The sequence below is a fragment of the Zophobas morio genome, unplaced genomic scaffold (genome assembly GCF_036711695.1).
Source record: "Zophobas morio isolate AGI-343-1 ecotype UQ-CSIRO unplaced genomic scaffold, CSIRO_AGI_Zmor_V1 ptg000046l, whole genome shotgun sequence".
Classification (NCBI taxonomy): Eukaryota; Metazoa; Arthropoda; class Insecta; order Coleoptera; family Tenebrionidae; genus Zophobas; species Zophobas morio.
The window spans coordinates 996,264-1,572,979 of NW_026972151.1; the positions used below are offsets into that span (position 1 = coordinate 996,264).

Genomic DNA, 576,716 nt, shown 5'->3' on the forward strand with positions numbered 1-576,716 from the left:
TTTTTATATTCTATCTTAAACACAATTTAATTTTTAAACTTGCGAAAATAGTATTTTAAAAGAGCTTAAAACACAGAGGATAATATACACATCTAAAAAGTGTGTACAACTTTTGATTTAAATAATTTTATTAATTTAACGTGGCATTAACTATACTTCATTCTCAATTTTTTTTCTAAATATACCTACCTCCTAAAAATGGAATTTCCATGTATTAGCGCGCGAAGCGAGCATCTTAGCACCTTCGATTGCTAAGATGAATCAGAAACATTAACCATTCAGCGATGCATACATACTCAGCGTAAGAAATATGGCAACAGCGTAATAGTTTTCGTATGCAGCGCAGATGGCGCTGCTTTCCGGTGGGTCGCAAAGTTGCCATAACCATGCATGTACGAACACATATACAGGTCCCGATTTGTGGCTACATACACACATTCGAAGAAAAATATATGTGGAACGATTACTTTTCTAGTTACAAAATAGACAGAGACAGCGTTACAGACGTGACCAAAAAGTTCATACAACAGTTAAATATGAGTAGGAAAATCCACCAGGAAGACTTCAAATTGGCTAAAATAATTGTGGCAACGCATGTAAGGTGCCACAATTCTGGACGTCGCCAGAGTACAGGATGAGGCACACACATGTTGCGACAATTATAACGAAACCTACACACAATTTACAACTGTGCGTTTGTCTTATGACCTGCTCCATCGTCGTCTTCACAATACCCTAATTTTACAACACCCATATAACCTTGTAGTATCTGAGCCACTATACAAAAACAACTTAAACGGGATAAACAAGTTTTCTACACTGTACCATATACAGGCAGGCCCAAACTAAACTGCATGTCTTACATCTTAAATTGAGCACGGATATAAATACTGAAATTCTATGAACGCTGCTGTTTTTAATTTGAAAGGGGAAGCTTCAATTAGTACATTCCAAATATGACGCAAACCACAAACCGATATTTTTTTAAATTGCATCGTATATTATATTTTTTTAAAGATTTGATCACAGGCTTATAAGAAAAAAAAACACATAAGTTATATATGTTGTAATATGTAGTCTCATTTATATATTTAAATAACCCTTTTTGGAACATTTCGAAAGAGATTAGGTAGTACTTTATTTAACACAACTTCAATTTGTTCATATTTAAAAAATATTTTTTTGTCGACTATAAATAAAATAAACACCAAAGTGTTATACATCTAGATATATAATATACCGGCTGTCTGGAAAATGGCAGATTAACTCTTCAGTACGTTATATACGGGGGTTTCGGGAGTCCCAAAAAAATAATAAAAAAATTCTTTATAATGCAGATAACGAAAAAAACGTGATTTTATAAAAGTAAAATTGGCAACACTGTACACACCTAATGTGTGAATACCTCCGGTTTTCTTTCTGGTTTCCTAGTAACGATGCTGACTGAAATCCACCTTCGCTTTATATCAGGCAAACATTGTTGTCAAATGGAAATTTATCAAATTATTACAAAAAGAGCACATCCATATCTTTGTGCATTCTAACTGAAATGGTAATTAAACACGGTCATGGGCGAGAAAAATATTAACTAAAAGTATTACTACTAGTTATTCCGATAATGAATGAGTGGTTTAGTTGTTAAACGTAGCAAAAGAAGCAATTTTAAAATCATTATAACTCATCCAAAATGTGAGAAGGATTTTTTTTTACTATTTTTCCCAGACTCACCAGTTGTTTGTTAAGAGCGTAGCGGAGAGTTAATCCGCCATTTTCTAGACACCCGGTATAATAAATGCGTCGTATTTTCAATTGTGCTAAATTAAGGTTTCTCTTCCGGGCCAAAATATCTGTATCCATTCTCCGAATATAAGGTCGTAGAGTTTTATCTGGGACACCTTATGGACACCTACTAAAAAAATTGGTCTAAAATTATTTCGCTAGAACTCATGAAGTACAGGAGAACCAATACAGCTTCTTCTAAAAATTGTAGAAGTAAAATTTAATTTTGCGATTTTTGTAAGGTACATAACCCTCATAATTTAAAACAAGCCAAACATTAAAAAACGAAATTATTTATTTTCGATCATCCACTCATTAGCAGTGTCGATATGGATTATTTTCAAAATTCAAGGAATTACCAACATGAAAACGCAGTCATTTGGTCCATGAAAATGGGAAACGCTGGGTAAAGGGTCAATTCTGAATCAAACATGTTAATATTTAAAGTTTGTTAAAAAATAAACAGCCAATCAGATATACGAATTTAACTTGTTACTATGGAAATTTGCAATTTAACACCCTTTAAATTTAACAGATTTGATTCAGAATTGCCCCTTAAGTCTGCAATTCAACGAACGCCGCTGACTATGCGTGATATTAAAGGAAACACTTGTAATTTTAACCGAGACAAAAATCAGCACGGCTGCGTATGTTGTCTTTATTTCTGATAAGTGTTTTGCTAGACATAAGAATCGGTCCGTTCAACTTGCGTATTCTGTATACAGGTGACTCATTAAGTGCGCGGTCCTTGATATCGCCTTAATTATTTGACATAGAAAAAACGTAAAAGCCAAAGTTATACGGTTCTTTAGGAAGCATACATTAAAATTGATTTCGAATGTACAGAGTAGTACCTTTTTGAGGCATAGCACATTACTTGATTTTTTAAATAGAATAGGTACATATATACTTTTAAATATTCTCATTACCCTGCGTCTAGGTTTTACAACCAATGTTTATTTTTGAAATTTTGACGCGACGTTGCGTTATTCCAACTCCATTGTTTGGCAAAGCAAGGTTTAAAAAAAATCACAATGTAATCTTATGTTTAAGAGTTACGTTGCAATATTTTATGCAGAGATAAACAAATATACGCGCTTTATTATGGCATTTATTAGATACGATTTTAGTATGCGGAGTCTTTATAAAACATATCTAAAACTTCATAATATTCAAATATCGATATCTAGATTTTTTCAAATAAAATACCTGTATTTATTATCGTATCTGACACTATATTTTGTTCTTTCCTTCGATGTGTCAGTGTGTCTTTTAAAAAGTAAAAAGTCGCAAAAATATCATCAGTTAATACAGAAAATATTTTAGAAAACAGAAACAGAATAATAATATGCAGTAATAAAATACGGGGTGTCCTGAGGAAACTCAAATATAAATATTTAAAGATCTAATAATTAAAAAATGTTTTACAAATACTCTATATAAGAAGATGTAATTTTACTATATACCACAACAAAGAGCGTACCTTTTTTATGTCTCCACAAAATATTTAATCGCAGATTTTAGAAAGAACCCTATTGCGTTTTTCTCACCGCTAAAAAATTTCAAGAAAACTGAAATAACGTGCCAACGTCGCAATGGAATTTTAAATAGAAATTGTGGATATAAAGTCTAAAGAGAGATAAATTAAAATATCTAAAAATATATAGGATGCACCATTTGAAAATACTAATTTTTCTGTTGCACCTGAAAAATAGAACACTCTGTGTAGGTGAAAGTAATTTGCGTGTATGGTCCTCAAAAAACCGTACAACTTCCCTGTAGCTTCTGATAAGTGATAACTAATGAGCAGAGTCCGAAATTTATGAGATTTGCATATTGATGACTGTTCATACTACACCTAAATGCTTTCGGATCTAGGCCAATTAGGTAAATAGGAATTGATTGACACATATTAAATTTTGCATATTTTGCATGTATCAATATTTTTCACATATTTTCGTATCTTTTGCATATTTTCACATATTCTGCCAATTTTTAGATTTTCGAAGCATACCGCAAATTTTTTATTGCAAGTGTCGGCGCTTTTAACTTCTAAAGGTCGAAATCTATATACATGACAATGTCTTTGGTTAAATCTCGAAAATTGTCAAAAACAATCGAAAATTTCAAAATGGGGTGTATTGAAAAATTGAGTTATTAAAAAAGTTGCTTAAAAAATCCCAAACAATTCTCAGATATACATATATTTTAAAAGGAACTAGCCCCGCCCACCCACCCTCTTTTTTATTAGAGGGCATGTCATTTGCCAAAATCGGTCTTATTTTAGCAGGTACTAGCCCCGCTCACCCGCCCTCTCTGTTCTTAGAGGTATCTCATCTGCCAAAATCAGTTTTATCTTAGCAGGTACTAGCCCCGACGGCCCACCCTCTCTTTTTTAGAGGCTATGTCATTTGCTATAATCGATATTATTTTAACCCGCCCACCTACCTTCTATTTTATTAGAAGGATCACGTTTGTCAAAATCAGTCTTATCTTAGCAACTACTAAGTTTAACTTTTTCTTACAGAGTTCTAACTTAGCATTAAAAAAGTAAAGGGAAATATAGGACAACTTATAAATAAAAATTTTAAGGAAGTACTAGAAAAGAATCAATTTTGTTATCAAAGGTAGCTAAAATATATAATGGAGGTTCTAGTAGTGAGGTTAACAGCACGAAATTTAATTAGCGCTCTTGTTTGCACCCATTACATCAGTGGATGTAGAGAGGAGTTTCTCCACCTATAAACAAATTTTGTGTGATAGGCGACTTAATTTTTTAATTGAAAACATTGAAAAACATATAGTTGCAAGTTATAAGTTATAATATTAATGCCGACATTTAAGTGTTTTTTGATGTATCATTGTACTCGTTTTTTTTTACAAATATTTGTTATTTAGTCGCGTTTTTTTTTGTAAAATAAAGTTTTTAAAATATGGCACAATATTGTTTTAAATTAAACCTATTAGACTTATGGATACACTACCAGTTTATTGTATGGTCAATAAAAAAAAAGTACAAAATGTATGCCTATTTTTATAAAAAAATTTCATATTTTCGTAAAATTAAAACATATTTTCTTATTTTTTCTGCACATATATACCTACACATATTTTGGCCAAATTTCGTGCATAAAATTCCGGACTCTACTAATGAGGTATCAAGGAGCGCAAGCTTAGTCACTTCCTCTGTAGAAACTTATATGTATGTACATTTTCAAACCTAAGATTTCAAAGTATTCGGCTTTGCAGTTTCTGATTTAATATATCTAATATTTATTTTTTTGTATTTATTTTATTAATAACAAAATTTTGAGGAGATGGTGTGAACGTTCTTGATTTGGCCAGTAAAATATATAAATTGCTTCATTCGTTAATTTTTTCGAGTAACGACGGGCCTTCGCTAATAAGTTATTATGCCATTGGCACGACGTTCACAAGTTACAAAGTTATGCGTCCGTCTTTTATAAGTACAATGTTCAGAATTTACAAAGCACGGTGTTTCTTTTCACATTTAGTTAAAATAAATGAATACTGAATAGAAAATCGTACATCATTTTAAAGTACAACGTTCGTCCACACTGCTAATGTATCATAATCTTTTATGGTATATGGTAAAAAATCCTAACGTTTGTGTAAAGTTACCTAGACAAACTTTCCCTTAGTTAAAAAGAAATAGGTATCGACTGTTAAAATACATGGAAAGGGGTATGCTATGCGTATCAATAAAATACATTGCCTAATTCATAATTTTTTTTGAGTTACCCTGTATAAGTAATCCTAAAAAATATTTATACATTTATAATATGATAAAATTATATCGTATTTATAATATGATAAAATTTTAAGATGATGTCCTCATTCGTTTTGTTGGGGATATACGGATAAATTATGATTAACGTGCTCGTGACACCCTTAAAAAGTTTGCAAGATTTCAAACCATTGGGTTTTGCAGTTTCAAAGTTAGTTTGCAAAATGTTACTAAATTTTGATTTTTTTAAATCTTTATGAATAGGCTGAAAACCTAACAGGGATTCATAAACCACAAGTGGATTTTATAAAATCTAACTTTCAGTATTGTAAATTTTGGAGATGACGTTATCGCATTGGTGGTGGAAATGGAGAGGCAAATTTTGGTTGACGTTTTACTATCGAGAATTTACATGCTATTCCTAATATACATACAAAATTTGACAGCAATCGGTCGAGTAGTTTCAGAGATTATCTGTGGAAAAAAAACGACATAAACGACAGATGGAAACGGGAGATCATTTTTATCGGGTTCTATGGATCATGAAACGTCGAGAAAACATGAAAGTGGCAATTCGTCCAATGGATCCTCTTACAATACTTCCTTAGCTTACACCCGAGAAGTAGAAATCAAAGCTGATTCATAAACCTGAGCACATATAGAAATGTGATACTTTTCAAAATTTAAATAATATTTAATTTGTAAAATTTTGAGATAACTAGACAAATTTTTCTAGTCATCTACACAAAATTCCAAAAATACATATAAAAGTTCATATCAAAATTTATTTAAATCAGTCCAGTAGTTTCGCAGATTATTTGTCATATATATATATCGACATAACTAGAGACGGACAGACAAATTTTATAAATAACCTGCTTCTAAATTTGCGGTTTATGAACCAGTCTTGATTTTTTATCCTTAACGTCTAGATTTTTGGGAAAAAATTAAAATTTTCTCACAATTTACAACTTATTCATGAAACTGCAAAACACGAATTCTCAGAAATCTTGCAAATGTTTCAAAGGTATCGTAAGTAAAATTGATGAGGTCATCGTCATTGCCGAATAAATCATAACTATCTAAAATATGCAAAACATTATGAGTCTATAATTGCAGTTTATCAATGCGTTTATATTTATTAGAATAGAGGTCACATGGCTAGATTTTGTGATGAAAAACTCCTTTGAAACATACGCATAACATGCGGATTTACTAGCACTTGAACACTCTATACAAATGATTATTTTAATTTGTAGGGCGTCATCATAAGAAAATCATTTATTTTTTAAATTTTTCGAGAAGGCAGATAGGTTGGATTGTGCTTTAGGGGCCCGGGAAGTTCGGTCTAACGCCTTGTGTGCAGATTTTTGTGCACCATTTTTTTTATTATTCAGGATTAACCAAAGTCTCGGAATTGATAACGTGTATTAAAACTGATTAGAATATGAAGTTAATTCTTCAATATTGAAGTTTAGTATTGCTAAAATTTGTTCTTCAGTGGATTTCCAATGTAGTACAAAATAAAGAATTTATTAATGATATCTTGAATATTTTTCTCTACTTCGTTTTTTAAAAATTATTAATTTTGGATTATTTCCCGGTAAACCGGAAGTGCAAAAAAATTGAAATGTCATAAATAAGTGTTTTACACTGTATCATGTACAAGATGTCTCAAACGAAACTACGTGCCTTACATCTTTTCTTGACAACAAATATAAATAAATTCTGTGACCGCTGTTGTTTTTAACTTGAAATGGGAAGCTTAATTTACTACACAAATCCCTATTTTTTTAAATTGCACGGTATATAATATTTTTTTACGGATTTTAATATACAGTAAAGTAGGGATTGCAGTGATGTAAAACACATATATGTGTTGTATTAGTTCCGATCATATGCGTAAATAAATCTTTTTCAAAACAGTTTGAAACAAAGTACTACTTTATTTCATTCGTCTTGGATTTTTTCATATTTAGAAATATTTTTTTATCGATTAGAAATAAAATAATATATTTATATTATTGGATTCGCAATTGAATCATCTGTTAAAATGCTTTCAAAAATATATACCTTGCAATTTAAAAAAATAGAGATTTGCGTCACCCGCCAAAACCAATTATGTATGTGGTCTTATTTGTAGTGTACTGAATTAAAGTTTCAAACTAAAAACAATAGCGTTTACGAAATTTCAATTTCTATCCGTTCTGAGGACATGAGGCCTTGGATTTTATTTGGGACACCTCAGAGCACACATACTAAAAAAAGTTGATACGAAAAAGATAACGGCGTTCCGGAAATTTTGACCAATCGTATATAGGTATGCCTTACTTCCTTTAAAAATTAAAAGCCAACGATGACACAGCAATTTTATTATGTTACACAATACTCGGGCGTTGGCATGAATGTATTTGCCTTATCATATTTATTTGAATTTCCTTATTCAGCAAACAATGCAACAAAATTACTGCGTTGCAAGAGAAACGAGACATGTCGAAAATTAAGATATTGAAACGCGATAGTTACGAGTATAATAGTTTGTAAAAATTTACTTTTGTCCTAAAATGTTTTAGGAGGCGAGAGTGCAGTTACGAACACCGACGCTCGTGAAATGTTTATCAAATGGGTAACCTTTATTTTAAACAATACATTTTTCTGCAGTGTTTCTATTTAAAATATTGCGTAACACTTCCAGCTGTCCAGCTGTGTTGCTACTATCAGGCAAAACACCGCGGGAGGAATAACAAAAAATGCGATAGTGCGAAGGAGTGCGAACGAAGTCGATTTAGCGGGTGCCGCACCGACAATAATTTGCGATTGATGTCATTGGCAAATTAATTTGCGTTAAATTGAGTCGTATTAAGTACAGTAGTGCAGTAAACTTTTTCAACTTCTTATGTGTTGTGTGTGCAACATGAATACGGAACAGGCACGTGTTATGTTGATTGGAAAAACGAAAATTATTCAAGAACAAAAAGAGCATTCAGGATTTCTTCGCATTGAACTACCAGGAGCATCGGCGAGGACTGAAGAAAATGTTGGCATCAGAGGAGGCCAAGACCAGGTAAATTTATTTTTAATGTTTGCACGTAACAGTATGATCCAAAGTTTTCATCTAATTGTAAAAGGGAGGCTGTAAGTGGCGCATGTAGGATATGACAGAGGCAGAAAGCCAATGTTTATTGGAAACGCTTATTAATCACAGCCTCCCTTTATGTAAAGACATTTAGGTAAGACGGTACTTTCATGGAACTTGTGGCAGAGTGGACGGTGAATTCACATTCCAATTATTTTACATCGATAGATGCATTTCTGTTAATTTAAACAGCATCTATTTTAAAGTTCGCAAAATAAATTCAGTAAAAAGCAAATTCACTAAAAGTTGCCAGTTCCTAATTTATCTTGTAAAGAAATCTTTCATTCTTTGAAAATTACATTTAACACGGCAAAAAGCAATTCGTTACATGGTTTGTTATATAAATTATAAAATTTTGTTCAACAATTTCCACATTTTTTTTACTTCGCATGCGTAAATTTAAAAAAATAGTGAAAAGTTATTTAGACAGAACTTTCCTGACCTATTATTATGAAATAGGATTCTGCGAATTTTATTTTTTCATGACAACGCCTATAAGTAAAAAAAATGTATGCACTGTTGAAATTGCAAATAAGGAAGGTTACTTGGTGTATGTTTCAAGTGAGTTTTTCATAATAAAATGATGTGCTAACACTGCTAACGTCATGAAGTTTGTTGCAAGGTTGTATCAATTTGGACAGGTACCAGGGTTCAATAAAATCGGATTTTTTTCAATAAAATTAAATTCAATGTTCACTTTACGGTCACGATTTTTTTGGGCCATTTTACTTTTTCACTTATCTGAAATTAAAATTCAAAAGTAGAAGACATTGGTTTAAGTTTATTTAGTCATTACAATATAATTCAGCTTTTTCGAAAAATTATAAAATTCCATTTTGCGAATTTTATTTTTGTGGTAACGCCTAAAGTTATAATAAACATCTTTGAAATTTTGCAAATGTTTTAAGGCTATAAAGAGCATAAAAAATTTTTAGTCAAAATATATTTGCTTATCCCCTCCAAAAAATTGATGACGTCAGCTCAAAAGTTTGCCGAATAATCCTATCTAAAATGTGCAAAATATGATGAGTCTCTTCTTGTAATTTATCATTCCAGTCATATTTTTTGGATTTGGATTTACAGGGTGACTCAAAAAATTTAATGAATGCGCAAATTTATTTTATTGATTTAATCAAGAACTACACAAAACCGAATGCTTTGAAATCTAATGCAAAAAAAAACATCATAGGCATGCAGTCGTCACGTTTACGACAGCGAGAGAAGTACTGTCTAAACTCTTCAGACCAATTTTTTTGTATTGTTTTTCAAAAACGCATTTATAGCAAAATACAATGATGGACTAACATGTCGTAGATGTAAAAGCATATTGTTTTGTACATTCTGAATAGGAAACACTCTTGAAATCATTAATTTTGTTGATAATATTTGATAGTGTAAGTTAATCGCTTTTCTTAAGAAAAATACAGTTTCAGCTTCAAAATACACCATCCCGAATGGTGAACAAAGTGGTCCTTATGCCGATCGAGAGCTAAGTGAGGATGATTGTTATCATATACCCACCGAGGACAGCAGGAGTAGCAGCGACGAGATTTCTGAAAGCACACCCTTGACAACAGTACCATTAAGACTTCAATTAAAACCTAGAAAACAAGGAAAGAAAGAATTCCTAAAAGATGTAAAAAGGTAAAATAAAATTTTAAAAATATGTAATCACATATTGCAATACTTTATAAAATGTTTATAAAAAACACGTAGTACAAATATATTTTGTAATTTCAGATGCGTAAATACCACCCCAAAGTCCAAAGTTTGTCAAGAAAAAGATTCGGAATGGAAAGAAGATTATTGACGTTTCGTCGACAAGAAGATGATCGAATGTATAGGATAACTGTTAGGACTTCAGATATACGGGAAACACACAATTTCGTAACTTGCCCTAACTGGAAGTACTTAATAGTCAAGCTGACGATTTGGAGAAATTTCGTGTAAAATCTTTAGAACTATAACGGTATACTCAATCGGAGGATTATGATTTAAAAGATGTTACAGATAGAGAATTTTGACGAAGACATATTAGCGAAAGAATCATTATGTAAGTATTGACTCAGAAGTTTAAGATCTAACTGATGATTTAAACATTTAGATAGCATGTAAGGCTATAATTTTTTTTATTTTTTATGGTTGGGTTTTTTAAATTTTTTATTTAACGTTATTGAAATTGTATTGTATCATGTAGGTACTGTTTTCATAACTTTATTTCGTTATCGGCTCGCTGCAGGTTTCATTGGTTTAGTAACTTTAAAAATTTTTAATGTCATGTTTAAGAAATTAACGAATTAGGTCTACATTAATAATCAAACGATGTTATTATTTAGTGTGTCTTGATATTTCAAATAGTTAGGTAGTTAACAGCGCAAAAAATGAGTCTCTTTAACATATTTCTTATATTATATGAAGCAGTGATTTTGAATTAGGGCTTTTTAAATCTGCAGTTTGAAAAATTTTTTTCGAACAAATTTTTTACACCAAGTTAAAACAGATTTTACAATTTCTGATATTTCCTATTCGTAAATTTGTATTTGCATTAAAGAATATGCTTTTGATTTATATCTTTCAACGTGTTCATGTTTTTTCACTTGGTGCTGAGAAATCTGTACAACATGGTGAATGCTTAAATTTTTTGCGACATAGTTGTCATAGTAAAAATTTTACGTGTCATTGTAATTTACTAAAAGTAATAGGGTAATAGGTAACAATAAATCTACGCAGTCAACGATACAAAAAAGTGTCTACATAATACGAGATGTTATTGTTATTGTTTCTAATAGAATCTTATTATTTAGCGGAGAAATCACCACTTCTTGATGTGGTAGTCACAGGATCAAAGAAAACGGTACAAAAAAACAAGCATACAGAACACCAACAAAACAAGTAATGACAAGAAATTAAGTAAAGAAACTGAGTCTATTACAATGCTGATACTAGAACATTCCCAAATAGAAACACCACATAAAAAGTCAAGAAATTCTCGAGGAAAACCAAGAATTCCGACAACGAAACAACTTGAAGCCATAGTTTCTAATCCATCTAAAAGGCAAAAATTAACGTAAGAAACTACTCTATTGCAAACAGTTTTTAAAACTTGATAGAAAACAAAAAAATATCCACTTTAAATTTCTGTATAACGAAAGTACTTCCTGTAAACAAGAATGTTTTTCAAACTGCTAGTTAAACGAGGTCACTGAAGAGTATGGTTAACTTCAATTCATTTACCTTTTCTTTTGGAATTCCTGGGTATGTTTTTTATTTTGTACCTTGATTATATATATTTTTAATATTCTTCAGTCGAGAACGTTTTTCAAACTGTTTTTAAAACAAAATCGCCGTTTAATTGGATTCAATATCAAATTAAGGCTAGCTGCTAGGTCTTTTACATGTGATTTTCAGTACATATTCAGAAGGTAATATTTCCAGTATTAATGGACGTATGGTCGTAAAATTTTAAATATAACATCTCCACAACTTTCTCTACATAGCACAAGGTCAGTTTTGTTAAAAACAATTTAATCATCACCTTTTTTTTTAATGAAATTTTTGCATTAACGTATCTTTCAAAATTAATATCTCAATTATGTATGGAAATTGCAGAACACTGTTTCAGTTGATAAAACTCCATCGTACCAAATACGTTGGAAATGGGACAGTCAAAGTTGTCTAGTAAAAGCTTTTAGATGCTTCTTTTTCTGTATCTCAGTTCCAACAAAAAAAGTGGACGATATGTCTGGTACGATTTTTGAAGTTTGGTGAGATAAAAACGGTGGAAACCGCGTTCCAAAATTTCGATATATAATTCAGATATTGATTTTTTAAAACACGTGAAAGTTTCAACAAAATTTAAAAAATATGAGATAATAAACTATTTAAATCATTTCAAACTACCGGGTGGGAAAAATTACACATCGTTTCGGGTGTAATTTTAAGGTCATGGGGTCCTCTTGGACCCCATGGCCTTATTTAGCCAAAATTAAGGAATTAATCAAAAATTTTTGGCGAATCCAAATTATTTATTAATTTTAAACACAACCAAGTTAAAAAAATTACATAACAATATTAAATAAGCATTTTTCGTTACAGTTTTTTGTTCCAGCATTCCTGACATTCAACAGTACGAGTAGAATGTACTCGGCAAACAAATCTTTTGTAGGAAATGCAAAAATTTCTTGATTTCTGTCCCTGTTACTTATATAGACGAAACAGCGTCCGCGGGATTGTACTGATATCGATTTTGATAAGGTGCCATTTATAAAACAAAATTTAATTTTTTAGAGAGATTAAATTGTCACACTGACACCGATACTGACGCTTGCAAGTCTGTATCAAAACAGCAACGCCATCTATAAACTAGTAAAGAATAAAACAATGGTTTTTGAAAGACTAAATTCTCAGAATAAAACCTGCAGGTGCAATAAAATCTCAAAAATATAGACAAAAAAATGGCAACAAAAAGAATCAGGTGGGGTCCATGCGGACCCCAAGAGACTAATTTTTTTTTTGTAACAGACTGTTACACCTATACAATTGATATTTTTTGAATGCATAGCAAAAGGCCTTAATTGAAGCTACTAAAAATACCACTATCGTTAAACCAGAAAATAACGGGAAAAATAGGAAATTGTATCAATGGGGTCCATTTGGACACCACCCGGTAGTTTGAAGGTTAAAAAAATTCTCGTATTATGTAGCGAAACTTGTGGACAGGTTACATTTAAATTTTCGTAACAGTAAATGTGTTAATAAGGGAGATATTAAATTCTGAATATATATTGACAATATCATAAGAACCAAACGTAGCGATTTCTCATAATTGGAAGTATTTATGTACCTTTAGATTTTTGGAATTCCTAGATATATTTTATTTTCTACATTAATAGTTTTTTTATAATATCTATTGTTCGTACAGTTGAGAAAGTTTTTCAAGCTGTTTGTAAAACTAGGTCATTATATAGTTGCATTTAATATCGAATTAAATGGAAATATTTATTTAGGTACCTTTAGTTTTTTGGAATTAAGTATAAGTATATTTTTTTGTCTTCTACTTTAATTTTTTGTAATAATCTTCAGTTGAGAATATTGTGCAATTGAATTCAGTAGAGATAAATATGTATGTATGTATGTAGTGTTAGTTTTTTTGGAATTTTGTCATTTACCTTAATAATTTTCTTAATATTCTTTAGTTGTAGGCCTGGTTCACAAAAATTGTAGTTATATAGTAAACACAAAAAAATAAAATGTTACTGACAGTGTTTGCTTTTTATTGCAGTATCAAACATTGAAAATTGTAAATTTTCCCGAGTTAAATATTTGATATGGAGCTTATATTATAGTTACAAAATGGCATAGTGTCAAACTGTGTGTATTGTGAGCTGCATAAGTTTGTTCGGTTCTTTTTAAAATTGAGGATAGGGTACATTTATAAAGGCAACTTTTATTATAATATTTAAGTTATTTATTAACAGTCAGGTACTTCTATGAAAACTAATTCTTTCAACGAAGTTAAAAGTTCGTTTAATTTGAAAGACAGTTCAACGCAGCCATGAAACTAGCCGTAAGATGTGTATAATTTAGTTAAAATTGTAACTGAACATTTTTGTGGCAAATGAAATTATTCAATCCAAACTGAAGAGAAATGGGTTTTATTAAGGACAAAAAGTTGTAGTTGTTCAACGTTTGGTAGTAAAATATTAACAACAATTTTAGAACAGTCCTTTCAAAAACATATTAAAGATTTACGAAGATAGAGTAAATAAAAAGTTTCAGTGTGTGCTCTTATTTATCTATTTAATTTTAAATAGAGTTGTTAAATATTGAAAAATACTTAAATCTATAGGTGATTTTCCTTTAAATTATGTTTAAAAGATATGGCTGTACACATTGTAGTCGCTGTTTTCAATCTTCTTTAAGGTTCTCCGAAAATTTACTCGAATGTTGTCAGTGTTCGCAACTGTATTAATTTATTTAACTTTAAATGCGGTTTGTTAAAAGCTTCACAACTCTCTTTATATATAATATTAGATACAGTTTGTTAAATATTAAAATTACGCAAATCTGTGAAGTGAATGTTTTTTAACGTGAGTTTAAAAGATATAGCTGTGTAAAATTGGTTGCATAAAATATTAGCAGAAGTTCAAACCGTTGATAATACAGAGAGCAAACCAGTATGTCCACCTATGGGCACATAAGAGAAATGCAAACTCTAAAATCTTGCGAGAGCACACACCCGCAAGGGGTGAAGGGGGAACAAGGAGCATGCTCTTGTAAAGTAACCTACATCATTAATATTATTATTATTCTTATTTAATCCTTATTATATAAAGACGTTCGTATTTTCACATTTTCGAGAAAATGGGGTAACTGGTTCTTAAATTGTTCAATAAAAAATTAGAGATAATAATTTATTTTATCTAATGAAAAAGTATATTGTGCGCCCAGTACGAAACCTGCTATATCAGCGTCACGGTCTACCTTCATACAGAATAAGGCGGTTTAAACAATAAAAATATAGTAATAATAAACAAAATCAAGATATATTCGTAAATCACAAGTACAGGAGTATATTATTTCATATACAATCAGTATTGTTAATGTGCCATATAACGAGCGGATGTCATCAATTTGTTACTGAAGATGATTATCCTAATTTTGGTTAGCTTTTTACCATCTATTCCTAATACACATATATATAAAATTTGACAACAATCAGTCCAATAGTTTCGGAGATTAACTGTCTCATAAAAATCCGGACAGACAGACAGACAAACAGACGAGAGACATATTTCTTCGTACTCTAGGGGTCGTGAAAGGTCTAGAAAACGTAAAAGTAGACACTCGAACGACGGACTCGATTAAAATACTTCGTTCGACCGTTTGACTCTGTCTGCTTTAAGTGAATTTTGGTATAAATTTATTTCATTCCACTCTGTGCGAGATCAGTATTTATAATTGACCGAACGAACAGCAAATGGTAATGGTTGTCTTATTGTTGAAATTTTGAATACACAACTAACAAATGTAACAAAGTTTTATTTTTTGGAGCTCATTGACCAGTTGACTCCATGGACGAACCGCCACTGTTTCCAACATCACTAATTAATGTTAAAAAAATCCACCGTCGCTTCTTAAAGTTTTACCGTTCAAGATTCTTGGCGGTTATCCCTTACGCGGTTTTTTGTATAATATACTGTTTGTTTTATAATTGAACTGAAAAAGTGATTTTGGTGAACGTTTTAGAGACGAAGAAAGTTATATCTAAATACATTTAGACCAATTTCTAAGTTACAAATACTACTCTTTTTACTTGCCGATCGTAAGCTAAACAAGTAAAAATCGAGTCCATCGGACGAATGGTCACTTTTATGTATTTCATGACCCGTACAGTATGAAAACAGTAGTCTCCCGTTTCCGTCTATCTGTCTGTCTATCTGTTAAAATTTGGCTGATCATCCCCACCAACAATTTTATAACGTCTTTTCAATGAATTGTATTTTAAAATTATTTGAATGTTACACAAAAATATACTCCTATACTTGCAGTGTACGAATCCGCCTTCAATTTTTTCGCTGAAGGTACAAATTTTCCCAAAAACATTTGCACGGTATAGTAACATTACATTAGCAACATCGGATACAAACCTTCTTGGCGCAAGGATTTCTATAGAAACTGGGACCTACTGGTCGTGGGTTCGATGCCGAACTTGATCCTTTTTTTTTTCAATTCCCAAGTGTAACCTCGAGTCCATCGGGCGAATTGCCACTTTTTTTCTTGCATTGGTAATGCGCTGTGACTACTTTTGTTTTGTACTATGACTGGTATTATCCATATTGATGACGTCATCACAAATTTTTTATTGGTCAAATTAAAAACAAGTCGCCTCAGTTTTTCCAAAATGTGAGAATACGCGCGTCTTCATTATAATAATGATAAAATAAGAATTATAATATTCCGAACTTTTTGTTCGTTTGTGGTAATAATTTTAATTCTCTGAATTTTGAACGAAGAGGATTTTATTAAAGGACTGATCTCCAATTAAAAATATCATTCCAATACACCATTTGTAAAACAATGACGATAAAAAGGACTTCCACTTTTCACTATCTCTTAGTGACATCACTGTTGATAGGTGATTGTAAATCTGCGAAAGAATAATTTTCATAATCAGAATATCGCACTCGACATGTTTATTTTTACCTACTCATATCAGTGTTTGATGAGTAAAATCAGTTTAAGTATGTTTCATGCCGATTATGACTATAACAATGCGAAAACATTTTCAAGAATTTTACCTGCGTATATTATATCTAGTTCCCCATCTTTTTATCTCCGCACTTCAAATAGTTATCTTCAGAATAATCTAGTTTTTATGTAACTTCCCTTTTTTCCGATAGGTGTGATGTAATGAAGAAAATGATCTAATTTCTGGTTCTATCTATCTTATTAGAGAAAGAGAAAATCATAACAATAAATAACATTAGCCAAAGGTGAAAACTGTTTTCAATCATACCGTATCAGTAAGTAGAATCTGTTGCATAGGTATATATATATTCTAAAATCTAGCTGAAATTTACACAGTAGCTGTGACGTTTTGCAGTTACAAGTTATGTCTTTTATACCTTCGAACATGTTTCTAAGAACAACATGTTGTGTAATATTGCAAGCATTTCAAAAGATAAATGTAATTATTATTAGCGTCCGTGTTGACAAAAGTACAGTAATATAAATTACTTAATTAATCGTCACTGTTTTAAGTTCAATGTGATAAGAATATTTTTTTATTTTTTTATCAAGATTACTTCTGTTATTAACTACCGCTATAATAAAGTTTGCAGTTTAATATGAGTTGAATTTTCTTAAGAAATTAAATAAAGAATGAGCCATTTTTTCATACTGTAGGGGTCATGAAACGTCGAGAAAACATAAAAGTGGCCATTTGTCCGATGAACTCGATTACTATACCTCCTTAGCGTATGCTCGAAAAGTAAAATATAGAATTTTGTGAAATGTAATTAAAACTACTTTTTGATAATTTTGTAGAACATAAACATTATTAATATCTAGGTTTTATTAGTTTACATTTTATACTATAATGCATACTAGAACAGATAACGATGAAGATAAGAAAAACAAAAAAATAGACGAAAAAAGTATGTTTACAATCCATTGTTAACAGCTTTAAAAATTAAATAAATAATGAGCCCTTTAAGTAAAATCATATCATAGAGTAAAAGTAAGGTTGAACCTAACTGAGTGCAATGTTCTTTAACACTCAGGAGATCGTAACAGTAGCATTTAAATATATATGCACATTAAGAAATCGGAACATTTATCATATATTTTCCACATTAAGTCCTGTTATTCATATTTAGAAAATGAGATAGAAAATCAATTGGTAAAGGAAATACAATCGTTGAGTTCTTCTCGCCTGCTATATTATTCAACGTCTGCAGATATCGCAGCTAAAAAATACATATTTGTTAAAATTTTCTGTAGCTATTGTTCTCAATAAATAAGCAAAAATACCTGAATCGCTGACGGTGACTCACTGATAACATCAGCAGCTTCTTTAAGCGCTCTAGAAGCTTTCATTTCACCTTCAGCTGCCACAACCTTAGCTCTAGCTTCACGTGCGGCTTCAGCTTCAGCTGCCATAGCTCTCTGCAACTGCAAAGGTAACCTCACATCTTTTCTAAAATCAAAAATGTTATCAACAAACCCTTACATCATTCAAAAAATTTATACATTTCAACCCTTTCGACCTTCACTCCCCAAGGATCTGTAGCTGCATCTAGACTGGTCTGCATTATATGAGATATAGTTTCACGATCTGCTAAAATATCTGATAAGTTTCGTGTTCCCAATATGTTTCGAAGAGTTGTCATCGCAAGAAGTCTTGTCGAATTACTGTAAAACAAATATTTTTGAGGTAAGTAGATTATGTACCTACACATTTATTCACCTGTAGTTTTCTACTTGAGTCACTGAAAGCAGCGGATCTTGAATTTTGTAGTATACCACAGCGTCCACGCTCACTGTGACCGAGTCTTTGGTGAGAGCCTAAAAATTAAACATGCAAAATGCAGATGATTACGTTAAAAATTACCTCTTGGGGTGGAACATCGAAGGACACTGTTCTTAGATCCACTTTCATGTAGGTATCAACACATGGTAAAATAAAAAATACACCGGGTCCTCTAGGACCTCCAGATCTTAATCTTCCCAAACGAAAGATGACGGCTCTTTCATATTCTTTGACGACCTTAAAGTATAATGGTTTATTTATTCGTTTATCGGTTATGCAGTGTCTTACTTTGAAGCACCAAAATACTGAAAAGGGGAAAGTAAGAATTAATATAATTGAAGATCCCAAAACGGCAAGAACATCAACAGAACCCATGTTTCTGAACTTAAATGTTTTTATCTGACGGAATTAAGGTGGTTTTAGTTATTTATCACACGTACTGACGCCACTGATAAAAGCGAATACGACGATTATACCTTATCAGTACAGTAAAACATAAACACATAAAAATTTTAGAAATGATTGGAATTAGTCTGAACGTGTCTGTTCTGCACCGTCACTTTCCATATTCATTTATTCTCAGCCGTTCAGCTTTAAAAAATTGTTAGTATTTGTCTATAAATGGTGCCATTACCTTAATGGCAATAAGATAATTGTATTTACCAATTAGGTTAAAAGTTATAATAAGCTTTCTTTTACTACGACATATGTATATCCAGTAAATATCTACTAAATACGTATGTCTCTTACCACTTTATCTCGTATGAAAAATTTCGTATGAAACAATGCATTACAGTAGAGCCTACTAGGATGAAGTGATGCAATGATCCACAGATTAAAAGTGTCTAGTTGTATTTTTACTTCCCGAGCGTAAACTAACGAAATATTATATTCGAGTCCATCGGGCAATTAGCTACTTTCATATTTTCTCGATGTGTCATGAACTCTAGAGCATGAAAAAAATAGATCTTCTGTTTCCGTCTGTCCGTCTGTCAGTCAAAATTGTATAGCAACATTTTGCAATTTAATTTTGAATCTACACTACCAAATGCTTTGAAATCTTGCAGACGTTTTATAGTTACCGTAAGCATGATAAATTTTTAATCAAAATATCCCAAAAATTGATGACGTTTCTCAAAATTTTTCCGATTTAATCATATGGAAAATGTACAAAACATAATGACAATTTATTTTAATGTTAAAATCAGGAATGGGTCACCCCATTTTGCTGAAAATTTGGAAATATAATACTATTATCAGTATTACACTGCACCTATGCAAATTAATATATTATGTGTTCTTGCAAAAGTGTTGATGACGTCATAAAAAAATTTGTAAAAGAAAAACTCATTTGAAACATGCGCCTAGAACGTTTTTTACATTTACTTTAATTTTAATACATACCTTTATTTTAACTGATAGGAGTTCTCAGAGAAAAATAAGATTCTCAAAATCAAATTATACAGTTTTTCGAGAAAGGTGGATATATTTTATTATACTTCAAAAGCGAGGGAAGTTCTATCGAAATAACCTTCGGCCAATTTTTTACTTACTTGTAATCTAAAAGCTAACGACAGGATTTATATTTATGTATTTCAGTACTCATGAAAATCATTGAATGAAATATTCTATACCTACAGAATAAGGAATGCTCATGCATACCGAGCGGAATCATAAATCAAATTAAAAAAAAATGTAATTCTGACGTGGGTTAGGTGATGGATAGATTTTATTATTCACTTTTTCTTCGCAACAAAATAATATTCATCCTTAAATGAGAGATCTGTTAGTTTGTATGCATTGTAACCTTCTTTTTACCGCCTTTTGGAATTAGGGGTTGCTTATTCCGAAGCCGTACGACAGATACTATCGTACGGTTTCGCTTATTCCGTCTGATATCAGTTGCTAGAATGGGCGTTCTTTATTCAGTGACGAGACTTCATCCACTCATTTTCATGAGGACTGAAATATATTAAGTAAATTGATCACTATCTCTTACACTATATAGTGTTTTTAACAAGGTTTTAAAAACAGCACTGACATATTGTTTCAATTTACTTGAAATATAAACACTCTTCAACCGCTGGAACGTAAAATATAAACACATACCAGGATACCACAAACTTGTAGAAAATAAAACTGTAACCGCTAGTACTTACAAAATCCCATTTTTAGTCATCAAAATTCAGTTTTAAAAAAAAGGGGCCCTTCCGTTTAGTAGTGAAATCTAACAAACTTCAAACTTTCCGTCTTAATTTCAACCAAAAAAGATTACGCACTCAATTTCACGAATAAAATTTTGATTCTCTACATTATTTATTATTTATTCGATATTAACGATAAGTACCTACATACATATTTATTAATCGCAACCTAAAAAAAATTTTTTTTGTTTTTTGTTTGCATATTTACTTCTCTTAACGTAAGCTCGGAAGAATTTCATGTTGTCTCGATGTTTCATGACCCTAGAGTACGAAAAGTAGGTCTCTCGTTTCCGTCTGTCTGTCGTATGCTTCTCGTCTGAGTCTTTTTTATTGGGCAGCTAATCTTCGAAACTACCAGACCGATTTTTTTCAAATTTTATCTGTATGTTAGGAATAACCTGAAGATGGTAAAAAGCTAAGCAAAGTTTACAGTAGTAAATGTTTAAATTTTGTAGAATTCATACTCCTGCACTTGTGATTTATGAATCCATGTTGAGTTTACACCCTGGACATCCACATTTTTGGGAAAAAAATTAGAATTGTATAACATTTTGCAATGCAACCTTGAAACTATTAAAGTGAAAGTTCTGAAATCTAGCAACCATTGGAGATGATCGTAAAATGTTGCCGAATAAATCCTATCTAAATTATAAGAATATTTTTGTAGAATTATATATACAATCTATTTTATTAATCAAATCAAGAACGGCTAACCCTGTTTTCTCGAAAATTTGAGCTTACAGTACTGTTATTATTGGTATGACACTGCACCTATTCGAATTGATATACGAGCCTGTGATAAAGTGTTATTGCACCATCACAATTTTTCTTAATACAGCAAAAGATGTACATACAGCGTTGTAACTTTCAGGCGAAGAATTTTCTTTTTTACTTCCCAAGCGCAAATCAAGCAAGTTTAATAATAGAGTCCATTGGACGACTTGTCAGTTTTATGTTTCCTCGACGTTAAAAAAGTGATTTCTCATTTCCGTTTGTCTGTCTGTCTGACGTCTATATCCATTTTTATTAGACACGTAATCCCCGAAACTAGTGGGCCATTAATCATCCCCACCAACAATTACATGTCATCTCAGTGAATTCTACTTTAAAATGATTTAAATGTTATTATACAACAATATACTCCTATATGTACTTGTGACGTGAGCTGGGAATGCAATATTTTCTTCTTTTGAATTTCCTTATGTCTCGCGGTTTCTTTTTCTCTAAATTTATTTCGAAATAACCAGGCTCAAATGCATAAGGAAAGACGCCTTCAGTTTTAAGAATTTATACAAACGTTTGTCGAAAAATAGGCAGTAACGCCGGCTTTGTTGCAGCGCCTATAAATCAATGGCCTATATAATGCAGCGTAGCATAGCAGCCAGTCCGGTGTGTAACAGCGTGTGACGTCACGCGATATTTTAAAATCGGTGTTCGTCCAGTATTTAGGATGCTACATTTTGTGACTAAAAACGAAAAACCGATTTTTTAACTTTAGTGTGCCTTTAATGAATTGAGAAAGACAAGCTCCACAAAAATCTGAAAAAAACATCTATAGAGTATCATTGAAAAAAAATTCGATGTCGTATCTGTTATATTTATTTTAATGTACTTATAGAGGTTAACATAAATAAGTAAATATTTAGAAAATCAGTTTTTTTTATTTTTCAAAGAAACGGGAATAATGGAATTTGTTGGGCTGTATTTCAAAGACGAGGGGAGTCCCGTTGAATTATTTCGACAGGACTTTCCTCGCCTGAAATACAGCTTTTCGACCAATTTTTTATTTCTGAAAAACAAATTACAACCGACTTCAGCCTCGATATACTTCTCCCTATTTCCTGCTGTACATCGACGTACGAGTATATAACTAATCCAGGAGTGATAACTTTTTTGTAACGGACGAGCATTTAATGACTAGACAATTCAAGCTTACCCAATCAATTATAGACATTTGCAAGAATGTTGTTGTGTAACAACCCAGTCTTAAAAAGGTCCATTAACATAATCTCTAATATCAAATGGAGACGATGGGTAACCATGGCCGCTTATGGTATAATAAGGATATATTTCCGAATCAGTAGTCATATCATTGTGTCAAAGACTTAGTAGTCTCACGCTCCTATGTGTTACCTTACTTAAACAAATAGATTTAGAGCGTGTGGAACTCTGCCAATCTGTGGGGTAGCATCCTAATTTACAAAATCCATGCTCCGATGGGACTACTAGAGTGGTTTTACTAACAGATACTGTAGCTGCAGCAAAAGTAAGAAAACACATTTAGCTTAACTAAGATATGTTTATATTTTATTTGTATTGAATATTTTTGTAGAAATAACTACACCTTTAAAAGTACAAAAAAAGTTACATGTACAAGTTATTTAAGAAAAATGATATCAAACACTAAAAAAGATCGAAATGAACTAACTCTAAATACATATGTTAGATAAGCCGTAATGCTTAAATGCAATTTTCCACTAATAAAAGGCATTTTTCTTGAGATGAATTAATAATTTCTGTTACCAAAACTTAAAAACTGTGACAGAAGATCTATTGGTAAGGGGAATATGATAGTTGAATTTTTCTCTCCTGCTATATTATTTAACGTCTGGAGGTACCGCAACTGGAAGAAATATATAACATTTTTAATTATCCACAATTCCCATTTACAACAAAAATACCTGCAAGGCTGATGGGGACTCACTAATAACATCAGCAGCTTCTTTTAACGCTCTAGAAGCTTTCATCTCACCTTCAGCTGCTATGACCTTAGCTCTAGCTTCACGAGAGGCTTCACCTTCAGCCGCCATAGCCCTCTGCAATTCCACCGGCAACCTCACATCCTTTCTAAAATAAAAAAAATCATCAACAAACCCTCACATCGTCTAGAGCATTTTTACATTTCAACCCTCTCTACCTTTACTCCCCAGGGACCCGTAGCTGCATCTAGGCTAGTTTGCATAACATGAGATATAGTTTCACGATCTGATAAAACATCTGATAAGTTTCGTGTTCCCAAAATGTTTCGAAGAGTTGTCATTGCAAGAAGTTTTGTGGATTTGCTGCAAATGCAAACATTTTTGCCAGAAGTAAATCCTGTGAAAATGTATTTACCTGTAATTTTCTACTTGGACCACAGAAAGTAGCGGATCTTGAATTTTGTAATAAATCACAGCGTCTACTTTTACTGTGACGGAGTCTTTGGTAAGAATCTAAATATTAAAAATACACTGGACAGGCAATTTCTGTTAAAATGTAATTACCTCTTGTGGTGGAACATCGAAGGAAATTGTTCTTAGATCGACTTTGATATAAGTATCGACACATGGTAGGATGAAAAATATACCGGGTCCTCTAGTACCTCCAGATCTTAATCTTCCCAAACGGAAAATAACGGCTCTTTGAAATTCTTTGACGACCTTAAAGTCTAACTGGTTATTTGTTCGTTTATTGGTTATGTAGTGTCTTACTTTGAAACACCAAAAAATTGAGAAGGGGAAGGTAAGAACTAAGAGAATCGAAGATCCCAGAACTGCAAGAAACTCCACGCAACCCATGTTTTGTCAACTTAAATGCGGTTAATCTGGGAGAGTTCATCTCATTTTAGATATTTATCGCATGTAGAATAGTGATAGTAATAGTAAAAAGATACATATATATATACGGCAATTTTTTTAATTAGTTTAAATCTGCAAATCCTCTTCCCGTATTCATTAATTTATTTTATTTATGACTATATGCAGTCTTTCAACAAATAATTTTTTTTCTGACATCTGCGTTTTACATGTGCTATATATCTAGCCGTTATTTTTGTTTGGATGCAACATTTTTTGCCTTCCGAATTTTACCATCAGAACAGCTTACATTAGCTTACTGTACAGAGAGAAAGAAAATCCGAAATAATGATGACGCGAATAATAAGAATGTTAATTAACCTTTGAGCAAAAACTTAAAACATTGTTAAATAAAAATAAAATTTGTAAGCATGGTTTTTTATCTACTTTGTCTTTCCTTTTTCATTTTGTACAAAATTATTCGTAATACATGAGTGCAATAAAAGCAAGGGCATTATCTGAGTTGTGGAAACGCACGAGTACGTATATTAATTATTTTTCTCATATAAATTACAAAATTTAATCTGCAACCGCCAAATATGTTAAAAAAATAAACATATATAGGAGTAGATATTAACTTAGACGTGTACAGTATAAAACAACTTGATACATTTCGTTAAATGAGTCTTTAAAATACAAATTAAAAAGTTGTGTTGGGACACCTGTATATTTTAAACACCAGTTTTCTTTGTATTGTGTTTTTTGCAAATCGAAGATTTTTAGCAAGGTTTTAATAACAACACTTACTTAATAACATCAGTCTGCTTGAAAGATACACACACATAACAGCTGGCACGCAAAAGAGTCACACATTTATATGTTCCAGGAAAATATATTACGCGCTTTTGTTTCGTCCTTCAACTTTAAGATGGCTCAACTACTTCAAAAGCATTTGAAATCGGGATAGTGTTAGTATGAGATATTGCGAACAGAGGGTAGGTACAGCACTTTCTTCACAGCAAATGTCAAATGTGAATTTATTTCAAGGTTATTTTATAGTAACTAATAAAGAGCGATGTGGTGAGTTTTAAAGACTGTGTAAATCAGTACATGCGTGCACATGAACAGTGCGGTAGGGTATCGATCAATTGGTTGTGTTTTTCAGGTGTAATAAACACCTATATTTAGGCGGCAAATACCCATTGCACATGTCGAAAATTTCGAGCGAACACTTGTCATGTATAAAACGCTCGACCTTGATCAGAGTTCGAACAAAGTTTAGACATTTAGATATTTATTATTACAGAAATCACCTATTTACATTGATATTTTAATAACATAGAAATTAAAAATAAGCACAAAAACTAAAAGAACTAATATTCAATTTATACATAAAGTGATGAACCTAACTAAATTTTACCTATAACAGACAAGAACCATAAAGATTTTGAAGACCCAAATAAATTAAATGAATTAGACGAAGCAAACTTATTTCCTAATTCCATAAATCTCGTAATTGCATGATTTAAAGATAAATTAGTTTTCGATAAAGGCACCCTAAAAATTTTAAAACTACGAGTGCTACTTACATCAGAATGAGGAACATAAAAAGATAATTTTGACAATAAACATGGTGAGTTTATATAAGAATTAACAAGCCCGTGGAGTACACACCCATCTGCTAAAGTCCTCCTCTAATCTATTCTAATGATACTTAAATTAATGCAACGAAGAAATTTTTTCTGAACTCTCTCCAGCAAATCAATGTCTACATCGAAGTATGGATGCCAAAGTGGCGAACAATACTCCAATTGAGATCTGACTAAAGAACAAAAAAGGGTTCTTAAAGAGGAAGTCCTCATAGCTTTCTTGAATATATGTATAATTGTAGTGACTCTTAAATGTTAGTTTCGAATCGAAAATTACACTAAGATCTTTTATCTCATTTACAACTTTTAAGGGAACATTTTCTAAACTGTATGTGTATATAAATGGATTTTTCAAGTTACAAAATGACGTAGCGTAGCATTTGTGAGTATTCAAAAAAAGCTGGTTATTCAGACACCATTTACGAAGTTCAGCCAAGTCGGAATGTAAGGCCAATGCATCTTCTAAAGAACGTATTTGTTTGAAAATTTTAAGGTCATCCGCAAACATTAAGAAATTAGAATATTTAATACAATCTTCTAAATCATTAATGAAAAGCAAGAAAAGAATTAGTCCGCAGTACGACCCTTGCGGAACTCCAGATGTGACGCCAAAAGTTTGAGATATAAAATTTCCAGTCTTAACTTGTTGATATCTGTCCGAAAGAAAGGAATGCAACCACTTGATAGTGTCTGATCTAAATCCGAGATGCATCAGTTTTGAGATCAAAACACTGATTGACTCTATCAAAGGCCTTAGCAAAGTCCGTGTATATCGAATTAACCGGTATCTTTTCCTGAAAGGATTCGCTAATAAAAGAATAGTAAATCAGCAAATTAAATAGGGAGGATTTGCCTTTAGTAAAACCGTGTTGTTAAGTACAAAGAATCGAAGAAGACATCCATTGTAGTTGTACGGAGACTATTTCATGCAGGATCTTTGGGATTACCGACTGATTACAGACTCCCCTGTAATTTTCCACTTTAGTTTTAACACCAGATTTGAAAATTGGAGTTACATAGCTATGTTTCCACAAATCTGGAAACTTAGATTCACAAATAGATGATTCGAACAACAAAAATAATGGTAGTTAAAATGTAAATACAGTTTTTCAAAACTATACTAGGATTCCATCCGGACCTGGCGAGCAAGTTGTTTTAAGATTACTGATGGCTTGAAACGTCGGAAATAGTAAATTTTAAGCCATTGTCAAGGACATTTACACTATTCTGCTCAACACAATCGAAGTTAACAGTAGAACTGTTTACGTAAACCGAAGAAAAATATTCTGCAAAAAGGTTTGAATTATCAAATTCATTGTCAGCTGATTTATTCCCAAAAGACATATAATTAGGTATTCCACAGTCTTTGTTATTATCCCGGATAAATTTCCAAAAATACTTTGGGTCACATGCCATACTAGCATCTACCTTAGTATTGTAAGAATCAAAAAGGCTTTGATTAAGATCTTTAGTATTCAATCTTAGTGTCTTAAAATAAAGATAATCTTCAAGTTTACTAGACTTCTTATACTTGGAATGGGCTAACTTCTTTTGTTGAGACAGATTTCTAAGGTCGTTGTTAAACCATCTAGGATAATGTTTATTGATTTTATTGGTTTTCTTTGGAACACAATGATCAAGGGCATCAAAAAGAATGTCGTAAAAAAGAGAAACTTTTTCGTCCAAAATCAATTCATTAAAGCATGTTGCCCAATCAACAGATGCCAAGAAATTATTTAAAGAACAATAATCACCATTACTAAAGTCGAACACAACTGAAAAGGTAAAAAGCTTTCAGAATCATATGAAAAAGACCAGGCATATCCATTAATTGATGACTACTTATACATATTAGACAAGAGTTCAAGTTGTGTACTCCTATGAATTAAAACTGCCTCGCCGCTCTTTAGTAACTAAGTTTCTGCATTAGCTATAGTTCGTAGACATATCTGTTACAGGACATGTTATGATCTACTATCGGTAATATTCCTCCTCATGTACTTTCGACTCCAATGTGAGTAGGTATTTTGTGACTCCAATTGAACGTGAAGCATTGAGCTATTTTAGTTTATTTTCCCAAAACACGACCTTATCGACGAAATACACTTTTAAAAGTGAGTGCAATAGTTTAATTTTTATCCAGGATGACAACCCACACATTTCGCCAAAATTGTAACATGGAACTCTTTGTTGTGGTTTTTTTTTTGGCGGAATGCGTTCAAATGCAAAGTAGTGAACTTTAAGGTTAGATCAAAATGCAAAGTATGAAGATCACACTGTTTATTTTTCCAATTCTGGGGTGGGAAAACCTGAAAATCAGCTATAAAAACCATCTCCAACTTTCAAAAATGAAATCAAATCTTCCATATCGATACAAATTTGATAGTGAATTCTTGGCCAAAGAGGTCTTATCTGAACAGTATTATACAGGATTATTTTAAATGTTTCTTACCTCGCACGTGGATTAAAACAGTTTAGGTCTATCTATTTACGTGCTTTCCACTTTAGTTTAAGCCACCTACGATGTAAAACACTTTTATAACAACCCTGTACTTTATGATGATATTAAAGTTTATCAGACAATATACCAAATTTTGCACAGATTCTTTGTCTCATTTATCGTTTGGATATCCATTTTTCGCGCAGTTGTTGGTCCCTAAAATTTTGCATCACGTCACTTCGTTACATTTTTTTTTACATTTCGTGTCAACAAGTAACTAGAAGGTTCTTTTTATCGCTGTATACATATATTTTTTTAATAATAAAATAATTTTTTAGAGTAATGTCTTAGGGCATCAAAAAGTTCAGGGCTCCTGGCGATCACTGCGTAGCCGGGCGGGCCAGACCGACGTTGTAATGGCACAATTTACGTTGTAATTTTTAAACTTTTTACGATTTCCTAGAATAATAAATTATGGTTACATATACTACCAATTAGTGTTATTTGCTAAGATTTGGAATATGTATTCACATTTCAATTTTCAATCCGAAATGAAACCTCTCATTCCTACCTACATCTGCACTTTGAGTGATGCTCTAAGCAGGGGTTTTCACACTATCGTCCCCTTAGTTGTGAGTTTGGCGTAGCACAGGTACTGAACGAAATCATTAACGCTAACATAATGAAAGCATTTAATTTTATTGAACACTAACTGTTACTTGTAGCTCCGCTTGCGAACTTTCATCCCCAGTTTTAGCCCCTTAAGGTTGAAATTTCCAAAACCATTTTCTTAGTGGGTGCTTACATTACACATTGATTAAATACATATAGATAGACCCATGCTATTGTTTGGAGCGAACAGGCCAACGGCCGGCGAACAAGAGATGGCGCACCAACAGTCGGCCGTCAAACGCCGGCGAAAAGCTTGGACACCAATCGCGCGCGTAGATAACCCAAATCGCAGCAACAATACATTTAATAAAGCTACCACTCGACAGAGGGCGACGAAAACAATGTGTAAAAATCTCATAGTAACCATTTATATAATTTGCAACGTTGCCAGATGAGCCTAGCACAACTTTGCCGTTATTTCTAGTCGATTAGATTTTATTTCGTTTAAAATTTTCTGGTGAATAAATGGAATTATTATAATGAATAAACAATACAAACAAATTATTACTTGTTATTTTAAATATTTGTTAGTGTTGATGAAAACATAAATGGTAATTAAAGTTATTCTAAATACGGTCCGGTCCGGTAGCTCAAATTTTACAGTACGAGTAATATGTTTCAGGACGAGTAGGTAGCCGAGTCTTTAATTTCGAAACGAGTACTGCGAAAAGAGTTACCGGACGTATGTTGTTATGTATTTTATTTCATACTGTCAACATACTTTTTTATTCGATAATATTATTATTATTTTGAGAAAAAATCCAAATCGAGTCACTTTTTCTGACATCGTTAGCAACCGCTCTTTGGTAAATGTTTTAATTTGTTTATTCGTGCAAATCAGCATCATATGTTTAAACACATAGTACTTATAACACTTTACAGGACTTATTGTTTTGTATAATCCGACTCGATGGACGAATGTTTTGTGCAATCCGTCTCGAAGGACCAATGTTTGTGCAACTCGGCTCGTCCTACCAGTATTTTTTGTAATCTGGTTGATACGACAATGTGATACCGAATTGTACTTTGATATTGCTCCAAGGACCTTTGTTTTCTTGCGTGCGAGATAATAGACAGCGTTCGGTTTCGATGTTTAATACAGGACGGTTACAGAAGTACTAAATTTACATTTGTATTTACAATAACAGGTAAAGCAAAAGAGACCCAAAAGGGTCAGTGGCCGCTTCCGGAAATGGAAGACTTGTCCTTTTTGGCCACGGAGGTAGAAGAGTGTCTCTTCTACCTCCGTGTTTTTGGCTCAATTTTATCGGACTTGTCCGTTTTTTTTATTTTACCGGAATAGTTCGATCCAGTAAAACGTCAAACTTGACATAGTATGAAGTAAAATAAATAAATTTTATTCAATTTTGACATGTAAACAAACGTTTATTTTGCCGTCAGTAGGCCACTAAAGCTTTGGTTTATCCGGTAGCACCATAAAATTTTTAAACCGCTAGCGAAATAAAATTTTTATTTTGCTGTTTTAAAACCATGGTTACCATTTCTGTAATTTCTCCAATGCCTTGCTGCTCTTTCCATCTAGGGAACTTTTGATACACTTTCTGATTTGCTCTTTTTTGGGAGCAAGTTTTGCCGTTGGAATCTTGCATGATTTTGCAATTTTTCGATAATTTTAGTTTGCTTAAAATAAACAAACACCGTCGCCAGAGTCACATACTACACACACACACACCTGATATTGTAACCTTTTCTTGAAAAATCGGTAATAAATTCAGTGAAACATCTTTGTGCCTTAATTCCTATTGGTAAACTGGGATTTTGAATAGAGGTCGCAGGAAAATTTTGTATGGTTTTATGGTTTATTTACATAATTTTCTTATTTACAATGAATGTTTTTGATATATAATACAAGTTCTTGATATTATTTATTTTAATTACATTTAATAAACCATAAAACCACAAAAATCTTTTTTTAACACAAATTATATTTCAATAAATTTTCAGTAGCGAATTATTATCGATACACTTAATTGTATTTACATCATAAAATTTATTTATTTTACTTCATACTATGTCAAGTTTGACGTTTTACTGGATCGAACTATTCCGGTAAAATAAAAAAAACGGACAAGTCCGATAAAATTGAGCCAAAAACACGGAGGTAGAAGAGACACTCTTCTACCTCCGTGGCCAAAAAGGACAAGTCTTCCATTTCCGGAAGCGGCCACTGACCCTTTTGGGTCTCTTTTGCTTTACCTGTTATTGTAAATACAAATGTAAATTTAGTACTTCTGTAACCGTCCTGTATTAAACATCGAAACCGAACGCTGTCTATTATCTCGCACGCAAGAAAACAAAGGTCGTTGGAGCAATATCAAAGTACAATTCGGTATCACATTGTCGTATCAACTAGATTACAAAAAATACTGGTAGGACAAGCCGAGTTGCACAAACATTGGTCCTTCGAGACGGATTGCACAAAACATTCGTCCATCGAGTCGGATTATACAAAACAATAAGTCCTGTAAAGTGTTATAAGTACTATGTGTTTAAACATATGATGTTGATTTGCACGAATAAACAAATTAAAACATTTACCAAAGAGCGGTTGCAAACGATGTCAGAAAAAGTGACTCGATTTGGATTTTTTCTCAAAATAATAATAATATTATCGAATAAAAAAGTATGTTGACAGTATGAAATAAAATACATAACAACATACGTCCGGTAACTCTTTTCGCAGTACTCGTTTCGAAATTAAAGACTCGGCTACCTACTCGTCCTGAAACATATCACTCGTACTGTAAAATTTGAACTACCGGACCGGACCGTATTTAGAATAACTTTAATTACCATTTATGTTTTCATCAACACTAACAAGTATTTAAAATAACAAGTAATAATTTGTTTGTATTGTTTATTCATTATAATAATTCCATTTATTCACCAGAAACTTTTAAACGAAATAAAATCTAATCGACTAGAAATAACGGCAAAGTTGTGCTAGGCTCATCTGGCAACGTTGCAAATTATATAAATGGTTACTATGAGATTTTTACACATTGTTTTCGTCGCCCTCTGTCGAGTGGTAGCTTTATTAAATGTATTGTTGCTGCGATTTGGGTTATCTACGCGCGCGATTGGTGTCCAAGCTTTTCGCCGGCGTTTGACGGCCGACTGTTGGTGCGCCATCTCTTGTTCGCCGGCCGTTGGCCTGTTCGCTCCAAACAATAGCATGGGTCTATCTATATGTATTTAATCAATGCATTACATGAGACACCTACTGTCCAAATTTCACGTCTGCGTTAATTAATCAAACTGTAGCGGAACAATAACACGTCGGTAAGCGTTGAAAAGATAAGTCGTCTCGTGGTGGTCTGGATGCTTGCCCGAAATGCAAGAGGCGTGGGTTCAGTTCCCACCAAGGTAACATTTTTCTCCGCTTACCCACAAAACCTTTACATACAACAGCTCCGCTTGCGTGAAGGTCACCATTAAGACAAATTATTTTTCACCCTCTGATAAGGTAAATATAAATATTCAACCCCCCTTTCTCCGTGAATCCGTCTGTCTTAAAAACTCACGGAACCCTCGTACAAACTTTCATCTCTATCTTACTCGCTTAAGGGTGGAATTTCCAGAAATGCTTTCTTAGTAGGTACTTACCTTACAAAAGGAATCTATTACTATTGTTCAAATTTCATGTTTCTAACTTCAGTAGTTTAGGTTCTGCATTGATGAATCTGTCAGTCTGTTAATCAGTCAGGACAAACACTTTTATATGTATATATAGTTAATGAGGTTGTTAAAACAACAGATTGTTCCACAAAATCAATTTTATTACCTATCATTGCCAACGGTGTCTACATTTTATTTTTAATATATTTTTAATGCATGAGGAAACAATACATTCTATGTCGAAATCACTACTGGATATGGGTTGAACTCCAGTGATTTGAGAAATCACTTCTTGTTCTTCATTTTCAGTTATGTATTCGAGGGGCGGTTGGTGCCGGAGGGCACAAGGGCACGTCCCCCCCAAAATTACAACGTCTGGACATGGTAAAATAATAATTTTCAGTATTTAAAAAATTATCCGGAAATTTGTGTATTTTTTTATCTCTCTCCACTTGTATAAAATGTATCAAAACTTACATCCATAAATCCACATACATCTAAAGACGTATGTTATTTCTGACGAAATGCTGATAAGAGCCGGGCACAGAGATCGAGAATCATAGCTGATTTAGATGTTTTGTTTACACCACTGCCCTAAAAAACACACCTCCTCACAACTGGACTGCGGACCCATTCCAACCGTGCTCTGCGGGTTTTAATTTTCATTCTGCGCGAACACGTACGATAAATATTCTTGTATAATCTTCTCGGTAATACAGACATTCGGAAACAACTACACACCGCCTATATCTAATACTATTAAACGAGCAAAGTTTGTATATATATATTTATATATATATATATAATGGGTTTCTCGAAAACGGCTCTAACGATTTCGATGAAATTTACAGGTTAGGGGTTTTTTGTGTCAAAAAATCGATTGATCATAGTTTTAACTTCTGAAAATTACAGCTTCATGCATTTTCAGCAATTTTCAGGCAGTGAATTATATTTGTTGCTAGGCAACTTCAGATGACACTACACGAACACGAGATTGTTTTATAAGAGAAGTTTGGGTGACAGTCTGACAGTACGTTTGATGTACCTTTTTATCTTCAATTGTACGTACCGAAACATACTCCACTGTATAGCGGACGTTAAAATTCACCTTCTGAGGTGAGAAAATTAACGGAAAACTAAAGAGTGAGCGGATAAAAGGCACACGAAAGTACGTTGGATTGAGATTATTTTGTCAAGCATTCATTTCAGAGGTTTCACGGTCGGAGTCAATGTGTGATCGTTTTCCGGGATGGGACCGTGTTATTTGAGTTTTTGGGCTCAACGTTTCGCACACTTTCGTAAGTCGCATCTTCGGGAGCAGGGTTTAGATTGAGAAATTAGGATTAACGCAAAAGAGCACGGTAACTCAGTATGATAACCACACCAGAGGCGAAACTCTTCTGGCAGTAAGAATGTAGTTGTGACCTTTTTCTAGAGTCGAGAGAGAGAACTAGGAAAAAAAAAGAACGACAGAGAGAAAACTTGGGTAACAAATGAAATTGTAATAAATGTCAAACAATAATTCCAGTTTTCTGTTCTTTAATCTCTACATGTCACTTATCACTGTTTAAAACAAAGACTGCTTATGGAATTTCTTTTTTAATGTGTATTTTTAATTAGCGCGTCTACTTCAAAATGCATACTATACGCATATTTATCTGTCCTAATCTGATCTAATACTACCAAACGAGCCGAGTGAAGCTCGGTCAACCATATATTATTAATAATATTCGGGTACATACGCAAGGGTCGACAAAAATCGCCATATATTACGCCGATTGATAATGTGCATAAAATTTTGTGGAGTGTTTGAACTTGCTTTACCTGGACATGACGAAAGCAGGGAATCACAAAATCCAGGTATATTTCAAGGTCTGATTGATTTTACGGCTGAATTGGACTCTGCTTTATCAATCATTTGAAAGAAGCAACGGTTTTTAAAGAAACGCCTAAAACTTTTCAAAATGAACTTTTAGATGCCATCAACGTAAAGTTTTAACCGAAGGCAAAAAGGTACATGGAGAAATCCTTTTTTACTTTTATTGAATGTATATTTTTGTATTTATTGCCGTCGCCAATTTCGTCTACCAATTGGTAATAACAACCTGTTTTATATCTTCATAGTTAACTCATCAATCAAATTGTGTCCCTCCATTTCAAAAGGTCACGAGCCGCCACAGATGTATTCATAACCACCCTCTTCGGATTGCATCGTCCAAAATACGTATGTTCCTTTTGAATTTAGTCATTTTCCACGTTTTTGCATGTTTGCATACATTTATCCAATTTTAAACTGTTATTTCATTAAATCTTTGCCTGGCCAAATTGTCAACATCTCGTAACTTAAACGGGAGATTTTGTGTTGCTACCCAATTTTTTACCATGGTCCAAACCTTTTCTAATTGATTTAATTCAGGATGATACGGTGATAAACGTAACACAGCATGATCATGTTTCGTCATGATATTATCCAACTTATAACATGGATTTTTAATATAATATATATCATAAAACAAAATATTATAGTTATTTATGTACCAAGGGCACAAAGAAGATGTTTATATTCGAGGGCAACGTTTACAAAATCGAGGGCCTCTGGCCCGAGATTTATAAACATCAAGTTGTGCCCGTGGTGCATACAAACTTTTATTTTTCACGAGAAAATCTAAAAAAAAGACTAATTTCTACAGGGTGCCGCATCCAAGTCTGGATATAGGGAATTAACATGGGAATTGGTTTTTATTTTATAATATCTCCCCAGATCACTTTGAAGCTATTATTGAGTGATGCCTTTGTGGAGGTCGAAGAGGGCTATCGGCCAGTATTTTTTTCAAATCGTTGCATCGCGCTCATTCACTGTAAAAAGGTTTTAAAAATGGTGTTTTGAAATTCGCGCCCAATCCGATTTGTCGCGAAGTGTTCCGTCGTACTGTCGAAGTTCGGCGATCGCGTCTTTCCAATAACCATGCAAAATCCAAATGTCAAAGCGAAATTAGAAATTATTCTCATCAGAAATCAACGAACAACTCAAACTGAATTATTTTATCCAGTGTGATGATTATTGTAGGACAAATTAAACGGAATAAATGCAGAAATTGGTCCATTCATTCGTCATAGTGCGCGACCCCGTCAAACGGGCCATTTCGAACTACACTGAGACCGTATCCAAAAAGCCCGAGATGAAGACTTCGAGCAGCTGGTCTTCCTCAAAACCCCATCAAAGTCCATCGGCAGTATTGTGACATTTTCTGGGAGCCATCAAGCTAGGAATATACACGCACTGCCTCACTCAGTAATCACTGAACGACTCAAATTGAATTGTTTTATCCAATATGATGATTATTGTAGGTCAATTTAAACGGAATAAATGCACAAACCGCACCAAATATTTTATTAGGTTATGTTGCTGGTGCTGGTCGAGTCTTTATTACTAAAATCTCATTAAAATGCCATGTTCTACTGCGATTAGATGAAAAATCGAGGGCCCGCTTTTCTTATTGTGTGATGATAAGATTTACCATCAAAACAGCTGGCGCTTTTGAAGAGGACCTTTTAATGAACCATTTAGATAACTACAAATAACAAAACTTAACAATTGTTGATGAATTAAGTAGTGAAATATTGTACGAATCTGGAGAAGTATTGCACTATTTTCAAGAATTGCTCAAAAACACTGCTCTCAGCAGCTGTACAGTAAGTAAGCCGATCTTCAAAACTCCTACACGTGTTGATCAGCATTTTAGTTGAAATCTGAAGACAATATTGCTGGACTGCTTGTTTCAGCGCTTCTCTGTTTGTATAGCTTGTCTGAATGCAGATGGTCGTGAAGAAATCTCCAAAGAAAAAATTTCTCAGGGGTTTAGATCTGGCGATTGCACAGGCCAATGGGGCGGTGCAAACTTTCCATTCCAACATTGCGGAAAAATACTGGTTCAAATAAACAACATTTATGCGAGTTGTATGGCTGGAGATTTGGTCCTGGATGTAAAAGACCTGCTGCAGATGCCGCACCCTTCGAGTCCCAGGAAGTATTTGCTGAGCTAGCATATTATTCTACTTCTGAGCATTCAATCCGAATTCGATGAAAAAAGGTGCAATGACATGATGTCCTAGAAGCCCCAGTCATACACTGACAATTGCACGCCATTGATAACGAAGGTCATGGACCACGTGAGGGTTGTGTAATGCTCAAATTTAATCGTTCTAACGATTATAACTTCCCTTAAGACCAAATGAACGTCAGTAAAACAAATGTTCCTCAAAAACTCTCCATCAGCCTAGATTCTCTCAAGCGTTCCTTCGTAAAACTCTATATGTGAGAAGTAGTCTTCAGGCTTCAATTTTTTGTCATGATGCTTTTTGAAATTCTTCTATCTCATCTGTTTAAGATCCCTAGAAAACGTCGTGCCCACCTGATTTTATGTAATTTTTATCACCTTTGAAAATAAATGTAACTTTATTTTGCGAAATATTATTTTTATTTTTGTTGTTGTTAACACAATAAACAAATAAAACAGTAATACAAAACTTTCTGAATCCCAAAACACATTCGTAATAGAGAAAAATACTTTAAAATGTTGATGAGTCAATGTTCTACATTTCTCTCTCAAAAATTTCCTGTAATGAAGATGTTTCCTGGAGGCAAAAAATCCATCCCTGCTTAACGAATGTAAAATCAATTGACTTCCAATCTTTAGTGATTCCAAAAAAAAGGGGGAAATTTATCCAAATTACCTACTAATTAAATTAACCGTTGAAGAACATGCAGGCCCCCGCTTTTTCATCTAATCGCAGTAGAACATAGCATAACCTAATAAAATATTTTGTGCAGTTTGTGCATTTATTCCGTTTAAATTGACCTGCAATAAATCATCACACTGGATAAAATAATTCAGTTTGACTTGTTCGTTGATTTCTGATGAGAATAATTTCTAATTTCGTTTTGACATTTGGATTTTGCATGGTTATTGGAAAGACACGATCGCCGAACTTCGACAGTACGACGGAACACTTCGCGACAATTCGGATCGGGCGCGAATTTCAAAATACGATTTTTAAAACCTTTTTACAGTGTATGAGCGCGATGCAACGATTTGAAAAAAATACTGGCCGATAGCCCTCTTCGACCTCCACAAATGCATCACTCAATAATAGCTTTAAAGTGATCTGGGGAGATATTATAAAATAAAAACCAATTCCCATGTTAATTCCCTATATCCAGACTTGGATGCGGCACCCTGTATAATTAATTAGTAAAAAAAAAAATTTACGTGGCGTTGATTTTGTTGTCAAGGAGATTCTATGTTTATTGCAAACACGGCGTCTATTCACGGTGTCAACACGTATATTTTCGACCGCGGAAATGAATGAGGAAAATTGTGAAATTCCAGAAAACATTGTGAAGAAAGCGCAAAAAGCCAATGAAAATGTGTTACCTGGAACATCAGGATCCATATATGAAAAAGAATACAAAATTTTCCTTAATTGGAAGATTAAGAAGTGGCTTACTTCCAAGAATTGGTGAGTTATTCTGTTTATAAAATAATTATTTAACTGTGTTCTTCATTTTTAGTCAGAAAAATATTCACCCAGTTCCTTATGGTGAAAATACTCGATGGTCAAGACAACTTTAAGAGTAAACGACAACATAGACCTAGTCGGCCATGCATAGACATTTCTAATTATCATCGTTTGACATATTTCAAAAAAAAACCCAAAAGGTTATGTGGCAAAAAAATCCCGAGTTTTGACTGGCGAACAAGTCATGCAATTTCTAAAAGATGCTTCCGACAACAGATATTTACTTCAGAAGGTAAACTAAGTTATTTTTTGATGATTGTAATTAATTTAAATACGAATCTTTTATGCTGTAAAGGTAGTTGGAGGATGAGTGAACACAATTCAAGATTTTTATATATTTGGTGCTAGCAGAATGGAAGCAGTGGCAGAAATAATTCCAATAGAGGCACGTCCGAAAAGTTTAAGTTTACCTGAATAGCTTGGTATGAATAGCAAGTTTGTAAATTGTAATTTGTGTCTTCGTTATTAAATAAATTGTCAAAAAATAAATAAGTAGTTAGAAATAAACAATTTTTTTTTAATTTTTGTTTAATTCGGTTTAGCAAAATAGGGCATAATGAGAGGGCGTAATAACTCTTTATGCCCGCTCATTGTGCCCCGGATATAAGATGCCGCTTTACGTTTATCAAATCATGGATATAAAACAAACATTATATACGAGTGAAAAATACAAATTATTATTACGTCATTAAAATAACGTTTTATTATTCTGGTTTTGTCATAGAGTAAATCGGATATTTTTTGCTTGAATCCGTTTTACTATATCTTTTTTGAGGGTTGTGGACACTGGTTCTTTATCTAGTCGGACGTTGTTATATGAGGCACTGTCGGTACTGACGCGGAACACTGTGGCTAACTTGGTGTCAGTTGTGTCTTTATCCATCTAAAAAAGTTTTCAGCATCCATATCATCGTAGTAATTTGGTATATGTTCCCGTTTCACCACCTACATGCACCACGATTAAGCGACGCCCTTTACCATATGCTATCATTGTTTTCAAGTACTCTATTCGTTTGTAACGGATGTTATGATTCCATCAAGGTATTTCTATTATCGAATTTTCTATTTAAAACACATTTTGTGCATCAGTCCCCATAATGACGTCAAATCTCCCTTAAATTCTATTTTAGCTGTTATCTTTGCTATACTGCCTTTAACTTTTACTAGAAAACGATATGTCCATTATGATTAATTTGTGTTTATTTATAGCATTCAAACAGTACTTGCCACGGCCTTTGAAATATAACTAACACACTGTACATGCCAGTTAATCGACCGAAACTTTCAAGTACTTACATAAGTAAAAGTTAATCATTTTTTGTGTAATTAATTAAATGAATTAAGTCGTTAATTAAAGGAGTTGTTGATAAATTTGTATAATATGTTTGGAATGAATAAACAAATATGACATAAATGGAGCTGTAAATTTATTTACATAATTATATTCATTACAAAAATTTGTTCGCATAATTTAATAATAACATTTATTTGATATGTAACGTACATTTATCGCAAGTTTCACTGGGAACTTCGTGCAAACAAAACAGTGTTTATTACCTACACAGAATCACAACAATAAATTAGTTACGGCCTGCGCTAAAATAAAATACTGTAACACAATCATTTTTCTTAATTAATAAAAATCCTTGATACAAATTACTTAGCAGTAACAAAATCTGGTGGCATATGCCCACTATCCCCCAAACATCTCAATATTACTCTCCCACTTGGTGTTATCGACAGCCACGTAATGCTAGCATGATTTAAAGACATCCTCAACCAAGCTTCAGCAGGCAATTGTAACGCTCTAAAACCAAAATTATTCTTTAGTGAACTTATATTTTGTTATTCTTACAATAACAAAAATTAAACTCACCTACAAACAAAATACCGGATCACGTTAGCATGACAAACCAGCAAAATGTACGAATCCTCCTGCTGCTTAGGAGAGGCTCGGTGAAAATACTTGCGGAACGCAGCCTCTATCCTTGCACCATCAACAAAAAACTTCTAACCAGTAAAAATCAATAACTACTCCATCGAGTTGTTAAAATACTTACATGCATTTCCTGCTTCCAGTGACCCACTGGAGGCTCCGGAGGAATTGGGGCCCCTTCAACCAAGAGGTCGCAGCTGTTAACAGGTACTTGTGGTAAACAGGTCGATATAATAGAGCCAGTTTCTTGGGCTCTAGACATAGTGGATTTGACCATGCTAGTGTACGGAAATCCCAATTCTTGGAGTCTTTTCCCAGTGTACTCGGCTTGCACTTTTCCTAAGCGTGTTAGGGTTCGTTCTGCATCAGTCTGCCCTTCAACATTATACTGACCATGGCGGATCAAAATTATGTGTCTTACTGATTTGGGTTTTTGAGACATAATTTCTTCGTTTATGCGGTTGCTTTCTGTTTCATTTTTGTATACTTTGGAATTAATAAGATATTTTGGGGAGCGACTAAAAGCGAAATAATAAATTATCACTAGTCAAAAAAAGGATTTTTTTACATATTACAATTGTACTTTTTTTTTCACCCGATTAGTGTCAAATACTAGAAGAAACAGTGGCTGTCTGATCATTTTGCGGTATTCTTATATGTCACAACACTCGAACCACGCTTTTTTGGCCTTTAAACGAGTCTTACTTGAGAAATTTACATATGCAATTTTATGCATAACGTCAGTATGTAAAATGTATAGTGCATAGATATTCAGATGAATTTTACTACTTCGTACCTTACTTGACTTTGGGATTGTTTATGACGTTCCTAAAGCACTTCAATCACGAAAGTTACAGAACCGTATTTGAAAATACTTTTGAAATGATGAAGCACTTATTCGAGAAAATTAGTTATTAGTTTAATATTTTCTCGCAGTAATTTTATTCTTCTAATATAGATTCTGCCAATTCCTTACTTTTGTTGACTGAAGACCCTTTGTTTAACGATCACTATTATACTCAAACCCAAAAACGGATTGAGAAGATATTTTCTTGGCACCTTATATCTGTCTTGTATTCGTTAACCGTTGTAAATATATGTACTTCTCAGGAAAATTTTCAGTTTATGAAGCATTGTCCATCTAGGTACAAATCCATCCACGCATGGTTGCAAACGATTTAAAAACCATTTTCTTTGTAAATAGTTAAATAACGTTTTGTTGAAAACTTTTTGATGCTGAATTTGATTGGATGAAAAAGCACTAAATCCGGGGCTCGGAAAGCAATCAAACCTTGTTTTGACTGCAGAGATTAAGGGTGTCATTACCACCCGAAAAATTACATAGGGTATGCAGCAATAAAATTCATGTAAATATCGATTCACTATACATACGATGATTTAAATTAAATTTAGACAGTCTGTGGTAATCTGATGTGTTATAAACAGAGCCCGGCACCTCGGGAGTGATACGTCATTGCTCCATTAGCGAAGGACTGGGCAAGGGAATGCGAATTTAAATTAAGACCATTTTCTCGAGAAACTCTGGCGCAAAGTTCATTCTTTTCGATGTCAACCTATCTTTAAATGTTGAAAATAATCACTTAACGTCACAACAATCAAAAAGATTATAGCACGAATTGCAGATAGAGGTGTACACTTTTGCACGTCTCTGTCTAGACTAAAGAAACGCATCAAAGTGCAAATATTTAGCGACGCCAGCCAAACTAACGGCGCGCTGTCGCGTGGACTCTACAAGCTGATTTCGAAATACATATACACAATAATTATAACCACGGCATCACGTACCGTGTAATGTGGAAATATGGAAAAAACAAATTAAAAGTTGATGGGGCAAAACCCCCATACACCCTCGATGCGATGCCCCTGATCCACCTTTGAACAGTAGGTGGAAAACCGTTCGAATAAAAACGATGTATAAACACTTTCAATATCAATTAAAAGTAACACCGACTTTTTGTTTGTTATCATTCATTCATTCATGTATTCATTCATCGTTAAGGGTCAATGTGAAAGATTATTTGTTGTAGAAACAAATGGTGGTCCTGAGAAGGACCGATTTTTGGTAATAGTAACCGACTTTTATTCTGACGGATGTTTGATCCTTGCCACAACGATCCCACATTGTTTATTAGAACAAACATAAGAGCAACTTACAATGATCACACCTTTTTACAATAAATGTTAAACATGTTGTCCTTCACTAGCTACACGGCCTTCAGCTCGTCGCAACATGTGTGCAAGGCACGGTGTATAATAAGTTAGGTGTTCCGACGAGCGCGTGAAACGTGTCCCCAACTAGTCACAGATTTGGAGTGAGAGAAACAGAAGAGGGCGGCCATCATTTAATCGCACAGACGGGAAAGAGACAGGAGAAGTATTTGTCGGAATTAAAGCCATTTAGGTCAAAAAATCATCAAAATTAATTATCCGTTGTATTAAAATAAAAACTTTAAACATTTTTAAAATAACAATTAATTTAAAAGATGAATGTAAACTCGTTAAAGATAGTTCTTTTCGCCTTCACATATTAGGTATATTAGTTTGACTCACTTCTGTTCGTTTCACAAGACAAGTAAAAAATATCCATTAACCATTAGGTATCTGCTTTACTGTAAAAATTTACCATTATTACGTAGTCTGCAGTCGAGACTTTTTTCTTTTTTCTGCACATGCTTTGGTTGTTTTCTCTTGTTCCTATTTATAAAATTGTTTAATTCGCATAATTGTGTAAAAATATATTGCCTTTGAAAATATTTCCATTCTATGCTCTTCACAATAAAAAGGAAAGCAAATAGTCATAAAAATTTTTGTTGCGAGTAGCTCTTCAATTGTTGCATCGAATACATCCACAAAATCGATATATTTCATAAGTATCCCTTCCACCCATCGGAACATATTAAACATTAACAAATCTGGGTGGTTTAACCACCCCCTGGATTTTGTACTAGTAAATTCAGATGTACTAGAACATGGATCTTCTTTGTTATATAACTGTTCACAGCAAATATTACATTTTGAAGTATTGTACAATTTTTTTGCGACAAGTCCAGCTAAGTAATAAATGATGTTGTCAACAATTTTAGTTGTAGTGACATCTTCAAATAGTTGTTCGTCTATTTCGTTAATCGGTGAATCTGTATCTAAAATATATTCAATTTTCCTTTTTATTTTCTCAACATGATTTTTCCCGCATTCTGGTATTTGTTTCAAAAATATTTTTGAAGTCATTAAGTGATAACGAATGATTTGCATTACTATTTTCCTGCATCTGTGTGCAATTGCCAAATTTCGGAGGTTTTAATAATTTATAAACCGATAACATTCGGTATAGCTGCAAAAAAGTTATAAATGAGGGACGTCCATTGGCACAACCTGCTTGTCGAATTGTGCCGAAAAATCTCTGCAAAAAATATAGTTTATGTGGAATAAGGAAAAAATACATATCGCATTCAAAAACCCTCTGAGAATAAACATAAATTCTGTTTATTGAATGTTAAAACATAACACATAACCGATAAAAAGGCAGTAATTGTTTTAAGTAAAAATAAAATTCAACATAAAATGCCTACTATTACTATAGCGACGACCAGTATTTTTTAGTGCAAAGTGTTGTTCAAAAGCAGCAGTTCACTACTGCAATAGAAGTGCCATTCCAGTAATATGTCTTTAGGTACCCAAAACACTGACACTTTTTCGGAATTACCATTGTATCCGGTAGAACAATTAGGCACAACACATTTTCTACCCATTTTTATTGATAAATCAAAAAACAAGTAAGAAATCGCAGAGAAAACCTAGCAAAATCTTTCACACCTACCGAGGGAAAAAACCCGTCAAACGCCTAAACAGATCTAAGTGAGAGGTTACAGGCCGCCGCTGTTTGTCTCTTTCGACCGCTGCTCGTGAGTAAACCGGCGTCAAGTCGATGCACGGTGAATACGCTTCGTCGTAACACCTAACTTGTTATACACCGTGGTGCAAGGTTACGTAAAAAACTCCGGGAGTTCCACGAACTCTAGCGGCTGCCCCTTCCAATCGTTGTTGAAGCTCTTCGATAGTTTCTGGACACTGTTGATTTCCATAAACTAACGTTTCATCCAAACCCACAGACAAAAATCACACGGACTGAGATCGGATAAACGCGGAGGCCAAACTACTGAGCCGTTTCTACTGACCCATTGGTTAGGAAAATAGTTAACCATTCAGTTACTGGCCTCGTAAAATGTAATTTTACCCACTCTTATATCATTTTTACCCACAGTTTAGTCATTTTTTATAACCATGGAAACCGAAGTCGAAGTAGAAATGGAAATATTTACTCTAATATTCGAATTCTTTTTCATATTTGCTTTCAGACTTGGTGGGAAGTAAACTAGATGTTGCATTTGAAACTTCCAATGCTATTTGTAGATATATAACCGGAGTTCATTTAAAAAGTCATCAAGTTGGTTTTGATTTTTTATAAGCATTGTGAAGTATGTCTAAAATTAACCTGAAATTTAATCGATGACAGCTGACAACGCGGAAATGTCAATTATATAGAGGAGTATGAATTTATAAAACACATGCCTTTTTCTCTCCGTTTTCTTCTACCAAAAAAGCAACGTCAACTTGATGACTTTTTTAATTGAACACCCGATATCCCTCAAATGGTTAGTCAAGTAAAATTTGTACACCTTTGCTTGTGCTCATATATTTTGAACTATTATAATTTCAAATGACAGCCAAAGTTGATTCAGGCAAACTTACTGCTTCGTCAGTAACATAGCTTGCGGCACACTAATTTAAAAAAAATCGAAAAATTTAAATGGCACAACTAAACAGCTTACAGTGACTTACAGTATGTAAGTGCCGTGCTGACGTGCGTTTCCAAGACAACACGTCTAAAGCTCATACGATTTTTTTTCAAATATCGGAATCTCAGAAGTTTTTAATAATTTATAATAGTTTATTTACATGTGAGGAACAAATAAAATATTCAACAATACATGCATGGTAACGGTTTTACTGGCTCCAGAAGGTGTCTCGCTCGCCAATCATATCCTTCTGTCCGCCACTAAAAACCCATTTACCAGGCTAGTATTGGTAAATACTCTTAATACTTGGATTACAATTCTCAAAGGGCTACTATCACAGATATCAATTATTAATGTATTAAAGGGCTAACAAAAAGTTAATTAATCTCATTAACCCTAGTAACGACGCCGATGAACAGCATGAAATGAACAAATCTATCAGTTCTTTGTCACTTTTACGACTTACATGAACTTGTACACTAATTTTATACTTTAACCAATGTCTTGGTCTTCAAAACGTATTGAGGCCCAATTTAAACACTTAAAAGTTAAAATGCACCACCAAGTTCATATTGAAAACAGTTAAGAAGATAACAGAAAATACAGACTTACTGATCCCAATTGTCGTTCCATTTTGCATATGCCGAGGGCTCATAATTTGTTGTCCACGAGGCGTAAACCTTCTTGTTAGGACTAGTCAAATAATAATAAGTTATAGCACCTGAAGCGACACAAACGCCTAAAAAAGCTTTCTTTAACTTTATCAGAGGCCTCATGTTAAATTTTTTATATAAATTCTTCTCTTTATGTTATAAAAGCATAAATAAATTTATGAGTAGAGACATTACTAAAAACTGAAACTTAACACTGAATGTTAGGTTATGTTCTACAAAGAACATTCAGAAATGAAACTCTTACGGGTGACCTTGAAAGCAAATCCTGCATCCATCTTACCATGGTCTTCTTGTACCATGCACGTGCTATGCACCTTACCTATTTGATTTTTCTGAATTTTGAACTGTACATTACTACATTGGTGATTGCACAAGATTGTTGTAATGTATATTGAGTAGATTATTAGTACAAATGACTCGAAATGACAAAAAATTCAAATTCGGCAAGGTCAAGTTTTATGAGGCGAAATTGGAGCGATAGTTTTTTGTTTGTTTCCCGTCGGTCTTAACATAAAATTACACAAATGGTTAATTCTTTCGAGTTGAACTAAATTCTGTTACAAAAAAGTTAATTTGTCGCAGTGCTGTAATTAAATAATTTAATAATTACACGGTATATAATGTTTCACTTCAAAACATTGTCAATTCTATGGACACTGCGGCTGAAATTGATGCATATGCGCATTAATCTCTATTACCAACGACTACCAACAATTAAAAGACAAACTTATTCCACAGATTTTTGAAAATTTAAGCATACTGTACGCTTTATTCAGACAGTTTAATGTAAACCATAGGTATTTGCAAGGTAGCAACTCGGTCACATATAAAAAATCATCTTTTAGTTTGAATTTTAGAAGAATTCATTTTGATTAGAACTTCTAATGCTCAAAATGTTGCCGTCCCTGTGTGTCACAGTCACCTTGATTGACACATGTCAAAGTTCTAACAAAGAAATAACAAAAAAGAAATCGTGAATTGAGGGTGAATTGTAGCTTATTAAAAGGCTTCAGTCATCATGAATTCGCCCCTTTTACACGCGGACTGTAAACGGGCCGTCCACGACCTCACAAACCTCAGTAATGACGAACTTGATAAAATTATGAACGACGATGAACAAATTGAAAATATTTTAGCAGGACTAGACCAGGTTTGTATTTGTTACACCCTTTCACACCTAATTAATGTGTTGCAGTCATATCTTAAAGAAATCGAAAGTAAAAAAGAAAAATTGTTGTCAGATAATAGCACATTAGCTGAAGACAATCTGTCTCGAGAACCTGAGTTAGTGGAAGGTCGTGAAAAGCTGCAACAGTTAAGTGAAGAAGCCGAAGAGTTGTCAAAAAAAGTTGAAGAAAAAGTGAAACAACTGAGTATGTTGAAATGATTTGTAGACAGTCATAATTTATATCATTGTAGAGGGTAAAACGGGAGATATGTCACTTGAAACGTCTCTGGCTTTACTGCAGACTGCAGCCAGTGAAATGGAAGAAGAAACGGACAAATTAGTAAAGAAGTTTTTGGACAACGAAGTTGAATTGGAGAGTTTTCTAGAGGAATTTCTGTCAAAACGTAAAATTGTGCATTTAAGGCTAATCAAAGCTGAAAAATTATCAAAGATCTTGTCAAGGGACCCATCTCTGGATACCTACATGAACGCACCCCCTGTTAACATAAACACAAATTACTTCCCAGGAGTACCAGCTCCTCAAGGTGTCCCTTACCCAATCGGACCCATCGGTATGCCAATGCCAGGCATGAATTATTTTCAAAACCACTAACCTTCAAATGTGATAATTAAGTACACTTCTTTGTTTTTTCCACAAGAATAATTTTATTAATAAATTAAACTATATACATTATTTACATTAATCTGACTTGGGTGTTACTATAATATTACTCCCAAAAACTGACACCCGTTGTGGATTATCATAGTCTTCTCTACCATAAAATAAATAGGCAGCCATCAAAACAAATAGCCCTACTAAAAATACAACTTTTTCTTGTTTAATATCTTCAACGTTTCGTTGTTCTTGCATTTTTTTCATGCGCTCTTTTTCTTTAAACTTCAAACTTTTTTGGAAAGTCGCCCCATAATGTGCCTTTGACCATTCATCAAAGTCATAGACTGTAGTCCTCCCATATGGTGCAGGGGGTCTTGATTTTGTGTCCCTTGACTGATAAAACTTGTGTAATGGGATATCATCAGAAGTACCAATATGTGAAATCAAAAGACCTCCGATTTGGTTATTAAGTCACTTTGTAGAAACTAAAGAGATATTGTACCTTTGTCGTAGAGTTTTCGTGTTCTCACATTCCCGAGGACTTCATAAGCTTGGGTAATGTCGCGAAATTTGGTAGCTGCTTCATCGCGGTCTTTACTTTTGTCTGGATGATGAAGCATGGACAGTTTGTAATATGCAGATTTTATATCAGCTTGAGTTGCTTTAGGGGTGATTCCAAGGGTGTCATAGTGGTTCCGGCCGTTGAGTCTGGCATGCGTGTAGAGCTGTCGCATTTGGCTTTCGATTTTTTGAAGAAATTTTGTGGGACTGTACATTTTGAGGTTATGTCCACTGGAGAGATTTATAGAAGTTCCATTGTCCCTAGGTGTGAGAGAAACTAAATTTTTGCACGTTCTTAATGACTGTTAGTAGTTATTACATCACTACTTACGTTTTTGTATAAATTTCCGATGATCAAGGTTATTAATTTAATAAACTGTCATCTGTCACTTGTCATTCTTTTACTAAATCATGATTGGTTGAAATTGATACTTCGCTAGAACACAAAAATCTGGCAGTTTATTAGTTTCGAGGCAACATTTCCAACAAAAAAACAAAATACATGACACATGTCATTTAAAACCGTAAACTCTCCTTGAGATTGCCTCTAGAATAATTTCTCTTCGTTGACAATCGTTGAAAAATTACCAGTGTTTAAATCTAGTTCTAAACGATGCGGTAAATTGGCCACCCTGCTCCGTCCTGTCAAAATCTCCCAGCGCATGTCCCTGGAAATCAAACATGGCCGGTCGTAGCGGTTATGATGATAGAGACAACAGGTAAATATAAATTTTTTGCAAAGTATGAGTGAGATTGGTGTTGCAGAACACTGGGGGATGTTAGCGGTGATTGGATGCACATTCACGATAAAAAATCGTGGGTGGTTAACGTCCAATCTGATTTTTAGCCCTTGTGCACGACGTGAATCACACGCGGTTTGTTTTGCAGGGATTTCGGCGGCAGAGGTCGCGAAAACCAGCGGGCGTCCAAAAAGCCTTTTCCAACCGAGCCGCCGTTCACAGCTTACATTGGGAATTTGCCGTATGGAATCGTGCAGGGGGATGTCAATCGCATTTTTGAGAACCTCAACGTGAAGAACGTGAGGCTGGTTATGGACAAGGAAACTGACCGTTTTAAGGTAAAGTGTGAGGTGTTGATGGCTCTGTAGGGGCTCACTGGGCTGGCGATGTCTGAAAGGGTAAATTGAGGCGATCGGGTGCTGTTGTCTTCGACATCGTGGAACATTTGATGTGTAGTATGAGTGTTTCCCTGTGGAGACAATTTGCTGATATATTTGTTATTTAGTAATTGCGTAATGTCTGCGACATCACTTGTGTTAAAACAATTCCCTAAAATTTACAAGAGATGACTATAATTTTAGTAAAAATTTTCAAAGGTGGGGTCATATTTTTGTGTAACTTCTAAAGTAAAGTCAGCTATGGTTTTCTTCCCATTTTGTGTACTTTGTACTGAAGCAAGTAGTTTTCATTTTATTTATTACCAAGGAAGTTACAGGAAGCATGTAACTTCTATTTTTAAAGGGAGGGTGTTAGTTCATCACATCAACCAATCACAGTGGGATGTTTGGACAAGGCGGGGTATAACTGAATTAATTGGAAGCTGAATATCTAATTACAAAAACTGCATTCTGTATGGTACTGTTACATTAATTATATGTGCCAGTTGGAAAATTTATCAAGTAACGTAGATTTGACATGTGGTGTAGGAAGTGGCATATCAATTTTTTTAATATTCTGTAACAAGTTTTATAGTGCAAGTAATCGTTTTTACAATTTTTAATATTTAATTGTTGTCATTTTATTTGTGATTCAGGCCATTATTGCTCAAACAACTTGCATGGTATGGATCCTCGTTAGTATGTGACACGTGACGATTATATGAAGGGAAATAGTGTGCATTACAGATTCACTCAAATCAATAATAAATAAATGAAATTATTCCATAATGTTAAAAGTGAACAGTCATATTTTATCACTGTACACAATTCTTACAGACAATTCAGTTAAATTGCAAATTTCAGCTGTGACTGCAGTTTATCGTTTTTAATCGAATTAAGATCTACTAGACTGTTTATTTAATATTGAAGCTAAAAAGTTTTATTGATAAAAAAAAAATAGTGTTTTTACAATACTTTTTTGACTTTCAATGGTATACTACAAAGATTGCTCTTGATTCACAACACGAATTCGTAATTCAGTTGTTTTGAGGGCGGAAATCCACCCTTATCGTTAATAGACAAAATACGGAACGCATGCGCGGCCGACTTTAAGCCACACCTACTTTAACTCATAACTTGTTACTTTCCCATTGCACTTAATTTTCCCCTAGATCTTAGCTGATTAAAACTACTGTCAGTTTATGTAACACGACCACAAATAACACAACAATAGTTATTACAAAAATCAAAAGCGGCTTTGTTAGTATACACTAGAATAATTGACAATGCCGAAGTGGGCTGTTACACATTTTGTTTATTTTGTTTATGGTTACTTAATTGCCAACAGAAAAATCCAAGTAGGCAATTTACAAAGTAATTTAGACCTAAAACTAATGAGACATAGTTAATAAAAATTAATCTAATTTAAACAATGCAGATTGTACCTTAAAAACAAACAGAAATAATAAAACTCAATAAATATGATTATAGGATATATACATTGTCGTAAGTCTGTAAGAAAGGTAACGGTTTAATGACAAGCAGGTTTACCAACTACACACTAACACCCCACGGGCGTGAACAAAGAGTGTACGGGCACAAGTAGACCGTTCGCTTTATAAACGTTAAAAAAAATAGGACGCCAGCCGGAGGCGGGCCTTGGTTCTTCCAATTGAAAATACAACACTTGTGATGGTAATTTATGTTTTTTCTATGGAATTATTGTCGTAAATCGAGAGTACCCGTTAAGATCAACATACGTTAAGTGGAATTGTGTCGATTTTAGTTGTTTTATTAAAAATAAAAGTCCCGGTTTAGATATTTCTTAAGTATGATGAAACAATTTGTAGGTTAGACGATCGTGAATTCTTAGCATTAAATGTCTGTTCATAGTTCTTCGATTTGAACACTCCTTACACTACAGAAACAGCACAAGTTACATACCCTCAACAACGAAGAATTGAACACAAATTCTACGTATTTTAGACAAAAATAATAAAACAAAGATTGACACTTTACTGTCTATTCTCTAACTGCTATTCACTTCACTTTGAAAGCGAGGAGTGAGGGACCAACCTTTACATTTAACACTTTACCTTCTACTCTAAATTTTTCTAGATTCTCAAAGATGTCTAGAAATTACTGTTGTTAACTTGACTACCGTTAAGTTTCATCGATCATGATTATTCTAAAAATACAGTGCGGAACACCTAATTGCCAGTCGCTTGTCCAATGTTTTAACAGTTAGCTGATTGAAGAAGCAATTGAAAATGTGGCCAAAAATATTTCCTCCGACTTTTTTTAAAATGATTCAGAGAAATACTTGGTAAAGTTAAAATTAATTATATTTTTATCTACAATTATTAAGTACCGTCTGTAGACTTTTTGAAGTTCTTACCGCACAGCCCAAAACGTAGTACCATTTATTCTGCTATGGGGAATCTGAGTGAAAAATTGTAGTGGTTATGGATAACGTTTCTTTTAATATTATTTGTCTTTCATCTTTCGTGATTAATTTGTTTCTGCAAGACGCTAAAAATGTAACAATTAAAGTATGCTATATTAGTATTCATGTATCTACATAATTGTTAATTACGTTCACAGCCAACAACACAACAGGTTTTACCACTTTAATATGTTTTTATTTTTGCAAACGAACATGTATAAGCAAAATATTTCTACAGTAACAGATAATTTACATTACGAAAGTACTGAACTGATTGTTGTAAATTTATGTGTATTTTAGGAATACTGTGTAGATTACTGTAGATGGTGAAATTCTAAGAAAAATTTGTCTGGTTATCCCCAGTAATAATTTGATGACATCGTCTCAAATTGTGCGAAGGAAATTGTATAACATTTTATAATTTAACTTAGAAACTCCAAACCGAATAATTTCAAAAGTTTACTATTTTTAGAGTTTTTCTTATCTAAAGGAGGGTTATCGTAAAAAGACATTTGATTGTACTTCAGGGATGCGGGAAGTTCTGTCTAAAAAAGTTTGGATCAATTTTTTGTAAGTTAATCTCGTACTTTAGGCTTACATTGAAATTAAATAATTTACAAAAAATTATAATATCGTAAAAAATATTTATTTTATACTGTGTCAAATTCCAATACTGTACGTCACGCGGTTCAGTCCGGGAAAACCAGAGATATGGAGAGGGAGAATGAGCTTCCCCATGCGCAGACGAAATCCTTGGTCTAAAATTGAAAGCAGCCATTTTATCAGTTGACTGTTGCCAACATAATCACAAATCACTAACAGAACTTGATATCCCTAGACAATTGCTTCATTATTGGGCGGGAAGTTTAAAATCATTAATTACAATCACCTAATAATAAATCACAACTAAAATATATTTCACCTTATACGAATAAATAAACATAATTATACTTCAATATATTTATTGATGCGAAAACAGTACTAATTATGTGTACACATGTCTAACAGAAGTGCCTTGAGCAAGACATGAAAGTCTTTTGCTCAAATTAAACATTCTTATTCGCATGTAGGCATTAATTATTTGTTTAATAAGAATATATAAATGGCCTTCATCGATGGCCACCGTCTCGAGTGCGTGGGTCTTCTAAATTAGGAAAAAGAATGCTGGCATGCCGAAAGTTTTAAAAAATTGTTCATCGCTTGGAAGTTTATCAGTGAGTTGCAAAATTTTTCGTATTAACAGTAACAACAAGTCTTCACAACCCCAGCAAAAGGTTTAATAAGCCCACCTAAAATCAAAATTTTGTTAAGACTTAAAAAATAACTATTGTAAGTATTTTATTTTACCCATGTTTTTTTTGTCCAATAATCTGTAAAACTGTAAGTCACTTCCTCGTGTTTCAATGCAAGAAGAAATGCAGTCTGCGCACTTAAACGTCTTCACCAGCATTTTGACAACATAGCTACCAATATATGCCACGTTTTCTGCCACTTCACTCAGCCCAATAAAATTAGACGTTCATAGTCATGATCTGCAAGTGCTTCAGTCAAAATATCGAGATCATATTTTTTCAAGACAAACACGTCAACTGATTGTTGAACATTTGTGCTCTTTTGCTTTGGGCCAATGCTAACAGAGAGCAGACAGGTGGTGCAAAGCACTTTACAATTTCCTCCTTCCCTCGTTATGTTTGTAAATAGAAGCAATCTTCTAAGTTTTACAAAATCGTAGAGGAGTAGGGTTATTGTTTCACCCATTTCTCGATCTGAAAACAGAAAAATAAATACAGATTTGTGTAATTCCAGTGCATAAAAAAGTAATACAATTGTTTTTTTAAAAGCTTACCGCACTGAGCAGAAGAAAATTTCTAGATGATCTTGACTACATTTATGTTAGCAAGTCATTCAACCTCTTACTACTAACAAATTCATCAAAAATTCCCATGAACGACGTAGCGGAAATAACAAAGCCCAGAATTGACGTTTTTCGGGGCGTGCACCACAAAGGCCCGCCAGTGACATCCTTCAAATTCAGAAGATACTCACTGGTGTCGATGAGAAATGGACGCCACATTTCTTCATTGTTTTCTCTCAAAGGTGCCTTAAAATTCTTAGCACGTACACTTCGGGAATTGAGAATATCAAATAAAGAATCTATCCGTCTGATGAATTCTATTGTTGTTTGACAACCTTGAAAGTCACTAATACCAAGATCTTTTAAAAATTCAAGTGCATCCGCAACTCTTGCTAAGAGTTTGTGCTGCTAAACTCACCTATAATAGAACTTAATTATTGTCAATAAGGAATATTGTCAGGAAAACAACTTACTTTCATTTTATGTTTCCATCACTCCAAATGTGCCTTTTTCAACTTGTTTGCAACATTTAGGAATTCATCATTTTGTAATTCATGTAGTTTCTTTATGTAACGCCAGCTTATCACCTTCCCTCCTGTCAGAACTACTTTTTGAGTTCTTGCTTTTACTTCCACTTGTACTGCTACTGCTTTTTCCATGGTATCTCTGCGCAGCACTAAATAATAATTATTAACAGTAGTAAAAAATTCAATATAATAAAATATTCAAACCTTAATGTCCTCTTTACACCTTGAGGTATAATCGATGGAGACTCTTCTCAAATATCAGCTGAAGTAGCACTCACAGTACTCATTGAAGTTGAAGAAGCTTCTAGACTTTCATCTAAATTCACCCTGGGAATTGCGTTCGATTTCAATCGTTTTCTCTCATTTACAACAATGAAATCAGTTGTTGTGAAATGATCTGAGCACACCAGCTTATACTTAGTCAGTTTGAAGCTGTCATCTTTTTTCACAACAATCAGCCACTTTTTTAAAAGTTTTCGATCTTTCGGAAACCTAAAATCAGATATAATAAATATTGATCACATAGTATTGCAATAACCAATTGTTATTAATTATAAATATCTACGTATTCGATTTTAATAAGATAATGAAGAAAACTTACTGATGAAAAGATACACCTTCTGAACGAAATCGTTGACAATTTTTACAGTGAGAAACTGTACAAGACATGTTTGTTGTCAATAATAATGTCCTTTAACACTAACAAGCACGTTCACACGTACACTAACGGTAAAACAAATTAAGTAATAATTTTAACTCCAAATTACAACTGGTTCAACAACGTCGTAACCTCGTAGGTAAACAAAACTTTAAGGTTAACTGATAAAATGGCGGCCCCCATAGTGTACCGATGCGCAGAAGTCGAAGCTCATTCTCCTTCTCCATATCTCTGGGGAAAACGCAAAAAAGGACAAGTCTTGTAGTATTGCTATGACTATTGAGGGCCGGTCGCATAAACGCAAATCAAATTTAATCTCTGATTAACTCCATAGTAACGATTGTTATTATTATAGTTACAATTGTTCTTAATCAGAGATTAAATTTAATTTGCGTTTATGCAACCGGCCCTCAATGTTTTAATATGCATTGAAATACACTATTCAACATTTCTTAAAAGTCCGTTGCTAGGATTGCCACAAAAAGCGGACAAGATTAATTATGTTTTTGTCAGATAGGTAATTGTCAAAATATTTTATTGTAAAATTTGCTGCTCGGCAGTACCAAATTATTGTATTCTCATCCAAATTACACACCCTTGCAAAGTTTCAAATCGATAGGATAATTAGGAGTAGGTAAAAATCGACTTCCTAGATTTGTGTACATGGTTTGTTACAAATGCAGCTAAAGGGTGTTAAAAAAAGGAAAAAAAATGGTAATCTGGTTTAGTACTGCAGATAATAATTTAAGACCAATGAATTTGTAAAGTTTCGTTTAAAATGTGAAACTAATAGCCGACACTGGAATTGAGAAAATTTTGAAACTTCCACCACGCACTTAAGTGTCAAACAGAGTGACACAAGTGACTGATATAATGTGGATATGAAGTTTACTTGACATATAACTGACGCTATGGTCTTAACCTAAACTTTTTGTCAAATTAAATTGTGGCTAAACTATCGTAAAAGACGTTTCTTTGTCGTTAAGTTTTGTCTGTGACTTTAGCTAAATTAACGCCAGACCTGACGCTAACCTAACGAAAAAATATCTTGGCACACTGCTTATTTAAAACAATCGTGAATGAGAACGTCATATAAAGTATTACTGCGTCAATTTTTTCAATGCCAGCGGAAATCAGGTCTAGTGGCTTTAATACGTTTAAAAACACTTATAAAATTTTGGGGAATGATTTATTTTTAATTTAGGTGTTCCCTAATTTATGTTATTTTTTTAAGACGAGTGTAAAATTTTGTAAATTTATAACAGCATATTAAAATTGCTATTTTTATTTTTATAAAATGTATCCAAATTTGTCACCTCACAATCACTTGCACACATTGGAATCGTAAAATCGTAAAATTATATTAAACTACCACTTCGTGGATGGGTGGCCAAGATCGCCATACCTATATGAGCGGCTCGATGCGTCTCCCCCCTCGACACCCAATGGGTAAAAGAGGGAACAGATAATATACCGGGTGTCCCACGTAACACTTTCGGGGCAATAACTCAGGTATTTTTTAAGATATTTTTATGAACTTTAAAACGGGTGTAATATGTATAATAGGTAAAGATTAGGCTGATAACAAAAAAACTATTTCATCGTACAAAAACGAATTTTAACACAGCTTCCTGTTGTTAAAAATTATTCAAAATTGCGGTATAACTTTAAGCAACTAAAATAAAGCCTGTGCGCGAAAAATTAATTAAATCACTGTTTTTGTTTAAAAGAATTACGTTAACAAAAACGCAAAAATTAATTAATTTGATTTTTTAAATTTAATAGTGCTGTGGGTGCAAAACAATTGCCTGCGTCACCGAGTTCAATTTTGTACACCCCTGACATTTTTGTCAAAATCTGACAAGTTATTGAAAATGGTGCGCTTTTCTTTAATTTTTAAAACAGAAACAATTTTAACCTGCGGAGAATGCCGTACAGACCTAGATGAAACAATCAGGACTCTTATCGAACGGTATCCCGATGACGAATTTACCAAATTCGAAGTACAGAGAATAATAAACTTATTTGAAGATACGGGAAGTGTACAAGACCTAAAACGAGTGAAAAAAACAAGATGCTAAATACACCTAGCAAAATTATTTCCATTCAAGTTAGAATTAATTCCTGAACCTAAAGCAATTTTGCACCTTCGAAAAGGTTGAAGCCGAGCAACTGAAAATTAGTATTTTCTTAAAATTCATAAAATAACGCTTGGCAAACAGGTATCAAATTCCCCCAAGGGTGTCCAAAATGCGAGGAATGCAGTTGTTTGTTTCATAGTTACCTATCCATTAATACTTTTTGAAATTATTTGCGCAATAATTTATCGTTTTTTGTCTAACCAGACGTATTTCGGAGATGAATTTTTGCATACAGTATTTATTTTTCATGTGTAATCAAGTGATGCAAAACGTAATTAATTCAAAATTAAATTAAGGCATGGAAAATTTACTTTATAAAAGATAATTATTATTCTCACCGGTTCATATTAATCCTCACCTATCAAAATACCTACATTTCAAATTTCATAACAATCCGTTCAAAAATACCTGAGTTATTGCACCCGAAAGTGTTACGTGGGACACCCGGTATATACTATTAATCGTTACATTTTTACAGATTTTGACGAATCTGAGACACCTAAATTTTGTTGAAATGAGTCGATCTAGTCGATTATTTTTTCATGAAAATAATTTTATTGGATCTATTTTTGAAAAGCACTGTTAGATAGAGTAAATAAATAATCGGGTACTGTTGTACAGAAGCTAGCCCTAAAATTTTCAGAAAACGCTGTGTAAATAAAATGTAGTAAGAGCTTGAAACTTCTAATAAAAAATCCTGCTCCTATATAAATATAATTTTCTCTAAACTGTTAGCCTGAAAAATTCTGTATAAACTAAATATAATATTTCCACATTCATAAAATTTTTATCTCTTACCTCCTTCAGGGATTTTGCTATGTCGAATTTTGCTCGCTCCAAGATCTAGAAGAAGCAATTGCCATGAACGGTTTGGTCGAAGTCGAAGGCCATAACATCAAAATAGATGTAGCAGAAGGTAAACGTAGCGAAAGAGGCGGCGGATTCGACCGAGGTGGTCGCGGGGGCAGAGGAGGCGGCGGTGGTTTCAGAGGTCCACGGCCTGGCGGCGGCGATCATCGTTTTGAAGAATTCGAGAGGCGAGGAGGTGGCGGTGGAGGAGGACAAGGAGGTGGGGGAGGAGGAGGAGGTGGAGGAGGAAGCGGCGGAGGCGGCGGAGGCGCAGGCGGCGGCAGTGGTCGTGGAGGTTCCTTCAACGGTGAGTGACAGTTGCGCGGACGTAGGGTCTATTTGATGGTAGAATATGACAACAACGTCGCAATTAGGACTACGAAAAAGTCTGTATAAATGTTATAACGGATCTATAGCGCGTAAAAACATAAAACTTCAATCGCTGCTGCTGCAACCAAGTACCAATTCAATTTATCTTAGTGTTTCGTTCTATATAACGATATCATTTATTCAGTATTTAGTGTTCTGTTCATTTAAATTTAGCGGTAGTAAACTGATACGTTTTTGTTGTAACATTAAACAATTCTACCATTCTACAATGACTTTTTGAAATTTTTTAACCCATAAATTCTAAGTATATAACAACCAAGGAGAAACGTGAACAATGAAATAAACCATTAATGTAATTTTACAAGCGTTTTCCTGTTGGATGTCTAGCAGAATAATGCTTGAAAATAGGCTTGAAGAGAACATCGCTTCAAGACAAGAACGAACAGAAAGAGAAATGGATTTGAATAACGATTGTAAATCGACAAAATCTGTTCTTCCGATTATGTTAAATAGAAAAAAACAGAATTCATGAAAGTTAATCCCAGTGTTGCTATTTTTGAATTGGTGCACATAAAACAGATGTTCATTAAATGTTAAAAATTGGCTGATTAATTATTATATAATGGAGATCTTTTGAGATGAATATCTTATTGTTGAGTGTATTTTTTTACTGCGTTCTCAAACACTTGACGACATCCTAGAAATCACTTTGAAGCCAGGATGGAATAAGTTGTAATGATACGCATTTAGGGAGATCTATACATCCAATAGCTATTCCCACGGAAAAATTCGTAGTATATTATATTATAAAAGGTCTATTATGTAATAACATGATAAGGATTGACTGAAAACAGGGAATTTTAAAACAGGAATCAAAAGTTAAAATTATGCCTGTCGTAGAAATCCTATGGTCGTTTATTAATGTGTCATACAAAGTATATCACTGGCTGACGACTAAAAAGCCTAAAACTGCTGTATAACGCAGCCATGAGGTTAGTTGTACGTTCCTAGACTTGTAGATGTGTGAATAATATACCACATCACCTCATACATCTAATGCCTCTATTAGACAATTACTAGAGAAATTGGACTCGCACAACATTTCTGATTCTTCCCTTAACTAGTGGCGCATGTTTCTTGGAGGAATTGGACACCCATAGCCCTACCAAATTTATATGACTGATAATACCCAAATTGGTTATTAACTCCACAAATCTTTCAATTCTTTAACCAAAATGGGCGGTGAAAATTTTTACCAAACAGATCTTAATTTGTGTACTTCGTTGACGTAATTGAATAATAAATTGTTGAATATATAAGTACAGAGTCAACAAATTCCATTTTTTAACGTATTTTGGTAGAGATGATATACCTTACATATTTACTTCATTTTCAGTTGATAAAAGAAATGCAATTTATTAACATAAAAAAAAATAATGAAAATTTTATAAGCAACAAGGTCTGTTTCAAAAGCAGCTATTTTAGCATATGTTCGAACATTCGTAAACTGGTGGTAGCCCTAAAGGGCTACCTAAAACTAAAGTTGACTCAACCTTCATTTTTTATGTTATAAATATATTTGATTTTATCAGCTGAAAATGAAATAAATATGTAAGTGTTGTATATCATTCTAATAGCAATTTAACGGTCAATGAAAATCCGTCAAAACATGTTGGTCATACATTGACCGCCAAAAAAACCGGCCACCCTGAAAAATTTCACAAAACCACTTTAAAAATTATTAAATTAACTAGTAATCGTTATTTTATTAAAGAACCATTCACTTTTGACACTTGTTGTACAAATGAGCAAAAAAAGAAGACATATAAACGCAGAATTAAATTTAATTTAACAAAATAACAGAAACAAACCAAGTACGATATTTTCTTAATTAACACAATAAAGGAGGCTGTTGTTGTAAACAGTGTTTTTCATCATTTGATTATAAGTTTGGCAGTTAATTAGTTTTCATCCGAAAACAATGCCGTTAACTCTTAGAGACGTCTCTCAAATTGTCCTTCTGTTTCTGTTATTTGCTTAAATTAAATTTAATTCTGCGTTTATTTGTCTTCTTTTTTTGCTAATTTATACGTCATGTGTCAATAGTGAAAGGTTCTTTAAGAAAATAACGATCACTAGTTAAATTAATAATTTTTAAAGTTTGATTTTGGGAAATTTTTCAGTATAGCCGGTTTTTTTTGCCGATCAGTGTATTTGCAACGTAATAAATTAAGCTTTCCGCCTCAAGCTAAAAATATTGGCGTTTACAGAATTTCAATATCTATCCGTAAGACATAAGGTCGCGAAGTTTTAACTGGAACAGCCTGTATAAAAATATTTGATGATTCTGTGTCGCCCAAAGACACTGGTATTCTAAAGAGTTGAAATGAAATCATCGAATCAAATGACTCCGGAAGGATCTTTTTGCCTGTGAAAAATGTTTACTCTATTCCACAGTTGTCACATTTTGATGTATGTTGTGTTTTGAAAAGTCAATTTTTAACTTATATATAAGTGAAACCCGCAGTCTTGAAAAACACAGGCACAACATAAATCTGTATAAGTACTACAATGTATCGACCTATAACGAAATAAAACTATACATATAAAAACACTGAAGAATCATATTATAATTATTTAGGTGGACTTTGCTGTATTGAATGTTTTTTCCTCGATTGCATCTCTTAAAGTTCGTAGTCTACAACTGACAAGGAAATAAGGAAAATTGAGAAACGTGAGAAAATTAACCAGGAAAATAATGTTTCAAAATAATGCTATGAGTAGAGCCAGTGATTTTTTGAAGAAGAAACGAAATAAGCTCACATGCGTATGGAAACGTTGATGCGAACACCACCATAGTAAAACGATATTGTAAAGGGAAAATATTGTAGGAAGAACACCAGTAAAACATCGCAGATGCAAAAGCGTCCATACTCAAATTTAGAGGAAGGGAAGTTTACTGGTCGTACCGTCAACAGCGTCTTTCGTGATTTATGAACGTTTTTCGTAGTTCAAATCAGTTCACTACTAAAGGCAAAAATATGCTTTTAAAATGCCGCAATTTTAGAATGGTACACCAACTGGTCAAAGTCTTAAGTGACAAGTTGTGACGCCTCAACATCTTCTTTCTTCCCATAGGATGTATTTCTATTCTACATCACACGATGAAATGAGAAAACTGACTTTCACTAATAGCAAAACAACAGAAAAATCTTCAAATCTAACATCTAGATGCCGGTTTTGTACCAGAATCCAACATTATTTAACTAACACTTGTTAAATGCAGCGCTATTGAACTCAAAGCTCAATGACCGGCAATTTATCGCGACTGAAGTCATATTCTCCTATTTTCCTGGATGGACTGGACCATCCGTAATCTAAATATTTTGTTGTGTTTTGTAGCGGATCGAGGAGGTAATAGAGGGAATTACGGCAACTTCTCATCGGAAGAGGGCAATCGGGAGTGGACCGCCCGAGGAAATCGCGGCAACAATGGAGGATTTGGCGGTAGGCCGCGTCAAGAGAGGAGATCGTTTACTGAGGATCTACCAAATCCAACTCCAGGTTATATTTTCGTATATAAAATTATAAAAGCAACATTTGTGGCACGTGGTTCTGTTTAAAGGGAGTTCACAGTGTTCCGAGAGTATAACTGAATTGCACAAATATTTCTCAGTTGTTTTTATTGTGCTCAATTGGGATTGCACGCAGCCGTTGCTAGACGATACACACAGTGTCATTATTAATTCAATGGCACTGTGGGTATATTCAAATATTAGGTAACCTTTATAAAATAACATACTCCCACACTTGTGATTTATGAATCGGTCTTAATTTTTTTCCCAAGATTTTCGCGGAAAAAACGAACTTATGTAGTAATATTTAATTTGCAACTAAAAAACCAAATGCTCCAAAATCTTGCAGAAGTTTTAAGGTTATCATAAGCATGGTAAATAGTTAATCAAAATTTATCCATTTATGTTTCCCCAAATTGATGTCATCTCAAAATTTTATCAAATAAATTCAATCTAAAATGTGCAGAACATGAGTTTATAGTAAAGTTTTCATACTTAGCATTCATAGTTTTTACAATTGCTTTTTATTGATCAGTTCAAGAACGGATTACCCCATTCTCCAGCAAATTTGGGAATACAGTACTGTTACAATTAGTCTTACACTGCACGTATCCAAATTGATATACTTGACATTACATTGCAAAAACAATAAAAATAATGTCACCCGTTTGAAGTTCATACATTTCTCGTCATGGCTACCAATCTTACCGACCTAAATTACAGCAGACCTATTTCAGAACCCCTTTCCGTTATTAATGAACCGTTATGACGTCATTCGGGTACTTTAATAGCTCTATTAGAAAATCAAAAAACGTGCGCGGTAGAAAAAATAGAGGTTCTGAAATAGATCTGATAAATGTCAGCGGCAAATGTCAAATTAAAATTTCCCGTATTTCGGGAGGCGTAAGGACTTCACTAACTTCTTCACAAGACATTTTAACCAATTTTAACACGAATTGATTCGAATTACAGTTGTTGTTGTGAAAATTCGAATTTCAAATATTTCGTGGTTCGTGTCAGACCAACCCATCACCAACCACGACAAAATTCTCCAGATTTAAAAAAACGCAAATTTCAATTAAATTTTGCGAAAAAACGTGCGGAGTAGAAAAAATAGTATAAATAACTCGTTCATAAGGCCATTGTGGCACGAATCCAAGTTTATAGAACGAGCGGCGAAGCCGCATGTTATATAAGGGATGAGTCAAGCTTCAAGAATCTGTGGCTAAAGGTTTTACGGACTAGCGGTTGAGATTCCTTAAATTTTAGGTTGTAAAATGTCATTATTATATAAAAATAGGTACCTTGCATTACTTTTACGCTACCTTTGATTGTTAAATCTGTTTTGGTATTATTATTTGTACCTTACCTTGGCTTTTTGTTGTTCACGTGAAAGTCAGTAATGTTGTTGACGTGGTTGCAAAGGAGATAAGAACATGTGACGATAAGTTATCATTGCTGTGATGGCCTGTTACTGCCCTATTTGAGTCAATAAAATCAGTTGGCGCAACAACAGTTCATATTTCTTTATTGTCATCATATATTTGTATTTTGGTGATATTACTTGCGTTAAATTAAAAAATCATGACAAATTTGTGAACATATAATCACCCATTGAAATTGTGGACGAGAATCATTAATTTTAATATTGTTAATAAATATGCCTTGATGTGTTGTTTATTAAAACAATGTTTATCACCAATTAAGTTTAATGCTTGTGTGGGTAAACAGTTGATTGTTGAGGGGACGATTTTTTCATCTTACGTTTGTTTCCAGACACCACAGGAAGGCCGAAACTGAAGCTGCAGCCTCGGACCGTCAAAGAACCAGTAAACGCAATGGCGGAAACGTCGCAAACGTCGACGATTTTTGGTGGCGCCAAACCGCGAGAGGAGAAATTACTTGATAAACAGTAAAATGTTTGTTGATTGTGTGTAATTTGATTTTTAAGATTAATGTTTATCTTTTTTTTTTCTTTCATATCTGAACTGATTCTTTTATATTAGGCGATTGTAACAGAAGTAATAAAAATTATAATTGGTTTTACTAAGTGGGATTTAAGAAATTCCAGCGTTCCGTTTGTTATGTTTAACTTGTAATATAGCCGGTTTGCTTTCTAATGCCGTTCATGTGAAGATTTTATAGTGTTGCATTTTATAACATAAATAAGACGGAGATTTTGGATTTTTGATCCCGATGGGTCGAGTTTTGTTGTAGGTACATACTAGTTTTGTTTATGTATTTGTAAGCCGATTTTTACAAAACATACCAACTAATTTATTTTATTATTATATAATAGGATTGTAATTTCAACTGTGTTTTTAAAACGTAAAGTGATGCAAATGATTGTTACTATTATTGTATTTATTATTTTTGTATAGGAGTTTCGGGTATGTTCTGGAAAAGTCTTTTCGTAAATACAAATCTTAATCATGTTAATAATACGAGCATTGTAAAAATGGTACTTCGTTGAACATTTTTTTTTTAATTACCAGATTTTTACAATGCTATGATGAGCATAAAATTTACACATATTGTGTAATATATGGTCTTGTATGATATATGAAAATAAATTGTGAATTTAAGTATAAATAGAATAATTCATTATTCACGTGCGATAATACCATTCGATCGAGAATTAAGCGAATTCGACTACTCCATGATTCCATTTGTACAGCTGGCACATCACTTCATTTTGAGTCTCAGAAATTAAAAACTTGCAGCAGAGCTCCACACATCCGTATTTTGCTATGGAAGAAGGAATATGAAATATTCAAGTGCGCCGTACCTCAGGAATGTAAACTTTTTAGCATTGATGCAAGTACCTTTTACTGTCCCTTTCAAACGACGGAAGGTTTAGCTCACGTAGTCACTAACAACTTCAACAAGCCAGTGGCGAACATTATCGTACGTATATTTATCTACCTTTATTTCCAACTTTTGTTCTTCACCTCGGAATTAGTGTGCACATTTTTTTCAGTGTTTGTTTCGAATCAACAATTTGGAAAATGGTTCGGTGTAAAGCGTGTAAAGTTACGAGTAATTATAAAAAAAAATGGCGTTTCCCAGATAGGATAACCAATTCTAACAAAGTTTTCGTTCAAAATGTCAATAATTTTACCCTTTTACTTTGCGAGTACAAAGAGACGGGGATGAATTCGTCACCGCGCCGACGCGATCGGAAAACCGCTATAAATCAAAAATTAAGTTTTTGGCAGATGTTTTAAGGTTATAAAGAGCATAATAAATGTTTAGTCAAAATATATTTGCTTATCCCCTCCAAAAACTTGATGACGTCAGCTCGAAAATTTGCCGAATAAATCATATCTAAAATGTACAAAATATGATCAGTCTGTACTTGTGATCTATCACTCCATTCATATTTTTGGATTTGCATATACAGGGTGATTCAAGAAAATAAATGAAAGCGTAAATTTATTTTACTGATTTACTCAGGAACTACAAAACCGAATGCTTCGAAATCTTGAAGATATTTTAAAATTATCATAAGCATGGTAAATTTTTGATCAAAATGTATTTGGTCGTGCCCCCTAAAAAATTTATGACGTCACCACAAAATTTTGCTGAATAAATCCTATCTAAAATGTACAAAATATGGTGAGTCTCTTCTTGTGATTTATCATTCCATTCAAATTTTTTCGATTTGCATATACAGGGTGACTCAAAAAAATTAATGAATGCGTAAATTTATTTTATTGATTTAATCAGGAACTACAAAACCAAATGCTTTGAAATCTTGCAGATGTTTTAAGGTTATAAAGAGCATAATAAATTTTTAGTCAAAATATATTTGGTTATCTTCTACAAAAAACTGATGACGTCAGCTCAAAAGTTTGCCGAATAAATCGTATCTAAATTGTATAAAATATGATGAGTCTGTACTTGTGATTTATCATTCCATTCATATTTTTGGATTTGCATATGCAAGGTGACTCAAAAAAATTAATGAAGGCGTGAATTTATTTTATCGATTTAATCAGGAATTACAAAACCGAATGCTTTGAAATCTTGGGAATATTTTAAAGTTATTATAAGCATGGTAAACTTTTGTTCAAAATGTATTTGTTCATCCCTCCTAAAAAAATTGATGACGTCACCCTTAAATTTTGCTGAATAAATCCTATCTAAAATGCAAAAAATATGATGAGTTTGTACTTGTGATATATCATTCCATTCATATTTTTTAGATTTTCTTAAGAGGTGGTTCAAAAAAATTAATGAAGTCAATTTATTTTATTGATTAAATTAAAGGCAACACTTATTATAAGTATTACACCCCAACCAACCCAATTTGGTAGACACAAAATTTGTTAAAGGAAAAACTCGGTTGAAACATAAGGGTAGCACGCTTATTTACATCGACTTTAACATTACAGACCTGCATTTGTTTTATGCCGTCACTTGGTTCCGCGAATGTGGAATAGACATGTTTATAATCAACCAATTGTGAATTTCACCGTCAAGAATTAAAATAAAACCCAATGTTTTATATAATAAGCGGAAGTCGAAGCAATAAAACCGATGGTCGTTTTGTTTACAGTTTTGACTCTCACGTATGCTGTTACGCTTGTCATCTTAAATTAAGAATGTTTATACATAAACGATTTTCAGTTGCCTTTCATATTACCAGACAGCGGATTTTTGTCGGGCTACGTCACGTTTAATCGGTACTAATTCCATAAAGATAATTAACGATTTATTAATCAAACGGCTAAGTAAATGAGAACGGGAATTAGCAGCAGAGTGCAACGAAACAGCTTTATTCTAATCTCAAATAAACGAAGTGCAGTCCGCAATCGCAATGAATTCGCATCCCGTACGAGCCGTACCGAGTTTGGCCTTGCCTAGCCCGACAGAAATCCGCTCTCTAGATATTACACACCGGCGCCGTATACCTGAGTAAATTGTTTCGTTATTTTATTGATTATAAGAAATCAATATTCAAAACGACCCAATTCATTTTCCCGAAAATTTGGGAATACAATAATTTTATTCTTAGTATTACACTACATCTATCCCAACTGATATACGTGTCCTTGCAAAAATGTTGATGACGTCATCACAATTTTTTTTTAAATTCCCACTACAAAAATGTAATGAGAAAAAAAAAACACAATAGGCATGCAGGGAAGTACTGTCTAAACTCTTTAAACCAATTTTTTTATGTTGCGAAAATGTGTTACACACAGCAATTTTAAAATACTCTTTGGGTGAATTTGCAACAATATTCGATAACTGCGTTTGTGTAGAAATTAACCTACGGATTCTGATGGTAACATCAGATACAGATAAATCATAACATCAGTGTCAGTTTATCAGTAGGTAACATAATCCACTAAATTTAGAGCAGAAAAAAGACAAATTTTGACGTTCTTAAAGTATTTAGCAGATAATTCCGCTTTTTATGAAAGTTGGTCTTCGTACATTTTTCTAATATGTAATTCAAACGAACGATTTTTTTTAATATTGCCTTGCCGCTCATTGGGTGCGCCCATTGTAGGGAATTGATAAAGCGAATAATGAAATTCCGTTTTTATATTATTACTTTCTCGTTCTTCGAGCGCTAAACCTCCTTTTGACTGAACAAGATCTTTGGGTTATCTACGCAAAGGATTACGAAAACGAGTTTTTACTTACGGTAAATGTGAAGTCCAGAATACTGGCACTTTTCTTAACGGTAAGTGACTGTCGGTGTTGGTCAAAAGGTTTTGAAATACGAAGCTCATCAGATTCTGGCAATTTTGCAAAAATTCTCAATTAGTTTCGAAACAGTTTTCGAACACGAATCTACCTGAGTGCCAGTGGCGGCTCCTCGGGGTGGGCAGGGTGGGCAATACCCACCCTATTTTGTTGTTTTTTCTTTTTTTAATTTTTTTACATGTAGACACAAATAATTATCGTCATAAACATCATTTAAACCAACCGATTTTTTCATTACATCCCGCAGTTTCCGCAACTGAGAAATTTCAGTTGAAAAAAAGTGCGTCAGATCTGGGCGTTATGCGATTCATGTGAGGATGGGCTAGTCTATCAATCTATCATGCTCCACCCTCTTGATTGTAAGCAACGACATACGTTCAGTTTTCTATGTACGGGATTGGAGTAAAGAATTCAAAACGCACGTTGCTGCATATCCGCGTTTTCTTACTTCACGCGGGGCCCGACGCCCTGCCGTCAATGTGTATCTCAAACGCTGCAGAGTCGGATTTCTGATATTCGATTCAAGCATTCAATAAATTAATTTCGATTTTTCTGCTCCTTTTGTATTGTAAAATTATAAGGTAATTATTTTTATTATTCTATTGAACTATGGGTAAGGTGCTAAGGAAAATGATGATTATGTGAAAATTCTTCAATACTATTGTTACAGAAAAGAGCAACACTATAATACTTAATTAATAAATACTTTTTCGAAGCTGTGTTTGTTCGACTGTAATTTCGGGGTGAGAAAGTTCTGCTCTCGCCCAAATTTTCTTTAGTTGTTTTATTTTACATTCATTGTTATTTTATTATAATTCAAGTTTGGTTATTTATTAATTATTTTTTTCGCAATGCCGACTTTACATAAATCACTTTCTCATATATTAGAAGTCCTTTGTTGGCATCTCTTTTGTCGAGCTTCTTTACTATAAGTATTGTAACAGGTCTTTAAGGTCGATATTTAGTTGTGCAGCATTCATTTGAAAAAAACTGATGCGTGCTACAAGTTCCTCAAAATACTTACTATTTGTTGTAAACTGTTGCTCGTTTGAGGAAAACATCCAAATTCATTATTGATAGGATTTCTATTCTTATAAAAACTGTTAGACTGAGCTGAAAATTTATTCACTCGCTGTAATTTAGTGACTTCTTCTCTGATTATTGCGCGGCATGTACTGTTTTCATCAGTGACGGCTCGTGTCCAAAAAACGTGGGTTGGCCAATGAATTTGTTGAAATTTTCATCTAATGTCGCAGCAAATTTTGCTAATTCCTTGTCTTGATTATCCGACCCACTTGTTTCGTCGTTACCTCGAAATGCCATCTTTTGTGTTGAGAAAAAAATAACTATATTAAATGTTTTAACATAATTCTGTTTTCTCGAACAGTTTCATTGTACTTATTTAAATATTCGCGTCTGGCACTATCCAACTAATTTTGCGATATTGTGTTTTCCGGACAATTTAAATTTTAGAGCCGAATGAATATGCTCCTTAGAAATTTCGTGTTTGGCCAGTGCACGATGAAATTCTTTTAAATCATCATAACCACTAGAATTATAAGGGTCCTTGAATTCCGAAAGTATTAATAAACAATACCAACAAAATAATTTGTTAGGTGTTTCGCTGCCAGTTAACCAAGGATATTTACCGTGGAGTGTTTTAGAAAATGCACGATTATGACCATACTTTGTTTGAATCAAATGGCTCATTAACGGTCGAGAAACAGTCAGTTGTTTCACACAAATTTTGTCGTCATAAATTAATTCTTTAAATTTATGTACCTATTCATAAATAAAGCAAAAGCCGTAGCTCGTAGATTACTACTGGTGATTTTTCAACGCATCGGCTGGCCGCCCTATCTATAACATTTGACTTAGTAAAATAGATTCTTTGCGGGATGAATTTAAACATTAAACAATGTCTTAATTATTAGAAATTAATAGTAATTATTTTTATTGGAGTTTTAACTCCTTTCTTTTCGTATTATTGAACACGTATACGACGCGCGCCGGTATCGGTGTCGGTGTCGATCTGAACTGAGCCTGAACAGAGTCTGAACATAGGCATGCAACGCCGCGCTATAGAAAGAGAGAGAGAGAGAAATAAACTATTTAATAAAATGTGTTCGTTTGACTGTTCTTGAACTTTAATTTTTTTATACAATATTATTATAATAATTAATTTTAATTATAATACTTCTGTATGATAAATAAAAAAAGTATATTTTATAATAAACAATAATTGACAATCATCATCATTAATCATCATTTTGTCGAAAAATACAAATGCAACATATTTTTGGTTTTTATTATTTCTTAAAAGAAAATTAATTACTTCGCCGCGTATACCTGTTTAACTTATATATGTTGATAACGCAGAGTTAAAACTCCAACCGTGCGTCCCTGGGTCGACGCACTCTTTTTCTTTTTTTATGTTTATTACTTTTTTAATTTTTATAAATTATTGTATATTTTACCGTATCAGTTTTTCAAAAATGCTAATAAAAACGATGGATTAAAAAAAATTGTTTTCTTATTTCTTAAATTATTTGGTACGGCCTGGCTGACCTTGCCGCCCCTGAGGAGCCGTTATTGGTTTTCATGAGCACGGACATCTGTTGAAAATTTCTTTCAGTTTAGTTACTTTTAATTTAAATAATAGTTCTTCTGTAGATTCTATTGATAAATTGGTACACTGATGAGGAATCGACAAGAGATAAGTTGTTACGTACATTTTGATAAAGGTTTCTTATAAAAAAAATGCTAGGTTGCCATTTACTAAAATATTTTATTTCACACATGTGGGGGGAGGGGTAACAAATATCCACACCTAGTGTAAAATCGAAGCACAGATTGACCAAACCAACGTAAAAACTTAGCAAAAATAGACTTATCACGTAATAACATAAAATAAAACCGTATAAAAAATAAAACAAACTTGTACAATACTCAAGCGTTTTACAACACGTATGGCAAATCGGGACCTTCCGGCTTGTATTTGGTGTTCCACTATACTAAAACTAAAATAAAAAAGTAAAAAGTAGAATTGGGAGTAGAAAAATACATGTAGAACTTTTTCACTATACCCTAAACTCTGAAACTTTACTGAAAAGCATTATTCATTTATTAAAATTGAACACTAACCGGTACTTAGACACGGTTTCATTTCTTAAAACAACATTAAAATACGAACAAAACTTGCTATTGGTAAACAATCGAATTCGTAGTCCTGAGCGATTTTTTTTGAGTTTTTCTTTTGAAGTAAATGCAGCCACGAGTATGGACTATTACAATATTATTATTTTTATGAAGAGAAGTGCGATATAAGATAACGGAGGCCAAAAACGCGCAAGTTTCAAATTTCGGGATTATTTTATTTGACAGCAGCTGTAACAGGTTGAGTAGATGCGCCAGGAATTTTTCCAAGAACTTTAGATAGGTTGACTCCGGTTAAGGCATTCACGGCAGGTGGTATTTGTCCTACTAACCGAGTTATTTCGGCAGTGGTTGCGTCAGGACCTCCTATTAAAACGATTTCCTCGGTTTTGGCCAGTGGGGCTGACACCTCGGCAGCGATCTGCGGCAGAAAAGATCACACATTCACAAACAGTAAACCTCAGCTGAAAATTCGACATTTAATTTTAATAATTACCGGTTGGGACACGAATCAATAGTATAAAAAAAAGCACAGGAATTCATTGACTACATTTACAATCGTACTTTTCAGAACTCAACACAAATAAAAAATTCAGTTATGACTCCTGATAACAATTAATAGTATTAATACAATACTCACCTTTGGTAAGGCATCTAGAACGAGAGACATAATGGCAGCATCTCCGTATTGCTTGTACACAGCAGCTTTTTGTCTCATGCGCTCAGCGTCGGCTTTCCCTACACTTGAAATGGCGGCAGCTTCGGCACTTCCGAGTAATTTTATTCGTTCACTGTCGGCTTTGGCGGTTTGTACAGTCTGAGTTCTGGAAAACACAGGAGAAATAGTAAGTCGTCCATCTGCTCGTGCTTCAGTTCATAACTTCCAAAACCAAACCTACCGTCTTCCTTCAGCCAACATTTGGACCTTGTAACTTTCAGCTTCAGCCGGCAAACGAACGGTAGCGTTAAGTTCCCTCTCCTTTCTGAGTACCTCTTGGGCTTCTACCTCGATCTGTTTCTTCCTTTCCACGACATCAATCTGGATTTCTTCGTTTCGTATCTTCTGACGTATCTTTGCAGCTTGTAATTCGTAGGCCAGTTGTGCTTCGGCTTTCTGAAATATCAGGATGGATCTTAAACGCATGATTTCATTTTGTTAGATTCAAATTGCAATTATTTTAAACATTTACTTGTAAACGTTACACGTTGTCGACGGAACAATCATTTCACATAAAGTTATTGGACAATCTGTTAGGGCACTTAGTATTTTAAATTTCTCATTCGACTGAAACGGATAGTAACAATTATGTTCTGTAAACTCTCGTTGAACCAGCAGACAAAAGGGTAAATAGTAAAGGGTGCCACCTAGTTATCTTTAAGAAGTATTTTTAAATGTTTCGCCAAGTGCCATGATAAGTTCATAATGTTCCTTACAAATATTTTTGTGAACATATCTTCCACTGTATAATTTACTCCATATTTTACAACTGGTATCTAGTTTTGAAGTAGTCTGAAGAGCCATCATTGGCTATAATTTTCGAAAAAAAAAAAAAAATAGTAAAGAAGTAACAATCGGGATACTCACGGCAGTGTTGATTTCTTGGTTGAAATTCGCCTTTTGCAGCTTAAACATCCTCGAATTATCTTCGATTTTCGTATCCGTCGAGTATTTGACGTCCATGGCCGATTTCTGGCACTCCGCTTCGCGGATTCCAGCGTCGCGATTGGCTTCCGCAACGCCGGCGTCTGCGTCACGTTTTACCATGGCTGTTTGGGCTTTTCCTAGCGATGTCAAGTATTGTACTTCGTCATAAACATCCTTGATGGTGAAAGAGAGGATCTCTATGCCCATCCGGCCTACGTCAGGTGCAGCTACTTCACGTACTAGAGCTGCGAATTGGTCCCGGTCGCGATACACTTCTTCTACGGTAAGAGTTCCTGCAGAAAGGAGAATGCCATTGTGTAAAATGTGGTAGTTTTACTGCAATATAGATGAGTTTAGATAGGACAATCTTAAAACACCAAATACATTAAAAAGTATATTGTTCGTGCTTTGTAAATGGCCTATTGATTTACATATCTGCAGTATTTGTCTTGCAAAAGGAACTGTAGGAAGACATAGTTTACTCACAGACTGTAATGATAATTGACGACTTGGCCAGCTCCAGAAACATGGTGATACGGTGTACATTGGTTTGTACCTGACCGGATTCATAAAGGTACTTGGATGTCACCAGATCAAACAATAGTAGAAAATGTATGGGGAAGAAACCGGTTAAAAAAGGAAAAAAATAGTACGATATGGAATGTGAATAAATGGTCCAACGAAGCACACAGATTGCAGTGGTTGAAATGAAAAAATTGACCCAAAGTTATTTCGACAGAACTTTCCTCGCTTTTGAAGTACAGGCTAACAAATACTGCTTCTCTGAAAAATTATAAAATTTGATTTTGCGGAATTTTATTTTTTCGTGGTAATCACTATGGAGTAAAAACAATATAGAAGGTACTAGTCACAGTGTAACAGAAAAAAAGAAGGTTTCACTTTCTTAAAACTACACTGACGGGCAAAAAAAAACCGGCCACCCTAAAAAAAATTGCGAAACCAAACTTTACATATTATTAATTTAATTAGTGATCGTTATTTTATTAAAGAACCATTCACTATTGACACATGATGTATAAATTAGTAAAAAAAAAATTAGTGCAATAAAAGCAGAATTAAATTTAATTTAACAAAATAACAGAAACAGAAACAGAGTGACAATTTGAGAGATATCTGGAATAGTTAAGGGCATTGTTTTCGCGTGAAAACGTTTATCAGCCTCCTTTATTTTTGGTAAATTAAATTTAATTCTGCGTTTATTTGTCTTCTTTTTTTTGCTAATTCGTACATCATGTGTCAATAATAAAATAACGATCACTAGTTGAAATAATATATTTTTTTAACGTTCGTTAAAAAAAGTGTAACATTTTTTTATTAATATTTGTTTATAGAAGATACGTTTATTTCATCGCACTAGAAGCGTGAAAAAACGTGTCGTAACGTGTCATTCTTTAGTGGAAGTAAAACATAGAAGCCTGCCGTTGCTATGATAATTCATCAACAAAAGTGGTTTATATTAATTTTCTGGGTGTGTTGTGGTAATTTGTGTGCTCGGACAATGGAATCGGACAGCGAAGAAGATTTCTCGTGCACCTCCGAAAAAATTGTCAAGACGGCAAATACAGCTTATCTATGTTCCAAAATAAAAAGTTTTTGAAGTTGGTGGGTGTTGAGTTTTGTTACGAACGCGAAAAAAATTTTGTATGCGACTCGTGAGTAAAGTGGCTTTTTTTTACTCAGCGGATTTGCGCACTCACCTTCGGCTCGTGAGGCAAATTTTCCTTCTCGTTGAAAAAAGATACACTTTACTCACTAGTTGCATAAATAACTATTAACACTACTGGATTTTTTCAGCAAAATTTTCGGGTGACGTCATCAATTTTTTAGAGGGGATGAGCAAATACATTTTGAACAAAAATTTACCATGCTTATGATAACTTTAAAACATCTCCAATATTTCAAAGCACTGGGTTTTGTAGTTCCTCAGTAAATCAATAAAATAAATTTACGCATTCATTAATTTTTTGAGTCACCCTGTATATGCAAATCCAAAAAATATGAATGGAATGATAAATTACAAGTATAGATTCATCTTATTTTCTACATTTTAGGTAGGAATTATTCGGCAAACTTTTGAGCTGTCGTCACAATAAAGTAAGACGAATTTGGAAAGTAGTGTGAAGAACAAGGAACCCAAGGGATCTCGCGGAAACCGTATTCTTGGCATATTTTCATGAAAAATCCATCAAATACATGAGTTCTACACTTGGACCAAATATTCCAGCTGAGACAATGTTTAAGTTAAAAAAAAAAATTGTATATCAGCAAAATTATTGTCTTTCCTAAAACGAAAAAATTGGTCTAAAGAGTTTAGACAGTACTTCCCTCGCTGTCGGAAACTTGACGACTGCATGCCTATTGTGTTTTTTTTCTCATTACATTTTTGTAGTGTGAATTTAAAAAAAAATTGCGATGACGTCATCAACATTTTTGCAAGGACACGTATATCAGTTGGGATAGATGTAGTGTAATACTAAGAATAAAATTATTATATTCTCAAATTTTCGGGAAAATGAATTGGGTCGTTTTGAATATTGATTTGTAATAATCAATAAAATAACGAAACAATTTACTCACGTATACGTATCAGAGGCAACTGAAAATCGTGTATGTATAAACATCCTTAATTTAAGATGACAGGTGTAACAGCATACGTGAGAGTCAAACAGAGAAACTGTAAACAAAACGACCATCGGTTTTATTGCTTCGACTTCCGCTTATTATATAAAACATTGGGTTTTATTTTAATTCTTGACGGTGAAATTCACAATTGGTTGATTATAAACATGTCTATTTCACATTCGCGGAACCAAGTGAACGCATAAAACAAATGCAGGTCTGTAATGTTAAAGTCGATGTAAATAAGCGTGCTACCCTTATGTTTCAACCGAGTTTTTCCTTTAACAAATTTTGTGTCTACCAAATTGGGTTGGTTGGGGTGTAATACTAATAATAATTGTTGCCTTTAATTTAATCAATAAAATAAATTGACTTCATTAATTTTTTTGAACCACCTCTTAAGAAAATCTAAAAAATATGAATGGAATGATAAATCACAAGTACAAACTCATCATATTTTTTGCATTTTAGATAGGATTTATTCAGCAAAATTTAAGGGTAACGTCATCAATTTTTTTAGGAGGGATGAACAAATACATTTTGAACAAAAGTTTACCATGCTTATAATAACTTTAAAATATTCCCAAGATTTCAAAGCATTCCGTTTTGTAGTTCCTGATTAAATCAATAAAATATATTTACGCATTCATTAATTTTTTTGAGTCACTCTGTATATGCAAATCCAAAAAATATGAATGGAGTGACAAATGACAAGTACAGGCTCATCATATTTTGTACATTTTAGATATGATTTATTCGGCAAACTTTCGAGCTGACGTCATCAAGTTTTTGGAGGGGATAAGCAAATATATTTTGACTAAACATTTATTATGCTCTTTATGACCTTAAAACATCTGCAAGATTTCAGAGCATTCGGTTTTGTAGTTCCTGATTAAATCAATAAAATATATTTACGCATTCATTAATTTTTTTGAGTCACCCTGTATATGCAAATCCAAAAAATATGAATGGAGTGATAGATCACAAGTACAGACTCATCATATTTTGTACATTTTAGATATGATTTATTCCACAAACTTTTGAGCTGACGTCATCAAGTTTTTGGAGGGGATAAGCAAATATTTTTTGACTAAAGATTTATGATGCTCTTTATAGCCTTAAAACATCTGCAACATTTCAAAGCATTCTGGTTAGCAGATTAAAAATTAAATTTCAAAATGTTGTTTTATAATTTTGGTTTTTTTTCCAAAAATCTGGACGTTTCGGGTGAAAAGTCGATTCAGAGTTGTAAACTACATGTGTAGGACTATGTTATTTTATACAATTGAAAACCCATTTACTATGTACAATTTTGAAGTGACGTCATCGCATTAGTGGTGGGGATGATTAGACCAATTTTGGTTAGCGTTTTACTATCTACATGATATTTTTAATATAAGTACAAAATTTCACAACAATCGGTCGAGTACTTTCGGAGATTATCTGTCTAATAAAAATCCGGGACGGCAGACGGACAGACAGACGGACGGACAGACGGACAGACAGACGGAAACGGGAGACCTATTTCTTCTTCATGGCCGGTGCTTGTAGGAGTAAAGAATTAGTGGATTTATTAACAACCGATGTTTAAGATTTAGGATCTTCATTATTATTTAACGGCAGAAACACAAACAACACAGTTGACTGAACAATCATTGTCAAGAATTCATCAAACAATGCTAATGATCTTGTCTAAATATGCAGTATGTAGGAAGAGTGAAACGAAACATAGTCTCAAACAACTGCTGAATTTCTAAATCTTTCGGAAGCGTCGTTGCACATGGGTCATTGTTTCCGGCGTACCTCAACATCTCTTCTTGTTGACGCAGGAGTTAATATAGATGTTTTGAAAGGTTATGGGGCTGGAAGTCTCAAGTAATGGCCGAAGGATACGTTGAGAATTCAGTGAATAATAAAAAACAAATTATTGAAGACATATTTGGTCAAAATGAAAAATATCAACCCTCCACGTTCACTAATGCCTCGACTTTTGGAGAGTGTTCATCCAATAAAAAACGACCACGTGGAAGCTCAGCATTAGCAGAATTAACTGTAGCTAACAACCTTCATTTGTCGCAGATCCAAACTGATGCTAATAAAATAAGAATCGTTTATTTAATTTTGTTGTTTGTGAGAGCATAAATTACTATTGTTGTCAGGGTAATTGAATTTATTTCTATTTAATCCCTTGGATTTTTTTTTAGATTTAGTCGCTTGGGAACAAATGGACCATTTTAGCCCCGTAAATAAATAAATTAAATTAGCCATTTAATCCCGGAATTGCAAAAATTTGTTTATTATTGCTTAAACAATATAAATAACTACGCACACCCTTTGAAATGTTTCTGATTTCAAACAATATATTAAAATAAACATTTTAAAAAAAGTTTCATCAAAATCGCATCTGTTTCTGAGAATTATGAGGTTTTGACACTTTTTAAGCTTATTGACTCGACTAAAACGGGCACTAGAACAAGGATTTCATAGAACTCTCTAAGAAAGAGTTAAACGTTGGTGCAGTTCGTGTTAGTTTTTAAGAAATGTTTAAATTTTAAACGTAGGTGCAAATGGGCATCTCAATGGTACAGTTTATGTATTGAACATAATACTTAGGTATAATAATAATGGGGTCGAATTGTTCAAATGAAATCAACTGAGTCATCATCGACCTACTATATACGTAATAATGGTGATATGTATCCAAAACACCTACAAAAAGAATAATTATGATCTCCGCCAAATTAAACTTTCGCTTTCTCACTCTAGCATCAGTGATGAAATAAAATGTTGTCACACGAGTGTCCATCATTTTCATTCTATACTTCTATGTACTGTGTCATGTTTATTTTTCGAATATAGACTTTTTCCCAACAGAATAAAATTCGTAGTGTAAAATCGATTTGATAAATGACGATTTTATTGGATCACCGAAACTTGTAAATTGACTACTGTGGAACGTTGGGTGTATTTTAAGACTGTTGTGTAGATGGTTAAGAGGAGTCGCTACGTTTGGCTCTTATGGTGTTGTCAATATATTTTCAGAATGTAATATCTCCATTATTAATACACCAATGGTTATGAAATTTTATATGTAACTTGTCCACAAATTTCACTACATGACTGCGAAGGCAGTTTTTTTTTAAACAATTTATTATTATATATTTTTTAAATTTTGTTGAAATTTTTGCATCACGTGTTTTAAAAAATCAATATTTCAGTTATTTATGGAAATTTTGGAACGGGGTTGTCACCACTGTTTTCAGCTTGCAAAACTTGAGAAATTCTACTAGGTCTATTTGTGACTTTATTTGTTGGGACTGAGATATAGTAAAAATAAAAGTTAGCAACTTCTATGATATACGCTTTTTTTAACTGTGTATCGTTTCTAAAAAATAAAATCGACGATATATCTCGTATGATTTCTGGAGTTTTGTAAGCTGAAAACAGTGTTGAAAACCGTGTTCTGAAATTTTATTTAATAATTGAGATATTAATAATTGAGATATTAATAATTGAGATATTGATTTTTAAAAATACGTTATGCAAAAATTTCACTAAAATTAAAAAAAATATATGATCACAAGCTGTTTTTAACAAAATTGCCCTTGGGTTATATAAAGAAAGTTATGGACAACATATATTTAAAATTTGAAAACTATAGATCTGTTAATAACGTAGATATTACATTTTGAAAATAGAGCGAAAATTCCGCTGAGAAAACTTAGGGACTGGCCTTAAACGCAAACAAAATTTCTTGGTTCATCTCCACTAACGTTTTAATGCCGTCAGTTCAAAATTTTTCTAGGTAAATTCCGTTTAAATTTTATAAAATACTTCCTCCGTCCAGAAATAAGTGTCCAATTATGATTTTTTCAAAAATTAAGCAAAATACGCATTGCTTTTAAAAGTTGACCGTCATTTTGAAAACACTTTTGACGGGTGAAATTTTAGACAACCGCGACAAAGTTCTGTAATTTCTCTTGGAATATAAAGTGTGTGAGCAAAAATAAAGAATTTTTAAGCGGTGATATAAAGTTCCGGTCAGAGACAATAATGGGAGATATGGAAACAAATTTGAGAAGAAACGATTCTAGAAGACCCAATTTAAGTTCAAATAAGAGGCAAGCAGTGTATCACACATTACTCGAATTAAGCAGAGTATGGTATAAATCATGAAAGTAAATGGAGGTAACAACTATAAATTGCGTCATATGAAAAAAGACTTTATAGGCTTCCCATTTCTGTAAATGTTGATTTCGTCCTTTATCAACATGTACAAGACATTGTTAGTTCAGTTTAAGTAATTTAGAATGAATATTATTTGTTGTTAAGTTTGAATAAAATGTGTAATTTTGTTTTTATTGTTTGATTTTATTTTTGGACAAGAAAAAAATCGAAATCGGATATTTATTTCTGGACGGAGGGAGTAATACACATTTATTGTTTTGGTTATTACTACATATGCCTTTTTTCTATCTTAGACATTTGGATTTTTGTAACAAAAATTTCAAAAAAAATTGCAAAATTTTTGTTGGAACATACAAAACCCACAGTTCTGAAATATTGCAGACGTTTAAAGACCATTGTTAATATGGTAAAACTCTAATCAAAATTTCATGTGTATAATTTTTAGAAACCTGATGACGTGATTTCAAATTATTGTGCAGCTGTTTAGGAAAAAATAAAATCGTACAATTTATTTTAGAAATTCTTGAACCCGTTGTTTTGAAATTTAACACATACTCTGCCGTTATCAACAGCCTAATGAACAGCTTATCCTCACTGAAACTTTGATGACGCAATTTAAAAAATTTGCTACCATTTAGCAATTAACTTTTGCAAAATAATATGGGTCGATTTTATCGAAAAAATTGGACTCTGACTGTGCTTAAGGTACGAGGGAAATTCTACCTAAATTACTTCAGGTCAGTTTTTTGACTATCACCTTATTTTATTAGAAAATCTTTCCCCGAATATTGTTAACTAATAGATTCTGGGGTTAATTTTGGACACTTACTGCAAAGTAAGCAGAAAATAAGTACAGTAGTGGAAGAAATTACGAATAAAATGTTGTGCTATTGTGTTCGTAACTTGAACTGAATGCAAATACTGCAAATCTCATGTACTTTAATAATTACGGCCTTTAGTACTAGCCTTACACTCAACTGTACTGTAGAATGTAAAAACACAAAAAATGTCTTCAGAATTAATAACACACCTTGTAATCCACATATATGTAAATCCAACTGTTAAACAAACACTTGAGGCACTCATCCACACTGGCGACATTATTACAACAAAGAGACAAATCAGTGAAAAATTGCCAGGAACTGAATAAAAACTACACTCATTGTCTCATTTATCCATTAAGATCTGCCCTGCTATCTGACGAAATAATAAGGAAGTAATGTCAAGGACACTTGAGAACTATTAAAACAATAAAATCCATAATTGTTAATAGATAGTTCCAAATCTAACAAAGGCAACAAAGAAAAGTAATTTGCTAATATAATAGATTGATATCAATTAAACATCAATGTAATAAATCTTCACTAAACATTACATGATTACAAGTTCACAGCAGAAAAACAACTATAACATTAGCTGACAATTTATAATTATCAAGACACATTATACAAAATTATTTAGCAAGGTCACAACTAAATTTATAGTAACTCCAAACCGTCCTAATTGAAAATAACGTAATTTAAATTATCGCTAAGAACATGCAATACGGAATGGTCCAAGGCTCCGAACAAAGTACCCTCTTATTCATCTGTACGTCACTCCTCATCGCGTAGTCAAAATTTAAATTGAAAAGCACCATTCAATTTCGACTGTGTCAAGACTCACATACTGTCTCTGTATTTGTGTTACTTACCTAAAATCGCTCGCAGATGCCCTTCCAACGTTTGCAAAATGGTGGCTTTTATCTCGTTGACGGATTTCCCGAGGAACTGTTCCGAGGCGGTGTATAAAAGTTCGTCGGCCTTCATGATTTTGCATTGAGCAACGCCCGTGACAGTTAAGGGGACGCCTTGAGCCGTCTCGACGCTTTCGCACATAGGATTTAGGGTCATCACCTCGAGGGACAGGCGTTGGACGTCGGTGACCAACCACCATGCCCATGCCCATCCCCCTACTATCGTCACGCGTTTGGTCGAACCGCAGCATCCTCCTACAAACGAAAAAAAAAAGAATATAAGAACCACTCAAGTTTATATAGTTACAGGCTTGTCAAAGATGAAAAATATTTTACTGAAGAATATTATTTTTGGCGTTCATTACAACTACAGAATACTAGCTGATGCGACTTTATTCAGCGTTCGATGACCGCCAAGCTTAGATCCAAGGTTTGTGTAGTTCACAGTTTTATGAATTAGGGGCTCTTTAACTTTTTTAGGCCGTAAAATTTCATTAGCTCGCAAAAATATCTTGCATTGGATAAATATCGGGTATCAGATCAGGTTTTCCATAATTATTATTTTTTAATGTGAAGGTGAATTATAGTAAGGTCGTAGGATCGTACATAATAATCTTATATTAAAATTCGGAAATTCGAATCTTATAATAAAAGTTATTATTATTATGATATAATAGTGACTGAAAGCATTATAATTATGGGAATAACAATAATAGTCAGTTTATACGACATTATGATACTGTTTCTCTAGAATACATAAAAGTTTTCAGCTTTTCCTATAAACATTCTTATTTCCAGTTGAAATCATCAAATTATAACAGTGCAACATTTGAAGAAATATCGAGGATTCAACAAAAACCATACGTAATATTATAGCTTAAAAGGTGATGGCGTCATAAACAAATAAATATATTAAGCAAATTACCTTTACAATAACAAATTTGATAAATGAACCACCACGAAAACAAATAACGAATTGATTGAAATTTATCTATTTTTTAATTAAACATCATCAGCGTTTTGGAAAAAACACATTTAGGAAAAAAAAACCTGTTCTGGCTTTAACAAAACATCATAAACTTTCAATTTTAAATTCAGTCATAGAAAGTGAAATACGAAATTAGCGATCCACTTAAAGGGAATTTTTAATAATATACAAGATCTGATTAACAATTTCTCGGGTGGGAAATTTATTGGTTATAACATTATTTTTTTACACTCCGGTAATAAACTGTGTTGAATGGAAATTGCACCAATCAAAAACAATAGGCAGACAGAAGGTTTTGACTTATCGAAATAATTTAATTTTTTTTAAGAAATATTCTTTAATTTAGAGCATAACCTTTAATACAATCGACAAAAGATGACCCAAATTACATCCGGTAAAATTTTCAACTCTCAGCTAACATGGGGTATAAAATTTAACATGGGAATCCATGGTCACTTTTAAAAGATTGGTCGAAAGTTATTTCAACAGGACTTCCCTCGCCGCTTTTTCGAAAAATTAAAAAAATTGATTTTGCGAATATTTAATCGGTAAAACGAATACAAGAGTATGCTATTTTCTGAATTTTATTATAAACATTTTTGAGATGTCAGGATATCGATAGGGAGATTGGGCAAATTTTGGTTGGAGTTTTACCATCTACACGATATTCTTAATATACACATAAAATACAATCGGTCCGGTAGTTTTGGAGATTATTTGCCTAATAAAAATCTGAACAGACGGTACACAGACTAAGCCACGAGACCTAATTTTTCATACTCTATAGGCCATGAAATGTCGAGAAAACATAGCCAGTCGCCCCCCCATAGACTCGATTTCAATACTTTTTACTTCCCGAGCGTAAGCAAAGGAAGTATTGTAATCGAGTCCGTCGGCCGACTCTCTACTTTTACGTTTTCTCGATCTTTCATGACCCCTAGAAGACGAAGAAATAGGTCTCCCATTTCCGTCTGTCTGTCCGTCTGTCCGTCTGTCTGCCGTCCCGGATTTTTATTAGACAAATAATCTCCGAAAGTACTGGACCGATTGTTGTGAAATTTTGTAGTTATATTAGGAATATCATGTAGATGGTAAAACGCTAACCAAAATTTGTCTAATCATCCCCACCACTAATGCGATGACGTCACTTCAAAATTGTACATAGTAAATGGGTTGTAAATTGTATAAAATAACATAGTCCTAAACATGTAGTTGACGACTCCGAATTGAGTTTTTACCCGAAACGTCCAGATTTTTGGAAAAAAAATCAAAATTATAAAACAACATTTTGCAATTTAATTTTGAATCTGCTAATCCGAATGTTTTGGAATGTTGCAGATGTTTTAAGGCTATAAAGAGCATCATAAATCTTTAGTCAAAATATACTTGGTTATCCCCTCCAAAAACTTGATGACGTCAGCTCAAAAGTTTGCCGAATAAATCCTATCTAAAATGTACAAAATATGATGAGTCTGTGCTTGTGATATATCACTCCATTAATATTTTTTGGATTTGCATATACAGGGTGACTCAAAAAAATTAATGAATGCGTAAATGTATTTTACTGATTTACTCAGGAACTACAAAACCGAATGCTTGGAAATCTTAAAGATGTTTTAAAATTATCATAAGCATAGTAAATTTTTGATCAAAATGTATTTAGTCGTCCCCCCTAAAAAAGTTGATGACGTCACCACAAAATTTTGTTGAATAAATTCTATCTAAAATGTCCAAAATATGGTGAGTCTCTTCTTGTGATTTATAATTCCATTCAAATTTTTTCGATCTCCATATACAGGGTGACTCAAAAAAAATTAATAAATGCGTGAATTTATTTTATTGAGTTAATCAGGAACTACTAAACCGAATGCTTTGAAACCTTGCAGATGTTTTAAGGTTATAAAGAGCATAATAAATGTTTGGTCAAAATATATTTGCTTATCCCCTCCAAAAAATTGATGACGTCAGCTCGAAAGTTTGCCGAATAAATCCTATCTAACTGTACAAAATATGATGAGTCCGTACTTGTAATTTATCATTCCATTCATATTTTTTGGATTGGCATATACAGGGTGTCTCAAAAAAATTAATGAATGCGTAAATTTTTTTTATTGATTTACTGAGAAATCACAAAACCGTATGGTTTGAAATCTTGAAGATGTTTTAAAGTTATCATGAGCATGGTAAGTTTTTAATCAAAATATATTTGTTCATCCCCCCTAAAAAATTTATGACGTCACCACAAAATTTTGCTGAATAAATCCTATCTAAAATGTACAAGATATGATGAGTCTTTTCTTATGATTTATCATTCCATTCATATTTTTTGGATTTGCATATACAGGTGACCCAAAAAAATTAATGAATGCGTAAATGTATTTTATTGATTTAATCAGAAACTCCAGAACCGACTGTTTTTAAATCTTGCAAATGTTTTAAGGTTATAAAGAGCATAATAATTTTTTAGTCAAAATATATTTGGTTATCTTCTCCAAAAAACTGATGACGTCAGCTCAAAAGTTTGCCGAATAAATCCTATCTAGAATATACAAAATATGATGAGTCTGTACTTGTAATTTATCATTCCATTCATATTTTTTGAATTTGCGTATACTGGGTGACTCGAAAAAAATAATGAATGCGTAAATTTATTTTATTGGTTTACTCAGGAACTACAAAACCCAATGCTTTGAAATCTACTGCGAAAAAAAAACATAATAGACATGCAGTCGTCACGTTTCCGACAGCGAGGGAAGTACTGTCTAAACTCTTTAGACCAATTTTTTTGCTTAGGTTCAGGAAGTAAAAATAAAATTCGCAAAAATAAATTTTATAATTTTTTGAACATTTTGTATTTTATAGAACGTGTATTTCCACACTACCGAAAACACACAATATATTTGTCGACGCATTTTGCCAACCACGTTGGCATTATCTATGCATGTTTACAATCACTTCAAAACGTCAATATTTCAAAGTACATATTCAGTTTTGCAATTCTTGATTTAATCAATAAAATAAATTGACTCAGGCACCCCGTCTAAGCAAATCTAAAAAATATTAATGTAGCGATAAATCACAAATGTAGATTCATCATACTTTGCACATTTAAGATTTTTTCAGCAAAATTTTGGGGTGGCGTCGTCAATTTTTTTGGGGGGATGAACCTTTTGATCAAAAATTTACCATATTTATGATAACTTTAAAACATCTCCAAGATTTCAAAGCATTCAGTTTTGTAGTTCCTGATTAAATCAATAAAATAAATTTACGCATTCATTAATTTTTTTGAGTCACTTTGTATATGCAAATCCAAAAAATATGAATGGAATGATAAATCACAAGTACAGACTCATTATATTTTGTACATTTTAGATAGGATTTATTTAGCAAACTTTTGAGTTTACGTCATCAATTTTTTGGAGGGGATAAGTAAATATATTTTGATTAAAAATTTATCATGCTTACTTATCATGACTGTAAACCATCTGCAAGATTTCAGAGCGATCGGTTTGCAGATTCCAAATTAAATTGCAAAATGTTTTTTCATAATTTTGATTTTTTTTTCAAAAATCTGGACTCAATTCGGAGTCCTAAACTACATGTGTAGGACTATGTTATTTTATACAATTTAAATCCCGTTTACTATGTACAATTTTAAAGCGACGTGGGGATGATTAGATAAATTTTGGTTAGCGTTTTACCAACTACATGATATTCCTAATATAAATACAAAATTTCACAACAATGGGTCCAGTACTTTCGGAGATTATCTGTCTAATAAAAATCCGGCACGGTAGACAGACAGACAGACAGACAGACGGAAACGGGAGACGTATTTCTTCGTCCTCTACGGATCACGAAAGGTCCTTTGCTTACGTTCGGGAAGTAAAAAGATTCACTATATATGAGGAAACATCACAACTGAAATAAAGTTTTAGTAATATTTGCAGAATTTGGTAAATCGATTAAACTATTTTAGGGTAATTGTTGCCAAAATACAAGGACTAGGTGCGAAATCTGCCCTTTCCAAGTCTTCAGATAGTCATCATAATGTTTTCTACGACTTATTTACTTTGTGATATTTTACAGTTCAAAGTCTATTCTGCATACATACATAAATAGCAAATTAACTTTTTTATGTTAAATTCTGAATAACTAACTCCAATTCTACTAAATATTGTTATTATCGAAGTTCAGGTTGGATATTAAAAACAATTAATTAACAGCACAACACAACACAATAAATGTTTCAATTTGATCCAAATGATACACAACTTCTAGGAAAAAAAACTTGTCAGTTCTGTCACCTGTATTTGATATGATAAGTTTAAGCTTACGGAGCGTGGTGGTACTGGAACTCATCAAATTAATAACATTTTTAGCGTTTAACCATCCATACAATATTCCTAAAACACATAAAATTTTGCAACAATCACTCCAGTTTCGAAGACTTCGTGACTTCTTCGAGGTCTCCTTGAATTCATGCATTACGAAATTGGCACTCAATTAATAAGTCTACACATAGCAAGAACGGAATGTATTTATTTAATTGGTTTAGTGTACCATTTCTGAGGCTGAAGTGACTCAGAGTGTCTGAGAGGTGAATCTGTAGCTGACAACGTTCACAGAAAAATATTAACACAAACGGTAAAAGTTTATAACACAGCCAGTGCCAGTGACGAAATAATAACTATTTCGGCCGGATCTGGCTTCTTGCATTGTGCAAGAATCAGCCGGAACTGAGTAGACTCGCATAGAGGTGAAAAATACCAATTGTACTGGAAGAAGATAATCCCTCAAATATGCGTCAATAGCGACCAATTGAAAATCTTTGGAGTTTGTTGAGTGGAAAAATGTTCCAAAACGAAAAGACTTTTACTTGTTACGGCCATCTACTTTCTGAAACCAGTTTCCGATTTTTCTTTGTACGTGTATTTAAAAACACTCTGTAAATTGAAAAGGTTGGATTTTTGAAAATAATACCTTACAAAGATATGTATGTAGGTCTCTCTTTAAACTCTAGATACACAACTATATTTATGTTATACTTAGTAGTCGATAGAATTTGTACATATTCGCGTGCCTTACGCTCTCTTTTTTATTCGTTCCATAATCAATCAATTTAACATCTTCTATTGAAATGAGCAAAAACTGAAGTAGTAATATCTTGACGTTCCGTGTCGAATCACGTTATCTTTCAGTCAAGGTTTCCTTTATGTACGAAACATGTAAGTGTTACTTTAAGACGATATTTTTAATTTTCAGGGGTTGAGTTGAGTTTGAACAATGAAGAATGAGTTTTGTAAGAAACAGTCATAAATCTGATACGTATTTTTTATGAAAAATAAATAAATAAATGGTATTTTTGATAACATAGTATGTAGTTTAAACATTTCAAATGTAGCCATAAGATTGACTAGTAAATTGCGACCTAAAAGTTTAACTCAAACTCAACTCTCATACTTATATTATAGTACAAAGTTTATAAAACGACTTGATCATGAAAAAATGGTTTTAAAATTAAAACATCCTGCAGTTGCGTAATCACTAATTACCAAACTGTTGATAAACTGTTAGAATGTAGGTTGTGGTATTAAAAGATGTGTGGTCCTATCAGTTCTTAATTCACAAATCTCATGTAGTTGCTAAATACGTATATATTTTATCAAAAAGTACAATATACGGAACATCTGATCTTGAATTAAAGTTTTTATTTTGGTGCAACAAATGTCAACTACCTATGTATCAGTGACTATTGTACTTTATATATATAGTGTACTAAATACATCGAGGACGCGGGAAAACCACTACAGGCAAAAAACTATATTTCTCATCAAAGAATTCTTAATGACCTTATAATGTAGCTGTACCAATTGATAAAAGCTCAAAACAAAGCAAAAAAAAAGTTCTTTTACAAGGGTGCTTTTCCTGTAGTGTTTGTCTTTGCGTTTCGATGAACTCTAATCTTTGCTTTATTACTATTTGAAAAGATAAGCAGGTAACATTTTTCTATCAAATTATTTCTAACTATTCACCTCGTTACTATTAATTACCATCGTGAAATAACCACACACGGCTATACAAGAAATGAGGAAATCGGAGAAATTTTAAATACAAACAAAAATAATAAAAATTGCAAACGCTACGTGACGCACGTAGGCAACTCATTTCATGAATGAAAAAATTAAAACTTTCACCCGTCATCACCGACCATCCTCCTTTCATCTTCATCTTCTTCTTTCTTTCACTGACTCGTAGAAATTCTCTTCGGTCCACAAGGACTACCGTTATACTAAACCAAATCACGCTCCACTCATTCAATCGAATTAAAAGTCTATCTGTTACAAAACGATCGTCCAGTACTAATTTGGTCGCTTGGAAGAAATTCCGTTACGAAGAAATACTCTGTCACCGTTCCAATGGAGCGCAGCTGAAACTACATTTACACTTACTTATACACCGCAGGAAAATTAAGGCTCAGCAGTCTATCTGAAGAAATGTCAAGTTCAAGGCGAATGCTTGCAAAAGAAGACAAGAAGATGCTGCAATGGTGAAATGTGCATCTTTTGGCAAATAGTTGCCTTCTATACGATGCTTGTTTTGTTGAAATTTCGCGACAGGTTGTTTTTGGTTTCTGGAAAGTGCATAACGGTTAAATGTTTTTGTTGACGGTGTAGTCACTTTGTGGAATTTGGTGAGTTATCCAGAAATTTTACACGTTCTTGTGTCTGGTATGATATTTTTTTATTTTTAATAGATTTAGATTTGTGTTTTTACGAAATACTATTTGTATTAAACGAGATGCATTCATCAAACATATTATATATATTTATAAAACAATTTTCACTAGATCTAAGTGATATTTTAATGTGAGACAGTTTAACTCAATTTTTAAAATGTTTTTTTAAGATAATATTCCCAAAAGTGCCCTTAATTATAAATTATAGGTAAATTTTATAAAAAAAAATATTTTTTTTAGAACCGCTCAACTATTACCGTTGTTTTAAGTATTCGTTTAAATTAATATTCTACTCAGTATGTTCACTATTAAACAACTACCCGAAAAAAGTTACCTTTAAAAGTCACTAACCTGGGTTACGTAATGAACTTTGTTAGATTTTCGAACACTCCGAAATACATACAACCATCATCACTATATCCTAAATTTTTCGGACCGTTGCGTGCAACTGTCCCTTATCACTCAGGTAGTTTGCGCGCAACAGTCCCACGCCCGTTTAGGTGTACATATTTTGCAACTTTACGCAGTAAAAAGAATTCGAAAGTCTTAATCTAGATATTCTCTAGTTTGCTTACCAAAATCATTCCTGAATTTTAAAGTGTGACAGAATATGAGTATTGATATCTAGTGCGAATAAGTATTCTACAATAGCAAAAATGCTTTTGAAATTATCCAAACGCAGCTGTGACTAATTTTAATCCGCTGGGATGTATAACGAAAGAATTTGTCGTTCTACTTTTGATTTTATTTGCGTATGTTTATTAATACTGGAATATTATTTGTTCACAAATTATGGTACCAAAATTGTAAGGTGTAATGTTTTTACTACATAAATTTCGCTTTAGTACAAGCTCACCTAACTTACGGCATATTAATTTGGGGGCATAGCTCTGCAATACACAAATTGTTTCGACTTCAGCCAAGGGCGATCAGAATCATTGCAAATCTTGCATACCGGGATGACTGCAAATCGTATTTCAAAACACTAAACAAATTGACATTACCATCTCTATATATTTACCATAGCTTAAAATATATCCTCCTGGAAATAGTGTCTTTTCCCACATTAAGCTCCTTTCACGACTATCATACGCGATCAGCTGACCTGTCGATTGAATATTGGCGGATTTCCCGCTGTAGAAATGCTATTAATTATTATTGTATATTATTTTTTAACAAGCTGCCGTTAAGTTACCGACAACTATCATCTAAGGAAGCTCTAAGGAAAATAAAATCATTTTTAATGGCAAATGCATTTTATAGCATTAATGAATATTTAGAGTACAATTTCAGTTTGTAATTTATAGAAATATAAGTACCTTTTTGTATATTCTTTTTTTATGACGACTGTAACTTTTAGTTTAACACAATAAAACATTACTTACTTACTTACTTACTTACTTACTTACTTACTTACTTACTTACTTACTTACTTACTTACTTACTTACTTACTTACTTACTTACTTACTTACTTACTTACTTACTTACTTACTTACTTACTTACTTACTTACTTACTTACTTACTTACTTACTTACTTACTTACTTACTTACTTACTTACTTACTTACTTACTTACTTACTTACTTACTTACTTACTTACTTACTTACTTACTTACTTACTTACTTACTTACTTACTTACTTACTTACTTACTTACTTACTTACTTACTTACTTACTTACTTACTTACTTACTTACTTACTTACTTACTTACTTACTTACTTACTTACTTACTTACTTACTTACTTACTTACTTACTTACTTACTTACTTACTTACTAACTGCCCATTCACAATGGACATAAGACATAAGAACGAGCGCATAACATAATTTACGTTTTTGGTTTGTGTCTGGCTTATGCTTATCTACGTTCACAGTGGACGGACAGAGTGAACTCTGTAAGAATTGTTAAACTGCGCAAACGCAGAACGGTATAACTCCCGGCTAAACATAGAAACGGTTAACCTCAAACTGAGTTAAAAAAAATATCTAACCTAAAATTTCATACGATATTCGAACTTGACAACTCGCAGTACAGAACAGACTCGCCGTGTGAAGCTTTGATTATAATTTTTATAATATAATCAAAGGTGTGAAGTGCCAAGTGCCAACTGTCAAAGGGAATTCAATAGCGGCATTCAAAAGTCCCTAGATTTTAACATAATTTTGACATAATTCGTGCACAAAGTTGAACTTATTTCAACTTTGTGTACGCACACAAGGATTACATAAAACGTTCATAAGCATAAGAATTACGTTCGTCCACTGTGAACAGGGGTACGCGTTTTCCATAGTTTCAACTTTACGTATTTATGTAAGCTTTATGTACTTGTTATGCCTTATGTCCATTGTGAATGGGCAGTTACTTACTTACTTACTTACTTACTTACTTTTAATTACAATATTACACTTTTTTAACACACTCTGCAAATAATATATAACTCAAATGTAATCACTTAAGAGGATGAGCAACCCCAAGCAAACAAGCCCAAAAAATACTATTTGTCCTACCGTTCTCACAGCGATAATCTAATTTTGAAAACGCACTTGCCCTATTAAAAGATGGATGTACAAAATGAGCAGACTACATTTTTAAAATTTGAACCCTTTCTTCTAGATATTAGGGGTCAAAGTTTGATGAATTTCAACACGTGTTTGTAATGCCTTTTTTAAAGGAATTCAAAAATCCGGTCTGGTCATTCTGTAGAAGAAGGCTTTGTATATTTTAAGTTAAAATATCTTTTAGATATTCCCGGTAATTACTATAAGAGAGGTGCAGGACAAAACCAATATTTCGCAAATTTTCGATGTACAACGCAATGGGGTGCCTCCTTTACAGGGGCATGATGAAATTTTGTAGGTACCCATCTATTTGTATAGTCCCAGACAAAAATATATTATACCTAATTTTCCCAAAATTTAAATAATCTTATTATGTGGGAGAGCGTTGGCTCAAGGTCATTTAGAGTTGCTCATCCTCTTAAAAAGTAATTATTTATCAGTGTAATAATTTCACTTTCTTAATAAATAAATACAATTTTGATAAACAAACCTGGATTATAATTCTGGTCAAAATTGGCAAAATTTAAGCAAAAATCACGAACATAATTCGCCGTTACACAAACATGAACACACTGAACCACTTTTCCGTTGAGAAACAAATATAGATAGTGCCCACGTGCCACGATTCAGGTAAATCCACCCTGATTAAAATTCAACACCAACACCATTAATGTCGTTCCATAACATTCCACTAATATCATTCTTTCGTCGTACCGACACCGCATTAATATTCCGTCGTAGAAGTCTTGGGCAACAAAATTCACTATTTCTTTCTTTCTCCTCCCCATTAGTAGTACAATGGCCGTTAATCGGTTGTTCTTCAAATAATTAAAGGAAGGGCGATCGTAGAAAGTTAAATATAGGTTTAACTCAGTCCAGTCATCACCAGCACACAAGAATGACCTTACTTTTCGGTACGTTATACATTTTAGTATTTTACAGGAAACATGGAAGCTTTGACAGCTCCTATTCTTGGTCTAGGAGCTTCAGCTGCATCGAATTTGGCAGTGTTCATCCCTGCACTGGTAGCAGCGATTGCGTACTACCAGTACGACCTTTTGGATCCGGAAGCTCGGATCGCAGACACCAGCACCGATGAGTTGGAAACGTACGACTTCATAGTGGTTGGAGCAGGGTCTGCCGGTAAGATGGTACATAAGAATGAATATTTTCGGTAAAAAAAGTACTGTTTTTAGGTGCTGTGGTTGCAAACAGACTTAGCGAGGTAGAGCAATGGAAGGTCCTACTCCTGGAAGCAGGTGGCGACGAAATTGAAATTTCTGATGTTCCTTTAATGGCGGCGTATCTACAACTATCTCAAATCGACTGGAAGTATAAAAGCGAGCCTCAAGGTCAAGCTTGTTTAGCGATGAAGCACGGACGCTGCAACTGGCCTAGAGGAAAAGTCATGGGTGGTTCTTCAGTACTGAACTACATGTTGTATCTTCGAGGCAACAAGAAAGACTACGACTTGTGGGAATCACTTGGAAATCCCGGTTGGGGAAGCAAAGACGCACTTTACTACTTCAAGAAGAGTGAAGACAACCAGAATCCGTATTTATCACGTACTAATTACCATTCAACTGGAGGGTACTTGACGGTTTCAGAAGCACCTTATCACACACCACTTACTGCGTCTTTTGTGGAAGGTGGCCGTCAGCTAGGATACGAAAATAGAGACATTAACGGAGAGTACCAAGCAGGATTCATGGTAGCGCAAGGTACTGTTAGAAAAGGAGCGCGTTGTTCCACTGCCAAAGCTTTTCTCCGACCGATACGACTTCGTAAGAACTTGCACATAGCAATGCATTCGCAAGTAACGCGGATTCTCATCGATCCAACTTCCAAAGTAGCCTACGGGGTAGAGTTCATCCGGGATAAAAAGCTACACCGGATTCGTGCCACAAAAGAGGTAATACTATCTGCAGGGGCCGTAAATTCTCCCCAACTCCTCATGCTCTCAGGAGTCGGTCCTCGTGCCGAACTCGACAAACATAAAATTCCCTTAGTACAAGAACTGAACGTTGGAGAGAACTTACAAGATCATATAGGTCTAGGCGGATTGACATTTGTGATAAACCGCCCACATTCGATTCGACTGGACCGCATCTACTCCGTCAGTGCCTTGATGCAATACACGGTCTTCGGAGGCGGGCCTTTAACAGTTTTGGGCGGAGTCGAAGGCTTGGCTTTTGTTAATACGAAGTACGCGAATGCTTCTGATGATTTCCCTGATATTGAGCTCCACTTTATCTCAGGGTCTACTCATTCGGACGGCGGTACCCAATTGAGGAAAGCACATGGGTTGACTGACACGTTCTACGAGAAAGTGTTTGGGCCAATCGCAGATAAGGATGCTTGGAGTGTCATCCCCATGTTGCTTCGTCCGAAAAGTCGTGGTTTGATTAAACTGAGAAGCAAAAATCCTCTTGATTATCCTTTGATTTATCCAAACTACTTCAAGGATGATTTTGATATGAAGACTTTGATTGAAGGGGTTAAAATCGGGGTGGCTTTGAGTCAGACTAAGGCGTTCCAATATTATAAGAGTACTCTTCACAAATTTCCCGATTGTGAAGGATTTAAAGACTATTCGGATGAGTTTTATGAGTGTATGATTAGATTGTATACTGTAACTATATATCATCCTGTTGGTACTTGCAAGATGGGTCCGTACTGGGACCAGGAGGCGGTGGTTGACCCACAGTTGAGGGTTTATGGCATAAAAGGATTGAGGGTGATTGATGCCTCAATTATGCCTACAATAGTAAGTGGGAATACGAATGCCCCGGTTATTATGATAGCAGAAAAGGGAGCCGATTTGATTAAAGAGTTTTGGGTTAAAACGGCGAGGTATGGGCGGTGGGCGAGAACGAGAAAAATGTGACACGAAATATTCCTGTGAGATAGAAATTGTTCTTTAAGCAAGTGAATAAAAATTACCAGGTTGTGATATGTGTAGTTATATCATTAATTTTATATTAAATTATTTTCTGTTTTCAACATAATGTCAATAAATTTGATGCGACTAACAATATTCTCATGTTTTAATATTTTTGGGTTATCCTTTTTTTTTAGAAGTTGATGGAGTTGTTTAATAAATAAATTTTCAAATATTTGTAGTTAATTGTGGTTAGTTTAGTTTGTTAAAATAAAAACAAACCAAGACTCGCTCGAGAGCTATACAACGTAGGATATATAGTCTCCACAAACTTTCGTACGGTTGTAGTTTATAACACAACACATAAAACTGATTTTTAAGAATGGCATACAACCAGTGCAAAATTTATGATAAATACAAAACTAACAAAGTGAAACTGTGAAGTATTGTTTGTTCTACTATTATGATTAAACGAAAGGGAACAATGTGTGCATTCAGAAAAAGAGTTATTATTATACCTATAAGAAACATCCAGTAGGAATAATTCTCTAAAGTTTTCAAAATTGATGAAAGCAGAAGTATAATTATCGAGATGAAAACATTCCCATCTAAAATACTCGAATCAACAATGGATACTTTGTATAGAGTTTTTAGGAAAAAGTAGACGTCCGTTGTTTGTCATCCGTCGTCTGGCGACTACCGTGTGTAGTCTGTTGGTGATGTTATTAGCCCAAAACTACTGGATTGAATGCTGTGATGTTGTGAAATTTTATATGCCGTTGATGGAATCTCGGACTTATGCCCTGCTCTAGATCCTTTAATGCTTATAATTTGAAAACATCTTCAAGATTGCAAAGCATTCGGTTTTGATTAATTCAATAAAATAAATTCACGCATTCATTATTTTTTTTAAGTCACCCTGTATATGCAAATCCAAAAAAATATGAATGGAATGATGAATCACAAGTACAGACGTATCATATTTTCTACATTTTAGATAGGTTTTATTCGGCATAATTTTGAGCTGACATCATTAATTTTTTGGAGGGGATAAGTAAATATATTTTGATTAAAAATATACCATGCTTATCATAACTGTAAACCATTTGCAAAATTTTAAAGCGTTCGGTTTTGCAGATTCGAAATTAAATTACAAAATGTTGTTTCATAATTTTGATTTTTTTCCAAAAATATGGACGGCCGACGGATTCGATGACAATACTTCCTTTGCTTACGCTCGGTAAAAAAAAAGCATAATTTAATAATTTCGAAAGTTAGAAAACACACACCCTGATTTGTAATAAGCTCAGTGCACTTTGTAGCGAGAAAAAAAAAAGAGAAATGTTTGAACTATAGGGCCGGTATATTTGTGGTAACAAATTTTTTTGGGGATTTCGTGTTGTCGTTAGCATGTTATATATAGTTAACACCACAGTGGGTGTGTAAATTTAAATTTGTAGCAATGTTATTAGCTTATTAGCCAATACGAAATTTTTGGACAGCCTAACTATTGGTGTATTCGTATCTTCCTTGTATCACTTTTCATTCATAAAGTTTTTGTTCATGAATAAATACTCTGCACACATTCAACATTTCCGCTCCCGCTGCGACACCAACAAACCTCTCTTGAATTTCATGTATCTCAGCAATTCTTTAATCGTGCAAAGGCGCAAACCAGCATAATCGTCCATTCGTTCGCAGAACTCCGCATCAAAATGTCATCTCCTCACACCCAGATGAACCTTTTCTCCGTGACCCGAATGGCCCTAACCCTCGGCCCCGGTTTAGGCTTTCTATTGTACCTCTACTCCTCTACCATAACCCACCGTACAGACATTATCGACCTCGAACACCGCGTCAGTGACATCCCCACATACGAAATCCTCCCTTCTTATGACTTTATCATCGTCGGGGGTGGCAGCGCCGGGGCTGTTTTGGCTAATCGACTAACCGAAAACCCGAACTGGAACGTACTCTTGTTGGAAGCAGGGCCTGACGAAATTTCGCTAACCGATTTGCCGCTGCTATTTCCAACCCTCCAATTGTCGCCGTTGGATTGGCAGTTTAAGACTGAGCCGGGTGAGAATTATTGTAGGGGGATGGTGGAAGGGAAATGCAATTGGCCGCGAGGCAAGGTCTTGGGAGGTTGTAGTGTGCTGAATGCTATGTTGTATGTGAGGGGGAATAGGCGGGATTACGATCGGTGGGCGGAGATTGGGAACGTGGGGTGGAGCTACAAGGAAGTGTTGCCGTATTTTAAGAAGTCGGAGGATATGAGAATTGAGGATTATAAAGATAATGATTATCATGGAACAGGTGGATTTCTTTCGGTGGAAAACTTCAGGTAACAATTCATTGTCTCCATATTTATTTTAATTAGTAAATACTTATTCTACGTGTTTTAATTTTCAGGTATCATTCTCCAATGGCTGAATGGTTCCTCTCGGCTGCCCAGGAAATAGGTTACTCCATTTTGGATATCAACGGGCCTTATCAAACCGGTTTCACCCTTGCTCATGGTACCCTCAAAGATGGTCTTCGCTGTAGTACTGCCAAAGGTTTCCTTCGTCCAGTTAGCAAACGCCCCAACCTCCACATCAGTCTTTACTCCCTCGTTGAAAAAATCATCATCCACAACGAAACTCGAGAAGCTATGGCTGTTATTGTCAACAAATTCGGTGTTCGGAGAACAATTTACACTGACAAAGAAATTATTCTAAGTGCTGGTGCCCTCCAATCCCCCCAACTTCTCATGTTATCAGGAGTAGGGCCAAGTCAACATTTACAAGAAAACGGGATAGAAGTAATCGTTGATTCTCCCGGTGTGGGGGAGAATCTACAAGATCACGCGGCTATTGGTGGAGTAACTTTCCTCTTCCAACCACCTCCAGAGTATGAGAATAAGACTTGTGGTTTTATTCTTCCTAAAGTGTTTTCGACTGAAACAATAAATGAGTTTGCTCAGAAAAAAGAAGGTCCTGTGTATTGGCTACCCGAATGTGAGGTTATGGGGTTTGTTAAGACGAAATATGAAAATCCTGAGGATGATTGGCCCGATATTCAGTATTTTTTTACTTCGTATGCTGATAACACAGATGGAGGGATGTTTGGAAAGAAGGCAGCTGGTTTGACGGATGAGTTTTATTCCGCTGTGTACGAAGAGGTGCTGTATGAAGATGCTTTCAACGTGATAGTCTTACTGTTAAGGCCAAAGAGCAGAGGAAAGTTATTACTGAAGGACACAAATCCTAATAGCCATGTTGTTATTTATCCCAACTATTTTGCTGATAAGGATGATATAAAAGTGCTAGTAAGTTGAGTTTAATAATTTATTTTTAGTTCGACTATTTGCTATTGTTGTTTTAAATACTATAATTAATAGATAACAAACATGCAATTTCAGTTGTTAACAATGTACGAGTTATCATAAATTAACACTTATACTTCAAACTCTGCATGCGTTGACGTAATGAATAATAAAACCAAGTTTGCTAGTATAAATTACTGTCATTAATTTTGAAATTACTTTACGTTAATTTCATACAATAATCTTTGTTCAGCAACTTTCTCAGTCTGACACCAAACATATCGGTTTTACTTTCAAAATAGCGTAAACATTGAAATTCTGTTTTTAGATTTCCAGAACTGTCATTTATTAATATTTCGAGAACCTTTGAAATTAGTTGAAAGATTGTTTTCGAGATGAAATGACTTTCATTCTCCAATAAAAACGGGACAATTTATTAGAAGTCGTTTGCGAATATAGTAGTACTTTGAACATTTGATATGTTATAGCTTTAACAAAAACACCTTGCGAAAGTTCCATCACAGTTCAGTAATAAAATAATCTGCAAGCAGTTCAGAAGCCAGACAAAAAGTTTTATTCGTGTATCTATATAAAATATGTATATATTTAATAATTAAAAAAATTCTCATTTAGTAACTAATTAATCGTTTGTCATCTTGACGAAGCAATAAATTTTCTTCGACCATTTAGTTAGGCTGAGTTTTGTAGTGGTACAGTCCTTTTTAGTTATATCCGTCAAGATTCACTTTGCATACATAGATCTTCTATAACCATACCTTATTTTTGTTTTCTGTCAATATTTTTAAGGATAAATATTTTGCGAATTTTGTTTTAATATAACCACTCCGTATATGAAAATTTAGGTCAAATAGCATACAGGATGTTTCCACAGATACATGGTAGAGGATTGTTCGTTTTTTGTAATTCAGTGAAAAAGTGCTGAATATTGGTAAAAAAACAATAAATAACGAAAGTCCCACTTCTTTTTTGCTATAATCTAACAAAACATTCTGATGTAGATTGTAAATTATCATTATTAATAAAATGTTTAGTAAAATATTTTTGAAAAAAGCTGGTGAAACGTCTGTTCGTGTGATTTTTTTCGAATACCGATGAAGATTATTTATAATGACTATGTGACTTACGTCATTATCCAATTCATCAAGTATGAAGGCACTTTGTTAGTGCGAATATTATAAAATGCAATATAAATCACGTAATTGCAAAACTTAGAGAAAAAGATTAGAGAATTTGTTTAAAATTCCGAAAAAGACTTACAGAACCTGTGAGATAAATAATAAAACAATGAATAAAATATAAAAAAACTTGTTATATTTTATGACGCAATACTTAGGAATATTTCTATTTTCATCATAAAAATCTGGAACAACCGAACCGCCAAAAAAAATTGAGACCATCGACCCACTTCGCCAAGTCTTTCTTTGGACAAAAATCATTTGGAATGAAAAATAATGAATTATTTTCCGTTGAAAACATGCCAACATCGTTGGAGTCGATTTTTCTGTGAAATTTACCAGTGTCGTGGCTATGTAACCGTAGAAATAGCAGTGGATCGTTAGATCACGAGCAAAAATTATACCAAAATTTTATCTGAAAATAACAAGCCACTCCTTGCGGGCAAAAAAATTGACTATAAAAATTGGTCGAAGGATATTTCGACAAAACTTCCCTCGTGTCTGATGTACAATAAAATATACCCAGCTTTTCCGAAAAATTGTAAATTTGATTTTGCGATTTCTTTAATACGTTAAAATAAAGACATGTCTGTAATGTTAAAGTAGATGTAAAAAAGCGTGCTAGCCGTATGTTTCAAATGAGTTTTTCCTTTACAAACTGTTGTGATGACATCATCAATATTTCTGCAAGGATACATCAATGTATAGGTGTACTGTAATACTAATAATAACAATATACCCGAACTTTCGGGACTAATTCATAGTTCTGTATAAGCAATGCTAAAAAATATGAATGAATAAATTATAAGTATAGACTCATCATCATATTTTGCGCATTTTAGATAGGATTTATTTAATATAATTTATAGGTGACGTCATAAATTTTTTTGGGGCACGAACATATAATAAATTTTCCTTAAAAATTTACCATGTTTGTGATAACTTTAAAACGTCCGCAATATTTCAAAGTATACGGTTTTAGAGACTCTAAATTAGATTGTAAAATTTTGTTATAAAATTTTAATTGTTTTCGAAAAAATTTGGATATCTAGGATAAAAACTCAACACGGATTCATAAACTACATGTGTAAGAGTATACTATTTTATACAATCCAGAACCCATTTATTATGTACAATTTTGAAGTGATGCCATAACATTATTGGTGGGGATGATTAGACAAAATTTGGTTGGCGTTTTACGATCAGCATGTGTTCATAATAACCATTTAAAATTTGGCAACAATCTGTCTGGTAGTTGCGGAAATTATCTGTCTAACAAAAATTGACATAGATGGCGGATAGACAGACAGAGAGACAAACGGAAAAAGGAGACCTATTTTTTCGTACTCAAAGGGTCATGACACACCGAAAAAATATGAATGTAGCCAGCCGCCCAATGGAATCAATTACAATACTTCCTTGGCTTACGTTCGAGAAGTAGAAAGACAAAAAACCTGTATGTATTTTTTTTCTAGGTGGAAGGAGCTAAAATCGCATACAACATAATTATGAACACCACTGTGATGGCAAAATACAATACTCGGTACAACGACCTCCGCATGCCAGGCTGTCATCATTTAGAGTTCCTTTCAGATGAATACTGGGCATGTCAAGCCAAGTATTACACTCTGACCATCTACCATCCCGTTGGTACTGCGAAAATGGGTCCCGACGATGACCCGATGGCGGTTGTTGACCCCAAGCTAAAAGTTAGAGGTTTATCAAGACTGAGGGTTGTTGATGGGTCAATTATGCCCTACATTGTCAGCGGTAATACTAACGCTCCCATTATAATGATTGCGGAAAAAGCTAGTGATATGATTAAACAAGAGTGGAGGGAGTATGCTGATAAAAATCAAAATAATGAAGAAAATCAAGCTCAAAATAATAAAAAAGATCAATATCAAAATAATGAAGAAGATCAAGATGAAAATAATGAAGAATATGAAGATCAAAGTAATGAAGAAGATCAAGATCAAAATAATCAAGACAAAGTGATGAGGAAGGCTCCCAGAATTGTGGATCCTGACTATTGGTAATAGCATTTTCAGTTGACTTTCATTTCAATTCAAATTAGCATTAGTTTGACAATTTATTTTTTGACTGTGAAATAAATAAATATATGTAGTATTTTTGTTTTCTAAGTGCAGCCGGAAACTGTTTAAGTGGCCGTAAACCAATCCATTTTTACTTCCTGAGCGTAAGCTGAATATTGTAATCGAGTCTTTCATGTTTCCTCGACGTTTCATGACCCCAAGAATGCGAAAAATAGGTCCCTCGTTTTCGTCTCTCTGTCGGCCGCGGCAGATTTTTGAAAAAAATCAAAACTGTTTAACATTTTCAAATTTAACTTTAAGACTGCAAAACCGAATGTTCTGAAATCTCGCAAATAAATAAATACTTTACGCTTATCGTAATCATAGTAAATTGTTAATCAAAGTTTATCTCTCCCAAAAAGAGTTGATGGCAACTCAAAATTTTACAGAATAAGTGTGAAATATGGACAACATAAGGAATCTATAAAGTTTTTAAAAAACACCACCTGTTGATTTTAGTTGCTAACAAAAAAAACTCCAGGGGTAATTTTTATATTCTTAAAGCGGCACTACGTTTTATACCGTTCAAAACTTCAACAAACCCCAAGGTTCTCATCACGAAACACAAAAATACAAACAAATTGTAATTATTTTAACGTTTGTAGAATTTGCGTTTATTGTCCTTCTGTAAAACGTTCTGAAACGTGAAAACACTGCCAAAATCTGTTATTGAGTCTGCTATCGTTATGAGTTAGTTATAATAATCTTTTCTTCCCCTATGACAAAACTTTAAATCTGCGGTGTTGTCGGTTGTATTTTCGAGGTAGATGTTGGTGGTTTTTTAATTTTGTTCATTGCTAATTACAAGGTTACTTAAAAATTAATGTATGATTATTGCTCATCCCATTCCCCGAAAATTTGAGAATACAGTACTGTTATTATTTAATAGTATTACATTCCACTTATTCAAATTGATATACGTGTCCTTGCTAAAATGTTGAGGACCTTATTAACATTGTATATGGAAAAAGTCACTAGAAACATATGCATCATTTACTTGTACATTAACAATCTACACATATCTATGTATAATAATTTTGGCTCATAGGAATAATCACTAAAAAAAAATAAAATTTTGTATGCCTTCATTACTATTCGGTGTTGTTGATGATAATGCCTAGACTTAAGTTACACCACTATAAATAATTAGATTTTAAACTCCAAATCAAATTGTTAATAATATGAGGATTCCTCCATGGTTTTCGTAAAACTGGTTTCTGAGGTCTCTTAGTAGCACGCATTCTGTTTTAATGTTGGTACAACGCATGGTGTCTTACTAGTGGTGACAGATAATAGCCGAAATAATTTAACTTCTGTTGTGAGTGTGATTTTTAAGAAGGTAAGTGAATAATTTTTCGAAGAGTAGATACATGGTGAAAAATAATGACTACTTACATTCCTACTCGAGACCAAAAATTAAAGGAAGTGTTGATAACCTACCTAGACCTTGACACCACGTTTCATGGACATCATTGCGTTTAGGATGTTAGACTACCTATAATTTATTGTTTTAAATCCAGAAAATTTATTCAAGTAAAAAAGAAAAATCAATGAGATAAACTTAACTAAATATAATCAAACCGGTGTCAAAATGTTAGATAAATTAAGTTTAAATCATAATTGTGTTTATTTTACTGGAATGTTCTTTTTCTATAAATTTTGAATGTCGCTTCTTTTGGGCCAAGATGATGTGATTTTATACAAAATTCATATAATATTGGAAGAATATCAAAAAAATTTCATTCTGGAACAAATTTCTGTAAATGTTATACTTTCGCATTAAATAATATACAAATTTATTTAATTGGTAGTTTTTCTATTGTTTATCATATTTCTACATCAGTGTCACAAACAGGTCAAGAGCAACAGTGAAAACAATGAAATAACTTTAATTATGTATATTTAGTGCTTAAAATTGGTGGTAGGTTCCATTCGCCGGAATGTCTATAAATATGTACTTGTTTACATGTTAGATTATTCAAGTTAGATAACCCATTATACACTTGAGTTGTTGTATGCAACTATTAAAGTTTATTTTTTAAGGGCGTGGGCAAAATTATGCGACATAATTTACACAAACTAAGGGTGACGTTGATTAATTTTTTAATTCGAACAAAATGTGTAAGCCAAGATTACGTGTTAGCATATATATTACCAAAATAAATGAAATAAAAACTTTTACGTTCACAATAATGTGACATTTCAACGTTGTGCAAAAAGTCAATTTCGACGTTTATTTTATTTTTTTTTTTTGCAAAGCACACTCTAATTCAAAATACACATATGAAAATTGACCAGTAGAATTAAGCGGTTTATGAATGTTCGAGTTTTACTTTGAAACGTAAATTAAAAATTCATGGCTGCAAAAACTCTGCAGAAAAAGCAACGTCCTATGAAAACGTTACAGGGTTAGCAGTTTAGTTCTGGTTCTGAGTTTGGCAGAGGTTTATAGGGTTTTATGACCATGTGTTCCAAGGCTGGCGGAGTATTAGACAAAAGCAATTATTTCTATTTTTTGCTTAAAAATTAATTAAATAAAAAATAACTTCTTAATTTCATTGTAAATAGGAAATAGAAAGCCTCCTGCCGAGTTTTAATTCTTTCAATATTGTATAACATAAAAGGATAACTTGATTCGACTCGATTCTGTACATAAGTAATTTACGATATTTAGTTTGGAAATAAAAGTTTCTATCATTTCAAAATAATTTTTTAAGATGTCCGTACTTACCTACAGTTCTGCTAATGTGAAATAAAATGGTTAATCAGTAATTACATTAATATGAATAATATTTTAGTCATAAACTGACATCAACACATACTGTTTATAAATTTCTCAAAAAAACTGACTTGTAACAATATGAGGTTTATAGTTCGTTTTCTGAGTCATTGTTCCGAATAATATTATAGTTTCGTCTGATTTTTCACTACGGATGCAGAAAAAATCATTAAATAGCCGAAAATACAGATAGTTGTAATATGAAACTGTGCGACTCTCTTTTTTAACTTACAAAATTATAGTAGTAATTAATATAATCCAAAGAGTTAGAACCGTTTCGCAAATTAGAAATAAAAAGTATAAACGACGTTAATTTTTAAAGAGCTACAACAAAAAATGTAAACAATAAAAAAATTCAACCACGCACAATAAAAAAACAATTAAAAGGATTAACTAAATCAAATGGAGCCGCCATCGTTATAAATTTTTTAAACCGGCTGTTAATGGATAAAGCTGACGATTTTGGCAAACCTTGGCATTTGTTTAAGACGATGAATAGTTGGTGTTCAGAAATTGATTATTAAATATTAATTAATATGCATTCTTAGCACAATTTCCATTTGACTTTGTACTTATAATAAAAAGGACCTATAAAGGTGGGAACAGCATGAGAGCATGTCAGAAATCCTTGTTAATCAGTCAGTGTTGATTATTTCTCTACGCAGATTTTGATAACAACATTTTAATCACCATAAATAAAGGTAGGCAAAACCACATTCATTTAACATACTGGAATTGAGTTGAAATAAATACATCGCATTACACTGATGCGTTTTGTATGTCTTTTAGAATTGAGTAAAAACCATTACGCTAAATTTGAAAGAGATTTTTGGCGAGAATTGACTCTTGTTTACAATGGAGTGTCTAAATATTTTAAATGTTTTCAGTTCTTTTGTAATAATTTTATGATCAGTAATATTCATTATTAACAATGCTAGAATTTTGCTTTACAAGAAGGAAAAAATTAATTAGTGTAATAGTTTTCCTGTTGCTTGGAAACGACACAATATGCGAATGGTAGGTAGGTCGCTAAAGAGCAGTGTGGAAAATTGTTTCTTAAAAATGTTTCCTGAAGCAAGTTTTACGAAAATTAATACGCAATCAGTCTAGATGAATACCTTTTTTACGGGTGTTTAGAAGTGTTTACTGCATGTGTATTGAGAAAAAATGTACTGTACGCGTTTCTAGCTTATTTTATATACAAGATTATCCACGAGAAGCTTTACACTTGACAAATTCAAAACGCAACCAACAGTACAATTTCATGACAGTCGTTGATATTATTTTATAAGACCATCATCTCTGTTTTAAGTTAAAAACAGTTAGCTGTTTGGTTTTGATATTTTGGAAATAAAAGTCAATTATTATGTTAAAATTAAAAACAAAAAATTCAAAATAAGAGCTCGTCAGGGAATGGCCAGTCCGGAAAAAGTGTTTCACTTTTTTTTTTTAAATGGTATGAAATATCAAAGACGGTTTTGAAATTGTATTTCTGGTCGCGTTTTAAATTTTTTAGGTGTAGAGCTTCTCGTGAATAACCCTGTATGTGAAAAATATGTAATTTTTCACGTTCAAAATATGTAATTTTTCACGTTCGTTTCACCATGTAACATTATTGGAGCTATTATGAAAATTGTGCGAATGAAAGAAATTGAAACACTGTGTTAAAATCTGAATCAAAGTAGCAATCAGCACTCTATGCAAAAACCACCGTTCGTCTCTTTTGCAGAATTTTAAATGTTACTCTTTGGCAGGCGTTGGTACTTGTTTCGCAAATTTCGGAAGTACCCGACTTTGTCTGTGATCAAGAATTGTCGGGAAGAAATATAACGAAACTACGACCTCAAAATTCTGCAGTTGTTTAAAACAAACTTTCTTGGGAAAAAAATTAAACAGGTAATTGTCAGAACAATGAAATCATGCTCGTAATTCGTACCCCTTTCATCATTACGATTAATTTCCATGTCCTATACACCCAATATTAACTACAACAAACAACATCACTTCAAGAAACGATTAATATAGTCATTTACATAATGTTTTAGTTGCCAATTTTATGATACAAAATGTAATTACCAACTATTTGTTTCAACAGATATACAACATAATGGAAAATCTCGCCGGTCTAATGAACGCATGCCCCGATCCAACACCGGGCGTCTCTGCCCATCTCTTCCTCACTCTAGTCAATACCCTCACAAACGCTAAATGCAAAATCAACTCTCCGCAAAACTACCCCGAAGACTTCAGCTCCAAATTGAACGACCAAGATGAATTCGATTTCGTAATCATAGGTGGTGGATCTGCAGGATCTGTAATTGCTAACAAACTATCAGAAAATCCAAAGTGGAAAATTCTAGTGCTGGAAGCCGGAAAAATACCATCATTAGATACAGAGGTAACTTTTGTAACTATTACTTGTATTCAATAATGTTGATTTTATGTTACAGTTACCAAGTCTTCTCTTCAGTCTTCAACAAACCGCCGAAGACTGGCAATACGACACTGAACCAAACCCCAACGCTTGTCTGGGTATAAAAGGCAATAGATGTAGATGGCCTCGTGGTAAATGCCTAGGTGGTTCTAGTTCTATCAATGCTAATCTGTACGTCCGAGCAAATAAGAAAGATTTTGACCTATGGGCAGCTGCTGGTAACGAAGGATGGGACTATGAATCAATTCTCAAATATTTAAAAGAAATAGAAGATCTGCAAGCGCCAGATCTGATTAATTCAGAGAATTATGGACGTGGTGGTTATCTTCCGCTCAATGTATATCATTCGAACGAACCTATCAAAAAAGCAATTGTAGAAGCTGCTGCTTCCTTGGGTTATCCAATGTCGTCGGAAGAACCAAATTTGGGATTTTTTGATGCTTTACAGACTGTTGAAAAAGGTATCAGGGCAAATGCTGGAAAAGCTTTTATTGGAAGAGTAAAAGACAGGGAGAACCTGGTAGTTGCTTTGAATTCTTTCGTTGAAAAAATTGTGATAAACGAGCAAAAAGAGGTTCAGGGAGTTGTAGTTCTTATTGATAACAAGAGAATTACCATTAAAGTTCGCAAAGAAGTCATTGTGTCAGCAGGGAGTCTAAATAGTCCACAGATTTTGATGTTGTCAGGAGTTGGACCCAAGGAACACTTGAAAAAGATTGGAATTGATATAGTACAGGATTTACCAGTGGGAGAAAATCTACAAGATCATGCCGCCCACGTGGGTATTTACATAGCACTATCAGATGAAGCTGTCCTACCGAAAGGTAACATAATAGATGATTTGTACCAATATTTCATGCAAGGTAAAGGACCTGTTGGTGAAATTGGATTAACAAATTTCATGGGATTTATTAACACAAGAAATGATTCGATCTACCCCAATATTCAAATACTCCACGTACTGTTTGACAAAAACGACAATTATCTCCTCCCAACCCTTCAAAACGTGATGGGTTTGAAAGACGAGATAACGTCGATTGAGAGACAAGTGAATCAGAAATCGCCAACTTTGAAAATTGTTCCTATTCTTTCAAACCCCAAATCGAGAGGGCGAATTCAGCTAAGATCCAAAAATCCTTTCGATAAACCTTTGATCTACGCCAATTATTTTGATAACCCAGAAGATATTGAAACCCTTCTCGGAGGCATCAAATTTATCCTCAAGCTACTAGAAACCGCACCGGTTAACAAGTTAAACCCCCAAGTAATCGATCTTCAAATTCCTGGATGTGAGACGTTCGAGTTCAAATCGGACGATTTTTGGCGGTGTGCTATCAAACACGTGACAACTACTCTGTATCATCCCGTTGGTAGTTGTAAGATGGGTTTGTTGAGTGATAAGGGCGTCGTTGATAATAGGTTGAAGGTCTATGGAATTAAGAATCTGAGAGTGATTGATGCGTCTATTATGCCTACCGTGACAACGGGAAATACGAATGCTCCTTCTTTGATGATTGGTCAAAAAGGGGCAAGTATGATTGTGGATGATTGGAGCCACGGTCATAGCGAACTGTAGAACTGTTGACATTTATTATGCTGTTGTATGTGTTGTGAAGGTTATTAAATCTAATAAGGTGGAGATTGTTTGATTGTAATTTACAAAAAAGTATGAAAAACCTAAACAATTACTAAGTCTTAAAACATTTTTTAAACACCTACTCACATTTTTCCGAATGTTTGTTAGGCATGGTTTTAATTAATATTTCTTAAATAACAAAATGCTATGATAACTATTTTGATGAGAAAGCTTCCAATCTGAGTTCATTTAAAGGACTCTAAATTAAATTACAAGAATCTATTTAATATTATATAATGCCAACTTGTGTCACAAAGTTGTTTTATTGTTAATTAGGAAAATAAATAAGGGAAAACTGATTAAAAAGTGCACACTAATGCATAGAGACTTCTGTATAAGTGATCCAAAGCAATTTGGAAAACAGCGATCAATAAATCTTATCTAATTCTGGAACGTAAGGAACGTTTAGTTATTTTGCACATTTTCGCCAGGATTTATTTAGCAAAATTTTGGAATAACCTCACCCTTTTTTTTGGTGGGGGATAAACATATATTTTGATTAAAAATTTACCATACTTACTGTTAACGCCAATAAATATTGTCGGGATGTTTGAGTTTATTATATGTCTCCGCCGCCTAGGCCAGCTGCGGCAGCACCATTTGAGGTGCCGGCCGACAGTGCCGAAAGGGGCGGCTTGTATCTTGGCAGTGCCGAACATGTGTAAACGGCACTAAGAGTTGTACTGCAGTCGTCTGGACGAACAAACATGTTTCGGGAAATAAATGTAGTTCTGTTAAACCAAACAGCGTTTAATTTCCACACAAACGAATTCTTAAAAAGAATTAAACACTTACGATAACTTTAAAACGTCTGCAAGATTTTAGAGCAATTGGTTTTGCAATTCCTCATGTAATCAATAAAATAAATTGACTCATTCATTAATTTTTTTGAGTTGTCTTGTATAAGAAATTGTAAAAAATATGAAAGCAACGATACATACAAGTATACATTTACCATATTTTGCACATTTTAAATAGAATTTATTCGGCAAAATTTTGAGATGACTTCATTAATATTCTGCGGGAGGGGTTGGTGGTAACCAAATATATTCTGATTAACATTTTACCATGTTTACGACAACTTTAAAACGTCTGCAAGATTTCAAACCATTCGGTTTTGCAGATTTAAAATTAAATTGCAAAATGTTATAGAATTAAATTTTTTTTACAAAAATCTGGGTGTCTCAGGTAAAAACTCCCCACGGAAACTACATGTGTAGGACTATGTTATTTTATACAATTTAAAGTCCATTTACTATGTACCTACAATTTTGAGACGACGTCATCAAATTTTTGGAACGGATGATTATCCAAATTTTAGATAGCGTTTTACCATCTACATCGTATTCCTAATATACATACAATATTTGACAAAAATTGGTTTAGTAATTTCGGAGAATATTATTATTACTTGCCTAATACAATAATAGATACAGACATACGGAAACGGGAGACCACATTGTTCGAATCGTAGGGATCATGAAACGAGAAAATACGAAGGAGCAAGTCGCCGGATGGACTCGATTATATTATAATACTTCCTTCGCTTACGCTCGGAAAGCGAAAATGTTTTCTGTTCTGACACGAGGCTATCGTTTGAAAATGTGGGTTCTTAGTAGTGAAATTCGTCCAACTTTCAACATTTCCCGCCAGCCAGATACTGGACTAAATATGTAGGTATATTCAGATGAACTTTCAAAAATGTAATCACCAGGAAGAATCTTACAAAAACGTTAACTCGCTTTATACTTTTCTACAATGAAATAATTTCACAACAACCACAAAACCCATAGACACATTTTTACAAATGATCGATGACCCTAACACACTAAACTTTCTGCAGTCTAGTAATTATTAAACTGTTTCTTAACGTAATACAAACTGCTCGCCGGCCCACATTTTCCCCGAGCATTGCTTCAATTTTTTCTGTTGCAATTGCAACTAATTGAACCAAGCAGACATATCCTTCCTATACATCAATCAATAGCTTAAGGACGCGATCACAAAATTAGAAAGTCTCATCATAAAAAGCAGCGAATTTATTAGCAGTATACTCAAACAATTTGAAAATTATATCGTTTGCCCACCAAATTTCGACACTTGTGCTGTTTCATTAGGGACCTTCTCGAAAAGGAGTAATACTATGATGCTTTCCTCTCCTTCTTCTCCTGCCTCCCTTTTTCCCTTTTCTTCTTCTCTTGGCGTCAACAATTTGGAACTGGGACCGTTGCTTATCAGTCATGTCTCTCCACATCTCGCCCCCAATTTTGGCCAACTGGGCGCAGCTCATTTTTAAAGTGGGTGTAATTTTTTTGAATTCCGTCAAAAAATTTATGAAGGGATTTCGTGAAATTGGATTGTTTTTGACGTCTTTTAATTCCGACTTTAAACCTCTGTCAACACTGTGGGTACGACTTCGGCGGAAATTTCGCGAAAATTCGTTTCGGTTTTCTTCGAAATCTGGATTCATGCCGTTTTCCTTCGGCCAACCCATCGAACGAGAATTTTGAGTTTTAAAAAAATCTTGACGTTTGAAGAAAATTGTTTGCGGATAATCGAATGTGTTGCTAGGAAAAAAAAATTGTTCGAAGCAGAGTTGACACGGATAGATTTTTGCGACACTTTTCAGTTTATTACTTCATTGGGTGACTAGCTACTTTCATGTTTTCTCAACGTTGCATGACCCCTGTAGTATAATATTTTACAATTTAACTTTGAAATTGCAAAACCGAATGGTGAAGTTTTTTCTTAATGATATTTGAATTTTATAAAATAACACATTCCTGCATGTGTGATTTATGAATCCATTAGCCTAGACATATATAAATTTTTGAAAAAAAAAAGTGTAACATTTTGCAATTTGACTTCAAATCTCTAAAATCTTGCAAATGTTTGGTGGTTATCGTAAGCATAGTAAATCGTTAATAAAATTTATCCGTTTATCCCCTCTCAAAAAAGTTGATCATAGCATCTCCAATTTTACCGCAAAAAATCTGAAAGATATACAATATTAAGAGTCTCTATTTGTGGCTTATCAAAGAATTTTTTGGAATAGCTTATATAAAGTGACTCAAACAAATTAATGAATGAGGACTTTTTAAAAGTAATGAGTAATTGTAATGAATTCCTTAAAAAAAAGTAATTTGTAATTGTAATGAATTACTATTGTTACTGAATAATGAGTAATTGGAATGCGTTACTTTTTAAAAATAATTGTTCCAATCACTGCATAAATAACACCCCCGCAGCCCCTAGGCCAAGGGAACGCAAATTCTTAGAATTTGCGTTCCCAAGTGCGGGCAATGTAAAGTATATTTAAAGCACGGGATAAAATGTTCTCTCAACACTAGGTAATAGCAATCTAAATCTCAAGTGTTTATTTATATTTATACATTGAAAGAATGTCAGGTCGAAATTAGTTTGATTTGAATGAGTTTGTTTTATCAAAACAGAGGACTAAAATTACTATTAATTAAGCCAGAATCGAACAAAATGTTCTGAATATTGTAATTCTTATTTTATCATTATTAAATAAATTCTCACATTTTCGAGAAATTGGGGTGACTCCTTCTTAATATGACCAACAAAAAATTTGTGACAACGTCATCAACATCCGATGGACTCGATTACTATACTTCCTTACTTTACGCTCGGGGAGTAAAAAAAAATTGATACCCTATGAGGAAAAGGTTTCTAGAAAATTACCTACTCTGCAGAAAAGTTTTGAAATCGCAAATTAATGTATTGTTAGGAAATAAACCCATACGCCGCACCGGTACGACGCCTATGAGTTTTCTCGAGGGCTTTCTAATATGTACGGCGATGATAGGTAACTCATCATCGGTGATGGCGGCCAGGCGGCGTTCGCATAAAGAAAAGCCCGGAGCGGGTTGCCGAAAGTCTCGATGGCGCATGATTGTTTAAATAGGGACCACCGTCGGGAGTCATTTAGTCAATGAGAGAATCCAGTTTAATTTCGTCGGAATTATTCTGTACATAATCGCTGTGTAGTTAGTCGTGTAAATTTGTTTCACCCGTAAATCGTAACGGAATGTATGTACCTATATACAGAGTCCCTCAAAAATATGAAACTTACAGTGTTAGAAGGCTGCATTTTGTAACTTTATTGGATCTATGTGTCGAGATCAAATTCAACTTGATTTTTCAGTAAATGATAACATCATTATTTTAACACGCACTCACCTATGCTGATCTATAAATGCTATAAATGATTATACACTTCCATTTGTCCACATGTCCTCGTAGTACAGTTTTGTAAAAGTGGAAAAGTTTAGTAATATTACCTATTAGCTTATGACCTAAATACCTATTAAAATATGATCAAAAAATTTAAAACTAGATATGGGTGTTTCGCAAATAGTAATCTTGTAAACCATTTGGCATCAAGTTACTTTAATTGTCTAGGGAATCTGGAGCCTCAATAATAGCTTGCCAGTCTAGGAAATCTGGGGCCTCAATAATGGCTTGGTTCTCATAATTCTTCTCCAACTCTTGTACAGAGACAAATCGATGAGGGTTCATAAAATCAACAATTTCAATTTCTTTGCTTTTTCAAATGTCACTGTAACTTGTATTTTCATGACATCAGATTATGGTATCTAGCTATTAACTTTATTACAAGTTTTATGGTTTTATTTAAATCCTCAGAGTGTATCCACACCACCGGAATGGGACTATTTGGCGCGGCCGACTTGGCGCGGCCAACTTGGCGCGGCCGACTTGGCGCGAGCCATTTTGGCGCAAAGCCAACTTGGCGCAGGGACACTTTGGCGCAAGCCATCTTGGCGCGAGTACGTCGGTATATAATATAAAAAATATTTATTGCTCGTACTTTGGTTGGCACCCTGTTATTTATGCTAAGTGTAGGCAACCAAATACACATTTTCATTCCCACAAATTCTAATAACTAAATGATCCACGGAGCAAGAAGTTCCATGTTTGGGAGTATGTTTATAATGGGGTGCAGGGCGGGAAGCGCCCGTGTGTCCATTAAAAAGTCGACATTACCCCTCCCCGCGTTGGAGACTATAAAAATTAGGTTATGCTAACAACGGGTGCAATTTTTGTATATTTATACCTATTTTTCTTGGTGCAAGTTCATTCGCGCCAAAATGGCTCGCGCCAAGATGGCTTGCGCCAAAGTGTCCCTGCGCCAAACTGTCCCTGCGCCAAAATGTCTCGCGCCAAGTCGGCCGCGCCAAGTTGGCCGCGCCAAGTCGGCCGCGCCGAATTGTCCTAGACCGCCACACCACATAAAGATGGTTACATAAATGCATAACAGTCCATTTGTTCCTGTAAAACGCTTTACTAGTTAAATTACCTCAGGTTGAAAAATGTTGTGATGTATTCAAGGCTGAAAACAAGTTGTTAAAAAAGCGATTGGGTTTTACTGGCAAGTTTGATTTTTGATTCTCGTATTGATAAATAATAATTGACAAATCTAGTCGGTTCCAAAATTGTAAAACAAATTTCCTTGTATTTTGTATTTATCATTTAGTACAAGTGCTTCATTAATGTTATTTATCAGGGTATTAGTAAAGTGAGTGTAGTATAATTAATGTATTTATTAATATTATGTTTGAAAATAAAAAAAAAGTTAAATTTGTCTATCTAAGTACATTAAATTATATATTTATTATTCGTATGATTTCCACTCACTTATTAAATTAAATTAAATTATTAAATAACAATTGCCTTATGCAGGAGTTTATGTTGCCAAATTTTAGTGGGTAGTAGTTTAACACATCGCTGATTTCTTCACCACATCATGGCGGATACTTAGGAGAACACAGGATAATTCTCATCTAACCTTGAATTGCTCGGCGAATGCACGAATCATGTGTTGCAAAAGTCTTTGTTTTAACATATCCACTGAAAGGTGTGCACGTCTCACAATGAGTGAACGGGAAAAAAAATTCCCACGGTAATCAATATTATTGAAAGTGCGTAAAAAAATGATTAATCTCTGTTTTGAGGTATTTAAATTAGCCAAATCTGTGCGTTCTTTATCAAGCTTTGGAACGTCGTTAAATTTTTTTTTTGTTTATTTTATTAGAAATGTATTTCTAGATAAAGCAATATATTTTTGAAAACCTTTTTTGTAATGTCTTACTATAATATGCGCAAAAATATTTTAAATTGTGTCCGCTCAGACATCCTGCAGAAAGGAAGAAACGGAACCTTTCACAGACGCCGAAGTGAACACACGTAGCGGACACGTCATGCCACTCAGCGATAGTGGTTTTTACTATGGCAGATTACCTACTAGCGCCGGGGTGGACATATTGCCAATCTACAACGCTTGATTCCGTATACGCCCGGCGTAAAAAATAAAAGTTTCAGCGGATACCGCTGTCCGCCGCGCGATAAAAGAGAAAACGAACAGATATCGGTGTCCACTCTGGCAGCGAATGTGCTTTAAGCTATATTGAATCAAAAACGTTAACAACATTTTGGGCCTACATCTATCATAAATGTGTTACTGGAGGCACAAGTTGCGAGTGTCCAGGTTTGAGAACTTCTGGACAATTTTATAGCTAAGAGCACTACTTTCTAGTAGGTTGCTGCTAATATATTATTTTCAAATTATGTCATCAATTGTCGAATTAGCAGACACCCATCTCATGGCAGTTCGGTTATATCAAAATAATGGTTTTCCTCATATGCGGGTGTCCTCTCTTCCAGCGTGTGCACTAATGGCTACGCGAAACAGGAATCTTACTGTCAACACGGGTTGAACGAGGTCTAAAACTTCCACATCGAGTGGTTATTATTGATGAAGAAGTTTTAGATATTGTAGAAGAGCAACCGGGAATTAGTGTACGACGCCTTGCAACGCATTGACCGATTTGGAGAACTCTTCTTCGGGGGCGTTGTTGTATCCCTACCATTTTAAGAGTATGTATGGAAATTGCATTTTGCACTTTGTTTCTGTATGTTTAAGTACCACAATACTCATGTTTGCACCGACGAAAATCTATATGGAATTTGATAAAGACATTCTCGGTGGTAGTTTACCATAAATTTGTGGGCCGGCATTATGAATGATCGTCTTGTAAGACCATTTGAATTACTCCACAGATTGACAGGTGCTAATTATCTTCGGTTTTTGATTTGTCACTGTTGCTAGTAGAGGTGCCTCTAGACCATCGTCGTACTATGTGGTTTTTACACGATGGGGCTCTAACCCATTTCAGCCATATGGTGCGCCGACTTTTAGTGGCTAATTAACCACGTTGGTGGACTGACGAAAAGGCCTGGTCTCCGCTATCGCCCGACTCAACTCCTTTCGAATTTTACTTGTGGGGTCACAAGAAGGACGAAATAAGGTCCGTGATACGTGCGAACCCAGCCAACTTCGAACGTGTGCGAAAGCAGTGGTTGGACAATTTCGACCATTTCATGTGAAAGTGTAATTTCTTGTTCCTAAATGTCAACAATTTTTCTTATATTGTTACATCAGCATTATTTTAAACCTTTCCTTATTATTGGTTTGCAAGAGAATGCTCCCCATTATTTCGATATGTGATATGGTGGTCCTCTGCAACACCGTACAGATCACAAAACAGTAATTTCCAAGGTAACCACCAACAAACGAGAAAATAAACAGTGATCACTAACAGAAATTTGATCTAGACACTGAGTGGCAAAAAAAACGGCCACCCTGAAATATTTTGGAAAACCACTTGAAAAATTATTAATTTAACTAGTGATTGTGATTTTATTAAGGAACCATTCATTGTTAACACAGGATGTACAAATTATCTAAAAAAAGAAGACAAATAATTACAGAATTAAATTTAATTCTTATTTATTAAGAAAGTAACAGAAAAATGCAATATTTCAGGACGTCCGTTTTTGACGGTCAGTATATTTGAGATTAAACAAGAATTATCGTTGTAACTAGGCACCCAACCATACTGATGACACTATTATAACCTCATTATTCAATTATTGTAACCTCATTTGTCAGATTTAGTGGAAGAGTTTTTTAATTTCAGCTAACAATATTGTTTTGATAACAGATAGTAACCAAAATAACACAATTCATAATTTTTATTATATTGCAGATATTTTGTGTTTTTGTTGATTTTACTGTTTCAAATTCGTTCAATGTTAATTAATAATCCATCTTTGTCTGATGACTATACTGCAGTATGGGCTCCTGTTGATATTAATGTTTCAAATTCGTTAAATGTTAATTCCAACATTTCTTTCAATTCTGTAAAAACTTGTTAAATTTAAAGAGTTTTAAATTGCAAATTTACGTATTAACGAGTTAAGTTCGTAAATCTGATTGGCTGTTATTTTTTAACAACCGTTAAATTTTAACAGGGTTGATTCAGAATTGCCCCTTACGTCTAGTATGTCTATTAATTCCACACTATGTAGTTATTAATTTTTCAAATTGTAATGCTACTTTTGATTTTAATGCCAAATAAAAAAACGTTTGTCGAAGGTTATTTCGACATACCTAACTTCCCTCCCTCCTAAAGTACAATAAATCATATCCAGCTTTTTCGAAAAATTATAAAAAATAATTTTGCGAATTTAATTTTTTGATGAGAATCCTAAGTTAAAATACAGATATGCATGTAATGTTAAAACAAATATAAAGAAGCGTGCTGCGCATATGTGTTAAATAAGTTTTTCCTTTACAAGATTTTGTGATAACGTCTTCAACATTTTTGCAGGAGGGGATAAACGAATATATTTTGATTAAAAATTTACCATGTTTACGATAACTTTAAAACGTTTACAAGACTTCAAAGCATTCGGTTTTGCAGATTCAAAATTAAAATTACAATATTGTTAGTAATAAAATACATATAAAATTTGACAACAATTGGTCCTGTCGTTTTATCTGTCTAATCAAAATCTCGACAGACGGCAGATTGACAGAGAGACAGACAGATTGACGGAAACTAGTGCCCATTGTTTCGTACTCTAGGTGTCATGACACCTCGAGAAGACATGAAATTAACCAGTCGCCCGATGGACTCGATTACAATACTTCCTTAGCTTACACTCGGAAAGTAAAAATTAATTAATAAATCGCATCGGAATTATATGTATATGATACTTATAAAACCAAATTGTGTCTTATATTTCAGACCACTCTGTATATGTAGTTGAACATAATTATGTATTCTACTCAAAGAACCGTGCAATTTAGTCTCTGACTTGTTTTTATTTTCAATAACTATTATATATCGAGAAACGCCGGCTAAGTGATTCACCCTGTATAATTATTAAAAAATTACAACTTTTTGGTTTCCTTTTAATATGATTCTGCAACTAATGTCCATATTTAAAGAAAATTTATACAGTATTAACATTCACAAAAAACTGTCTTCTAATTTAATCAAATTCGTATTTCTTGTCGACTTATTAGGAAACAAAAAAACCACAACGGGTTAATACAGACACGGGGATACATTTTTTTCAATGGAAGTTCAATATGTTCACAAATTCAAGGAAAACCTTTGAGATTATTTTGTAATAAACTGACAGAGGTCCGAATTGTGCCTCGAGACATTTTGTTCTATTATCCATTTTATTATGTCGTAATTGTCGCATTATGCCAACCACAGAAAATCATTCTATATCGAATTAATAATTCTCATCTATTAATAAAAATTGTTTATCATTGGAGGTTTATATTGGGTGGTGATACACTCTTGAATCTTTTTATAGCAAATTCGCAAATGCCAAAGTTGTATAAAATTCGAAAAGGTTTTCAAAATCACTTTTACATTTTCGTTATGTTCATTACGTTCTTAAGTAGCGCAAGATTAAAATCTATGTGTCAAAAACAAATCGCTATAATAATAATAATAAGACTTGGTAATCTTAGTACACGTACATTATCGGTAAGTATTTCGACAAAATCAAGAAAATGTGTGTGTTAAAAATTAAATAATTTGCGTAAAAAGTATAAATGGCAATCGCCCATTACAAAAATTGTCACTTAGTATGTGTTGGATTTCCTAATCGCGTGTGATCTCATCGAGTTCCTGGCATTAGAAAAAATAAGAAACTTGATACACAGTATGAATGAACGATACGTGATATACTGAGATTTTCTAAATATTAGATACGTTTTATAGAAAGGTCACTATAGAACAGCGACATCAGGAACTTCCACATGTGTGCTTTGAGTTTACTTGAGAACTGAGGTTGATGAATAAAAAATAAGAGGAAAATGAAATGGAAAAGAGCTTGTGAAAGTGATGAACGGCTTGGAATGTTTCGTAATGTAGTCGGGGAGCAAGGCTACGTGACGCGGTTCAGATTGACGGGCTAGTGGTTCTTATCAGAAATTGGAAAGGTGGAGAAATTGGGAGAAATATTTATTGACAGACTTGTTTGTACTTTGTATAATTGGTGTAAAAACTTTAAGGTTTCTTTAAATTTTCTGCAAATTGTGCAATTAAAATGCCATCGCTTCCAGCAGTATTTTATGAAATTTATACAACAGATTGCGTATCCTTAACCAAAACGCTTACGAAAATTAGGGTTTTGGCATTTTGATGTAAATTAGATAAAACATATGGTTTTGGCGATCAATAAAAGAATAACAAAAACATGTATGAGAATAAAGTTTAGTGATAAATAATGCAATACGGAATTTATTGATTTTATTGATTTATTTCAGAAATAATTTCACTTTTATTAGAATAGAACATAGCGCCTAAGAATTTTCTTGAATATTTAAATATTTTTCTAAAATATAATTTTACTAAAGTACTTTTGTAGCTCTATTGAAACGTTTTGGTCTGCCTGGGACAGTATATTAATATAATTTTTTGAAGACTGAAAAAACAAGTCTTCTATATTTTAAAATTACAAAAGTCGTAGAAGTATTCTCTAACAAACTCTTTGAAAAATAAAGATTTATTAATTAATTTTTACTTGCCGAGTGTAAGCTAAAAAAGTATTGTAATCGAATCCATCGGCCGACTGGGTAGTTTTAACACAATTTTAACAGCACTAACGACAAAACATAATTTAATTTGTTTTGTTTTAACTTGCTCCGAGTCTAACTCAAGCAGCGAACAAGACGTTCTTAGCTCAATTCGCCTTAATTTATTTATAAAAATAACAAAAAAAATGTTAAAACCACGTCAAAATATGTCACATATATATTTATAAAGGAGCATTCAATAAAAATCAAAATATTGCAACTATAAAATTTACGACACATGATGATAAGAAATTAACGCGTGTACGTTCAAAATGACGATTTTAATTACTTTCACTTTAATAGTCTTGATATTTTGAAATATACATTTTAATAGAAAATTTGGGCTATTTTCACAATCTGGTGTCTCATTTACTAAATTTGGTCTATTTTCACAATCTGTTTCATTAATGCGACACTCGACAGTGTATCTGAACTATCGTCAGTGAACGGATCCTATTTTTTTCTTAACAAAATTCAATTGAAATTTTAGTATGGATTAAAAGTTACGAATGTCACTCTATCAAAGTCAATCAAGTATAGTGGCAAATTAACAGAGAACAAAATTACATAAAAAATGTAATATGTTGTTTTACGATGGTATCGGTAGTTTAAATAACGGATACTGAATCTTCCTACTATGTGTGTATTTAGTAAAAGAATTCCTGTATAGTTACAATAATATCCCCTTTAAACTTTACTCCTTTTTCACAGTTTTAATACTAGATCTTTCTCTTTAAGTTCGAAAGTGTAATATTAATTATGTTTTTATTTTCTGCTGACTATACTTATTGCAATTACTTTGAAGAATTTTGATTTTAATTTAGTGAAAGCTGTCTTTGTTGATACTACGTACGTTAGAATCAACAACACGTTTTATCTAGAATAATAAAATTTAAATTCTTGTACCCTGTTTACTTGTACGATAGGGTATGTTTTCTGTCTTAAGGTTCTATCTTTAAACTAGAAACAGTATCGCCGGTTTATTATGTGATATATCTTATGTGGTATGTATATGTACATGTAGTAACAAAAGTTGGATACATTTTAAAAATCGCTTACTGCAACACGTTAATAGTGCGCATAATAAGATCATGTTTTTCCTTTTTTTTTTAATTATAATTTTAATACTTACACCCTATCCTTTAGTAACAGTGTTCATATCTACAGATGTGCTAATCTCTTACCTGAAAAAGAAAAACAAGTTACATAATGTGTATACCATTGTGTTTATAAGATACTAAATAAAGCATAACTACATATTGCATGATCTTTTAAATTTGATGTTCAAGGTGGCAATAAAAAAGATATAAAGATGGCTCCACGATTCAGCGATTGTGTCCATTGACACGATCACCGTTTAAAATCGTACCAATTAAAGTAGTTAAACGATCATTTAAAATGCATGGTGGACTGATTTCAGGAAAAATTAAGGTTATGTGGCATTCATTATAAAGTTTCTATTTTGAAGATCAAATTTTTTAATTTATTTTAAATTTGGTTGAAATTCATAGTCTTATAATATATGTCATAGTAGGTATTACCCTATTTAGTATTGAATAGAACTGAAATTTTATTATATTGTAAAATTTTTAACAATAATAGCTTTAAATTGCATTTAAACTTTAACACTTTTCTTGTAAGCAAATTTGAAGATTAAATTCTAGTATTATTTTTTACAAAGAGATTCATCATCGGTCTTGTCTTCTTGCTAGATTTAAGAATTAATGACGAATCTCTTTTTCGAAAACAGTACAGCTAAAAATCTAACAACGTACAAATCAAAAAGTTTCAATAATAAACGAAGCTCTCGATTCTTGGAAAGTTTTGGAGCATGTTTATTCCGATAAAAGGTTTTTTTAGAAACTTGGAAGACGTTAATTCAATAAAAGGCATATTATTAGAACCGACAATGAAATGAAATAATATGATAAGCAGTTTTTGTAAAACAAAATTTTAAAGAAGAGTGATGTGATATGTAGTTCCTTAGATAAACTGTAAATTTTGATTTTACTAACTTATTTACTTTTTAGATAATTCGTGTATGTTAAATTAAAAAAAAACAATATAAAATTTTGATATGAGATTAATTTTTCAAAAGTTAATTTCGCAAATTTTATTTTAAATGAAATTAATATTTTCCAATAAAATTACTTTGCAAAATTTTGAGCTGAGGTCATCAAAATTTTGTACTATACAATTTAAAATGTTTTTCGAAAAATTTGCGAACGCAGGGTTAAATATTATGGTGCCCTGAAAAGTCATAACTGTAGACGCAAAACATTTGCACATTTATCATTAGTTATTTTTTTAATATTAAAATATATTGCGAAATGAAAAAAAAATTATATACGTTTTCTGAAATTTACAGTGCTTTTAACAAATTGGCAATATCAAAGACAAATCAGTCCTATAACATATACTGTTTTTGGCCTTTCTATACATTGCCAACTAAACATGTAATAGTCAAAGTTTGATAAGTCAAATCAAACATGTTAGTTGGCCTAGTTTCAGAAATAAACGCTGAGTTAAATTTGAGAATTCAGAAGTTCAGTGCAGTTACTACATTTCAAGCGATTTAACTAAAGTCAACAAAGACAATGTTATGTAAAAAATCCATTAGCTCTGGTGCTCAAAATGTCAACTCAACAGAACTCAGGTACATAGATGTGCATAATAAAAACCGAATTTATCAAACAACGTCGGCAGCGATATCCAATTTCCAACTTTCCTGTACTAACAATAAAGTAATTGACCATGCAATTATCAGTGTGTTAAATAAAAATTAAAAGTTCTCCACGTAACCTCTTGCAAAATGCGACATTATTGGTTGAAAGCCCATTAGAGACAACTACATCATTAACAGTATTACCATACAATTAGATAATTTTAAAGAAAATAGACTAAGCAACATTTTCCGTGCCCCCACTTAACCCCTTACTTAAAACATCACAGCACCGTATAATCTGCAATATTTTTCTTTGTGGACTTGAAGGAATAAGTAAACGCAGTCAAGTGGCAGAGAACTTTCACTGGTCAATGTTGTGGATTCAATAGTGCTCAAGACCTTACACTAGATTAAAAGTGGAATTGCACGTGTGTTGAGTGATTGTGCCAGTTCCTATTTTTTCGCCCCGTTTTTCAAATTATTGTGATTATTTGTTGAGGTGACATATTAACAATGGTGAGTGTTGCGTAATGTCAATTTTTTTGTCTTGTTCGGAAGATAACTTTCTTCGTGTATGCACGTGGGTAACACAACATATTTGTATGTTGTAAAAAGTATTAACTAATTGAAATAAGTAAAGTTAATAGGTGAAAGTGGGCGCGTCTTGATATTTCGACGCTTATGAGCTGTGTCAATTAATATAGTTTTGAAATAAATTGTAAATTGGGTTTGTTTCAAAATGTGCGTGACAAGTTGGGTAAGTTTGAAGCAAAAAAATGCAATACCTGTTTGTGTCTTTTTTCGCTCTTGCTTCTTCATTTTTTTCCATTAAATAAAGTGCAGTGTCAATTTTTTTAATAAAGTAGTAATCTAGACAATTTGTCTCTACGATTCTGTCTACGAATTTGTTTTGTCATGAACTTTACGAATTCGTGAAAGTAACAGATGACACAATGGTCTGGAAAACCCACTTATGCTAAATAATCTTCTTCAATTTTGATGCACTATTGAAATTATATTACTAATTAGTAATTAGTCACTGGAAAAACATTCTAAAATGTTCGCTCCGTGTTAATCAAACTACTACCACTATGTTTCTCATACAATAAAATTTCAAATTAATTTAAAACAACCTATAGAGCAGGAAACAAATCTGGTAAAAAGAAATTACAAAATAAATATTTTGAAAGACCACATTCCGTTATCACTAGCTTTGGCGGAAATAAAGACAACTTTTGATTTCGCAATGAAACTGGAACTGTTCTTCCGAAATTTTTCGAATACAGTTCTATTTATTCAAAACATGCTAACCACATGTAAATTTCAAATACGAAAAAAAAAGAATATCAAATAATCAATTCTTTCTAATAATAATAATAACAGTTATGATGCACATCACGACCGTGACAATTTCATGATCAAGACCTTAACATTAATGTCTTTAAATCGAACACCTTGTCTATGTGTTCATTTTTTAATACATTACAAAATATTACACTCATAAATGTCCCCATCAATGTTTTCCATCGAAAATTTAATACAAAAATTAGAGCAATAAAAATGACCACCATAAAATCAAGACACCTTTGATGGCAGTCAACTGTAATCTAATTCTATCATGCTCCCATCAAGAACTACGCATTTCGAAATTAACATTGGCACTACATTTGAATTTGTCTTGATCTTGTCCTAATTGTCATTATTTTGATTTTTTTTTTAATTAAATTTTGATTGTAAAAAACTGTATACTAAAAAAAAAATGAAAATATTAAATTGGAGTCATTTTCAGGCAAACCGGAAATGCAAAAAATGTTTACATATGATTGTTAATTTTAGCCAACCAATAAAAAAATTCCTCAATATCAGTTACTCAAATGTTCTTCGATCTGGATGAGTTCGCAGTCCAAAAATTTCCAAAATTTGGTTCCTTGTTGTGAAACAACGTGTTCAGACTGGTAATTTGTCTACTGTGTTGTTCTCAATATTACATGTTATGTCATATTTGCGAAAACATTAAAATTAAAAGCAAAAAAATTGGATATATGTTTGAAAGTGGGACAAACTAGAAAAAAAGTAGTGCTGATATCAAAAAAGCTATCATACTCCACAGATACCATACCATGTAATGTGGTTCATCGGAACAATTTTAACTGAAAGTTCAGAAATATTTTCCGTATGTTAAAGCGCCTTTTAAAGATTTCGAAAAGTTTGCGCCGCTTTGAAATAAACAAAATAAAGTTTTTTGTTTCACAATTCCTTGTTTAAGGGGTTTAAACTCTTGAAATTTTGCAGAAAAAACTACCTCCTATCTACATTACACATTTCTCCTTTTCCAGATATGTTATTGCTGCCTACAGAATTATTAAAGTAAACATAAAAAGCAAAATCCTACGTGATTCCAAAACAGGCGGTAATCAGCAATCTTTACCTACCAACCTTTTGTGAGAGATATTCGAGTTTCACAATAACAACGGTACGAATAATTTACCATTGAACATTGATGGTAGATATATTCACAAACACACATTAGTGATACATTTTGTGTTCTTAGTGTTTTTATGGTTTTAGTAAAATGGCGGTCTTGTAAAAATATGGAGTCCACTTATCGAATTTAAGGAATATCGTGTAGATAGAAGTTTGGTTAGTGTTTTAACATCTACACGATATTGCTCACATACATCTACAATTTGACAATAATCGGTACACAGGCAACCGAAAATGGGAAATCTATTTTTTCCTTCTATTTAGGTTGTGAAATGTCGAGAAAACATGAAAGTTGCCCTTCGGGGGTTGGACTCTACTACAAAACTTCCCTAGCTTACGCTCGAGAAGTAAAAATTAATTTAAATAAACATTCATTTTTTGTGCTAAATCCTGGTTCCTTCACGATTAAAAAAAAAATATGAAAAAAATTGGTGGTTATTTTTTATATTTAATTTTGCAAATTTTATTTTTTAATGCTAAACCCTATATAAAATAAAGATATGTGTGGACTGTTAAGGTACAGGTAAAAGAATATCCTATACGTATGTATCAAGTTCAAGGAAAAACTCCGTAACAAAATTTTGATTTGACAAAAAAAAATCCTTATTCATTAATTGCTTTTTGTCATACTGCATAAGTCATAATTACAAACTACGAGCCGTTGATAAACCACAAGTAAAGATTCAGAATATTTTGCGTATTTTAGATGGGATTTATTCAGAAAACTTTTGAGATAACGCCATAAATTGCGGGGGGGGGGGGGGGGATAAATTGTCATTTTTTCTAAAAATATCATTCAATACCTCAACACGGATTCATAAACTACACATGCAGGGGTATGTTATTCTATAAAATTTATGTAATTCAGGTAAATTTGGCAAAATTGTAAGATGACGTCACCATTTTGGGGAAGGTTAAAAGGGATAAATTTTGATTAACTACTATTTACTATGCCTAACATCGCCCATTGTTACCATTACCATCTACACGATATTTCTAACATACACATAAAATTTTACAACAATCGGTCCAGCAGTATCTCAGATCATTTGTCTAATATAAATAGATAGATAAACAGATAGAAATAGAAGACTTTTTGTTTCAGATACCATGTACCACGAATCGTTGCGAAACAATGAAGGACCCATTCGCGAGATTCACTCTATTATAAATAAATATAGCTTACGCTCTAGAAGTAAAAAGAAAAACTGATATTGCTCAGTTGAAAACTGCCAACATTTCCGATATTTTATTAAAAAATGTACACATTGATATCTTTATCTGTTTTTGATATTTTAGTCTCTAAATTGTAAAAAAATGAGGTGATTCGCATAGTTTTTGCGTTATTGAGGATAAGTGTCATTAGTTCAAATAAAGTTTAAATAAATAAATAGTATTCAAAAAGTTCAACAAAATTCAATTAAATTTACAAAATTCCTGCGCCTATTAAATTTCCATTTTGTATGTTCTTATCTTAAAATAACGGATGTTGAGAAATGATTTATCTCTAGTGGGCGAAAATTAATTAATCTGTCAATGTTGAATGAAATTGTAATGTTTATTTTTTTAAATCAAGGATATCAAAAAACTGTAGTCCTGTTCACGGCCTCGAGAAGTAACTCATTTATTAACATTCTGTATATTCACTACACATTTTAAAATTTCACGTACCTTTATAGTTTTTTGTATAACATTTTTTCATGTTCTTTCACCGAATAGGCTTTACAAAACTTAGTTAATTTCAAAAAAACAAACTCAATTCAAAGATTTCGTGAAATATATCAAAAAACCAGTAGTTTTTTATTTTCAACAATGAACAAATCAAATTAACAGTTGCTTGAAATATAGTGTAACAAGATCTTTTAAAAATATTTTCTCGCCAAATATATACATATAAAATTGTCAGCGGACCATTGATCAACAAAACAGAAGGCTTTGTTACCTGTTTTGTTGGTCCTATAGTTTTTCTAGGACCACAAGCTAAATTTTTGAAAATAAGATAATCAAAAATTGGTCCACTTCTTAAAAGATTAACTCTTTAATATATTTGTAAATTTTGAAAATTTTAGAAACCGAAGAAAACATTAACTCCAAAACCATTAAGCCTAGTATACATACATGCCACTATAATCCAATTGATGACTTGCTATATTTCCAATATATGTTTACATTGAAATAAATTCTTAGCAACAGTGAAGCTAGAACCTACCAACAAGGGTGCTATTATAATTTACAATAATGCTAATCCAAAAACTTGGTCGAAGGTTTTTTTGACAGAACTTCCCTCGCCCCTGAAGTACAACTGAAGAAAAATTATAGAATTAAGTTTTTTATGATAACCTATAAAGTAAAATACAGATATGTGTGTACTGTTAAAGTACAGCTAAGGATGCTTATATTTCAAATGAATTTTCCCCAACAAAATTTTGTCATGACGTCATCAACATTTTAGTAAGCACACATATCAATTTGAATAGATGCAGTGGAATACTAATAATAACAACACTGTATAATCAACTTTTCGTGAAAATGGGGTGAGCCGTTTTTGATTTGAGTCACTCTGTATAAGTAATTCTAAAAAATATTAATGCATGGATAAGCCACAAGTATTAATTCATATATATATTTTGCATATTTTAGACAGGATTTATTAGGCAAAAGTTTGAGATGACGTCATCAACTTTTTGAGAGGAGATAAACATAAATTTTGATTAACATTTACCATGCTTACTATAAACTTAAAACGTTTGCAAGATTTCAAAGTTATCGGTTTTACAATTTCAAAATTACAAAATGTTGTTATACAATGGTGATTTTTTTTTTAATAATCTGTACGTCATGGATTCATTAACCACAAGCGCAGGAGTATCCTAACATATAAAATTTAAATCAGATTTACTATTGTAAATTTTGGAGATGACATCTTTTTTTCAACTAGATGGTGTTCTTAACACATATGTAAAATTTGACAACACTTGGTCTCGTGGTTTCGAAGTCTAGTAAAAATCGACACAGACAGACGACTGAAATTCGGAAACGGGGTGCGATCTATTTTTTCGTATTCTAGAGGTCACGAAACGTCGACAATATATAAAAGTAGCCAGTCGTCCGATGAACTCGATTACAATATTTCCGTAGCTTACGCCGAATAGGTAAAAGTGTCCTCTCCGCAAAAACGTGAAGTGTTTATGTTTATACATCGGAAGAATATCACGTAGAAATTATTTTGATTTGAATGAGTTTGCCGCCTCAAAACACAGGATTAAAATTATTAATTAAACCATAATCGAACAATATATTCTGAATATTATTATTATAATTCTTATTTAATCATTATTACATTTTCACTGTAAACGTGACTGTTCCAAGACAGCAATTTGTATAAATTTTCCACTGTCTAGCGTCGAATCCATTCATTTAAAAATTTAAATTCAACGAATAGTTTTCAAATCTGAGCTTAGCTTTCACAATTTAAAATACTCAGGAAAGGTCAAAAACACGATTCATAAAGGAAATTTAAAGAAGCATTTAAAAATTATTCCAACATATTTCGACATCGACATCCCAATGAGTATTACTGCATTATAATTAAATACGTGTAAAGTTATGCAGTCCATCATTATTTATTAGTGAACAAATAGAAATTAAGTATAGATTCAATAATTATTCTTACATTAAATAATTACCTAATAATAGATTTTATTACAAGCATCACTGCATCATTTGATGATTACTTATTTCTGTTATGAATTTTTGAAACACACACAATGCATACCACGGCACTTACATTATACAGTGTAATCGCCCAGATGAAACCGAAAGTATATTAAAAAAGGGCGTGGCTATGAGTCCGTTTTGACCACTTCCATATCTATCGATAAGTTGACAGATAAATAAAAACGCATCTTATTGGAGATACTGGGGCACGTGACCAAAATGTATTGCTCTATTGTCTTCAATTGTATAATAGCAATACGGAAATCCTGTGCGCCACTATAATTGACGCCTTAGCGATGACTTAACTCTATGTTCTTCACTAATGACAAAATAACGTTTTAGGAAAAAATCACACTTTCTCAACACCTAATCTTCAAAATACTTAGTGACACGCATTACGATTTATTGTATGTTAGGCACGAACTGTTTGTCATGGTTAATATAATACGGGAATCCGCGTTTACATAATCGTCAAAATTTCCAAATTACTACATGACTTCGCTTTCATTTTATCAATTTCCTACGATACGGATACGAGAAAATGCAGTTACGATTGCAACACAATATTGCCAAATTTCGAAGGGAGATAGTTAACAATCGGGAATTCGAGGACGAAAAATTCTTAAACCCAATTTGCACAAGTGAACGTGTTCCAAAATAAACTCAACATGTTACGTTCACATTAGTTTTTCCAATTCTCTTTTGTGTTTATATACAAACAGCTGCCAAAATCATTTTGCAGCCGCCATGCCCATGAACTTCACAAGATCAAAACCAGTGAAAGTGGAATCTCTCTTGAATAAAAACTTTCAATTACTTTTCAGAGCTCGAGTACTACGTGACGCAATGGATTACGAATACGAATTCTACGTAGACGACTTAAAGACAATTCATCGATTTAGACAGTGAAGGAGCACAAAAATAGGAAATGGCCTTCCACATTCTTCTTCCTACGGTTCTAGCTTCCATCAAGGCAGGAGTTTCCATTATAGGTGCTGGGAAAATTGCCATTTTGCCCTTTTTGCTGGCTGCCTTGGCCTATTTTCACTACGATCAATTTGATCCGGAAAATAAACCAGTCGATCGTAAGCAAGTGGATCATGAATATGACTTTATAGTGGTTGGCGGAGGGTCAGCTGGTTCTGTTATTGCCAATCGTCTGACTGAAATTCCAAACTGGAAAGTTTTGTTGTTGGAAGCTGGAGGGCATGAAACCGAAATTTCAGATGTGCCTATTTTAAGTTTATATCTGCACAAGAGCAAACTGGATTGGGGATACAAGTGAGTAAAAATTAGTACAATACATAATTAACGCAGAAATAAAATAATAATTCATCAGTTTCCAGTTTTCAAGCTTAGCAAAAATTTGCTGTTGTTAAAATTGTTCATCGGTAAAATACCTCGAATTATTTCAATTTTAAAATTTCTAAACTTAAACATCTTGTTGACAAAAATTTTCAATATTTCAATATTTAAATTTTACAACAAAAATTAAAACAAAAAACATTAGTCGCCTCTAACACTAAACTTTATTGTTTAAAATTTGGTTTTCCAACACTTGCTATAAAAATTGATGAAAAACACAGGACAAACTCACTTTGAAAGATATTGGTAAATTTTTCACACAGTCTGGTCAAAACTGACATTTGATGACAAAAAAGAATCATTAGTAGTTTCGCTTCGACTCACTGCTGAGAATTATTGTGATAACAACGTTTTCTTTAATCATCAATTGAAGTTGCCACCTAAGAGCTACCAGAACTTTTCCGTAACTAAGTAGCGTTGTGTTGTTTATACATTAATAGTTTTCACAAAATGTCATTGAAAGTAACACGTTCGAGATAATTTGAATGTTTTTGAGCTAAAAATGGAAAAATATTAAAAGTTTAGATAACTAAGTAGGTATCTGCTTTAAAAGATTTCAATGCAATGATAAATTTGTTAATTATAAGTAATAAAAAAACAGTTAAAAAAGTTAATTATCACTAAGCGTAAGCTAACGATGTATAGAAATCGAGTTCATCAACTGACTTACCAATTTCATGTTTTCTCGACATTTTATGACCCCGCGAATACGAAAGGTTATCCCCGTTTCCGTCTGTCTATCTCTGTCGATTTTTATTAGACAAATCTCTAAAATCACAGAGCCGAATGTAGTCAAATTTTGTATTATCATGTAGGAGTAGATAGTAAAACACTAACCAAAATTTGACTAAACATTCCCTGCGTCAGCAGTGGGATAACGTCATCTCTGTCATGTAGATAGTAACACCCTAACCAAAATTTGGACCCACCAGCAATCGGATGACGTACTCCCCAAAATTCACAATAGTAAATTCTTAAAAGGTGTACGTACACAAAATGGTTTAGTGAGGAGCTATTCTGACCAGATATTTAGTCAAAATAATAAATTAAAGGAACCATTATGAAAATAGACGAACTTAAACAATGCGTGAGACAAAAATCCAGTTGAAATTGACACTTTTTACGATCTTAATTATCACGCTTCACTTGTAAGAAACAAACTATGTAAACAAATCTAAAAATCGATTTGAACCTACTTCTAATTAGCGTATCGATTTGAAACTTTGCAAGGGTTTGTAATTTGGATGACAATACAATAATTTGGTACCATCGAGCTGATCTGACGATGAACCCGGAAGACACAGAATCTCCACAAAGGAACAAGCTATCATAACCGTGTTTAGGCCAGTATCGCCCGTGTTTTGAGGATGAAAATATCTACTTATTTGAGATTAAAATAATTCGTAGTAGGTAATTATGTAATGTAATATAATATTATAAATGTGAAAACTGAGTTTGTTTAATTAACAAAAAATAAGAGCGGTTTTTTTTACCGGTTTCTGTCTTTTAAATGCCTGCTTAGATTACTTATAACTTATAAAAGTTGGCTGGTAGGAACGCCATAACTGTATCCTGTATGTAAAATCGGTAGCGTAATATATTACCTTACCGAAATGTCAATTGTCAACATTTGTCGAGGAGTGGAACAACAATGAAGGTTTTATTTAAACTGTTTAATGCTTGACTGGCTGCATTTTTAACATTTTCGAGCAATACGTCGCCTAATTCCATAATTTTTCCAATTCTGTTCACAAATTTTTTTGAATAAACAATAAAATGGAATTATGACACCGAAATATATCATGCAAACGTGATCAACCAAATTTATTTATTTTTGAATTAATCTTTACATTATTGGATTAAAATGGGCAGAAACCCATAAAATCTTGAATACACCATGGATGTAAACGGTGCCATAACCGCCTTAAAATCAAACGGACGGCTGCGGCGATTATGACACTCTTTACATCCTAGGTATGTTAATAGCTACAAAATTATAATTATTTTTCTATACCCAAGCTTCACGATTAAGGGGCATAAAATGTGACCCAGTAGATTTTTGGGAATTTATGAAAACCAATTTATTTAATTCTTCATGTAAAAACTCCAGTAACAGACCAGTGTCCTTTCATGCTTATAAAGCGAATTTTGATTTTGTGAACGTATTAATAATTAGTAATAATTGAACGGTCAAGGAAAAAACCGCAACAAAACGGACGCTTTTTTTTATTTATTGCGAGAAACGGGAAACAAACAGACCGGTAACGCTTCTGTAAGTTTTGCCAGCCAAGGCGTTAAATCTTGATATTTCTGGATTTTTACTTCCCGAGCATAAGATGAAGAAGTATTAAAATAACTATAGGCCGACTCCCTACTTTTTAAATTTGTTTTTATTTTTATCAAAGAGACTCCTGCACGTGTGGTGTATGAATCCGTGTTGAGTTTTCACCCTAGACATCCAGATTTTTGAAAAAAAATCAAAATTATATACTCCTAACATTTTCCAATTTAACTTGCCACTGCAGAACGGAATGTTTTGAAATCTTGCAAATATGTTTAGGTTATATGGTTTATCCTTTCCCAAAAAATTGATGACGTCATCTCAAAATTAAATCCTCTCTGAAATGTGCAAAATATCATGACTGCATTCTTTTATCAATGTACTCGTAGTTTTTAGAGTTACTTATTTATACAGAGTGACTCAAAAAAATTCATGAATGAGGTAATTCATTGTACATTGATTAAATCAAAAACAACGCATCTATCCAAATTGGCATACGAGTTCTTGCAAAAATGTTGATGACGTCATCACATCATTTTGTAGTGGAAAAACTCACTTGAAACAAATGCGTAGCACGCTTCTTTATCTTTACTTTAATATTACATTCAATTTTTTATTTTTACGGTTAGGAATCAGAGACTGGTAAATATATTCCCCAAACGGAGAGAAGAATCTAATCGATGCATCAGAGAAAGTAATAATGGGAGCACTCACCTTTGCATACTTTGACCTCACTCAAGGTGTACAGAAAGTGATAGGGAAGAGGTGTCATTGCGACGACAAAATTCATTTTTTGTCAAAAAATTTACCAAAAGTATGCCCAACAATGAAAGGTAGAGATATATGTACCTAAATATGCCATTTGCCGTATCTTTGTTGGTACTAGTCTTAACAAATTTACTCTAGAGTGTGCGGACAAGCTATATGAATTTTTTATTTTAGAAATCCGGAAGGTCGCTAAATCAAAGCGTTTATGCATGCTTGCACACATAGGTGTGGTAATTCATTTAATTTTTTTGTTTTGTTTTTATGGTGACATATAGAACAAGTTTATGCTAAGTACTGATCCACAGAAAACGATGATACACTTATCAACACAGGATACAAAAGAATCACAGCGAAATCTATCGAATATTATGCAATGGAGATAATGTTTACAACAATTCCCAATGCTTCCACCGAAAAATACTTGCGGTTTATCAAAGCGTTCATACTTTTTAGAATTGCCTCTACAGGTTGGAAATTAATGATTTTCTAGAAAATTTAGGAATACCGTATATTTTGTTATTACTATTATATTGAACCTATCCACATTAATACACGTGTCCCTGCTAAAATGTCATCACAAAATTTTGTAATGGAAAAACTCACTTAACATTCTTTTCACCTTTATTTTAACACCGCATACAAATCTTTATTTTACTTATAGGGGTTAGCATAGTAGGTAAATAAAAAAAAAATAATCTTAAAATTAAATTTTATAATTTTTCGAAAACGCTCAAGTTCTGTCTTGATAAGCTTAAACCGATTTTTAATTTTTTTGCTGCGACATGTGTCATATTTATGGTCAAAAATACATCCAGACTTATGTTAGGAACCACTTGCAGTATTTCTCATAGAGTGCATTTGTTTTACCATTTCATACTATTAAAATCAAAACAGCACTTTCGAAAAGTTTTTCGCAAACTCTCTACATACATATATGGGTTATCTTGGTATGTTTTTACACGTCTCTGTAAACATGATTTCTATCTATCATAAATTTAAGCAGCATATATGCTTTGCGGTGCGGGTTCTTTGTCTTTATGAAAAAAAAAGTATTTTCAAGAAATATTTGCTACTGGGGAGTTGGGGACCCAATGTAAATCTTCGTGGTAGTGCATGTAGTAAACAAATTTTTAAAGTGTCACACCTTCTTGATTACTTCACTTTCTAATTCCACTCTTTGTCAATTTACCTTCCCGTTTTTGACTTTTTAACTTTGTCATGCATACATGTTAAACATGTATGCATGGTTGTTTGTTCTCAACGTTTCCTCCTCAGTCTACAATATCAATATTTTGGTGATATTCATGAAATTAACTTCAGTGACCAATTTTTATCATCTATAAACATAACGTCACAAGATATCCCTTAAAGACCTCCATAATATCCACACCTACTCCATTTTTCCTACACTTTTTTTACTTTTCTGAAAACTTGAATTCTTTAAAACGATTCATGACTATTTAAACCGTAGAACAAACTCTTCAAAAAAGTTATTTCACTGTTACTCTACACATAAAACTGTCCGGAAGTAACCGTGAGCCTTTGCTTTTCCAGAACTGAACCCCAAGACTCCGCTTGCCAAGCCATGACTGAAAAGCGTTGCTCCTGGACCCGTGGCAAAGTCCTCGGTGGCTCAAGCGTTCTCAACACCATGCTCTACATCCGAGGAAATCGCCGTGATTTCGACCAATGGGCCAAATTTGGCAACGAAGGCTGGTCATACGACGAAATCCTCCCTTACTTCCTGAAAAGCCAAGACCAACGGAACCCCTACCTTGCCAAAAACACCAAATACCACGCAACTGGTACATAATCACTTACACTATTCTTTCACCCCTACAAATTTGCTTACAGGTGGCTACCAGACCGTGCAAGACAGCCCCTACAACACTCCCGTGGGAGTGGCCTTCCTCGAAGCCGCACAGGAAATGGGTTACGAGATTCGGGACGTGAACGGCGAGAAGCAAACCGGTTTCGCTTTTTACCAGTTTACGATGAGACGAGGTTCGAGGTGTAGTACCGCGAAAGCATTTCTTCGGCCTATCAGATTAAGAAGGAATCTCCACATTTCTTTAAGATCTCACGTGACCAAGGTTTTGATTGATCCTAACTCGAGGAGGGCGTATGGGGTGGAATTTATAAAGGATGGGCGTAGACAAGTGGTGTTTGCGAGGAAAGAGGTGATTTTATCTGCTGGGGCTATCAATTCGCCGCAGCTACTCATGTTGAGTGGGGTGGGACCTGCGGAGCATCTCCGGGAGAAGAAAATTCGTGTTATCCACGATTCGCCGGGAGTAGGGCAAAATTTGCAAGACCATATCGCTGTAGGTGGATTGGTCTTCTTGATAGATCATCCAATCAGTCTCCTCATTAACCGTCTGGTTAATTTAAACACTGCCCTTCGATACACTCTCAAGGAAGATGGTCCTTTAACTTCTAGTATAGGTTTGGAAGTTGTGGGTTTCATTAAAACTAAATACACCAATCAGAGCGACGATTGGCCGGACATGGAGTTTATGGCGACAAGTACCTCAGCCTCTGCGGATGGTGGTACTCAAGTCAAACGTGCCCATGGTGTGTCTGATGAGTTCTACAACGAAGTATACAAAGATATCAACTACAAAGATACGTTTGGCATCTTCCCCATGATGCTAAGACCCAAAAGTCGTGGTGAAATTAAACTAAGATCGAATAATCCTCTCGAGTACCCTCTTTTGTACCATAACTATCTCACAGATCCTCACGATGTGTGGGTTTTGAGGGAGGGAGTAAAAGCTGCTATTGCATATGGGGAAACACAAGCCATGAAAAGATTCGGAGCAAGATTCCACGCCAAACCTCTTCCAAATTGTAAGCATCTGCCGCCACTTACAGATGAGTACTGGGACTGCGTAGTACGACAGTACACGTTATCAATTTATCACTATTCCTGTACGGCCAAAATGGGCCCTGCTTCTGATCCTTACGCTGTGACAGATCCACAACTACGAGTGTATGGAGTGTCGGGATTAAGAGTGATAGACGCATCCATTATGCCGACTATCACAAATGGAAATCTCAACGCTCCTGTTATCATGATAGGAGAAAAGGGCGCCGACTTGATAAAATACTACTGGCTGACGCCTACCACAAGAAAGAAAAGAAGTCTACGAGCAATATTTAATATGAGATTAGGAGAGACGTGTCCGAATATCACTTCTGCGTAGTCATTAACCTATAAGTGTTAACTGACAATTGATACTGACTGGAAGTTCACTGTAAATAATGATTAAGTATTTATTAAGTTGTTGGTTGTTATTAAAGCTTGTCGTTCCTTTCACGAGTTCGTGTAGCTGATAGTCACTAGATAGGAACAAATTCAATTGCTCAGTAAATGTATATAATTGTGTAAATAGACATTTTATAATCTGTTTTAATAAAATATGCGTTAAACGAGATATTCATTATTTTAGTTGAGTTCGTTTTTTGGTTGCTGTTAGTGAGGTGAAACTTCGACACAATGGTTTGAAATGTCGAATATTTAATTAATTATAATTGAAATTGTTAGTTTCAACACTTATAATGACAGCAATTGTACTGTAGTTTTCATTCTGGTAAAACTGTGTCAGCTTAAAATCTATTATTTATTTGACAAGCACTTTCTATCAATCATACATTGTACTCTTCGTTTTATAATTAAATCCTATTATTACAATCAAGTGTGTGTTTAAAAGGATGTAAAGCTTAACGAAATTCTTAATCACTGGATGATGTTTTACTTTTAGTTTTTTAAAGCAGGGAACTACTTAGTACCTGAAATTAGCCCGCTTGATTTATTTATACTTGACCAACACAGTTATCTAAATTTGTAATCGCATTTTTGATTACGTACATGTTTCACAACAACACAAAATGAGAAAACACTGAAGAGCAAGATCTGAACTCAATGAACTCATCACCATAAAGTCAGACAATAAAAGCATGTAAACATTTTACCCGTTGTGGTATATGCTAATATTTAATTTAATCTAAACTTTTAAATTGTTAGTGACTTTCACAGGATGTTTTCAGGTATTACATAAAGAAAATTAAATTTACAATTCGGTGCTAACTACACTTAATAAATACAAATAGGTATTCCGTTTTAAATTAATTAATTAACTAATTAATTAATTTTTAACCTCTGACGTAAAAAAGGGGGTGCTATAATAATTTTAAAGTCTCTGTCTATCTGTGTATCTGTCTGTCTTTTTTTTGAAAGCTGATTTAATAGAGATGATTCTTAGCTATGTATGCTTGATAATAATCAAACCATTTTTTTTTACTTACCGAGCGTAAACGAAGGAAGTATTGTAATCGAGTCCGTCGGCCGATTCTCTACTTTTACGTTTTCTCGACCTTTCATGACTCCTAAAGTACGAAGAAATAGGTGTCCCGTTTCCGTCTGTCTGTCTGTCTGTCTGTCTGCCGTCACGGATTTTTATTAGACAGATAATCTCCGAAAGTACTGGGCCGATTGTTGTCAATTTTTTTTTATTAAAATTTTTGCTATTGTGTCAGTTGATGAAACAGCTGAGTACATGGTTTGTACTTGCGATGGCAAAAGACTGCAATATTTGGGAGGGGCAATGGTAACGCACTTTCAAGTAGTTAACGCAGCTCCTAAGAGCTTAGCTAACATTACAAGGGAGCCAAGTTTCATAGGTTAATATTACAAGATGTGTCTTTCACAAAAATCAAATTTGGTCGAAGTTTAGAAAGAACGTGAGTAGCCCACTATAGACCCCCTGAAATCTAATCTAATCTAAATGGAAGGTAAGATTAATCGGAAAAAATAGACAAGGACGGTCACGGGTTACCTGGGTTAGCACAGCAGATATAATTCCAAGAGAGAGAGGTCAAATATGAAACTCAAACAAAAACTGACAGGATAGAATCTTATCTCAGTCCTTCCCACTTTCTTGAGTTTTTTGAAATTTTGTTACCATTATAGTGATAGTATACTTGTCATTAAGCTGCAAATTTTTTTGACAGTTTCAACATTGGTACCAAGCATACGTTAAATAAATTATTATTTTCATACTATCCTTGTCTAGCACAGAGGTTCAGCTCACCTCTTTTTAATTCCGGGCACAGCTAATTTGCCACACCTCTTAAAAGTAATACAGAAACTTGCAGATAAATGAAAAATGTCATTTTACGGTGTTGCTACCTAGCCAGATCATGTGAGTAATAACCGTGATCAGATTTTCCATTTTTTATCAATCAAATAAGAGGTGAAGCAGAAAAAATAGTATATTACACGCATTTAATAAGACATATTGCAGCACTCGTTCTCTCGACTCGTGCTACAATGGAACGTCTTATTAAATTTGTATAATAATATATTATTTAATAATGCTCGCAATTATATAATTACGTAAACTGACTACTCTTGAATAAAAACATCATTCAAGATTTTTTGCTGTAGATACAATTTTTTCAGTTCAGTTCATAATTCTAAAAAGGGCAAGTGTCTGTGCCGTATGGTTGCCGTTCACAAAAGACCTCCACCCGATTTTCCACTGAAGCGAAAATTCTGTAAATAGTCAACTCCTAATATATGAGATTGTATAGCACCGAAAACAACCACATCATTTTTTTTTTCTTCCAGACAAAATGGACGTTTGGGTGGATCTCAGTTAGAAGAGATTTATGACCATAAGTTTTTTCTTTTTAATGGTAAGCTGATGGTAACTGAATATAAGGCAGAAATTCTGCTGCAATTTTTAGTTAACCGCTTCAGGCCGAGTTGCACTTTGGATATTGCTAGCAAGACGGGGCAACAAACGATATTTGTATACCTCTATTATTATTCTCTGGCCAGACCTAAAAGAATAATTTTTAAACGCCCACTGATAATTTGAATGAATGAACATATCCAAAAGATCATCCAAAAGTGTGAACAAATAAACAATTCTTATGTGTGGGTCATGGACTTTCAAGAAAAACTCAAAAGTAATTTCGGAGGCTTCCACGGTCGAAATTAATACATGATCGTTTTCCGGGTTGGAACCGTGTAAATTGAGTTTTTGGACTCAACGTTTCGCACACTTTCGTAAGTGGCATCTTCTGGAGCAGGGTTAATAATAAGGCAAAAGAGCCTATATTACGGCCTATTCATACACGTGTATAAAACTCAAAAGCACCTAAAAGAAGATATACATTCGTCAATTTTTGCTTAATAATTGAAAGTAATAAATGTTTTGATTAAAAAAATATACCTATACAAATTATTCCATTTCAAATGAGATTACGTAGGTACCCTGATCAAAGCAAATTAATCGCGGTCGCTAGTCGCTCTATTGAAAATTTTGTAAATCTCGCTGAATTGTCTTTTTCACAGCCATTTTTTAAAGATTTTTTATAAATTATGTATTATATTATTCATTCAAAGAATATTATTACCAGTAACGTCTTCCTTTTAATTTTAACAAGTTTGAGTTACTGAGGTTTGAAATTTTTATCAAATTCATGAAATATATTTACGTAGCCCACTTTAATCTAAAAACTTGCTAATCAGCTATTTTGTGCATCCTGCTCCAACTTTTTAAAGCGTAAATAGTGCAAATCAAACAAAAATGGATAAAGATAAAACAGACCTGAACTGAATATCTAATTAAAATCTAATAGAAACGTCAGAATAAATAACAAAAAATTGGTGATTTCAATTTGGCATTTATCTTTTTATTATTAATTTTTGATTCGCTGTTTAGAAATGTTTGTAATTAATTAATTATATAATTAATTCTAATAGAGAAAATGAAAAACTGAAGAATGAATTAAAAGATACACTTTCATAATACTAACCTAAAATAAAATAAACACCATTGAATTATATTCTTTTTATGAATGGAGCTGTCACTAGTTGAAACTTTATTAATTCACTGTTATATTAAGAAAAATACTTTCTGAGTTTAAAATATTTTACTGTGTGATACTGCAACACTACACTATCAAAATTCAGTTTCTAGCTGAAGAAGATACTGTGTACCGAAACATGTATTGCAGTGTAACACCATTGAATAGAAAGAATAGAAATACAAATGTATTGCGTAAGGTTCGTCTTATTAAATATACTGAAAGACACGTAATAACTAAGTTGAAACTATGTCGATGATACATAATTAGCACAATCATATTAAATATTTTAATAAATTACTATCAAAATGTACGCATTTTCACCTAATTAAATCAACTTTAATTTTTGAAAGTTAGCTTTTGGAAGTAGAACAAAATTTAAAAATAAATAACGGCAAATTACAGGATTCTACGCATGCTATTCTTATAACCAGTTTGATGATATTTTCTAACATTCTTTTAAACTTATAATAGCCTATATAATAATCAATCGCTCCAATCGCAGCTTAATCACTTGTCTTAGAAAGTGCTTAATAGCGGTATCAATTTTGCAAAATCGTTGATCATTTTTAGCCACAAGAACTGTCACTAATTTCACTCCAAAACCAACACTACTAACATAGAACACCTCGCACATGTTACGCAAGCGTGCAGTCAAAACCAAATGCAAATTTCGGAGAAAGTAATTCCTGCATTATAAATCATTCGCCACCTCGCTTTTCATACTCAATTTGCATTCTTACAACATTTACAAAAATAATAAATTCCATTTTTACAAGAATACACTTGCCGCATCTAAAACATACCAAACCCGAGATAATGAATTTAAATTTTATGACTTTCACTCTCGAGAAAGGAACTATCAAAGCCTTAACATTGTACAATGACCTTAAAGCTATCTGTGGTCTGTAGCAAACCACCAGAACAAACTGTAACAAATCGGAAAAAACGAAGACTGTAGCAATAACGAAAACCAAATTAAGCAGTAGCAGGAATGGGATTTTCGCGCTTATATAACTATGATGTGTGTGAGTTTTCGAAGCTTTGATTGTTTATGAAAGAATGAAAGAATAAAAAGACAAAAGTGGATTCACAGCTTTCATTTTTATCGACGGTTACGAAGAGTGTCGGTTTCCCCCGAACTTAGCGCGTGCACCAGCCGTAGACGTGCCGTAGACCTTTCAAACGCATGGACTGAATCCTGCCACGGTCTCCTGCAAACAGTTAAATTATAGTGAAATTTGTCATTGGTGAGTGAAGTGCTTTAATTGGAGTGAAGATGGAACCCAAGGAATCATTTTGGAAAGAACAGGTAAATAAACAATATTAGTACGAAAAACCGAAAAGATAAACAACCAAAAAAAAAGAAGAATTATGCGAAGAAGTGAAAGCGGATACGCACGATCTTGATATGTAAAACCCTTATTGGTTGTTGTTTGGAAAAACAGCAATTTTATTAGCACTATTATTATTGAAACCAAGTGTTTACTTCGATTGCATACACTATCCTAATTACACAATAACCAGTTAACACAGCTACAAGAAATTCCACTTACTGTCACTCTTCCCAAAGCTTTCCACTTATTCATGATTTTTCTTTTTAGTTTTCCTCGTCGGTCCACTAAGGCCTCGGGTCATGGGAAAACCTGACCCTCACTCGAAAAACAATCGTCTTCCAAGTGCCAAAACCAAAGAGAAGTTTTTAACTGATAACTACATCAGGGAGAAGAAGAAGCGTGAACACTTTTACAATACCACAGCCTATGAGAATAGATGCAAGCAAGATCCGTCTCACGATTACCTAAGGAATAATCTGCATATAAAATTTTGTGTTTGCGGTAGTCGCGAAGTTTCGACGTTTCCGAACAAGAAGGTCTCATTTCGTAACTACACGCCGAAGATTCTTAATCAAGAAATCAATATGGGTATGTGGATGTGATGCACTTTCACTGGAAATGTCTATGCTAGCGACGATTGGGCAAGTGGCTCATTTCGCTGTGGGCCTCACGGGAAATCCGTTAACTATTATAGGGCTGGTTCCGATTTTCGCTGCCGGACTAGCATTTTTGAGATATGTGGCAGTCGACCCGGAATCGCATCCTGTCAATGTTAGGCATGTGAGTATTAGGAAATGACTACACAGTTAGACTGGAAAATTCCAATCAAGCTTCGTAGAACTGGATGTTCGTTTTGATACAGGGAGAAAATAACTGCATCACCTAGACACGAGAAAAAGAGTATATAGAAATACTAACTGGGTTTGATAGGGATCTAAATTTCATCTCGGAAAAGCTTCTTTTGCATCATAATCTAAATTTCGAAAAGACCACTGATAATGACAATCGACTTTGTTATAAGCTGTCCTCTACAAAATAATATATCGGTTAAAATAAGTAATTTTTCTAATTCTGTTTGACTTTATACTGTCTAACTAAAAACTCAGTTTCATTGAAATTCGATCAAAGATCCTATCTGAATGAAAATTATACAATTTCCTGCTGTACAAATGCGATCTGATTTGACTGTTAGTTACATTAACTTGAAAGTTCTTATCAAAAAACTATTGTTGAAAATTTCACACAGTTCTTACGTTGTTTGGTACCACGTAATTGTTATTATAGCAAAACTGCAAGAATAACGTCTGCTTTCAGTGAGACGAAATGGGAAAGTGTGATAAGGTTTTATGGGATCAAAAACCTTAATCTTAGAGAAACTGACATTTCCATGTAATTTTTTGTTTATAAAGATGTTGAGATATGTATTTCAGGTCACATATGTCATATTTGGACAAAAAACGCGTCTAATTATACTCGCAAAACAATTATGTTGCTGATCTTTCTCAACTAAAGTATCTAACGGAAGTAAATTCGTTACTGAACACGAAGGTTTTTTACGTATTATTATTTTTTTAATTTGTCTAGAATTGTTTTTGCTCATTCTTGTATAAACACCATTACAAACTTTTAAATTTATACCACAAACGACTTTAAAATATTTCTACTGAACTACATTGCTGCACGTGTTTTAGAACACACTACTTCACTTCATCAGGCAAATGTATTTCTCGAAAAATACGTGCAGCAATGTTTTATAAATAAAATATTTTAAACTTATTTGTGTTGTCAATTTAAATATTTAAGGCAATTCTGATTAAGTTTAAGTAAAAACGTACCACATAATAAAAAATTCCATGTGTCTTGACATAATTATTATTATTATTTCAGCTAGTGTCAAGGAATTATCAATTAACAATAAATGCTGCGTGTAGCATAGTTCATGCAAATTCACTAAGTTAACCATGATAATTATGTTAGTGATCGAGGCAATTAAATCAGTTGTAACTTTCTGTATTGTTATTTAAACAGGAACTTGACACGAAAAGACGTAAGTAACTACAGTTGACGAACCAGCAATTTAGAAAAGATGTGATTGCTAACACAATTTTTGTTCAAATATTTCGAAAATGTTATCAAAATGGTAAAGTAGAACCGATTTCAGTATTCTAAAAATTCAATTTTTTTAATAAGTATTTTTCTTGTGTTTTTTTTAATAAAAGGTTAATGATAGTTTACTAGTATACTTTAAAAGGTGTCCTACACCTAAATCGAACACAAACAACTGTGATGAAATGTCTACCAAATATCATTGGTCTAACATAAACAAACAGTGGGTAGTATATTATTTTAATAAAAGTAACAAATTTCACCGAATTTCACGTGTCGCGTAAAATTTTACAACCTAGGGACTGAGCTTTTAAAAAATATATTATCTGAAAAAGAATTCGTTGACATTCCGATTCGAAAAATGCCAGCAGAAACAAAGTAACAATGCATTGAATTCATTGTGCATTTAAACTTGACTAATTCTCTAACTATAGACTAGGCCAGTTCATCTAATTTTTAGTGATTTTTTTTTAAATTTCCGCTGTTACAAAATAAAAATTCCAAGTGAAAGTTTGTTGAATTACACATATAAAATTCCGAATATTGGCTCATTCGATTGAAATGTCACCTTTATTTTAATTTTTTATCTAAAATGCAAAATTTGTGAATAAAGTGGGCCATGTTACATATGTCAGTTACTGCTGAAAAACATTTCACATTATAACGGATAACTTAAAAAGAAAAGAATTGTTAAATATTTAAAGAAAAATTTTCGCAACTGGCATCTTCAGTGTGTAAAAGTGAAATGAATATCGCCTTATCAAGTACTTAAAAAATAAACCCAGAACTTCCCTTTATCGTATCACACGTACACACATAATTATTTTATTTCTACACTAAATCTTGATTTTGACGACACAAAATAGTTACTCTGCAGATGACGTTACTAAACCACAATTCAATAGTAACCAACAAATAGCTCTTTATTGCAATCCGTTTCAAATTAAAATTTTACTACAAACGATTTTTTGGTTTAACTCTTGCAATTAGATCATCTTGAGAGTCTGACATATAAATTGTAATCAAAAAATATGGTTACTACATCTCATTCTTTCAGGTACGACGCGAATACGACTTTATTGTTGTCGGTGGGGGTTCAGCCGGTGCTGTGGTCGCCTCCCGCCTCTCAGAAATCGCCAATTGGACCGTCCTCCTTCTGGAAGCGGGTGGAGACGAAAATGAAATTTCCGATATTCCCGCCATGAGCGGCTATACCCAAATGAGCGAGTTCGATTGGATGTATCAGACATCACCACCCGGAGACTCCCCATACTGTTTGGCCATGATTGGTGACCGCTGCAACTGGCCCAGAGGAAAAGTAAGTATAGTGAAAATATTTCCTACACAATTTTGACAAAAGTGGTAAATTATCCACTCAAAGTACTACAATCTTCATCCAACTCATCCAAGTACCTGTTTGATACGTGATTACTAACATCCAAATAACAACGGTATTCAAAATTTACTACGAAAATATTCCAGTATACCCAACGATTACCAAAACCCATTCTAGGTACTCGGGGGTTCCAGTGTCCTCAACGCCATGATCTACATCCGCGGTAACAAACACGATTACGACCAATGGGAGCGCCAGGGCAACCGTGGGTGGTCGTACCAAGACGTTTTGCCCTATTTCCTCAAATCAGAGGACAACAGAAACCCGTACTTATCCAAAACGAAGTACCATCAAACTGGCGGCTATTTAACCGTACAAGAATCGCCATGGAGAACACCTCTTTCGATCGCGTTCCTCCAAGCTGGGAAAGAGTTAGGTTATGACATCAGGGACTGCAATGGCGAAAAGCAAACTGGTTTTATGTTGTCCCAAGGCACCCTCAGAAGAGGATCCCGGTGTTCGACGTCAAAAGCGTTTCTTCGACCAGTACGAATGAGAAACAACTTACACGTAGCAATGTACAGTCAGGCGACAAAAGTGATGATTAACCCCAAGACCAAAACAGCGTACGGGGTAAAGTTTGTAAGAAATAACCACCCCCAAACGGTGAGAGCTCGTCGTGAGGTAATTCTGTCAGCTGGAGCTATCGGGAGCCCCCATCTTCTCATGCTTTCGGGCGTTGGGGAGAAAAACCATCTACAATCGTTCCAAATCCCAGTTTTGAGCGATCTAAAGGTGGGGTATAATCTTCAAGATCACATCGGTCTTGGAGGGTTGACGTTCATAATCGATGATCCCATCACGTTCACGAAGAGCAGGTACCAGACTTTTGCCGTGGCTATGGAGTACATAGTAAACGAAAAAGGGCCTTTAACGTCACTTGGTGGAGTGGAAGGTCTCGCTTTCGTCAATACGAAGTACGCACCCAAAAGTGGCGACTGGCCGGATGTTCAGTTCCATTTCGCACCTTCAAGTATCAATTCTGATGGTGAACAAGTGAAGAAAATCACTGGATTAAGAGACTCTGTCTATAATACAATTTATAAACCTTTGCGCAATGCTGAAACATGGACTATTCTTCCGCTTTTGCTCCGTCCAAAAAGCAGCGGTTGGATTAAACTTAAATCCAAAGATCCAAGCGTTTACCCTGACATAAACCCAAACTACTTTACTCATCGTGAGGATATCCAGACTCTCACTGAAGGGATAAGGATAGCTTTGAATGTTTCAAATAGTCAAGCGTTCCAGAAGTTTAATTCTAGACCTCATCGAATCCCTTTTCCCAAATGTAGACAGTACGACTTTGATACTGATGACTATTGGGAGTGCTCGCTTCGACATTTCACGTTCACAATTTATCACCCAACTAGTACTTGTAAAATGGGTCCTGTGGAAGATCCAGACGCTGTGGTTGATCCGAGATTAAAAGTACACGGCATTAAGAATCTAAGGGTCATTGATGCCTCCATCATGCCCAATATTGTAAGTGGGAATACAAATGCTCCTACCATTATGATTGGAGAAAAAGGGGCAGATATGATTAAAGAGGATTGGGGCATAAAAATAAGATAATGATTATTTATTGAGTTTTACTAGTCAGTTAAGTGTGTATAGTGTACATAGGTGTAGATTAGGCAAAGTTTTTATATAATGAGTCCAAATTGATCATGTTGTGCAATTGAATGTATATAATTAATGTGACCTAAGCAATAAAGAAATGAATGTGATTTATGATAATTTGGTTGTTACCTAATTGCGGTTTCTGTAAACAAAACAACTTGGGGTTTAATTGAGAGAACACATGGAAGATTTCGGCAAACGTTTGTAATTTTGTTTATTAAAAAAATTGGGTAATGGTGTTAAATGTGGTTCCTTTCATGGGATGTGGAAATGGATGTAGACACTATGTTAATTAGAAGTTATTGCATAAATTTCGATTGTATGATAAAACAAAATTGTTCGTGCACTTTTTCCAGAATTTGGGGTGTCAAAATTTCGTTAATACTTAATGTAGATCAACTTCTGACGACGTGAATAACGTTTTAAAGGTCAGACTACAATCGAAGTTACGTTTCAAAATCTGTGCCGTCATTAAACATGGCGAAACTGTATCAAGGACGTTAGAGGAAGGAAATTTAATAATGTTATTTAATTTAATGAAGTTATGTGTGTATTAACTAATATAAAATCGAATAGATTTTATGAAGTGTTCATATATTTCGATTTTTTCAGTGACAACCCTTGCGATTCGAAACGATTTTTAAAATAAGACAAATTATTCCCATTCGTGCTTCCATTGTCATTAGTTTGTTGAATCTTCTATGGAAAATGGTATAAATTGGCGAATAATAATCAAATTCCCATAGAGTTGCCACTACTCAAAAAACACGGTAGTAATTTTGTTTGTTTTTCAACAAAGTATAAAGGTGTATAACTAAGTTTTCATAAGCTTAAACAAATATACATGTACAACTATTTACGCAAAGCAACGGTGAAAGTGTAAATTCATACTCGACAATTAAGCGACATCAAATGAGTAGGTATGACAAATGCAAAAAAATATTATAATGTAAACAAGTTGTTCATCTTAATCCGAAATTTCTCTTTGCACCAATCAAATATTAGCAGTTAATTTCTATCATAAGCTTTACAGGGTGATTACTTATTGTCCAATCTACTGGTTGGTTGTAACAAATTCGGCGCTCTGCTGAAAAAGACTAATTCGCTGTTAGGTTTTCCATGTTTTTGAACATTAACAATTGAGCCATGTCGCGGATAATAATGAACATTCCAATGAAAAAAACAACAACGAAGATTCATTGGCAATGACGAAGGTCTAAAATTTTACAAAAGTTATGTCCGTGAGGTACAAAAGGGTTGGAAATGGTTTTACTCTTTTTACACCGAATCAAAAAGCAAATAAAGTTGTGTGTTTAAGAAGAATATGAAGATTGGTGGGAGACGACTATTACTATGAAATTTGGGTCTATTGTTATGATCCCGAGATGAATAAGTACAGCAAATAATAGGTAGAAAAAGGAAGATGACCACCCAAAAAAAAGCACGTGCAAAGCACGTGGCAAAAGCTGTAGTCATAACATTTTTTGATTCCAGGGGGATGATATATACTCATACGATCCCACTTCGCTAAATGCAAATCATTACAAAATAGTTTTGCGTCACCTGATGAAGGATCACAGTCTTAGATAACGACCCCAAATGATGGGAAAGTCTAAACTTCATTACGATAATGTTCGCTCCCACGTGGCTAACACTGTGACTGAATTTTTCAACAGTAAAAATGCCAAGGGTGTACCGAATCCTCCATATACTCCCATGCGACTTCTATTCCCTCAAGCGAGAACAGAGCGGCGGTTTCCAATAGAATTGAATGCTGTTAAGAGGCGATTTTGAAGAGGCTCTCAAAGAATGGCTACCGTCATGTATTATTGTTGAAGAGTACTCAATAAACTTTTGGCAATCCTAGTCCTACATTTTTCTGAACAACTTCCAATAAGTACATTCAATTAAGCAAATTCAGGACATTTACACTACTTTTTTAGTAGAAAAAGTCACACGATGGATGTTTTTAGAAATTCATTAATTTATGGAATATATTTTGAAGTGAAGTACTAAATATTTACAATAATCTTAATCATTCGCACGGGTGATGGCTACATTTGCTGCGCCTAATCCAGAAATGTGCTAATGAGGAGCTGGATTTCTTCTTTTTCTCCTGTTCCACGAAATTTTAAATGCGTTTTGTACGTAGTTTTTTCCCCATTCAACTGTCAATAATTTCAGAGTGGTTTAAGTAGTTCCGATACTCTCCACTATCCATTAGGTAGGATGTTACCTTTTATTTAATACATGCAACTCAAATTTCAAAATTCAATCAGCAAATTCTATTAATTTAAAAAATATATAGATATCTTTGTCACCAACGCAATATTTGTCAAAATCATTGCTACAGCTTCCTATCTTAACACTCATTTTGATTTTCTCCTTTTATTCAATTTTATTAACACCATACTTTGCAAGTGACAAAAGACAATTTTTTTCCGTTTTGTGAGCTCGTCCCACGACAAAGTAACTTTCAATTCAAGCTCTAAATGTTATTCATTCTATGACGTAAAAAACTCATGCAGGTATAGATCTCACAGTCTATTTTTTAGTTATAAATTGAAAGAAAGATGCAATTGTAGTAACTGTAGATGGTTGAAACTTTACCGTTGTTGTATCTATTGTTATTTTGTGATGACGATCTTGTATTCTCAGTGGAAGAAATTGTGAAGAAGAGTCAACTGTCAACGAGGAAGGGATACTCAGTAAAGTTTTCTGTATTTTCCTAATCAATATCATTTATGTTTATGTAAATTCCGAATAAAAGTTGTACGTTTATGTTCTGACTTTGTTGAACAAATCTATTGTTCTTTACAGGGTGTTTATGGTTTCCCAGTTGAACTCAGTGTCTGTTGCTTCAAAATTTTGACATTATTTCAAATTACTATGCTTTCACTACTATGGAGAAAATCATCAGTTTTAAAGTTAAGATCAAAGTAATAAGTAATAGAGTAAGTAACATATACACAGCAGTTTGTTATAAGTACAATATTGGGTTTTTTCAAAAATCCACACGAAAAATGTTTAAAAAAGGCTGGATTAATAAACAACGTGTACAGATACATTATTATACATTATCTTAGGCACGATTTATCTAGCAAATGAAATGACGTCATCATATTTTTACTGGGGATCAACAGACAGGTGAATTTTGACGTTTTATCACCTAAACGATATTCTTACAGTATAAGTGACACTTTTTATATAATTTTTAAGATGACTCAAACTTTCTGGAGAGCATGAAAAAATTAATTTTAACTGGTTAGTAAACATTAATTAATGTAAGCCAAATTTTGATTAGTGTACTACTACCAAGTAATTGACTTAGTGGTCGCCAACAGGCAGACGGATAGTAGACAGATCGACAGACAGGTCTTCAGTAAATACTTATATGGCAACAAGAGATCGATATTTTAAGAAAATATGTAATTATGAGTAGATATCGATTATTCTCAAATGTATGCGTAAATACGAGTATATAAGAATAACAAAAAACTTTTCCACTTAACTGGCAAAAAACAAGTTTTTTTGGCATTGTATACATAAAACACTTTATAATCCTAATTTGCACTACTAATCTAACTTGTGGTGTTTAAAAACATGAAAATATATTTTTCGGTGAGTAAATTTGCCACAGACTTATTTTCACATCAAAGTGAAAAATTGTATTGAAAGATAAAATCACAAGGTTATAGAGTATAGTGATTCCACTTTTCTGCCTAGGCTGTTTTCGTATTTTTTCTGGCGTTCATCAGCAGAAAAAAAACTGAGGGGTAGGTACCTAATTCTTTGATTTGTGACCATGATCAAAAGTGTCTTTGAATTTTTTATACCTTAGAATACACGTTAGTTATCGTATTAGTGCTTTAAGAAGCAGCTCAAATTGATTTTTGTTACAATTTTTTATATTTCAACATTTTCATGTGCAATAAATTAGATCCAGATTCACGTTCGACCAAAATAGCATGTTTTATTCGGGGAAAAATGACTTTTTGTGGCTCATCTGTATATACTAAGATCACTTTAAAAGAATGCAGACAATATTTTACAACTTTAGTGAAAGATCCCAACCCGCAAACCATAAATTATGCAGGTACGATCGCCAAAGACCGTCTGCTTGGGGCAGCACAGGAAATTCTGTAGGCACGCGACAGGGTTTACAAGTTTACAAGGACGCTACTGCGAAAAGCCGACTCGGCATTGTCAACCAAATAACCCTAATTATGTCATAAAATTTTATTAGGATGCGTTCTTAGTATACAAAATTCACTTGACATACACCTTATAAAACTTTTATGACTTAAGCGGCTTAAGCCAAACCACCCATACGTCAAACTGGCTATTGTAAGCTTTATGGAACCGAACCGCAAGGATTATTACTGTCCATTGTTACCATAATGGAGCTGTAAAGTTTTACTAGGTATATGGGAACTGAGTTAAGTTATACAATAGCCAGTTTGACTTATAAGGGTGCTTTGGCTTAACTCGCTTAAGTCATAAAAGTTTTACAAGGTGTATGTCAAGTGAGTTTTGTATAATTGCCAGCATCGCGCACTCGGCTGTCAAACCTACAGATTCTACACGAAAAATCTCAGCTTTGCTCCTAATAAAACGATATATTTTGAGCATAAAAGATCATTAAAAAAATCCTCACAGAAATTTTGAAAATTTAAAACTGCAAAAATTTAAAATCTATCGAAAATAATGCTCCAACAAGTCTTGAAATTTTAAAAGATGGAGGAAAGCTGAAGTTTATGCTGAAAAACGAAAATTGATATTATTTTATTAAACAGAACTTCCCTCGCTTGTTCGAACAATTATAAAATTTAATTTTGCGAATTTTATTTTTTTTTATGATAACTCCTGTAAGTTATCTGTGTAGTGATACACTATAGGCAAAGAAGCATGCTAGGTATTGTTCCAAGTGAGTTTTTCCATTACAAAATTTTATGATGACGTCATCAACATTTTAGCACGCGCACATAATATATCAATATTGCATTCCTAAATTTTACGGAACATGGGGTGAGTCGTTCTTAATTTGACGAATAAACTAAACTCCCTTTTGCATACATTTTTGTAAGTCACAAAGAATAATGAATTGATAAACAAGTATAGACTGATATACAAATAAAATTTAACAACAATTACTCCAGTAGTTTTGGAGATTATTTCGACACAGACAGACAGCAGATATATTGTTTCGTACTCCAGGAGTAAGAAACGTCAAGAAAACATGAAGCTTAGCCATTTTTGATAGCTTAATTGTTGGAAAATTGTATAACCTAAAATATATTTATTTTTTAGGTCATATTACGACAACACAGGCTGAGGCCTGAATTTTTTCTATAATCAAACGAAATTAATTCAAATTTTAAACTTTTTAATTTAGTGCAATTTTTTTTTATTATTATTAATTTGACAATTACATCAAAGTTGAAAATTTAAAAATTTTATAGTTTCAGGATAATGCCTCTCGTTAAACGAAGTATCGGAACATGGCAAACTTACTTTGATATTCTAATTCTTCTAAACATACAAAAAAAATGCTTTTAGTATGGTTTTCGGTATGGAAAAAAGTTCCAGTTTTTAAAAATGTATTTAGTGAAACAAATAAATTCTGTTAATCCTTAAAATCTCGTTATCGAAAACTTAAACAATCTTCTCTCCGTACGACTAATTAACACTTCAAGACTCCATCCCTTTCCTTTCTTTTTCTGCGTACTAAAAATTTTAAAGCCTATTTACTGCAACATTAAAGTGCAATAAAATGTTTTCACTTGAACAAACAATACCGGTGCTGGTGAAAGCATTGCCAAAACCTAAACAGTCTTCCTTGCAACTTCCTTCGCTTTCTCTGCCTTCGAAGAAGTTGAAACTTACCCTAAATTGTACAACACAACCTTACAGAATTTCAGCCCCCGTACGTGCAGCAAGCATTTACTTTCTCTTGTGTATCGGTAACGATGGCGTCTTCAAGGCACCGTGCTATTGTGCACGTGCCTCGACCTCCACAAGCGGAAGAATCTTTCTTCACTCTTACTTTTAAACTAATTCTGTTTCCCACTACTGGTCATAGACTGTAATTTAACACGAAGAGTTATGTCTTTAGAGATAATGGTGGGATTACGAAATCTATTGAGAAAGATGAGTAAGGCCGCGTTTTCACAATAAATGGTAATTGTTTGTGTATTCTTTTTAAGTGAGTTGAGTCTGTTGCGAATATGGATTTAGGTTTGGGAAACGTGTGATGTTTGGAGGACACGGTTTGATCTTTAAAATTTTTAATTTAATGGGTTTCCGAGACAGTGAACTTTGAAATATATGCGTGTGCTCAGGTAGAGTATCGACTTTCTTGATTACATATTAGTGAAAGTATTAGGTAACATGGTGGCATTGTAAACATTCTGAATTCCTTTTGCACGGTGTTTTTATGGGTGACGTGACGATAGACAGGAATCGAGTTTTTATTCAATGTTGAGGTCATGCTGGTGCTTAACTAGGGGGCGCTAGAAATTTTATGTTTAATGTATGTGTATCAATAAAAGACTTTTCTACATTATCATTGCAAAATATTCTAAATATGCAATTTTCGATTTTGGCGTTTGGAATTTTTATTTAACCTCATGTTATTTTAATTCCGGAATCACGTCAATAGTAAATATCACAATATTTACAACTTACAACAGTTTAAAATGTTATGGACTGAAAGATTTTTTACTTTTCGAGATTTCTATTTTAGTCAGAATTATTAAAAATAATTATAAAAAGTAAAGATCCTTTAATCTGATAGTGAATTTTTGATACAAGAATAATATAAAAATACTACTTAATAAAATTTTACCGATTCACACATTGCCTAAAGGTGCTTTATGTTGCCATGAACTACAACTATAAAGAACTTCACAACTATTGGGTTAACTGTAAATGTCAATTGAAGTACCTGAGGGTGTTCAAATATTATGTGGATGGTCATTAACCATAATCAATACACAGTTTAATTCTTCCTTCTATTTAGCAAATTAAACCGTTGCACAGACAATTCACAACAAAATTTTTACTAGTGTACACCAGGACTGCAAAATTTTAAGATCAATGGTTTTAAAGTGCATATATCTATTTCGAAGAGAACTTCTTGGTTGTATTCTCTAAAAAAATTTTTGATGGTGAGTTTGGTTCAAAATTTGTTGTATTTAAAAAGAAATAAGATATTTAGAAATTTTATAATTATTATTAAGTCTTGAAAACTTGTATTTCGTTTGTTATTAATCATTATTTATATAATTTAACTGAACATTTTTTACGTTCTGATCGTAAGTATTGTAATAGGGTCCATTCGATCAACGATTTCATGGCCCCTAGGATACGAAAAAATAGGTCCCCGTCCCGTTTATCCCGTGTATATTTTATTAACCTCATAATCTCTGAAACTAAAGGACTGATTGTTGTATGAATTTTAGAGCCATCATGTAGATGGTAATATACCAACCAAAATTTGTTTGAGCCTTCTCACCAACAATTTGCTGTTGAAATTTTGTAAAATAACAAGCTCCTATCTTTGTGATTCATGAATCCGCCTTGACTTTTTTACCAAAATATCCAGATTGTTGAGGAAAATTAAATTACATATATAACAACGATTTTATAATTAAAAAAACTCATTTGAAATTTGCGTGCTTGTTTAGCTGTAGGTTAGCAGTCGACACATATGTTTAGGAATTTTAACTTCTAAGGATTACCATAAAAAAAGATAATTAATTCATTTCTACCTCCAAACGTTGGATCAAGGAATTAAAAATGGAATTTGGAATTTCGATTTTACAATTTATCTCAGAAATCACATAACAGGCTTCTTCAAAATTCTGAGGAAACATTAATACTAAATTAGAAATTAGAAAACAATAATCACTGCATCTTGTATTTATCTCCATAGGACGTTTGACGACGTCTTTCAAAATGTTATTTATAATTACTGAATTGTACCGAGTAATTTGATCGTTTGTCTAAGAAACGACTACGCTAATTTCACAGAGATTCTGGAAACTTGGAACTATTTTATCGGACTTATTAAAATTAATAAATAAAATTTATCCAAATTAAAAGTTGATTTGCTAAAAGTCAGTAACATTTGCGGGTATATTATTATTAAACACTATTTGAAGTTTTATCGTTAACGACGTTCTCAGGTTGAAAAAGGTCCTCTCTCGATTTTATTAAAATTTTTGGAAAGATAATGAAAGTATAATGATAAAAATGCCGTAATATTATTCACTGTATTTGATAAATAACTATGATAAAAGCAATTTTGAAATGGGTATATGTTTTACTATCATACAGTCCCTTGACTAAATATTACCTACTGTGAACCACAAACAGCACCAAAAATAAAATAAACACATTTGTTAAGGGTAAATAACTTTATACATTTATTTTTTTGAACTACTACTAACGGTTCTAACATTTTAAAAAACAGATGTTATAATTTTGGAGGCAGCAGAATCATGAAATATCAATTCACTTTTTTTGTGCAAATGCAAAAAAGAACGACTTCTATTTTATCCGTAAAGCACCATTTCGATAATGGCCGGAAAAATAAAAATGGAACACGTATCATTTTTTTAACGCAACGAAATCAAAATCAAGAAATTAATGATTTGAGAGTTTGGTCGCTCAAGTTGTAAGCATTAGCAGCATATTTTTTAATTAACCCAATTTTTACGCTTTTATTGTTTTCCTCTTAATTATATATTAAAACCTACTGATGTATGCATGATCGGATTTTATTTAGTAGCCGTTTTGAATATTTAATAAAATTTAATAATTAATAAAAGAAGTAGACTTACTTATTTAAATCAAATTAAAGTTAAAATTAGGGAAAAGTTCCCTCGCAAACCTGTCAAAACTTATGTTTTGGCCTGTACATCTAAAAATTTTGCAACTTTCTAACAGCTCATCGATATTCTTAAACCCTTGTTTTATAAACTTGTCTTTCATTCGGAACTCTTTCTTTTTCGGTTTTTCCACCAAACTATCGAATCGTTTTTTATCGATGACATCAGCCATTCCTACGTAAACTTAACCTTACAATTTACGTAACAACTTCCGAAATTATTCGAGCGAAAAACGTATATGTTGCAGACACTTCCTCACTTCCTTTCAGTAAGTCTTAAGAACTCAACACATCCCCACTAACACAAAACAGTAAAGAGCTTTGGAAGTGACTGGCAGTGTCCTGTGTCGAGGTTCAAATCAGTTTGTAATACACCAAGTAAGTAGGTGCAAACGCAAAGTGAAAGAAAATTTAAGCGAATAAGTTGAAAGAAGAACATGTGATACAGGTGTTGATGAATGTTGGAAGGAGAAGGTCAAAAAGAAAAATCGTACGAGTTAGAATTGAACGAATTATCAACGATGGAATATCAAATAAATGTAAGTCAAATATCCCTTTACCTTAAACCCATTTATAATAGTAAAAAAATAGTAATAACACCTAAAATAATTTGCATTTACGTCGTATGTCCAGCACATTCTTGTGCCCAAAACCTGCTATGTCGTAATACCTGCAATAGCTCGAAGATCATTATTGCGTTAACACATTACATAATCAACTTTCTTCGACGAAATCTTGAAATAGTTAATTGGCGCCTTTGACATTCATTACTCATCCGTGTAGAATTTTTCCCGCTTTTCTTTGCTTCATTTAAATACGTAAGTATTTACGCGAACTGTGGATAAATCTATTGTCCATTGTATTAGCAACGCTCGGCCAGCGAAATCGGAAGTAAATATTTATTGGCATTTAAAATAAATCCGCGTTTTCTTCTGCGGAAGTAGTGCCGGAAGAAAGTGTTCCGTTCTTACGTCATTGATCGTAACTTGGCTTTGCTTTGACACTGATTGTTACTGTTATGACGTTTTTTTCTCTTTAACTTTTCGCATGAAGAAAGCATGACTCGGTGAATAGACGACTGTAATTTGGCTGTTCTACTCTTGCATATTCATAATTTTGATAGTGCTGGTATGCACGTATGGTAGTGAACGCATTATCTTAATCACCTATTGTGAAAAAATTAAAACAAGTGAAATTGGGGAATATGATCTTTATTAATTTTGTGATGCTTTTTAAGTGGGAAGGCTTTTATTGTGTGATTACACTTAATTTGATGAGTTTGCATGTCGAGGTGCAATTACGAGGTGAAATTGAGCGTCAGGATTTTGCAATATTATATACACTGTTGGCAAAACTTGGATCTTCAGAAACTAAATGACGTCATTTTGATTCATTATAAACATTTTAGGACAGTAAATTAAATCTCTTTATGTGTATTTACCTTATCTCCTGCAGAAACAAACGATAAAATTCCGGCGTTGTGACTTTCAAAAAGTTGAATTACCTGAAACAAAACTAAAGTAAATATTTATTTATTACCAAGACAGAAATAAAAACAGTATTTTTTTAACGTAACAGGTACGATAAATAACTTAACAATCTTGGTACTGTGTACTATAGAGTAGTTTTTTAACAAGTAAACGGACCTGCTACAACAATAGTTTTGTTTTCATTTTCACGTCGCTTTCAGTTCTCATGAAAAATTATTTCTCGACTTTGCATTTGGTATTCGGGAAAAAACCTTATACGGATATCGCTGAAAAATGAAATAAATATAAGTGAAATTCATAAAAAGATTCGACGGTTTCGCGGCTAAAAGACGGACATTGTAACGTATATAGTTATTAACTAATAAAAGGAACTGATAACACGTACGCACAAGATTACGAAGAAAGTGAAACGGAACACCAAACGTTGAATCAGTTCCGCATTCTGTTTACGAAGTAGAAGACGTCGTTATTTTTTTTTTTGGAATCATGTTCTACAGAAGCCAGTTATTTCTTGGCAGGTAGATATTTTTTTAATTAAAATGTTTCTACCATTGTTTTTGTATGTTCATTGTTTCAGGATCCGAGTACTACTATTTTTAATTTGGGAACTACAATATATTATCAAAATCTGGTCACACTATATATTTTTTTTAATTAAGCCGTCTATTTAGCTGCGGCATGTTAATTTTTGAAATGTTTACGATTGTTTTCATTAATTTTTTCTAAATTCACTGTAAGTACAACTCCCTGGTGCTCGTAAATATTAACTTCAACCAACCTCTCGAGTTTAATTAAATCTTTCTCCACTATAAACTATAAATTTACTCGTACAACAGGGGTACTAAACCTGATTTATACACGGAATAATGAGTTCAGACAATTTATTTATATAAAAAGTAAGACTGTAGAAGGCACTAAAGTTTTTAAGTCTTTTTTTATCCCCAATTGTAGAAAATGAAAAAAATTGTACTCTTGCAATAAAGTGCCTACTTTGTATGTATATATGTATTGTTTTTTATTATTATGTATAAATAGTAAGAGGTAAATTACCATGAATTGCTAAAACATTCTGATTGTGAAATCATTTATAGTTTTAATGTTCCAAATTCTAGATGTTCAAAATTAAAAAAAAAAAAAAAACACACAAATGGTCGAAGATTATTTCAACAGAACTTCCATAGCCGTTGAAGTATAGTATTATTTATTCGCATGTTTTAAATGAATATTACTAAATTTTCTGATGATGTCATCTAGCAAGTGTACACAGTTTGGATAACTGGAGTGTCATACTAATAATTATGGTACAATACTCCCAAATTTTCTAGAAAACTGGGTGAGCCATTCTTGATTTAATCAACAAAATAAATTGTCTCATTATTTTTTTTTTTTGCCTTACTCTGTATAACTAATTTTAAATACGATGTCACTCAGAACACCATACATATTGAAATATTAAAGAAAACAGTTGAGTGCGGCTCCTCTGCTATTCAGGACTCAATTTTGTCCTGAATAGTCCCTTATTTTAAGTAGTTCCTTCAATATAATATGTAACTTAGTTTCATGATTTGTTTCCGTTAAAAACCTAACCTGAATGGCGCCATTTCTAACGGACCCTGGACTGCTGTTTTAATAAAACTGAATTACTTTTTTTGTGCAATAAATGAGTAAGCGTGGTAGAGAACCTGTGCCATAGTATGACATGCATAAATATACATATTCTACATTTGTGGTTTGTGGTTTCTGAATCCACTTTTATTTTTTAACCAAGACATCCATATTTTTCGCTACTTTCAGGTTTTTTCGACGATTTATGACCCCTAGAGCACGCAAAAATAGACCTCTCGTTACCGTCTGTCTGTGGTATGTCTGCTTGTCTGTCGTCTGTGTCAATTTTTATAAAGTAGACAATCTCCGAAACTATTGCCTGGATTGTTTTAAAATTTTATATGTATGTTAGGAATATCGTGTAGATTGTAAAACGCTAACCAAAAATTGTTTACTCAACCAATCACCCCATCAACAACGGAATGATATCACCTCCAACATTTTAAAATAAGATAGTGCTAACCTTGTGGTTCATGAATGCGTATTGAGTTTCTACCTAGACATCCAGATTTTTGGGGAAAAAGTCAAAATTGAAATTTGAAATTGCAAAATCGAATGCTCTGAAATCTTGCAAACGTTTAAAGATAACCCTTGGGAGAATAAATAGTTAATTAAAGTCTATCCCCGCCCCCCCCCCCATCAATGATTTATTTTGCCGAATAAATGATCTTTAAATTTTACAAAATAACTCCTGCATGTGTAATTTATGAATCCGCGTTGAGACATGCAAATTTTTGGGAAAAAAATCACAACACTGCCGTGTTATCAATAACAAGACGGGTTCTAAGCCGCATAGATTCAGCTGGTGCTACAATAAAATGCTAACTTTAGTTGACTGAGGTGAAATTTTATTCTCTACGACACTATTTTCAGTGAGAATTTAGAAACTTCAATTCGGAGAAATTCACAAAGATAAAATTTTCGACATGTCAAAGTGTAGTACTTTTCAATGGCCACGACTGAACGTGCGAGGGTCTCCTAATTAATAAATAAATTAATAATAAATGAGTGGGTATAATTTTCTTGAATAAGGCATTATAAAACATTTTTCCACATTCAAATAAATTCGACTGACATGGCACCATTTGCGTCTGGAGAAATTTACTGGCACAAGGAGAGTTGTTTTGTATTGATTTTAAGATCCTCAGCAAAAAATAAAGAATTACATTTCATAGTTTGGGGTAAGTCATTGATGAAAATAATGAATAGAAGGAGTCCCAGGTTTGAGCTCTGGGGCACTTCAGAAGTTGGTATTATACTTTTCGAATGGACATTTTGATATTCGACTATTTTAGTGTTATTTTTAACACCATCTAACGTATTATTGGCACTGTTTAACATTGCAAATCGTAGCGAGGCCAGCTTTGTGTTTTATTTTTGGTTTTTGGTTACTCTAGATTCTCTTCTCGTTCTATAACTATATGTATCTGACGAATTTATGTTTTTATTCTAAGTTCGTTTGTTTCCAATCTAGTTTTTTGTGTTTTTATTTCTAGCCTCGTTAATTCCTTATTTAAACTAAACTTTTTTCTCAATTTTTTTTCTGACTTAATTCAGAACTCACTCACAACGAGGTTAAATTGATATATTGCAGTGCCTTTTTACTTATACGTAGTTCTCTATATACTTTGCATAACTTTGGTTGAAAATTTGATGTATAACGAATGGGACAATTAATATTATGCAAGCTGGTTTATTTGAAGCATTGTTGCATGAATACCAATACAGGCATTTTACATTATGTTATAATCTAATCTGAATTGAAAACAAGCTACTAATGGCGACGTTTAGGAAATCTTTCGGTAATTACAAGTACATATTGTAATGAATAAAAGAACAAAATCCATAATTACGCAAAGGGAATCTTTTTTCAGCTGTTATCATTATACGGTCGTAATCACACTACCTTTGATACCTATACTACTTATTATGTAACAGACTACTCACGTAACACGTCGTGTTCAAAGTTGAAGGGGAATTAGTAATTAGAATCATTCCGAACAAAGTCATCTAACTTTTCCAGAATAATACTCTTGCCTTAATTTTCAAAGCTGCTTCCATCTACACCTATTTTGACGGCTGATGCATTTCCTGCCCTTCAGATACTAATTTCTTTCTTCGAGTTTTATATGTTCTCTCTTTCTCATGCAAAGTTGTTTTTGTTTTAACGCGTTCTCACCTCCAAAAAATCATTAAAATCATTGAACAGTGTTTTCTCTTCGTTCAACAGTAACAGTTGTTCTGGAGTTGGCAAACTTTTCGGAAGAGACTACAATGAATGGTTTAATAGTAGAAATCACGAATTAGTAAACATTGAATTTCTGGTTCCAAAAATGTTTATTGGAAACAAACGGCTTCGAATTATGGTAACGATAATAATTTACACCCCTACTTCTCTCCGATTGGTTGCTTGAAAGTACCGAATCTTAATGTTGTTATAATATTTAATAATCAAAGATACAGATTTGCAACACCCTTGATCCTTTCGGCAAACGCCCAAAAGCAAGGAAACGTTGTAAATCAAAGGTGGATTTAGCACCCTCAGCGGTTTATTAAGAGCTTCCAATGAACACTTTTGGGAATAAAAAATCAATGTTCACTAATTCCTGGTTTCTATTATACCCCATTTTGCAGCAAGAGCACGTACTTTATGTAAAGTAAACTAAACTCGTTTGAGTTGTACCTTAGTAAAATTTTATTGCATCAATCCATCAAAAAATTTCGACTACCGAACCGCAATCATAAATTGTATCAATGCCCATTTGGTGCAGACATTACGGCCGGCCTTGCACGTACAGCAGACATCAGCCTTTTTCGGCTGTAAATTTTTCTTGAATTGTTAGTGACTTTACTGTACTCAAAGTGATTCATTTTTCTTTAATCCCAAGAAATAGTCAAATTGAACATAATTTTACTAAAATGAATTTCTTAGCTACCAACAGGCAATAATACATCCATATGTGCATTAAACTTTAAATATTCCTCTAATTCCACACTTTAAAATTTAAATATTATCCATTATCGATCAACTGTAATTACGAAAATATTCGTGTTAAAGCAGGGAGAAAATAATCCAATTTGAACTTCAAACAACACCTAAAAATCCAAGAAAATTTAAAGCTTTGGTGTCATCCTTTAATAATATGCAAGAACTCTACATATTCAACATATAGTTATACATTCATAAATGTATGATTTAATCTTTTTTTGCCAAAACAGTCTGTATTTTTTCTTTAGATTATATTCCCTAAAATTTTTCTACACGAACGTTTCTTTCTAGGTCAACACTTAAAACCCTACGATGAGACCATTCTCGCAAATCCAGCCACTTCAACAAAAATTCAGACGCACTAAAATGAAATTTCATCCACCTGACTAACTCACCATATCGTACTTCAAAACCAAGAGAAATCTAGTCATTCTACAGGTATCAAAATAAACAACAAACAACTTCTCAAACTCCTTTAATAACCTTTTCAACATTTCAGCACAATGGTAGTTGAAACTCTCTTCGTATCCACAGCCTTAAGAACAATCGGAATTGTTGGCTCCACACTATGGGTCATCCCCTTAATCCTTGCCGGTATCTACTACAACTACGACAAACTCGACCCCGAATCACCCATCATCAATCAGAAAACTCTCTACAAAGAATACGACTTCGTCGTCGTGGGGGGTGGTTCCGCCGGAGCCGTAGTCGCCGGCCGCTTATCAGAAATTCCTTCTTGGAACGTACTCCTCCTTGAAGCTGGTCCCGATGAAAACGAAATCTCCGACGTTCCATCATTGGCCGCATATCTCCAATTGTCGAAACTTGATTGGACATACAAAACCGAACCCACTGGGAGGGCCTGTCTAGGGATGAAAAATGGGCAGTGCAATTGGCCGAGAGGGAAGGTCTTAGGCGGGTCGAGTGTGTTGAACTATATGTTGTATGTGAGGGGGAACCGGCATGATTACGATCATTGGGAGAATCTTGGTAGGTTTGAGGGGTCTTTACAATTTTCATTATTTAATCGGTGATAGGTGTATGGAAAAATAATGACAAAGTCTGAATGTTAAGAGAGAAAATACTAGTAAAAGGTAAATAAATAACCATCCAAAACTAACAACAGAACAATGACACTAAAGATATTATGATGTACAATAAAATAAAGTCGATTTTAGGAAATCCTGGATGGAACTACCAGAGCGTCCTCCATTATTTTAAAAAATCAGAGGATAATCGGAACCCTTACTTGGCCAAAACACCATACCATTCACAAGGTGGTCCTTTAACAGTCCAGGAATCTCCATGGAGGACCCCTTTGGTCCTAGCTTTCGTCCAAGCGGGAACTGAAATGGGTTACCCTAACCGCGATATCAATGGAGCCGACCAGGCTGGATTTATGGTAGCTCAAGGTACCATCCGTCGCGGTTCTCGCTGCTCGACTGCTAAAGCCTTCCTTCGACCCGTCCGTTTACGTAAAAATATCCACATAGCCTTAAACTCACATGTGACTCGAGTTCTAATCAACCCAACGACCATGAGAGCTTTTGGTGTCGAATTTGTCCGTGATGGTCATCGCCAAATCGTCTTAGCTCGTAAAGAAGTGATCATGTCGGCCGGTGCCATTAACACCCCACAAATACTGATGTTGTCAGGGATAGGACCGAAACGCGAACTCGCAAAGCACGGTATACCGATCCTGAAAGATCTACCTGTTGGTGAGAATTTACAAGATCATGTTGGCATGGGAGGATTCACCTTCATGGTAAACAAACCTGTTTCCATCGTCCAAGATCGATTCCAAGCTTTTCCCATGACAATGCAATACGTAGTACACGCGAAAGGACCCATGACCACATTGGGTGGGGTCGAAGGGTTAGCTTTCGTCAACACGAAGTACGGTAATCGCAGCTGGCCCGATATACAGTTCCACATGGCTCCTGCTAGCATTAACTCCGACGCCGGTTACAGAGTTAGGAAGGTTCTAGGAATTACGGACCACCTGTATAATACTGTCTATAAACCAATTTCCAACAAAGACGTCTTCTCCTTAATGCCATTACTCTTGAGGCCACGATCGCGCGGATGGGTCCGTATTCAAAGCAAAAACCCATTTGTTGCGCCTATCATCAACGCCAACTATTTTGACGATCCTAGAGATATCAAAGTTTTGGTTGAAGGGGCAAAAATGGCAGTACAAATTGGGGAAGCTAATGCTTTTAAGCAGTTTGGGACGAGGGTTCATCAGATACCTTTTCCGAATTGTAAAGAGTTTAGATTTCTGAGTGATGAATATTTAGAGTGCCATATAAGGACTATTTCAATGACTATTTATCATCCAGTGGGGACTTGTAAGATGGGTCCCAGCTGGGATAAGGAAGCTGTTGTTGATCCTAGACTGAAAGTGTACGGTGTTAAGGGGTTAAGAGTGATTGATGCATCCATTATGCCAACTATACCGAGTGGAAACACGAATGCTCCTGCTATCATGGTGGGGGAAAAAGGTGCGGACCTAGTAAAAGAAGACTGGCATGTGAGACGTGTATGATGGTTCTTTTTTCAGTCTATAGTTATTTTATTGGCAGTTTCACGTAGGTAATTATTCATGTTTGTCAGAAGTTAGAATAAATGACTCTGTTGTATATTTGTAAATATGTGTATTTATGCTCAAAATTGTTATATGTTCGTTAGCTGTAAGTTGTTAAATTGTTAAGCGTCACGTTGTTAAATTTAAGTAGAAATTAGAAATAACTATATAAGTAATCCAGCCATTTAGCAAGCCAGTGACAGATGTTTCAACTCTTTTCATTGTCATTGCAATACTTGTGCGGCAGATCTTGTCATGTTGTTGCCTTCTACACCAAGCATAGCATTTTTTAAAGGATGTTAATGCTAAGTCATTTTTTTTCACGATATAGAAATAAAACAGTAGAAATAAAATATATATAGTTAATAAACATCATCAGGATATCGATCTCTTACAACAGCTTAATATAATTTGTGACAGTTGTAAGTACTTAAATCGATGATTACCACGTAGTGTTATAGAAATTCTTCCAGTAATCCCCTACATGACAATTACATACACTGATGCATTTACATCTTTGAAACAATCACCGGATGCAAATCTACAACAATGTCATAACTCGTTTTGTCACTGCTAACTGGTAAAATAGTAGTAAGTTTAAACTCCCACATCTGAAATTGCAGAGAAAATGTTTACAATTAACGTTAAACCAATAGTTAAAAAATATATTCTGAGAGTTAGTTGTAGGCTAACCTACAAAATGCTCAGTGACAAATTTGAAACCTGCCAAGTCCACTACCAAATATTAGGGGGCACTTTCGTCAGATGCCTGCAGCAACCTGCGCAATGGTTACTCTTATCCTTTTCACAGTTTCCATAAGGTTACAGTGGAACCTCAATATGCCATAGATTGGTAACATTTTTTAACAAATTTCATTTCATGTTCGAAATACAGGGAGATAATAAAAAAATGCAGTCAACGGTGGCTCCGACACGACTGAATTTGTGTGCCGCTTCTTATTTACAGTATTTATATAAAATTATTAATTTTATTGTAAAGTTAATGCGCAATAAAAAAAAAGGAAAAAATATTAATGACGAAATACCAATAATTTCATCTTTCCTAGTCAACTGTCCTCAAAGTTGACATTTGAATTTTAAAACTGCAGAGAAAAGAATTATTTCCTTGCCAACAGTTTGGATTAATCGCCGGTAAGTTAGGATTGAGCAGTGAGTGAACTTATACAAAATACCTTTTCTTGTGAATTCTTGAACACAATTTTAACAACGTTAACCACGTGACTTGATACATCAAAATATCAAGTGACAGAATAGTTACTAAAATAAATTACTAAAATCTACATTTAAAATTCAAAATCCATAGTTACATTGTGGACATTTACGAATGTCAACAGACAAGTGCGTCGGCTATATGTGGTTCATTGGTTATGGGGGAATTTCTTCTTGCACTATTGACAGCACTGTGCACTTAGATCGTTTGTTTTGTTGTCCAGAATACATGTTATTTGACTTGTTAATTTGCAGAACAAAATACGTTTATTATTGGACATTCAGTGCGAATGGTCAATGGGTGTATTTTGTCCAACCTTGTAAGGATCAATATCTAGCGAATTTTTTAAATGTAGACACGGAGAAACAATCTTTAAAACACTCGCATAAAAAGAACAGTGGACCGATTCAACAGCACTGGAAATGTTCCTAACGGTAAGTCAGTAGGAAAACCTCCACCAGTTAGTGAAGACATAGTTGAAGATTTGGGAGAAATGATGGAAGAACGCCTCAAAAAAATCTTTGAGTAAACTCTCTTTAAAGTGTGCTATTCCATACACCACTACCGAAAATTTTAAAAAGAAGAGACATAAAATGTCGCTCATTCAGCTGATTATTATTTTCGTCATGTTGCATATTGTGATTGGTTTCAAAACAACATGAAGAACAACAGAACTTTGGATTTGTCACTCTTTTCTAATGAAGCATGGTTATATTTAAATTATCACATTAATTCACATAATTCTAGAGCATGAAGTACTGAAAATCCTTTTGGTTTTGAAGAAAGCCCTTGACACTCCGTTAAGCAATTAGCAGTGGTCAAAAAAAAGAAAAGTGATTTTATGCTTACAACAAAATAGGAAACATTTCCATATCTTTTGTAATCAATAATAATTAGAAACCACTCAAAGAATATTTTTATTTATTTTTTTAGTTTTTTAAATAACCACAAACACAATGACAGATCATGACAATAAAATTACGTAATAAATAGTTAGAATTACTTGGAATCGTATTATAGGTTACAGTTATTACAGGTTAACTAGTGTTTTATTCTAATTATTATTTTAATTTATTCTAATGTACACAGTAATATAATAAAACTGTTACAAATGGGGAAAGTATTAGAAGGATAAATCATAGGGGAGTAACATTTTATTCTTCCGTCATAACAATATAATAATTTGTCTGTAACATCACCACATCTTCCACATTTTAAACATGAACATTATTAACATTCCTTTCTTATCTGGGAGTGTTTGCCTTTTCTTGCTGAATACTAACAATTTAGAACTAACGTCAATTTCGAAAGTGCTCTGATGAAAGATCGTATATTTTTAACGAAATTAATAGATACGCTCAATAAAAACTTTTTGAGGTGTGGGTATATTACATAAGCAGAAGTGCAAGTAGATTACTGCAATACTCATTTCATATTCAAGACGTGGCATTTTAATGATGGATTTCGACTAAAGATCTTTCTTTGGCTGTGTCTTGGATGCAGTTTACAAGGCACCGTGTTTGTCTCACTCAACAATGCAGACTTAATATAACGGTTCTGTTTCTTCACTGCACTATCGCGCCGATCTAATCGACAAATTTATATTTAATGACTTCTTTAAATGAATTGCTAACTGCAGAAAGGGGACATGTCCCATTTTTTACCACAATAACATTCGTACATAATCGTGTTCTAGAGGTCTAAAAACATCTTTACTGCAAAAACGGGCCATGTTTAATGATTTAGCTCGGGGCTACAAGCGGATGAAATTTACGGTTACAGCAGAAAAGGGATATGTCCAGGAGATATCGACTTTCTGCAGTAAACACCGTGGTCTCAACGTCTTGCGTTATTCTTATCCAACACGACACTCAAAAACATGTCTTACATGATAATTTCTTGTAGAGAAGTAAGAATTTTACAATTAAGCTACGCCCTCTTGGCTCACGACGAATAAAAAAATCATCACAATTGAGATAGGGTGGGTGGGCGGGGCTTATATTTTGCCCTTTTTTCTTAATCTCCGCAGTCATCTTTTCACAACAAAAATTTAAAACATGTTTAAAATGGTAAATTTTTGTAGGGAAATATAGATTTTTCAGTGACGCTTCACTCCTCGGCCTGGAAACGAATGAAAAATTCATCATTAAACTAAGCCCCACCCACACCTGCCGCGAACTCAATAGTGGAGAAATTTTCATTCGTTGCCAGACTGGGGGGCGGAGCATAATTGCAAAATTTGTAGTTCCCTACAAAAATTTACCATTTTAAACATGTTTTAAATTTTTGCTGTGAGAAGATGACTACGTATATCAAGTGCAAAATTAGTATAAGCCCCGCCCACCCACCCTATCTCGATTGTGATGATTTTTATATTCGTCGTGAGCCAAGAGGGCGGAGCTTAACTGCAAAATTCTATTTTTTTTAATTATTATTCTTATCCAACACGACGCTCAAAAACATGTCTTACAAAGTAATTTCTTGTAAAGAAATAAGAATTTTGCAATTAAGCTACGCCCTTGGCTCACGACGAATAAAAAAAATCATCACAATTGAGATAGGGTGGGTGGGCGGGGCTTATATTTTGCCAATTTTTCTTAATCTCCGCAGCCATCTTTTCACAACAAAAATTTAAAACATGTTTGAAATGGTAAATTTTTGTAGGGAAATATAGATTTTTCAGTGACGCTTCACTCTTCGGCCTGGAAATGAATGAAAAATTCATCATTAAACTAGGCCCCACCCACACCTGCCGCGAACTCAATAGTGGTGAAATTTTCATTTGTTGCCAGACTGGGGGGTGGAGCAGAATTGCAAAATTCGTAGTTCCTACAAAAATTTACCGTTTTAAACATGTTTTAAATTTTTGTTGTGAGAAGATGGCTATGTGTATTAAGTGCAAAATTAGTATAATAACTAGCCATCAGCCAGAAGAAAATGACGGATATAACAAACACTTTACGATTTATCCCAGACGCTTATAACGCATTTTGGCAGGAGATTGCTACTTGGCCATCTGTAGAACAGGAGCGCGATAATGATTAAGTTTTTTAGTCAGATATACATATAACATGTTTGTGTAAAATTATAACTGAAATAAAGCTGTTTTTTGTGTTTTTTTTACCTTTTTTTTCATTTTACTGCAAAAAGGGGATATGTCCAAGTGTCAAATTTGACAGCCAAATTGACCCAAAAAAGAAAAGATGCATTTAACCAACACTCGTTGATAACTGAGAACATAGAGAACCGACAATTGAAAACGGGGATCGGAAACAAGTAGTTGTAAAAATCTGAGACGTTTTATTCATTTCCTCAACATTTTGAAAAATGTGCAGTTAGCAATTCAAATCTGAAAAGTTCAACGCGGAACTGACGAAGAGTACTCAACAACGAACTCATCGGTTAGAACTGTTACAAGTTATAACAATTAAAGTTAGCTGTTAAATATCATTGCAAATCAGGTTACAATGTTACTTCGTGTGTACAACTGTACACCAATATACGATGGGACTGCAGATGTGTTAATAATTAAGTAAAGATTGCGTTTCATTTTTGTCTCTCATGAAAAAACTTTTTTATATATTGAAGTAATTTTTGTATGTAGGTACGTTAAAAATTCTGCAATTAAATAATAAGCTTGTACTCAAGCTCTCTTTGAAAACATCAAAGAAATTTGTATTTTCTCTCAGTATCTTTGTCTAAGAAAGAAACATAGATTTTTTGGAAGACACTATAACATCCAGCTCCATATGTGACTGCACGCCGACATTTCTTGAAAAAAGCGGATGCCTATGATACCATCTTCATATACCTGGTGCTTTTTATTTACATTTGATTTTACCAGAATTAAATTTTACGAAACTGCAAATCTTAATATTATAATTAACACATTAAAATATTTAAGGGAGTTATTTTATGTTTCTGTGAGGATTTTTTCAACTATCTATTTTTTTTTATTTCTTATCAGCCACTTTTTTGGTTCTTAATCCGAGTCGTTCTGTGCCATTCATTGAAAGAAGTAGGTTAAGAAATATTACCAGCGGCGTGTATAACAATTTATATTTAATTTCAAATATTTTATTCTAGACATTGCTCCCACTTAGGAACCTGAAATTTACGCAGTGCAATAATTTTATTGTGAGCTATTCCCTTTTTTTTATTGTACATATTTCGAAATCAGGCTGTATAAGTGTTATTGTAATGGATAATGCGACTTACGTAGAAACCATATGTACGTTCAAAACAAAACACGGACTGAACGGGATATTAGACTGTTTAATTAAAATATTCTTATTTCGTTATGTCACAGACGTTTCATTTGTATCTGTACAACTCTAGATTTAGCAGTTTAAAGTAACTTTGGCGTTTAAATGGTTGTCTACACTACTACTTCTTCTATAGACGACCAACTACACACTCTCACTTTCACGACCTTCCCACCCATTGATGTCAAGTTCATGGTCACCTACATAACATTTGTTTTCTTTTCGTTCCAACCAACATAATAAGCTGCCATTTCCCAACCATCTTAACCTTCAGACTTCATCACATAACGCAATCCCAAATCAGTCCATATTTGGTATTCAGGCATGTACTCAAACAGTACCTACCTATTAATGCATTTTCCCAACTCCGAAGAACTGAAAGTACGTATGTATGCAGAACCAGAACGAAAATATTGCACAGACTCAGTTATGAAACGAATGCTTCGGAACTAAGATATTAGAAAGTAAAACGGACAAGGACGTCTCCTACTCTGAAAAATCCACATATAATTGCGTACACTATGGCTACATGATTTGTCTGTCGCAAAGTTCGATCACCTTTACGGATTGATTAATAAATAGTATGATATTTAGATAGGTTTGCGTCAAAACGACCTGAATTGAGAGCTGGGCGCAAAAACGGAGAATACGACTTACCGTTTTTCAACATGGTGTTTTGAAATATGCTTCTGATGTTTTGAAATATTGAGAAATTTCAGTCGGCATGAAGTCATGCGATTTACAAATGAAATCGTGAGATTGTGGATTTATTATTTTGTTATTGTGGAGAGCATTATAAACAATTGTCAAGGAAAAAATGATGGAAAATTCCAAAATTCAAAATGTTTGGCGTGATGGTCCACAGTATGAAAGTGCAAGAAATAAGGAAAAATTTTGATGGCTTCATTTTTTGCACTATTAGTCTGTGACGTGTATGTGTACCTCAATCGAGCAAACTTAAACTATGGTTTTAAAGCATTTAAGTATAGGTACGCAATAAATTTTACAAAAAATATGGAGGGTGAGTTAGCCAAAAGGGGGCATCTCAAATAACTTTTTTATTTATGATTTATTTAAATAAATAAAGACGAATGAATTCTATGTATGAAATAATTTGATAGAAAACAAAATATTAATTAAAAAAATCGTCACAATTTCGTTTTATTTATTTGAATTTTTACTTTAGTTTAAAACTAAAAAAGTACGTTGCAAAGTTCAATATTTATTATTTTTGATATGTTTTATTTGTTTTTTTAAATAATATTTTCTTAAAGCATTTTCTGCGGTTTGTTTTCTAAATATGTTTTTACGTAATTAATGAAGCATGTTTTTGAAACTTATGTAATTATTTCATTTTTTATTCTTTTCTGGACAATCTAATCCAATATTTTACCAAATTTTACGTCAAGTTGCAGTAGGGAACAACGTTAGTCAGAAAATTAATTAATTTTAAATTGCAATTATTTACGAATAACTAGTGAAACTAATAAAGCTAATTTTTAACATTTTTGTTAAATAAAAAAATGCAAAATCTGGAAAAAAATTTAATGGTATTTCTGTTATATTCTATTATCTACTATTCTCCTTTTGCAAATTTAATATTATTGCAGTTATCTAATAAATAAGAAAATTATCGAGGTGTACCCCTTTTTGACTCACCCTGTATATTCAGACATCCTAATTAATTTAAAAATTTTTGAAAATTTAAAAAATTAGTACCTTCACATTTTAATTTTTAAGAAACGTAATTCCTATTCTAAAAATTTTCGTAACACACCACAGACTAACACAAATATTAAAAATTCAAAGTACACAAAACTATCAAACATTTGTGGTCTTTACTTAGTGAACAATTATTAATCGAGACGTGCAAACATTCACTTAGACTGCCACCACCAAAGTGCTTTTATTATTTCGTCAATATGACCTTAGCAAAATTATCAATTGTGCCAACATAAAACTGAAATAACACCAATTCGCAATCAGGATTTCGCCATGATTATTTTGATATAAAATACTGACGTAAAAACTGAAGAATTATTGTCTTTAAAAAGCTAATTTGTTAAATTAGAATTTAATTAGTTTTAAATGCTATTTGTGGAAATCAGTTAATAAATGTCGTTAATTTTTAAGGACGTGTCATATGCATAGTCGTAAACATGTAATTCTAAAAAGCGTTTAAGGAAATGGGATTACAAGCAATTATTTACTTACCTTCATAAATTCACAAATGTATAATTTTCCCAATTAAACCAAAACAAATTCCTTGAGGTAAATTTTTGTAAAATTTAGAGGGCAGAGAGCCTATAGCGAAAAACCCATCAAAAAATCCATATTTAAAAGCAAGGTTGACAACTTTGTAACGAATGCCAAGGGAGTGCATAATTTAAAAACCACTGCAATTATCATCAATGTTTTTTTAACATTGGATGTTACGACTTTTATTATTTACCTACTTCCCGATCGTAAAGTAGAAAGTACTGTAATAAGATCATTTTCCTTTTGCAGTTTGAGGAACACAAAAAGTCAGCCACCTGTGTCCACCTTGTATCTCATCTGTCGCTATTACCGATTAATATTACTTACTTATTGTGTAGACGTGAAATATAACTAAAATCATCAATAGTTTGGACCAAAAATTGTATGACGCCATTTCGGAATTTTACTAGTCTAAAAATGATATTCCCATTATCCTGACAGTGTACCCATATATTTATTTTTACGTATACTGGTTTTCGCAAAACATTTTTTTGGCAATCATTACACTAGATTTATGTCCCCAATCACGTCCATGTCACTTTTTCGTATCGTACTCAAATGTCAAAATTACTTTTTTGGACTCACTCGTTACTTTTTTCGACTGACTTGTCACTTTTTTGTACTCAAATGTCGAAAACTTACTTTTGCGTCATTGGCATTGTTTTTGTACCATATTTTTTTAAAGGAAAAAACCAAAAGCGCTGTTATTTGAATTTACTGAATGTTCTTATGGAATATAACGGTACCAATTTCTTTCTTTGTACAAACGCAAAGTAGCATTTTGGTTTTTATCAAATCTCCAGGGGTTTTCGTCCAACAACGAACAAAGATTTTCTAACCTTAAAACCACTTACATAACCAGCTATTCTTCTGGATGGTTGCTTAAAAAAACCCTGTGTGCATGTAACTCGGTCAAAGAACACTTTTTGGCCTCATCTGATTTGTAGGCCGAGGCGTAGCCGAAAAAGCTCTTCTTTATGGCCACAAAATTATTGTATGGATAACTCGATGATGAAATTAATGACACTTATAACGATCCATACTGTTACTTTATTGGATTGTAAAGTAATGTGGACTCTATCCCAATTTAACCTGAAACAATGCTTTAAATCTCCTCGGGAACCTCTGGGAGTTCGGTTGAACTCATTTCGATGAAAACTGGCCAAGAAAATTTTATTAATACACAAATTAAAAAAAAAAATTGCCAAAGAATTCATTTAACTGCGACAACCGCAACACCTACTAAAAATTATTAATAATTTTAAACTGGAGATGAAAGAGCAATAAAAAATGCTTCTGTTGAGTCCAATATAAAAAAATTGGACTCGCTCGTTCGTTGCTCATCCATTAACGGGGCTCGTCCAGTAAAGTCTTTGATTATGCGCTTGTTAGCTATAATTATAGATAGTTTAATATAATGAACACTGAACAGAATATCGATTAAAATTGATTTTTTATTCCATCTAAAGACGTTTATTAAAATATGTTGTAAAATCCATGTTGCTAAGGTATAGGTTTTAATAATAATTATAAATGTATTTTTTAAATGATAGTTAACGAGTTTCTTTTTTAGGTTCTTGATCAGAATCTATTTTTGTATAAAACTAATTTTTAGTGATTACAGAATGTACACAAAAAATTATTTAAACGTCCCTTTCAAAATGTATACGATTTATCTTAGACAATAGTACGCAAGGATCCCTTTTCAAACTTTGTTAACTAATAATGTTGAACAAATCATACATATCGGCTTTTATTTAATTACAATTATAATAAGATAAATTCACAGGCTACAGCAAAAGTTAAGCGATTAAAAATGTCGAAAACAATTTATTGTTTCTGAAATTTTACATAAGCTTCTGTACAATTTGAAGTAAATGAAACGTAACTGTTTCAAATTATTACCCTGAACTAGTTTCTGATACTAAATGCCGTCATTTTTTTATAATAAGTATAATCCAATGATGAATAATGATTCTTTATTTTTGTATAAAAAAAGCTATCAACTTGTTATAAGCAATATAATTATTTTTATTATATAGCAAATACAACTTGTGCAAGGGCAAAGTCAACTTGCCCTCAGGCGATAAATTTAACCTATGAATAAAATAATCGGTCAACCGTGCTTTAAAATTAGTTAACATAAATAATTAAAACCAAACAATCCACTTTTATGTTACAACAGGTGCTCATTGGCTCACCATTTAATTCGTAGCAATAACGAAGACATCGAACAAATAAGGGCCCCTCAAATTTTAGCACACAGAAATATGTTCACCATAATGCAAGCTCTTACAACGTGGGTTCAGTTTTTTTTAATAAAAATTTCTTTGGCAGTAAATCTTTATGAAAAAGTACAACTGACATATGCGAGGTCTTGCTTCAAACAGCGAGGAAAGTACTGTATAAATTCTTAATTGAACAAACTCTACAATTTGTTCTATTTGACCAATTGAAGCCGTAACATCCTTAAATGATGCACAATTCTTTAAATATTTTAAGTTATAAATCTTCGTTTCTGACATTAGTACAAATGATCTACATAGCCAAACACACTAAAAAAACGCGTCATTATGATACTTCTTAAAAAGTTAAGAAGTATCATAATGACGCGTATAAAGGTATAACTCTAATGCAACTTTAGAATATTACTTAAATGATATAAATGGAAGTTATACAAAAATATTACAAAAATAGAATACCTGGAAACCTCTTATTACGTGGATTTCTAATCTTGGTTTTTCCCTTAATCAGGTGAATGTTAACATAGAAACAATAAGTGAAAATCACTTCATAAAAGTATAACTAAATAGGTCAAGACATATCCTCATTTTATTCTTGAACTATATTTGGGTAAAATAAATAAAATTGGTTGAAGGTTATTTCAACAGAACTCCCATCACCCCTGAAGTACAGTCCAGTAAATTCCACTTTCTTAAAAAATTATGAAATTTGATTCTGTGACATTACTGTTTACGTTAAATACATTACTTAAATATTGAGGAGTTCAATCAGGATCTCACCGTACTTATTTACTTTTCTATTTATATCAATGATCTTGTTCTGTCTTTTTATGCATGAAAAACACGGATGACAAACATCTGACCACCATTGCGATTTAAAACTTTTGTGGTCGCAACCGTCAATATAATATATCCTCCAAAGTTAAGAATTTTAATGTTCTGTATTTTCAAACGTTTAAAAAAATATTCCAGTTAATATGCTGGAAAAGTTTGGTTTATTTATTTCTCTACATGAATATTTTACAACTTCACTAGTAGTGCTTATTGACTAAAAAATTTTCAAATAGTTAATATAAATATTGGTTATTAATTTAATAATTTCCAACAATCACTTCTGCTCATATTCTTAATATACTTTTTTGTGCAGATATTCTCTTTTTATTTAATTATTATTCCTACCTATATTTTTATGTATCGTCGTTTCCACTTTTATGCATATAACATGAAAAACACTGAAATCGGTAAAATAAACTTTTAAAACCAATTTCTACACAAATTGGTCACCATTCTAAACAACAAATATAAATAAGTATTTCCTTGCGCTATTTAAGTGATATCTATATCTAGTATTTTTAATACAAACACTATTTAACTTTCGGACAAGTTAAATAGTGTTTGCATAGTCTTAACAACATTGTGCACAAAGCAAAATTTTTAATTGAACTTTGAGATGTTTACTCCGGCTGAAAAAAAAAAACGAGTACTATTTACAACGTCTCAAGGTAATTACATTTTTATAAATACTTAATTGTGTGTCATATTTTTCTGCACAACAAACACTAATCAGTAACCATTGTATCTGACTTTTAAACTGCACGTCATGTGGAAAAAATGTAGTTTTTTACGTAGATTGATGGTGGTTTTATGTTAATCGGTAAGATACATATGGAGAATTAAAAATGCAAAAATCAAGGATAAAACAGAGGTCGTTTCCATACGCAACAGGAAGAAATACTTTCCAAAAGTCATTCTTTTGTGATGAGAACCAACAAGTGATGAATGAATCAAATTTAAAAAAGAAAAAAAAACAAAAGTTGGAAATTCCACACACGTCAACCGATCTTACACCAAGCAGAATTCAAAACAAGAAAATAAATCCGGATTCCGTTGAGTGTTTTATTGCAATACTGGATTTTAGACGAATGACAATAAAAATGTCTTTGAATATGAAACCGTTTTTGTGGAACCATGAATGCATAATTCATGTATCTGTGAATTTTATAAATTTAAATGTAAACCGAAATACGAGTTGAACAACTTCAGTGAGCTGAGTTTTTCTATATTTTTTGGAATTTTCTACGATATTGATCAGTGCGCGTGTGATCAACACATGACCGAAGTGAGACTCATAATACTGTTTCATCCCCACTAACAAGGCGGTTGGAAATACCCGACTTACATCTCACAATGAAGTGCAACAATAGAATTATAAGTGTAATTATCGCTATGTTTTATTATTTAATGTTACATAGCCACTTTTAAAATGTCATCAAAATGTTAAATTTCCTATAATCGTGTCTAATGACGTTAATGACAAACTCGCAATGGAACAATTGGAATTGTTTCATAAATTAAGTGATGTCGTGTGTTTCTTGACACAATCAGAAAAATGTTTCAATGATGTTATTTATTAATGCAAATGCACTTCCATAAGTTTCATTCAAATTACTAGCAAACATATTCACCACGAAATTCCTCAATAAAACATTTATTTCATAAAACCTTTAAGTTTGTGTTAATGCGAATATTGACATGAAAACATCATTTGTATGTAACAAACATTCGGGCACTGATTAAATTGCAAGACTTGTTGTAATTGCATAACGAGCTGGGCATACGCTATATAACGTCATGGTTTATAAAAAATAACTAGAGTTAACTTGTTTATTTCAATTTTTATGTTTTAAATATCAGAAATAAAATATCAACTTTTACCGAAATCCGTTTTATACCACTCACTTTGACACAGTATGTTTAACATTCCACATAATTTTGAATCATGTCACAATTGGCATTAATTCTGGCTTGACAATTATTACTAACGCAACAAACAACAATAAATGCTCGATGTTCATCAGAACAGAGTTGTAGCAAGCATTTATTTAGAAAATTATAATTAATAATTCAAAAAGAAAGACTAATAAAAAAAAAAAACAAAATTAATATGAATCATTTTTTTAATAGCAGTTTTTCTTTCGTAGATTCTGAGAAACAACTTAAATAACTCAATATCTACATGTTTTATGAATAAAAACAAATATGTTGTCAAAGACTCCTCATCTTTGAAAATGACCATAGTTGTGCAAAGTTGGCAAAAGAAATTAATCGCTGCAACTTTGAGAGTTTAAATATATTTAACAATAAAGAGAGCATGTATTTCGGCAGAAAGAGAGGTGATGGGTAGAGCCGCAGGTAGAATATAGTTTAGGAAGTTATTAGCTATAAGTGCGTTTTTTAGTTCATTGAAAGGCCATTGGGGCTATTAAAACACAACAGTTTACTGAAATTCGCAGTGTAGGCGATCAAATCGCAAGGACAACAACGCATTTGCGTTAACATTAAAGTACCATGCGATCATTTCTATGCTGGCGTCGTAGATAAAATTCCGCGGCCTTATATCTCGAACGCGGATGGATATATTGAAATTCTGCAAAATGCAACGTAGGGCGTATGTCGTTCAACAGTTTTCATAATATCTTCAAAAGAACCTTTTTTTTTTTCGTAAATCAAACAATTAGTGTTCGCTCCTGGTTGCGCTGGAAACAGAGTTACTCTTATATAACGACCGTGGCCGTTAATTATAACGGCCGGGTATCTTATAGGCGACATATCGTTCCAGCAGAGAGGGCTGTTATAACAAAATAACAGGCAGGTATTATGAAAAAGGATAAATGTATTCTTAAGGTAGCGTTAATGAATTTCCTCTTTTGACTGTGAAACTCACATTTGTACTGGAAGAAGTTTGGAGTCATAGAAGTTTCCACCAAATTTATGATTTTAGCAATAACAATTTGGGAAATGTTCTTAGAAAGAATTTTACTACCTCCCTTAGTTACATGTTTGTGAATAGTTCTGACGTCAAATCATCAAAAACAAACTAATTTATAACCAGCACACAGCTTAATCGTGGAAATTTTTCCACATCTTATTTGTATGCTTAGTTTAAGCCAACAATAAAGTTTTCGTAGTTTATTTAGGGTTCAAGTTTTGTTTTTTTCTGGGGAAATACCATTAGTATTTCAAAAAACAACAAAATTTAAAGTGTTTTCATGTCATTTGGGTCAACAATGATCGAACGAAATCGCTGGTAAAGATGCTAACCACAGATGACGTGCGCTACTTTGAAATTTACGTAAAATGTTGATTTCAGGACAATAGTTGTTCTTAATACATTAATTGGAGAAATCTTTCTTCAATTAGCAGCGTAGCAAGTATCGGTATGAAGAACATCCAATAAGCTTCAATCGAAATTGCGCAAATCCTTAGAGAATAGGTAGGAAGATCTCTCGTGTGGTGGAAGCGACTTTGCATGAACGGTACAAAAACATCACAAAGAAATTTTAGCATAAACTGATAAACTAGGTGGTAGCTGATAATAATAATTAATAACGTTGGGGTTGTATCAACATGCTTCGAAAAAAAAAATCGTGAAGACGAAAATCTAAACTACAAGAGAAAAACAACGGGCTACTCAGTCGCAAGTTCTGCATTCATTCTTCTGGCTTGATTGTTGAATCAGAAATACAAAAATAAGTAAGTACTTTATGCTGTAAAAACTAATGTATATTGTACGGTTTCCGTTGTTAAACCTTGCAACTGATAAGTGATAACGATGAATTTTTAATATCTTCAACCGAATTTGGAAAAGTAACTTCAATCATTGTAATCGTTCATGACACAATGTCTAAATATGGGGCAATAGTGCTATCTAATGAATATGAACTAACAGCTAGTAGCTCAAAACTGCTCTTAAAATATCCATTTTTTTCACGATTTGTTAGCCATAAATGGTTTTTTTTGTTCAACTTCTTATTGATTTGATAGGGTAGATTTTTTTAAGAGTACCTATATAACTTTCGTATGTGTAAATTTATAGAAATAATACCAAAGCTAGAATTTACTTTGCCGTCCAAAAATAAATTCTTTGCATTTTTCAAGGCAAGACAAAGTCGAAACATAAAAGTATGTGTATTGGATCCAAAAATGGGTGGGGAATTGAAATTTTATGGGAATCACTACATACTCATTTTTATAAAATTTTGAATATAACCTGTCCACAGGTGTCACTAGGTATACACACATATACTGCACGCACAGTTTTGTTAAAAACAGTTTGATTTTATTTTTTTTAGAGATTTGTTGTAATTTTTTTAAAATCAATTTTTTAATTATTATTTATCGAAATTTGTATCAGATACACTATCGACTTTGTTTTTGTTGGAAATGAGATACAGTAAAAAGAAGCTTATGTCGCAGAAGAAAAGAAGCTGCTAGAAGCTTCTTCTTACTGTATCTCCTTTCCCACAAAAAAACTCGAAATGTGTCTGATACGATGTCTAGAGTTTTGTAAGCTGAAAATGGTGTTGAAAACCGCTTTTCGAAATTTTCATAAATAAAGGAGATATTGATTTTTAAAGATAAGTGATGCAAAAATGATAAAATAAGTCTGTTAATAACGAAGATATTACCTACATTTTGAAAATGTATTGAAAATCCCATCCGGCACGGGCTCTGACTTTAAAGTAATAGAGTGATAGACGACAAACTTTCATAGAAGAAGTACCCTACAACAATTGTGCATTTGGTACTCAAACAATAGATGACATAACATAACATCCCATTTGCAAGTTCTTCGCCTACAGTGGACGAATTACAGTTACTTAAACCGTATATACAACCTCGGATCGAATGTAATAGTATATTATATAACGAGAATAGTAAGCAGAATATTACGCACAAGACGAAAAATTGTGCACGAGCCCCATAGGGTGCGGAAGAGGCGTTTGCATTCAAGTTGTGTAATATACTTTTTCTGTGGCCACCAAAAATATCATATTTCAACAGAAAAATATTTACTCCGTTCTGTTATAATAACTTACAGTTATATTACTGCAATTTTGCAAAATAAGAGCAGGATTATTGCAATTACTTTAAGTTGAAGATGAACTCGAAGAGTGTGTATATTACTGAGTGAAATGCTGTTTTCTTTTGTATAGCCTTTACAGTCTTAAATGCTGCTCCTGATTTGCTGTTTATAGAATTTTTCACATACCCCTGTGCGAATGAAGATTTTCAGCCTTGATGTTTTTTTTTTCCAATTCTAAGAGATCTCCTCCAGCATTTACTAGAACAGTAGCTGATGATCTTCGATATGTATGGGATTCGGTAATTCTAAATATTGTGCTATCTGTTTTGGTACAAAATCAGTTTTATTTATTCCAATTGATTGCTTATTGCTTTTAAAATCATCTGATTCTCTCTCTCTGCAATATTCACATTGTGTTTTATATTTAACATATAGAATACAATTGAGTAGATGGCCCATAAGGACGATACTTTGAATTGTTTCGAAATTTCGCCAACATAAGCGAGAAGAACGTTTTTAGAAAGCCATTTCACTTTCTTCTTTGACCTTCAGTCTAACACAGTCTACAAAATACTCCCCTCTAAACTTTTCTCTGACATAACCTTTAAAAAGAATTAATTTAGTAAAAAAAAAGAATACTATCTGTAGAATATAATTTATATTTCTCTTAACTAGATTTATCGTGAAAATAAAAAAACATTGTTCATTTTATTATCCCAATTCACCATAAATGGTACAAGAAAATGAGATGTACTGCCAACATATTTTTAGTAAAACAAGTAATTGCCTATTCCTTACACACGGTCATTAACTCATTAGTCATTACACGCAACTGTGCCTAACGAAACATTTACACAGTGACTAGATTGTGCAAAATTAGTCGTTTGCAATAGAGGGAGCGCAGAAAACATTTTTTTGGCACATGATCAATTATAGAACGAAAACGTTCAGTTCATTTTCTTTAATCTGAAATTTCAGCTGCTAGCCGTTTTTTAATCAAATTACCAGTTCCATGGAAAGGTCCCAAGTATCTTGCGATGGTCATCTTTGACGATGGTATATATATTTCTGACGACCTAGGAATTTTCATATCATAATTTTTTATATTGTCCGGAAGAAATATTGCTTTTTTATCGTTGTTTCCCGCGTCATAAAAAAATATTTAATATTTTTGAATGCTCATCTTTCTTCTCATTTCGCACTTCAAGGTCTCTAACTTCTATTTTAATATATGCATATGTACATGTATACATATGTGTAGTGGTGTATATAGAATAAACATTGATAGTTAAAATTACAAATATAATTTGTTTATAAAAAAAAACTTACATTCCCAAAAGTGATTATGTTCCCATGAGGACATAGTGGCCAATCCTAAATTGGGCAAAGTGGTCATTATTGCTTACATTTAATAAATAATAACTGAGTGATCACTACATTCCAAACAGTCAAAAAGTTTTGTTTTATGTAGTTAAGTACATCAGAAAAACATTTGTTAAATATTTTGTGGATCACATTATATGAATATTAAAAAAAAACTGGAAATGCATTTATTTTCCTTGAAAAGGAAAAAAAAAGTGGTTTCAAGAAACGTTGATTGCCTTCCCCCACTACTAATAAGTGGAAGCAATGTTAAGGTTCAATGGTTATTAATATTTCACGTAATTTTTTTTCTTACAGCATAGAGTAACTTACTTTACGATATTATTATTATTTTATATATATATATATATATTTTTTCTTTATGTGGCAGTTATTTCCGTGTTTTAGAAAAAACATGTCATCACTTTACCCTCCTTTAGTAACAACTGAGCGTCAAGTTATGGCACAGTGAACACAGTTTTAGCTTTTTTGAAATATTAATAAAAATTATTTTTACCATTTTCATATTACAATGTCGATAAAACCATTCACCAAAGTATGTATAATGTAGGTATAATATATTAACTATAATTATTATATAGTTTAAAAAACTGTCCACTCTACTCCGTTCTCTCCAACCCACTGTTAGAGAAGAGATTCTTTTGTCAATTTTGCTAAAATTTATTTCATCCTGTTTAAAACATTTAGTATAAGATGTAAATAAAGTAGAAAATTGTCGAAACCTAAAAACTATCAATTACTGTTTTCTTATCGACATTTTAATAAACGCATCTTCAGCTTTTAAAAGTGCAATTGGTGTTAACAACGATCAGAAAGAACTCAGATAAAGATAAAACCTCGACATTGGAACCTTTACGTACTGTTCATTATACTAAACGCTCATTAGATTTAAACATATTGATTAACTCTACATTAAAATATGTAAATAAACAAAATTCGCAATCTCCTATTTATATTCTTTTGTAAAATTATGTATACAAAAGTTTTTAAAGAAAAGACAATACATATTTCTGTACGCAAGGATTCGTGAAAATCTAGAAATTAAAATTCAACGAAGAACTAAAATCTTATAAACTTGTCATAGTTCTCATGTGGTACATACATCAGGTCACAATGGGTGATTTTGCCCACGTATTAACCTACCTGTGAATATTAAATTCATCATGGAAATCTAAGCCTATAACAACCTGCGTAACACTATAATTATACCTAAGCCGAGATTTAAAAAAAAATTACTACGTTCATAATATCATGGAAAGATGAAATTTTCCGATCAAAAACTGTTCAAAAATCTTCCAGAATGCACAAGTATACAATTATAACTAAAAAAAATTGGAAAATCCATTTAAAAAAAAGGAGCAATGTAGACGGCGGGTAAATTACACTGAAAAAATTGTGTTGGCAAGTGGGGGAACATTCTATAATTTACAAATTATAAGCGTGTTGAAAAAGAGGGAGACAAAACAACCTCACTGAAACATAAAGCAGAACCAAGTGCAGCGCGGTGAAGTGATCGGAAGGCAGGTGTGTAATGTGATTCTTGTGACAAGGCGCTCATTCTAAATCAAATAAATAAGAAGCAACATGTAAGTTCCTAATTTTTTTCATTTTAAAAAATTGCAAAAAACAGCCCCTTTTTAAGTTCCACAATTATTAATTAAATTACTTTTAATTTCTGAAGATTTAATAACGACTATGTAATATTTAATTATACTTAGTAGTGAAAAATATTCGATCTATCGAAACTTAATTGAGCTTATTTTTATATCATAATTTACAAATGTATGTTTATTATATAAATAAGTAACACTTAAGGCATAAATAAATACTAAAGTAACAAGCTAACAGTGGAAAAAATGCAATTAATTTATTTTTTAAGAAAACTCCTTTCTCACATTCCGTTTGTTGCCTTTTTTAAATTTTATTTCACCTTGACCCTGAATTTGCAGTAACTTTCACTTGCCGCATGTTAATCAGTTGCGATTTTTCGTTGTGCGATACGTATTTCAGCATGCGATGCAATATTTTACACATGAAATTGCAAAAGTAAAATGTATTGCTTCAGACCTTAAATACGAGTTTTTGTTGAAAGAGCCATAATAAATTTTATTAGATATAAGGGGCAATTCTAAATCAAACCTATTAAAATTAAGGTTTTTAAAAAATAAACAACCCATCAAATTTATGAATTTAACTCGTTACTATGGAAATTTGGAATTTAAGACCTTTAAACTTAACAACTTTCTACAGAAATACCCCTTTCGTCAATGAATTTTGACTTATATTTCATTTTATTTTCTAGATATTTTTGTTAACTGTGTTAAAATGAATTAACAATACAAATTCATGAATTGCAATATGATGTACAAGATATACTTAAAAAGGATTTATGTAGATCATATAAGATAATAATTTTCCTGTCCCATCAATGTTAATATTTAAGTATTTGAACAGACGTACCGTTCACCTCAAACGGGATATAAAAAATTTTCACTATTCAATTCCCTTAACCACTCTAAAAAATATGCTTTTCTTAGGACTAACTTAAAGGCAAACGTATTTGTAACGGAAACAGAAAAAAAATTCGCCTGGTTAAACAGAACTTAAACCAATTAATTTTACGGCTATTTTTTTTTTCCTTCTATGACACAAGATGCTGCCGGTTTACACTTATCATTTAACATTTTCCAACTTCACTTCCAAAACAACATATCTGAAATTTTGCTATATTTCTTACATAATAACATATTATGTTCCACAGTATTTGTACGATAACGTCTCCTGATACATGACATAATGTATAATGCGATATATGACATAATATATAATATGATACATGACATAATATATAATAAGGTACAAGACATAGTACATAGCACGATACTCAGATTTAAAACACGCACCGTAATTTAGATTCACAATTGTGTTGCTTACGCACAAGTATTTGCTTAAGGAGGTATAGATGACGTTATTAAAAGTAAACATTATCCCACTGACTTGCAGATCGTTTATTCCTACAGACAAAGCTACCTCCCCAGCACTTCATAGATCGGGAAAATATGTCTTCTCAATATCTCAGTACATTCATAACTTCGACAGTTTATTATGCTATGCTTTGAAAGAATTCGAACATTAGCACGTTCCGATAACAAGCGTTAAAAGAAAATGAAATTTGGCTGATTTTGTTTCCTCAGAACAATGCAGCAAAACGGGCCGAATATAAATTTGGGCTAGCTGTTATTTGGATAATTATTATTTTATTATTATTAAATATAGGTGTGCGCCCCATGACTGTATTTTTACATTTTCGAGACAATAGGATGAACAGTTCCTGATTTCATAATTGAACATTGAACACCTTGGATGTCTCATCTGCAGTTAGCGCACTACCACTGTGCCAACGCTGGCCTGATGGATGTTAGTACAATCTGTCCAAGGAACAAGACGGTTTAAATGATAAAAACATATGATAATATTATAATAATAAAGAAAATCGTAAACCACAAGTACAAGAGCATATTGTTTCATAAAATTTAGATAATCTTAATTACGCAATACAATGAGCGGACGCCAAACTGTTGGTGGGGATGATTAGCTAAATTTTGAATAGCGTTGTACTATCTACACGATATTCCTACTATACATAAAAAAAAATGACAACAATCGGTCCAGTAATTTCAGAGATTATCTGCCTAATAAAAACTGACGCAGACGATAGACAGTGGAGACCACTTTTTTTGTACTCTAGGGGTCATGAAACATCGAGAAAACATGAAAGTAGCAAGTCGCAGACAGACAATAAACAAAAACAAGATCAGATAATTTACCTACTGGTGGCTCTGACGAATACAAACTTTTAACAGTAGTTTGCGCTAACATGTCAAAACAACGTTATTTATCACTCGAAGTACACTTATTTACAAGTTCTTCTTCATTTACCTACTACTTGAATTTCCCAGTTATTTATCAATTTCATCATTTTCTTAAATAGGTACCTACCAAAACAGCTAATGCAAGTGAGACTTTTTTCAATGATATTGCTAGCCACACTTTTGCTGACAGCCGGACCTAAAGACAAATTTTCCTGTTATTAGCATTACCTACTACACACACTATGTTTTTACTGTATAACAGGAAATTAAAAAAATTACGTCGCCTAAAAAAATATGGTGTGACGATTTTCGTCATCGAGCTATAGCCAGAAGTTTTTTCTTAACACTGTCCGTAACAGGTTTTTCTGAGTGTTTGACTCGTTCTTTGAAAATTTTATTAAATATACCTTTAAATCGTTTTAAGTTTAGTTATATTTTTGGGTGGACTTTTTCTCTTCTATGCTGTTCCTTGCAGAGTGCCCAGAACTTCTCAATTTTCAGTCCTTGGAAATACTCAGGACTTCCGTTTTTATGACAACTTTTACATGTTTTTTTTTGTTTTTATTACCAGTCGTTTAACTTGAAAATATTACAGACAGTCGGATTGTTTTCAAACAAGCTGGAACTGGTTCTTAACGTTTTGGAAGTAGCTTATTTTGCTGGTTTTCTAGAAATATTTTGCAAAGCAACTAATTACCTGTTTGCATACCTGTCTAACGTAAATAGTCGAATGAGTTTTTTTCTTTATGACGTAACAGACATTAACAAGTTTCTTTCTGTTTGAGCGATTTACATAAAAGTGCATAGCTCTTTTCGGGAACTACTAATTTTTTTTCTTCCCATTTCGATAAGTAATTTTAATCAAACACAAATCTATTGCCAAAGTTAAAACAAAAATTAGCTGTTCTCTACGCCATCCTCCATTCAAACCAATTTAAGCAGAGTCCACAAGATAATTTTTATATAGTTTTGTCAACAATATTGTGATAATGGGATTGTCAGGGGCACTTAACTCAAGTGCGGATTTGTTAAGCCATGTTATAAAACTGTCAAGCTGCAGATGGATTGCTTATTCTTCGTAGGAGGGTTTGTATTTGAATAATTTGAGTTCACAAAAATATAATAATATATGCGGGTCCATAATATATCAGACTTAGAAAAATGTTATCAACGACACGTAATATATCACGCTATCGTATGATTCGCATGAAAATTTTCATAAAATTTCGAGTCCGTACCTGTGTTTTTCTGTCTGAACGTAGCACATTTATTACAGGTATTGTCTGTAGTAACGTTAACGACCCTCAATTTAGGTACCCATGACAACCCCATTATCAGAATATTTTTGGCCAAACTTTACGGCTATTACTCTGCCATCATTAGCTCTGGATATTATTCCTTACTTCACTGTTAACGTGAAGTAAGTACTGCGTTCTTCTCGTTCAGAATATCTTTTCCATTTTAAACTAGATTTAAAATAGTTTTTACTTTTTGTCATTCTTGACTCGTACATTTAAAATTGCGTTGATTTTCCCTTCTTCCGATTGTTAATTTAAATTCTTTGATTTTCCTTACTTCACCACAGCTCATATTCATTATAGCAGTTTGCAGAGTTTTTGATTTTCTGACATACCTAAAATAATAGCGAAAAATGAACTGTATGGTGTTCAATTATAATTAGTTTCGACATGTGCCTCTACTAATAATAATCTTTCAAAAAATTGTTTACACAATTCCTTAAACACTGAATAATGTAACCAGCTACCTTGACCGGATCCACCCAAAATCTTTTCTATTATTTGATTCTGGAAATTTTCCTAGTAATCAACCTTGAAGGTATTCCTATTTTCGTCAAAATGACGTAATTTATACTGAGGTAATACCCTGCAGAGGAAATTGCACATTGTGTATATATTTCAAATGTCAAAATATTCGCTTACGTAGTTTCGTGTACCGTTAATTGAAAAAATATTCTTTACCCATAATCAGTAATCAAAGTCTATGACGTGTCTCATTTGTATTTCAAGATCCAATAATAATCCAACAACTCTTATAAGCACTAAAAGACTCACGCACTGTAGGTAACATCCTCCTTAACATTTTCCAATATTCTAATAACACTTAATTACAATAAAACACCACCATAAAAACATAAATAATTTTTATGATCCTATTGACATTTATACTCAATAAAAATTTAATATCGCATTATTTTTTGATATGTACCTAATAATTTTATCTAAGACTTAACATTTTAATTTACAGCCGACGTATGTAAATGAAAGAAAAATGCTTCTGAATTACTGTATACCCATCTTCGCACTCATTACCACAACATACCAACAATCAGTACTAGATGGCCTTGTCAAAATCGTCGTCGAAGGAGAAGCACAAACCTTTCTGGAACCACGAGATGAACCAAATATCCGTTCAGAGTACGATTTTATAATTGTAGGAGCAGGCACAGCTGGATGTGTCCTCGCAAACAGACTGTCAGAAAATCCAAAATGGAACGTTCTACTTATTGAAGCAGGTACTTTCGATTAGTAGTATGCCCGCGATAAGTTCACACCAAATGTTTGCGGAGTAAGAGTATGAGCCAAACCCTTACCTACCTTGCATTGCCTTAAAATGATATTCTATTTGCGTCCATAGTTATACAAGATCGTGTTGATTTGTTAAGAGCTGTCGAATTGTTTTTATTATTTAGTTGCAATAACTGGGAACAAAATACCAGAACGCTGCTGTACAAAGAATTATGTTGGTACAATTATGTGAAGAAATCAGACTTTTTTTTTGGAACTACGTTAGGTAGAAAGAAGTCATAAAATGATTGTTTTAGATTTTCCTAATTGCTGACAAGCTATTAAGTATGACGTATTCCCTTGATTTTTTATTCAAATATTCTAGAAGTTGTTTTGCGACATAACACCCGCAAAAATCGTTTGTCTACTATAAAATTTACGTAACTTATCTGTAGTTTGCTTAATTTTATTTAAATTCTTGACTCTCACTTTTCGAAGACGAAGCTAAAGATACATAGTTTACTTTTAATCAAATCAAAATTTGACTGTACTTAACTAATTAACTATAGTCAATCATGGTAGAATATACTAATCATAAAATAACATATTTGTTAAAAAACAGAATATAAAGGAAACAACGTAAATTAATTTACACCGTAGGAATAATTAAACATATAAACATACCGTTTATTAAATTTTGCATGATATTGAACTAAGCAGTTAAAGCATCTACAAATGCTTTTCATTGCAAAATATCAACGCGATATGCATTTTGCATTAAATCCGCTATATAATCATTTCAAAAACCCGTACAATAAAGTCTTAATAAGTTATTATTAGGACCCAAGTACCTATACATTCAACCGTAAAAACCAAATAATAAATCTTTCGCCTTTCCCTCAGGTCGGACCGAAAACTACCTCATGGATTTGCCCATCCTCGCCAACTACCTCCAATTCACTGACGGCAACTGGAAATATAAAACCATGCCTAGCAACCGCTTCTGTATGGGTATGGACAACCAACAATGCAACTGGCCGCGTGGAAAAGTCATGGGTGGCTCAAGCGTACTCAATTACATGATCTACACTCGCGGCAACCACCGCGACTTTGACAACTGGGCAAAAATGGGCAACGTAGGCTGGTCATACAAAGATGTTCTGCCCTACTACAAAAAAGTAGAAAACTTCAGCGTTCCAGACTCACCACATGAATCGTACCATAACCAAGACGGGTATTTAGATGTCAGCTATGTGCCATACAAGACGAAAATCGCGGACGCCATCATTGAAGCAAGCAAACAACTCGGGCTTAAGTACGTCGATTATAATGGACCCACGCAAGTGGGAGTATCCCGATTGCAAGTCACCATGAGGGACGGAGTAAGAGCAAGCTCGAGCAGGGCATATTTGCATCCTATCAGAGAGCGACCAAACCTCCACGTGAAAAAGGAAGCCATGGTTAGTAAGATCTTGATTGACCCTAAGACGAAACAAGCTCTTGGTGTCGAGTTTCACAAACAGGGAACGAAGTACGTGGTGAGGGCCACCAAAGAGGTGGTGGTGTCTGCTGGGGCCGTCAATTCTCCGCAGCTGCTTATGCTCTCGGGGATTGGTCCCAGGAAACATTTGACTCAGATGGGCATCCCAGTTTTGTCAAATTTGAAAGTCGGATTCAACCTCATGGACCACATAGCCGTTGGAGGATTGACCTTCCTCATCAACAAACCCTACTCTTTGAACACCGAAAGGATGATTTCTGTTGACAATATGCGAATGTATCTAAATTACCACAAGGGTCCTTTATCGATACCAGGGGGTTGCGAGGTCTTAGTCTTCCATGATTTGAAGAATCCTACGGATCCAGACGGATATCCCGACATCGAACTCCTCTTCATATCCGGTTCCATAGTTTCTGATCCTCTTCTCCGCAAAGACTTTGGAATAACCGACGACATCTACAACGCCGTCTACAAACCTATCGAGAACTACGACACCTTCATGGTCTTCCCAATGTTGATGCGTCCCAAGAGTAAAGGAAGGATCATGCTCAAGAACAACAATTACAAAACTAAACCTTACATCTTTCCCAACTATTTCGCGTACGATGAAGACATGGCAACAATCATCGGAGGTGTACGCTTGCTCTTGAATATTACCGAGCAACCAGCACTAAAAGTATTAAACACAAAATTACACGATATTCCATTACCACAGTGCAGCAAGTTTGGATACGGTAGTGACGATTATTTCAACTGCATGGCGCGTCACTTCACGTTCACAATTTACCATCAGAGTGGTACGTGCAAAATGGGACCTTCTAGTGATAAAAGGGCTGTAGTGGACCCCAGACTAAAAGTGTACGGAATCAAGGGTTTGCGTGTTGCCGACGCTTCGATTATGCCTGTAATTCCGGCAGCACATACGAACGCTCCAACGTTTATGATTGCTGAGAAGGCGGCAGATATGATAAAAGAAGACTGGAGGAAGAAAAGTTAAGCTGTGATTCAATAGTTATAGTTAATTGTTGTAGGTGTACATAATGTAAGAAATAAAAACAATAACAAGCAAAGTTTGGGCACTTTTGAAAACAAATTGAGCTTGGGGAATCCGCACTATAAGACTGATTACATACGTCCGCATTAAAAAATCTTACGGTTAAGTTTACATGAGGATCCCCGAAATAACATAAAATCTTCTAGGTCACATTAAAATTTTTTACTGCTCTGAATTTTGCTACAATACAAAAATAGAGACATTTTTGTAAAATGTATGTATATTAACGAAATATATATTTATCCAATGAAAGTATAATGTAATTAACTAAATGCTGCAAAGACTAAAAAATGATGAATGTTTTACTATCCTTGGTCGGAAGCAAATTTTATCTTGTTAGATTTTTTTCGACTATTGATAGAGTTGGTCTCAAGTAGTGTTTTGTTTTTTTTTATGCCCCAATTAAACTTCTCAATCTGGTCTTCACTCATAGGTCCAAAATTTTCCGGAAAATTATCTACACAGAAGAGTTAAAATGTAAATTTACACTGAGTAGGTAAGCGAATTTTGTAGTTTGGTTGGATAAGTAGGGTCCAACAAAAACTTGAAGGGTACTTTCGGATAACCATACCGACACTATTAGATTCTTAACTCGGAAAAAACCTGTGTTAAAGGTGAGGATTAGAATGAGAATTATCTCATTGGCAATGATAGAAGCATCCATGAATTTCCGTCCAATTTTATCCAACTAACTTAGTCAACTCCTGGTCATTTTCTCATCGATGCCCGTTAACAGTTCCTGTAGAGTCCATTTTTGTTGAATTATGTGCTAACCGTTTCAATCGGTATAGCTCATGAAGAGCTTGAAACAGTACTTTTGGCGACGCTGGTCGAAGAAATAGCTGCACAACTTGCAAGAAAGAAGCAAATGAAATCACAGCTCCGGGCTCAAAATTGTCACCGTTGGATCTGTTTTTGTGGTGATACATAAAAAATCTGCACCTTCTGGAGCCAGTAAAACCGTTACCATGCGTATATTGTTATAGCTATTAACATACGTAGGATGCTAGGATGTAATAAATGTCACAACAGCCGCAAATGTCAGTTCAAAATCCGAGCGATAGCGAGGCAACTGTAGGGCGCCGAGTCCTGAAACTTGACACGGATACTGTAAAAAATGTTCACCGACTTGTAATGTTAATTACTACTACACGTTATGAAATACATAATATTTCATACTGTCACCAACTTTATTTAACTAAAATTTTACAATTAAATATTTTCACAATTACCTGACGGAAAAAAATTAATTTTGTCACTTTTTGTGGCATTCCTAGCAACAGCTTTTTAACAAAATAATGTTGATTAGTGTATTTTAGTAAATATTAAATCATTGCATAATCACAGTAACACTTTACAGGGATTTGTCCATTTTCCCAGGCTGATACTAGTGACGTAAAGTATTGGAATTTGATTCCAATATTAAACAAAAAATCGTATGAGCTTTAGACGTGTAGCCTTGGAAACGCACGTCAACACGGCACTTATTGTGTTGTTTAGTTGTGTCATTTATAAGATTTTTCGTTTTATCGTTTCGATTTATTGAAATGAGTGTGGCACAACCTATATTACTGACAAAGCCGCAAGTGTGACTGCAAGTTTGCCTGAATCAACTTTGGCTGCCATTTCAAATTATAATAGTTTAAAATATATGAGTAGAGTAGAGGTCTAAAAATTTTACTCTCTAGTCAGTAAAATTTTTACAGGCCAGGCAGTTAAAAGACATTTTCAAGTTGAAAACAGCGACTTGATAAATTGATATTTACCAGTGAGGAACAAATAAAAAGATTAAAAAAACTGATTTATATTATTTGTGCCTCTTCAACACATAACAGTCTATTAACAGCCCAAGTTGTCAACTAACAGACGTTTTGAGTTCAGTGTGAAGGAAGTCAGTTCAGACATATGTATGCTTAAACAACTGTTTTTGAAACATATCGTACTATTGATTGTAAAATAAAATGGTAGTATCACTACTAATCAAAGTCAATTTTATTTTGTTTATGCTGAAAAAGAAAAACATGTGCCATTTTTGCAATGTACTACATACTACATAAAGTTTCTCCTTTCATGCCGAAAACAGCATCATTTACTGAATTTCAACATCTCTATCCGTTTTCAAGATATATCCCTCGAGTTCGTATTTTTCATTTATATATACGTAGGTATAGGTATATTGGCGGCGATGATTTACATCCGAAAAGTAACCTACCTTTCTTCGGCTCTCCGTCTAGGGTGAAAGGCGCTGTAGATCGCGGCATAGTTATGAGTTATCAGCTACGCGCCCAGTTTCACAACTATACGATACAATGAGTAAGTACGTTTACAAAGAGAGTTTAGTCCACGACCTAACCACCAAGTCGACTTAAAAAAATTGAAAATCATGTTTTGGTAATTCAGACGGTGGTATTACTGAAGTTGTCGTTTAGAAGCCAATGCCTGTATATTAATTTATTAATTTTTTTTACCAGATTCAAAATAAAATTGCAAAATGTAATACAATTTTTATTTTTTCTCAAAAATCTGGATGCTGGGGATAAAAATTCAACACGGATTCATATGTAGGACTATGTTATTTTACACTATTTAAAACCCATTCACTATATATAATTTTGAGGTGACGTCATCACATTGATAGGGGGGATGATTAACCAAATTCTGGTTCGCGTTTTGCCACCTACATCATTTTCCTAATATACAGAGAAAATTTAACAACAATCAGTCCAGCAGTTTCCGAGATTATATCAAATAAAAATCGACACAAACGACAGCCAGACGGAAACGGGACACCACTTTTTTCGTACTCTAGGGGTCATGAAACGTCGAGAGAACATGAAAGTGGCAATTTGACAATGGGGTCGACTACTATACTGCCTTAACTGACGCCTAGGAAGTAATAATACATAATTACATCCTAAAATAAACACGGAAAAAAACGGATGGCAGCACAACTTCTTCTAAAATTCTTAGATATGTTAAGACTGTTCCTATATTGAGCGATCCTATTTTTCTTACGAAGATTCTATTCGTCTTTGAGTCTGTCTAACAAAAAGCGATACAGACGAAGAACAAACACACATACACACAGATAGAAATGGGAGATCTATTTTTTCGTACTCTAGGGATACTCGAGAAAATATGAAAGCAGCCAGTCGCCCAATGGACTCGATTACAATACTTCCTTAGCCTACGCTCGGGACGTAATAAAATAACTGTGGTAGGTAGTTGTGGAATAAAAATAAATTACAATTCCACAGAAAAACTTGTCTTCATAGATTAATTATTATTAGTAGGAGTATTAACTAATTTAACAAAGTAGACATTTTTGTAGTTTTAAGCTGTGTGCACAAAATATTATACCTACTTAAAAAAAAGATTGATTTGATTTGAAAAAACGCAACAAACTCAGATAGACACTCGAGCTCATTTACATTTCTAGTTCATTAAACTCCGGTTCTGTTAAAAAATCGAAATAACCGACACCATTTATTGCGATGCCGTTTATAAACTGTGTAAATCTATCGAGAATAACGATACATTTGGTTTTTCCCGTGTTACTGCGTCCAAAAATCGGTGGAAAGATCACTCTTAAAACCAATAACCACAAAAGTAAACCTCTGATCTGAGAATACGGAGACCAACATCGCAGCCGTACATTTGTTGTGGAATAGGTATAACTTTAATTACAGATGTTCGGAACCAATTTACATGATATTCCTATTCCACGTTATGCCAAATTCGACTTGGGTACCGATGAACATTTTAACTACCTTAATTCACGTTTACGAGTTATTGGCATAGCGGTATTAGCGAAATGGGCTTCGGTAGTGACACACGTGATGTGGTTAGTTAATTTGTGTCTGAAAGTACACAAGATAAAAAGGTCGTGTATTGTGCACGCCTCAATTCCGAAATTCCAAGCGGCATAAACGAATGTTTAAACGTTTATGACTGCGAAATAAGAATACTGGACTACAGAAAGAATACTGGAAGAAAAAAAGTAACATTTTGCTTAGACGTCAGCATATAATTAGGTACTCCGAAGAATGAAAAGAACCACATTTTTGTTTTTTTTTATTTACATATCTTCTAGTTCTGCGTAAACTACTAATAGGTATCATTATGACAGGAGACAATGAACCTAATGTGTCCAAACGAGTGAGTATGATACAGTTATTAACAGACTTCGGCATTGCGGAAGTGATCCTCATTGCCGTCCGATCGCCAGCACTATTGCAATCGTGGCCTACAATTTCGGAAATGACTACTTTTTCGCGGTTTTCCTCAGTTATACGAGTTCTCCTAGATGTTAAAATGCTTTAAAAATTAAAAATGACTGTTCAACATAACAATTTTCGTGATGATCTTGATTAGATAAACCCTGATTTGCATCAAACGCCACTGAGGGTGAGCCGTGGTTCAGACTGCACAGTATTAGAAAAAGCAAAACTGAAAGAAGGTTTATTCAAGTTTTTGTCAATGGCTACAGAAAACCACCGTTTTTTTCGTTACAGAAGATGCAATTCTTGCCTATCTAGGTGAGAAAGTGAGTTTTCTCTTACATTCCTATATTTAATCTAAATTGTGTCACACTGTCACCTGCATCCCTGTGACCTCATTTTTTCGTCAAATGTCGCTGAGAAGATTGTGTAGAAGAATGCATCTAAATTGCTATAAAGGTTTTTGAAGTTGCAGAGAATGACACATCGCATGTTTTAACTTCTGCAACTGTATTACCTCGACTAGTACAAGAGTCACACCTAGAAAAGTCATCTTATCTCCTTCAAATGACGGAACTGTGTGGCGGTCGTGGAAATAAACTGGAGGTTTTTCTAACAAAACAAAGTGAAAACAACGGGCACATTGTAGGCGTTTTACAAGCAGCAAAAAGTAAAAACGTAGCTCCTGATGAAAATTCGAAGCAGTAGAATTAAACAAAAATGGAAAACATCGTATCAAACGATCCATTTTCTCCCAAAGGTAAATAAGCGATTTTCTGTGCAAAAAGAATAATTTCAAATGGAAATGTGGAAACAAAAAAAACTTCGAGAAAGTTTATAAAGGTCACACGGTCTTGATAAAGCACATATTATCTATGAGACAAGAGTAATATTGTTTTTAATATGCGAAGAAATGCACAACAAAGTGGACGAGATGTTAAAAAAAAACAACGCAGTTTTGATGAAATTTTCATGAATTTCGTTTACAGCATGTTATTTATTTATTTATTTTTTTTTTTGAATAATTTTAATTAATTATTATTTGTGAAAAATTAAAAAAAAAACAGACATAATGTATCAGTAATTTATTTCAATGGGAGATACTACGATACTCCTCGACATTCAGTGTCCAAAAATAGTTAGATAGAAGAACCTTTCCTTTATCAGCAGAAGAAATTAAGGACACAAGGGTTAATTGGTCCCTAAAAATTTGCTGCCAAAATTATGACCACATATCGTTATATTGCAAGATAAAAAACCGAATACCCTCCTATTTAGTTTCATTAGTTTTTCGTTATAGTAATTAAACAGGGGTTCGAACGGCAAGAAATAATTTAAAAAAAAAACACATAACCACATCTTTTAATTCTCGACTGAGATAATTAAATCAATTTTTGCATAGTCATATGTCTTTCTGAAGAAAAAATATCAAAGAACATCCTAAGAATCTAGACTGTATAAGTTCAATTTAAAGACACCATTCATGTGCTAATAACGTAGAACATACAATCCGGTGGTTGAAAGAATTATAACTACAATAAACAAAGGCACATTGATGTCGCACAACGCATCTAATATGCAATTAATAAAGTTTTATGGACATCGGTGTCATTTCATAATTAAAAATAACGTAGGAAAAAATCTTAATTTATTTAAACTGCAAAACATGTTTACAAATTTCACTTTAATTGTATATTAATTAATATAACTTGACATATGCATGAATGTAGCTTCAGATTCCAATTATAAATGTAATTGGCAAAATTATGAAATGAACAATACTTTTTTGTAATTTTACTTTTAAATCCATCGACGAAAAAATATTTTGATAACAATTCTCACAGCAATTGAAAAAAAATGTAACTCGTAATATACGTATATTTAAACGTTAAACAATGAATAAGCAGTAATGTTTACCTTACTGAGTACGATCTAAAGGCGGAACCTGCTTATATGGTGTCTGCGGGAGTTACCTGAAAATGAAAAAAAAAAAAAACATTATAAATATATGCAACTGTACGAAGAAATCAGCATATACAACATGGAGAATTTTTAAAGTTATTAACCTTATACATCAACTACACAAGCTGATATTACTGGTTGCCTACTTTTTGTTATTTAGAAATTACATTCAATATTTTTGGGTGTATTAAAATTTTATTACCTTGCGCAGTTGAAAACGATATTGGGTATGTGGAAATACCTTAAGGTACATTGTACCAATAGCGCGTAGAATCCCATGGTAAGGAAGTATTCATATCGCACTTTAAAAAAATATTTGATAGCAACGCTGTCTCAAACACTTTGCTTTTTACCCATTAATTTTTCAAAAGTTGAATTATTCGGTAAAACAGCTCGAAAACATACAGCGCTATCATATGGTAACACATTCTGGTTTCACAAGATGCTAGAAATAGAAAAAACAGCAGTGATACAAGAAATACATTGAAAATGCTCATTCCGTATTCTTCCTGATGTGGTATTAATAAATTATAAAATAAAAAATTGTAGAAATTCATTTCGACAGAACTTTCCTCGCTCTTGAAGAGCAAGTCCAACAAATTTCGTTTTTTTGAAAAATTATAAAATTAGAATTGGTGATGTTTGTTTTGTGATAACCCTTATATAAAATAAAAGCGGCATAAAAACATCCCGCAGCCCCTGCGCCGTGGGGGTGCAAATTGCAAGGGATTGTGCAAATTGCACAAGTACCGACAATGTAAAATATCTTTAAAGTAGATAATTGCCTATTCCCACCTTTTCGAGAAAATGGGTTGACATGTTCTTAATTTCATCGATAAAAAATTGTTATGACATCATAAACATAGATAATACACCGCCCGAGAGAAAAAGAAAAAAACAAACGGCACACTTTAGCACCGAACGTGCGACCGCATGTTGACGCTTTAACTGCATGGCCACGGACGGTTATACCCTGAGTTAGTGGTAAAATGTTATTTTACGTGTTAATTTTTGGTGAACATTTCGTCGTTTAGGGAAAAAAAAAACTTAAGGCGAATTCGTACAGCACAAGTATACGAGTATATTACTGTATAACATTTAAATCATTTTAAAATAGAATTCTTTGAAATGACGTCATTAAATTGTTGGTGGGGATGATTAACCAAATTCTGGTTAGCGTTTTACCATTCACATGATATTGCTATTATAGATACAAAATTTGACAACAATCGGTCCAGCAGTTTTGGAGATTACGTCCCTAATAAAAATCGACAGAGACGCCAGACAGACAGACAGACACATGCTACTTTTTTCCTACTTTCAGGACCATGAAACATCAACAAAACATAAACGTAAACAACTAAAATTTATAACGTTTAGGAAAATGATCTTACACGCTTTCCTTTAGTAGCATAGGTTCGAAAAGTTGCTCACACACTGTTTTATCGACAGGTGGAATGTAATTATTTCTTTGGTCAACTCACTCCGAATGGTGCCTGGTGAAAGCATAAGATGTCTTTATACGATATGCGTATTCTTACTTATTCGTCAATCTCTACTGGTCAAATGTGGGAACACGTAGTTCTAGCTTTAGAAGGAAATGTATATGCAGCCTTGACGCAACAAAAAACTTTATTAAACATATCCACACACGAAAAAACGGGACAGAACAATAAAAATGGAAAAGAAAACATACAAAATTAACCTTCCAGACAAAGAAACATTCTTTTAATGTGCCACACATTAAATTTAAGCTGATGTTACAAATTTTGCAACGAATGTCGACACACACAGTAGATCTTCAAAACCGCAAAAATGGGAAAACTGGACATACAATCTGCAAAATCTTAGAATTACTGTTACGCTGAAACCAAGAATAACGAAAAATGAGAAATCGAAAATTTAGTTACTAGATAATATAATCGTCATACATGCAACAATGTATACATGTATACATTTATGATAGCATAAAATTTCAGCTCGTTTCGTTGACATAAAGTTGATTCAGCACTGAACTTTTTTTGGAACATGAGTTTTTTCTGAATTTTGCCTAACATTTTGTACAAGAATATAGATTGTTCAGTACACATGTGGAAAAATACAATTCTTTTGTTCTTGAATGGTTTTCGGAAAGATAATACGTTTTGAACATATACACATACAGGGTCACAAAATTAAAGTCAAATTAATAAAAAAATCTTATAGTTAAGGGGTGTAATACAATAAGAAACAACTCTGGTATTTTTGAAAAACTCAACAGTCAATGAGGAAAAGATGGGATGCATACCTCCCAGCTGATCGTAGTCATTTTCCGCGGTTTTTGTAGATTTGGAATCTTTACATGTCAAAAAGTATCTTTCCGAAAATTCTCCAAAAGCAAAAAAATCTTAAAATAAGCCAAGAAAATCACTCCTTCAATTTTTTGAGCATGCTTCGTAAACACCCTGTATATATTAATAAACAAATGTTGTAGTTTGCTTCATAAAAAGTGATCGGCGTACGGTATTCTACACACAGTTTTGCACACATAGTCTGCAAAAGGAACCTAGAACCCATAACACTTTCAATATTAAAATTGTTATTTAAATCTGTTAAGTGTTTATTTTGTATTGTAAATTCATGGGATTTTTTTCTATTGTTATAAAATTAACACAATTGTTTGTACAACACCAGATACAAAAGATATTCTCGATATTGTTGTTCGAAAGTTTTAAAAATAATGAATTAATGAAACACTAATTTTTACATTAATTACATATTTTTCGGACGTCGTTAGAAAAAACTAACCACATGGATATAAGTTTTCTTAACAGATACAAAACTAACTAACGTTTAACGAGCAATCATTTAGGTATTCATTTAATATTCTTTTAATGTTTCTCTTTCAGTTTTTCCAGCAACAACAAAGGTTAAAGTTGAATTTAACTCTCACTTTATAAAATATTCCAGCATTTTACACGAAAAATGTTAACTGCTGATGAAAAAAAGTACAAACGGTAACAAGGTGAGTTGGAGGCCATAATTTAAATACAATTTTACACCAATGTTTAACATCTCAACGACTGATGAAGAACTCAAGTTAATCTGACTGAACGTTTACGAAATTTGTTAGTTATCCGGATCAAATTTGAGTATTGCAACTTAAGGGTGTTCCCACGCTGAAAAGGACAAGAAATGGCGCCGCCCAGGCTTCCGTAAAAATCAATAGTAAAATGTTCGCTTGCAGTGGTTTCGAAGAAAACTAACTACCGCTTTATTTTACAAAATTTGTCAAATATATTTGCTTATTGGCTTTGAAAAAAAAAACATTAAATTATACGTTATGTTTGTAAAATTAATGATCAAAATTGCTTTTTGTTTCCTCTATTCCTTATTATTTTAAGCAAGATAAATATTTTATACAGTACTACATAAACTTAAAGTCAAGCGTCTTTCAAGATGATTCACTATGATGATTGGATCGTCGTTGTTTTATTTCATCTTTTTTTTTTCTTCAATAACATGTTTCTACATTGAAGGTTGATGACCTTATCGCAAAATTTTGCTAAATAAATAATACAACCTTTGGAACTTACGACTTCTCAGTGACCTCATAGCAGAGCTCTCAAATCTTATTTTTTTTTTTTAATTTTACCACAATTTGACAAAACTTATGGTATCTAAAATAAAGATGGACTACAATATCTATATTAAGCGAAATGTTTCTATTTATCTTTTCTTTTTTATCGGAAATAGGGCCACATTAACCAATAATTTGCCGACGTTTCGTCTATCGGGTATATAATTTTTACAAGACTGTAAATGAGCAATATATTGTGAGAGGTGAGTCAACTTCATATAAATTTCATTAAATGTACTAACTCTGTCAGATATCTAATAACCTTATAGTAAAATACAAAAAGAATTAAATTTATGATCAATAAGATAGTTGGAAGGAAGATTAGTATTAGTTTTAGGTTTAATTGTAAGTCCAAATGTATGCTAATTTTAAGCATTAATCAAAAGAACAAATGTGTAAATACACAATCCATTATAACCACCACCATTGTAACCGATTGTGACTTGACACGCATATAGATGGTTTTGACAGAAATAGTAACTGTGGATAAGTCCCCATCAGCCATATTAGGACGCTCATTTAAATTGTTAATAACAAATCCATGTTTACCATGTACATCCATATACCAAAATCAAATGCAATGGTATAACAATATGAGATATGTTTGATAAGATAGGTTTAAAGGTAGGTACTGATAAAGATTAAAATAGTGTATATAGTGAATTAATATATCATAGTTTGTCTTTTGAGGTTAGTTTTTAGAAAAATGTGAACTATCGTCATTAATTTACGTTTTAAACTTTTATTTGTTACTACAACATTTTTTAGAGAAGCTGACTCACCAACAATGTACTGTTCTATATCCAATAGTCGAAACTTCTATTTATTTTTGGGTTATCTTTTAACGAATATGTATATTACGTATGTAGTGAATCACCTATTTCACACACAAAAAAATCCATAACACCTCTCAAGACTCAGCACACGCAAATAAAATTTATTGCTGAAAAATAATGAAGGCATATATTTAAAATTACACTGAAAATATATAAAAGCCCTTTTTCGTACATTAAACAAATCCATATATTTTATAACTGTGAAATTTGAATAACAGAAACAAAAAAAAAATCACGCCCTGTATCTTATATCTTATAGCATATCAACCATATCATACTTTACACATAAGTCCTGAGCAGGATCTTTACTTTCCGTTCAGACTTAACTCCTTTAATCATTTTGTTTTATAAACCAGAGTAACAAAACTAATGGTATCGGAAGATAGTTACGTGGGAGTTCCACTGCTTGTTCAGTTACGTCTGAAATTTTACCTAATTAATTATCCACTGTACCATTTTCAAAAAGTTATTTTCCATGCAGGGTTGTTGTTCAACTGAAAGCAAAAAACCTGTACATAAATTACATGATAAAAAATTCAATACATAGCAGTCTTTGATATTTACTATGACTGTGTTTTTAAATAAAACACAGATGTTTTGTTTTGATAATTTAGAAATAAACGTCAATTCTTCGGTTGAAACAACAAATTCAAAACAAGAATGTCGTCATGGCATCGCCTGCATCGCCTGTACGGATAATGTTCTCTACATCACCTTCGAAGCACTCATATTAAAATCATATCTGCATCAATTCTGACGAAATGTTATTTTTAAAATGATGTCTATGTCAATGAGTTACACAAAACAAATAATTAAGGGTTACCTTTTGTTTAAATAATATGAAATATTAAAGATGATTTTGAAATTGTATTTCTGGTTCCGTATTAATTTTTTTAGACGTGGAGCTTCCCGTGAATAACCTTGTATATTATTGTCGAATAAAAAAAAATCACAAAAAACGTAAAAACAAATATTTCGCAAATTTTATCAGAAAAAAAAATCTAGTCAGGCATGTAGTGCGATAAATATAAAAAATTAGCTTGCGCATAATGTAGCGATAAATTATTCATAAAATTTTCAGCGAAGTAATAACTTTTCGAAGCCCACACAACAAAAAAATCGGACATGCTGTTTTCGTTCATAAGATAAAAATGCAAATTTGTAAACCATTGTTATTCTTTTTCGCCAATCTGAAATTCAAATTTTGTAAAGCTTCCACATTTAGTCCCATCAATAACGCCCCAAGAGCAGTTTTTTATTGTTAGGACCCACTTTAATAACAATCGTGTTATTTTAATATAGTAATTTGTTATTGAGGAAAACGACACTCTTTAGCCCGAAGCAACCATAAATACATAACGAGTAATTTTTAAAATTCTTGTTTAAAATATTTTCAGATGTCCAGATAACGACACTAATGGAGAATGTAGACACATAACATGGATATAAAGCCAGAGCAGCAAAAGGTAGATTCAAAAGACAAACAGACTTGAAAGTGAGAGTGTAGTTTTTCTGTAATAATGTATAAAGAGGTAAGATTATTTTTAGAATAATAGTGAACAGTAATGTAAACAAAAGTAACGAATTTCAGCTAGTGGTAATTTTTTTCCTAACGGCAGTCACTGCGCGACCACAAAAACATGAGAAACCTAATGGCACCCCCAACTACGCACCGAACGAATTCGAATTGGAACAAAACAGGGCTGCAAGGTACGAATTTTCTTCTAGTATTGAAGATAACATCAACGACTTGTCACACCAGAGGGAAGAAGTTAGAGAAGGTTTGAATGTAAAGGGTTCATATTCGTATAGTGACGGGTACTACCAAAGAACAGTTTTTTATGAAGCTGATGATAAAGGATACAGAGTTACGAAGTGAGTACACAGTCACAGATACCATTGTTTGTTAGTGTTTTATACTTTTTTTTCAAAGGACTGAAGTTACACCTTTAGAAGGAGGACCCAACATCGACCTTATGGGTACTGCTTCCGTAAATAATAACGCCCACGGAAGAACCGTCGCATACAGAGTACAAAGTGTTCCAGTACCAGGACCTGTACCCAAAGTGATAACCGAAGCTTAATAACTTTTTTGTGATTTTTTGGATCGTTCCTGTTAGTTTTGTATGTTACATTTAATAAACTTATACAAACCACGTTGTTGTTGTTATTTCATACACAGAAAGAAAGTTGTTAGAATCTTCAAAAAGCGAGCAAGAAGAATTTAATACTGAACGTACGAAGCGATGATTTGTGGTAATATACGTACAGAAAAACCTCAAAATTCAATTTTTTTGAAAATTACTGTAACCTCAAACTCATCCATCCTAATTTAGTTTATCTAACTTATTAGAATACGGATTTAAACGAAGAACCTCGGAAATTAGGTGCTAGATTCCTAATGCAAATTAGCCTCATTAGTCTTTTATTCTAGAGTGCTCATTGCTCAGTTGTATCTGGAAAATTTGTCTGCGATACCTTTGCCCTCGCAAACAATTCCAACGCAATGTTACTTGGTTCGAAGTAGCAATTATTTCTCAGACTATTTACAAGCTATAAAAGAAGTTATTTTACAATTTAATGCACAGGAGAATACAACATTTAAAAATTTATCTAAGCCATCAGACAGAGCCTTCCTCGCTTAAGAAGCACAATTCACTAAATTCCACTTGTTCGAAATATTTTAAAATTTGATTTTTTGAATTTTAAAATATTAATAATAACCCCTAATAATTAAAATAAGATATGTGCAAACTGTTAAAATATAGGTAAAAAAGCATGTTATGAGTATGTTTCAAGTGACTTTTTCCATAATAAAATTTTGGCATAACGTCATCGTGTGTAATACTAATAACAGCATTGTATTCTCAAATTTTCGGGGAGGGAAAATGGGGTGAATGGTTGTTGATTTCATCAATAAAATAAATTGCTCTATTCATTAATGTTTATACTCACCCTTTGCGAGTAATTCTTAAAAACATGAATGCATAGCTAAACCATACACATAGTCTCATAATATTTTGCACAATTTAGACAGGATTTATTCAGCGAAATTTTGAGATGATGTCATCAACTTTTTAGAAGGGGACAAGCAGATAAATTTTGATTAGAAATTTACAATAGATAACCTTAAAACGTCTCCAATGTTTTGAGGTGCAGTTATCAGATTGTTGATGTGGATGATAAAACAATTTGGTTAGTGGTGTACGTACCATCTACACGACATTCCTAACATACATATACAATTTCATAAGAATCAGACCGGTAGTCTCAGAGATTATGTGTAAATTTCGACACAGACGGAAACGAGCGACCCATTTTTTCATGCTCTAGGGGCAATGAAAAGTAGAAAATATGAAACTAACTTTCGGTCGATGGACCCTATTAGAATAGTTTCCTATCTTACGCTCGGGGAATAAAAATGTTTGGACGTTTTACAAAGAAAAAAAAAACGGTTGTTGTCAAATTTTATATGCATTTATGAAATATCGTGCATATGGTAAAACTCTAGTAGTAAAGGCGTGGAATTAGTTGTTTTTGCGCCGAAAGTGCAGCGGGTCCAAAAGTGCAGCGGGGGTGTTATCAGCACCCTATCACCTTATCACCGGACATTGGTTTGTGTTTTCTTAAGTGCATCCGGCTGTTATCACAGGTCCATCAGAAAATGTACGAAATTGCAGCGCCTTCGATTAGTTGTGTATTGAGGGTTACATCCATACACGCACATTACATGTATCCTCAATAATAATTCTGATTATGAAGTCGATAATTATTTTAATTAATTTAATAATTTTGATAACGAAACGACTAACCTGGACACCATAGACCTACCTCTTTTCGTCTTATGTGCTCGGGTATAGTTTATTAAACCGTAATTTCGTGTATTGCGGATTGCATGCACATTATATATCATCAATTGGTTTGAATAGCTGAATTTGATTTGATTACTTTAATTAATTTAAACATTTTGATAACGAAATGGGTAATTTATACATCATAGGGCTATCTCCTCTTTTTCTTCTTTTTCTTACCTGCTCGGGTATGGTTAATTAAATAGTAAGTTTGCGTATTGCAAACTGCATACATACACATAATATATATCAGCAATTGCTTTGAGCTGATGAATTTTGATAAATACTCATGATTCACACTCCATTAAAACAATTTTAATTGATAGGTTAGTAACATCACCACTAATTATTCTCCACTTTCTTTAATTTAATAATTTTGTTAACGAAATGAATACTTTGCACTTCATATGGCTATCTTTTTCCTCTCATATGCTCCAGTATAGTTTATGACCGTGTAATGCCGATTGCATGCACACATGCATATTATGTATCATTAAGTGTTGAAGTTGTGAAATTTTGATAAATTATTTAATTAATTTAATAATTTTGATAACGAAATTAGCACTTTGTTCATCATAAGACTATTTCTTTTTCTCTTATATACTCGAGTATAGTTTATTAAATAGTAAATTCGCGTATTCAGACTGCATACATACATGTTATACCGCGTGCCTGGAAAATGGCGGATTAACTCTTCAGTACGTTATACACGGGCGTTTCGGGAGTCCCAAAAAAATAATAAAAAAATTCTTTATGATGTACATTACGAAAAAAACGTAATTTTATAAAAGTAAAATTGGCAACACTGCACACCCCTAATGCATGAATACGTCCAGCTTACTTTCTGGTTTCTTAGCAACGATAGTAACTGAAATCCACCTTCGCTTTATATCAGGCACACATTGTTGTCAATTGGGAATTTTATCAAATTATTACAAAAACAATACAGCCATATCTTTGTGCAATCTAAATGAAATGGTAATTAAACATGGTCATGGGCGAGAAAAATATTAACTAAAAGTTTTATTACTAGTTATTGTGATAATGAATGAGCTGTTTAGTTGTTAAACGTAGCAAAAGAACCAATTTTAAAATCATTATAACTCCACCAAAATGTGAGAAGGATTTTTTTTACTATTTTTCCCAGACTCACCAGTTGATTGTTAAGAGCGTAGCGGAGAGTTAATCCGCCATTTTCCAGACATCCGGTATATCATCATTTGTTTTAAGCTGTTGAATTTTAATAATCACCATAATTCGGTTAATAATTTGCATCATCAAGTAATTAACTAACTAATCAAAATCGATATCAACTTCCTATATCATCATCAAAAATAAAAAGAAGTATGATTTTAACCGAATTAATGAATCTCATAAACTATAAAAGTAAGGCTAACTCTTCTTCTTGTATATTCGGATATAAATGAATTATAAATTCATATCATAAATTAATGTATTGCGGATTGTATCCATACACATAGGTATAGTAGAATTCTTTTCATTTTAGCAAGGTGTTCTAAAACTGTACCAATCACGCTAAATGGCTCGTTTTTGCTACCGAGATACTATTTGCACACATAAAGAACACCATCATATGGACGATGTTGCAGGTGGGCTAAAGGTGAAATTCAACATTAATCCAACAATTTTATTTTGATTTTAATGTGTATCACGGTTGTATACACATATCATCGAGTGGAACGAGACATTTTCAGTGACTAAATACTAGCGCTTTAGCTAATAATTTGATTATTACGTTAACGTCTAATTTTAATAGGGACTAGTTTTATAAATCGTCTGTTCCGGATTGCACGTACACATGTACCACCAGTTGGTTTGAGATGAATGTTGGACTCGATCAGCGGGTAATTGTAACATATCTTAGTAATGATAATGACTAATGTTTTGTAGTAATAAATGAAATAATTTTCTATTACCTTCATTTGCGAAAATATCAACGTTCAGATGACTTAGGTAAATTTTGTGTCCATGGAAACCAAAAGTGTATCTCATAATCCAGTACACAACTACTATGTGGTCAAAATTTGCAGATAAACTTCTTACTCAAATCAGTACTCGTTGGAATAGACAATTATCTGACAAAAAAGAAAATCAATAAAATATCAAATTTTTGTTAAAACTTACTTGGAATCACCACGAATCGAATTAGGCATTCATACTTGTATCCGAATTTTCAAAGTTTAGAACTAAGTGTAAGTTTAACACTTTAGATTGTTTAGATATCACATATCTAAAGTGCTATTCGCATCGTCTTCATTATCCGAAAATAGAAATACCGTTGACGTATCCTCTGAAAATACGTATATACATGAACCGTAAAGGGGTATTTTCACAAACAAGCAAATATGTATTCACACAAATAAAAAACACTACGGGTAGATGATGGAATGTGAAAAAAGAAATGTCTGAATTTCGTAAAGCATTAACTAAAACTAATTTTTCAGAGGGATATGGACGGATTTCTGTAAAGCAATGACACTAATTGCAAATTTTAACACGTACCACTCTTACAATTTTACGGAAGGTTAAACTTTCTTAGTAAATAACGTCGAGGCGCCACACTACTTAGACCTTCTAGAAGATAAAGCCCCTAACATCCCTAAGACGACGACTTATTAAGTAAGCGAAGAAGGTTTAAGGTGTCAGTTTTTTTATTAGGTACTCATAATCAGATTGACCAAATGAGAAATTTTTTTACTAAACAATGAGTTACGTATAGGTCAATGTAAATAAATTTTAATTAGAACCACAATGTTGATAACCCATGCCTGGTTATTAGAAACATCATAGGTATAGGTTTTGCATAATAATCTTTCTCGATCCGACCTTCCAGGTAGGTAGTTCTCAAAAATATTTAAATGATTACACACAGAATGTTAAGTCCTCGCAGAACTTCCAGAGACAGTAATTTGTAGTTAAACAATGGCACAACTGATGTGATGTAAAGATCAGACAAGATTTCTGTCTGGAGTGACAGAAAAGTAAGAAAACATTTTTAAACACAACCTATATATTTTTAGAGATCCTTGTAATTTTTTTTCTGAAAACGCAGCTGTATAATGATGAATTTATTGACGCAATTATTTACGTCTAAAAATGTAATTGCTTTATACTAACATTTTTGATACAAAGTTTGAAAATTTTTGGTAACTTTTTTTGTTACTGTACAGAAATATTTCATTTTGAAAATTAAATTTCTTCTACACGAAAATAAATCAATATAAAATTTTATTGCGAACATTATTCATGTCTGAAAATATTACATTATGATACATAATGAATTCAGAAGAAAGATATTTGCAAGAATCTCTAAAAAGTGGGTTGATAGAAAGTGATTAAAAAAAAGTTGAATGACGTACACAAAAACAAATGCGCGTTAATAATTATTTTTCAAAACAGATCGGGGTATACTTGATGTATCACAAATTGGTGCAATCGAAAAATTGCGAAATAATTTTTAACTTGAAGTGCAGGCGATAAAAATATAATCAACGATTAGTCTTGCGTATAAAATTAAAAAAAGAACATTCTCAGCAAATTTGTATGTCTATTTCAACTTACGTATTCAGTTTTAGCTAATTATGAACAAAGTATAATCAAACAAATAAATACCTATGCAAGAAATATACTTTTTTATTAAGGGAATCTCTAGTTTTAATAGGAAAGCACAAGTTATAACCGTGAAACGTATATGACTTTACAACATAGCAACCAAAAAGAAAAATAGTGGATAAATAGGTATCGAATCATGCATAAGTAAACGTAACTAAATTTTATTTGCAGATTTTATGTTGTTATTCACTGTTCTGTTCAATATTGTCTACGTGTATTTGTGTATTTTAGAAAACATCTAATTTAAATTTAAAAATTGAAAAATTAGTTTTCACAACACTTGAGAAAATGATTGTACATCCATTAATAAAAAAAGAGCTATATTTTGGAAAATAAATATTCTTATTTAAACTTATTTTGACTTTTAGTATTAAAATGCGCTTTCGTGAAATATATTTTTTAATTCTCAAGATGTTAACTTTGGTTTTTAAGTGATTCGATTTTCCATGCCCTGTCACATTTCATGTCTAAATGTCAGATTTACAATCAATTAAATATTTTGTTCCTGGATTTTGAAAAATTTCAATATACACATACCTTAACTAACGTACAGTTATTTATGTCTGTCAACTTAGAAGCAACTTTGGCGAATGTAGATACCTTTTATAAATTAATTTGAGGGATTGAATAGCGTTAGCAAGTAGATATATTATTTCACAACACAAATTTAGAATAGTCATTTGAAAACTTTGTTTGTTATATTATGTTCATTAGGTACGTGTTAATATTATCGATTTTATGCTAGGATATTTATTGTTTTCCTCAATTTTTTTCACATGTTTTTTCGAAAACATGAATTTTGGTAAGGTAATTTTAAAGAGAATAAGAAAATGTTGGTAATGAAAAAATGTATAAGTGAAATGCTGAATTAAGAAAACATGCCAATTCATTTTTGTGTTTTAAATAAATGTAAATTTTAAATTATGTAACAGTTGTTGTTCTTTTATTATTGGTTTCCCCAACAAGCAATTTGGTGCGTTTTTAAATCCATACAATTTCAAAGTAGGCACCGATCAAACGCACATCGCAGTGATATTCAACGTGTTCTATTCATATTGGTCTACATATTTCGCTGTAATTAGTAGTTGCGTTTTCGGTCATTGTATTCACCATATGACGTTGGACTTGCAATGATAATGAGGAGTGGGAGAAATCCTCGAGTGCGTCAACTAATTTTGCCCGGCTCTAGTATTACTATGTCCATATATATATATATAAGGGCAAAAATAAGGAAAAGGTGTGACTTCGATATTGTTGTGTTCATTGTTAAATTACTTAGTGTTTTTTATACAGTTAATTTACGTACGGAAATAAATTCAGATACCATTTTTTAAAATTGTTGTTTTTATGCAGGAAAATGGTAACAGAAACATAAAAACCGTTTTGATACAATTTTTACCCTTTCTCTTAGATCTACGAAAATGTATCTTTTGTAAAGTCACAAACGAGGTAACATTTGTGTTTCAGAAGAAATAGACTAAGAAGCCACAATAACAATAAGCCATTTTGACCTAATCACCTTCAACGGTTCGGAAGTGTTGCTTTCCTATTCAAAAGTATGCTCTCATAAGCGGTGTGTCATTTTCGCTCTTATTACTTTTTTATCTTGCATACAATTTTTGATTTGCACCAAAATATCCTATAAAGTGTGTTTAAATGCATTTTTCCCAAACGATTATTGAAAACTGTCCAAAATCTGCAACCAAATTTCGATACCTATTTATTTACTAATAAGTTTCTTTTTGATTGCTGTTTTGTAAAATCATATGTGTATCACGACCATAACTTGTGCTTTGCTATTAAGATTGAGATTCCCATAATCAAAAGATGTATATTTCTTGAATATTTGTTTATTTGATTATACTTTGTTCATAATTAGCTTAAATGAATACATAACTTGAAATAGACATACAAATTTAGTGAGATTGTTTTTTTTAAAGATAATGGAAGTTGTGATGATCAACATTTTGACGCAACTACTTATCTTAAATTTTATAAAGATCGATTATTATCGATGAAGTTGCTGCCTTCGTTAAGACTCCGTTTGCTGAGTAGAACTATTAATTTTTTTATGTAACTACTGTTATCAGATACAGAATATACTAATTATTGATGCGATCTTGAAAAGCATATTACAGTTACTTTGATGTAAAAAAAGGAACAGCTGTTTGTTAAGGAATTCACCAACTAATACAACAAGAACAAGTGTTGTATAATTTAAAAGTACATTTGTTTAAATTGAAAAACTTAATACAATAGTAGTTATGTGTCCATGTAAAAGATTAATCTTTTCCAACTAAAACTTTTTATAATTCAACATTTTACTCATTCACATCGGTTTATTATCGATATTTCCTTTTTTTCTCATAACAAACTTACTAAAAGTCATGTTTTCCAAAATACACACATTTGTAGACAAATAGGAATACAGCGGTGAATAATGTAGCCTAAACTAAATATTTTAAAAATGGTTTTGTTTATGAACATGTGTCATATCTTTGATTTATAAAGGTGCGTTTCAACGATAGAAACTTTTGTACTAAAATAATCTTTCTTTCTTATTTTACCATACTTATTTGCCCAATATAATATATACTTTTTTAATTTTATATATCATTTCAAATCAAGGAACTGCACAAGAATCCCTTAAACACGGATACGGCTGCGCCGGCCGTGGTTTAGGGATGGTGCAATTCTCTGATTTGAAATGATATATAAAATTAAAAAAGTATATATTATATTGGGCAAATAAGTATGGTAAAATAAGAAAGAAAGATTATTTTAGTACAAAAGTTTCTATCGTTGAAACGCACCTTTATAAATCAAAGATATGACACATGTTCATAAACAAAACCATTTTTAAAATATTTAGTTTAGGCTACATTATTCACCGCTGTATTCCTATTTGTCTACAAATGTGTGTATTTTGGAAAACATGACTTTTAGTAAGTTTGTTATGAGAAAAAAAGGAAATATCGATAATAAACCGATGTGAATGAGTAAAATGTTGAATTATAAAAAGTTTTAGTTGGAAAAGATTAATCTTTTACATGGACACATAACTACTATTGTATTAAGTTTTTCAATTTAAACAAATGTACTTTTAAATTATACAACACTTGTTCTTGTTGTATTAGTTGGTGAATTCCTTAACAAACAGCTGTTCCTTTTTTTACATCAAAGTAACTGTAATATGCTTTTCAAGATCGCATCAATAATTAGTATATTCTGTATCTGATAACAGTAGTTACATAAAAAAATTAATAGTTCTACTCAGCAAACGGAGTCTTAACGAAGGCAGCAACTTCATCGATAATAATCGATCTTTATAAAATTTAAGATAAGTAGTTGCGTCAAAATGTTGATCATCACAACTTCCATTATCTTTAAAAAAAACAATCTCACTAAATTTGTATGTCTATTTCAAGTTATGTATTCATTTAAGCTAATTATGAACAAAGTATAATCAAATAAACAAATATTCAAGAAATATACATCTTTTGATTATGGGAATCTCAATCTTAATAGCAAAGCACAAGTTATGGTCGTGATACACATATGATTTTACAAAACAGCAATCAAAAAGAAACTTATTAGTAAATAAATAGGTATCGAAATTTGGTTGCAGATTTTGGACAGTTTTCAATAATCGTTTGGGAAAAATGCATTTAAACACACTTTATAGGATATTTTGGTGCAAATCAAAAATTGTATGCAAGATAAAAAAGTAATAAGAGCGAAAATGACACACCGCTTATGAGAGCATACTTTTGAATAGGAAAGCAACACTTCCGAACCGTTGAAGGTGATTAGGTCAAAATGGCTTATTGTTATTGTGGCTTCTTAGTCTATTTCTTCTGAAACACAAATGTTACCTCGTTTGTGACTTTACAAAAGATACATTTTCGTAGATCTAAGAGAAAGGGTAAAAATTGTATCAAAACGGTTTTTATGTTTCTGTTACCATTTTCCTGCATAAAAACAACAATTTTAAAAAATGGTATCTGAATTTATTTCCGTACGTAAATTAACTGTATAAAAAACACTAAGTAATTTAACAATGAACACAACAATATCGAAGTCACACCTTTTCCTTATTTTTGCCCTTATATATATATATATGGACATAGTAATACTAGAGCCGGGCAAAATTAGTTGACGCACTCGAGGATTTCTCCCACTCCTCATTATCATTGCAAGTCCAACGTCATATGGTGAATACAATGACCGAAAACGCAACTACTAATTACAGCGAAATATGTAGACCAATATGAATAGAACACGTTGAATATCACTGCGATGTGCGTTTGATCGGTGCCTACTTTGAAATTGTATGGATTTAAAAACGCACCAAATTGCTTGTTGGGGAAACCAATAATAAAAGAACAACAACTGTTACATAATTTAAAATTTACATTTATTTAAAACACAAAAATGAATTGGCATGTTTTCTTAATTCAGCATTTCACTTATACATTTTTTCATTACCAACATTTTCTTATTCTCTTTAAAATTACCTTACCAAAATTCATGTTTTCGAAAAAACATGTGAAAAAAATTGAGGAAAACAATAAATATCCTAGCATAAAATCGATAATATTAACACGTACCTAATGAACATAATATAACAAACAAAGTTTTCAAATGACTATTCTAAATTTGTGTTGTGAAATAATATATCTACTTGCTAACGCTATTCAATCCCTCAAATTAATTTATAAAAGGTATCTACATTCGCCAAAGTTGCTTCTAAGTTGACAGACATAAATAACTGTACGTTAGTTAAGGTATGTGTATATTGAAATTTTTCAAAATCCAGGAACAAAATATTTAATTGATTGTAAATCTGACATTTAGACATGAAATGTGACAGGGCATGGAAAATCGAATCACTTAAAAACCAAAGTTAACATCTTGAGAATTAAAAAATATATTTCACGAAAGCGCATTTTAATACTAAAAGTCAAAATAAGTTTAAATAAGAATATTTATTTTCCAAAATATAGCTCTTTTTTTATTAATGGATGTACAATCATTTTCTCAAGTGTTGTGAAAACTAATTTTTCAATTTTTAAATTTAAATTAGATGTTTTCTAAAATACACAAATACACGTAGACAATATTGAACAGAACAGTGAATAACAACATAAAATCTGCAAATAAAATTTAGTTACGTTTACTTATGCATGATTCGATACCTATTTATCCACTATTTTTCTTTTTGGTTGCTATGTTGTAAAGTCATATACGTTTCACGGTTATAACTTGTGCTTTCCTATTAAAACTAGAGATTCCCTTAATAAAAAAGTATATTTCTTGCATAGGTATTTATTTGTTTGATTATACTTTGTTCATAATTAGCTAAAACTGAATACGTAAGTTGAAATAGACATACAAATTTGCTGAGAATGTTCTTTTTTTAATTTTATACGCAAGACTAATCGTTGATTATATTTTTATCGCCTGCACTTCAAGTTAAAAATTATTTCGCAATTTTTCGATTGCACCAATTTGTGATACATCAAGTATACCCCGATCTGTTTTGAAAAATAATTATTAACGCGCATTTGTTTTTGTGTACGTCATTCAACTTTTTTTTAATCACTTTCTATCAACCCACTTTTTAGAGATTCTTGCAAATATCTTTCTTCTGAATTCATTATGTATCATAATGTAATATTTTCAGACATGAATAATGTTCGCAATAAAATTTTATATTGATTTATTTTCGTGTAGAAGAAATTTAATTTTCAAAATGAAATATTTCTGTACAGTAACAAAAAAAGTTACCAAAAATTTTCAAACTTTGTATCAAAAATGTTAGTATAAAGCAATTACATTTTTAGACGTAAATAATTGCGTCAATAAATTCATCATTATACAGCTGCGTTTTCAGAAAAAAAATTACAAGGATCTCTAAAAATATATAGGTTGTGTTTAAAAATGTTTTCTTACTTTTCTGTCACTCCAGACAGAAATCTTGTCTGATCTTTACATCACATCAGTTGTGCCATTGTTTAACTACAAATTACTGTCTCTGGAAGTTCTGCGAGGACTTAACATTCTGTGTGTAATCATTTAAATATTTTTGAGAACTACCTACCTGGAAGGTCGGATCGAGAAAGATTATTATGCAAAACCTATACCTATGATGTTTCTAATAACCAGGCATGGGTTATCAACATTGTGGTTCTAATTAAAATTTATTTACATTGACCTATACGTAACTCATTGTTTAGTAAAAAAATTTCTCATTTGGTCAATCTGATTATGAGTACCTAATAAAAAAACTGACACCTTAAACCTTCTTCGCTTACTTAATAAGTCGTCGTCTTAGGGATGTTAGGGGCTTTATCTTCTAGAAGGTCTAAGTAGTGTGGCGCCTCGACGTTATTTACTAAGAAAGTTTAACCTTCCGTAAAATTGTAAGAGTGGTACGTGTTAAAATTTGCAATTAGTGTCATTGCTTTACAGAAATCCGTCCATATCCCTCTGAAAAATTAGTTTTAGTTAATGCTTTACGAAATTCAGACATTTCTTTTTTCACATTCCATCATCTACCCGTAGTGTTTTTTATTTGTGTGAATACATATTTGCTTGTTTGTGAAAATACCCCTTTACGGTTCATGTATATACGTATTTTCAGAGGATACGTCAACGGTATTTCTATTTTCGGATAATGAAGACGATGCGAATAGCACTTTAGATATGTGATATCTAAACAATCTAAAGTGTTAAACTTACACTTAGTTCTAAACTTTGAAAATTCGGATACAAGTATGAATGCCTAATTCGATTCGTGGTGATTCCAAGTAAGTTTTAACAAAAATTTGATATTTTATTGATTTTCTTTTTTGTCAGATAATTGTCTATTCCAACGAGTACTGATTTGAGTAAGAAGTTTATCTGCAAATTTTGACCACATAGTAGTTGTGTACTGGATTATGAGATACACTTTTGGTTTCCATGGACACAAAATTTACCTAAGTCATCTGAACGTTGATATTTTCGCAAATGAAGGTAATAGAAAATTATTTCATTTATTACTACAAAACATTAGTCATTATCATTACTAAGATATGTTACAATTACCCGCTGATCGAGTCCAACATTCATCTCAAACCAACTGGTGGTACATGTGTACGTGCAATCCGGAACAGACGATTTATAAAACTAGTCCCTATTAAAATTAGACGTTAACGTAATAATCAAATTATTAGCTAAAGCGCTAGTATTTAGTCACTGAAAATGTCTCGTTCCACTCGATGATATGTGTATACAACCGTGATACACATTAAAATCAAAATAAAATTGTTGGATTAATGTTGAATTTCACCTTTAGCCCACCTGCAACATCGTCCATATGATGGTGTTCTTTATGTGTGCAAATAGTATCTCGGTAGCAAAAACGAGCCATTTAGCGTGATTGGTACAGTTTTAGAACACCTTGCTAAAATGAAAAGAATTCTACTATACCTATGTGTATGGATACAATCCGCAATACATTAATTTATGATATGAATTTATAATTCATTTATATCCGAATATACAAGAAGAAGAGTTAGCCTTACTTTTATAGTTTATGAGATTCATTAATTCGGTTAAAATCATACTTCTTTTTATTTTTGATGATGATATAGGAAGTTGATATCGATTTTGATTAGTTAGTTAATTACTTGATGATGCAAATTATTAACCGAATTATGGTGATTATTAAAATTCAACAGCTTAAAACAAATGATGATATACCGGATGTCTGGAAAATGGCGGATTAACTCTCCGCTACGCTCTTAACAATCAACTGGTGAGTCTGGGAAAAATAGTAAAAAAAATCCTTCTCACATTTTGGTGGAGTTATAATGATTTTAAAATTGGTTCTTTTGCTACGTTTAACAACTAAACAGCTCATTCATTATCACAATAACTAGTAATAAAACTTTTAGTTAATATTTTTCTCGCCCATGACCATGTTTAATTACCATTTCATTTAGATTGCACAAAGATATGGCTGTATTGTTTTTGTAATAATTTGATAAAATTCCCAATTGACAACAATGTGTGCCTGATATAAAGCGAAGGTGGATTTCAGTTACTATCGTTGCTAAGAAACCAGAAAGTAAGCTGGACGTATTCATGCATTAGGGGTGTGCAGTGTTGCCAATTTTACTTTTATAAAATTACGTTTTTTTCGTAATGTACATCATAAAGAATTTTTTTATTATTTTTTTGGGACTCCCGAAACGCCCGTGTATAACGTACTGAAGAGTTAATCCGCCATTTTCCAGGCACGCGGTATAACATGTATGTATGCAGTCTGAATACGCGAATTTACTATTTAATAAACTATACTCGAGTATATAAGAGAAAAAGAAATAGTCTTATGATGAACAAAGTGCTAATTTCGTTATCAAAATTATTAAATTAATTAAATAATTTATCAAAATTTCACAACTTCAACACTTAATGATACATAATATGCATGTGTGCATGCAATCGGCATTACACGGTCATAAACTATACTGGAGCATATGAGAGGAAAAAGATAGCCATATGAAGTGCAAAGTATTCATTTCGTTAACAAAATTATTAAATTAAAGAAAGTGGAGAATAATTAGTGGTGATGTTACTAACCTATCAATTAAAATTGTTTTAATGGAGTGTGAATCATGAGTATTTATCAAAATTCATCAGCTCAAAGCAATTGCTGATATATATTATGTGTATGTATGCAGTTTGCAATACGCAAACTTACTATTTAATTAACCATACCCGAGCAGGTAAGAAAAAGAAGAAAAAGAGGAGATAGCCCTATGATGTATAAATTACCCATTTCGTTATCAAAATGTTTAAATTAATTAAAGTAATCAAATCAAATTCAGCTATTCAAACCAATTGATGATATATAATGTGCATGCAATCCGCAATACACGAAATTACGGTTTAATAAACTATACCCGAGCACATAAGACGAAAAGAGGTAGGTCTATGGTGTCCAGGTTAGTCGTTTCGTTATCAAAATTATTAAATTAATTAAAATAATTATCGACTTCATAATCAGAATTATTATTGAGGATACATGTAATGTGCGTGTATGGATGTAACCCTCAATACACAACTAATCGAAGGCGCTGCAATTTCGTACATTTTCTGATGGACCTGTGATAACAGCCGGATGCACTTAAGAAAACACAAACCAATGTCCGGTGATAAGGTGATAGGGTGCTGATAACACCCCCGCTGCACTTTTGGACCCGCTGCACTTTCGGCGCAAAAACAACTAATTCCACGCCTTTACTACTAACTCTAACCACAATTCGTCTAATTACCCCACCAATAATGAGATGACATCATTTCAAAATAGCATACTCCTACATTTGTGGATTATGAACCTTCTTGATTATTAATCCCAATTGTTTTACAAGAATATCTGTGCGCACCTAAGACCGTAGTGGGTCGTGATCGGATAATCTGAAGCGCTGAATTTGAGCAAATGTAGCTCTGCGTGCGTGAGTTCGAATCCCATCCTCGTCGGCATTTCTTTTTCCTAAGACAATGAATGAATTTGTTTGAAGGTTTGACTTTAAGTACGAGGGTAGTTTCTTCTAAATACTTATTTAAATATAAAATACTAAAATGTATAATTGTTATGAAAATGTGACTGGTGCATAAGATCCAATATGTCATATATTTCATTAAGGTATGTACGACAAATTCTAAAAATAAATGCAAAATCATGTTCCAGTGCATTTAATAAGCACATATTTTAACAAAACGTTGTGGATATAATCAGCTCCTTGTTTATAAAAAATATCTGTGACATCTGTCAATTCCTTAAAAAGAGCTAATGAAAATAGTACTTTATGTGGGCGTTACTATAGTTAGTGCATTGTAGCGGATCATAAATCAATGTTTTTATTTGTCACGAAACATTAAACGTGCAATTAGAAAAGGTTACAGTTTTGAAATAAATAAGTAATTTCGTTTATAATTTTATCACTTACAGCACTGTTTACTTGATTAACTGAATTATTTCGTATTTTATTAATTATTGATTTGTGACGTTTTAGTCAAAATTTCGTTAACTCCAACGGGAACACCACTTAAAACACCAAAAACTGCATTCAATATCACCGAAGCTTTTTACTTCGGTTGATGTGGAAATGAAGGCATATGGAACTTAATTTTTGTTACCTACTTTTTGGTTGAATTTTATCTGGAAAGAGTTGATTGATGGAATAGTCCCTCGAATCCCATGCGTAGTCAAAGTTAAGTCGTATATTTTTGCATTTTGTGCATTCGTGACATCACCACAAAAATATTCGACATAACTTTGACTTATGGTATTATAAGTGAGTGTATGTGTGAATCCGGCAGTCCATGCTCTTACTTTTCAAACCACTTTAAATCTGTTCTTAAGCGACACTACTCCGTTTGTTCCAAAAAAGCGACTGTGTTGTGACTCAATAATGTCATAAATTACGTAATTTTTACAGGTGTCATATGATGTAACCTTAACTCTTGTGTTAATAATTAAACTTGTATCCCAAAACTTATTATAGAAATAAAATTGTTCGCAAAGCACGTATAAGTGATTTAAAAATTCCAAGCATGAAAGACGGAAAGTGCATATGTTTGTGCTAACCTTCTATTCAACGGTCATTGAAAGAGAAATTTTTTATCAGCTCTGACATTGTCTTCAGTAACCACAAAAATTTAAGAATCGCGCAAGAATCACCGTTTTGGCCGATAGCATTCCAACGGAAGGTGAAGGATCTGATTGCCTAATGAGGTTCTCGACCTGGTGCGATTAGGCATATAAATTATTTACGCATAAGAAAAAAAGGAAAATGCGTATTTCGTGTTATTTTTTAAATAACCTTCCGGAGGTAGGAAGCAGAGGTTCTTGACCAACTTGATTGTTTATAAAGACCGGTACCATGATTTTAGGCTATCTGCAGTTTGTGTGTGCAGGATCATCCATCCAGTTCAGGCAGGCAGTATATCAGCTGTAACGGTTTCAGGTTGAGTGACGTGAAGAGTGCGAACGCTTTGAGGGATTATTTCAGGACAAACAAAAAAACACTACAGAGTAAACGAAAAAACAATTGGGGGGACTCTATAATAAAAATTATTCCAATGGTCAAGGTATGTACTATTATTACTTCATATTCATTAGAATTTTTTTTAAGTAATTCTGTGTCCTAATCGTTAACGACCACACATTTTTAGTGTAAAGATTACAAATAGCATGAATTACCATTTTGTAACTGCAAAGAAACAACAAGCTTACACTCGTGCCTAACATGTATGAAATTTAAAGCCTCAAAGCGCTGGAAAGCTAAAAAAAATCGATACAATGCAAGAAACTCGAAAAAAAATGTTAACAACTTTCAAAAATTAACGGTAGTCTTTAAACAAGTACCTTACTTAAAAAGTTGTCAAATGTTTAATAAACTGAACGTCATTACGCCCTTTTTAGATATATGTAAGTAGGTACTTACTGTAAAAGTTGATTTTACAATTTTTTTTTTATTATAACGCTTACATATAAGACAAAATTGTTAGTGAATTAATAAACGACATGGAAGATATTACTTACTATTGACACATTTTAAATAAAATTTACGTAGCAAAGTTCTGAGGTGACGTCATCAATATTTTGGTGGAGACGAACAATAAAATTTTGATTAACGACCTATCAGGCGTATGACAACCACAAAACGTGTGTTTAATTTGATGCCAACAGGTTTAGTTGTTTTTAAAATAAATCGCAAAATTTGGTTTCCTAATTTTTTTTTGGTTTTCAATATTTAATTTGCAAATGCAGGGTTAAAAATACAGTCGTACTGATAATTCACAAATTTAGACTAACATTTTGCACATTTTGGACAAGATTAAACCAGTAAAATTTTTAATGTCAATAAATTATTGTGAATGATAAAGACAAATTTTGATTTTTGTTGGTTTTGTATTTTCTGATACAAATTTTAATTTTTTGACATTTTACTTAGTTATTTAATTATTTTTGAAAAATTTAGACGTCTAAGTAAAAAAAAAATAAAGCCAGATTAATATAATATTAATATAGATGCATACTACTTTGTAAAGCTTAAATATGATCAACGCATCAAAATTTTGTGACGGTGTCATCAAACTGTTGGTGGGTATGAATAAACAAATTTTGATCCGCAGTTAAGCATGTACACAATAGTCTTAAAGTACACCCAAACCTCCATAGCGATTGGTTTAGAATTTCCGAAGATTATGTCTCTTACAAAATCAACAACAGATAGGACAGACGGAAACGGGTGACCAACATTTTCGTATTGTAGTAGCCGTAAAAAGTGCAGAAAAACATTAGTCCCTTTTAAAATAGATAAATAGTGATATTTCCCTAGCTTATAGCAGTGGCGGCTCGTCACCTTTTGAAATGGGGGGACTCAATTTGATTGAGGAGTTAAATATGAAGCTATAAAACAGGTTGTTACTTAATAGACAAAATTGTGTGACGGATATCAATACAAAAATACATTCAATAAAAGTCAGTAAAAGTTTGCCTTCGGTCAACATTTTACGTTGATGCATCTAAAAGTTCATTTTGGACAGTTTCGGACGTTCCTTTAAAAACCGTTGCTGCTTTCACATCATCTGATAAAGCAGAGTCCAATTCAGCCGGAAAATCAATCAGACCTCGAAATATAGCTGGATTTTGTGATTCCCTACTTTGTCATGTCCTCGTAAAGCAAGTTCAAACACTCCACAAAATTGTATCCACATTATCAATCGGCGGAATATATGGCAATTTTTGTCGACCCTTGCGTTATGTGCACGAATATTATTAACATAGGCAGTGTTTACTTGTTTCCGAATGTCTGTATTACCGAGAAGATTATCCAAGAATATTTTATTTACCGTCCTGACACAGAGGATGATTTTTTTATTAAATATTCAACCGAATTCATTATTTTTATTTACAATCAAACATTTTCACTCGCGTAGAATGAAAATTAAAAGCCGCAATTGAGTACTGCGGCTGGGTACTAACGCAGCAGGATTCGATTGCACTCTAATGTCGCTATCATACACTCCGTTTCCATGGCAAGGGTGTAAACAAAACATCTAAATCAGCCATGATTCGGTCTCCGGCTTTATCAACACTTCATTAGCAACATATCATATATCCAAAACACAACATCTTTAGGCGTAAGTGGATGTAAGTTTTGATTATTATTATGAGTATTATGACACAAATTTCCGGATAATTTTTTAAATATCGAAAATTACTATTTTGCTATGTCCGGTGTGTTCGTAGACGTTGTAATTTTGGGGGGGACACGTGCCCTTGTGGCGCCCGACACAAGCCGCCTCTGGCTTATGGTTGAAAAATATTACTTTCATTACAGAAAAATGTGACTTGTAAAACAGCTTTCAAATATCATACAAAATATTTACCTACCTATGCAGTTTGTTTTTTATGCAAACATGATATTTTTTACAAAAGGTTTCTAGTTATCACTTTAAAACCACATTAAAATTTTGTGACCTACGTTACGAAAATTAATGTTAAGGTAGTTAAAAAAACCCTACTCTCTTCTAAACTACTACTCAATAAATATTTAATTAGTAATCTTTAGTAAATATATGTATATTAATTACATTATGTAGAAACATAATACTTAGGGTCAGTTTATGACATATTTTAATTGAGATTAAGTTAACCGCGCATTTACTAAGGCCTTTAGCGATATCTGATTGATGTAGAGTCGGTCACATGGTACTTTAATGGCGCATCACATATTTATTGCAATCAAATATTTGAGCTTCTGTAAATAGGCCCTTAAAAAGTTACTCCGTAATAAAGATCTCAGTACAGTTAAATGGGCCGTTTCTGGAATAACATAAAAATAAAAATCGAAAACATAATGGTTTAACATTAAGATGCAATCTTTCTCTTATATCATTCTTTCTAAAATGTCCTCAACCCTAAAAGCAAAGAGTAAAGTGGATACAAGTAGAATAGGATTTTAAAACCCCTGTTTTTTAAACATTTATTTAATAACCAAGCTGACGTCATCAACTTTTTGAAGAGGATGAATAAAATACAATTTTGTTAGAATATTACTATAAATTTCAAAGAAGTAAAGTACCGTTTTAATTTCACTGTTGTTTTTTTTTCTTTCTTTAATATGTGTGGTAATTTTGCAGAAAATTCAAAACTCAAAAATTTTTAAAAACCTTTTAAAATCTGTGACCAATATAACAGTCGCGTAAATAAACTAACACATGTATTTTCTCCTAGGCAATGTATTCCTCATTTCTTTTCATCGTAACCTTACCACCAATCCTGTTAGCCACCAACAATTTCATCGACGATTACCTAGACGACGCCAAAATCAAATACGATAACGCCAACAAACGAGTAAAACGGAACTTCGTATTAACCAGCTATTCCAGTAAGTAAATATTTTGTCACAAATCTAGAAATTTACTTTATTTTCTCCAGACCAAGATATACCTGAAACGTCAACATTCGACTTCATCGTAGTTGGTTCCGGTTCAGCAGGAGCCGTTGTTGCCAACCGTCTCACTGAAACAAATTTTTCCGTCCTTCTTCTGGAAGTGGGCGAGGAAGCGGTGGAAATAACTGATGTTCCTGTTCTAGCTCCTCTGTTTCAATTCACTGATCTCAACTGGAATTACCTCATGGAAAAAGAAGACAACATGTGTCTAGGTACTATAATTGTCTCGCCGAGATATTTCTGTTTTAAATAAATAAAATGAATTTGTATAATAGTTGCAGCTACAAACGTGGTCCTCTATTATATGTATATTATTTTAATTTTATTACATTATGATAAAAATGCTGTGCGATCCACAGAGTGTCTAATGAAATGATTCTTGTAAAGTTCTTACTTCATATATATTTTACTGATGACAGAGAATGATGAAGACATTTAAATTTGTAAAAACATGATCTCGTCATGGCTAGAGCTAACTTCTTAATTATTTTTAAAACCCCACACTGTTAAACTATCAATTCTAGAATATTCCTAAGAGATTAGACCATATGCCAAATATAACTGAATAAACGCATAATATGCAGATAAAAGGTATTTTTTATAATTCTTGCGTTTGTTCTCATAAGCCTGTTTGCAACTGCATCAACAATCACATTTACACATAACTCTGGATCCAACAATAATCCTCAAAATTGGACAAATGTTTCATGGGTGTCAAATAATTCTAGCTCTTTACTAATGAAAAAAAAAATGTATCTTATTAGTCTTTAAACTTAGCCAGTTATAGTCTCAAAGCAACGTAGAACACAATATAGTCAAGGGTAAAACCAAAAGATCTGTTATAAAAGTTAGTATCATCCATCACCTTTGCATGCACAACATCTAGTTGGTTGTGTGAGATGTTGTCTTTAAACTAGATACATTTCGGCATATTCTTGGTTCCTAAAAGTAACAAGCATTCTTCGTCTAAATCTATAACACGACGCCACGGATATAAAATTTAATGTCAATTATAACAATTAACGGATACTGTTTTGCGCTGTCTCTTGATTCTTAAGTTTCAACATATTAAAAACAAAATTCATAATTGGTCAGTTTCAGAATACTTTATCTTTGCCAGGAAGGTACAAAAAAATAATTTAAAATTACGACTTCTATTAGTTGCCCTTATTATACTTTTAATGGTGACCACTTACTTAATAACATACTGTATAATAAGTTAAGACAATGTAACGTAGAATTGAAAATGTGATTTTGGAAGCGGTAGTTAACGCATTTCATTATTTCCAAACAATTACAGTGTTACAAGTTCTAATGGTTTATTACCATATATGCAAACCGTTTCCACGTTTCATGAAAAAACAGGTGAAGTAGTTCTACAATCGTAACCTATACTAAATACAGCAATCGACGAAGCAAATTTAAGTTATAGTTTGGATTTAACATATTATGCACACACACGTTTTCACATTCGAAGGTGGTTTGATTAAAACAACTCCATGTATATTAAAAAAAACTGATATATTAAAAAGTGTGTTTCAGGTCTCGTCGATCAAAGAATGGCATGGCCACGCGGTCGTGCCCTTGGCGGTACTTCCATCATCAACTACATGATCCACGTGCGTGGTAACAAACAAGATTATAATAGATGGGAAAAAATGGGCAACCCGGGATGGTCGTACCGTGACGTCTTCAAATACTTCATCAAATCCGAAGATTTCTTGGTGAAGCAACAAGACAAGGGATACCATGCAACCGGCGGTTACTTAGGAGTACAAGACGTAGCCTTTCATACCGAGTCAGTGCACGCGTTTGTCAAAGCAGCCCAGGAAGCAGGACACCCATTCGTGGACTACAATGGTCGCAAACAAATGGGAGTTTCCTACGTTCACGCCACCACAAGACGAGGGCTAAGATCCAGTGCAGAGGCAGCCTTTTTAAGACCCATCAGGGACCGCAAGAATTTGAAGATTTTAACGAAGAGTAGAGCCACTAGGGTACTTATCGATGGTCATAGGAGAGCGTTTGGAGTCGAGTTTCTCAAAGACGGGAAATACCATACAGCCATGGCCAACAAAGAAGTAATTTTGTCGGCGGGCGCTTTTAACTCGCCGCAGTTGTTGATGTTGAGTGGGATAGGGCCACGAAGACATCTTCAAGAATTAGGGATTCCACTCGTACAAGATTTACCAGTGGGAAGAAAAATGTACGATCATATAACCTTCTTAGGATTAATATTTACCGTCAACCAATCTATAGTAAGCGATCAGTCAGTATTAGAACAACCTGTAAATTTCCTAAAACTGGTTCTAAGAGGTGAAGGTCCTTTGACAACACTCGGAGGAGTGGAGGCCCTTATGTATTTCAAAACCAAAGAATCTGACGATCCTAGCCCTTACCCTGACATGGAGCTCATTTTCATTTCAGGTGGTATGCACACAGACAAAGGATTATTCTACCGCAAAACCTTCAGAATCACAGATGAGATTTATAACAAAGTTTGGAAACCCTTGGAGGACAAATATGCTTGGCAAGTCCTCCCCATGTTGGTACACCCCAAGTCCTACGGCTTCTTAGAACTCAAATCAAAGAATCCTTTCCACTGGCCAAAGTTCCATGGGAACTTCTTCACAGATGCGGGGAACAAAGACGTGAAGACCTTTATCGCAGCTATCCGCGAGGTGCAAAGAATGGCCAAAATGCCCGCTTGGCAAAAATATGGAGCACAACTAGTCACGACTCCTATTCCAGGATGTGAACACAATATCTTCGACTCAGATGATTACTGGGAATGTGCGCTCCGACACGTCACTGCAACTTTGCACCATCAAGTGGCTACTTGTAAAATGGGACCAAGAACTGATCCAGAAGCTGTTGTTAATCATGAGTTAAAAGTTTATGGAGTGAGAAATTTGAGGGTTGCTGATACGAGTGTCATTCCTATACCGATAACTGCGCATACGAACGTGCCAGCATATATGATTGGTGAAAAAGCGGCAGATTTAATTAAAGCAGAATGGCTATGAAAAAAAAGCGTGTAATATTGGTTGCATAAATCTATCGCGTCCAGAACATGAATAAGCGAGAGTATGTAAATCAGATGGATGTCTCCGCCCCTGCAATTCTTGTAAACAATTAAAAACCATTATGGAATTTGTAATTATTATCATTATTTCCATTCACCAATCATGAAGTATTATTTATGATCAGAACATGTTTATAACTTCCTTTTCATCGAGAAAAATGCAATATTAATTGCAAATCAAAAATGAATCTTTTTGTCATAACAACTCCTTGAACTTTTCTGGTACGTGAGTCACTGAATGCAGATCTTTTTCTATGTGAGGGTTAACAATGGAACTTGATATGCAGATATGTTTAATCAACCTATTCTTCTCTTTTTTAGTGAAAATAAATAATAGTTTAAAAAACTAAAAAAACACGCTTTTATTGCTAATCGAACTAAAAACTAGAAAATAATTTTTAATGACAGAGTTTAATATTACAGTAGTAGAAGATCAAACAATCAATCATAATAAATCACCTCAAATTAAAATTATAATAAAATTTAAGTTATTAACAGAATAATTCAATTCAGAGTAAAAAGCGTGGGGTGCTTGATATTTTAAATATTACAATCATTCTATTAGCAACTATCTATGAGAGGATAGTTATGAACCGCAGTAAAATGCACCCCACGCTTTTTACTCTGAATTGAATTATTCTGTTAATAACTTAAATTTTATTATAATTTTAATTTGAGGTGATTTATTATGATTGATTGTTTGATCTTCTACTACTGTAATATTAAACTCTGTCATTAAAAATTATTTTCTAGTTTTTAGTTCGATTAGCAATAAAAGCGTGTTTTTTTAGTTTTTTAAACTATTATTTATTTTTCATTTTTTAGTCTGCGACAAATTCATAAATTGGGGAATTAATTACTTATTTAGATTTTTCTAGAAAGAACCACTCAGTGGTCTCCGTAGGATCGAGGATCCTGGCGGTCCTAATAAGGATAATGGGAAACTGTTATCAAATTATTGCATTGTCATCGATCCTTGAGACGTGTGCAAAGTTTCAAGATGATCAGACTTTTAGAAACCGATGAAAATTAAGCTCAAAGAGTCCGTTACATACATACATAGATACAACCCAAGCTAATAAAAGCGTGATAAAAATGCAGGTGTTAATTGGTATATACAGTTCTATAATAAAATTGCCGAGGGTTAACAACTCAGTAGGATCAAATAATAAAACAAGAAAAAACAGATGCTGCTAAAGCAAATATCTATAAAAATAAACAAACATCGTACACCAAATATTATTTTAATTTTTAAGAATTCATCACATGGGAAGTTTCGCTACTCCAATATACAAACTGTTAATCTATAACAAATTTGGGCGTTCATTTTAATTAAAATTGCACTAAATATTTATGTAAGAGTTATAATTCTTAAAATGTACATGTGTAGAAAAAACTCGTATCGTCTTGCTAAATACGTGGTGGTTGCTATTAAACATGTTTTGTGTAAGATAACATTTTTTATGTGTAGCATCCGAATATAGTCGTATTAATTATAAAAAGTAGTTTACTAAAATCATTAGATAAATCTTGATACTTCTATAACGATTAATTATTTATTTATTTATTTTAATGGTTAAACAGAGGTGTCAGAAACGCCTCAAAATGCTTGCTTTTTGAATTATTAATGAGCTAATAAACTTTAAAAATGAAGGATTTTTGAAGTGACATCAATTTAAAGTGAAAGAAACCATCAATGTGATAAATAAATCGGTACACAATATCCTTCAAACGCGTTTAGTTATTTCAAGATCGCACTATCAAAGACATTGTGGTATACTAATCACAATCAGTGAATGGTAAAGTTTTTACTAAAATATTATCGAGATTAAATTTTCGTGAGTACGAATTAAGCGGCCAGTATATCACAACAAAATTTGATAATTAATCATCTTGGAAATGTCAAAATACTGTAATTTAACTTCAAATGTACATCATGCGTTATTCCAAAAAAAGATAATAATAAATGTGAAAATTAGTGTTGCATTCTGCATTGCAAATTTCAATTCACATTATTCAGCATCAGTGGATGCATCATTTAAAAAATTATGTTTTGAAAATTCAAGTCAATTCAGATAATGGAATTTCGTCGGTTTTATTTTAAGAGTTGTTTAGCAAATAAATGAATAAATGAAAATAATACCTCGGATTTTAAAACTTTTGAAAGGTAGAGCACGGGACTTTCAATTGTAAGGCAAGTCTCAGGGTCTTACACCCATAACGCCTAGTTTACGGAGCCAAAAGAGAAGGAAATATAAACAATAATAATAATAAACAAAAGCAGGGCAGATTCACAAAACACAAGTATGGGAGTATAATATTCTATGAGATTTAACTTATGTTTATTGTATAAAATTTTAAGGGGATGTCATCACGTTGTTGGTAGGGATGATTGGAAAAATGTTTGTTAGCGTTTGAGCCATCTGCATAATATTCCTAATACACATACAAAATTTGACAACAATCGGTCCAGTAGTTTCGGAGATTATTAACAAAGAAAGTTATTCACCATACAAGGGATTAAAATACCAGTTTATTGCTACCAGAAAAATAAAGCAATTTTAGTGCCAACATAGTATATTACTTTTTCCACGATTTGCCGTAGATAATGAAAGTTGTCTTCAAGTCTCCGATCGGCTCGCATTTAGTGAGAGATCACGATGCAGTGGTAACGCTATGTATGTTAACGACAATTGTTATTATTCTCTGAAAATCTACCTCCATAAAACTTATATTATTATTAACTAATTTTATAGTACGAACACCGCTGAATATGCGTGAATTTGAAGGAAAACTAACTCTTTTGTAACATACAGTCAGCCATCCGAAGTTCAACTGCTCCGACGCGAGGTTCAAGTGCAGCAACGTACTAGCGTTTTGTCACAATATCTGCAGCAAGAGTCCGGTCTCTGGTAATCACGTAACAAATCAGATTTTTTATATTCAATAACCAATGGTAATTAATGTTTTAGGTACTATTAATGAGAAACACAGGTGCTAATATCGAAAAACACAAATACCTTAGAATTTGAGTTGTTTTAAGTTCAATAACGTTCGAGTAAGAAAACAAATCATTAAATGCACTTTCTAATATGGTTACAATTGTTATAATAACGTTTATATTAATAAATAATAATTAGACCAATAAAATCGCTAAAAGCTTTCACAGCCATGTAGAAACATGTTGATGTTACCGTTAGCTTCTAATTTAAACCTGCAGCTGACCTAGAGTGCGGTCGCGAATTAAACCTGAAATAAATATATCATGGAAAACAAACTACTTATTAAAGGTTATAGCTATCGAAAAATAGCCTCGCCAGGGAGACATAATAAAACCCGAATCCAAATTCAAAGGTGATATTAACTTCAGTACTTACAGTAGTTTTTTAATATTACTTTTAAGAAAAATTGGTGGCTACCGCCCAACTTAAAAAAACCAGTCTACTACTTTAAAAGTAAATACTTAGAACTACTCCTATGATTTAGCTGCATTTAATATAATAAGAATAATAATAATTTAAATTTTGTTTATTTGATTTTTCAATAAAAACGGTTCTTTAATTCTTGTGAGTCTCCACGAACACAGTAATGCTCTTATTAGTGTCACACTATAGATATCAAAATTAATATATTGTCCTCACTATGTGTAGCACAAAATTTTATACAGATTTGCAACTTACTATAGCATGGTTTTCATATGTTTAATAAGTTAATAATCCATGCCTATTGAAATAATTATAGATTATTATCTATAAGAAAAGTTTACAATTTTCCAAAGAAACTGCACACCAGACTTCTTCCAATAGTTATAAGTTATAAGAATTAAAAACATATTTCTAAATTCTAAAGTACAAATAAGAGCGCATTGCAGATCAAATTTTCCTTAAACATTTATGTGACTATTTTTCAAGTGACGTCATCCATTTTTACTTCCCGAGCGTAAGCTAAAGAAGTATAGTAATCGAGTCCACCGGGCGACTTGCCAGTTTCATGTTTTCTCGACGATTTATGACCTGTAGAGTACGAAAAAAGTGACCTTCCGTTTCCGTTTCTCTGTCTGGCGTCTGTGTCGATTTTTGTTAGACACGCAATCTCCAAAGCTATTGGACCGATTGTTGTCAAATTTTGTATATATATGAGGAATATCATGTAAATGGTTAAATGTTAACCAAAACTTGGCTAATCATCATCACCAACAATTTGATGACGTCACCTCAAAGAATTCTATTTTGAAATAATTTAAATGTTATACAACAATATTACTTCTATACTTGTGGTGTACGAATCCGCTCTGAGTTTTTTCCCTAAACATCCAAATTTTAGCAAAAAAATTAACACAGTTTAATAGCATGTTACTAACTGAGTATACATATGTATTAAGAACGAGTCATTTTTTCGAAAATACGCACGTCTTTATTTAATAATTATAATAGTATAGCTTAATTAATATATGTAGCATAATTAATAATTTTACTCCTCTGTTTTGAGCAGATAATTCAAACTAATTTGACTGACGCTTTTTATTATTGTTGGGAGGAATTTTTTTCCTGCTGGTTATCTGCTTTAAATATATTTACATATTTACGTTGTCCGTAATTGGGAACGCAAATTCTTGGCGCAAGGGCTGCGGGGGTGTTATTTATGCCGCTAGTTTTTACTTTATAGAGATTATCACAAAAACGAAAAACGGGAAATCAAAGTTTATTATTTACGAGGGAAGTTCTGTCGAAATAACCTTCGACTGATTTTTTAACGGGATTAGTTTTTATTGTTCTCTAATAAAAATGAACTGTTTTATATCTTCAATTTTATCTAAAACCGTTCACGTAATTTTCTTAAAATTTTTATAGCAAATCGACATTACGAAAATGAGTAGTAATAAAATTAATACGGTGCGGTCAACAATAAAACTGGTCTAAGGTTATTTAGACAGAACTTCCCTCACAACTTAAGATGACGTCATCACACTGTTGGTAGGGATAATAGACAAAATTTAGTTATCTGTCTACAAAAAAATCCACACGAACGACAGTCAGACGAAAACAGGAAACCAATGTTTTTCGTATCTAAGGGTCATGAAACGGTGAGAAAACATGAAAGTAGCCAGTTGCACGATGAATCCTATTACAATACTTCCTTAGCTTACGCTCAAGAAGTAAAATATCCTGAAGTTGGTATTCGACGAACAAACTGTTTTTCCTGTCGTCTGTTACGCTTAAGCCGAGATGAGAAAGACGATTTGCACATCCATGGCAAATTTGAGAACGTTTTTCTTATTGATCGTACGCTATACATGATGCGTGTATACGACAAATCACTAAATAAATCTTTATTAAAATATATAATCTGAGATGGATGCGAAAATTATTGTGCATAGGATGCTTTACTAAAAATTTTAAATTACTTGTTTCAGCAGTTTTCTATTTATACCCCACAGCAAAAGTAGCTGCTGAAAACTTATCAATATGAACACAAAAACGGAGAGCATTAAACTTATCAAAGTGGTGAAACTAGTTTGAGCATTAAGACCACCTCAAATGCAAACAAAAATCTAACATGTACTCGTATCTGCGTATATTTTTCGTAGAAAACCATATACATATAATTAACTAGTCTGCCTAAAAATAGTATAATGATTTCCAACAATAATATCTTAATTGGTTTCGAACACAAATATATTTTAAAACAAGACAATCAAATTCCAAGATTAAAAAAAAAAAGCAAAACAAAGCTATGCAAATTCTCCGCGGAAATGTTTTTTCTCTTTAATAACCTAAAAAATCCTTAATGAGTCGCTTAATTATATTAAACCATAACATCACCTTACAAGGTTATTATCAACATATTTCGGTTCGCTTAACTCGCATCGAATATGAGAAAAACCTCACCACGTCAAAATCCTCAACCAAAAAAAAATCGAGATTTTAAGAACTTTCCCACCTCTAATATTTCTTCACGTCGTCCAACCCAACTACCCAACAAAGGATAAGGTCAAACGTCCAACAGTTCTTCGATAAAAACTATCAATGCCTGGCTTTCATTTTTGAACCCATATCCCATTCTTATTGTTGCAAGGCAATTAATTCTTCATACAAACGCACCGCTCAAACTTAAATATCAATGCTGCAAAAATCTGTGTTAAAGCTGAAACCTTCGTTTTGTATTTCATTGTATCTGATTAGAGAAAGAGATATCGAAGTAAATAGAAGGAGAGGCGACCCTGTATCGCTTTTATATATATGAAAGTTAATTTGCCATTCTGGCAGTTCGTCTTGTTTTGTGCTGGAGTTTGCACCGTCATTGTGATATAGGAATAAGGAGGTGAGTGATTAGAGTTAATTTACTGGAATTTGATATGGCACGTTCCACTTTTTGGTGCCCCAGGCGAGATCATTAAAACAGGAACACAAGCATTTGAAAAATGTCGCTACAACAGTAACAAAGTGAAGGTGCATTATGTTTATGTATGACTATACGTGTAAGGCGTGGACAGTTAATATAACGTAAGCTGAAAATAATTAAATCATGAGTTACTTTTCTTAATCTCCGAGTTTCATTTCATTGTAATCACAAATACTTGCTTAATAAGGAAAGTTGCGACAAAGTTTGCGTATGTTCTTGGTTGTGTTGAAACTTCTTGAATAGAGGTAAACCAGTCAAAGCATTCCATTAATTATGTCCACTTCATTTGATGGTTCTTCAAGAACCCGCGAATCACTTATTTGCTTACTTAGTGCGAGGTTAGCAACTAGTTAAAAAATGAAATAAAGTAAAAACGGTCAAACTACGATAAATTCGTCTCATTAGTAGGTTGCTTTTAAAACCAATTCAGTCATATTTCTATAAAACTATAGTATATGTATTTCAGATTAACAACATGCTCACACCATTTTCTAAGTTCCTCCTGCTGGGAATTCTCACGCTTGTACTATCTTCTCCTTTCCAACTAACCGAAAAATACATAGAAGACTTCAAAGCAGGAATCGAAGCTCTTAAAAAACAAATAAAAGAACACCACTTTACGCAAGAAAATATCGAAACGAAAGTCGACAACAGTTCGGAAATTATAACAGGTACTACTCCAATTTTGTCGGTCTAGGACAATTCGGCGCGGCCGACTTGGCGCGGCCAACTTGGCGCGGCCGACTTGGCGCGAGACATTTTGGCGCAAAGCCAACTTGGCGCAGGGACACTTTGGCGCAAGCCATCTTGGCGCGGGCCATTTTGGCGCGGATGAACTCGTACCAAGAAAAATAGATATAAATATACAAAAATTGCAGCCGTTGTTAGCATAACCTAATTTTTATAGTCAGCAACGCGTGGAGGGGTAATGTCGACTTTTTAATGGACACACGGGCGCTTCGCGCCCTGCACCCCATTATAAACATACTCCTAAATGTGGAACTTCTTGCTCCGTGGATCATTTAGTTATTGGAATTTGTGCGAATGAAACTTTGTATTTGGTTGCCTACATTTGGCATAAATAACAAGGTGCTAACCACAGTACGAACAAGAAATATTTTTTATATTATATACCGACGTACTCGCGCCAAGATGGCTTGCGCCAAAATGTCCCTGCGCCAAGTTGGCTTTGAGCCAAAATGGCTCGCGCCAAGTCGGCCGCGCCAAGTTGGCCGCGCCAAGTCGGCCGCGCCAAATAGTCCCATTCCGCAATTTTGTGTACTGCCACTAAAACAAACTTCCAGATCCAGAACACTACGACTTCATAATAATTGGAGCAGGAGCTGCTGGTTCCGTTATCGCCAACCGTTTAACGGAAAAACCAGAATGGAAAGTATTACTTTTGGAAGCCGGAGGTCCCGAAACTCCATTCACTCAAATTCCAAAACTTGCACATTTGTTACAAAATACGGACTATAATTGGGGGTATGTAACAACCCCTCAGAAGAACTGGTGCAAAGGTAAGCTATAAAACAAAATAAACTAAAACTGAAGTCTTTTTACAGGAATGATCGACAACCAATGCGCCATCGCCGGAGGTAAAGCTCTTGGTGGTAGTACCGCCATTAACGGTATGTTGTACACGCGCGGCAATGCCAAAGACTACGATAAGTGGGCAGATTTGGGCAACGATGGCTGGTGCTACGACGACGTTCTCTCCTACTTCAAAAAAGCGGAAGACGCCGACCTAAAACACTTTGACCACAAGTACCACAATCGTGGAGGACCTTTCCATATCGAACACCCACAATACCTGACACACATTAGTGAAAGTTCTTTGGCAGCCGGAAAAGAGTTAGGTCTTGACACTATAGACTTCAACGGGAAGGAACAAATAGGTTTAGGAATCACCCAAATTATTTCTAAACACGGAAAGAGGCAAAGTACTGCTCAAGCATATTTAGAGCCCGCCAAAAAACGACACAACTTGATCATCAAACCCTTCAGTCACGTAACCAAAATTTTGATCAGTCCGCACACTAAGGAAGCCACAGGGGTCGAGTTCATTCACGATGGTAAATTACACGTGGCCAATGCCGAAAAAGAAGTCATTTTGTCAGCCGGTACCATCAACACAGCGCAGATTTTGATGTTATCTGGAATCGGTCCAAAAGAACAACTCGAAAAGCATGATATTCCAGTCGTATCAGCTCTAAACGTTGGCAAACACTTTAAAGATCACATCGCTTTCTTCGCTCTCGATCTGATCTATAACGGAACTGAACCGGAAGAACCCGAACTGGACGAAGTTGTCGAGTACCTCAAAAACGGCAAAGGTCCTCTTACCACAACCGGTTGCGAAGTGCTTGGTTATATTCAGACTGAAGTTTCCAAAGATAAAGCCCATCACCCCGACATCGAACTCTTCTTCTACAACAAAAAGCTCTCATCCTCCCCTCCTACAAACCCCTTCAGACTAAAACCCGAAGTACATGAAAGTCTATGGAAACCAGTTGACGGCAAGAAAGCTCTGAACATTGGAGTAATGTTAGCCCATCCCAAATCCACAGGTACTGTCGTTCTGAAGAACAAGGACCCTCTCCATCATCCGTTAGTCGACCCCAACCAGCTCTCAGACCCAGATGACGAAGATCTCCATACGCTGCTGGCCGGTATAAAAAAAGCTGTAAGTTTTGCCGACACCGAGGCTTTGAAGAAATTAGATTTGGTGTTCAATGAGCATCAAGTTGCTGGCTGCGAAGACCATGAATGGGGCACTGATGATTATTGGAAGTGTGCTATTAAGCATTTAACCATCAGTTTGCGTCACGTCACTGGTACAGCAAGAATGGGCCCCAAAGGTGATGAAGACGCTGTTGTGGATAACAAGCTGAATGTTTATGGTTTACATAAGTTGAGAGTAGCCGATGCTAGTGTTATTCCAGTTACCATTACGGGGCATACGATGGCTGCTAGTATCATGATTGGAGAGAAGGCTTCGGATTTGATTAAGGAGAGCTGGAAATGAGAAGAGGTCCGGAGCGATCAATAGGGCCTTCGTTGTTAGTATATCTTAGCGATTTTATTTTTAGAATGACGTATCTATATTTCTACAGAATGTGATTTAGTAAAACTAGAAATAGTTCCCATAAATATAAGCAGTTCTTGACGATTGCAAAAAGTTTTGTAAAGTTTTCATTTCCAGGTTATTAATTCCAAATAGCTACAAATAATAGTCATTTACATTATTAGTGAGCGCGGTAAATAAAATTCTGCAGTGCAACGTTTTATTATGAAGCACGACGGCGAAGCCGGAGTGCTTTAACAAAACCGAGCACTGCAAAATGTTTACCGCACGAATAATGTATTAAACTTTTTACCCGACTTTTTTGCTAAAAATGTTGACATGAATCGTCTTACGTCATTGCATCAATATTTTTGCACAAAATATCCACAGTAGGTCTTGCATCGCTGTATGTATGACTTTATTCATATGTCAAAAATTGAATAATTGTGCTTTCATAATCTCAAAAAAAGTTATTTTATAACATTATTCTACACTGAATGAGTCCTTCGGAGCTCTGTAATTTCAGATATTTTTATGTTGGCTTAGAACATACAGGGTGTTTTTCCAGTTCTTTTTCCGCACTCTAACCTTCTGACAGTGTGTGAAAATAACTGACATTTGAAAAATCGTAGTTACCAAGAATATACAAAATGTGTAAAACATTATTTATGATACAGGAGGGTAAAAAAACATTTATATGCTTTCAAGCTTCAACGCTTTTAGTTTTAAATTTTGAAAACCACAATTTCACAAAAGAAAAATTCAGTACAAATTTAGATGCAGAATTTGGTAGCAAACTCCTAAGTTTTAAACAGGAACTACTACATTCTTACGAAGTGGAAAATTTAGTCTAACCTTGGTAAATTGTTTGAGCGTAAATAATAAGTTATAAGTTATAACCATAAAGTCCCTCCACTGGAGGGACAGATACCGGAAACGCAATATACGCAGATTCATGTGTTAACTGTAGCCGACATAACATACATTACAATTAGGGTATTGTCAGCTTCCCATGCAACAATGTTGCGACGGTACAAAAAAAAACCTCTTCAAACTAATTAACATTAAGTTAATTTCACAATGTTATATATATATCCTGAAAATTACAGTCAATGGTTCTGCAGTGATTTTCTTGCAAACTTCAAGAAACTAGAAGTTGCGAACGTAAAATATTTTGATCCTATTTCACTACGATCGGCGCAGAGAATCCTATGCATGTCGATAGTACCTCACAGAAATTAATAATGTCACTATTCCTTACTAAAAAATTATTCTATTAGTTACATACTATCAGCAGTTTTATCGGAAAATGGGCCAAATGAGGATTTTCACAGCTCAAAATGTGCATTGTTGTAGATTTGAATGTGAATAAGCATCTTAAAAACACTAGGAAGTGCAATCTACTATGAAACAGTGCCTGGAGAAGACTAAAGTAAGTATCAAAATTCGAAAAGAATTACTCCACAATTGTCCAAGAACCAAAAACTTCCACTCCTGACAAACTCTTAGAATAAAATCAAAATTTTTAGAGAATTCATCTTCAACAAAACAACTTCATTCGTTTTGATTCTACTCCACCCTAAATTAACAGGTGCTGCTGTTCTCTCCAATTTTGGTGATTTTTATGTTTTTCGGTGGTTTGTCACTCAGTTTTATCTACGCTAGGTTACCAATATTAAGTAACGGATTTTGGCTATTAATGATCAGAAGTTTCCTTGTTGTGAAGGCTATGAATGGGAGAGCGATAATTACTGGAAATGTGGAAACTTCCACACATATTTATGTTGTTTGGGTTGTTTAAAAATTCCCAACCCGTAAATAACGAATAAGAGAAGAATAATTTGTCAAAGTCATAGGACACAACAGCCAACATCAAACAAGTCATATTATCTACAACCGGTAACCATCACGAGCACACTGAAAAAAAAATACGGACATTTGCAACATCAGTTTGTTTATATTTCCCGTCCCGGTACTGGGCATAATATGTATTATAAAATACAACATTTATTATGTATTGAATGTCCATATAGTTTTAATTAAATAAGTTACTCGTACCAATTATTGTAATTTCAATAATAATTTCATACATATACGTATGTATTAACAACGTCACAACAATATGATTACACCTCCTGCGTTAGTTTACTTCAAAAATATTCGTCATCCTCATTAGTTAACCATTAAGCAGGTGCAAGTGGTACAACAAACTAAAAGTAGAACAGCACATCATTTTACTGGGAAAATGACTAGATTCGAATTATCTTACCCACCACTTTTTTAATTTTCCAAAAGTGAATGAACTGAAAAAAACCTGTATAGATATAATTTATAGGTGCTCATATACCCACAATGTGAAAACTATTTTTAAAGTAAATTCAAAGATATATAATTGTGGTTTCTGGTACTTCCCGGGATAATTAACGAGAAAATCTTACTTATTGCAATTATTGTCTTAGCTTTATAAATAAGGTCCAATTTTGTATCTTTTCTTTACTCTAAAATCGTAGAATACGAAAATAAAAGTTGTGTGTTTACATATCATTCTATACATTATTTACATATGTATACATTTAATCGAACAAAATGTTCTGAATTTTATTATTATAATTCTTTTTAAACAAAGACGTGCATATTCTCACATTTTCGAGAAAACAAAGTGACTGGTTCTTAATTTAAGCAATACAACAGTTTTATGACGTCATAAACATAGATACCACAAGTGCGAGAGAAAAAGAGCAAAAAAGAAATGATCGAGTTTGGCATTGAACGTGCGACCGCCGGTCCGCCTTTCGGAGTATAACCCACTCGGCCACGGACACTACATCCTACGTTAGTGATAAACTGTTATTATATAGTGTATCGAAATATATTATTGTATAGCATTTAAATCATTTTCAAATATAATTCTTTGACACGACGTCATCAAATTGTTAATGCGGAAGATCAGCCAAATTTTGGTTAGTGTTTAACACCAACTACATGATATTCCTAATATACATACAACATTTGACAACAATCGGTCCAGTAGTTTCGGAGTTTACGAGAAAAATCGATGCAGACGTCAAACAGACAGACGGAAACGAGAGATCCCTTTTTTCATACTCTTGGGGTCATGAAACGTCGAAAAAAAATGAAACTGGCAGTCGCCCGATAGAGCCCATTAGCATATGCATTTCCTTAGCTTATGCTCGAGAAGTAAAAAACCTCTCGTGTAATTACAATCAACAAAAACGTAACACATCGAGTCGCTATCAACATCTTATATCTAACACTGAGAACAATCAAACAGATCAAACGTTCATATGGCGAACGAATATCGCCAATACATTTGATACATATGATTACAGTTTCAAATATGACGTTGTCCTAATGATGCAAACCTTGTGGAGCCTATTAAACTATGAAATTATAATCTTGGTAACAATGTGATCAACATGTATTCAATTACTTGTTGCAAGACAGTATGAAATGTAAATTACATACTTGTAAATCTACATCGAAGTCTTTATGATATTATTTAAAAGACTGTTAACAATAGCAAGATATTAAATTGATAAATAATGTGCCCAGTGTTTTGTTTTCTTGTGTAAGTGTCTAGACAAATAATCCCGTTTTAAATAGAATAAAAAAAAACAGCAAAACATCGAGGTCAATGACATGCCAAAATTAAATACGATTTTAAATACAAATTTATCGAACAAATCCACAGCATAACAGAAAAAAATCTGAACGCTACACATAGTTTATTTTGCAATTTGCAGGCGCGGCCTTAGAAAACTGGACCACATGGCTTAACACACACTTCCAAATTAAAAAAGAAATTAGAGTTCAATTAATGTTAGTTGTTATTCTGACAAAATCACTGTCCCGTTTTTCAAATTGGAAGTGTACTTGCTATTATGATGTTAAAAAAAAAATAACAACTATAACGTTGTTACATCAAAGTGGTCCAGTTTTCTATGCCAACGACCGTACATCGCGTCGCTCGTCACTTATTAGTTATTATTATTTGACTACGATTAAGTGATTAACAAACTCCAAATGAAAGAATATTTCTATGAAAATATACTATCATTATTATTATTAAACGTTTATTTTATCGCGTCAGTACACCAGGTTTTTATTGGACGAACAATAATTACTACAATCGCGCAAACTCTATTAAAAGCGTCGTGAATTCATTCGTATTCATATGTATATTCTACGTATCTTATCAAAAAAGGAACAGTAGAACACCGAAGTGCAAATGTGCTAAACCTGGTGGTAAATAAACTACATGAAAATAACGGAATATGATTCCATTAGTTTCAATATTAATTTTTTTGGAAATGTTGGTAACATTATCCTTTTCTAAAGTAAGTAAAGAAAAAATTTGCGAATTTCAAGCTGGAGTGGACGCTCTGATGAAAGAATCGCAAAATCACACCTTTGAAGAAAAGAATTTTGACACCAATTTACACGTGGAAGCTGGTATGTAAATATTCCTGTCGCAAATTAAACGTTAAACTTAAATTTCCAGATCCAAAACACTACGACTTCGTTATTGTTGGGGCGGGAGCTGCCGGTTCGGTTATAGCAAACCGTTTGAGTGCAAAGCACTACAAAGTATTACTCTTGGAGGCAGGAGGACCAGAAACGCCATACACCCAAATTCCAAAATTAGCTCACTTGTTGCACAATACTGATTACAACTGGGGGTATTTAACGACTCCTCAGAAAAACACATGTAGAGGTACATATAAACGTCTGTAATCAATAATAACGAAAACTAATTTCATTAGCACAGGAATGATTGATAACATCTGCGCTATAGCCGCTGGAAAAGCCCTAGGTGGTAGCACGGCTATCAACGACATGTACTGCACCAGAGGTAACCGTGAAGACTACAATCAGTGGGCGGCTATGGGCAACCATGGATGGTCCTACGATGATCTTCTTCCTTACTTCAAAAAACTAGAAGACGCATTTGTGAAACCCTTTGATCCTGTATACCGTCATCGCGGAGGGCCTTTTCACATCGAGCACCCGCGATATTGGACCGAAATTACTAACGGTTCTTTAAGTGCCGGAAAAGAACTCGGATTTGACAACATAGACTTTAACGCCAAGAACCAGTTAGGAATGGGCCGAACCCAACTCAGTACAAAACGTGGAAAAAGACACAGTACAGCACAAGCGTATTTAGTACCAGCACGTAAAAGATCGAACTTGGTAATTAAACCTTTTAGTCACGTTACCAAACTATTGATCGATTCTGAAAGCAAGGAAGCAACTGGTGTTGAATTTTTCGCGAAGGGCAAACTGTACGCCGCTAAAGCACAAAAAGAAGTTATTCTATCTGCCGGCGCTATCAGCACCGCTCAGATTTTGAAACTATCGGGAATTGGACCGAGGGAAGAACTTGATAAATTCGACATTCCAGTGGTAGCTGAGCTAAACGTGGGCAGACGTTTCATAGATCACGTGGCCTTCATAGGCCTGAGTCTATTCTATAAGAACACTACACTTGGCAAAGAAGATGAGACAGACGAAATTATTGAATACCTCCAAAAAGGAAAAGGTCCTCTCAGTGTACCCGGGTCTGAAACAGTCGCTTACTTCAAAACCGATGCATCGAATCACCGAAAACGTTATCCCGACATCGAACTCTTCTTCTACAGCGAAAAGCCATCCCCTACAGCAAACTCTTTCAGATTTAAACCTGAAATTTTAGAAAGTTTCAAATCCCTAGCCAACAAAAAAATTTTGCAAATTGGAGTGATGTTAGTACATCCTCAATCGATTGGAACTGTTCTTCTGAAAGACAAAGATCCTTTTCACCATCCTTTAGTTGATCCAAATTCACTTTCGGATCCTGATGACGAAGACTTCCGTACTCTTCTGGCTGGTATAAAGAGGGGGCTCAGTTTCGCTGGTACTGATGTTTTCAAGAAGATGAATTTAGTTGTTAATGACTACAAAATTGCTGGTTGTGAAGACCATGAATGGGGAAGTGATGATTATTGGAAGTGCGCTATTAAGCTGCTAACCATTAGTTTGCACCATGTCATGGGTACTGCAAGAATGGGTCCGAAATCTGATAAGGATGCTATTGTTGATAATAAGTTAAGGGTGTATGGAGTACAGAAGTTGAGAGTGGCTGATGCTAGCGTTCTTCCTGTTACTATAAGTGGACACACAATGATTCCAAGCATTATGATTGGGGAAAAAGCATCAGATTTGATTTTACAGAAGTGGAAGGCGAAAGAGGTTCCGCAGGATTAAGTTTTGGTCCAAGAGCTTTATTATAAACAAGTATACAACATTTTGAAAGCAGCAGTATTTAAACTAACAAAGTTTCCTGGGTGTCCTAATGCTCAAATTATTTAAAATGTAATGTAATGCACAGGGTGAGTTACTAAGCGCATAATCCTCGATCCTCAATATCTCATTAATTAATCAATCAAAGTTACTACTACTTTAGCTTATTTTCTATTTTCAATAATTACTGAGATATAGGAACGTGCGACATATTTAAATCTATATATATATATATATATATATATATATATATACCGCTATCCATTGCATATTAAAAATAAAATCACTGAAAATGTAAATACGCAATTATGAATTTATAACACACAAACTGGTTTTTTCCTGCAAAAATTCACCAAAAAATCATAACAGAAGATGTATATTTCATTTTAAAAAAAGGCATAAAAAGTCAATGAAATACCACTTGTGCTAATGTATTTTACAGTAAGTCGAACAAATGTCAAAACATAGAAATGCAGTAGCACGTGTTGCTGTGGAGAGAACTTATTTCTTCCATATCTTAAAAGACAGTCACATTTCCTACGCGTCTCAGACATCTTAAAATTATCTATTCACTACAGGATATCTTTTGTTTCATTTTCTTTAAATCTGTTATCGTTTTTACTGCATTCTGGCGCTGTCAAAATTACGACAGCATCCAACTTTTTAAACAGCAACATTTTTTTGAAAGATAAACATTTTGTACAGTAATATTTAAAACCTTGTGAATCAATGAAAATTGAAGTATGATATTATTTTTTTATTTCAAGCAGCTTCTACACGAACTACGGACATTTGAGAAAAATTTGTTAAAAAGAATTTCATTACTACTTTTAAGATTAAAAGTTACTCAACCGGTAAAAAAAAATAAAAAATTAAAAGTACCATCACCCTTTTACACCAAACCATACAAATAAAATTGCTATTTAAAGAATACTGATTATGCCACAGGTCTGATAAGGGCAACAATATTTTTAAAAACCATCAAAAAGTCCACGTTACTGTAACCAGCTTTTTATGCTCATTTAAAGTGAGCAATAAAATAAATAGACGTTCATAAAAAACCATGCGTCACAATTTGACAAAATCAACTATAGAATTTCAAATTTTTCGTAAAATACATCAAACGTACTTAGTTTGACTTGTCCGAAGGTCCAATTTTTACTAAATTTTTGCGTCGTGTAATTTTTCAACATACTGAAATATGTATGAAGTTTTTATGGTACTTTGTACAATTAAATTTTATAATTTATCTAAAACGCTAATAAATTATTCACTTTCCGAGTTTAAAATATTTTATTAGTTATGTGACGCTACAGCACGTGTTTCAGTTTAAAATACATATTTTATTTTGTGATCCTTAATACAATAAAATATGTATACCACGTGTTTCTTTTATTTGATACAACCCCCGTCATTTTTTTTATTTTAAAAAATAAACATATAGTTCTTTCACCAAATTTGTATCATTTTAAAAGATCGCCTATGTGAATAAATGACATGAGTGTCAATTTTTCAAGCTAGTAGATTGCCATCAATTAATATGAATTTTTCGTGTATTTTATTTAATCATTTTTTAAGTATTGATTTTACAAATATTGGTTGCCTTTGATTTTTAGAAAAAATCAGTCTTTCCATTTATGAAAAAATATACGAAGTGTCCCATAAAAAAAATAAAGTTGAAGTCATTTCCGGTTCTACCGGAAGTGATAATATAAATGTGAGGTTGCCATCACATAGATCTTTTAAAATGATACATTTGTTCAAAGAACTACAGATTTATCTTTAAGAATAAAAAAGTTACAGGGGTTGTATCAAATAAAAGAAACACCCTGTATAGTTCACACTAAGAAAGTATTTTTCTTAATTAATCTTAATTCTTAATACAAAAAAGTGAATTATTAGTGTTTAAACAAGTAACCGCCGCATCCGCACAAACTAATATTTATCTAAAACACTACTACATGATGTATTTAGTTAAAGTTTTAATACCTACGATGGTAATGCAATTCAAAACACTACAGAAGCACTTATTAAAAGCAATATGAATCTACTGAGTCTTCAAGACATCTGTTGTTTAATCAATAGCAATGCTAGGTTCTTGCTAAACACGAGCTTTTATCATTGCATTTATTCATCCCTTCCAGGAAGTTGATAATCCACTCAAACGATATTGCATATATCTTTATTTAAAAATAAACAAAAAATTATCGAGATGTGATAAATCATATAAACATAGAATTCTTTGACATGATGCCATCAAAATGTTGGTGGAGATAACTAGTCAAATTTTGGTTAGAGTTTAACCATCTACATGATATTTCTAACATGCATAAAAAATTTGACAACAATCAGTCCAGTAGTTTTGGCGATTACGTGTATAATAAAAATGGATATAGACACCAGACAGACAGACAGACAGACAGACAGACAGACAGACAGACGAAAACAGGAGACTACTTTTTTCGTAGTGTAGGGGTTATGAAACGGCGAGAAAACATAAAAGTGGCCATTTATCCGATAGACTCGATCACTAAACTTCCTTAGCTTACGCTCGGGAAGTAAAACAATGGAAAAACAGTAAAGCAAAATAAAAAATTATTGGAAGTCTGAAATCAAACACTATCATTTATCCTATATTTTTGAGACATCTAAATGACCGGACGCACCAGTACTTGGAATAAAAACAACTTTATTAATCGTTTCGGGATATCTTTCTCTAAATGATTTCTACACTCAACCATTTTCCACGAAACGCCAAAAATATCATATCCACAAGAATGACCACGCAAATAAACAGACCACACTCTCTAATTAAGAGAAAATTAGCGGTTAACAAATCATTTTTTTAACATTTAGAAGCACCAAGCGTGAAAAACGGAATTTCCTAATACAAAGCAAAATCGAACAACAATGCTGCTGATTTCATAGGTTAACACTAATGTAAGGTTTTACACATGGTTAATTCACTCACCACCGCAGGCGGCAAGATTCTTTCGCCTGCAGCTACAAAATTTTGACCGTACAAGAGTAATTCCCAACTTCATATTCATTCACATTCATTCATTTCTCGTTTGCTAAAAACACACTTTGCGTGTGGCTGCAAAAAATCTCGCATCGTTCTCAAACGACATGGAGAAAACTCGTTTTATTGGTATTTCCTTCCGATACGAGAACTGATAGGCTTAGTTTTGGAAAACCTACCAAAATAAATATGGGAAATTCTGCGACCACCGTGACGCCGCTAATCATCGTTTAACGGTCTCTTCGCCATCCAATAGGATTGAAAGGTCACCACCTGATGACTCGATTCCTGTAAAAGCATTAAAGAACAACCAACAGGTCTTCAGTACCTCTGCGGTTTTTCCCGCAAGAAAAGAAGCACAGAGATTCACTTATAAATAAGCGCCGCCCGTGTTTCACATCATTCGCTACGATGTTGCGTCTGTGTGTGCTTTTTGCCGTGGTTTGCTATGCCTTCGGCTCTAAATCAGAAACCTGGCCCTTCGAACTGGCCGATAGGTTCATAGAACAATTCGACTCGAACGTGAATGAATTGAGAAATTTGGCAAACAATTACCACCGGGAAGAGAGTACAACTTTGAGGCTGGAAGAAAACACTTTGACGGAAGCAATTGAAGGTAATTAAAAAGGCAGTATTTTTTAGAGTTTTTTAAAAATAAGTCTACTCCATTTCCTGCGATGTAAATTCGTTGCGAAAGCTATTATGCGCTTAAGCAATTTTAATTATTCCAGTTTACGCTTCGTAGATGTATTTTTAATCATATTTGATAATATACATTGTTTTATTCAAATTACAGATCCGACTCACTATGATTTCATCATCGTCGGAGGAGGAACGTCGGGTTCGGTTTTGGCAAATCGACTTTCAGAAGTACCTGAGTGGAAAATTCTTTTACTGGAAGCCGGTGGTGTGGAGACGAAAGCGACAAGGGTTCCGAAGAATTGGGAGTTATTGAGGAATACGCATTTTAATTGGGGTTTTAGAACAACGCCACAGAATTACTCATGTTTGGGTAAGACATTTAAAAAAACATTTCAGCAAAATTATCGATACAATAAAGGGACGAGAAATAATTAAATACAATTTCTCAAATTCGCCAAGTTACCTTCATGGTCTACTTGACAGGATTTATTTCTTCAAGGTTTCATTATTGTAATTAATTATTTTGACAAGTTCTCATCTGTTGACTAATAGCAACCTTAAAATATTTAATTCTGTATTAATAATTCTCATCTTCATTGATATTCTATCAGGGAACATTTCTGAAAATCAATTTTAAACCAATTTAGATGCCTAGTTAATCATAGTTATTATCATCAGCCAGCAGCCAAAACGAAAACATTTGAACACTGTTTAATTTTCACTTTGTTCTTGCACTGTTCTAGTACACTTTCTGACATTGATTTATTTATTCTATTCATAACCTATAAAAATACATAATAATTTAGTTCATTTGGTCATTATTTTTCTGATGATTACAGACCATTAACAAAAATTTACTTTTATTACAGTTTTATTGTTCTGCTATTCTATAATTATGTAGAGTTATTCTGTAAATACCATAGCGTAACGTTATGTTTACGACTCTAGAGTATATGAAAATTAAAATTTTAATCTTTTCGAAAAATTAAAAATAAACATGTACTGACATGCATCAAAAACTGATTATTTCAAGAGCGAGGTATGCTTTATATAAATAAATTTAAAACATTTTTTCTTTCGCTTTTTATAAACCAACGATAACTCTATAGATATGCTTTTCGTCGTTTTCTTGCTCAGTTTTGTGAACAACATCATTTAGCAACGACAAATCTCATATTTTGTATTCTAACGCACAATTTTTCGTTTGTTTCTTTAATGTGCTTAACATTTTCTCAGATGTAATTTTCGAGGAGATCATCAAGATCATCTGTACAATAGTCACCTCTTTCTCAGTATTTTCTAGAACATATTCTCTAATTTGAAATCAGTGTTTCTTAAAACTTTCAATTAGTTCAAATATCGCATCAATTTTAACACTTCTAACATTTTCTCTTTTCTTAACATTTTTTACGCAGATTTTATGTGCTTCGTATTTATTGTTTCCATACTAAGCCTGCTCATATTAATATTTGATTTTATTTACTTTGAAACGATTTTTCAATGCCTTAATGAAATGTGTCACCTTTTTTTTCAACACTTCTGCTTCTTCATTATCAATTGCAGCAATTGTAATTACTTCATATACGTTCTTGCTTATTCTCCCTCTAATCTCTGTCCCATTTTCACCAGTTTTGATTACCAACAGTTGACAATATTTTCATTTTATTAACGTAACTTTGGCTAAAAACTTAGTCACAAAAAGTTTCCAGAAAAACTTCGAATCTCAATTGATACCACAACCAATTTGTTCTGTCTCAGGAAGTACTAACTAATTTTCGATCATATCTTTATTGTGCTTCCTAGAGCGAGCTTTTACACATTTTGTTTCTTTGAAAATTCAATTATTAAACTTATTTATTAACCCTATCAATTTTTACCACTAAAGAAAAGAAAATAGAAACTACATATATACTTCCTGTTGTTTGTACATTCCTTTTGTTTATGCGGTTAAAGAATTTCAAACACGATTCTTTACTCTAAATATTTATGTTCCTTTTTTTTTTCGAATTTATCTGCACGTAAAAATCACTCATTACTCATCACAGAGTTCTAAAATTTATAATTGTTTTACTTATTTGACGTTCTAAATTTGAATTTTTCTCAGCTGCGCCATTCGTTTCTATACTCAACTTGCTTTTGAACTTCCAATTTCTTGTTTCCATCCCCTCGAAATCATCTTATCTATCTCAAATATAATTCAAATTTCCAATCTTTGCAGCAATGACCGACCACAAATGTACCATCCCCTCCGGGCGAGCCTTGGGAGGTACCTCAACCATTAACTCCATGGTATACACCCGCGGTAATCCACTAGACTACGACATTTGGGCGGACTTGGGCAATAAAGGCTGGTGTTGGTCAGACGTCCTACCTTTCTTCAAAAAAATCGAAGATGCCAACTTCGAACCCTTCGACAAAAAGCTCCATCATCGTGGAGGCCTACAACACCTCCAACACCCGCAACACTTAACACATTTGAGTGAGCACATCCTCGAGAGCGCCAAAGAATTGGATATTGAAGCCGTAGACTACAACGGCAAGCACCAATTAGGTGCAAGCATACCCCAACTGAGCACCGATTGTGGGCAAAGGTTCAGTGCCTCCAGCGCGTACCTGGAATGTGCGGAAAAAAGAAAGAATTTGGTAATCCAACCTCTGGCGCAAGTTTTGAAGATCTTGATTAGCACGCACACGAAGGAGGTAAAAGGTGTACAATATTTGCACGACGGGAAAGTCTTCGTCGCTAAAGCAAAGAAAGAGGTGATTTTGGCAGCAGGAGCCATTAATACTGCCAAAATTTTGCTGTTGTCGGGGATTGGGCCTAAAGATGAGTGCGAAAAGCACAGCATTGATTTAGTTAAAGATCTTCACGTGGGTTTGAATCTTAACGTTCGACCGACCTTCCTTGGTCTAGATTTTCTTTACAAAGAGCATGAAGTACCACACAAGTCAGAGCACGAACTGTATGAGGAGTACCTCAAGCATGGTAAAGGCCCTCTCACCTCACCTGGAGTCGAAGGTTTGCTTTTCCTCAACACTGGCGTCTCCAAAGAACACCCTGAATACCCAGACATTGAACTCCAAGTTGTTTCAAAATCGCACCCAAAAATTGAAGACTATAACTGGATGAAGATTTCCAAGGTTCACTATGACTCGATCTGGAAGCCCCTCGAAGACCACCATTACGTTAAAATGCTGGTTACACTGAACCATCCTGCATCAAAAGGTGTTCTCAAGCTTCACACCACAAACCCTCTGGACTACCCAATCATCGAGCCTCACTTTTTAACTGACGAAGATGAAGTTGACTATCATACACTCTTAGCAGGCATTCATAAGGCGATCAAACTTAGTCATACGAAGGCCTTTGGGAAAACAGGTTTGATCATCAACCATCACCCCATTCATGGTTGCGATAGTATCGAATTTGGTACTGACTCCTACTGGGAATGTGCAGTTAAGTATTTAGTGGTACCCACTGAGGATGTTAGTGGCACTGCAAGAATGGGACCAGCAACTGATCATGAAGCTGTTGTTGATAATCAATTGAAAGTGCACGGCATACATAAGCTAAGGGTGGCCGATGCTAGTATTCTTCCTGTATCAATTACCGGAAATTTAATGGGCGTATCCATGATGATAGGAGAAAAGGCTGCGCATATGATTATTGAAGACTGGACAACGGATCATTGAACTCTTTTGTGATATAAGTTGTAACTTGACATTGAAACAGTTTTGAATCTGAAGGCAAACTTGCATAATACGTAAATAAGTTTGCTGCACGATTAAGAACTTCACGGTGTTTATATACTCATAGTATTAATTAAAAAATAAAATGTATGAATTTTGTATTCGTCACGTTTCATTTATGTCACTTTCATCTTATCTAAATTGACGACTGATTGTGGTCGCTTGTCTGCGATGAGTAACGGAAATTGACGGCACGACCTTGAAGACAATCAATCTACATTAAATTACCGCTTGTGAATGCAATAAAAACAAGCAAGTTACTGGTGCGAACAGTTACGATAAAATGTAACAATTTCTCATGAAAAACAATAATACGGTTTACAACAAATAATTAAATGAAAGACAATTTTCAAATTACAGGTATTTTTTATTGTACAATAAAAAGACAAATTTTGATTAACTATTGATAAACTTAAAATGTTTACAAGATTTCAAAGTATTCGGATTTGCTATTTCAAAATTTAATTGTAAAATGTTATTATACGATTTTAATTTTTATGTAATACCGAGAAGAGTTTCGCTCAGCTCCCCTTGCGTCAATTTCGCAATTAGGACATCATTTTTCACCCCGTTCACTCACCCCTCCCCAATGAACCCGTCTAACTTAAAAACTCATGGAATTCCTACATAAATTTTCATTCCCTCTTTTACCCCCGTAGGGGTTGAATTTCCAAAAATCCTTTGGTAGTGAGCGCTTATAACACAAAAGGTACCCACTGTCCAAATTTCATGTTTCTAGCTTCAGTAGTTTAGGCTCTGCATTGATGAATCAGTCAGACTGTTAGTCAGGATAAACACCTTTATATATTACAGCTATTAAAACAACAAGAGTTTTATAGACAGTTTAAAAATCGAGTTTGTAGTTAAACTCGAGCGACCGGCGGGAGCGAGAATTTAATAGAACGAGATTTTTAAGGCTATAAAACTAGCGTTATCTTCAAGATTTTTTCTAACGCTAACCGAATATTATCAAGAATACAAATTTCTTTTAAATAATTACGTTTTTGGTTCAGTTTTATTTGAGGCGAGATAGATGTCTATGGATGGTTACTGTGGTAATAATGCATTAACAAAATTAACAAAGGCTAAGAACTGCGACAAAAATTGTCGCCTGCTAAGTCCCAAGGAATTTACGAGAAAACCTACTTTAACTTTCAACAGTGGAAAAACGAAAAAAGGAATGAGGAAGTCACAGAGGATGTTCTCCTGACTTATCTTAATATGCGAGTATGTATTATAGCAAAATATCCGAGAAAATGTTTTTGAAAAGCTAAATTTTTTGTCTTTTAACAGTCCAAAAAATTGGCGCCGTGTTCCTTATGGCCGGAATAGTTATTCTATCCTCAAAGCTACCTTAAGAGCAAAAGACAACATTGATATTGAGAAATTTGGTGCAAGGCTAGGCGTACAGCCTTTTTGAGCCATTCCCCATAACGCGTCCATAACTAAGGATCATGTCGGTTTTCTCGTTATTGAATGCATAGGCGTGTTGTGACACCGCCGTTGACTGACAATTTCTACATTTAACAAACTTTGATACAATTTAAATTTGAAACATTTTTTGTAACCCAGTTTCAGGTGGAATTGTTATTTTGGGTTGCCTATCTTAAAAACATAAATGGGTCATCTTAGCTGAATAACCCTGTATATTAGAGACCGATGTACTTGCCAACCTGTAGGTATAAATACTATTTTCTGTTTCAGGGGCCGACATTACCACTCTTAAGCGGCATGGTGGATGGGAATCTACAAAAGTAACTGAATCATCGCTGTGAAGATTTTCGGTAACGAGAATGTGGAGTAAAGGGAAACAAAGATAAAAGAAAAGCATGAAAGCAGTGAAGAAGCAAAAGCTACGAAGAATCGTTGTTCAATAATAAAAGGAGATTTACATTTTTCAAATTGCGTTTTTAATTTTTGTAGTAATAATTGTAAAAATGTTGAATCAATTAGTTACTAAATTATGCAGTAGCGTACTTAGAAATATTTATGCAAAATGTCAAATTTTTACTTCCCGAGCGAAAGCTAATGAAGTATTGTAATCAAGCCCAACGGGCGACTGGCTGTTCTTATATTTTCTCAAAGTTTTATGACCCCTAGAATACGAAAACATTGGTAGCTCGTTTCTGTCTGTCTGCCGTCCGTCATTTGTCGTCTGTGTCGATTTTTATTAGACCGATAATCTTCTAAACTACCGGACTGATTGTTGTCAAATTTTGTATGTATATAAGGAATATCGTGCAAATGATAAATCGCTGACCAAAACTGTCTAATTATCTCTACCAACAATACTATAACGTCTTCTCCAACTTTTACAATAGTAAACCTTATTTAAATTGTATAATATAACATACTGCTCCACTTGTGGTTTATAAATCCTTGTTGAGTTTTTACCCTAGGCATCCAGACTTTTGTAAAAAACCAAAACTGTATAACATTTTACAATGTAACCTTGAAATTATTGCAAAACCGAATGCTTTGAAACCTTGCAAACTTTTTAAGGCTATCGGAAATATAGTAAATCGTTCATCAAAATTTATCCATTTACGATCCCCCTAAAAGCTGATGACGTCATCTTACAATTTTGCCGATTAAATGTTATTTAAATTTTATAAAACAACATATTCCTGCATATGTGATTTATAAATTCAGCTTCAGTTATTATCCTAGACCTGCAGATTAAAAAAAAAAAACTTAAAATTGTGTAACAACGTTTTGCAATTTAACTCTGAGACTGCAAAACCGAATGCTTTGAAATCTTACAAACGTTTTATGGATATCGTAAGGATATCAATAGGATTTATCATGTTTCCGATAACCTTAAAACGCTTGCAAGGTTTCCAAAGTATTCGGTTTGGCAATTTCAAAGCCAAATTGTAAAATGTGGTTATAGGTACAATTTTAACTTTTTTACAAAAATCTAGATACCTAGAGTAAAAACTCAACACGCATTCATAAACTACAAGTCGAGGAGTATGCTATTTTATAAAAAATAACATTGTTGGTGGGGATAATCAGACAAATTTTGGTTAGCATTTTACCACCTACACCATATAATAATGTAGTACGTACAAAATTTTACAATAATCGGTCCGATAGTTTAGATTATCTGTCTAATAAAAATCAGACGGAAACAAGAGGCCTATGTTTCCAAAATAAGGAATTTCCCGAAAGAGATCTCTGATAAACGGTTATCCGTCAGAACCAAGTCGGACGATTATAAAAAATCATATTCTGCGAGAAAATGTTTTAGTTTTTTTGAGATGATGACTTACCGAAATCTGTCAATGTTTCTGGCAGTGATTTAGGAGCTGAATGCGTATAATTCGGCGTTTTTCGTTTAGGGAAGCGCTTTCATCTGCCACTATACGTACTAAAAGTACAAATATAAGGTTTAACATATTCTCGTGGTTCACTATACGAACAACTAAATTATGAACTGAATTCTAAATTTTCAAGAGTGGCAGTCAAACAACGTTGTCGCTGCCAATAATATTTATGTTTCCCCATTTTTCTTTTTTGTGAAGCTGTGTTCCATTTATTCAATACAACCGGTCTGATAACCAGACGAGCATCAGTTGTTTACTCTTTTTTCTTTGCGATTCTTATGAGTTTTTTTCTGTCTGCAGACAGATTGCAATCAGGACCTGCATAAACTGAATGTAATAGTTCTCCATAAACTAGTGAGACAAGAAGACCTTAACCTCAAAAGTTCTTCATTTGCAGTTTGATGTAGGGTCGTCAGACCTAAACTTTTCCTCGATTGACGTTCACTAGAAAACAGGGATATGTATGGAATAAGCGTCGATATTCGTAAAGCCATTGGAGATGCAATTTTGAGTTCACTCACAAGGGTGATAGGTAAGTACTCTAACAGCTTTTTTCTCTTTTCGGTCGGAGATGGTAACTCTCAGGACTTCGAAGTCAACACTCAAGCATACAATCTAGGTATAAACGGTGGACGGCGGTTAATGCCGAGCGGCGCTAAGTTGGTCAGTAATCCTCCGGTTAATGCCTGGAGGCGGAACGTAATATCCCCCGGTTGATGCCTGAGAGACGGTAGGTTGGAACGGGAATCCTCCGGTTGATGACTTGAGGCGGAGCGGAGTATCCCCCAGTTGATGCCTAGGGAATGTCGGGAAATCCTCCAGGTAACACCTTGAGGGCGAAAAGGGATATCCCTCGGTTGATGCCTGGGGGATGGTCGATCGGGACGGTAATCCTCCGGTTGATGCCTGCAGACGGAGCGGCGGTTGATGGCGGGAAGTCCTAGGGTTAATGCCTAGAGGGCGGAAAGGGAGAGGGAGGGGCAGAGTGCACCTGTTAATGCTGAGGCACATTCTAAATTTTTTGCGGACAACGGAGCGAATTTATATCCACGCGACGTCAGTCGTGGGCGGCTGCAGAAAAAGGGGGACCGAACTGGTGCGCCGGCTGGAGGGGATCACTCGCTCTTCGATAGCCGGACGGACTGTTACTCTAGTCTTCAAAAAGAGAGATCAATGATCTGAGCAATTATTATTACAGAGCAATCTCTTTACTGCTTTCATTTTCTATAAACTTGGAAACAATACTCGCCAAGAAATTTTCAAATTACTTTGAGTCTACGAAATTTACTGCACATAATCAGTTTGGTTTTAGAGTCATACAGTCATAGAGATATAGTAAGTATGTATTACGTGCTGCCCTTCTGCAATTTGTGGAAAATATTAAAAACCTTTTTTGAAAACGGAAGGGGAAGTTTGGATTTAGGCAAAGTTTCTTTTTCTTATCAAAAGTGGCACCCGTTATTTTTATATAAAATGCATAATAGACTCCTTCTGACAGCTTTCAAAATTTTTGAAATCTTTTTGATTATTGTTTCTGGGCTTTGTGAATGATATTACGTAAATGTAATTTTGTCCCGCTTCTGTAACCAGAGAAGATTTTTTTCGTGAAATGTACAGTTACAGTGCACCTTTTTTAAAAGTACATATCTATAGGAATTCTCATGTTAAATTTTATACCCCATGTTGACTTATGTTTAAGTAAATATTCAGAGTTATCATTCAGGTCATTTTTTGTCGATTTTATTAAAGATAATGCTTTAAATTAAAGGATATTTCTTTAAAAAAATTATTTCGATATTTTTATATACATTTAATACTGTAAATTTTGAGTATGACGTATGGTGGAGATGATCAGACAAATTTTGGTCAGCGCTTTATGATCTACAATCCGATCCTATCAATTTCATGTACCCAACACCCAGTAGTGAATTGAAATATATGAAATAACGAAAAAAAAAAATTCGAAGGGCTACATATATTCTACATTTAGGCTTAAGGATTTTTTTTAACTTATTTTTTCTCTGCTCACTATACAGTGCTGAACAACGTGTCATAGAATTGGTTTGCCATTTTTTGAGTACCCGGTACAGCAAAAGAACAGACACGTGGTAGACCTAATAGCACAACGACATAATGTATGGTAATCTATTCAAATCATGTACCTTGTGCTTGTAACGTCTAGGCTACTCTGAACCAGTTGTAAGCTGTTAAAAATTCAGCAAAGGGAGAACTCTATGGACATTTTATGATACATTTTACTTGACAACACTAATTATTTTTAGTGACTTACAATATGTTAAAATATTTTGAAATGTAATCACTAAAAATTGAAGTTAGTGATTCGTTGAGTACTAATCACTTAATCAGCAATAAATAAATCAGTACTTACTAACTCCAATTTTAATGAGAATATTTGCTAGAGATTCAGGTCATAAGACACTAGAAGTTTGAATGTTCTTCTTTATAGCGTATAGTAAATAATACAGGTTCTGAATACAATAAAAACGTACTCTTGGCAGATTCTTCAGACTCGTTTGGATATACCGTTTGTTTTTTTTTGCCTCCAACTACGGTGAAAGACCTCCACATTACCCTCAAGCAAGAATAACAATTAAGAATACTTACAATATTTTGAATATTTATTTACATTTACAGAGTGTCTCACAAAAACATCTGCGGCCTTATATCTTGAGAACAGATAGCAACGTTGAAATTCTGTACACGCGATTGTTTTTAGCTTAAAGGGGAAAGCTAAATATACTATCATGCAAATATGCACATATGGCATCGGTGTCGCGCCACAAATATATATTTTAGGTTGCAATATACACCTTTTACCGCATTTTGATAAATCATTAAATTAGAAATACAATAATATAAAACATTTATATACAGATTGTCTAAATGAAGACATATATAGTCGTAGAATACATAGACAAACACAATTATACTGTTCCTAACTTTTAACGTCAGAAATCTTGGACTACACCAATTTGCTTTGTTGTCTGCCGAAGAGTTTTTTTTTATTTTGAAAAACATTACTCCATGGTCAGTTCGCAGTCCAAATTTTACACCCCTTAGATTTCTTTTTTGATTATACATAAACGATTTGACATACTTGCGACCCTTGCGTGATACAAAATACGATCCATATTTTTAATTTTAAGCATGCAGATGATCGTAAAAAATATAGAAACCAATTATACAAACTCCCGTCAAAGTCACATAACGAACTCCTTTAAAAATTTAGTAAGAAATTCAGACCTTGCGTAAATGGGTTTTCAATTGTATAAAATAGTCCTACACATGAAGTTGATGAGTCCGAATTGAGTTTTTACCCGAAACGTCCACATTTTTGAAAAAAAAATCAAAATTATGAAACAACATTTTGCAATTTAATTTTGAATCTGCAAAACCGAATGCTCTGAAATCTTGCAGATGGTTTACAGTTATGATAAGCATGATACATTTTTAATGAAAATATATTTACTTATCTTCTCCAAAAAATTGATGACGTCGCTCAAAAGTTTGCTGTAAATCCTATCTAAAATGTACAAAATATGATGAGTCTGTACTTGTGATTTATCATTCCATTCATATTTTTTGGATTTACATATACAGGATGACTCAAAAAAATTAATGAATGCGTGAATTTATTTAATTGATTTAATCAGGAACTACAAAACCGAATGCTTTAAATTCTTAAAGTTATCATAATCAAATGATCAAAGTATATTTGCATTCCCCCCTTAAAAATTGATGACGCCACCCCAAAATTTTGTTGAAAAAATCTTAAATGTGCAAAGCATGATGAGTCTATACTTGTGATTTATCACTGCATTAATATTTTTTAGATTTGCTTATACGGGGTGTCTGAAAAAATTAATGACTGAGTCAAGTTATTTTTTAGATTAGATCAAGAATTGCAAAACTGAATACTTTGAAATCTTGATGTTTTGAAGTTATTGTAAGCATGAATAGATAATGCCAACGTGGTTGGTGAAACGCGTCGACAATATATTCGAAAAATTGTAAAATTTAATTTTGCGAATTTTATTTTTACTTCGTGAGCGTAAGCAAAGAAAGTATTGTAATCGAATCAATCGGGGCGCGACTAGCTACTTTTATGTTTTCTAGACATTTCATGGCCATAGAGTATAAAAAATTAGGTCTCGTGGCTCAGTCTGTGTACGTCTGTTCAGAGTTTTATTAGGCAGATAATCTCCAAAACTACCGGACCTATTGTATTTTATATGTGTGTTAAGAATATGGTGTAGATGTAACTCTAACCAAAATTTGCCCAATCTCCCTATCAATGTCATGACATCTCAAAAATGTTTATAATAAATTTTATAAAACAGCATACTCTTGTATTTGTTTTATTGAATACAAATTCGCAAAATCAATGTTTTTAATTTTTCAAAGAAACGGGATTTGTGACACTGCACTTCGGGGGCGACGGAAGTCCTGTCGAAATAGCTTTCGACCAAATTTTTTGTATTAAGAATTAACATTAATTAATTTAATTAATTAATTAAGTAAAATATTTTCTGAGTTTGAAATACATATTTTATTGTGTTAAGTATCACACAATAAAAAATGTTTTTCAAACTGAAACATGTATTGTAGTAACAACACGTTTTTTGATACACAGGATCTTTTCAGATGATATTGAATTACTCAAAGGTATACTGTGTACCGAAACATGTGTTGCAGTATCACATAATAAAATATTTTAAACTCCAAAAGGGAATAATTTATTGGTGTTTTAGATAAATTGAAAAATTTAATGGTAGAATAAAAACTTCATACATATTTCAGTATGTAGAAAAAATTGCAGGACGTGAAAATTTAGTAAAATTTGGACCTTCGGACGTCAAACTAACTACGCTTGCTATATTTTAAGAACAAATTTGAAATTCTATAGCTGATTTTGTCAAATTGTGGGGCATGTTTTTTTTTATGAACATTTATTTATTTTATTGCTCACTTTAAATCAGCATAAAAAGGTGGTTATAGTAACGTAAACTTTTTGATGGTTATTATAGCTATTTATGTAATAAGTACACAAACTAGGTCTTTATGGCCGAGCCGATTTTTATTAGATGAGGGCACGCAGCGACCGAGTCGATAAATGAAGCGCGGCAATAAGGCCAGTTTGTGTACAAATTACATACAAAGCTTTTATGGCCGATTGCAATGATTATTAAAGATTTTTTCGAAAATGCAAAAATGAAAAAAAATAAAGATCTAGTCACACTATGGAGTTGTCAATGAGACAAATTTACGTCAAAGAAAATTTTAGGGCAGCCAGCGACTGCACAAAAGAAGAACCACAAATAAAACAACCTGTGGGCATTGCGAACAATATCAGTTGTGTTATTACTATTAATAATAATTACTATTAGGTTTTTTGTTTAATTTGAATAAATTATTGACATTGACAGGTGGCCTCTTTACTTTATCATTATGGTACTAGTCCATAATAATCTATTAAATTTCGGCTGCTAAGTATTACCATAACGACAATATTATCATGCAGTTGGCCATAAAAATATCATTGTTGTCCTTGTCAAAACTGTGGCATAATCAGTATTCTTTAAATGGCAATTTTATTTACATGGTTTGGTGGGAAAGTGCGATGGTACCTTCAAATTTTTTTTATGTTTTTACTGTTTGAGAAATTTTTAATTTTAAATGTAGTAGTGAAATTTTTTAAACAAATTTTTCTCAAATGTCTGTGGTTTGTGTAAAAGCTGGTTGAAATAAAAAAATATTATCAGATTTCAATTTTCATTGATTAACAAAGTTTTTCCTGGATGATTAAATTCTTTTTTCTGCTTGATTGCTTCATATTTTAAACATTACTGTACTCAATGTTTTGTGTTTTAAGTATCTATTAAAAAAGTATTGCTGTTTAAAAACGATTGATGGTGTCACAAAAGAAAGTAGTGAATATACAATTTTAGAATGTCTAAGAGGTGTAGGAAACGTGACTGTCTTTAAAGATATGGAAGAAATAAGTTCTCTCACCTTCATATTTCGGCCTCAAGTTCACTTCAATACGTGCTACTGCATTTCTATCTTTTGACATTTGTTCGGCTTACTCTAAAATGCACTAGCATTTGTGGTATTTCATTATTTTTTACACTTTTTTTTAATGAAATATACATCTTCTGTTATGATTTTTTGTGATTTTATTTTTAATATGCAATGGATAGCAATATAAATATAAATATGTTTACACATATCGCACGTTTCTGGATATCTCAATAATTATTTAAAATAATAAGTCGAAGGGTAAAGTTTTTTGTGTATCATACACGAAGTTTATTTTCAAATAAGCCGAGTATTGTGTTTTTGAGACATAATACACAACTTAGTAACTTTAAATAGTAGGTACACCTGCATATTTTTATATATTCGCAAAGCTTTAAAACCTTAGTTTATGTTTGACATCTTGATGACGTTGCCATGTTATTCCAATTATCTTGAAATTTTAAGATTTTAAAAATAATCCGATTATAATTTTTTTTTTAACTTTTGCTACAAAATTTGAGGAAAATTGGAATAACGTGGCAACATTGCATACAAATTTCAAAAATAAACCACAGTTATAAAGTCTACGGCGAGGCAAATCAGAGTATGTAAAAATATATAATATACAAGGTAAGGTGGATGATGTCCCTGAAAAACAGAGTTGACAGTTGAAAATAATTTTAGTGCATTGCACTTACTTAAAAACTACTCAATTTTTATCTTTAACTTTTTTTTTCCTATGTTTAGTAATAATAATTAATGAGATCTGGAGGATCATGAGCTTAGTAACTCACCCCGTGTATAAATTACATTTCAAACAATTTGAACATTAGAATACCGAGAAAACTTTTTTAGTTTAAATACCGCTGGTTTAAAAATGTTGTATACTTGTTTACAATAAAACCCTTGGACCAAAACTTAATTCTGTGGAGTCCCTTTCGCTTTCCACTTCTGTAAAATCAAATCTGATGCTTTTTCCCCAATCATAATGCTCGGAATCATTGTGTGTCCACTTATAGTAATAGGAATAACGCTAGCATCAGCCACTCTCAACTTCTCTACCCCATACACACTTAACTTATTATCAACAACAGCATCCTTATCACATTTTGGACCCATTCTTGCAGTACCCGTGACATGGTGCACACTAACGGTGAGTAGCTTAATAGCGCACTTCCAATAGTCATCACTTCCCCATTCATGGTCTTCACAACCAGCAATTTTGTACTTATTAACAACTAAATTCATCTTTTTGAAAGCTTCAGTATCAGCGAAATTGAGCCCCTTCTTGATACCAGCGAGAAGAGTACGGAAGTCTTCGTCATCAGGATCCGAAAGTGAATTTGGATCAACTAAAGGATGGTGGAAAGGATCTTTGTCTTTCAGAAGGACAGTCCCAGTTGACTGAGGATGTGTTAACATCACTCCAATTTCCAAAATTCTTTTGTTGCCTAGGGATTTGAAACTTTCTAAAATTTCAGGCTTAAATCTGAAAGACTTTGCTGTAATGGCTGGATTTTCGTTATGGAAGAAGAACTCGATATCGGGGTAACGTCTTTTGTGACCTGATGCACCGGTTTTGAAGTAAGCGATTGTTTCAGTCCCGGGTACACTGAGAGGACCTTTTCCTTTTTGGAGGTATTCAATTATTTCGGCTGTTTCATCTTCTTTGGCAAGTGTAGTGTTCTTATAGATTAAACCCAGGCCTAAGAAGGACACGTGATTTTTGAAACGTCTCCCCACGTTTAGCTTAGCCACCACAGGAATGCCCAATTTGTCAAGTTCTTCCCTCGGTCCAATTCCCGATAGTTTCAAAATCTGGGCGGTGTTGATAGCACCAGCACATAGAATAACTTCTTTTTCTGCTTTAGCTGCGTACAGTTTGCCATTCGTGAAAAATTCAACACCAGTTGCTTCCTTGCTTTCAGAATCAATCAAAAGTTTGGTCACGTGACTAAACGGTTTAATTACCAAGTTCGGCCTTTTACGTGCTGGTACTAAATACGCTTGTGCTGTACTGTGTCTTTTTCCACGTTTTGTACTGAGTTGGGTTCGGCCCATTCCAAACTGTTCCTTAGCGTTGAAGTCTATGTTGTCAAATCCGAGTTCTTTTCCGGCACTTAAAGAACCGTTAGTAATGTCGGTCCAATACCGGGGATGCTCGATGTGAAAAGGCCCTCCACGATGACGGTATACAGGATCAAAGGGTTTCACAAATGCGTCTTCTAGTTTTTTGAAGTAAGGAAGAAGATCATCGTAGGACCATCCGTGGTTGCCCATAGCCGCCCACTTATTGTAGTCTTCACGGTTACCTCTGGTGCAGTACATGTTGTTGATGGCGGTGCTACCACCTAGGGCTTTTCCAGCGGCCATATCGCACTTGTTATCAATCATTCCTGTGCTAATCAAATTAGTTGTTACTCATTACAGCCGTTTATATGTACCTCTACATATGTGTTTCTGAGGAGTCGTTAAATACCCCCAGTTGTAACCAGTATTGTACAAGAAGTGACCTAATTTTGGAATTTGGGTGTATGGCGTTTCTGGTCCTCCGGCCTCCAAGAGTAATACTTTGTAGTGCTTTGCACTCAAACGGTTTGCTATAACCGAACCGGCAGCTCCCGCCCCAACAATAATGAAGTCGTAGTGTTTTGGATCTGAAAATTTAAGTTTAGTGTTTAATTTGTGAAAGGAATATTTGCACACCAGATTCCACGTGCAAATTGGTGTCAAAATTCTTTTCTTCAAAGGTGTAATTTTGTGATTCTTTTATCAGAGCGTCGACTCCAGCTTGAAATTCGCGAATGTTTTCTTCACTTACTCTTGAAAAGGATAGTGTTACCAACATTTCCAAAAAAATTAACGTCGAAACTACTGGAAACATATTCCGTGATTTTCATTCAATTTATTTAGCACCAAGTTTAGAACATTTGCGCTACGGTGTTCTACTGTTCCTTTTTTGAGAAGATAAATGAAATATACATTTTATGGATACTAATGAATTCATGACGCTTTCAACAGAGTTTGCGCGATTGTACTAATTATTGCTCGTCCAATGAAAACCCGGTTTACTAACGCGATAAAATAAACGTTTAATCATAATAATTGTGATGATAGTATGTTCTCAAACAAATTTTCGTTCATATTGAGTTAATTACTTAAATATAATCGTAGTCAAATAATAATAACTAACAAGTGACAAGCGAAAAACGTAAAACGGGCCGGTGATTTTGTCAAAATTATTTTATTTGTCAAACAAAACATTAACTGAAGTACCCCGGGAAGTACCAGAAACCACAATTATATATATTTGAATTTACTTTAAAAATAGTTTTCACATTGTGGGTATATCAGCACCTATAAATTATATCTATACAGGTTTTTTCAGTTCATTCACTTTTGGAAAATTAAAAAAGTGGTGGGTAAGATAATTTGAATCTAGTCATTTTCCCAGTAAAATGATGTGCTGTTCTACTTTTAGTTTGTTGTACCACTTGCACCTGCTTAATGGTTAACTAATGAGGATGACGAATATTTTTGAAATAAACTAACGCAGGAGGTGTAATCATATTGTTGTGACGTTGTTAATACATAGGTATATGTATGTATGAGATTATTGTTGAAATTACAATAATTGGTAAGAGTAACTTATTTAATTAAAACTAGATATATGGACCTACAATACATAATAAACGTTGTATATTATAATATATATATTAGACCTAGTACCGGGACGGGAAATATAAATAAACTGATGTTGCAAATTTCCGCATTTTTTTACAATGTGCTCGTGTGGTCGCCAGTTGTAGATAATATAACTTGTTTGATGTTGCTTGTTGTGTCCTATGACTTTAACAAATTATTCTTCTCTTATTCTTGTTTTACGGGTTGGGAATTTTCAAACAACCCCAACAACATAAATATGTGTGGAAGTTTCCACATTTCCAGTAATTATCGCTTTCCCATTCATAACCCTCACAACAAGGAAACTTCTGATCAATAACAGCCAAAATCCGTTACTAAATATTTGTAACCTGGCGTGGATAAAACTGAGTGACAAACCACCGAAAAACATAAAAATCACCAAAATTGGAGAGGAAATTATAGAACGGCAGCACGTTAGTATAGGTTGGAGTAGGATCAAAACCAATTCATGAAGTTGTTTTGTTGAAAATGAATGCTCTAAAAATTTGGATTTTATTCTAAAAGAGTTTGTCAGGAGTAGAGGTTATTGGTTCTTAGACAATTGTGGAGTAATTCTTTTCGAATTTTGATACTCACTTTAGTCCTAATGAAACTGTGAAGTCTTCTCCAGGCCAGTTTTCATAGTAGATTGCATTTACAAGTGTTTTTAAGATGCTTATTCACATTCAATCTACAACACTGCACATTTTAAGCTGTAAAATCTTCATTTGGCCCACCTTCCGATGATACTGCCGATAGTAGGTATGTAACTAATAGAATCATTTTTTAGTAAGGAAACTTCAACTGTCGATTGTCCTGGTTAGAACTAAACTATTTTGGTTTTATTAGCCTAATAGTGACATTATTAATTTCTGTGAGATGTCCATTTTACGTTCGCATCTTCTAGTTTCTTGAAGCTGCAAGAAAATCGCTGAAGAACCATTGGTTGTAATTTTCACGATTTGCTCTTGTAGTTGTACTGCCACTTCGAATTTTTGCAGCGGTCACCACATTTGTTGTTGACTATTATAACATTGTGAAATTAACTTAATGTTAAGTAGTTTGAAGAGGTTTTTTTTGTACTTTCTAAACGTTGTTGCATGGGAACCTGACAAAACCCTAATTGTAATGTATTACGTTTCCGGTATCTGCCCCTCTAGTGGAAGGGCTTTATGGTTATAACTTCTTATGTATGCTCAAATAATTTACCAAGGTTAGACTAAATTTTCCGCTGCGTAACAATGTTGTAGTTCCCGTTTAAAACCTGGAAATTTTGATGAAAACTTAAGAGTTTGCTACCAAATTCTGCATCTAAATTTGTACTGAATTTTTCTTTTGTGAAGTTGTGGTTGTCAAAATTTAAAAGTAAAAGCGTTGAAGCTTGAAAGCATGTAAATGTTTTTTTATCCTCCTGTATCATAAATAATGTTTTTGGGGATTTTGTATATTTTTGGTATCTACAATTTTTCACACACTGTCAGTGGGTTACAGTGTGGAAAAAACCTGGAAAAAACACTCTGTAGCCAACATAAAAATATCTGAAATTACAGAGCTCCGAAGGACATTCAGTGTCTCGTTTGACAAATGACATCCCGGAATTATTATCGAATAATGTTAAAAAATTAATTTTTACTTCCTGAGTGTAAGCAAAGGAAGTACTGTAATCCAGCCCGTCGGCCGACTTTTTACTTTTACGTTTTCTCGACGTTTTATGACCCATACATTACGAAAAAAGTAGTCTCCCGTTTCCGTATGTCTGTTTATCTGTATGTCTGTCGGTCTGTATCCAGTTCTATTAGACACGTAATCTCCGAAACTGCTGAACCGATTGTTGCCAAATTTTGTATGTATATTATAAGTATCATGTAGATGGTTAAACGCCAACCAAAATTTGGCTAATCATCCCCACCACCAACGGGATGACGTCATCTCCAAAATTTATAATAAGTTGTTTTTTAATTTCATGAAATAAGGTACTCCTGCACTTGCGGTGTGTGAATCTGTGTCAAATTTTCACCCTATAGATCCAAAATTTTTGGAAAAAATTCACAACTGAATAACAATATTTTGTAGTATAACTTTGAAATTGGAAAACCGATTGCTCTGAAATCTTGTAAATATTTAAGGTTATCCGAATCATGATAAATCGTTAACCAAAATTTATTCATTTATCCCCTCCCAAAAATTGATGACGTCATCTCAAAATTTTGCCGAATAAATCCTATCCAAAATGTTCAAATGTGATGACTCTGTATTTCTGATTTATCATTGTATTAAAAGTTTTTAAACTTGTTATAGTGGATGACTCATAAAAATTAATGAATGAGACAATATTTTATTGATTAAATCGGGAACGGCCCACTCCGTTTTCCTGAAACAATGTTGTTATCATTACTATTACACTTCACCTATCCAAAGTGAAATTCGTGTTTTTGCTAAAATGTTGATGACGTCATCACAAAATTTTGTAAAGAAAAACTTATTTAAAACATACGCGTGCAAGCTTCTTATATTTACTTTAATATTATATACTTACATATTTAATACAACTTATAGGGGTTCTCATAAAAAAAATCCGCAAGAACAAATTTTATAATTTTTCGAAAATACTGGATATGTTTCATAGTACTTCAGGAGCGAGGGAAGTTCTGTCGAAACAACTTTGGACCAATGTTTTTTTATTTTTGTAGCAATGTAATAATTCACAAAAAAATCGCAACATTATTTTTAAGATTTTTTTTTTTCAATTTTTTGTGAAAAGTTTGTTATGGTATCAATTAATTAAATTTTAATATACAGTGTTTATAAAAAATTAATTTTACGATTTTCAAATAGAACACCTTTTTATTTCATTCCTGCTTCGTACTCCATTTTTTTGTATTTTTCTTAATATGATAATGAGTCCCTTAAAAAAATTAAAAATCTCAATGACTATCAACTATACCTATACAAAATACTAAACAAAAAAGAAAGAGGGCAAAACAGAATAAGATGCAGTAACAAAATACGTGATGTTCTAAACAAAATAGAAAGAGAACAAAACAGAATACGATACAGTACTGCATGATTGAATTATTTTTTTTTTTTAACTAGTAGCGTAAAAGTGCAGCATAATCATGCTTGTCTGTGAGTTCTGAATTCGTTTTTCTCTACCAAAGTCAATAATGATAATTAGATTTCACCAAGGTTAATAATGGAAGTGAAGTTATTATTGACTAAGGTTAATAATAAAGATTTAGGTTATGGAATTCTTCACAAACGAAAATTGGCCATTATTACCAGATTTTTGAAATCATCTTCACGAGGAATATAAAAGTGTTATCTGCCATATCAGCATCTCGGGAGGGGTACATAGTAACTGTAAGTAACTTAAGAAAAATTACATAAATTAATGGACAGTTTGCAGTTACAAACCTCATTACAAAACAACTTTTTCAAACGTGGCAAATGATGATGGAAAGTATCAATACTTGTCAGGTGATATCAGTGCTGTTACGTTACTTTTAATAAATTGAAAATTTTACAAATCTGTGTTTTTTAGTGCGCTACTAGTGAAAAAAATAGTATATACGCCACGGTAGTGAAGATCTTTATAGACCTCACGCTTATAATCTAATCTAATCTGTGTTCGGTCGATAATGATTGTCTTCACTACCTTGGCGTATAATATACTATTAATACATATATAATATCTAAAAAAGCGAACAAGTTTAGTTTTAGAATTTTTCCTCTGCTTCCAATAATTAATGAGATATCAACAAGCGGGCGCTTAGTGACTCACCCTATATACATATTCAAGTATTGGACAATTTCATTGCAAAATATTAATATTTACTAAAATTACTGAACCACAAGTCGGTATGAGGAGAGTGCAGCGAAGACTTGTCGAAGCTAAATTATTTAGTAGATGCCCTGTCAAAACACCACTTATTTCTGCAAAAAACAGACGCGCTAGACTTGAATTTGCAAGTAATCATTTAAACCGGTCAGTTGATGATTGGATTTTTTTTTTTATGGAACTCGCTATAAAACATTTAATTCTGACAGAATGAAGCACGAAGACGCCCAATTACTACTAGATTTAATCCTAAGTAAGTAACTCCTACAAAATATGGCAAAGGTAGCGTGTTCCAATGGGGGAAGTTTTTCTTGGAATAGCGTCGGGCCTCTACACGTCATTAATGAAATTATGGATCGTTTCGTGTAAAGGGATATATTCAAAATGTTATGCTACCTTAGGCAGAGTGGGAAATGCCCTTACATTTCGTTTTTCAACCAGATAACAATCCAGAACATGCTACACGAATTGTTAAAGAGTGGTTCCAAGAAAACAACATCCACGTTTTGAAGTAGCCAGCGTAGTCGCCATACTTAAATCCAATTGAAAACTTGTGGGAGGAAGTGAAGCGACGAATAAGAACTTCCGTATTCACGAAAAAACAATTTTTGCCAACAAAAATCCAAAAAGTATGGAAAACTCTCTCCGGTGATGTGAAAAAATTATACAAAATAATGGATATATCATCGATTAGTAACTTAAATAAACTAATGTCATCGCTTGCTTTTGTTATTTTCCTTTCTTGGTTTTATTATGAAGAAATAAAAAATGGCATGTGCACTTGTTGCTTTATTTTTGTTGTAGAGATGTTTGCTACATTTTTACAATGTTGAATATTTTGTACAACGAAGGTTAGGAAAAGTTAATTAAATTTGTACAACAAACAGCTCAAATAGAGAAGAAAATGTTTCACTTACACTAACTCAATAATTAAGTTAACTCGATGAACTTGAAAGTTTCTTAAAAAAGTTGATTTATTGCTTTATTTTGTCCAACAGTGTGTTGTATATATACTACATCTTTAACCATATCAATAAAATATGACGCATAAAGGATTTTTTTTGCAAATTGCTACTTTGGTACAATATCTAGGTGGTCACTTCGAAAAGGAGACACCACAGGCACAAATACAGACTAAAGACTTTGATTTTATAAACGGGGAATCATTGTTTTACACTTCACTACATAGACACTGCTAATTTCATCTGTTCGCACTCATTTCCCTTTCTCTCTTCCCGAAATTTCACAATACCCCCCAATCCTGCTTAATTATATCCGCTCCCTTCTCTCCAATCATCACAGCTGGTGCACTTGTATGAGCAGACAACGTCACAGGAATTACACTAGAGTCAATAACCCTTAAACCGCTGATTCCATGAACTTTCAATTTCTCGTCAACAACAGCCTCTTCATCACTATTTGGACCCATTTTGCAAGTTCCTATCTGATGATGTAAACTCACAGTCAAAGTCCTCAAAGCACAAAACCAATATTCATCAGAATCAAAAACAAACTCCTCACAACCCGGAATAGGAGTATCATGTATTCTTGATCCAAACCTCTGAAAAGGTGTAGTCTGACTCATTTTTTGTATATACCGTACAGCAGCTAACAAGGTCTTGATATCATTGCCTTCAGGATCAGAGAAATAGTTGCCGTAGAACAAAGGACGATCGTAGGGATTTTTGGAATTTAGTTTCATATAACCTCTTGATTTTGGGTGAAGAAGCATCGGCATAATGGTATACGCAGGAGTTAGTTCCAAAGATTTGAAGACAGCATTATAGATTTCACGTTTAATGCGAAGCTCGTTGGCTACAACCAGCCCAAAATCACTCTCTAAAGAACCCACACCTGCGAAAATTAATTCTATATCTGGGTATTTAGGGTCTGGGATGGACCCTGTATTTATATATCCTAGTGCTTCGACACCAGCCAGACTTGTGAAGACTCCGGTGCCGCTAAACACCCACTTGAAGGTTTCCGCTGGGTTAAAAATAGCCTCTGGTGGTTCTACAGTTTCGTTTATCTTAAATGCTAACCCGACGTACGCTATATGGTCATAAAGCCGTTGACCAACTGGTAGATTCCTAACGGTAGGGATCCCCAACTCAGACAAATGTTCACGGGGACCAATCCCTGACAACATTAGAAGTTGTGGGGAATTGAAAGTACCCGCTGAAAGAATCACCTCCTTAGAAGCTCGAGCAATGTACGTTTTCCCTCTTTTTTGAAATTCGACACCATATGCACTTCCTGTATCATCCAACAACACTTTCGTGACTCGGGCGGATGTTAGGATCTTCAAGTTTTTACGTGTAACAAAAGGGTAAAGAAACGCATCCGCAACACTGTGTCTCCGCCCACGATTAATATTCGCTTGAAAAGGGGAAAATCCCATGAAATCTTCAGAATTATAATCGACGATTTTCCCCCCCATTTCGACTCCAGCTTCAACGAAGGCCTCTGTAATTCTCGATTTGAAAGCATACATCACTGACCACAATCCTCCTTGAGTGTGGTACCCATTAGAACACTCTTTCCCGAGTTTGCAATTTTCCGACTTCTTAAAATAGGGAAGCACGTCAGGGTACGACCACCCATCATTCCCTAAATTATACCATTTCTCGTAATCTTTCGGATTCCCACGGGTATAAATCATGTAGTTGATAACACTACTACCACCAAGAGCTTTTCCCCTTGGCCAAGCACATTTTTGTCCTACCATGCCTAGGCAAACACCTTCCTGGGGTTCAGTGGTGTAATTCCAGTTATAAGGCGTTAACTGGAAAAGGGCAGCCAAAAGTGGTACCGTTGTAAGGAAATTGCCCGAATTTCCAGCTTCCAAAAGAAGGATCTTCCAAGAAAAAATTTCTGATAAGCGACTGGCGACTACAGCACCGCTGGAACCGGATCCGACGACTATAAAATCGTAATCTACGAGAAGAATTTTGGAACTATTTCGATGTTTCAGAGACATTGACTTACCGAAATCTGCATATGTTTCAGGGAATGGTTTATGTGTTGAATGGGCATATTTTTCAAAATTTCTTTGCACAGTTTGCCACCTTTCGTCAGTAAAAATGGCTTCATTGAAAGTTACACTTACTAATAGTACCAACAGACAAATAAGCATCGTGTTGGCATTCACTAAAACGACTAAATTTTGGCTGTAATTTTTAAGAATAACAGGGCAGCAACCTTGCGGGTTTTAAATGTCCTTTGCGATGTTGGCATTGCTCGCATTTTCCACTACTTAAAAAACGACTAAGATTATTTTAACGAACTGTCGACTCATTATCTGTACTTCATTAAATCGGTCTGATGGTCAAATTTTGTTTTACTTGGCATTGACCTACTCAAAGTTCAAACAGGTAATTGCACATTTTTTTAGATAAGTGATTCATGTTTTATGGATGCCCTCTGGTAGGTAGAATATTAATCAGAGATAAAAAAAAAGAAAAGAATGGTTGTATCTCAAAAATAAATAGTCTAGTTATGCATATATGTACATATTTACTTAAACATAAGCAAAATGATTTTGCTTCGCAAACACTAAAACCTGCTCCAAAGTTCAAAGACCAAATTTCCTTCGCACCTGAATGAAGCACCATCAAACGAGTCCAGTTTCTTCGATAAATTACTATAAAAGTTGTTTCCGAAAATTTTATAATTTTTTTATCATAACATCTACATAATAAAATAAAAGATATGAAGTAAAATTTAAGATTTCTGCAAGAAAATTTTATGGTTTATCTTAGAAACTACGAAACGATTTTTTTTTTATTTTGACAAGATCTAATGATTTGAAAACAACTGTTAAAAATTATTTATTAAAATATATATTAAAAATTGTGTTTGGTTGTTTACAATTTAGTAGTATTTTTTGTTTTTATTTTTTGCAATTATTTATTTAGGATGTTAAAAACATAATGAGTGAACCAATTTTATTAATTAAATCACAAACGGTTCAAGTGATGTTCCCCAAATTCTGGAAGGTCAGTAATATTTTTTTTTGTATACGTGTCATTAATAATAATAAAATAACATGGATACATCATGTCATACAATGAGTTTCAAGCGAGATTTACCTAGCAAAGTTTTCGAAGGGCGTGAGTGAAGTTTTTGGAAGAGTTGAACAGATGAATTCTTCTCATTTGTCGTATTAATATATAAATTACAAGTACGGGTGCTCAAAAAGTTTTCAGATTAAAGTTGGCCATAGAAACATTTGTCATGTGTTTGATTAAACTGTAAAAGTCATGCATAACCTTTAAAAAAACAGTTTAATCAAAAATATGACAAATATTTCCATGGCCAACTCTAATTTGAAAACTTTTTGATCACCCTTTCGAAGTATATTATACTCAACATAGCAGTCATTTTAAGATGACCTCACGAAATTTTTGGTAGGCACAGGTTTTGTGTTTCGTTTTAAAATTTACTTTCAAGTAGTTTGTAGTCGCTAAAAACCCACCAAAATTAGCTTACCCATCCCCTTCAAAAAAACTCGTGGATGGTGTTATTTAAAATTTATTTGAGTAAATCTCAATTGAAATGCATAATATGAGATGCTGGTTTGCACTATATTTAACTTTATTTATACATTTGTACAAAAATATAATATTTTTAGACGATAATTTTCACACAAGTTCTTTTTTTTTAATTTCACAGCGCATAGAATGGAAAAATAAAGATCTCCGTCTAATATTTTTGAAACCAATACCTGGCATAACAGACTACGACCAGGTACTCGTATAAACAGTAGATGAACCTGTATACATTTCTTTTAATTTTGGCAAGGTGTTGTAGAACGTTATGTTTCTATTTCTATCGACGTCCGACATACTGTATTTACGCAGGTATTGTTTTCGCCCCTAAAATGCTAAGAAGTGCGAACATTTTTTACCTGCGTAAATCCAGTGTGACAGACCAAGACAGAAACCGAAACATACCAGATCACATGGTTGGTACAAACACTTTGCCAAAATTAAAAAAAAAAGTAATTTGTACTGTAAGCCGACAGTTAAAGACATGTTACGAAATGGATGTACCAACACCACGAAATCAGAATCATTTATTTACATTTTAAACAACACTTAAAAATTTCCACTCAAACTGCAACGGCAAAACTTACATACACACCTTTCTAAAGCAATATTAAGTAATGGAAAGCGCTTTCATTATTGTTCCGTTCCGGCGCTCATTTGTTTTCTTAACCGCCTTTGAATTTATGTCTAATTCGTTCGAGTGCATTTAAACTGGTATTTATTCGTCAGTTTTGAAAAACTCGAAAGTAATTCCCATTCTCAAAAAATTGGTCTAAAGAGTTTAGACAGTACTTCCCTCGCTGTCGGAAACGTGACGACGGCATCCCTATTGAGGATTATGCTTGAAGTAATCGTATCACACCAGGTTTCACAATGAAAAGTGTTTATTGAATTTTTTGAAATCATACAAAATTAATAAACCAAAACTTATATATATTTGGATTTAAAACTTACAATAGATGAAGCTAGCACTATATCCTTGGGTAACGCGTTCCAACTGTCAAACAACTATTCGCTAAAAATTTTTGGCGAGCTAAAGTGCAAAACTTCAACTTACGCAACTTTAGAGGATGCCCTCTGGTGCGGTCTGAGGTATTGAGAGGGAAGAGATGCCTCACTGGGGAAAGACTATTACTCAAGGCCTAATAAGTACTGATTAGATCCCCTCGTTTGCGCCTGTCTGAAAGAGGGCAGAGATGCATTAGGCTAGGCCGTTCGCAGTAAGGAGGCCGATTTATGCCGAACGGAAATTTGATTGCTCGACGCTGAATGGATTCCAAGCACAAAATGTCTTTTTGAAGTATGGGAGACCAGACACCATTAGCAAATCCTAGCAAAGGCCGCCCATATGTTTTTAAAAGTTTAGAAAAGACTAATGGACTAGCTTTGGAAAATGTTTTGCTCGCAACTCACTGGACGTGCTCGGTCCATGAGAAACTGGAGGTGACAACAACACCCAAATCAACGTGCGAATCTATACATGAAAGAAGTTAAGTTGTCAACGAAATAAACGTGGTTGGGGTTATTATTCCCAAGGTGTACGACTATGCGCTTATCTAAATTCAAAGGTAACAACCAATCATGAGTCTAGTCATATGTTGCTCGAAGATCTCGTTCTAAATCCCTATAATTCGCACTACTGCTGTAAAGCTTGATCATCTGAGAACATGGCGAAAGGCGAGGTTACGATGTTTTTGATATCGGCAATATAAGCGACAAAGAGTAGCGGGCCAAGCACCGAACCCTGGGGCACCCCACTCACAACATCGACAGATCTACAAAGTCCATCACCGACTTTGACTCGAAATGTTCTATCGTTCAGAAAAGAATCTATCCACCCAAGAAGGTTTCCTCGTATACCAAGATGTTGCAATTTGTGAAGAAGCCTGCGTTTCGGAACCTTGTCAAAAGCTTTTGAAAAGTCGAGATATAAAATATCGACGGGGCGACCCAGATCGATATTCCTAGTCCAGTCTGACAAACAGCACAAAAGATTAGATTGGACACCTTTTCCAGGTAAGAAGCCATGCTGGTCAGGTGGAATTAGATTGTGATTTATAAGAAACTTGACTAAATGGTCATAGATAATGGATTCCATGACCTAGACTACGAGCGATGTCAAACTCACTGGCCTATAGTTTGATAGTTTTTCATTGAAAAACTTCTTTTTTTTCGAACGATTGGCATTCCTGCTGTAGCCAGATCTTGCAGTATCCCTTTGAAGTCACCAACAGAATTCTGCAAGCATGGGTGGATACATAAAAGCGATATTTTTGCAATCAAGTGTCACAAAAAGTAACAAAAACAAAACACCCGTTATCTATGTTTTGTGATGTGATATGGCTATAAAACATGTTTTTCTTTAGTATATGAAGTATACCCAACCTCAAACACGATCTGAACTTTCTGTGAGTTTTTTAGTGTTGCATAGTGTTACAGGAATACATTACATCGGAAGAATGTCACGAAGAATGTAGACATTTGTTTGATTTGAATGACTTCATCGCCCCAAAACAGATGACTAAAATTATTCATAAGCCTCCATTAAACAAAATATTCTGAATGTTATTATTATAATTCGTACCTTATCATTATTTTATTGTTATAATGACGAGCGTATTCTCACATTTTCCAGAAAATGGGGTAGCTCGTTCTTAATTTGATCAATAATAAATTGACTGATTCATTAATTTTTTTGAGTCACCTGTTTAAGCAAATCTAAAAAATATGAACGCAACGATTAAAAGTCTGTTCATATTTTGCACATTTGCGAACGAATTTATTTTCTGGGGTTGATAAACAGATATTTTCATTAAAAAAGTTACCATGCTTACAATAACTTCAAAACGTCAAGATTTCAAAGTATTCAGTTTTGCAATTATTGATTTAATCAATAAAATCAATTGACTCAGTCATTAATTTTTTCACACACCCCGTATAAGCAAATCTAAAAAATATTTATGCAGTGATAAATCACAATTATCGACTCATCATACTTTGCACAATGCACATTTAAGATAACATTTTTTCGGAAAAATTTTGACAACTTTAAAATATCTCCAAGATTTCAAAGCATTTGGTTTTGTAGTTCCTGATTAAATCAATAAAATAAATTTACGCATTCATTAATTTCTTTGAGTCAGCCTGTATAGGCAAATCCCAAAAATATGAATGGAATGATAAATCACGAGTATTGTCTCACCATACTTTGCACATTTAAGATAGGATTTATTCAGCAAAATTTTGAGACGTCATCAATTTTTTAGAGGGGGAGGGATGAGTAAATATATTTTGAGTAAAAATTTACCATCTTACTAATACGTAAACTGGCATCACACAACATTTGATCTGAATGGAATTTGCTAACATCTTATTTGTCAAACAGATGTCAGTCAGGGGCACTGGAGAACGATCATTCCACTGATCTTGTAACCCATTCTGGTGTTCCTCAAGGGTCGGTCCTTGGACCTATCCTTTTCCTCCTCTATATTAATGACAATCACAGTGTTTTTCCCGATGGTGAATTAGTCTTATACGCAGATGATACTACTAACATCAGATCAGATTTTAACGTTACTAAACTACAACACACACTAGAAGAAAAAGAATTTTAACGCATTTTTTTGCTGAACAAAATCTAGTATTAAATAAATCTAAAACAAAAAAATGCTATTTTTCTTTAAGACTATTCACTCCGGGGATTAATGAAACAGAATCTGTAAACTTCTTAGGAGTTCATCTAGATTCACGAATGCTGTAGTACCACCATATCGATCATGTTGTCAGTGGTCATTAAATACATATTTTTACTAAGATCATTGCGTGAGCATGTTTCTATGCATATTCTTCTGTCTGTGTATTATGCACATATTCACTTTAAATTAACTTATAGCATTTTAGAATGCGGACACTCGGCGGCAGCATGTAGACTCTTTAAAATGCAACGTCGTGCAATTAGAACCATGTGCAGTCTAGCTTATCAAGACGATTGCACTTCATATTTTAAATAACTGAGAATATTAACATTACCCTGTTGCTACATCTTAACATACATAATTTATATGAAGGAACTTTTAAATGACTATTCCCTGCGTGGTGAAACACAGTCTTGTACATTACGAAGTAACCATCACTTACATATAGATTTTCATCGTTTGACTAGAAGTCCCTACAATGTTACCTATTGGGGACTGAAATTCTGTAATAAGCTGCCGAATCACATAAAATGTTTTAATTTTAAACAATTTAAAACTGTGTCTATTTTTGGCGAGTGTAAGCATTTTGTTTGTGTGTTGTATTATTAACACAAATATATATTATTATTATTATTATTATTGTTATAAAATCCTCTAGTGTAGTCCTGGGTCCTGGCAAATAAAAGTGGTCTACCCAAACTATTTCAGAAATAACGTAAAACGCCGTTTCCCGTTATAGTTTCATATGAGCATTTGGAAGAAGTAGACGATATCTAATGTGTTCCCCACATAAGAATCTCTAGAGACGCAAAGTTATTTTTCGAAATTTTGTTGTAGTTTTTCTTAAAAAAATTACAATGTACATGTGTATAAATACGAGAGCTCGCTTTGTATGAAGATACTACAGTATTTTGTGTGTAAGTGAAACATAAATAGGTTTATAGAGAATTTTATTACGCATCAAGCTGAATTTTTTATTTGCCTTTGAAATTACAACTTTTTAAGTCATAGCAAAAAAATGAGAGAAACAAATTGTAAGATTTTGTTAAAAACAGGCAACCAAGCATATAGACTGGAAATGATCTATAACATCTCAACGAGTCTAATCTTAATCGGATAATTGGCTGGTAATGAAGAGTACCTGCTTCTTAAATCCTTTAAAGAAATAATCCTTTAGTAAATCACAGTTATTTTGTTCATTTTACCCTCATTTTACATACCATTTTGTTGTAGATATTACTACTAGTAATTTTTCATCAATTGCTACAGTTTTTTATTCAATTTTATATTAAAAATACGGAACTAAAGAAAAATGCAGATGATGTTATTGTAGCAGAAATCCGTTATTAAAAAGTGAAAGAAGAAACCGAACTGACTATGGCAAAATTCGTTCAATTTTTGCAAGGTGTTGTAAAACAGTATGTTTCTGTTTCTGTCTTCGTCCGACACACTGTATTTACGCAATATACGCTTCCGCCCCTAAAATGTTCAAAAAATGTGGTGTTACTTACTAAGCATAAGCTAAGAAAGTATAGTAATCGAGTCCATCAGACGAATGGCCGCTTTTATGTTTTCTCGACGTTTCATGAGTCCTTGAGTACGAATAAAGTAGTCTCCCGTTTCCGCCCGCCCATCTGTCTGTCAGGCGTCTGCGTCGATTTTTATTAGACATATAATCTCCGAAACTACTAAACCGATTATCGTCTAGGAATATCATGTAGATGGTTAAACGTTAATCAAAATTTGGGTAATCATCCCCACCAACAATTTGATTACGTCATTTCAAAGAATTGTATTTTAAAATGGATTAAATGTTATACAATAATAAACTCCTATTCTTGTGGTGTACGAATCTGCTTTCAATTTTTTCCTTAAACGGTCAGAGGTTCCACAAAAAATTACACAGTATACTACCATATTATCATGAACTCAAGATATAAGCGACTATGGCCAAGTGGTTAAGCTGTTAGGATGCGGACCGGAGGTCGCAAATTCGATGCCAAACTTCGCCTTCTCTTTTTCTCTGGCACTGTGTATTATCTATGTTTACGACGTCACACCATTTTCTCGAAAAAGTAAAAGTACGCAAATCTTTAGAGTTAAAAATGAACAAAGTAACAGAAAACAGTGAAAATTGAAAATATTATCCAACACTCGAAAAAAACATTCAAGGTTATGTATTCAAACCACGTTCAAACGCACATGTTCGATTGTCAAATGTGCCGGCTGCCTTTTGTTTTTTCATCTAGCGTTGGTGATATCTATCGACATCCCTTTTCTCGAATTACCTATTTGGCAGAAGCGGACAACCTGAACTCCGGTCCAGATCGGGTGTTCACTAATCGATTCGTGGTCATCTTCACTTCTTGGGCATGGCAAATATATACCTGACGCTAATTATGCTTATTAGTGCGAGAACACATTCAATTCATTTTGGATTAGGACGCGAAGTACTTACCTTAAAAATTATTTTAATAATTATTTGTTTGAAGAATACTAGCATTCGTGGAATTAAAAAAATTACTATAAATTATAACATCAGATAGTGTTATATTTATATAAGACACATTTTACAAAATCGTATCTCGAAATGCGGTTTTCACAAAATTCTGCCATTGTCTAACTTCTTTATTTATCATCCGTTTACTTTCTGACTTATTTAGTTTTACGTTTGTTTCTATTTGCAGCAATTTTAAAAAGGAACAGCTAAAACTTATGTGGTTTACAATAAGTGTTCTTATCAATTTGTACCGGAGTCCAGGTACCAGTGTAACGAGACAATGTGACCTTGGACAGGAGTTGATTGCCCGACAGAAGTTCATACTCTTATGGTAACGTTATGGCAGCTTTAAAAGTTAGGTCTGCCACTTTTGCTTGCCAGGAGTTTTTTAGTGTGAGGTGTGCACATCTACGTGTTTTTTGCAGAACACTGGTTTTGAAAAACATGTTTAATTAAGCAGACTTAAGAGGGGGCTTGAAAATTTTGATTTCAGCTCAGTTCTGTTTTCAGAGATTTTTGTAGGATATTGTTAGTGTTGGTTGACGGTGGAAGTAGAGGTGAAACGTTTTTGATTGTAAGTGAGAATAAATTAAGAGTTATTCTGGTAAAATAAGCAACGTTTGGTGTTTAAAATTAAAGAGATATATAAGTACTTTGAATTATTTTTACAGAGTTCGCAATTTTGTTAAAATTCTAAAAAAATCAGCTTATTACAGGAAAAGTCATCATTGGTTTGCAATAAAATGAGAATTTTTTCATTCAAAATTTTAAATTACTCAACTACATAAACAACGAAACAGAATTAACTACCAATTATCAAAATTTTTATCATCCCCCAATAATTACTACTTTTTGAATTACGCAAAATAGAGGCCATATCTTCCTAAAACCGTAAATTATACATGGTGATTTGGCGAAGTTATTAACTGCAATTGAGACTGCTATTTTCATAAATTTCACGCTGAAAAGAAAATCCAAGATCACTTTCAGTTTGTTACGTAAATTAAATCTTAACAATGCTAAACTGAAAATGAAAAAATTTTAGTAACGAAGTTTAACCTCTTTACTATGCAGACAGTTATTTATTTAATCAATCAACAAGTTTTTTTACCTTGAAAACGAACAAAAACATAACTGGTTGCGGCAGAAAAAAAGTGGACTTATATCGTCAATCACAGATCTATGCGATGACTACATCTCATCTATGCATACCATTTCTGAACCCGACCCCTTTCGATTTTGCTGAATTTTTTAAATTTTTGCTACCCCACTAAAGACGTTTCTGAGAATTTTTTCAAATTTTTTTACCTAACCAAAAAAAAAGTTATGAATTTTTCAAAAAATGGGCTCTTTTTTTAAGAAACTAATTTTTTCAAAAATTGAGTTATCGGGACTTTATTTTCAAAATTTTTGTCTTTAAATATACTTTTCAGAAAAAAAATTGGAAAAAATTTTTAATGTGAGGTTCGATGAGACTTAAATTTTTTGTGAAAAACGGTCAATTTCTGGAAGTCCGACATTTTTGATTTTTTTTTTCGTAAAAAAAATCATTTTTTCTGGACATAACGCCGTGAAAACGAATTTGCGTTCTATTTTTTTTATTTATTCAATAAAAAAAAATTAACTCGATTTTTAACTTTTTTTATTTTAAAAACTCCGTTTAAACACTAAAAATTATTTTAAATCTGTAATTTTACAATAATTCATACTTATGATTTATGATCCAAATTTCTCGATTAATAATAAGATTAAAAATCGATTTTTGTAAATAACAAACACCGCCGCAGCCCCTGTATCGTGGGGACCCAAAAGCCAAGGAGGAGCGGTTCGCACAAGTGCGGATCATATAAAATACTTATATTTAAAGCAGCTAAGCAGGAAAAAATGTTCCCTTAGTAATAATATGCTTAACTTCGTTTTGTTTTACTCGACAATTAGCACCTTCAGATACCAAGCATCAGCGGTCGCATGCATTTATGCTGAAAAAAAGAAATTTGATTAATTTGTCTCCTTCAAACAAAGAAAAGAATTGATTAATTAATTATGCTACAATGGAGCAAAACTGTCCGAATATTATTTTAGATGAGGAACTGTTACTATAATAATTATTTTATTATTATTAAACATAGGCGGGTGCGACATTTGTGTACTCTTATATTATCGAGAAAAATGTTCTTGATTTGATATAAAAAAAATTAAAAACTGCCACAAGTGTGGGATTATATTATTTTATAAAATTTAAGTTATATTTTTTGTACAAAATTTTGACGAGATGCTATCACGTTGTTGGTGGGGATAATTAGTTAATTTTGGTTGGCTTTTACCTTCTATAGTATCTACACGATTTTCATAACATTAATGAAAAATTTGGCAATAATGAATCTGGTACTTTCGGAGATTATCTGTCTAATAAAAATAATAAAAGAAAAACACCAGACAGACGCAAACGCGCGATCTATTTTTTTGTAACCTAGAGGTCATGAAACCATCTACATTAAATCCCTAATAAGTATATATACAAGATTTGACAACAATCGGTCTATTGTTTCGGAGACTAATAAAAATTCGGAGAAGCAGCAGATAGACAGGCAGACAGATGGAAACGGTAGACCTATTTTTGCGTACTCTCGGGATCATGAAACGTCGAGAAAACTTTAGACCAGCCAGTCGTCAATGGACTCGATTACAATCCTTCCTTAGGGCCCGACATTGCGAAAGAAATAGTCTACTTTTAAAATCAAGAGATGGACGTTACTCAGCGACGTACGTCAGACATCTGGTTTAGATGGGACATACAGATGTCTGGCGATTCGAATTTACTTGTCCTCAGTTGGGTTTGTTGTGTATTCTCATGTTTTAAGCTGTCTCTTTGCGTTTGAGATTTCATAATAATCAGTTTCTCTTCATTGTTTGTGTTTCGTTTGTATTTGATATTTTAATTTCGATAGAACACCTAGTGCAAGCGCCTGCAATACGCCATTGGTGAATTGTGAATTGTCAGATCCGGATTAGTCACTCTGCTGTTTCGGAATCGACAGATTTCTACTTGACTTGGGTTAATTTGATGAATAATGTAATTCAAGTAAGTGTATTTATTTAGAAATAGATCCCCATATTCAATGAAAATCATCACTTTGAAATATGGCTGGTAGGGTTGACTGAACAAATTTTGGTTAGCGTTTTACCATCTACATGATATCCTTAAAATGCATATAAAATTAGTTACAATTTCTATTGTTTTATCTTTCTTCTTCTTGTTTAGACATACGAAGCTACACAAGCGTGGAAGCGTTCCGGGTTTGGTCCTCAGCCGCATTTCCAATTTTTTTTTATTGATCAAATCAAGAAAGGCTCATTTCGTTTTACCGAAAATTTAGGAATATAGTAAATAATAACATAACATGTAATAGTGTTTGGATGCCGTCACATTTGCGACGGTAATAAACTTGTATAGAATTATTTGTAAATTACAGATTCAAATTGTTGCTCAACAATGGCTGCAAAAACTGTAACCAAATAATTATGGTAATCCTTTTTCATCTAACAATAAAACTATTTATATGGCAACATAGTTTCAGTAGTGCTGAAACGAAATTTTCAAAATCGTATTTATTCGAAAAGTATGTCCATGTAACCTAAATGAATATTGTGCTAGTGAATTTAAGAAATAGTAAAAAAATATTGACCCCCAAGTGACGATGCCTACACTCACGGCGAAATCTGAGTTTTATAATTTACCATTTAGTGGAATATGAGATAACAACCTTTGTTGTAAAACAACTTTGAGTAAAGCTTTAAAAACAATAAAGAAAACGGACTACTTTTAAAGTAATTATAACATAATTTGAAATCACTACGACAATTAAATTACAACGATAACTGATAAGCAATATTTAACAAAAATGAAAGCAATTTTCCACAACATTACAAAGCAAGCTACTCACTAAGTTAATAAATAACTAATTTGTCCACTGTTATATGACATAATCTTCAACGCTTTAATTACGACTGCGATAAACTAAACAATTGTTAGCCTGCAAGCGTAAAACTACAAAATTATACATATGAAAATTAAATCACCAGACAAACCCGAGACATTAGTTAAGAACTGGTTGCGGAATCACTGCAGTTATAACACTGAAATAGTGATCTACATAAAAGACTCGAAAAATTCCATTCACTGTTCTTCACTTGAACGAACTTGCAGACATACTACTTCTTAAAAATCGTAAAGGCGAAACTTACGTACTCACCTTTCTAATTATAAAAAAAGTTAATAATCCTATGAAGTAAGATTCATTTTGTAAAGCAAGATTAAGCAATATTTACACCTGCATTTTTTGTGTTCCATTCCAACGCCCGATTGTTTTCTTAACCGCGTTTCAATTTGTACGTTAATTCATTTTAATTCACGTGTCATTACCAAAAGTGAAATGCGATCATTTATGTTTTTTTTTCAACCTGTTGAACGTAGATTTGGACAGATTATTACCAACTCCTCGGCAAGCCGATAGGTAAGAGGGGGCCGAAAATTTGGATTTGAGTGTTGTTTTGTTATTTTTTGGCAGGTCATCGTTAGTGTTTGTTGACGGTGGAAGTGGAAAGTGAGAGCATTTTAGTTATTGGTACGAATAAAAAACATTTTTTGTCGTTAGTTTAAGATTGTGCATACATTGAATTATTAGGAGTTGGTCGTACCAAAGATATCTAAAAAAAAAAAACTTGGCAGTAAAGTTATCGTTAAAGTGTAATAATACTAATAATGGAAAAATAAATTAGTCCACAATGTACGTATGTAACTGCGTGAAGTGAATACAATGTGTTTAAGTTTTTGTAACAAATTTGAGACCAAATTTATGAAAAGTTGTGAATTAAGTCAGGTATGTATAAATGAAGATGATTGCATAGTGCAACACTAATATTACAATCCACAGCAATCTACCATTAAAATTCTCTCCAGGGGTAATTACTATTTATTTAATGTAAAGTATACAGAGCGTCTTCTCTAAACCGTAAATTATAGTGGTTATTTCACGTGCCTGTTAACTGAAATATTTAAATTAAGTATAATTTGTATAAGACATTTTGGAATAAAAAAATAAATGGTACAAACATTTTACAACTTAACTTTGACACCGAGCAAAAATCGAATTGTCCGAAATCTTGCAAACGTTTTAAGGTTATAGTAATCGTTAACTAAAAATTATCCGTTTATCCCCGCTCTTCTTCTAACAGTGCAAAATATTACAAATCTATACTTGCTGCTTATCAATGCATTCAGATTTTTTGGACTTATTTGTAAAGGGTGACTCAAAAGAAAATATGACTGAGGCAATTTATCCTATTCGTCAAATCAATAACGTCTCACTCCATCTTCCCGAACATTTGAGCATCCAGTACTCTTATTGTAAGTATTATACTGCATATACTAAAACTGATGACCTGTTCTTGCGAAAATGTTGATGACGTCATCACAAAATTTTACAATGGAAAAACTCACTTACAACAAACGGGTAGCATACACCACGTTTCTTTACCTTGAGTTTAACACTACACATATATGTTTATTTTAACTTATATTTACCACAACAAAAATAAATTTGCATATAAAATTTTATAATTTTTCAAAAAACCTGAATATGTTTGTTGTACTGTACTTCAGAGGTGAGGGGAGTTTCGTATAAACGACCTTTGACTATTTCCTTAATGCTGCTTAGCCACTCTTTTCAATATAAAACATATCTTATTTGTAACTAAATCTCGAAAGAACAAGATAACTACTAATTCTTTGACTACTTTTAATACAAAATTTATAAAATTTTAACTTTGTTTAGCTTACCTCGTAGTTCAAAATTAAGTGTATTAAGTGAACACCGGCGATGTGCATTTCAAGTCCGATTATTATGTAAGCCTACAAAAAGAATTATAAATAAATGACACGCTATTTTCTTTCACATATTAATATACCTCCACTTTCGCGTTCTGCGACTTGTCAAGCAACAAATCCGATTAAAAAAAATTGGTCGCATGTTATTTCGACAGAACTTCCAAATCCAGGCTTTTCGAAAAATTATAACATTTGATCTTGCGCTTTTTATTTTTTATGACAACGCTTATAAATTAAAGCAAAGTGTATATGTAATATTAACGTAAAGGTAAATATGCGTGTTAGGCGTTTGTTTCAAGAATTTTTTTCATTACAAAATTTTGACAAAATTTTTGCAAGGACACGTATATCAATTTGAAGAGATGCAGTGTAATACTAAAAATAACAGTACTGTATTCCCAAATTTTAGGGGAAATGGAGTGACTCGTTCTTAATTTAATCGCCTTGGATGAGTAATGCTAAAAACTATGAGTGCACTGATAAACCACAAGTCAAGGGCTATAATGTGCTGCATATTTCAGACAGGATTTATTAGGCAAAATTTTGAGAATTTTGATCAATTTTTTGTGAGGGTACAAACGAACAAATCTTGATTAACGATTTACCATGATAACGATAACCTTAAAACATTTGGATTTTTCAGAGCATTCAATTTTGCAATCTCAAAGATAAATTGCAAATGTTGTTATACAATTTTAATTAGGCACTTTTTGGTTGGCATTTTACCATCTACATGATAGTCCTAATATACATCGGTCCAGTAGTTTCGAAGATTACCTGTCAATAAAAATCCGGACAGACGGCACGCAGGCAGACAGACAACCAGACAGACGGAAACGGGAAACCTATTTCTTCGTACTCTAGGGATCACGAAAGGTCGAGAAAACATAAGAGTAGGGAGTCGGCTGATAGACTCGATTACAATACTTCCTTAGCTTACGCTCGGGAAGTAAAAATGAAAATTTAGTAACTTTTACCGGAATAGATTTACCAACATTAACGAACACTATCAAAATGTATCTTATTTAAATATAAACAACCGGTAATTTTTCACCTTGGATCACATGTTTCATAAAACTAACAAACACGTGGTGCAGACGATTGCATAGCTGCATAACATACACTACAATCTGTGGAATGTGTAACTGTGAACAAAAAATGCGCTCAATTTTAAGTTCATTCTGTAGCTGGACAAACAAGTAGGTAGTTGAGCAGGTTTTAGACTTTTTGCGTAATTGATAATAACAATTTGTTTTTTGCTAAGGCCAGTCGCTACGTTTTTTGAGTGGACTTTTCGGTCTACATGTAATATCTCCGTTATTAATAGACCTATGGTTTTAAAATTTTAAATATATGTTGTTCATAACTTTCTTTGTATAACGAATTTTGTTAAAAACAGTTTATCATCATATTTTTAAAAATCAATATCTCAATTATTAAAGGAAATTTCAGAACATGGTTTTCAACACTGTTTTCAGCTTACAAAACCCCAGAAATCATACCAGATATATCGTAGATTTTTTATTGTTAGAAACGATACACAGGGGTTCTCATTTTCGGAAAAGCTGGATGTTTTATTGCACTCTAAGAGGGAGAGAAGTTCTGTCGAAATCAAAACCTCGACACGGATTCATAAATAACACATTCAGAAATATGTAATTGTATAAAATTTAAGGCACATTTATTCGACAAAATTGTATAATGACGTCATCAATTTTTAGGGGGTATCAACGAAATAATTTTAATAACGACTTATTATGCTTACGATAGCCTTAAGACGTTTGTAAGATTTCAGAGCAAAGTTAAATTGAAAATGTTACAATATTTTGATTTTTTTCCCAAAAATTTGGATGTCTAGGGCAAAAACTCAACACAGATTAATAAACCACATGTGTCGGAGTATCTTATTCTGTAAAAGGGGAATGATTATCCAAATTTTGGTTAGCGTTTTACCATTTACACGATATTCTTAATATATATACACAATTTGACAATAATCGGTCAAGTAGTTTCGCAGATTATCTTGTTTAATAAAAATCCAGACAGACGGCAGACAGACAGACGGAAAGAAACAGGAGAACTATTTTTTCGTAATCTAGAGCTCATGAAACGTCGAGAAAACAAAAGTAACCAGTCATCCAATGGACTCGATTACAATACTTCCTTAGCTTACGCTTATAGTCTAAAGAACAAAACCCTTATGAATGCAAGTCGATCTTTTCTAGATAAAATGAATTACGCTACACTTGCCATCGTCTGCTTTCTCTTCTCACATACCAAACCTGATGACGTTGCCCTCTTGGAGACCACATACAATCAACTATCCGGAGTCTACCAACGCTACCTCAGCAAAAGAGGCGATTCTGTTCAACCTATTCCATGGAAAAGTATGTCCCAACCAATAAATATGATGCCCAAGAAACGCATCTGTAAGTATAACTTGTCTCTCGTCATTTCATTAATTCGTTATTTTAGCCAACGAGTATGACTTCATCATAGTAGGCTCAGGTTCCGCTGGTTCAGTTATTGCTAACAGACTATCCGAGATAAGTGACTGGCGAATATTGCTTCTAGAAGCAGGAAAAGGAGAAAATTTATGGTCTAGACTACCGTTAGCAGCACCTACAATGGCATTTACACCTTACAACTGGAACTATTTGGCAGAGTACCAACATAACATGTCTCTTGGTTTCGAACAACATCGGATGTTGTGGCCTAGAGGAAAAGCACTTGGTGGTACTAGCGTGATCAATTTCATGATCTATACTCGAGGAAATAAGTGGGACTTTGAACGATGGGCTGCTCAAGGGAATCCCGGATGGTCGTACAAAGACATACTTAAATACTACATGAAATCCGAAAATTCGAAATTGAAAGAAGCTGACTATCGCTACCACGGTAACAGTGGATACTGGAGTACGGAAGACATTTACCGATCAGAACTGGTACGTAGATTCGTTGAAGCAGGACAAGAACTTGGTTTGTCTCGAATCGACTACAACGCGAACGTTGAATCTTTTGGAATATCTCCCATTCAAGCGAATGTTGAAAGAGGTCGAAGACACACGGTTGCTAGAGCTTTCTTACACCCAGTGCGCCAAAGACCCAATCTTCATATTCTCACATCTGCTTTTGTTACAAAGGTTCTGATTGATCCAAACACAAAAAGTGTGTACGGTGTGGAATACGAACGAGGTGGTCGAGTCTACAAAGTGAAAGCAAGCAAAGAAGTGATCCTTTCGGCTGGAACTTTCAATTCTGCTCAACTCCTCATGTTAGCAGGAATTGGTCCTAAAGAACATCTCCAGGAACTTGGAATTCCCCTCCTTCAAGATCTTCCAGTCGGAAGAAATTTACACGATCACTTAACTTTCCCTGGCCTAAGTTTTCTCATCAATAGAGAACTCTCCTTGTCTGCATACCTTTTGCTGAATTACACTAGCTTCTACGATTTTTTTGTTAACGGTAAAGGTCCATACACGAGTCTCGGAGGTGTTGAAGGAATAGCATACATCAAAACGGAGTTATCTCAAGACATTCAAGATATCCCAGACATCGAACTACTCTTCATGGATGGTTCTTTAAACACTGACTATGGTCTCTTCAACCGTCGTTGGATGAATATACGTGATGATATCTACAACACCGTTTTTGCACCGACCCACAACATTCCATCGTGGACCGTCTTCCCTATGCTTCTTCACCCAAAATCTACAGGGTACTTGAAACTGAGGTCGACCAATCCACGTGATTATCCTCTTTTGTACGGGAACTACTTCACTGATCCCGAACAACAAGACATTAACACATTTGTAGCCTCCATAAGGTACATCCAAAGGCTAGCGCGGACAAGGGCATTTCAAGAAATAGGTTCTCAACTTAACCCAACTCCAATACCTGGCTGTGACATGTATGATTTTGATAGTGATGATTATTGGAGATGTGCACTTCGATCAATTAGTGTTACTCTTCATCATCAAGTAGGGACTGTTAAGATGGGGCCTCCACATGATCCTACGTCTGTAGTTAATCATGAGTTAAAGGTTTATGGGGTGAAGAGATTGCGAGTTTCTGATTGTAGTGTCATTCCTTTTGCTGTGGGAGCTCATACGAATGCTGTAGCGGTCATGGTGGGCGAAAAAACAGCAGATATTATTAAAGAAAATTGGGGAAAACCGACATACTGAAGACTGATTATAAGAATTGTATATTTGAGTCATGAATTCTAGCATAAGTAAGGTGTACCTCACAAAATATTTTTACATGAAGAATACCTAGGCTTTTATGAATTTATATAAAAGCTTCAGCCTTTTTTTTGTGTTCCACCAAAGCTAATGTAAGATGCTCTAGGAAAACTGCATCGAACAAATGCGTAATAAAATGATTCTATTTTTAGTATTTTTGATATTAAATTGTAGCCATACTATCTTTCTCTTTTTGAATTCCTTATTTCAAGAAAAAAGTATTAAGAGCAAAACATCTAATACGCCAAGATGGTTATAAAATATATGTTAGCTCTGAACTTTGAAAAAAAGTATGGGACTAACCCCTATGTTCACTTTTAAACAATATACATCAATGCATGCTTGTATTCTAAACATGCTAATAGTCTAATTCTTTCGAACGATAACCATAGAGTCAAATTTAAGCATGTACCGAGAAACTGAGAATACATTTTTCCCTTGGATTATCTGTCACATAATTGTATCAGTGGTGAGATTGTCACCTCTACCCCTCTCAGAATATTTCACTTGTAATAAGTCTTGTAACGAAGAACACAATAAACCATCGAAAGGACAATACGTGTCTTAGTCATCCATTCAGACAGTACTTACTAATTCCTTTGACCTTTGTAACACCACTTTAATTTAATTTCACTTGTTTCTATATATATATATGATCTAAACTTTTCACATTTTTGGTACATGAAAATTAGACAAAATCTTTTCGTTAAAAAATATTGTGGATGTATTAATTTCAGACATATTTTACCCCACCTTCTTCTACGGGGTGTTTTAATATGTACTGTTTTATTTTGCTAATGTGGGATCTATGACCTTCATGTATTTTCATTATTGCGGCTAAAAGTAGCATAGTTTCGCCAGCTTCCCCAGACATTTTCAGATTTGTTCTTTAAACCGACATTTCACTTAGTAGGTATCTTTATGAAATTTAGGTCTCGAAACTTTTCTTCAGTTTATTAATACTATGCACCTCGAACTTTTAACTTACCGTGCATCAGACACAACCTTGAAAAGTGCAACCAGTTGTAGCCTTGGCACTTGTAATTCCGTTCATCAAAATATCCAATCTTGTACTAATTTGCTCTTGTTTTAAATGGTTTTGTTGTATATATTTTACCATCGAGGCTTTGTTAAAACATGTTACACTGCTATCAAACACAACAAAGTGTACTCAATAGTCACTTCACATCAAGAACTTCCTCCATTTATAGGTAAGCGAGCGCATTTTTTTTTAACAAGTAAATCGGCAAACTCTATTTCTTGGTGTTTTACGGCTCATACAATATAAGTTTCTGTTTCTGTCCGTTTGCGTTTCTGTCGTTTACTATAATTATAAAAATCGTAACTGATTATGATTATTGATCACATACAAATTTTAAATTGACGTTAACATAACTTTAAAGATAATAATTTGTCTATCCATACCTTGTAAACCTGGTAAAACCTTACTAAGATATTTTTGTAAAATCATCTAAAATGAGCAGCATATAATAAAATACCATTATTATTCTTAACTGAGTAACACACAGTAATTGATATATCTAACGATTATGAAATACTAATTACAATTATTTATTTATCTTCTAAACAAAATGAGTCAATTTATTTTATTGATTAAATCGGGAACGACTCACTTCACTTTCAGTTTCCCAAAAATCTGGGAACACAATAATGTTATTGTTAGTATCACACTGCATACATCCAAAGTGATATACATTTCTTACAAAAAATTTTATAACTTACAAACTTTTAAAAAGGAAAAAAAACTCATTTGAAACACGCGCGTATCACGCTTCTTTACGTTTACTTTAACATTACATACATATATTTATTATAGCTTACATGAGTTCTCATACAAAAGATAATTCGCAGAATCAAATTTTATAAATTTTCGAAAAAGCTGGATATGTTTTATCGTACTCTAGAGAGGGAGGGACGTTCTGCCGAAATAAGATTCCACCAATTTTTTTAACTTTTGAAAATTTTTAAATCACGTGTTTTTAAAAATCAATTTCTTAATTATTTATGGGAACTTCGAAACACAGTTTCCATGAGTGATTTTTTTTTCTGGCAATGAGATACAGTAAAAGAAGCTTGTGTCGTAGAAGCTACTACAAATAATTGAGATTTTGATTTTTAAAGATATATAATGGAAAAATTTTACAAAAATAAAAAAACATTGGTCTCAAGTTATTTAGACACAATTTTCGTCACACCTGAAGTACAAACAAATACAAATTCTTCGAAAAATTCTAAAATCTAATTTTGTGAATTTTATTTTTAATGATAACCCCTGTAAGTTAAAAAAGGATAAGTGTAGACTCTTAAAGTACAGGTAAAGACGCATGCTATGTATATATTCAAGTGAATTTTTCCATAACAAAATTTAATGATGATGTCGGCAACATTTTAGGAAAACAGTGTGAACCGTCCTTGATTTGATCAATAAAAGAGATATCCTCCTTTATTAATTTTTTTGTCACCTGTATCAGTAATTCTAAAAAATATGAAAGCATAGAAACACCACAAGTATAAGTATTGATAATATTTTGCATATTTTAGGTAGGATTTATTCAACAAAATTTTGAGATGGCATCATCTTTTTTTTTTCGAAGAGACAAACTGATATTTTTTTTAGCGATTTATCGTGTTTACGATAATCTTAAAACGTTTGTAAATTTCAAAGCACTCAATTTTGCAGTTTCAAAGTTAAATTTCAAAACGTTAGATACAATTTTGACTTTTTTCCAAAAATCTAAATGTCTAAAGTAAAAACTCAACACAGACTCATAAACCACAAGTGCAGCAGTATGTTATTTTATAAAATTTAAGTAACATTTACTACTGCAAATTTTGGAGAAGATGTCATCATCCCATTGGTGATGGGGATGATAAGACAAATTTTGATTACCATCTACAAGATATTCTTAACGTACTTATAAAATTTGATAACAATCGGTCCAGTAATTTCGGAGATTACCAATCTAATAAAAATTGACAGAGATGACAGACAGACGAAAACGCGAGACCTACTTTTTCGTACTCTAGGGGTCATGAAACGTTGAGAAAATATGAAGGCAACCATTCGTCGGATGATGATAAACCCTTTTTAACAAAACTGTCCTAAGTTATAGAGAAAAGGTTGTGGAAAAGTTATACTTAAAATTTCACAACAACAAGGGAGGCACTGGCCTTAATGTTTTCCAATTTTCCCAAATTTCCAGAAGAACTACCTTTAATATTTTCGAATTTTCCTAAATTTCCGGAAACACAATAACAAACAATCGATACCTTTCAGAAACGATAAGACCGATAATATACATAGATTACTTAGAGACCACATACGAACACCCGTCACAAATCTACAAAACTACCGTAACAAAAGAAACGACGATGTAAATAATCTTGCTACATGGAAGGATCCCAGAAAAATGATGCGCCTGAAATCTACATGTAAGTACAAGTTTGTCGTCTCTTCGGAATAAAAATTTTTGCTTTTAGTCAACTTTATCATAGTAGGTTCAGACTCTGCTCGATTAGTTATAGCTAGACTTTCCGAAATAAGTGACTGGAGAATTCTGCTGCTAGAAGCTGGAAATGGAAAAATGTGCCTTACGCCCTATAACTGGAACTATATAGCAGAGTACCAATGTAACGTTTTTCTTAGCTTGGAACAGCATCAGATGTTGTGGTCAAGAGAAAGGGTACTAGGGTGATCAATTTTATCATTTACACTCTAGGAAATATTAAGTGGGATTTTGAGCGATGGGCAACTTAAGAAAATCCCGGATGGTTGTACAAAGGCATACTTAAGTACTACATAAAGTCCGAAGGCTGATTACCGTTACCATGATATTAATGGATACTAGAGCGCAGGAGACATTTACCGGTCGGAGTTGGTGCATAAATTCATTGACGCAGGCCAAGAACTTGGTTTTCCCCGCATTGACTACAACTCCAACGTAGGATCTTTCGGAGTATGACTCATTCAAGCGAATGTTGAAAGAGATGGCTAGCGCCTTCTTACACTCATTTTCTAGAAAATTTGAGGATACAGAGCTCTTATTATTGATATTATACTGCACCCATTCCAATTATATGTGTCCTCGATAAACTGTTGACGACGCCATCACAAAATTTTGTTGCAGAAAAACTTGAACCAACGCACAACATGCTCTTTTACCTATAGTTAACCAGATCACACATATCTTTATTTTAACTTATAGGGGTTATCATGAAAAAAATTTAATTTTAAAAGAGGTGTTCTGTCTGAATAACTTTCGTCAATTTTTTTGTTACAAAATATTTTCGTTGTATGTTTTGGCAAACCCTTTACCGTTCACATTTTTTCGAGGGGTTCTAATATATACTTTACTATTTTGGTAGTATCAAACCTATGACCTTCATACATTTTTCATTCTTGTAAAAAAAAAATCTCATTGGCTCATCGACAAACATGTTTACATTATTTCGTTATTGCATGTATAAATTAAATATATTGCATATTTAAATGCATTCTTTAAACACGAGCCACGTGAAACTGCATTTGACTTTCTTCAGTATCTTTATGAAATTTCAGAATTGATTTTTTTTTAATGCATCCACACTGTAATGTTTTGCTATCAAAATTGTACTGATTTATCAGCAAGGACAAGTTTCATAAATGCGACCAGTTTACATCCTTGGCACTTAGAATTTGATTCGTTTAAATATGAAATCTGGACCTAATTCATTAATTTTTTAGATGCATTCTGTTTTTTGTTATCACCAAAATTTACATACACAACAAGGATGTGGGGATCATTACTTTATTAATATAAGTGATGGTGCTATTAAAGACAACCCTGCTCAATAAAGTGTGCCTACTTCCATACATATATAGGTAAGTAAACGTCACGTTTTTTCAAAAAGTAAAGCAAAGCTACCTGCGAGTATATTTTACACACCAACTTGTCGACTTCATGTTGTCCATGCTTCATAACTTATACAATACGAAAATGGCGGTTTGCATTTTTGTCTGTCTGTCAATTTGTGTGTCTATAGTTTTCTATCGAACTATAGATAACCTCTCTTAAGTTACTACATTCTATAAAAGTCGGATTCGATTATTTTGAAATTTTAATAAATTTTAATATTATCTAAAAGACGATTTGTCTAATCCAACAAATTAGTGATGTCTTCTTCACATATTTTCCCAAAAATTTTTGGAAACAACATCAATAACAAAGCAATCGATATTTTTCAGATACCATGCAGTACACATCAGCTGTCATCATTTTTCTCCTTCTCTCACTCAGCAAATCTGAAAATATAGCCTTTTTAGAGACAGCATACAATCACCTGTCACAAATCTACGAAAACTACCTTAACAAGAGAATCGATTACGCACATCTAGTAACATGGAAAGATTTATCCCAACCCGGAAACATGATGCCCTTAACATCTACTTGTAAGTATAAATTTATGTCTCTTCGCAATAAAAGTTCTTGCTTTTAGTCAATCAGTATGACTTCATCATAGTAGGTTCAGGCTCTGCTGGATCCGTTATAGCCAGCAGGCTCTCCGAAATAAGTAACTGGAGAATCCTGCTGCTAGAAGCTGGAAAAGGAGAAAATTTATGGTCCAGAGTACCGTTAGCAGCTTCCACAATGTGCTTTACACCCTATACCTGGAACTATGTAGGGGAGTACCAACATAACGTTTCTCTTGGTTTGGAACAGCATCGGCCATTGTGGCCAAGAGGAACCGCACTTGGTGGTACTAGCGTGATCAATTTCATGATATACACCAGAGGAAATAAGTGGGACTTTGAGCGATGGGCAGCTCAAGGGAATCCAGGATGGTCGTACAAGGACGTACTCAAGTACTACATGAAGTCCAAACATTCGAAATTGACATTTGCTGATTATAACTACCATGGTACTAATGGATACTGGAGTACAGAAGACGTTTATCAATCGGAATTGGTACGTAGATTTATTGAAGCTGGAGTAGAACTTGGTTTACCGCGCATTGACTACAACGCAAACATAGAATCTTTTGGAGTTTCTACCATTCAAGCGAATCTTAAAAAGGGCCAAAGATACACAGTTGCCAGAGCTTTCTTACACCCAGTGCGCCAAAGGCCCAACCTGCACATTCTAACATCCGCCTTTGTTTCGAAAATTTTGATTGACCCAAACACTAAAAGTGTGTATGGTGTGGAATATGAAAAAGGTGGTCGCGTATACAAAGTGAAAGCCAGCAAAGAAGTAATTCTTTCAGCGGGAACTTTCAATTCCGCTCAACTCCTTATGTTAGCAGGGATTGGTCCTAAAGAACATCTTCAAGAGCTTGGAATTCCTCTTCTTCAAGACCTTCCAGTAGGAAGAAACTTACAAGATCATCTAACTTTCCCTGCCCCAAGTTTTCTCATTGATAGAGAATTGTCGTTATCCACATCCCTTCTTCTAAATTACACAAGCATCAGGGATTTTTTACTACATGGCAAAGGTCCATACACGAGTCTCGGGGGTGCTGAAGGAATTGGGTACATCAAAACAGAATTATCTGAAGATACTAAAGACGTTCCGGATATCGAACTTCTCTTTATAGATGGTTCCTTAAATACCGACTATGGTCTCTTCAGTCGTCGTTGGATGAATATACGTGATGATATCTACAACACCGTTTTTGCACCTACCCACAACATTCCATCATGGACAATTTTCCCAATTCTTCTCCATCCAAAATCTACAGGCTACGTGCAACTACGATCAGCCAATCCACATGATTATCCGCTTGTGTATGGCAACTAAATACTTCACCGATCCCGAACAACACGACATTAACACTCTTGTGGCCTCCATAAGGTATATCCAGAGACTGGCAAGGACAAAGCCGTTTCAAGAAATAGGATCTCGACTTAACCCAAATCGAATACCGGGCTGTGAGCTGCATGTCTTTGATAGCGACAATTATTGGAGATGTGCGCTTCGATCAATTGGTATTCCTTTTCACCATTCAGTAGGAACTGTCAAGATGGGGCCTTCGGATGATCCTACATCTGTAGTCAATCACGAGTTGCAGGTCTATGGAGTGAAGGGATTGAGGGTTGCTGATTGTAGTGTGATTCATTTTGCTGTGGGAGCTCATACAAACGCTGTAGCGGTCATGGTGGGGGAAAAAGCAGCAGATATTATAAAAGAAAATTGGGGAAAACTGACGTAATGAAGTCTATTTGTAGCATAAAACCTTAAAGGAACTAAAATTTAAATTTGAACGAATTTTACTCGGTTGTTTTCAGTAGATCGCGTCTATACACACAGTCAGTTACAAGGTTCTTTCTTTTTTTACTTAACGAGGGTAACCTATGTATGAAACAATAGATCCCGTTTCCGTATGTCTGTGGTTTGTCTATATCAATTTTTATTAGACAGATAATCTCCGAAGCTATTAGAATGATTGTAGGTGGAAAAACGCCAACCAAAGGTTGTCTAATCATCCCACCAACGATTTGATGACGTCCCTCAACAATTTCCGTAAAGGTTATCTAAATTTTATAACACAATACTGTCCTGTACTCGTGGTTTATGAATTCGCTTTGATTTTATCACAAGTACTATACAGGTTTTTTGTTGTGCAATATTTTCCACGTGTTTCATGTGGGCGATCTCTCGTTTAGGCATCAAAGTGGAGTGCGATACGCTGATGGATTGTCGGTCTTATGCTCTGCTCGTATCGATTCGTATCAAATGTTGTTTTTACACTGTATTTTCTGAGTTTTTTACTTATATGTATGGTTTATGATAAAATAAATAAAACTCTGAAGAATCAAATTTTATCATTTTCCGAAAAAACTAAATCTGTTCGAGGGAAGGGAACTTCTGTCTAAATAACCTTGGATCAATTTTTGCCCTGCGTCTTTATGCTCGACGGGAGATTTATCTTTTCAAATATAAGATATTTCAAAACAATTTTTGGCTTCAAAGTAATCCTAAGATGTTTTTCATTTTAGAAACAGTCCCCTTGCCATAAATTTTCACCTTAGAATATGGAAGCACAAATTTGTTGAAATAATCCTATTGCAATACTTCCATTACTGGTGAAGTAAAAACGAGAAAAACAACATTTCGAATTATTGTCTTATTACTTTCCGAGAGTCCATCGGGCGACTTGCTACTTTCATGTTTTCTCCACATTTCAAAACCCCTAGAGCACGAAAACAGTGGTTTCCCATTTCCGCCTGTGTTTGTACCAAAGTTTGTCTCCATCACCAATGGAATGACGTCATCTCCAAAGTTTACAACAGTAAATGTTACTCTATTTAAATTTTATAAAATAAGATACCCCTGCACTTGTGGTGTATGCATCCACGTTGAGTTTTTATTCTAGACATTCAGATTTTTCAAAAAAAAAAAATGTATAAGATTTTGCAATTTAATTTTGAAACTATACAACCGATTGCTCTGAAATTCTGCAAACGTTTTAAGGTTATCGTAAGCATGGTAAATCGTTAATCAAAATTTATTCGTTTATCCCCTCCCAAAAATTTGAATATAATAAATCCTCTCTCAAATAGGCAAAATATTATGAATCTATACTTGTGTTTTATCAATGCACATCATAGTTTTTAGAATTATTTATACAAAGTGACTCAAAAAAATTAATGAATGAAGTAATATATATTACTGAAAAAATGAAGAACGACTCACTCCATTTTCCAAAAAATTTAGGAATACAACATAATTATTGCTGTTAAACGGCACTTATCCAAATTAATATATGTATAATTTATATGTCTTGCAAAAATATTCATGACGAAATTTTGTAATGAAAAAACTGACTTGAAACAAATTCTTAGCACGCTTCATTACCTTTACTTTAACTTAAGTACTTATCTTTATTTTAACTTACAAGGTTTACCACAAAAAAAATTAAGTTTGCAAAATCAAATTTTATCATTTTTTCGAGAAAGCTTGATTTGTCAGGGGCGAGGGAAGTTCTGTGGAAATAACCTTCGACCAATTTTTATATAATGTCATTTTGTTTATCAGCGTTGGTAATCAGTATTTTATACGAATAGTTTCTTTAATCACGCAGCAAACAGTCACACTGAATGAAATTCCATTTGGACCAGTTGTAAAAAACACGTATGAAAATGAATTAAAAAAAAACAACAATCCACTAGCTTAAGAACATCAATAAAAGCGGTGAGATTACCGGTTACGATCGACCACGTATAAAATCAAGAATTGGCATTGCATAGAATTCCACCGACGTAAAAGGAATACCACATATTCCACAACAGCGAAAATATAGGTGTTTGTTATTGGATAAAATGAAATTCATTCTAATAAATTAACTCATTTTTTTAGGTTCCTTTTTTTTATTTTTCTTACAACACATTTCTAAATAGAATTTTAAGTGACCTAAAGGCGACAACACTGTTCGACATACTAATTTTGTCTCTTACCCTCCGCCCCCCTGTTAGCATAGTTCGATAGCATTTATCTACGTGACCGGCATTAATTATGTGACGCCTAAACCAGTTGTATTCTTAATGTATTAATTATTTATATTATTTATTTTATATACAATTTCGTAGATTTCGCGAAACTGTCATCAGCTGTTAGCAAGAATCCTATTCCGAACAATTTAAAAGAAACGAATGTCAAAATTCATTTTGTAAAAAATCGATAGAAAATACGTTGAACTTCTGTACCAAATGAAATAAATATATCCAGAAAGATGATATAATATTTCAAAAACATTAACTAATTATTATTAAACTTTGTTTAAACAACTATAATTACCAGAGCATTTATTACGATTTCTGATACCGCTACTTCGTTAAAAAGATGTATCATTCTAACCTTAATGTTTTACCAAAAAAAAAATCTATGATTATTTAGACAGACCTCTCCTCCTCCCTAAAGTGCAGTCCAAAAAATGCAGTTTCTTCGAAAATTGTAAAATTTGATTTTCCGAATTTTATTTTTTTATGCTAACCCCTATAAGTTATAAGAAAGGTATGTGGGCAGTGTTAAAGTGCAGGTAAAGAAACACCCTGTAAAAATATGTACATAATTCTAAAAATATGAATGCATTGATAAACCACAAGCATAAGTTTTTGGCAAAATTTTGCCACGACGTCATCAACTTTTTGGGAGGGATGAACGGATAAATTTTAATTACCAATTTTACAGTGCCTAGGATATCCTTAAAACATTTGGACTCGATTACAATCGAATACAAATCCAATACAATTTTTACTATGATGAAATCCAGTTAAATTTTTTAAGGTATGTTTTCTCGAAGCAATTTGTCGATTATTCATTCCATTATCCAACGAAAATTAAACCTTTGTTGACAGCGTTTTAACTTTTTAATGGAACGTTAACATTTTTCTTCATTTTACATATCATGTGCTTTGCAAACGTTTATGTATTTGAAATATCTTCTTTCTTACAACATATGACAAAAAATCGTTGGTTTTGGAAAATCTTCACTGCATTTTTAATTTATCGTTTCATTGAGATAGGCAACAAATCATTCGAGCTTGATTATTGGTTGCTTACCTATCACACAATGAACCACTGAAAATCCATAACAAAGTTAGGTTATAATGCATTAATGATAGAAATAAAAAAAGAACAACACAAAATGTGAAACATATTGTTTGCATATGTTAATGATCATCTCACACGATAACTAGAAAAAAAACGAAGAAGTTTTTCCTTGGTGTTAAGTGTCTGCAGATAAGCTCCCCTTATCTCCCACGCCCCTTACAACGTCTGCATCATGATCACTGATCAAATTCATCTGAACTGAATAAGAAAACATTTATTTCGATTTTGTGACTTTCTTTTCCCAAATATTCATCGACTTGAAAGTTTCAATTTTCTGGTAGAAAACAAAAAAAGAAACTGTCAGACTTTAAAGTGGTTTTAGTTAAACACACTACTGGCAGTTTCGTTCTTGTGAACCTAAAGACCAGTTCAAATCGATGCTTCGTCAATAAAGGCGAAATTTCAAAATATGTATGTCGATGCAATTACTGTCAAGCGAGTTCTTCTTCTGCCTATTTTTTTACTAGCAGTTCTTATAATTGTTATCGTCTTTGGAATTCCTTAAGTTAATAATAATAATGTCAATGTCACAAATATCTACTTCCAAAGTCGTTAAAGCGGGCAATAAAAATAAAAGCTCTTTCCGGTAATTCATTACAACGTCATTTCCAAACATTATGTAATTTTAACGAGTATGCATGAACCGAAACCGGTCAGCGGGTCACTTGTTTAAATCGAACGTAGTGACGTCACACAAAATCCCCGAGAAAATGCCTGATGCAACCGGTATCTCGCTAAAAAACACCAAAATTTACACATGTTTATACGCACACCCTCAGGCCATTTTCTACGGGAAAACCCCACAGTAAATAAGGGAAATTCGCTAACAACACTCAATTCATTGTTTGTATCAAACAAAAGATCATTTTTAATCCCTTTTATCGCCCATCCCATTTAGCTTTTTAGGTTGGCGCCACAAATCCTGACCTAAATGTCAAACAAACACGGACCTTTAAATCTCAAAAACCCTCACTAAAAAATTCACAAAAAAAGGAGGCCCGCCCTCGACGACTATTCAGTATTCACATATTTCCAGTGTAACATGCAGTGAACAGCATTCGACACATCAACCCCCAAACAACCCCAATTTAACCTACCTGAAACGATGAGGGCTTCATTCGGACCGACTGTGTGTATATTACCCATTTTGCAGACACAAACACTTCCTGGTCACCAGTCAAACAACTCACCGACCGACTTTTTTCGAAATTGCAGGTTAAAAGAAAAATTTTCGTCGTATTTTTTTTATTGAGAAACAATCCTCTACAACATGCTACGAGCTACTGGCGTGCGCACGCGCAGCTGTCAAAGCGCGTATGCTATCCTAATTTTTATCAGGACTGGGCCGAATGATAATGGGTATTTTTAGCCATTTGTTGGTCAAAAATAAGGGCGAGTGTTGTGGGTTTTGTGGGATCGTATGGTAAAGTTGGTCAGTGCGCATCAGGGGCGTCCGCGTCGATAAAGAACAGAACAGGACCGGACTGGGGTGTAAGCAACAGAATTTAAATCAGGGGTGGTATCTGATGGAAATAAAAATAAATACACTAATAAATACTTTTAATGGTATACTACAGTCTGTAAAGTTTTTGGAGAACGCTAAGCAAAACGACACCTTATTTTCAGAATGTAATAACTAATTGTTGACTCATTTCATTTTAATATACATACCTACCTACCGGTATACAAATAAAAACAAAACTCCTATTTTAACAAATTATAGTATCTGTTAGTTATAAAAACGTGTTTCACCTGTTTTCGTGTAATTTTTTATTGTTATAAAATGATGCACTTTTTTGCTAATTTGTTAATTACTCCTTCTTAATTATTTAGGTTTGTTTATTTATTTATTTTTCTGAGTAAGGAAATAGTTATTTGTATCACAAGCACAAGGTCAGCCACTAGACTTTGCGAATATTAGTGAATTTGTCGGGCCGAATCGATAGATTTTTTGTCCCGATTCTTAAATAAATACAATTGTTATTATGTATTGTTTTTAACGGTAGATAATTATGGAAATGAAAATATATAAACAACCCTCCATTGCCGAAAGTAAATAGGACCAACCCGACGTCCGAGAGTCGCTTAGTGCTGAACACTTTTATCTCGTCTTTAAAGGATTTTTTTAACATTGTGTTCATTATTTACTTTATTTATTTCTAAAATAAGTGGTACATGTGTATTTTAACATTAACTTATCAGTGACAGAAAGATAAGCGATAATACCAACCGATATCGATAACAATAATTAATAATCATAAGAATATTCCTAGATTTTTGCTAAACTAGTCCAACAAATTCTAGTTAGAGACGTATCGAGAACCAATGATGCGGACCGGAAGTATAAGATAGTACACAATAATAATACGTACGATTTTATGTCAAAACCTTCTTGGACAACAAATTTAAATAATCATCCAATACAACACTGACTCTGTTGTTCCAGCATAAATGAGGAAATTATTACATTTTCAGCTATTATTCCAGTATTATGAGAAGGTAAACCGTCTTCCGAATTAAGAATATTTCTGGATATTTGTCTCCACCTACGTTTTATTATGTTAGACTAAAAGTGCTCTCTTTCGTTTGGATTTTATAAAAAGTTAAACTGTAAGAATGAACAAAAACTTTCAATTTATTTATTTCATTGTTTATTTATATGTTTATTGTTTCTTATAATTGTCCAGGTAAATAGAACTAGTTTCATGTTTTTGGGGATAAAATGAGCGATTTAATAAGGTACTGAAACATTCAGTACTACTTAGTTAATGTACACCGCTATGCAGAAAAAAAGACATACGCTTACGTTTTAGTTGTGTAATTTAATCTTTATTCTAAAATATGTATATTTATATGGTAATGTAGTAATAAGTAATAACAGTGAAAGACTCTTTTCACATAAATTAAATTCTGCAAAATTTGCTTTAAGGTCTTGCACGTTTTTCTTTTCACAATAGAAGTGTACTTTTCTTTCTATCTCTACCAAATAAGTTAAAACAAAAGCAAAATGCACGACTATTTTTTACTGCAACAAAAAAAAACGAAAACTTACGTTAGTTTTTATCTTCAGGAAACTATTTTTTCGTACTTCAACTCATTTTCCAGAGTGATGCGTCTTGTAAGTGATATGAACGATCCTGATACATTTTTTTCATATTATTTTCTGGTTCTGCTTCTACAAATATAGGATCCGGAGATGCAGGTGAGGTAAAAATGTAGGTCCATTTAAGCTCGTTGTCTTTTGTGAAATTTCTTTATTTGCTTCTTTGCCTATGGTTTTTTCAATCCACCCTTATTTTTAAACTTACTTATTAATCAGTTTTAAGAAATAAATTCAAAACACACACATTGAGGTTACCGTTGTGATAACCCAAACATCCCGCCGACGCGACGGCTGTAGCCCGCCTTAAATTGACATGTGAAAAAAAAATTGAAAACCCGCGAAAAATTCAAAAATACAAAATTTGGCCTTCGCTGTGATCGTCTAACAAAATGGAACCCTACGTTGTGTTTTTAAAAAGTGACGGGATGCGTTCAGATGCAAATGGTGGACCCCAAGGTTGGAAAAGTACCGCTAAATAAAACACAAAATTTATGGAGGACGCAAAATGATTTATTCCTCCACTGAAACGTTCTGAATCAATGCAAATATTTGAATATCACAAATTTAATAAAAACAAAACATGAAGTAAAGTAACTGGATGCAAATACACAAGTTATTATGGGCGTGTGGCGGCAAATTTAAAAATTATGGCAGTCAACAAGAGAACAAAATTTTAATAAACAAACTATGCAGCGGCAGCGGCATCAGAGGGCTATAAGAGTGTGGCATTGGGGGCGTTGTAGCGCGAGCGGAGTTTGGGCCTCCTGGTCGTGGCTATTCTCCTACCCACGCCGGTGATTCTACATATCTCAAGCACTGCCGCAAAACACTTCTCTATTACGGACATGCCATACGAGCAGGCCGTTACGGTTACAAACTCGCAGTTGAGTCCCGGCTATCACGAAGCCGACAGCATTACGTCATCTCGACTTGCCCTAACTCCTATTCTAAATCTGACAACTCGAAGTTTCTATAACTTTGACATTAAACTACAACTGAACAAGTGTTAAAGTTCAAAACGAGCAATAAACAACATTTAAATTCGACATACATACATGAGATAAAGAAAAATTGCATGAGGTGAAAAATTACAAAGCTAACAAAATTTACATAAGGGTGTGGGGAGAAAAAATCTGCACAAATTTTAATTTACCGAAAATCGAGTTAGCTTTGAGAAAAATGACGGTTGACGTTATGACATTTTTTGGCAGTTATTAAAAATTGTTATGCCTAGTTCCTCTTGAAAGTTTCAATATTTTTTGTAATAATGGAAGACTTAAATGAAAATGATCGCCGATCTGTGATTGCCAAATTTTATAGAAAGCATATGCATTTAAAAAAGTCATTCACCGTTAATCACTTCTTCCAAATAGGGATATAAAAAAGGACAACTTATAGCATTTGCAGAAGAGTAGAGAATGGGAATTCGGTAGAAAGACAAGTAGGAAGCGGAAGACCAGCAAGAAAAATGCCCCAGAAGAAGAGAGAAGCCTTAGTCAATCAAAGTCACGGTAAACTTGGTGTTTCACTAAGAAAGCTGGGACGGAAATTTAAAATCGACAAAAAGTATGTTAGCAACATATTAAAGGAGAATAATATTAAACTTGCAACTCGAAAATCCGCTCCCAAATATTCAGAAAAACAAAAGTTGGAACAAAAACGAAAATTAAGGCATCTTTCTGAATCCGCTTTTTTTCCCTCAAATGGTACTGAAATAATCATCGATGACGAATCCTACTTCACTTTTGATGGTAGCGATACTGCTAACAATAAACATTTCTATTGTAAGGAAGGAGAAGAAGTAGATGGGAAAGTGAAATTCAAACGTCACAAAAAATTTCAGTCCAAGTTGTTGGTCTGGTTGGCCATTTCTTCACGTGGACATTCTACTGCGTTTATTTGCCCATCTGGAAATTCTGTTAATGCAGATATTTATGAAAAATAGTGCATTAGGTCTCGACTTGTCCGTTTTATAAGAGAAAAGCATTCAGATGGCAATTTTGTATTTTGTCCAGACATGGCAACAGCTCATTACGCAGCTAACGTTATTGCTGCATATAATTAGTTAAACATTCCTTTTATCCCTAAGGATAAAAATGTTCCGAACGTCCCTCAACTACGCCCAATTGAACGTTTTTGGAGAAATCTAAAGAGGAATGTGTACGAAAATGGATGGGAAGCCTCGACACATGCAGAATTAAAGAAGCGTATACTGCTGAAAATACGGCAAACAAAAATATCGGCTTTTACAAATTTAATGAGCCGTATTAAAACAAAAATTCGTAAAGCAAGCAGATATGGTGCAGATTGTGTTCTTTAAAGTTGTTTTTATAAATGTTGTTGATCACATTATTAATACATGCTTTTATAATACAGTTATTCTAGTTTGAAATTTGTGCAGATTTTTTGTCCCCACACCCTTAAGATTAATATCTGCCACACTCTATCAACGATTCAAACAAAGAATTTATATGATGCTACATTATACCATGATCCAAGTGATTGGTTACTCATAACAATTTGTTTTAAGGGTTTATATCGTGAACTGTTTATTCCAAACAAAACACATGGTAAATAAACACAAAATGCATCAGGCATTGCGAGGAAGCCTCCTCGGTGATGTAGTTTTTAGTGTTGCGAGAAAGTTATCTCGGTGATATGTGTGCACATGATGATAATAACGATGATAATTCCATTGTCACATTTAATTATTAGCATCCAGAAACTTTATTCGTAACTTGATTTAATTTCATGAAATCTCCCAGTAAGTGATTTATCTAAATAAATCTAATGTCTATTAAATTGTGTTAGCACCAGTTAACGATTAAAATCCTAACCTGATCTGTGACTTTACAAATAATGAATCAAATTTACACGTGTTAGCGTCGGTCAAAAATTCATTTTTTTCCCCGATTAGAAAGCCGCAAGAATTAGCTACACGCGTTGGGGAATCACAACACACATCCCAAAAAAGTGACGCTTTCACCTCTATACCAAGGCGCCATTTTTGTCCCTACCAACCCTCTAACTGGAATTTCCTAGCGAGCTACCAACTACCCAAAAAGCATTACCGTGCATATGGTTGCCTATGTTTAACGATTTTTTTGATTGATTTTTTTTCAAATTCAAATTATTCAAATGTGATTTCGTGCCGCTGTTAATTTTTTTCAGTGCAAATTTTAATTCAAATTCGCTGGTTTATCCAGGAGGTAGAATAAGAGAAACGAAGATAATTTGAAAAAGTGGAAGGTGCCGCGCTTTCGACTAGAGCCATAAATGGCTCCCCCTTGTCGGGAAACGGGCCCCAATATGTAACAACCAAGCAAATGGTAAGATGGTTTACTACCTAAACCTGTGACCCATAGATATACCTATAACTTCTATATTACTTAATTAGTGGCCTTAAACTCAAAAGTTTCGGAATTCAAAACGACAAAGCAATATATCGGGCCTCTCTCACTTGATAAGATTGTACTCGTACTATGCATGCACTCATACTCCGTGTGAATTGAAGTAGGTATCTTATTAATCGAAACGTTATCTACAATGTCTACAGTACCGACTGGAACTTATTTTTCGTCATTTTCGGATGCCTGTGTATTGGTTTTACTCTAGTTTTTGCTAATAATGTGTTAGCCGCTCTTAAGTCCTAAACAGCAACTATCAAAAGTAATAATAATAAATAATTAATAATTATGTGGTTACACTGAGGTTATTTTATGTTACTGGTACAATGAACCATATTCTCTGTGTTATTTTATTTACATGGGTTCACCCCTATAAAAAACGGACGATATCATCTCAAAATTTCACAATATGCTTACATCTCATTTGAATTGTGGAGAACTTCTGTAGGTACACATAATTCCCATGATACCCCTTTTTTTTCAAAAACCGTTTAGTTAATTTTCCGGAAATTCTAGGAACACAATACTGTTGTTGTTTAGTGTTACAATATATATAATAGGTAGTGAGATACAGTGGCGACCAAAATAAAGTAGGAGACCTCTTGAAAGATTTTTTTTTAATTTAGTTGTGTACACTGGACTCACTTGAATAGGAATTCATCACGGCTGCTGTATTCATTAACAATGACATTTAAATGTCAATACAAATTTGAAATTTACATTGAGGAAAGAAATGTGTCCAGCTTTTTTTTTATTAAAAAAGTTTGTGAAAAAGATTTCACTTAAAACACACGGCATAACATTATTATTAGTAATAGTAATTTAATAATCCACCCCCTTTTTTTCACTTATTATTATTACTTTTAAAATTTATCTATCAATTGCCACCAACATTTTGACCATGCCATTTCAAAAGTTTGCGAACCATGATTTTTAGAGTTACAGATATAACAAAAAATGTATGGACCATGGATCTACCCATTCATGCAAGGGGAGTTCTATTTTTAAATAACTTCAGATCGATTTTTCTACTTAGTTTTATTTAATTTAGCGAAGTATTTATCGAACAGAAAAATGGGCACACAGTATTCAAAAATGCCAACTTGTTTAAACTGTCACAGTTTTCATTTAGTCTTACCATAAAATACTATAAATAAATAAACTACTGATAAATTTGAATTGATTCCAGTCCAGTTGGTCCTTTCACATCTGGCTATAGGGCGACGATCAGTCAAACTGTGGTAATCAACATCCTGTTCAAAATTATAATTTTTTTCGACGCAAAGTGATTTGTAATGCATTACTTTTCAAAAAATGTAATGAGTAATTGTAACGAATTACTTTTTTTGAGTAATTCCGTCACTTTACAATTACTTTTAACTCAAGTACTCAAAAATATTGTTTTGTTTTTCTATACAAATCATTTACCTGTCTTGCTGGGATTATAAATACCTGGTTTGTCCCCATAAAGACAAGCCCAGTAGGGAGTTAAAATCTAAAACGCGTTTAGCAAAGAATTTGTTAACCATAATATACATAAGCTCTTCATCATTTTAAGGGTGAGCTCAGGCATATTCCAGCATAGGGAAATACATATAAACTTCTGCCCAAGTTTTTACCAAAAGTACACGTCCGATTGTAATAAACCATTGAAATGAGTATAAAAAATCCTACCCAGACTGCTTTTCCGTTTTTAAAATTTTCTTGTCAAAAAAAACTACAACGCGTTAAAATTGTGATGAGTATGAGATTATCTGGTTTTCGCTATTTATGGATCGATTTTAAATTTTCAAAAAGGTACATTACTAGAAATTGTATTAAAAAATCCATTGCGCTTTACAGAAATAAAGCATTTTATAAATAATTGAGTAAACAGGGGCAGAATATTTAAAATTAGTGATCAAAAAAACATCGGCCATTTTTCTGGTCCACTCAAATCTATAAGAGGTAACCGATAGAGCCCGTCCTTTTAAACCCCTCATAATCGGACAATTTCAATCTTCAATTTTTGGTAAAATATGTAACATGTTGCCCCACAACAGTTCCATCTAGCGCCGCAGTGGAAAGGATGTTTAGTGTTGGCGCGGATGTTTTTAAGACAAAACGTTATGCCTTAGCTGACGAAAATTTTGAATGCCAGTTACTATTGAATTTAAATTATTAATATAGTCCTCTTCATTTGATTTACTGATGTGAATATGTAACAAATGCGTTAGTAAAAAATAAATCGCTCACTGCCTTTTTTATTCTAGCACGTTTTTTCTTGACCCTCTGGACCCATAGAACAAATATCTAAAATTGTGTCTTCATCAACTTTTTCAAAGTGCAAAAAGTAATTGTTATAGTAATACATTACTTTGTAAAAGTAATGAGCAATTGTAATGAATTCCTTCAAAAAAAGTAATTTGTAATAAATTGTAATGAATTACTATTGTTACTGAATAATGAGTAATTGTAACGCATTATCTTTTTAAAAGTAATTGTTCCAATCGTTGCTAGAAATGGACTGATTTCGTGAAGTCTGAAGGTGGAAAATGACTCATTCTATTGTACCTCCCCGACTGCTTTGGAATCTCTTCCAGTCCTGACCTGTTCCTCGTTTGACGTTTCTTTGCCGGGACGTATGTCTTAGATAAGGTTGTTTGTGGTGTGTTGGTGCAGTTGATGGGTCCTGCTTGAATTTTCCAAGAAATCGGATTGATAAAAAACGGTAAATCCACTTGTTTTTACAAGTAAACAATCAGTCAATAATAAAAATCCCCTAGTTAATTTCCCAGGTCACTCCCTTGCATACATAACCTTATTTTGTTTATTTTGTAGATTTGACGTTTAGTTAAAAGACTATTAGTTTTATTTGATTTTAGAAGTATTTATAAGCATAATGGGTGATACGAGCGATTTAGATCGACAAATCGAACAGTTGAAACGATGCGAAACGATCAAAGAAGGTGAAGTCAAAGCTTTGTGTGCGAAAGCTAGAGAAATCCTTGTTGAAGAGAGCAATGTACAGAGAGTAGACTCACCTGTTACAGTAAAATGTTAATACTCATTCAAATAACAGAAATAAAGGGTCAAATTTTAGGTGTGCGGAGACATTCATGGCCAGTTTTATGACCTTAAAGAATTATTTAAAGTTGGAGGCGACGTACCTGAAACAAACTACCTTTTTATGGGAGACTTCGTTGACCGCGGCTTTTATAGTGTTGAGACTTTTTTACTACTGTTAGCGTTAAAAGTAAGCTTCGATTTTCGTGAAAACATGGTCTAATTTGTTGCTCTAGGTTAGGTATCCTGATCGCATCACCTTGATACGAGGTAACCATGAATCACGTCAAATTACTCAAGTTTACGGATTTTACGATGAGTGTTTACGCAAATATGGATCAATCACAGTATGGCGCTATTGTACAGAAATTTTTGACTATCTTTCTCTGTCAGCTATCATTGATGGAAAAATCTTCTGTGTTCATGGTGGGTTATCACCTTCTATTCAAACTTTGGACCAAATTAGGGTGATTGACCGAAAACAAGAGGTGCCACATGATGGACCCATGTGCGATTTGTTATGGAGTGATCCCGAAGGTGTGATTTCTGTTTTTTTCGTTTTGTACAGAATCAAGCGTTTTTTTGCCTTTTTTTTTAGATACTCAAGGATGGGGCGTTTCACCTCGAGGCGCTGGCTATTTGTTTGGATCAGACGTAGTGGCGCAATTTAACTGTGCTAATGATATTGATATGATATGTCGAGCGCATCAGCTTGTTATGGAAGGTTACAAGTGGCATTTTAATGAGACAGTTTTGACAGTGTGGTCTGCTCCCAACTACTGTTATAGGTACACATATTTTATTAAAAATTTCGCAAAACCCTAATTCATAACGTTGTTTTAAATTTATAGATGTGGCAATGTAGCAGCTATTTTAGAACTAAATGAACACCTTCAGAGAGATTTCACAATTTTTGAAGCAGCTCCTCAGGAAACTAGAGGCGTGCCATCAAAAAAGCCACAAGCAGATTATTTTCTATAATTTAATCTTTAGTTTATTGTAACATATTATGTATCTTGATATAACTATATTATTTCGTTTCCTTTCATAATGGTTCCAGGATCTTTTTGTAGGTTTTGATTTTGTCATTTCATGTGTACTTTTTTTTGTATATTTAGTTTCGTCATCTAAATTAAACTGTACTTAGCGTAAATTAATTTATAAATATTGTATTCTACCGTTTACAGACTGCCAAATAAATTTTTTTTATAAAGTGGAAGTGGTTTTTTTTTACGGATGTTCCCGACTACGTTCAATCGGCGAAGGGAAAATTGTAAAAATAAACGTCAAGTGACACAAAAGTGAGGTTATGTCCAAATTTGTTTATAAATAATAACATCTGCTAAAAAAAAGCAGCGTTAATATATGTGTATTCGACTGTGTATATTTGATCGAAACATACCGCGTGAGGATCTGATTAATATAGGTGAATATAGAATGTGTGTTGTACGGGGAGGTGAAGTTATGTGGATGTTAATTTGTAATTAATTCGGGCTTTGCCGTTAGTAAAGACACCATAACATTGAAAAATATATGAACTCTGGTCCATTTTAATGAAAAATCTATGTTTTCCTAAGTTTTTCTGCTCAAAATTGAATAATATTGAAAAGTGAGGTTAAGCCTACAAAGTTTTTGAGCCTTTGAACGCACGTAACAGTTGGATTTAGTCTACCACTACACAGTTAAATCACATACGAAGACCTCCAAGTGTCCTTAACTCCTTACCAAAGCACAGATTTGACTACTTGGTGACGTTGGTGAAACTGAGGTTATATTTCCAAGTAATAGTTGCCAGATTTTTGATTTGTCGTTTCAAGATTAAGAACACTATAATGGCTAATAAGCAGTAAGTATTGTAACAACGGCGCGACATCCAATTTACGTCTTTTTTTTAAGATATGGTCTCATTGTTCCTTCAAAAGACAAAACCGTCATCCAACGCCCCTCGATTTTTGACGATTCCGATTCCGAGGAATCTGTCCCCACGGGATTGAAACGAACTCTTAAAAAACAGGACAAAATTACTCGGCACAAAGCGATTGAAGAGGACCCTACTGTATTTCAATACGACGAAATTTACGACGAAATGGATAAAAAACGAAAGGAATCAAAACTGAGTCGGAAAGATCTTGACCGAAAACCCAAATATATAAGCAGATTGTTGGCTGCTGCTGATCGTCGCAAGAAAGAAAATGAAAGGAGAATCGAAAGACAAGTTCAGAAGGAGAGGGAGACTGAAGGTGATGAGTTTAAAGACAAAGAAGCGTTTGTTACTAGTAGTTATAAGAAAAAGTTGGAAGAAATGAAGGAAATGGAGGAACAAGAGAAGAGAGAAGAGTATTTGGAGTCAATTGGAGATGTGCGAAAGCAGGGGAATTTAGATGGGTTCTATCGACATTTGTATGACCAGAAGGTAAATTATGAAGACAAAGGCAATGAAGGGGAAACTGCTGCAACAAAGGAAGAAAAAGATAAGAACGAGCGAAAATATAGGAAACACAAGGAAGAATCAGAGAGTGACAAAAGTGATACTGAAGAAACGAAAATGGAACACATGCCATCAAATTTGGATGCAGATTCAGACTTCAGTATTGATTCTTCTGATTCAGAAGAACCTGAAGAGAAGAAAAATGAGAATGAAGATGTCATTGTGAAAACAGAAAATGTGAAAGAAGAGCCAAATATAAATGAAGAATCAAAAAAGAATGAAGATCCTCCTGAAAGTATTGAAGAACCAGTTCCTGTTAAGAAACCAAAGATTGACATATGGAAGAAACGCACAGTCGGTGAAGTGTTCCATGCCGCTTTGCAACGATACTTTGAAAGAAAAGCCCTTCGAGAACTTTAATAAAGATGCACAATAAAGTAAAGAAAATGTTTATTGTAAGTTAAAGATAGATAAACTAAACATAATTATTTCACCCGTTTTTGTTGCCTTTGTCTATATATGTCGTTAGATGGGGGGAGGGGCATATCTTCATCGTCCGACCCATCCATTGCCAACCCTAAACGTTTCTTCCTTTTTATACCCACAGTGCCGCCTTCTTCGACTATCCAGTGCACAGATTTTGCTAAATCAAAAAGCTTTACATCGCATCCGTTTTCTGTAGGTTGTGGAACACTATCTGGTAACTGTATTCGGTTAAAAATGTCCATTAATAAATCAACATTGACAAAGGGTCCCCTGAAACAAGCTGGAGGAGGTAAAAGGGTGCATAAATGGGCTGCAACTGGAGGATGTGGAAACGAGCCCCCTAAAACAAAGTAACTCATTTTTTTTTTACAATAAATGGTTGCTTATGATAAAAATGTTAAATGCCAGTTTATTACGCGAGCCGGAGGTCGAGCGGGTGAGCTTCACGAGCTAAAAAACTCAATTGAAAATTTAAATTATTTTTGAGTGATAATTGATTAATTATAGTAATAATCAGTGAACGAAATCATAGTGCTGGTAAAGTATGCAATCTGTTTTTAAACATTTCCGTGGTGTGTCAAAATGAAATAAGTAACCGTGGAATTTTTGCGAGTCAGAATCAGAGGGTTAAAATAAGTGCTTTAGTGGCCTAGGGCATAAAATAGTTAATAATATTCTTATCTAAAAATATCTCGATATTTTCAAAGGCAATTTATTTACCATTTTTTCTTATGACGAATCTTAAAATTAAAAATCAAATTCGTACCTGGCACTGGGTGTTCTCCCGGCAACGGGTTCGATTTAGGTTTATAAGGAATCATTTGTGAATAATCAGGGATCGGAAGCGGCGCATCTCCATCACTGTTAATAATGGATTGTAAAATGTGATTTTTGCCAGCTCCTGTTATGTTGATAACTTCCGTATACCTAAAAAATTCACTTATTTTGGAGAAGGAAAAAATTGAATTGATACCCAATGCTCTTCAATTCGGTAGCGGTGCACGGATATAAGTCCAAAAACCTATATCTGTCCACTAATTGGGCCGTTTCTTTTCCCTCGAATTCTTTAATTTTCGATAATACTTCCGATCGCCTTTTTTCGACTTTGACGATGCTCTGGAGGTCGCCGATGTTGCACTCGAATTCAAGAAAGCGGTTCCAGATGTCACTGAAATGGAAGAAATTTGATTGAATGAAAAGCGTAAATTTGGTGTATCACGATTTTTTTATAGTAACACTTACGTCATCATATTACAACGTAAAACATCAAAGTACGACCCAAACAAACCTACTTACACAGATTTCTCCGGTTCCAGACTCCCCGACGACAAAACCCTCTCAAACAGCACCCTCGTATTATTATCCTCATTCAAATGCGACAAATAATCAATGTAACACGTAATATACTCTGGAATATCCCCAAACTTCTTCAACCCCAACTCAAATATCCTAAACGCAATGTTCTTGTCCTTACTGCAATAATATTCCATTAAAGCGGCACACACAAAAATGTGATACTTGGATCTATTATCTTCTCTCGCTCTCTTAAACACAGCTCTTGCAGACTTTATCCCTTCGGCACGCCGGGCAAATTTCATATACTGTATATACGCAAGAGTAGGATCTATATCTTGTATCTCTAGATACTTCTGATAGATTTGGTGGACTTTCTCATACTTGAGACGGCCTTCTTCGTAGTCCGCGTAAGCGAAATACAGTAACATGTTTTTGTTCAGTAGGGAACTTGTGGCACGTTCGAACATGTTTGCAGCTTCTTCACTAAAGAGTTTCGACGCATTCACATCCTGAAAAAGATTTATTAATTTTGTATGAGTAAGATTTGGTTAAACGTACCCCCTTTTCGGCTAAAATTTTACAACTGTATTCGAGAAATTGTGCCGCTTGGTACCATATATCGGGATGGTGGCCTAAGCAGAGAAGACATTGTTCGAGGGCAAAAACTACCCGTTTTGTCAGTAGGGCTGTATCTTCAGTGCGTAGAGGGTTGCTTTTCTCCCAAGCGATGTATTTTTGCCAAAGTTCGACCTAAAATTACCTTTATTTTTACCTTTCTCTTCAATTTGGAAATAAAAATTGTTAAACAAAGTAGTCATAAAACAACTACAAATTGTACTAATTTATTGCTCAGCTCTCGAGAAAGAATTGGAGATGGAATGTTAAAGTATAAGTAAATTTAGTAAAAAAATAAATAGAACAACCACAACAAATATCTTAAAATGAAAATTTGTAACATGAATCTGACAGAATAAAAAAGAACAGGAAAAGATGGGAGAACGGTGAGAAAACCAGTACATACTACTCCTACATTAAAAATAAATAAATGCAAATAATCAATACATTAAGAAAAAATGCTGAAATGGCAATAATAAGAACAACATGTATACGAAAAAAAAAAGAGTTTCAAATAGTATGCATAATTACAAACCGTGCTTAATAGATCTGTTGAGTATTACACTGTGGTATAACTGACAATTTTAACGTTTAACACTAAGCAGGTAACTATTAAAAAGTTTAATAAATATAATAACAAAACGTATAAAAATACTTCAAAGTATTTTATTACCGGCAACATGACGTTGTTTAATACCAGACCTGTGCTTCAGTATTTATAGTGGTGTACAGCTGAACATTTGTTGTAACTGAAGTAACAAAAGTACTTAGGTATCAAAATCTGTTACGACTATATTTAGTTCTTACTCTTTTAATAGTGCTAAAATAGAATTACCGTTCAAAAAAGTTAATTAAACATTTTTGTAGTTACATAAAATGCAAAAATTGTTGATCTGATTGGCAAACGGCATTTCTGAACGATTTTATTAAATGTTTTCTATATTTTCCAGAATACAATGTACAGAATTCTTGGTAAGTTAACTGTACATTATTGAATAAGTTTTATAGTACTTACCAACAGTAGAAAAAAAAAAAAAAAAACACAAACATGGTCGATACGATAATTAGATAATTAGGTAGGGTTGTATCTATGACATCATAAATTTTTCCAGCGTGCCTGTAATATGTTTAAAAAACTCGAAAACCAACATTATTTTTTGCAATTTTCGGCTTTTGTTGTCATAGTTATGACGTTAATAGTTTTTAAAAGCAAAAACAAGCTACAAAGTATCCCATACGCCGCCCCGATACGATGCGTATGGGTCAGGTCAGGTCAGGTCAGGTCAGGTTGATCTTGTTGATCTGATTGGCAAACGGCATTTCTGAACGATTTTATTAAATGTTTTCTATATTTTCCAGAATACAATGTACAGAATTCTTGGTAAGTTAACTGTACATGATTGAATAAGTTTTATAGTACTTACCAACAGTAGAAAAAAAAAAAACACAAACATGGTCGATAGGATAATTAGATAATTAGGTAGGGTTGTATCTATGACATCATACATTTTTCCAGCGTGCCTGTAATATGTTTAAAAAACTCGAAAACCAACATTATTTTTTGCAATTTTCGGCTTTTGTTGTCATAGTTATGACGTTAATAGTTTTTAAAAGCAAAAACAAGCTATAAAGTATCCCATACGCCGCCCCGATACGATGCCTATAAAGAAAAGCCTGCAAGCGGTCCACCAAAAGTCGCGGAAAGTCTCAACGGTGGAGCCCAGAACAATCTCCAAAGCGACGTTCGCGATCTTTCCAAAAGAAGCATACGGTTGTTTAAATAGGAACCACCGTCGAGTGCAAGCTAGTCTAGTAAAATCCAGTGAGAATTATTCGCTGTTATATTTTCGCTATGTATAGGTCGTATAAATTGTTATGCCTGTTCAGACGAGGGCTCGAACTGCAATGCTAATGGAGGAACTAATCATGGCTATGCTTGAAAAATGGACGCAAGAGATGAAAGAATGAACAAAGAAATTGAAAAGATTCAAGCCCAGAATAAGGAAAGGATGGAAAAGATGGATACAAAAATGGACGCAGGCAAAAAATTACATAATCACCAGCCTAACCGAAAAATTACAAAAGGAAGCGGAAGCAAAGAATGAAATAGAAAAAATAAAAAAAAATGAAGGACGTAAAAACATCTGGAAAATATGAAAATGAATGTTGGAGGATATATGATCTCAATGGAGCATCAGTTAAAGAGTGAATTAAAAAAATTACTGCAAAACAACATGGAAAATCGAATGAAAACTATAGAAGATATAATGGAGAACAAAATGAAGAAATTTGAAAAGATGCCTTTTGGATTGTATTACGCTGCGGCTACTTTTGACAGACTAATGGGGAAGAAATTTGAGGGGCACTTGACCAATCTAGAAGAAATATTTAGCCGAATAGAGGAGGCAAATTTGAAGTTGAATTCAAACTGCAGAAGATTTGTCAACGGTTTCGCTGATATTGCTGTTCCTCTGCACAGGCTTGATTTGAAATCACAGTTTAATTGGACTGCTGAATGTGTGCCAGCCTTCAAAAGACTGAAGAATGTACTATACTCTAGCCCTATTCTGAATAGGGACCATGTTGTCACAGTTGCAGGACAAGGAAGAAAAAGTCATCGAGTACTTCAGCAGCGTATTTTCGAAACCCGACAAGAACTACTGTGCTACGACGAAGGAAATGTTGGGGATTGTCAGGGCTGTTGAACATTTCCATAAATTTCTTTGGACGTGAATTTCTGATTAGAACCGATAACGCAGCCCTCATGTGGCTCCTTCAGATGAAGAGTCCTGAAGAACAAGTGGCTAGATGGCTTGAACGACTCCAACAGTATTATTTTAAGATGCCACACAGGGCTGGAAAGATCCTCAATAATGCGGATTCTTTGTCGAGAAGACCGTGTAAGCACTTCCATGATACAACGAATCAGACACCGGTGTGCACAGTATTCGGAAGAGAACTTCGTTTACTTTGTAACATACTGTTCGTAAAAAATCTTAGACTATAGTAATTTCCTTTGCTGCCTGCAGAAAATGGTTCCATTGTTTCATTAAAAAAAAGAACCACAGGCAATAGAGGGCCTACTCTATGACCAGCTCGCAGTCCAGATTTAACCCCTTTAGATTTTTTTTTGTGGTGACAGATAAACCATTCGACATATTTGTGGTTCTTGCGTGATTTATAAAATTTTAAAAATTGAAATTAGGAATGTATGTGTATCATTAACGCGTGATATTTTTTTAACTGCGATATCTCAAGATATAAAGTCGCGGGGTTTTATCTGGGACACTCGTACATTAGTTGTAACTTGTAGCTAATCTCGTTTGAGAACACTGTTTATTAAAAATTCTTGTGGCACTGCAGTTCCTATTTAAAATTTTCGGCATCTACATTTGAGAAAAAGTAACTCTTAATTTGGCTCTCGATATTTTTTAACAAGTCAGGGACTAGGCACTGCTACATTTTTGAAAATTGGTAAAGTGAACAACGAAAAAAAAAAATCAAATTACTGTATTTTAATGGTCATTAAAAGTTGTAAAATAGATATTTCCACAAAAATATCAACAAAACGATATTAGAAAAAGTAATTGTTATTATTTTAGGGCATATACACAAAATGAAACACTAAACCAAACGAATAATAAAGAAAACACAGCTGGATCACTTCTCATTTATGCAAAAAAAAGCAATCAACATCAAAATGAGAAAAAAAGGTCCAAAGTTATTAACCCGAACTTCCCTCGGCCCTGAAGCACAATCAAATAAGTACAGTTTATGTATTATTTCGTAAAAACGCCCATATATTACAATAAAAAATAGTATAGTGTTTAGTGTTCGGAGATTTTCGGGAAAATTAAGCTATTTTTTTTTATCCGTGGAATTAACTGATTTATTCCTTTTTTTAATTATTATTTATTCTATATAATAAACAACTGTAAAAAATAAGAATGTATTATTAAAGCGCATATATTCTCGAAGTACTTTTTTTAACAAACGCTTAGTTACAACATTTTTGCAGTGGCGCCGCTAACCGTCTACATGGATTTGAAGTGCTGTTTTCTAATCATTAAACTAACGTATCGTGCCAAAATTAAAAAAAAAAGATAAAAGTGGAGGTGATTCAAACAGTGGAAAAATGTATGAATAGCTAGAATATAATGTACATATAACAAAAGAAATATGAATCGTGAGTAACAATATTTTAAAACACTAGAATTTTAGTAATATTACAGGTCACTAAAATAGAAATATGTAATACTAATTACTTACAATACTAAGCATGCACATTAAAAATAATAAACTTCCTAAAAACGGAAATTAAAAGAAAATGGAATCCACGGTCACACTGTTTTTTAATTTTAAGCATATGGAATTACACTTCTCCAAACTTTATTTTTATTACATTTTTTAATATTATACATGATGCAACATTAAAAAAATCTGCTTTATGTATATCAAATATGGCATACAAAGAAATAAAATGATTAAGAACAAAATTAGTAAGAACGAAAAAATGGGAGAAAATTACACGAAAATAACAAATTGAACACAAACATCGCGGTATTTTTAGAATCAAATCGTAAAATTATTGAAATAAATATAAAAAAAATCGTCTATGTTAAAAAATATGTCCAGAGTATTAAAGGGTACGTTTCAAGTGAGTTTTTCCATTACAAAATATTGTGATGCCGTCATCAGCATTTAAAGAAAGACACGTATAACAGTTCGGATAGGTGTAGTGAATCCTAATAGCAAGACTATTGTTTCCCAAAATTTCGGGAAAATAAGGCCAGCCGTTTTTGATTTGAGCATTAAAATAAATTGCCTCATTCATTAATTTTTTTAGACACCAGGTATAAAAAATTCTAAAAAATTGATTTTAAATAGTATTTATTCGGTAAAATTTTGAGATGTCGTCATTAATAACTATTACGCGGGAATAAAAGAATAAATTTTGATTAACGATTTACCTTACAATACTTTTAAAACGTTTGTAAGATGTCAGTCCATTTGGTTTCATAGTTAAATTTTAAAGTGTTATACAATTTTGATTTTTTTCCATAAATCTTGATGTCCAGGGTAAAAAATCAAGACGGATTCATAAACGACAAGTGTAGGAGGGTGTTACAAAATTTAAATAATATTTACTATACACAAGTTTCAAATTACGTTGTTGGTGGGGATAATTAGACATATTTTGTTTAAAGTTTTGCCATCTACACGATATTCTTAAAACACATAATTCAACAACAATCGGTTATGTAGCATCAGAGATTTTTTGTCTAATAAAACTCGACACAGACGACAGACAGACAGACGGACATAGAAGATCCATTGTTTCAGACTTTAGGGGTCATGAAACGTGAAGAAAACATAAAAGTAGTCATTCGCCAGATGGGCCCTATTAAGATACTTTATTAGCTCACGCTCTAGAAGTAAACATACTTTAATTATACCTTTCACAATATACTACTCCCAACAGCCCCTTTATAATATTCCCAGCCAAGTTAAAATTAAGTTATTAATACTGTTTTAGAATTAGATAAGAAAAATCTCTTTTTGAATCATTCTTTATTTTTTCCAACTTTACTAAACTCACTTGTTTGCGCTCTTCTGGGCTTCCATTAGGCGGGACACTGGGCGCATTCCTGTTAATCCCTCTAATTTGAACTTCCAACTCTTTAGCAACCCTTCGAGCATTCATATAATCCCTACTCCTTTCAATACTCATTTTTTCCGCAATAATAGGATTAATAGCCTACAATTAAATAAATACATCTTGATGGAAACTCCTCTGCGCAGTACCTGTTCAAAAGCTATATAATCTTTCCAAAACGTTTCCATTCCAGTCATTGGGTTATTGATACCCCTTTGATAAACTTTCCGAACAGCTGAAATTTTCTGATTTTCCGCATAAGAACCTACAGCTTCAACTCCCTTCAAAAAATTAACATATTCATTCCAAATGGAATATGAATGAATGTCCATGCCAATCTTATCTAAAGCAAAGTCATATGCCTGCGCCATTTTCTCTCTAAAAAAAATTGGAAAAAACAAATTGTGCCAAAATGCATATGAGCCACATACTTATAAGTGGGAAGTGAGGCCTTTGTCTCTTTCACGTATCCCAGATAAAGTTTCCACAATTCTATATTTAAAATCTTCATCAAACACCTTTGAAACAACTATTGAAACAAGTTATTAATTTGCTACTCAATCAACATTGGTTAACGAAAGGAGAATAGCGGCGCACACAAACACTCACTTACTTAAGATAATTTATTTGTTAAGGGGGTGGCTTGGGTGAAAAAAAAGACACTCTACTCCCCAATTCGTTAACAAATGTTTCTCAACTCGGGGGTTCCCAAATATAAACAACTTTAAAGTTGGTACGTTTATTACTCTCTGTTTTACAAAAACTCAAATTAATTCCTACCTTTTCCACCTTCTCAAAATTCCGGTACTTCATCTATAACGAAGAAATGTTTTATCTTTCAAAACAGCCACATGCAGGTCATACCTCGTGTTCAATGTAAATCCGCCAGTAACGAGATGCACTTGGGAAGATATCAATCAGGTGTTCATACAGCGAACGAACTTCTGAAATGTGTTTGTTTTGAGCTTCTCGTAACAAAATTGACCATGATTCTAGGTCGTAGGGATTTTTCTCCACTTGCTTTTGCGTACGATGTAACTTATCGTTACCCCAGTCCTTCAAAAACGTTATTAATGTTTAATTTATGTGTAATTCATACATACTATGTGTAATCTTTCCTCTGTCATTGTGAATATGGGGGGCTATCTTACTGGTTGGAAACTTTGCCTAAAATGTGACGAGTTAAATGAGACCAACGATTAGTAAAATGTACCTTTGTTTTTATCCATATAATCAAACTGAATATAAAAAATAATAAGATACTTCTTTTGCAGATTGTCACACCGCCACAAACAACAATCGATTAGATTTGGTTCGCGTGGTGGTTATAGGGGGCGCTGCTAGATAATAAATGGTAAAGTCCCTAAAGTACTAATCTAGGGACTTTAATAAATGGCAGAGGCGTTCGTATATCTGTAGAAGAGGAATTTTAACAAATTTGCCGTCAGTACTGCTCGAAAATTAATTAAAGTTGTGTTTTCCACAAAATTATCTCAATTTGAAAATTTCGGATTTAATTTAAAATCATACGTTGTTACGAAAAACTAACTCATTCTCGTAAGTATTCTGTACGCCTACGCCCCTGCGAAAGAGATGTAGCTACAGGCACACATGTGACGGCTGTGACTACGGTAGAATCGTGTTTATCATTTAACTTTTTATCATTTATGACCACTTTATCACTAACTTCAAGTTAAAGTGTAAACTTCGTTATGGAGTAGTTTTATATTAAAAAATTAAAATAATCAAGGTAATTACATTCATTTTCCAAAGCACTTTCTTTGATATTGTTACAGGTTAGGATTAATGTTTTTAAATGGATAAAAATACAGTTTTGTGACCTTTAACGCTGAAATATGTCTTTGTCTTACATAACCAAGCAACTTCCGCTTCTTTTAAAAGGCACTGTACCACCAGTTAGTGAGTTTATCCCCAAACACTGCCCAGTTGTACAGAACGATGTTCAATCTCTTCGAGATTTTGTTAAAAATTCTGAAAGGATTTTAGTGGTTACAGGCGCAGGAATATCGACAGAATCGGGTGGGTATGGTGGGTGAAAAGAGTGTGCAACCTGAGTTTTCACGTGTTATTTTGCCGTGTATCAGCACAAGCTTATATTAGTAGTTTTGAATAGGTATATTCACTGTAGTAGCTATCTCAGAAAACTAAAAGCTTGTTTTTCTTGTTTATAATTCTCTAGGGTTGTTAGATTTTTTTTTCTTTCAAAATTTAGTTAATTTTACGAATATAAAAAATGCGTGACTTTTATATGACAATCTGTCATGGAGGTACAGTAACACCACGGAGGGACGGAGCGACAGACCATGTCTCATTGTACCTTGTACCCATAAAATATCCCATGGGAAGGCATTCTATTATGGTTGTACATACCCAAGGTCAGTTAATAGATAAGGTTGCCCCATTGAGATGCCATATTGTCGACGTCATAGGAAGGCCTTCAAATGGCGCGAAAATGATCAGTTTTAAATACTCGACTTAACGCACTGAAAACTAGAGATTAAAAACAGAAACTTTTAATCGCTGGGACCGCTTCTACTTCGCAAATTTCAATATCGTCCAAAGAAAACATTTTTAAATAAAAAAGTCTGTGCCGTTTTTACTTAAGAAAGTTTTCTTTATGGGGTATTGAATTATTTTTTTTTTAGTTTATTAGTTTCCTTTATAAACTACAAAAAAATCTTGTTTTGCCACTAGCACTCGAAAAAAACAAATACGACACTATTACTAATCGTTTACCAAGGATTGCAACAGACCTTTTATTTTAGATTCTAAACACAATTCTGCGAAAATCAAGGAGTTGACACGATGACAGGCACAGATCAACAGTCAGGAAAATATAAACATTTTATTTTAATTGAAACACAAATACATTTAAATTTTAAGTTTTTTTTTTGTCAGACGTGCACTTTTACAAGGGTAAACCGCTTTAGTTGTTTCTTATAACTTCGTTTGGTTTCAGATTTATAGTTTAAATATTTTATTCTACTTAATGTTTGTTGTTTTAAAAAACGCAACACGACTCACATCAAGCACGTCATAATTAGAGGCCCCAGTAAAACTTCATTTTGTCGTCACATGGGGCTAGCACCTCTTCTCGCCCGTAAGCGATTTTATCCACACGCTGGTTTATATGGTAACCTGTTCTCTACTTGGTATATACCTGTTTTAAATATTTGCCACCCAAAGGAGCTCCACAGAAGAGCCATTTATGACCTTTTCCGTACTATATTGGGAGCGTTTGGTTTAAAATGTCTGTTCGTCCGCCGTTCGTGTCTATTTTTGTTAGACAGATAATCTCCGAAACTACCGGACTGATTTTTGTCAGACTTTATATTACAACTATAATGTAGACGATAAAACTCTAATAAAACTTTGTCTAATCATCCGCACTAACAATATGATGTATAAAATTATACATAGTAAATAGGTTTTAAATTTTATGAAATAACATGGTCCAACACGTGTAGTTTATAAATCCGTGTTGAGTTTTTATCCGAGACGTCCAGATTTTTGAAAAAAAAAAGTCAAAATTATATAATATTTTGCAATTTAATTTCATCGTGTTCGAGACATTTGTCATTTTGATGTCAAGCGCAGTTTAAAGGTTATTAGTTCACAACAGTCGCTGTGACAAGCGGGCAACAGCTTTTAAAATTCATTTCGGAAACGACATACGAAAAAAACACTCTTGACCAGGTTTTTATAGTTTGGCTGCTAATGTTTGACTTCACTACGGGTAATGCGCTTAGGAGGAGTTATTCTTTAGCCCCGCTGTAAATGTGTCCATCAAGACTGTGTTTAAAGAAGTGTAGGCAAGCGAGGAAAAATGTTGCTGCCCCGGTGGGAACAGAACCCAACGTCTCCCGCTTGCCGGGCGGGTGCCCTGACCACTAGACTACAGAGCGGCTTATCTTTCTTCGCTTACCAACTTATTATTGTGCCGCCACAGAAGTTTACAAATTTTTCTAGTACGACACCGATTCCCTCGCGGATAAAGAGACGAGATTAGTGAAGTCAGCTCCAAACATCGGTAGCCAAACTTTATTTAGACACCAGATACCTACTTCGTCATGTTGATTCTGAAAATATATATTTTCACTTTTTCACGTACATTCATATTTTCTGTTTTATCACATTGACATTAAATATTGAAAGAATTTGTAGGTATATCTCCTGACTTGTGTAGGAAGTTTGAATAAGTTTGGGCATGTTTCCTGCGCCACAAGCCTCTCTTTGTTTTTGAGTCCATCATCTACGAAGTATAAGAAGTGAATTGTAACACAACATTAAAATATACAACTTCTTAAATCTCACTTGGACTTGGAGAACGGTTTCACTGCTATAACTTGGCCAGTGTCTAAAGCGTGTTCATGTCTGTACTGTTAACTAGTATAAGATGCCTCTTGATCTTTTTTTGATTGCCCATTTCTGTGAATCCTTTGACTGGCCGTTCATGCAGACATTTTTTTTATACAGATCAAAAAACGTAAAAATTTAGCCACTTTTGCCAGATTCATCCTAAACAATTTTAGAGTTTTTTGTAATGTTGTGAAATGAAATCTATGGAGAAAGACAAGATGCCTCAAAAAATTAATTTAGTAATGAAAGTCCAGTCGATTGCAGATACCCAGCACAAAGTGGTGAATTAAAATATGGTGAAATTTAAAAAAAAAGTAAACTTCGAAGGATTGTATCTTCTACATTTCCACAAAAGGAAATTTTAAATTATTTTTTCTCTGCTCTATAAATCGTCCTCAACGTGTCATAAAGTTAATGGGCCTTTTTTTGAACACTCTGTATTTTTGTTTTTTTTTGCAGTGTTTAATAAAAACCAAGGTTTTGCCTACCGGGATATTATTTTCCTTTACACTCACAGTTATACTGTATTATTCTAGTTGGTGATAGGTTAATTAATTAATTATTGTGAAGAACTATAATAAAAAAAAGGCGTCAAAATCGAAGTTCCTGAAGTTTGAATTGTTGCTAGAGATCGTGAAAAGCCAAAAAATGACAGATCCATGTTGTATTCTAAAAACAATAAGCATGACGGAATAGTTTCTCAGATAAAAACAGGAAACATTGGTGGGAAAGGCCGCATTCAAAGAAATTAAATTGCTTGAATTGTTATAGTTGTCAAAAAATGTAATTCCATATTTTAGTGTTACTTATATGAAATATTGTGAAGAATCATTTAATATCTGATTTGCCTACGTTGTTATTCGGCGGAAAAACTGAGAATGTAATTTTAGAGGAACACAACACTGAGAAACATCGAAGTATAGTTAGTTGCTTAGCTACAAAATCATTTTACTCCACGAGCGTAAGCTAAGAAAATATTGTAATAGGATCCCTCTGACGAACAGCTACTTTAATGTTTTATCGACGTTTGATGACCCATAGAGTATGAAAAAACTTATTTTCGTTTGTCTGTCTGCCGGCTGTCTTGAATTTTATTAGGCAGGTAATCTCCGAAATTATTGGACCCATTGTCCTCAAATTTTATATGTACCTGTTTTATCAGTGTTGTGCAGATAGTAAAACGCTAACCAAAATTTGTCGTATTATCTCCGCCACCAATCGGATGACGTCATCTCCAGAATTTACAATAATAAATGTTATTTTATATAATAACGTACTCCTGCACTTGTGGTTTATGAATCCGTGTTGAATTTTCAATCTAGACTTCCAGGTATTATTGTAAATTTTGAAGATGACGTCATGGCATTGTTGGTGGGAATGATTAGACAATTTTTGACTAGCGTTTCATACGGTACCTACTCCTAACATATATAAAAAATTTGACAACAATTGTTGTAGCCATTTCGGAGATTATCTGTCAATTAAAATTTCACACAGATGACAAATAGACAGCTTGGTGGAAATGGGAAACCGACTTTTTCGTACTCAAGTGTCAAAAAACGCCAAGAAAAACTTAAAGCAGCGATTCGTTGAATGAATTCTATTACAATACTTAGCTTACGCTCAGGACTTAAAAAATAGAAATATTATATTATCAGGTATTCCTGACTACCGCTCAGAAGCTGTAGGCCTGTACGCTCGAAGTAACCACAAACCTGTCCAGTATTCCGATTTTCTGAAATCTGCAACAGTACGTCAGAGATACTGGGCACGAAACTATATTGGATGGCCAAAATTTTCCCAAACCCAACCCAACATCACACATTATATTCTTCACTTACTGGAGGAAATAGGAAAAGTTTTGTGTGTAGTCACCCAAAATGTAGATCGCCTGCATACAAAAGCAAGATCTCAGAACGTCGTAGAATTACATGGAGCTGCATTTAGAGTGATTTGTTTGAATTGTGGAGAATTTTATAACAGACACTACATTCAAGAAAAACTAAAACGTCTGAATCCGAAGCTAGAAGTGACGAGTGATATGGTTAGACCAGACGGAGATGTAGAGATTTTGCAAGTAATTATTAAAACATATTTTTTGAGTTAAAAAACAATGTAATCATGTTTTAGGATAAAATTAAATATTTCAAACCTCCATTCTGTGATTCTTGTGATGGAGTCCTCAAACCGGACATCACGTTCTTTGGTGACAATATACCAAGAACAAGGGTTGATTCTGTTAGAACGCAAGTCAGTGCAAGCGACGCTTTACTAGTCCTAGGATCAAGTTTAAGTGTATTTTCTGGTTATAGAATACTTCTACAAGCCCATGAAGAACGAAAAAATATAGCGATTGTAAACATCGGCCCAACTAGAGCCGACAAACTAGCTAATTTGAAAATATCTGCGAGATGTGGCGACATCTTATCTGAAATTTTTAAAATTACGTAAAAATATACTTATTTTCACTCAAAACTTTTTGTTTATTTTTTGAGGATATTGCTATCACGGCGGTGTACTAATAAATAACGGTTCGTTTATTAGGGGATTGGGTAGTGGAAAGCAGAAAAGAATGCAAAAGAAACATGTACGTTTTCGTGTTTCATTTTTCTGAATAAGTTTTGGACTTTTGACAGTAAGTGTTTTGTGTCGTTATGATGGCACTTCGACCTGTTTTGCAGTACTCGTCATTAGCACTATACTAATTAGCAGAGTTAGTCAAAGCTGAAGTGATGGGGAATCAATCAGACAAATATTAAATACGACGCCGCGACGTTAGGCAATAAATTTGGCTGGCCGACTGTGCAATCTCAAACTCACTGGCGTTGTGTTCAGTTCAGGATTTATTTGATCAAGATCGTCACGAAAATTATGATGTTGTACAATCATTTTAATTTTTAAAGCAATTTTAACATCTAAGAGAACTCGTTTAACTGTGGAATACGTAGAAAAAGTAGTAATTGTTATTAGGAATTCCCGACGTTGTAGCAGAAAACGTGCCCACTCCTGCAACAGCGCTAGCAATGAGCATCGCTTCCGTGATGCCGAAGTCTACCCTGACCTGACCTGACCTGATCTGACTCGGCAGAGGTGGTACTTTGGGGGCTAGATATCAGATAACAATAATTAGGACATAACAATACAGCAACAGTGGATGCAAGTGTCTCCTTTAAAGCGCTGATTGACTTCTTGATGCTATAACGCAATTTACATAACTAAATTTAAGGAAAAAAGTCGGCCCAAGAGACTGATGATTCTAGAAATATACATTTTTTAACGGTTGGAACGTTTGCTTACCTCGGTTGCCTCGGAAGCCTGAATTAGGTTCAGCAATTGTTCCATTAAATCAATGGATGGAAATCTTAATCTGTAATATTCAGGTAATGGAATTATTCTTCTCCTCGCGTGAGGCAATTTCATCTGGCTCTAAAGTCTGGGGTCAGAAGTGAAGTTAGCCCTCAATTATCCTATGAGGGCGAGGTCTTATCCTTATGTAATTTTTGTTAACTTCAATTGACAACAAAATTCGTAACTGCACCACTAATGCTGTTATTAAAATTAGCCATTTTTTTCAATTGTCATGCTACGCCGAGACGCTTCCAATTCGTGAAACTCTTCGAAGATTTTTTACTTTCCGAGGGTAAGCTAAGGAAGTACTATAGTAATCGAGTCCATCGGACGATTGGCTACTTTTATGTTTTCTCCACGTTTCATGACCCCTACAGTAATAAAAAAGTAATCTCCCGTTTCCATCTATCTGTCTGCCTGTCTGGTGTCTATCCATTTTTTTTAGATACGAAATCTTTGAAACTGCTGGATCGATTATTGTCAAATTTTGTATTGTAACGGGCCGTCACACGAGAAAATCGCAACAAAAAGACGAAAAACAAATCCCCTAAACAAAAACAAAATTCCCAAATTTGCAAATCTTCATTACTTAACACGCATGTCCAAATCTGCATATAGGTAGAACCATTCAAAGAGATAATCAGAATCAACCATCAATCCTCAAACGTAAGAACAAAATTCTTATATTCGCAAATATCAAATATCATTGCGCTTGTCAGACATTGCGAACAATATGTGCGGAACTGAACACCCATAAAAACCGCCTATCGCAATTACTTTCATTAGAATTCGTACCCAAACTAAAACAGCAGCAGGCAAATCCCAAACGCATAAAAAAAAAACAGATCAAAGAACGCCTAATTTGGACCCAAGTCATTTTAGCTAATTGGGTCGGTACGGAACGAAAGCTTTAGTTCTAAGTCAACTACTGAGTTACTAAAATTGAAGAATACTGTCTTCATTACAGAAAAAAACGTAAACATTTCTCCACTTCATGATGTTATAATTATAGTTTGTTTGTAAAGTGATAACTTGTTGTGTTTCTAAGGTAAGTACTTTTGAATTTTTCTACATAATGTTTAGAGTATTCGTAGTAGTCGAAATTCGGGCAAATTTAAATGAATATGCAGCTTCTAATGAAACATCGGGGTCCAATCAAAGTAACGATAATTCTATAGTATTGCTTAAACTTCCTACTTTAATTTTTCAAGATTTTCGGGTTCATTCTTGAAATGGCTGTTATTTAACAACACATTTTCCTCATTAACTGATCAAATTACTAATTTAAATAAATTTAAAATTCTCACTTAAAGGAGAAGCTTTAGCGACAACTTACTATTTCCGTAGACAATTATAATTCGGCATATGACTTAGTCGTAGTAAAGAAAAGATATAACAGCATAAGACTAATTACGCAGGAATATTTTTTGGCTATTATTAATGGTCCTATTATTCTTAAAACAAATTCTGCAGGTATCAGAAAATTGTGTCAACGTTACAACTATTGAAGCGCTTCGTACTCAGAAATTACCGGTCGAAAGTTAGGATAATCGTTCCACTGATAGTAGAAAAATTAGATTATACAAGTCGTAAAGAATGGCAAGCAACATTGAACAGCGAAATACCAAAATTAACCGATTTGAATTCATTTTTAGAAAAACGTTGCAAGCTTTTGGAATCCAGGCAACAAATATCTTTAAATGCATCACATAGCACAGATATCGATAAACATAGTAATAACTTTAATAAAAACTTTGATCAGGGGTCTACAGCAAAACAACGCTGGTATGTACAAGCAGTAGCCAAAGATGTAGTTACTGCAAGCGGAATTACATATAATACATTGCCAAACAAAAAATTCGAACACTTGAACAGTTGCGACTTTACGCTTATGTTTAGTGTTATAACGTTTTTTAATTTTTTTCTGTTTTCACATATTTTAGAATTAAGCTATGTTTTTTTTTAATATTTTTTACAAAAGCTCGACCAATCGCAGGTAATCACAATAAATTCAAGTGTCCGGGTTTTTTGGCAGTGTACTTCGTTGTCCAGAATTTTCAAATCTTTCAGTTGAAGAACGTACATAGGTATATCTCATGTTAATAAGGCCAAAATATGTACAAATTGTTTAAAACGCTAATCACATTGTTGTAAATTGTAAACCCACTAGAACTTGCCAAAAATGTCACCTACGTCATCATTAGAGAGCGGATTTATAAGCACAAAAAAATTAAGAATAAGCGCCTAAATAAGCACAACATTTTCAATAAAAAAGTTTTATTTTCAAACGTCATATAAGTGACACTTATACGATGTTCTTGCCGGGGTTTAAGTGTCCTTTCTATGACACCGTGTTTGAGTGGCGCATAAGTACTACTTATACTCCGCCGGCGTATAAATATAGTATATTATTATACTAGTTTAATAAGACGTCTTATTGTGGCACGCATGGGTTTGGGGCACGACGAGCGCAGCGAGGAGTGCTCCAAAGGAGTAAGTGCCACAATGCGTCTTATTAAACGAGTATAATATACTATTTTTTCTACTTTGCATCTGATCGGAAACAAAAAATTAATAAAAATTCAAGGTTATAATTTAGGGCCTTTTAATTCGAAAGGTTAGTTGTAGCGTTGTGGCTAAATTCACAATGTCAAAGTTTGACATCTAACCACCGAACACTAACAATCTAACCTAAGTTTGCCTCAAAAAATGGAAGAAGGGGGGCCCACTTCTTGCACGCCACCTGAAATACAGTTTAACAACTGATCCCATTATTAAACTGTTTTCGGTTTAATAATGAGGCCATTGTTAACGCAAAGTAGAAAAAAGCATTTATACTCCGCCGGAGTATAAATATGTGAAAATCATGGTGGTTGTCAACCATAGTAACCATGGTAGCGAAATCAAAGCATTTCCTTAATGAAGCAAGAAGATAGGAAATAATCATTTCAAAAGAAGATTAATCGTTTGAAAATAAAATATTGTATTTCATTCGGAGTTTAAGTGACTTCATGTGACTCCTATGGACTTAATTCGCCTCGCTATCGCTCGGCGTTTAATCGTCCATACTCGACACATAAAGTATCACTTAAACTCCTAATAAAATAAATATCTATTATTTTAAGCAAAAAAATATTAAAAACATAATCATATTACAAATCAAAGAACACTTCTTAGAACTTTGGATAAAATATTATTACAATAATCCTAGACTTTATATTTTACACACGTATTTCAGTTTTCTTTAAAACAATTTATGATTGTAATATATTCCAAGTTGTCCACTGTAAAATTTTTTCGCCGATCATTTAAAATGTGTTTAAAATTGGAGAATGTGCGTTCAACATCCACACTCGTTGTTGGCGCAAATTTGAATTTTGCAACTAATGTTGAATCTAACTCCAAATTTTCCACCTTCTGGCCTTGTAAAACACGAGCAACGTCGGAAAGAACACCGAAACCTGCATTTTTATTTAACACTTCGTCAAGTTTTTGAGATACTCTAGTACCAATATCACCCCTTACTGCGTTTGCTTGTTTAAATTCTTTCACTAAGTTTATGGCATCTACCAACAACATGTTGGGTTTTTCTAACTTTTCTACTACCTCACATAGGTACGAATTGTTAATTGCTTCTTAGAAAAGCTAGATTTTGTCGCAAATCTTTGTTTTCCAAAATATTTATGCAATCTTTAATCGATTGAGAAGAATCTTCGCTAAACTCCGTAACTACTTCCTCAAATTCTTTGATATATTTGTCATAATAAAATGTGGCCTGTACCCATGTTCCCCACTTCGTTATAATCGACTCTGGGGGCAATGGTATGTTTGGAAATTTTTCCTTAAAATGTTGCACTCTTAGTGGGGCTTTAACAAAAATCTTTTTACCATTTGCCACTAATTTATTAACAGTAGGAAACTGCAAACGTATTCCTTCAGCCACTCTGTTTAAACCATAGAAATAATATTATACCCTCCTTTATTAGATCAATGGTTTAAACCGTCGGCAATGCAAGTAGAGTGAATTAAATTGGGGTACAATATTTTTAGATTTTCCCTGCTTTCAACATATAACGAGCTGCATCCGAGATCGTCAATAAAATTTTATTCGCCGGTACGGCATTTGGCAAAAATAGTGACGTAAGATTGTCATTTACAAATCTGGTAATCGTATTGCCATTTGTTTTATCTAACATTTTCAAACTTACTACATATCCTCGACTAGGGAAATTTTCATTTAAGATTCCAACAATTAAACTTGCCACGTATCTTCCACAACTATCGGTTGTTTCATCGACAGCGAACCATAAATAATTATCTCCAATGTGATGTTTAATTTTGTTGTAAACTTGCTGAAACACTGGGCCTACATAATTTTTTCGGAGAGTACTTTCAACCGGAATATGTCGATTGCAGTGTTTTTCAAGGAATTCTTGAAGAGGGCCTTTCTCCAATCTTTTTAAAGGTATATTGGACTGGATCATCATTTTACATCAATCGAAATTAAACTGAAACTGCTCATCTTTTGTGGAAGTAGATGCAACAGATTCATGTATGGTCTGCTGTTTAATTTTAGAAACTTCAAACATTTTCTTCCTTTCTACATGAAGAGTCGTTCTGACATGTTGCGTCACGTTATATTTTTTATCACTTTGAATCTAAAACAACGTACATACATATACAGGATTAACAAAGGAAAATAGATAAAAAAAAAATTAGTGGGCTTACGGTTTTCACACAAGCTCTGCAGAATATTTTGTTGTTTTCTAATTTTAATTCTGGAAAATCCCTTATCCACTCATCCGGCGTCGATTTTACTTTCGGCATTCTTTTAAAATATTAGTAATATTACCAAAAAGAACTCAACATGTAACAAGGGAGAACCACGTATAACACTGTACTACAACAGATGCGATAGACTGATCGTTGTGAAATAAACGGTTCATTTACTTAAAAATTTCCATTAGAAAAATTTAATAATCCTTTTTTCTAGAAAATCTTCAACGGTCTTGCCGCAAAATGCCGACAAAGAACATCTGGTTAAAAGCTTTAACTCATTATCAACGGAAGTAAGGATTTAAAGTCATAAAATCTATGGAGTATTTTTCCAATCCTATAATAAAATTTTATTACCCAAACGACCGGAACCTATTCACAGAAAGGGTCTTGAGTAAGTGTACTTCAATGGTCAAGTCCAGGTAAAATGCATACGATACGATACGATACGGCTAACTAACAAGTATTTGTCATCCTGACAAGGGTGGCATTTGAACAAAATATGCATTAAAACTCATATTCGTCGAAGAAAGCATTAAATAAGCATATAAGTTTTAATATGCATAAAATTGAAAAAAAAGCAAATAAGCATAAAAAAATGTGTCAAATGACTCCAAATTGTATCATAGTTACAGATATAAAAAAGTTTTTCACAAAAAGCATTAAACCTAGAAATCCACTCTCTAGTCATCATACTTTAATTCGTGTACCTCAACAATCGACAAGCAATTTGTCATTATCAGTTTTACATATGATATAAGTATGACCAACACTACTATGCTCCTTGCAACAGCAGTTGCTAAAATGGGGGAGTTCGAATAGCACACATGACCCGAAAAATATAGAAGTTGCGCTCTTTTACCGTTCGGGAAATGGTCCAAATTGCCCTCACTACTCTCCATTGGAAAATCCAGTGCTGTATCATTATCGGGTATTTCAATTATGTAGACACAAATGAATATAGAAATGAATTTCAATAATAAATTGACGAATGGTTAGTTTTATTGAGGTGCCATTCTTATAGCAATATTACTCTATAGCCTTCTTCGAGGTTCTAATAACTTTTAGAAAATTACATCGATTCCAATGGACTGTTTCCTGCACCACTGCGAAAAAATTCGAGGAACAACAACAAACGTTCCCGAATCGTTTTCCGCGAAATTCAATGGCTCATTTAGTTCTTGTTAAGCTAACGCTTTTACCTTTTGCGAAGTATTAAAGGAACTGCAAGAGGAGGTTTTTATTTTGTTTCGCAGGGTCTCCTTGGGATTTACGCCCCCACGGCGTAGGGGCTGCGGGGGTGTAGAACTTATGTTTCAGGCGCGAGGAAAGTTTTGTCGAAATAAATTTTGACCAATTTTTTATTAAAGTGAGAGTAAAGATACATAGGAACTTCATATTTTCAGAATTAATAAAATAATGAAATGTCAACATACTTATTCCCAAAATATAAATCATCGTTCCACTATTTATTAATGTGTAAATTTGTTTAAAAAATTTCTTGGTAACAAGAGAAGATAAAATCCAATAGAAGAACATCAGTTAATTGAATGATAGAATAAAAATATTTGCTTCATTTGTGAGTCTTTTAGGTGCATGTGTGGAATTATAGGTATAATACAGTACACTTTAAATTTATATTTACTTAAAACCACTGGATAAATATTGACATCAAATATAATTTGTTTAGTTACGAGCAAATAATACATGATGCTATATTTGTCAATGCAAGCGATAACCCATTGCAGATATTTTTTTAAAATGAATCATCATTTCATTTTAGATATAAATAAAATCCCTCCGAGAATTCCTCCTTCATTCATAATACAGCCTGCCAGGGTGTGCAGACCTTACAACGGTAAGAAACATTTTGTAATAACGAGTACTTAGCTATAATTTTTTTAATTTAACTCTTTAGTTTTTTGTTATACAAAACCATGCATGTCATCGGAAAAGTTGTCAAAGCAGGTGCCACCGCAGTGGCAGTAGTAGCAGCTGAAAAAGCAGCAGAAACAGGAACAAAGAAATTAATTACCACAGAAACGTATCTCCGTATTGTTAACAATTCAAATAGCAACATAATTTCTACTCAAGTCACCGAAACTGACTCTTTTGACTGGTCTGGCTCAGGTCCTGCTGGTAATTTTCAGGCGAGAAAAATCCCCATTGGCGATTATTGGGAGGAAAGAGAAGATATTAATTTTTTTGCTTCGAATTGTCCATTTACGATGTTGTTGAGATTTGCTGACGGTAGTAAAGAGAAATTCAGAATTAACCAAAAGTTTTCTGTTGGGAAAGCGAGTGCTGGGTTTAGCCATCGTGAGGGAAAAAGAAAGATTAGCTACGCAAGAAAGGAAGGAAATAAACTTGTTATTACCATAAAATGATTTTAATTAAATTGCGTATTTTTGACGATTCTGTATGCTAAACAAGAAACATAATAAATTACTTTTTTTTTTAATTTCACCTAGTACATTTTATTTTTACCAATTATATATAAATACATATACAATATGTTGTTCTTAAAAAAAATAATCCAGGGCAACAGTTTCACTGAGAATGACTGGAAATTGTCATTAGTAACAAATTTAGCGGACGGATATGGAAAGGTTTTGTTATGCTCATTTTGATTAATAAAATGTTCAACTCAGACATAATCACCTCAATAATTATGATGCTATCTACATTCTGTAACCATCTCTTTATTGAACAGACCAGTAATGTTTTGGATCTCTGCGGGAACTTTTGGCGGTTCGGTTGAATTCATTTTTTATGAAAATGGTGAGGATTCAACAAAATTGTACGGTTTAACTAGGTAAATTAGAAATTAAAAAAATATATTTGAGTACAAAAACGGCAACGCCTACAAAAAATTATTAATAATTTTAAAACAAAGGTGAAAGAGTTGCACAAAAAATTCTTCTGTTGAATCAAAAAAAACTTAATTTTGTCAATTCTGAAAAAAAAACTGAGTTTATTATAATGCGGGCTATTCACGAAAATTTCACGACGCAGTCAGAAATATATATATATATATACTTATACAATTATTTCAAAACCATTATTGATATTTCACACGATTAAAAAAAAAAAAAGTAAAACATAGTTATCGGTTTTGTGTAACAACACTAATGTGCCATTGCCATTTCTATTGAAACACCATCTATTGGATTTTGCTTAAAATTTAGCAATTGGTAACAGTTTTCGATTGATTGAGAACGGTTTTTAGTTGCCAAATTTACGATCAACAAGTGGCGTTTCAATAGAAATGGCAAAGCCAGGTGACATAGTTTCAGATACTGTCACTGAGATTTTGTCAAAATTGATGTAGTGTTTGAACGACGAAAAGATTAATGTGATTTTGATACATGATTCAGGGTTTTGTAGCGAGCATTATCCGCACGGGAGATTTTCTGACGATGAGCTCTTGTTTTGAATGTGCTTGCTTTTAATTTTAACCCAGTCACTGATGTTTTCTTAATTTTTTTCGGAGTCAACCTAGTGGTAATTATGTAGCTTATCTTTCCTTGGCTTCTCATCATTCATAAAATATAGATTAGTTGTTCTGGCGTGTTTTTCATATATGTACGCTAGTAATAACAAGATAGTAAAGTGCTAATAAAAATTGTTGATTTACGTCTTCTTAAAATTGATGGCATTATATCTCAGTTTTGTTAAGTAAATCAAACTTGAAGTGCGAATGTTGGTATTTGTGACTTAATAATCCCATCTTTACACATCGAACTTATCATAAAAATGTAAAGTTGGTGCAAACAAACTTTAAACACGATTAAACATTTAGTTTTTAACGGAAAAATTTGTCTTGATATGCAACATTGCAGTTGCTCCATTAATCAGCTTTTATTTTTTAAATGTGTTGATACAGGATGTTACACCTTTTTTATAGTAATAATGTTATTAAACTAAGTATAACATTTTATGTTTACCGATGACGTAAATCTAAAAAGGTGAACAGCCACTTATTGTGAAATTTGCTAGGTCAAAAATTAAGAAATGCGATATTTTATAACTAGGGCCAGGCGATTGAAATTTAAATGCTCCGTATTGCCTCCCACTATGGCCGACCAGTGGCTTGTAGCCGATGTTACGTATTGCGAAGAAAATTATGAGAAAACTAAAATTGGTCTTCAGCATCAGAAGCACCAGTCCGCATTGTGAACGCTCATGAAGCTATGCCGAGTTTCAAGGAAATTGATGATTTTTTGATCTATAATATTTATTAATATACGGAATACGGTATTGCTTAATTATTGTGGTATTATTCGGATGATTATTTCTAATTTGGCGAACCAATTCTTCAGGCATTATATTTATAAATTCTGGGGCCATATTATGGGTATACAGGACACGCCATGCACACGTCTCTTTACCTCTTCCTCTTATTCCTGCCACCGAGCTCACACGGGCGCCGGTGGGGCATTGGTTCTTAAACAAGTTGAGGGCGGCTTGATGGTTACCCTCCAGCTCGATACTATTGCCCATATCGATTAGGCAATTTACGTGAACTACTATAGCTAGAAGTGCTAGAATAATTCAGCTAAAATTTAGTTGTGTTGGTTTCTATGCTCTTACGATTTGACATTTTCTAAGGTCCTAGTCTAACGCAGTGGAATGGTCTAACGTATGTAATTCGCTGGTAAACCACAGGAATAGAGGCAGAGGGAAACACAAATTGTGAGTATTGTGACCGTCGAATTTTTAATCAACTTCAAAGAAGGAGGTTATCCACTTCGACCCAAATGTATTTAATATTATTAATATGTTAGTCTCCTAAGGCTTCATAACAAAATTAAAAAAAAATGTATGTAGGTATGTTTGTCCACGTATTTCTCAGAAACTACTAATCAGATTACAATGATTCTAATTTTATTGACTTAAGTAGATTTCAAATTATTGAATAGTCAAAATTTTTTCAACATCGCTTTTGTAGTTTAAAAGATAAGATGTGAAGCCGGTTTAATTTTTATTAAATTACTATTAACTTGTATGTTTTTTTATGACTAAATACTAAATTCAAAGTTAAACATTTACAATAATAGTTATATTATACAAGTGACAAAAATAAGCCAGTATAGTGCGAGTGTTATACTGACTCACAAGTATAATATTAAATTTTCTCTTATACCTGCTCATATTCTTTAATTTTCTTCATAAAATGTAAATATATTCAGATTCAAAATATGTAGTTGGCGGCAGTTACTGTGACAGCACTGTAAATAAACAATTGTGGAATTAAAAAAAACTGTCATCAAGTTTTATCAAAGAAAAAATAATGGAAATTCCGGAAGAAATCCGTAAAAAGGCATTAAGTTTGGTGCAGAATTTGCTTCCTGATATTTCCAAAGAGCTATACCATCGTGAAACTGTTTAAGCAATGGATGAGGGACGGTCCACAGACGTTTGTGAGGAAGTGTTATTGGCGTATTTTGCAGACCAGGTTAAGATTTTTAATTTTCCTTTGTACTTTTGTTAATAGTAAAATTGTTCTGACAGGCGGAAAGATGCAACTCATCTACCCTATGGTCCCAATATTCTAGGTTGAAAGGAAGCTTGAAAGCTTATGATAATGTAAACAAAAGCAGTTATTGGCGTTCTTAAAAAAGAAGCATGTTGGTTATGCAGCCAAGAAGTCAAAAGTGCTTAGGAGAGAGGAAATGTTGAAATTTTTTAAAGAAGCTCCTGACGAAAAATTTCTCATGATGAAGGTACATACAGGCTTTTATGTTTTAAAACTTGGAATACTAATTGATTTAATGTAGGTTGTTGTTGCATTTGGTGTGGCGGGAGCCTGCAGGAGTGAGGAGATGCACAAATTGCAGATAACGAATATACAAGAAGAAGGAAATGTCCTAGTTGTTACACTTCCTCATACGAAACCTCACCAGAAGCGTGTATTTACGGTTTTGTCCGAAGGCTGTGTAAATGGTGTAGAGTTATATAGAAAATATGCGGCTCTCCGACCATCGAAAGTCACATATTCTATGTATTTTTAGGAATTTGAAATGGAAAATGTACAGTACAGCGAGTTTCTATCGCATTCCTAGAGTGATTGCCGAATACCTGAAACTCGAAAACCCCGAACAATACACAGTTCATTCTCTAAGACGTTCTTCAACAACTATTTTTTCGGAGCAGGGAGTTGACATGACTACGCTTAAAAGGTTTGGTGAATGGTCCTCTGATAAAGTTGCAACAAGCTACGTGGAAGATTCTTTAGTGCATAAGATAAAAATTGCCCGAAAAATACTAACAGATTCTTCTGTCAGTGTGTCTTCATGTGATGTTGTGGAAAATGGTGTGTAAACGGCGACGAAGGACCATCGACTGGTTCTGCATCAGTTTTTGAATTTCATAAATGCGTACATTTTCATAATAAATAGTGGTTTATTAGTAAATTCGTAAAGCAATGAAATGCTGGTCTCTTAGCAATTAGTATCTCATTCGATAAGATACTGAAACCAGTATCTTATTCCATGATATATTGATGTGTTTTAGCCACGCCAAACAATGCTAAGACCTCGTTTATAGAACGCGAATTGAAAGTTAATTCGCGATTAACTTTTAATTGAGGTAACGTGCATGCTTTAACCAATCACAGTCTCATATTTTTCCTTTCTACCCAGTCTGAAAGGTTGTTTCGGGGATAGTTTTTAAGGTTTACTTAAAAAAAAACTGAAATTGTATATAAATACTTCAGCTATTGATAATTAGGCAAATATTAAATTTCGACTTGATAGGAATATTTCTTAGGCTCAATCTGTAAGATTGTTTCGAGATAGTTTTTAGGGGTTGCCTAGGAAAAGATGAAATTTAGCATCAACACTGTTTGTATGTAAAAATAAACAAATGTCAAGTTTTCATTTGATGTATTTTAAAGCCGTAGGCTGCAAGGTAGTTTTGGATGCAGTTTTTAACGCTTTCTCCGAACGAGTTTTGCTTTGATTGGAGTATTTTTAAACTCGAGTCTGCAAGGCTGTTTTGGGGGTAGTTGTTAAGAGTTCCTTTGAAAACGCTGAAATTTCGCATCATTATTCCTCGTATTAAAAAATAAACAAATGTCGACTTTATTAGAGTATTTTTAACCCCCAGACTGCAAGGCTGTTTTGGGGTGATTTTTGAGGGTTTTTTCGAATGGGCTGAAATTTTGCATCAATAATCCTCGTATTGAAAACCTAGCGAATGTCGAGTTTTGACTTGATTAGAGCATTTTTAAGCCCCACTCTGCACGTCTGTTTTGGGGGTAGTTTTTAAGGGTTTCTCCAAATAACCTAAAATTTGGTGTCAGCAGTTCTCGTGTAGAGAAATAAAGAAGAACCAAATTAGGGCGTGGTTCGAACATTTTTAAGTGCCAGTCTGCAAGATTAACTGTGGTCTGCAAATTGAAACGCCTCTGCCCGTGAAGCAATATGTTAGCGTATACAATTTAAAACCCATGTGCTATGTACAATTTTGAGATGACGTCATTACACGGTTGGTAGGGATGATTAGACAAAATTTGGTTTTCTGTCTAACAAAAATCCACACGAACGCGGACAGACAGACAGACGGAAACCGGAAAATATGAAAGTAAGCAGTTGTCCGATGGACTCGATTACAATACTTCCTTAGCTTGTAAAAATAAAATCAAAATCGTGTTGGTGAAACACAAAGAAGAACTTTTTCTAATAACAACGGCTAAATCACTTTCTAGAAGATGTTTTAGTCGGTTTTTCCTAGGCTCCGATTAAATAAAATTTTAGTTAATCCTTTCATCAATGTTTGCGTCTGATAAAAATTCGAGCAGATGTCAAATCCGTTAGGCAGTTTCTACTGTAAATAAATTTTATTTTATTTTGATATCTTCTATGTGTAAAGACTAAGTTTGGTTTACTTGACAAATATTTGAAAGAACATCATCAATTTCTCGAAGTCGTGGACAAAGAACTTTTGCCCTTGGTCGTGTTATTCGCAAACAAATCTGTCAAATTAAGTAAGACATAACGTTAATCAGGTGATTAAAAGTGTAGTGCAAAGTGGTATTAGTTGTGTATAAATGTTAATATACACTTTAGACGTTGAATATGACTATTTGGATTTTGGTAGAATTTTTGTGAGCCACTAATTTTTCTAGTACATCAATAATACTTAATTATTATGTCTGTCGACACCTATTAAACAGTATTCTTCATGTTAATTTTAATCAAATCAATTTCAATATTTCGGATTTGAAATTGTATGTATCATTATTGATTGAAAAATATAAAGAATTTTGCAAACTAACGAAATGAAAAGAAAAGCAGTATTTTCGTCTATCGAAATCTTTTTAAAAATTAATGATGTTTTTATAACATTTATGTTTGACATAATACATATAACATCGATATTAAATTAAAATTCAACATTAATGAGATGAATGACTATTTTTGTTTGTGTAAGTAGTGAAGCATACTTTCTTGACCTAGAATTTTTATATATGGTAAGTTTAAACACTTTTAAAAACCAGAAAACATAAAAGAGAACTAGAAAACAAAAAATTAAACATTTATTTTATCAGTAATCTCAGAAACGATCCATTTAATTTTCTGGAATTTTGCGTTTTAATGGGTGTTGCTTTCTACGTTTTAGAATTAAATAGGTTATCCCTAATTTTATTAAATAAATTATTTGCATTGCATTTCGTCGTTACATGCTTCTGTATATTTGATTTGATAATCCCGCAGCAGTTATCATAAAAAATAAAGTTGTACAAACAAGCTTTACGTTTTCTGACAGAGACAACATTTTGTTGGTTTTAGAGAAAATCCAAAAAATAATTGTTTAGGAATTTTTACAAGTATCGTTTATTTTAAAACTGAATGACAAAGTTTTTCAGTAAAGTAAGTATTTTCTTACTAACCTAGGGCATAAAATATATATATCGTAAAACACACTCGCCGTCGCTTATAATTACGAAATGCTGCTTATAGTGAAAGGTCGCTTATTTTGGCTGAAACTGCGTCTGATAAAAAAAAATCTACATAAACCTTAATAAAACGGGACCGTGTTTAGCGACGCCGGTTATAAGGCGAAGTTCCAATTTTATTGTAGTTTTAATCTGAGGATCGGATACAACGTCCAGGAATAGCAATATTGTGTCTACGTTGGATGTGAAATAGTTGCGTTATTCATAGTTACTTAAGTTAGTTTACCCCAGTCTCCATAACAAAATCGCAGCAAAGAAGAGGAAGAACACGATGCAGTTATTGCCAGACTTGGAAATGGTGAATGTAATGCCACCATATCTTGGAATTTAATTTGTCACATTTATCAATGAAGACAATATGGAAAAATCGAGAAAAATAAAAACTGCCTTTAATGATAAATTTGTTCAAGAAGAAAAAATTGCGTCAGCCTACGCGCAAATATATTTATGCAGCCTTGCTACAGTGGTTCAAGGAAAAGAGAAATAGAGGAATACCAATAAATCAACCGCTTTTTCAGCAAAAGGCAGAAGATCAAATGAACAAATTTACAACGCCGATGAAACGTCTCTTTTATAAATTAACTTCACAAACAATTTTAAAATTCAAAGGTCAGAAATGTGCATGTGGTAAAATATCTAAAGAAAGGGTTATCGTGCTAGTGATAGCAAATATGACTGGATCTGTTTAAAAAAGATCGCTTACCCTTTATTTCCGAGTCCAATAAAAAAAGCGTGGATGACGTCCGAAATTTTTATAAAATTTCTTCGTGGATGGGATAAAGAATTATCTAAGTCAATGAATATAGTAATAATAATAAACAAAATCAAGATATTTTCGTGAACCACAAGTGCAAGAGTCGGCAGTGTTAATTATGCCATATAATGAGTGGACGTCATCAAATTATTGCTGGATATGATTATCCAAATTTTGGTTAGCGGTGACTATCTACACGATACTCCTAAAACACATAAAATTTTACAACAAACGGTCCAGTAGTTTCGGAGATTATCTGTCTAATAAAAATTCGGATAGCGAGCAGACAGATGGACAGACAGACAGACGGAAGGAAAGGGGACACCGATTTCTTCGTACTCTTGGGGTCATGAAAGGTCGAGAAAACGTAAAAGCAAAGAGTCGGTAGATGGATTTGATTGCAATACCTTGGACGTTATCATTGTAAGTGACTTTTACTGTATTTTAATACGTAGTAATATTTTTAGGGTTAAATATATTTAAAACTAAAAAACAGAAAAAACAAAAGAAGTTTAGCATGTACAACCTTATTTACATGATAGTCTGTTCACGCGAACATTTTTTAATTATTTGTTTTATTTTCGATTTTTCAAGCTAAAATTCAGCCAAAGATATTGTGCAGTTATGGCTTAATTGCTACTCAACTTACAGTAGTCTTTTTAAGTACGTCACAATGAGAGAAGTAATCCGTTACTACTGTATGTGTAACGTACAATTGCTTGTATTTATTTAATTCTATGACGAATTGCTGTAAGTGCTTATGAAGTCACAGCCGTAAACGCAGAATATCTTTGGCCCAACTGTATACCGTAATAATTTTGTTATGTATGTGGGTATTGTTGGTGATTTAAAAGCGACGGTACGGTTTTGAGTTTTTATTTTGTTCTTTACTGTTCGAGGGTGTCAGGGAGAAGAAGGAAGGGTGTTTAAAATGGTACACAGGTAAGCTCGGATTTGAAGAGGTGGAAGTAGGTAAAGAAGGGTTTAGAAAGTTCCAGAAGCGAAAAGAGAAAGTATGAAGAAGTGTAGGGCAGGTAGACGAAGGATAGGAAATATTTACATTTATACAAATATTACAAATGCCCTCAGGTAGAACACCTGATTTTGTGGGAACGGTTGTTCCTACAGTACCCCCCTGCTAGTGTTTTTTTTTTTTATGAAAAACCGCTTTGCAGGCGCTCAGGGAAGCGCACCCGTCTTCCTGACCTCGTGGTCCTCGTCGTTGTGGAAGCTGGCATCTCGTCGTCGTCGTGGGGTTGATCTGCGAAGGGCGCTGGTTCGTCTGTTGTGGGCGTCGTCCTCGTAGTGTCGCGGCCAAACTCTGACGTGGGCGTGTCGTCACTGAGTATGTACGCGGGTTTGAGCCGATCTATTGAAACGGTGACATCTCGACCTTTGATGTTGACGACGAACGTTTTCGCCGATCGCCTTACGACTCTGTACGGACCGTCGTATGGCTGTTGAAGCGGCTGCTTGGGACCGTCGTGGCGTACAAAAACTTGTTCGGACGTGGCGAGATCTTTAAAAATGAAGGTCTTCTTTGCTCCATGTCGTGTTCCCTCACATGGCTTCAAGTTACGCACGTGTTGACGTAACTCTTTGACGAAGTTTGGGGTGCTGTTGTCTGCGCTGTTTTCGTCGCGTGGGATGCCTAGGAATTCACCGGGCAGGCGGAGAGGTTGGCCATATACGAGCTCCGCGGAGGAACCCTGGAAGTCTTCTTTCCATGCTGCTCGAATGCCGAGCATGACGGTGGATAGGGCTTCAGTCCAGCGATTATTCTGGTGGCACATGATTGCCGCTTTTAACTGTCGGTGTAGGCGTTCAACCATTCCGTTGGCTGAGGGGTGGTACGCTGTAGTTCTTAAATGAGTGGTTCCTAATAAACAATTTAGTTGTTTAAATAGGTACGACTCGAATTGTCTACCTTGGTCGGTGGTTACTCGTAGCGGGGTGCCGAATCGTGCGATCCATGTGTCGTAAAAAGCTCGTGCCACGGTTGCTGCTTCCTGGTCGCTAATGGGTACGGCTTCTGGCCAGCGGGTGTACCGATCTACCATGGTAAGGCAGTAACGATAACCCTCTGAGTGTGGCATAATTACTATGTCCAAGTGCACGTGCTCAAACCTCGCTGATGGTGGCGAGAATGTACCGATGGGCGAAGAGACATGGCGTGAGATTTTCGAACGCTGACACTCTACGCAGTTGCGGGCCCATTCTCGACAATCTGATTTGACCGATGGCCAGACGTAACGTTGCGTCACCAGTTTTACGGTGGCTTTAACGCCTGGATGGGATAGACGATGAATCGACTCGAATGCAGCTCGGCGAAATGACTCGGTGACGTAAGGACGCGCTGTTCGCGTGGAGACGTCGCAGAGTACCGATACGTCGCAGCCTGGGATTCGTACCAGTTTGAGCTGCAGGCCTGTATTACCTGTTCGAAATCTCTCGAGTTCCTCATCCTGCTGTTGTGCTGCTGCCAGAGCTTGGAAATCAATCGAGGTTTCCACAGCCTCGATGCGAGAAAGAGTATCTGCGACAACATTTTCGTTCCCTGCTATGTGGCGAATGTCAGTCGTGAATTGACTGATGAAGTCCAGGTGTCGTATTTGGCGGGGCGAGGACTCGGTATTCTTCTTCTGAAAGGCATACGTGATTGGCTTGTGGTCTGTGTAGATGGTGAAAGACCGCGCCTCTACCATATGCCTAAAATGTTTGACTGCGAGATAAATGGCTAGTAGTTCTCGATCATAAGCCCCGTAGTTTGACTCGGTGGGACTCAGTTTTTTGGAAAAGAAGTCCAACGGTTGCCAGTGACCGTCGACCTTCTGCTGGAGGACTGCTCCGACGGCGAAATCTGACGCGTCCGAAAAAATAGCTAATGGTGCGTTTGGCTCGGGATGTGCCAATAATGTGGCTCCGGCGAGGCTCTCCTTGCACGCCTCGAATGCGGCCACCGTTGCTGGTGTCCAGTTGACCGGAGTTTTTCCTTTGACGTTGCCCTGGAGGAGGTCGTTCAAAGGTGCTTGCGTCTCTGCCGCCTTAGGTAGGAATCTTCTGAAAAAATTCAACATACCCAAGAACTGACGCAACTTTTTTATTGTATTTGGCTGCGGGAAGCTGCGGATTGCTTCGACCTTTTCTGGAAGTGGACGTGTACCTGCGCCGGAAACGAGATATCCTAAAAATTTGACCTCTGGCTGGCCGAAGACGCATTTCATGGGATTGATAACGACGCCGTACTCTCTCAAACGCTGAAACACAGTTTCCAAGTGCTGGAGGTGTTCTTCTGGTGATGCGGATGCGACGAGGATGTCGTCGATGTATGCATAGCAAAAATCGAGACCCTGCAACACCTCGTCCATGAATCGCTGGAACGTCTGCGCTGCGTTACGTAAGCCGAACGTCATGAATTGAAATTCAAACAAGCCGAATGGGGTGGTAATGGCAGTCTTCGGAACGTCTTCTTCTGCGACCGGGATCTGGTTGAATGCGCGTACCAGATCGATCGTTGAAAATATGATTTTGCCGTGTAAGGATTGCGCAAAATCTTGGATGTGCCTCACCGGGTACCTGTCGGGGCAGGTTCTCGCGTTGAGGGCACGATAATCTCCGCATGGCCTCCATTCGTCGCCCTTTTTGGGCACCATGTGAAGCGGTGAAGACCATGAACTTTGGGAAGGGCGGGCGATTCCTAGCTGGACCATGGCGTCGAATTCTTTTCTTGCTGCCTGGAGTCGGTCGGGCGCGAGTCTTCGGGGACGTTGCGCAATGGGAGGGCCCGGCGTGGTTACGATGTGGTGGCGGGTGGAATGTTTCACCGCCTTAGGGGTTCCGTCTGGACGTGTGACATCGGGAAACCGTTGGAGGAGTTCGTGGAACGGTGAACTTCCGGCGATGGTTTTTACGGACGGGATCTCACACTCAGTCACCTCTCCGATGGAAGTGAGTTGGGTAATTTGATCGTGTAGTCGCTGGTTTCTTATGTCCACCAGGAGTCCGTAGTGAGCCAGGAAGTCGGCTCCGATAATGGGTTTCACCACGTCCGCGACAACAAATCTCCACGTAAAATCGCGTCGTAAGCCTAAATTCAACGACAACGTGATTGTTCCGTACGTTGCGATGACGGTGCCGTTTGCCGCGGAAAGTTCATATGCGGACTTCGTACGCGGTTTTGGTAGCAGGGCATGCGGGAACACACACAGATCGGCGCCGGTGTCGATGAGGAATTTTTTACCTGTTGTCCTCTCGGTGACGAATAAACGGCTCGATGTTGTTGTAGGGGTGGTGGGGCAGGCGTCAATGGCCGTCTTTAACGACTGCCCTCGGCGTTTCCCGCCGACAGGGAACTGTACCTACACGGCTTGTCGCATCTTCTTGACGTGTCGCCGAAACGCCAGTGGTAATAGCAAATACCGCTGTCGCCTTTCGTTCGATGACGGGATCCCGATCGCGAACGCGAACGCGACGATGTCTCTGGCCGCGAGTCTGAAGGCGAACGGTTCTGGGGCTGCGATATTTGGGAGATCTCAATTGCAGCAAACTTTTGCAAGACGGCCGCCAAGGTGCGTTCCACTCCGTCTATCCTCGATTGCTCCTGGGTCGATGACGGGGTTGCGGGTGATATGGTTGTCTCGGCTATTTTACCCAGGTTACCATAAGCTTCCGCAACGGAGTCCGCGATCTCGGCTCTCTTATCCAGCGTGAGGTCCTTGTGCGCGGCCAGCAGCGCTTGCATGTGTGTGGGCAAGCGTCTCATCCACAGCGTCTGTAGGACCTCTTCTGGGAACTCCGTCCCGGCGAGAACTCGTAGGTGGCGGAGGAACTGTGTGGGTTTGCGGTCCCCAAGTGGACCGTTCTCCAGGAGGCGGCGCGTGTTTTCTTCCTTTGATGGCCCCATCCGTTTGATTAATTCGCGTTTTAGCAGTTCGTATGTCCGCTCACTTTTGGGCTTTAGGAGTACATCGCGTATCTCGACCGCGTATTTCGCATCCAGGGCGCCGACCGCGTAACTAAATTTAGTGCTTTCTTGCGTAATGCCCGACCCTTCAAAACCACTTTCAAGTAACAGGAACCATAATTCCGGATCCTGGGGCAAAAACGGTGGAACTTTTACGGCAACGCGATCGACTGACGGGCTATTTGTATCGCTTGGCGCCATTGTTTTTGATTTTCTCTCGAAATTCCGCACTCTACTCGTCGCGATCACTGGTAATACTCACGTTTTTTTCTTCTTTCAATCACGTCGGGGTCACCAGTTGTGGGTATTGTTGGTGATTTAAAAGCGACGGTACGGTTTTGAGTTTTTATTTTGTTCTTTACTGTTCGAGGGTGTCAGGGAGAAGAAGGAAGGGTGTTTAAAATGGTACACAGGTAAGCTCGGATTTGAAGAGGTGGAAGTAGGTAAAGAAGGGTTTAGAAAGTTCCAGAAGCGAAAAGAGAAAGTATGAAGAAGTGTAGGGCAGGTAGACGAAGGATAGGAAATATTTACATTTATACAAATATTACAAATGCCCTCAGGTAGAACACCTGATTTTGTGGGAACGGTTGTTCCTACATGTATAACTCAGATATGATGATTTACCGGATTGACTAACAGACCGCAGTGCTAATTAGTATAGTATATGTGACTACTGTTAGTACACGTCAGATGTTACTGTGTGTTCCAAGTAGTTGGTAACCAGAAACTGACTCTGCCTGATGTAGGAGGGAATGCAACCCCGGTTTTTGGAACTAACACATTTTTTCATAGTAAAAACCACGTGGTGAAACATGCAGTTGATTATTTTTTGATACTTAAATAAAGAAATATTGTAAATAAAACAAAATGAAAATTTAAGGAAATGCTTAATGGACAACGTAGAAGTTAAACTAAATCAAGATATATTTTTGACGTCGTGAAGACAAAATCAGAAGAAAAGAATTTCCCACGTGTGCTGATCATAACCTCCATTCATCAAAAAATATATTGTTCATATGGTATATTATATGAAATATATATGTAAGATTACCCCAAATAAAACTCTAGAAAATTAATAAATGAAATAAAAAGTCCTTTATTTAATTATATTCTTACTACATGTAAGCATAAGCAATTCAAAAATGTACGTTAGGTTTATTGTACCGTGATAACAAGCTTATTTCCTTCTTTCTTTGCATAAGTTATTTTCCTTTTTCCTTCACGGTGGCTAAACCCAGGCTTCGCTTTTCCAATGGCATACTTCTGGTTAATTCTAAACTTGTCTTTGCTACCGTCGGCAAATCGTAGTAACATTGTAAATGGACAATTTGAAGCAAAGATATTGACATCTTCTCTTTCTTCCCAGTAATCACCCACGGCAATTTTCTTTTTTTGAAAATTGCCAGAAGGGCCGGAACCAGACCAATCGAAAGAGTCAGTTTCGGTGATTTGAGTGGAAACTATGGTGCTCTTTGAATTATTCACAATTCTTAGGTATGTTTCTGCTTTCAGCATTTTGACCCCCTGTTCTACAACCTTTTCTACCGCTATCGAACCGACGGCTACCGCTGCGGCCGCTGCTATTTGAGCCATGATTATAATGTACCAAATCTCAAATAGAAAAATTAATTGTGTAATGATTCTTCAATTGATCTGAAAAAAATACGTTTTAATCAATAATTCAAAACCATATAAAATTTTAGAAACCGTAGTGTCAGCTTATATTTGCGTCTCACAATTGATAAAACTGTAAAGGATGGCTCTTTTTATAGCCACTTGAGGTGAAAAAAATTTGAAGTACGTTAACAAAATATTGGAACAATGTTTTGTTTGTCGTGTCAATATAAAAGAACTCTGAATGAAAGTAAATATGATGAATGTAAATAGATAACGTTTTATTTCTGATAGTTGATATCGAATATTTCTCCTTATGCTCTTATTATAAAAACTTCTTCTTTTTTTCTTGAAAAAAATTTATTCAAAAAATATAACAATTATATATAACTACATATTTAAAATGAACTATTACAGGAGCTTATTTTATAAACTTGTTCACTTCTACTATTGCAAGTGTTTTTGAGTTTCTGCTATGACCAGAAGTTTAACTTTCAAGAAATGCTTGAAGTTTTCTCTATAGCTATATTTAATAATATTTATGTTTTGCTTCACACTTAGCGTACTTCTAAGCACCGAATACTTAGTCCACAATGAAGATGGCTTGATTTTAGCATTGATTTTATCAAAGTGTGCCATGAGAATGGTCTCTAAAGATGATGTAAACTTGTGTTCGGCTCGCCCGTTCATGAGCTTCATTTCATATCCCTTTTTGTATGTTTGAGGCAAGAGATTATTGGAGGCAGCAGCTGCTTGAGCAGTTATTTTAGGTAAAATTAGTTCTAAACATTCTGAACAACTTTTTGAAGGCATTTCAACTTCCATTTCTGTTGTCCTTAGTTTTATTATGTCCAAGCATATAAACGACAGATAATAATAGATGATAAATGCCAGACAGGCGGATAAGGTAATGCAGTTTATAAATTTTGAAAAATTATTAATTTATTTTAATGCAAACAAAGAAATAATTCACAGATTCTGATGGTATGAATTCTTAGCAATCCATGAGTTATTGAAATTCAACAGCAGTTGTAGTGTTGACTTTATACAAAACTCACTTGACATATACCTTGTAAAACTTTTATGACTTAAGCGGCTTAACCCAAACCACCCATAAGTAAAACTGGCTATTGTAAGCTTTATGGACCCGAACCGCAACGATTATTACTGTCGATTGTTGCTACAATGGAGCTGTAAAGTTAAGTTATACAATAGCCAGTTAAGTCATAAAAGGTTTAGAAGGTGTATGTCAAGTGAGTTTTGTATATATTACCTTTAACCTCGTCAATTTTAATCTTCCAGGAAGTGCAACAAACAGATTTATACTAACAAAAGTTGTCTAATAATAATACATTATCGGGTTTTATTTTTAGATTTATACTTTAACATAGTTAATACCAAGTAGGTTTTTTATCGCTTGTACGACCTTTTTCTGATTTGTACAATTAGCATAATGGAAACATCTTGTTTTAAGAATAAATTATGTGTTAGTTGTGTAAATAGTATTATGATGTAATATGTCTGGCGAGACAGTCAGTCACCAGTGTCTGGTATCACAACTTGATAACACTGGTAAAGCCAAGTTCACTAGGTAAATGACTCATCTGTTGAATGGAATTGTGATATAAAAATATTAGTATGTTTATAAGTATAAGCATGTCGTTTCTTCGTTAAATCGGTTTTTAACTATTAATTATTAAGTATATATATTTTTAGTTTGGTTTAGTTTGCATGTCGTTTCTTCGTTAAATCTGTTTTTAATTATTAATTATTAAGTATATATATTTTTAGTTTGGTTTAGTTTGTTCTTATAATTGGAATATCTCTTAACTTTCGATGCATAATAAAATAAAGTGATGTTGCTACCAAACTATGATTCATTCATCATACATTATGTAAAAGCAATACTCTTATGCATAGATTTAGTCTTTCGCCAGTTATTTACCAAGTAATCATCACGGCGCAACTTTTTTTGCAATACGTTGCTTGCAATAGGTTATTATTTTACAGAATTTATTGAAGTTGTAATTTCCCGAAATGAACGGCACAGGAAAATAAATTGAGAAGTTAGTAATAAGAAGTGGAACGTACGAGGATGGTCTTAGAAATTCTCGGCCTCAGTCATAAAAAATGAATCTATCACCTTGATTTTTTTTCCCCAAATAGGCACATGTATTATAAGCTTACATTAATAATTGCTAAAGATTCTGTCAAAAACTTTTCTTCAAATCCATTTTTGAAAGCTGCGTGTTATGGACATTCCGCAAAATGGAGAAAATTGAGTATCGGGCTGTAATTAGTTTTTTTGTTAAAGATGGTTAACGCCGACCGAAATTCATACAAAGTTTTTAAAGGTGTATGAGGACTCTTCACCTTCATTTTCAACCATTAAGAAATGGGGTGCCGAATATAAGCGTAACCGTAGAAGCACTGAAGGTGACCCACGTGAGGGACGATAAAAAACTGCGACAACATCGGAAATCGTTCGAAAAGTACATGATACGGTATTATCTGATCGACGAGTAAAGTTCGTGAAATAGCTGAGACTATTGGCATCTTGAAAGAACGGGTAGGTCACATTTTGCACCAAGAACTGGATATTAAAAAGCTCTGTGCAAGATGAGTGCCGCATTTTTTAACGGTGGATCAAAAACGGATTCGCATGCAAATTTCGGAACACTGTTTAGATCGTTTTAAAGCAAATACAGTTGATTTTGTGCGAAGATTTGTAACCATGGAAGAAACTTGGGTTCACCATTTTACTCCAGATTCAAAACAACAATCTAAACATTGGACAGAAGCTAGTTATCCAGCACCAAAGAAGGCAAAGTCCGTTGCATAGGCCGGAAAGGTTATGGCATTGGTTTTTTGGGACGCTAAAGGAATTTTACTTATTGATTATCTGGAACAAGGTAAAACATAACGCGGGAATATCATACTAATCTACTAGATAGATTAGATAAAAAAAATCGAGAAAAAAGGCCCGGTTTACAAAAAAAAATCATTTTTCATCAAGACAATCCGCCTGTGCACAAAAATGTTATTGCAATGGGAAAATTGAGAGATTTAAAATACGATTTGTTGGAACATGCGCCTTATTCACCAGATTTGGCTCTCTTGGACTTCCATCTATTCCTAGAACTCAAAAAATTCCTAGGTGGACAGCGTTTGGGGTCTAATTTTGAAGCTATCGAAGCTGTAGAGGCTTATTTTGCAGACCTTTCAAAAAACCATTGTAGGGAGGGTATAATCGCATCGGAGCATCGGTAGTCCAAGTGGAGTAGATTCCAGGGAGATTATGTAGAAAATTAAAAATAGTGTCAAATTTATAAATGTGTTCTTTCATTGACAGGCCGCGAATTTCTCAGACCATCCTCGTAGTTCAAGATTTTTAACAATTCAGACAGCGACATTATTTCCATCCAAGTCTCTGAAACTGATCCTTTTGACTGCTATACCTATAATTCTCGTTGGAAATTATTGGAAAGAAAACTGTTGATTCTCCGTTTGCCATACTTCTTACGTTTGCCGTTGCGACGAAGATAAGTTTAAAATTAACCAGAAAGTTGCAGGTGGTCTAGCCTTACCTGGATTTAATCATTGAGGAATATAAGGAGTTTATTTACAATAAAGAAGGTGGGAATAAGATATTGTTATCACCGTTCGTTAATTTTCAATTTGTTAGTGAGATGTTAGTAGTACAGCTTCCCAACGGGTTGTCTAGCCTTCGGTTTGATTAATCACTTTGCAAATTTTCAATTTCTTAACAATGAATGTTACGGTTTATAGTTTTATATAATCTTAAAACTTTAAATAAGTATGTATATACTGGATTGTGTTTTGTGTGTTTACCTTTTACTACTTACTTATTATTATTTTAAGGATCAAATTTACAATCATTTCCAAACCTGTAAGGCTTTTCGCAAATGATTTTACTTGTTACTGAAATTATCTCTAGAAGGAAGATCACTTTGCTGCTCTTAAAACTACGTCGGGAGCAATGAAAATTCTTATCATCTTTGTTTAACATTGAACTTATTCTGCCATAACCGCCATGATTTTAAACCGATGTCGGTGTTGGAGGAATTTAATTTTTTCTCTGGCTTACTCGGCGGTTTTCTTCTCGCGGTTTTACTTGCGGTTTTTTCCAGTTTCCACAGTGCGCGAGACTGGTAGCGGTTGGGGTTATTATAAATGTGTGTATACGTATCAACACCAGTTGAAAAATATTTATATTTATTATCCATGTTATAAGGACCTAGAGAATCTGGTGTCCGATGTGGACATCTTTTTGTTAATACAAATTTTAGAAATTTTTTGCCGAACTGATTTCAGAATACTTGATTGCTGTCTATCTTTGTGACTTTATTATTTTGAGAATATAATTCATGTATCACATGACCTCATTTCTTCCAGTAGAATTTGTTCATGCCCTTAGTTACATGTCTATCACAGCGATAATAATTTTATTGCCTTATTGTGGTCTGTTGCTACCTAAATTTAAAAACTGTCAAATTGACAAATTTTAGAATTTCATAAATTTTTTTGTCTTTTATGGCTTGCCAACGTTGGGGGCAAGCTCAAAACGACGAAATTAATTCTATTATCAAAAAATGTGTTCATTTATTATATTCTCATGTTGAATATAACTCGTGATATGATTAATAATCGAGGATATGGCTCGTGAAACCGAAGCAGCACATTCAACTCGTGCTTCGCACTCGTTGAATCTGCAGCTCGGTTTCACTCGAAATATTATCGATAATAATCATATCACTTGTTATATTATAATTGAGAATATAATTCATGGGTCACATGACCCCATTTCTTAGAATAGAATTTGTTCATGCCCTTAGTTACATGTCTATCACAGCGATAATAATTTTATTGTCTTATTGTGGTCTGTTGATACCTAAATTTAAAAACTGTCAAATTTGACAAATTTTAGAATTTGATATTTTTTTTTGTCTATTATAGCTTGCCAACGTTGGGGGCAAGCTCAAAACGACGAAATTAATTCTGTTATCAAAAAATGTGCTCATTCATTATATTCTCATCTATACTTCTATACTTATATAATAAAGCTGAAGTGATTGTTTAATTGAACACGCTAATCTCAGAAACTACTGGTTCGAATTCAAAAAATCTTTTTGTGTTGGATAGTCCATTTATCGTATCTACATATAGGCTATATGACATCACGTTACGATCAATAGCAGCGAAGTAGCAATGAAAAATTCGGAAAAACGGGAAAATTATTCCTCCTTTGACAGCTTCCGTTGCTTACGCTGCTTAAACGGTTAAAGTTACGTAAAAATCATGTATGACGAAATTGTTCCCCTCTAAAGTTCTAAAGAAAAGTCCGCGACAGCATATGTCTATCTTTTGAGGTTGACTCAGTATAACCTTTTTTATGGTAATGAAATTTGTTCTCAAATAATAATGCATTATGTGTAAAATTCTCGCGTCACAGTGTTTGTAACCGAACTCCTCCGAAATGGGTTGACCGATTTGTATGACATTTTTTATGTATATTCGGTAGGTCTGGGAATAGGTTGTAAACTATTTTTTATACCCCTAAGTGGTAAGGGTGGCCCACCCTAAAAAATTTTTGTCTATTTTTTGGACAAAATTTTTTATTTTAGTTTTTTAAGATTTGGCATCAAAAAATACATATAACCCTAAATTTTCACCTTTCTACCACCAACCTCCATTTTTTAATCTGCTATATAATAAAAATCAATTGCTGTTCCTGTTAGTCTCGTTAAAACTCAAAAACGGCTTGACCGATTTGAAGAATTTTTTATATTACGGGGATAATTTATAAATAAAAAAAATAAGGAGAACTTAAAAGAACAGCTAAAAAATCAAAAAATTCTAAAAATTTTGTATGGGAATCGCCACTTCGAATTAATTTCAATAGTTGGCGTTCCTGACGGACCTGTTGTCTAACTGACGTGTCATACAAAACTAATTCTTCCGTGCGATTGTGAAAAGTATATTGCATATCAAATCGTTCTTTGTTTTTTCGTAAAAAAAAAAAAACGTCGTTTATTTTAAGAAAAGTCTTGGTTAAAGTGAATTTAATTACACATTGCGAAATTTTCTTATTAATTTTGATCTGCCATTCTATTTACCTATATTCACTTTATTGGTTTCGACAAAACCTCAAACTTTACCGTTATTCGAGGATTTAATTTGAAGTTTTCAATATTTTAAAATTCTCAAGACAAAATTTGCATATTTGATTGACTGTGAAAATAATTCTGTGTCATTTTATGAAGTTCATTACAATGCCGAGAAGACGACAAGCTGACATAGGTCCACGAAGTCAATCAAATGTACGACGAACTACCTCAGGTGCAAATGATTTATTTCATAGGTAATTCGGATATAAAAGTTGATCAGCGTTGTGCTCATAATCAACATAATCAAACATTGAAGCGAGACATTGGGTGGTATGAATAAAACTGAGTACGAAGTACCCACTTCATCATCAATCCTATATACCTGAGCATCTACTCAATGTACTGAGTACCTACTTGGAAACATTGTATCTCCCCGGACACAAATTGAACATCTACGCGTTTTGTGAGCATTTAATCTAAAAATGAGCATCGGTGTGGCAAATAACTGAGCTGTCTGTAAAGCAGCTTAGAAACCGAGTAGGATCGTTGTAAGAGTGAATTTTAACTAAACATGGCGACTAATGAACGTGGAACGTCGTCAAAAGGTGCATTCAGTTTGAAAAACACACTAGGAGCGGGAATATCGAACACTTTTCAGATAACGTCATCAATTTTTTGCAGGAGATAAGTATATTATTAGTATTGAAAAGTAAAATACCGTAAGAGACTATTGTTGACAATTGGCGAATGCTGGCATAAAAATTTGATAAGCAAATCCTAATTAAAATGCGAAAAATAATATGAGAAACAGGGTTGTGTAAAATAGCATGCCTCTGTAGATATAGTTTTTTAATTCACTATTGTTTTAATTTTAAGCATGACTTCAAAAGGAAAGACATTTAAAATTCTTTAAAAAAAAAGTTGGGCAAAAGTTTTTTCGACAGAACTTCCTGGCTCCTGAAGTACAAAAAAACATATCCAGCATTTTCGAATGGGCGCACTCTCAGATGTGTCTGTCATCGTTTCTCTGTCGTAGTGAAGTTTTCTACCTGCGATGAGTTTTTACCTGTTTAGATTAGTGCCTAATCGATTCATCCGCATTCGTGCTACCGTGTTAAGCAGTTCACTTAAGTTTATGTTTCTAGGTGTTATTGTTTGCGACTTAAAAACATAAATTTAAAAATCACCCCTTTCTGAATGTTACGCTACTGACTGACAGTCTGTTGTTAGATTCTGATGACTCACCATATTGAACTTAAAATAATCCATCTCTAATAACACTTGTCCTCCAACACTAGGTAATAGCAATCTGATGCTCGTGTTTATTTATGCTCATACATCGAAAAAATGTCACATAGAAATTAGTTTGATTTGAATGAGTTTATCTTCTTAAAACAAATGCTAAAATTATTATTTAAACCACAATCGAACAAAATGTTCTGATTGTATAATATAATTCTTATTTTAACATTATTATTATTACAAAGACGTGTTTTTCAAAATTTCCAGAAAATGGATGACTGGTTTTTAATTTGACTAATAAAAATTTGTAGTGAAATCATCAGCATGGATAATACTAGACACAGCACAAAAAAAGTAGTCACAGCGTATTACCAGTGCAAGAAAAAACAACGAGACGTATATCAATTTGGATTGGTGCAATGTAATACTAAAAAAAATCAGTATTGAATTCCCAAAATTTTCTGAGAAAATGGAGTGAGATGTTCCTGATTCAATCAATAAAATAAATTGATTCATTCATTAATTCTTTTGACCCACCTCTTTAAGTAAAACTAAAATATATGAATACAATGATAAATCACAAGTAAAAACTCATCATATTTTGCACATTTTAGGTAGAATTTATTCGGCAAAATTTTGAGATGATGTCATCAATTTTTTGAGAGAAATAAACAGATATATTTTGATTAACAAGGTACCATACTTACAATAAATTTAAAACGTCTTATTCAGTTTAGTATCCAGTTTTACAATTCTTGATTTAATCAATAAGAAAATTGACTCAGTCATTAATTTTCTTGAGACACCCGTTATAAGCAAATCTAAAAAATATTCATGCAGTGATAAATCACAAGTATAGACGTATCATATTTTGCACATTTAAGACAGAATTTATTCAACAATATTTTGAGGTGACGATATACATTTTTTAGGGGGATGAGCAAATGCATTTTGATAAAAAAATTACCATGCTGTTGATCATTCACTGATTTTTTTTTAATTAGCCTGTATAAGCAAATTCAAAAAATATGAATGGAACGATAAATCACAAGTATAGACTCATCATATTTGGACATTTTAAATAGGATTTATTCGGAAAAATTTTGAGCCGACGTCAGGAATTTTTTGGGGGGATAAACAAGTGTATTTTGATTAAAAATGTATTATGCTTATCATAACTTTAAAATAGCTGCAAGATTTTAAAGCATTCGGTTTTGCAAATTCAAAATTAAATTTCAAAATATTGTTTTATAATTCTGATATTTTTTCTAATAAATCTGGAGGTTTCGGGTAAAAACTCAGCACGGCGTCATAAACCATTTTCTTATTTAATACAATTTAAAACCCATTTGCTATGTACCATTTGGAAGTGACGTCATCACACAATTAATGGGGATGATTAGATAAATTTTGGTTAACGTTTTACCATCCAGATGATCTTCCTAATGTAAATACAGAATTTGACAACAATTTGCCCCATACTTTCGGAGATTATCTGTCTAATAAAAATGGGGACAGCAGACAGAGACATACTCTTGCATGTGTAATTGAAGAATCCGTGTTGACTTTTTACGCTAGAGATCCAGATTTTTTGGGAAAAAATTAAAAATTGTATTTTACAATTTAACTTTGAAATTGCAAAACCGAATGCTCTGGAGATAAATGATTACTCAAAATTTACTCATTTACGACCTCCCCGAAAATCATGATGCTATATCATACAATTCTGCCGAATAAAATTATATAAAATGACATGCACCTGCATGTGTGATTTATGAATCCGTGTTTTTGCCCTTGATTTGCCCAGATTTTTGAAAAAAACTCAAAATTATCTAAATATATTTTACAAATTAAATTGTAAAAGCTGAATGCTGTGAAATCTTGAAAATATCTTAAATTTATTGGAAGCATGGTAATCGTCAATAAAACTTTGTCCATCATCTTATAATCTTGCAGGATAAATGTTCTTCAAATGTATTGTGTTATTGGCAAAAAACTGAATGTGATTAATTTATTAATCAGTCCTCTCTTCTCATGGGCGCCGGCAGGATTATTTGCAGGGGGGTGCACCCATACATTATAGGAAATAGTATATGTGCTCCATTTTCGAATTGAATCTGGGGGTGAAATTTTAAAAAATCATTTAGGATCAGGAGCAAGAAACTCTTTGTATGTATCGCACCAAATTAAAAATGAATTGATTGAAATTTGTTCTGATGTTCAGAAGGGCAAAATAATTGAGGAGGTGAATCAGGCATCCGTTTTTTAGGTGTTGGCTGATGAGACTGCTAATATTAGTGACACAGAACAATTATCGCTTGGAGTTCGGTATTTGCGTTGTGATCAAGACAATAAAAATCCAATAATTTGCGAAGAATTTTTAGGATATGTGCCGCTGCAAGAACTGAATGCGGAAGCCATTTCAAAAACTATTGTCCACTTCCTAGAAAATTGCAATTTGGATTTAAATTAAAGCGTGTATTTTATACTAAGCCAGGTGGGTGCACTTGCACCCTCTTGCACCCCCCTGCCGGCGCCCATGTCTCTTCTGCTTTGAAGTGAAAAAAAAACAGTTTAATTTTCTTTTAAGGGCTGATGCTTGTAATCTAAACTTTTTAGTCGTCTAATTATATAGGCAGTTGAGAGTAAGCATGTACTGAGAAATTGAGGATATCTACATTTTTCCTGTTGATTATCTGCGATGCAGGGGCTGCCTAATGTTAATTATGCCACTGGTTTTTACTTTATAGAGGTTATCACGAAACCAGTGATTGGAACAATTACTTTTAATAATAATAATAATAATAATAATAATAATAGTAATCTTTATTTGTCCAACAGTAACCTATTATAGGACAAACATATAACAAAAATATAACATCTATTTAAACAAACAAGTCATCATATATAACATCAGCAGCTTTACACATAATAAATATCGGTGCTCTGCGCAGTACATTTGTACGTGGAGTTGGTAAGCGGAAATTGGATGCCGATCTTGACGTAAGACGAGGAACATTGAAAGGTACCTTGCTCAAAAGAAATTCGCAGTCAATTTGATAATGCACTAGTTTAGACAAAAATAATGCAGCACGTTGAGTTCTTCTTTCTCCTAATGACGGCAAATGATGACGTTCAAGCAGTTCAACTGAACTAGTTCCTCTTTCTGGATAAGTAATGCATTACTTTAACAATTACTTTTTGCACTTTGAAAATTTTGATCGACACTATTTTAGATGTTTGTTGTATGGTTCCAAAGGGTCAAGAAAAAACATGTTAGAATGAAAAAGGGAGTGAATGATTTATTTTACTAACGCATTTGTTGCATATTCACATCAGTAAATAAAATAAAACAAATAAGTACTTCATGTAAGAAGACTATATTCATAATTTAAATTCAATAATAACCGATATTCAAAATTTTCATCACTTAAGGCACGACATTTTGTCTTAAAAACATCCGCGCCAAGACTAAACATCCTTTCCACTGCGGCGCTAGATGGAACTGTTGTGGGGCAACATGTTACATATTTTACTAAAAATTGAAGAGCCAATTCTTTTGCGCCTAATTTCATTCCACTCTAGCTACCAATAAAAGTTCGATGCCAGCTGCAACAACAAACGAACAAACAAAAATTTGCATTGGTAGGATATTTCAAAGTATCTTATTGGTTTGCAAATGTATCGTAAATATTAGTTCACTAATCTTTAACAAAAAGGGTGTTCCCAAGTACTTAGAAGGGGGCTACAAGATAATGTAAACTTAAAAGTCTGTCTTTAATTGCCTCTTGCTTGGAGTTGTGACTTACAGATAAAATTTAGAAAACCTTAGAGGGTGGACACTCTCATAAAATATTATGGTCGGATTATGAGGGGTTTAAGGCTGGCGTCTGGTTCGGTTTAGCCCTATACTAAATACATTGAAAACATCGTCGCGGTTTCCGGAGTTGCATTTTAAAAATATGAGATATATCTCTTTAAAAAAATTATATTTCGAATTAACAAACTTCAGTCCAGGGGACCTCCATATTTATATTCATATCTAGTATGCAGTTTTTACAAAAAAAAATTATAAATTTGAACAACTTTTACATCATATTTTAACCGGCACATTGATGCATTTTTTGACGAAGTGCTGAAGTTTTTTGCATTCTGAGATAGGAGGTCCCCTGGGGAAAAGTGTCAGCTTTCTTTTGATACCATTTATAATATTAAAAAATCCACAACTGAGGTAAATAACTCGCGAAAAGTCAAAATCTATTGAAACGAGAAATCGGCATTAAACGAGCTGTGATGCGGTAGCAGAATGCAGGTTTACTTAGATTCTGACTTGGTTGGAGATTTCAGTATTTTAAAAATGCAATTCCGGAAACTACGACGATGTTTTCAATGTATTTAGTATTGGGCGAAACCGAACCAGACGCCACCCTTAAAAGGACGGGCTCTATGGGTTATTTCTTATAGATTTGAGTGGACCAGAAAAATGGCCTAAAGTTTGTTTGGCCACAATTTTTAGATATTCTGCCCCTGTTTGCTTCTGTTTATCAAGATATTTTATTTCTGTAAAGCGCAATGGATTTTTTAATACAATTTCTACCAATGTACTTTTTTCATATTCCCCACAATTTTAATGCGTTGTAGTTTTTTTTGACTACAAAATTTAAAAAACGGAAAAGCACTGTGGGTAGGGTTTTTTACGCATATTTCAACGGTGTGAAGTTTATTACAATCGGACGTATACTTTTGGCAAAAACTTGGGCAGAACTGTATATGAATTTCCTTATGCTGCAATATATTTTAGCTCACTCTTAAAATGATGAAGAGCTTATGTATATTATGGCTAAACTCCTTTTAGATTTTAACTCCCTACTGGGTTAATCTTCTGTTTGTGGGCACGATCTAGGTATAAAGTAAATGATTCGCAGAGAAAAACAAAACAATATTTTTGAGTATTTGGGTAAGTAATTGTAGAAGTGACTGAATTATTCAAAAAAAGTAATTCGGTACAATTACTTATTACATTTTTTTTAAAGTAACGCATTACAATTACTCATTACTTATTACTTCCAACCACTGCACGAACCTAACGTCGCAACATCAATTTTATAATTTTTTAATGGATCGGGATTTGTCGGACTATATTTCAACGACCAGGAAAGTTCTGTCGAAGTAACCTTCAACCATTTTTTTTTACTGTATCAAAAACGATATATTCAATTTTTGTGACATTCTTAAAATAATGTCATCTTTCACCACCTCACAGATACATACATACAAAAATTTTGAACTTTTGTATAAATAATTTTAGATAGCAGTAATTCTTCTAGCATATTGTCACCCAAAAACCTAAGCTCCGGTCCAAGTCGTGTGGTCACTAATTCGAAAACCTAATAACTGTATTTTCTTCTTCGTCATTTTCATCTTTCCAGATCGATTTCAATTTCTTCCAATGCTGTATTTTTAAAATTAATAGTATTTGCTTTTTCCATTAATTTTTTCAAACTGTAGCCACTTATTTTCTCCGCAAACTGTGCTTTATAAGTTTCCTTCGTCTCTTAATGCAGATAACACTTTTTTTCTTTTCCAACTTTGTTTATCTAAATTAAATATTATTTTAACTTTTCTCTCTGTCTTTGTAAATGTCTTGCAAAGTATTTAGAAGTCTTGGTACTGTAAATTTATAAAACGTAAAGTTTTTTTTAAATCTATTTTCCACTAAATCTGATTAACTGTAAACTTGAGAAGTTACCGGCTGTATTTAAAAAATTTAGAATTTTCTACTTTATGGCATATATGTAGTTATAATTAAGAACTAAAAAGTATTTTAAGGGAAATTTGATTTTTAAGATAATATGAAATTAAATAGAACGATATTCTTCCATTTTTAAGTTGTTGTATTCTCAGATGAACTAATCTTTTACTTCTTGAATACATTTTTCACAATTACAACTCAACGAAAAACTTCACGGCGAATACGAATACTCTGTAAATGCCGTGAACGCAGTGTTGCCAGTTTTCGGGTGCCAGTTTGATACAAGTACATAGTGGTGCCAGTTTGTGGTGCTATTATATCTGTATATAAATCTGTATATGCAAGGGCGCCCTCTGGTGAGTACACCTTCCAACTAGTGGAATATAAGCGGAAATATATATTGTAAAAGTGGCACCAATACGAAATTTCGTAGTTTTTCATTTCGATGTCAGATGACGCTAATGAGCCGACTCCCATTTAAAAACAAACTGGCACCCAAAGTCGGGTGCCACTTTGTGAAATCGGGTGCTACTATTGCAACGAACATACGTTTTGGGTGCTACAATTGCAAAAACATGTATATATATATATATATATATATATATATATATATATTATTTTGTTACAATCTGTCTACAAGTTAGTCCAAGCTTTCAAAATAGCTTGCTTAAATTTTTTAACTGTTGGATATTGCTTCCCACTTTTATACAATTGTCCAACGATATTTGTTTCATACATTTTCAACATAATTAAGATAGGGTCTTAGAGACTTGGATGTGTGCTTTATCTTGCTGAAAAATGACTTTAAATATGTATTTAAGTTAAATATTGTTACGTTGAACGGGTGATTAAAATCGGCGTGGGTAAATTCAATATTTATTTCGTACTAACTACAATTTACACGACTATTGCAGCGATTATGTGCAAAATAAATCCGGCGCAACTTCAATGGATTTTCGGACTCGACTCGAGTCAATAATAATAATTGTTCCTGAAGGTAGCCTATATTTAAACCCATACTTCTGCGATCAAGGTCTTTCTCGAATACCCATCACGCGTTCGGCTTCCAGGCTTTTCGAATGTCGCTGGGCCGCGTCAGCGACGATGAGTCACTCGTCATATCCGTACAAACTAGAAAGCTTTCGATGGTCCGTAGGCGTCGTACCGGGGTGGTGTATGGGTTTCTTTCGTAACAATATATTAATCATTATTAAATATTTCTTTTTGCGTTTTTCCCGTCCATTTCCACTATGCTTTCTTGTCACAAACTTGAAAATTGTTAACAGATCTCTTCTGATCACGAGGATAAAATTAAAGGGACTTTAAAGTTTCAGACTTCATGAAATGTTAAGGAGGTACGATGTGTGACTAATACCGAAAATGTATGTAAAAAAAATATATCGTCAAAATCATCGCAATAATATATTGCCCCTTCAATCCATGAACCTCATCTTGTCAGAACAGGAAGGCTTGAAACCTCAAATGAGCTTTAAGAAATAGTTTCTTTACGTTGGAAATTAAACCATCGACATCTTCATATTGATTGTGGATAACCTCAGCTACTAAACGTAAGGCGTGAGCCAAACATGTTACGTGAATTAAGTTAAAAATATTTCCAGATGTTTGCCACATTTAACCATTTAAGCAGCGCCGTCCGTTAGTAGCAGTTTTAATTTTTCGTATTTGATTCCCCTTGGATGTAATATGCCTGTACTATTATATTTGAATTAACATTATCATTTCAGAAATTGGGCCCTAATTGTGCAACAATGTTAATGCAACTTTGCAACCATTTTTACATTCACAGAAGCTTGCAAGTGTGACTGTTTATTCAAGTCAGAAATGAAAGACGACATTTCAACTTAACAAACAGTAAAATAGTTGAATGCACAATACGAAATAAATAACGCACAAGTAGATTGATATTTATGTATTATGTAACTACGAAAGAATTGGGGGGATAGAGCTCGAGTGTGTGCAAAACACGTCCGTCGCCTAACTCGACCGAACTCGGGGGTCAGGTCAATCGAGCACAAGGCGATGGCAAATGTTCGATAAAAAGTAATGGGGTTGCTGGCCCAGTTTGACCTTATTTGACCTGGGCTAGGAGCCCCACTATGTAACTACTCACGTTTCATGTTAATTCGAAATGAAGCTTTACTACCACTAAATGTCAAATCCATCGTGAAAAGACAACTGGACGGCAAACTATTTATCTCTGTCTTCCCTCTCATTATGTATTACTTTTTACTTGTTTTTTTTTTTATGAAACTCAATAACTCAATAAAGTTATACTATTGTTATTATTATCTCCTTGCAAAGTCGTCATTGTCGACACCCGAGACTAATGTAAAATGCTAAAATTCTGTGTTCTTTTATTTTGGTGAGTCAGTGTAAAAAACACTGGGACACTAATGAATCTTTTTCAGCAAAGATTCCGAAAATTGAGGATGGATTATTTTTTCATCCCAGAGGTAAATTTAAATGGGTTGAAAATAATCTAGTAATAATAATATTTAGGTGCAAAATAAGTACCTACTTACTGCTTTCTTGATAATCGAAAACTAATGACAATGACGCTCTTTGCTGATAGCGGTTGTATAATTTAACTGACTTGTAATTTTCTGTTTGTTTTTGGGTGTTATCTACATATGTCCTTGTGGTTAATGAAATCATGGGATTTATGCAGTTTATCATATTTTGTTCTGTATAATTTAAAACATTGGTAGATATGATATGAAATAAATTTTGAAATACTTGTAGTTTCTTTATATATAATTATAACAGTACCTAAATTGAATTTAAAAATTAAAAAATTGTTTAAATTTCTTTTGAAGATTCATTCAGAAATAAAAAATTCGAAGTCATAGTATAAGCTCTTTAATCAAATTGTGATTAAAAAATTTTCGGATTATGTACAATCAACCGTGGCAATATTTTTCATACCTTTCATAAAAAATAAGCATGTTAAAAATTCAGATTTTTAGAAGAAAAAGTGCATCAGTCGGATAAATATTACGTTATTTTCAGACACTACAACGGTTTTCACATTAGACGAAAAATCCGTCACCCCTGAAGTCTATTTTTGTTACGCAATGACTAAAGGGCCGGCCATTCACGTTTCAACGCCGCAGTACGATTGTATTTATAGCAGATATTTTACAAATAAATATTTTTCGAAACATTTCGAAGGTGAGTTTTCCAGTATAAAAACTGCCAATCAGCAGGAAAATTAGCAAGCCGTAGCTCAAAAAAAAAGATAAAGGTAGAATAGTATTCTTGAAGGGTCCTTTGGTGAATTGCTAACTTTATGTTTTCGGCGTTTCGTGGTTCTTAAAATATGAAAAAGTAGATTCTCCTTATTTCCGTTCAACTCCCCTTTCTTCTTTGTCATCCGTTGACGATTTTATTAGACTGAATAAAATACTGTAGTTTAATTAATCTATTTAATTAATCATCTCCACCAAACGTTAATGACGTCATTTGGAAATTTTAATTTACCCCCATAAAAATATAAAACTGAGAAAATCTAACATTGCTCAAGAATTTTTCACTGGAAAGACTTGTCATTTCAATCCAATCAGATCTACGGGCCCGAAAACACCAAGGAAACTATCAAATTTTAGCTAGAATTCAAATTTTGATCGAATTTTATGACTGATTTGACAATTCTGATCGACACGACTTGCAGTATACAGAATAGACTTAAATCCCCAAGAGGAGACAATTGGGCTAATTTTTCATATTCTGGGGTTTCTAGATTCAAGTAATTCGTTAAAAAACTTCACAAACGTCACTTTTCAAGGGTTTTCTTGTGGCTTCAAGCCTATCAGACAACCTACGGGCCCGAAAATACCAAGGAAACTATCAAATTTAAATAGAAAACGAAATAAATTTAATCCAATTTTTAATGGTACCTTGATAAAAATCAAATGTAGACGAGAAATTTTGCTACCATTTATTAAGCAATTGCTCAGTGGCGAGCTGTATTTTGCACACTTCCATTAGAACGAGATAATAGCAACCACGAAAATTTATATCATCAGTTTTTTGGAAACCAAAAAATAAACAGAAACACGCCACACATGATAACAACAAATGGAGCCAATACTTCGAAAATAGGTATGCCGTAAAAAATAAAAACCACAATAAAAGATATCGGCAGTCACAGTGTGGTGTGAATTGTGGTGAAAATTTTATTCGTGTTCTGTCAGCCACAACAGGAAATATAGTGGTTCTACTCATTACGTTCAACTGTTTCCAAAATGTAAATCCTAATAGAAAATATGGAGTTGAATATGAAAAATAAACTTATAGTTCCTTAAAATCTAACACATTATAGTCAATCCTGGTTCAAACAATTGATAAAATATGTGTTGATTTACTTTCTGCTCTAACAAATTTAGCGTAAAATAAACTGTGCAAGCAATGATACTTTACTGAGCCTTTTTTGAAATAAAATTTAGAAACTTTCCTGATTGTAATCATCGATGTCTTACTTATATGACTAAATAAAATGTTTAGAGTAATATTTGAAGTGACCTTCCCGTAAAGATCTTGAAACAATCCTGGCTTCTTCTGCAAAAGCACTATAGGCAGTAATTAATTTTCTACGTACATTTTTAGGAAAACATAAAAGTTACATTTTTGTAAAACTACTTTTAATATTTTGATTATCCAAGATAAGGGAACCCTTTACTTCGTTGAAGTAGTCAATGTAATAAATTTATCTTAAGTATGCTTTGATATGAACTTATCTGGTTTATTCATTAATGTAGCACCTGCTTAAGTCTAGATCTCAGTCATCACAAACTTAAAACTGAACGACATTATATATTTGCAAGGTAAGGTTATCTTGGCCTTAAAAATGATTTATTTTATTTTATTTTATTATGTGTGTTATCTTTGTAGGCAGCAAGACTCCATTATGTGGCTATCCAAAACTTTTCTTTTCTTAGTAGTTACTGTCTTCATTGCTGATGTTCCACCCACATTTAGCATAGACACCCATTTTATTATTAAGAACTTTATTCTAGCAGATGTTGTGGATACGGCAATAGAAATTGCTAATCCTGACGACTGGGAAGACGGACAGGGTGTTAAAGGCAATGCAATGGGTCTCATCATTCCGCTGTATAGATTTGTTGATTTAATAGAAAAACTTGCCTCTGATGCAGAAAGCAATTATTTTAATATGACACTGTATTACAACGATGCAAGTACTGATACGTTTAGTGCAAATTTAAGATCAGCAATTAATGAAGGAGCAGTTGATCTGCAACAGTCTGGTGACCACAGGATTGCCGCTACAGCGCTGTATAATGAAAACACACTTCTTATTACCATAAATGCTGAGTAATGTAAATACTTATTTGGAAATCCGCGTATACAATGCGCAATTTTACTTTTGTTTCAATAAAAAAATACTTGAGATAAAATTGCGTATTTTATCTCAAGTATTTTTATTTTTATAACAACAGGTAATTATTTTAAATTTTCCCCTATTCTCTCTTTCATTCATGGCCATATTTTGTACAGTTCTCCATTTCCTCGTTTTTGTATATGTAAATACTTAATAAGATATATTGATGTATGTTCGTATCAATGCTAATGTTTTCCTCTGTCTTCTTTTGTTATCATGCCTTGCTTATCACTTTTGAGATAGATACCTTATATCTGTTTTTTTTCCCAAATCTTTTTGAATATTTGATTCGTTTAATATCATATTTTGTACTACTATGTTACATTTTACACATTCCAATTAAATTACCTACATTTAGAGATTCCTTGTTTTCTCTTATATCAAATTTTACCAAACGCATGTTTTTATCAATTTGAATATTTGCTTCTTGAGGGTAAGCTGGACTTGGGTTTTAAGTGCATATTTTCTGAAAATTAATTAATTCAATTTTGTTACATACCTATTAATATTTTTATTATTTTATAAATTCTATTAATTCCTTCGCTTCCTAATTATTAATCATAATTTTATTAATGATGCTGACACCAGTACAACATCGCCTACAATAAATTTTTAGACTGGTGCAACGTCTAAAAATGTTGCAAACAAGTTCACAGAAGAGATTGTATATATTGACATATTTTGAAGAAAAGTCACACATCTGGAAATCTTCCACTCTTTAGGCTCATTTTTCAATGATAGTCATCTCTTCATATTAAACGAAACAGACATTGGAAAATACTACAAGGTGTTTTCGTTTTTAAAACGTAAATCTGAAAACTACAGACCAAAAAATCAAGCATTCTAATTATGCAATAGATCAAAACATTCTTAACTACAGCTCCAAATGCACAGTGGCTAATCATGAAAGTGTCTACAATTACAGGACTGTTTGGGGCATGTTGTTGAGAAGAACTTTGCGAGTTGAATGTAGACAATATTGAACATCTGGAAAATATGATGCTTATCAGTAGAACTTCTAGATACTAAAACAAAAATTATACACACCTTCACCATAACTGGAAAGTAGGTACATGGAATATTACAGGCAGTGGCGGCTGGTGGGTCAAAATTTCGGGTCGGCCAAATATTTTGAGTCTACACCTTGGTGTTATATATTTTCGTAATGTATGGCTGCTACTCATTAACCACTGACATTTTACGTGCCAGGATGTACAAAACATCTCAAATGTTTCGACCTGTTAAAATAATTTTTTATAGGAAATTGACAATGTCAGTTTGATTCCAAATACTATTAATCCTTAATTCTACTTGTTCTGCTTTATCATTAATTGAGAACCACCCAAAACATTATTTTTACTGAGTTCCCCGTCGACCGGCGGCTATACGGCTTGCCGACCCCGGACATCCACAATTAAATAATAATAATTAAATAATGACATGCAGTTAAAAAATATAAAAAAAAGTAATAATAAAAGTACCAACTGTTAACTATCTTCATTTACATTTATTTTTTTTAATGTATATGACAAATTGTCAAATAAATTAATTGAATAATTGAAAAATTAAAATGATTTAAAACTTTAAATTCGTTTCTGAAATATCTGAAAACGCTTAGATGCTAAAAATACAGAAAAAGCGCATTTATGTTGTAGCTAAGTTATGTACGAAAAATAAAATTTTAGATAATAATTTAATGTAATTTTTTTCGTTTATTATTCATACAGAGGAAAATGTATTAAATCGACAATTATTATTAAAAAAAAAATAGTATGCACTGAAGAACATCGAAGCCGTTATTGTTTTGTAATTTGGTTAGCTATCTTAAATATTAAGCGTTTTAAAAACTAAATTCGCGTTGCTGGGTACGGCGAAGGAGGATTTCGCCGGACCTGGCACAACATACGTTCCGCCAGGTCTTTGTCTACTACAGTGTGCTAGACAAAGAGAACGATGAAACCGTAAGCTGCTACGAAGTCGAAACATCGAGCATAATGCATTCCTGGATACGGCGTGCCGAAATCTCGCCGGCAAAGCGTGTTTATCAGCATTTAAAATTAGCAACAAATGCTTTATTTTGTACCTACAATATAATAAAATATATTTTTAATATATATGATCTATCCTAACGTACATTCAAACTTTATTTCTTTTTTTATTTTCTAATTTCAACGCTTACTAAGTATTTTAAAATGACTGGTACGGCGTGGCCGACCCTGCCGCCCCTGACCAGCCGCCCCTGATTACAGGCGTGTGTTTTATTATAATTTATAATGCAGACTATTGTGTATTATTGACATTTCCGCATCAGCTGTCTCCCATTAAATTTTAGGTTTCTTATACAATGTTTACAAAAAGTCAAGACTATTTTGGTGACTTTTTCAATTGAACACCCGATATTTTATATCGTTCTCAAATTTGTTTGTAACTTAAATCGCTTTCTTTTCTGCCAATGAACTCGTCATAATCAACATTCCTATTCTATTCTACACGCGAGTGACATGAATTTAATGATGAAATGCGTTTATTCCATTTGTTCAGTTTAAATAAACTTGATAAATTAACACATCATTCTGTCCAAAATTTGAAAATGATAACAAATAGAGTGTGCATTTACATTCAGTTTTGTTAAGTTAGTATTATTAAAAGTGGAAGGTCGATGGAACTTGCACAGCTGAAGGCTACAAAAGAGACGGAGGAAGTAATTGGCGGATAATTTTTCATGATGTGGGAAATTCTGAATGTACTGAAACTAAAATAATCTTGTATGATACAGGTGATCATGTAAAAACCTACATAAATTGGCGTCTAGAAATAGTTGACAATCCTTATTAGCAGTTAATTTATTTTTTAACTTTGAGCGGCGCGTAGTTTCCTATGAAGTCACTCCAAATTGTGGTATTTATGAGTATTTAATTTTTATTTCTGTGTTGTGAAATTGTTTTAGTTTAACGAGTTTATAATATATGATAATAATATATGCGGGAATCTTAGGGAAAATACGCAATGACTAAAAAGAATATTTATGGTGAAATTTTTAGCGCGTACTATACTTACCGATGAGAATTATTTTGATATGTAATCAGAGTTGATGGTAACCTTGTGACACTTTCATAATATAATTAGAAAAAAAAACTAAAACAAAATTGGAAATTCAAATACATTTAAAATGCAATCAATTGTAAAAATACAAGAAATGTATATTAATATTTAATAACTATCTAGGTGTTTTAACACGCTCCTTATCTACTTGTCTAACTGTTTATTTGAAGATTAATTAATATAATGTGATTTTTTTAAACTTAGTTGATCAACATTCTTCAGCCATGGATAAGAGTCTGCTTAACTTTATTTAATTGTTGCGATTAGTGTTCATTCTTTCTTCATAGAGAAGAATACAAAAGTGGAAAAGCAAGTTGAACTCTCGAAAAGCGAGTTGAACTGTTGACGTGGTCATATTTTATGAACAGGTTGAAAAGTTCTGTTAAAAAAAAAATTAAATAAATTTTTATCAGGAGGAAAAATCAGCTCAGATGGCTGTTGACACTCCCTGTATGGAATACTCTCAAGAACTGGTTTATTTGGGTGATTTATGTTATAAATGTCTATAAAAAATATTAAAAATTAGTTTCTCTGTGCTGTGGAGAATTTGACCACTTTAATGACAGAAAATTAAAATTACCCGTAATAATGATTAAATGTGGAAACTCAAAATATAATTCTATATATAATATGGAATGATTTTCATAATATCTGCTTTTGATAATGAGTGCTTAATCTGGAGAAGGACATATTCAACTAAAGGGTTCTAAAAATACATTTGTTCAGTTGAAAAATCAACAAAAAAAATTAAAATAATACATGTACCACTTCTTTTATTCAAACGATTCATTCTAAATAAAGTATAAGTGAGTTCGCTAGTTTTTAGTTTTAGATCATTTATTAATAAAAACAAGTTATTTAGAGTGAACTTCGCTATTGAAACACAATCAATCAAGTTCGGATTCTCAAATAAGTTATTAAAACGCGAAACGGGTGTCCTATATTTTCGCACTCTAATAAAAATCGACACAAATGAGAGACGACCGACAGACGGAAACGGAAGACCATATTTTTCATACTTTCGGGGTCATGAAACGGCGAGAAAACATGAAAGTAGTCATTCGCCTTAATACAATACTTCATTAGCTTAAGCTCGGGAAATAGAAATAGTACCTTGTGCCCGGAATTTTAAAAAATAAGATAACCATTTCTTAATTTAATGAATAAAATTAATTCAGTCCTGTGTTATTTTGTCAAACATCCTACAGAAATGTAAATGGTAGTGATTGACATTTAACACAGCAAACAGTCTCTGTGTTACTCTCTTCTACTTGATGGTTCTCACAACAACTAAGTATCAGACAGTCTATTGTTGCAAAATTACACGTTTAATATCATATATAACATTTGTGTTAATCCTGCATACAATACGTGATAGTCGTAAGAATAAACTGTTTTAGAAGTATAATCATATCTATGCTCTATTATACGAGAACACTTGCTACTCTCACTACACTCGAGGGAGGTAGTGAGTGAAAAACATGAGTGAGTAGACGACGAGCTATCACCACTATACCAGCAAATTGTTAGCAAGAAACCGCCGGTCACTGCAAGTATATAGAATACACTGTAAAAAGCACGCAGAACTTATTGTGCTTCAGAGACGAGGAAAGTTCTGTTTAAATAACATTAGAGCAAGTTTTACAATTGCGGGTGTTGTAGTGACTCGAACAAAAAAAATGCCTTCAACTGTAATAAAATGACACAATAGTTATTACTGGAGCTAAAATTGAGTTGGGTATCTGTTCTGCCTGGAGATAGGTTTTCGGTTTGCATGCATATGCCTTTCCCATCACTTTCATGTTTTAGCGAACAATTCTAAATTTCTGTAATGTTCTTTCTGTCACATAAATCCGTATATAGACAGTTATTTGTTTTCACTAAGAATTTCATTATTAATGTAATAACATGGGGTCAAGGTTAAGTGCTCATTATAGAAAATGAGTGTATTTTATTTTAGGGAAATAACATCTAGCAATTAAAAAAGTATTGATCAGAGAGAAACATTTAAGAATTAGCTTGCTGTTCTATGACCCATTACCTCAAAAAAAGTTGTACCGTTAATATTACCGGTTGTTTCTACAATCATAACACGTTTGTTCTACACATAAACAAAATATATTTATTTATTAGTCATCTACACTCTTTGGGAAAGTCGAACACTAGTTTGATCGAAGAACGTGTCATATGCATGCTAGGAAATTTTGTTTACAAACAAGTTAGCAAATTTGTTGAATATTATATCTAAAGAATTTTGTCGTGTGCTAGAACAACTTCTGCGCATGAAATTAAAGTTAAAAATTAAATTGAATGATTCATTATTTTTTTTGGTCACCCTGTATAAGCAAATCGAAAAGATATGAATGCAATGATACGTTAACATGCCGACAATAACTTCACAACATCAAGATCTCAAAGTACATATTCAGTTTTACACCCCGTATAAGCAAATCTAAAAAATTGATCGAATGTTGTTTCGACAGAACTTCCCTCGCTCCTGCAATACAATGATAATTTTTTTTGAGTCACCCTGTATATGCAAATCCAAAAAATATTAATGGAATGATAAATTACAAGTACAGACTCATCATATTTTGTACATTTTAGATAGGATTTATTCAGCAAAATTTTGGAGTGATGTCATCAATTTTTTAGGGGGGGATGAGCAAATACATTTTCATCAAAAATTTATCATGCTTATGATAACTTTAAAACATCTCCAAGATTTAAAAGCATTGGGTTTTGTAGTTCCTGCTTAAATCAATAAAATAAATTCACGCATTCATTAATTTTTTTTGAGTAACCCTGTATATGCAAATCCAAAAAATATGAATGGAATGATAAATCACAAGTATTTACTCATCATATTTTGTACATTTTAGATAGGATTTATTCGGCAAACTTTTGAGCTGACGTCATCAATTTTTTGGGGGGGATATTTTGATTAAAATTATATCATTCTTATCATAACTGTAAACCAACTGCAAGATTCCGTAGGGAATATTGTAATCGAATCCTTTGGTCGACTCACTACTTTTACGTTTTCTCGACCTTTCATGACCCCTACAGTACGGAGAAACAGGTAATCCGTTTCTATCTGTCTGTCTGTCTGTCTGTCTATCTGCTATCCCGATTTTTATTAGACAGATAATCTCCAAAACTACTGGACCGATCAAAACTTATATGTGTAATATGAATATCATATAGATGGTAAAACGCTCACCAAACTTTGTCTAATGATCCTCACCAATAATGTGATGACGTCACTTAAAAATAGTACATAGTAAACGGGTTTTAAATTGTAAAAATAACATAGTCCTAAACATGTAGTTTATGACTGTGTGTGAGTTGTTACCCGAAATGTCCAGATTTTTGGAAAAAAAAATCAAAATTATAAAACAACATTTTGCACTTTAGTTTGCAAAACCGAATGCTTGATGTCAGCGCAAAATTTTGCCGAATAAATCAATCATATTTAAAACGTCCAAAATATGATGAATATATACTTGTGATTTATCATTCAATTTGTATTTTTTGGATTTGTTTATTTGCTTCAAAAAAATTAATTAATGCGTGAATTTATTTTATTGATTTAACTGCAAAAGCGAATACCTTGAAATCTTAGAGATGTTTTAACGTTATTATAAGCATGATAAATTTTTGATAAAAATCTCCTCTAGAAAATTGATGACGTCATCTCAAAATTTTGCTGAATAAATCTCTCTAAAATGTGTAAAATATGATCAGTCTATACTTGTAATTTATCACGGCATTCACATTTTTTAGATTTGCTTATACAGGGTGATTAAATAAATTAATGAATCAGTCAATTTATTTTATTGAATACATCAAGAACTGCAAAACTGAATACTTTGAAATCTTGCAGATGTTTTAAAATTATTGTAAGCATGGTAAATTGTTAATCAAAATATATTTGTTTATTCTCCCCAAAAATGATGACGTTATTATAAGCATGGTAAATTGTTAATCAAAATATATCTGTTTATTCCCCCCAAAAATTCATGACGTCATCACAAATTTTTAATTTTTAAGTCACCACATTTTTTCGAAAATGTGAGAATCCGCACGTCTTTATGTAATAATGATAAAATCAGAATATTTTGTTCGACTGTGGTTCAATTAATAATAATTTTAGTCCTCCGTTTTGATGAGGAGACAAACTCATTAAAATCAAACTAATTCCTACGTGACATAATTTCGATGTATAAATATAAATAAACACTGATATTTTATCCCATTAGTTAAGTGTTTTAAGTATATTTTATTTTGTATGCACCGCGCAGGTGTTGCTGGGCTATCACAAAACGAAAATCGTAAAATCAAATTTTATAATTTTCTGAAGAAAGCAAATATTGCTAAAATGTATGATGGTCATGCTCTGGTCGACTTTTATGTCAAAGGTGGAGTGGACACTTAGACGTAACGAACATTATTTTCAACAATTTTACAAAGATTATTCAAATATTAGAATAAGTTAGAACTTATTCAAACATGAACGGAGACAACATTGCTGAAGCCACAGGATTACTTGCTATTATGAAAACTGAAGAATTCAGATTTTCTTTAATCTTAATGAAAAAAGTTTTAGAAACAACAGAACCGGCTGACAAAATTTGTCAAACACGCGAATCCAGCTTGAACGATGCACAAATTGTTTTGAGCTCTGTAATGCAGATTCTAAAAGATTACAGAAGTGACAATGTGTCATTTTAAATAGCATGACCCGGGACTGTGACGCTGGAGATGTTTCTGCAACTATACGAAGCAAAAGAAAAATCAATAAAAATTTAAAGGATTACCTAGTTACAAGTAGTAATGGATACAGTTTGCAGGACGAAAATTTAACAGAAAATCGCTACCTTAAGTTAATATATTATCAAACCCTGGATATCATTGTAAACAAAAAGAATATACGCTTTTTTAACAATAATGAACTGTTACATGCATTGTCAGCTGCTGAAGAATTGGATTTACAAAAAATGAAATATGTAGAAGCTTTGAATATCAAACTTCCCAGCTATGAAGAATTAGCAGTGGTAAACAAATATCTAAAAAATAAGCAAATGAAAGAAGAAAATATGAATATATTTGAAGAAATTTTTGAACAACGAGCTGTATTTGAAGATACGTATCGGTTACTCGCAACTTGCAAAATATTTGGTTGTAGTACTGCTGTATGTGAATCGTCGTTTTCTGTATTGATAAGAATCAATCGACCGCAGCGGTTATCTATGACACATCAGCGAATGGCAAATTTGATTTTACTTGCTTTTGAGAAGGAAGGCACGAACAATAGAAATGTGGACATGTTCTTACAAAAATTTAATAAAATAAAAAATCGACGAATTCAACTTTTTTAAACTAAAGTGTGTGTGCAAATAAAGTTTCGTAACATAGATTTAGTTTATTTAGTTTAGTTTATTTATTAACGGGAAAACCCCACTTACAAAAAAAAAAAATAATTACACTCTTAAACATAATTAACTAAATATAAATATATACATGTATACTAATAACCACCTCATATCATTAACAACCGAAGTACTTTAACATTTGCTTCCTGAACTTAGACACTGAAGAATTGAAGATCTCAGCTTTATCATCATTTGTATAGCGGTTAGCAGCGTCCATCATTCTTCGCAAAGGATGATTTTTTGCTAAATTTGATGTTGCCAATCGAATTCTAAATATATTTCTGCTACGAGTAGTGCAGCTTCCTGATGCCGGTACCAAAAATGTCAATCTCCTTAGTAATTCAGAATTATCAATACGGCCATTGATAATGTTGTGAAGTGTATGTGCGTCATTAATACATCTCCGTATGCCTAGTTCCTGAATGTTGAAACAACTCATTATCCAACTATAGTCACCTCTAACATGTCTATGTCCCATCTTAAACTTAATTGTTCTAAGAAATTTCTTCTGAACCTTTTCCAGTAATAAAGAGTCTACATTATAAATTGGACACCAAACAGAGGAGCAATACTCCAAATGTGACCGAACTAACGAACAATACAGAATTCTCAATGCTGATCTGACAAATCTTTGCAATTACGCCGAATGAAACCCCACATGTTTAAGGATTTATTAAAAACATAACCATAATGATTCTTAAATGTGAGACCCGAGTCAAATATCACACCCAAATCCTTTATCTCAAAAACACTAGTAACAGCATGACAGTTAATTTGATAGTTAAACTCAATACGAGATTTTAAATTAAGAAATGATATAACATAACATTTTTTAATATTCAAAGGGAGCCAATTGTTATCACACCATTCGCCAAGTGAATCTAGGTCTACCTGAAGTTGCACTGCATCTTGAACCGATCGTATATTTTTAAAAAGCTTTAGGTCATCAGCATATAGTAAGTAATTCGAATAATTAAAGCATTGAGTCACATCATTCACAAATAATAAAAAAAGGATAGGACCACAATGGGTGCCCTGCGGGACACCTGACGGAACATTAAAGAAGGAAGAAAAGCAATTCCCAATGCGAACTTGTTGCATTCTACCCAACAGAAAAGACGATAACCATTTAATCGATAGATCCTTAAAACCTAATCTTTGCAATTTCATAATAAGCAGTCTATGATTTACTCTGTCGAAAGCTTTGGCATAATCAGTATATACCGAATCAACTTGACATCTATCCGTGAAGGCCTCATTTAAGAACGATTGATATTCTAACAAATTTGAAAGCGTAGATCTATTAACACAGAATCCATGTTGTTTAAACGAAATAACCGAAGAGGAACTCCACTGTAACTGTTTGGATACTATACCGTCGAGTAATTTAGAAATTGCAGATTGATTACATACACCCCTATAGTTGTCAATTTTATTACGCTGACCGGATTTAAAAATTGGAATTACGAAACTTCTTTTCCATATTTCCGGGAAAATTCCTTCCCTCAATGAGGATTTAAATAAATTTAGCAAAGGTAACGAAAGAGTAAATTTGCAATTTTTTATAACTATGCTAGGTACACCATCAGGACCAGGATTGCAAGACGATTTCAAATCAGATATATGATCAAAAACATCGGTTAGTGTGATATTTAAACCTACATCATGAACCTGAGGTGACACCTCAAAATCACACACAAATTTTCTAAAGTCATCCTTAACATACACCGAAGCAAAATAATCTGCAAAGAGATTAGCTATATCTTCACCCTTTTTTGCCGATTGCTGTCCAAGTATCATTTCATCAGGAATACCATCATTCGCCTTCTTGTCCCGAACGAACTTCCAGAAAAATTTGGGATCACTTGAGATACTTAAATTTACCTTAACAATGTAATCAGCATACAGCTGTTGATTAAGCTCTTTGCATTGAGATCGCAGAGATTTGAAATAGAGATAGTCACCTAATTTGCCTGATTTTTTATATTTGTAATGCGCTTCACTCTTCCTTCGACATAGATCTTTTAGTTCCAAAGTAAACCACTTTGGGTAATTAGAAGGACTATATTTTACAACTTTATATGGAATATATCTCTCAAAACCATAAAATAGAATATTATAAAAAGTTGAAATATTCTCATCCAAGTCATGACTAATTAATAAGGAATCCCAATGAACTGAAGCAAAAAATTCATTTAACATATTATAATCACCATTAGTAAAGTCAAAAATACGAGATTCATAATATAAGATAGGAAGATCAACAGAAGATACAAACCACGATAACTGAGAATGGTGAAAACTTTCAGAAAATATAGGGTCTATTGCATGGCAAATATCTATATTCACTATATTAGAAAAAATAAGATCAAGATAAACACCTCTGGAATTTGGAATACTATTAACTTGTTGCATGTTCATAAATGCAGCAGTTAAACAAATTACCTCGATGTACTATTACTTAAAAACATTTTGACTCAACCAGAGAAAGACAAACATCAATATAAACGTAAGTATTTGAAGTAGAAATTTTATTTTTCAACTACTATTTTACTGCAATATAATTTTAAATCATCATTCATCAGTAAAAAGAGTAATGGATTTGATGAAATCTTTGGTGTCGTCAATAAACAGAAGAAGTAGAAAAGGCCTTGGGTTGCACTCTTGTGGTTCCAGATTCTGGATTCTGGATTCTTAATTTATGGGGGCTGACCGTGGCCAGCCGGCACTTAGGCCTCGCCTTTGGGCCCATTGTACCTTCCCCAAGTCCATATCAGGGTGTTTTCCCGCTCCTCTACTCGTCAAGCCACCCAACTGCTTGAATGTACTTGAGTAATGCAGAGGGTGGAAACTCCCTGATATTTGCCATACTAGGCCAGATGTCCCCTAGTATGGATTCCCTGTAGGAGGCTAGGGCTGGACACTCACGAAGAATGTGCTCAGCTGTTTCCTCTTCTTCATTGCATCCACGACAGATTGGGTCTGTTACCACCCCTATCGTATATAGATGTTTGTTAAACTGGTAATGTCCCGTAAGGAATCCTACCAGTTTACGCAGTTTGTCCCTTGAAAGTGAGAGATAAAATTTCGTCAACTTACGGTCTGGTGTCGCCATACAAGCTCTACTATGCCGACAGCTGCTCAACGTTGCCCATATCTGCTCATGGCGTCTATGGGTATATTGCTTTACGAGTTCGTTCGAGAGGGCGACCGAAGGCGTGATTGCCGGTTCGGGTCCCCAGAAGGGCATGCGCGCGGCTCGCTTCGCCATCTCATCTGCCCTCTCGTTTCCTTCGTTGCCACTGTGTCCTTTGATCCAACAAAGTTCCAGATGTTGGAATGTATACGAGTATATTAGACAAGTAATTTTTATACTTGTCCAAAAGGTATAAGGTTAATTGACCATCATAAAAGTAGTTGACCGCAAATAAATACCCCCTTTGTGTGGTTCGCACTAAGCTTACTGGTTGGCAATAAATCGTCTTCTAAACATTTCTTGCTCACATTTAACAGGGCCGGCTTTCAAAGCGAGTGGTTATTTCGGAACCCTCAGCGGCTGCAGGTAGTAAAGAAATAGTGGAGTGGTGGATTTTCATATTTAGTTTCATTATTTACGACCCTAAAACATTTTCTGTTGTAAACAACTTAACTTCGACACAATGGGATGATTTTATGATGGCCATATAACCTTATAGCTCTTGGTCCACTATATATTTACACATTGTTTTATGTCTGAAAGATATGAATGAAATAATGCAAGAAATGACTTGGAAAATCCGTTTACTTCAAGTTTCTTAAGAAAAATAAAGTGGTCAATTCGATTAAACGCCTTCTGGAAATCCACATAAATCAATTCTATTTGACTTTAATTGTCTATGACTTGATTGTCTTCCATAAATCAAGAAAGATTGATTTTTCTAAACATAAATTAAATAGTACATACACAATCCCTAAATAAAAAACCGGATTCTATCTACTCGAACGAATGGATATTTACTACGTTTTAGAACTTTTAAAATTTCGGCTTCATACAAATGATCAACAAATGTAGTAAATTCACTTTGAAAAATGCTGTAAGATGATGATCTTTGTATCGCATAATGCCAGATCTACGAGTATTGTAAAGTTCTTTCTCGTAGTTTTACACGATTCCAAAATTTGTTAGGGATTATCAACATAAACATCTTAATTAGTTAAAATGTGTCATTTCTGTTAAGGATTTAGGTAACGCCTGGCTAATGAACATAAACAGGAAAGGGGATATTATGAGCATTCCACGTTTAAAATGTTTTGTAGTTTCGTATACCAAAAAACAGAAACCTATTATCTTCAAGTACGTATACCATTGATACAGTTCTCCTAAATTGTGAACATATGACAGGAATTGTATCAATATCTTCTGGCATGTATGGTTTTATTTAGAGGAACTGTAATAATTTTTTCCAACATCTCTATCTTCTATAACTTATTATTCATTAGTCAGATTATCTCGACTTGATTACGGAGTATTAATCTGGTTTCTAATTTATGAAATTTATATTAAAAATATGGAATCCATTCATCAAAAGTTCCTGAAATTTTTGTCTTATCGGGTCTTTAGCAACTAAAACAAGTAGTAGTTCTTATGTGTGAATTATTTAATAATATATCCAAATCTTGTGATATACGTATGTCCCGGATTGAGTTCACAAGAGGAAAAAACTTTATTTTCTATTTTACAAAAAAATGACAAAGTAATAATATGAGTGTAATAGAAAATAAGTGAGATTTGCTACCATCTACAGCAGTATTGTATCTATTTAGAGTACGTACAGTTTCTTTCAAGCATCACATCTTTTTCCACGTTTCTGACTAACCAGCATGCCAAACAAAAAAAGGGGTTCATGTTTCACTAAAAGAAACGATCTCATGCGGTAGTACCCAGAATGCATGTTTACGGATTTTCCAGCTTTATCAAATTCATTTGGAATTATTCACGTAGACGATATTCATTTCTTACAGGTATCAGTCAAAAATGACGATCGTGGGGCTCTTCTGTCTTGTGCTCGATTTCGAATATTGCATGATTTTCGAGACAACAACTCGATTGATGCAAGCTGCGATTTCTCATTTTTTTAATAAATTTACATAGTTCTAGTGCATATGGGGCTTGTTGATAGCAACTAATTAAAACACATAATGTTATCTTAAACAAAAGAAATGGAAGCATATGTTTCAAATGGTTGCAGACATTTATGACATTTATCATTTCTTGTTTTTGAATAACCCACTTTTGTATAAAATTCTAGGGCAACATTCTAAGGTTTCCATTTGTTTGGAATTTCTTCCACATTAAGTATATAACTTTATATACATATGGAATTATGTATCCTGGGAATTACAACGAAAGTGAACTATAAAAAATAACTCATCTGGTGTTTTGAGAAAAACTCTATTTTCATGCTCATTATGCTTACACAAATTGTTGGAAATCTATCGTTTATTAACGAAACAATTATAAGTTTAAATATTTAAGTTGGAAACTTCAGTTTTAATTTGTTTTAAGAAATACGAATAGGATATTGAGGCTACCGCAATAATCCTTTCATCAAAGTCGGTATATGCTTTTTTGTGATGACTTTTATCCAAACTAAGCACCTACTAAAAAATGGATTTTTGAAAATGAAGGAATCTTCTGTACCTCTCGCTCAAAAAATTAAGGGGTTTGTCAGGGGAAAGGAACAATCATGACTTACTGTAATTTGTGTTCCCTTAAGTATTCAATTGAGCCTCTCTTATAAATTTTCTCTACATAAAATTCAAATGTATTGGTCAGGATGGGTGATTCAAATGTCTTGTATACAAAATATAACAACTTTAATAATGCTGATAAGAGAGCGACATAAATAAAAAATACATATAAATAAAACATCACAAATAAGAAATTATTTCGTCACAGATAACGTATAAAAGGAACAAATTTAACATTTATGAAAACTCAGACTTTAGCAAATCACCAGCAAGAAGCAGTTTATTGTATAAGGTAACAAAGCCATAGCGTTAAAAATATATTCCATGTAAATACGTTACGCATGAGACCTTTTTATGGCCCTAGTGCCACAATTAGAAAAGTTCCACTTCTTTTATAACTCATAGGAAAAGGTCCACCATATCTAAATTCTGCGTCTCCCTCACCAAGAGCGAACTTCATATTAATGTGAAACGAGGCCGTAACTCCATCAGCAAATGTTAAATCCATCGTAAAGGGGCACCTAGTAGCAAAATTATTTATTTCGAGCGTACGTTCTATACTACGTTTCGCAGGAATAGACACTCCTTTGAACTTTTCGCGAGGACCATTTCCTTCCATGAAGTCATGTTTATCCACATCCCTTACACTCACAGATTCTACAGGTGAAACTCGCAAATTCTGGATGATCAGTTGCGTTTCTCTGCCCCATTTTGTCCATGTTGACAGGTTGGAAAAGTCGAGGCAAGTAGCAAAAGTGAACAGGCTCAAGGCAAATAGGAGGGCTGATGGCAGATACTTCATGATGAACAAAAACCTGAAAAATAAAATATTAGGAGTAATTAATACATGTTATAAGTACGCGTTAACATCGTAAATACCTTTGATACCTTTGAACTGGAAAATGATGACAGTTGTCCAATCGGTTGGTTTATATTGCGTTTTGAGTGCGTGTTTCCCTCCAGAATAATATTTATGTAAATGCTTGTATTATTACCACGTGACCTCTACGTCATGCGTTAAAGCAAGCATAGTCTGAGAATGCGCAATGTGTTGGGAAAACACACAAAGATTGACCAAATTCGTGGTGGTTTGTCCTGGATATGGAGGTCAACGATCGAAAATTCTACAGACGTGGGTTTCTCAGGTAAAGATAGTGGTGGAGCTATTGGTATGTTCTTAATAAAACTATAAACCTAAAAGCAAAAGTTGTAAAAATAGAAACTCTAAACAAGTACCAATCCCATTTTCAGCAGTAAGCATATCCATTTTTTTTAATAAATTGGATACAGTAAATAAAAAAATGTAAGTATCATTATTTGCCTACAAAGTTTTACATTTAGAATTTCTAGAAATACAAAATTAATTTTTATCTGATGTACGAGTACTATTACAAAACTGCGAATAGCACGATTGTTAAAAGTACCAGATCGCGACATAAATACGCAACTGCCAACGCTTTTTTTCACGTTTTCCCAACATAAATTAAGAATTATTGTCCTTCGAATAAATTTGCGAATTATATACGAGGCTGTATTAAAGTTATTAAAATATAACTCGTAGATAAGAATTTCCGTTTTGGTAACCTTAACCTTAACTTTAAAAAACAGAGTAAAACAGAGTGCTAATTGTGCAATAAAACCTCACCATATTTACCTAATATGTAATGAGGAAAACGTGATATTCACCAAAATTGTGCGTAGACGACACTTTGGTACTCACTGCTGCCATTCAACTCTGCTGACTGATTTACCATCATACCCATAGGTCTCATCCCCAACTCCCAGGTCCGGCCTCCACAGGAATTGGGCCCACGAAGTGACTAGCTAAATGCAAACATTATCACCGCACCCATTTTAGTGTTACTGTGTTCACCCAGTCTCAATCTGTAGGTAAGCGTGTTGGTACTTAATGTCTTTTTGATGGTATTAATTAGGAGGTATGCGATGTAGTAATTTACTTTACTGCGTGCCATTAGAGAAAAAAATTGTCGACGGTTATTTCGACAGAACTTCCCTCGTTCCTGAAGTACAGTAGAACAAATCGAGCTTTTTCTAAAAATTATAAGATTCGATTTTGCGAATTTTATTTTTTATAATAACCCTTATAAGTCAAAATAAAGATATGTAGGTATGCTGCGTTAAAGTAGAGGTAAAGAAGCATGCTTCGCTTTTGTTTTAGGTGAGTTTCTTTTTTTACAAATAAATTTTATGATGAAGTCATCAACATTTTTGCAAGGACACGTATATCAGTTTTGATAGATGCAGTTTAATATTAATAACAGTATTCCCAAATTTTCGGGAAAATGGTAGTTTCGGAGATTACGTGTCTAATATAAATCGACACAGACGCCAGACAGACACCAGACAGGCAAACAGACAGATAGATAGACAAACGGAAACGGGAGATCACTTTTTCCGTGCTTTATGGGTCATGAAACGTCGAGAATACATGAAAATGGCAAGTATTGAATTAAATTTCACATAATTTGGAATTTAAGGTTGTTCCTGTTAGTTCCATAGCTTACGCTCAGGAAATAAAAAGAAATACAGACAGGAAGAAAGACCTGTTATAGAAGCCTTTTTTTTCTGGACGAAAGTATTCGTCAAATGGATGGTATTACTTTAAAGAACATAAATAATCCAAAAGGCAATATATTTGAATGTTAATAAAAACTGACAATTGGAACAAAATAACCATGACTTTAGTCATTTTGGAAACACATATAATCAAATTTATTTATTACATTATTGTAGATACTTATTTGAGGTACTGATCACATGTGATCTCTAAAGTACAAAAATTAGTCATAAGTGGTTTCTAATTTTATATCATCACTGAGAAGATGTAGAAACGTTCTCCTCGAAAAAAAGCGGTTAATCGTAGTACAGCAATAGTAAACTAAATTCTGTAAACAATTCATTCTGTTTGTGTAGTAACTTCGCCTTCAGGATTGACCACGAACACAGTAGTTGCTGGATTTTCTTCAATTCCCTTTAAGTAATTTACAATTTTTTTATGAGCTGTGTTCACCTTTTTAAATTGTTCAGCCATTTCAGGATCATCGCCGTGCCGACTAGGATGAACGTTCATGGCCGTATTCCAATACTGTCTCTTTGCATCTTTCAAATTAGCGTTCATTTTGAGATTTAGTTCTTTATAATATTCTCTCATTTCTTCCTTAGGGAGAATTTTCTCATACGCATCTTGCAAGGCCTGGAACTTTTTAGTAGCATCAGGATCAGTTTGATTTTTGTCAGGGTGAAGCTGTGTTGTCAAGGTCCTGTACTGTTTTTCGGCGTCCTCTACAGTAGCATCCATTTGAAGACCCAAAACTGTGTAATATTTTTTTTTATCATTTTCCTCAGAGCTTACCGCAGGAGTGTGAACTATTTCACTTGCAGTTATTTTTGGCTTTGCTAAAGCTTTTTTAAGAACCTTTTTTCCAAACTGGAAATTTGTTTTCATAACGTCGTAAAACCGATTAAAAATATCATCGGCAACCTGTGAGCAAATTGTTTCTATTAATGGATCAACAACGTTGTTATTTTCGCCCCCTTGCAATCTTCTTTCTAAATATGTGGTAAAATTTTGTTTTAAATAGATGATCATAACATTTCCTTTAGTGTAGTTATAGGCAAAGAGTAAACATTCCATGTAGATGGTATCAGCTTTTTTGATAAATCCAGTAATGAATCTTTCGAATACATCTTGAAGTTCATTTGTTTTTAGAAAATTTTCTACAACTTTTGTGATTTCTGCAGGTGGTGTTGTTCTAATTTTTTCAAGACAGTTAGCGTTACTTTCAGTTGCATTTATAAGATCTCTTTTAATTTTATTATAAATTTCTTCAAAAGCGAGATTAAACAGAGGCCGAATAACATATTTTTCCGTAATAATGCCTACAATACGTTTTCCTACTTTGCGAAAAACTTTTTTGGTAAACTCTCCTAACAACTTTGATCTTTTAAACCGTTTTAACATTCCAATTTTTTTCAAATGTAGCAACTCCTGTAACTTCTCAGTCCCGTTCAAACGATGAAACTTAGTTATATCAGTTTGTTTCCACATTTTTAGTTTCTTGAGCTGATCAACTTTGTCTAACTTGTTAAATTTGATGGTAAGAATCTTCGTATTCAAAAATTTTTCAAAATCATCTAACTTATTTGCAAGTTTTGAGAATACTCTTTTTAAGTAGGTACTCCTGCGCAAAAAATTTGAAGTTTTTCTTACAAATTTAAGAGCAGCTTTAATAACTTTTATGCAGTTAAAAATTTTAGAAACTCCAAATGTGATTATATCTATAGAATAAGATATAAATTTGTCTTTGATATATTCCATTAGATTAAATTCGTTGTCTTCGGAAAGAACAGCTATCACGAGTTCAATTATTCCATCGCAGATTAGTGTGGAGGCAATTGCTTGCATTATTGGGTATATTGGAAGAAACGCAATACCAACTGCTAGAGCTGCGAAACCTGCAACCAGCTGGCCCTGTGCTAAGCGAAGAGTTTCTTCTGGAACATCGCGATATTCTTTTAGATCATAAAAGACATCAATTCCCGATAAGTGGAGTTCTGTTAGTTCAAGACTTGTAATACTATTTCCTTGTGAATCTATTTCCTTGATTTTCTCAATAGTTGTGGCTATTTTTCCACCGATGGTGACACCCGCATATTCATTCATTTGTTTTAATAGGTTTTCTATGTTATCTTGGTGTAATTTTAGACAATGAAGTCTTGAGTAGATGTGTTCCAAAAAGTGATTATTTTTGTCTCGAACTACAATTTTTTGGAAATCAATGTTCTCAGTGCTAAGAAGTTGGTCAATGTGTGCTACTTCCTTCTCGATGCTGTCCTTTGCACGATTTAGTAGAACCTTAGCTTTAGTTTTGTAAAATTTTGTGCCGCCAAAATCAAGCAAAATAAATCTAAGCATGGCATTTTTAAGTTTTTCCCAAAAAACGTTATTATCAATAAGCGCAATTTCAAAAAGTTTTAAAGAAGCTCCTGGTAATTTATTGGATCCACCTAACTCAATCGCACGCGTTAAGTTTTTCGAGGCTTCATTTGTATCATCTGCTTGCAGAAAATTTTCAGCTAAAGCGATACTGTAGTACGGATTATGAGAAATTTCTCCTTCAATGATAGGTCGAGCTTCATTTTTAAAGTTTTCAAATTCCTCTTCTGGAGTTACGTTTTTGATATTGTCTGCTTTATAGTTTTTTTTGTCTAACCAGAAAGCCCAGCACTCTCTCAAATCCTGGAGCACAAACTGTTTCGCCCGTCCTTTATTCTCTTTATTCCATTCTCGTTGAAACTCAGAAAACCGGGCAAAAATTTTGTCTTTGAAGATGATTTCTTTAAGAAGAACATTATCCACTTGTTGCAACCTTTCTCTTTCTAAACGATCTCTCTCCGTTTTAATTTGAGTAAAGTCAGGTTTTTCTTCGCTTATTGCAAGCTCATCAACCTCACTTTGTCTGATGATCAGCCTCGCGGTTCCTTCATTGCCTTGCCGAGATGTTCTTCCGAAAGCTTGTTCTTCCACTCTGAGATTGTACGGAAGAAAGCCTACGCAAACGTGAAGACCACCGTTGTTTTCCAAACAAGCGTCCGTTTTAAAATTGGTACCTCTTCCTGCGATATTCGTAGCGAGGATTACGTCGCCAATTTTTACCTTCTTTTTCGCTTCTTGAGCGTTGTCTTCATTCAAAAATTTTTTGATTTTCAGATCTTCTTCAAAAATTTGTAGAGTGCCTTCAACCGCGAGAAGATCTTCTACGGTTTCACAAATGACTAAAACGGCTCTTCCTTCGTCAATATTCTCTAAAATCTCTAGAACAATGTAATTTGACCATTCGTCATCATCAACGACTATTCCCGGAAGCTCTTGGAAAATTTTTTTCGTGTAAGGAGAAATTTTGGCATAGTTCAAATTGTAAATATCTGAGAGCAGATTCTGTTCGGCCGAGGAACCTAGAGTGCCTGTCATTCCAAAAATATTTTCATCTTTATATTTTTTGATGTAACCAATATTCGATATGTAACTGCTAGTGAGACTTTCGAAAGTAAGACGCAAGTTATGTTTGAGCTGGACGAATTGATGTAAACCGTTTGACCAAACTGTGTTCCTCATTGTTACCCCGGTATTCATGTAGTCAACCGGCGTAATAATATCTTCGCCGTCGTCACAAACTATTCGATATTGTCTGTGTTCGTGACAGTTGTACTTAGCATGGAGGGCATTCTTGATCCAAACGTCCAATTTTCGTGTAACGTAATCTTTTAAATGATTTGGAGTCAAAGAAATTTCGGTCAGATTTTCTTTGATTTTCATCTTGATAATTTTTCTTTCAGATTTGTTTATCTCTTGAAAAAACTTTTCAAAATGTTGCTTTGCTTCATCCGCGTCCGAATAAGTTTGGAGCAATTCTTTAGCTTTAGTTTCAGTTTCTTTAACAAAATTTTCTTCCGCGTTTTGTAGCTCTTGCCAAATTTTGATGTAGATGTATCTCAAGCTTTCCATTCCAGGATAAGGCGTGGCAAGTTTAGCAATATGGCCCCCATTGTCAATCAACATGCTGTCAACTTCATCCAAAATTACCTGTCCAAACTTCCTGTTACTTCTAATATTATGCCCTTCGAAAGTATCTCGTAGATAATCAAATTGAAAATTACTGATAGTACCATAAAGAACGTCAGCTTCGTAACATATCTTATCGTCAAGAGGATTATTAGTGGCTACTGTTATATTAAAAATTGAATAAAAGTTTTGACACTCTTCTTTATCTTTTGTTGCTAGAACTGAATTGCTGGTAATAACATCAACGGTGTAACCTTGAAGTACTCTGATAACTGCTAACAGTGAGACTATCAAAGTTTTACCTTCACCAGTTTGAATTTGACAAAGTCGACCATTATCCTTAGAATCCAAGAAAATTAAAACTGTTAGTATTTGGGGAATCCTGAATCGCCAGTTCGGTGTCGTTAAATTAAATACTCTATCCATTATCGCTATAGTTTCACAAATCTCATCATCATCGCTTCCCAAGTAACCTCTTTTATCAACTGCCCATTTTTTTATACTTCTTAAATCAGTAGCCATCCAACTGTTGTATTTTGCTTTAACCAAGTTATATTTACGTTTTAGTTTTAGAAGTGCCTCTTGTGGAACGTCCGATCCATCCTTTCCTAGATTAAGTTCCTGAAGCAAATCCTCTAAAGATGTTTCTGTTCTTGTGTTACTTAAACGTGTACAGTCACCTTCACCAGCTTTTTTCTTTTGTGTTCCAGTCTTTTTCTCGATTGCGTCAATATCTTCTACGGGAAGTTTCTTTTTCTTCTTTTCCATGGGTTTCTCTTCTCTCTTACTTTTAAGTCTATACAGTTTTTCTAACTTGTCGTAATCGATATCTAGAATTCTACAAATGCTGTGAAGAAGAGTATAAAACTGTTCGTTGACAGTGAGACTGCCTAGGATTGTGAAAACATCATTCATTCTCTGCATTTCCCTAGGAAATTTTTTCTCAATTTTTGCTTCATAGTCTTCAGTTGGTGTACCTTCTTTTTTCTTCATGATTTTTTTACATTCTTTCTCAAACTGTTTGATTTTATCAATGTTCAAATTAGTATTCCTCACCCGTGAAATTTTCTCGTAATCTATTTTCTCCTTACCAATTTCTTCTTTTAAAACATTGTTGTATTCCATCATCTCGAGGCTCAGATCTAGAGGTAAATTATCGACGAACGTTTTGAAATCTCGTTTAAATTCATCATTTTTTGATAACCTCGTTGTCAATTGAACGACTTCATTCAGTCTGTAATCATCCAAGTCTCTCGAATGTGAAAACTCCATCTCCTTAAATTTCTTCACAAAATTATCTGGGTCTTGTTTAAACGATCCTAACACTATTTCCAAATTTCGCACAGTCAGTGGGCCGTAGCTACTTTCTTCGTCTTCATGTTGGTCTTGTTTCGTCTGCGAAATAAACTCCACTTGTTCAAAGATTTGTTTGATTTTATTTTCAAGCTTATAAGAGACCAAAACTCCGCAAGGATCTTTATACAAAATTATTGTTTTGCTTTCTTCTTGCACTAGGCAAAATAGAACCCAACGATTTTCCTCTTTAGCAAAAACTACGAAGATGGGCTGGTGTGTCTGAAGTTCGATATTGTCAAAACGATTGTCCAGATCCTGGATTTTTTCTGCTAACTTGAATTGTCGATCTAAGTCGAAGTTGTATTTTTCGAAAAGTTTGTTTGCACATTTTGTGATGTCGTCTTTGTCGAAGGGTTCTCCGGACAGGAGTTTATGGAGAGTGGTTTCATCCATCTCCAGGCTTATAGTTGGAGGTGGTTTGGCGGCAATTTCGATTTCCTGGTGGTTGTTTCGTCGTTTTGCGATTTCGAAGCGGCGCATCTTGTATGGATTAATCTAACTGTAAAGAAAAATGGTTTTACTATTTTTTTAAAGGGTAAAATAACTTTTTTTAAATTAATTATTTAATTTTTTTAATAATGGGAAATTATAATGATTTTTCAGGGGTCGGAAAATTTTATTTTTTATTGACACAATTGGTTTTTCAGTTTGAAAACATTATTTTATTGTTTGCATAATTAAAATTTAATGTAAGTAATAAAAAATGTAGTGACAACAAGAAAAAATATTTAACATCCAAGAGGATGATTTTTCCAGATATTTAGAACGGCATATTTTCATCAAGTGTGGATTGTTTAAAAAATATTTGCAGGAGTTTATCACCAGTACTGTATAAAAACAATTTAAAAAAATACTCGAAGTTTATATCGACAGAACTTCCCTTGCCTCTGAAGTACAGTTCAACAAATCCTTGAAAAATTATTAAATGTGATCTTGCAATTCTTACCATGTGGCATTAGTACAAGTTATAAGATTTAAAAGAAGAAGACTTTCCCAGAAGAATACAATTTTGCAATTTTATGCAACATCAAATAGAGTTGGACAACAATTTTTTATTCAAAGTTTTGTGCAGCGATGAAGCAAGATTTGGCAATAACGGGATTGTTAATCGGCACAACTGTCACTATTACTCCCAAAATAACCCACACTGGATCAGAACAGCTCATTTTTAAAATGTTTATTCCATAAATGTATGGGCTGGTATTATTGCAGATTACGTAATTGGCCCATACTTCTTCGAATGCAACTTAACGCGACACAGTTATCAACAATTTGTGGAAAATGATTTTCCGGGGTTATTAGAAAATGTTCCTCTCAACCTTCGACAAGAGCTGTGGTTTCAATAGGCCTGGCACCACCTCATTATCACAGAGTAGTTAGGGACTATCTTGATGAGAAGCTTGCAAATAAGTGGATTGGCAGAGGCAGTGTGAATGCATGGCCCCCTCGTAGTTCCGACTTAACACCTTTAGATTTCTTCCTCTGGGGGGTTGTAAAAGAACAAGTTTACGAAAGTCCTATTCGTAATTGTGAAGATTTGAAAACCAGAATTAGCAATGCATGTGCTGCAATAACTCCTGAAATACTTGCCCGCGTCAGGTTGTCTTGCTTAAATCGCATCGAAATGTGTGTTGCGCAGGAAGGAAATCGTAATGACGTAACAGAATCGGTGGATTTCTTTTGTTAATTTTTTTTTAATTTGAAGGAAATTCGTCATCTGAAGCATATGAAGTGACATCACTTTCAACACATCATCGTATCATGTACATCTGCGTATATATACATATATATGACACCACTCCGTTGGTAAAGAACCAAATGTAGAAATCAATAAAGTATCTAGATTTTTTTTATTACAACTAAAGAATTAAACAAAATTATAAACGCAGTGCAGTTTTCTTGTGGACAAAACGTCTAAAAACTAGGAGTGCTACTTACATAGAATTAGAATACGGCTAGGGAATAACCAGTCGAGTCTACTATACCACTTGCTTCTTATGTTTGGAACTAAAATTAAAAGATATATTATGGTCTGATCATCTTTATAGATGCAACAATAAAGACAAATTCTGTGTCCTTTTTTTTTAGAACGTCGACTGTTTAAGTAAACACTATTAGCATTTTGATCAGTTGTATTTGGCTTATCTGGTACATTTGAAGGTAAATACGTAAATTTACTAAATTAATATTGCACCCACTGTTACTTTTATTATTATGAATATTTAAAAAACGAAGTAAATTTAACAACATTCTAAACTTATTTATAGCATTTCCAGTTTTTATTGTATTTTTTTTATTGAAAATTTAGGTACGTTTTTCACAGTACATGTTAATATGAAAGAGTAGAGCTGTGAAACTGAAATGTTGCAAATCATTTAAGGTTAGTTATCACGTCTTAATTTTGAATTTATTTATTCTTTCCCTCCAACATCTGGATGCACTCTTCCCAAAATTTTGAAATGTCACAACTGAATGCTTCTATTTATGTAAGTTGCTAATTTGAGAAACGCCCCGACAAAAAAAAGAAACAGCTGTCCGCTCTCGCAAGTCATTAATAAATTTTTGCAAAATATGCAGAAAATATTTTTTATATAAAATTGGATATTTGTATTTGTATGTTTTTAAACGTATTTACTTGGAAAGTGTTAATATTTGCAGGTTTTATAAACAAAGTTAAGAAGTGGTAAAATTGATAACGCGAATATACCGGAAACACTAGGACCCCAAAGAAAAAAATTGGATCGAAAGTAGTTTGTGAAAAACGTAAATACCGACAAATTTAACACACAATAAATTCGTATTAAAGGCTTTAGTTTAGATTGTGGCAAAAAAAAAAAAAATAAATAAAAACACTGATCCTTGCGCTCCCGGGATTTAATATTACAATGTCGAGTCCATCGTGCGATCATATCCTTCTATTTATCTCCGACTATCATTATCTTATTTATTATGTGCAATAAAATATTGACGCGCGCGGGATTAATTTCGATAGACAAAATAACTATTTTAAGAGTTTCAAAACTTTGTAAGAACGAGTAGAAAAATTGTAAAATCGAAAAACAATACAAACGTCAAAATTGTAAAGTCGAAAAACTGTAACATTTGAAGTTCGAAAAATGGAAAAATTGAGTATCGAGAAACTGAAAAATTACGAATCGAAAAATTGAAAAATCGAACAAGTAAAAAAGCTTTAAAATCGAATAAACCGAAAACTAGAATAGTGAATTTTAAAAATTATTATTACATATTGCATATTTAAAACGAAAACTAGCAAAATTGTAATTAAATTTTTCTATTTTTTGTTTCTTTAATTTTTGTAGTTCCTGATTTTTCCATTTTCCAGATTTTTTATTTTTATTTTCTCGATTTTTATCTTTAGTTCTTCGTATTATTTATCATTTCCTTTATTATTCCTCCGATTTTTCAATTTTCAAATTTTTTAGTTTTTGGTTTTCCAGTTATCCGATTTTCCAATTTCTTTAATTTTTAATATTTCGATTTTAAAATACGTATGTATTACGACTTTGCACTTTTTCGATTTTTAAGTTTCTCAATTTTCAACCTTTCCATTTTTGAATTTTTGGTTTCTTCAATTTTTCCAAGTTTTCGTTTTATGCTTTTTCGTTTTTACAGTTGTGGTTTCTCGATTTTAGAATTTTGTAATTTTTCCATTTTTTTTAATCGAAAAGTTGAAAAATCGAAAAATTGAAAGTCGGAAAACCAAAAAATCGGAAAAAATTGAAAAACTGAATAGGAAAAGTGGAAAATCGAAAAATTGTAAAACGAAGAACCGAAGAATTAAAACATCAAAAAACTAAAAATTCCCCGATTTGAAAATCGAAAAATTGAAAAATTAAATATCGAAAATTTTTTGATTTTAAATTGTTCAAAATTTTTCATTTTTCAAATTTTTGATTATTCAGTTTAATTATTTTACAATTTTCTATCTTTACAAGCAACCAAATTTCATTGTTTCGATTTTATAATTTTTGATCTTCAACATTTCAAAATTTTGATTTCCAATTTTCAAAATTTTTGAGTTTCATAATTTTGCTTAGATAAGAGTGGTTTTGGCAAACAGCATAGCCTGTAAGAAAATAAAGGGTGGGTGGGCGGGGCTAGTTCTTGCTAAGATAAGCCTAAATTTGGCAAATCACATACCTTCCAAGAGAAGAGAGAGTGGGTGGGCGGGGCTAGTTCTTACTAAGATAAGACTGATTTTGGCAAATGATCCACTCTCTAAGAAAATTAAGGGTAGAAGGTATACTATTTGGCAAAATCAGTCTTATTTTGGCAAGTATTAGTAGTAATAAAATGTAAAAAAGGGCGACAAAAAGTCACAAAGTGAATTTGGAAGAAAAAGACAAAGAATAACGCAATAAAAAGAAGGCAAAAAAATGCAACATAAGTGTCAAAAAAAAACAAAAAACCCCAAAAGAAAAGTTGCCAATAAAATGTCAAAAACAGGGCGAAAAGTAGCAAAATGCAACAAAAACGTAACGAAAAAAGACCATTAGAAATATATTAAAAAAAAGGCGAAAGAAACACGGCCCAAAAGTACAAAAATAAAACCGGAGAGAAGCTACAAAGAAAGGCAATAAAAATGGAGCAAGGCAACAAAAAGACGAAGAACGACTGAAGGAAAGAAAAAGGCAACAAAATGCGCCAAAATAAAATGTAAAAAAAAAACGACTAAAAGGTAGTAAAAAACTAAGCAATTATAAAAAACGACTAAAATATTACAAAAAAAACTGTTTCAGATATGGAGGCAATAAAATGTCAAAAAAGGCGACAAAAAAGAAAACATGAAAGAAAAAAGTCGATTAAAAACTAAAGCAAAGAAAAGAAGACGAACAAAATGCGATAAGTGTCAAAAAAAAGGGGAAAAACGAAAAAAAAAGCCAATAAAAGTGAGAAAAATACAAAAAAAACAATAAAAACGAAGAAGCAAAGAAACGAAAAAAATGGATAACCCAAACAAAGAAAAATGTAGCAATAAAATGCGCCAAAAAAATGTCTTAAAAGAAATGGCACAAAAAAAGTGGGCAACAAAATGTTAAAAATGCGATAAAAAGTGATAAAACAACTATAACTTATTAAGGCACTATTAAACATTATTATAAAAAAAAGCGAAAAAAAAAACAGAAAATAAATAAATTTCACAACACATGTTAATTTTTTATTAAGATCTAAAGAAGCGTTAAAAGAGATTGAAAATTTGCATTTCCGTTCTAGATGAATGAGCCTAGAAAGTGTACCATATTTTTTTTTTGTAGATACATATTGCAGATATTACAATTTAAACGTTTGGCCCCATATGAACAGTTTATTTTGCTTTATGCACAAACTTTTAAAAATAAATGCTTTTATTGCCAAAAATTTAACGAGATATGCAGATCCTTTAAGTCGAAACTAAAAGCAGGCGCACTGAAACAGGTATGAGATTAAAAAATAAACAAATTGTAGGAGAAATAATGTTCTTAAAAAATTAAATAGATAAAAGAAGATGTATTATGTAAAAGAACTGATGAAGTAGAAAAATTCTCTTGTGTCCAAGAATTATTATTTAAAGAATGTGTGAAGCTCAAAATTTTGAAACGCAATTTTTGCAATTTAATAACATTAGAAATAATTTAGTTAATAAATAGTTAGTAATACTAGTAATTTAATTGAAATCTAATCTAATGCGTATATGAAGAGTATGAATTACGAGTATAATTATAATAAACAATTGTTAGTGAAAGAAAATGTTTAATAAATAAATAATGCTTTTTATCGGATAAACGCTATTATTATACAAAGAGATTAATTATCACTAATTTTGCTGGTGACAGAAACTTTCCCTAGGCATTTTTATTATACGTAGCAAGTAAAATGTTACTTTAAGTTTTTAATATTTTGTTTCTTGAGTTTTTTCATTACCGGTCACAGTGTTTAATTCAATGAATATTAATATTTAGAAATAGTGTTTACGTAAGCCGTCTTTTATTTTCATCTGTACATATTTTCTCAGTATCACCTCAGTAATTACTTGTTAGCTTATTAAAATCTTTATAAAAAATTCTAAAATATAATTATCACATAGCAATAGCAGTGTCTTTTTTTTACATAGATCACTTAGTATATGTTATGACTGCAACTTATTCTTTTTTTTCTTAAATAATTTCTATATGTAACGTTGGAAATTTTTGGGATTTTTTCACTTGTTTAATAGACTCATCAATATACCAAATCGAAAGAAAAACAATGAAAAACAGAGTGAGATACATTAATAAAATCTAGGATGTTCTATTTGAAAAAACTAAAGCATGTTTTTTAATATTTAAAATTTTTTTTCTAAATTACTCTGTATATTAAAAATTGATTTTACTGGTACCTCAACAAAGCAATCTGACAAAATATTTCTACAGCTTTGGATAGTTAAAAAAAAATAAAATTTGTCAATGTTACATCGAAATTTCAATAATATGGTTGTAAAGCCTAAGAACAAGATAATTAGGACCATGTAAAAATACAGTGCTTTATAAAAAGTTTTATGTTGCGTCTCAAGAATACAGCACCCTGTATAAATGATATAATTGTAGTTTGTGCTGCTTAAAGAACAGAGTAATTTTGTTCTAGCTTTTATTTCTATTTCCATATTTTAAGCTTTAAGCTTTAAAAATTATTGAGATGTCGAGAAAACCGTGCTTATTGACTAACTTTGTATGAAAAAAGTTTTGGTAATTATATTTACTAAGCTACAGGTATTTGATTATACATCATACAATAATTCAGTTCAAAAAGATAGTTTTCAAATATTTACGTAATCTATAGTGAAAATCGTAATTAAGAGCTGCTGTTAAATACTACATTGAAATTTAATTTGTAATACAATTGACTTTTTAGCAGTGTAATAAAATAAAATTACCTGTTTAAACTTAAAAATTTATTCATTTAGACATAAAAACCGCTGTTAAAAAAATAAGATATGGAATTTATTTTTTGCATACCTTTGATTAGACAACAATCACACACTTCAACCTATTTTTTTTTTCAAGACAGAAACACTTCTTCGTATGTGCATACACAGTGATTTAATTTTATCTAAATCAAGAAATAATATATAGTATTTAAATAATAACAACAAAACTTTACAAAACGCCACTAAAAACAACAACACTTGTTTCAAACCACCTATCAACAAACTCTGTTTTTAACACAACATTCATCGTGAAGAAAACAAATCAAAAACAGGAAACCACAAATGATAAGAAAATGTATATACAGTACGATTTTAATAACAACAACAAACAGTTTTACAGTGCGTGTACTAAAAAAATCTTCGTAACCAGCTCATATTTACTTTTTATAAAAATGGGTAAAAAAATGAGCAAGGAAACCTACTTTGAACTAATCAACAACACCAGCCGAGATATCACCGGAACTTCCATTTCTCAAGTGGAGGACCATGACTGGATTGGCGATTTTCGTCCAGATAAAAATCTGCAAGGTAGACAGGTGTTGCGAAGAGGCGGTTCCATTCGAGAACGACAGCAGTTATGTGGATATGCAGCCCACTGTCCATTTACCATGATGCTGGAATTTTCCGATGGTACAAAAGATGGTTTTCGAGTCCATCAGATGTATGCCGTTTCGAACTGTTGCGATCAGGTTTTTCACCACTTCAAGCAGTCCCATGATATCGACTACAAGAGGGTTGGTGATAATACGTTGCGTGTTACCATTGAGAATACACAAGATCAGCTGGTGGACGAAAAAGCGGAGCAAGTGAATACAGTTGGAGAAGAGGCCATGAGGAGGAGGATGTATGAGTTGGCGGTTCGAAAATTTAAGGCCGCAAAGACTTTAGCGAAGGAGAAGTCGACGATTAATAAGATAGAAACGAATCTCAAACGAGCAGAAAAAGTTAATCAAGCGAGTAAGCTGAATGAGGAAGGAAAGGAGTTGATGAGACAAGGACATTATGAGAGTGCTATTAGAAAGTTTGATGCAGCGTTAAAAGTGGCTGACAGATTGATTAGTGAAGACATTGTAAGTAACAGAAAAAAGGCTGTGAATGCTAGAGCGGAAAAAATAAACAATGAAGGAGAAGAAGCAATGCGTCGAAAATCTTATAATGATGCAATGGAAAAATTTGATGAAGCTTTGACAATAGCGGACGAGCCATCGACACGTACGAAGATTATGGAAAATAAGAATGCTCTCAGAGTTATTTTATATAGGCAAAAGCAGAACGAAAGGGCTGTTGAAGCCAACAGAGCCGGTGAGGAAGCGTTCGAAAAAGGTGAATACGAAACCGCCATCCAAAAATTTAAACAAGCTTATCGACTATCAAACGAAATGTCTACTGTGGATCTCGCCAAAACCAACTTAGTTAAAGCTACAAATATCCACAAGGCGCAACAAAAAAATGAAGAAGCGAATCAATTATTAAAAGAAAAAGAATACGAAACTGCTTTAAAAAAAATTAATGAGGCCTTGGAACTGGCAGAAGGACACTCACTCGTCTCAACCATCGAAAATAATAAGCTGCGGGCCTTGAAGCTGTACGGAAAAGCTTCGTATAACGAAGCATGGAATTTGGAAAACAACGAAGAAGATGATATGTCTAAAGAAGCTGAAGAACGTTTTAAGAAAGCAGAAAATATCTTCAAATTAACAAATTCAGAAGATGATCTACGACTTGTCAAACTTAAAATGGCAGGAAATCGACTATTTAATAGAGGCGTTATTTTAGAACACGATGCTACAAATTTGCATCAAAAAGCAAAAAGAACTCACATGGTTGATGATTATGTGTCTGCTCAGCGGAAGTATGAAGAAACTTTGAAACAGTATGAAAAAGCGAAACAGAAATTTAGAGAAGGGGCTTCGAATGATGAAATGTTTTCAAGTAATGTTAATTACGTGGGGAGGCAAATTGATGCAGTGAGAAGAATTGTTCAGGAAATAGAAGAAGAAAAGTTAAGTGGACTGGTTCGGGAGGTCATGTTTAACAGAAAAAAGAGTGGTAGAGAAGATGTTGTTGATAACACTTCAACAGAGGTCAATCTTGTAGCTGACGGATCATAAAAGAACATGATTGTCGATTGATTTAAAATGTATTTAACCATGTATGACGTCGGACTGTAGTTTTTTATTAAATTAAATAAGAGTTGTGTTATAATATAGGTAATTTAAAAATAAATTACATAAACACACAAATGTACGGCTTGTTCTACCAACAAATTACTTTTACTGACTTTAAACGGTAATTTATGAAATTTTTATAGATATACCCATTGAGTTCCATTTGAAGAATAAAAATTTGAAAGATGTTTTCACTTTTTATTTTATTATAACGATTCAAATGGCTCTAATTAGTATACTACTATACTACTTATATTTTAATATAAAACAGATTAAAATATATAAGGTCGCTAGCAAGTATGGAAACGATTAAATATCTTGAGAACCAATTGTACAAATCAATTGAAATTAGGTGTCATGACCCCTAGAGTATGAAAAAATAGGACTCCCATTTCCATCTGCCTGTTCGGCTGTATGTCTGTCCGCCGTCTGTGTCGATTTTTGTTGGATAGATAATCTCCGACACTATTGGACCGATTGTTGTCAAATTTTATATACATATATATTATGATCCGCGTTGAGTTTTTACCCGAGACATTAAGATTTTTGGAAAGAAAAGCAAAATTGTAACTGAAAAGACGAATGCTCTGAAATCTTGCGGACGTTTTAAAGTTATCGTAAGTATGGCAAATTTTGGATCAAAATATATCTCCTTAGTCTTTCAAAAAGTTGATGACCTCATCTCAGAATTGTGTCGATATAAATCCTATCTAAAATGTGCAAAATACGACGATGATAAGGCTAAACTTGTGATTTATAATTGAATTTTTTTTTGAGAATTGCTTGCTGACTCAATATGATTAATACACCTTGCAGAAAAGTTGATGACGTCATCATAAAATTTTGTAATGGGAACACTCGCCTAGAACATATACAGAGCCTGCGTCTTTACCTGTATTTTAATAGCCTGCATACATCTTTATTTTAACTTATAAGCTGGTAGTGATTGTAATAAAAAAGTAAAAGTCGCTAAATTAAATTTTTCAGAGAGGCTGCATTTGTTCGACAAGCGAGAGAAGCTGTCTAGATAATTTTGGACCACTTTTTTTATATTTGATTACACAGGGTGGGTCAAAAAAATTAATGAATAAGTCAATTTATTTTATTGATTAATTCAGGGACTGCAAAATCGAATGCTTTGAAATTTTTTAGCAAGGTAAATTTTTAATCAAAATATGTCTGTTTATTTCTTCAAAAAAAAAAGATGTTATCTTAAAATTTTGCCGAATAAATGTTACCGAAATGTGTAAAATATGAGACTATATACTTGTGATTCATCATTACATTCATATCTTTTAGAATTGCCATTGTGACTCAAAAAAATTAAGGTAAGACAAGAGCGTTAGTTCTACGTCGGACATCAAAATTTGCCTTGTTGAAGGCTAAGAATATTATGTTTGTATTGATGAGGCTGATACGTGTTTAAACTCCATATTAATTTTAATAATAATGAAAAAACTTTCAGAGTTTAAATAATATATTTGTAGTCACTGCTACACGTGTTTCGGTACACAGTACCGTCTTCAGGCAGAAGAGAAACTGGGGTTTTACAGAGCTATTCCTGAATTTATACCTGATTTAACAATGGTGTTTTTAAAATTTATGTTAAGTAAGGGAGATTTGTTTATTTCGGTTTGGTCGTTCATTAGTGTATTTAATTTATTGTACCTATTTATTTCCAGACATTCTAACGCGTTTAATTTTGCTCCTTTATTTTCTATGTGTAAAATTTTGAATTCGTCGTTGAAATTATGCTGTTCTTGGATAAGGTGGTTCGCGTACGTAGAATTTGATTTTTTGTTGACAAATGCTGATCATCGTGGTATCATATACTCAAGCGCCTTGTAAAAAACTAGCAAAAACACTAATACCCATCCTCAAAGATAATTTAAAGTTTAATTCTAAATTTTCAGTTAAAAATTCACAAGAATTAATAAACAAGATCTCGTCTATTACTCTACCATCTACCTGTAAACTAGTTTCGTTCGACGTGACTAATCTATTCACCAATATTCCACCGGCAGAAGTAATTAACATAATTGAGGAAGACCTTTTTTCCAAAAACACTAACCCGGTTATAATGAACGAAATTCTTTCATTACTTGATACCTGCTTATCACAAAATTACTTTCAGTTTGGTGGTAAATACTTCAGACAAAGAGATGGCCTAGCCATGGGTAACCCTCTGAGCCCTCTGCTGTCCGAGATATTTATGGCCAGATTAGAAACCTCTATTTCACAACATAAATTATTTAAACATTGTATTTACTGGATTAGATATGTGGATGATATTTTAGTGTGTTTTAACGGTACAAGTAGGCAATTAGATATGCTACATAATTACATAAATTCGTTACATAGAAAAATAAAATTCACAATAGAAATAGAAAGCAATAAAACTATCAATTTTCTGGACCTTCAAATCAGCCACCACAAGAGTTACCATGAATTTAATATCTACCATAAACCTACTCATACAGATACTACTATTCATAGAACGTCTTTACATCCTTGGAGTCACAAATTAGCCGCATATCAATCAATGTTACACAGATTGTTGACTGTCCCCTTATCTGAAAATAACTTTGAGGTCGAACTTAAGAGAATAAAAATAATAGCTAAAAACAATGGTTATTCGGACGAGATCATAGATAATATGTTAAAAAAGAAAATTAAAAAAATCACATCAGCATTAATATATCCTTTAATTAAAGAAACCAATCAATATAACATTTTAACTCATTTTGGAAAACTTTCTATTAAAACTGCAAAAATACTGCAAAATGCAGGCTATAAAATTTCCTTCCGTACCAACAATTCTTTACATAAATTAATAAACAATAGTAAAGACAAGTCACCTAAGAAATCGAATTCTGGAGTTTACATGCTAAGTTGTGGTGACTGCCCCTTAGTATACATCGGACAAACAGGGAGAAAATTTGAGGAAAGGATAAAAGAACACAAATCAGCATTTGTCAACAAAAAATCAAATTCTACGTACGCGAACCACCTTATCCAAGAACAGCATAATTTCAACGACGAATTCAAAATTTTACACATAGAAAATAAAGGAGCAAAATTAAACGCGTTAGAATGTCTGGAAATAAATAGGTACAATAAATTAAATACACTAATGAACGACCAAACCGAAATAAACAAATCTCCCTTACTTAACATAAATTTTAAAAACACCATTGTTAAATCAGGTATAAATTCAGGAATAGCTCTGTAAAACCCCAGTTTCTCTTCTGCCTGAAGACGGTACTGTGTACCGAAACACGTGTAGCAGTGACTACAAATATATTATTTAAACTCTGAAAGTTTTTTCATTATTATTAAAAAAAAAAAAAAAACTAAGAATATTAGTCGGAAAATATGTATATTAATTAGGTATGTGTTTTTAAATGTATAATTCTGAATCAAGTAATGTTGATTTTATTGTTTTTTATTTTTTTCAATGCGAAGAAATTACAATACCAATAACGGTTTTTAATAAACTTGTACACTCTGTGGTTACAAGGTTACTTAAAATTAAAAGTGTTTGATTTTAGTCAAAGTTTCCCATTTTAGACATTAATGGCAGTTTTTTTTAAGCTGGATCGGGTGATTTTTTAAATTTCTAAGCTAGTCACCTAAGAATATTACAAGAGTGATGATCAGAAATTTAAAAAATCACACGGTAGAATCGGTAGAATACGCTTACCGTTTGTTGGTCGCCTGTCTGTTGACAGATAACGTGCAGATAACAAATAACCTTCTGAACTACCGGAATAATTAGTGTGGAAGTTTAAAATTAGTGTGGAAGTTTAAATGTAACTTTATTAATGAAGTAAAAAATTGTTTCTTTTTTTTTAATAATTCTCATGCAATGTATCTATTGTTCACAGAAATAAATTTGTAAAAAAATAAATAAATAAAAAATTGTTTTAGAAGCGTTTGCGTAGGTTGCCTCGAAAATTACAATGCGTGGAAATATATTTAACTGATTTTATTATAATGAAGCCTCAGAGTTCTCTTAAAAAAATTTCGTCAAAACGCAAGCTCTTTATCGTTTCTCCCAGAACACAGTACGTTTGAAAGTAGCCTGTTTGAGCATGTTTGTCGAAAATTTCTAAATATTTTTTAAATTTGGTCGCCAAAAAAGTACACACATTTTTTTATTTTACAGTATAATCGGGTTTGTATCTTTGTTTCCTTGTCATACAGAGTAGGGTGAATTTCTGCCACAATTAAAGTTTATTTGAAAACAGAACACACACTAATTTATCACAGTTAGTAGGTAAAAACAACAACATATTGATTTTCAACTATCTGTCACCATTAATATTTTTATAACTTGACCTTCGCTTTGCAAAACTAAACTAGTAAACAATAAACCGCATACAAATGATATCATGATTTAAATATATATAGAACGACTGGAACAACCATGCAACAGTAAGTGCATCCTGAATCACAACTTCGCTCAAAATGGGCAAAGAAATTAGCAAAGAATCTTACTTCGAGCTAGTTAATAGCACGAATCGAGATATTATCAACACTTCTATTTCTGAAGTAGATAATTACGACTGGGATGGAAATTATCGCCCAGATCACAACCTGGTTCATCGTAAAGTCTGGCGAAAAGGAGGCTCAATTCGAGAACTCGAAACAGTGAATGCAAGAGCCAGCCATTGCCCTTTTACCATGACCTTGGAGTTTTCCGATGGCACGAAAGATGTTATCCGGGTTCATCAAAGGTACGCAACTTTGGATTGTACGGATAAATATATTTTTCAACATTTTAAAAAATCGCACGAGATCTACTACCGAAGAAGTGACCATAATACTTTGCTTATAACTGTTGAGAATACAAATTCACAGTTAGAAAATGAGAGTGCAGAAGAAAAAAATAGAGAAGGTGAGGAAGCGATGAGAAGAAGAATGTACGAGGAAGCAATTCTTAAATTTGAAGCTGCGAAAAAATTGGCCAATGAAAGCCCCACAATTAATACGATAAATTCAAATCTGAGAAAAGCAGAAGATTCAAATAAAGCGAATAAATTAAATGAAGAAGGAAAAGAGCTGATGAAGACAGGAAACTACGAAAGTGCGGTTAAAAAGTTCGATGGAGCTTTGAAAGTGGCCGAAAAATCAATGAGCGAGGATATTACATCTAATAAGAAAAAGGCTTTAAATGCTCGAGCTGAAGAACTTATTAAAGAAGGAGAGGACGCTTTTCGACGAAAATTATATACAGTGGCTATGAAAAAATTCGACGAAGCTTTGGTGATAGCGAACGAAACTTCGACGACCGAAAAGATCAGAGAGAACAAGAGTGCAATTAGAACAGTTTTATATAAAAAGAAACAAGATGACGATGCTTTAAAAGTAAATACAGAAGGTGAGGAAGCTTTTACAAGAGGTGAGTATGAAACGGCTATCCAAAAATTTAAAGAAGCTTATCAACTATCGAACGAGATGTCTACGATTGATCTAACTAAAAGAAATCTAGCTAAAGCTACGCGTATTTTCAAAGCTAAACAAAAAAATGAGGAAGGAAATCAATTACTCAAAGAGAAAAAGTATCAAGCAGCCATCAAAAAGTTCGATGAGGCTTTAGAATTAGTGGAAGGAAGCTTAATTTATACAACCATCAATAATAATAAACTGGAAGCCTGGAGACAGTACGGAAAATCTTTATATGAAGAAGGATGGCTTTTAGAAAATAACGAAGATGAAGATCGATCGACAGAAGCTCATGAAAATTTTAACAAGGCAAAAAATATTTTCATTAAGACGAATACTGAAGATAGTTTAAGGCTGGTTGAATTAAAAATTGCAGGAAATGAGTTGTTTAATGAAGCTGCTAGTCTGGAACTAGAAGCTTCAAATTTATATGAAAAGGCGAAGGGAACTCAAACGGTGAACGACTATACAATGACTCAACAAAAGTATGAAGATGTTTTGAAGAAATATACACAAGCTAAAAACAAGTTTGAAGAGGGGTCTTCTGATGATAAGAAATTTGATAGTAGTATTACTTTTATCAACGATCAGTTATTGGTAGTGAAAAACAACCTGGAAAAAATTGAGAGAGAGAGAAGTTAAGTGGACAGGTTAGAAATGTTAGTTTTGATAAAAAGAAAAAAGACAGAGTAGAAAATGTAGTCAATAATGAGGGTAATGTTAATATTATAAGTGACTGATAGAGATTTAGCGTTTGTGTTCGAATTTGTTTCCTTTTGTTATTATTATATAATTATGCGATAATTATGAATGAAATATATGTATATAGGTATATCGCCAGTACATTTTTTTAACTCTGAACATGCCTTAAAGTCCCTACGTTCAGTGTGAAAAAAAACACACATCTATGCCTGGAAGTATGCGACCAAAGTTCCATAAAAAAATACAGACTTGATTTTCTAGAACAAGAAATTCTGATGTAGTTAGAATGAAGTTAATGAAGACATTAGGCTTTCTTAAATGTTTTTTTACAATTAAAACATAATTTGTTCTATTGACTCTAAGGGTTATGAAACGTTGAGAAAACATGAAAGTAGTCATTCGCCACATGACCATATTACAATACTTCTTTAATTTTCGCTCGAGAAATGAAAATCCAAATTGCTACTGAAACTCAGAGTGGTTATATCATTTAATATAAAATGTCAAACTACTACGTATTTTGAAAAAGAAAATGGATTTAGTATGTATTTTTCCTTCTAGTTATTTTTTATATACCATTATTTTTTAACAAATGTTTTAAATTATAACTTATCATTTGAAACAAGATATACGAAACATGAGTTATAAACAATGTTACGTAAATTTAATGTGAAAATTTTTGTATATTTACATTAAAAATTATATTTGAGAGATAAAGCCGACACGCGGTCGCCAGTATTTTAAAAGCAGTGCGATCATCTATAATAATTTAAATTCTATAAAACCATAAATTCCATTAATACATGTTGAATTTTTGGTTAAAATCGAATAACATTTTGCAATTTAAAATTAAATATACATAATAATAAAACTGCAAAACTGAAAATCTTGCAAATCTTAAGGTTAATCCTAATCATGGCAAATCGTTAATCAAAATTTATTTGTTTATCCCTTCCCAAAAAATTGTTTACGTCATCTCAAAATTTCGCTGAATAAATCGTCTTGAAATAAGCAAAATATTATGACTATACTTGTGGTTTATCAAGCATTCATAGTTTTTAGAATTATTTATACACGTGACTCAAAAAAAAATTAATGAGGCAATTTATTTTATTGATTAAATCAATAACGATTCATGCCATCGTAAAATTTTGTAACGGTAAAACTCATTTGAAACATAGGAGTACCACGCTTCTTCACATTTACTTCAACGTTACATACATACATATCTTAATTTTAACTTATAGGGGTTCTCATAAAAAAATAAAATTCGCAAAATGAAATTTTATAACTTCGAAAAACCTGAATATCTTTCATACTTATATTATACTACAGGAGCGAGGAAAGTTCTGTCGAAATAACCTTCGACCAATTTTTTTGTTTTCCGTATTTAAAACGATGCGAAATGGACACAGAAACCATCTTAATTCCAATACTTATTTGCAATTATTATCCATTTCATAGCAGCAATAAACTAGTAACTCTTATTCTTCTGATCACTGCGCTTTATTAGATCATTGGCTGCTCCATCTGCCGATCTACCTCGGGAACTGACAGGTTCGAATAATACTGGTTGCATATCTAGCACCAAAAAGAGGTAGTGAATGAGTTGAATAGTCGAACATTTGCGACTCTGAATAAAACAAAAAATGTATATCTAAATATATATAAATAGACAAAGGTATGTAAAAACCGCTACAAAAAAAAAAAAAAAAAACACAAAAACCAAACAGATAATTCTGATAAAAACTCTAAATTCTAATAACAAAAATTATGATGAAATACCAGCATTATTTTTTTAAATTTAGTAATTGGTTTTTCCAAGCAATAAGAATTTTGTGTAACAGTTCAACCGATTTATTTTTGAGTCATGAAGAATTTGTATAATAAGTGCGTTCATCAACAATATTTCGCAATACATTGGTCGGTATTTTAACAGTTTATCTGACTGAGTCGGGAAAACCTGCTAGACTTCAATGTTTAACATCCCACTGTCTAGAACGTTTATGATGTAGTTTTGTTCTCAATAAAACAAAAGTGTACTTTAAATAACATCGCCTAAAGCTTGCCCAAAAGTAAGTTTGTTCATATTCTTACACATTTTTTAATGCTTCTCGTTTTAGTGACCATGAAAAATCAAAGAATCTTCTTTCTAACCTTCACCATAACTCTGTTCGTTTCAGTTGTAGCCTGGAGTCGCGAGACGCATTTTAGATTAAGAAATTTTTCAGAAGATGACATTATCACAACAGTCGTTACAGGATTCGATAGTTTCGATTTCGAAAAAAACAATGGCCCTCAGGATAAACTCCAAAATCTTTCTATTCCGACGAATTCTTCGGTAAAGTATCAGATTGAGGTAAACCACTTTGCGTCCAACTGTCCCTTTACCATGACGTTATGGTTTTCCGATTTGACGAGCGACTGGTTTCGAATTAACCAGAAATTTGCCATTAAAATGGCGAAACCTGATTTTTCGCATTCTGGAAACAGGACAATAAGCTTTTCGAGAAAAGGCAAAACTCTTACCGTTACTGTGAAAGACAAAGAATAATTTATGTTGTAAAAACAAGAATTTTAAAATAGAATGTAACTCGCATAAGGAAAAATGTTTTTGCAAACAAATTTTTCAAGATTGCTAGTTGATGTGATAAATAAGCATGCGAAGAAGTCAGTACATTGATAAGATGGTGAATAATATTTTTATTATTTTTAAATAAATTAAATTTTAATTTATCACTTAACTCGAAACAAAACCAGTTTGCCTTCACTGAGTGTATTAAATTTTTAAAATAATTTCATTTTAATTCCTATTAGAGAATGTGAATTTAACCTTTGTTGTTTTAAGTCAGTCACACTAGTAATGTAATATTTATAGTTGTTTACGATAAAAAGTTTGTATTCGTTTTTATTGTACGTAAAAACTTTTGTAAAAACAGTAATAAATACATTAATATATTTTTTTAACGTCCATTTATAACTATTTTCTTTTTATTTGCAACGTTATACAAGTTCAGTTATTATATATATATCTACACAGGGTGAGTCAGCTAAAAGGGGACACTTCCAATAATTATTTATTTATTGGCCAAAAGTAATGTGGTGACCGAATTTAAATCAAAGTTTTCGCGCTGAAATTAATTAACAGCGGCGCGAAATCACATTTGAATAATTTGAATTTGAAAAAAAAAAATTCAATCACGAAAAGGGAATCGCTAAACATAGGCAACCAAATAGACATGTCGGGTTAATGCATGATCATTGAGTTAGATGGCAGCACGTAGCGCTAGGGTGATTTCAGTTAGAGTGTTGGTAGAGGGAAGCTGCATGCCGTAGAATGATTCATTATGAATGTGCCTGTGTGAGTGTAACCACGTTAAGCGCTAGGTTTAAATTAGTTGGTTTGGTAGTTAATAAAACGGGAGGAAGCCTTTGTTTAACGACGATCAAACGTATTTTTCATAATGATACAGTTGTCCCCAACCCGCGCGGTTAATTCTTGCGCCCTTTTAATCAGAAAAATGCGGACTTCCGGTCGAACGCGAACACGTGCTGTAAATTTTGTTTCATTGTTTGTAAATTCACCAATCAAGATAGTTTTTCTTAATACTCAGCTATAGCAAACACAATTTAATAATCAGGATTATTTAAATAAACCATTTGCTAGAAGATTTCATAAAATTCACTTATTAGTCAGGAAAAACGCCTTATGTTTAATTACGAATAGGTCTCTGGATGCATATACGCAAGTGTTACATTATAACACTTCTAAATTCTTCACACAAGATTGCTAATAGTTCATTTACGGCTGTTTAACAAGTTCATTATACTGCGAACTGGCGGGGGGGTTATGATATTTTCTTCCCTTAGGTGCTTATCATCGTTTCATGATTAATTCATCGGGGCATGCTTCACAACGCCAGATTGATTAATTAATCAAGGCATGCCCCCCAACGCTATAGAAAATGTACATCACCGAGACGCTTTTTCCCTCGGAGCGATGATTGGATATTTTTCTGTTTGTTTATTATGTGTTTTGTTGGGGTAACCAGTTCGCGGTATTTTAAACTCTCAAAGTAAATTATTTTCGAAGTAACCCATCATTTAGATCCTGATATAATTTGGCATAATGTAAACTCTTTGTATGAACCGTTGATAAAGTGTGGCAAATATTAATCTCCTGTAAATTTTGTTAACTCTGCAAATTTTCACCTCATACAATATTTCTTAACCTCACAATTTTAACCTCAGTAATTTTGTTTGTTGTATAATTTTAATTGAACGTAAATTTCATGTTCTACAGTTTTAACCTCACATAATATTTCTATTTGTACAAGTTTATTTCACACCAGATCTTCTGTTTCATAAATCCTTGCTAAGTTTTGTTTTGTAAATACTTTGTTGATGAATGTTTCTATCATATAAATTATTTGATGCCCAACTTTAATCTCACATAAGAATTATTTGTTGTTTAAAATTTCACAAGGTTGTATGGCGAATCTAAATGTTGTTTATTGCTCTTTGAAACTTTAACACTTGTTCAGTTCTTGTTAACATCAGAGTTATAAGAGATTGAATATTTAAAAATAGAATTGAAGTTAAATGACACAGAAAACGTGGCAGAAGCGAGGTTCGGTTCCTAGTCGAGCTGGCGAGATTTATCGTGTCACCTGTACAAATCCACAGGTTTGGATAGATTCAGGGGCGGCCGCCGATGTTGTAAATTTCTAGACTTCGTGCTAGCCTAGATCTCTTGCGGGTTGGACGACCGTAATGGCCTAGTTCCGCAGGGCACGTTCGTAACGGAGATATGCGTGTGGGGTAGGCTGTGCGATAGATAGAATCACCGTCGTGGGGGGAGAACAGCTCCAGATCGGTAGCCCAGAATCCGCTTATGCTACAATGCCCCAGGGGTACTTTCGTTGTGCTCCTGTTAACTGCCTTAAAAAAAAGGATCTGCCGCCACACGCCTGTAATAACTTGTGTATTTGCATCCAGTTACTTGATTCAGTTTTTGCTTTGTTTATTAAACTTGTGATATTCAAATATTTGCATTGATTCCAAACATATGTATAGAATTTCCGTTTGTTCGTTTTTCATATGTGTATGTCTGTCAATTCGCGAGTGTTTTCTTTCATATATCTTAAGGTGTTTGAAATGTAATATTTCGGTGAATAAAACCCCAAGGGGTTTTTGGGAATGAAGGACGATGACGCCTTGACACTGCGGAGTCGCCAGAAGGGCAAGCTGACTTCGTTTCTTTTTCCTCCTATGAAAGGATTTCGACCTCCCTAATTTTGTCTATTCTTTCTTGCCCTCTCAACTCGCATGCAGTATATGCTCACTTGTATGAAAGAACGTCTTCCCGCCATTTTTCAAAAACAAAAAAAAAACAACACACAACGTAGGTTCCTATTTGTTAGACGATCACAGCCAAGGTCAAACTTTTGAATTTTTACATTTTTCGCGGGCCTTTCAAACTTTTCAAGGTCAAATTTCAAGGCGGGAAGATTGGGGTATCACAGTAGTGATATTAAATTTGCGAAAGGAGAATAATATAGATCACGTGCATACGTAAAAAAGCAAAGGAAAAACAATGCTAAAAAATTACTAGGATTTATTGTTAGAAATTGCTAAGATTTTGTCAGTTTAGAAACTCTAAAGGTCTAGTAGGGGAACCAGGGGTTTGTTGTAACAGGGGTAAGTTGTAACACTAAATTTTTACCCGGAATTTAAACTTTTCAGGTTTTTTACTGAATTTAATTCTTGCACCATAAGACATCATGCCATAACAACCACTGTTCCTTCAGCCAGCGCAGTGAGTAGATGTGTGCACGTGTTTCGTTTTGGCCAAGTCATGTAAAATATTGCTTTAGTAAAATTTGGTTTATCGTATCAGTTATTGATTAATTTAAAACGCTTAGTTTTGCATGTAGCTCAAAAATTACTCAGCTTTGATATTCCTTACACATTTCGACGCTAAGCCACATAATTTTGTCGAAATGTAATTAAATGTAGAAAAGTGTGCTACGGGGCATGTTGTAACAATATCCTTGGGGGAAGTTGTAACATGTTACAACTTATCCCAAATTCACTTTTACAAATCTCGTACCTAGCATACGAAAAGCGAGCCAAAATTTTGACCTATTCCATATATCGCTTTCCAGATATATTAAGAAAAAGGAAGACAAAACTCAAATCTTTAATGTTGACTCTTCTTCTAAAAGTTTATTTCAGTTTTACTGAAAAAAAATTGTATATAATGAAGTGTTGTGTTGATTTTTGAAAAATAAAGTCTAAATATATAGCAACATCAGCTTTATTTTTACTGTTACTACCTGTCTCATGGCAACTTGCCCCGTGGTTGGGGCTAGTTGTAACAATGCACTTTTTTTAAGAAAATGTCTGGTGTGAAGTGAAGATGAACAATTTTGACCTTTTGCCTGTTCAGTCCAATAGGGGAATAGTTAGACTACCGATTGATACTTTTATAATGGTCAAACAGCTAATAGATACCAAATTATACTCGTTTTCCTAAAAACTGTTACAACAAGCCCCTCGTTCCCCTACTGTACATTATTAAAATTACTAGATCAACATGCTTGGATCAGTTCAACGCCGATTTGTGAAATATTTATTTTTTACACAAGAAACGCGATGGCCAGACAGAAATTGCTCACAGAACGCATTGTTAGTTAGGTTTAATATTAATTCATTGTATAGTCGGCGTATTTTTGCTGCTATAATTTCTTTTATAAATTATTACCTTGTATCATAGATTGTAGAGAGTTGCTTGGCTACACATGTTTTTTCATCCCTAGGCTTAATAGTAGAACTTCAGTTACACTACTGTAAAATGCCAAGAACTAATTTAGGCAGGAAACATTCATTGTATGTAATCAATTCAAGTTTAAATAACTTTGAAAGAGATAACAAGATTGATCTTTTTGGTTGCAGTTTAAATGTCCTGAAAAAGTGTTTGAAAGATAAATTTAGGTAGTACTTATTTATATAATTAGCCAATTTTAGCTAAGCTATGTAATTTTTAATAACATAGGTTAAATACTTATTTAGTGTTATTGGGTTGAATTAAATTTAGGTTTATATTGTCCTGTAAGTGGAAATTATTCTGTTGGGCAATAAATGTTATTAGGTATTATTAACGATTATACAATTTCCTTTTGTTAACTTTTTGCATTCCATGTCATAACATAGGTATGCTGCTTGTACTATACTTCAACAGTGAACACTTAACAGAAACATGAACCGCCTGCGCTAAAACTATTGGATAGATATCCCGTTTCAAGAGAGGTATTTTCTAACCACCAGAAACAGTAGGATTGTTATTCACATATTGAGCACACTTTTTACTTCCCGACCTTAAGCTAAGGAAGTATTGTAATAGGGTCCATCTGACGAACCGCTAGTTTCAGGTTTTCTCGACGTTTCATCCGTGTTGAATTTATACCCCAGACATTTAGATTTTTGGAGAAGAAATCAAAATCGTTAAAAATGTTTGAACATGTTTCATTTTCGGTACGTCAGGGGCGAGGGAAGTTCTGTCGAAATAATCTTCGATCAATTTTTTAACCTTCTTTTATTGGCTTCATCTATGAATCTATGTATTAGAATCTTTCAATTACATTTTCAACCACTTCCAGAAGTCCGAATGGTTTAAAATTTTACACACGTATCAAGAACCAATGACAATACAATAATTTCATAGTTATGAGGTTATGACCTAGAAAATAGAGATATGATAGCTTTTGAATTTTCCATAAGACACATGCCAGTGAAGTGAACACAGAATTTGACGTAAAGGACCGCTGAGAACGTAAAATTTGTGCTGGTGAACCCAAATGTCCTAATGTGTATGTTAAATGTTACTAAATGTATTACTAAAACTAAACGTTACACGAACGAAACGAAAAACGCGAACTCTGAAATAACCCCAATTAAATATGATGCGATGGTTTCAAATTATAAAAGAAAAGTCATGTTAATTGCGTATGCATTTCTTACAGTTATATGTAAATTTTAACAAACAGTATATTGTTGGTAAGTACAGGAGTAGTTCCATAAAAATAACACTGATAAGTATTATCTGTTCAAAAACTAAAAGACCACTCAATGGGTAACATAGTACGAAAACTAACCGACATTACCTAGGGAGATTTTTATGGTGCCAAGATGTGCTGTCACAAATAATGAGGTTGGGATAATCATGGTTTTCATTCAAAACATTTTCATAAGGCCTAGAGGACTTTTATTTGATACCAACTTAATTCAACAGGTGGTGTTTTTTTAATTTTTGAATTGTTAAACAAATCATACACCTATAATAATTAATTATTGTACCGATGGCGTTGACAAATGCTCTATAAATGGGATAAAATGATTAATTTCCTTTGTTTTCTAGGTTGCTTCTGTAGTTCCCTATTATGGAATTTCAATGTATAAAATATACGTAATCGTACAAATAATGACAAAAGGTAATCATGGGGGAAATTACTAGATGGATGATTGTATGTTATTAAAGTCAGATGATTTTTAAGACGTCTACCAACTTGAAGCAGAAGTGCATTATGTACAAATGAACTAATTAAGGCAGTTTCTTCAAATTGTTCGTGTAGAACATTAAGATTGTCATAAGGTAAAGTTTCAGAAATGTAGTCTCAGAAATGACATAATAATGTGGTTTCTATAATTTCTCCACATGTATTTGCATATCCATAGCATATATGACAAGAGTGTTGTTTTAAGCACTTACTCACTAAGTATCCACATATGTATTGTAAGACATTTTGTTCAGCTAAATCAAATTCTCTCTACTCTGTCCCATCTCTTTCTAGGGCATTACGAAGTGAGTGAGAATTATTAATTATGGTCAGAATGTTGTACCTTTCACTTAAATTGGGGATATCTTCAATAGCAAATGAAATTGTTGCTAAATCAGTAGCACAGTCACCAGTTGCATTTTGCTGCATGTATTTTATACAGAGGAATTTTTGGAAGACCCGCTTTAATATTGATTTTTCCTGTAAAATTGATTATGTCAAATAAATTAATTTATGTTACTAGGAAATAGTATTGCGGACATTGCTGTTTTGGGTAAAATGGTGATGGCAACTTCGGTTTTCATTCCACAAACAACTTGGTGACTGAGCAGACAGTTTTACTTTAATTTTTTCAAAGCGACCTGGATATAAATGTGAACGTTAATTTTGGGGCGAATCGCGTATTACGTTGAGTCACATTCAAAAAACTCTTGGACGAATTTACCGTCCACAATTTCACTAGAAGGCAACACAAATAAATACCTAAGTAAAGAAAAATATTTCGCAATGCCTTAAGTAACTGACAGGCATCGAAAATATACTGAATATTTGTTCCACTAATTGTAAAGAAAGGATTTCCAGGTGTTACGCTTAATATTTCTGATGAATTTAAAAAATTTGATCCAACATCAGAAATAAATGCCAGAACTCTCAACCCTATTGCTTGTAGTTTGTTTATTGTGCTAAACAAAATATTTTTCAAATCTTCTGCTTTACAAGTGGTGTGTACAAAAGCGTACCCCAACGGTGCTTCTAGTTGTCAAATATATCTCAAGCCGTAGTCGCAAGAATATTGTTGGCGGGCAGGATTTTTTTTCTATCAAGTTCAACTTGATGGAAACCAATAATATCATCATTGGCGATGTCGTAAAACAAATTTGCCTTAATATTCATCAGCACATAATACGCATGCTTTAGTTTATTTTGTTTGTTTGTTGTTATTTTAATTCTTAATATATCAAACACCACATCGTTCAAATCTGGATTGATGTGAAAACATCACATCGTTCAAATTTGGATTGATGTGAAGTTTTTCAATCATGCGTTGCAAGTCGTAACAGTAGGATAATAGCAAAGTGATTCGTAAAAATCTATACGCCATTGGAGACAAAAAAATAATGTTAATGAAAATGTTTGTATTCTTGTGGGTATCTCAGTTGTGTTTTTGATTGACCGTGTAAACAAACTTTAGTTTTAACAATAGTGGCTAAAATTTGTGGCAGTAAAATATCGCACAGTTGGTTAAATGTATCTATTTGTTCTCTCTCGTTGCTCTTTTCTTGTTCTAATCGGTCTTGTTTTTTATCGTTGCATAGTTGACGTCGGAGCGCTTGTTCTCTGGGAGTTCCAGAAGACAACGACATACCAGTTTGTGTTTCCACCGTCCTCTTTGCAGAAGACGATGTATCCTGAGATGGATATGCGTCGATGATTGGAGTCGTTCTAGATGTAGATGGTATAGGGGACACGTGTCGAAGAGTTTCCCTTGTTGAAATGGTGGTTCCGTCTTCAACAGGATTTTGTTGTTGTTGGCCAGCTGCATGTTTTTCTAGTTCCTCAATATGAAGTTTTACTCCACAAGCTTCTGAAATTTGTGAAGTACAACATATACATTATTGAACAATGGCTCAACAATCTTCCAATGTTACGATTTTGATAAGTAATTCAAAAAGAGACAAAACATACATATTGTACCTGTTTGTGTCTTGGTAGGTGTAGCATCAAAGTTTAAGTTTTTTTTTGTGAATTTGCAAACAGTCAGTCCTCAAAATGTGCTCCACATAATCTGTAGTTTCTATGAGTTTCCTGTGTAATTGGTTTACTTATAAAATCTCTCTGACCACAGGCCAATTTACAATATTGTAAATTTGTTGGTCTGTATATTTAAAAATGGTAAAATTTTACAAAACGCACTTCTCGATATCGCACAAACCCTTTGCGCACAACTCTTCTACAGCACCCTCTGATCACAGCCTTCATCTTCAAATGTTGTGTAAATGCTTCCTTTTTGCCATAAAAAATCGTTCAATTTTGCGTTGGTGCACTCTTTAATGACAGCATTTACTAACATAACCTAACTTTTTATAGTCACCAACGTGGGGAGGGGTGATGTCGGGTTTTTAATGGACACACGGGCGTTTCGCGTCGTACAGCCCATTACAAACATGCGGTTATGATCTTGATATTCCCACTAGTTTTAAAAAACACATTAATACCACGAGAAATCATTTAGGTAGTACGGGAGTAGGGACAACTCACTATTTTTAGTGAACCGTTTTCATGGATGGTTGTTTGTCTTGAGGGCGCGCAGCGCAAGGTACTTCTCTTTCTTACACATTGGAACATTGAATTGCGGTACTTTGGTTATCTAGTGACTTTAGTCTGAAATATTTGAAATTTGGCAGTTTACCTGCATTCAAGATTGCATTGGTTTTGATGGTTTAAGGCTGCTCTTTCGGTGAAAATATTTCAGTTGAATGTAATTTTCTCAAGATATTCTAAAAAACATATATTGGTGTTTTCTAATAACGTTGAATTTTATAGCCATTAAGACATGGAAAATAAATTAATAAAACGTAAAATCGTTATCAGAGAAGCGGAGCTAAATCTGAATTTCAACACGGCATTTCTGTCATAGGGCGCTTCATTCTTTATTTATTATATCAGTAGACTGTGCGGTTTCTAAAATTAACTAAAACATGTTATTGTTATTACACTATTTTTAATTCCTTTCCAAAAATTCATTTGCATAAAGTGTAGTAAATTGTGTACAGGAATCAATTTTTAAATTTTCAAATGAAGCGATTGTGATACTTTTTAAATTAGGTGGCGACATCTAGAAATGGGCAACGACCACCCATCAAAGGCGCCGACAGGAGTTGTCCTACTCCGTCTCCCTACTGAATGATCTCTATACCGTGTCAATACATTGGAAGCATACAATCAATGATACACGAAGACTATTTAATGAAAAAAAAAATAGTTTAAAACAAAAAACACCCTTTTTTAGTAATATAAACGAAAAAATATAAAATATGATTTCGGAATACAGTAGGTGCTGTTATTATTACAGTGTACTATTTCAAGTTGATATACATGTCCTTACAAATAGGTTGATGATGCATCACATAATTTTGTAAAGTTAAAAACTCATTTGAAACATACGCGTAGCACGCTTATTTACATTGAGTTTAACATTACATCCATATGTTTATTTCACCTTATAGGAGTTCTCATAAAAAATAATATTTGCAGTATAATTATAATTGTTCGAAAATGCTGGATATGTTTCATTGTACTTCAGGGGAGATGGACGCTTTGGCGAAACAACCTTCGATCAATTGTTATGTGAAGCATCTCGCTGATTTTTCTTTTGAATTCATTTTTCTCCCTATTCACTATTGAAGCTTCGTCAAATTTGAACTTCTGGTTGTTTATATAAAAGTGTGCCTTTACCGCTGTTTTTTTGAATCTGCCTCATTCTTGTGTTGATCTAATCTTTTTTGTAAATATTGATCTGTCTCGCCAATATACACTTCATCACAATTCTGACATCCTATCTTGTATACCACGTATAAAATTAGCCTTTTTTGTTTAATCCTTTAATCTAGTGTGAAAGTGGAAATGGTCTACAGTTATTCACAGCAAATCATAAAGTGTCACGTCCCAAACCCAATTTCTCAGGAACTCCAAATTCTAAACTCCCAAATAAAATTTCGAGCCGGGGTCTGGTGGTTGCAATGATGGTCACCCACTAGCTCCTTGTTTTTGGGTTTTTGCAGGGTCCAGGAAACCATCTCCTGCTAGAACAGCAATTTTCCCCCTTGTCTCAGTTCGATAATATTTCCGTTCTAGTTCAGTTGAATATTTTTTCTTACAACAAAAACTAATCCAAACTGTTTATTATAATTCGTAAGAGTACCTAGCACATTGTTGGGGACGCATTACTACAAAGGTTAAACTCACATTTGGTAATAAGAATTACGACAAAAATATATATTTTCAAAATCTGTTCCTACTCAGATAGGTGATAAGATACCTTAAACGTATTCATTACCATTTCGCCAATTTCCTTGCACATGTGTTTATCACTTTAACTGCAAATATTTACATACTTTTAACAATTTCAGAGATTTCTAGAAAACTATTTTCCCCAAGCAACATGACACTCGATTTTAAAATTCTTCTTTTTTCAGCGCAAATTATTATTTGTCTTTGACAGTAATAATAATAGTTTTGCGTTTCCTCGCATATCCGATGGCACGGTTTCCGGAATGCGAAAACCCAGGTTCCGCCATTTTAATAGCATATTTCTGGTTAATCCGGAACCACGAGCTCGTCAAATCGGAAAACCATAACGTCATGGTAAATGGACAGTTGGACGCAAAGCGGTTCACCTCAATGTGACGATCCACTGAAGAATTCCTCGGAATAGAAACGTTTTGGAACTTATCTTGAGGACCATTGTTTTTTTCGAAATCGTAACTGTCGAATTCTGTGACAACTGTTGTGACGATGTCATTTTTTGATAAATTTTTTATTACGAGATGAGTTTCACGAGTCCAGGCCAAAACTGAGACGAACAGGGTTAAAGTAAAAATGATGAAGAAGATTCTTTGTTTTTTCATGGCGGCTAAAAGGAAAGCGATTAAAAACACTTAAAAAAACTAAATAAACTTACTTTGAGTCGAGCTTTGAGACGATGTTTAGAACACAGTTTAGTTTTCAGTGTGAGCGATGCTAGGAGATTATGAACGTTCGAGACAGTGAGAGGTTAAATATTGCGGCCAGGCAGGTATTCCCGAAGTACTGGAATAAAATGTCAAAACAGCGACCAATAGAAGTATGGCTTAATGAATGCAGTGTAACGAATTCTTCATGATTCAAAAAAGTCCTAATAAATTTTGAGCCCGTCATATAAAAACGTGAAATTCTAACTGGCTGGGAATTCCCATTAACTAAAAAAATGATTACCTATCTAAGTATTTCATTAACCTTAGTTGTTTTTTGGTACCTATTTAGTATGTTTGTATTTTTTTGTCTTATTTTTATTTAATTTTTAAATATTTCTTTAATTGCAGATTTTTTGTACATTGTTGGGTTCTTCCTGATCATTGTATGTTATATTATTATTATTATTATTAGACCACAAAGATACCTTCAAAGCAGGTGGAGATCCGCGTAATTTGATGGAATAACTTGTAACGTCTACACTATCGCACTAAAAAAATGTGGCGTGTTCTGTGACAACATGCATTCATCTAGTCATTTTTATTAGTTGTGTTTTTGTTTTCCTGACTCATATCACACCAAATTAATTGACCGTAAAATCTACGCTTATTCTGATGTAAATAAAAATGATACTTATGAGTTGTTCCGAAGGTGACTTTTTTTTTTTTCAAATAAACTATTTTTAGTGAATTTAGCAGATTTTCTTCTTGTTTTTGCTCTGACACACTCAAACCACTAGATGAGAGTATCACAGCATTTAATTTATTAACTTCAAAAATATAACTGAAATATAAGATTTAATAATACGTAATGGTCAACCTCAATCACTCAAAAATTGAAAAACATCTCTACTAACTTATAAACATAGTTACACTTATTTGTAATTCTGTAAATACTTGTTCTTGACAGAATGTTTCAATTTTTCCAAGTTTGCAAGATGAAAAGTTGTCAAAGGGTTTAAGATTCTTAGATTTTGGAGACAAGCAGATCTTCTGACTGTGATATCCATTTTATTGCAGGTAATGGAGATTTAAGTTGGTTGCCTTCAGTGGCCTGCAAGATTTCTAGATATTAGGTAGGTTTTATTTTAAAGGTCTACCACTTGCCCCTTTTACAAACGTGGAACGTATTAAAACTTAAATCATGTTACAAGCAAGATACAGTTGTGGTTAAAAGCTTAGAGAGATCTATTTGATATTCGACATTGTTGAGTTACATATTTTAGTTACACTTTAGAATTCCGTCATGTCTATTTTTTTTAGTTTGGTTCTTCTTTAATTGCATAGAAAATATTGAAAGAATTAGATAATTGTAAAGAAAAGAGAAAACTCCACCAACCAAGCTTATGTATATGCATGTATAACATTCAGTTTGAAAAATTGACTATCACTTCGGAAAGAACTTGATTATTGTAACTACGTATTCTTTGAATCAGAATAACTGTGACAGATCATACTTATATTGGTAGTCGTAGTTCCTAAGATAAATGCGTGCCAGTACCATAGTGTAGCCGAGAATGTACACAGTTGTGCGCGAAAGAGTAAAAACCAGTTACAATGGAAATATTTTATAAAGAATGCACCAATAAAGTGACTCGGAATCTACGTCAAGCTAATTAAGGAGGAGGAAATTATTGACCATATCGTCAGCGGTATTAGTCATTCTGTATAAAACAAACCTAAAAAAAAATTGTGACGACTCACCATTGTCTTGTTCTGTTTAAATTATCACGCTGAAATTACAAGAAACAGTACGGACGGAAGTTCCATAAGACTCAACGATAAAATAATGGTTTACACTGACACTTTCCCTCTTGAGGTCGTCAAGCACATCTGAGAAGTAACGTAAAAAGAAAATACGTTAGTACGTTATTTTCACTGTTACGGGCGGATAACCTTTTACTCTCCATTCCAATAGTGCCATTTCAAATGCATGTTTTATAAAATTTATATCTCATTTACTATGTAAAATTATGAAATGTTGGTGGGGATAATTAGACAAATTTTAGACATCGTTTTACTATCTACACGATATTCCTAACATAGATCTAAAATTTAATAACCATCGGCTTGGTACTTTCGGAGATTATCTATCTGATAAAAATCAAGACCAAAACAGAGAGATAACGATCATGGGACGTAGAAAACAAACGAAACTACTCGTAGTAGTTCGAATAAACAATACTTAGCTCGGGAAGTAAAATCACTCAATAGAATAATGAATAAGTATGTAATAATAAGTAATTCATCAAGTAATGCATCCAACAGAGCAGGTGGTCCAGAAGAGGATATAAATTTCACAAAGACAATAAATACCATTATAATATATAGTAACAAACTACGAATTAAATACGTGACTAATATAATATTGAATTTTACATAAGTAAACTAAGATAAGATATATTGTTTACAACGTTTTAAATATTTAAAAGATTAAAAGGTTATTTAAATCAACCCATATACCTATAATAGTAAATACGAATAAACCTTTTCTGAAATGCGAGACGTATGTCTTTGAAATATAAAATTAATAAAATAAAAAATAAAGTCTTAATTACCTAGTAGCCATTCTATGTTATGACTGGTAGAAAACATAAAAAACATAAAGGTCGATTTATAAACTTGTCGCTGACGTTGCGGATTACTGTTAACGTTGCCGTTGTAAGATAAATACGCAGCAAAAGTATGCGTCGTTTATATCATCCATTGACGTTGCCGTTGAAAATCACCATGCTGTTTTTTTCTTTTTTTTTCACTGTTACGGCATGAACAAAAAAAAAAGAGATGACCAATTTTTACCTTTCGCCGTTCCGTAAGCGTGTAAGCCCGCCACCCACCCTATCTCAATTGTGATGATTTTTTTATTCGCCGTGAACCAAGAGGGCTTCACTGCAAATACTTATTTTTTTTACAAGCAATTAAAAACATGTTTTTGAGTATCGTGTTCTTCAAAGAATACTGTGTATATTAAGGAAAAAAGGCAAAATATATACCTCGACCACCGACCACATCTCAATTGTAACGATTTCTTTTATTCTTAGAAACTTAAAACACGTTTAAAATGGGAAATTTTTGTAAGGAAATATGAATTTGCAATTAGGCTCCACCCCCGGGTCCGCCAACGAATGAAAACTTCATTGCTATTTAGATCAGGGCAGGTATGGGTGGGGCTTAATCTTTGGCTTTAATGTTTTCTTAAAGTGCATAGTATTCTTTGAATAGAACGATACTCAAGAGCATGTCTTACATGGTAATTTTTTGTAGAGAAATAATAACGATTTTACAGTTAAATTCCGCTGCTTTGGCTCTCGACGATTAAAAAAAATCATCACTCTTGAGATAAGGCGGGTGGGCGGGCCTATATTTTGCCTATTTTTCTTAATATGTGTAGACTTATTTCGACAACAAGAAACCTAAAATATGTCTAAAATGGTAAATTTTTGTAGTAATCAATTTAAATCCTCCACTTTTCTTCTATAATCGCTTTACTCGTAGATACGGCAAAAGGTGAACATCAAAGTTACTATCGATGGCCACTTGATAACGGATTTTATAAATAACAATTTTCAGCTCTAAAAGCAATGTCAGTGGGAACAGCAACTGCAACGGGAACTTCATCAGCAACATTATAAATCCCACTTCATTCATTCATCACCGATGATACTTTGGTGAGTTGTTGTTCGCACGCTCGCCAAGGTTTATAAATTAATACAGTCATTTTACAATTATTGGTTCGTGTGTTTTCTGCGCACGAGTGCCCGGTACAATTAAAGCCACTGCAACAGTGGCATTTCGATTGCCGGTTAACATTAGATAATAAATAAGACGACATAGCACACACTTTCTTTGTAAATTAGCATTTCAACGCAGGCCGAGTAACAGCTAGAGTGAAATAAATTTAAGTGAGTTGTGATTAATCTCGCAAAGATTACGAATTAAATTAAAATTAATTAACTAAATTAATACACATCAGGTACCACTGACTTAATTCAAACGTTGGTTCGTCCCAAATTACAATAAAACAAAACACTATTTCTAACATTTAATCTAGGTACTAAAAATACAATTTTATTCATGAAGTAAATACAGTCGGTTTTGTTACTAATTAGATCGTATAGTAGGTTACAGTTAAACTTTCGCAGTAGCCTGATGTGGTCGTGAACAGTAATGTTTTGTTGCGAACAGGGCTTGCTAGATCATTTACACATAAAAGGAAAACCAAGGGGCCTAATACCGAACAGTGTGGTACACCATTTGTTTGGTGAAAAAACTTGGAGTTGAAGCCAAATAACTTATTATGTATAACAAGTTCAAAAAAATTGGAGAAAACAGAGATAAGTGCTATGGGTCTGTAATTGTCTATATATGTGCTACCTCCGGATTTCAAAACTGGACTTATTTTTGCAAGTTTCCATTCATTTGGGAAAGTACAAGTTCTTGGAGAAAAGTTGAAGATATACGTCAGCGGCGTAGTAAACACCGACTTACAGTGTTTTGCCACAAAACAAGGTACTTGGTCCAGATCTAAAGACATTTTTGGTTTTAGTTCTGTCAGAGCTTCTTCCACATATTAAGATGCAATGTTGTATATATTTATTAAGGGATATGTTGAACTGTTAATATGTCGATAGTTATCTGTTAATATGTCGATAGTTATCTGTTTTTTGTTGTAGACTTTTATCATCAGTAGTGTATACACTTTGAAAATAAGAAACAAAAGCTTCAACATTATCTGAGGGATTGCAGAAATTTGTATTATTATGAATCATTATATTAGTATATCAGTATCAAAAATATTGTGGTTCTTTACATAACCTGTTACTGATATCTACCGTACATTTCTCAAAATCGTGACATATCTGTGATTTAACAAGACGACGAATTTTAACAAATTCAGAATGATCACAAAGCTGTCTGTGCTTTTTAAATATTTTGTAATAGCTATATATCTTTGAGGGGAATATTTCGTCTTAATTCGGGAGTACAGCAACTTGGAACTTTGCGGCCTACCCTTTTGGGACCTAGTGCTTAAAAGACAGTGGTAGCAGAGAAAATGGAAGTGTCGAAAGGTAAGATGATGTGCGATTTAATTTAATTTCATCTATAAAACAAATATTAACTATTTTTGATCTAGTAACGTACTAGCATCGCTATTCTACAAAGTATGCCACCACAGATAACATAACAATAAGAGAAGATGAATTAGGTGTCTATTTGTCTGGAGAGTAGCAAGGAAATAGGAAATATGAAACAAGTTTCAATACATACGCGACTTTCACAATAATTTAGTTTTAGTTTTTAGTTTTAGTTCCACATACAAACATATGTTTTTAGAGCTTCATCCAAGTTATTTACTCTGGTCAAAGTTTACTCATTCCTAGTGTTTTTTTTTCAAGATTTATTATGACACAATATTTGTATAATAATTTATTCTATAGCCATTGCATTCTAATGAGTAATTAAAATATTTTGCTAGCCATTAATTTAGAAATTATCAGCAATTTCCCACAGGTGTATATAATGCATCAGCCAGTATCTTAATTATAATTTATAATGATCCAAACAACCATCGTATAATGAAATCAGAACTCACGTTTCATGAAATAATTAAAAATATCGTGTAGGCAATGAATTGCTTTTGATGCAACAGACGACTTTAAAATTCAGTGTTCTTCCACTATAAGGTAAACAAGTTTGAATCCAGTAGTTCTTGGCGAAAAACACCAATGGCGGACTGAGTAATATATCATAAAAATTATAATCACGTCCTTATTTCGCTACAGCATCTTCAGTATTCATCTCACGATTAACAAACAACTCTGTTTCTCATCTCACTTATCGTAAGTATTTGCTAAATCTTTAACCCCTCCACTTACCATCTTTCTTTAGCCCCAGAATGCAACTTCAGAGTTTAGTTTTCCTTATCATGGTAGTTGGTTTCTCTTCTGCCGCATGGTATACATGGAGCAGAGAAACGTACCTCATAATTCAGAATCGAAGATTTTCGCCTGTTGATTCCGTCGGAGTTCGAGGCGTGGACAGCTTTGACTTCGAAGCAGGTAGTGGCCCGGTTGAAAAGTTCAAGGGCGCGTCTATTCCTGCTAAACGCTTGATAAAGCGACGGTTGGAAGTGAACCATTGGGCTTCCAAATGCCCAGTTACAATGGATTTGTATTTTAACGATGGCAATAACGCTACATTTACGGTGAACATGAAGTATGCTGTTGATGATTCTGAAGCGGGATTTTCGTTTGATGCACCATTTCTGATGACGTATAATAAGGCTGGCAACACCCTTGTTGTTGTGGTAGGTGAAGATTAAATGTATTTCTTGTAAGATTTAACAAAATGAACTCAGTTTCAATGGGCATGCTTTATTGTTTTAAGGCTGCTACAAAAATACGTTAACAAATCTTGATCAATTTGGAAAATGAAAATAATTAAAAAAAGTTTTATTGAAAATGTGTTAAATTTTTATTTTTAGTTTTTTTAAATCGATAAAGTGTTTTTTGCTTTTAAAAAAGCTAATAATATAATGCTATAAAAATGTTCTTTTTGTGAAATAAATTTTGTTGTCTGATTTATTATGTATAAATAAAATATTTTGACGTGCTGCATATACTTTGTATCTCCTTTAGTATAATTAATAAACAAACGAACGAAACTGTAGAATTTCATTCTGCATGAAATAAAATTATTTTTTACAATAATATTCAATGTACCTACACATAGGTACATGTACTCAATATTAAATCGCCAATAAAAAAGACTATCACAAAATGAAATTCCAAGTTATTTATGTATATTTATCCAATAAAATCGTCTACAGAAAACAAATAGACAATTGATCAAAAAACGAAAGAAATGCGAAAATGGAGATTTTAGGACATATAAAACGTATACAGCTCATAAATACAAGTGAAAGAAATAAAAGTAAAACAATATCTTACTGAAAATAACAATAATACTTTAAAATAAGATGAGCAATAAAAATAAGAACTATGCAGTTTTTACCAAAGATATAGAAAGAAATCGGGAAATTATATATTTACTTCAGGTACAAAAAACTTAATGAAAAGCAAAGGTTATACCAGCTACGTAGTAAAAGATGTTCACTACTTTAACTGCACGGTTATTATATATAAGAACCACATATGTGACTGACTATCATATAAAATGTTTCGATGTATTTACACAAACTGCCGCGAGTTTTCTAATACTCATGCATTGCTAAGTCTGTATTACTTATGCATTAATACTTTAAAAATTGGAGTATGCAGTGCTAATTAATAAATAAACTAAAAAAGAAAATTCCCTACGTTTTTGAAATATTTAATTGATAGCGTTTACCCTGCAATAGAAGAAACACTATTTCTAACATTTAATCTAGGTACTAAAAATACAATTTTATTTTGAAGTAAAAATATTCGGTTTCGTTATTAATTAAATCGTATAGTAGGTTACAATTAAATATACGCAGTAGCGTGTATACACAACTGATGATAAAAGTGTACAAGAAAAAACAGAAAACTATCCACATATTAATGGTTCAACATATCCCTTAATCGATATGTACAACATTGCATTTTCAGGTGTGGAAGAAGCTCTTACCGAACTAAAACCAAAAATGTCTTTAGATCTGGACCAAGTACCCTGTTTTGTCGCAAAGGACTGTAAGTCGATGTTTGCTACGCCGCTAACGTAAATCTTCAACTTATCTCTAAGAACTTGTACTTTCCCAAATAAATAGAAATTTGCAAAATTAAGCCCAGTTTTAAAATCCGGAGATTATTATTTGGCTTCAACTCCAAGTTTTTTCACCAATCAAGTGGTGCACCACAAGGTTCGGTATTAGGCCCCTTGGTTTTCCTTTTATATGTACATGATCTAACAATCCCTGTTCGCAACAAAACATTATTGTTCGCTGACGAACTCAAAATATTCCGCACTAACAACTGTGTGAATTATTGTTTAGAACTACAGAAAGATTTGGTAAATATTGCGGATCGTTGTAATACCAATGGTCCAGAATTAAATACTCTCAAATGTAAGGTAGTATCGTATTCACCTAAAAAAGTGCGGTTCTGTATAACTACACCGTATCCGGCCAAACCATAGACTAAACTCTGTAAAAGACCTGGGAGTTCAATTTGATAAGCGATTAACATTTAGTGATCACGTAGTTACAACTATGCAAACAAGTTTCAAAACACATGGCTTTATATTAAGAACCTGCACATGCTTTCACAATAAAGATACAATTCTTAATAGCTATTTATTATACAAGTGTTTTATAAGGCAAATAAGCCGCAAAAGAAATGTTTCGCCAAGAGAGATTGCTCGAGTGGCCTAATTTTTTTTAAGCGACTTATTTGCTGTTAGGACACGACTGTAATACATAGTGTTATCCAATACCTCCTTCAGTAACAGTACTTAAAGCATCATGAAAATTCCAAAAATTCAATATCGTTAAAAGCTGGTAGCCTATGAATTGGTTCCCGTGTGCTCGCCACGACAAATTGTTTGTTCACGTCAAATTGAGAAAATTTTTGAAAAAGAAAACGGCTGCTGTACTCATCACATTGATCCAAATGGAAAGAAAACGTGCTCTTCCGGAAAGTATTGGGAAAGATGCTGAAGAAGCCACATCGAGTTTGTTACCGAAGAAATCCAGGGACGCTTATTACAAGGAACAAGGAATTAAATTACTTCAATAACTGGAAGCAAGAAAGTAATGTTGCTGGTGTAAGCGAAGACGTGTTGTTGGGTTACTTCTATAACGTCAGCAAGAGAGTTGCGGCCTCTTCATTGTGGACAAAACATCCATGTTAAGAGCGACATTAAAGCTTCACGAAGATGCAGATATTTCGCAATATGGCAGATTGATCCCTTCTTTGAAGAACGAATCTAAAAATCATATTCAACAGTTTCTAGTAGAGGCACTTAATACAAAGTTTTTGATGATGAAGGTAAGTCGATTTTGTTATTTGAGAATGTAATTTAATTTTTTGCATCACAGGTGGCACAAATTTTTGGTGTATCAGGTGGCTGTCGATGTAATGAATTCGTGACAATGTCAATCGATAACGTAAAAGATAATGGATCCTATATGTTGGTATCTGTACCAGATACAAAAACAAATGTTTCACGCAGCTTTACCATCATGAATGAAGGATTTTCCGGATATTTGTAGAAAATATATATCCCTGCGACCTAAGAATGTTTCTCACAACACGTTGTTTTTGTGCTACAGAAGTGAGAAATGCACAGTACAGCCAGTCAAAATAAATAGTTTATCGAAAATACAATCAGTAGTAGCAGATTTTTTGAAATTACCAGAAGCAGAGCTGTACACAGGACACAGTATGAGACGCACATCAGCAACTTTACTATCTAACGCTGGAGCTGATTTTGGTATGCTCCAACATCATGGCCGATCGAAATCGACAAGCGTAGCACAAGGCTACGTTGAAGAGTCAATTTCCAGCAAAATGATTATTGCTAAAAAAATCCTGGGTGAAAATTCGGAACCGGAAACCAGTGTGAGAAGGCAGTCACTGTTGAGATTGAGAAGACAAAACCAAATGAACGTGGGAACACAAACAAAGAAGCAAATAATGTTTTATCTTTCAATATAAATATTACTCTGAAGCTGGACAAATGATTCATATAATTCTAAATTTATGTATTAAACTTCTTTGTGTTCAATAAATTGTTCAATTTTCTCTAAAATGTTTAATTATGAAAAAACAGTTTAATTATAAATTCATAATTCCACTAGTGACTTATGGGCCTTCTAATGTGTCCAAAATTGACAATATTATGACCTTATAATCAAGAAGTGTTGGATAAAACATTATTAGAAGCAAACTGGAATATTGTTCAGTAATGTGGTCTACAAACTACGTCACATAGCGACGATTACTTAAATATCTGTATAAGGGAGAATATTGCAGATTTCCTCACAGAGGATTTGATCAAAATGAGTTATTATCACATTTTAATTTGTCAGAACGTGAAAATCGTAGGAAAATATTAGAAGTGAGAGTCTTATTTAAACTTCTACATGGAAATGTTGATTGAACTGTCATTCTATGTTCCTAGAATTCATTCAAGGCGAAATAATATGTTCCTGTGCCCAAAAGCTAATGTGTTAATAAAATCACCAATGAACAAGATGATCAAATTAGTTAATGAGTTAGTTGAAATTTGTGACTTGAATATGTATAGCTATAATACATTAACATAATACGCAAAGACAAAATTTAGGTGAAACCTTATATTAAAACTCAGAACTTGGAATTAGCAAAACAAATGAATTTATATTAATTTTTATTTTAATTTTTGTTATTTTTTTTTGTAGATGTTACAGGAATGTAGAGGAAAGCCAAAAATGTGAATTACGTCTAAGTTGTATTTATATTTAGAATTAAATAAATTGTTCTATAAATGGAAATTTCTGTTGGGCAAGCATATACTTTATTATTATTATTTATATTTTCAAGTGCTAATTAAAATTAGTTCTTTATCAAAATTATCTACAATATAACACAAATGTATTTTGAATACTCGTTTTGAGTGGGCCAATGACTGTTAAACTTAATTAGAACACAGCCATCGATCTGAACCCAGCAAAACCCAGTATAATCCGTGGTGTTTCCGCAGCTGCCATCCTAAACTTTATCCCACTTGTGGCAGACAAATTCGAAGGCTGTCATCCATTCTAATTTTCAATTTTTTCCTTTATCACAACATCAAATTTTCATATGGACGCAAAAAGTGAGGAAATCGCATCACTCTATTTTTGATAATAGCATTACTCTAATAAAACACTACTCTGCTTTGTACCCACCCGTCATGGTAGTTGTTAATATTAATAATATTTAATACCCACCAAACCAAGGTTCAATTACAGGAAAATAAAATATAAAAGTAGTGCACCTAATAATAATAATAATAATAATAATAATAATATAATAATATAATATCTTTATTGTCCAACAGGGTGGCCCTAATGACAGGACAATCTAATATATGACAAAAAATTAAAATAAACATTCAAGCATAAATTAACTAATAAAAGAAAATTCAAATTAACAAAATATATCCTCTATATATTTGTCAGCACAACGACACATAGTGAAAACAGGTGCACGACGTAAGATATTGGTTCTAGCGGTAGGGAGTCGAAAAGTATTTACATATCTTGATGTAACCCTCGGAACATTAAACTGGACGGCAGATAACAGCAAAGGACAGTCAATTTTGTTGCTTATAAGTTTAGCCAAAAAACTAGCAGCATGTTGATCTCTACGCACAAAGAGAGAAGATATGTTATGCCGTTGTAAAAGACCATTCGTATCTGTTCCTCTATTTGGATACGTCCCATCTAGTTTGAATGAAAAAAATTTCAAAAATTTTCTTTGTACTTTATCCAGAAGCATATGTTGACACAAATATATTGGATACCAAATTAAGGATGCATATTCCAGCTTGCTACGTACATAAACAAAGAAGAGAGTCTTAATTAAATCAATATTACTAAATAGTTTCGAAATCCGCATTACAAATCCCAAAGATTTATTCGCTGCGCTACAAACATTGGTGATATGTTGATCAAAAGTCAATTGGCTGTCAAATGTAACACCAAGATCCTTGAAAGTTGTTTTACGTTCCAAAGGTGTTCCTCCAATCTGATATATAAAATCAAAAAAGTGCTCTGTGCGGAAATAAGATATAAAGCAACATTTGCTAATATTAATTGTAAGTTTGTTAAAATTACACCATTCGACAATTTTGATGAGTTGAGCTTGTAGATGAAGAGCATCAGATAACTTTGAAATTTTAGAATAAATTTTTAAATCGTCCGCATAAGCTAGAAAACAACATTCTAAGAATTCGAGAAGATCATTAATATATAAATTAAAAAGGAGGGGGCCAAGATTTGACCCTTGAGGGACACCAGAGGTCGAACAAAAAGGCAAAGAAATAAATCCATTATAAAATACATAATTCCTGCGATTAGTCAAGTATGATTCCATCAATTTAAGAAGGGAAGAAGAAAATCCAAGATTATTAAGTTTGTGAAGAAGGATGTCATGAGAAATAAGATCAAAAGCGTGAGAAAAATCTGAATAAATAACATCAACTTGTTCACGTTTATCGAGATCTTGAGTTACGACAGACAGATTGGAGACTACAGATCTTCCAGTCCTAAAACCGTTTTGCCCAGAACTAATAACTGAAGACAACTTACTGTAAATAAAGTTATACAACACAAGTTCGAAAATCTTAGCGAAGTTATTCAAGATGGAAATAGGTCGATAATTACTTAGTAATGATGAATCCCCTTTTTTAAAGATTGGACTTATTCTAGCGATTTTCCAACGATCCGGAAACGTACTGGTTTTAAGAGCTAAATTTATAATGATGGAAAGAGGTTGCGCTAGTATATACCTGCAGTCACGGATAAGAAAACTGGGAATCAAATCATCACCGCTCGTTCGTTTGTTTGTAAGTTTTGCCATAGTTGAAATCAAATCCTCCGGAGTGACATGGGTTATAGATAAACAATTGTTGTAGACGTAAGACGAAGATTCAGTGGGGATACAATTACTTCTAGGTGTAAATACATTGGAAAAAGTTGTAGCAAAAGCATTAACAATATCCTGAGGATCTGAAAATGTTTCTCCCGCAGTCAGATAATGAACAGGGAATTCTGGAAGTGCCATTCTTGGTATGTAAAAAACTCCATAAGGAAGATGGATCAGACTTGATGTTATTTTGAACTCGGTCCAGATAATTCTTATATGAGTTATCCATTTGATATTTAACGATAGATCTTAGGCGTTTAAATTCCTCATAATATCTATAGTTCATAAATTTGATCCATTTGCGCCTGTAATAATCTTTTAGCTTGATATTTTGCTGTATCTCACGAGTAATCCATGGAAGAAATTTAGACGGACGAATGGTATTAAGTGGCACCGATGCATTCATTATATTAAAAAAACAAGAGTAAAATTCCGGAAGTACTACATTCACGTCTTCACCATTTTCAAGGAATGACCAATCGGTGTTGCAAATCTCATGATAAAGTTTAGGAAAATTAGCTCGCCAGAAATTATAACGAATATTACACGCCAACGGAAATCGGAAAGCATAATTATGATTCATATCCACAAGGTTAAAAAGAAGCGCCGGATGATGCTTGTCCTCACGTACTAAAGATGGTGTACAATGGGAAACTGTGGTTTCAGGATCAGAGTTTACAAAAACTAAGTCTAGTAGTACATTGTCATTATTTTTAATGGAATTTATTTGCGTCAACTGAAGGACATTAGAAAATTGGTTTAAAACTACAATTTTTGAACAGTTGCTATTCGGTATATAGGTGAACTCAGGAACATTGAAATCACCAACAACAACCACATGCTGATTTAATAAAATAACCTCAAGAGCATTGAAAAATAATTCAAAATCATTAGAAGAAATATCTGGCGGAACATACAAGACCACAAGTAAAAAACTGTAAGTGCTAGTAAAGCACTTGCAAATAACAACATGCCTAAAATAGAGGACAACAACTGTTGAATCAGTCTTAACTTGTCTTATTCGTAAGTTAATGGAATCTATTGTGTTAGTGTATGATGAAGTTCCTTCTTGAATACAAAATCATTCCTGGTGAGCAGCATGGATTTGTGTCCAGCCGACCTGAAGTCACCAATCTTCTTTGTTGCTTCAATGACTAATCTAAGGAACTTGACAACTATAATTCTGCTGATGTGGATTTAGAATAAGGTTGATGGTTGCTTCAGTGATTCACGCGAGGTTCTAGGCGAGGTTCCACAAGGAACAGTTTTAGGTTCGTTATTAGTTTTATTATAATTATTTTCATGAAATGCTCTGTTTTGCTTTCTACCTGTCATTACGATTAATGGGAGTGGTGGTGTTGGTCTCCCCTTTTGTTGTATAACGATCTTTTTATCACAATCAAAGCTACTAAATTCATTTTTTAATAGATAATTTACATATCTGCACATGACGCTGAATTATTTTCGTTGCTCATTCTCGTTAAGTATATATAATATTAATATGCCGATAATACCAGCTGTTTTTAACGATCAGAAATAAAACGCAAATAAATGATACAAAAAACACCTTAGGCTTTACGTACGTACTAAAGCCTAAACACCACTCACCACTGAATAGGGAGCACGCGAAACCACCTCAATGTTTTTCCAATTTACACCCGATCGCACCAATTAATAAGAAAGAGATAAAATTATCCGTGCGACTTGATGTGAAAAGAGATGAACTAGCCGGAGGCTAGCGGCCTGAAGCGGCACCCCGATCAACGTTTTAGCCAATGTACTGAATGACGATGCGTCAAGGTTGCGGTCTCAATAGTAAGATGCATTTTCGGCGGAGGCTAGCCTTTACCGCTGAAGCCAAACGCGGAGTGGTGTGAATTATGATTGTAAGGTCGCAAATATAATTTTTTTCGACATTTTAACCTGATATATGATGAAAGTAAATTAAATCAAACAAAATATTCTGAAAAGTAAAAAATGTCTACGAAAATACAAATTCTTTCATCGAAAAAATTAGAGGAAGCTCAGCTCCAAAAAACAGAGGAGGCTTAGCCTCCCCTGCCTCCTCTGAGGAGCCGCCACTGGTCCCTACGTCATTGTAGCATTGATAGGAAGGACATAACTCATGATGTAGGTGGTGGGGTTTGGAGAATAAGCTTTGCTTAAAACTTTGTCCCTTGCAGGAAGTATGTGCTAACCGGAGTATCGTATACGAAACAAGGACGGCTCAGCTACCGGAAATTGGCATGTCACAGATTTAAAACCTTCCCATGACCGCACCGATGCAGAAGATGAATCTTCGCCTAAAGACGGGGAGCAGCGATTAGCACACCTGTACGTGCAGCCACTTTGATTCGAACGAACGAAACTATCCTTTCCTCTCTAAAAGTAGTTTTGAATAGATCCATATTTGTCGTCTTCTTTTTCTTTGTCGGAAAGGAGCCGTGTTACGATTTTTTTCTTTTTCGTCGAGGATGACTCGTGAGACGAGTAACTATACATTCACGGTTTCGAATTTAGCAGGTCATGTAGGCTGAGGGGTACTTTTTCAACTTTGGCTAGAATACCGGTATCCAGATCCGGCTTGGATTGCGTGTTCATTGTTCTTTCCTATTCTCCTTTTCTTTTAGTTCTTCTAATTACAGCCACAATGTCCGTGTACAGCAAGCCAAGGCGAAAGCCTAAGCGATTTTCATTTCAATTAAAGTGGGGGCTCTCCACGCGGTTCTGACCCTTTTAGATCTAATTCTTCCATTGATGCACTTTTCCCTACAAGCACTACGTTGACTTTCACCCACGAATCAGTAATAGTCGCTCATCCTGTCGGAGTTCGGCCACGTCTTTAGGTTTTGTTTACTTTCGCTGACGTTTTGAAGTTGGCGCCAATGGGACCATTCGGGCAGGAGTGAGACGAGGATTGAAGAAGGTTCGCATAGAGAAAGGGGCGACAGGACTGTGAGGAAGTTGGGGTTCTTTGAGTTGAGTTTTTTGGTGTGAAGAGGCTCTCTAGCGCCACCGTTCTTTGGGCTTTCGGCAAACTAAACCGGTCTCTTCATGAGTGGTGGAATTTTTTTTTTTGTGATAAATTTCGGTGTTTGACTTGCGTTAGCTCTATTGGAGGTTTTTTACGTCGTAGGAGCATTACGTTTTATGGAAGGTAAATTTCCACCAATTGATTGCATACAGGATCCACCAGGGAAGACGAAGATCCCACTGTGGAGGCGGGGAAATTCGTTAGACAATTCCACCTGGGACGATGTGGGTATAACTGTGGGAGAAGAAATTCTGCGGGACGAGCAAGTACAACGGGGAGTGCAAAGGACCTGGAGATTTGGGGATCGTGACTTCGGTGTGCTGAAATTTTGTTGTACCTAGGCAGGAACGTCAGTCGTCTCGAAGCGTCCCCGTCGTCTAGGATAAATATCCCGCGGCATATTTTTGTTGGGTTCCTCATATAAAAACCGCGTTAGCGTTAAGTCTCGCAGTTTTTGCATCACCACGCCGACAATTGTTTTTAAGTAACCAGCCAGCAACGTACTCTCTCCCTCCTCGTGGTCCCCAATTTTTGAGATTTTTGTAGTTTAAGAACAGGCCATAGTTGGCTAATTTTAGATTAGTTACAACATTTTGTTTGTAGAATTTCTGGGGTAGCCACTAGGGTTCAACTACATCTGTTTTGACTTGTCTTATATTAGTTAGTCGTAATTTTAGTTTTATCAACACCATATTTACAGTACTAGCCTAATATAATTTATTGTAGCTGGTTCAGTGAGCCGAAACTCTTTTATTGATAACAATATATATATACACAATATCTCAGGGGTTATTAACAAGTTATTGTACACAGAATAATCCGTAAACACAAAAGTCGTTGCACATGAAAATAGTCCTTAAACACAAGAAAAGTCCTTAAACGCGAAAATAGTCCTTGAGCACGAAAACACGAAAGTAGTCTTTGAACACGAAAACACGAAAGTAGTCTTTGAACACAAAAGTCTTTGCACACCGACACTAAACAAACGCGACTCGTCGACCCGGTGGGACCCCTCTGGATGCGCCACTGGATGTTTGACTAACGCGATTCGTAGACCCGGTGGGACCCCTCTGGATGCGCCACTGGATGCTTAACCCGTCCAAGAAGCTGTTCACTCCCGACCACCAAGACCCCTAGGATGCAAGGCGATGCTGAGATGAACAAAATGCTATCGAGCTTTAGAATACTCTAGCATGTACTTCTTGTTGATTTCAGATGATTTCAAGAGCTTCTTTATAGGGTAGACGGGCGGAAGTGGTGCGAGGGTGTTAGCCGATAGCGCTGCCTTGGGGTGAATTCAGGTAGTGCCTGAGGGTAAATGGTACTGCCTGGGGGGATGCCTGATGCGTGGGTGCGCTAGAGGGCGTTATGAGTATTGTTCGTGTCGCCGGGATGAAAACAGGCAACTAGCGGGGTGCGCAATGCAGGGATGCGCGAGAGGGCGCAAGAGTTATCATTCGTGTTGTCGGGTGAAAACAGACAGCTGGCTGGGGTGCCAGATGTGTGGGCGTGCCAAAAGGAGCAGTTGAACCGAACTTTGTTACATACTCCCCCTCAGGACCATAGGAGCGTCCTCGCCTATGAGTCCTGGACATTGGGCTTCTTTCGTGGGCGTCCCCTCCGGCGGATAGGAGCCACTGGTGGGTCTGGGGCATCAGCAGACCCTACAAAAGGTCGTAGAGCCGAAGTGTGGTACTTTCCAAGAGCTTCGGCGGGGTTCTCGGGGTCAGCAATCTCATAGGATGTGGGGCCGACCTTCGTCAATATGCGATAAGGCCCATCACGACGAGGGGCTAACTTAGATGTAAGTCCTTGGGCCTTTTTACTTAGGATGTGGCGATCAACTAGCACTAAGTCGCCGGGCTGGTACACCGGACCTGGGCGACGTTTGGAGTCGGCGTAGTTCTTGCGGCGGTCTTGGGCGGCTTCGTGATTTTCTCGGACCTGCTTAATTACTTCGTCTAGTTGGAGCAGCCTTGGAGTGATTTCGGGGATGAAATTCTCGGCCTGCACGATGGCTCGGAAATCATTGGTTACATCGTCAACCGTTCGGGGCTCGTGTCCGTAGACTAAGTAGGCAGCGGAGTATCCAGTGCTTGAGTTGGGTGCCGTGTTCAATGCGAACCGGATGCTGGGTAGCTTACTTGGCCAGTCTTCATGGGGGCTGGTCCCTATCTGGGCAGCGAGCTGCACCTTCAAATCGCGATTCTTCCTCTCCACCGGGTTTGCAGAGGGATGGTACACCGGAGTGAAGGAAGTCTTAATGCCCAGACAGAAGGTGAGTTGCTGCATTACGCTGCTTATAAATTGAGTACCGTTGTCGGAGATCAATTGTCGTGGTACTCCATATCGTAAGATAATGTCATCCACCAGGCGTGTGGCGCATTCTTCAGCGGTAGCTGTCTGGAGTGGAAACAATTCTACCCACCGGGTGGCCGTGTCTTCAACTACGAAAATCCAACGCTGCCCAGTTGCCGATATTGGTAGTGGACCGAACAAGTCGATGGAAAAAGATTCGAATCTTTGTCGCAGTGTTGGGGTTTGCAGCAGACCGGCGGGTTTGAGATTTGAGACCTTGTATCGCTGGCACGTGATGCATTTCCTGACGTATTCATGTACATCCTTGTACATGCCAGGCCAATAGTATCGTTGAGACACCCTCTGATAGGTGGCGTTGATCCCACCGTGGCCGGCGCTTGCTGCGTTGTGGTGTTTCTCCAAAACTTGTATTCGCTCGTGGAGTGGGACGACCAACTGGGGTTCTTCAGAGTCACTATCTGGGTTGTAACGATACAGCACTCCGGAGGAGGTGAGGTACCCTCTGTCCGTCCATGAGCGGGTGGCGTCGTGCTCCGTGGACGAAAAGCAGTCGAGAATCTTCTTGACTTCTGGGTCACGAAGCTGCTCGTCGCGGAGTTCGGTTGGGCCGCGACGTGGTAATTCGACATGCACAGAACAAATGTTCGAAGGGATGTCTTCTGGGGGCTTCTCCGGCAGGCGGGACAAGGTATCTGCGAGTACATTTCCTCGACCAGGGGTGTACTCTATCTTAATGTTGTATGGTTGCAGTTGTAACGCCCATCGGGCTAATCTCCCTGTAGGCGACTTCAGATTCATTAACCATCGAAGTGGTTGGCAATCGGTAATGATTGTGGTCGTGGATTCTTCCAGGTAGCCTCGGAATTTGTTGACGGCCCAGACAATCGCTAGAGCTTCCCGTTCGGTAGCCGAGTAATTTCTTTCGGCGCTGCTGAGTAGTCGACTGGCGTACTCGACTGGGTGCTCATCGGATCCCTCCCCCTGGAGGAGAGCTACACCGAGGGCGTGGTCGCTGGCATCTGTGCGGAGGATGTATGGTTGACCACGTTCCGCGGGGCGTAAAATAGGTGGACCACTAAGGGCATCTTTCAGGGTGAGGAAGGCGTTTTGCTGTGTGGGCGTCCACGTCCAGGGCGCATTCTTTTTTGTGAGCTGGGTCAGGGGCTGTGATATTTTTGCGAAGTTCGGCACAAACCTCCGGAACCAGGAGCACGTCTGCAGGAACGTCAACAATTCTTTCACGTTGCGTGGAGGCGGGATCTTCTGGATGGCCTCCACCTTCCGTCCGTCGGGTTCCAGGCCACGTGCTGAGACGATGTGGCCTAGGTAGTGTACTTCGGATCTTCCGAAATGGCACTTCTTACGGTTCATCCGAAGGTGGAATAACTTCATCCGTTCAAATATCTGCCCAAGATCTTGGATGTGCTGCTCATCGGATTCGGATAGCACGATGAGATCGTCTAAGTAGGCCAGAAGTGAAACTTCTGGGAGGCCGGCCCTGAACCGGTCGATTAATCGTTGAAACGTGGCCGGGGCGTTGCGTAGCCCAAACGGCATTGTCCTGAACCGGTATAAACCGAACGGGCTTATAAAACAAGTCTTGTCTCGATCTTCGACCCTTACTGGCACTTGCCAGTACCCTGATTGTAAGTCAATTGTGGAGATGAACTTGGGACGCTGCGTGGAGTGTAGGAGGTCATCGATGCGTGGCAGTGGGTACACGTCTGGCGTGGTGATGGCGTTTAGACGACGGTAGTCAACACAGATACGGTATCGTCCATCTGGCTTGGGGACCATGACCACGGGGGCAGCCCAGGCGCTCTCGCATTCTTCGATGACCTGCGCTTCAAGCATAGAGGCGACTTCTTTCTCCAAAGCTTCCTTCTTAGCAGGGGGCAAGCGGTACGGAGGCATGGAGATGGGGGAGTGATCTCCCGTGTCGATCCGGTGTTCGATTTGTGTTGTCGGTGGACCGGCGGGGGCAAATCGATCATCGTGCTTCCGGAGTAATCCCTCGAGTCGTCTACGGGCAGGTTCGGTAAAGTGGGTGGCTTCGTCGGCTCTTAGCACGTTTATTGAAGCGATGTCGACGCGTCTCGGAGATTTATTGAAGAGACAGAGGCTTTCCCAGACGTCAAATTCGCCAAACGCCTGCTGGGCGAGAGCGTCCTCGGCGTCTCGCATCATATACTCGGCTCCCCCTGGAGCTTGGTAGACTTTCCAGTGGCCTCGTTGTATGGGGACCGTCGGAGGCGGTCCATAGGCGATGGGTTCTTCGGGGGTGAGAGCCGGTGCGTGTGCTTCCTCTACTTCCATTGGAGCGTACGAGTCGTCGACAGGTGTTTGCACTCTTGGCGCGTGGACCACCGCATCAAGTGCGGAAGTATGTTCACGTCGTCCTGGGATTTGGGGATGACGAATGTCATGGCGTGACGCCGTTGGAGTGGTGACCCGCGCGCAGTCGGGGCTTCGATGCATGTCCTTTTGAACGAACTGGAAGCTTTCTTCCGGTTTCTCGAAAAAATGCCATTGGCGGGCGGCGAAGTGGATCACCATGGCTGCATCCTCTATAAAATCAATGCCCAGAAGTGTTCGCGCGTCTGGAGCATTAGGCAAACACACGAACTGAGTTGAGACAGTTTTGTTTTGCAGCTCGATGTTTACTTCGGTCGTTAGGACCTCCTGTTGCTGCGGATGACCGTCGGCCAGCACTATGGTTAGCGGAACCTTGGTAAAAGTTGCACCGGAAGCGCGGAGATGATCGCTGAGTCCTGGACTGGCGACGCTGACTCGAGACCCGGAGTCAAGGAATGCTGTTCCCCACATTCCTTTTGCGCAAATGGCCACTGCAGGGCGTGGCCGTGGCGTGGGTGGTTCCACCAGGTTTAAACTGCAGAATCCTACTGGGCGGTCAGCACTGGTACTTGGATTGCAGGTAGGGCAATTTCGTCGCATGAACCCTGGCCTTTGGCAGCCATAGCATCTGAGTGTCGATGAAGTGTTGGCTGCAGGAGTCGTCGTATTGGCAGGCGTAACCTGGGGTGGACAGCTTCTTTTCTTCTTTCGACATTCGGCCATGCTGTGTCCAACGGCACGGCAGAATTCGCAGCGCAATTTCTTTGGTCCATTAGGTGGTGCAGGGGTGGCATGGGTTTTTTCAGCCAGGTCCTCCTCGACCTTGCGGGCACCGATCAAAAGTTCTTCGAACGTAGTGATACTGCTGCGGGAGATTTTCTCACGGATTTCGGCGCGTAGTAGGCCAAACACCATGTCCAACTGTACAGCTTCTTCGAGGGGCTGCTCGATTTGTGAGAGCAGACTCCGTTTCCTAGTGATAAAAAGGTCTGTGGACACATTTGCGACCTGCTTCTCTTCAAAGATCTCCAAGTAGATCTTATAGGCGGCTTTCCGTGGAGCGAAAGCCTCCTGAAGTCGTTTCATGGCTTCATCCCATGATTTAATTTGTAGTTTGACACCTTTCCACCAGGTGTGGGCCGTTCCCGTGAGTAGGAGGGGCAGACCTTCCAAAGCGTCTTCGTTGCTGATCCCCTCTACTGTGCGAAATATGGTGGCTGAGGTGACAAATTCTTCCACTTTGTCCCTGTTGCGACTTCCGTCGTAGCGTGCGGGACACGCGGTGATGCTACGTCGGTGATTTGTTGGTGCTACGTTTAGCACGGGTGCTGCTGCTGTCGGTAATCTGGCCATAAATGCCTCAAATTGTTCTGGTGAGAATTGGACGGCCATGGTGTGTCGAGGACTTCTTCTTAACCCTTTCTTACCTACGTGTGATGATAATGGGCGCATTCGCGGTTACTCGTTAACTGATAAAACACTTCGCGAACGATTCTAATGTGCACAACTTAATTCGAGCCTCACGTTCGGGACGCCACTGTAGCTGGTTCAGTGAGCCGAAACTCTTTTATTGATAACAATATATATATACACAATATCTCAGGGGTTATTAACAAGTTATTGTACACAGAATAATCCGTAAACACAAAAGTCGTTGCACATGAAAATAGTCCTTAAACACAAGAAAAGTCCTTAAACGCGAAAATAGTCCTTGAGCACGAAAACACGAAAGTAGTCTTTGAACACGAAAACACGAAAGTAGTCTTTGAACACAAAAGTCTTTGCACACCGACACTAAACAAACGCGACTCGTCGACCCGGTGGGACCCCTCTGGATGCGCCACTGGATGTTTGACTAACGCGATTCGTAGACCCGGTGGGACCCCTCTGGATGCGCCACTGGATGCTTAACCCGTCCAAGAAGCTGTTCACTCCCGACCACCAAGACCCCTAGGATGCAAGGCGATGCTGAGATGAACAAAATGCTATCGAGCTTTAGAATACTCTAGCATGTACTTCTTGTTGATTTCAGATGATTTCAAGAGCTTCTTTATAGGGTAGACGGGCGGAAGTGGTGCGAGGGTGTTAGCCGATAGCGCTGCCTTGGGGTGAATTCAGGTAGTGCCTGAGGGTAAATGGTACTGCCTGGGGGGATGCCTGATGCGTGGGTGCGCTAGAGGGCGTTATGAGTATTGTTCGTGTCGCCGGGATGAAAACAGGCAACTAGCGGGGTGCGCAATGCAGGGATGCGCGAGAGGGCGCAAGAGTTATCATTCGTGTTGTCGGGTGAAAACAGACAGCTGGCTGGGGTGCCAGATGTGTGGGCGTGCCAAAAGGAGCAGTTGAACCGAACTTTGTTACATTATAAGTTAAATTTGCTGTTTTTTTACTATCCTAATTAAAACGCACGCTTGCTAAAATATTAATTTTTTTCAACATCATTTCAGATGCCACGTTCCAGCTCTCCCACAAAAAATGAACACCTGTCAACTGTAAACAGGAGAGCGTGTTTTAGTAGTAATTAGTACACAGAAGAAAAAAAAAGATTAACTAGAATAACAAGATACATAGACCGAGAACTATTTCAAGGGAATATATACGCAAATGTTATTGTTGACGACATTTTCTGTTACAATTAAAAATACATCATAAAATCTTAATTTTGTTTTGGAGGACAGCGGAAATGCAAAATGATATCTTACTTGAATGAAACAAGACGTTCAGTTGACGTCTAAAAGAAAAGATTGCTTTGCAGCTCGGGATCACAGTTAAAATTTGTGTTATGATATATATTATTAAGTACAGTGGCGGCTTGTGACCTTTTGAAATCGGGGGACACAATTTGATTGATGAGTTAAATATGTAGATATAAAACTGACTGTTATTACCAATTATTAGACGAAATTGTGTGACGGAAATAAATACCAAAATACATTGAATAAAAGTAAAAACGTACTTGTCCACATACCTTTGCTTTTAAATCATTACTGAGGAGACACACAAACAAAACAATTTATTATTTTTTTCACAACCGCACATCCACTAAAATTTACCATACTTGTTACCTCTATTAAGACATCTACTTATGAAAGGATCTCGTTTGGTTATGAACACTTTTTTTTATTAATAAATTGGAGGGTGGCTCTCTCTAAATTTTTCATTAAAATTTTACCGTCGTAAGACAGAGGACGATTTTTTATTAAATATTCAACTGAATTCATTATTTTTATTTAAAATCAAACAATTTCACTCGTGCAAAATGAAAATGAAATCCAGTAATTGAGTTACTACTAGCGGTCACTGTTATAACAGGACCCGATTCCAGGCAAATACAGCGACTAGACGCACGATTTCCATGGCAACGGTATAAACAAAACGTCTAAATGACTCATGATTTGGTATCTGCTTTTATCAGTACTTCACCAGCAACATATCATATATTCAAAACACATCTTCAGACGTAAGTTTTGATATATTTTATACAAATGGAGCGAGATAAAAAAATTAGTTTTGATCATTATGACACAAATTTCCATATTATTTTTTGTAATTTTGGACTCTGATTAAGTAGGTACGCATGTATTTCAAACTTGTAAAGGTATATAACATCTTGCGTTGTTTTTAAACCTTGAGGACTGCTGTTTCCTTGGAACATTCATATTTTCTGAACCCAAGGATTTCCGTACTCATTGTGTTTACTATTAAAGCGACGGTATTCAATATAGTAATTTACGACTTGTAGTTGATTGTGACGTACGTCCTGTCGTTGGGACCAATGATTTAAAATTATTATTACGTAAGATTCAAAGATATTTTCTTATTATAACCATTATAACCGTGAGATTTACTAAACAGCGAATAGCATCCAGCATGACCAGAAATATTTATTACTAATAATATTTTGGTATATGAGTGTTATTCACCTAAAAGGCGATGGTTGACTTTCAAAAAGGCTTGTAGATACAAGTTTAAAAATAGTTCGTAAAATTTAAAGCTTAATCAAAATTTCTTGTATAACTTTAAGGATTTGTTAATTTAAAAGAAAACAGATCGAAGGCCTCTAATCCTGTTTAACGTAGTGGATATTTGTATAATAATGTCGATAAACAGGGTATTTACTAAACATGTGGCAAAAATTCAGAGTTTTATTCCTTGGATTAATTTTTGTTCTACGTATCGTTCAATTATTTTGAAGAAGTAGAATAAATTTTATACCGCACTTTACAATTTTCACAGAGTATTAAATTAGTTGGAATTTATTTGTTCAGTAAATACTAATAGTTTAGTGCTAGCAAACATTTTTTGATTTAGACTTCTCTAACGTAAGCTAAGAAAGTACTGTAGTTAATAGGGACTGCATGGTTACTCTCATATTTTCTCGACGTTTCATGACTCGTAGAGTATAAAAAATAGGTTTCTCGTTTTCATCTGTCTCTCTGCCTATGCTGTCTTTTCTCTATGTAGACTTTTATTTGGCAGATAATCTTCGAAACTAGCGGACTGATTGTTGTTACATATGCTAATCAAAATTTGTCTACTTATCCCGATCCACACTGTAATGACGTGACCTTAGAATTTTGCTTAGAAAACGCCATTTCTATTTTATAAAATAAAATACTTGCACTATAAACATTCCTTGATTCTTATAATTTTTATTGTTAAACCTTCTTTGCCTTTAGTTACATAACACGTAGGTCCGTGGTTCAATCCCCGAGGGCGTTTTCAGTTTTTTACTTCCCGAGTGTAAGCGAAGGAGGTATTGTAATAGGGTTCACCGGGCAACTCTGGCTACGTTCATGTTTTCTCGACGTTTCATGACCCCTATAATATGAAAAAAGTGGTCTCCCCTTGCCGTCCGTTTGTCTGTCGTCTGTGTCAAATTTTACTAGACGGATAATCTCCAATCTCCTTATGTGTATGTTAGGAAAATCCTTACCAAGCTGCAGTATTTTCTCAAAATTATTTCTTATAAAAAACATTTAAGAATATTTGCTTTAACATTTTATTAAAAATCAATAAATAAACTTAAATTCGTATTACGAAAACATTTACTTGCCGCCTAACACAAAAATAAGAGTATTACCTTGTTTCCTAAAATTAATATTAAAAGGAGCTTCGTATGCAAATTCAGCATTTTTGCCATCAACGGCATACTTCATGTTAACATGAAAAGTGGCGGTAGTGCCATCATTAAATATCAAATCCATGGTGAAAGGCGCTCTGGAGGCAAAAGTATTCACCTCTAACTGACGTTCAATAGCACGTTTAGCAGGAATAGAGAGATCTTTAAACTTTTCCTGTGGGCCACTTCCTGATTCGAAATCAAAAGGATCCACATCTCTTACTACGACATAATCAACAGGTGAATGTCTCAGATTCTGAATAATAATGTATGTTGCACTTGTAAGTTTCAGTGAAGTGAAACTCGATATATCCAGGGAGGTAGTTAGGGCGAAGATTGTGGCGGTGAAGACAAGAGTTGATAACGGACAAAGTTTCATCATCTAATAAAAAATAAATAATTAAATAAATTGTGCAATCTTCAATGAAGGACGAAGTATAATAATTATTTGCGGCAAAGTTAACCTTTAGCATCTGAAGTATAATGAAAATACCTATTAAAAAACTTACTGTGTTTGACGGATGGAACAAATACAAACTGGTCGCCGGCTTTTAATAGACTAAAGATTATTGTTACAAAAAAGAGGAAGGATTTTAATGAGTGGGAGACATAACTGGTTGGTGTCGCTTTTATTTGAGTTGAGAGTTTACAGATGTTTTATTTTGTTTTGTGTTTCTAAGTAGCTAACTAACTAGTATTACTTACTTCCTCGAGAGAAAAGTGGGAAAACACACGTCCGTGTTGCGTAGAAACCCATCGAAGGTTCGTGTTTTGCGAATCAAGGAAATTTTTTGTCAAAAATCAATTTCTGTTGTTCCTCCTTGTTAAATTTTCGTCCTAAATTATGACAACTAACATACTAAATACTAAAATAAAATTTGTTTTATGTTAAATACCACCCTACACTATAACACTAAAATAGTTTGCAAAATAAAAACTGGTTTACCGAGATTTATTTTTAGTCTGAGAAATTTCTCAAGGTTTTATTTCATTGTTCACCGTACTAAATTTTGCAAAATACAGCTAACAATTTTAATTTAACATACAAGTCGTCATTTAAAAATGGTAATTTTTTTGAGAACTGCATTTTAAAAATAAAATATATAAAACAAAATTAATATTGATTTGTTAATAAGAATTATGTTTCATGATTTATTATTTGTGTTTCGAATAAACGATTTCCAACAATTTTTGTGGTTGGGGAAAGCTATGTGATGCAAATAGCGACCAAGAGATTAATGGACATCTGAATTCGACAGTTCAAATAGACAAAATAAAAAATTGGTCGAAAGTTGTTTCGATAGGACTTCACTCGCTCCTGCATTTTCTAATGGGCGCACCCTCAGAGGCGTCCGTCAACGTTTCTCTGTCATAGTGAATTTTCTACGTGTGATGGGTACCTATACCTGGTTAGTGCCTAGTAGATTCATTCGCATTCGCGCTAGCGTGTTGAGCAGTTCACTTAAGTTTATGTTTCCGCGTATTATTGTTTGTGATTTAAAAAAATTAATTTAAAAACCACCCCCATCTGAAGTGTGCATGTTAAGCTACTGAGTAACAGTCCGTTGTCAGATTCTGATGACTCACCATGTTGAACTTAAAATAATCCATCTCTAAGAACCCTTGTTCTTTAACACTAGTTGAAATGTCTATTTATGTTTATACATCGAAAGAATGTCACGTAGAAATGAGTCAACCTGTATAAGCAAATCTAAAAAGTATTAATGCAGTGATAAATCACAAGTATTGACTCATCATACTTTGCACATTTAAGATTGGATTTATTCAGCAAAATTTTGAGGTGATTTTTTAGGGGGGATGAGCAAATACATTTTGATAAAAATTTAAAACATCTCCAAGATTTCAAAGCATTTGGTTTTGCAGTTCCTGATTAAATCAATAAAATAAATTTACGCATTCATTATTTTTTTTGAGTCACCCAGCTCCAAAAAAAAAAAAATGAATGGACTGGTAGATTACAAGTACAGACTCATAATATTTTCTACAATTTAGATAAGATTTATATTCCTTATATAAATATAGTATGTGAAACAATCGGTCCATTACTTTCAGAGATTATCTGTCTAATAAAAATTCGGACTGCAGACAGCCGGACAGGCGGAGGGACAGACGGACAAAACAATAGAGAAACAGAACCGGGAGACCTATTTTTTCGTACTCTAGAGGTCATGAAAACTCGAGACAGAGAGTCGCTCGACGGACTCGACTACAGCACTGTATGTTAACAAAATTCCCGATCACGTTAACAATAAATTGTATTAAAATGTGTGAATATTCGTTTAATGTTCCATCAAATAACAGTGTTAATAACAACACTTTAGATAAAATACCTATGTTGATAATACCAAAACTACTATTAACAAAATATTAGTACATGAAGAAAATTACGTATAACAGAGCAATTGATAAATTTAAAGTAATAGTTCTTGTGTGTTCGTAAAATCAGACTACGTAACTTTCGTATATTACCTGTATAGAAAAGTAATAGCACTGACTAGTGTTTTCTAAGTCTCTGTTGCTACAGATAAATAGAGAAGTAAACATAAAAATATGTTTAAGATAATCATTCCCCTTTCTTTATCATAAAACTAATATTGATTATCATATAAACTAGCCTCTAAAATTTTTTCCAACTAGTCAACTAGATTCCTAAGCTGAAATCTCATCCAATTTCTCGCAATGGGTAATCATCATTCAGCACCGCAACATACCTATTCCTACCTACAAATAATCAACAACAGTTTCACTGACGTCACCAAAACTTCCGTGTTCGGTGTGTCTGATTTCCATTGGGCCGGAAATTGCCGCCCTGACCGCACGTTCCAAGACGTCGCGATTCCCGCCAAAACTTCCGCTGAAAGAAGATTCGCACTGAAAAACCAAGCACCTGAGTGCCCATTTACCATGACCTTGACTTTCCGAAACGGAAAAATTGACACTTTCTACATCAACCAAAAGTATACTGTTGGTGGCTGTGCAAATTTTAAGCACTCGACGCAAACGCACGATCTGTTTTATAAGCGTGTTAACTGCAAGCTAGTGATTACGATCGAGAATACCCAGAATCAGATAGTAAATCAAAGAGCAAATGAAAGAAATCAGCAAGGAGAGACTGCTCTGAGGCAAAAGAAGTATGACGAAGCGATACAATTTTTTGATAAAGCCTTAGGACTGGCGAAGGAAGATTCGACAATCAGTGCTGTCAAGAAGAACAAGGGTAATGCTTGCAATCAACTTGGGAAGGAGGTTTTGCAAAATGCGTTTGATTTGGAAAAAGAAGAAAGTGAAGACAAATCAGAAGAGGCTCAAAGTAAATTTAATCAAGCGAAAAGTTTGTTTCAACAAGCAATTACTTTACACAATTCGTCTGATTATCAAACAAATTTGAATGTTGTTAATTTGAAGATTGATGGAAATCGTCTGTTTAATGAAGGAAACCAGATAGATAAGGAAGCATATAAATTATTCGATGAAGATAAGGGTGATAACCGGAGAGCGCAAGACAAATACGAGGAGGCTTTAATTAAGTATGAAGGAGCTATAACGAAGTTTGAAGAGGGGGCGAAAATTGATAGTAGATTCAATGACAGTAAGACAGTTGTTAAAGAGTTGGCTCGAGAAGTGGAAAAAGTGATTGGAAATATAGATCAAGTTGAATTAAATCGCATTATTGGGAAAGTGAATCTTGATGAAGACCGACATACGAAAAATGAACAGGAAGAAGTCCTAACAACAAATTTGCACCAAAATGTTGAAATTGCAACTAATTAACAGTTCAACTTGTTAACAAAACTAGTAAAAATAAAATGTAGTTTAAATCTTATGGTTTTTTAATACAATTATTGTAATGCAACGAAAAAATAAGGAGTATATTGTTAAGAAAAAATCATCGTGCGTAATAGTGGTATCATATACTTAGCAGTACTTAGTTTTTGTGTAAAATATAGTTTTTGACGAAACGGATACGTAAGTAAGAAACTATCGATAGCACTGATAGTAGTAAAAATTAATATAAGTCTGACGTCGGATTAACAAAATATATATAAAAGGCTGATATTAATATTACTAGTAGCAACTATTTAACACTTGATAACGCTTGAAGAGCCTATTTCCTTCAAGTTTCAAATTAATAAGATTCGGATAGTTTTGATATTCAGAAGAATTGTGTGAAGTCCGCGGTTGTTGAAACAAACTTCTACTTTTGTCAAATTTAGTTCGCGCTTCTAGGATTTATCTTGAGTATCGTCGGCTTCTACATCCCACGATTTTTGCAAAGATTTCTGTCCACACTCATTGCAAGCCCTACTTTTATTGTAAAGAATATTAAGCAAGTATTTATGGTTGAATCTTGATTCGTAAGACGTGCAGCTTAGTCAAACTTTTTCATCGCTTCTTCATATCTCTTCTGGTTTATCGCTGTTCTTTTCTATTTCTTTCTTCAGCTGTATCGTTTTATAATTACGTTTGAACTTGTTCGGCGTTGTGAAATTGCACAACGAGAATTTTACCTCTGTCGCGCCACAACCATGTATCTTGTGAAATGTGATATTGAAAGAACAATTACTTGCATAGTAGTTGTCTTCTAGTCTTCTCTTGATCGTTCTTCCGACTGGTGATAGACTTAAATCTTACAGATTATGGCCAGGACGAGAATTTCCGTCCCAGTCGTAATTGGTGGCTCCGTAAACACAAGAATTGACGATTTCTTGACGGGTATTATTGATTGTGCGGATCTGGGTTTCTTATTTTGATATTTTTGTTAAAGACAAGAGTATGAAATATCAAGGAATGTGATTATGATGTGCTTAGTTTACGTCGATAGAATCACACATAGTGGGATGCCACAACCAAACTCGTACTGAGTACGTCGGTTTTTATCAACGTAATGTTTTTTGTGGTTCCATTTACAACACTAGGAAAGAAGTAGTAATTACATACCAAGGAAAAGAAGATACTTTTCTGACCCGAGCTGAATTATTTCCGGAGGTTCGAAGGATGGAAGAAAATTAGAAAGCGAGGGCCCGAAAAGTCTTCTCTTCCGTACTTTAAATATTTAACTTTTTCCCTACTAGCACATTTGTTTAATTCCAACTGCAGAGTTCTACATTGTATGTATAAAAGGTCACAGCTTAAATGTCAAGTTAATACATGAAGTCACTGCGGCAGTGTAGATTAACCATGCCAACATTACCAATTGTTTTCATTATTTTTCTAGTAGGAGAGAAATAGTATGTTATAGGTCGTCATTACCGTGGCGTATAGGGGATGTTTTTTTTAAGCTGAAACTTTTAAACATCCCGAAAAATAAGCATTGTGTGAAAAAATGTCCAGAACCAAACTTTAATCATGCCGTGAGGGAAATATATTAGTGCTAAAATTAGCCCCCCTCCCCCTCTCCTTGTAGGTGGGACAGGGGTTAACTAGGAAACCTTAAATAGGAACTGTTATTTTTTATTGCAGACTCGGAGTCTACGGCTAAAAGTACGTATGATTTGTTTGAAACATTTTTTTCGATTCGTGATAGATGACGCTGAATCGAAGAAATTCAAATTTTTCGATTTCTTCTACTGAGAACCTATTCAATTTGACCATGTATTAGATGCAGTTGCATTGAGCCCCCACCGGAAACACTTTTTGACCTTGGTGTATTTTTTATTCCAAGTTATCATTTGCAAGCTATATTAATAACCTTGTCTCCGACTGCATAAAGACGATGCTGTACAATAAGAAGTGACCGACGTTTCCAAACGCCTCACACTAACATGCGTTTTTATAAATCCTTTGTTGAAAGTAGATTAATTTATTTATACAGGATGAGTTACAAAGCACTCAATATGTCCTTAATTATTATTAAAGATAGAAAAAAAAATCAAGGGCAAAATTGTACGATTACTTGAGTAGAATGCACTAAAAAGGTGTTTTGTTTTTGTGGCATACCACACAAATTAGTTTATTACGTATATATTTTTACATGTTTTTTCTGACATGTGCACACATATACAAAAGAGTTCTATCAGAGCTGTTAAACTAAAAATCGTATGTGAGTGCTAACCTGTCTAGTGGCCTAACAAAAATAGCAGTAGCATAGAGAACTTCATTAGTCTTCCAACAATATTTTCTTTTGTAATATTAAAATGGTGTTGTTTTTATCTCAATTATTATTCAATAAATTGCTCTTCTTTAAATAAAAGAAAAAGTAATTTTTATTTCAAACGTCAAAAATAATGCCAATTCTAAATTAATAATTGAATTCTCTTTTTAACAAACTCACAAAGCCCATAAGCGCTATGTGAAAACGGTGAAAATTGTCTACATTCCTCGACAAATAATACTAGGGCTTTTACTATTCACAAGAAGATCATCTGTTCAAAAATTGTCTCATGTATTCTTTTTGCCATTACTCTAGTCTTTTTTGAAATTTATGTTTGACAATCACATAGTACTCGCATAATTTATCATGTCTTTGCGCTAGAGAAAAATACACAGTCTGAGAGTCTATAAAATGCTTTTTGATAGATGAAATCTGAAGATTTTCAAAGTCACAAGCAGGTTATACCGATTTTGCGTCTTGTGTACAACCTTAAATGCAACAACGTGTTCATTTCTAGTGAGTCTTTCTTTCATTGTGTTAATCTCTTTCTGATTTGTTGATTAGAAAACCACGTCCAATTTTTTCTTCTTGTAAATTCTAGAAAATGCTGCTACGAGATTCTACATCATTAGTGTCAGTTTAGTTATTACCATCTTTAACTTCGCAAAGCAATAACATTCTAGAGGATACAAAGATGAGGTTATGAATATCTTTATCACACTATTTAATCGTAATAATAAGTTCATTAACACTCCTACTAAACGAAAATTTTCTTTTTCCTTCGAAATGCACAAAACCGAGTTCAGCTTGTCCGATAGCATACTTTTGATTAATTCTGATTTTCTCTTTTGTTCCGTCCGAAAATTTCAATAGCATAGAGAACGGGCATTTCGTTGCAAAAACATTCACATCCTCTCTTTGTTGGAAACTTCCACCAGCAGCAATTTTTATATTTTGAAAATTTTTTTTTGGGGTAAATTTAGTAGAACCCCAATCAAACGTATCGACTTCACTAACTTCTGTATTAATAATATCACGATTTGTTAAGTTTTGGATTTTGAGCAATGTCGCACGAGTTGAGGCTTTGTTGGCTATAAGGCCAAGAACGGGGCCAACAATAGCTGGTACAGGAAAGCTTACTGTTAATGAAGCCGCCAACATCAAAGATAAGTAGATGTTTGTGGATATATTCATTTTCGGAAACTTCTGACATTTTAAAATTTACACTAACATGTTGTAAAAAAATTAAATTATGCCTCGTCATGACAGTTCTCACTTGTCATTATTGTCATTTGTAACCCCTTATTATTAGTCATCACATCTGTTGTTCTCATGTTTTTCAAGTGTGAATTACAGCAATTCTCGTTGATCCAAGTTCGGAACAACAAAACAGTCCTTTTCAAAACTCAAGGTGCTTGCGTATGAAATTTTTTTTTATGCTAGAGAGCGAAGACCCTGAAAATGGTTTATTCTGTTGAACAAGACACTTTCATTGTTGTCTTTATTATCGCAATGGGACATTCGTAAGCGGAGAGTGGATGCATTTTGCAATCACTTGTAAGCAAGAATATTTGGTCAGATACCCCGATTTGCAAATTCAAGAAACATCGTTAGAGGCTCACATTAGAGCTGTAATCAACAGATTTGTTCGAACTGGCAGTGCCAACAAAGGGAGATCTCCTGGAAAACCTTCAGTATCTGGAGAAGACTGCTCAAGCATCTTTGACAAGATTGCCTCAGCAGTCAGGAGTTCCTGTTGGAACATCAAATTGAACAATGGGTCCAAGGCATTGACGAAAGAATGTTACAGAACATTTTTGAACATTTTCAACATTTACTGTGATGTTTAACCACAATAAACCAGGTTCTTTTTGTTGTAAGTAATTTTTCGTCTTTCTTACTCAACTTTTCCTTTCCAATGGCCTTTGCTTAGGCGAAATTGCAGTCAGAGTGGTATCTTTTTTAATCCCTTCAGGAGTTGGTTGGTGTCAGGCTAAGGGATGTGTCGTTAACACGTCTGGGTCGAGCCCATGTCCCTTAGGTGTTTGTGTAGGTTATCTGTCAGAGTTAGGTACGGATAGACTTTGGGTAATATTTGGTGTTTCATAATAGGATATTCTAACGATGTAGGAGATTTAGGAGTTGTAGCCAGGCTGGATTGAGGGGGAACTGAAACACGAAGGGCACCGAGAGTGGGCTTTTGCGAAAAGTGGCGCAAAAGTTTGGAGCTCTAACTACTAATGGAGAGTCGAGTATAATGTGGTTTAAGGTACCAATTTTACCACATTCGCATAGTTTCGTTTCTTGAGCTCCAATGCGGTGGAGGAAAACCGAGGAAGAGCAGTGTCCGGTCCTTATTTCAACCAGGAATGTAATGTGCCTTCTTTTGTGCATGGTTCTATTTGAGAAGCAGGGTTTAGTGTAGGGAGCTTATTTTACCAGTTGTGCATAGCTGTGACCCGCCATTTCACTCATTTTATGCCATGTAGATCGCCACTGTGTTTTGAGCTGTCGTATTATTATACAGTTCAAGTCTGCAAAGTGGAATTTGTATTCGGAGTTGATTTCCAATTTGAGGCCCTGTTGTGCGAATTGGTCGGCTTTCTCGTTTCCATCGATTCCAGTGTGACTCGGGACCCACAGGAAGGCTATTTTTTGGTAAGGTTTTCTGTTTTCGATTGAACGCTTAATTGTTAGAGCAACTGGGGAATCATTTGTGTGGTATTCCATCCTGCGTAAGCTTTGTAGTGCTGACTTGGAGTCCGTTACTATTAGGATCTGCTCTTCATTGTTTTCGATAAGTGATGATAGCTAGTAACTCTGCGACACTGCATTACAGATTCGATGTATACCTATCTCGAAACTTTTTCCTTGAAAAGTTAATACCATAGATTCAGTTGGTACGTAGGTGACGGATTCATTGTCATTTGATCTTTTATTAAGTCTTCTGGCGGCTACGACTTTGCAGACAGACTGCATGTGACTAACGACTGTGGAATATATGTTTCATAACCGTGTTCTAGACAGCAATTTTCCGTTTGGAATTTATTGACTAGTTCTACCGTTGCAAACTCAGTTTGTACTTGATTTGGGCCGTTTTGCATGCTTTTTTGACGCCCTCGGTTGCCGATGTTTTGAGTAATTTATCCACAAAAAGGGAGTGGATTTTTTGTTAGGCTCTTGGGTCTGGCCTGGGTTAGGCTGTTTCGGGTGCATGATTACTACATACGGTCCTTGGTCTGTTTTGGCGTAGAATTGTTGTGGCCTGTTTTTGGTACTAACCAGAGTTGTAATGTCCATTAGGGGTGGTCTATCAACTTTCTACTGAGTTTTGTTTTGTTGAAGCTTCGATTTGTACGAGGTTTCGCTAAATCTAATCGTTCTATGTGAGCCTTTTGGTTTGATGCAACGTTGCTCAGCGTCAAAAATTCTTTTTCTCTAACCTAGTTGCTAGTACACCAAGTTGAAGAACGAACTTTAAAATTCGAACCTCTTCGTACCAACGCCAATCTTCGAGTCATTGTAATTAGTTTTATTTTTTAATAAGATATGAAGCAATTAGGCAACCGGTTATACAGACGCGTGTGGTATTGTGAGTCCTTTGGTATTTAGTAAATTTCATCTAAAGTGCTAGGCGGCACGTTTCTATGACCTATTTCGACCCTATATTAATCAACTAGTGCGTGAGGGAGAGAATTTTAAACTTGTTCAAGCACCGGCTATATGTATTTATTTACTTTTTTTTGTTGGCCACGTCAGTTATAAATCGATATGGAAAATGCAATTAGTTTTGTAAACAAAATTGAATACTTCAAAAAATTGTAACGTTTAAAATGCCCGACGCGCAGCTAGGCGGAAGCGACGGCAAGGGGGAGAAAAAAAAAAGCAGAGGTGATAAGTCGGTACGAGAAACGACGCCATTTTGGTGAGGCGAGAGCAAATCGGTGCAGAACGAGGAAAAAAGTGCCTATAAGACCTGGGTGAGTGACGAGAAAAGTGTGACCAAGGATAACGTCCGCTTTCGACGCAGGTTTTTTTGTTTTCCTTCGTCTTCCTTTTTTGTCTCCTTCGAGGTTCTGCGAGACACCCTGGTTGCGCGAGGAGCAAGAGGCTGTGTGAGATCCACCAAGAGTCCATTGGAGAACAGGAACGGGAGAAGCACAGGCTAACCCCCACAGAACCGCGAAGGAACGGGAGTTCCAGAGCCATCACCGCGACAGGGACGCGTAGTTCGATCACACGATATTGGTACAATTCGGTGAGTCGCGAGGGAGTGTACACATACCGTCCGGGAGAGCTCCGGGAGGGTTTTCGCGTGGGCGGGTTTTCGGGCAAACCATCACCCGTCACCAACACCCTAGGGCCGCCGCCTGTTTCCAACAAACCGTTGCTGATGCAATTCAATTATTTTTTTATTTATTTTGTACATACTCCTAGCTCTTATTATACTAATTAAGTCTGCCCGGATGTTAGTTGCTTTTCCATTTTCTTCCCTAATTCCGTCAAATGTATTAAAAAAACCAAAATCGTTACGGGAACAACTGTTACCTGTGAAATCTGAGAACATTTATCTGAAAATGTATTCAAGTTTTTGTCAATAGCGACAGAAGACCAGTTTTTTCCGTCATAGAAGCTGCCCATCTAGGCGAGAAGATGATTTTTCTCTTACATTTCTATATTTATCTAAACTGTGGGATTTTGTGCAGCCGCTAACCTTGTCACCTGCGTCACTGTGACCTCAAATGTCGCTGAGAAGATTGTGTAAAAGGTCACATCAAAATTGCTATAAAGATTTTTGCAGTGGTAGAGATTAACGAATGACACATCGCAAGATTTAACTAGTACAAGTGTCGCACCTAAAAATGTCGGAACAACACAATTAATAAATGTGAATTCCAGTTTCACACAAATGAACAGTTACGTTTCCAGTGTTTCTTACTCACACTAAATTTTATCAGCAGTTGATGGTAGTTTTATTATTTTTTGTACTAATTGGAGTGCATAAACAATACTTGATGTTGTTTTTAGCGTGTTTATGACCGAGTATGAAGTTACAAATAAGGTAGTTTAAGAGGTGGCCAAAAAAAAATAATCATCATTTGAACTCAGTTTTGTTCGACGCACATGACAATGAATTGGCATTTTGCCTAGTGTTTGTAAATTTTTATAGTAATGTTCCGCCATTGCAAAACTATATGTAATCTAGATGTTAAAATAGTGACATAAATACGATGGTTTTCCAAGCAGAGATAAAATAAATACATGTTGGAATTCCGATAGATAAATGTGGTGCGTTAAATTTGCGTATCGTTGTCTAATAATATATAATTGAACCTCTGTGTAAAAATGTTTATTTTGACTTTTGTGTGAAAGTTTATAAGTATATATGCTTTTGATAACGCGTATGTTTCGTTAAGCAAAGATAAACTGTGATTTTTTAGGGACGATTTTTGGTAACAAACAATAATATGTTCTACGCTTTTTTATGAGAAATTGCAATATTAATCTCTTCTTACTTCCCGAGCGTAAGCAAAGGAAGTATTGTAATCGAGTCCGTCGGCCGATTCTCTACTTTTACGTTTTCTCGACCTTTCATGACCCCTACAGTACGAAGAAATAGGTCTCCCGTTTCCGTCTGTCTGTCTGTCTGTCTGCCGTCCCGGATTTTTATTAGACAGATAATCTTCGAAAGAACTTTATTGACTTAATCAACACCGAATGCTTTGGAATCTTGGAAATGTTTTGAAGTTTTGTAAGCATGGTAACTTTTTAATAAAAATGTATCTGTTTATCAACCCCAAAAAATTGATTACGTCATCTCAAAATGTGCAAAATATGATCAAACTATACTGGTAATTTATCATTGCATTCATATTTTTTAGATTTGCTTATACAGGTGACTCAAAAAAATTAATCAGTGAATTTATTTTATTGAATAAATCAAGAATCGCAAAAGTGAATACTTTGAAATCTTGCAGATGTTTTAAAGTTATTGTAAGCATGGTAAATTGTTAATCAAAATAAATCTGTTTATTCCCCCCAAAAAATTGATGACGTTATCTCAAAATTTTGCCGAATAAATTTTACTCAAAATGTGCAAAATATGATGAGTTGTTACTTGTGATTCATCTTTGTATTCATATTTTTCATTGATCAAATTAAGAACGAGTCACACCATTTTCCAAAAAATGTGAAAATACAAAGGTCTTTATTTAATAAGAATTACAATAATGATATTCAGAACATTTTGTCGATTCTAGCTTGCTACTTAATATTTTTGATCCTCTGTTTTGAGGGGACGAACTCAGTGAAATCAAACTAATTTCTACATGACGGTCTCCGATGTATAAACATAAACACTTTCAAGTTGTTTTTCTTATCGAGGATAACCTAAGGACGTACAGTAATATTGTCCATCGGGAAATTCATTAATTATTTTCTCTATGTTTCATAACCCCTAGACAAGGCCGTAGTTAGAGGGAGGCGAGGGGATGCTGAGCCTCCCCTAGATCTAGACAAGTTATAATTAACCAAATATGAATTACTACATCGAAAATCAAAATAAAATGTAGTGTTTTATTCAATAAGTGGACGGCAGAGCAATAAAAATGTCTGGATCGTCAGCATTGTGATCCGGTTATTGCAATTTGTAGAAAATATGTTTTAGTTTAGTTTCTGTTTCTGTCACGTCTGCAGGTTGATAAGTGTTATCGCTATTTGTCTTAAATTACGAGTACCATACTATAAATGATTCTTAGTTCTCTTCAGTCGCACGTCTGTTAGTACATGCGGTAGACGTGATTAAATTGTTTCGTTATATTTTTACTTTTACTCAAACATTAGATACATTTTTTATTTTATTTTTTTATGGTTGCCATAAAAAACAATGAAATTCACAAAATCAAATCTTTTTTTTGACAAGCTGTACTTTATGGACGAGGAAAATTCTGTCTAAGTAATCTTCGACCAATTTTTTTTAACTTTTTGTAATTTCAGTTTTTAATTAAGTTGTAGCTGAGGGTTAGTACGATCTACGTATTATTTAAAGCTCTGACACTGTAAGTTCTCTAAAATTATATGACAGACGCCCTGACAGACTTCTTCTGTTAAATAAGGTTTTTTTCTTTGAACTGGAAAACAGGTTTTATTTCCAGGGCCATATTGTCTCCACACCAGTACTTTAAAGAAAGTCTATTTAAATTCAAAGTTTTTTTTTACATTAAAATCTTGCATTTGATAAATGCGTGCTAAACAAAACCTCGTCATCTTTTAAAATAAAGGTAACATTTAGCAAAATACAGAAATCGGACACTTATTTTGGGAGAGAGGGAGTATGTTTCATTTTAATGAAGAAATGTTTGACGCATTCTGACAAAATTTTGACTTTTAAAATTTTTAATGGACTGAAAATCAAGACAATACATAGTTTGTTATTTTTGTAAATAATCTTAACCACTTGATCAAAATCAATATAGTGTGCCGGTAAAGTCTGAAATAAGTAAGTTGTGAAATAAATTTGGGACAAAAGATTTGGAATGGACTGTTAGATTTAGTTAAAATGTGGTCAGAATTAATGGTAAATGTACAAGTCTCAACAATAAACGTCTAATTTTCAGTTTCTAGAGAAATCTCTAAACAAAGCAAACTAGTGAAACGCATAATTTCTTAACACTGACGTAGTAACACTAGTGTACTTAAAGCTCTTTCATATAAGTTACATAAACGATTTAAAGCGTCAAAGGTCTTGGAGGGAGAATTGTTTAGGTTGGTAAGTGCTTTCTTTTTGTATAGAACCCTATGAGAAATTTTCAAGGTATCTCATTTAGTCTAGCATATTTTTTCGTTGCCATGTCATTAAATTCTGTTATCTCACCGTGTGATGATCTAATCTTATTATCTGAGGGAGATATGTTTGACAATTTAATTACAAAATGTGTGGGGTATTAGTGTCTTTATTAAATAACCATTATTAGAGATAAACTTTTTATTCGTATTCTAAGATAAATTACTCAGATTACTTATAGGTCCCATCATTTAGAATATTCGACATAACTGTTATTTTTTTGCTTATTATTATTATGAGTTGAAATAACTTTGTTTGACATTTCTGAGATGTTTTGTATTTTCTTTTCTACCTTACAAGCGGAAACTAGGAAATATTTTAATAAGATTCATTTGGCGACTGATTAATTTCATATTTTCGTGACGTTTCATATCTCCTAGAACAGGGAAAAGTAGTCATGCCATTTCTGCATGTCTGTCATCTGCCTGTTGTCTCTTGCCGATAATAGTCATTTTCAAAATTACGAAACCATTGTTATGAAATTTTAGATATATTTTACTAACACAATATAAATGATAACATGCTAACGAAAATTTATTTATTAGTCCTTCCCAAAAGTGCTGAGCAAATCCTCTTAAAAATGTGATGTATTAACTTATCACTATTTTGACTCTTAGCGGTGTGGTGTTTTTGTAAAAAAATGACAATTTATCTGAGAAACCATAAAACCGATTGCCTTGAATTTTGTATAAGCATTCTTAAAGTTTGTCACTATTGTTCATCCGCTCTAAAAATTTGATGACGTAATTTAGAAGATGCATAATTTTATATAGATGACTGCCTATATGATAAGTATACAAAATAAGATTTGAACACACTCGTTGTACTTTTGCTACGAAGGATTGCGTATTTTGCTTTAAATTTAATATTTTCAAAGCTTCTCCCAAAATTAAATGCAACAAAATGTTTGAATAAAAAATATATCAACCGGATAAACGAAAAGACTTCTACAAATGGGTTGACACTGGCGATGACCAGTTCATGACTAAGAATTACTGAGAAACGATTTTTATATATAGAAAAAGAAAAAATATATAGCTGATATATAGTTCCTATTTAAATTTGATACAGACTAGAGTATAAATAAACTGCTGAACTAATAGACACTTGCAATGAATCAAAAATAGAATTCTAGCTCCAAAAAACCCGAATTTTGTCTGAATGAAACAAATACTTGCTTCAAGAATCTTACTTCGTATGTCACAGTCAAAATGACCCAAGGCATACATAAAACTACACAACTGCATTTCTCTGTTTTATTGCAGGTGCTATTTCCGATTACTCATTCTCTGCTTTTTTCCGGATAAGAAGAAACTTATTAATCCTGCTAATAGCCGTATAATGCTATCTAATCTTGCAGAACTCATAAAAGTGATAAAATAAATCCTGCAACACTTGTTGCCGTGTAAGTCAGTTTGAGTTTATGTGTTACCCTATTCAAAAGATGGGTCAGTCTAAAAGCAAATCTAAATCTTTTCAGTGGCAGTTCATAAACCAAAGTGACCAGGACATCATTAACAGTAAATGTTACTACGGTACTGTTAAGAACCACACTGCTAGAGTTCCAAACTTGGAAGGTTTGAGAATATCATCAAATGGCACTACAGTTCGTGAAGAAGCCAGTCTCCAGCTTTTCCTGGGTTGTTCATTTTACATGACTCTTTCCTTTTCGAATGGAACTACCGACGAGTTTCGCATAAGTTTGCCTTCTAAAGAAACAGTAGATTTTTCGTACCTGGAAGGATCTCATTGTGTAACTTGCCATCGTTCTAGTACGTCAAAAGTTAGTATCAAAATTGAAAACAATCAAGATGAACAAGATGACGAAAAAGCAAAAGGACTGAATAAAGAAGGTGAAATCGCTATGCAGCAAAAACAATATGAAGCAGCACTGAAGATATTTGAGGAAGCCTTAAATTTAGCAAAGCAAGATTTGACTGTTGACGATATTGAGAAAAATAAAGGCCGCACCTGCAACCAATTTGGCAAAGAGTGTTTAGAAAGAGCTTGGGATTTGGAGCGAGATATCACCGAAGATATGGAAGAACTCGAAGATATGTTCGTTAAAGCGAAATACTTATTTCAAGAGGCTCAAACTCTAGGAGCTTTATCGCATCACCAAGATTTTGAAGTTATTAATTTAAAGATTGCAGGAAATCGACTCTTTAAGGAAGCGAATGAGTTAGAAAAAGTAGCTTCTAGAACGTGTGGTAGTGGAGAAAGTGAGGAGACTGCAGCACTAAATATGTATAAAGAAGCATTAATTAAATATGAAGTAGCTGCAGAGAAGTTTGAGCAAGGAGTAAAAATTGATAGTAAGTTTAACAACAGTTTAAAAATTGCAAACGACCATGTTCAAGATGTGAAAAAAATACTTGAAGATATCAATAAAGTAGAGTCTGGTCAGTGAAGAGATCTGGTCAACAAACCGAAGAAGAGATTAACGTAAATAAAAATGCATGTCACCAAGTGAACGCTTTAAATTCGTGAAACAATGACAGTTGCATAAAAAATCCATCGCTTATCGTTATCAGTATTATTAATAATATAGCTAAAATAAACTAATAAATAAGGTTTTAGTTATGCTTATTTAATGTTGTCGAAAGTTATTCGTAATTGTGATTATCCTCTCGTAAAATTTATAGAAAATTACATTGGCGTTTAATAAAATATAAGATCTTAAGTATAAGTTATTTACATTGTTTAAACATTCCTTTCCAAGTAATATTTTCTTCTATAATAATTAAACTGATAAAAAAATACTTCGGAATGTACACAGTATACTTTTAATATATTTCATACAGTTTAAAAAAAGTAAAACATTATTATCTATTATGTGTAATTACACTGACGTGGTGTCAGATACTGTCATGTTAAAACTAGCATTTAAACACAACTGACGTAGAGCGTATTCAAACGACAAAAAATTTGGAGCTGACATCGTCAATTTTTTGGAGGGGATAAGCAAATATATTTTAATTATTTATTGTCTATTATAACTTTTAACCATCTGCATGATTTCAAAGCATCTGAAGATTCAAAATTAAATTGCAAAATGTTGTTTTATAATTTTAATTTTTTTCCAAAAATCTGAACATTACTTGTAAAAACTCAATACAGAGTTATAAACTACATGTGTAGGACTTTGTTATCATCATATTGTTGGTGGGGATAAGTAGACAAATTTTGATTAGCGTTTTACCATCTACATTCCTAATATAAATACAAAATACCTGCCTAATAAAAAACCGGAACGGTAGACAGACGGACAGACAGGCGGAAACGGAAGACCTATTTTTTTTTAATTTAAAATCACATTCCTAATATCATCTAAGTGTGGGGTGTACATTCAATTAATATGCTGGTAAAGAAACAACATTGTGGTGTCCTAGTTTAAAATAAAATTTCGCGCTGAGAAAAAAAAATGGCGCGAAACCACCGCAATAAATTGAATTTGAAAAATAAATTAAGAATATTGTTAGTAACATAGGCAACCACCTCTAGAGACTTTCAGTTAGAGGTGGTTAGGATTGGATTCTATAGCAGGTAGAAATTTTGGACTCACATCCCTTTTGGATACATTGCATTACTTCTGGTTTAACGTGTTAGTGTAAACACACGGCGAAAATAAGGGTAAGTTAAATTTAGTTTGTAGTTTCATAAAAATAGTAGGTACTCCCCTAATTGTTTAAATGAAAGCTAGTCGTATCAATTGGGCGCCACAGTTTCCCCAACAAGTATAATTAATTATTAATGTTCTAATATGAAATGTAATATTCCGTCGATGTTAATACGTGATGTAAAGTTTTGTTTATATTTCTAACTTCACAGTTCATGTACAGATTTTTAACTGTTCTTTGTTCTAACACAATTTAGCAGTCATGAAATTGTTCAGATCCACCACCTGCTGGAAAGTTACTTAGGTATTTGGGTTTCGTTTTTTGTTTGTCAAGTTATAACCAAACTTGCCGGATGTTTTTACTTAAGTAGTGTTACACTGTAATACACCTCTTAATTTCTTACTTGAGATTGCTAATAGTTCATTTATGGCATTTAGACTGATCTAAATGCTGGTCCATTTTGCGAGAAAGGACCTTGAAACTTGCGGTTAAATTCATACCCTCGTGGACTTGAAAAAAGGGAGGAGTTTAATATTCTCTTACGGGTGTTATAGTTTTCTTCAATTCTAATTATTTTCTTATAAATTTAATATTTTATGGCCCGAATCAAACATTTTCATTCTCAACATTTCCGAGATTAGCTGATTTTGATCTTGATCTCTGTGAAAGCGATTTGATGTAATGAATCACTTGAAACAACACATGATTTAATCTCATGTATTATTTTATTAAAAAAAACGAACAAATGAGTATTCCCATTGATTTTCATTGATCTATGGCAACTTAATTTAGTTATCTTGTCCAGTTTTTTTTTATATAATAATAATTCGCTTTGTTTGAAATTATTGACAAAGTGTGGCCAGAATTTAACTTCACGTAACTTATTTCTGCTTTAAAAAATTTGCGAACTACAATTTGCACAGAAATTTGTTATATTTGCAGTCCACGAATTCATTTAATCATCGTTAGAACTTGGTGAGTACAAATATTGCGATTGATGTTGTCACTGGTAAAAGCGATGCCAACGCGGACAGTTTTCTGAATTATTCTCAACTCAGCACTTTTAATCAAAAATCAACAAAAAAGAGACGAGATGAAGTTCCTCCATCAGTTGTGGCAATGTTAGTAGGGGGGATTTTAGCTCGAGTTTGTCTGGCCTGGGGACAGATTTTTTTTTCTTTTTTTTTTTTAAATTTGTGGCATTCATATATTTGCACTAATTCGAAACGTTTGATTTGGTTTCATTTCGAAAGATAGGCAAGTTTTTTTTGTAGTTGAGAATTAAGAGGTTTTCAACCTGTTCAAAATGCACATAGTTGCAGTTGTTTTTTCTTTTTTTGTCAAGATGGAGGAATAAACGGTTTTTGTGCCCTGCGTATTTAATGTGTTATTTAGGGGCGCTTTTCCAACCTTAGAGTTTACCACCTTGCATTTGAACTCACTCCATCATAAAAAAACACAACATAGGGTCCCGCTTTTGTTGACGGTTACAGTCCAAGGCCAAAATTTGAAATTTTTCGCGGGTGTTAAAATTTCGTTCACATGTCAAATTTAGGCGGGATATTTGGGTTATCAGTATCACGACACCAAAAATAAACTTAATAAAAACGACGAAGCACTGTACTCAGAAAAATATTAGGTGACCCGTAGTTCGTGCCGGTGAGTGTATATAGGGTTGCATGATACTAATTTCTCGGATGACATTTGGATCTTGTTGGCTGGACTCACAATGTTGATTTATACCATCTGAGTTTAAAACGGGTCTGCTAAAAGTATAAGTTCTTGTGGGAATGTTTATCTGCTTCGGTTTTTTTGGATCATCTAATGTACTTACTTGGCTTCGAGTTCGACAGGAAGGGCGAAGAAGGGTTATTCCAATACTTACACGTACTTAGACTGGAGGCAAAGCTGACTGCTTAGGGCAGCCTCAAGTCCCGCTGTGATTCTTGTTACAGCTAATATCCGAAATACGTTATTATGCATAATAACTAGATATTTTAGGAATTATGCGTAATAACTAAACTTGTCAGTTATTATGCATAATAACCGGAAACATTAGGAATTATGCGTAATAACTGAATTTTTCAGTTATTATGCACAATAACGGAAATGTTTAGGTAATATTGATAACAACTAACAGAGGAACAGGAATTATGCATAATACCTGAAACATTAGTCGTCATTAAGCATATTGTCTAATAGGCCAGGGCCGATAATTTTTGACAACAAAAAAATTTAGAACAGGATGATACCCATTGGAAAAGGAAGAAAATATAACAAAAATAAAAGGAAAAATAATTTACGGGCGATCTGAGGTCGGGAAGTCGAAGAGGGTGAGCTTTTAAGGGTAGAAAACGGTTTATCACGATTTCCGGCAAAACTACAAGTCCTATCGAAAAAAGCTAAATGGCAAAGTTCTAGGTAATAAAAGGATCTACAACTTTTGTATTTAGACTTTTTTTAAATAACCTCAAAATTTATGCGAAAAATGCAAATAACCGAGTTTTTGGTTTTTTATTTCTATCTCCCACAAAAAAGTTTTTTTTTTCACGAAATTTGGTGAAAACTTACCTATTTATGTCCCAAAATCACTGTAATTTTTTTTATTCAAAATATTTATTTTTCTCCCTTATTTTGATTTAATATCGAAAAACCACCTTAATTTTCAATCGAAAATTCTCACGTCAAAATGTTTGTTTTTTAAAAAAAATCGGTGTGCTTTCTATTCGTTGAAATCTATACTTTCTGATGGTGTAAAAAAAGTATGCATTACTATGGCAAATTTTCACAGGAAATCCAAAAAAACGAAAAACTCGAATTCGAATTTTTTTTTAATCATGTAAAATTTGGAGCTATTTATTAAAATTTACACTTTAATTACTCGAAAAAAGTAAGTTTCCATGTTACACTGATAAACTCAAAAATTTAAAATCCATGAAACAAACGCCTTCTGTTGGTGGGAGATTTGTCAATATGAAAGATGATTTAATTCTTGCCAATTGATTTTCGAAATCTTAATTGATTCAGTGTTATATTTTCATTTTTACATTTATAAATATATTTGATTAATTGTAATCCATTTTTTGCGATATCTTCTTTGTTTGCATGTTTTTATAAAAAATATTGTCCAAATTTGACAAATTTTTATCATCTGACTAGCAGACCCAGTGAATATGTTAGTAGTTAAATAAAAAATTAAATCAAAATAAATAAATTATAATTAAATTAAATTATAAATTATACATAAAAATTTATCGTACGACAATGATTATTATATTCAACAGCCATCTTGAAACCTGCCTTGCGTATCTGTGGATGAAAGTAAAGATACTAATATCGTTACTACAAAATAGGGGTTGGTGGTAGAAGGGTGAAAATTTAGGGTTAATTGTATTCTTTGAAGCCAAATCTTAAAAAAATAAAAATAACAAATTTTGTCCTACAACTTTAACAAAATATTGTAGATGTCTTATAAAGTATTAAGTGTATTAACTTATTTGGTTGTTAATTATAGTAGTATATTTCGATTTGCAATTTTTTAATTTATCAATGTAACATGAAATATTACGTTTTTCGAGTAATTAACGTGTACATTTTAATAAATAGCTCCAAATTTTACATAATAATTAAAAAACAAATTTTTGAATTCGAGTTTTTTCGTTTTTTTGCATTTCCTGTGAAAATTTGCCATAGTAATGTATAATTTTTTTTACACCTTCAGAAAGTAGAGATTTCAGCGAACAAAAAGCACACCGATTTTTTTAAAAAAGCAAATATTTTGACGTGAGAATTTTCGATTGAAAATTAGGGTGGTTTTTCGATATTAAATCAAAATAAGGGAAAAAAATAAATATTTTGAATCAAAAAAATTACAGTGAGTTATACATAAATAGGTAAGTTTTCACCAAATTTTGTGAAAAAAAATTTTTTGTGGGAGATAAAAATAAGAAACCAAAAACTCGGTTATTTGCATTTTTCGCATAGATTTTGAGGAAAGAAAGTGTAAATACAAAAGTTGTAGATCTTTTTATTACCTACAACTTTGCCATTTAACTTTTTGCCGGAAATCGTGATAAACCGTTTTCTACCCTTAAAAGCTCACCCTCTTCCCCTTCCGGACCTCAGATAGCCCGTAAATTATTTTTCCCTTTATTTTTGTTACATTTTCTTCCTTTTCCAGTGGGTATCATCCTGTTCTAATTTTTTTTCCACTTTTTACCATTTTCAAAGGCTTATAACATATCCAGCTGATTTCAAAAAAACGGGACAAGATGAGCAATTCGGGTTCTCATAGATCAATGAAAAGCAATGGGAATATGACGTTTATATAACTGTAATTTGTCCATTTTTTTTAAATCAACTGTACATGTGGTATGTAGGAGAAAGCGAGGCAGGGTGGGTAGCTTTTTGGAAAATATGCATAATTCCTGTTTCTGTGTTAGTTATTATCAATATTACCTAAACGTTTCCGTTATTATGCATAATAACTGAAAATTTCAGTTATTACGCATAATTCCTAATGTTTCTGGTTATTATGCATAATAACTGATAAGTTTAGTTATTACGCATAATTCCTAAAATGTCTAGTTATTATGCATAATAACGGATTTCGGATATTAGCTGTAACATATACAAGAGAAAAATAACTCCCTAATTTCTGTACATTCTTCTTTAGTTTGTAAGTATATCCTTGTTCATTAATAAGCTATTACTATTATTTTCTGATTAGCATTGTACAAAACACAAGATCAAAGCACTGTTTTGACTGGTAGGTACAAAAATGAAAATAATCACACTTGAAACTTTGAAACCATCATACAGAATTTTCTAATTTCTACTTCTTATCTCACCAGATATAAAACTTACATTACACTGATATGCTTTCATCTAGTTCGATCCAAACCATTCTTATTCAACATTCTAAAATTATTTGAGAAACTTCACTACTGTTTCGTTCAGATTAAAATTTTAACTCTTTCAAACTGTGAATATTTTGAAATTAAGACCCACCACTGACCCGGAAATGACCGGCATTCAGGCAAGACTTCTATCATTACGGACACTAAGACCAAGTAATGATATATTAATTTATTAATTTGTGTAAAATTTTTTGTGTTAAAATTATTGTTTGGTTGAAATCGGTGAGAACTAATGTTATTATTATTAATGTTAGTAAAATAACGGCTTCCAGGGCTTACGAAAAAATTAACTGCTGTTTTATTTTGCATTGTTAGTTGACAATTTTTGATGTTTTAGAAGAGCAAGGATTAAATAATATTTGTACAGAGTTATTTTTTGAATAACGATAAATAAACTGGTCAAAATAATTATTGTCTAAAATTTGCCACTAATTTAATTATCGCAAGGTACTTCTCTGTCTTACAAATTGGAACGAATTGCGGTATTTTGGTTATCTAGTGACTTTAATCTGAAATATTTGAAATTTGGGAGTTTAGTTGCATTGGTTTTGATGATTTAAGACTGATCTTCCGGCGAAATTATTGTAGTTAAGTGTAATTTTCACAAAGATATTCTAAAAAATATTCTTCATGTTGTGATGGGACCATTGTTTACTTTTTTTGTAAAAAAATAAAATGTATAGATATTAGCGTTTTTTAATAACGTTGAATTTTACAACCATCAAGACTGCGAAAATAAATTAATAAAAGGTAAAATCGTAATCAGAGAAGCGGGGCCAAATCTGAATTTCAACACGGCATCTCTGTTATAGGGCATGCATTGTTTATTGTAATAGACTGTGTGGTTTTTAAGATCAACTACAAAATGTTATTGTTATTACACTATTTTTAATTCTTTTCAAAAAATTCATTTGCAAATGCGATTGTGATACTTTTTAAATTGGGTGGCGACTTCTAGAAATAATTTAGGCAACGACCACCGACGACGGCTTAAAATTGGGGTCAGAAACATCAAAGGCGCCGACATTAGTTGTCCCTACTGAATGATCTCTATACTGTGTCTATATTGTGCCTGAATACTTTGGTGTGGGAAACATATTTCACATATCATAAACAGCTTAGATCAATTTAACAACAACAACAAACACGTCAAGCAACTAATAATGGTAAAATTCAAACAAAATACAACGTAATTTATTCAATCCTTAAACCAATATAAGAAAATTAAAAATAAATAAATAGGTAGGTATCCTTTAATAAATGCCCAAACTGCCCGTCTTTTCTTTCTTGCGCTAAAAATTTCAAAAAAATTCGGGCAAATGACATTGACATGAAAGTAATATTCCCATTGCTTTCCATTTATCTATGAGAACCTGATTTGCTCATCTTGCCCGAAACTTTTTGGAAACAATTATAGTCTAAGCAGAATCTCTGATCTTATACATATCTGTACGACAACACGATCCTTTCGTGCAAATGATCTTCATTTTTAACTGGAACGGTTAAAATAGCATGGGTAAAATCGATTTACCCTCAGAATGTTAAAAACCGAGCTCTGACTAATCTGCATTTATCTTGCGATCTGCCGTTGTCTCACGTGAGGATTTTCTTCTATAAATTGCTACTGTACGACATCTAACTTTAGTTATCTTATCTACTTCTCTCAACTTTTTTCAAGTTATCGAAATGGGCACATTTTGAAATGAAACCACCTGAGATTCGCAAAGCGGTTCTATTAACCTGTTTATAATACCAAAAACATACGAGAGTGACAAAAATCGTATCAGAGTTGATATAATTAGACTGAAAAAAAAGACGATACGAGTGATACAAAATGATGTATTTATATGTCTGGAATAATATCTATATTTTATCTATTATATTTTCATTTTTATGACTTTTATTAAAAAGACGTTTTTCTTTAATTTTTTGATTGATATTGATCAGTTTTTTTTAGTTTTTGCTCTGATACGGCATGTACCATACTCTGATAATTGAATTTTTGTGTTTCAATCTTACAAGTTCATTGAATCATCTTCCGTTGTATATCAATTTACTTTCTCCAGTATTTTGTTTCCTCACTCAAGCTAAATGCACTGTGGAATATTTTAGTTTTTTGGCTCTTTTTCTGTCACCACAATAACGTTCTATACTTTGTTTCGTGTTGTAAGTCGGAATCATAGTCGTCGCAAATTTAATGTTTGAAGAAAAATATTGGTCTAAAATTAGTTCTATTGAACATTGAAGTACCTAATCATATTATTTTCTACATTCGTCACTTTTTTGGAAGGGACGATTAGATAAATTTTGGTTGGTATTTTACCTCCTACATGTTATTTTTAAAATATAAGTAGGTATATGAAATTTTACAAAATGATCTTATAGTGTTGTTAACAGACGGAAGACAGATCATAAACGACAAACAAAGGGAGCTATAAAAAGTCAAAAAAACTAAATTGAAAAGAAAATTTAGTGATTTGAAATGTGATATCTTCATTCAGCACTCTCTCATCCGTCTAACTCTCGATAATTGCGAAACATTTTCGTAGAAACGTCTCCTGCTGGTGTACTTATAAAGAAAACAGAAGTTTAGAAACAGCAGCTTGTGTAGTTTTGAAAAGATAGTATAAATTTAGGTTTTTTTTGATATATGGTATAATTTTTTTTAAGTAAACTTAACAACGAATATGCGAATGTGGTCAGTTTTTATAGGATTTACTTGTATTGTAAAAATACAAATCTCAAACATACCTTATTTATTTGTAAACATTGTCGCATTAAGTTATAGGACAGAATTCTTTCAGCACAATTTTTCTTATAGAGTTTAAGAATATGTTATCAACAAAGTGTAATAATAGTATAACAGGAGTATATTTAGTTTTTATAATAAATTTAGGTATTATTTGCCAAACTTAATAAACGACACAACTAAAGTTATTTTGAAACTACCAGAATCCTTAATCTATAAAATGACGAGTTGCGTATTAAATTCTATTATTATAGAAAAATTATACAAGTTATACAATGTTCGATTTAGAAAAAACATCTGATGATTGTATGTAAACCTTTACCGTATGAAAAAACATATAAGTATTGATTTATTTTTGTTTACTGACTCACTCTAATTTTCAAATCCCAAGAGCTCACAAACCTCATTAATTTTAGATTAGAATATCAAAACATGAACATTCTACTTTTATTCCCGCTTGAATTTATTAATATTTGCACTAAAATTACATACATTTGTTGTTAATTTAACCAGTAGTGATACATTGTTTCATCCGCCTACCAATTCTTTTACACGTAAGAATGTTTTTATTAATTTCTTGCATCCAACAACAAATTTTTGATCTTAGGATGAGAAAAAACCTCTCTCTTTTCTTAATTCTGGTCTTTTTTACCGCTATTTCGGCATGGAGTCGCGAAACACACCTGTTAATCGAAAACTTCTCAGCTGAAGACGTTATTACCACCGTGGTCACCGATATAGACTGTTTTGATTTTGAAAAAGGAAACGGCCCTTTAGAAAGATTCCAAAATGTTTCAATTCCGTCAAATTCGTCGCAGGCGCGTCGGTTAGAAGTCAACATCATGGCCAGGAATTGTCCCTTCACCATGACTTTATGGTTCTCAGATTTAACAAACGACTGGTTTAGAATTAACCAGAAGTATGCAATTAAAAAAGCAGCAGCGGATTTTTTGAGCGGCGGAAATCGCATAATTGATTATATAAAAAGTGGAAATACGATTGTGGTAACAGTGAAAGATTAACTTACATCAAATTAATATAAAAAATGTTTATTTCCAATAAAAACTACAGTGTAGGAATATTAACTGTTAGTATTATCATGCTGATGTTTCAGTTAGCACCTTTAAATTTTCCTTAATTACAACTTGGAATTCGTCTGTTTTTTTATCAGAGACTTTGACAAGTTCGTGATAAACTTCCAAGAATTTTTGATACTTTTCTTTAGCTTCTACATCTTTTGCGTTTTGCTGTGAATGTAACTGAAGACCCATTTTCTGTACTGTTGTCTGATATCAGCCAACGAACCACACATACTTAAGATTTAACATTTTAAGTTGAGTTTTCTTCTTACTAATGTTAAAAGCGGAAGTCAAAATGTTTGTTGTAACTTCAGGACTTAAATAATTTAATTTAATTTAATTTATTTACTTTACGGGATACCCCCTATATTACACATAAAGTATTTATCCAATGAGTGCTAAGAAATTATTACATTGAAATATAAATAATATAGATAAGAATTAATTAAAAAAAAAATATATTAAATAAAAATAGAAATACTAATATAATATTAAAACAGCTTAGAAGTCTTCAGTTGGCTTTTAAAACGATTTCTTGATGTCCCAAACAATTCCACTTCATCACTATATGTATTTGCCAATCTTGACAATCTAGCAATAGGAGAAAAAAAACCATAATTTGTTTTATGAAAATACACCTTAAATACGGGATGGTTACGAGTAGATCTTGAAGGCCAGCGTAACTTGAACTTTTCCAAAAGTGAGGAACAATTTATTTCACCTAAAATCAAATTATGTAAAAATAGTAGATCATTTTTCGTTCTTCTCAGTTCCAACGAATCCAACTTCAATACTTTCCTAAGTTCTTGATAGTTATATTGATAACCCTGATGCCCAATCCCTAACTTAGATGAACAGATGCGCAAAAATTTATTTTGCACACCCTCCAACGTTTTAATATTTCTTTGGTAAAAAGGAGACCAAACGGTACAGTTATATTCTAAAATGGAACGAACCAAAGATATATACGCCAATTTAAACGTATCAGTTGGAAATTCTTTTAGATATCTATTAATAAACCCAAGGATTTTGTAAGATTTGCATGAAACAAGTTGAACATGTTCAGTAAATGTTAGTTTTTGGTCCATCATCACACCAAGATCTTTTATCTTCGAAACTCGTGACACTTTGTGATGAAATAACGAATACTGATAATCAACTGCAGTTGTATTTCTGGAAAAAGATATAATGAAACACTTCTTTGTATTAACCTCCATCAAATTAGTCTCACACCATACACCAACCTTTTCAATATCCTCTTGGAGAAGTACACAGTCTTCGTAAGACCTTATGTCTTTATATATTTTGAGGTCGTCCGCAAATAAAAGTATATTAGAATTCCGTACTACTTGATTAATATCATTTATAAAAAGCAAAAACAACAAAGGACCACAATGTGACCCTTGTGGAACACCCGAAGGAACAAGGATCTGTTTAGATATAAAATTACCGAATTTAATATACTGAATGCGATCACTAACAAAACTACCGATCCAGCTAACCAACCTGCTATCCAAATTCATTTTCTCCAGTTTATATATCAAGATATTGTGATTGACTCTGTCAAATGGTAAAATAACGTCCATAACATTAATTAAAGAACATTTTTCGAAAGACTTCTATTTATTTGTGGCAAGATAGCTTCGAAACGTTCTTGAAGTATGTAGACGTTTCGATACCCAACAGTTTATCAATTTCTTCTTTAAAACTTGCTTCAGAAAGGGTTTCTACAATTTGTAATTTTGATGTTATTGCTTTCGTAACGTAATGCACAATGGTTTCTAGTGTTTTATCTTCGTTGTAAACAAATTTTGAAATTTCATCTGTAACTTTCTGAGTTAGAACAGGTACAACATTTTCTATATAAGTTGCAAGAGTTTCCTTAGTGTCCAGATTTGGTGCTTGTTCAACAATTTCGTTTTCGGGGGTAACAACTCTGTCTAGAGGTGCTTAAAATGGTTTTGAGGAAACAGCTTTAGCTTCCTTTACAGAATCAATTAATGATTCTTTACTAAGTTTAAACTCTTTCAAGTCATGAATTTATTTACTACAAAATTTGTCGAATCATCCCCACCAATAATGTGATGACGTCAGTTGAAAATTGTACTTAGTAAATGGGTTTTAAATTGTATGAAATAACATAATTCCACACATGTAGTTTATGAGTCCGTGTTGAGTTTTTACCCAAAACGTCCAGATTTTTGGAAAAAAAAATTAATTTATGAAACATTTTGCAATTTAATTTTGAATCTGCAAAACCGAAGGTTTTGAAATCTTGGAGATGTTTTAAAGTTATCATAAGCATGGTAAATTTTTGATCAAAACATATTTTCTCATTCCCCTAAAAAATGGTTGACGTCACCTCAGAATTTTGCTGAATAAATCCTATCTCAAATGTGCAAAATATGATCAGTCTATACTTGTAATTTATCATTGCATACATATTTTTTAGATTTTTTATACAGGGTGCAATTGAATACTTTGAAATCTTGCAGATATTTTGAAGTTGTTGTAAGCATGGTAACTTTTTAATCAAAATGTATCTGTGTATCAACCCCAAAAAATTGATGACGTCATCTAAAAATTTTGCCGAACAAATCCTACCCAAAATGTGCAAAATATGATGAGTTTTTACTTATGAATTATCATTGCATGCATCTGTTTATATTTGCTTTCCCAGAAAATTTTGGGAATGCAATATTGTTATTTTTAGTATTATACTGCCCCAATCCAAGTTGATATACGGATCTTTGCAAAAATGTTGATGACGTCATCACAAAATTGTGAAAAGGAAAATCTGAACTCGAACATGTTGGAGATGTTTCATTGTACACAGAGATCGAAAAAGAATTTAGTCAAAGTTGGCCATGCAAGTTTGTCTTAGTTTAAAATATTTTTTTATTAAACGTCACGTTGAGAAAAGTAATTTGCAATGTTATTAAACGAAATTAAAGCTTTTTTGTTAAAATCTTACTTCAAAAATGGGAAAAATTGGAAAACGGTGAATGGTAATATACGTATATGACTTGTTTTCAAGAATTTGTGAAGAATTTTCCAATAGAAGCAGCCAATCTAATTTTAAACTGTAAATTTGACATTTAATAAAAAAAATTAAACTACGACAAACGGCATGGCCAACTTTGACTAATTTCTTTTTCGATCTCTCTGTATTTTAGGTGCGAGGGAAGTTCTGTCGCAACAACTTGCGACCTATTTTTATGATAACTCTTATAAGTTAAAATAAAAATATTTAGGTAAAGTTAAAGTTAAGGTAAAGAAGCGTTCCACGCGATTGTTTCAAACGAGTTTTTCCATTGTAAAATTTCGTAATGACGTCATCAGTACTTTTGCAAGACACGTTGCGGTGTAATACTAATAATAACAATACTGTATTGCCAAATTTTCGGTAAAAGGGAGTAGTCGTCCTTTATTTAATTAATAAAATAAATTGGCTCATCCATTAAATCTTTTGAGTCAAGTGTATAAGTAATTCTTTAGAACCCCAAAACACAGTTTTTAAACTGTGAGTGCATTGATAAACTACAAGTCATAATATTTTGCATATTTCACGAAGGATTTATTCAGTAAAATATTGAGATGACGTCATCAATTTTTTGGGAGGGGATAAACGAATAAATTCTAACGATAATTTTAAAAGGTTTGCAAGATTTCAGAACATTCGCTTTTGCAGTTTCAAAGTTAAATTGCAATATCTAGTTATACAATTTTTATTTTTTCCCAAAAATCTAGATGTCTGGGATGAAAACTCAACACAAATTCATACACCACAAGTGCAAGAGTATGTGTCTTATTTAAAAAAATTAAAAACAAATTTACTAACCTAAATTTTGGAGACAACGTCATCCCATTGGTGGTGGAGATGATTAACAAGATTTTGGTTAACGTTTTACCATCTATATCATAGTGCTAATATATGTACAAATTTTGACAACAATCGGTCTAGCAGTTTCGGAGATTTACTGTTTAATAAAATTCGACACAGACAGATGGACAGATGGGCCGACAGACAGAGAGATAGATGGACAGAGAGACGGACGGACAGAGGATCGGTCAGAAAGACGGACGGACAGACAGACGGAGAGAGAGAGAGAGAGAGAGACGGACAGACAGACATACAGACAGACATACAGACAGACGGACGAACAGACAGACCGATGGGAACGGAGACCATTGTTTTTCGGGATGTCATCAAAAAAAGCAGAGGTATAAAAATAAGGAATATGATTACTCACTTAATGCACGTACGACAAGCCAAAGTAAACAAGATCTAACAGTTTTTATTTGATGTTATTGCCAAGTAAGAGCAAAACAATGCCGAAAATGTATACGCCCAAATTGTCATTATGAAGATGGCTACTACCACTAGTGTTATAGCTAGAGAGCGAATTTCTGTCGGGCTGCGTCACGATTATAGTTGGGGACGCGGGGATCGTCTGGAATCAGTAGCGGGTGATAGTCAGTGAATTTAATCGTCACTTATTCCATAAATACAATTAACGAAAACTTAATTAGTAAAAGGGCTAAATAAATAAGAATGAGGATTAACAGCAGAGTGCAATGAAGCAGCATTATTCTATTAAAAAATAAACGAAGTGCAGCCCATAACTGCCGCCGGGGGTGGCGCCTTCGGTCAGGAGCGGCGGTCGCTCGGGCGCCAGCCCCCTCTCCGGAGGAGGAGCGCCGGGGTAGCTCTCAAGCCGGAGACACGGATCTCAGGTGCTGAGCGCCCGCGACAACAAGGTAATAAAATAAAACGGCTGGAAATATTTTGAACAATAAATCGGGTTTATTTCTCGCCGCCAGCTACAAGGCTAAAATAATAAATCTTAAGGCTAAGTGTTAATTAACTACAGTGCAAAACAAAACAAGAACAATAATAACACGTCCGGCACGATCGTTCCCTCTTGGACGGCGACTTCCTTCAAGACGGGCTACTCTTGAACCTGGCCGCGACGACCTTAAACCTGGAAATCGTGCGAGGACCCGGGAGGGGAGCGCGGTGGCGCTACACGACGCGTGCACGACGGTTTCGTCTTGTTCCGGTGACGGCAAAAGAAAAACGATAACGGTGGTACGGTTTTTCGCTCGGGAGCGGCTATTCTAAAAAGTGGTACGCCGACAGATAGAAAATCCAAGACGGTACTTAGGGTGGTTTCAGGGCTTCTCCACAGAAAACGAACGAACTGCAAACTTGCTAAAAACACCCACACCACTTCTGCACACTTTGAAGCTTCAAGCCAGAATTCTTTTCCGCCGCGGCGGCGGGGCGATCGCGGCTTTACCCCCGGCTCTCGCGGTGCGCGTCCCGGTTTCCGGCCCGCGAAAATTCGCTTTCTTACACCATCTCACACGAGCCGTACCGAGTGTAACCTTCCTTGGCCTGACGGACATCCGCTGTCTAGTGATAGTAGATAATACGAAGGTACAATGAACGCTCTTCGTATTAAATTTATTGAAAAAATGAAGTATTCATGTCTCTCTTGATAACATTTTTGTTTTATGAAACATAAACATACGTTGTACAACGGATTTAACGCCAGAAATGTTTAATGTAGTTACATTTGGCGCTACTATAATATGTATTATATGTGAAGTATTGTAAGGTGGCCATCTTTGTGGTGGCATTTTGCGCGTATATTTTTTCGACATTTGGTCTACAGCAACCTCACAATGGTTACTGTAATAATACTTACGAATTGTCATATAAAACATTTTCCTGCTTTTCATTTTTATAGCATCCCGCTAAAATTTTGAATACTCAAAAAATGAATAGTTTCGTTAACTTTGGTTTTATGTAGAGACAATAGACAATCATGGTATTCATTTTTACACGGTGCTCTTTTTGTTGATAACAGGGATTTCTTTTCTAAAAGTCTTAACGATTATTTTATTTACTTTAGTTAACTTTCTGTTTTCCATGTCATAGCACAAAGGCTGTATGTACTATACTTCAACAGTAAACACATAACAGATACATCAACGGCCTGCGCTAAAACTATTGGATATACGGTTTCAAGACAGATATTTTCTAACCAACTGAAACAGTAGATTCGTTAATGATATGTTGATCACGCTTTTTACTTCCCGAGCGTAAGCTAAGAATGTATTGTAATAGGGTCCATCCGATCAATAGCTACTTTTAGGTTTTCTCCACCTGTAGGTCTTCCGTTTCCGTCTGTTTGTCTGTCTGTCTGTATCTCTGTCTGGCTGTCTATTCTCTCCCGTCTGCATCAATTTTTATTAAACAGATAATCTTCGAAACTACTGGACCGTTTGTTGTCCAATTGTGTGTGTATATATGTAAATGGTAAAACGCTAACCAAAATTTGGATCATCTCCACCACCAATAAGGCATGAAGTCATTTCCAAAATTTACAATAGTAAATTTGTTTTTAATTGTAAAAAATAAAATACTTCTTCACTTGTGGTGTACGAATCCGTGTTGAGTTTATACCCCAGACAACCAGAAATCAACATTTTAAAAAATATTTCCCCTATAGACCCCTATAGAAGGGGCATGAATCCCAGGGGACGAAACCTCTTCTTACATCAGGTAAGTTGCAAGGGAAAGTGTTGTGAAAGGGCTTTATAATGTAGATTTTGTAGGATGTCAGACACACAGTATTGTTTGTTTTTAGAAGAACTGCAAACCAACAAAGATTTTAGAAATAATAAGTATGGGGTAAATGTGTACAAGAGTGCGAATATGTATAAGAGTACGCAGTGATGATTTCTGCTTATTAGTGCCATCTGGGTAAGATGAAGTTATACCATTCAGAATTTAATGCTAAACCTGAGATAAAGGTGCAAAAGTGACATGAATATAGTTTATAGTTTGGTCGTACTGACGATTTTATGTTCGCACGTTGTGTGGATGTAATTTTTACCGCTCATAGTTTTAGTTTTTTGTAAGGTACGTACCAGGTCTTTTATTTTACAGTAATAATTTTCATTAGTTGTAACTTTTAAGGTCTCGTTATACACTAAAAGTTTTATACTTTCTATCCATCAAAAGCTTTTAACTTTGAAAACATTAGGTTATGTACAAATGTACAAGAGTGCGCAGAGAGGTATTGTATAAGAGTGGGCATTGCTTTCAATACGTAGTCTAATAGTCTTGGAGATACATATCATACGATAATGAATTATTTAACTCTACTACTTTGTACTGCTTTTCAAGTTGTGTGGTGGTGGTTATGGTGATTTTTTTTTTATTTTTACTTCCTGAGCGTGTTGTAATCGAGTCCGTCTACCGACTCTCTATTTTTACGTTTTCTCGACTTTTCAAGACCCCTAGAGTACGAAGAAATAGATCTCCCGTTTTATGTGTAGTCTGTAGTCAGTTATTCCCATTTATTTTCACCTTAGAAACAAATATTTTTTCATAAAATGTAATGCGCACTCATAAGCGTTCAAATGCGCACTCTTGTGCAATGAACTGTCTAAGAGTGCGCATTTACACATCTTGACAAAAATTGAAATTACTCTTAAAATATAGTGATCTTGGGACGTACAATTAAATATATCTGATCCCTAAACATGTATATAACGAACCCATATCATAAAATTTGTCTAGCCAAAAAAATTAAAAAGTTGTTGACAGTTTTACACTAAGTGCGTACTCTTGTACACATTTACCCTAACCTTGAGAAGCCTGATGTTCTTGACAAGACATGGGAACAACTGACCAACGATTTAAACTCGGTTGGAGGTCCCCAACATACCACAAAACAGTGGAAAAACGTAATGAATGTAATAGTAAGTTAGTAAGTTCTCAATAATTTGGAGAGTTTTTAGATATTTTCTGATTGGAAATCAAATGTAAAGAAGAAAGCTCGGGGAAAATAGCAAGGTTGTAATCTGGCAGAGGTACATGCGAAAAGCCATTAACGGATTTTGAGCGACGATTAATGGATGTATTAGGTGATGTTGTGATTAATGGGGCCGGTTTTCAAGAAATTGGTGTTGTGCCAGTTAGAGCGAATATTAAAATGAAGTAATTCAACATGAGTTCAAGAGATATAGATTTTAACACACAATTTTTTTGTAGACGAAGAGGCCAGATTTAAAAGATCTGTTCCCACAAGAAGGGTGTAATGAATATAATCCTATTGATACACCTGGTCCATCCAAACGTCAAAGGATCAATTCTAAGTATATAATTCAAAAAGTCATGGCGCACTTCAAAATCCAAGCCCACCCTCACGTCGTCACTTAAGGATTTCATTACGAGGAGTGACGACAGTCAGGCTATTTTGAAAAGCATCGACAACAATTTGTCATTGTTAGTAGCATTAAAGCAGAAAGAAGTGCAACTTTTAGAAATTAAATTAAAACTGGAACATCTACATGTCAAGTTTGATGAAATGGAATGAGTGACTGTAGAATTGTAGAATACATTTTTATTTGTGTATTAGTTAGTTCGTTTTTATACCACTGTTGAACATAAAAAACAACACCTATTAGATACTATTGAAAAAAAAAAAATATTGAAAACTGTTTCTGAACAAAATGTTGTTGTATTATATTATGTCTTGTCAGACGCCCTTGCTGTAGAAGATTTCGTTCTTCGCCATAGTCGCATAGTCGTCATCATCTGGATCATCATACAGTACTACAATATCTTCATGTTCCATGTTATAAATGCGTAAAATATTGTGTAAAATAGCACAGAAACAGATAATAATAAGAGTTCAATCACTGGGTTGGAAGAATCAAGAGCTTGTTGACCGGACGCGTATATAAACCGGTCGAGTTTTTCAGTTTGGCCATACGGATGACTCCATCGGATCCAGGATGTACCTCTTGTACTCGTCTTAGAGGCCATGAAAGGGTAGTAGTTGCGCCTGGTTTGGGCACGGGATGTAAACCCTTGCAGAGTACGCACGCGACAGAGCACGAAGAGGGGGCAACGAACTTGGTATTTGCCAACAGTGATTAACAGGGATTTTAGTTTCGGCGATTTTGTGTCCTGAGAGAGAAGTTCGTAAGTTCGATTCTGGGGTGGGATTTTGTTTCTACCGATACGATACGAAGCGATAAATGACAAGGACGAAAATATAAATTTCAGATACGAAAGAAAAAGACGACCACATTTTATCGGTACCGATATTTTATCGTTATAGAAACAAAATCCCACCCCTGATCCGTTACGAAATCAATTAACGCTTGATAGCTGGGAACGGAATTCGAAGTTTGCCTATTCTCGAAAGCTTTCCTAGACGCAGAATTCAAATTTGCAAATGATAATTGAAACAGGAAAAAATCACCAAGGTCATGGATATTCAAGGCCTTAAGAGCATTAATAGACTTCGACTGAATATTCAAAAAATGTCTCCAACTGCCAGAAGTTGAGGATGATAATGGAGTGAAACCTCGAATTTGATTGACGTAATGAGCCATCAGTCTTCTTTTATTTTGGTAATGAAGTTGCAATGCCTGATACGCCAGTGCGTAATGACAGTTAATGCGTCATTTCGCAGATAAGAATGCAAATATTGGAATTTTTCAGAGTCTGATAACGCATCGTTTTTTTGGACAACCGAATCAAACAGTGAGAAAAACGCCTACCAGTCTTCGATGCCCCCGGTGAACCTAGGAATATTTATTCTGGGCAAATGCTGGTTGCTGTTGGTGACCGAATTACTGCTGCCTTGCTGAGGAGGTTGCGTCTTCAGCAAGTCCAAATAACGATCACGCGTAGTAAATAGAGAGCGTGGCGATTATTATCCAACAAATTTGCATTAATATAATAATAATCATAATATAATAATAAAATTCATTGGGCGTTCATGGTAACCAATTACAAAACAGGAAGATATAATTTAAACAATTTTTAAATTAAACAAATTTTTTAAGTGTTGCGGCAGATGTTCCTACAAAATCCAAATCTTTGTGTAAATAAGTTAATTTACATATCCGACAGTGGGTAGAATTTAAACCATACCAGGTCCTATGAAACGGAATACTTAAAACATGGAAAGATCCACCGTAACGATTAGGAACATGTAGATAAAACATTTGAAGAACTGTGGAACAATCAATAACGGATGATAACACTTTGTAAATAAACAAACAATCAAACACACATCTGCGGGTTTCCAGCAGCGATAAACCGAAATAGGTTGAAATATTATCATAATTGTCACTGGAATAAAAAATATTAAATTTAAAACATAAAAACTTAACAAATTTTGTCTGTTCTTTCTCAATTCTGTTAATATAAATATTATAAAATGGAGACCAGATGAGAGTACAAAACTCTAAATTTGAACGAACTAAAGAATTGTAAAGTATTACCAACGTCCGGATATTATTCAATTCAGTGTACGACACTGAAAATAAAACCAAGGAGCCTATTTGCCTTGGAAAGCATTTTATTAATATAGGTGGAAAAAGTTAACTGTTAATCAAGAGTGGTTCCTAAATCATTAAATTTTTTCACATTATCTAATTTATTTGGAAATAAAATAATCATAGCAGTTAGTAATTATCTTATGTCTAAATCTTAAAATCTTGCTTTTAAGTATATTCAAATTAAGATTTTTTAAAGTACACCAAACAGTTAATCCATTGATTCCATCTTGAATGAACAAGATTAGGCCCAGATGGGAGCTTTGGGGCACACCCGATGGAACGTGAATTGCATTTGCTTTAATTCCATTAATTTCTACAATTTTTTTTCTACCAGACAGGCATGATTCTAACCATGCTAAAAGACGATTACCAATACCTAGGAGATATAATTTCAATAGTAATCTTTTTATGTTTACACGATCGAACGCCTTTGACAAATCAGTATAGATGCAATCTACTTGAACCTTGATCACAAATTGTAGAAACTACATTTAGGTCGATCTAAATCTAAGGAAGAAATGTTTAGAAGACGATTTATTGCCAGCCGGTAGGCTTAGTGCGAACCACAGAAAGTTTCTATAGCATTATATTATTAGTCTATTTAAAAACAAAAACACTATGGATTTAAGAAAATAAAAATAAAACACATTTGCATTAAAACTTGTTAAAATTATTTTCATTTATCAAATTGATCAATATTTGTGTACATATTTTTGTAGCAGCGTAAAAACTATAAAGCCCCACACCCATTGTTCATTTTGTTCAGAGTTCTGCAGTTACAATAAGGGTGTTGCCCATTTTAGTATGGTTCATAACAAACGGTGCGTTACACGAAAATCGCTTTACAGAATCATCAACAGCATACTTCATGTTAATTGTAAATGTAGCTATATTGCCATCACTAAAATGTAAATCCATTGTAACTGGGCACTTGGTGGCCCAATGGTTCAGTTCCAACCGGTGCCTTTCGTTGCGTCTAGCAGGAATAAACGCGCCCCTGAACTTTTCAATCGGGCCACTACCTGCTTCAAAGTCAAAGCTGTCCACGTTTCGGACTGTGATGGAACAAACAGGCGAATATCTATGATTTTTAATAACAAGATATGTTTCTCTGCTCAATATAACCAAGGCCTCAGAACAGAAACCAACTGCCATGATAAGGAAAATTAATCGCTGATGTTGCATTCTGGGGCTAAAGAAACCTGGTAAGTGGGGGGGTTAAAACTCTAGCAAATACTTACGATGGGTGGGTTGAGAAACAGAGCTGTTAATCGTGAGATGAATACTGAAGATGCTCAGCGAAATAAGGACGTGATTATTATCTCGTATGTTCTGGCTCACTTTAGGCACGCCTGGGCGTGCCTTCGGTTGGGGGTGTATTTCGTGGTGGTGGGGTGTTGGTGGGGTGCTCGTGGGGTCTCTTTTGGTGGGGATTTGTCGTAAGTGGAAGGTAAAGTGGGTGGTGTTTTGTAGTTTGGTGGGGTTTTGTGGGCGTGTAAAGTGTTTTGAATCAGAAGAAGTGAGACAGTATATCTTTATTTTAGATTTATATTAGAACTAATTTTATTAAAGAACTTTTGTAACACATGTATCTTAATCTATGTTTAAGAATAATGATGATAGTTTAGAAATCTTTTTGTAAATATTCCATTTAGATGTTCTGATTTAAAGATTAGGTAATAGTTATTTACATTACAAGCGCCGAAAGTAACGAGCAGCATACCGAGCGAGAAATGTGGCTCGATGGCGCGGCCGCAGAGCTGTATGTAAGCGAGTTATGCTACTCAGCTTTGATGTGAGTAATGTACCTATATAATTTTTGTACTGCTTTTCTAAAGTGTTAAATGTTTTAAGAAATAATAATTTTAGTAATATTACCACTCCAATGTTCGTATTTAGTTTGGCATTAGCCTTGTCACTAATGAGTGTCAAATGTCACATTCGTAAAACCAATTTGAAATACGAGTTTTCAATGCAAACGCTTACTATTAAAAAAGTGAGCGAAGCCGCCAACGAACCCTACGTTGAAAACCGGTACGGATTCTGACATTCAGTGGTACTAACCCGAAATTCATCAGGTATAAATATACCCTAAATATTGAAATCAAAACTCGTACAAAAGTGCATTATTTACTATTTTAAATTATTCCATTAGGACAATAGTTTTTTTTTATATTAATAAGTAATTTTGACAGGTTAATGTACCTATTGTATAAATACAGTTTGTGCTTTGCGGGTCTAGATCTTGCAAGAAAAATTGCGACTCGCTAATGTAATATGATATTTGTCATTTTCAAATATGGTAGTACAAAAAATATGTTGTTTATTTCACAGACTCTTCTTTTTCTTCTCTATCGTTAGATACATATATGATGTTGAACTTTGTTGTTAAAGTAAATGTATTTGATCTAAGTTACTGTGCGATAATTTAGAAAAACATGTAATGTATACATTATAATCAGATATATCTAATACAAATATAAAAAAAATTGGGCAAAAGTTGTTACGACAAAACTTCCCTCACTTCTGAAGTACAGTGAAACATGTTCAGCATCTTCGAATGAGCGCACCCCCAGAGGCGTCCGTCATCGTTTCTCTGTCATAGTGAAATTTTCTGCCTGCGATGGGTATCTGTACCTATGTAGATTAGTGCCTAATAGATTCATTTGCACTCGTGCTAGCGTGTTGACCAGTTCACTTAAGTTTATGTTTCTGTGTGTTATTGTTTGCGATTTAAAAAAATTAATTTAAAAACCACCCCTTTCTGGAGTGTGCATGTTACGCTACTGACTGACAGTCCCTTTTCAGATTCTGATGACTCACCATGTTGAACTTAAAATAATCTAACTCTAACAGCCCTTGGTAATAGCAATCTGATGTTCAAGTGTTTATTTATATTTATATATCGAAAGAACGTCCCGTAGAAATTAGTTTGATTTGAATGAGTTTGTCTTCTCAAAACACAGGATTAAAATTATTAATTAAACCACAGTTGAACAAAATGTTCTGAATATTATAATTCTTATTTTATCATTTTTATATTGTTACGAAAGAAACCCATACGCCGCCCCGGTACGACGCCTATGGGTTCTAGTATGTACGGCGAGGATGACTCATCGTCGGTGACGATGGCCGGGTGGCATTCACTAGTGAAAAACCTGGAAGCGGAAGTCGCAATGGGTATTCCAGAAAGACCTTGACTGCGGAAGTTCTAGAAGGGAAGTATGGCTTAAACAGGGGCCATCTTCTGGAACGATTATTGATTCAGCCAGTTCAGTCGAGACAGAGTCCAGCCACGTTGCGCCGTAAAGATTTTATACATAATCGTTGTGCAATTTGTCGTGTAAATTTGAGTTAGGAAGAAATAAATTTTAAGTTTTACCCATTCCGATTTTAATTACCGATTATCGTAACACTAGTGTCAGGAATGAAATCCAAGATTAATATAATAATTGACTTTAGGGAATATATCCGGGCAGTTGGAGAAAAATTCTAAAGATTTATGCCTATCGAGATTAGAGCTCGGACTTCAGCATTGGAGGAAAAGATCATGGCTATGCTTGCAAAAATGGACGAGAAAATTGACGCAAAAATAGAAAAATGGAAGCAAAAATGGAAAAAATGCATGAAAAAAATGGGCGCAAGAAATGAAGAAATGACAAGAAAATAAACGCAAAAATGGAAAAAATTGACAAAAGGAAGTAAATAAATGAAAGAAGAAATGGACGCAAGAATCGAAAAAATGGACGAAAAGATGGACGCAAGAAACAAGGAAATGGACGAGAAAATGGACGCAAGAATGGAAAGAATGGGCGCGATAATGGAAGAAATGGACGAAAAAATAGACAAGCAAAAAGATGACATAATTATCAGCCTAAGTGAAAAATTCTAAAAGGAAGTCGAAGCAAACAAGAATGAAATTGAAGAAATCAGAGAAGAAATGAAGGGCGTAAAAACAAATTTGGAAAATATGGAAAATATTGTCGGACGAAATATAATTTCAATGGAGCATGAGTTAAAAAGTGAGTTAGAGAAATCAGTGCCCGAATGCATGGAAGATCGAAAGAAAAATATAGAAGATAGAATGGAGAACAAAATAAGAAAATTGGAAATGTTAATGAAAAATGCAATTTCAAGTTATGTGACGTCGGCCCCCAGAACGATTCAACCACCCACCTATGATGATCATTGATCAGACACCTTGGTCATCGTACAAAAAGCAGTTTGAGGCAGCAGCGACATCGAATCTTTGGGAAGAAGAACAGAAGGCTACAACCTTGGTAATAGATTTGCGAAGTGCAACGCTATAGATACTCAAACTTTGTTCGAAGAAGATACTTAGAAACAGATACAGTGCCCTAACTTTCCAAGAGAGGCTTACGACAGAAACCTTCGTAAATGGCATTCGCGACGTTGAAGTTAAGAAGGTCCTACAACTATAACCGGACATCATCGAAGGCCTTAATGCGTGCCCTGGAAGTAGAGGCGGCATACAATTCTTCAAGAACCTGCCACAAAATCAGAGTGGCAGAACTAGAGGTGGAAGAAAATGACGGAATAAAAAATACACTGGAAAAACTGTCACAACAAATGGATGGTATATCTCAAGGATTAGAGAATAGTATGCCTCGTAGGAGAAGCGTTGAATGCTATAGGTGTGGGCGCCAGAGACAATACATCTCATGCTCGATCACCAGCTCCGAAGAGACACACACAACAGAGATCTCAGCGGAATGGGCAGGAAAACTAAAAACACTTTGGGGGATGTGGTGGCTGGTGCGAATAAGGCCCCCAAGGCAGTGAAGATAGGAAATTACATCAGAGGCAGTAGTCCAACTATCAGCCCCGTAGCTACGGGGGGGCAAGATGGGGCTGAGCCCCCCCTAGCAGTCGTGGTTGCCCCCCCTGGAAGACTTACACGTTATAAATTTCAAATTAGTAATAAAATTTCAATATAATACCGTTTGCCGAAGCATATTTGCTAGCCCCACACGCGCGCCCTTTATTTTCTTATAGGGTATGTTATTTGGCAATATCACCTGATATCACCTTAACGTTGATGTTGACCAGTGGCGGCTCCTCAGAGGAGGCAGGGGAGGCTGAGCCTCCTCTGTTTTTTGGGGCTGAGCTTCCTCTAATTTTTTCGATGAAAGAATTTGTATTTTTGTAGACATTTGTTACTTTTCAGAGTATTTTGTTTGATTTAATTTACTTTCATCAGATATCAGGTTAAAATGTCGAAAAAAATTATATTTGCGCCCTTACAATCATAATTCACACTACTCCGCGTTTGGCTTTGGCGATAAAGGCTAGCCTCCGCCGAGAATGCATCTTACTACAACCTTGACGCATCGTCATTCGGTACTGCATTGGCTAAAACGTTGATCAGGGTGCCGCTTCAGACCGCTAGCCTCCGGCTAGTTCATCTCTTTTCAGATCAAGTCGCACGGATAATTTTATCTCTTTCTTATTTATTGGAGCGATCGGGTGTAAATTGGAAAAACATTGAGGTGGTTTCGCGTGCTCCCTATTCAGTGGTGAGTGGTGTTTAGGCTTTAGTACCTACGTAAAGCCTAAGGTGTTTTTTGTATCATTTATTTGCGTTTTATTTCTGATCGTTAAAAACAGCTGGTATTATCGGCATATTAATATTACTTATACCAGAGAACATACTTATACTTAACGAGAATTAACAACGAAAATAATTCAGTCCCATGTGCAGATACGTAAATTATCTATTAAAAAATGAATTTAGTAGCTTTGATTGTGACAAAAAGATCGCTATAAAACAAAAGGGGAGACCAACACCACCACTCCCATTAATGGTAATGATAGGTAAAAAGCAAAACAAGCATTTCATGAAAATAATTATAATAAAACTAAATGGTTAACGGCTTCGGTTTTTTAAGAAACAAATTATACTGTTGGAATTGTGTATTATTCACAAGTGATAAATTTTCCGTTTGGGATAAAACAGGCTATAATAATTTACAAAATTTGTCATGAACAATACAAAGGCATGAAAAATCACAGGAACACATATTTTCTTCTACTACTTTAGATTCCGCTCATAAGAGGGATATTGACAACTATAACGAGAAAGTTGGTAAAAATAGGCCAATTTTGAAAAGACTAATCGATGCAATAGTTTATCTATCAAAGCAGGAGTGTTCTTTTCGTGGGCATGACAAAAAAATATTCAGATAATGAAAGATATAAAAAGTAGTGTTTTTCAAATTTGAACCTCCTCTGAAGAAAACTTCACGAGCCGCCACTGTGTTGACCATATAAAAAAACGAACTGATATGTCATATTTTATTCCATAGCCTACTACTAAACATGCAAAAAAATAAACTCAAACAAATTGGTTGTTACCTAGTGTTATTGGCCACTGCACCAATTCTTGGATGTAGTACAGCTGTTTGTGATTCTACATTCTCTGTTATAATGATGCTTGGTTTTTCTGGCTTTTGAAAAGTACCGTACCAATTCTTTGGACTTCGACAGGTTTTTACGAAAATTTAATAGTGTAAAATATCGACGTTTACAATTATTTTAATGCTCTTTCAAATGTAAAAACTGAGAAAAAATAAAGTAGTTATCTAAGTGTACTATTAAAATATATATACATATTTACATCCAGCCCCCCCTGTCGACAAACTTGCCCCCCCTGAATAAGTTTTCTAGCTACGGGGCTGCCAACTATACCGGTGAAGATTAATGGTACTCCCACAGAAATCACGATCGATATTGGCGCTGAGGTATCAATCATACGTCGAGAACTCGTGAAAGCTAAAGACCTAGAGACTTCATCGGAAACAATCAAATTGAAGCCGCCATGGATTGACGGTCGATCCAGTGGAGAATCCTACGTCTAAGTTAGAGGGAATGCAGAAACGATTGTTCCAGTCAGAGCAGAAGTCAAACCCGAATTTGCCCTAGGCATTATTCAAGCACCGCACACCCCCAAGAAGAATCTCATTATTGCGAGTGCTTTAGTTAATACCGATTGTGACATATCTGTACTCGTCGCAAATGTTTTCCCCAAAGCCATGAACATCAAGAGTGGGGATATTCTTGCCGTCTGTGAACCAGCAACGAAGATATTTCATCACAACGAAGATCTTTCTGATAACAATGATGAAAAAAACAAAAAGCGATTTAGAAATTCCTGTCCTAGAGCTTGACCATCTAACTGAACATCAGCAGAAAGTTGCAAGAGAGTTTCTGCAGAAACACAGTGGAATGTTTGCATCTGGACAGTCCTCTGGGCGCACAAATATAGTGCGACATCGGATAAACACTGGAGATGCGCAATCGATCCGTCAAGCTGGTACGAAAAATCTTGCATGTAGGCGTTATAGAGGAGTCAAACAGTCCATCGTCTTCGCCTGTAGTGCTAGTCATCACACACGACGAGTCGACGCGATTCTGCGTAGACTACATAAAATTAACGATGTAACCAAAAAGGACAATTATCCGATCCCACGCATTTGATGACATACTCACAATATTATTAGAATCTGCCTGGTTCTCCACGTTGGACCTCAAAAGCGGCTATTGGTAAGTTGGTATACATCCACAAGATGATAAGTAAAAGGCCGCTTTTTCTCCCGGGAGCGGCTTGTATCAATTTACCGTAATGCGTTTTAGACTGTGTAATGCTCCGGCTACTTTTGTGAGACTAATGGAGATGGTATTACGAGGGCTAACATGTTTGGTTTATTTAGACTATATCATGGTAATGGGAAAAAGACTTGAGGAGCACTTGACTAACTTGGAAGAAGTGTTTAATCGAATGAAGGAGACAAACTTGAAGATGCCTTTTCTTTCAGAAAGAAGTAGAATTTCTGGGGCATACTGTTTCGGCAAACGGGATGAAGACTACCGAAATGAAAATCAGGGCAATTCGCGATTGGCCAAGACCAAGAAATAAGCACGAGTTCGGAGTTTCTTGGAATTGTGCACGTACTACGGAAAACTTGTCAAGGCACAAGCTGAGGGACTTGAAGTCTCAGTTTAATTGGACTGTTGAATGTGAGACAGCGTACTGAATCATTTCTCAAATATTTTCAAATCCGACCTTGCACTTTAGCAAGTACGTCAACAAACCCGATCTCTTTGGGGTACTGGGAAGGTACTGAAAAACTACCCACAAAGTTAAGTTCCAGACCAAAATACAAAAAAGACAAAATTCATATATTCACAACTTTACATCGCTGAAAATTTGACACAGATCTCCGACCCTTCTGCTGTCGTCATCCACTCTCAAATGACATATTTTTGACATTAATCTTCTTACCTACCTACATATCTGCATTATGCAAGTACCTAGGAAATATACGTCGTATTGTGGATAAGATATCCACAATCACAGATCAAAATAACTATAACCTCACAGGAAACAAACACGATTTTACGATAAAAAATACATCAAATCAAATAATTGAATTAATAACTTCAAGTATTTATCAGACCCTATTTTGAGATGTGAAAACTTCGTAAAATAGAGACTAAAGTATTTGAAGTTTTCACTTTCATACTTCAAGTACTTCAAGAGTATTTAAAATACTGAGGGGCCAATTCCAAGTTGGCGGCGCAAGTCACTGGTGCAGCGCAACTTTATAATGCTAATTTGGGTATCAAATGCTGGTTGCTAGGGGTGACGGAATAAACAAAGGCAATTTTTCGAGATAAATTGCTCCAACTTGCACTGCCTACTAGAGGTGCCGCAACTCCATGGTGCAAATTTCAATGGAAAATTCGACACAACTGCGTTTGTTTATTCCGTCACCGCTAGCAACCAGCATTTGATACCCAAATTAGCATTACAAAGTTGCGCTGCACCAGTGACTTGCGCCGGCGCAATTGGCCAACTTGGAATTGGCCCCTGAGTGAAGTACTTGGAGTAAAGTACTTGGCAAAATCAAGTACTAAACTCAAGTACGAGTACATTTTAGAAATACTCCAAGTACCAAGTACCAAGTACCTAAATATAAAAGTACTTCAAGTAAAGTACTTGAAGTATTACTTCAAATACTTTTACTTGAAGTACTGAACAGCTCTGCTTGAACGCCTCCAACAGCATCACTTCAAGATTCGACACAGGGATGGTAAGCTTCACAATAATGTAGACTCTTTGTCACGAAAACCCTGTAAGGACTGCAAACACTGCGACAAGATTGATCAGCGCGAAGCGTCGAAGATGAGGAATAGATAACGGTTCAGCTTAAAAAAGACCAAGATGGAGACGTGGATATCGGAACGCTCCTCAAATGCAGAGGCAGATCTATAGGGATGCTTGTGATGCTTGAGCATCAGGCCCCCTAAGTTAAGGGGCCCCCTTCGGCTTAAATGTAAAAAAAAATAAAATTTGTTTCTAATTTGGTTCTTACAAAAATACAATTTCGTCTCCCACTGACCGTTTGTTGACACATATGATCTCGAGATTGTGCAAAGTGCAAATCTAGTCACTTCCGCCCTTTCCGTTAATTTATGGCAGCCACCTACATCTGGAATACCATAAAGAGTTCCCGGTGCAGATGGATACAGAGTTTTACAAAATGTTTTATTTTCACTCCCTCGTTCTTTTCTGTTCGTTCAGTAAGTTTAATAAAAGTGTTCTGCTCTACGAATATTACAGTGTGTTAAAAATTAAAAATTCCATATTCCAGTTTACGTCGAATTATATATTATGATTTTTGGAATTTACAATGTTTAAGGTATTTAGATACTTATTTTCGTTTTGTTGAATATTAATGATATAACTTATTCATTAGGTATTTGATTAAATAAAATGTCTGGGTGCAAATATCTGAGTGGAAGCCAAAAGAGGAAACTTAAGCTTCAACATGAACAGGAAGTAGCAAAATGTCGAAAAGTCACAAGGGTTTTTACACCTCAACCTTCTACTACTACTTCAAATAACTCAACTGGTAAAAATGAAGTAATTTTGAAAAGTGTGAAAAATTCTGCTGGAACTTCATACGACAAGTACGCTACCACCGTTACCGATACAGTCGATGAAAACATGATGAAAGATGAGGCTAAAAAAATCGTAAGTGAAATATTTAACGATAAATTTAAAGATATAGCATTATGGCCGAATTTTATCAATGAAAATTTTATTGGAAGTGGCCTATCAAAAGAAAGCTCGTTTTTTCAAAATAAAAGGGAAGACAATATTTAATCTGAGTCTATCAGGAATTATAAGGGACAGAACAGGCAATTTACAAACAAATATTTTCTGAAACTGTGTTTTCTGTTTAATGTGCAAATTATTCTCCAGAACACAAACATCTTTAATGAGTGGTTGATTGGGTAAACATAGTTCGTTCTTTGGACAGTCATGAAGAATCTCAGGATCACAAAAATGGGCTGTTAACTTGGTTATCCCGCAAAGAAACCAAAAACATTGTTGACAGGCATCTTCAGGAAAAAATAAAAAGTTACTGTGAATATTATTACAATGGTCTGATGCGAGTTGTGGTAGTTATTAAATTTTTAAGTGAAAGAAGACTGTTATGTAGAGGACGTGATGAAAAATGGGGTTCATCACATAATGGAAATTTTATCGGACTTATTGGAACTTATTGCAGAATTTGATACTTTTTTGAAACAACAAATAGTAAAATGCCAGACCGTACAACTAGTTGCAAGTTACTTGTCTAAAACTGTTTATGAAGAGATAATCGATACAATGGCAACTCAAGTAAGAAAAGAAATTATTGAGGACATAAACGATGCAGATACAAAATATTATTCAATTATTATATATATATATATTTCCCAAGGAAAAGTTTTTGAAAGATTTTTATCATTTATATCAATTGACAGTCACACAGGAAAGAATTTTTTTAATACAATACATTTATTTTTAGAAGAAAATGGTCTTTCAATGAAAAATTGTCGAGGGCTGTCTTATGACAATGCTGCAAATATGAGTGGAAAATATAATGGACTTCAAGCACGTGTTAAGGAAATTAACAAGTTCGCGGGTTATGTACCATATGCAGCTAGCTCCCTCTTTAAATTTGGTAGGAGTCGAAGATGCAAGTGTCGTATCCGATGTAATCAGCTACTTTGGGGTTGTACAACAACTGTACGTGTTTTTTTCGGCTTCACCTCACCGGTGGAAATTGTTAAATCAACATGCAAAACTGCCACTTTCAGTTAAAGGTTTGAGTGAAACTAGATGGTCTAGTCGATACGACGCCGTTCACGCGTTAAAAACAAGTTATAGCTTAATTGTAACTATTATTAATGATAATTTAGAAAAAAATGACTGCAAGATGGAAGCGAAAAAAATATTAGGTAAGCTATACAATCTCGAAACCGCTATATTGACTGTCGTCTGGGAAGAACTTCTTGAAAGAATTAACAAAGTCAGTAAAAAGTTACAAGAACCTGGATTAGATTTGTGCGAGGGCCTTGCACTAACAACATTATTAGAAATATTTATTAACTATGAATTGCGAGCGAAGGAGTTTAGCAGTAAAGTTGGAGAAAATTATAGTAATGCGAAGCATAGGATTAAAATTTATAAATATTCGGACGGCACAGGGATTAGTCCACTACAATGTCGTGAGAAATTTCTGGTGGAAGTTCTTAATCGATTGTTTAATAACCGAACTCACCAGAAGAAAAGATGTAAGTATATGTTACAGCTAATATCCGAAATCCATTATTATGCATAATAACTAGATATTTTAGGAATTATGCGTAATAACTAAACTTGTCAGTTATTATGCATAATAACCGGAAAGATTAGGAATTATGCGTAATAACTGAAATTTTCAGTTATTATGCATAATAACGGAAACGTTTAGGCAATACTGATAATAACTAATAGAGGAACAGGAATTATGCATAATATTTTCAAAAAAGTTACCCACCCTGCCTCGCTTTCCCCTACATATCACATGTACAGTTGATTTAAAAAAAAAATTGGTCTAAAGAGTTTAGACAGTACTTCCCTCGCTGTCGGAAACGTGACGACTGCATGCCTATTATGTTTTTCTCGTATTACATTTTGGTAGCGGGACATTTTAAAATAAAAATTGAGTAAGTATTAATTTTTTCAATTTTATCATTATTTGCCATTGACATCTTTGTCATTTTTTTTGTGATTCCTATGATTGCTTATTAAAAACGAAGTCGTCTCTGGGGTGTATAATATGTCGCCTATGCAAAAATTGTCAGGCGTGAACAGATAAAAGGAATATCCTGTATAGTACTTGTAATTTAAGACAAATAGCCATAACACTTATCAACCTGTAGACGTGACGGTGAAACATAAACTAAACTAAAACATGTTTTCCACGAATTGGAATAACCGGATGACAATGCCGACGGACCAGACTTTTTATTGCTCTGATTTCCGTTTATTGAATAAAACACTGCATTTGATTCGGTTTTTGGATGCTGTAATTCACATTTGGTTGATTATAACTTGTCTAGATCTAGGGGAGCATCCCCTAACCTCCCCCTAGCTACGGCCTTGTCTAGGGGTTATGAAATGTCGAGAAAATTTGAAAGTAACAAATTGCCCAATGGACTCGATTACTGAACGTCCTTAGGTTATCCTTGATAAGAAAAACAACTTGAAAGTGTTTATGTTTATGCATCGAAAAAATGTCACGTAGAAATTAGTTTGATTTGAATGAGTTCGTCCCCTCAAAACAAAGGATGAAAACAATTATCTAGTAAGCTACAATCGACATAATTTTGGGTAGAATTTATTCGGCAAAATTTTGAGATAACGTCATCAATTTTGTGGGGGAATTAAACAGATTTATTTTGATTAATAATTTGCCAAGTATGTATTATTTCAAAGTATTCAGTTTTGTAATTCTTGATTTAATCCATAAAATTAATTGACTGAGACACCCCGTATAAGCAAATCTAAAAAATATTAATGCAGTGATAAATCACAAGTATAGAGTCATCTTCTTTACACATTTAGGATAGGATTTGTTCGGTAAAATTTTAAGGTGACGTCATCAATTTTAGAAAGCAAATATATTTTGATTAAAAATCTTACCATACTTATGATAAATTTAAAACATCTCCAAAATTTCAAAATAATCGGTTTAATTAATAAAATAAATTCACGCACTCATTAATTTTTTAGATTCACCCTGTATATGCAAATCCAAAAAATCTGAATGGAATGATAAATCACAAATACAGACTCATCATATTTTGCACATTTGAAATAGGATTTATTCAGCAAAATTTTCAGGTGACGTCATAAATTTTTTAAAGGGGAGGAGCAAATACATTTTGACTAAAAATTTACAATGCCTATGATAACTTTAAAATATCTTCAAGATTTTAAGGTATTCTGTTTTGTAGTTCCTGATTAAATCAATAAAATAAATTCACGCATTCATTAATTTTTTGAGTCACCCTGTATATGCAAATCCAAAAAATATGAATGGAATGATAAATCACAAGTACAGACTCTTCATAGTTTGTACATTTTAGATAGGATTTATTTGGCAAACTTTTGCTGACGTCATCAATTTTTTGGAGGGGACAAGTAAATATATCTTGACTAAAAATTTACCATGCTTATCATGACTGTAAACCATCTGCAAGATTTCAAAGCATTCGGTTTTGAAGATTTAAAATTTAATTGCAAAATGTTGCTTTATAATTTTGATTTTTTTCCAAAAATCTGGACGTTTCGGGTAAAAACTCAATTCGGAGTCGTAAACTACATGTGTAGGACTATGTTATTTTATACAATTTAAAACCAATTTACTGAAAGTTTCAGTTATTACGCATAATTCCTAATCTTTCCGGTTATTATGCATAATAACTGACAAGTTTAGTTATTACGCATAATTTCTAAAGTGTCTAGTTATTATGCATAATAACGTATTTCGGATATTAGCTGTAACATATATAAGAAGAAATTCAAATTCTTAACGGACCTTACAAACAAACATGTAGCACATATTGACGAAGACAGCGTTGACTGTGTTTTACATGAGGACATCGAATTAGGATTGAAGAATGAATGTATACAATTTAAGGAATATTTAAAAATTTCTGCTGACAGCTCAGAAACGTACTGTAACATGTTCAGATACACTCGACTGCATTTTAAAAAAAAAACCTTATTGATATTTTTCCTAATCTGTACACGGTAGTTATGATCTTCTTGACACTGCCAGTGACCAGTTGTGAAGCTGAAAGAGCTTTTTCTAAATTGAATTTTATTAAAAATAAATATAGATCGACAATGAAAAACGAAAGACTAAGTTCTTTGTCGATGCTTGCAATTGAGAATGACATCACAAGGTCAATTACGTATGACAGCGCCATACGAACGTATGCTGACATCAAGTGCAGAAAGAAAATTGTTATATAATTTGTTTCTGTTTGTTTATTATATTTTATTTTTGTATTTTTCCTATTGTTTTTTTTTATATTAAAGTATTGAAAATGTGTAAATTAAATGCTTCTAAGAAACTTCTATTCATAAATAGGGCCCCAATTAAATAATAGCATCAGGCCCCCAACAGTCTAGATCCGCCTCCGCTCAAATGGAAATAAGATCTGGTAGAACGGCCAGGTTAGGGCGAAAATATCAGACACAGAGTCACCCACTTTCAAAGCGTTATGGGCTTAGTGGGACTCCCTGCGTCTCGAGAATGGATTACTTAAGCGAGTAAACTATTTAGCACGTAAATTTCTATGGCCATCTTTAAAAAGAGATATTGTATGTTAACAAAATTCCTGAACACGTTAACCATAAATTTTATTAAAAGTGTGAATATTCGTTTAATATTCCAACAAATAATTAACCTGTATTGTTAATAACAACACATTAGATAGTATGTAATACCAAAACTACTATTAACAAAATACTAGTACATGATGAAAATTTTAACACAGCAATTGATAAATTTAAATTATTGGTTATTGTGCGTAACTTTCCCATTTTACGTGTATAGAAAAGTAATGGCATTCATTTTTACTCAGTCTCTGGTATTGCTACAGATAAATAGGGAAGTAAACATAAAAATCTGTTTAAGATAATAATTCTCCTTTTTTTTATCATAAAACTAATATTGATTGTCATTATATCTAGCCCCTGAATTTTTTTCTGCGAGTGCCTACTGACTCACGAGCCTATATTGGAATTTTTATCACGTGTATAATATTAAGTTTTCTCTTATACCTGTTGATATTTCATTCAAAAATAATAAATTTCAGATTAGGACATCATTTTGTCTCACATGTGTGTAGGGTATGCAGTTAGTGGGCGTTACTATGTTAGCACTGTAAACTGACAACTGTGAATTTTGGAAAAAATATATCATTTTCACGTAAAAGTCGTAAAAGTTTTGTAAAAAAAATGGAAATTCCTGAAAAAATTTGTGGAGCGACAGTAAACGACTTCTAACGATGAGATATATGACAGAGAATAGCAAGAGATTTTATCGAGATTTAAGTTTAAGTGAAATACTGGACTCTTAGCACCCTGTATTCCATTCAATGAAATGCTGATTCATTTTAACACCGCTAAACAACGGTAATAATAGTAGCTAGACTATAAACAGGAGTAAGAGAAAAGTTTTATGTGCGTAAAAATTAGTGTACAATATCAGGTGTGTGTGTGTAGTAAACTAAAATTATCCAAAAATTGCAAAATCATGCAAGATTCCAACGAAATTATGAAAACTTGCTCCCAGAAAAGAGCAGAGATGTTTATAAGAAAATGTATCAAACGTTCCTTAGATGAATAGAGCAGCAAGGCATTGGAGCAATTACAGAAATGGTAATTCTAAGTTATCTGTAAGATCTACATATATTATAACGTGTATAGCTGTATAATAACATTAATAACTAATAGTATTTCCAGATTTATACATAATATCCAATCTTGTGGTTCCCACTGTGTGAAAGTTTCGCTTTAGACCCGAGTGCATACTTTTTTTTAGTTCTATACGTTTGAGAGTTCGGAAAATCAAAAAGTCATTGTGAAAGGACAGTTTGAAGTGTGATGGTTCAATTCGACTGTGTTTTCAAACAAATCCCCTGCAAGAATTGCCGTTCCTTGAAAAGTATCTTGTGCATCGCTTGTTTTTTCAAAATGGAAAATGTGCACTCCACTCACAAAGGTTATTATTATTTTTTTTTTTTTTTGAAAACTTGAATCGAGAGATGAATTCCTCACTTCTGATTTTGACAAAAAAAACATCAACTTAATAAAAAAATTTGAACTCAATTTTGTGTGACGCACATGACATTGAATTGGCATTCTGCCTAGTGTTTGTATACGTAACTTATATATAATCTAGACGTTAAAATAGTGACATAAATAGAATGGTTTTCCAAGCACAAATAAATACATGTTGGAATTCCCATAGATAAATGTGTTGCGCCAATCGTGTCTAATAATAACTGAACCTCTGTGTAAAAATGTTTGATAACATGATTGTATGTTTCGTTACGCAAAGATAAAATGTGACTTTTTAGGGACGATTTTTGATAACAATATGGCCTATGCTATGCTATCCGAAATCGCAATATTGATCTCAATTTTTAACTCTTTGTAACTTCAGTTTTTAATTTAGTTGTTTGAAAAGTGTAGCAGAGGGTCAGTACGATCTACGCATTATTTAAATCTCTGAAACTCTAAATTTTCTAAAATAATACTGATAGACTGATAGAATCCCTGACAAGCTTCTTCTGTTAAATTAGGTTTTTAATTTGAATTGGGGCAACGGGTTTTATTTTCAAGGCCATATTTTCTCCACACCGGTACTTTAAACAAAGTTTCGTTAAATTCGTTTAGAAACAAAGAATTATTGTTATCAAAGGAAACACCGTGTAGTACCGAAGGAGTGAAAAAAAGTCACTTTACTTACGACTTGCAGAAAGAATTTTTTCACATTCGTAACAAAATCAAAAACCACCTACTTCAAAAACTTTTTGTTTTGGAACATAGATATTAAATGTAACCGTACTTGCCGTCTTGACAATTTCAAGGTGCACGAGAAATCTTCACCGCTGTCCGATTCCATTGTGTAAGCACACAAATTACCACACAACACTGAGCAAACTAAAACGGAGCACTTAAATAAGGATTAAATTAGAATTTTTTTTTTATTCTTATTTTTTAATTTCTGTTTGTAGGTTAGAAACCTTTAAATTTAAGGTTAAATGTCAAAACTTACATAACAAAATCACAAGTAATTTCACGACAATGTAAACTCCACAACTTGAATATTGACCATAGTGATCACTCCTAAGTAATCACTAGAAAATCATAAGGAATTTGTGTACAAAATTTATTAAGAAATCCCATAATGTACACCGACCTTACGCATGCTTAGAGTTTGTCGCATTGTTGATCTCTCCAAAAGTCCAAAAATTTGACGACGTCATTTAGACTTTGACAAACTTCTTGTACTTTGGCTATAAACTGCGCATGCGTATCTATTTTGTTTTAAATTTAACATTTTCAAATCTTCTCCGAAAATTAAATACAAGAAAATGTTTGGATAAAAAATAAGTATATCAGTCGGATAAACCAGAAGACTTTTACAAATGGTATGACACTGGCGATGATCAGTTGATCACTGAGAAACGATCTTGATAAATAGAAAAAGAAAATAAAAGATAGTTGATATACAGTGACCGGCAAAAAAATCGGGCATCCAATTTGAGAGATGTCTGCGAGATTTAACGGCATTGTTTTCGCTTGAAAACGTTTATTAACTGCCAAACTTATAATCACATGAAGAAAAACACTGTTTACAACAACCGCCTTCTTTATTGTTTTAATTAAGAAAATATCGTACTTGGTCTGTTTCTGTTATTTTGTTAAATTAAATTTAATTCTGCGTTTATAAGTCTTCTTTTTTTGCTAATTTGTACAAAATGTGTCAATAGTGAATGATTCCTTAATAAAATAACGACCACTAGTTAAATTAATAATTTTGAAAGTGGTTTTGTGAAATTTTTCACGGTGGCCGGTTTTTTTTTCCGGTCACTGTATAAATAGTTCCTATTTAAATTTGATATAGACAAGAATATAAAAACCCTGAATTTTTCCTGTAGAAATTAAATACTCGCTTCAAGGACCTTAGGTACCTACTTCCTATGTCACAGTCAAAATTATAACCCAACGCATACTATGTATGCTCAACTGCATTTTCACTGTTTGATTACAGGTGCTATTTCCGTTTACTTATGCTCTGTTTTTTTCCGGATAAGAGAAATTTGTTAATCCTGATAATAGCCGTATAATGCTATCTAATCTTGCAGAACTCATAAAATTGATAAAATAAATCCTCCAGCACTTGTTCCCGTGTCAGTTTGAGTTTAAATGTTACCCTGTTCAAAAGATGGGTCAGTCTAAAAGAAAGTCTAAACTTTTTCACTGGCAGTTCATAAACCAAAGTGACCAGGACATTATCAACAGTAAATGTTAAGTACTACAGAACTCTTAAAAACCACACTGCTAGAGTTCAAAACTTGGAAGGTTTGAGTATATCATCAAATGACAGTACAGTTTGTGAAGCCAGTCTTCAGCTTTTTCTGGGTGGTTCATTTTATATAACTCTTTCCTTTTCGAATGGAACTACCGACGAGTTTCGCATAAGTTTCTAAAGACTCAGTAGATTTTTCGTACTTGGAAGAATCTCATTGCGTAACTTGCTATCGTTCTAGGACGATAAAAGTTAGTATCAAAACTGCAAACAATCAAGAAGAACAAGATGATGAAAAAGCAAAAAGATTCAACACAGAAGGTGAAATCGCTATGCATTTTGCTTGCTAGCAAAAGTTGAAAACATCGTTAGCAAAAAAAAGTTGAAAATAATTTGTCATAATTCTGGCACAATCATTGCCATCTGCACGTTATTTATTATTCATTAAAAATTTAAGACAAAGTCGTTTATGGAAAGTAAAATGTGTTGCTTATTTAGACTTATCCAGGCATGAACAAATAAAATATGTATGTTATCATCAAAGTAGTGCAAGAAATTAACAGAATCCTCAATCGAAAATGACGAGTTCTGTATTAAACTTTATTATTACAGAAAAATTATACAAGAAGTGGGCTTTTTAAAACTAGATTTAGAAAAAAGATCTGTTGATTGTATTCTGTAAACCTTTACCGTAAGAAAAAGATAAGTATAGATTTATTTTTGATTATTTATTTGACTCACTTTATTTTTCAAATCCCAAGAGCTCACTAACTTCATTAATTTCAGATTAGAATATCAAAATATGAACATTCCACTTTTATCCCCGCTTGAATATATTCTATATATATATTTGCAATAAAATTACACACATTTATTGTTTATCTTTTCAGCCAGTAATTGTTTCATCCGCCTTCCAGTTCTTTTGGATGTAAGATTATATTTATTAATTTTTTATATCTAACAAATTTTTGTTTTTAGAATGAAAAAAAACTCTCTTTTCTTAATTCTGGTCTTTTTTACCACCATTTCAGCATGGAGTCGCGAAACACACCTGCTAATCCAAAACTTCTCAACCCAAGATATTACTACCACAGTGGTCACCGATATAGAATGTTTCGATTTTGAAAAAGGAAACGGCCCTTTAGAAAGATTCCAAAATGTTTCAATTCCGTCAAAGTCGTCGTTGGCGCGTCAGCTAGAAGTTAACCTAATAGCTAAGAATTGTCCCTTCACCATGACTTTATGGTTCTCTGATTTAACAAATGACCGGTTTAGAATTAACCAGAAGTATGCAATTAATAAAGCAACAGCGGATTTTTTGAGCGGTGGAAATCGCATAATTGAGTATATGAGAAGTAGAAACACGATTGTAGTAACAGTGAAAGATTAACTTGCATCAAATTAATACGAAAATTGTTTATTTCCAATAAAAACTACCATACAGGAATATTAACTGTTAGTATTATCATGCTGATGTTTCAGCCAGCACCTTTAAATTTTCCTTAATTACAACTCGGAATTCGTCTGTTTTTATTTCAAAGACTTTGACAAGTTCGTGGTAAACTTCCAACAATTTTTGATACTTTTCATTAGCTTCTAAGTCTTCTGTATTTTTCTGGGGATGTAACCGCAGAGCCATTTTTCTGTACTGTCGTCTAATATCAGCCAACGAAGCACCATACTTAAGATTTAACATTTTAAGTTGAGTTTTCTTCTTAATAATGTTGAAAGCGGAAGTCAAAATGTTTGTTGTAATTTCAGGACTTAAATATGGTAAAATGAGGTCCACTACATCAATTAAAGAAGCCACATCAAGACTACCGATTGCTTCTACAAGAACTTTCGTAAGACTTCGATTTATTTGTGGCACAATAGCTTTGATAACGTTCTTGAAGTATGTAGACGTTTCGATACCCAACAGTTTATCAATTTCTTCTTTAAAACTTGCTTCAGAAAAAGTTTCTACGATTTGTGTTGCAATTTCTTCAGTTAAATATGCTACAACAACATCCAAATCATTTTTTAAAGGAATATCGGGATCCAGACCTAAAATCTCGAACATGTTGTCCTTAAAACGTAACTCGTCCAGAATCTGCGTTGTTTGATTTACAATTTCTGGCGTTAGATAAGGTACGATAGCTTTCACAACTTTATCAAAGGCAGCATTAGGTCTAAGACCCAACATTTTATAAATATCTTTTTCATAAACAAATTTGTATATTTGTTTACTGAATTCTTGGTTCAATTGCAGTTCAATTGTTTTTACAAATGTAGACAAACCATGTTGAATGAAGATAGCTTTAAAGTCTTTACTGTCAAGCCATTTTGTAATTTCTTCTGTGAGGTGAGATGCGACAGCTTCCGTAGCTTGATTTAGAGCTGAACCCTCTTGAATACCACTTAAAATTGTTTTAATGTCGTCGTTAGAAGTTAGTTCAGAAATTTGATTTGTAATTTCTTGCAGCAAATGGGGCAAAATGTTTCCCATAACTGTGTTTAGTTTAGTCGGTTCAATATCTTTCTGAGTTATGTTGAAGGTTTCATTTGAGAATAAATCGGAGACTCTGCTCTGGGCAGCTTGAATTAGATAAGGCATCATATCTTCAATAGCTGCTTCTACAGAAATGCCTTCTCCTATAGTACTTAAGATTTGTCGAACATCATCGTTAGTTATTGCTTCAGATAATGAACTGGATACTTCAGATGTTATTGCTTTCGTAACATAAGGCACAATGGCTTCTAGTGTTTTATCTTCATTGTAAACAAATTTTGAAATTTCAGCTGTAATTTTCTGAGTTAGAACAGGTACCACATTTTCTATATAAGTTGCAAGATTTTCCTTAGTGACCAGATTTGGTGCTTGACCAATAATTTCTTTCAGAAGTTCGGGGGTAACAACCTCGAGAGCGCTGTGTCCAGAAGTGCTTAAAATGATTTTGAGAGTTTCATCAGTAACATCAACAACAGATTTTTTCAAAATGGGAAGGGCAACAGCTTTAACTTTCTTTAAAGAATCAGTTAATGATTCTTTACTAAGTTCAAACTCCTTCAAATCATGAATGTTTAATTTTTGAACTATTTCTTTCACATCTTTGTGATTTCTTAGAATATTCTTTAGCAAAGAGACTATATAATTTGCGAGTTTAATTGTAACTACGCTAACAATTTCATCAACGTTATTGAAGCAATGCCCTCCAGTAAGATTTTCTTCTAAATATGAACAAACATCCGCCGTGTATTTGGAAAAATCAATAATCCTTTTAAGGGGATCAAAGTCAGTGCTTGCAATATTCACAAGTGTTCTCTTTTTCTGAAGACTGATGATCGAATTTGCAATAATTGTAGCAGTATTAAGCATTTCAGTCCCCGTGGCAAATATTTCAACAGCGATCTGAATTTCATTAATTTCACAAGTTTGGAGTTTTACAACAACATTATCGTTAGTCTTTATCGAGTCACTCAAGATCTTGTTACAGTAATTCTTAATTTCTTGAATAGTTGCGTCTACCAGCGGTTGGAAAACTTCTTCTTCGATAACGGTTTGTGTTATTTCTTTCCACTTTTCTTTGTCAACAAGAGCACCAATAATTTTATCTTCATCTAAGAACTTCGTTAGATCTTCATTCTTCAACTCATATCCAATTTTCACCAAATTTAGTGTTTGATCACTGGTACTTTTCAATAAGAAGTACATTTCATCAGCAGCTTTAGAACACACTTCATCAAGAATTTGTTCCTCGTCATTGTCACAGTTACCTCCTGGAAGATTTTCTTCTAAATATGACGAAAACCCTTTGCAGTAATTACCAAAATCAATAGAGTTTTTAATGATGGTAAGAGTTGTGGACGCAGAGACTATTCCTTTGCTTTCGGCAAGGCCAGAAACTTTCGCGCTTATGGTATTAACTGCGTTGGAAGTCTCATCAGCTTTCATGAAAGTTTCAACAATTTTATCGATATCGTTAACTATCGTAATTCGTAGCTTTTCTAATAATTTGGAATTGCTGCGAATTGAATTATTCAGTGTTCGTTTGAAAGAGGATTTAATTTCTTCCACAGCTTTATCCATTAGAGGTTGCAAAATTTCTTCTCTTATAACAGTTTGTCCTATTTGTTTCCACTTTTCTTTGTCAGTCAAAGCAGCAACAATTTGATCCTTATTTAGAAGTTTTGTGAAGTCTTCATTCCTCGACTCGTAGACAATCTTTGAAACTTCTATAAAGTCTCTTCCTGTTTGTTTCAACAAAGAAAACATACGTTCAGTTGTTTTTGAACATATTTCTTCGAGGATCTCTTCAAAATTGTTATTACAGTCTCCACCCAAAAGATATTCATTCAAATATGAAGAAAGCTTGTTGATATAAATAGCAAAATCTATCGAATTAGTGACCATTGCCAGAGTTTTGGTCAAAGCTGTTATTGCTTTGTGTTGCCCCAATGTTGATAGTATCTGTATTATTTTTTTAGCTTCTTTGACACTTTCATCACCTTGTATGAAAACATCAAAAATTTTGTGTATTTCGTCTACTGATGCGGTCTCAAGCTTCTTCACTAAATTATGGTTGCTTCTGATCGACTCTTTTAAGTGATTTTCTAAAGAATCTTTAATTTCCTCAACAGCTTTATCCAACAGGGGTTGATATATTTCTTCTTTGACAATAGTTTGTCCGATTTGCTTCCACTGCTCTTTGTCAGATAAAGCAGCGATAATCTGGTCTTGGTTTAAAACTTTTGGCAAATCTTCATTTTTCAGTACATAACCAATCTTTGTTAATTCTATAACATTATTTCCTGCTTCTTTCAACAAGGAATACATTCCATAAGCTACTTTTGAACACACTTCTTCCTTCATTTCCTCGATCTTGTTATTACAGTCACCACCTGGAAGGTGTTGTTCCAAATATGGCACGCATTTATTAATGTAACTTGCAAACTCAACTGAATTTTTTACGATATCAACGGTTGTGGTGAGAGCTGTTATGGTTTTATGTTGAACAAGTCCAGAAATTTTTTCACTGAGGATTTTAACTTCATTGAGAGTTTCGTCACCTTTCATAAAATCGTCGACAGTCTTATTCATTTGGTCTCTAGACGTGGATTGAAGATTTTTGATTAAAATATTGTTGTCTTCGATAGATTTCTTCAAAGAATTCTTGAAAGATTCTTTAATTTCGTCAAGCATTACATCGATCAGAGGTTGTAATATTTCTTCTTTGATGACAGTTTGACCTATCTGTTTCCATTTTTCTTTGTCAGACAAAATGACAACAATTTGGTCCTTGTCTAAAATGTTTATTAATTCCTCATTTTTCACTTCGTAACCGATTTTTACAAGTTGCATTGAATGTTTGCCGGTATCTTTCAACAAAATATACATTTGATCGACAGTTATTGAACATATTTTATCAGTGATAACCTCCATGTTGTTATCAGAGTCGCCACCTTGGAGATGTTTCTCCAGATATGAAGAAAACTTGTCAATATAACCAGCAAAGTTTATCGAATTCTTGATGATGGTAAAAGTTGAAGTTAAAGCGGTCACAGCTTTGTTTTCTGTAAGTTTCGATAATTTCTCAGCAATTTTCTGTGCTGCATTTAGAGTTTCGTCACGGTTCAGAAAAATATAAATAACACCAAGAATTTGTTCCTCTGGTGTATTCTTCAGCTTATTTGTCAAAGTGCCGTTATTTAAAATTTTGTCCTTGAGTGTTTTTTCGAAAACACGTTTAACTTCCTCCTCTGCTTTATCAATTAAAGGTCGTAAAATTTCTTCATTGATAACGGTTTGCCCAATTTGTGTCCACTTTTCTTTATCAGTAAGAGCAGCAGCAATTTCATTTTTGTCAAACAGTTTGCTTAAATCTTCATTTCTTAACTTATACCCAATCATTGCGAGTTCGACTGTATCCTTTCCAGTGTCTTTCAACAAAGAACACATACGATCAGCAGCTTTTGTGCATAGTTCATTCGTAAGATCTTCAACATTATTGTCACAATCACCACCAGGAAGATGCTCGTTCAGATATGAAGACAACTTGTCGATATAACCAGCAAAATCAAATGAATTCTTGACGATTGCAAACGTTTTGGTTAAAGCAGTTATTGCTCTATGGTCTAAAAGACCGGAAATTTTGTAGCTGATGTTTTTAGCGATATTCAATGTTTCGTCACCTCTCATAAAATTGACGAAGTTGTCACTGATTTCATCAGTCTGAGTAGTTCGAATTTTTTTAACGAGATCTTGATTGTTGTTAATAGATTTTTTCAGTGTATCTCTAAACGAATTCTTTATCTCCTCGATGACTTTATCAATCAAAGGTTGAAAAACTTCTTCTCTGATGATATTTTTTGCTACAGTTTTCCAAGTTTCTTTGTTCGTTAAAGCAGACACGATTTCGTCCTTGTTCAAAAACGTCTTAAAATCTTCATCTTTGAGTTCGTATGTAATCTTTGCAAGTTGCACAGTACCTATACTTGAAGCTTTTAACAAATCATACATCTGATCTGCCGCTTTGGTGCAAATATTTTCGTTAATTTCGTTAAAGTTGTTTTCATTGTCACCACCATGCAGATGTTCCATCAAATGAGATGAAAACTTGTTAATGTAATTGGAAAAGTCGATAGAATTTTTGATAACCTCGAAAGCTGTCGTTAGAGCCGTTATTGCTTTATGTTGGATAAGATTCAAAAGTTTGAAACTTACTTGTTTCGCTATATTCAAAGTTTCGTCTCCTCTTATAAAGGCAGTTACGGCATCGTTAATCTCTCTAGTAGAACTAGAACGAAGTTTATCTACCAAATTTTCCTTATTTTTGATAGAATTTTTAAGTGTCTTTTTGAAAAAGTTTTTGATTTCTTCAATGATTTTGTCAATTAATGGTTGAAAAACTTCTTCCTTTATTAGCATTTGTCCAAAATCCTTCCATTTTTCTTTATCGGCAAGGGCATCAAAAATTCCGTCAGTGTTAAAAATGGTTTTTAAATCTTCGTCTTTCAGCTCACAACCAATTTTCCCAAGTTGTATGGTGTCTTTACCAGTTTCTTGCAGCAAAATGTACATTTGATCAGCAGCTTTAGAACAAATATCTTCAGTGATTTGTTCAATATTGTTTTCACAACCATTTCCTCGAAGATTTTCTCCCAAAAATAAAGAAAACTTTGTGAAATACTTGCTGAAATCAATGGAATTCTTGATAATATTGAAAGTTGTTGTTATTGCAGTAACTGTTTTGTTCTGTACAAGATTGAGGAGCTTGAAACTGATCTTTTTTGCCATGTTGAAAGTTTCGTCCCCTTTGATGAACGCATCTACAGTGTCATTAATTTGATCAACTGGAGTAGTTTTGAGTCGCTCGATCAAGCTTTTATTACTTCTGATAGATTTTTTTAATTCCTGTTTAAAGATGTTTTTAATTTCTTCTATAATTTTGTTTATCAAAGGTTGAAAAGCGCCTTCCTCTACCAAAATTTTTCCTATTTCTTTCCACGTGTCGATATTAGCAACAGTTTTCATAATTTCTTTGCTGTTAAAAATTTTCTTTAATTCTTCTTTATCCCACTCATAGCTCATTTTCACAATCTGTACATAACCTTTGCCTACATCTTTTAACAGTTTGCACAAATGATCGGCTACTTCTGAACAAATTTTTTCGATGATTCCGTCAAGATTATTGTTGCAGTCGCCACCTTCAAGGTTTTGTTCTAAATAAGAAGCACACGTGCTGATGTAAATGCCAAAGTCGACACTGTTTTTGATAATGTCGAAAATGGTGGTTAGCGCAGTTATAGCTTTATTCTTCATAACTCCCAAAATTTTGAAACCTATATTTTTCGCCATATTAAACGTAGCGTTTCCTTTAATGAAATTACTTAGAACGTTGCTAATGATGTCATATGGAGTACTCTCAAGTTTGGTTATTAGGTTCTTATTACTTCTAATAGAATTTTTGAGAGAATTCTTTAAAGATTCTCTAATTTGTTGAATACATTCATCTAAAGCTGCATTAAGTAAGGGCTCCAACAATTTATCTTGCAGTATTTGTGCCACTTTCTTTAATTTTTCTTTCTTCCGCTTCTTCTTTGTTGATTCCTCATTTTCTTCGTCATTATTGTTTGGTGTTCTATTTGAAGTTTCATCAGAGTCTTCATTTTGGTGAGGCTTTTTCTTTGGCTTGGAAGTATTTTCACTGTCGGATTCTTCATCTTTCAGTTTCCTGTTTGGCTTGGACAATGGATCATTTTCATCAACTTCCTTACTTTCGTCTGAGTTTTTCTTTTTTTTGGAAGAGTTCTCATCATCTTCGGATTCTTCATCGTCAAGTCTCTTTTTTTGATTGGGTAAGGCATTAGAATCATCATTTTCTTCACTTTCGTCAGATGTTTTCTTTATTTTGGAAGAGTTCTCATCATCATCGGATTCTTCATAGTCAAGTCTCTTTTTCTGATTGGATAAGGTATTAGAATCATCTTCACTCTGGTCAGATTGTTTCTTCGGAGCGGACGAGTCTCGATCATTTTCGGATTCTTCATCATCAACCCTCTTTTTTTGATTGGGGGAAGTATTAGAATCGTCATCTTCATCATTTTGACTCGGCTTTTTCTTCGTCGTGCTAGTACTGTCTTCATCTTCAGATACTTCCTTAATTTTTCTTGCAGGTTTTGACGAATGTTCAAGATCATCGTCTTCTTGAATTTGATCAGATTTTTTCTTTCTATTAGGTTCTTCATTATCGCTATCATTTTTCTTTGCATGTTTTGACGAAGTTTCTAAATCATCATCAGAATTATTTACATACTTTTTTGAACTCTGTTTAGCATCGTCATCACCATCATCATCAAAATCAATCTTTTTTCTACGTCTCGCAGTTCCTTCGTCCTCATCGTTTATATAATCTTCGATTTTCTTTTTGCCCCAGTCGATTCCCATTTTGATCAACTTGAAATTCCCTTTCATCACATCACAACATAAAGAAAACATTTGATCACTCAATCTTGTACATATGTCCTCCATTACCTCATCAACATCGTTATTACAATTCCCGCCGTTAAGTTTTCTGTTAAGAAAAACAGTAAGAGTTAGATTGTATCGTGAAAATTCCGCCAAATTGTAGATAATGTCAGTTGCTATGGTTAAAATATCAATAATCGGATTATCACAAAGACCTGCAAGCTCAATCCCCACCTCTTTCGCAGTCTTCAAAACTTCATTTTCTTGCATGAAATTGTCAATGACTCTATCAATCTCACTTCTTGGGGTTGAACGAATCTTGTTCATTAGGTTACTGTCTTTTGTAATAGAATTTTTGAGTGTGTCTTTAAAATGTTTTTTGATTGCATCTATAACCTCTTGCAGGATCTCATTCAGAATAGGTTTCACAACCAGTTCTTCTATAAGAGTGAATCCAACTTGTTTAGCAGTTTTCCAGGCAAACTCTCCAGTGTACCGTAACAGGACTTCTGATTTTCGTAGATTTTGTATTTTTGCAAGATTTTTCATTTTTTCCATACCACCCAACTTTTCAAACATTTGAGTATTCCCCGCGTTTCGCAGCTTCTGGAGCTCGTCTAGCTGATCAGCAGCACTTAGTTTGTTGAATTTGGCTACAGTAAGCATTTTCTGTAGTTTGTCACCAATTTTATCAACAAAATTTGCCAAATGTCTGCAGAGGTTTTTCAAATATTTACTCTTTCTCAAGAATGAAGATAGTTTTCGACAGAAACTAACTGCTTTTGATAGAATTTTTACAGATTGGGTGATGGCGCTTATCCCAAAACTTAACAAACTAACACCATACGAGATAAATTTCCCTTTCAAGAAGTCGGTGCTATCAAATTCGGTGGCTCCTTGTGTGATAATTTGCATGACGATATCGATTATTCCTTCAGAGATTAAAGTTCCAGCAATTGAACTCATGATTGGAAAAATAGGGAGGAAAGCTAGACCTGCGCACAGAGCAGCAATTCCTGCTATGATTTGCCCTATAGATGTATAGATAACTACATCTGGAACGTCATGAATTTCTTTTAGGGAATATAAAGCGTCAACACCAATCGATCGCAGCTCCGCAATTTCCCAACTCGTCAAACTATTCTTAACTTGGGGATCGTCGCTCATCTTGAGAAAGTTCTCCAGATTGGTTGGTGCCTTCCCATTTAAGTCTACACCTCCGCTAAGATTTTGCACCATTTTCAACAACTCTTCGATATTTCCATCATGCACTTTTAAACAAAAGAGTCTTGAATAAATGTGCTTCAAGAAAAGATTGTTGTCTTGTTGCTGCAAAATCCTTTCGAAATCGGGGTTCCCGTTCTTGAGGCAACTCTCGATGTAGTCGATTTCTTTCCTAATGGAAGCTCGTGCGTGATCTAAGTGTTTCTTAGCAGTTCGTCTGTACTCTTCGTTTTTTTGCACATCAACAAAGAAAATTTTTGCTACAGCCTTTTTAAACCTTTCACGAAGTTGGTCACCACTTTGAATAGCTAGTTCAAAGAGCTTCATATGGGCACCTGTTAGAAGTTCGTAGTTTTGTTCTCCACCCATCTCGATGGCATGGTTCAGGACACGAGTAGCCCCAGCTCTATCGTTTTTTTCCAAATAATGGTCTCCCAAACCCACACAGTAGTGAGGATTATGACTGATAGTGCCATCAATGATGGAACGCGCGTCATTCAGGAAGTTCTCGAATTCTTGTTGAGGCGTTGTGTTAGCGATCGTTTTAACTTTGAAGTTCTTCTTTTCAAGCCAAAAAGCCCAAAACTCTTTTAGATCTTGAAGAACGTATCGATAACTTTCTGTCATTTTTTCCTGTTTGAGGTTGCGGTGAAAGTCTGAGAAGTACTTGAACAGTTCATCTTTAAAGTCGAGTTCTTTGACTAACGTATCGTTGATTTCTTTTAGCCTGGAGCGTTCTAGTTTGTCACGTTCGAGTTTAATTTGGATGAAACTGGGAGTTTCATCTAGGATGTCGAGTTCGTCTACTTCACTCTGACGCAGGATGAGCTGGGCAGTACCATCATTGCCTAAAAAAGTAGATTAATTTTAAACTAAAACTAAAAAAATACTGACCTTGTCGGGAAGTCCTGCCGAAAGCTTGCCCTTCCACTCGTAAATTGCAAGGAAGAAAACCCACACACACATGAAGACCTCCATTCATTTCTAGACTGTTCTCAGTACGGAAGTTGGTACCACGTCCTGCAATGTTTGTAGCGAGAATCACATCACCAATCTTCACTTTCTTTGTTGTTTCTTCAGCGTTATCTTCATTCGCGTACTTTCTGATCGTAAATTTATCTTCATCTTCGAGAAGCTGCAGGTTTTCATTTACAGTAATTAGATCATGCTCGGTTTCACAAATCACCAACACAGCTCTGCCTTCGTCTACCTTTGCTAAAACCTCTAGAGTGACTTGTTCGGACCACGAATCATCGTCAACTACGATGCCTGGCAATTCGTGAAACTTCTTCATCTTGTAGGTTGGAATCTTCGCAAAGTCTATATTGTAAATGTGAGAAAGGAGCTCTTGCTCGGCTCTAGATCCTAAAGTACCCGTTAGTCCAAAAATGTTTTTGTCGTTGTAGTTTTTGATGTAGCCAATGTTCGAAATGAAGCTACTGGTTAAGCTTTCAAAGGTTAGGTAGAGGTTGTGCTTGAGTTGTACGAATTGGTGAAGACCATTCGACCAAATGGTATTTTTCATGGTCACTCCGGTATTAAGATAATCCACTGGAGTTATTACCCTTTCTCCGCTATCATCAGTGATAATTCTGTATTGTTGATGCTCATGGCAATTGTATTTAGCATGAAGAGCATTCTTAATCCAAGTATCTAATTTACTGGCGACATAGTCTTTCAGGTGAGCTGGTACCAAAGGAATATTTGTAGGATTAGAAGCCCGAATTTTGTCCTTGATGATTTTGCGTTCAGACTTAATCATATATTCTATAAACTCCGAATATTTTGCCCTCGCCTCCTCTTTGTTTGGGTAGTGAAGTAACTCTTTAATCTTCTCTTGACACTCCTTGACAAAGTTATTTTCAGCTTTACGCAGTTCTTGCCATATTTTGATATAGATGTACCTTAAGCACTCCATTCCAGGATATGGTGCTGCCAGTTTTGCAATATGGCCTCCATTATCCACCAACATGCTATCGACTTCATCCAAAACTACCTGTCCGAATTTTCTCTCGCTTCTAATATTAAAACCTTCGAATGAATCTTTTAAAAAGTCGAACTGGAAACTACTGATAGTACCGTAGAGAACATCAGCAGTGTAACAAGCCTTAGATTCTCCTGGATTATTCGTAGCAACTGTAAGACCAAAAGTAGAGTAAAACATTTTCGTTTCATCTACACCATCAGCTGCTAGAAGTGGATTGCTGGTGATAACGTCAACTGTAAGTCCCTGCAGGGCTTTGATAACTGCAAGCAATGAAACAATAACGGTTTTGCCTTCGCCAGTTTTGATTTGACATAAACGCCCTTTATTATTTTGTCCATGGAAGAAAATGAGCACTGCTAAAATCTGAGTGTCCCGGAGACGATGACCTCCTGTCAAGAGGTTAAGAACTCTGTCCATAATTGCGATTGTTTCGCAGACAGCAGCATCAGTAGTTTCCAGCTTGCCCTTGATTTGTTTGGCCCAGGTGTTGATAGAGTGAATATCGTGGCATTTCCATTTCTCGTACCTATTTTTGACGTCGTGGTATTTTGCTTCTATCTTTCGGATTTCCTCTTGAGATTGTTCATTAGGGGAAGAGTTTTCTTGGTCCATGCCCAAAGTAAGTTCTCTAAGAAGTTGGTCCAAGGGAGTGCAGTCATCAGGTGAAGATTCTTTCATCGGAGGAAGTTTTTGCGCGATGTCGGAGATATCACCAGGTAACATTTTTTGTATTTCTTCTTTTTGTTCCAAACTTGCTTTAAATTCGTACAAAGTTTTCATTTTATTGTAATCAATTCCAAGGATCTCGCTTATGTTTTCCAACGCTTTGTAAAGTTTATCGTCCACTTTAATATCGTCCAGAACTTCAAAAATATCGCTAAGTTTCTTCATTTCGTCTGGATATTTGTTCTGAATTTCAAGCTCATACTCTTTTAATTGTTCATCTTCTTGTTCTTTCGCATTTATTTTATAGTCGCCTTTAATTTTATCGACGCTTTCTTGCGTGAGATATTTCTCTCTAGCTTGTTGGATTCGTTTAAGATCCGCTTCTTCTTCCCCTTTTTCCAACTCCTCTTCCATAATTCTCTTATATTCCAACATCCCAGAACCAAGACCTAACGGAAGGTTGTCAACAAAATTTTTCAAGGCGTTTTTGAAATCTTCATTTTCTCCTAGCTCTTTCGTCAAAGAAGCCACCTTATCGAATTTCTCATTATTAAGTTCAAGCACTTGCGCAAACTTCACTTTCGGAAACTCCACAAATGTTTTCTCATCTTTCAAAAAATCCAACAAAATCTTCAAATTCCGCACGGTTAGGGGTCCATAGCTTTTCACATCGTCGTCCTTCTGATCCTTTTCACTTTGAGCAATAAACTCTACATCTCCAAACTTCTGCACAATTTTCTTTTCCAGTTTAAACGACACCAGCGCTCCACACGGATTTTTAAATAAAACAATCTTTTTGTCGTCTTTGCATATAATGCAAAACAGCACCCATCTCTTCTTGGGTTTGTTATATATAGTAAAAATGGGTTTGCCAGGTTCTAGTGTTGTATTGTCGAAACAGGTGTCAAAATTATCAATGTTGTCGACGAGACGAAACTGAGTGTCAAAGTCGTGATTGTACAGCGGGAGAAGTGCTTGAGCAACTTTGATTATATCTTCTTTTTCGTAAACTTTACCAGCCAGGAGTTTAGTGATCGTTTCAGCATCAGTTTCAATGGTTTTTGTGGACGATTTTTTGGCAAGTTCGTCAATTTCGCTGCGCTCCTTTTGGCGAGCTTTAGATTGGTGGCGCTGCATTTCCTGAAAAATTAAATTTTGTTAACAAAAGTGAGATTGGATGTGCTTGAAGTTGCGCGATATGTTTTGCTTATTTTTGTGTATTTATTGAGCTTAAATAAATTTGGTTAATGATCTACTACCTAGGATGATAATAATAATAATAATAATAATAATAATAATAATATATTTCGTGATAATCATTACAAAAAATGTTTCACATGTCCGTAAACTTATATTTAATAAACTCAGATGTAGAATAGAAAACGTTATTAATTAATAATTCTTTGACAACTTTACAAAATACATTCTCAGGTAACTCTTTTAATGACACTGGAAGTACATTAAATAGTGTAATACAATAATACCGTAGAGCTGTTCTTGTTCTCGTTAATCTTTGAAAATCTGTTTGTAGCCATTCTTTATATCTTGTTTGATGCTCATGGTCCAGGGATCTAAACTGATTTGGATTAGCTTTCACATATCTAAGACAAGCATAAATATAAACTGATGGTAGTGTCATAATACATAAATTTTTAAATGATACCCTACAGTCATCTCTATAATTTAACCCGGCTATAATGCGAATACATTTTCTTTGTATAGCAAATAATTTTAACAAATGATGAGAATGACCCCATACTAAAATTGCATATGATAAACAGTTATGAATATATCCAAAATAAGCTGCTCTTAATGTTTTTTCAGACACAACTAGTCGTAGCCTGCGAAGTGTGTAGATTCTTTTTGATACTGATTTGCTTAACTTAACAATATGTTGTTCAAAAGTCATTTTTTTATCCAATATTATCCCTAGCATATTAATTGTTTCCTCAACAGTATCCAGCTCTCGTAAAGAAAAATATAGTCTTTGAGTCTTACTCTCATTCCTACACAATTTATTGGACAAGAACCAAGTATTGATTTCATTCTCTGCTTGAGTAATTTCGTTTATTAATTTCTTTACATCCTGATTACTACCCGCTAGTGTCGTGTCGTCTGCAAACAAAATAAAGTTCGTCATGAAAGAACTGCTTGGTAAATCATTGATGAATATTAGGAATAGGATGGGACCCAAGACAGAACCTTGAGGAACACCATATCTTATTAATTGTCGTGTTGAGTTTACGTTTTTATAATTTACATACTGGTACCGATTTGTCAAATATGATTTTAACAATAATAGACTTGAACTATCGAATCCATAAAGTTCCAGTTTTTTTAACAGTAAATCATGTGCGACACATTCGAATGCTTTAGTTAGATCAAGGCATATTGCATAGGCATGTTCTTTCTTACTAAATGCGTTGAACACAATTTCCGCTACTTTATTTACTGCCATTGTAGTTGAGTGGTTCTTCCTAAATCCATACTGATTATGACAGTATAACATGTTTTGTTCAAAGTAATTATTTATTTGATTTTTGAGAATTATTTCAAATATTTTACTAATTGTTGGAATTATGGATATTGGACGATAATTTTTTAGATTATCCGTACCTTTTTTGAAAACAGGAATTATTTTTCCGAGTTTTAAAACATCCGGATATACACATTCTCGTAAGCATAGATTTATAAGCTTTGTTAGTGGAATTATGATTACATTAGTTAAAACTTTTATCATTTTTCCATTTATATCATAGGCGTCTTTACTATTACTATTTTTTATTAAAGAAATAATTTGTCTGAGATCATTAAATGTTATTTCCTTGAACTTAAACTGAGAAGTATTAACAACTGACATATAATTACAGGGATCAAAATTTGATTGAGGCAAGTCTTTTACAATGTTTCCCGGAGCATTAGTAAAATAATCTATAAAATCATTGGATGTCAAATCATTTGTGGGTGGTAATTGTACTGACTGGGGTTTAATGATATCCCATGCTGCTTTATGTTTGTTGTCAGCTTTTAATATAAAATTATCATGCGCTGTTTTTTTTGCTTTAGCCAACTCAGAACGGTATTTATTTCTGTAACTATTGAATTCTTGTTTTGATATTAGGTTTAAATTATAAAGTTCTTTTAAAAAATGTAACTTCTCTCGCATATTTTTAAGATTATTGTTAAACCATTGTATTTTCGGTCTGTTTAAATTGTTATAAGGTAATGTTTTTATGGGAAAGGAATTCTGAACCGTCATAACTAAGATATTATGGAACTTACTAAATTTCTCATTACAGTTCAAAGATATATCATCAATGAAAGACCAATCAGCCCTTTCAATTGAGTTGTATAAATTATACATGCCAGCCTTTGTGACTGGTCTGCATGATACTTTGCCTTTTATCAAGTTTGCAGTTTCTTGTAAAGAAAATGTAACACATATACCGCTATGGTCAGAGATAACTGGATCAAACACTACTGTCTCGTAACAATTTTTATGCATATTTGTGAACATATTGTCTAAGTTCGAATTAACTCTCGTTGGTTGAAATATAGTTTGTATTAAATTAAATGATGAAAGGCAATTTACCACTAGCTGTGTTTGACTATTTCTGCTATTATCAAAGTTAACATTGAAATCTCCAATCAAAATTATATTATTATTTTTTATTACATAGGATAACATTAGATTTAGATTCTCAATAAAAATATTCAGATCACCATCAGGTGATCGATATAAACATACAATAACCACATTTAAGATTTTTACTCCTGCAAATTCACAATGGATTTCTCTACTGTACTTGCTTAAATCTATTGGTATAAAAATATCCCTACAAGAATTCCTAACGTAAATGCTCACACCGCCATGTGTTTTAAGAACTCTACAAAATTTAGACACAATCGAGTAGTTTTCTATTTGCATATCATTACATTCAAGGTCATTTAACCAATGTTCACTACAACATAATATTTCTATAGGTTGAGAATCTTTCAAAAATGCCTCTAACTCTAATATTTTATTTCTTATACATTGCATATTCATGTAGAATAAATTAAGATAAAACTTCTTACCACGCATCATTTGTATATTTTCGGTATCGCCCCTTGGTGAAAATTTACATCATTTTCTTTAACATCAAAAGTATCAGTTACCTTATTCCTTTGAGTCATATTGTTAGAATCACTATTAAGTGAAGGCATACTTTTTTTATTGAAACTAAAATTAAATCTACGCACTACAATACCCTTCGGCCAGAAACTAGCTTCAAAAATATAATAACTCAAAGCATGTGATAAAATTCAGAGGAGCTGAATTTGCAGTTTCTAACAAAAATTTTCCAAAAATTTACACAAGCATGATTAAAAATATGCGTAGATTGGCAATAGTGTGGGTGTATAAATGCAAAATCCTCCAGTGCTTGGGCTTTCCATTCAATGCTGAGGGCGACGATTTCTACGAAAAACAATGTTGACATAACCCAATGCAAGGAGTTGATTGCATTTTTCAAAAAGGAGTTAGAAGGGTACAGACCCGACAAGTCAAAAATATTTACGAAAGGCCAGATTGGAAGGTTCCTGAAAGAAGCTGACGATAAGCAGTTTTTCCTTACTAAGGCCTAAAACGTCTTCAAATTATTTTAATTCATATTTTTCCGAGATTGCATGGATAATTTGCGTCGTTGGAGCTTGCAGAATAGAAGAGCTCACTAACTTGCTCCTACAAAATGTTGAGGATGAAGAATTAGTTTTCCCTATACAAATCCCGAGTAATAAAATTTAAATTTCCAGAGAAGTTTTCGTAACTGGCATCCATCCAGGGACTTGATATGGTGGAAATAATTAGGAAATATTTGGCATTACGTCCTCAGCATACGAGCCATGGAAGATTTTTTGTTGGATGCAGGAAAGGTTTTTGTACAATACAACCTGTGGACATTAATACGAAATTGTTAGATCCTAAAGAGTACACTGGGCATTGCTTCAGACGCTATTCCACTTTGATGCTTGCCATTGCCATGTAGGCTGGAAATCGAATATAGGGGCGGGGGGTACACTGATACATCAAAAGAAGTACATAGATCTTGAAGATCAAAATGAATTTCATTACACCACTAGTGAAATAATATTGAAGATTACATATAACAAATACGAGTCATAATAAAGTATTCTCATATAGGTCGCAGATAAAATAAATGACCTACTTTATTCATTAATTTTCCTAAGTCGCGCTGCATAAGCAATTGGAATTTACAAACTTTCTGGAATAAAAATTGAAATTACCGTGTTAGTCGTTTAAACATTAAAAATTTATATAGGGTTATTCAATTACGAGAAGCTCTTTAGCTAAAAAATTCAAAACGCAACCAATAATACAATGGTCGGTAGTTTTTGTTGTTTACTATAAGAGTGTTTTTAAGTAAACAAAGTTAGGTCTTTGGTCAATTTTAGGTTAAAACTTTGATTTTAGCCCAAAATTTACGTGTATTTCCAAATTATCAAAACCAACCGATTGAAGATCCAAACTCAAAACATGAAGGTGTCAGGGTGTCCCCTATAGGGTTAATGCAGCAGATGCCAAAATTATGTCATATTTCGTTCTAATTCGAGTGAAATGTCAATTTTAGCATGGTAATATTTGACATTACGTCAATGTTGTTGTAACAAAACAGATAGGGGAGAGTTGTGTAATTTGAACCGCCTCCTAATTTGCAATTTCCAAATCATTTTAGCTAATTGGGCATATATAAGTGACATCTGTTGGTGTTGGTGCCTCTGGCGGGGAACATGTTTCACCCCTCTCCACCCGTAAGGGTGGGAGCCAGAGCCACCCCCACTTGGGAACACAAGGTAGGTAGCATTCATTCATCATTTTTAACTCATTCATTTAAAATTCATTACTCATAGAATACAGACTCTGCATTCATTTTTCTCAATCGGACGGTCACATTCTATTCTAATATTCATATCACTCATTAGGCCCAATTCTGAATCAAACCTGTTAAAATTTAAAGGTTGTTAAAAAATAAACAGCCAATCAGATTTAGGGATTTAACTCGTTACTATGGAAATTTGCAATTTAACACCCTTTAAATTTAACAACTTTGATTCAGAATTGCCCCTATATCTATCAAATATACATTTTTCGTACTATTTGCTGGTCTTTATTCAATTCTACAAATTTCGACAGTTGGTATGGAAGGAAAGCTTTAGTTGTTCATGTGTAAGTCAACTACGGAATTAGTAGAATTGAAGAATACTTACTCATTATTGTAAAAAAAAAGAAAACGTAAAAATGTATCCACTTCATGATGTTACAATTCTAGTTTGTAAAGTGATAACTTGGTGTGTTTGTAAGGTAAGTATTTTTGAATTTTTCTAGATAATGTTTAGATATTTTAAAGTACTTTACTATAAAATAAAGTTGTTAAGTACTGAGATAAAAAGTGGAGGTTAGATGGACAAAAAATTCGTAAAGGTGCCTAATTTGAACCTGGTTTAGCATCTCAAATTGAACCGGTTCAATTTAAGGTGAGCCGCCACGTTTGGTTCTTGTGGTGTGCTCAATGATATTCAGAATGTAATACATGTTTCCAGTATTAACAGATTTATTGTTATGGAATTTTAAATATAACTTGTCCATGACTTGTAGGATAAAACGCAATAGTTGATTATCATCTTTTTCTAAATTTTAGCGAAATTAATTCAATACGTTTATTATTTATGAAAATTTAGGGAAGCGGTTTTCACCACTGTTTCTGCTTACAAAACTATATAACTGTTTCTTCTTTTTTCACTGACAAAAAAGGTCGACACTATTTTCCCTAGGATTTATATAGTTTGTAAACTGAAAACACTGGTAAAAAGCGCGTTCCAAAATTTCCGTAAAAAAATGGAGACTTAATTTTTACTGAAATTAAAAAAAAACCAATAAGTCTGTTAATAATAGCGATATTGCATTCTGAGAATGTATTAAAAATCCCACGTGCCAAAAGTTCAAAAGTGGAAAGTACGGGCGTTGGACTCAGCAGGATATTGAAACGGCTGTTGAAGCCTATCGGTCTGGTCTCTGGTGGGGTCGATTTTAATGAGTGCCAAAAACGATTGGCAGTGCCGAAAGCGACTTTAAGGGTGCCCAGTAGTAGACCGAAAAATGAGCTAAATAGAATTTCATTGTACGGGCGTAATTTCAACTTTGAAAAAAAGATCGACATTTCAATTGATAAATTATGTCTAAATCACTGGAGAAGACACAATATTTTTTAAAAGAAGTGATTGTTTAGTGTTTAATTAATCGTTCATTCTTCGAAGGAAATTGCATTTTTAGACGAGGAGAGAGCATTTTTCGCTTCAACTTTTACAGCAGTGCAAAGACAACATTGAGCTCTATGGGGAAGACTCGGTCATTTTTGTTTAAAATTTTATTTATCAAAATATTTGCTTTTTAAAAAAATACTGAATAATGAAAATAAAGTGAAACTAGGCAACCCTATTTACAAAGATCCGTTTCAATAAATGGTTGAGTTTTACACAACAGGGAGCCTTGCCGCCGACCCTTTCAGGTAATCAGTTCAGGTACTTTAGGTCATAAAACTCATAAATACTCTTAGCTGACCAACATTGTTGAAACTCTTTTACAAGTCGACTTCTTTCATTGCTGACATAATTTGATTTAAAAGTATGCAAATTTTTATTATTTTATACAGTCTACTAAAACATTTTCTTTCAAAAAATTCTGTCATTTTATATATTAATCAATACACAAAACTGACAAGATTTATGTTCTGATCACTTCACTAACCACTTATTTACATGACTAATCATATTTATTTAAATTTAATTATTTGATACTCTTTTCCGCACCACCTATGAAGTAGAGTATTATAGCGTTTTTACGTGGTATCTCCAATAAACCTATTCCACTATTACTATTTATTCCTGTGTGTGTTTATACTAGAAGGTCAAAAAATGTATATGAACTGCACATGACGCGAATGCAAATAAAAAATTTTAATTGTACAATTTTTTCTTTACAATTTGTCTAATGGATAGACTTGTTTAATAACGAGAATCTACTCTCTCCCGAAGTAAGACATATAAATAAAATTTTTCTAGGGCTCTATCATATTATTTTCCCAAAATTTATCATCTCGTTGAATTAAGCATTATTTAAATTGGACTTTTTATATATTTCTACGATAGCGTTTTTGTTTATTAAGCCGTGTGGTGATGCCGCTAAAAATGTACAAACCGCATTGTCTTATTGTCAGTTTGGTGCCACTGCAAAATGCTTTAGTTGCCCTTGCTTCATTTTTTATGCAAAGATTTTGGGAGAGTACATGCTGAACTAGATTTGCAGGGATGTAAAATGTTTTTCACAGTATAGTAGGATTAGCCGTGTTAATTGTTCTCTCATTTTGCAAATTTTACCAAAATAACGTTCGGTTAGCCTAAAGGATTTTCTGCGCACTATTCTGGATTACTGCGTTCGCCAATTATATTTTGTTCGATTAAAAAGACATCGACGTTTGAGAGTTCTTTGAGAAATATTTTTTGCGCTGTGACATATCAGGTATTTCCATTGCCTCGTTAGATACATCGTCGCCCGAGAACTTGTATGATCCACAGACCGGAGCGCGCTCAGGCCAATGTCGACTCTATAAGCCTCCAGAAATTCTGCGAGAAATAGTTATTATCTATATGCTTTTGTTTACACACATCTCTCATGTTTCACTCGATTTTGACATGCAACTATTTTTTTGTTTAACTAAGAATTTGATACTAACGTCCTAAATTAGCAATACTAGTGGAACAGTAATCATGCGATAGATTTTTTTGGGAAAGTACAGTTATTTTTATGTTTTAGCGGCAATGTGTTCTATTTTCTATTAATTTTTACATATTTTTAGTAACAATTTTGTAGTTATTTTTTACTTTTATTTTTAGCAATAATAAATAGTCCAAACATGAAAAAATCAAAAAAATAAAAATTGGAAAATCTAAAATTTAGAAATCGAGAAAATGAACAATCCTATAATAGAAAAATCGAAACATCGAAAAACTGGAAAATCGAAAAATTAAAAAAAAAATGGAAAATCAGAAATTTAATATCGAAAAGTTGAAAAACTGAGAAATCGTATCATTGAAACATCGGACAAATATGAAATCGAAAAATAAAAAAATGCAGAAATCGAAAATTTGAAGAATGGAAAAATTGAAAATGTCAAAAATTGAAATATTGAAAAATTGAAACATCAAAAGATGAAAAATCGAAAAACAGGAAAGGCGAAAAATCTCAATAATGTATTTATAAACCACAAGTTCAGGATTATGCTACTAAAAAACTGATAACGTCATCTCAAAATTTTGCCGAATAAATTCTACTAAAAATGTGCAAAATATGATGAGTTTTTACTTGTAATTTATCATTGCATTGATATTTTTTAGATTTGCTTATATACCTAAGTGGCTCAAAAAAATTAATGAATGAGTCAATTTACTCTATTGATTAAATCAGGAACGATTCACTCCATTTTCCCAGAAATTTTGGGAATACTTGTAAAATGTTGATGATTTCATCACAAAATTGTGTACCTAAAGTAAAAATTTAACTCGAAAATGCTGGATATGTTTCATTGTATTTTAGGTGCGAGGGAAGTTCTGTCGAAACAACTTTCCAGCAATTTTTTTTGCTGTTATATTTGAACATAAACAGTTTATTTTATATATTTTTAAAACATTATAAAGAAAATAAAAACTTGTATTAGACTAAACCTTGTGGGTTTCTCAATCTATTTTCCGCAGCATTTTAAACTTTCAACTCAACTCAATTTCTTTCAAAATACATACAAATGGATTTCGATGGTTATTTCCCTGTATCCTTCATTTGAAAATAAATAAGCTTATCTGGTGTTGTTTACCGATTTGCATTTTATGACGGACTCCCTACAGTGAATATAATCTTTCATGTTTTTGGGTCGGTACCTGCGATGGGTCGGTACTTTGGGTTGCATAGTTACAAAAAATAGTTCTTCTCACTGGAACCGCTTTTGCGGGCGACAACTGGAGACCCTTAAAGAGACACCTAAACCACGAAAATAAAGTAGCCAGCGATATCAAGAAAGTCATGGGACGATCTACTACGTTTACCAAAAATCAAGAAGAAGAATTAGCAAATTATCTTGCTTTTATTAGCTGAACATTGTACGCACGGCAAAAATGTAGAGGCTTTGCAGTTTGCAAAGGAAAATAATCTCCATTTGCTCCAGTTGCCAGGTCATACTACCCATCGACTTCAGCCTTTAGATGTGGCTAGCAGAATTATTATGTGTAAGCCCAAGATCATAGATGCGTGCTAATCCTGGAACTCCGATATCTGTGTATAATGTGGCAGCACTGATAGGAGAAGCGTACGGTCGTGTAGCCACTATTGCAACTGCAGCAGGAGCCTTCAGAAGAGTAGGAATTTGGCCAGTAAATCGTTATAAATTCCAAGATCATAACTTTGCACCATCTACTATTTTACAATCTGACGCACCGGAAGGCATAGAGTCTCCCAAAGCAATCTTACCCCCACCAGTTGATTGTATGGTCACTTCTTTCCTTAACCAACAGCAAAATCGCTCCTTACTTAGCTTACTCTTTCCAACTAGCTACGTTAGAAATACTAGTGTATCTCATATTTTAGTCAGACATTCGTCAAAAGTATTACATTCCCCAGGTCAACAACAAAGCTGGCCTTCACTTAGTTCATCCCTTCAATCAACTAGTAGTGCCAAAAATATGAGCGAACCTCTTATTCCGTCTTGCAGAAGACATTCCTCGCTCCCTTCAGTCTATAAAAAAACAGTTCAGTTTGTACGAGATTTCATCACTGCTGACCGGAAGCAAAAAGACATGTGAACGACAAGGCAAGGCATCCCAATCTGCTATGGAATTAACGAGTACACCATATAAAGAAGAATTAGAGCAGAAAAAAACTGACCAAAAAAATTAATAAAACAAAAAAAAGCAAGTCGCGGAAAAATAAAGCGATAAGGAATTTATTTGGAAAAAAAAAGATAAGCATCACCCGTCGACACCTCAGACAAGCTCCGAAGAGGAAGAGAATGACGAACGAAACACAGAGTGCCTGCACTGTGGAGACAACTACAAAGTTCACGTAGTGGGGAGGGATGGGCTTGCTGTGGCCACTGTTCTAAGTGGGGTCATGAAGAATGTCCCGGAATTGGAGAGGAAGATAATTGTGTATGTGAACCTTGCCTATCACTATTAATTCAAATGATGGTTCAAATTAGGATCATTGCGGCTCAATTTAGGATACCGGTGTCTTAAATTGGACCATTTATGTCAGATTTTCTTTTTTTATTTTTAATACAAAAATATTAATTATTTTACCTTTTCATAGCATTTATTAAAAGTCTGTATAACAAAAACTCTATATATTTTTTGTTACCTTTTTTAATAAAAAATGACAATTATAATGCAGATTTTGTGCAAACGGTACGTTAACTGTGGTTTACTTACACCGGATGTAAGAAACAAAACTAAACTAGGTATGATTTATTAGTGAATACATAAAAAAGTCTCCCCCGGAAACTTTACGAGAATAACGTACAGGTACTGCAGCAGTTGCTTATCGGCCGAGTGACCGTCGCCGTCGCGCCCAGACATATAGACAATTTGTCCAAATATATAAACAAGCGTGATGTGGATGCTGCAGCAAAGTAAAGTGTGTTACATCACTGAATGTTAAACAAAAATGTGGTCTAGGGTTACTTATACACAACTTCCCTCGCCCTTGAAATATAATAATCGAACAAATACAAAGTTTAGCTTTGTCTAGATAATGCCAAAATGGTTGGCGAAACGCGTCGACAAATATTTTGTGTGTTTTCGGTGTTGTGGGAATAAACGTTCTATCAAATACAAAATGTTCGAAAAATGATAAAATTTTACGAATTTAATTTTCAGTTCCTAAGAAAAGAAACTTTGGACCAATTTTTTTTATATTTTTCTATATAATCATGTTTAGATAAATCATTCCATTTTATTTTACGTGCGTAAGCTGCCTTTAAATCGAGCGATTAGCTGCCTTTAAATTTTCTCCCCTAGAATACGAAAAAATGGGTCTCCCGTTTTCGCCTGTCTGTCTGACCGTTTGTCCGTATACGCGTCCGTTTTCTGTGTCTATTTTTGTTAGAGTGATAGATAAGTTTCGAAACTATGGGACCAATTATTGCCAAATTTTATATGTGTATTATGAATTAATGTAGATACTAAAACGCTAACCAAACTTTGTCTGATCATCCCCGCCAACAAAGTGATGACGTCATTTCAGAAATGAAGACAGTAAATGAGTTTTAAATTGTATAAAATAACATACTCCTATACGTGTAGATTATCAATCAGTGTTAACTTTTAACCTGAAACGTCCAGATTTTTGGAAAAAAAATGAAGATTATATAACAATATTTTACAGTTTAATTTAAATCTGATAAACCGAATGCTTTGAAATCTTGTAGATGTTTTAAAATTATCGTAAGGATGGTAAATTTGAATTAAAATATATTTGCTTATCCCCACCAAAAAGTTCATGACGTCATCTCATAATTTTGCCTAATAAATCCTACCGAAATTGTGTAAAATATGATGAGTTTTTACTTGTGATTTAATTTAATATAATATGTACATTCATATTTTTATAGGTGGCTCAACATAATTTATTTACGAATGTGCCAATTTATTTTATTGATTTTCCATTTTCTTGAAACTTTGGGAATACAAAACTGTTGTTATTAGTATTACACAGCACTAATCCAACTTGATGTCATCGCAAAATTTTGTGAAATAAAAACTCATTCGAAAAATACGCGTAGCACGTTTATTTACATTTACTTTAACATTGCATCCATATGCTTATTTCAACTTATAGGGGTTCTCATCAAAAATAAAATTTGTAAATTCAAATTTTATCATTTATCAAAAATGCTGGATCTTTTTCATTGTACTTTTGGGAAGTTCTGTCGAACAAACTTGAGCAATTTTGTTGTTAAAATTTGTTTCGTTAAACTGATTCGTGTCCTTTACAAAAGTGTTTTACGATATTTGTACAAGATAAATTTAGATATCCGTTATCCAAATCACATTTTCCGCCTGGAGAAAAAACAAGCATTATAAACATCAAATGTTTCGAAAAATTATCACATTATTTTTATTTACATTCGGGAAATTCCAAAGGGAAAAGTGTGATTAGTTTTTATTTACGTGTTCTGTAGAAAATCAGTAAAGAGTATTTAAAGGAAAAACTCGGATCTCCATTCTATCTGAAATTGCTAAACATGGCACACATTTTTGCTAATGACAACGTGGCTCTCTTTGGTATGGCAGTTCTTGACTCAACGTCAAATTTTATTATTCTGACTTCTGAGCTTTCAAGAAAACAATAGGTTACGTTTATTTATAAAAAATATTTCGGTTCATGAAACTTGTAGTAATGTAGGTCCGAACTTCTGGAGGTTTGTCATATTTTGTGGTCAACAACAGCAAGAGATTATTGCTCTGTCTTTAACATCCAAGAAACTAGCATATTGTATTAACTTTAAATTCTACAGTTTAGGGTTGAAGAAAACAGCAATTATGTTGTCATTTAAATTTGATTACTGTTAAGATATTTCATACTTGTGTTAACACTCCAAATATACTGATTTAGTGTGGTCCATAATTTTGTTAAAGCAATTTTGAAGTGAACAGTAGCTTCCTTAATTATCCAGAAAAGTAAAAAACACAAAAAAGATGAAAAGTAGTTTAATGAATGTAACAATTTACGGTTTATAGAATGCGGAAATTTTTTCAGAGGATATGACGTGGGATTTGTTTAAGATAGAAATATTGTATTAGCGGATTTCTTTAATTAATTTATTTAACTGAAGTGGATTTAAACTTCAAGGAAAAAGTTTTCAATCAAATTATTTACCCAATATTAAATTTACAATAAAAATAATCCTATATCATACCTTTTAAGAATGTAATTTTTTTGTCTTTAACTTCAAACACTTGATGAGTAACTAACGTATAGTACTTGCTTCGTCTCATTTATAAAGCTGATTTAAACGAATGGCTTATCTCGTGTGGCAATTCCCATTCGAAGAGATTATGATAAAGATTGATAGTGGCGTTCATGTTACTTTAAACAATGTTTTTTTTATGTTATAGTTACTTTACACTTACACATTTTTTTAATGATAATAGTGGGGCATTATATAAAAAAAAAGTTGTGTCGTGTATATATATGTATATGTATTTTATAAGTTCATGACACAGTACTACACCTTTGTGACACACAACGTGTTACACTAATTGTTACTGGGAGTTCTAGAATTACATAAGGGAAAGAAAGCTGTTTTGACGTACATAAACAGTGTTAAGATGATATGTGTAATGTATTAGTTATTTTAGCGCCAACAGTTGGCAGCATTTTGGTGGGTCTCTTGTGTATGAAGTTCGTAATGAACGGTTGGCCAGAGAAGATAAACGATGAAAAGTTAATCCAATTTTCAAGAAGGAAACAACAGATAACGACCGAGGGAGGATGTTTATTATGGGGCGACAGGATAATTATACCAGAAGTACTAAGGAAGAGACTGCTAGAGGAATTGCATGCATCGCATCTAGGCATTGTTAAAATTAAATCAATAGCACTTTTGGTGGCCCAACATGGACAAAAAAATCGAGCTCATCACCAAAGCATGCAAGGCATGCATAATCACAGGAGACGATGCCCCGGAAGAGAGTACAACACTCTGGCATCAAAGCTCAAAGTCATGGGAGAGAGTACATGTGGACTACCTCGGGCCAATAAAAAACGACTATTATTTTGTGATGATTGGATAGCTTCTCCAAATGGCCGGAGATATTTAGAACGAAGAGAATGACGGCGGAAGTGACGATTCAAAAATTAAGAGAAAGCTTCTGCAGATGGGGAATTCCCGAAACCCTAGTGTCTGACAATGGAACTCAACTAGTCTCAAACGAAGTGGAAACATTTCTGGAAAAAAATGGAGTACATCACGTAACAAGCCCTCCTTATCATCCCACGTCTAACGGCGCAGCGGAGAATACTGTAAAATCTTTTAAGCGAGGAATGAAGGCGGCGCTGCTGGATCCGAAAAACCCAGGGGTAGATCCGGATGTGCTAGTTGCCAGGTATTTACTATTGTATAGGAACGCAGTACATAGCACTACAAAACAAACACCGGCTAAGTTGATGATAAATCGGCAAGTAAAAACGTTATTCGATATGAGACCAGTAGCTAACGAAGGAAAGAGAAATCTGAGCATGCCAGAACAGCAGAAATTTGCAATCAATGAAAAATTATTCATTCGAGACTTCAGTGATCCCAATAAAAAGAATTGGATGGCTTCGATCCACGAAGTCACGAAGCAGATTGGCTCAAAAATACATGAAATGAAAATAGGTGACAACGGCAGAACAACCAGAAGGCACATTGATCACATAAAGAAGTACATCCCCACCAAAGAGACTGAACAACAGCCACGAAAACCTCGTTTAAAACAACCCGCGGAAAACTGCAATAGAGAGAGGTCGACAATTGCCGGTACTCCGAAACCTTCTATGTCTCCTGTACGAAATTCCAATCCCAGGCCACAATACCGCACATTATGCCATACCGACAGCCAACATATCGATGAGACCAAAACGAAGCGTAAGAGCACCGCGTCGTTATTTAGAGTATTATTATTATTATATGATGTTATTTGTTTAGTTTATTACAGTAAAGATGTGATACGTTAGGTAACAGACTTGAGGGGAGGATTGTAATGTATTAGTTATTTTAGGGCCACCAGTTGGCAGCATTTAGGTGGGTCTCTTGTGTATGACGTGAGCGTCGGTAGTAAAATACAATGTAAGAGAAATAGTTATTCACCCTCAAATGTAATGTTATTGGTAGTTGATTAATAAAGTGTTTTAAGTAAGTAGTAGAGACACTACAATAGGTATTTATGGTAAATTATCTGTACATCACAAAAGGAGTACGCTGGACGATCCATATAAACGCTTAGAAAAATACTGCTAATCTGAAAAGAACTGGGTGCACATTCAAATAGTATAAGTGTGTAAGAGCACTTTCGTACATATTACGCACTGTACTTTTTCTACGTCTATATTTTTTGAGCTAAAAAAATAAATTATAAAATATTTTATACGTGTTAATTACAGTTTTTTTTTTAATTACATAGATTTTATTTATTATTTGTGAAATAATTGAAGTTTAATACAATACTGTAATGTGATGATAATAAAACACGTAAACGTCCACACAACTTCATGCGTCAACTTGACACATGCACTTTCCTGCACTCTACATGCATGTTCTGGAACGTCCTTGTAATTTGACACTTGCGGATAAGGCAAACAATGATGAAAATATATTAGTTTCGGACACACTTTGTATGATAATTGCATAAGTGAAAGATCTTTTATCGAAGAATTGTATCCAACGTACACGATTAGTGTATTAAAACTTGGAATTTCCAAACACGGGATGAAAAATACTTTATTTGTTATCTATCAAGGTTTCATATGTTATCGGAAAACAAATAATAATTGTAGCGGGATTTAAGTATACAAAGTTAACAATAAATAAATGTACATATATTACTTATTAACTAATTACTTATTTCGCGAGAAGGTCGGGTACATATCTTACGAACTTACGGATTGAAATCGCAGTATTAAATAGACTGTTCGGGTTTATAACGTTTTACAGATCAAGGAGTCAACTAATTTACACTGATGGTGATTTAATTGGCTTGACAATTTTCTTTTGGGTGATTTTAAAAACAAGTTATACACTCTACAAAACACTTGCCGCCACATTATAAAAGAGAACACAGACAGCTAGATCTAACAAAAATTTGTCAAACATAACCCCTCACGATTATCAAATTAAGATCCCATGAGCCAAGCATTCATCATGTTCAATATATCTCTTTCAGAACTCCCATGGTTAATGACTCCCATCATTTTGTCCACAATTTGCCATCAACAAATCCTGAAATCCTTATTTAAAATTTTATAGTAAACATGTTAAGGCTAAGAGCTTTCCTAAGAAATAAATAAAACTTCCGTTGTAACCTAATAGGATTACAATTTATCATACTAGTTTAATAAGACATCTTATTGTGGCACGCATGGGTTTGGGGCACGACGAGCGCAGCGAGGAGTGCTCCAAAGGAATAAGTGCCACAATGCGTCTTATTAAACGAGTATAATATACTATTTTTTCTACTTTGCATCTGATCGAAAACTAAAAATTAATAAAAATTCAAGGTTATAATTTAGGGCCTTTTAATGCGAAAGGTTAGTTGTAGCGTTGTGGCTAACTTCACAATGTCAAAGTTTGACATCTAACCACCGAACACTAACAATCTAACCTAAGTTTGCCTCAAAAAATGGAAGAAGGGGGCCCCACTTCTTGCACGCCACCTGAAATACAGTTTAACAATTGATCCCATTATTAAACTGGTTTCGATTTAATAATGAGGCCATTGTTAACGCAAAGTAGAAAAAGATTTATTTTATCTCAGTTTATTTAAAATTGTGTTATTCAAAGTGTTCCGTCAACCTGAAAGATTTCATTTCATTTTTCAAAGCTAGAGAGAGTTTTTGCAGCTAGTTTCCAGACTTTCCCTCTTCAGAATGGAGGAACAGTTTGCCCTCCATATTTTGGATTTTGATTTACAACGCAGGCTTACATTTTGTTGGCGACCACAATTCGAGGCCAAATTTTGAATTTTTCGCGTAACTTAAAATTTTGTGCTCTTACGTCATTTTGCCGGAACGTTTGTTTGAGTGAGTTAATCACATGGTGATCTAATCTTTTGGAAATAAGTGGTCAAAAACTGATTTAGAAAGTTTAAACATCACAATCAGAAATATTCACACAATCAGAAGATATCCTTAACCGAGAGAATCTCGTTACCACGAAATAATGGAGGAAAAAGTTTTGAGAACCTGGAAAATGTATACAAGCAAGTTCCAAAATTGAAGAAATATTTCTTCAGAAGATCAAAAGGAAACGAACTGTTTTGAGCCACAACAAATGAAAATTTAAGCCGCAGACCCTTAAATCCATCTAATAGGGAAGAAATATACTTGCCAAACACATTAAAATATGGAACGAATGGGTTAAAACAAACGCGTTTGCAGACAATTTATCACAGACAAAACTTCTTACAGCGCCCAGTTCAAAAAAGAACAAGAAAAGAAGAAGTCGAGAAAACATGAAAGTATATATTCGTCGGATGAACCCTACTACAACAATTCCTTAGTTTATGCTCAGTAAGTAAAGTAAGTAAACAAACAGTTCTTCGCTGCTTTACTAGGGAAAGAGTCCCAATATAGTGCTCGATATTTTAGTAAGTTTTGCAAAATAGAGGATCTTAGTTGTACTTCAGGGGCGCGAAGGAATTTCTGTCGAAATAACCTTAGACGAATTTTTATCCTAATATACTTAATTCGTTGTTAACTATGAATTAAAGAAGTATGAATTTTTAATATGTTTTTATTATCATGCAGTGTAAAGTGCAAGGTGCTTATTGATATAGTACATAGTTAAGTAAGTAAGTATATTTGTCGGTCGAAATCCGAGATAACCATTTCTTCGAAAATTTACATCCTCGAACCAATAACTAAAATTTTTCATAAAAGATTTCCGATGAGACTTCTATTTTTTCATACTCACCAAGACTCCATGGATAGCAGGCAATAAAAAAAGAAGTCACAGCAGCACTGTACATTATTAATTTGTAGATTTTCTTGGCCATTTTTTAGCAAGTTGGTTGTCCACTTAAGAAACTGAATATGTTTTCCTGAAGTGTTGATACTAACGAATAAACAACCACAATGTTACAACTCCTTTATGTACTAAACAAGTGTTACAAAAAGTCATGGTTGTATACTACGTCGTATACTCATTATCTGTCCTTATTACTGCGCGGGGATAACTCAGTGGGTGGAGACAAGTCGCTGCACGCTTAAGTTTTAATTCAGCAGCGCCGTATTTTTAAAGGAAGTCTGACTTATTTTACAGTTGTTTTTACTTCCTGAGCGTAAGCGAAGGAGGTATTGTATTCGAATCCGTCGGGCGCCTCTCTACTTTTACGTTTTATCGACCTTTCATGACCCCTAGACTACAAAGGAATAGGTATCACATTTCCGTCTATCCGTCTGTCCGTCTGTCCGTCTGTCTGTTCGTCTGTCTGCCCGTCTGTCTGTCCGTCTGTCTGTCTGTCCGTCTATCTGTCCGTCTGTCCGTCTGTCCGTCTGTCCATCTGTCCGTCCGTGCTTATGTCTGTCTGTCCGTCTGTGTGCTGTCCTGATTTTTATTAGACAGATCTCCGAAAGCACTGGATCAATACTTGTTAAATTTTGTACTTATATTAGGAATATCATGTAGATGATAAAACTCTAACCAAAATTTGTTTAACCATCCCCACCAAAAATGTGACGATGTCCCTTCAAAATTGCACATAGGAAATGGGCTTTAAATTGTAAAATAACATAGTCCTACATATATAGTTCATGACTCCGTGTTGAGTTTTTACCGGAAACGTTCAGATTTTTGGAAAAAAAAATCAAAATTATAAAATAACATTTTGCAATTTAATTTTGAATCTGCAAAACCGAATGCTTTGAAATCTTGTAGATGTTTTAAAGTTATGATAACCGTGATAAATTTTTAATCAATATATATGTATTTGCTTATTCCCCTTAAAAAATTGATCAGGTCACCTCAAAATTTTGCCGAATAAATCCTACCTTAAATGTGCAAAATATGATGACTGATGAGTCTATACTTGTGATTTATCCCTGCATTAATATTTTTTAGATTTGCATGTACAGGGTGCCCTAAAATAATTAATGACTGAGTCAATTTATTGTATCGATTGAATCAGTTATTGCAAAACTGTGTAGTTTGAAATTTTTTGCTCCAGAACGCGGTAAAATACACCGATCATGATATAATTTTTTGTACTAATAGAATGAAGTTTCTAGTATCCCGGTGTAGCATATCTATCTTTGCAATTCTTTTTATTTAGTAATTACAACGCCGAAGTGCAACTAGTTCACCCGTTCGTTGCGCAAAGTATTTTATCAAGTTTCGATGTAAAGAAAATGTCAACCCGAGTGAAATTCTGGTGGGTCTTCATTGAGCCTTTGGAGAACAGATCATGTAGAAGACATGGGTATTTGGTTGGTTCACAAATTTCCAAAGCGGCCAAGTACCAAAACCGAAAAAAGCGAAAACGATTCGATCAGCAAAAAAGTGTGCTAATCTCCTGTTTAAATATCATCCTCACTATAAATATTCATTTCATTATGTCAGTATTCTAAATTAGTTGTTTATTTAGTTGTTTTTTGATGACCAAGGCTTCAAGTGTTGGATAAGCAAGCTGTTTTTCTAGTTACAATTAGCTATTCGTGTTGCAATGACAAGAAAAACAGCTTACCCATCCAATGCTATTTTGAGGACGTTTGTTATCAATTCTACGTTATACATACATATGTCGATAAATACATAGAAATAGCATAACGAACTTTGCGATAACCAGCAAACATTAAAAAAACACCAAACAGACACTTTTACGAAGAATCAGTATAAGAAATTCTGACAACAAATGCACTTTCTTTAAATGCAACGATAACTTATTTTAATTGCAGTTTCAAGAACATAAGAGACCTTTGTTCAGAACAATTTTTATTCTTTCACCATATTTTAAAATCAGAAAGATTTTGTTTTTGCAGAATATTTTTTGCATAGCGTAAGGAATTAAAAAGTTAACAAAATTTAAAATAGAGCAAATAGCCAAGACAATCGAAATTTATTTTGTTAGATATTATAATTTGTATTGTACACTTGCGTGTTAAACTCCCTTAATATGCATGTCGGACATGTACCTTAACATTCACCTCGAATGCCATAGCAACGACAGATATTGCCAAAATTATTCATTAAAAATACAACATTTAGGTCCAGTTTCATAATAAATTAAAGTTCCTTTAAAATTTAAAGTGAGTTTTTGTCACAGTGCAACAAATTATTGTAACATTTGTTTAAAATCATTTTAAACCTAAAGGAACTTTAGAGTTTATTATAAGTATAACTTACGCTTAAAGTACAATTTTAGAAATTACCATTAGAACTGGATTAAACATGATAATCTGGATTATTGGAACAAAAGAATATTACATTGATGATGGCATGAAATATGAATATTCCTGTACTGATTTTCATTTATAATCTCCCAAGTGCAATGATTGTTTCAGGAAATTTTTTCGAATGCGTTCCAATAATGTATTAATTAGCGCGAGTGCAACACGAGGGTCTGATTCTAGGAAATAGGTTGATTAAAACACGATTGTCCTTGAAGTGCGTGTATTAAAACTTCGATTTCTTCTTTTTAAAAGCTTCTTACCAACTAACTTCAAAGATCACAAATACGCATATATAAAATTAAAACTGAAGTATTCAGCGTCTTAACCCTTATCGCCCTTTATAAACAAAATACTTACAGTTACATAGACAGAGAACGTATGGAATTTGGTGATAATAATTTTTGTCTTAAATAACAATATGGACATACAATACTACCACTCAAAAATTATAACGACTAAGTAAATACAGATATATTGATTTGGTTAATAATTACACGTCTTAGGATATTTATTCTTATCTACATAAGCGTCCTTATTGTATACCAATGTTATTTCTTATTGCTTCAAATTTTGCAACAGGAACCGCTTTGGTGAACATGTTAGCTCTCTCGTAAAATGATATTTAATATCTAAGTATATGTTTTGATGTTTTGTGATTTGTGGGGTTGTTTGCAATTCTTATGTACCCAGTGTTGTCTTCAAAAATGACAACGGGATTTAAAACTCTTATATCGATACTAGTTAACACAGACTCAAGTCACATAGCTTCTTTCACATTTTCAAATAACGCTATACATATATTCAACTTCAGTCTGTGGCGACACAATAATAAGTAGTAATAAGCGAAGAAAGATAAGCGGCCTCGTGGTCTAGTGGTCAGGATACCTGCCCGGCGTTAGGTTCCATTCCCACCGAGGCAGCAACATTTTTCTTCGCTTACCTACAAGTAGATGAAACTGCAACTGTTTGTTGTTTTCTAGAATTCCAGGTTATAGTACAAGTAGTAGTGAATAGTTTGTAAATATAGTCACTTGTACTTTTCCGGTCAATGTCATTGCTTCCCCAATCTGAATCCACATAGCCATTTAAAATGTTATTAATGTCATCTTTTGTACATATTAATCAAAAATTGTAATACCCTCTCTAAATATTGCCATACAACTTGATTATTTTCGTTTGATATCGACTTAAAATGATTACTACATATGACAAATCTGGATGTGTGCAAACCATTGCATACATTAAACATCCAATTAGATTTTTACAAGGTGCACTATAACCTTTCTCTGAATTTAAGATTACATACTCGATTTCTTCCAGAAAGGGCGTTTTAGTAAATTTGCAGTCAGTCATATTAAATTTTTGTAACACGGCGTTCAAATAGGACTTTTGGTTTAATGAAATTTTACTGTTTTCCCTTTTAATTTGTATTCCTAAAAAAATCTAACCTCATTTAGATGTCTCATTTCAAAGCATGTCATGAGATATTTCTTACAGGATAACATTCTTTGTTTATACTGTGTTGCAATTATTAAATCATCTACATAAAATACAATATAAATATTAGGTCCTTTATTTAAGTAATAACTAATGCTCAAACTAATTCGACGCCTGTTTTGGACCATATTTTATTTAGTTCGCACACCTGATTGTCTACAGGTTTGACACCGTCCGGAATTTGCTATAAATTTCTTCATTTAATGTTCCATCTAAGAAAACCGTCAGGTCCATGTGGTGGATTAACAAATTAAACTGAATGGCAATGGCTAACAATAGCCTGAAAGTGGAAATCCTTGCGACGGGTGCAAAAGTTTCAGTATAATCAGTGACTAAAACCCCGTGCTACCAGTCGCGCTTTGTTCTTTTGCGGATTTTCCTGAATGTTTGTTTTAATAGTAAAACTCCATTTACAGCTAAGTATCTTTTTGTTTAGAAGTTTAGGTACGATTGGTCTTGTTTTAATGCCGTTATATGTTAAAAATAACGACCCTACTTCAGCTTGGGCTGATGCAGCTTAAGTTAGGAGTTCATTATGATGACTTTCATCATATTGTTACGAAATACACCGTTACGCCGCCCCAGTACGACGCCTATGGCCGTCGAGAGCTTTCTGGACGTACGCACGGCGCTGATGGGTGAATCATCACTGCTGACGGTGTCGACGGCCGAGAGGCGGGCGCATAAAGACAGATCTGGAGCCGTCTCGAAGCAGCGTCCAGGGGAGTCGCGAAGCGGAGTCGCGATGGATGTTCATGAAGGATCTCGATCAGAGAATATGAGTTTAAATAGAGGCGACCGTAGGTAATGGATTCATTCAGCCTGTGAAGACAGTCAAGAGCGCCGGATTAATTTCTGTACATATTCGTTGCAATAGATAGTGTTGTAATTCGAGGTAAAGAAATAAATATTTGAGTTTTACCAACGCCCGATTTATTATTCGCCCGTCAATCGTAACACTGGTGTCAGGAGTGGGATTAATTGTGAAATAAATCGGGATTCGAATTTGTGTTGGTGCTACTAGGGGAGACCGGAACAAAGTGAACTTTCGAGAAAATTCTCTCGCGCGACGTCCGTCAAGACTCTAGAAGTTTCTAGAAGAAAATTTTATGCCGACTACCACAAGAGCGCAAACAGCCAACATGGAGGAACAACTGACCAAAATGATGAAAATGTTGAGCGAAAATCAAAGAATAATGGAAGAAAATAGAAAAGAAGATCGCAGAATAATGGAAGAAAATCAAAGAATAATGGAAGAAAATAGAAAAGAAGATCGAAGAATAATGGAAGACAATCGAAGAATAATGGAAGAAAATCAAAGAATAATGGAAGAAAGTAGAAAAGAAGATCGAAGAATAATGGAAGAAAATCTAAAAGCTATGCAAACTACACTTTTGAACAGCCGAAGTGAAATCCTCCAAGTCATGCGAAATGAAGTGGACGAGGTGAGAAATGAAATGGAAAACAAGATCAAGGAGCTCGAAGAAAGGTTGCAAACACCACGACCTACAATTACGACCCCTGCAGAATTCAGTCCGGTGAGAGTTCAACCCCCTATTTTCGATGGGCAGACGTCGTGGACTAGTTATAAGAAGCAATTTGAAGCTGTGGCCTTGTCGAATAGCTGGAATGACCAACAGAAAGCGACCGCTTTGGTAGTAGCACTACGAAGTGCGGCCCTGGAGATTCTACAGACATTATCAGAAGAGAACCAGAAGGACTATACCGCCTTGACGACCGCCCTTGAACTCAGATTTGGAGATGAACACCTCCGGCAAGTTTTCGTAGCGCAGCTTAAATCTAGGATTCAGAAGAGTAGTGAATCTCTTCAGGAGTTTGCGGCTGATGTTAAACGCTTGGTACACCTCGCATATCCTGAAGCTCCGCAAGACTTCCAAGACAGACTGGCAGCAGAAACCTTCGTAAACAGCGTAAGAGATAGTGAGGTAAGAAGAGTCCTGCAAATCTCTGGGTTCAAGAAACCATCCGAGGCGCTGATTCGAGCGTTAGAAGTGGACGCCGCATACAACAGCTCACCTCGTTCCAACGTTAAGATACGAGGCATCGGGGTTGAGGGCGAAGTAAACCCTATTCAAGAGAGTCTCGACAAAATGAGCGAGAACTTTGAGAAACTCGTCCGCGAAATAATTGCCGAAATCAAGACGGGCAGTTCTAGACAACATGGAGGGCGCCTAGAATGTTACAGGTGTGGGCGTCAAGGGCATATTAGGAGGGATTGCCGTGTTAGATCGCCAGCGCCGATGAGGAGATCGCAGCCGCGACCTCCTCTACATCAGGAGCAGGAAAACTAAAGGCAGTCGGTACCTCGGGGCGCGTACTGGCTGCTAAAAGAGAAGCCCCAACGACTATAATGGTTAGAAGTATCGCGGGGAGCGTCGACAGTCCGACAATCAGCGGAAAAATCAATGGACGGGAATCGAAGATCATCATCGACACAGGAGCCGAAGTGTCCGTTGCACGCAGATCCAGGTTACAAAATTGCCAGATTAAATTAGTATGTGCCGCCACGAGTGTGAAGACGGTCACAGGAGAAACAACACCGGTTCTGGGTACAGCGGTGGTGAATGTAGAGCTCGGTCGACTCCGAATAAAGCATGAAGTTCTGGTGGCGGAAATCGCTGACGATTTCATTTTGGGTATGGACCTAATCAGCCGGTATGGTTTAATGATCGATCCAGAACAGAAAATTCTGCGTTTTGGAGCCGAAGAATTTGTGCTGGGACGTCCGAATGTGGAAGCTGCAACGGTCAGACTAGTGGTCTGTCAGACAACGAAGGTAGATGGTAATGCAGAAGTCATCGTCCCCGCCAGAGTAGAGACGAACCCCGGATGCAGTTTGGGGATGGTGCAGCCGGCACGTGACTCGACCCACAAGCTCCTGATCGCGAGCACCCTAGTCAAAACCGATCGTGACATACCCTTACGTGTGGCAAACGTGTTTCCCAATGCAGTCAATATTAGAAAAGGGGAGATTATCGGAATGTGTGAGCCAGTCGCCCGAGTATTGAACTGCGAGGAAGAAGACGTTGAAAATGAGTCTAAGGAAGGGGATATCAAAGGCTTGGAGGTCAACTGGGACCCGCTGTCTGCTCGTGAGAGAAAACTGGCCAAAGGACTCATTCGTAGGCACCGTAATGTCTTCGCCTCAGAGGAGGAACCATTCGGGAAGACCAGCATCGTAGAACACCGAATAAACACTGGTGATACGCAACCGATCCGTCAGGCTCCTCGAAGACTACCCCTAGCCAAACAAGAAGAAGCTACAAGACTCGTGGACAACATGTTGAGAGATGGGGTAATTGAAGAATCCAACAGCGCGTGGTCATCTCCAGTAGTCTTGGTCACCAAGAAGGACGGGACTACCCGATTTTGCGTCGATTACAGGAAACTGAACGACGTGACGAAGAAAGACAGTTACCCCCTTCCTCGAATAGACGATACCTTGACGACCTTATCCGGCTCGGCGTGGTTTTCGACCTTGGACTTGAAGAGTGGCTACTGGCAAGTAGGCTTGCACCCGGACGACAAAGAAAAGACTGCGTTCTCCACCGGAAGTGGCCTCTATCACTTCACCGTTATGCCCTTCGGATTATGTAATGCGCCAGCAACATTCGAGCGGCTGATGGAGATGGTGCTGAAAGAATTGGCATGGAAGACCTGTCTGGTATACCTCGTCGACGTCATGATTATGGGCAAAACGTTTGACGACCATCTGAAGAATCTCGAGGAGGTGCTAGAACGAATGGAGAAGGCTCGTTTGAAACTAAATCCCAAGAAATGCTCGCTCTTCCAGAAAAGAGTCGAATTCCTGGGCCATATCGTGTCGGAGAAAGGAATAGAAACCAACCCGACGAAAGTTCTTGCTATCCGGGATTGGCCTATACCAAGAGACAAGCATGAACTACGAAGCTTCTTGGGACTCTGCACATATTACCGACGATTTGTAGAAGGGTATGCCGACATCGCAGCACCGTTACACCAACTGACGGAGCAGAAGGCGACTTTCAAGTGGAGCAGTACATGTGAGATGGCCTTTAAGAGACTGAAGACGGCTTTGTGCACCAGCCCCATTTTGGCTTACCCCAGGGACAAAGGAATGTTCGTCCTCGATACCGATGCGAGTAACTCTGGAGTTGGGGCCGTATTGTCGCAGATACAAGATGGGGAGGAAAGGGTTATCGAATATTTTAGTAAATTACATTCCAAACCAGAGAGAAATTACTGTGCCACAAGGAAGGAACTGCTAGCCATTGTAAAAGCCGTCAACCACTTCCACAAGTATCTATACGGACAGGAGTTTCTGATCAGGACCGACCACGCTGCCCTCTCGTGGCTACTGCGGATAAAGAATCCCGAGGGCCAAGTAGCGCGTTGGCTGGAAAGACTACAGCAGTACCACTTTAGGATCAAACACCGAGCGGGTCGACTTCACAACAACGCTGACGCTTTGTCAAGACGTCCGTGCGGAGAGTGCAAGCACTGCGACAGAATCGACGCCGAAGAAGGGAACCTGCCCGTTCGTCGAACGCTTTTTGAGCAAGATGAAGAATGGACAACGGCGCGCCTAAAGCGTGAACAAGAAGCAGACGACATAATCGGGCCAATACTAAAGTGGAAGGAGAAAGGAGTCGAACGACCCGGCTGGGCAGAATTGTCCGACCAATCTCCCAGTTTGAAGGCGTTATGGGCCCAATGGGATTCCTTGGTCATGGAAAATGGGCTCTTGAAGCGGAAGTGGGAGAGTCCTGATGGGCGTACCTCTAAGACGATGCTGGTACTCCCCAAGGTAAAGGTTTCCAAGGTCTTAGAGGAAGTTCATGCCGGAACATCTGGAGCCCACTTCGGAGTGAACAAGACTTTGTCGAAAATCCGGGAGAGGTTTTATTGGGTAGGCTATCGTGACGACGTCGAAAGTTGGTGTCGCAAGTGTACGACGTGTGCGGCCAGCCAAGGTCCTCATACCAGGGCGAGAGGAAAAATGAAGAAATATAATGTTGGGGCACCTTTCGAAAGAATCGCCATCGATGTGGCCGGTCCGTTCCCTGTAACAAACGACGGCAACAAGTTTATCCTGGTGGCTAGCGACTACTTCAGCAAGTGGCCAGATGCCTATGCCATTCCAAATCAGGAAGCCGTCACGGTCGCGAAAGTACTGGTTGACAATTGGATCAGTAGATTTGGCGTCCCCTTGGAACTTCGCTCAGACCAGGGACGCAATTTCGAATCCAACGTCTTCCAAAGAGTGATGCAGCTACTGGGAATACGCAAGACAAGGACAACGCCGCTACACCCATAGTCCGACGGCATGGTGGAAAGGTTCAATCGGACTATGGAGCAACATCTTTCGAAAGTGGTAGAAGAGCACCAAAGGGATTGGGACCAGCACCTCCCACTATTCCTGTTGGCCTACCGCGCAGCTATCCACGACACCACGGGTCAAACACCTGCTCACGTTGTATTTGGGAAGGAATGGCGGCTGCCCTGTGACCTAGTCTTTGGATTACCATCCGAAGAACCAATGGAAGTACGTGACTATGTGGACGAACTGAAAGAGAAGTTGGTCAACGTGCATGAACTAGTGAGGGGCCGGATCAAGATTGCCAGTGATCGAATGAAGACCCGTTACGATGTGAAAGCCAACTGTGGCGGATTCCAGGAAGGTGACTTAGTGTGGCTGTATAACCCCCGACGGAAGAAGGGACGTTGCCCAAAACTGGCTTCTGACTGGGAAGGTCCATACACTATCGTCACTAGAATAAATGACGTAGTTTATCGGATCCAACGTGGACCGAAGACGAAGATGAAGATCGTTCATCTTGATCGACTAAAATGGTACGAAGGAAACAACGAAGACGCTTCCGATCGGGACGATCGGATTTGAAGAGGGGGGCAGTGTTACGAAATACACCGTTACGCCGCCCCAGTACGACGCCTATGGCCGTCGAGAGCTTTCTGGACGTACGCACGGCGCTGATGGGTGAATCATCACTGCTGACGGTGTCGACGGCCGAGAGGCGGGCGCATAAAGACAGATCTGGAGCCGTCTCGAAGCAGCGTCCAGGGGAGTCGCGAAGCGGAGTCGCGATGGATGTTCATGAAGGATCTCGATCAGAGAATATGAGTTTAAATAGAGGCGACCGTAGGTAATGGATTCATTCAGCCTGTGAAGACAGTCAAGAGCGCCGGATTAATTTCTGTACATATTCGTTGCAATAGATAGTGTTGTAATTCGAGGTAAAGAAATAAATATTTGAGTTTTACCAACGCCCGATTTATTATTCGCCCGTCAATTGTAACAATATGATAGTAGTGGACGAACTTTTTCCGTTCATTTCTGCGTAATGGAATCTTTTGTTTTGGTTCCTCAGTTAGTTTTATGACTTTTGGTGACTCGCTCATTGTGATTAGGACATTTAAAACTTTCAAGATCTCCTCCTTGGCCTTAAGATTTTAAAATCTATTTTGTCCGCGACTACATCACGAGCAATTATAATTTTTTTACTTTATATAAATATATACGCTGTTGAACCAAACACCTTTAAATGATTTAATTGTGACTCTCGATTGCGCCACATTTCATATGGCGTTTTATTTCTGTTGAGTGCTTTTGTCGGGGTTCTGTTAATAAGATATGTACACGGTGTGAATTGCTTCATCCCAAAACGACTTATCAAGATTTGTAAAACTTAACACTGATCGTGCTTTCTCGGTTATTATACGATTTATGCGTTCTGCAACACCATTTTGTTGTGATGTATGAGGAACCGTAAAATGGAATACTGTTCCTTTTAATTTTAATAATAATGAAAAAACTTTCAGAGTTTAAATAATATATTTGTAGTCACTGCTACACGTGTTTCGGTACACAGTACCGTCTTGAGACAGAAGAGAAACTGGGGTTTTTACAGAGCTATTCCTGAATTTATACCTGATTTAACTAAAAAATAAATTCAGGAATAGCTCTGTAAAAACCCCAGTTTCTCTTCTGCCTGAAGACGGTACTGTGTACCGAAACACGTGTAGCAGTGACTACAAATATATTATTTAAACTCTGAAAGTTTTTTCATTATTATTAAAATTAATATGGAGTTTAAACACGTATCAGCCTCATCAATACAAACACTATTCCTTTTTCTGAACAAAATTCGATTACATCTTTAGATAAATACGCATTCCTGCATTGTCACAGTAGAGGTTTTATAATTTGAGAGAGAAATGTGTTTCACTTTTAGCTACAGTCTTTAAAAATTTTACATAATTCTGATTTGTACTTTAATAAGTAAGTAACTATATAGTGAGTGAAATCATAAATAAAGGAAGCAAAATCATTTTTACAGCTCATTGTTGATGGTGTAATTAGGCCGAATAAGTCCGAATGGACAATATAGGGTGAGTATTATAACAACGGAACCCTGACCAAATTTCAATGCAACGTTCTAAGATGTACAAACATTGTTACCTAGTAGTTAATTTTGATTTTCGCAATAATTCTATTTGTCAATTTTGAGCTCCGATAAGTTTTTAGCCTTCGCAATAAGATGAGGGTGACACGAACGATGAAAAGATGTTTAAAAAACGTTAAGGCAAAATTGGCCGAAAGAAACAAGAAATAGACGACTTACCACTACTGATGTCGAAAATGAAATTCGTGTAAGTGAAGCCGTAGTCAATGACCCACATGTGAGCCAAAGATTAGTAGGTAGGAATATCGCAATTTTCCGTTTCAAAAATTTTGCGAGCGAATAAGTTCCACCCTTACCATGTGACATTAGGACAAGATCTAAAAGAAGAAGACTTTCCCAGAAGAATACAATTTTGCAATTTTATGCAACATCAACTAGAGTTGGACAACAATTTTTCAGTCAAAATTTTGTTGAGCGATGAAGCACAATCGGCACAACTGTCACTATCACTCCCAAAATAACCCACACTGGACAAGAACAGCTCATTTTCCAAATGTGTTTTCCATAAATGTGTGAACTGGTATTTTTGCACACTACGTAATTGGCCCATACTTTTTCGGAGGCACCTTAACAGGACACAGGTATCGAGAATTTTTGGGAAATGATTTTCCGGGGTTATTAGAAAATGTTCTTCTCAACCTCCCACAAGAACTGTGGTTTCAGCAGGACGGAGCACCACCTCATTACTACAGAGTCGTTAGGGACTCTCTTGATGAGACGCTTGCAAATAAGTGGATTGGCAGAGGCAGTGTGAATGTCCCCTCGCAGTCCCGACTTAACACTTTTATATTTCTTCCTCTGGGGGGTTGTAAAGGAACACGTTTACCAAAATCCTATTCGTAATTGTGAAGATTTAAAAACGAGAATTAGAAACGCATGTGCTGCAATAACTCCTGAAACACTTGCCCACGTCCGGTTGTCTTACCTAAATCACATCGAAATGTGGTAATTTGAACAGTACTTACGCTAGTTAAATTTATTTAAATGTTCAATTTATTTATTACATTTGTTTGAATTACAATATTGGTGTTTTTTTAATATTTCATTTATGAAATTTTGATTGATGTCTTTCAGAAACAGTGACAACTAGTAAGAATACGTTACCACCTGAGATCCGTGTCTCCGTCTTGAGAGCAACCCCGGCGCTCCCTCCCCCGGAGAGGGAGCTGGCGCCCGAGCGACAGGCGCTCCTGACCGAAGGCGGTACCCCAAGCGGCGTTAAAGTCGTCACATAAGCCTAGGTTAGCCAGACGTGTTTCCTATATCAGCGGCACTAGTCGGCCCAAGGCTTTGCACCCAGGTATGCCGCCACCACCACACGTTATCGGCGAGATTCCGGACCGTCCGTCTGTTAAACTGGAATTTCGTCGCACATTGAATACCACTTTCAGACCACCCTCTTGAGTTCGACGAATGGATAGTAAGTTGTACATGTAGTACTGCCAACTCAGCCAACAATGCCCGAATTCTAAATTTCCACACACAATAATTTTCACTTTTAAACTGTTGTATATTTCGCTTTACACGTATGTTATCCATTTTCAATTCATTTCGTTTGTCGCGCCGGCAGGTAACACGATATATACACACACTTTAGGTTCGACTGGGACCATTACCTCTAGGAACTTCGATTTGTTCGTTTTAAAATCTTGTTACGAGTGTAAGACGATTCTTGGCCAGATTGAGGATTTAGCGTAAATCATCGACAAATATTCATTATTATCAATGACGGTCAAACGGCTACAGCCAATTGCAAACTACTGATTCACCCTTAGATGTGACTCTCTAGTACAGATCCGCACCCGCGACATTTCGATCCCAATCATGAATATGAAAATAGACACACCTGACTTATTTCCTTCTAATGATTAAGAATGAGGTCACTCACGGGGGGGTTTCCCCCTCTAGTCCAGTCCTTGTCGATTAGTGATTCCAATTCGGCGTCGTCTTTGGCGCGCGATCTCCTGGTGACGTTGTCAAGTTATCTGAAATTGCCCTAGATGTACAGTTTGCGATGTACTGCCCGCCCACAGCCCCTTCAGAAGCACCACTGTCAAGGCCAAAATGGAGAGGACACCCCCACGTTCATACGTCACTATGTTTCCTCCAGAAACTGGGTTAATCTCTCAACCTAACCAGTAAACGTATTCTCTGTTGCATTCGGTTGCGACCACCGCCACCACCGATCGATCAACAGCTAGGACACCCCTTTCACGGCTTTCGGCAACCTGCGGTCATGGGCCAAAGGCGCCCTATCTGAATTGGCCCTCAGTGCCCAAGTAAATACCATAATATTTGCTGGAGATTTTACCCGTCAACACTGCTGTTGTGGCCAGGTTCACCCTAACCTGCCACTTTCTTTTATCAACACCTTAACACTCAACTCTTTGCTCTTATGTTTCACCCAACCTGAGTCCGGCCTTTTCAGGCCATCACAACACAGCTGGGCTTTCTTGCCCATTGGCTACTTTACACTTACTCTGTCTGCCCTCAAAATGCACCCTCGGCGTCTGAGATATGTACGAGGTAAGCGCCAAATATTCTCGTCCTGATGTATTTGCGATTGTTCGTCGGGAAATTGGTACAATTCATAAAAGACTAGAGAGTCCCCGTAGAGTATGTGTGTAAAATTTCAAGTCCCACTGCCCATTAGTTTTGACACATTTGAGGAGTAAAGTTTGAAAAATGATGAACTCATCTGTTTAAAATTGAACATAGAGCCGTAATAAAATTCTCAGCAAAAGAAGGAATTACTCCAAAGGATATTAAGGACGGGATGGTTTTTGTGTTTGCAGAAGCTTATCATATTCTACTAAAAAAAAAGATCACAATTGTTTCGCGTGGGGTAAGAAACCCTTGAATACGTACCAATCTTCCAAAAAAATCATGGCCACAATTTTTTGGGACTGTGAAGGCATGTTGTTGATTGATTTTAAAGAACTAATTACCACTGTCAACGCTACATATTATGCTTCCTTATTGCATAAATTACGAGAACGTATTCAGGGAAAACGACCGACAAAATTAACAAGAGACGTTCGATTGCTTCATGACAATGCGCCCATTCATACCGCATGTCTTAAGCCGGGTCCACACTTGCTGTATAACACAACTATATAGCAAAGTTATATAACATGTTACTAAAATTTAGGCGAATTGTAGCAAATTTTCTTGCTATATAACTTGCTAGATGTTATCCATCTGGAGTCGGTAAAGCCCGAAAAGATCAAAGAAAGTTATATCGCACTGCTATTTCAAACGCGTCCAGACTTGTTATATTTTATGTCAACAACCGGTCACTGGCGTGCAGAGTTTCTTCCAGAGAGTTTCATAATAATAAAAGGGTTTTCACTGTATATTTTGAATAAATACATCAAGCTTTGGTAAGAATCTCCAGTTGCTAAAAAGCGCAAAGTTACTGCCAGACGTTCATTAATGGGTATTGCATCTCTCAATCTCGTGTCCGTCTTGCAAATTTTAGGGTCAATTAATCTTAGCAAATGGTCGAAATCCACACTGGATAATCTACGGAAGTTTTTGAAGCTTCCCCTGTATGTCATTCCGTAATCGATAGAACCGACATCGTCTCGTTTCAAATCTTCCAATAAATGTGTCCCATTATACTGACTTCTTGACCGCAGTGTGGGTCTAACCCAAAACCGTCTTTTCTTCGGTTTTTTCTTACTCTTGGTAAACAAAATTACGCACGCCGCTGCTGCAAGGAGTTGGTTTTCTGCATCCATCTCTTCACTGAACGGGTGTGGACGCGACTATGTTTTAAACAAAGTTTCATAGCAGAGTTATATAGCAAAGTTATATAGCAAGTGTGGACCCGGCTTTACTCAAGCTGCTATAGGGACCTCTGACTTCGAGTAACTTGATCAGCCACCCTACAATACTGACTTAGCTTCGAACGATTATTATCTGTTCTCTAAGGTAAAAAAGACTTGCGGGGAAAACGTTTGGGACTGATAACCCATTGCAGATATTTGTTTAAAATGAACCATCATTTCATTTTAGATATAAATAAAATCCCTCCAAGAATTCCTCCTTCATTCGTAATACAGCCTGCCAGGGTGTGCAGACCTTACAACGGTAAGAAACATTTTGTAATAAGGAGTACTTAGCTAAAATTTTTTTAATTTAACTTTTTAGTTTTTTGTTATACAAAACCATGAATGTCATCGGAAAAGTTGCCAAAGCAGGTGCCACCCAGTGGGAGTAGTAGCAGCTGAAAAAGCAGCAGAAACAGGAACAAAGAAATTAATTACCACAGAAACGTATCTCCGTATTGTTAACAATTCAAATAGCAACATAATTTCTACTCAAGTCAGCGAAACTGACTCTTTTGACTGGTCTAGCTCAGGTCCTGCTGGTAATTTTCAGAAGAGAAAAATCCCCATTGGCGATCATTGGGAGGAAAGAGAAGATGTTAATTTTTTTGCTTCGAATTGTCCATTTACCATGTTGCTGAGATTTGCTGACGGTAGTAAAAATAAATTCAGAATTAACCAAAAGTTTTCTGTTGGGAAAGCGAGTGCTGGGTTCAGCCATCGTGAAGGAAAAAGAAAGATTAGCTACGCAAGAAAGGAAGGAAATAAACTTGTTCTTACCATAAAATGATTTTAATTAAATTGCGTATTTTTGACGATTCTGTATGCTTACAAGAAACATAATAAATTACTTTTTTTTTTTAATTTCACCTAGTTCATTTTATTTTTACCAATTATATATAATTACATATACAATATGTTGTTCTTAAAAAAAAATAATTCAGGGCAACAGTTTCACTGAGAATGACTGGAAATTGTCATTAGTAACAAATTTAGCGGACGAATATGGAAAGGTTTTGTTATGCTCATTTTGATTAATAAAATGTTCAACTCAGACATAATCACCTCAATAATTATGATGCTATCTACATTCTGTAACCATCTCTTTATTGAACAGTCCAGTAATGTTTTGGATCTTTGCGGGAACTTTTGGCGGTTCGGTTGAATTCATTTTTTATGAAAATGGTGAGGATTCAACAAAATTGTACGGTTTAACTAGGTAAATTAGAAATTAAAAAAAAATATTTGAGTACAAAAACGGCACCGCCTACAAAAAATTATTAATAATTTTAAAACAGAGGTGAAAGAGTTGCACAAAAAATTCTTCTGTTGAGTCAAAAAAAACTTGATTGATTTTGTCAATTCTGAAAAATAAAACTGAGTTTATTATAATGCGGGCTATTTACGAAAAACTCCACTCTTAAAAATTTCACGACGCAGTCAGAAATATATATATATATACTTATACAATTATTTCAAAACCATTTTTGATATTTCACACGATTAAAAAAAAAGTAAACATAGTTATCGGTTTTGTGTAACAACACTAATGTATTGTCCTTGTCATTTCTATTGAAACACCACCTGTTGGATTTTGCTTAAAATTTAGCAATTGGTAACAGCTTTCGACTAATTGAGAACGGTTTTTAGTTGCCAAATTTACGATCAACAAGTGGCGTTTCAATAGAAATGATAAAGCCAGGTGACATAGTTTCAGATACTGTCACTGACATTTTGTCAAAATTGATGTAGTGTTTGAACGACGAAAAGATTAATGTGATTTTGATACATGGTGAGTCATTCAGGATTTTGTAGCGATCATTATCCGTACGGGAGATTTTCTGACGAGCTCTTATTTTGAATGTGCTTGCTTTTAATTTTAACCCAGTCATCGATGTTTTCTTAAATTTTTTCGGAGTCAACCTATAGTGGTAATTATGTAGCTTATCTTTCCTTGGCTTCTCATCATTCGTAAAATATAGATTAGTTGTTCCGGTGTGTTTTTCATATAGGTACGATAGTAATAATGAACATGGCCAACTCAATCTAACTCCGCTGCGCTTCATACGGCCGTAACAAAATGGGCCTTTGACTGATTCTGGTAACCTAAAAAACCATCCGGCAATTGACTCCATCTATAGCATATTCGTTTAACTAATTTTCGTTCGTTGATTGGAAGCGCTATTTTTGTCAATTTTGATGGAAAAAATACTGCGTTTGAAAAGTTCATTGAACATTAATTTTAAATAAGAATCGAAAATTTTCCTATATTTTTTGAAAAAATTAAGAAATGGGAAGAAAGTGTTTAATTTGTGGCGAAAAAAAAAACAATAGTTTTTTAAATTCCCAGTAATTTTGAGTTGCGGAGAAAATGGATGGAAACTATGGATAAATTTTGCGGTAATTACAGTTAAATCCATAAGGTTGTAACCACTCGTTAAATTGTAAGGTTGGCATTACAGCCAATGGTGTTTTTCACATGAACAGATTGGTAGCGGCGCATATGTCAAAATTTGACAATTACGCACGAGAGAGTTTTATTTAAATATCTCACAGTTTGTTATTAAACCATACCATTGAAAAATGGTACCGACACGGCATATTGTGGTAAATAAGCAGATGAAAATGGCACTTGCCAACTGCCACAATGAATTGAAACTTGCTTATCCCCAAGCATCCTCCCGAGAACTTGAATTCAAGCTTGTAAAAATCTTTTCAGTATGTAGTTATTCTTATACCATGGAAAGAGAGTACTATACTATGAGAGTAACGTATCGACATTCGGAACTTTTTTCATGTTATTACAACATGGTGGTATGTCGAAGGACTTTTAGTTTTAACTATCTCAAGTTGAAAGTGTATATCTCGCTTTTTAGTACAACATTGTCTTTTCAAGTTTTATACCCACTCTTTATATCCTACACAATACAACTAAATGTCCCTCATTAAATTCAAGCACTGCATACTTTCCCTGTAAACTTATCATTAATTCCTATCCTTTCCATAGTGTTCTCGATGTCAAGCCCACAAAATTATAACCCAACACCAATCTGGAGAACCGTTACAAGAAGCAAAGTGGAAATCAAAACAAAAATCGCAGTGGTATTCAAATTTGGAATTTAAAGAAGATCTAACCTACCGTATATTTGACAAAAACAAAAAAAATGAGTTTTTTACTCTTCAGGATTTGTTTATTTTTGCGAAAGAACATCCAGAATATACAGCAAGTTTAAATACTTTACGTTGAGTATTAAAATCCATGGGATTCAGATTTAAGAAAGTTAACAACAGAAAAATAATTGCTTTTTGGTTATTTGGTCTATGTGTTCCCAATGTTTCTAACCACTCCTGTAACAGTAAGTTTAAATAAGCCGTCAAATTATTTTCAACATACCTATTATTTTAGCCTCTGAATTTTGTGAAGTTACATTTTGTTCATTATTACCACTAAAATCGTCAGGACGGAGGAGCATAGCCAGACCTATCGCCTTCAACCAAATCCCTTGTACATTTTGTAAATAATAAGTAGTACCAAATATTAGAGTTATTAAACATAACATTAAAGACTTGTTGGTGTCCCATTTTTTTGATGAAAAATTGGTCATCCATTGCAACTAATTAAGGTGATCTACCCATTATAGACAATTTTGGTGTTGCTCGCGAGATTGATCATTTCAGTCGAGAGAGCTGATCCTTCGAGTCATAGTTAGCCACACATATAATTATCACGTATACTCATGTACAATAATTTAAACAAATTCTGAATATCTCAGTTATTCCCCATCTGTAAAGTAATTTTTATGAAGCAGCAACAATAAATAAATCAATTCACCTTGTTTTTTTACCAGCCCAATATTTGATTTCATTCGTGACCACAATATTTTTGGGTTCATTTTATCGTAATTCGTAAACGTATCGACTGCAAGTCTAAATTACAGCAGGTGGCATTCTTTCTACAGATGAAAGATAAAACACGTTTCTATTTATCGTTGCTCTTGTATTATAATTACCATGAAGACTCAGGTTATCCTGTTTTTATTGAAAATTGTTTATCAGTTTTTACAATATTGCGACAAGTTACAATGATAATTATGAAATAACCTGTGCAGGAGTGCAAGAATTGCAGTGAAGTCGAACGTAATCATGTGTCGCGAATACATGAATGAACTGACATTATATTGACAGGTCACCAAATATGTCACCAGGTTATTAAAAGACAGATTTACACTGAATAATTTTTAAAAATTTACACTAGGGAGTGGTTACAACCTTATGGATTTGAGTTTACTTACGTATACTGTATTACTAATTAAAGATCTAAAAGAAATATCAACATAAAATATGATCTTTCTTAAAAATAACATATTCGAATAAGATCTTATACACTTTGAGGTAATAATTTAGATTCCTTTGACAGTTAACTAACACTGTATTTATATTTATCAGATATCTCGAAAATTAAACAAAGTACTGTGGTGTGCAAGAAACATTTTGGTGAAAACTGCATAAATAATTTTGGAAATAAAAATCGGCTAATTAAAGGAGCAGTACCTTCTAAATTTGTATGTAAAAGAGAAGGTCTTCATTAATCTCCTATTAATTTGAATTTTAGGATGTTTGTGGCAGAAATAACTTCGCTAATAAACGACATAACAACGACATCTTAGTTCAAAGCAATATGGTTAGCATTGAGAGTGAGAACAATTCAAAATTTGTACAAGTAAACTCAGTTACACAAAAAGAAGTTGAGGATCTCAGAGATCATTATAAAATTCTAAATTTGAAGTTGAAAAGAATGACCCAAAAATATCTAAACTGTTTAGGCGAATTAAGGAATCTTCAGGTTGAAAATGAGAAAAGTCTAAATTCAAAGTTGTTATACAAATCTCCAAAGCCGCGGAAAACAATGATGAAAAAGCCATATTTCCTTTGGACATGGTAAAAAATTATAATAAAAAAGTACCTCGATGGTGGGAAACATCTGTCCGTTTATGTACCCTTTGGAGATTTTGCTCCTCAAAAGGATATGAATTTTGCAGAAAACATTTGGCCAAATAACCATCAAAAATGACAATCTTACGTTATTTGAGGCCTTTCAGCGGAACCTCAGCTCTAATCAAAGAAAGATTAAATTCCGAAATTTTTAGTTTAAAAAAACCTGTCGAACGTATATGTTCGTTGATAATAATCGATGATATGTCAATCAGAGAAAAAATGTTTTATAGTCGATCCGAGGATCGTATCTATGGTTTAAGCAATTGCAAAAATCAAAATGTAGGCGAACATGTAGATCAAGCTAACAAAATGTTATGTTTTGTGATTCATGGATTGAGCACGCGATATACAATTCCTGCAGGCTACTTTTTTCATAGCAACTTATCCGTAGAGACATATCATTCGATTACTTTGAACGTTTTGGAACTCCTTACTTCTTGTGGGTTTATTGTGCTAAGAATCGTAACAGACGATTTCTCCGCAAATGTCAAACTTTTCAAAATTCTTTGTAATGGTACTCTTTCAAATTCTATTGCTCACCCATTTTTGGCCCCAATGCCTTTATTCTTAAGTTTTGATTACTGTCATGCGCTCAAAAATGCGAGAAATTTATTTCTGCAACGAGAGATGAATTCAAGTGCAGATATTATTTCTTCCGAGTATTTAAAAAAACTATATGGCTTTCAAAAAGATCTGGCTATAAAACCAGTAAGGAGTTTAACAAAAAAACATTTATTTCCTTCGAATTTTGAAAAAGTGAACGTTTTACGCGCAATTCAAATTTTTTCACCATTTGTAAGTTCTTCTTTAAAATTTTTACAAGAGAATGGTCACCCCAGATTCCAAAGTGTCGATGCTACTGTTAATGTATTGAAACAATATACACTTTCTTTCAATTAGATAATGCAAGTAGTAAAAATCACTACGTTAAGTCGTTAGATAGTACTGTTGCCCCGTATGTAAATATTTGTGATGAACGCTTAAACTGGTTGAACGTCGCGTTTCAAGATTATATAAATGACATCCAAAATTCATCGTTAGCTGTTGGTTTACAAGGTTTAACCAAAGAAACTGCACATGCTTTGGTTTTTACTGCAAGAAGCACCTATCTTTGCATTCAGGGCTTTTAGTTCTGACGCTGTTGAAGGAATGTTTTCGCATATCTGACTTAAAGGAGGATCTAATGATGCAACCGATGCAAGAGCTGCAGAATATGCTTTGAGACAAATTTTACGTTGCGGTATAATTAAATCATCGAGTTCGTCCAACACGACAGAAAGTGTTAATTATGTCAGTTTTGCAACACTAGAAAAAAATAGAAACAAGAATTTTATTTCGCTATTTGACTTCTGTGATCCGGCTTTGATATTACCTTTTGTCGTATTAGAAAAAATTCGAAATTTAAGTGAACCAATAATGAATTTAGATAAGACTATATATGAATTGCTAACTGCAGAAAGGGGATATATCACATTTTTCAAAATGTTGAGGAAATGAATAAAACGTCTCAGATTTTTACAACTACTTGTTTCCGATCCCCGTTTTCAATTGTCGGTTCTCTATGTTCTCAGTTATCAACGAGTGTTGGTTAAATGCATGTTTTCTTTTTTGGGTCAATTTGGCTGTCAAATTTGACACTTGGACATATCCCCTTTTTGCAGTAAAATGAAAAAAAAGGTAAAAAAAAAACACAAAAAACAGCTTTATTTCAGTTATAATTTTACACAAACATGTTATATGTATATCTGACTAAAAAACTTAATCATTATCGCGCTCCTGTTCTACAGTTGGCCAAGTAGCAATCTCCTGCCAAAATGCGCTATAAGCGTCTGGGATAAATCGTAAAGTGTTTGTTATATCCGTCATTTTCTTCTGGCTGATGGCTAGTTTTTCGGGATACGCTTGTATTGTAGGAAAAGCCAAATTCTTTTCTGTATTTCTCAATCTAAAAGTGTCTGTGAGTAAACCGTTTATCAGCTCTCGACTAACAATTTCGCTAGGTGAGGAAATAGTTATCTGATGAAAAGAGGCAATCGCAAATGACTTTTTCTGACTGCGTGGTACGCGCTTCCCGTAAGACTCATTACTTAGGCATGTCTTTTTGTAAAATCTTGACCACCAGCTTTTAAAATCATAAATCATATCTCTAGAAACCTCAACAATTGAAAATTTCTGAGGATTCTTTGATGCTGCAGAGATTATTTGAATGTATTCAGGTACTGTGTAGAATCTTTCAGCTCTTAGTCTTTAAGACGTTGAGACCACGGTGTTTACTGCAGAAAGTCGATATCTCCTGGACATATCCCTTTTCTGATGTAACCGTAAATTTCATCCGCTTGTAGCCCCTAGCTAAATCATTAAACATGGCCCGTTTTTGCAGTAAAGATGTGTTTAGACCTCTAGAACACGATTATGTACGAATGTTATTGTGGTAAAAAATGGGACATGTCCCCTTTCTGCAGTTAGCAATTCAATGCGGTATCTGTTGTTTTTTTAGCAGGATACATTGTAAAGAAAATCAACGACAAATTTGAGTGTGATACTTGTCTGCTTCCCCTATTATCTTCATCAACTCCCGGCCCTCTTCTACGCTTGATTTATCTTCAAGATCACGGCAGACTGACCTACCCAAATTATCAATTTGTAAGTCTTATAAAATCTTTGGCCGATCTTGCGATAGAAATTGTATCATTTTTAGATCAACTAAATACTGGTGGCGTGAGTGAGTGTGTTCGCTGTAGTGTCTCTCTTGAATCAAAGTGCTCAATCTATGGTTTTTTCTTGGTTTAATTGTGTTAAATTAGAGGAACTGTCTTGGTTTGGTGTTTCACGTTCGACACCCCCATCCTGGGGGGTGGTGAGAAAGCCTTAACCGTGATTTTTGATCGATTTATCGGGTTGAAACTCGCTACAATCTTGTCAGTGGTTCTTCGTCGAGTTCTTATCGCTCTTCTTGTCCCTATCATCTGGTCACCGTTCACCTGCTAATAATAAGCATGCCGGTCAAATGCGGGAAATGCAACCGTAATATTACTCGTAATGAGAATTATATTTCATGTAAATCCTGCAAACTGAATTATCACCCTGATTGTGTCGGTATTGATGATGATGACTATGACCTTCTTAAAAGCCAGGACAAACTTACAACATGGAATTGTAGTTTTTGTTTAATAGTTCCTATGTCCGATAATAATCCTGATCACAAATCTGCAAAAATGAAACCGTTGCCTTTTACCAGTGAAGCTAATTTATCGTCTAATGCCCTAAAAGAGATAGATATGATCGTGTTCAGTCATGTTAAACCATTATTAAATATAATTGAAGCACTACAAACATCAGTTAATAGTTTATCTAAAGAAAATTCAGAACTACGCGGTGAAATAACCAAATTAAATAAGTGTGTCAATCTAACCAAAGCTGAGGAGTTTACTAAACCCACAGATCCTGAGGAATTAGATGCTAAAATCTCATATTCTAATATAACGAAGAAAAACTCGCAAAAAACTTTAATAGTGAAACCAAAAGATGATAAGCAGCGTTCGTCTAAAACTAAATTTGATGTTATGAATAACATTAACCCCTTAACTGACATCAATATCGGTAAAGTGAGAACGTTAAGAGATGGGGGCATTGTTTTAAAGTGCGAAAACTCTAGTAATTTTAATCAGATTGCAAAAGATAAATTGGCGGAAAAATATGAGGTTCGTGAGGTAAAATCAGCTTGCCCTAAAATTAGAATCTCTGGTATTCCTAATTATATAGATGACAAAGATTTTCTTCCTTATCTTAGAAAACAAAATGAATTTTTATTTGACCAAAAATCAGTCTGCAATCTCTTAAAATTCTGCCCTACAAAAACAAATAATTCCATTTTCCAGGCCCTTCTTGAAGTTGATTTATCACCTTACAAAAGAGCAATAAGCGTTGGTCATTGTTTAGTTGGTCTGAACGGATGCACTATTTGTGACGCTGTAGATGTTACGCGATGTTTTAATTGCAATGCATTTGGGCATTCGAGCAAATTCTGTAAAAACAGTCCATCCTGTCCTAAATGTGGAAACAACCACAATCTAAATGAGTGCAAAGAGGAAACTGTAGATTTCAAGTGTGTCAACTGCAACAATTTAAACATCAAAAACAAGAAACAAGACATAGACGTCGAGCATGCAGCATGGGATTATTCTAAATGTCATTCGCACGATCTTGTACTCAGCAAAGTTAAAAAAGATCTGTTTGGACTTTCGGCATAGCAATCAAAGGAATCACTTTCATCGACCTTGTCATATTCTCTGCTCTCTATTTATTACCAAAATGCTAGAGGAATTAACTTTAAATTAACGGAACTTCGTAATGCATTGACCTGTTGTAACTTTGACATTGTAATTCTCACGGAAACCTGGTTAAATGACTCCGTCGCTAATTCTGAGTTTTGCCCTCCTTCATATCAAATTGTCAGAGCGGATAGAAACTTTCAAAGAATGAAAATGTCTAGAGGCGGAGGTGTGTTAATAGCCGTTCGTTGCGAGTATACAATATTCGAACTCCACTTGTCAGCAGGTTTTGATTCTCTTCAGTTTACGGATGTAGTTGGTGTCAAACTTGTTCTTCATCATTCTTCTGTCTTTATATTAGCCGTATATATTCAACCTAAAGCAACTGTCGATGAATATGATTTTTTGTTTAACTTATTAGGTAGTTTAACTGAACTTCTTAATCAAAGGGTTATCTTAATTGGAGATTTCAATATTCCTGAGTACTCTCCAGATGTATCTGACTATGGTATGAACAAAGGAAATGTGTCGTCATTACTAAACTTTTTGCATTATTCTGATTATTATCAACATTTTAATAATATTTCGAACAATAATAACCGTTATTTGGACTTGGTTATGACTAATCTGAACTGTCAAGTTAAATGTTCTGGCGACAGTCTACTGAACGAAGATCCGCACCATCCGTCTCTGTTCATTCAGGTATGTACAGCTCGAATACGTGTTATTAATAGGAACAAATCTAGTGATAAACAATTGAATTTCCATAAAGCTGATTTTGTGAACCTATATACGTATATAGCAGAAATTGATTGGTCCTGCCTAGTTAATATCGACGATGTTAATGATGCCACTGTTTTATTCTACGATAAACTTAATGCGGCCTTCGACTTGTATATCCCTAAAACAAAACAGTACCGAAAATCATCCTACCCACCGTGGTTTACTCCCGTTATCATAGGTAAACTTCAACTGAAATGGCGTCTATTAAGTAAATTTAGATCAAATAACTGTCTCGCAACATACAATGAATTTTTATTTTAAGTTATCTATAAAATCCACAGTTCTTTATAAAGTACGTCGTCAATGGTAACGTCCTTTATACTATTTAAAGTACGCTGCTTCATTTTTCGTAACATTTATTTATTGAATACAAAACTACAATTATTAAAATATAAATTTCCATTACTCTTGAAGGGTGAATTCTTGTTGTTGATGTTGATTGTCTCTACTACTTTCGAAGGTGGAATCCAGCTTTGTACATCTAATCTGGTTGCTGACCTCTACATTGGAATCGTCGCTACCACTGTTTAAAAAATTTAAAAATGCTAAATGTATAGGTGATATTATGATAGATGAGCATAAACCCAGCATAAAACTGGTACTTACGCTTGCATCAAGGAAAGTCCGAATAACGTCTTCCGTCACTTCTTTTACACCTTTTTCTGACGTCCACTGATTAAAAGCCACGTACACCTTCTCATAAGCGTTTTTTAGATTTTGCGGGTAATAATTTAGTGTGTAATTTATTGGCTTTTTCTAATATTCCGATTGGAACGCGATCACACATTTTAACGAACAAAATTTTTTTTCAAAATTTGTTGATACTATTACCATGACTACTACCCGCAGCAGCCTCAAGAAACATTTTGCCTCACTAAAAATCTCCCGATAAAATATTAATAACAGACGATTTCGGATCAAATAAGCTCAGTGTTAGAAAAAATTTTGAAGATAACACGGTGTTTTATAGTTGAAAGGACTCGGTCCCATTAAAACCTCGCTCCCTTCGGTCGCTCGGATTTAAACTGGGACCGCGTCCTTTAAAGTACCTATAAAACACCTAGTTATCTTAATAGCTATAAAAACATTAGATCTGAAATTAAGCGTGATTTAAAAGTAGCCTATGATAACTATTTGCGTGATTTGGAATTGAACATTAAATCTAATCCTAAGAAATTCTGGGAATTTACGAACAGCTTAAAACAATGTAATGGAATTCCATCTAGTATGACCTATTGTGACAATCTCCTAACTAGTCCTCCACTTATTGTAAATGCGTTTGCTGAATTTTTTAGTCGAAATTTTGATGACTCGAAGGTCAATAATATTAACCGATTGGTTACTGACTTGCCTCACACGACAATCCATTTGCCTCATATTTCTGAAACTGAGGTTTTAAACGCTGCTAAAAAAATAAAGACGAATTGGGTTTCTGGTTATGATAATATACCTGCATTTTTAGTATCTGATTGTGCGTCAGCTTTAGCTTACCCATTAATGTTATTATTTAATCTAATCCTACAACCTGTATATTTCCTGAAATTTGGAAATCATCCGTCATAACTCCTATTTTTAAGACAGGTAAAAGAAGTGTGATAGAGAACTACCGTCCTATCTCGCTGATCTGTAACTTTGGTAAGGTTTTTGAACTTGTTTTGCATAGATTTCTTCTTTTTAATATTCGTAATAAAATCTCCGAATCTCAGCATGTGTATGGCCGTTCTACTACTTCCAACTTATGTACTTTTACTCAGTTTGTGTCTGACTCTAAGTTAAATCATAAAATTCTATTGGTTAAGTTGAACAATATTGGATTCTGTGTCGTCCTCCTGGAACTAATCAAGTCTTATCTAGCTAACAGGCTTCAGATTGTAAAATATTTAGGGCATATGTCCAAGACGTCTGTTGTTTCTAGTGGCGTACCACAAGGCTCAGTCTTAGGTCCTCTCTTCTTCGTGATATATATTAATGACTTACTCCAAGCTATTCAGTCTAATATTCTTTTGTATGCAGACGACGTAAAAATATACAGAGGTACAGCTAAATATGAGGACTGTCTATTACTGCAAACGGATTTACTTTATTTCCTGCAGTGGAGTAAGTTGAATATGCTTCCAATAAATTTTGATAAATGTCACATAATGTCTTATACTAATAATAATTCACAAATCTCATATGATTATACTTTAAATGAAGCTGTGTTATCCAGAGTAGACTACTTTTCTGACCTGGGCGTGACTTTCGATCCCAAACTTACGTTTCGAGCACATATTAACAACATCTGTGCAAATGCTCTGAAATCCCTTGAATTCATTCTGCGTTGTGGCAGTAATTTCAATGACTTGGAATGTTTGCGAATCTTATACTTCTCTTATGTGCGCTCTAGGTTGGAATATGCAAGTATAGTATGGTCCCCTTTCTGTCAAAACCACACTGACGCTCTAGAAAAAATTCAGCACCGCTTTCTTAAATATTTAGCATATAGAGTAGATGGTACATATCGAATAAGAGGTGCACCCCAAATCTCTCTTTTAAATCGATTTCAACTTACGGATTTAAACACTAGACGCATTTCTTATTCATTGAACTTTCTTAGAAATTTAATGTGCTCAAAAGCTGACTGTTCCAATCTTCTCAGCAAGCTGTATATCTATTATCCAAGACTTTCTTCTCGTGACCACCGTTGTTTCTATCTGCCTACACCGCGTATAGATGTCGAAAAGTACTCGCCATCTAATTTATCAAATGACCAATAATTTTAATCTGAGTCAGAATGATTTTGATATTGTGGTGACCGAATTCAAATCAAAGTTTTCGCGCTGAAATTAATTAACAGCGGCGCGAAATCACATTTGAATAATTTGAATTAAAAAAAAAAAAATTCAATCACGAAAAGGGAATCGTTAAACATAGGCAGCCAAATAGACATGTCTGGGTTAATGCATGTCTGGCCTAATGCACGTAGCACATAGGGGTTAGTTTGCATGATGTTTGAGTTAGATGGCAGCACGTAGCGCTAGGGTGATTTCAGTTAGAGGGTTGGTAGAGGGAAACTGCATGGGGGTAGAATGTGTCATTACGAATGTGGCTGTGTGTGTGTAACCACGTAGTAAGAACTAGGTTTAAATTATTTGGTTTGGTAGTTAATAAAACGGGAGGAAGCCTTTGTTTAACGACAATCAAACGTATTTTTCATAATGATACAGTTGTCCCCAACCCGCGCGGTTAATTCTTGCGGCCTTTTAATCGGAGAAATGCGAACTTCCGGTCCACCGAAACACGTGCTGTAAATTTGTTTCTTTGTTTGTAAATTCACCAATCAAGTTAGTTTTTCTTAATAGTCAGCTAGTGCAAAAACAATTTAACAATCAGGATTATTTAAATAAACTATTTGCTAGAAGATTTCATGAAATTCACTTAGTCAGAAAAAAAAAAACCTTATGTTTAATTACGAATAGGTCTCTGGATGCATATACGTAAGTGTTACATTATAACACTTCTAAATTCTTCACACAAGATTGCTAATAGTTCATTTACGGCAGTTAAACAAGTTCATTATACTGCGGGCTGGCGGGGGGGTTATGATATTTTCTCCCCTTAGGTGGTTATCATCGTTATCACGATTAATTCGTCGGGGCATGTTTCGCAACGCCAGATTGATTAATTAATCAAGGCATGCCCCAACGCTACAGAAAATTTACATCACCGAGACGCTTTTTCCTCGCAACGATTTTGGAATTCACATCCCCGAGACGCTTTTTCCTCGGGGCGATAATTGGATATTTTTGTGTTTGTTTATTATGTGTTTTGTTGGGGTAACCAGTTCGTAGTATTTTAAACTCTCAAAGTAAATTATTTTTGAAGTAACCAATCATTTAGATCATGATATAATTTGGCATAATGTACCTAAACTCTTTGTTTGAACCGTTGATAAAGTGTGGCAAAAATTAATCTCATGTAAATTTTGTTAACTCTGCAAATTTTCACATCATACAATATTTCTTTAATCTCACAATTTTAACCTCAGTAATTTTATTTGTTGTATAAATTTAATTGAACGTAAATTTCATGTTCTACAGTTTTAACCTCACATGATATTTCTATTTGTACCAGTTTATTTCACACCAGATCTTCTGTTTCATAAATCCTTGCTAAATTTTGTGTTGTAAATACTTTGTTGATGAATGCTTCTATGATATAAATTAATTGATGTCCAACTTTAATCTCACATAAAAATTATTTGTTGTTTAAAATTTCACAAGATTGTATGGCGAATTTAAATGTTGTGTATTGCTTTCTGTTGAAACTTTAACACTTGTTCGGTTGTCATTTAATATTAGAGTCATGGAGTTTGAACATTTAAATAGAATTGAAGGTAAATAACACAATAACACGTAGTGTTGGCGATGGGCGCGGTTGCTAGTTGGAGGTAGCGAAATGTATCGCGCTATCTGCACAAGATGTGCAGGCTTTGAATAAGATTTCAGTGGGAACGGTCTGGACGACGAGGTAGTTGTCGACCAGACTTCACCTCTAGTTTTTAGGCCGAAACGGCCTGCTAGGACGGCATGTTCGTCATGGAGGGGTGCTATGCGGCAGGCTTTGGTGTAGATAGAATCACCGTCGCGGGGGAAACCAGCCCAGACCGAGAGCCCCAAACTTCGCTCACGCTACGATGCCTCTTCTGGGTATTTTGTTGTGCTCCTGTTAACTGCCGTAACTTAAAAAAAGGAAAAAGAGATCGGCCGCCACACGCCTGTAATAACTTGTGTATTTGCATCCAGTTACTTGATTCAACTTTTGCTTTGTTTTATTAAATTTGTGATATTCAAATACTTGCATTGATTCCAAACAGATGTATAGAATTTTCCGTTTGTTCGTTTTTCATATGTGTATGTGTGTCAATTCGCGAGTGTTTTTCTTTCATATATCTTAAGGTGTTTGAAATGTAATATGTCGTCCGGGAATAAAACCAAAGGGGGTTTTTGCGCTGAGGGGTAAATCTTCGCAGCGTTTTTCCCCCTGTGAGGGGGGTGCCGTACTCCCCCCTCCAAAACAATTTTGTCTATTATTTGTTGCGCTCTCAACTCACATGCAGTATATGCTCACTTGTATGAAAGAACGTCTTCCCGCCATTTTTCAAAAACAAAAACAAAAAAAAACACACAACGTAGGTTCTCATTTGTTAGACGATCACAGCCAAGGCCAAACTTTGAATTTTTAAATTTTTCTCGGGCCTTTCAAACTGTTTCAAGGTCAAATTCAGAGGCGGGAAGTTTGGGTTATCACAATATTTTTGTTAATGTTCCCTATGGGATAAAGTAGTAATTTTAGCTACTGATTACCTATTATACATTTATTCTCATTTCTTTTGTAAGTCTGTAATGGGGTCTTGCACCCGTTGACTTACGTATATATAATAATAATATTAATAATAATAATATAAATAATATGTCAATAAGAAGATGTCATTGATTTGGTTAAAAAAATCAGGTTTGTATGCCGAAACAGAAGGATTTGTGTTTGCTATTCAAGACCAAGTAATCAATACCAAGAATTACAAAAAATACATCATCAAAGATCCGAACATAAGAAACGACTGCTGTCGCCTCTGCAAAGCAAAACCTGAAACGATCCAGCACATAATCTCTTCTTGCAGCATCCTAGCACAAATTGACTACAAAGCTAGACACGACAACGCAACGTCGCCAAAATCATCCACAAAGAATTAGCAACACTTATGAACTTAATCGAAGATACGACACCCTATTACACTTACATTCCATCTCCGTTCCTTGAAAATAACAAATACAAATTATACTGGGATCGTACAATACTTACAGACTTAAACATTACAGCTAACAGACCAGACATCATACTTATCAAAAAACACACGAACGAGGCCATTCTCATTGACATTGCTGTTCCTAACACAAACAACATTATTCAAACATACCACACCAAGATTTCAAAATATCTACAATTATCGATAGAAATGAAATCCATGTTGAATCTTAAAAAAACTTCAATTCTACCCCTAGTTATCTCTAATGTAGGTGTAGTTCCAAATAGCTTAGTTGAGAATTTAAAGTCTTTGCATTTGAATGATTCAATAATTGTCAAAATTCAAAAAGCTGTTTTGTTAGGAACATGTCATATTGTTCGTAAGTTTCTTGAACAGTCTGATCAAGTCAGTCAGATTAGATTAGCACCAGTCGGCCAGAGTAGTGTAGGTCACTTTTCATGTGATGCGCGGATAAATGGTCGGTAGTTACGCTAGACTTTTGGGGATGGGGTGAGATTAGAGAATAATAGCGGACTAATTTGTATGCTGTAATTCTAGAATCTCGAAAGTTGTTCTGTTAATCTAATCAATGCATATCATTACTTGATCTTAGTACCCGTAATGATAGAAGTCTTGCCTGAATGCCGGTCATTTCCGGGTCAGTGATGGGTCTTAATAAATACTTGCCAACAATTATTTAAAGTTTTAAATCTTCATTTAATTCAAAATCCTCTTTTGATCTGCAATAAACAAAAACACAGCATTTCCAAACTGATTATTAATTTGTCAATGAAACCAATTGAAAATAATATTTGTGTACAAAAAAACGATTGTGTGAGAAAAAAATCTGTCACCAATAAAAGCATTAGTAGAAAGGTTTTGAAATTATAGTGTTGATTCCGTATTGTTAGTAATCCGCTTTTGTTACAACATCTTGAATTATACCTTTTATTTGTTAAACGTTGTGGTTCCAGCTTATTCTTTGTGTTGACTTCTATGCAATCAGCCCCGTGAGCTTTGTTTTTAATCGTTCAATCAAATCTTTTTCCGAAAAACCTAGAATACGTACCTAGTTTATTATTTTGTTGATTTTACTGTTTATTTTGTGTTCATTCGAATTATACATGCTTCTTTTGTACGCCTTTTATTGCCTTTTTCCATGTTTTTGACACTTGAAGATTAAACGTCAGTCAAAATTAGACGAAATTTTATGGATAGATGGAGTCAATTGCCGTATCGATTTTTGAGGTTAGCAGAATCAGTTTCAACAATGAAAATGGACTACGTGGTGTTACGGCCGTACACGAAGCGAAGCGAAGTGTCAATGGAGTTGGCCATGTAATAAGATAGTAAAGTGCTAGCAAAAATTGTTGATTTACGTCTTCTTAAAATTGATGACGTTATATCTTAGTTTTGTTAAGTAAATCAAACTTGAAGTTTGATTGCGAATGTTGGTATTTGTGACTTAATAATCCTATCTTTACACATCGAACTTATCATAAAAATGTAAAGTTGGTGCAAACATACGTTAAACACGATTAAATATTTAGTTTTTAATGGAAAAATTTGTCTTGATATGCAACATTGCAGTTGCTCTATTATTCAGCTTTTATTTTTTAAATGTGTTGATACAGGATGTTGCACCTTTTTTATAGTAATAATATAGATGTTATTAAACTAAGTAACATTTTATGTTTACCGAGGAGGTAAATCTAAAAAGGTGAACAGCCACTTATTGTGAAATTTGCTAGGTCAAAAATTAGAAATGCGATATTTTATAACAAATCAAAGCTGAAGGGATCATTGATTGTGGTTAAAGAAGATCTTGTACCGGCCAAGTACAAACTTCTGTTGGAAGCTGAAAATGAATTTGGAAGGGGCAGGGCCTGGACTAACCAAGGAAGGATAATGGTGCGTGATGGTGACCGCAGTCAAGTCATAAGCAGGCATGGGCGTACCTACCTTTTCGTTAAGCCATTAATCTAGGTATCAAGAAACACTACTTTTTGTTCGCTTTTTATCTTATTTTTAATACCATTTCTTTTGTAGCTATAGCGTGCAGGGAAATTGGCTGTACCTTATATGAAATTTAATAAAAGTAAACTGGAATTTGGCGATCTAAATATTATATCGGTAACGGCACATTTTTATGACTTTAAACACTTTTTAATAAATAAAAATTATGATCTTATAGGAATCACAGAGACGTGGCTTGATCCCAGTCAGCCTATTGATTTGCATCTTCAAATTCCAGGGTATAGATTTCTGCATTGTGACAGAGATGGTCGTGGTGGAGGTGTTGGTATTTATCTTAAATCATCTTTTCAATATTCTGTTATTGATGTTAATTACGGTTATGAACAATTATGGAATAATGTTAATATTGAACATCTAAAGGTTGCGTTGGGAGTAATTTATAAACCACCTAGCAAAAATTCGCTTAATTTTTTACATAACTTTGAATCCACCTTGATTGAACTTGTTCCCATAACTGATAAAATAATTTATGTTGGAGATTTTAATATTGATTTATTTCATTGTGGTAGCAGAGATTCGATTTGTTTTAATAATATTTTAGAAAGTCTAAATCTTAAACAAATTATTTCAGAACCAACCAGAGTTACCTTGTTAGATGTAATTGTAATACCAGAAATGTTTGAGGTATTGGATGAAGGAGTTCTAGGAGTACCTGAGATGAGTGATCATGAACATGTTTTTTGTAGGCTTGAGGTAAGCGTTCAACCAGTAAAATATAAAATAATTGTACAATCAAACTAACAGCTTACCTGTGAAGTTCGATTGAGATTGTATAATCACCTTCTTGAAGTAATCACTCATAGGCAGCCATGCATACGCAGCTGCGAGCCCGCTAATTTAAAGTAACTATAAAAATTACGCCGTTACCCATCATCCCACCTGTGGAAAGACGCGCTCATTATGTTTAAAGCAATGTTGACAACAATTTTCTTGGAGATGGGTTGGTAGTGGGTGGGAGTGATTACTTCAAGAAGGTGATTATAGAATCTCAATCGAACTTCACAGGTAAGCTGTTAGTTTGATTGTGCAATTGTATTTCACACCTTCTTTCCGTAATCACTCATAGGTAGTTGTTTAAAGCAGAAATTGTTGTCAGTCCAGAGCCAAAATATTGGCAGTTGCCGAAAGTGGCAGAGGGAATATGCGTATTTGAGTACTGGGAACAGTAGAGAACCTACCCGGGAGCATATACCAAAGAAGCGTATAATGTGGTTGTGTAATGAATAGAAAATAAACAAAATTTCATACAGAACTTAAAAAGAAATTAGTTTGTCCGCAGCAGTACTCTGGGGATTACTGACTGAGTGGAAAGGGGTCTATTATAGAATTTTTCAAAAACTGTGGACCGTCCTGTCCAGCCAGCAAGTTTTCGGATATCCTCCACGCTGACGATGACGCCTGAACGCAGCGCAGCTGAGGTCGTCGCATGGCGAGTCGAATGGGCCCCGTAGATTTGAGTATCAATTCCTGCTTTTTGCAAGGTAGTTCGAATCCATCTTGCGATAGTGGTAGACGAGGCACGTCCGTGGGGTTTCCGAGTAGAAAGAAACAAGAAGTCTTCGCCCACGCACAGAGCTGGGTCCTCGGTGAAGTATTGAAATGTAAAGGATGGATATATTCCCGTACGGATGCTGGTTTTAATAGGATCTGTCATGTTAATTTGAACTCCTGAGGGATCAAATTTTATACTGGAGAGGCGAATTAATGATAGTGTTTGGACTCTATGGGCAGTTACGAGAGCCAATAAGGTTGCTAATTTTGACGAAAATTGTTCTAACGAAAGCACCGCGTTAGAGGACGAGTTTTTCAAGTAGTCTATTAAGTGTTGAAGAAATCCTAAAATTTCCGCGGAAGTAGGAGAAAAGGGATCCTGCTGCTCAACACAATATGTATTCCACCTTTTATATGTGGAGCAGTACTGTCGTAGAGTAGAGCGGCTAATGGACTGGAGTATTGTTACAATTACCGCCTCTGGGATTCCCCTCCGTAGGAAAGCTTCCCGGACAAACTTCCCGCCATCAAAGCGAGGGTTGCTGATAGTGGGTGCGTAGCTCTGAAAGGAGAGGACAATAAGTTGATATCTGGCCCTAATTTCAACGGAGTTGTCGTTAAGAGTTTGTTAAAGAGAGGATACCAGGGCTGACTTGGCCAGTCTGGAACTACTAGTATACCCTCGGCCTTGTCTGCGATAACTTTCTTAAGGCATCGTAAGATTAAGGAAAAAGGTGGAAAGGCATAAAAAAAAAGAATCCTTCCACGAGAACGTAAAAGCATCGACAGCGATCGAACTCGGGTCGGGAAACCAGGATACATATCGCGCACATTTATGGTTATTTTTTGATGCGAACAGGTCTACGGACGGTTTACCAAATTTTGCCAAGATTTGATTGAAGTAGCGGTCTGATAGTTCCCACTCTGTAGCATCGGAATGTGCCCTTGATTCCCTGTCAGCTTCTATGTTAGCTGTGGAATTAATATATGAAGCGACAAGCCAAATATTCCGTGCTTCACACCACTGCCATATTTGTCGTGTCAAAGTGGAAAGATGTGGATACTGAACGCTACCCATGCGATTAATATACGATATTGCTGTCGTATTGTCAATCCTCAGTAAAACCTTAGAATGGAGGAGGTGCTTTGCAAAACATTTAAGACCGTAAAGGACTGCTTTCAGCTCGAGGTAATTAATGTGTTCTCTTTGCTCCTCTGGGTTCCACAACCCACGAGCCGTATGTCCCTGACAGTAAATTTCCCATCCAGAAAGCGAGGCGTCAGAAAATATTTCCATTGTAAAGTGGTCAGACCCAATTTCATTGCCGATGTCTGAAACTAGATGACGCTTCCACCAATGTAAATCTTGTTTGATTTCTGGAGTTAACCCCATCCTGGCTTTGAAATTTCCACCTGAATTGGTTAAGGCCAAATATTTCTCCCTTTCAAACAGTTTCGTATAAAGGAAGCCGTATTTTAGTGCGGGGCAGATTGAAATTAACGTACCAATAAGTTCTGCAAACTTTTTAATGCTGCAACTTGTCCTATTCTCCAGGGTGGCTATTAAATGTAAAATGTAATTAGTTTTGTCCGGCGGGAGTCTTAGATGCATGTGCGCGCTGTCGAGAATAAATTCCAAAAATCGGCAACTCTGTGAGGGTTCCAAGATGCTTTTTTCAGTATTAATCGTAAAACCCAAAGACTCAAGCAAATGCACTGTGAGGTTAACACTCGCGCGGCATTCGTCGATGGTGCTGGCAAAAAGCAAGAAATCGTCAAGGTATAAAACGCACGTAATATTTTGTGATATAAGATAAGCCGCTATCGGTTTTATCAACTTGGTAAAAGTTGCCGGAGCAGAACTGAGGCCAAAGGGAAGACAAGTAAACTCGTAGCATGTATCGTTTAAAAAGAAACGCAAATATTTTCTATCCGAAGGTTGAATGGGTAGAGCAAAATATGCGTCACGGAGGTCCACTGTCGCCATATAGCAGTGCCGTTGTATGAGTCTAATTGCTGAACGAATGTCTTCCATTTTGAAATGGGGAGTATCAATGAAAAAATTCAGGCCTTAGGTTTAAAATGAACCTGTTTTTACCGTTCGGTTTACTGACCAAAAAAAAACGCGAGAAATAAACTGGTCTACACAAGGTTCACATTGAACAATTGCACCCTGTTGAAGTAGGGATTTGACTTCGGACTGCATTGTGGTGAAAACGGCTTTGCGACAGGGACCTGCCGTTGAACCGGAGGTCTACTAAAAGGTAAGGGATAGCCTCTGAGCCAGTTAAGGATAACTGGATCACTGGTTATCTGTCGCCAAGCTGGTACAAAATATTTCAGCCTACCGGCTGGTCGTTTATTCACCTGACTTAAGGGCGGCGATATCGGTAGGTTGTTGCCCTTGAGGTGCTGCCCGTTTGTCTCCTCCCCCCCCCTTCTTTGGTGAGACGGGTCACTCCGGTTTTTTGGAAAACTGGTTGAGGCCTGCGTTGACAGAAAGACTCGTGAGGTCGTGAGGCAGGACCTGAAGCTAGGCGTATAGTGCTGCCGGATACGGAACGGCTCTTTTAGTCGCTCGCATTTCCCTGCCAAGGGATTCCAAACTCTTCCTCTTCTTAAATTCCTCAGAGACGTCTGCGCCAAACAAATATCGCCCTAGGGGAATTTGACTGACGACGTCCCTTACAGTAGCAGATAAATGTGGGAGGATAAGGTCTCGTCTCGTAAAGCTTAAGGTGCGAAATACGTCCATGACGAGTTTGGCCGAGTCAATTACTAAAATCCCAAGTGAAGCCCTATTCTCACTGGAGAGACCGATGCACTTCCATAGAGCTTTTAAAAGTTCGGAGTGGGCGGTAAGACTGGACAGCAAGCTGTCTTGTTTGGTTTTTAAATGGAAAGCACGAGCTTTACCAGTGTAATTCAAAATAGACGATATTTCATCATTCAACTCTGGACTGGTGAAGGCGTCTTGGTCTTTGGGCGGGGGGTACTTCTCAAGCAGCTTGGTACGTTCGTCCTTTTTTAAACCTTTGGCGAGAACCTCCGTCCAGGCGGTCAGCAGGCACTGTGGAATAACTGGCTCATTAGCGACAGTATTTGTGGGCTCTACTCCGAGCTTGAGGAGGGATTCTTCGGGTAATTCCTCGTCGTGAATGAGTAAAGGAGGAGAGTCTAGTGGTTTATCAGGCGCCGGTTTGGTGTCCGGGGTGAGACTGCGGGAACTTTGATTCCCCATGGAAGAGGTGCCTTGAACAATTCGGTAAGCTGGGACCCTGTCCCGGGACGTTGTGACCCTGTCACGATATAAGACGTCAGAGGCGCGAGACCTCGACGATGAGCACGCACTTGGAAGGGCTATGGTCCTCGGCTCTCCCGATCGCGATCGGGAGAACGTTCAACACACGGTATATGTCGACTATTAGATGGACGAACAGGTTATGCCACATGGCGCTTTGAGGTTAGGAGCGTTTCAAGGCGTGCTAGGCGACGTTCCAACTCACGTCTGGGTACGTGAGGGGAACGCGAACGTCGACGATGCTTAGTTTTACCCATTTGACTAGAAAAAATGGGCTAAACACTTACCTGTAGCAAGAAGTAAAAAGTGAGGTTATACAAACCGTGCTTGCGGGCTCGCGCAACGAAGCATAATGAGCGCGTCTTTGCATAGATGGGATGATGGGTAACGGCGTAATTTTTATAGTTACTTTAAATTAGCGGGCTCGCAGCTGCGTATACATGGCTGCCTATGAGTGATTACGGAAGGAAGGTGTGAAATACAATAATTATTTTGATTGTCCCGTTTTTCGACAACTACAAATTACTGTTAACTTGCTAAACTTATTAAATGCAATTTTTTGCAGATTTCTCTACTGCCGTAATTTAAATTTACCACCACACCATCGTAATAAATAACTAATAATTTAGTATGAGCATCCAGTTACTGTAATAAAGATTTATTTTATCTCCGTTTATTCAAAATTGTGTTATTCAAAGAGTTCCGTCAACCTGTAAGATTTGATTTCATTTTTCAAAGCTGGAGAGAGTGTTTGCAGCTAGTTTCCAGACTTTCCCTCTTCAGAATGGAGGAACAGTTTGCCTTCCATATTTTGCATTTTGATTTACGGCAGCATTTCCCACTTTGGGGTTGATCCCTTTGCACTTGTACGTACGCCGCCAACCAAAAAAATAAACACAACGTAGGCTTACATTTTGTTGGCGATCACAATTCGAGGCCAAATTTTGAATTTTTCGCGTAACTTAAAATTTTGTGCTCTTACGTCATTTTGCCGGAACGGTTGTTTGAGTGAGTTAATCACATGGTAATCTAATCTTTCTTTTGGAAATAGGTGGTCAAAAACTGATTTAGAAAGTTTAAATCAGAAATATTCACACAATCAGAAGATATCCTTAACCGAGAGAATCTCGTTACCAAGAAATAATGGAGGAAAAAGTTTTGAGAACCTAGAAAATGTATACAAGCAAGTTCCCAAACTGAAGAAATATTTCTTCAGAAGATCAAAAGGAAACGAACTGTTTTGAACCACAACAAAAGAAAATTTAACCTGCAGACCCTTAAATCCGTCTAATAGGGAAGAAATATACTTGCCAAACACATTAAAATATACAACGAATGGGTTAAAACAAACACGTTTGCAGACAATTTATCACAGACAAAACTTCTTACAGCGCCCAGTTCAAAAAAGAAAAAGAAAAGAAGAAGTCGAGAAAACATGAAAGTACATATTCGTCGGATGAACCCTACTACAACAATTCCTTAGTTTATGCTCAGTAAGTAAAGTAAGTAAACAAACAGTTCTTCGCTGCTTTACTAGTGAACGAGTCCCAATATAGTGCTCGATATTTTAGTAAGTTTTGCAAAATAGAGGATCTTAGTTGTACTTCAGGGGCGCGAAGGAATGTCTGGCGAAATAACCTTGGACGAATTTTTATCGTAATATACTTAATTCGTTGTTAACTATGAATTAAAGAAGTATGAATTTTTAATATGTTTTTATTATTATGCAGTGTAAAGTGCAAGGTGCTTATTGATATAGTACATAGTTAAGTAAGTAGGTATATTTGCCGGTCGAAATCCGAGATAACCATTTCTTCGAAAATTTACATCCTCGAACCAGTAACTAAAATTTTCCATAAAAGATTTCCGATGAAACTTCTATTTTTTCATACTCACCAAGAAGCCATGGATAGCAGGCAATAAGACAAGAAGTCACAGCAGCACTGTACATTATTAATTTGTAGATTTTCTTGGCCATTTTTTAGCAAGTTGGTTGTCCACTTAAGAAACTGAATATGTTTTCCTGAAGTGTTGATACTAACGAATAAACAACCACAATGTTACAACTCCTTTATATACTAAACAACTGTTACAAAAAGTCATGGTCGTATATTCATTATCTCTATCTGTCCTTATTACTGCGCGGGGATTACTCAGTGGGTGGAGACAAGTCGCTGCACGCTTAAGTTTTAATTCAGCAGCGCCGTATTTTTAAAGGAAGTCTAACTTATTTTGCAGTTGTTTTTACTTCCCGAGCGTAAGCGAAGGAGGTATTGTATTCGAGTCCGTCGGGGACCTCTCTACTTTTACGTTTTATCGACCTTTCATGACCCCTAGAGTCCCTAGACTACAAAGGAATAGGTCTCACATTTCCGCCTGTCTGTCTGTCCGTGTGTCTGTCCGTCTGTCTGTGCGTCTGTCTGTCCGTCTGTCTGTCCGTCTGTCTGTCTGTCCGTCTGTCTGTCCGTCCGTCCGTATGTCTGTCCGTCTGTCCGTCTGTCTGCTGTCGCGATTTTTATTAGACAGATAATCTCCGAAAGTACTGGGTCGATACTTGTTAAATTTTGTACTTACATTAGGAATATCATGTAACTCTAACCAAAATTTGTCTAACCATCCCCACCAAAAATATGATGACGTCCCTTCAAAATTGCACACAGGAAATGGGTTTGAAATTGTAAAATAACGTAGTCCTACATATATAGTTCATGACTCCGTGATGAGTTTTTACCAGAAACGTTCAGATTTTTGGAAAAAAAAATCAAAATTATAAAGCAACATTTTGCAATTTAATTTTGAATGTGCAAAACCGAATGCTTTGAAACTTGTAGATATTTTATGATAACCATGATAAATTTTTAATCATGTTTAATTTATATGTATTTGCTTATCCCCCTTAAAAAATTGATCAGGTCACCTCAAAATTTTGCCGAATAAATCCTTTCGAAAATGTGCAAAATATGATCAGATTATAGTTGTAATTTATTATTGCTTTCATATTTTTTTTATCTGCTTATACAGGGTGAGTTAAAAAAAAAACAATGAATCAGTCAATTTATTTAAGTTTCCCCCTCTGTTGTTACATTAACATTAAACACGACTCCGTAAACTGTGTTATCGGTGTAAAAGGTACGTGTCCACTGGAGAGTGACTTGGCGAGAATTCGCGAGAGTTACTTTCAAGGGCTTGTCGATTTGAGAGGACAAAGCTCTCAAAACCCCTAGACAGTTGCACTTGCGAGGAAAATGAACCCTCTTTACTCGAACCGACAAAGAATTTATGATTTTACGAGCCTTTTGTTAATTTATTTTTCAAGAAATGCGGTAAAATATTGCAGCTGTGAAAACAGGTAGTAAGAGGACATAAATTATTATGTGGACCTAAAATTGTGCTAAGAAATACGCAAATGCACGATGCTATTTCTATTCATGAAAGAGTAATAGTAACATTACGATTTTTTTGTATCAGGTACATATGCAAAAGTATTATGTAAATCATTGAACAAAATAAGGTGTTCTCCATAAGTTATGTCACGCACATTTTGGGGTTTTTGGACCCTTCTTTTCTGTGTCACAGGTTGTCACATTCATATGATCCCACCCTCTATTATAATGTCATATAATTTTAATGTAGAGTTGATTTTGATTAAATCAACATTGCCATTATTACTCTTATTTAATATTATGTAAAATCTTCTTTCCACATATCTCTTAAAAATGTAACAAATTGGTCGAAAGTTGTTTCGACAGAACTTCCCTCACACCGAAAGAACAATGAAATATATCTAACATTTTCCAGTTGAGTTTTTTCTTTACACAATTTTGTGATGACGTCATCAACATTTTTGCAAGGGCACGTATATCAACTTGGATTGGTGCAGTATAATACTAAAAATAACAGTAGATGAATATGAATATGAATGCAGTGATAAATCACAATTAAAAACTCAACATATTTTGCACACGTAGAATTTATTCTGAAAAATTTTGAGATGACGTCATCAAGTTTTTGTTGGGAATAAACAGATATACCTGAAGATTATCACCCCGGCAGGTTATGATTCATCAAAGGACAATTACATGCAATATTGTAGTGTTAAAAACATCTATAAAATTATTGTCCCTAATAATTATACTTTCAGGTGAGGCAGGTATCAATTTATAAAAGCACTTGTGGATAAACACTGAAAATAAATATAAATATTAATTTTTGAATACGCATGCCAACAATACATTTGTAGTACCTAATATGTAATTCATGATTAAAAATTTATTTAAAAACGTTATTAGAATAATAAAAAATAAATTTACTTCGTTGTGCATAGTTTAATCTCGTACTGCAACAAAAAAATAATAATAATGAAGTATAATCAGAATCACTTATACAAACTCTGATGTTTAATTATAAATTAAAAAAGTTAATCTAGTCTACTTTTCACATTACTTGCTTCAGATTTACGATAAATGAACATAATTTAGTCATTTATTTTCATTTTACATTTTTTTAGTGTTTAATAATTTCATTAAAATGTGTCACCAATCTCAAAACGCTGCATTGAAGTCAGGTAAACGATCAGATTTGGCCGAATTGCGTAGTCCTTTTCACGACCATTTGCATAGAATCATTAACGTGTAAAACAAGTCGGCTTTACTCGAGAAATAATTTATGATGAACTGCTTATTCTCGGGGAATACTTCCCCAATTCGAAACTTCTTCGCACTGAGAGTATCTCTCGCAAGTAAACGCAGTTTGGCTTGTCCACTGGAGAGAATATCGCTCGCGGCGAGATCAGCCGATCAGTGTTTCGTCTTTACTCGATTCGACTCGGAGCTCTCCAGGGCTGATTTTGAGGCGATTTCTCGCAAGTGGACACGTACCTTAAAGGTACGTGTCCACCGTGTCCACTGGAGAGTGACTTGGCGAGAATTCGCGAGAGTTACTTTCAAGGGCTTGTCGATTTGAGAGGATATTTTGGCAAATTTTGCTCGCCGATATATGTCGATCAAACAAAGCTCTCAAAACCCTGTCCACTACACAGTTGCACTTGCGAGGAAAATGAACCCTCTTTACTCGAACCTACAAAAAATTTATGATTTTACGAGCCTTTTGTTAATATATTTTTCAAGAAATGCGGTAAAATATTGCAGCTGTGAAAACAGGTAGTAAGAGGACATAAATTATTATGTGGACCTAAAATTGTGCTAAGAAATACGCAAATGCACGATGCTATTTCTATTCATGAAAGAGTAATAGTAACATTACGATTTTTTTGTATCAGGTACATATGTAAAAGTGTTATGTAAATCATTGAACAAAATAAGGTGTTCTCCATAAGTTATGTCACGCACTTTTGGGGTTTTTGGACCCTTCTTTTCTGTGTCACAGATTGTCACATTCATATGATCCCACCCTCTATTATAATGTCATATAATTTTAATGTAGAGTTGATTTTGATTAAATCAACATTGCCATTATTACTCTTATTTAATATTATGTAAAATCTTCTTTCCACATATCTCTTAAAAATGTAAAAAATTGGTCGAAAGTTGTTTCGACAGAACTTCCCTCACACCGAAAGAACAATGAAATATATCTAACATTTTCGAGTTGAGTTTTTTTTTTACACAATTTTGTGATGACGTCATCAACATTTTTGCAAGGACACGTATATCAACTTGGATTGGTGCAGTATAATACTAAAAATAACAGTAGATGAATATGAATATGAATGCAGTGATAAATCACAATTAAAAACTCAACATATTTTGCACACGTAGAATTTATTCTGAAAAATTTTGAGATGATTAATAATTTACCACGCTTACAATAATCTTAAAACGTCTGGAAGATTTCAAAGGATTCAGTTTTGCAATTCTTGTGTTATTCAGTAAAATCAATTCACGCATTAATTTTTTTTTTAATCACCCTGTATAAGCAAATCTAAAAAATATGAACACAATAATAAATTACAAGTATTAGACTGATCATATATATTTTGCACATTTCGGGTGGAATTTATTCGGCAAAATTTTGTACTGACGTTATCAATTTTTTGGAGGGGATAAGCAAATATATTTTGATTAAAAATTTATCATAACTTTAAAACAGCTGTAAGAATCAAAATTAAATTGTGAAATGTTGTTTTATATTTTTTTCTCCAAAAATCTGGAATCGGCCCAGTACTTTTGGAGATTATTTGTTTAATAAAAATCGGGACGGCAGACAGACGGACAGACCGACAGACGGAAACTGGAGGCATTTCTTCGTACTCTAGGGGTCATGAAAGGTCGAGAAAACGTAAAAGTAGAGAATCGGCTGACGGAAATAACGATGTGTGAAAATTGTAATATTTTAGTTTTTTTTTATAAACACTCGGCATATTAGAATTTAATTTAATTGATACCACAGCAAAGCACGTACTTTTGTTTACCTCCCCATAAAATATTATAACACAGATCTTAAAATCAATACGATTGCGATTTTTTTGTGAACCGCTTCATTACAAAAATTTTTTAGAAAATTAGAATTAGGCATTCTATTTAAAAAAGTACGTTGCATATTACGCCTCAAAAACAGAACACTCTGTATAGTTGAAAATAATTTTAGTGTATGCTACGCGATTTCTATAGTCCTTTTTTTCCATATCGTGCAATTAGTTCTGCAGTTTGGTCTTTTGACCATCCAAATTTGGCCATGGCAAAGCTCACCACTCGCGGACAGCACTGTAGGAATTCGAAACGTGTTCGTATTGTGAAAGTACCTCCAGAGAGGCACAGCTTTGGTTTTCAACTAGAGCCCAAGTTCTAGCGAATTTGCTACCCTGTCCACTGCTCGGCTACACTAGCGAAAGAAACGAGCGATTTGTACTCGACCCACAAATATAATTTATGATTTTATGAGCCTTTTGTTAATCCTCTTTCAAGAAATTCAACTGAAATGTGAATGCTGGGAAAACAGGTAGCAAAAAGGGTATAGGTAAATTGTTTCCCGGGTTAGGTTGGTAAGAGCGCTTAATATGACCGGCCTGAAGATTATCATCCCGGCAGGTTATGATTCATCAAAGGACAATTACATGCAATATTGTAGTGTTAAAAACATCTATAAAATTATTGTCCCTAATAATTATACTTTCAGGTGAGGCAGGTATCAATTTATAAAAGCACTTGTGGATAAACACTGAAAATAAATATAAATATTAATTTTTGAATACGCATGCCAACAATACATTTGTAGTACCTAATATGTAATTTATGATTAAAAATTCATTTAAAAACGTTATTAGAATAATAAAAAATAAATTTACTTCGTTGTGCATAGTTTAATCTCATACTACAACAAAAAAACAATAATAATGAAATATAATCAGAATCACTTATACAAACTATGATGTTTAATTATAAATTAAAAAAGTTAATCTAGTCTACTTTTCACATTACTTGTTTCAAATTTTCGATAAATGAACATAATTTAGTCATTTATTTTCATTTTACATTTTTTTTAGTATTTAATAATTTCATTAAAATGTGTTACCTATCTCAAAACGCTGTATAAATGTTGAAGTCAGGTAAACGATCAGATTTGGCCGAATTGCGTAGTCCTTTCCACGACCATTTGCATAGAATCATAAACGTGTAAAATAAGTCGGCTTTACTCGAGAAATAATTTATGATGAACTGCTTACTCTCGGGGAATACTTCCCCAATTCGAAACTTCTTCGCACTGAGAGTATCTCTCGCAAGTACACGCAGTTTGGCTTGTCCACTGGAGAGAATATCGCTCGCGGCGAGATCAGCCGATCAATGTTTCGTCTTTACTCGATTCGACTCGGAGCTCTCCAGGGCTGATTTTGAGGCGATTTCTCGCAAGTGGACACGTACCTTAACATTTGCTTTCCCAGTGAAAGTCCCGAGTAGGAATCCTACAGCGTTGCAAATTTTTTTTCTCCATCAAAACCCAATTTTCTCCACAATGTGAGAATACAATAGATACTGTTTGTATTTATCACGCTGTATTTATCCGTGTGCTTTACAACAATTCATAGTTTTCTATTATTACTAGCATGATGCAACAATCACTGCAATGGATGTCATAGACAAAAGTAAAGGACTCGTATGACTGCAGAAAAAAATCTCCAGAAGAATTTCCAAAATAAATTCCTTCCCATTCATTTGTTTATCCGTGACGTACGTTGCGGTGAAATAGTATATGTAAACAAACTCATAGACAAGACAATCGTGTCGAAGTAGAGCTTGCGGAGGGCGGGTGCAGGGAAACACTCGACTAAATGGAGAGAGGATAGCGACAATTGTGAAACCATTACAAAAAAAAAAATTGCTTACTGAGGTTATGCTATTCTATGTTTGTCACCTGGGTCATTATCATTTCCGACCAAGGATAATACACATATACATATGAATGACTTCCTGAGCGTAAGCTAAGGAAGTATAGTAATCGTGGTTTCTCGACGTTTGAAGACTCCTAGAATACGAAAAAAGTGGTCTCCCTTTTCCGTCTGTCTGTCGTCTGTGTCAGTTTTATATTAGACAGAATGACCGTGTACAGAATTTTATACGTGTACTAGCTTTTCGCCCGCGGTTTCGCTCCCGTAGACGATTCGTTGTGTGTTGAAGAGCATTATTATCAACCTTCAAGTAAAAAATGTGTTGAAGGACATTAATATAATTTCCAGTAAAAATGGACATAAAAAATGTTTGCTCATAAAAACTCTGTCACCCCCTTTCATGTTCTTAAGGGTGGAATCTCGAAACAATCTGAAATACGAGTTTCATTATTTGTGTTGAAGAGTATTAATACCCTGCCAAGTTCCCCGTAAAAATTTAAAGGAGAAATATTTTTCCCATACAAACTTTGCCACCACTTTTCACGCCCTTAGGGATTGAATTTGTATTGAAGAGCATTAATACCAAGTTTCACGTAACAATTTAAATTTACAAAATAAATATTTTTCCCACACAAAGTTAGCCAGTACTTTTCACCCCCTTAGGGGTTCAATCTCGGAAAATGTTTAAATACGTGTATCATTTGTGTCGAAGACCATTAATACCAAGTTTCACGCAAAAATTTAAATATACAATAGAAATAGTTTCCCATACAAACTTAGCCTCCACATTTCATCCTCTTAGGGGTTGAATTTTAGAAAATGCTTAAAGACGGGTTTCATTATTTGTGTTGAAGAACATTAATACCACGTTTCACGTAAAAATTTCAATTTATAGTAGAAATATTGTTCCGATACAAACTAACCCGACCAAACTTAGACACCACTTGTCACCCCCTTAGGGGTCGAATCTTCGAAAATCCTTAAATACGTATTTCCTTATTTGTATTGAAGAGAATTAAAATGTACCAGGTTTCACGTAACGATGTAAATTTACAGTAGATATATCGGTCCTATACAAATTTTATCACCCCTTTTTAACCCCCGTAGGAGATGAATGTCGAGAAATCCCTTCTTAAACGATGCCTCCACTATAAAATGAACATTCTCTCCAAATTTCAACTTCCTAGCATTAGCGGTTTGGGCTGGGCGTTGATAGGTCAGTCGGGACATTGCCTTTTATACATAAAGATTAGGAATAGCATGTACTTCTGCACTTGCGATGTATGAGTCCGTGCTGCGTTTTTACCTTAGACATCCAGATTTTTGGGGAAAAAAATAAAATTGTATACAATTTTGCAATTTAAGTTTGAAACATTTCAAAAGCACTAATTATACCAAAAGAATAACATTGGTCACAGACAAGAACGAACAAAAAAGGCAATAAAATAACAATAAGATCACACGAAGAAAAGTTAACCAATTATCATAGAGGAATACGTGAACCCCATAGGAAATCACAACGCTTATATTATTTTTGACCAAAATTTTAATGAGTCTTGATGTGTTATATACATCAGGACATCATGCGCAGCAACTTTAGACCACAGACTCAGACACAGAATATTTTAACTGAGACAGTTCTGTCAGTACTCTAACTTGGAACTAAGTACAAGAAGAGATTTGCAAAATTTTCACGAGTATGAAATGGTAATTTTTAAAATTTGGATTACAACTTTGTTAGAGGACACAAATAAGTGAATTAACGGTGCTGAGGACTGTCCTTTTTTTTGAAAAACAAAATATATAAGCAAAAGCATATTGTAATACTAGCCACACGGATGAAAATTACAATCCCATCTGCATAAATCAAGGTTGTGCCTATAGGAGCTAAAACAAAGCGTGGCTTCGAACCAATGCAAAGCAAGCATTAATAAATTAACTATTTAGTAGTTTCTCTTGTTTTGGAGATTATAATGTATTCATATCGGGTGATTTTTAAATTTCAGCTCTAGTTGACTATAACGCTTATGTCAGTCGTTTCAACTGCACTGTTTACGTAAGCGTGATGGCCAACTACATCAGAAATTTAAAAAATTGCACAGTATTATTTGTTATGGAAAACTTTTTATTTTTATTAAACAAAAATATGTTGCTAGCGAACACTTATTTGTCTACACTTAACAACTTCGTTCCTACAAATACCACAACCGGGAATTTTGCTCCTGAACGCGGTAAAATACACCGATCATGATATAATTTTTTGTACTAATAGAATGAAGTTTCTAGTATCCCGGTGTAGCATATCTATCTTTGCAATTCTTTTTATTTAGTAATTACAACGCCGAAGTGCAACTAGTTCACCCGTTCGTTGCGCAAAGTATTATTATCAAGTTTAGATGTAAAGAAAATGTCAATCCGAGTGAAATTCTGGTTGGTCTTCATTGAGCCTTTGGAGAACAGATCATGTAGAAGACATGGGTATTTGGTTGGTGCACAAATTTTCAAAGCGGCCAAGTACCAAAACCGAAAAAAGCGAAAACGATTCGATCAGCAAAAAAGTGCTAACATGTTTAAATATCATCCTCACTATAAATATTCACTTCATTATGTCAGTATTCTAAATTAGTTGTTTATTTAGTTGTTTTTTGATGACCAAGGCCTAAGTGTTGGATAAGCAAGCTGTTTTTCTAGTTACAATTAGCTATTCGTGTGGTAATGACAAGAAAAACAGCTTACCCGTCCAATGCTATTTTGAGGACGTTTGTTATCAATTCTACGTTATACATATGTCGATAAATACATAGAAATAGCATAACGAACTTTGCGATAACCAGTAAACATTAAAAAAGCACCAAACAGACACTTTTACGAAGAATCAGTATAAGAAATTCTGACAACAAATGCACTTCCTTTAAATGCAACGATAACTTACTTTAATTGCAATTTCAAGAACATAAGAGACCTTTGTTCAGAACAATTTTTATCCTTTCACTGTATTTTAAAATCAGAAAAATTTTGTTTTTGCAGAATATTTTTTGCATAGCGTAAGGAATTAAAAAGTTAACAAAATTTAAAATAGAGCAAATAGCCAAGACCATCGAGATTTATTTTGTTAGATATTATAATTTGTATTGTACACTTGCATGTTAAACTCCCTTAATATGCATGTCGGACATGTACCTTAACATTCACCTCGAATGCCATAGCAACGGCAGATATTTCCAAAATTATTTATTAAAAATACAACATTTAGGTCCAGTTTCATAATAAATTAAAGTTCTTTTAAAATTTAAAGTGAGTTTTTGTCACAGTGCAACAAATTGTTGTAACATTTGTTTAAAATCATTTTAAACGTAAAGGAACTTTAGAGTTTATTATAAGTATACGCTTAAAGTACAATTTTAGAAATTACTATTAGAACTGGATTAAACATAATAATCTGCATTATTGGAACAAAGAATATTACATTGATGATGACATGAAATATAAATATTCCAGCACTGATTTTCATTTATAATCTCAACAATCATGCAATGATTGTTTCAGGAAATTTTTTCGAATGCGTTCCAATAATGTATTAATTAGCCCGAGCGCAACACGAGGGTCTAAATCTAGGACATAGGTTGATTAAAACACGATTGTCCTTAAAGTGCGTGTATTAAAACTTCGATCTCTTCGTTTTAAAAGCTTCTTACCAACTAACTTCAAAGATCACAAATACTCATATATGAAATTAAAACTGAAGTATTCAGCGTCTTAA

The 576,716-nt window shown here is 34.1% G+C and overlaps 30 protein-coding genes, 12 long non-coding RNA genes and 1 pseudogene across 59 annotated transcripts; 27 read left to right on the plus strand and 16 right to left on the minus strand.

Annotated features, from left to right (window-relative positions):
- The first annotated feature begins 7,671 nt into the window (after positions 1-7,671).
- LOC135142318 (uncharacterized) lies at positions 7,672-13,664 on the plus strand. The gene is made up of 4 exons (XR_010282500.1): positions 7,672-8,591; positions 10,091-10,307; positions 10,404-10,716; positions 11,468-13,664. It is a non-coding gene; the product is annotated as an uncharacterized LOC135142318 (long non-coding RNA).
- A 4,057-nt stretch (positions 13,665-17,721) lies between these two features.
- On the minus strand, positions 17,722-19,123 carry LOC135142018 (band 7 protein AGAP004871-like). Its single transcript, XM_064073651.1, has 6 exons — positions 18,985-19,123; positions 18,778-18,933; positions 18,634-18,731; positions 18,417-18,578; positions 18,198-18,363; positions 17,722-18,133 (listed from the first exon to the last, which is right to left on the minus strand). The coding sequence occupies exons 1-6, from the start codon at positions 19,069-19,071 to the stop codon at positions 18,020-18,022; spliced, it is 783 nt and encodes a 260-aa protein (XP_063929721.1). The 5' UTR covers positions 19,072-19,123; the 3' UTR covers positions 17,722-18,019.
- A 4,151-nt stretch (positions 19,124-23,274) lies between these two features.
- LOC135142017 (stomatin-like) lies at positions 23,275-25,419 on the minus strand. Its single transcript, XM_064073649.1, has 7 exons — positions 25,262-25,419; positions 24,371-24,483; positions 24,164-24,319; positions 24,015-24,112; positions 23,801-23,962; positions 23,582-23,747; positions 23,275-23,523 (listed from the first exon to the last, which is right to left on the minus strand). Exons 2-7 carry the CDS (start codon positions 24,455-24,457, stop codon positions 23,407-23,409), a joined length of 786 nt encoding a protein of 261 aa, XP_063929719.1. The 5' UTR covers positions 24,458-24,483; positions 25,262-25,419; the 3' UTR covers positions 23,275-23,406.
- Positions 25,420-38,118: 12,699 nt separating this feature from the next.
- Positions 38,119-38,815, plus strand: LOC135142400 (uncharacterized). The gene is made up of 3 exons (XR_010282513.1): positions 38,119-38,374; positions 38,427-38,666; positions 38,730-38,815. It is a non-coding gene; the product is annotated as an uncharacterized LOC135142400 (long non-coding RNA).
- Positions 38,816-39,839: 1,024 nt separating this feature from the next.
- LOC135142012 (serine/threonine-protein phosphatase Pgam5, mitochondrial) lies at positions 39,840-46,073 on the minus strand. 2 transcript variants are annotated; one of them, XM_064073646.1, is made up of 4 exons: positions 45,800-46,073; positions 40,495-40,888; positions 40,311-40,441; positions 39,840-40,241 (listed from the first exon to the last, which is right to left on the minus strand). In XM_064073646.1, the coding sequence occupies exons 1-4, from the start codon at positions 45,961-45,963 to the stop codon at positions 40,091-40,093; spliced, it is 840 nt and encodes a 279-aa protein (XP_063929716.1). In that variant the 5' UTR covers positions 45,964-46,073; the 3' UTR covers positions 39,840-40,090. The 2 variants fall into 2 exon arrangements, with proteins under 2 accessions (XP_063929716.1, XP_063929715.1); XM_064073645.1 differs by having other exon boundaries at positions 40,311-40,444; positions 45,800-46,072.
- A 686-nt stretch (positions 46,074-46,759) lies between these two features.
- Positions 46,760-47,733, plus strand: LOC135142405 (vacuolar protein sorting-associated protein 37B). Its single transcript, XM_064074118.1, has 3 exons — positions 46,760-47,011; positions 47,057-47,234; positions 47,281-47,733. The coding sequence occupies exons 1-3, from the start codon at positions 46,880-46,882 to the stop codon at positions 47,640-47,642; spliced, it is 672 nt and encodes a 223-aa protein (XP_063930188.1). The 5' UTR covers positions 46,760-46,879; the 3' UTR covers positions 47,643-47,733.
- On the minus strand, positions 47,669-48,691 carry LOC135142406 (dnaJ homolog subfamily C member 30, mitochondrial). Of its 2 annotated transcripts, none has more exons than XM_064074120.1 (3): positions 48,538-48,691; positions 48,148-48,467; positions 47,669-48,097 (listed from the first exon to the last, which is right to left on the minus strand). In XM_064074120.1, exons 2-3 carry the CDS (start codon positions 48,419-48,421, stop codon positions 47,730-47,732), a joined length of 642 nt encoding a protein of 213 aa, XP_063930190.1. In that variant the 5' UTR covers positions 48,422-48,467; positions 48,538-48,691; the 3' UTR covers positions 47,669-47,729. The 2 variants fall into 2 exon arrangements, with proteins under 2 accessions (XP_063930190.1, XP_063930189.1); XM_064074119.1 differs by having other exon boundaries at positions 48,148-48,483.
- A 47-nt stretch (positions 48,692-48,738) lies between these two features.
- Positions 48,739-63,754, plus strand: Eif4h1 (eukaryotic translation initiation factor 4H1). 2 transcript variants are annotated; one of them, XM_064074116.1, is made up of 5 exons: positions 48,745-48,925; positions 49,095-49,284; positions 57,758-58,106; positions 61,532-61,693; positions 63,481-63,754. In XM_064074116.1, exons 1-5 carry the CDS (start codon positions 48,888-48,890, stop codon positions 63,618-63,620), a joined length of 879 nt encoding a protein of 292 aa, XP_063930186.1. In that variant the 5' UTR covers positions 48,745-48,887; the 3' UTR covers positions 63,621-63,754. The 2 variants fall into 2 exon arrangements, with proteins under 2 accessions (XP_063930187.1, XP_063930186.1); XM_064074117.1 differs by lacking the exon at positions 61,532-61,693 and having other exon boundaries at positions 48,739-48,925.
- On the minus strand, positions 52,715-55,116 carry LOC135142407 (uncharacterized). 5 transcript variants are annotated; one of them, XR_010282516.1, is made up of 4 exons: positions 54,356-55,116; positions 54,098-54,300; positions 53,616-54,042; positions 52,715-53,535 (listed from the first exon to the last, which is right to left on the minus strand). It is a non-coding gene; the product is annotated as an uncharacterized LOC135142407 (long non-coding RNA). The 5 variants fall into 5 exon arrangements; XR_010282517.1 differs by having other exon boundaries at positions 52,715-54,042; positions 54,356-54,643; positions 54,753-55,114; XR_010282518.1 differs by having other exon boundaries at positions 52,715-53,058; positions 53,117-54,042; positions 54,356-55,112.
- Positions 63,755-70,193: 6,439 nt separating the features above from the next.
- On the minus strand, positions 70,194-297,357 carry Flo2 (Flotillin 2). The gene is made up of 6 exons (XM_064073967.1): positions 297,162-297,357; positions 80,748-81,044; positions 72,167-72,519; positions 71,481-71,695; positions 71,222-71,405; positions 70,194-71,002 (listed from the first exon to the last, which is right to left on the minus strand). The coding sequence occupies exons 1-6, from the start codon at positions 297,208-297,210 to the stop codon at positions 70,799-70,801; spliced, it is 1,302 nt and encodes a 433-aa protein (XP_063930037.1). The 5' UTR covers positions 297,211-297,357; the 3' UTR covers positions 70,194-70,798.
- LOC135142267 (glucose dehydrogenase [FAD, quinone]) lies at positions 88,176-94,117 on the plus strand. The gene is made up of 3 exons (XM_064073952.1): positions 88,176-88,474; positions 92,023-92,223; positions 92,277-94,117. Exons 2-3 carry the CDS (start codon positions 92,028-92,030, stop codon positions 93,965-93,967), a joined length of 1,887 nt encoding a protein of 628 aa, XP_063930022.1. The 5' UTR covers positions 88,176-88,474; positions 92,023-92,027; the 3' UTR covers positions 93,968-94,117.
- On the plus strand, positions 95,673-100,567 carry LOC135142069 (glucose dehydrogenase [FAD, quinone]-like). Its single transcript, XM_064073726.1, has 3 exons — positions 95,673-96,305; positions 96,374-97,271; positions 99,940-100,567. Exons 1-3 carry the CDS (start codon positions 95,677-95,679, stop codon positions 100,501-100,503), a joined length of 2,091 nt encoding a protein of 696 aa, XP_063929796.1. The 5' UTR covers positions 95,673-95,676; the 3' UTR covers positions 100,504-100,567.
- Positions 101,802-107,412, plus strand: LOC135142072 (glucose dehydrogenase [FAD, quinone]-like). 2 transcript variants are annotated; one of them, XM_064073731.1, is made up of 4 exons: positions 101,802-101,899; positions 105,094-105,235; positions 105,435-105,737; positions 105,790-107,412. In XM_064073731.1, exons 3-4 carry the CDS (start codon positions 105,447-105,449, stop codon positions 107,347-107,349), a joined length of 1,851 nt encoding a protein of 616 aa, XP_063929801.1. In that variant the 5' UTR covers positions 101,802-101,899; positions 105,094-105,235; positions 105,435-105,446; the 3' UTR covers positions 107,350-107,412. The 2 variants fall into 2 exon arrangements, with proteins under 2 accessions (XP_063929801.1, XP_063929800.1); XM_064073730.1 differs by lacking the exon at positions 105,094-105,235.
- On the plus strand, positions 108,891-135,113 carry LOC135142070 (glucose dehydrogenase [FAD, quinone]). 3 transcript variants are annotated; one of them, XM_064073729.1, is made up of 4 exons: positions 108,891-109,082; positions 128,087-128,543; positions 133,231-133,481; positions 133,531-135,113. In XM_064073729.1, exons 2-4 carry the CDS (start codon positions 128,191-128,193, stop codon positions 134,880-134,882), a joined length of 1,956 nt encoding a protein of 651 aa, XP_063929799.1. In that variant the 5' UTR covers positions 108,891-109,082; positions 128,087-128,190; the 3' UTR covers positions 134,883-135,113. The 3 variants fall into 3 exon arrangements, with proteins under 3 accessions (XP_063929799.1, XP_063929798.1, XP_063929797.1); XM_064073728.1 differs by lacking the exon at positions 108,891-109,082 and adding an exon at positions 119,350-119,400; XM_064073727.1 differs by lacking the exon at positions 108,891-109,082 and adding an exon at positions 121,388-121,577.
- LOC135142292 (glucose dehydrogenase [FAD, quinone]) lies at positions 139,733-145,115 on the plus strand. The gene is made up of 4 exons (XM_064073977.1): positions 139,733-139,867; positions 140,160-140,672; positions 143,056-143,316; positions 143,512-145,115. Exons 2-4 carry the CDS (start codon positions 140,511-140,513, stop codon positions 144,964-144,966), a joined length of 1,878 nt encoding a protein of 625 aa, XP_063930047.1. The 5' UTR covers positions 139,733-139,867; positions 140,160-140,510; the 3' UTR covers positions 144,967-145,115.
- On the plus strand, positions 154,158-163,602 carry LOC135142280 (glucose dehydrogenase [FAD, quinone]-like). The gene is made up of 4 exons (XM_064073965.1): positions 154,158-154,446; positions 160,283-160,429; positions 160,491-160,981; positions 161,170-163,602. The coding sequence occupies exons 3-4, from the start codon at positions 160,495-160,497 to the stop codon at positions 162,537-162,539; spliced, it is 1,857 nt and encodes a 618-aa protein (XP_063930035.1). The 5' UTR covers positions 154,158-154,446; positions 160,283-160,429; positions 160,491-160,494; the 3' UTR covers positions 162,540-163,602.
- LOC135142281 (glucose dehydrogenase [FAD, quinone]) lies at positions 181,282-188,793 on the plus strand. Its single transcript, XM_064073966.1, has 3 exons — positions 181,282-181,411; positions 185,963-186,230; positions 187,126-188,793. The coding sequence occupies exons 2-3, from the start codon at positions 185,987-185,989 to the stop codon at positions 188,718-188,720; spliced, it is 1,839 nt and encodes a 612-aa protein (XP_063930036.1). The 5' UTR covers positions 181,282-181,411; positions 185,963-185,986; the 3' UTR covers positions 188,721-188,793.
- LOC135142284 (uncharacterized) lies at positions 200,828-201,570 on the plus strand. Its single transcript, XM_064073970.1, has 3 exons — positions 200,828-200,946; positions 201,006-201,289; positions 201,348-201,570. Exons 1-3 carry the CDS (start codon positions 200,935-200,937, stop codon positions 201,496-201,498), a joined length of 447 nt encoding a protein of 148 aa, XP_063930040.1. The 5' UTR covers positions 200,828-200,934; the 3' UTR covers positions 201,499-201,570.
- On the plus strand, positions 217,879-224,826 carry LOC135142084 (glucose dehydrogenase [FAD, quinone]-like). Its single transcript, XM_064073745.1, has 4 exons — positions 217,879-218,043; positions 221,198-221,351; positions 221,402-221,629; positions 222,960-224,826. Exons 1-4 carry the CDS (start codon positions 218,035-218,037, stop codon positions 224,441-224,443), a joined length of 1,875 nt encoding a protein of 624 aa, XP_063929815.1. The 5' UTR covers positions 217,879-218,034; the 3' UTR covers positions 224,444-224,826.
- LOC135142248 (glucose dehydrogenase [FAD, quinone]-like) lies at positions 230,717-234,089 on the plus strand. The gene is made up of 4 exons (XM_064073928.1): positions 230,717-230,823; positions 231,371-231,575; positions 232,209-232,424; positions 232,470-234,089. Exons 2-4 carry the CDS (start codon positions 231,380-231,382, stop codon positions 233,930-233,932), a joined length of 1,875 nt encoding a protein of 624 aa, XP_063929998.1. The 5' UTR covers positions 230,717-230,823; positions 231,371-231,379; the 3' UTR covers positions 233,933-234,089.
- LOC135142339 (glucose dehydrogenase [FAD, quinone]-like) lies at positions 238,129-241,445 on the plus strand. The gene is made up of 3 exons (XM_064074027.1): positions 238,129-238,444; positions 238,494-238,706; positions 238,761-241,445. The coding sequence occupies exons 1-3, from the start codon at positions 238,267-238,269 to the stop codon at positions 240,236-240,238; spliced, it is 1,869 nt and encodes a 622-aa protein (XP_063930097.1). The 5' UTR covers positions 238,129-238,266; the 3' UTR covers positions 240,239-241,445.
- On the plus strand, positions 243,587-247,789 carry LOC135142216 (glucose dehydrogenase [FAD, quinone]-like). Its single transcript, XM_064073886.1, has 3 exons — positions 243,587-243,912; positions 244,093-244,308; positions 246,157-247,789. The coding sequence occupies exons 1-3, from the start codon at positions 243,708-243,710 to the stop codon at positions 247,629-247,631; spliced, it is 1,896 nt and encodes a 631-aa protein (XP_063929956.1). The 5' UTR covers positions 243,587-243,707; the 3' UTR covers positions 247,632-247,789.
- LOC135142279 (glucose dehydrogenase [FAD, quinone]-like) lies at positions 251,247-286,002 on the plus strand. The gene is made up of 3 exons (XM_064073964.1): positions 251,247-251,549; positions 283,436-283,639; positions 283,686-286,002. The coding sequence occupies exons 1-3, from the start codon at positions 251,477-251,479 to the stop codon at positions 285,395-285,397; spliced, it is 1,989 nt and encodes a 662-aa protein (XP_063930034.1). The 5' UTR covers positions 251,247-251,476; the 3' UTR covers positions 285,398-286,002.
- Positions 257,857-259,960, minus strand: LOC135142100 (glucose dehydrogenase [FAD, quinone]-like). The gene is made up of 3 exons (XM_064073761.1): positions 259,763-259,960; positions 259,501-259,713; positions 257,857-259,452 (listed from the first exon to the last, which is right to left on the minus strand). The coding sequence occupies exons 1-3, from the start codon at positions 259,902-259,904 to the stop codon at positions 257,975-257,977; spliced, it is 1,833 nt and encodes a 610-aa protein (XP_063929831.1). The 5' UTR covers positions 259,905-259,960; the 3' UTR covers positions 257,857-257,974.
- LOC135142307 (glucose dehydrogenase [FAD, quinone]-like) lies at positions 265,822-267,714 on the minus strand. Its single transcript, XM_064073994.1, has 2 exons — positions 267,567-267,714; positions 265,822-267,515 (listed from the first exon to the last, which is right to left on the minus strand). Exons 1-2 carry the CDS (start codon positions 267,712-267,714, stop codon positions 265,822-265,824), a joined length of 1,842 nt encoding a protein of 613 aa, XP_063930064.1.
- Positions 286,504-293,228, plus strand: LOC135142278 (glucose dehydrogenase [FAD, quinone]-like; annotated as a pseudogene).
- Positions 297,358-305,145: 7,788 nt separating the features above from the next.
- On the plus strand, positions 305,146-306,838 carry LOC135142283 (serine/threonine-protein phosphatase 4 catalytic subunit). Its single transcript, XM_064073969.1, has 6 exons — positions 305,146-305,284; positions 305,439-305,605; positions 305,657-305,809; positions 305,856-306,156; positions 306,218-306,407; positions 306,471-306,838. The coding sequence occupies exons 2-6, from the start codon at positions 305,456-305,458 to the stop codon at positions 306,598-306,600; spliced, it is 924 nt and encodes a 307-aa protein (XP_063930039.1). The 5' UTR covers positions 305,146-305,284; positions 305,439-305,455; the 3' UTR covers positions 306,601-306,838.
- A 52-nt stretch (positions 306,839-306,890) lies between these two features.
- LOC135141979 (nuclear speckle splicing regulatory protein 1) lies at positions 306,891-308,540 on the plus strand. The gene is made up of 2 exons (XM_064073609.1): positions 306,891-307,465; positions 307,516-308,540. Exons 1-2 carry the CDS (start codon positions 307,452-307,454, stop codon positions 308,465-308,467), a joined length of 966 nt encoding a protein of 321 aa, XP_063929679.1. The 5' UTR covers positions 306,891-307,451; the 3' UTR covers positions 308,468-308,540.
- LOC135141978 (protein suppressor of forked) lies at positions 308,481-317,431 on the minus strand. The gene is made up of 12 exons (XM_064073608.1): positions 317,314-317,431; positions 317,204-317,267; positions 316,965-317,156; positions 316,881-316,913; positions 316,532-316,629; positions 316,250-316,478; positions 316,044-316,202; positions 310,388-310,579; positions 309,830-310,338; positions 309,507-309,701; positions 309,300-309,460; positions 308,481-308,873 (listed from the first exon to the last, which is right to left on the minus strand). Exons 2-12 carry the CDS (start codon positions 317,225-317,227, stop codon positions 308,533-308,535), a joined length of 2,133 nt encoding a protein of 710 aa, XP_063929678.1. The 5' UTR covers positions 317,228-317,267; positions 317,314-317,431; the 3' UTR covers positions 308,481-308,532.
- A 292-nt stretch (positions 317,432-317,723) lies between these two features.
- LOC135142203 (NAD-dependent protein deacylase Sirt4) lies at positions 317,724-322,955 on the plus strand. 2 transcript variants are annotated; one of them, XM_064073876.1, is made up of 4 exons: positions 317,724-317,850; positions 317,897-318,140; positions 322,139-322,557; positions 322,611-322,955. In XM_064073876.1, exons 2-4 carry the CDS (start codon positions 317,957-317,959, stop codon positions 322,929-322,931), a joined length of 924 nt encoding a protein of 307 aa, XP_063929946.1. In that variant the 5' UTR covers positions 317,724-317,850; positions 317,897-317,956; the 3' UTR covers positions 322,932-322,955. The 2 variants fall into 2 exon arrangements, with proteins under 2 accessions (XP_063929946.1, XP_063929947.1); XM_064073877.1 differs by having other exon boundaries at positions 317,902-318,140.
- Positions 322,956-330,199: 7,244 nt separating this feature from the next.
- LOC135142207 (uncharacterized) lies at positions 330,200-331,070 on the plus strand. The gene is made up of 3 exons (XR_010282471.1): positions 330,200-330,216; positions 330,388-330,462; positions 330,523-331,070. It is a non-coding gene; the product is annotated as an uncharacterized LOC135142207 (long non-coding RNA).
- A 13,285-nt stretch (positions 331,071-344,355) lies between these two features.
- Positions 344,356-345,060, minus strand: LOC135142305 (uncharacterized). The gene is made up of 2 exons (XR_010282493.1): positions 344,991-345,060; positions 344,356-344,936 (listed from the first exon to the last, which is right to left on the minus strand). It is a non-coding gene; the product is annotated as an uncharacterized LOC135142305 (long non-coding RNA).
- Positions 345,061-362,792: 17,732 nt separating this feature from the next.
- LOC135142326 (uncharacterized) lies at positions 362,793-363,496 on the plus strand. Its single transcript, XM_064074013.1, has 2 exons — positions 362,793-362,863; positions 362,931-363,496. Exon 2 carries the CDS (start codon positions 362,947-362,949, stop codon positions 363,376-363,378), a length of 432 nt encoding a protein of 143 aa, XP_063930083.1. The 5' UTR covers positions 362,793-362,863; positions 362,931-362,946; the 3' UTR covers positions 363,379-363,496.
- Positions 363,497-377,846: 14,350 nt separating this feature from the next.
- On the minus strand, positions 377,847-398,598 carry LOC135141976 (uncharacterized). Of its 5 annotated transcripts, none has more exons than XM_064073606.1 (5): positions 392,640-392,813; positions 387,586-387,654; positions 379,395-386,146; positions 378,588-378,902; positions 377,847-378,523 (listed from the first exon to the last, which is right to left on the minus strand). In XM_064073606.1, the coding sequence occupies exon 3, from the start codon at positions 386,125-386,127 to the stop codon at positions 380,626-380,628; it is 5,502 nt and encodes a 1,833-aa protein (XP_063929676.1). In that variant the 5' UTR covers positions 386,128-386,146; positions 387,586-387,654; positions 392,640-392,813; the 3' UTR covers positions 377,847-378,523; positions 378,588-378,902; positions 379,395-380,625. The 5 variants fall into 5 exon arrangements, with proteins under 5 accessions (XP_063929676.1, XP_063929677.1, XP_063929672.1 ...); XM_064073607.1 differs by having other exon boundaries at positions 378,597-378,902; positions 379,363-386,146; XM_064073602.1 differs by having other exon boundaries at positions 379,363-386,146.
- A 3,997-nt stretch (positions 398,599-402,595) lies between these two features.
- LOC135142062 (uncharacterized) lies at positions 402,596-403,766 on the plus strand. Its single transcript, XR_010282460.1, has 3 exons — positions 402,596-402,610; positions 402,869-403,004; positions 403,053-403,766. It is a non-coding gene; the product is annotated as an uncharacterized LOC135142062 (long non-coding RNA).
- A 9,981-nt stretch (positions 403,767-413,747) lies between these two features.
- LOC135142232 (uncharacterized) lies at positions 413,748-416,319 on the minus strand. The gene is made up of 3 exons (XR_010282476.1): positions 416,201-416,319; positions 414,448-414,575; positions 413,748-414,399 (listed from the first exon to the last, which is right to left on the minus strand). It is a non-coding gene; the product is annotated as an uncharacterized LOC135142232 (long non-coding RNA).
- Positions 416,320-437,223: 20,904 nt separating this feature from the next.
- LOC135142341 (uncharacterized) lies at positions 437,224-440,491 on the minus strand. Its single transcript, XM_064074029.1, has 3 exons — positions 440,429-440,491; positions 439,881-440,301; positions 437,224-437,287 (listed from the first exon to the last, which is right to left on the minus strand). Exons 2-3 carry the CDS (start codon positions 440,299-440,301, stop codon positions 437,241-437,243), a joined length of 468 nt encoding a protein of 155 aa, XP_063930099.1. The 5' UTR covers positions 440,429-440,491; the 3' UTR covers positions 437,224-437,240.
- Positions 440,492-494,967: 54,476 nt separating this feature from the next.
- LOC135141950 (uncharacterized) lies at positions 494,968-496,523 on the plus strand. The gene is made up of 2 exons (XR_010282444.1): positions 494,968-495,998; positions 496,049-496,523. It is a non-coding gene; the product is annotated as an uncharacterized LOC135141950 (long non-coding RNA).
- On the minus strand, positions 496,472-521,981 carry LOC135141949 (uncharacterized). Its single transcript, XM_064073563.1, has 3 exons — positions 521,913-521,981; positions 506,136-509,034; positions 496,472-506,089 (listed from the first exon to the last, which is right to left on the minus strand). The coding sequence occupies exons 2-3, from the start codon at positions 509,029-509,031 to the stop codon at positions 496,536-496,538; spliced, it is 12,450 nt and encodes a 4,149-aa protein (XP_063929633.1). The 5' UTR covers positions 509,032-509,034; positions 521,913-521,981; the 3' UTR covers positions 496,472-496,535.
- Positions 521,982-542,180: 20,199 nt separating this feature from the next.
- Positions 542,181-542,619, plus strand: LOC135142333 (uncharacterized). The gene is made up of 2 exons (XR_010282503.1): positions 542,181-542,214; positions 542,275-542,619. It is a non-coding gene; the product is annotated as an uncharacterized LOC135142333 (long non-coding RNA).
- A 1,748-nt stretch (positions 542,620-544,367) lies between these two features.
- On the plus strand, positions 544,368-545,521 carry LOC135142274 (uncharacterized). Its single transcript, XR_010282489.1, has 2 exons — positions 544,368-544,766; positions 544,829-545,521. It is a non-coding gene; the product is annotated as an uncharacterized LOC135142274 (long non-coding RNA).
- Positions 545,118-546,229, minus strand: LOC135142273 (uncharacterized). 3 transcript variants are annotated; one of them, XR_010282488.1, is made up of 3 exons: positions 545,963-546,217; positions 545,785-545,905; positions 545,118-545,736 (listed from the first exon to the last, which is right to left on the minus strand). It is a non-coding gene; the product is annotated as an uncharacterized LOC135142273 (long non-coding RNA). The 3 variants fall into 3 exon arrangements; XR_010282487.1 differs by having other exon boundaries at positions 545,118-545,300; positions 545,347-545,736; positions 545,785-546,213; XR_010282486.1 differs by having other exon boundaries at positions 545,785-546,229.
- A 20,086-nt stretch (positions 546,230-566,315) lies between these two features.
- Positions 566,316-566,676, minus strand: LOC135142402 (uncharacterized). Its single transcript, XR_010282514.1, has 2 exons — positions 566,512-566,676; positions 566,316-566,458 (listed from the first exon to the last, which is right to left on the minus strand). It is a non-coding gene; the product is annotated as an uncharacterized LOC135142402 (long non-coding RNA).
- Positions 566,677-576,716: the final 10,040 nt, after the last annotated feature.

Bases quoted from the DNA above. Each gene is read 5' to 3' on its own strand.
- Flo2 (XM_064073967.1), bottom strand. From the start codon at position 297,210: ATGGGTAATATACACACAGTCGGTCCGAATGAAGCCCTCATCGTTTCA. The intron at 81,045-297,161 runs GTAGGTTAAATT...TTTCGTTTGTAG, and splicing joins TGAAGCCCTCATCGTTTCAG to GAGGATGCTGCGGTTCGACC. The intron at 71,696-72,166 runs GTGAGTATCCCG...CTGATATTTCAG, and splicing joins ACCAAGAAATCAACACTGCC to AAAGCCGAAGCACAACTGGC.
- Eif4h1 (XM_064074116.1), top strand. From the start codon at position 48,888: ATGGCCGGTCGTAGCGGTTATGATGATAGAGACAACAG. The intron at 49,285-57,757 runs GTAAAGTGTGAG...TACCTCCTTCAG, and splicing joins AGGAAACTGACCGTTTTAAG to GGATTTTGCTATGTCGAATT. The intron at 58,107-61,531 runs GTGAGTGACAGT...TGTGTTTTGTAG, and splicing joins TCGTGGAGGTTCCTTCAACG to CGGATCGAGGAGGTAATAGA.
- LOC135142018 (XM_064073651.1), bottom strand. From the start codon at position 19,071: ATGGGTTCTGTTGATGTTCTTGCCGTTTTGGGATCTTCAATTATATTA. The intron at 18,579-18,633 runs GTGAATAAATGT...TTTGTTTTACAG, and splicing joins ACTCAAGTAGAAAACTACAG to TAATTCGACAAGACTTCTTG. The intron at 18,364-18,416 runs GTATAAATTTTT...TTTTGATTTTAG, and splicing joins AAGGTCGAAAGGGTTGAAAT to AAAAGATGTGAGGTTACCTT.
- LOC135142216 (XM_064073886.1), top strand. From the start codon at position 243,708: ATGTTGCGTCTGTGTGTGCTTTTTGCCGTGGTTTGCTATGCCTTCGGC. The intron at 243,913-244,092 runs GTAATTAAAAAG...TTCAAATTACAG, and splicing joins TTTGACGGAAGCAATTGAAG to ATCCGACTCACTATGATTTC. The intron at 244,309-246,156 runs GTAAGACATTTA...CAATCTTTGCAG, and splicing joins ACAGAATTACTCATGTTTGG to CAATGACCGACCACAAATGT.
- LOC135142084 (XM_064073745.1), top strand. The intron at 221,352-221,401 runs GTAAGTAAATAT...TATTTTCTCCAG, and splicing joins CGTATTAACCAGCTATTCCA to ACCAAGATATACCTGAAACG. The intron at 221,630-222,959 runs GTACTATAATTG...AGTGTGTTTCAG, and splicing joins AGAAGACAACATGTGTCTAG to GTCTCGTCGATCAAAGAATG.
- LOC135141976 (XM_064073605.1), bottom strand. From the start codon at position 386,127: ATGCGCCGCTTCGAAATCGCAAAACGACGAAACAACCACCAGGAAATC.
- LOC135142406 (XM_064074120.1), bottom strand. From the start codon at position 48,421: ATGTACAGTCCCACAAAATTTCTTCAAAAAATCGAAAGCCAAATGCGA. The intron at 48,098-48,147 runs GTACAATATCTC...ACCAAATCGGAG, and splicing joins ACGAAAACTCTACGACAAAG to GTCTTTTGATTTCACATATT.
- LOC135142280 (XM_064073965.1), top strand. From the start codon at position 160,495: ATGGTAGTTGAAACTCTCTTCGTATCCACAGCCTTAAGAACAATCGGA. The intron at 160,982-161,169 runs GTAGGTTTGAGG...AGTCGATTTTAG, and splicing joins CGATCATTGGGAGAATCTTG to GAAATCCTGGATGGAACTAC.
- LOC135142326 (XM_064074013.1), top strand. From the start codon at position 362,947: ATGTGGCTATCCAAAACTTTTCTTTTCTTAGTAGTTACTGTCTTCATT.
- LOC135142284 (XM_064073970.1), top strand. The intron at 201,290-201,347 runs GTGAGTACACAG...TTTTTTTCAAAG, and splicing joins AAAGGATACAGAGTTACGAA to GACTGAAGTTACACCTTTAG.
- LOC135142100 (XM_064073761.1), bottom strand. From the start codon at position 259,904: ATGTTGGTAACACTATCCTTTTCAAGAGTAAGTGAAGAAAACATTCGC. The intron at 259,714-259,762 runs GTGTGCAAATAT...TTAAATTTTCAG, and splicing joins CAATTTGCACGTGGAATCTG to ATCCAAAACACTACGACTTC. The intron at 259,453-259,500 runs GTACATATAAAC...TGATTAGCACAG, and splicing joins TCAGAAACACATATGTAGAG to GAATGATTGATAACAAGTGC.
- LOC135142012 (XM_064073645.1), bottom strand. From the start codon at position 45,963: ATGAGGCCTCTGATAAAGTTAAAGAAAGCTTTTTTAGGCGTTTGTGTC. The intron at 40,445-40,494 runs GTAAGTATTTTA...TTTACTGGTTAG, and splicing joins ACTGGAAGCAGGAAATGCAT to AAGTTTTTTGTTGATGGTGC. The intron at 40,242-40,310 runs GTGAGTTTAATT...TTTTGGTTTTAG, and splicing joins ATCCGGTATTTTGTTTGTAG to AGCGTTACAATTGCCTGCTG.
- LOC135141949 (XM_064073563.1), bottom strand. From the start codon at position 509,031: ATGCAGCGCCACCAATCTAAAGCTCGCCAAAAGGAGCGCAGCGAAATT. The intron at 506,090-506,135 runs GTCAGTATTTTT...CTACTTTTTTAG, and splicing joins CGGCAGGACTTCCCGACAAG to GCAATGATGGTACTGCCCAG.
- LOC135141978 (XM_064073608.1), bottom strand. From the start codon at position 317,227: ATGACAGAGGAAAGATTACACATA. The intron at 317,157-317,203 runs GTATGTATGAAT...ACGTTTTTGAAG, and splicing joins CAGAGGAAAGATTACACATA to GACTGGGGTAACGATAAGTT. The intron at 309,702-309,829 runs GTAAGTAGGTTT...CTTCCATTTCAG, and splicing joins CTGGAACCGGAGAAATCTGT to TGACATCTGGAACCGCTTTC.
- LOC135142072 (XM_064073731.1), top strand. From the start codon at position 105,447: ATGGAAAATCTCGCCGGTCTAATGAACGCATGCCCCGATCCAACACCG. The intron at 105,738-105,789 runs GTAACTTTTGTA...TTTATGTTACAG, and splicing joins TACCATCATTAGATACAGAG to TTACCAAGTCTTCTCTTCAG.
- LOC135142307 (XM_064073994.1), bottom strand. From the start codon at position 267,714: ATGCTTATTTGTCTGTTGGTACTATTAGTAAGTGTAACTTTCAATGAA. The intron at 267,516-267,566 runs GTAAGTCAATGT...TTCTTCTCGTAG, and splicing joins TGAAACATATGCAGATTTCG to ATTACGATTTTATAGTCGTC.
- LOC135142279 (XM_064073964.1), top strand. From the start codon at position 251,477: ATGTATGGAATAAGCGTCGATATTCGTAAAGCCATTGGAGATGCAATT. The intron at 251,550-283,435 runs GTAAGTACTCTA...GATCTTTTCTAG, and splicing joins TTCACTCACAAGGGTGATAG to ATAAAATGAATTACGCTACA. The intron at 283,640-283,685 runs GTAAGTATAACT...TCGTTATTTTAG, and splicing joins GATGCCCAAGAAACGCATCT to CCAACGAGTATGACTTCATC.
- LOC135142069 (XM_064073726.1), top strand. From the start codon at position 95,677: ATGTCATCTCCTCACACCCAGATGAACCTTTTCTCCGTGACCCGAATG. The intron at 96,306-96,373 runs GTAACAATTCAT...TTTAATTTTCAG, and splicing joins CTTTCGGTGGAAAACTTCAG to GTATCATTCTCCAATGGCTG. The intron at 97,272-99,939 runs GTAAGTTGAGTT...TTTTTTTTCTAG, and splicing joins AGGATGATATAAAAGTGCTA to GTGGAAGGAGCTAAAATCGC.
- LOC135142292 (XM_064073977.1), top strand. From the start codon at position 140,511: ATGTCTATGCTAGCGACGATTGGGCAAGTGGCTCATTTCGCTGTGGGC. The intron at 140,673-143,055 runs GTGAGTATTAGG...TCATTCTTTCAG, and splicing joins ATCCTGTCAATGTTAGGCAT to GTACGACGCGAATACGACTT. The intron at 143,317-143,511 runs GTAAGTATAGTG...AACCCATTCTAG, and splicing joins GCAACTGGCCCAGAGGAAAA to GTACTCGGGGGTTCCAGTGT.
- LOC135142281 (XM_064073966.1), top strand. From the start codon at position 185,987: ATGCTTCTGAATTACTGTATACCCATCTTCGCACTCATTACCACAACA. The intron at 186,231-187,125 runs GTACTTTCGATT...CCTTTCCCTCAG, and splicing joins CGTTCTACTTATTGAAGCAG to GTCGGACCGAAAACTACCTC.
- LOC135142017 (XM_064073649.1), bottom strand. From the start codon at position 24,457: ATGGGTTGCGTGGAGTTTCTTGCAGTTCTGGGATCTTCGATTCTCTTA. The intron at 24,320-24,370 runs GTAAGACACTAC...TTAGACTTTAAG, and splicing joins CAATTTTTTGGTGTTTCAAA to GTCGTCAAAGAATTTCAAAG. The intron at 24,113-24,163 runs GTAATTACATTT...TTTAATATTTAG, and splicing joins TCGATGTTCCACCACAAGAG to ATTCTTACCAAAGACTCCGT.
- LOC135142267 (XM_064073952.1), top strand. From the start codon at position 92,028: ATGGAAGCTTTGACAGCTCCTATTCTTGGTCTAGGAGCTTCAGCTGCA. The intron at 92,224-92,276 runs GTAAGATGGTAC...TACTGTTTTTAG, and splicing joins GGTTGGAGCAGGGTCTGCCG to GTGCTGTGGTTGCAAACAGA.
- LOC135142070 (XM_064073729.1), top strand. From the start codon at position 128,191: ATGGCCTTCCACATTCTTCTTCCTACGGTTCTAGCTTCCATCAAGGCA. The intron at 128,544-133,230 runs GTGAGTAAAAAT...TTGCTTTTCCAG, and splicing joins AAACTGGATTGGGGATACAA to AACTGAACCCCAAGACTCCG. The intron at 133,482-133,530 runs GTACATAATCAC...ATTTGCTTACAG, and splicing joins CACCAAATACCACGCAACTG to GTGGCTACCAGACCGTGCAA.
- LOC135142248 (XM_064073928.1), top strand. From the start codon at position 231,380: ATGCTCACACCATTTTCTAAGTTCCTCCTGCTGGGAATTCTCACGCTT. The intron at 231,576-232,208 runs GTACTACTCCAA...ACAAACTTCCAG, and splicing joins CAGTTCGGAAATTATAACAG to ATCCAGAACACTACGACTTC. The intron at 232,425-232,469 runs GTAAGCTATAAA...GTCTTTTTACAG, and splicing joins TCAGAAGAACTGGTGCAAAG to GAATGATCGACAACCAATGC.
- LOC135142283 (XM_064073969.1), top strand. From the start codon at position 305,456: ATGGGTGATACGAGCGATTTAGATCGACAAATCGAACAGTTGAAACGA. The intron at 305,606-305,656 runs GTAAAATGTTAA...GTCAAATTTTAG, and splicing joins GAGTAGACTCACCTGTTACA to GTGTGCGGAGACATTCATGG. The intron at 306,408-306,470 runs GTACACATATTT...TTAAATTTATAG, and splicing joins GCTCCCAACTACTGTTATAG to ATGTGGCAATGTAGCAGCTA.
- LOC135142405 (XM_064074118.1), top strand. From the start codon at position 46,880: ATGAATTCGCCCCTTTTACACGCGGACTGTAAACGGGCCGTCCACGAC. The intron at 47,012-47,056 runs GTTTGTATTTGT...AATGTGTTGCAG, and splicing joins TTTTAGCAGGACTAGACCAG to TCATATCTTAAAGAAATCGA. The intron at 47,235-47,280 runs GTATGTTGAAAT...ATATCATTGTAG, and splicing joins AGAAAAAGTGAAACAACTGA to AGGGTAAAACGGGAGATATG.
- LOC135142339 (XM_064074027.1), top strand. From the start codon at position 238,267: ATGATTCCATTAGTTTCAATATTAATTTTTTTGGAAATGTTGGTAACA. The intron at 238,445-238,493 runs GTATGTAAATAT...TTAAATTTCCAG, and splicing joins CAATTTACACGTGGAAGCTG to ATCCAAAACACTACGACTTC. The intron at 238,707-238,760 runs GTACATATAAAC...TCATTAGCACAG, and splicing joins TCAGAAAAACACATGTAGAG to GAATGATTGATAACATCTGC.
- LOC135142203 (XM_064073876.1), top strand. From the start codon at position 317,957: ATGTCTTTGTCTTACATAACCAAGCAACTTCCGCTTCTTTTAAAAGGC. The intron at 318,141-322,138 runs GTGGGTATGGTG...TTATATTATCAG, and splicing joins AGGAATATCGACAGAATCGG to GTATTCCTGACTACCGCTCA. The intron at 322,558-322,610 runs GTAATTATTAAA...ATCATGTTTTAG, and splicing joins GAGATGTAGAGATTTTGCAA to GATAAAATTAAATATTTCAA.
- LOC135142341 (XM_064074029.1), bottom strand. From the start codon at position 440,301: ATGATGAAACTTTGTCCGTTATCAACTCTTGTCTTCACCGCCACAATC. The intron at 437,288-439,880 runs GTAATACTCTTA...TCCTGTTTACAG, and splicing joins TATTAATTTTAGGAAACAAG to TTGACAGGTGTTCATTTTTT.